General features: G+C 40.8%; 7 protein-coding genes and 1 pseudogene across 18 annotated transcripts; 5 read left to right on the top strand and 3 right to left on the bottom strand.

The window, feature by feature from the left end:
- The first annotated feature begins 2,618 nt into the window (after window positions 1-2,618).
- Window positions 2,619-19,627, top strand: ZNF483 (zinc finger protein 483). Its single transcript, XM_045814820.2, has 6 exons — window positions 2,619-2,677; window positions 4,282-4,824; window positions 6,475-6,563; window positions 7,490-7,616; window positions 7,995-8,090; window positions 10,891-19,627. The coding sequence occupies exons 2-6, from the start codon at window positions 4,437-4,439 to the stop codon at window positions 12,432-12,434; spliced, it is 2,244 nt and encodes a 747-aa protein (XP_045670776.2). The 5' UTR covers window positions 2,619-2,677; window positions 4,282-4,436; the 3' UTR covers window positions 12,435-19,627.
- Window positions 19,628-29,826: 10,199 nt separating this feature from the next.
- On the bottom strand, window positions 29,827-52,031 carry PTGR1 (prostaglandin reductase 1). 2 transcript variants are annotated; one of them, XM_045814821.2, is made up of 10 exons: window positions 51,909-52,031; window positions 49,766-49,881; window positions 48,316-48,361; window positions 47,476-47,532; window positions 42,657-42,824; window positions 40,703-40,820; window positions 39,835-39,990; window positions 37,417-37,525; window positions 33,348-33,466; window positions 29,827-30,093 (listed from the first exon to the last, which is right to left on the bottom strand). In XM_045814821.2, the coding sequence occupies exons 2-10, from the start codon at window positions 49,869-49,871 to the stop codon at window positions 29,983-29,985; spliced, it is 990 nt and encodes a 329-aa protein (XP_045670777.1). In that variant the 5' UTR covers window positions 49,872-49,881; window positions 51,909-52,031; the 3' UTR covers window positions 29,827-29,982. The 2 variants fall into 2 exon arrangements, with proteins under 2 accessions (XP_045670777.1, XP_045670778.1); XM_045814822.2 differs by lacking the exon at window positions 51,909-52,031 and adding an exon at window positions 50,865-51,048.
- LOC123803409 (rRNA-processing protein FCF1 homolog pseudogene) lies at window positions 45,574-46,085 on the top strand (annotated as a pseudogene).
- A 17,521-nt stretch (window positions 52,032-69,552) lies between the features above and the next one.
- DNAJC25 (DnaJ heat shock protein family (Hsp40) member C25) lies at window positions 69,553-95,997 on the top strand. Of its 2 annotated transcripts, XM_045814787.2 has the most exons (4): window positions 69,553-69,964; window positions 90,668-90,820; window positions 92,518-92,988; window positions 94,782-95,997. In XM_045814787.2, the coding sequence occupies exons 1-4, from the start codon at window positions 69,632-69,634 to the stop codon at window positions 94,902-94,904; spliced, it is 1,080 nt and encodes a 359-aa protein (XP_045670743.1). In that variant the 5' UTR covers window positions 69,553-69,631; the 3' UTR covers window positions 94,905-95,997. The 2 variants fall into 2 exon arrangements, with proteins under 2 accessions (XP_045670743.1, XP_045670744.1); XM_045814788.2 differs by lacking the exon at window positions 90,668-90,820.
- Window positions 95,998-105,238: 9,241 nt separating this feature from the next.
- Window positions 105,239-111,898, top strand: GNG10 (G protein subunit gamma 10). Its single transcript, XM_045814789.2, has 3 exons — window positions 105,239-105,397; window positions 109,792-109,923; window positions 110,933-111,898. The coding sequence occupies exons 1-2, from the start codon at window positions 105,317-105,319 to the stop codon at window positions 109,915-109,917; spliced, it is 207 nt and encodes a 68-aa protein (XP_045670745.1). The 5' UTR covers window positions 105,239-105,316; the 3' UTR covers window positions 109,918-109,923; window positions 110,933-111,898.
- A 3,186-nt stretch (window positions 111,899-115,084) lies between these two features.
- SHOC1 (shortage in chiasmata 1) lies at window positions 115,085-192,790 on the bottom strand. Of its 2 annotated transcripts, none has more exons than XM_087869479.1 (27): window positions 192,746-192,790; window positions 190,287-190,398; window positions 186,183-186,273; window positions 178,550-178,734; window positions 171,793-171,955; window positions 171,465-171,579; window positions 169,862-170,012; window positions 168,739-168,840; window positions 167,288-167,396; window positions 159,623-159,717; window positions 158,640-158,882; window positions 153,631-154,047; window positions 151,829-151,945; window positions 150,681-150,857; window positions 147,561-147,665; window positions 144,690-144,868; window positions 143,571-143,643; window positions 139,228-139,297; window positions 137,510-137,688; window positions 135,941-136,058; window positions 135,189-135,300; window positions 130,618-130,739; window positions 126,355-126,448; window positions 121,802-121,933; window positions 120,023-120,172; window positions 118,390-119,353; window positions 115,085-115,185 (listed from the first exon to the last, which is right to left on the bottom strand). In XM_087869479.1, the coding sequence occupies exons 1-27, from the start codon at window positions 192,788-192,790 to the stop codon at window positions 115,085-115,087; spliced, it is 4,521 nt and encodes a 1,506-aa protein (XP_087725605.1). The 2 variants fall into 2 exon arrangements, with proteins under 2 accessions (XP_087725605.1, XP_087725606.1); XM_087869480.1 differs by having other exon boundaries at window positions 151,829-151,954; window positions 171,483-171,579.
- A 72,439-nt stretch (window positions 192,791-265,229) lies between these two features.
- On the top strand, window positions 265,230-299,760 carry UGCG (UDP-glucose ceramide glucosyltransferase). 2 transcript variants are annotated; one of them, XR_015727351.1, is made up of 9 exons: window positions 265,230-265,752; window positions 283,126-283,267; window positions 290,063-290,165; window positions 290,888-290,989; window positions 292,477-292,589; window positions 295,586-295,764; window positions 296,777-296,863; window positions 297,523-297,963; window positions 298,179-298,315. XR_015727351.1 is itself a non-coding variant. In XM_045814833.2 (9 exons), the coding sequence occupies exons 1-9, from the start codon at window positions 265,655-265,657 to the stop codon at window positions 298,347-298,349; spliced, it is 1,185 nt and encodes a 394-aa protein (XP_045670789.1). In that variant the 5' UTR covers window positions 265,232-265,654; the 3' UTR covers window positions 298,350-299,760. The 2 variants fall into 2 exon arrangements, 1 of the variants encoding a protein (XP_045670789.1); XM_045814833.2 differs by having other exon boundaries at window positions 265,232-265,752; window positions 297,523-297,712; window positions 298,179-299,760.
- SUSD1 (sushi domain containing 1) lies at window positions 297,898-523,908 on the bottom strand. 8 transcript variants are annotated; one of them, XM_087869474.1, is made up of 18 exons: window positions 523,426-523,908; window positions 522,728-522,858; window positions 511,350-511,457; window positions 508,177-508,332; window positions 498,660-498,812; window positions 497,810-497,989; window positions 481,422-481,601; window positions 472,282-472,379; window positions 471,500-471,686; window positions 457,997-458,103; window positions 453,371-453,563; window positions 432,339-432,430; window positions 431,226-431,412; window positions 421,176-421,272; window positions 417,418-417,676; window positions 411,658-411,697; window positions 344,151-344,256; window positions 297,898-298,363 (listed from the first exon to the last, which is right to left on the bottom strand). In XM_087869474.1, the coding sequence occupies exons 1-17, from the start codon at window positions 523,839-523,841 to the stop codon at window positions 344,168-344,170; spliced, it is 2,673 nt and encodes an 890-aa protein (XP_087725600.1). In that variant the 5' UTR covers window positions 523,842-523,908; the 3' UTR covers window positions 297,898-298,363; window positions 344,151-344,167. The 8 variants fall into 8 exon arrangements, with proteins under 8 accessions (XP_087725600.1, XP_087725601.1, XP_087725604.1 ...); XM_087869475.1 differs by having other exon boundaries at window positions 344,151-344,253; XM_045814826.2 differs by lacking the exons at window positions 297,898-298,363; window positions 344,151-344,256 and adding exons at window positions 397,441-402,089; window positions 402,440-402,533 and having other exon boundaries at window positions 523,426-523,906.
- Between the last annotated feature and the right edge of the window lie 9,149 nt (window positions 523,909-533,057).

The following is a 533,057-nucleotide window of genomic DNA, read 5'->3' as shown; positions in this document are numbered from 1 at the left end:
CTCATTGAAACTTCTATGCTTTCTTTCATGAGACAACGGGCATTAAGTAATCCATTGTGATTCATTTTTTGTCTTGACTATTAGTGTCCAATTGCATTAAACTCTCATACTATATTCAATTCATTTGCATCCTCAGATGTTTAATAAAAGTAAATAAATGTGGAGGAACAGACAATGCGAAGGCAACTATTTTGTCAACTATTTCAGCACTCCAGACTGAAGGGAAAGAAACAGATATTTCCTTTCAATGGAAGGACATCAACATCAGGTTGTAATAATACATATCTAGATTGGAAATAGATCAGTGCAGCCATCTTTACAAAATATAATCTGCCATATTGTGCATGATTTTGATGATTTCTTTGTTCTCACCCATCAGTATTTGCATTAAATCACCAAATCCTACTACTACCACGTGCTGGGTCTTTTTTAGTTCGTCACCATTTAGACCACCTTCATTGTCCCACCTGGATTATTGCACAACCTCCTAACAAAACCAGTCTTTTTGCCTCCAGCCTTCTCTCTCCAATCTTTTCTCCATCCTGAAGCCAAAACAGCTAAAAACAAACAAAAAGCCTATTTATTTAAGTATTACTTAGTTTGCTTATCATGGCTAGAGATCCCACCAGATTGCTTACAAGTGAAACTAATTGACTTGTGGTTTTTCTCTTTCTTTACTGATGCACGATCTCCCACCCTTTACCATGATGGTGGCATTTAATCAAAAGTTACAGTTTTGTCACAGTTCCAAGAAGGAGTCATTTTTTCCTGGGAATTTATTCATATGTAGCATGTCACTTACTTACAGAGTATTTCAACTAGCATAGTGTTTCTCAAAGTGTAGTCCAAGGATCACCCACAATGGGTTGTGGAGGGGAAGGTCCCCGAATTTGTATTCAAATGAAGAGTACCATGTGGTTCTAAGGTACATACAGTTTGAGAACCACTAAGTAAAGTTTCTCTGACTTGCCCAGTTAAACTTAAGAGCCAATTTGATTTCACATCCCTCTGCTTTCTCCAGCTTCTCCTTGATGCCCCATTTTCAGCCTGACAAGGAGAGGTGGGTATAGGATAAGAATATGTACTCGGACCTGGGACTGGGATAGCTTCTTCTTGACTGTTTCTTCAGCTTGCATTGCTGCCTGTGAGATGAACCTAGTGGTTCATTTAGTTGAGTTTGCTCTATCTTTTTAAAGTCTCAGTGCCTTGACTCACCCTGGTCTTTCAGTCTAGAATGTTTTTCTCTCCCGACTCCACCCCTCCAAAAATCATCTCATTATTAGAACCCTCCAAACAATCCTTCTGGAGTCCCTCAGCCCTTTTTGCTATGCCCCCAGGAATCCGGGCCAACGGCCATTCATATAGTCAACAAATCGACTGAGCCCTGCTATGCAGCACGTACTGTTCCAAGGACTGGAGATTGTGTCTCATGGAACAGACCAGATAAAAATTCTTACTCTGGAATTGGTATTCTAGTGAAAAAGACAGACCAAAAAAAAAAAAAAAAAGACTGCCAATACGTAGTAAACAAATAAAACTGTATGTTAGAAGGGGAAACAGGAGTGGGGAGGGTTGGGGTCCAATTTAAGCAGTGTGGTGGGAGAGCTTCATTGAGAAGCTATTAAAGGATGGAAGAGTGAGCCATAGGGCTACCTACTGGAGAAGCGTGCAGCCAGAAATGCCAAGCAGGTTGGAAGGAGAGGAAGAGCAAGGAGACCCTTGTGACTGGCGCAGGGATTTCTAGGAAGAGTTCAAGGTTATGGGTGATCAGTTTCTATCAAGCTTTGTAAGCCACTGTTAAAATTCGGGTTTTTACTCCAAGTGGAATGGGAAGCCTTTGCAGGGTGTTAAGCAGAAGGACATTATCTGTTTCACGTTTTTAACCATCTCTTCGCTGCAGTGTAAAGAACGGACAAGATTAGAAAAGTGGGGGCGCCTGGGTGGCTCAGTCGTTAAGCGTCTGCCTTCAGCTCAGGGCGTGATCCCAGCAATCTGGTATCGAGCCCCACATCAGGCTCCTCTGCTGGGGGCCTGCTTCTTCCTCTCCCACTCCCCCTGCTTGTGTGTTACCTCTCTCGCTGGCTGTCTCTCTCTGTCAAATAAATAAATAAAATCTTAAAAAAAAAAAAAAAGATTAGAAAAGTGCATTCAACAGGCTATTGCAGTAACTCCGGGGAGGCATGATGGTGTTCTGGAGCATGGTGGCAGGTGTGAAATTAATAAAATTACTATTTGTTCAAATGCAACTTGTGGCATTAATTATGGGTTGCATTGAATGCATCACTGATATGCTTCTGCAGTGGGTTTTTCCAGCCTGGATTTCAGGGAAGGGCAGAAAGAAGAAGGAGGAGGGATGGTTTGAGGTGACCAAGGAGACCGAGCATCAAAAACCTGAAAACCTGAGATGGTTCCAGGCCTTTAGGCCTCTGGCGCAGCAATAATTCTCTGGGCGAGCCCACCAGCCGTTTCCCAATGACCATGCGCAACAGGCCAGGTGGGAGCCTATGGAAAACACAGGACTCTCGCAAAGCGGGACAAACGCATTCCGGGAATCGTAGTTCTGCGCCTTTACGCAGGCGCAGTGGCCCCTCGCCGGCTTGCGCGCGCAGCTCCTGCAGGACCAGTTTCTAGAAGCTCATTGCGGTGGCGATGGTCCTGACTGCGGGTGCTGATGCAGGTAGCGGTTGTCCCGGGCCCCTGATTTGGGGGCCGCGGCCAGCTCTCCGGTTCCAAGGATGCACCCGGAGCGGGGTGGGTGGGGAGCCGAGCGACCTCACCGTGCACTCCCGATGCCGCAGCTTCGGGGGGGGGGGGGCGGGTAGGTGGGCACTGTCCTGAATGATGGAGCTTTCCTCCATCCCTTCCCTGCCCTTACGGTCCTGCAACTTGGGGACGCGGGCATTTTGGGCGGGAAAGTTCTTTGATGTGTGCGCGTAGGGGAAGGGAGCTATGCGGTGACTGCAGGATGTTTAGCAGCATCCGCTGTACGCGCCAGGTAGGTACGAGTAGCGCGCCTCCTCCAGTCGTGATAACCAAAATGTCTTCAGCGCCCCCCTCCCTTTGAGAACTTCTCTCTGCCTGCGTCACATTTTCGCGGAGCCTCTGTTGTAGGCTCCCTGGAGACCGAGACGAGTGTCTAGTCACCGCACAGCCCCAGGTGCTCAGCGCGGCGCAGGTACTCCGTAGGCGCCTAATATTTGGCGGAGGAATAAGTGACGTCATGCATACGTGTGAGCCAGGCTCTGTGCTCGGAGGTGGGAAATTACTGGTGTTATAGTTGCAACAGGAGGAGAGAGTGCTTTCACCTGCCGCATTGTAGCGCATCTCACTCAGGCTGTATTGTCATTTCCTGGGTGTTGTCTGAGGGTGGGGACCCTGCCACATCTGTCCACGCGTGTCTCCATAGTGTCCTGATCAGTTATTTGCAGCATGAAAGAACGCACGTAGCACAGGATAGGTTCTGTGCAAAAGAGCACCTGGGGATCAGAGAAAGCTTTGTACAAGAGGTGACAGTTGAAAGGAGTCAAGTTTTAACGGATGAGTTAAAGTTTGGTAGGAGAGGGAAAGAAGGCAGCTTTCAAGGAGAGGGAAGGGCCCAGTGCAAAGGATGGAAGGGGAGAGAGGGTGTGTGGAAATGGGGACATTCTTTCTGGCTGCAGCCCCCATCAGGGGCAGCTAGAGCTCGAGAGGTGAGGTCTTTAGGGCAGGGTCTCTAGCTCATGCATGGCCTCTGCATTTGAATTTTACCTTGGTACAGATGGGGGGGGGTTTGACCCAGGTGTGCATATTAGAAGGCATCCTTAGGCTGCAGTGTGACTGAATTGAAACCTGTACATGGGTAGCTTAAGTAGGATAGAATGGAGAGGTTCTTAGGAAATAAAACCGCCAGCACTTGGTTATTGATTATGAGAAATTTGAGAGGCAAATAGGAAATCAGGCTGGTAAGTTGAGCACCTGGTGGGAAGTGGGTGGCCCTTCACTGCAATAGTTCAGGAGCTGATAAATAACTTTGTGTCTGGATTCTCTTGTAGCCGTGAGCCTTTTCTTATGTGTTTTACTTATGAGGAGTATTTAGTTTGAAGAAATTGTTTTCTTGGAGGGTGTCTTTAATTACTGTTAAATAACTCCTCCGCTTCTCACGTAGACCTTTAATGTAGCAGCTGGGCAGGGCTGTTCTAGGCTTCTAGATACACGCATGTCTACATATATCTGAACCAATCCAAGAACTATGTTCTTAGGAGTAATAATTTGTTTTGCTTAATATCTTCTATTTCTTGACAGTTGCTGCAAGACCATAAGCTGAATGCTTGGAACCCTTGATATTTCACTGTCTATAGTGCCTGTTGGTGGACTGTACTGATAATTCAACTAGAGTCTAAAGGGAATTGGGTTCCTGCTGCTGATACACATTGCAGGCTGTGGTATCCTTGAAGAAGATGACAGCCATCTCCCCAGACCCTCACACTCTGGCCTCAAGTGAACCAAGCAAGGTCCTAAGCATGGATACTCCTGGGGATCAAGAAGCCATCCTGAGAGGAGACAGTACTGACCCAGAGACTTTCAGACAGAGATTCAGGTGGTTTTGTTACTCAGAAGCAGCTGGACCCAGAAAAGCCCTGAATCAGCTCTGGGATCTCTGCATTCGGTGGCTGAGACCAGACATCCACACGAAAGAGCAGATTTTGGAGCTTTTGGTGTTTGAGCAATTCCTGACCATTCTGCCCGGGGAGATCAGGATTTGGGTAAAGTCACAGCATCCTGAGAGTAGTGAGGAAGTGGTGACCCTAATAGAGGATTTGACCCCAATGCTTGAAGAAAAGGAAGGTGAGATTTATAGATGGCGGGAGGAAGAGGGAGCAGTCTTCTCAAGGTGTGAAAGTAAACTCCCCCAAAGAAAGCAACTGATTGCTAAAAAGGAGTCTAAGTTTGGGGTTGGAACTGGCTTTGGATCAGCCCTGACTTTTATGGTGTAATCGTGGGCAAGCTATGCAACCTCTCAGAACCTTCTTCTTCTTTTTTTTTTTAATCTTTACGAGGGTTAAACTTGATAAGGTATAATACTAATTTCTTTCCTTTCAGCCTTGAGTAAAAGGGAATCTTAGAACACGGGAAATTACCTGAAAATGTGGGGACTCACAAGCATATCATCCAGCCCAGGCCTTAACTTTTGCCTCCACTGTGTGTGGGAGCAAGTTTCTAGATTGGGGTACCCGGTATCCGTGATGATGGAAATGCATTCTGTGCTGTTTGGCACTGCAGGTTAAGCCTCTGAAATGTAACAAGGGCAAATAAGGAAATGAATCTTAAATTTAAATGGCTGTAGGTGGCAAGCAGCTACGCTATTGGATAGTACGATTTCCACAGCATCGGGGGAGGAACAGCTGACCTACAGTTTTATAATTACATTATTATACATATACACATGCTTAAAACATAAATTGAATTATATCTTCGTAAAATATTGATAAAAAGACTTCTAGGGTGGCTAGCCCTTTGAGGGCATGTGGTTCAACTTTTATAAAATCCCTCTAATATGCTACAAGTGTTCCGAATATGTGGAGCGGACGAGCTACCGTAAGGCTCTCAGTACATTCATAGGACAGTTTATATTCCACCAAGAGTTCCACGGTAGGAAAATGGCATTTACCTCCACAGAGTTAGGTTGTGGTGACACAGCTAATTGGTATGTTCGACATTGGGGTTTCCTGACTTCTCTGACTTGTCATGGCAACACAGTGCTTCTCCAAAATTAGGGCCTCTGTGTGGAAGCCTCTTGCAATAAAAAAGTTCGTGAATTAATTGCTTTAGCACTCTGTAAGAACAGTTTCCTTAAAAGAGTCCCTTCTACATAATTCTGATTCTTAATTCCTCTTGATTATCTAATCAATACGCTGCCTAAGATTCTCTTCATAAGAAAGTAAAGCCTGATTTAAAAAATACTTAACCCTTATCAGAAGAAGATCTGTTGACATCTCAAGGTATATAATCTCTTTAGTTGATATGTTCAGGTTCCTCATTTCCCTCTTTAGGCATCTGCTGGTGACCGCAGAAGAGGTGCGTGTTCCTGAGACCAGCCCCATGCTTTCATTCGAGAAGGGACTCTCTGCGAGGCACTGTGCTAGGACTATGAAGAAAACAAATTAATACATAAAACAAATATGCTGTTTTATATTAATACAGCCTCTGAATATTTTAAAAATAACTTATGCAAATTAAACACATTAAAACTGTAGGTGTGTGGATTGAATGAAGTCAATTATTGTGAGCTTAGGGATTGAAAGGCTATTTTGTGGAGTAGGGGAAAAACTTGGATTTTAAAAAGAGAGTGTATGTGGCTTTTATCTCTGTTTTAAAAAGAGTGGGAAAAACTTTGTTTCTTCTGACCTTTTTCTCCAAAGAAACATGTATAAGAATTTCTAGCCTGAGGAATGCATTTGAAAGACTAGAGTGTTCTTTCCCACCCCCCGTTCCTAGATCCAGTCTCTCAAGAGTCTGTTATTTCCCAAGAGGAGAACCCTGAAGAAAATAAAGTGGTTTCTGTCCTTCCAAGTACTGAGTCCCAGGTAAGCTTCCTTTCACTGGTTTTCATTCTTAAGTGAATTACTTGCTGAGCTCCTACAGAGTGGTATAAAGATACTAGAATGATGAAGACAGTTTCCTTCACATTCTTCACATTCTTCGAACTCATTCTTCAGATGCTGTTTTATTTCAGTTACCAGAATTTGTCACAGGTCTGACTCTAAGAAAAACAACAACAAAAAGTTTACTAAAATTCTACAGTTATTCTTGATAAAGTTAGTCAAGTGGAAATAGAATTATATTTCCTTAAAACAATTTTAAAAAATCTCCAGCTGAGCGGTGTTGGAAAATAAAAAGCATCTCTCACAATGCCTGTAAAAAGATAAGGATGTCTAATCATGCTGCTGTTAATGAGTAGTTTTTGAATATTCTAGCCAATGCAGTAAGATAAGAAGGGAATGAGGTAAGTATTGGTATGAAAGAGACAAATGTGTTATTTGCAGATAACATGGTCTATTTGGAAAACCTCTGAGAATCAACTGAACAAGTACTAAAACTCATAATTGAGAAAAGGAGCTAGTTACAAATCAGAATAACTTGTAATCAGTTAGTTAAAAATCACTTAGAAAAACATTTTTTTAAAGATTTTACTTATTTGAGAGAGAGAACACATGTGCACGCATGCATGAGCAGCGGGGATCAGCAGAGGGGAGGGAGAAGAAGGCTCTTCACTGAGCAGGGAACCCGGATGCAGGGCTCTACCAGGATCCTGGGATCATGACATGAGCCAAAGGCAGACGCTTAACTGAGCCACCCAGACACCCTGGGAAAAAAAATTCTTATTCACAGTTGTAATTAATACTGCTATCGTAGACTGATAATGGCTCCCCAAAATATGTCCACTTCCTGATCTCTAGAACCTGTGAATGTTAATCCAATGCAAAAAGACTGTATTTTATGTGTTTGTTAGGAATCCATGACATTCAAGGATGTGATCGTGAGCTTTTCCAGAGGAGAGTGGAGGAGGCTGGAGCCTTTTCAGAAGGAGCTCTATAAGGAAGTGCTACTGGAGAACTTTAGGAACCTAGAGTTTCTGGGTAAAGATACCTCTTTATGATCTAACATATAAGCTGTGTACCTTTTTGTCCCCTATTATTGAAAGATAAGTGCTATTAACTATATTGGCTGGGCATGCAGGGGTGATAACGACTAATCCTAAAAGTGGGTTCTGAAAATGTACTTTTCTGCAATGTTTTCTCCAAAAAAGCATTTCCGCTTCATTGAACTGGAAATGTTGAGTATCACTGTGCTGTCTTCAAGGACATACCTTCCCCAGTTCCTCATATTCCAGGATTAATGTCTGTATTTGACAGCATCTTCTCTTTCCTGGAGAACCAGAGGCTGTGTGTGAATGTTGGAACATCTTCATCCTGTGCAGAAACAGTCATTTTTTTCATTCTTTTCTCTATGAGCAGGATTTCCAGTTTCCAAATTAGATTTGATTTCCCAGTTTAAGTGGGTTGAACTGCCATGGCTGCTGGAAAAAGAAATCGCAAAAGGCTCCAGACCAGGTGAGTTGGTGAAAAGCAAAGAAATTAAAACAGTTGCTTAACCAAGTCATTTGTGAAGAGCTTTTGAAATGTTGGGTGGGCTAGATGCTAAAATAGAAAGGTTGACTAGAGTAGACCCTTGCTTTCCTGGAATATTCATTTGAGCGGAGAGACCATTCGTGTAGGTCCCCTGAGAGGTAGATGCCAAGACATGATTAGCTATGCCAGGGACTTAGTGGGGAGAATTGCAGTGAGGGAAATGGGGAGACCTGTCAGGGCATAAGGTGGGTGTGACACCTGTGAATGAGAGAGGGAAGGAAGGAAGGCTGGGTAGGAAGTGTCTTAGACTGATGTGCAGTGTTTTGTTTTTTAAGAGTGAGAGAGTGAGAGAGGGACAAGAGAGCATGAGTTGGGGGGGGAGGGGCAGAGGGAGAAGCAGACTCCCTGCTGAGCAGGGAGCTCAATGTTGGACTCCATCCCATCATGAGCTGAGCTGAAGGCAGGTACCTAGCCAACTGAGCCACCCAGGCGCATGATGTGCCGTTTAGGAAAGTTTTGGCAAGGCCAAAGAAGAGTTCTCCAGCTGGAGTCGCCTATCAGGAGTACTGTGTCTCTGGGCTGCCCAGGTGTACCTGCCGTACTTGCCATTGCCTGGGAGCAGCTGTGGGAAAGTGGCCTTGGCGGGAATGCCATGGTGGAATCAGAGAGCAGCCATGGGGGCTGTTAAGTAAGCACTGCAGAGCTGGAGATCTGAGCAGTGCATTTCTGGGAATGCCATAATACAGATATCAAAGCACACAGTGTTAGTAATGGGATGTATGCTGTACTAACAGCCGTATAAGGAGCAGTGGGAAATGCAGGAGCAATGGCTTAATTAACGTTGAAGTTGAATTTTGAAGGAAAAGGAGGAATTCATCCAGCGGACAGCATGGAAAGTATAATCTCATTTTTGTTAAAAGGAAAAAAACGTACATATATGTGTATAGATATAGATAGATTTTTTAATGTCTGGAGAACATTCACATTAACCCTGGTCATCTTTGAGGGATTACGTTTTTTCTTTGTCCTTCTATTTTAAAATTTAGCAGTAAATTTCAAGAAAAATTTTAGCAGTAAATATATTAACTTTACATTTAAAAAATAAGTTATTGTTTATATATCAATACCTTGTTGGTTTTTTTTTTTTAAGGAAAAAACCCTGTAATTTCACTTAGCTCTATTCCATCTTAACCAAAGTCAACCTATTGGCTGTTTTCAGTATAGATGCCCAATGAAAGGATATTATGTTTAATACAAATGGTGTAAATATGCACCCCTCTCCTGCATAAGCATTATGTAGATGTACAACTTGTTTAAAAAGTTATTTACAACAGACTGGAGAAAAAACTTTTTTGATAGACAAAGCAGAGTCGGTAGCTATAATTTAGAAAATACTTTAGCAGATCAATAAGGAACGCTGAGCCTGTTAGAAAGATGGGCAAAGAACTTGAGCAGATAGCTGACAAAATTAAAAGTAACTGACAAAACTAAACTTTAAATTGTTGTAAACTTGAAAAAAATGTTCCAACTCACCAGTCAACAATGAAATATACATTTAAATCAACAGTATGGAGGCGCCTGAGTGGCATAGTTGGTTAAGCCTCCAACTCTTTGGTTTTGACTCAGGTCATGATCTCAGGGTCCTGAGATCGAGCCTCACATCGGGCTCCACGTTCAGCGGGAAGTCTGCTTGAGCTTCTGTCACCCTGTCCCTCTACCTCTCCCCCCGTGCACTCTCTCTAAAATAAATAATTCTTTTTAAAAATGCACAGACTTTTTAATAATGGTTAACTTCTGGGGAATAGAATTTTGTTTTTTATAGTTAACTCTTTAAAAAATAGTTTTATGAAAGTGATGGTGTGATCTCATGATTAAGAGTCAAGATGAATGATGTGGTTAATAAGTGAGTTCAAAGTTCGGAGAGGAGTATAGAGTATGGTATTGGAGAAAGCTGTGGGGATTGTGGGACTTGAACCCAAGGCTCTGGGTGTTTGTGTTCAGGAAGGTGCTATGAGATTGCACTTGAGGGAGGACAAAGACCGAAGGAATAGGATTGAAAACACAGTAGTGTGATAGGGACAGCAAATGGATGCCTGATTAGAGTGAATCCATAAGGTTGACTGTGATAACCTTTGAAAGCCTAACATAGGGAATACTGCATGTCTATGACATTTTCTATAAACTTAGTGCTACTTGGCTGCTTTGAGAAGCAGTGTGGTATAGGGATCAAAAGTATGGGCTTTGGTGTCAGAATAGATGAAAAATCTGGTTCTGTCACTTAGAACACGTGTGACTTTGGGCATGCTTCTTACACCCTCTGTGCCTAGTTGCCACACCCACAAAACAGGGATAATATCAAGACCAACCTTATAGGGCTGTTGTGAAAATTAAGGGAGATACAAGTATAGTGCTTGATATGGGGCCTGGCGTTTACTAAGCATTCAATAAACGTTTGCACTGTCATTATTTGGAAAGAGAATAGAGTGGATTGAGAGAGAGTGCGTTTGTACCTCTTACAGAAATTTGAAATGAGGGTAAGAACTTGCATCTTTATTCTAACTATAAAGCACAAACTTTTCATTTTCCCCAATATTTTTCTTAACCCCTATATTTACCTAGTTTCTCTATATTTTTTCCTTCTCTGTTTCCTAAGATTCTGAAAATCATCCAAGACATATTCATATCGTTTATAGTCATTCCTTCATCTCTTCCTGTCTCAATCCCAGATAGGACAGCTTCCTTTATTGCAAACAGGACACATTCTATTTGTTATTTCTTTTAGAGTGTGAACCTAGAGGTGAATTGAAGGAATCCTCTCGAAATCAAGATGTTCTTCTGGAAGAATCTACTTTAGATAAAATAATAGAAAGATGCCTAATGGGTGGTAATTATGGCTTGATGGGAGAGTCCCGGAAACGTAGCAGTAAGGAATATTCGCAAGTCACAGGCACACAAAAGAAAACTCATGGGAGAGGCAGTAAGGGTGAGGAATTTGACCCAGAAAAGAGCCCCTTTGGAAGTAGTTTCAAGCAAACCTCAGATATAATTAAACATCTGAGAGTCTACTTAAGGAAGAAATCTCGGAGGTATAATGAATGCAAGAAACCCTTCAGTTTTCATTCAGACCTTATTCTGAACCGCAAGGAACACACTGGAGAGAAGCCACGGAAATGTAATGAAGGCAGAAAAGTCTTAGGTCACTCTTCCTCCCTAACTGAACACCAGAAACATCAGAAAATGCACTTGGGGGGGAAGACCCAAAAGTGCACTAATTGTGGGATAGCCTTTACGCGGAGCTCATCCCTTAAGAGAAAAAACTCCTCTATCTGTGAAAAATGTTGGAAAAATTTAAATCAAGATGCAACCTCAGATAAAGATGAGGGAGCTGAGATGGGAGAGAAGACCCATAAATGTAGCAAATGCGGAAAAGCCTTTGGCTACAGTGCCTCACTGACCAAACATAGGAGAATTCACACAGGGGAGAAACCCTACATGTGCAATGAATGTGGAAAAGCTTTCAGTGATAGTTCATCCCTCACGCCACATCACAGAACTCATAGCGGAGAAAAACCCTACAAATGTGACGACTGTGGAAAAGCTTTCACCCTGAGTGCCCACCTCATCAAACACCAGAGAGTTCATACTGGAGAAAAACCCTATAAATGTAAAGAATGCGGGAGACCCTTCAGTGACAGTTCCTCTCTTATTCAACATCAGCGAATTCATACTGGCGAAAAACCCTACACGTGTAACAACTGTGGAAAATCCTTCAGTCACAGCTCATCCCTTTCCAAACATCAGAGGATTCATACTGGAGAGAAACCCTATAAATGCGGTGAATGTGGAAAAGCCTTTAGACAGAATTCTTGCCTCACTCGACATCAGAGGATCCACACTGGAGAAAAACCCTATTTGTGTAACGACTGCGGGATGACTTTCAGCCATTTTACATCTGTCATTTACCATCAGAGACTTCATTCAGGAGAAAAGCCCTACAAGTGTAACCAGTGTGAGAAGGCCTTCCCTACCCATTCACTCCTCAGCCGCCATCAGAGAATTCATACTGGCGTAAAACCGTATAAATGTAAAGAATGTGGGAAGTCTTTCAGTCAGAGTTCATCTCTTAACGAGCACCATCGAATTCATACCGGAGAGAAGCCCTATGAATGTAATTACTGCGGAGCAACCTTCAGCCGGAGCTCCATCCTCGTCGAGCACCTAAAAATCCATACTGGCAGGAGAGAGTACGAATGTAATGAATGTGAAAAGACATTTAAGAGTAACTCAGGCCTCATCAGACATCGGGGATTTCACTCTGGAGAGTAATTCTTGAAATACAGTTAAGGTGGTTGGGGGGGTGGAATCTCATCAAATTGTCCCTTATTGAAAACCCGGGGTGTCCACTACCACAGCACGGATCCGGAGCTACAACTTTAATGGGTTGGCAGCTGGGAAAACATATTGTGCCACTCACCACTCTTCTGTGGTAGATCATAAGAGGCTTGGTAAAGTCCCGTGGGAAGCGAAGGAAGCAGGATGAGATGCGCAATGATTCTGAAAGGCCAAATGCAGATTTAAAAAGCAAGAGGAGGTGCACGGGACCCACTGGCGAACCTTTTTTTTCTCTTCAAGAGATTTCCCTCTTCTAGCTTCTAGCAAGAACTGGTCTCGAGTCATAACCTAGGTTCTGGGTTCTGTCCCAGTTTGCCAATGAGCTCACTAACCTTGGGCACATCATTTGACCTTTCTAAATTTGAGTTTTCTTTACTGGCAGCATGAAGGGGGTGGGACTCACGATTTCTAAGTTTACCTCCGATCCTCTCCGAAGCTGTGGAAATAAGCTAACCACTTTGGGTTCGATGGAATTTTCAGGTTTCTCTAGTAGAAAGTGCTCATTTGGGATCCTGAACTGAGACTGTGGTATACTTTTTGAATGGCTGGTGCTGGGAACCCTAGAGTATCAACAGGGCCGAGTCGGTGGAGCTCACGCGGGTGTGTCTTCAGGGAACGTTTTAACTGGACAAAGTACCCCAACCTGTTTTTCCCTCTGGGCTTTGACTGAGGGGATTAGGAATCTAGAGGGCATACATTGGAGCCATCTTGGCCATGAGAGTGCCAGTCTTAGGAAAATGGGTTGGGGGCTGGGAAACGGGGGGGGGCGGTGTGGAAGGAAATGGGTGCTGAAAACAGAGCTATTTGGGATGGATTATCTTTTGCAAAATAGAATTCTATTTTTTTTAAAAGTTTGCTTATCCTAAGTACAGCCCCCTGTGATCAGAGTGCAAATGTGTAGGACAAAGGTCACAAGCTATGATTGGGCCGTCTGATATGTTTTGGTTGGTCTGCATGGTAAGGGGTGTGTGTGTGTGAGAGAGAGAGAGAGAGACAGACTAGTTGTCACCATTTAAAAAGGAGATTTCATACCAAAAAAAAAAAAAAAACTCTTGCCTTGAAAAATTATAAGGGCTGACAACCCTGGCCCGTATTTCTGTGGGGTCGTCAGCTGGTTTGGAGTAGCAGCTGCTGCCTTTACATGGGGAATCTACTCTTCTACTGGCCAAGTCCTCTGATTTATAGGACCTGACTTGCCCCACTATAGGAACTTGATACCATCTGGAGAATACATATTCTAAAGTCTAAAGAGACTGCTCCACTGATAGTAAAATTCAGGAAAAGAATGTAGAAATCCCACAAAATAACTTCTCCATTAAGTGTTTTGTTGAGAAATTAGACCTGAAAATAAGAGTGAACAGATATCAGTGGGTCATTTCTTACGATGCCTCTCATTGGTGGAGCGTGAGTAATAATTTCTGACTGAAAAAGGAACTAAAAACCCAGAGTCAGGTTTAGGTCTCAAGTCCTAGGGTTCTGGAGGCACCCTACAGATTCACCAATGGTACCACAAAGTTCGTAAAGTTGAAATTTGAGGTAGCTCCTATAAGTGAGGACGCAAACAGACAACTGTTTATGAAAGTGAAGAGATCCTTAGTGCTGATGGGAGACTCAGCAGTATTTGCTGTGATTTAAGGGGTGTAGGCTTGCAGTGCTACCTCTGAATAATGCTTCTGGTTTCTTCCTTATACCCCAACTCCCCCCCCACCCCCACCCCCCAAAAAAGTTTGTAGTTCGGATATTGCTGTATGGTAATCTGATCTGCATAGTTACTGCTAAATGGACCAACCAGAGACATTCTAGCCATGAGAGGAATATGGCTTACAGGAATCATTCATCTGGTCTTAAGTTTTTTGCAAACATATATAAACCCTGATTTGTTTTCTTGAGAAAGAGACAATTTATAGAGAAATATATAAGATTCTTGAAAAGAGACCTCTTCAGGACGTTTACTGGTTACAGCCTCCAGCATACGTAAGAGGAGGTGTTATACCAGCACCGGCTGGGTATCTGGAACATAGAGGCACTTTTTAAAACAAGTTTTTGGGGTATAAAGTACATATAAAAGTCATTTCAAGTGTACAATCCAGTGAGTTTTGGCAGATTGACCGAGTTGTATCAAATCACCATAATCCATTTTTAGAACATTATGTAACCTCAGTAAGATCCCTCGTGCCCGTTTACAGCTAACCCCCTTCCCACACCTAGTCTCAGGCAACCACTCATCAGTTTACACTCCTGTCTTTGGAGAGTTGCCTTTTCTGGACATTTTATACAAGTGGGATCATATGTGCTCTTGTGTATTTCATTGACGTATTTTCTAAGTTTATGTTCTAGCACATCAGGCCTTTATTGTTAAATGATACCCTGTTTTATGGGTATACCGTATTTTGTCCATTCACCGGCGCAAGGACGTTTGGGTTGTTTACAGTTTATGGCTCTTCAGAATAATGCTGCCTTGAATATTGATGCGTAAGTCTTTCTGTAGACATGTTTTCATTGTTCTTAGATGCCTGAGTGGCTGGCTCGTAGGGTAAATTTTTGTTTAACTTTTTAGGAAATTGCCAAATTGTTGAGCAGCCCTGTATGATCCCCTACAATCTGGGGAATATGTATCTTTTTTTTTTTTTTAAGATTTTTATTTATTTATTTGACAGAGATAGAGACAGCCAGCGAGAGAGGGAACACAAACAGGGGGAGTAGGAGAGGAAGAAGCAGGCTCATAGCGGAGGAGCCTGATGTGGGGCTCGATCCCAGAACGCCGGGATCACGCCCTGAGCCGAAGGCAGACGCTTAACCGCTGTGCCACCCAGGCGCCCCCATGGGGAATATGTATCTTAACATCCAAGACTCCGTTGAGAGTAAGTGAAATTCAGGAAAAGCATAAAAAAATCATACAGAGTGCCTTTTCAGTTAAGTTTTCTTTGTGAAATTAGACCTCAGAGGAATAGAGTGTGCAGATACTAGTGATTATCTCTTTAAGAATTTCATTGGCAAAGTCTCCGTCATAATTTCTAAATGGAAAGGGAACTGAAGCCCTGAGTCAGTCAGGTTTCCCTACATCCTCGCCAACCCTTGTCTGTCTGTTTCATTATCGCTGTCCTAAGGGCTGAAATGGTATCTCTTTGTGATTTTAATTTGCATTTCCCTGATGGCTGATGATGGCGAGAATCTTTCCATGTGCCCTGTAGCTATTCATATATCTTCAGCAAAATGTTTATTCAAGTGTTTTTTCCATTTAAAGAATGGAGTTTATTGAGTTGTCATATTTTTTATTCTACATAAAAGTCCCTTCTCCAGTATGAACTCTCTAAATACTAGCCACAGAGAGCAACCTCAAACCCTGCTTCACGACATTTATCAAAAGCTTGCTTTCAATAACTCCTTATGTATAATTGCCTAAAGGATATTCAATGCGGGCTGTCATCTAAGTACTTAAATTCATTTTTTATGTCCTATCAGATCATCAAGAGATTTTAAACTTCTTTTGATTCCTTATAGAATTGTTCTTATTAACCAGCGTGTGACTTCGTGCTGTTGATGTACGTTGACAGGTATTAAAATCAGCCCTTTAACACATTCTACTTCAAAGTGAAGACTTTGCTTTTCAAAATGTTTCTTCTTAATGACTTTCCACTGAAGACACTTCTTTCAGGTCACAGGACAAGATAAAGCTGCTCCTGCCAGCGAATCTCCTTTTATATACTTATTTTTGAGTTAGTTTTTAATGTGTCAAAATACACATAACATAAAATGGGCCATTTTAACCCCTTTTGGGAGTACAACTCAGTGGCATTAAGTACATTCATGTTGTTGTGTAATCATCACCACTGTCCATCTCCAGAACTATTCTGTCCTGCCCTCAGCCCCTGGCGACCACTGTTCTGCTTTCTGTCTCTCTGAATTTGAATATTCTAGGTACCTCCTATACATGGAATCATTGAATATTTGTTCTTTTGTGTCTGGCTTTTTTCACTTAGCAAAATGTTTTTTTTTTTTTTTTTAAGGTTCATGTTGTAGCAGGTGTCAGAATCTCATTCCTTTTCAAGACTGAATAATATTCCATCGTATGTATATACCACATTTTGTTCCTTCATCCATCAATGGACATTTGGGTTATTTCCACCATTTTGACTGTTTTTAGTGGTGTAAAATAGCAGAGTCCCTGTATTCAGTTCTTCACAGATGTTGTTAATGGCATCTAGAACGGAGACTCTTCCAGAAGGTTTTCAGTTCACTTTTCCGAGATCCCACAGAGGAATCACTATGGCAGCTACAGCCTTACGAAATGTATTCCTGATGAGACCTGGAAGTTGAAATCAATCCTTGATGTTGATGCGGGGGTTGCAGAGAGGATATTGTGTTAGCAGTGACAAAAACCACAACCTTGTACATCTTCATCAGAGCCCTTGGGTGACCAGGTAAATTACTACGAGCAGTAATATTTTGAAAGGGATTTTTTTTTTTTCTGAGCAGTAGGTCTCAATAGTGGGCTTACAGAATTCAGTAAAAACCATGTTGTAAACAGATGTGCTGTCATCCAGGTGTTGTTCCATGTATAGAGCACAGGCAGAGAAGACACTAGCATAATTCTTAAGGGCCCTAGGATTTTTAGAATGGTAAGTTAGCATGGTTGCAACTTGAAGTCACCAACTGCATTCGTGCCTAACAAGAGAGTTAGCCTTCCCTTTGAAGCCAGGCACTGACCTCTCTGGTTATGAAAGTCCTAGATGGCATTTTCTTATAAGGCTGTTTGGTCCTCACTGAAAATCTGTCGTTTGGGGTAACCACCTTCATTAAGTAGTTAGTTCTGGATAACTTGCTGCAGCTTCTGCATCAGCTGTTTATCTGTTATCTGTTTATCTGTTATGTAGCTGTTATTTCTATTTACTGCTTATGTGATGAAGGTGCCTTCTTTCCTTAACTCTCATGACCCAATCCCTGCTCACTTTGAATTTTTCTGTGCACCTTTCTTACCTCTCTCAGCCTTCATAGAATTCAGGAGAGTTAGGGCCTGGCTCTGGATGAGGCTTTGGCTTAAGGGAATGTTGTGGCTGGTTTGATCTTCTCTCCAGACCACTCAGACTTTCTCCCTATCACTAAGAAGGGTGTTTTGCTTTCTTATCATTCATGTGTTCATTGGAGTAGCAGGTTTAATTTCTTTCAAAAACTTTTCCTTTGTGTTCACAACTTGGCTAACTGACGCCAGAGGCCTAGCTTTTGGCCAGTCAGCTTTCGACATGCCTTCCTTACTAAGCTTAATTATTTCTGGTTTTTTGATTTAAAGCGAGGAATGTGTGACTCTTCCTTTCACTTGAACCCTTAGAGGCCATTATAGGGTTATTAACTGGCCTCATTTCAGTATTGTTGTGTCTCAGGGAATCAGGAGGTCTGAGGAGAGGGAGAGAGACCTGGGGACCATGGGTCAATGGCACAGTCAGAACATACACATTAATTAGTTAAGTTCGCCGTCTTATGTGGGTGTGGTTCGTGATGGCCCAAAACAATACAGTAGTAACATCAAGGATCACTGATCACAGAACACCATAACAGACGGTAATAGTCGAAAAGTTTGAAATATTGTGAGAATCCCCCAAATGTGACACATAAAGTGAGCAGATGCTGTTGGAAAATGGTGCCAGTAGACTTGCTCAACCCAAGGTTGGTGCGAACTTTCAATTTGTGTAACACAAACAAAAAACCACATGCACAATATCTCTGAAGCACAATAAGATATGCCTCTATTTTTGTAAATGCTACAAACATTCATTAATGCTTAGTATATACAATGCACTTTATGAGGAGACGAATAGTTCACATTCTCCACCCTGTAGAAATCCAGTCGGATGTGTAAGACTGACGTGTATTGGAAGGGTGCGTAGGCTGCAGGTCAGAGCAGGATTGCAGCTAACAGCTAAAATGAGCTGTGTGCAGTGCTAAAAATGAAGGGAAACCTCGCAGGTGGGAGCACACGGGAAAGTGACTCTGACACTTGGGGGTAGGAGTCGGTTGCACCTCGTGTTGCCACAGTTGAGGCCCCACATCATAAAGACCTTTCTTCCCAGCCCCTTTGAGGAGTTTGTGTTTTATTAGCAGGGCAGTGGAGAACCACTGGAAGTTCTTCCCGTGTGTGTGTATTACCTGATAGAGACTTCTATTTTTGTTGTTTCTTGTTTTGTGTTTTCCTCAGAATTGTTTCTCTGAGGTGGAACTACTTGATGAAAAGGGAGACACATTTTAAGGTTCTGAAAATGTACTGTCAAATTGTCGTTTATGAAGTACAGCACTTTCATAGGGTCTCTCCCTTATGTGGAAATATGGACGTCTATAACGGTCTGACCTAAGGAAGCTTTTCCCCAAACCAGGGCACTTGTGTGGGCTCTCTCCTGAATTAATCTCATGCTTACAAAGTTGGAAATCACTAGCAAAATATTTTCTACCCTGAGGGCATTGGTGAGATCTTGCTGCTGGACTCTTTCTTACAGGTTCTAAGGTCAAGAGATTCTTCCAGGTTGGAGTCCTCAAGTGTCTCTCCCTATAGAGTGATTCTGGTAACCTACAAGCATTGCCAAATCTATCAGTAGCTCTTCTGGGGGCTTTGCCGTTGGTATTCAAGAGGTTTGTAGTCTTTTTGTAAAACAGAACCAAGGAGAGCAGTCCCCTCTAAAGTAGTAATTCATGGATGCCTAGTCCCTGTTTTTTTCTGCTTTGAAGAATCTTCATTTTCTCACTTGATCTGCCAGCCTCATCAGAACCTTCCTTTCACTCTTAAAGATCTTTAAGACGGTTGTTTTAAAGGTTTTGTTTAGCAAGTCTGATCCCTGGGCTTCCCAAGCTACGTTTTCTGTTGATTTGTGTTATTCCTTCAAATGGGCCTTACTTTTCTGTTTCTTTGTATGCCTTGTGATTTTTTTCGTTGAAAACTCGACATATAAATCTTCTGGTTTGGTAGCTCTGGAAATCAGGCTTTCCCTCTTTTGAGAGTTTGTCATCTTTTTGATTGTTTTAGGGTGTGTCTGTGCTGGGGATCAGTCTGTGCGGAATGCTTAAATTTTTCTGACTCTGTATTTCCCTGGGCAGAGGCTATGGTTTTCTAAATTCTCCCATATGTGAATTTTTTTTTTCAATGTCCAGAAAAACCAGGTGCTCTCCCTTACTTCCTCTGGAAGCTACTTTAGCCAGTGGGGGTTGGAAGAATGGTGGCTGGCTTCTGTGTCTGCTCTTCCTTCATGATCAAAAGATCCACCCACAGTCAGAACCCAGAACTCCGATATATAGAGGCAAAGGTGTTTATTGCCTCCTGTGGCTCCAGCAAGGCAAACTATGGATGTGGGCCGGCCAGTAGAGGCTGGGTGGCTCCTTACTGTCCTGAAGGCTAACATCCACCGTGAATCATCCCAGTTTACCAGTCAAGGTTTCCCCTGGGAGCTCTTAAGTTTTTTTAAATAGACCTCCTGTATTCCAGAATAATCACTAGATACCTTCTTCCAGTACAGTTGTTGTCTAGGTGGCAAGATGGATTCCTGGCACTTCCTACCCCACCATCTTCCCTGACATCACTTCCTCCACATCTTTGATCTTTATCTTGCTTTCTGGAAAATTTTTTTGGCTTTATCCTCCAACTCTACTACTAAATGTTTTGAGTGTTTTATTGCTGTTGTCATATTTATAATTCTAAATGCATTTTCAGATTCTCTTTTCTTTTTTGATCATTGGTTTTTGTTTCATGGGTGAATTTTTTCTTCCTCTGAGGATGCTACTACAGTGTCTTTCCATGTTATTCTGCTCTCTGCATTGTCTGTCTTCCTCCAGGTTTTTAACCTATTTTCTATCTTTCACATTGGAAGCTTTCCTCAAATTTCTGGTGATCTTTGTCCACATTTAAGAAGAGGGCTCTAAAAAGCTGACTGGAAGGTGTTTAAGTTACTGCAGCACTGTCCAAGAGGAGCAAACTGTGAGCCACATATGTAATGTCAAATTTTCTAGTAGCTACTTTTAAAAAGCAAAGCAGATGAAGCTAACAGTATATTTTATTTTGAGGGAGACATAATATTATTTCAACATATTTTAACCAGTGTAAAACTTATTGATGAGATATTTTATATTATTTTTTGCATTGTCTTCAAAACCCAGTGTGTATTTTATAAACGTTGCAGCACATTTTAATCCATATACTAAATTTTCATCTGAATTACTTGATGCATTTTTAGATTTATAAAACTTAGTGTTGAAAAGTAGATTCACATAGTTCTTCCAAACATATCTTGTTATTCTAAATAGATGTAAAATTTTCCAATAACTACATCAAGTATCAAAAGAATAACTTTACTTCGATATTTGCATCCACATTGACAAAACTATTCATCTTTTTATTGGAAGAACTGATTTGATTTTGAAGCAGAAGCATATCATTTTGAAAACTGTTCAAGTAAATTCACTAACTCTTACGTCAACTCAGTATTATTAACATCAAATTTGGTATAAGGTATTGCATTAAATAGAAACAAAACTAAATTTATCCGTATCAACAAACCAGTCTTTACATCTTTTTTTTTTTGCAGCTAACATACATAAAATGCTACTGATTACATTTAAAATTTCAATATTGACCCAATGTTAGAAAAATGTATACAATTGTCATTTTTAATTTGTATTATGAAATGTTTCAGTTTTAACTAAATTATTTTAAATAAATTTTTTCACCTAAGTAGGTACAAGTTTTTCCTGTTTTAAGGATCTTCAAATTTAGCTTATTCATGCACAGTGTTACGTTAAGGAGAATTATCATACTGCCACTTTTTGTCCTTGATTAAGTGGCAGGCATTCCTTTCATTTTAAGAAAACCTTGAATTGGAATTCCTCATATAGGAAATCTTTGTAAAAATTCTTTTACGACGCAACCAAAGGACATTAATAAAAACGCAAGATCATTAAAACCATTATCGTCACCAATTCCATAACCTGGCAATGATTATTTCATGGGCATTCGCAAATATATATTGAAGAATTTTGACATCTGTATTCCTGACTCCTTAGAGTCTAACTTAGAAAACAACACAAGTATTTTCAACAGTTATCAGACAATGGAACAAAGCAATGAGGGAAACATCATTCTCTTGCTTTAAAATTCCACTACTTTTGGTCTTTTGACTTAACATAGCTGGAGTCTCCTTCTTATGATAGAAACTAATTTTTCTATGTCTAGCTGAAATTCTTCAACAGATGAAAAACTGTCAAAAGTACCTGTCATGAGTTCGAGTTTTTAGGCAATGAATTGACATTCCTTTGTAAATTTGGATGTTCTTTGAGACAGAATGTTCCAAAATTTCCGACGGGCACTGTCTTACTTTACATGACTCATCTAAAGCTAAAGTATATACTTCGCAACTTTTAAAATTGTGAATCAACTGATCTTTGATAGTATTAGAAACTTCTTGTATACTATGAATAACATTGCTTAGAGGGTTAATTGAAAATTTCAACTTTTGGAAATGTCTTTTTAAGTCTTTCTCATAATTTTCTAACTAAATTACCATAACTGAAATGATCATTTCTTTTTATCATCTTTCCACCGAGGATCGTGTGTGTGTGTGTGTGTGTGTGTGTGTGTGCCCAAGAATTCAAGTATTGTATAGCTGGCCAAGTTTACAAGCTCAAAAATCCTGTTAAAAACTGTTTAAATTTTTTTGATGGATATTGCTCATTTCATGTGACTAATTTCGTGGATTTTTTTTTTTGACTGTTAGAATACTTATCGAACTCACTAGATTGTTGCTGGAAATGACAAATATTAGCTGTTGTCTTAAATATCGTCTACTGTATTTAACGCTTCTGTATACAACAGACAGCTTTTCCATTTCGCTGTGCCTGCAGTAAATTGCAATCACCATTCATCGCACTATCCCCCCTTCCCCTTTTCCCTTTGCTAGTTGTAGTACTTGCTTCTGTAGTGCACTGAATTCTGCCTCGGTAATATGCCTTCATTTAAAAGTTAAATATTTTCCCATTATTTTTTTAACCTAGAAAATGATTATAATCAAAATCGTGCGTCTCTCAGTTGATGATTACGATTTGCATAGGTATCACCATAACTCGTACTGTCTATCTAGGTATACTTGAACTCGTGCTAGCCACAACAAATATCCAAGCAAACGCATCGTGATGTTATTTCAGTGCATAGAAGAAAATCATCTGAACCGAATCAATCTGTCGATCCTGCCTAGATTGGTGAAGTGTTTATCTGTAATCCTAGAACTAATGCACGTTCCTGTATAAGCATTACAGTACAACATCCTGTGCGATGCAACAGTTAAAGTGAATTGTAGTTCTATGAGAACAATAAAGTTGTGTTTAATGGGAAAACATTGCGCTTCAGTGTTTTAAATCTCAGAACGTGGCACTGTTCATACTTGCAACTTTATGTGGCTACCATATTGGACAATACAGGGTCGGAGTAACCCTTGCTGGCCAGTAAGCCCAACAGGTCAAAGTGGCCTAACTGAACAACAGTTCCTTACCCAGGCAGGCTTCCTGCATTTTGTTGCCTTCCAACATTTTGTAGCTGTGCCATCTGGAGGCCCCAGAGGCAAAGAAAGCAAGAATAGGAGCATTGTACATTTATACATATATATTTAAACACTAACCTGGAAGCAGCTTAGAACCATGGGTCCTGGGGCACCTGGGTGGCTCAGTTGGTTAAACAGCTGCCTTCAGCTCAGGTCATGATCTCGGGGTCCTGGGATTGAGCCCCATATCGGGCTCCCTACTCAGTGGGGAGTCTGCTTCTCCCTCTTCCTCTGCTGCTCTCTTGCTTGTGCCCTCTCTCAAATAAATGAATAAAATCTTAAAAAAAAAAAGAAAGAAAGAAAGAAAGGAAAGAAAGAAAGAAAGAAAGAAAACCATGGGTCCCAACTGGGTCTCAAGGTATCACAGGTCACAAGAGAACTCATAGGGATTTCCCAGGATATTTTAAATTTTAGGGAAACAGCTATCACTATTGGGCATAGTACCAAATACTATTTGGACCTATTTAGCAAATGGGACAGTTAGGTATTTCTTACTTAATTGTGCCTAGGGGCACTGTGAAAAGCTGACTGTGGTGCTAAGAATGCTCTAACCAAGAAACAGGGAGCATGTGGCTTAGAAATCGCTTCCGCTCTTTTCTGTTGGCCAGAAATCAGTCACATGACACCTCACTGCAAAGGAGCCTGGGAAATTGTCTTCCCCTCATTGTAAGCACATGGATTGGTTTGGCCACAGCCTCTCCTAATCACTATGGACTTTCATTATCCCCCCACACAGTACATACCTTCTTTTCCTAAGGGAGGCAATCCAAAGTCTGTTATCAGTGTTTCCACCTGTAAGTCCAGGGTCTCTGGGTTAGAAGCTTGAGTACATGGGAGCAGCAGATCAATTTGTGGGCTTCACAGAAGGATGGGGTGTTCACTTAGTTTTTGCCTTAGGGACCCCAAATGTCAGTGTCTGTCGGTCATCCTTGGAGTGGTGTTATTTCTCCAGAAGGATCTACAGTTTTCCAGAGAGGGAACTAATCTGCCAGGGGCTATACAGCTGGCTGTTGTGGACTAGGTGGAAGAAAGCAGCATGGCAGGATGGGAGTTGGACTTCACCCCGCCCCCCTTATACAGACTTCCGCTTAATCTGTTCTCAGCCTTACATCTCATCTCCACCCTCTTCCAGGGCCAGGGACCCAAGTTAAAAGCCTCAGTTCCCATTCGGTCAAAGATTATACTTCAGTTTTCTGTGGGGGTTGTGGAGGGATAGATAATCACTGTGCAAAGTAGGAGTGGCATTGTGGGCTTGAGCTGCTCTTTACGCATATTTTCAAGCACTATCTTTTTAGCCCCCCGATTTCCTCCCCACTTCCAGAGTACCTGATGCCTCCACCCCCCAATTCCTTGTAGGTTTCATCAGTGCCCTTTGAAAGAAGGCAGTCGTGCCTTTTTTTTTTTTTTCCTGTGCTGTCAATAGAAGTTCCTCTAAACAGTATGTGTCTTCATACAATATTGTTTGGGGTTATATGTGTTTCTTAATTTTTTATAACAGATTTCTTGAGATATAGTTCACATATCAAAATTTCACCTCCCTTTTCAGCTTTGTAGAGGTAAAATCGACAAAATTGTAAGATATTTAAAGCATACAAAGTGATGATTTGATATACATATACATTGTGAAATGATCTCCCCCTTGAGTAAATTCACACATCCATCACTTTACCTTTTTTTGATGGGAACATTTAAGTTCTACTCCTAGCAAATTTCAATTATACAATATGATGTTATCAACTATACTCATCATGTAATACATTCGGTCCTCAGAACTTATTCATCTTATAACTGAGTTTGTATCCTTTTACAAACCTCTCACTATTTCTCCCCACCCCCAACCCCTGGCAACCACTTTTCTACTCTGCTTCTATGAGTTTGACTTTTTTATTTCTTTTTCTTTTCTTTTCTTTTTTTTTTAAGATTTTATTTTTGAGAGAGAGCACGAGCGGGGGAGAGGGGCAAAGGGAGAAGCAGACTTCCTGCTGAGCAGGGAGCCTGATGTGGGGCTCCATCCCAGAACCTTAGTATCATGACCTGAGCTGAAGGCAGACGCGTAACTGAGCCACTGAGGCGCCCAACTTTTTTCTTTTTTTAGATTGCATATATGGTGCCACACAGTATTTGTCTTTTCCTGACTGGCTTATTTCACTTAGCATACATAATGCCCTTGTTTCATCCATGTTGTTGCAAGCGGCAATTTCCTCTTCTAAGTCTGAAGGATATTTGTGTGCGTGTGCATGTGTGTATGTGCGTTTTCTTTATCCGTTCATCTGTTGATGAATGATGATGATGATACATTGGCTATCGTGAATAATGCTGCAAAAATTCGTTTCTTTGAAAAGCGTACAATTTAGTGGTTTTAGTGTAGTCACAAATATGTGCAACTATCACCATTATATAATTCAAGAATATTTTTATCTCCCCCAAAATAAATTCCAAACCTATTAGCCATCACTTCTGACTCCTCCCTGCCCCATCCATACAACCACTAATCTACTTTCTGTCTCTGAATTTGCCTGTTTGTTCTGGACATTTCATATAAATAGGATCATACAGGGGCGCCTGGGTGGCTCAGTCAGTTAAGTGTCTGTCTTGGGCTCAGGTCGTGATCCCGAGTCCAGGGATGGAGCCCCATGTCAGGCTCCCAGCTCACTGGGGAGTCTGTTTCTCCCTCTGCCCCTTACCCCGCTCGTGCTCTCTCTCTCCCAAATAAATAAAATCTTTAAAAAAAAAAATCATACAATGAATGGTCTTTTGTGTCTGTCTTCTTTCAGTTAGCCTAATGTTTTCAAGATCTATTTAGGTTGTAGCATGTATCAGTACTTCATTCCTTTTTATGGCTGAATAGTATTCCATTGTATGGATATGCCACATTATAGCCATTCATCGTTTGATGAACATTGGGTTGTTTCTTCTTTGGGCTATTATGAATAATGCTGCTATGAGCACCATGTGTACAAGTTTTTGTGTGGATGTATGTTTTCAGTTCTCTTTGGTGTATACCTGTGAGTGAAATTGGCGGTGCACATGACAACTCTGTTTAGCATTTTGAAGAATTGCTGAACTGTTTCCCGAAGCGGCCACACCACTTTACATTCCCACCAGCAATGTGTGAGTAAATTGGTAAAATCAATTTTTCACCTCTTTGCCATCACTTGTTATTACCTGTCTTTTTTTTTTTTTTTATAACAACTGGTTATAAAAATCCTACTGGTTCCTCTTAATTTTTCTTAAACAGAGTTTCTTTTTAATTTTTATTTATTTATGTTTCTTATGCCCTTTGTTGTTTTGGATGATTTTCCAGATGAGAGGGCAGAATTCTTGCTTCCTTAAAATTAGAAGCTCTGTACATCTTGTTAAACTTTCTGTTGGGCTGATGATACATGTCAGTGGTGATGTCCTGCCTGGTTCTTCATCGGGAAATGTCCATAGCATGCTGACTGTCACTTTACTATTGAAATTACACTGAAAAAATTATATTCTTGGGACATACACAAGTTCACAGAACATAAACTCAGAATACTTGAATTGTGGAATATTACATGCTGGCAAAAATCACATTTTTTTTTGATGCAGTGAGTTGTAGCATACCAAGTCCAGTTAGTCACTTGGCAGTAGTTCTGGATTATGACAAAACACTGCGGGGACGCCTGGGTGGCACAGCGGTTAAGCTTCTGCCTTCGGCTCAGGGCGTGATCCTGGCGTTGTGGGATCGAGCCCCACATCAGGCTCCTCTGCTATGAGCCTGCTTCTTCCTCTCCCACTCCCCCTGCTTGTGTTCCCTCTCTCGCTGGCTGTCTCTATCTCTGTCAAATAAATAAATAAATTCTTTAAAACAAAAACAAAAACAAAAACAAAAACAAAACACTGCGGCAAGTATTTTAAGTGAGTTAATCTTCTGAAACTAATAATACATGTTAATTAACTGAATTTAAATAAAATTCAAAAAAATAAATGAGTTAATCTGAAATACTATATTAAAAAGAGCATTCTTTTCTTCAATACTTTATTAAAAAATGCATAATTGTGCATAGATTGATAGACATATTTAAAAACTTTCCCAAGCTCTAGCAGTAACTAAAAAAAAAAAAGTAATGGAAAAAAGATCCTATTCACATTATTGTCAAAATAATGAAACACAAATCTTTGTGTTTTGAGTGACAAAGTCTAGATATGGAACCAAGTACCTACGAATAGGAAACATAGTAAAAGATGTATTTTAAGACAATGAAGGGAAAATGGATTCCATCAATGATGTAGAAAAACTGGGTCATAACTTGGGAAAAAATTAAGACAGAAACCTATCTTACTGTTGGGACCAAAATAAATTCCAGAAAGAGATGTCGATGGGAGTGGGGGAAACATGAAGACCTGTGTTCCTCCTGTCTCCTCTGAAATTGAAAATATGAATGCCCGCTTGGGAGGTTTTCCCACAAAGTATATGTAGCGTGTGGTTGTGAGTCTCACAGACTTTGGCCTTACCTTGGCTGTTTATTGTCTTTCTCCCTCAGAGTGAGTCAGGGCTCCATAGCAGTTTGGCAGCCAGTACACTCCTGTCTTGCGGCCGACTTTTGTACTGGATGTATTTTTTTCTTCTTTTAAAAAATTAACTGTATTGAGGTATAATTTACATATAATAAGATGCACATTTAAACATACTGCTTTATGAGTTCTGACAAATGTCTCCCCTTATGTCATCCCCACCCCAACGGAACACTGAAATCACCCCCAGAAAATTCTCTCTTGCTCCTTTGTAGTCAGCCTCACTCAATCCCCTATTCTCTGCTCTGTCACAGATCAAATGGGAGAAAAATTTCATGAGCTTGAGCTAGGCAAAGGTTTGTTAGGTGAGACATGAAAATCAGTAACTGTAAAGGAAAAAAAGTAAGTATTATCAAAATTAAAAATAAATCCTCTTGGGGCACCTGGGTGGCTCAGTCAGTTAAGCATCCGACTCTTGATTTCGGCTTGGGGCATGATCTCAGGGTTGTGGGATCAAGCCCCTGTGGGCTCCACGCTCAGTGGGCAGTCTGCTTGAAGATTCTCTCGCTCTGCCCCTCCTCCCACTTGCGCTCGTGCACGCTCGCTCTCTCTCAAATAAAGCTTGAAATATATAAAAATAAAATAAGTGCTCATGACAACCAGTTTCTGGGCCAGCATGTATTGCATTTGGAAGTCATCACTCTGTCCTAACAAGAAACAAGTTGAGGAAACTGAAAGATCAACTCTTTTGAGATACAGCAGAGAACTGAGGTCACAAACAGCTGCCCCCAAAATTGGAGAGTCAGGCAGGTAGATACAGAGACACGTGCTGTTGGAGTTGAAGCCCAAGAGCAGAAATCTCCATGAGCACCAGTGGCACCATGGTAGGAAAACTCAAACTGTAAGCGAAGAATTGCTGGAGGCTCAGTCTGGACATCTCTGAGGTAAAAACACCAGAGGCGCCCATCTTGGGTGAGGATACCCCCACACTTTCCTGAGTTTTCTCTCACACAGATATTTTACTTCCCCCGTACGGAATGGGGACATGGAAGAGCAGAGACTTTTATTTTCTTAATTGTATTTTTAATAGTGGATAATTTATAAGATTTAGAATTTAGAGTTCAGAAAGTACAAAAGTACAAAAGGTTAGGCAGTGTCAGGTTTCTTTCTTATCCCTGCCCTTCAGGCATTCCTCAGTTCTCTTCCCTGGAGACAAATCACGTGTTTATTACATTCCTCCAGAGGTTTCTCACACTTTCTTCTCCCATTCTTTCACTGTGGTCTGATTTAACCCCTACTCTATTGGGAGGCAGAACTGATCAATAGAATTGACATCTTTGTAATTCTGAGTCTTCCTGTCCAAAAGCATGGTACCTTTCTAACCATTCAAGTCTTTTGAGTTCCTGAGTAGTGCTTTAAAGCTAGAAAGTGTTGGTGGGGCTGGCTCAGTTGGTGGGGCATCTGACTCTTGATCTAGGGGTCAGAAGTTCAAGCTCCACGTTGGGTGCAGAGATTACTTTTAAAAAAATAAAGCTTGAAAGTGTTCTTCATATAAATCTCACACATTTTTGTAGGCTTATATTCCCATGTGTTACCTTTTTGTAGCTGTTGTGAATGACAGATCCCTTCCTTGGTCTGATGTTATTAGACTTAGCTGCAGAGGACCAGTGTGGGCTGCCCTGAGAACCCCATATACTAGCAATGATTATTTCTTCTCATGTAATCATAAGCAATAAGGGTGGTAACCTCATGACTTCAAATTCACTGATTTCTCCAGGAAAGTAGCTAACCGTGCACCTAATATAGGCCAGCTGTTATGCTGGTGTTTTTGTTTTGTTTTTAAGATTTACTGATTTTTTTATTTTAGAGAGAGAGAGCGTGTATGCAGTGAGAGGAAAAAGGCAGAGGGAGAGAGAATCTGGAGCAGACTCCCCACTGAGCACAGAACCTGACGTGGGACTCGATCTTACAACCCTGAGATCATGACCTGAGCTGAAATCAAGAGTCAGATGCTTACCAGCTAAGCCACCCAGGTGCCCCTATGCTGATGTTTTAAATAAATGTATAACATGTATATAAAGCAGATGTTACTATCCTTACTTTACAGATCGAAAACACACACACACACACACACACACACACACACACACACAACTCCAAAGTCACAGAAGCAGTAAACTCTTGGACTGCAAACCATTATTTTGAACCATAACCCAGAAGGAGCTGTAGCAGGGAGTGAGGTGGTTGGCCATTGTTCACTATGAAATTTTCACTCTCTGTTCTGATCACATACCACTTAAATGTGTTTTATTAGGTAGTCAAGCTCATTACAATGACTATTTCTTAGATCATGAAGGTAGTATATACAGTTTTACTAAATGGTTAAAAAGGAGTTAATCATCCAAATGATTTCTAGATTCCATGTGTCATTTTTTTCATGCTTTCACTATTGTTTTTCCCAAATTATCTCCTTTCAGCATTCCCATAAATGCAGCTGGCATATTTTCAAATCCTTCAGTGATGTATTCATGGTACTGGATTTTACCCTGTGTCAGAATGAAAAACAAATATAACAGATCAATTTCATAAACTAAATGATACATTTTTCTCATCACAGCAACAAATTTATCAGGTAGACTATGGGAAACCTGGAAATCTAAGACGGAGGCCCTGTCGTCTGTGAGCTTACAGTCAGTCTCGGGGTATGATCCACAAAGTACAGATGAAGTTTTGATCATAGGTGTTAGATCACAGTATAATAATAGGAGAAACGTCACAGGAAGTGATTAAGCAATTTCTAAGTAACTTATATAGAAAAGCTTATCTCTTCAGAAGAGATGGAAGAAGATGGAAAAAGGGGCCCCCTTCCAGGTTATTATCTGTTTTAATCCTTCCAGTAGCTTGTAGCATCATGACCTCTTTGACCCCAAAGCAGCAGAGCCTGTTCGGCAAATGCAAAGACCATGGCAGGCTAACAGTTTGTCCTTGCATCAAGCCCAGATTCTCTCAATATATGCTGAACATTCACTAAGGAGTGTGGGAGGGAAGGGTTCATTTAGTGAGGGCTTTCCATTTTTCTTTCTACTGCAAGGCAGTCTACTAAGTGGAACTAATTTACATTTTCAAGGTTTTTTTAAAGGGGTCTTCTGTGGAGACTGGAGTTACCTGATACCACTTACTTTCCTAATGTATTCCAGTGATGGCTTAGCACCCAGTATGGATTCCTGGAGGGACTATTTGCCTGGAGGTCACTCAACTAATTAATATGTATGGGAGCTGGGATTTGAACCTTGACTAGAAAGCCCCAGCTCTTTCCTGTTCTTAAAGAGGCAAAGAGCCTGGAAAGGGGTTAAAAACTGTAACCCAAAGCTTAAAAGTTCGAAGATGAATACTAATATAAAAGTGTTGTTAATATGGTCATTTAAGGTACAGAATACAGGGTATAGAGAAATTCTTTGTACTTCGTGATTTTTCTGTAAATCGAAAACTAAAAGAAAAGTATTTTTCAGAAGGGGAAGAGATGAGAAAAAAAATAAGTAGACGAGAGAGAAATTAGGCCAATTCATTAGTTACTGAAAACAAAACTGTCACTAGGTCCACTCTGTAAGGAGGAGGCATTTGGGACCCCAACACAGTGGCTTCTTGTCGTCGGCTGGGATTGTGGGAGGGCTAGATCAGATTTCACCAACAGGGACAAAGAGGCTCCACAGTGGGGATTAAAAATCATTCAGCTCTTCTCAGCTTCCGGGAAAGAGCCCAGCTCAGCACTCCAAGAGTTGCACTGGGAAAAACACCAAGCTCGGTGGCTGCCAGAGGAGCAATCAATTTCTTTGAATTGGGAAGTGATGATAAAGCGAGGAGTTTAGAAGTGTGATACCACTTTCCCCTCTAAAACGAAAATGATGCCCCTTGGTTATGCGTGGTGTAAGGTGGGAGAGCATCACAGCACAGGACAAGGGGATGGGCTTCCTCCTGTGGATCTAAGGCCGTGGCTCTAAGAAGACACCCACCTGGGGCCCGAAAGAGCCACAGCTCGAACATATGCCCCTCCAGCACGTACTCAGCAGTATTCGTCTAGTGTTTACATTGACTCAGACACTGTTCTAGATGCTGAGGGTACCTCAGAAAACAATGCACAAATGTTTCTGCCTTCATGGAAGTTACGTTCTCACAGGAGGGAGACGGGCAATAAATACAAGTGAATTATAGCATGCATTATGTTGAAAGATGATAACTGCTCTCGGTAAAAGTAAGATAAGGAGGATCAAGAGTGAAGGGGGCTTGCAGGCGCGCCTGGGTGACTCAGTCAGTTAAGCCTCTGACTCTTGGTTTCCACTCAGGTCGTGATGTTGGGGTTGCGATCTCAGGGTCGTGGGATTGAGCGCCTCAATGGGCTCTGAGCTTGTCCATCTCCCTCCCCTTCCACTGCCTCCCCCGCCCCCCTGAGGGCACATGCACTCACGTGCACGCACGCCTGCGCTCTCTCTCAAAATAAATAAATAAAATCTTTGAAAAAAGGAGAATGAAGGGCGACAGCAATTTAAAATAGGGCCATTTTAAAAGTTGCCTTATTCAGAAGGTAGCTTTTAACAAAGTCCTAAGGGGAATGAGCGAATTAAGGAAGCAGTTACAGAGGGACAGAGGGAAGTGGGGAGGGATTGGGCAGAGCAAGCAAGGGGTGAGCACTAAGAAATGAAATTAGAGAGGTAATGGAGGTCAGATCACGTACAGCCTTGTAGGTTTTATTGTACGTGAAATGGGGAGTTTTGCAGGGATTTGAGCCGAAGAATGACATGGTTTGATTTTTGCTTTAAAAGATCACTCTGGCAGCTGTGTTGGGAATTGTCTGTTGGGGCACAAGGTCGGGAGGTCAGAGAGAGGCTCCTGCAACATCCAGGCTAGACCAGATGGCGGCCTGGCCCAGGGTGGTAGCAGCCGAGGTGGGAGAGCTGGTCAGATTCTGTGGGTATTTTAAAGGTTGAGCCACCAGAATTTCCTGACAGATGAGATGTGGGTAGGAGAGAAAGAATCAAAGATGATTTCAAGGTTTTTGGACTGAGCAATTAGGAGGATGGAATTGCCGTAACTGAGATGGTGAGGTCTGTCTATGGAACGGGTTTGGCAGGAAAGATCAAGACATATTTAGTTTTTTGACGTGTTGAGTCAAAGATGTGTATTACACATGCAAGTGCAGCTGCTGAGCAGCTGAGAGCCCCGGGGAGAGATCCAGGCTGGAGACAGACGTTTAGGAGCTGTCAGCATATGCAGGATATTTAAAGCCAAGAGCCCGGCTGAGCTAAGTAAGGGATAGGCAGACTGTGGGTAGAGAAGAAAAGAAGCCCAGTGAGCCCAGTCCTGTCCCTTGGGACACTCGATTATTAATTTGGAGAGCAGAAAAGAAGCTGGAGAGGAGGAGATCCTCTGAGGAAGACAAATCTGCAAGGAAAGCCAAGAGCCACGGGAAGAAAGTGTACCGAGAGCGTGATCGCCTCTGTCAAATACTCGCCACAGCCGGGTGGCGTGAAGAACTGACCCCTGCAGTTCACAGCACGAGGACATCGTCAACCTTGACAAAGGCCATTTGGGTAGAAAGGCAAGAGTGTAAAAGCCTGATATGTGGGTTTAAGAAAGGACGGATAGAGAGGAACTGCAGACAGTGAGTGTGAACACTCTCTGGGATTTTGTTCTAAAAGGGGGAGCAGTGAGATGGACCTATATTTACAGTGGAGGTGAAACCTATAGTGTGGAAAGGGAATGGAAGCTCGTGTGCAGCTGGGATGGTGGCTCTGGAGCCCATTACCTCTATGACCCATTTCAGCAAGTCCGTCAGAGCCTTCTGGCGGACCTCTCCTTGCCAGCGGGTGACGATGAACCCTTCCATGCGGAGCTGCTGGTAGATAATATTCTCTGGGGATGGGCCTGTGAACAGGAGGACACGTTTAGGCGACAAGGTCCAGGGAGGTGGCCATGGTGAAAACACAAGCAGTACAAGTCACGTCACTGTTCTAGATGTCTCCACTTGTTTCTGATCCATGGGGCTGTCCACAAATCAAAGTGGCCTCTGTGGTTGGCAGAATCACCCCAAAGATGGCTGTATCTTAACTCCCAGAAACTGTGAATGCCTCTCCTTATGTGGCAAAAGGGACTTTGCAGGTATGATCAAGTTAAGAGCCTTTAGCTGAAGAGATTAATTATTGTGTATAATTCAGGTGGGCCCAATATAATCACAAGGGTCCTTGTAAGGGAGGCAGAAAAGTCAGAAGCAGGAAAAAATGTGTGATGATGGAAGCACAGACCAGAGTAAAAGAGAGAGAGAGAGAGACACTGGAAGACTTTGTGCTGCTGGCTTTGTGGATGGAGGAAGGGACCTCGAGCCAGGGGACAGCAAGCAGCCTCTAGAAGCTGGAAAAGGCAAGGAAACAGCCTCTCCTCTTGAGCCTTCAGAAAGAATTCAGCCCTGCTGACCCAGTGTAGACTTTTGATCTCTGGAATTATTAGACAATAAACCTGTGTTGTTGTAAGCCACTAAACTTGAGATAATTTGTCACAGCAGCAATAGGACTAACACACTCAGAGCCCGTTCACAGGCCAGGCAGCAGGGAATGTTCAGTTTCACATGCCGGAAGCAAGGCCCACCAGAACCATCCCAAACAGTTCTACAGAACAGGAAGAGGTCCTGAAGATAACCTGTGAAAATGTTTCTGTGCTACTCAGGCACGAATACCCTGATGTTCCCGATACTTCGCATGTTCTTTTTTTACGCCTTACTGCAGTCATTCTATGGCATAGCCCTATCTCCTGTTCTCTTCTCAAAGCAGGTATAAAAAAGCTAGTGTCTACCTCTGGCCCAAGAGCCAAGAGAGAAGAGATCAAGAGGTTCCACAACTCTAGCTGCCCCTGGCTTCGCCATTTTGGAATACCAAGAGTCAGCCCCGTGGTCGCACAACTGCGTGTGTATGAGAATCACACAAAGGGCTTGTGGAAAGAGGTCGCTGGCCCCTCTCCCAATTTCTGACTTTGGATATGGACTGGGTCCCAAGAATCTGTATTTCTAACAAGTTCTCAGGAGATGGTGATGCTGCTGGTCCTGGGCCGACACTTTGAGAACGACCAGCCTAGAAAAAGCCCTAGGCTACTCTGTGGCCTATCAAGAAGGTAGTTCTCTTCTGTGTGAGAGAGAAAAGGTTGTGTTGGTTACCTGGCTTATTTTCCCAAGGATCCTAAGGGACCAGAAACTGAGGGAAAGACCCCCAAGCATAGTGTTCCAGGAAGTCAGGTGAAAATGCCTGGGAAGAAGAGCCAAGGTGACTGGCATCACTCAAGCTCTAAGTTCCCACTCACTACTTTGAAGAAAGTCACAGGAGCGGTCAGAAAAATAGGGCTTTGTCTGGAACCAAAAGAAACTGATGCAAGTATGAGTGAGACTTGAGGGTGACCCAGGAGAGTGGCACGTCCAAATGCTAGACTGCTCTTGCAGAAAGAGTGCTTCTTCAGAAGATCCACACCAACCATATTTCTTTTCAGGTTAAGGATTGGAATCCTCATCTTCTCATCTTGGAAGAGGATGAAATACTATTTCTGGGCTTATCCACCCTGTTGGGTGGATAAGCCTTATTGGGAGCAGTAAGAATGCGCATCCTTTTAGCACAGAGGATGGGAAGGAAAAATAAAACAAGATAAAGTCAAAGAGGGAGACAAATCATAAGAGGCTCTTAACCATAGGAAACAAACTGAGGGGGGCTGGAGGGGAGGGGGTTGGGGGATGGGTAACTGGGTGATGGGCATTAAGGGGGGCACTTGATGGAATGAGCACTGGGTGTTATACACAACTGATGAATCTCTGAACTCTACCTCTGAAACTAATACTACACTATGTGTTAATTAATTGAATTTAAATTTTAAAAAAGTTGGGGCGCCTGGGTGGCTCAGTTGGTTAAGCGTCTGCCTTCAGCTCAGGTCATGATCTCAGGCTCCTGGGATTGAGCCTCAGTGGGGAGTCTCCTTCTCCTTCTCCCTCTGCCTCCCCACCCCATGCTCTGTCTCTGTCTCTGAAATAAATAAATAAAATCTTTTAAAAAATAAAATAAAATAAAATATAGTTAAAACCCATCAGAGAAAAAAAAAAGAATGTGGCATTTTAATGTGGAATTAAAGCCGGGGAAATAATTAATTACCCCTGAGCTATCCTAACAATGAAATATGTCAGAATTTCTAGAGATCAGAAGCAAGGCAGAATCTCATCCAGAATGGATGGACAAGGCCAGCTGATGTCTTAAAGACCTATCTAAGCAGCTGAACTTCCAAACTCTAATTGCTAAAAAGACTAGATCAAGTTACTGGACCCAAAATATTTGGCTGTACCTAATTGGACTATGGTCAAGAAAATGCATCCTGGAGCTTTGCTCAATGGGCAGGCAGAAGATTTCCCATGATTCTAGCTTAGCATCAGTTAGGAAAATATAAGGGGAAAAAGTCCCTAACAATACGACTGCCAAGTGCACCTGGAGTCTTCTTACAGAAGATAATGCTTTGATTTTTCACAGCCAAGAGGGAATCTACAAGCTGACCTTTCTCGGCCCCTTCCACTCTCGCTCACTTGTCTTAATGCAGTTGTGGGGTTGTTAACTAGCAGAGCTGTAGGGTTTCATTCCCATGAGTGAAGCCTAGCCCAGAATGAATGCCCAATTTATTTATGGTTATCATCCCAGATCCCGATGACACTCTCCAAGATTCCTTTTTGCTCTTTTTTTCTCCTTTTTTTGGACCACAGGTAAATCTGTTATCTCACCAACAGCACAGAATTGTAGTAGAGGGGCGTCTGGGTGGCTTAGTCGGTTGAGTGACTGACTCTTGGTTTCCACTCAGGTCTTGATCTCAGGGTCGTGGGATTGAGCCCTGTGTTAGACTCTGCACTTAGCTCGGAGTCTGCCTGAGATTCTCTCCCTTGGCCTCTTACCCTCCCCCCCACTGGCTCCCTCCCTCTCTCTCTCTCTATAAAATAAAATAAAATAATTTTTAAAAGAAAAAAGAATTGTTGTAGTAGAGAAGGACTCTGTATGAGGAAGGAGTTTAGAAGACTCATCTTTGAATCTCTTGCTAATAGGATTTAAAGAGCCTCTGGTCCTCTTGCCATTCATCTCCCCATCCATAAAATAAGAGGCCTGTACAATGTCTCTCAGAGAAGTAGGACTTAAGGAATATAGTTCTCTAGTTGATACTGCTTTTAGACCTCTGTGGTATGAAGAGGGAAGGGGGCGGTCTCCGCACTGGAGAGTGGAGAAGTGGGGGAGAGAGGCACAGGAGAAACAAAACAAGAACAATCCGGGAACCGAGGGGGAATGCACACTCCTTTCCCTTTCCATGGAAAAGGGTGTCAGTTTTGGGGAGCCAGTGTGTCCTGCTGCTCTAGGAAGCACTGCCCACTACTGTCAGAAGGAAATGGTGGCCCGTTGTTCCCTTCACGTCAAGTCATCCTCTCCCCAACACCATACCTCCAGCAACATCTCAAATATCCTAAAGAACCCTCATATTGCACCAGCCAGACCAATGTAGTCTGTTTCTAAATCAAATCATGGCTGCCTTTTTACAACTTTGCCCAAAACAATAGATAAAAAAACTAAAACTTTTAAAAATTATCAACGTTCTTCTATATTTTCAGATTCTGTTATTTCTCTGTATCAAAACGTAATGTAAAGGTATTTAGTACAAATATATGAAATTACGTATTTTTTCATTTAATAAACACTATTTCATCAAGAATATCAGGAAGTCTTTTTAACATTTTGATAGTCACTGGCCTATACCATATCTGTCCATCTTCTCCTTGTCCAGTCTTTCTACATCTGTGACCATGTGCATGAGCTCATTACCTGGGGGAAGCGGGCGAGTACTGTTATATGTAGAGATGGCCCCACATATAGCAATTCTTCCAAATTTCTTCATCTGGGGGATAACAATGTTTGAAAACTCTCCACCTACCTAAACAGGAAGAAAAAAAAAACCATTTTAAATAATCTAAACACTAGAAGACTCAGGAGAATCAGTAAGTCACAACCATCACTTCACAAAATTTACTCTAGAAGTAAAAAAACCCTGATTGATTTAGCACAGCAGTGCAGAAAACTGCAGTTGGAAAAAGATAGGAGAGGCTGGGCATTTCTATTTGTAGGAACATACCATATATAACTTATACCTTTTATTATATTTTGGAGTTCTCTGATCAGTTCAATAATCTCATTGCTTCTATCTAAGAGTACGGAAAAAAATACTCAAAAGCCACATCAAGAACAAAGTTGGAGGACTCACATTTTCCAATTTCAAAACTTACTACAAAGCTGTATCCATCAAGACAGTGTGGGAACAGAAATATAGATCAACAGAACTAACTTGAGAGTCCAGAAATAAACCCTTATTTCATGGTTCATTGATTTCAACAAGAGTGCCAAAACAACACATTAGGAGGAAAAATAGTCTTTTCAACAAATGGTGTAGAATAACTGGATATGGAAAAGAATGAAATCGGACCCCTTCTTATGCAATACACAAAAATTAACATAAAATGTATCATGGGTCTAAATGTAAGGGCTAAAACCATAAAACTCTTAGAAGAAAACATAGGAGCAAATTTTTGTGACCTTAGATAAGGCAAGGCCTTCTTAGACATGACACCAAACGCCCAAGTAACAAAAGGAGAAATACACCGGCCTTCATTAAAATTTAAAACTTTGGTGCTTCAAAGGACACCATGAAGAAAGTGAAAGAAAAGCAAAAAGGAAAGTGAAAGACAACTCACAGAACAGGAGAAAAGAATCGCAAACCATAGAGTCAATCCTCCTTATTAGTGTATTCCGTATTTGAGAATGGGACTACTTGCTAACGTTTATTTATAACCCCCAATGCAACACTCACAGAGCTTGCCGGCTCATTTGGAGACATGCCTAGAGCCGCAAAAGAGAGACACAAAGTTCCCAGCTAAGGTCAACAAAGGCCAAGGCTCTGTCCTTTTTTCAGCTCTCCCAGAGATTACTGGGGCGGGGCGGGGGGTGGGGGAGCGGAGGGCAATAGGGGGCAGTACAGAGTAGTTCAAAAAGCTTCAGCTCTAAGGCTGGTTGGATGGGGTGTGAATCCCAAATCTGGAAGAATGAGTTTGTGGGGCACTCTCAGGCAAGCTTCTTACCACTTCTGAGCCTCCTTTTCCTCTTTTAAAAAATAAAAAAAGTAGAAGCTTTTAGGATAGAGCCATTTTTAGGATTTAAGATTGTAATTAAGCTGAAACATGTACATGTATGTACGTACTTCCTCTAGAAGCAATGGTTTAGGGTTTGTGGTGCTTGATGGAACATAATACCAGGAATATTGAGAATTGACTATATCTGATAAGGGACTTATCAGAACTTTTATGAAGAACTCTTAAAACTCAACAAACAACCCAATTGAAAAATGGGCAAAAGATTTGAATGGACATATCTCCAAAGATATACAAATGGCCAATAAGCACATGAAAAGATGCCCAATATCATTAGCAATTAGGGAAATGCAAATCAAAACCACAGTGAAATACTACTCAAACCCACGAGGATAGCCATAATAAAAATGATAGATAGTGTTGGTGAGGATGTAGGGAAATTAGAACCCTCATACATTGCTGGTCCGAATGTAAAATAGTGCAGCCATTTTGCAAAATTGCTTGTCCATTCCTCAAAATGTTAAATATGGAGTTACCACATGACCCAAAAATTCCACGTATAGGTATATACCCAAGAAAAATGAAAACGTATGTCCACACAAAAACTTGATCATGAATGTTCATAGCAACATTATGCATAATAGCCAAAAAGTGAAAATTACTCAGAAGCTCATCAATTGATGGATGGATAAATAAAATGTGGTGTATCCATACAATGGAATATTACTTGGCCACGAAAAGGAATGAAGCACTGAGACACATTACAACATGGGTGAACCTTGAAAACATGCTAATGTATAATGCAAGAAGGCAGTCACAAAAGGCCACTTTTGGGGGGAAATGGGGAGTGACTATAATGAGTACAGCATTTCTTTTTGGGATAATGAAATGTTCTAAAATTGATTGTGGTGATGGTTGTATAAGTCTGCGAATATACTAAAAACCACTAGATTCAACACTTTAAAATGGGTGAATTATATCTCAATAAACCTGTTTTTTTAAGGCATATATACTTTACATATTTTGGGTGGAAACTCTAGAAGCATACTCTCTGTATAGTACTTTGTTAGTAAAGAAGATAGTAAGTCCAATTTGTACTCACATTATCAAAGTAACAATCATAACCATCAGGAGAGGCTTTTTTCAAAGTTTCTTCCAAAGACTCTACTGTTTTGTAGTTAAAGGCAACATCATATCCAAGCTTTTTAAGGTAGGCAACCTTTTCATCAGACCCTGCTGCTCCAACAACTTTGCAGCCCTAAATGGGAAGAAAAAAATGGAAACCATGTATAAGCCGAAAGCATGGACCAACCCCCCCTCCTAGTCTAGCATGGTCAGGTTCCCCAATAACACCCTAAGTGCTGAGCCACATATATGAAGACACCATAATGGGTCAATGGGCCCAGAGGTGAAATTAGTCCCTGCATCAGCCTACAACCCAACTTGTAACTTCAGCTTGCCTCTGACCAACCCATAGATTCCGGTCTATGGTTATGTGGTTTGCAGCTTATTTTAACTTGCTAGCTTGACAACCTTTTTATGTGACTGTCTTATTTCTTTAATTTTGGGCTTCTCTTACAGTGACTCGCATGCTATCTTTTGGCACAGTGGTCCTTTAGACTATAATTTGGGCTCAGCTCTGGGACTCTCAGCCCTCTTGTCAGCCCTCCTGGTGACTGCCCCCTTAGCCTTTGATTTGGGCTAAAGCATTGGACTAGATCCTGTCTAATCACAGAGGAACTGGAGAGCATCCTGAAAAACACTTTCAGGATGAGACTAGAGACTGAATTGGTACACAGAGAGTAACTCTTCAGAAATCTCTTATATTCTGAATGTATCTTCAACTTCTAAACAAGACCCACTGAACTAAACTCCGTGAGACTGGGGCAGGTCTGCTCTGTTCACTGTTGTATTCTCAGTGCACACTGTGGGTACTGAGTAAATATTTGGTACTGGAAGAAGACACTTACCTTGAGCTTAGCTATCTGCCCCACCACAGAGCCCACTGCTCCTGCTGCTGCATTAACCATCACTGTTTCTCCACCCTTCACACCACAGATGTCAAGTAGGCCAAAGTAGGCTGTTAGCCTGAGGGAAGAAAATTAAAGATATGTGGATAGATTTGTTGCTTTCCCCTATAATTCATTCAGATACATCCTGAAGGCCTTCTCAACAGCCCAGTGCCATGGGTCCAAGTAAAAGACAAAAAATATAGAAAATGAATATTACTAGCCACTAATGGTCCACCTCCTCCTTCTTCGCTCTTAAATAGGAATAAAGATGATGGAAACTAGAGAAGAAATGGAGAGCTGGTTGGAAAGGGGCTGCACCTAGGCCAAGTCTCAGCATAAGAAGATAAACTCTAGGGATCCTAGAAGAGACAGCTCGTGTCTCAGTCCCATGTATGTCCTATGGAGAGGTTGAGCTTCATGAGGAAAGCCTCCACGTCATCATGGTGCCACAGCCTCAGAACAGATATAATGGTATGTGGTGTCTAGGTATAAGAGGTTCTCAGAGAAACACCTGGAGTTTTCCATGGCTCCTAAGTGGGATGGAAGAACTGAAATTTCCCCATCTCATTCCAAATGAGATGTCGAAGTTAGCTTGCAAGGAAAGAACTACGAGGTCTACAAAGATACAGCTCAGACAGTATTGGACAAGTACTGGGTGAAGAAGCCACCAGCTTGGATGGCCAGCTTGGAAGGCGATGTGGCTGAGGACTCAGTGGGAAAAGGAGACCAGCATAAGATTAAGACAGAGCAAGTTCTAGAAGCTGTTGTCTCCCCTCTATTGACACAGAATCTGCGTTAGCGATTGGACCTTTGCATTAACCCTAGGGAGAGGAAAAAAGGAAATCCTGAGTTTTAAACCTGAACAATGTGAAAAATCACTGAATTTAACTGAGGCTCTGTTTTTCTAACCAAGCCAAGATGCAGGCTTGAGACAGAAATGATGTACAGTGCTTTTCTAAGTTATGTTTTTGCACCCCTGAGTCTGAGCCAATGAAATCTATATCCACTATGGTGATGGCTAAGCTGCTTGCAAAATTTCAGACAGATTCATGTAAAGTTATTTCTCTATGAAACAGAAACTCTACGTCTGCCTCTGAGTATATCTGGGGATCCATTAGGGTTGGACATCAAAGGTGAGGCAGCGAAAGGCACCGAAAACTACAATTTTTCTGAGGACCCAAAAGCTAATATTCCCAAAGTGTTTTTTGAAAGTTGGATGGAGAACCACCTGCTCCAGAATCACCTGGAGTTTTATGAAAAATTTACATTCCCAGAAATTCAATTGACCCTTCTTCTCCAGGCCATAAAAGGAAACTTGAGGTCCCAAGTACAGTTGAGACAGGAGTCTTCCTGAGGGATAAGGCCAAGGAACTCCTAAGTAGTTCAAGTCTGTGTCAAGCTGAGTGATTGTACAACCATACTTATGATTCATCTCAGTTTAAATAATCTCAGATCCCTTCATACCTCGGGAAATTCAGATGTGCATGGGGAAAGGTGGGGAATGAGAGACACTATAGAAAAGGCAAGGCAGACTGAATTCTTTTCCCCCTTTTAAATTCTGAATGGAGGCAGAGATGAGTGAGGAGTGAAGCCAAGATGCTTCCAGGGACTGAAGGAGCTGGTTCCGTTGTGTTACATTTGCCAGCTGCTAGGAAGGGATCGTGCCCCATGCTGCTCCTCACTGCCACTCTCTGGACCGGAGGGTCGGACCAGAGGGTCTCTGGCCTCAATTTCCCTCTTTCCTTCAGTCCAAGACTAACTCTAGCCCATCTTCTTCCCTTCTTAGTCCTACCATCTACTCGAACCAGCCCCTGAGCCTAGACTGTCTCAAGTCTCTTCTTGTTGACCAAACTACTGTGGAAAACCAGAATGTCAGGTATTTAAACAAATGAAATATACCCATGAAACTCACCCTGTCATGCCAACTGTTCCCAGAGCCAAAGACACTGGGATCGTGTCTGGCCACTCTGCGGGTAGCTTTTCCAGATCTTTCCCATCAGAAATAGAGTGCGTCGTCCAGCCTGAAAAAGCCACTACTATAGTTCCTGCTGGGAAGGCTGAGTTTTTGCTTTCCACAACTCTGAAAGACAAAGCACATTAAGACATGGGAAACCTCTTTCAAGGGAATTGGGGTGCTACATGGTTAGTTTCCTAAAAGGGCACTGAAGTTAATAATCCATGATTAAATACCCGACATCTCTCCATCGGAATTCCTAGGCGTTGGTTCTCCTCCTCCTTGAGAGCAAATGTGGACCACTAGAGAGGAACTCTCTGAACTGGTTCCACATCCGTCCCTGTCCTCACCCACTTCTCTCTAAGCAAGAGGCATGCATCCTCTGGCTCAAGGTGCCCTGGATACCAGCCTCTTCTGTTCTTCAGAGGCCACCATCCATCCCTAGCCCCTCGTCTCTCCTGAATCTTTAGCAATGTCCTCTCCAGTGCAGCCTGTCTTCCACTCCTCCTCCTTCACTAAGGTCACAACTTCTGATTGCAAAATCCAGTGGACACTCTTCATTCATTATCTGATTTTACCTTTCTACCATATTAAACAGTCTGGGCTACCCACACTCCTCCTCACTGGTTTCCATAATACTGAATTCACTGGGATTTTGGCCTCTCCTTCTAAGCTGCTTCTTTTCAGTCTCATTTGCTGATTCTCTTTCTCCCACCTTCTCCCACCATTACCATTTTTTACTGTCTTCCCCCTGCTCATTAAGTTATATAACACATTTATTTTAGAAAATTTGATATACTAAATAAAAATATCAGCTCTAATCCCACAATACAAATATAACTGCTAATATTTTGAGGTGTGTTATGGCAATCTTAATGATATATTTAAAAATGTATATTAGAAGAAGGCAAACTGGTGCAGCCACTGTGGACAACAGTATGGAGATTCCTCAAAAAATTAAAAATAGAACTACCATATGATCCAGTAATTCCACTACTGGGTATTTACCCAAAGAATATGAAAACACTAATTCAAAAAGATATATGCACCTCTATGTTTTCCCCGAATTTAAAAAGATACATGCACCCTGATGTTTACCTGCATTACTTACAATAGCCAAACTATGGAAGCAACCCAAGTATCCACTTATAGATGAATGGATAAAGAAGATGTGGTACATATACACAATGGAATATTACTCAGCTATCAAAAAGAATGAAATCTTGCCACCTGCAACAATGGGAATGGTTCTAGAGGGCATAATGCTAAGTGAAATAAGCCAGTCAGAGAAAGACAAATACCATACGATCTTACTCATATGTGGAATTTTTTAAAAAGATTTTTATTTATTTATTAGAGAGTGTGTGTGCAAGAGAGAGCAAGAGCAGGGGCAGAGGGAGGAGAAGCAGACTCCCTGCTGAGCAGAAAGCCCAATGTGGGGCTTGATCCCAGGACCCTAAGATCATAACCTGAGCTGAAGGCAGACGCTTAACTGACTGAGCCACCTAGGGACCCTCATATGTAGACTTTAAGAAACAAAACAAACAAACAAAGAAAAAAAGAGACAAACAAAAAAACAGACTCTTAAATGAAGTGAAGAAACTGGTGGTTGACAGAAGGAAGGTGGGCCCTGGGGGGATGGGTGAAATAGGTGGTGGGGACTAAGAGTACACTTACTATTGTTTTTAAAGGTTTTATTTATTTATTTGACAGAGAGAGACAGAGAGCACAAGCAGGGGGAGCTGCAGGCAGAAGGAGAGGGAAAAGCAGGCTCCCCACAGAGCAAGGAGTCAGATGCAGGGCTTGATCCTAGGACCCTGGGATCATGACCTGAGCCGAAGGCAAAACTTAACTGACTGAGCCACCCAGGTGCCCCAAGAGTACACTTATTGTAATGAGCATTGAATAATGTATAAAATTTTTGAATCACTATCTTGTACACCTGAAACTAGTAACACTGAATGTTAATTACACTGGAATTAAACAAACAAATGCATTTTTAAAAATGTATATTATATGTATTTACATAATTGAAATCACTTTATGTTTTGCAACCCAGTTTTTCTGTCTCAACATTATACTAGTATATATGACTTATACTTTTTCCCATGTTAGTAAGAATCCTTTAAAAACAAATAAATTTAGGGGTGCCTGCATGGCTCAGTTTGTGAAGGATCTGACTCTTGATTTCAGCTCAGGCCATGATCTCATGGTTGTGAGATCAAGCCCCGCATTTGGCTCCGTGCTGGGCGCAGAGACTGCTTAATATTCTCTCAAGCAGACTCCACGCTGAGGGCTGAGCCAGATGTGGGCTCGATCGCATGATCCTCAGATCACAACCTGAGCCAAAACTGAGAGTCAGACGCTCCACCAACTGGGCCACCCAGGTGCCCCACATAAAAACTTTGAACTACGATTGGACATGGGAGAAAAATAAAGATAAACAAAGACCCAAATACTTGCAACACTAATATTCCTAACATATAAGAAGATCTTACAAATCACTATAAAAGATGAAAAGACCTGAAGGAACAAAGGAAAGGGCATGAACATAATCCACAGAAGAAAACTGATAATTAATTTACCAAAAAAATGTCAACATTGCTAATAATGAAAGAAATGGAAGTTAAATGGACATATCAACGTGAATTCATCTCAGATTGCCAAGATGATAAGCAATGGGCATAGAGGTATGAGAAAACAAGTTCTTTAATATGCTATTGGTGGGAGTGGATATTCATACTATCTTTTTGAAGAGCAATTTGACATCAAAACGTCAAATTAAAAATTTGCATCTTTCGGGTTGGTGATTCTGGACGAAATAAGTGTACGGCATGGGGAAGCAAAAGAAAGAAAGTATGTGACCACGAAGTGAATGCTTAGTCTCCGAGATCAGAGGCTTAAAGAAAAGGATAGATTAAAACCTAAAAAGAAAAAAAAGAAAGATCCCAGTGCACTCAAGGAAGGAAGTCCCCCAACATCCTTCCTGCTTATTCTTCCAATATAACACACAACTGGGCCCACCTTAGCACATCTTGGTTGATACCAACTTTATCAACTTTTCCATTAAAGCCAAACTTGACTTAGTACAGTCAATAATGGACTGTCTGTATGCCAAGGGTATCCGTTGTATAACCGACTGTGTAATGGCTGAGACTGAGAAGCTGGGGCAAAAGTATCGAGTGGCTCTAAGGATTGCCAAGGATCCAAGATTTGAACGATTACCGTGGACATACAAAGGAACCTATGCAGATGACTGCTTAGTACAGAGAGTAACTCAGCACAAGTGTTACATTGTGGCTATAGTTGAACCGGGACCTTAAAGGAAAGATCTGGAAGATCAACATTGAGCAGATGCCAGATGATCATGGAGCCCTTCGGTTCTAATTCTTAAAAGATAGAGTTCCTCTGCCTTCCTTTACCAACTTTTTCTGTTGCCAGTTCATATTAGCAATATGCTATAGCATGAATTATTCTTCTTACCCATTTGCTGTTATGAGCAGAGTATGGTTAAGCACACTCACTTTTTCATGTTGTTTTGAAATCGATATTTTGTATCATTTTAAATATTGTTGCATTTTTTTATAAATCAGATGATTGCTCATATTTTAAAAAAGATGATTGCTCATATCAGGCACCTGAGTGGCACAGTTGGTTAAGCATCAAATCATGATCTCAGGGTGCTGAGATCGAACCCCGCGTTGGGCTCTGTGCTCAGCGCAGGGTCTGCTTAAGACTCTCCCTCTCTCTCTGCCCCTTCCCAACCCTGTGATCTCTCTCACTCTCTCTAAAGTAAATAAATAAATCTTTAAAAAAAAAAAAAAAAAAAATAAATAAATAAATAAATAAATAAATAAATAAATAAAATAAGCATCTCCTTTGACCTAGAATTTATACTTCTGGGAATTTATTGTGAAGCAATATTCATCCAAGTAGGCAAAGAATACACAGACATGCACATAAAGAGGCATACATGTTCCTTGCAGAACTATTTGTGATAGAAAAAATTGGAAACAGTTGCTACCAGCTGTAGATTAGTTACATGGCAGATAACAATGGGATAAATTGGCAGCCATTAAAGGGTGCCTGGGTGGCTCGGTCAGTTGAGCATCTGACTTCAGCTCAGGTTGTGATTCTAGAGTCCGGGGATTGAGCCCTCTGTCAGGCTCCCTGCTCAGTGGGGAGTCTGCTTCTCTCTCTGTGCCTCCCTGCTCCACTTGTGTTCTCTCTGTCTCTCTCAAATAAATACATAAAATCTTTGGGAGAAAAAAAAAAAGATTGATTTTTAAAAATTTGCTATTAAAAGGTAGGTAGTATATTTTCATATTATCCACAAATGGTATCCACAATATATTAAGTGAGAAAAAGCAATTTGTTGAAGGGCATATAATCCCATTATTTAAGAAAAATTATAAATATTAGTTTGTGTACTAAACAATTTTTGAAATAATAATACATTAACAACAGTCACCTCTAAGGTTCAGATGGTGAGGGGACTTTCAGTTTCCAAGATATACATTTTTGATTTATTTGAATTTTTGCAATAATCATAAACTGGACAATTACAGTTACAATTTTTTAAGTAATTAAAAGTTGCAACTACGGTAATTTCACAGGTTTCCCTCCCTCCCAATTAGTCAGGAAAGATTTCCCAAGTTGCTTCCAAGATCAGTGAGTGAACCACATGGGCTAAAGAAATTATAGGGGTGATAGAGGCAGATCCAGAAGGAGGTAAAGGAAAGACATATTTTTCAAGCACTGAGACACACAGAAATACCTGGCCACTTGCTGCCCCATCATCGTATCACCCTCCTTCAATCTTCTGGCTGCCACTCTGAAAAAAAAAAAAATCCATTCTTAATACATAAGGACTTCTGGTGAGGGGCACCTGGGTGGCTCAGTGGGCTGTGTGTCTGACTCTTGATTTTGGCTGGGTCATCAAACCCCGCCTCTAGTTGGAATTGGTTGGTATTGTAGGAGAATTGGTTGGAAAAGGCTTACAAATTGGAATTATTATCACAGAATCATACTAGCCCCACAAAAAGGGATGCTAGTTAACATCTGGAAACATTTTTTTACCTTATATTTGAATCTCTATTGATCAGCTCTGAAAACAATGATATTAAAGAATGATGACTACATTATTTACCAATAAGCAAAAATTACTGAGAGGTTAGTGCCCCATAAAGGCTTTTATTCCCTCTCTTCCCTGAATTGTTTACTGAGTACACATATTTGATTAAATTAAAAGAATACAGGTAAATGGAAGGCAAGAAAAGCTTATTTTCGTCTTACCATCTTCCTCTACCCAAATTAGTTGTCAGTAGTGAAATGACAAATTGGATTTGGGCTTCTTTAGTCTTTTAATTTTTCGGGAGCAGTGAGAGGCAAATTGTACACATTAAGATAGGAAATGGTGGTCAAATAAAGGGGCCGGGGGAATCCCTCATCAAACTTCTCAAACCTTTGCTAGCAAAGATGAGCATCCGTGAATCTCACCGCTGATATTATACTCGGACAACGGGGGGGTGACAATCAGTTGGATATTTTAAAAGATGGACTATTTCAAAACGGGGTTCGAAGCACAACACTTGACTTCTTAGGAGGAAAATCATACCTCATATAAGGATCCACGGTAAGGAACAAGGCTTCCAGCAGGACCTCTATAAAATAAAGCATTCCATAGGCAATTAGAAACTCAATGCTTGATGCCTTCCTTGACTTTGGCATGCTAAATAAACACTCGAAATAAACATTGTAAATAAGATCATCTTTCTGCTTCACGGTTGCCCTTCTGTGCTTGCTACTGAAGAGACAAGAGGGGTCCAGCCCAGATTATCATCATCCTCACCATCACCGTCATCATCATGTTATTCACTCAGCACTCACTCCGTGCTTTACATGGATTATTTCACATGATATTCCCAACTATTATTGTTCCCGTTTTATCTAGGACTAGATTAAGGAACTTGTTCAGGAACACATTTGTAATCACTATGTTACAGCGCTCACATAAGGTTTCACTGACAGCCCCCATTAGTATTAAATATATTTTGCTGGAGTGACCCTCATGCACACATTCTCTGGAATCCTGAATCTCAGTCCTGGCTATCTATCCAACTTAGATGGGACTGAACTTGGCTATGCTATTTGATTGCATGCCCCTTTCTCAAAGCCTGCCTACCTACCTGTAAACACCCCTTAATTGTCTGCTCTACAAAGCTAATCTCTAAACATGGTATAGACTGTGCTGCTGTTTCTCTCCCCTAGATTCTTTAGGGGTTTGCCTTGTCCTTCCACTTCCCCCAATGATGGGAGACTCCTCAGTGAAGGATGTGAGTCTTTCCCTCCTATCTTCACACAGGATAATCTGAGTTCTGCACATGGCTGCTAGGCCCCGCTTACCCCACTTGCTTACCCCATCATCAGTCTTGCCAGGACAGAGAGAAAATCCTCCCCAGGGTGTGGTCAAAGTCACAAACAATGTACCATTTCAGTTATGAAAGAAATCAGAGGGCTCCTCCCACATGACATCAAGGCTTCAAACAGAAAACCTTGAAAAAGTCTCTGTGGCGGATTGCGAAATTGTCACGAATACCTCCCATTGCTGTGTGGGGCGTCCTCACCACTCCTCCCAGCAAGAAGTCTATGTGTCACTCCTTGAATCCGGACTTGCTTTGCAAATTAGCAAACATGATACAAGTAGAGGCTTGAAAAGTACTTGCCAACACCCAGTGCTCTAGATCAGTGAAGATCAGTGAGCGAAGACAGAGAGCTCACAGCCTGCTAGGAATGAGCCTGCTAGGAAGGCCACCCAGAGGACTGAGGCACGCACCTCTGCTGAGAGCTTGCTAACCACCAAATGAGTGAGGTCCATCCTAGATTAAACGGTTAGCCCAGATGAAACCTACAGAGTTACCACCAATGTAACCCAGCCCAAACTGCCAACCCACAGAACTGTGAGCTGATAAATGACTGTTGTTCGATGTCACTAAATGTCGCCGTAGTTTATTAAGCAGCAAAAGCTAACGGATACAGACTTTTCCAACTCAAACCTTATGACTTACCTCCATTTTTTAAGGATGGGAGTTCAACAGTCTTTAACTCAAAGTTACTATGAGTAGGGCTGCCTTCAAAGTGCTTCTTCAGGGTCCAGCTCTTAGTGTGAACCATCCTGAAGTTCCTGGAACACAGTAAACACATAGTCAACTGCCATGACGTGACTGGATTATTAGGACTTCCTCACCCCTGCACTGAAGCCAGGCAGCAGGGTCTATCACCATCTACTTCTCTTCGTGGTCATTTAACGCCAACCACATTTATTAGGTATTTACTACATTTCTATTCCTGTGCTAAGCACTTCAGATGCATTATCTCATTTTCTTCTCATGAATTTTAATATAGGTATTATTATCATTGCCAGGGTACAGTACAGGCCTCCTCAGAAATCTCCAAGACAAGGAAAAATGCTAAAACGGACACAGAAATTCTTCGCAGCCCCCGCTGGGGTTTCGCTAGGGCACTGGACAGCTACGTGGTGTTCGAATACTCTGTTCCTCGCGTCACACACAGCGAATCCTGAGAAAGAGCATCAAACACAAAGAACCGAGGAGAAGTCCTCGCACACATTTCAGACAGCTACAACAGCTTTCTCAGGCAGGCTCAGCCTCCTGAATGCCACGGCGTGGCGCTGCTGCTCCGCTCAGTGCCGAGTCTACTTTGGCACCAAACTGGAAATCCAGGGTTTAAACTTGCCTCCACAGGAAACTAAGAGAGGTGATTCAGGCGGCCCTGAGCTTTGGGATCAGGACGCTTTGCTTGGACGGATCTCCCCCGCATCACGCGGGAGCCGCTCCTTCCCCACATGTGTACCTCCAGCGGACAGGACTGCAGTCGCTGGCGATTTCAACGGTCCCACGGCAGTGTAAGCAGAAAAGAGTCAGGGGCCCCCGGAAAGGAAAACTGAGACATAGCTTTCCGGCCACAGGAGAAGTCATTTTAGGCCGTAGGCTATCCTTGCGATCTATGCCTTACTGACTCTACTTGCCCAAGCACGCTTCCTGCGGAACTTCCTCTACGATGTGTTAGAATTACAAAAGAATGCAAAACCTCAGTAGTTTAGAATTTTATGGGAACGAGGGGAATGCAAAACCTAGTTGTTTTTACCTGGCCAGAAAAGAGCCCAACCGGATCAGAGACAATAAACCAATGGTAAAACTCCCAGCGCTGTTTCAAAAGCAAAGACCGATCTCAGGCACATCCTTCGGCTTTCTGAGCACTCAACCTCCGGGCGAACTGGAGTCAGAGAGCTGATGATGCCAACCCTTTACGGCCCTCAAGACTTCTGTCAGCTAGGACTTGGGCTCTGTCACCTTTGCCCCAAGTCCATACTGAACTCTCTTTTGCCCAACCCCTCATGAATATGCATGTACCCTAAGCTTAAAACTTCCCCAATTTTGTTTTTCGGGGTGACACTACTTTGGGAAATATCCCTGGTGTTCTTTACTCTTGCAAGTAAAACCCTTCCTTTTCCTATGCGTTGGCTTGGTTGTGTCTTTTGACTGGACACCCACCGAGAGGCGACCCCAGCTGGGGTTAACAGCGGTGCCCTGGAAACTTTTCCATTGCAAATAGAGCGTTCCCGGCGTCGGGTCCGCAGCCCTGTTCTTCTATTTGTCTCTTCCCAAAAAGGCAGCCAAGAGCGAATTCTGACCTCGCTGCAAGTCCAGACGTTTCCCCCTCCCCGCCCCCGCCCCCCAGTCCCAAAGGACATGGCCTCAGAGGCGGCCGAAGTTCAGGAGAATCGCACCACCAGGGGAAGATGTCCGGGTGCAGTGCCCGCAGGCACACTCGCCTCTGGCTTCCACCGCTTCTCCCTGCACACACCGGTGCCCACTAACCGAATTCCGACCCCTATCTTTCTTCTCCTTCCACACTGGTCCCAGTTTTGCAGTCCGAGCTAAGGCAGCTATGCAATGCACCCGAATGCAGACAGACCATGCCCTTCCTTCCAGCATGTCTCCGAACTCTCCAAGAACAAGCAGGGACCCATAGACATTGATCGGGACATCTGGCTTTCACTTTCCTCGTAGTGCAAGACTCAGAAGTTATTAAGCAAGAGGAGAGGGAGAGCAACGTGCAAATGTTCCACAATAGGGAATTCTAGGAACTTAGCAGGAGAAAAAGAGTGGGGCGGAGATGTTTACTTACCGGAGTCCGTAGGTCCCACTATGTACACGGAGAATGTGGTTGGGGTTGTGCGGCAGAGCCCCCACCGCCTGGATTTAAGGCCCTTCAGGAGAGGGTGGGGCTTCCCCCAGGGGCGGAGCTGCTCCTGCAAGAGTGAGTGTGTGTGTGTGTGTGTCTGCGCTTCCAATAGTAAAGGCCTCCACTGGAGCCCTACCCAGGTGGAACTGTACCTGCACCAGCTTCCTAACTGGGAACTGGGTGCAAAGATGGTATGTGGGAGAACCAACCGCAACCTTCCCTGCTTAGGCAGGAAGGAGACAAATGCAGGGTCCCTGAGCAGAGCCCGAAGTTTTCCACTTTTTATTTATTTGTTTATTTATTTATCTACCTGAGAGAGAGAGAGAGCGCGTGCGCGCATGGAGGAGGGGCAGAGGGAGGAAGAGACACAATCTCAAGCAGATTCCCCACTGGGCTCCAATCCAGCCTGGAACTAATAAGCCTAATATATTTCCAGATATATATATATATATATATATATATATATATATATATATATATATATATATACACACATATACTATATGTTTTCCAAAAATATAGTAGCAATTTACATTCCTACCATCAATGTAAGGAGTTTCTGTGACCTGAAGCCAACATCAGAACTGGTATTATTGTTGTATTCACTTTTTGCCAATTTGATCAGTGCAAATGAATTTATGCCCTCCAAGGGATGAGATCTGACTTTATTCAGATTTATACCCTTGCACCTACCTGTATCATTTGGAATGTTCTATATTTTTTTTGCAAGTTACATAAGACTCATATTGGCTTTAAAAAATAAGAGAGATTTACTGGTTCGTGTGACTGGAAAGTCCAGAAGTAGGATGGGCTTGAGGGTTGGTCTGAATCAAAATTTGGCATATTTCATCCTTACACACTGCTTTCTGGACATCAGAAAGGCTTGCTTCCCTCATGGTGACACAATGGCTGCGGTAGTTCTACTAACCTAAAGGAAAGAAAGATATCCATGTCACAAAATTCCTAGCAAGACTCCTCTACCTCTTGTTGGTTGAAATGTCTCTAAATCAATCTCTGGCCAATTAAAGACTGAAAAGCTTGGGCCTGGGCTACCTAAACCAATCATGTGTCGTCAGGGGTAGGAGTCCTCTCTTCTCTCTGCTAGGCTTTCAATTAACAAGGTACCGCGTGAAAGATTCAGAACTCCAAGAGACAGACTTCTCAGCTTTCAACATAAAATAGCATTAAGTAATAATCAGATGTTAGCTGTTAAGTATTGTCAGTTTCGCAGGAAAGCTGGTTTGTTTGGTGGCTTGAAAAGCTATCAACAGAAGAGTTGAAAGAAATCTGGGCATCTCTGAGAATGTATTTTGGATTGTTAGGGCTGCCATAACAAATTACCATAGGTTGAGTAGTTTAAACAACAGAAATTTAAGTTTCTCATAGTTATGGAGGCTGGAAGTCCAGATCAGAGTGTTGGCAAGTTTGGCTTCTCCTGAGCCCACGGTTTTCGGCTTGCTAATGGCCATCTTCTTTCTGTGTCCTCACATGGCTTTTCTCTGTGTACACACGTTCCTGGTGCATCTCTCTTCTTTAAGCCCCACCTGACAGTCTCCACTGAACTTAGTCATCTTTTTGAAGGCCCTGTCTCCAAATACAATCACGTAGTTTAGAGCTCATCCATTTATGACCTCATTTAACTTCAATTACCTCTTTAAAGATCCTTTCTTGGGGCTTCTGGGTGGCTCAGTTGGTTAGGTATCTGCTTTCGGCTCAGGTCATGATCCCGGGATCGAGTCCCGCATTGGGCTCCCTCTCAGCGGGAAGACTGCTTCCCCTTCTCCCTCTGCCTCTTCCTTCTGCTTGTGCGTGCGTGCTCTCTCTTTCTCTCTCTCAAATAAATAAATAAATAAATAAATAAATATTTTTTTTAAAAAAAGAATTGTATCAGATACTAGCCAAGTGGATAGCAGGGTGGGAAGAGGTACTAAGAGGGGAAACCAGCATGAGAGAGTGACATTCCAAGACATTCAGTATACTTGTATGTCCAAAATAACATTACTAATAGTTGTTTACAGAGATCCCATAAGTGTGACCTTCCTAAATTTGTTCTTCCCTACAAGAGGAACCCATCTCACCTATACTGGGAGATAAAAAGAAACAGTGAAAAGTGCAGAGTTTTGAAGCATGGTAACTCGGCTTCAAATCTCAGCCCTCCTCCTGACTAACTCTGTGATCTTGTCAAATTGATTTCACCTCTTGAACTTCAGATCCCTTAGGCTCTGAGGAAAATAATAGTAATATTTGCTTCCCTGGACTGTTGTGAGGCTTAGAAATCAAGCTACCAAGGGCTCCTAGGTGGTGCTGCAGTGGCCACATTCATTGTGCTGTGGGAAGAGGCATAATCGTTCTCTCTCCAAATGTAGTATCTTACATGTATTAAGGGATTCTTTCAATTATGAGAATAGTATTACTATTCAGTTTTATAATTATCTCACAATCATTATCTCTCCAGATCAATGCAATGGAAGTTGTAGAAAAGAAAGAAGGTCTATTTTTAAAGTGCATTGCCATAGAAAAGCATCAGAAGTAATTTCCACCAAACAGATAACAATGACTTTTGCTTTTTACGCTGTACACATCTGTATTATCTGAATTATTTGACTAGATACATTCTCTTATAACTTGAGTGATTGTATTAAGTGAAGTGTTCCCTCAGCTTGCTAGATCAGAACTCCTTGAAACCTAACGTCAGAGCACTGAATTGAAAAAGATTTTGTCTTAGAACAAAATAAAGGAAACATCTTCCTTGATCCTTTAATCCATATTCTGTCTCTGTGATGATGCAACAGCCAAGATTTAGCTTTATCATCATGACAACTCATTTCAGTCATTAAACCTGAGTCACAATGACTGGGAACGAGATCCTGGTTAACCTGGCGTGGTCATATCTTTCCTTTTTTTCTTTCTTTTAAGGATTTATTTATTTATTTGAGAGAGAGAGAGAGAGCACTTGTGTGAGAGAGGGCATGAGCAGGGGTGAGGGGCAGAGGGAGAGGGAGAAGCAGGCTCCCCGCTGAGCAGAGAGCCTGATGCAGGACTCAGTGCAGGGCTCTACCCCAGGACACTGCTCAGGAAACCAGACACCTTTTCTCTGTCTACTGCCATCTGTGGTGAAAGGCAGAGGGCCAGATATAAACACTCTGAAAAAGGTTTCATGCTTGTTATATCCAGAAGCAGACTGTGCTGATTGCCTGTCCGATATCCACTTTCCCCTTCATCTTTCCTACATACATATCCCAATTTTGTTCACGGTAGCAGGGTGCCCAGTTAAAGAACTCTGCTTTCCAGACTCCTCTGCAGCTGGGGTTTTGACACAAGCCCAGGACTCATGGATCATGACCTGAGCTGAAGGCAGATGCTTAACTGACTGAGCCACCCAGGCGCCCCTGGATTCATAGACATTTCAAATCTGTTTTAGGTTTTCATTATCATAGAATAAAATCCGACTCAAAGCTTCTTCAGTTTGCTTTAAACCAAAAGAATTTTGGGTAAAGGCAGATTATTTTTACAATGTTGTTGATATTCAAGTCAAAGTTATTGGTAATAAAGAACTCATGAATTTTACAGTAACAATTTGGTTTTTTTTTTCTTATTATAACATTAAAAACAAGACAAGTAGGTGTAGTATTTTTGTGCCTAGGCATTTGTGGAATGGAAGGAAGATCAATCTACACTGGGAGCCCCCCCGCAGTTCTGGTCAAGTTCAGGAGGCAGGATTCTCTCTGAAGCAGCCTCTCTGATTTAGCAATTTTCTGTGAAAGAAACTCATTTAGGGGAATGAATAAGGAGTTAACCCTAACCAAAAGCTTTTTTTTTAAACCACCCCTGCCTTCTTAATTTGCTTCTTTTGAATTGTTTCCTTTGTATCACAGGATGATACATGTTTATGTTCCTGACAGAATTGTGACATAGTGTCCTTGAAAACAATTTCCAACCTCAAAGGACCATACAAGTAAGGGTTAAAATCACTAACACAGGGACCAAAGTGCTCTGTGATAGGAACAAGCAATTGAAAACACTAACGTTCAAGGAGAGACAGGAGCAACTCTATTTGATTTTCTCCATTTACCTTCCAGATCCACTCTCCACACTGCTTTTCACAAATCCTGCCCCCTTCCCTCAAACTTCTGCTTGGTTTTGGGGGAGTCTACTGTTGATTCTCTCTGTCAGTCTACTTTGGATTGGCACTGTTAAAAAGCACAGCTCCTCTAGGCAGCCTCTCGGCACACCTCTGTCCCCTGACCCCTTTGGGCTCAAGTGGGAGGGTGTGTTCGCAGGGCCCATTGGTTTCCCTTTGCCCTACATACTGCCTTTTGAGTGGGTGTGCCCTCTGTCTCTGCTAGGAGACTGCTCAGTCTACATAACATGTGTAATTATTGTTTTGAAAAAACACAGATATGAGAGTACATGTACTTTGAAAGAGAAACTACGTTTCAAAGGAATTTTAGACAAATGGTTTAAATTAATAAAAATTGGAAAAAGGACATGCACACTCCCAAAGGTATATGGGAGCAAATGATACCTTGTCCTGTCACCACCGCAGGTAAGTATGCATATCACATCTCTCAGTCCTGTAGAGAAAGCTCTGCACTCTGAAATGTAAACAAAAAGAAAAACAGGGTCATCACCCTACATACTTTTTTCTTTTTTTTACCATGCATACTTCTGGTCCCCAAAATGAGTGAAACTCAAATTTTTCCTGTAAGTCATTTACTTCCTAACATAATTCCATCTCTCACATTCTCAATACTGACCTTTTATGGATATGCAACATTTGTGGCTATTGTAATCATGGGAGCAAGTATGTTTTTCCACTAAGAACTTGGAAATGTCGGCAATTTTTTAATTTTCTTTTCTTTTAAATACATGTTGTATTAAATTTAATGAGCCGATCCTTTCAAAGTCTTTACTTTCCCTAAACATCTTCATTGGAAAGAAATTGGTTTCCTTTCTTTTGGTTCCGAGTCTTCCTTATACAGCAAGAACTCAAAAATCCTGTGTTTTAAATAAAAGGAAAAAAGATTGTTGACTTTATCAGGTAGGCATAAATTTAGAAAGGAAGAGAAAGTTTTGCTAAATATTTAAGGGAATTAGAAAGACGATGCTTATCTTTTTTTAATTTTTAGGTGCTCTGTACACCCAACGTGGGCCTTGAACTCACAACCCTGAGATCTAGAGTCTCACACTTCAGCCAGCCAGGCACAATGCTTATCCTTGATTTTCAAGCTTTGGTGTCTATCAGAATCACCTGTGGGCTTATTAAAAATAAACATCATGTTGGGGCACCTGGGTGGCTCAGTGGGTTAAGTGGGTGAATCTGGATCTCAGCTCAGGTCCCGATCCCAGGATAGTGAGTTCAGGTGCTGCATTAGACTCCATGCTGGGGGTGGAGCCTACTTTGAAAACAAACAAACAAACAAACATCAAACATCATGCCCCTTTCAGGCCTTAGGAGGTCAGTGTCTCCAGTGATCTGAATCATTACAGACTCTCTACCTTCTGTATTATTACAAAATTCCATTTTCTCATTTGTGAAATGGGGAAAACCTCACAGAGTTGTTGTGAGGAGTAAGTGGCATAATATATATAAAGCATTAAAGCACATAGAACTGTTCCTAATACATAGTAATCACTATATGAGTGTAACTACTATTATTTTTGTCAGGAGACAATTCTCCTTGTTCTTCATGCTTGTGAACAGGGGCACTGACCACTAGTGTTCTGGACTATTTTCTCCAGGATATTTGAACGGCAAACAACCTGGGAAAACATAAGGTCTCCCTTCAGAGCGGAGGGCAGGTTTGTTTTCTGTCTAGTGTAACATCTCCCATTGGTGCAAGTGTCTATTATAAAAGCTTTGGGTTCCCTAAGCTCAGAGTTCCTCAGCTGTGATGCAAATCCACTTCATGCACAGCATTCACCTGGGCTCCCCTCGGTTACCCCCTGTGGGTGGGGGTGGGGGTGCAGGTGGGGAGCCAACGTGGACATGAACCTCGTGCTGCTTGCTGTGCCATGAGTGATAAAGTCCTGTGTCTCTGACCCTGGAGTCTGTGTTTTCTGCCAGCATCTGTGAAACTGTGCCAGGCTAACTTGCTAGTTTGCAAAAGAAGGTAAGAATCTGCATGCCTTCACAGTTCTTGACAATTGTAAAGTACAAAAATATGCAGTCATGTATAAAGAAGCACAATTTGGCAACCAAAAGTGATTAAGAAGTAATTTCATTTTTCACTCCTAAATGAATATTTAAAGGATTCAATTCATAATTACTTTATTGCACAACTGTGGCACCATGTAGCCTCTCCCACACACAGTTATGGTCCCCATCTTCTGGTTTGAAGGATACTATTAACGACCCGTGGAATCTAAATCAATCTGGCCATTATCCAAAACCACTGATCAGTGGCCAAGTGGTAGAATTGCAGAGTGTTTTAAGAGAATTGGCATTTCTGAACTCCCTCCAATATCTCAATTGACCCCTTTGTCAGCGTCCTAGCATGTGATGCACAATTCCCAGCATCTTCCTCCCAAACACCCAATTTCATAGCAACTATAGAGTTTTGTCCCTGTCACTTCTTCATTCCACTCAGTACCACTGACATCCTAAAAGAAATACAGGCTGCCAAGAAGGGCATCTAGGAGACTCCGTTTTCATAACCTATAGATCTTTTATTGATGTGTTTTTCTTTCCCTGCTGGCCTTTCATTATCATTATCATAGCGGGTATGAATTTTAGTTCAATTTAGTTCATACAAGATTTCAAGGCACTTCATTATAATTACTTCCTGGCAAATGCCTTCAGCTTCCTTGCTTCTCTCTGCCTTTATCAGTCACCTTGGCATAATACTAACCCTGAATAAAACCAACTATTGCCTTTTCCACACCTTCTCATGAGCAGCTGAACACTGGTTTTTACTTGATCACAAACAATGTATTGGCACACTCAACCCCACCCAGCAATCCCAATCATTTTCCAGTAAATTTACTTTCTCACACGGTGTGATAACAGTTTTATATTTTTGCTTCTGTTCTCAAACCTCAGCTCCCAAGAGATAATCTTACCTTTGGCTTCATTGAGAAAATAGAAACCATTAGATCAGAGACCTTGTCTTTTCATGGTCAAAGTTACAAACTTCTCTGCATCTGTACCCATCCTCCCTTTTCTTCCTCTGATAATGGGGAAGCTCTCTCTTCCTATTAAAGGTTAATGAACATGGATCGTATCTCTTCTAACTTTCTTAGGCTACTTGGGTTATTTCTTTTCTCCTGCATGATCAACCTCTTCTGTATCAACTAGAATGCTTTCCATAACAAATAAAAAGACAAAAACCACTTGTAGACTAAAAGCTCTCAAATTTATATCCCCTGCCCACACTCTGGAGCCAGACAGATCTGAGTGGGTGTTATGCTAATTAGTAGATGCATATGTCCTTAAACTTCCCATGTAAAACCTTATCATAGAGAATATTTCTGAAATGACTCTTTACCTAATTTCACACATTATTTAGACAAAAAGTAAATAGATATACGTTTGCATATTGGAGATCTTTCTTTGCAAATGTTTTTCTTCCTTTTAAAAACAGAGCCAAATGCTAGTGTTTAAATTATATGGTTGGTCCAAAATCCTTATAACTGCCATCCCGTTATGGAGCATGCCAGGGGAGTGGGCATTGGAGCTATGTTTAGTTTTCCTCTTTTGTCTGTGCAACCAATCAGGTTTATTTTCCCTTCTTAGATCCTTGGTTTTAGAAAGTGCTTCATTCAAGAATTCTGAGGGAAGGCCAAGAAAAATTGAAGCCATTGTAAATTGTGGAATTTAGCCATCAGACGGCTATAACAGACTGTGCAGAAATGGGTAGCACCCTCTGGTGGACAATATGGAACTGGTATAGTCTCTGTCTAACTCATGGGAACCAGTCAGAGGTATAGAGCCAGGACGAACTCTCTCCAGAATTTCTGCTCAACAAGATTTTGTTTGTGGCTCTCTGGTGGTCAACAAATGAAAAATTGGCTTCTGTCTACCTGATGACCTAGCGCGTCCAGGATATAAACCCAGTAGGAGTCGGGTATGTGAGTTGTGCAAACTGTACGATTTTTCTTCTTAAATAAGAATACCAGATGAGGGGAGAACTGCAAAATGAGTTTCTCCACAGAAGTGACTGAGTGGGCTGAACAGTTAAAAGGCAAATGGATGTGAGAAACAACAAGAACTGATACAGTCAGAAACTTCCCCTCCCTCATTCTTCAAGTGGATGGCTGATAGAAGAGACAGGGAAGAAACAGATATTACCTCTTTTTAATAAGCAGGCATATCAAGAAAGCAGAAGAGAGGTTATATTCATAGAATTCTGACAAAATTTAAAAACGACTTTGGCAGGGGCACCTGGGTGGCTCAGTCAGTTAAGCGTTCAACTCTTTTGGCTCAGGTCGTGATCTCAGGATCATGAGATTGAGCTCCAGGTCAGGCTCTGTGCTGGGCCTGAAGCCTGCTTAAGATTCTCTCTTCCCATCTCCTTCTGCCGCCCCCCCAAATGAGTTTGGCAATGAAATTGGTGGTGTTCCAACTCCATAAACCACCTTGTTCACATGAGCAGACCTCTGGGCTAGTAGGTATGAGCTAAAGGAAGATCGAAAGCAATGCTGGTTTTGAATTAGCTTTTTTTTTTTTTCCTTCCTAATTTTACAATATTTTTCAGGTTTTAAAAAACAGATCTGGTAGCACCTATTCCTTGTCTTATAAGTACAGAGAACTTTAAAATAGTATACATACCCCAAGGTGTATATGGAATGGTTGTTTTTCAACCATTTATTGATTTGTGGGTATGTAGGTGTAACTTTTGTTCACTTAATTCAAATCAACTTTTGAGCCAAGCAAGTCAATCTAAGTATGAAAAAAGTATGCTCAATTTGAAGGCAAAGACCTTTTAAAAGTCTCATATCCAGAAATTATAAGGAGGTTTTCTCTTGTTTCAGGTGAATGGAGATTGTAGATACATTCTCACTGGCCTATGACTTTTGGTCAGACTGATCAGTAGTCATCCAGCACAGTGGTACAAATGTCAGCTATCTGGGAGTATGAATTACGACAGCCCACTGCTCTAGTTGGACAGTGTTGATCCACTAGGCTAAAATCTATGGTTAGAGTAGTTTATTATCTTTACTGTTTTACCTTTGGATACACAGAAAAAGCCAATCAACTCCAAATTATTTTACCCAGATTATTCACCTGGTAGATGAGTCAATTCGTTGCTCAGTTGGAAAATATTTATTGAACGCTAAATACATAAAGACACAGTAAGAATACAGAGAATTACAAGGCATGGCCTTAGTGGGTTTTTTTTTTTACAGACTTTTTTTAATAGCAGTTTTAGATTCACAGCAGAAGACTGAGGGGAAGGTACAGAGATTTCCCATATACCCCTTGCCCCACACATGCACAGCCTCCCCTATTATCAACAAGCCCCACCAGAGTGGTAGGTACATTTGCTCTAATTAATGAACCTACACTGACGATCATAATCACTCCAAATCCATAGTTTATACTAGTGTTCATTCTTGGTGTTGTACATTTTATTTGTTTGGACAAATGTATACTGACATGGATTTGTCATTACAATGTTATACAGAATATTTTTACTGCCTTAAAAATTCTCTGTGCTCTGCCTTTTCATCCCTTCCTCTAACCCCTGGCAACCACTGACCTTTTTACTGTCTCCATAGTTTTGCCTTTTCCAGAATGTTATATAGCTGGAGTCATACAATATGCAGACTTTTCAGATTAGCTGCTTTCACTTATGATATGCATTTAAGGTTCTTCTCTGTCTTTTAATGACTTGATAGCTCATTTCTTTGTAGTGCTGATTAATACTCCATTGTCTAGAGGTACCACAGTTTATCCACTTACCTGCTGAAGGACAGCTTGGTCCTTCCAGGTTTTGGCAGGTATGAATAAAGGTGCTCTAAACATCTATGTGCAGGTTTTTGTGTGGACATAAATTTCCAGCTCCTTTGGGTAAATACCAAGGAGTGCAATTACTGGATTATATGGTAAGAGTATGTTTAGTTTTGGGGCGCCTGGGTGGCACAGCGGTTGGGCGTCTGCCTTCGGCTCAGGGCGTGATCCCGGTGTTATGGGATCGAGCCCCGCATCAGGCTCCTCCGCTGGGAGCCTGCTTCTTCCTCTCCCACTCCCCCTGCTTGTGTTCCCTCTCTCGCTGGCTGTCTCTATCTCTGTCAAATAAATAAATAAATAATCTAAAAAAAAAAAAGAGTATGTTTAGTTTTTTAGGTTTTTTAAAAAATAATGTTTATACCCAACGTGGGGCTTGAACTCATGATCTCAAAATCTAAAGTTGCATACCCTACCCACTGAGCCATCCAGGTGCCCCAGAGTATGTTAAGTTTTATAAGAAAATGCCAAACATCTTCCAAAGCGACTGTACCATTTTACATTTCCACCAACAATGAATGAGAGCCCCTGTTGCTTCACATCTTTGCTAGTATTTGGTGTTGGCAGTGTTCCAGATTTTGGCCATTCTAATAAGTATGCAGTGATATCTCATTGTTTTAATTCGCATTTCCCTGGTGACATAGGATGTAGAGCATCTTTTCATATACTAATTTTCCATCTATATACCTTCCCTGGTGAGGTGTCAAGATCTTTGGCTCATCTTTTATTTTTTATTTTTTTAAAGATTTTATTTACTTATTTGAGAGAGAGAGAGAGAGAACGAGCAGGGGAAGGGGCAGAGGGAGAGGGAGAAGCAAACTCCCTACTGAGCAGAGAGCCCAAATTGGGGCTCAATCCTAGGACCCTGGGATCATGACTTGAGCTGAAGGCAGGTGCTTAACTGACTGGGCTACCCAGGTGCCCCTTTGGCCCACCTTTTAATCATGTTATTTGTTTTCTCATTGTTGAGTTTTACGAGTTCTTTGTATATTTTGGTCAGATGTGTTCTTTGCAAATATTTTTTCTCAGTTTGTGGCTTGTCTTTCCATTCTTTTGACCTTGTTTTTCACAGAGCATAAATTTTTGTTTGTTTGTTTTTTTAAGATTGTATTTATTTGTTTATTTGACAGAGAGAGCGAGAGTGAGAGAGCACAAGCAGGAGGAGCAGCAGAAGGAGAGGGAGAAGCAGGCTTCCCGCTGAGCAGGGAGGTGGAAGTGGGCTCCATTCCAGAACCTTGGGATCATGACCTGAGCCAAAGCAGACACTTAACTGGCTGAGCCACCCAGGTGCCCCAGATTTTTAATTTTTTAAAGTAATCTTCACACCCAACATGGGGCTTGAACTCACAACCCCAAGACTAAGAGTCACATGCTCTACTGACTGAGCCAGCCGGGTGCCCCAGAAGTTTTTAATTTTAATGAAGTCTAGCTTAACAGTTATTTCTTTCATGGATACCGCCTTTGGTGTTTATCTTTAAAGTCACTGTCATACTCTAGTTGAATAAGCTTTTTAAACTGTAATTTCATTTTTAAAATATATGTGAATTAAGGTGGGGCTTGAACTCATGACCCTGAGATCAAGACCTGAGCTGATATCAAGAGTTGGATGCTTAACCCACTGAGCCACCCATGTGCCCCATTAAACTGTAATCTCATTTTTTTTTAAGATTTTATTTATTTATTCGACAGAGATAGAGACAGCCAGCGAGAGAGGGAACACAAGCAGGGGGAGTGGGAGAGGAAGAAGCAGGCTCGTAGCGGAAGAGCCTGATGTGGGACTCGATCCCGTAACGCCGGGATCATGCCCTGAGCCGAAGGCAGACAATTAACTGCTGTGCCACCCAGGCGCCCCTGTAATCTCATTTTTTAAGTATATATGAATTAAGGCATTTCTTCCTCCACTTAGAAGAGAAAGATTTTAATTTTGGGACATTCTGCCATGTGTGTAAATTAATTGTGCTTGTACTTGCAAAATTTCAAATGTTACTATTAATAGAGGCTTATATTTTGGAATAAGTTTGTGTGCTTATTCCAAATGTAACAAGTTAACATCAAATGAAATAAAGTTAAGTTTATGGAAGTCTCAAGACTGCGCTGACACTATAAAATCACTTGTATTCCATATGACCTTCCGATATTGTTTATCAAAACTTAGAAATGATGTAGAGATCAATCTCAATTACCAGAATCCTAAGTACAGTGGTCATCAAGTTTCTAATCACAAACTTTGTTAACCTGTGAATCTACTAACTCATTGAAGTCATTTGGTGAAAGGTTATCTGTGAAGAAATCATTATTTACTATACTTATTATTCCTCCTTTCATATTTCATATACCTTATGAAGAAATTCAAGGTACAGATAATTTTGGGATGGAATGTAGAGACTACATTTCAATATTCCATCCATGCTCATCTAATCTTGAACTTTGGATTAAAGGAATGGAATCAGGGGCGCCTGGGTGGCCCAGTTGGTTGAGGGTCCAACTCTTGGTTTTGGCTGGGGTGGTGATCTCAGGGTCATGGGATTGAACCCCATGTCGGGCTCCATGCTCAGTACGGAAACTGCTTGAGACTCTCTTGCCCTCTCCCTATGCCCCTTCCCACTCTCTCAAATAAATAAATAAATCTTCAAAAAAATAATAAAAGAAATGGAATCAAAGGCCAGAGTTTTGGATTAAGTTGTTATTACTCAGATAATTTACACTGGTCAACACAACCTACCCAGAAGATTGTTCTGATTTATTGAACAGTTTTTACCTAAGCAGTTGAGCCATAGGTGGTAATAGCCACAAACCCCACTCCTGGGTTCTAGCATGAAATAAACCAATGAATGATAAGCCACCCCCCTACTTGTTCTATTACAGCCTAAGGAAAGAAAGCCAGGAAGAAAGAAGTTCTGCTCTGAGGGCAAGGATTATGAGGAGAACATTATAAATGACATAAACCCTGCTGCTGCAGTTAGTAGTACATCCATTCCTACTAGATCAAGATGTAAAACTGTTTACAAACACTGTTGGATTCAATTCGCTATTATTATGTTTTTGTATTGCCCTTATCTGGTTTTGGAATCAAAATTACAGTAACCTCATAAAATGAGGATGCAGGTTTTGAAAGTCAGTCTTCTATTATTTTCTAACAACTTGTTCTTTTCAGGAAAGACAGTCTGACGACTTTTCAGTTTCCTTAATATTGACACAAGCACCAATCTTGGCATTTAAAAAATATCTAGGAACTTTTGCATCTCGTCCAAATTTTCCAATTTACTATCCATACAGTAGTTTTCCTAATATTTTATTCCAGATTCTGTTTCATGGAGTTTCCCACAATGAGAGAGAGGAAGGGAGACATGAGTGGGTCAACACTGCGCAAGCATACTGTCCACCTCTTTGACTGGGGTAATTCTTTCCAGGATGCAGCTTCCGGTGACTAGTCTAGCATCTGACCTTGGCCTGGCCTGGCCTGTTTGTGGTCCTCCCTGGCTGCCCTTTGGTTTGCCTTATCTTCCCTTGGAGTTCTACCTCTGGGTTAGGCATACTCTTTTATGGTGCTGGCTATAGTTAGCAACTAAGAGGCACAAGAGAGAGCTCTAAGGGGTACAGAGCAAAAAAAAAGGTAGTGGGGCTTCACAGATATAGCATTTCCTTTTGGGGTGATGGAAAGTTCTGGAACTAGATCATGGAAATGGCTGCATGCTTCACAGATATAGCATTTCTTTTTGGGGTGATGGAAAGTTCTGGAACTAGATCGTGGAAATGGTTACATGACACTATGAAGGTACTTAACACCATTGAACTGTACACTTTAAAAATCGTTTAGATGGCAAATTTCATGTGTATTTTACCACAATAAAAAAAGTTAATCTCAGACTTGGGGCAAGGGCCTCCTCTGAGTTTCTGAGTTCCTCGTTTACTTTTCCTTCAGCCCTAGGGATAGTAGCTGCCCTTTGCATTTACTATTTCTTTTTTTTTTTTTAAAGATTTTATTTATTTATTTGACAGAGAGAGAGACAGCCAGCGAGAGAGGGAACACAAGCAGGGGGAGTGGGAGAGGAAGAAGCAGGCTCACAGCAGAAGAGCCTGATGTGGGGCTCGATCCCAGATCGCCAGGATCACGCCCTGAGCCGAAGGCAGACGCTTAACCGCTGTGCCACCCAGGCGCCCCTACTATTTCTTTCTAATTAAATTTACCATCTTAACCATTTTGCACAACCATTACCATGATCTAGTTCCAGAACTTTTCATCACCCCAAAAGATAATCCAGTACCCATCAAGCATGTCTTTATTATATATTTTTATGACTCTTTTGCTCTGGGGCGAGAGTGCGGTTGTCACAGAAGCATGCTGCCTGCTGCTGTGGTGAAGAAACTGGCCTCTGCTGAAAGCTGACAGCTGCTGCCCCTCTGGTGACAAAGGTCCTGACTGGAGGTGCGTTAGTTTCCTAGGGCTGCTGTAAAAATTGCCACGAACTGGCTGGCTGAAAACCACAGACATTTATTCTCTCATAGTTCCTGAGGTTATGATTCTGTAAGCAAGGTATTGGCAGGGTGGGTTCCTTCTGGGGCCTCTGAGAGAGAATCTTTCCAGGCCTTTCTCTCAGGTTCTGGCAGTTGCTGGCAATCCTTGGCATTCCCTGGCTTGTGGAAGCACACCTCCAATTTCTACCTCTGTCTTCACACGGTCATTTTCCCTCTGTGTATGGCTATTTTCTCTTCTTATGAGGGCACAAGTCATTGGATCAGAACCCACCATATCCAGTGTGACTTCGTTTTAACTAATTACATCTGCAAAGCCTCTATTTCCAAAAAAAGACCACATTGACGGGTACCAGAGGTTAGGACTTGAACGTGTCTTTTTGGGGAGACACATTTCAATCCACAATAGGAGCCATCACCAATGTGGTGACAAAGAAACCAGTGCTGAACAGGGAACACTGCACACTGATCTGTTTGGGGGGGCGGGGAGCCCTTTTTCTTTCCCAGCCTTGCAGTGTGCCTCAAGCACCCTCTACAGGCAGAGTTTAACATTGGCCAGCTGGCAACGCCGGAAATGCAGTCTGCAGAGGTCTGTTCCCCAGGGCAAAGAGTGGTGAGTTTGCAGCTCAGAGGCAGTACATTAATTACGGCCACGACCAAAGTCCTGTCTGCTTTGAAGTGGGCCTTCCCTACGCTAGTTTGATCTTGACTACAAAGCTCTAAATCAGCTGTGCGACTATGACCTGACAAGGGAAGATTCCAAATAGAAGAGAACTTCGGCTAGATCCTGCAGGATATAGGGGTTGGAGGGAATTGGAGAAGGGGAGGAATGATATTTTAGGCAGAGAGACCAGTATAAGCAAAAGCAGAGCATACACACCCTAGATTGTCACAGAATCCTGAAAGCCTGCTGAAGTATTTGAACACTAAACTGAGAGTAAAGCTGGGTGAGAGTAACATGATCAAATTTCTAGTGTACCAAATTTCCTTTAACTCAAGGTAGCGTGGGAGCTTCTTACATCTGGGAAGCAGAGCCCTGAACAGGTGTCAGTGAGCCTCTATAAGAGCTTGCGTGGAAGAAGTGGACCAGGAAACCTGTGTATCTGAAGAGCCTCACGGGAGGCAAGGTTCAATGAGAATCATCACATGTTTCAAATACGGACATGACATACTCTGATGTGGACGTGGCTGTGATCTCAAACACAACATGTCTCAAATGGATGCATCATCTTACACCATAAGACTACTTTCCTTCTGCGATCCTTTTTTTTAGAGATGGCACCTGGTTGCTCAATCCGGAACCTGGGCATTATCATGACTTATTCCTGTCCTTCACTCTTCCAGAGTCGATGACCCCAAACTTCCCATTTTGTTTCACAAATGTGTCTCAACTTTTCACTATGCTTTCTCCATTCTCAGTGCTACTACCTTGAAACAGGTAGCATCTCTTATTTGGACTCTTAAGACTGTCTCAAAATGGTAGTCCTGACATCTCCCAACTCATTCTCTTAGTAGAGTAATTGTTCTGATGTGCCAATTTGAAGGTGTCACTTTGCTACCTAAATTTCCACACTGGCTCTCCATTGCTCTTAGGATAAAGAGCAACTTCTTCAACATGGAAGAAAATGACCTCTCACAATCTGGGTTCTTCCAGTTTCATGCCCTCCACTCCTCACCCCCACTCCCAGGCATATGGGCTGCCTTTTATTTCTTGAAAAGCTTCACATTCTTTTCTTGCCTCTGCCTCTTTTCCCCTCTTGGTACTTACTTCACAACTCTCCTATCCCAAAACTCCCTCACACCCCTCAAGTCATCTTCTATTTGTCCTTTGAGTCAGTTTAGATGTCCCAGAATTGACTCTAACGATTGACCCTGACTGTAATTTCAGCTTAGGTGACTCTCCTATGTGTTTGCATTACTTCTCTTGATATCTATATATGTATGCTGTATGTCGTATGTACCTTTCCCTTGTTTAATTTTCTTAAAGGAATTTATTATATCTTAAAGTTTATTTGCTTGTTTATTGTCTGTCATCCTGCACTAGAATATATGTTCCTGAGATCAACAATCTTGTCTACCGGGGCACCTGGGTGGCTCACTCGGTTTAGCGTCTGCCTTAGGCTCCAGTCACCATCCAGGATCCTGGGATGGAGCCCTGCATCCGGCTCCCTGCTCAGTGGGGGATCTGCTTCTCCCTCTGCCTGCCCCTCCGCCTACTTGTGCTCTCTCTCTGTGTCAAATAAATGGATAAATACAATCTTTTAAAAAAAGAATCTTGTCTACCTTACTCACCACTATGTCCTCAGAGCCTCCAACAGTGCCTAGCTCATATTAGAGACTCAATAAATACGAACTGAGCGAATGGTAGAAGCACATTTTTCTGAGGCAAATTCTTCATGCTGTTGTAGAGTCCCATGCAATATTTGGGACATAATTATGCCAAGAAATTATTTGTTGTTGTCAGAAATTCAAATTTAAGTGAGTGACCTGTGTTCATTCTGGCAACCCTATACCCTGAACACATTAAGCAATATCTGGAGACTTTTTTGATTGTCAGGACTGGAGTGGTGGTACTACTGGTACCTAGTGTGTAGAGGGATGCTGCTAACCATCTTACAATGCATAGTCAAGCTCTTACTTGGCAAAGAATTATAAGATCCAAAATGTTAACGATGTGGAGGTTGAGAAACCCTGAACTAGATGTTCATGAACTTCAAAGGTCCCTAGCAGGCAGAGACAGCCCCTAGAATTTCTAAATTCATCTTCCTTTTGGAAAGACAGCATGAGGTTAGTGAAAGGAAGGCATCCGGGGCTGGGGACTCGGCTTTGAATTTCTGTGCACACACCTTCTTTACATGGATAACCAGACGGCAAGAAAGCCAGATTACCAATTGCCGCAGGTGAAGTAATGATGCAGAAAAGATCGCGTGTGAAGGCCACGGTGGACGGTAATGCGCTCTGCACACGTTGGTTACGTGCGCCTCTGACACTGAGACATCCTTTAGCTCCAACTAATAAATCCTGTAGCAGCTGTGGCTAGGAAGGCAGAGAGACACCGGAAGCTGCCGGGCGGCTGAGGCGTCCTTCTCCCCTAGCAACGGTCGTGAAGGAAGTGGTTGTTGCAGTCGCGTCCTGTGCGCCTGCGCGGAAGCGCCGCCTGCTGACGTGGAGCTAGGTCCCGGAGGCCGAGCCCGGCGGTGTGCGGGAGAGCGGCTGGGGCGGTGGAGCAGCGGCCGAGGCCGGGATGGCGGCGCCGCTCGCTCCGCGCGGGGGAGCCGGCGTTGCCGGCCGGTGCTGGTTGGTGCTGCTGCCGCCCCTGCTGCTGGTGGTGCTGCTAGCGCGGTCCGCGGGGGCCCTGGTGGAGGGGCTGTACTGCGGCACGCGCGACTGCTATGAAGTGCTGGGCGTGAGCCGCACGGCGGGGAAGGCGGAGATCGCGCGGGCCTACCGCCAGCTGGCCCGGCGCTACCACCCCGACCGCTACCGGCCTGAGCCTGGCGACGAGGGGCCCGGACGGACGCCGCAGAGCGCCGAAGAGGCCTTCCTGCTGGTGGCGACCGCCTACGAGACTCTTAAGGTGAGGTCTGGGGACGCGGATGGGCAGCGAGGACTTCTGGCCGGCGGAGCAGGGTTCTCGGTGACCCCGTCACGACCCCTAGGATGTTCGCGATTTCCTACGTGGCCTTGCGAAAGAACCCGCACGCGGCTCATTGGCAAAGATGGGAACCCCCTCGGGTCTTGGAGGACAGCTACCCCGTTCCTTTTTGTGACAGTTTTTGTTATGCAAAGCTTTGGATATCTTACAATTTAGTGAAAGCACTTTAAAAACGTGCAGCTCACACTTGGAATGCAGGGTGATTATTATTACAAGGATCTGTGATAGAACCCAGGAAAGGTCTCCAATATTGAATGACTGATGGCGCCAATTTGACTTGACAAAAACTAGATTTCTGGGGATGGTATTACATGTGACATTTAGGGGCGTCTGGGTGGCTCAGTGGGTTGAGCGTCGGACTCTTGATTTCGGCTCAGGTCATGCATGATCTCAGGGTCGTGAGATCAGGCTCGCTGTCAGTGGGGAGTCTACTTGGGATTCTCTCTCTCCCTCTGCCCCTCACCCTGCTCTCTCTAAATCTTTAAAAAAGTAAAAATAAATGTGACATTTAGCTTGGGTTTAAGGACTTAGAAAAACACTGAGAAGAACAATGAACAAGCAGTCGGAAGACCGGATATTTGACTCTTGGCTCCTACTACCCCACTATGACCTTGGATAGTGACTTAATATGTCACAGTAGCTGTTTCTTCATATGCAAAATTAAAGCCATCCTTACAGGGTTCAGTCAATGAGAACTGAATAAATGTGAGAAATCCCCATACAGGACCTGTAAATACATGCTTAATGACTTGGGGTTCAAGACTTAGTTCTGTCAGGAAAAATTTGTGAATATTGGTGTAGTCATTTGACAAAGGTTTTATCGAGTCCTTTGGGGATGGGGAGATTTAACCTGTTCCTATTTCCTTCTGCTACTGCAAAAATCAAACCATATAAGGAATCACAAAGTATAAATCATATTTGATGGAAGTGTTACTGCTTCAAGGGCCCCATCATGCTAATGTAACAGTAATTGTAGGTGTAAGGTGTTTCTTTCTGGCCTCTTTTTTTTTTGTTAGGCAAAGTTTTCCATGTTGCTATGTAACTTGTTTTTAATGACTACTTTGAGTTGGGTATACTGTAATTTAACCATGGATTATTTGTTCAGAATAGCTTTCCAGAGCTGAAAATACTGAATCAAGGAGCTAAAGTCTCTTCATTCATGCTTTCCAGAGCAGTTTATATAATATGGAGTCTTATTAATGAGTATGCCAAGTTCACTGAATTCTCCCGAGCATTGGCGAGATTGTAATTCTTATTGGCAGTTGACTGAAGAATGGATGGGGGCTGGGGAAAGTGCAGACACCAGGGGGTTTAGTTGCTTGTTATTTAGGATATAGAGGGATTGAGAAAAGACTTCAGAACAATGGGAAAGAACTTCTCTATCCAGGGCAACCCAGCATCTAAAATCCCAATTTTTATTTTTCTGCAGTGAAGAAAAACAGTGGTCCACACAAGCAGGCAGAAGGCTCTGGTGACACATAGGGAAGCACTGGGAGGATAGAGAACTTCCAGAAGAGAGGGCAGCAGAAACACTGGCAACTGCTGCCTTCTGTTGGGGTTGGAGATGGGTAGGTTTGGCATGAGAGTGGTGAACATGTTAGTAAGACATGAGCCAAGAAAGAGAGACAGTAGAGAAATTCTTGCTGGGAGGAACCCCAAGACTCTATTCTTGCCATTTTCTTGAACAGACAGATTTGGAGGCTGATTTGATGAATCTGTAATGGTTGCCTCTAAAAGTTTCTGCCTCTAAAGTTCAGTGCTGATTTGTCAGCAAATAAAAGCTCAATAAAATAATTTGTCCACTTTTGGGCAGTTAAAAACTGGTATGTCTGGGGAAAGTAACACTTTTAATCTTGATTCCAACAAGAGGTTTGTGGTACTACTGATGTCTCCAAACAGGAAACAAAAATTGAGTTATACTGATGGAGGAGGGAGTGAGAGAATGTGCTGTAGTTTCCCCAGCCCCATTCAGTGTTACTGTCAGAGGACAGGGATGTGTGGGGATGGTTTGGACCCTTGAAAACCAGACCTAACTGAGCTCCATGAAAGCTGTTTTAAGGTTAAAGAGACGGACTTCTAAGTGGAACACCTCCAGAAACTTTCTTTTTCAGACTTCACTGCAGATGCTCTCTCCTGGAATAAGGAAAAGGACTTTGATTTGCTGTATGTGGAAGTTGTTAAAAACAAAGAGGGTGGTCAGATTTTATTTGTCATAATGGAAAATTGTGAGTAAGCTGCCAGAGAATATAATTTCTGGGTAATGCAGAGACCTAATGAACTGGAGTCATCCAATTTGGACAGCCTCAGCCTTCCAAATTATCCCCTTGAGGCAATGAGTTTGTAACCACTACTTTACTCAAATTTTATCTGCCGGCTAGAATGAGGGCAAGAAGAGGTCCATGTGGCCTTTGCTAAGACCAGGTCAGATAGAATAGCGGGAGAAGTTGATGAGTTCCAGTGGCTCCAGAATAAAGAGGAGATACAGAAGCCTATATAGAATTCCACATATCATCTTATGGAGGTAGCAGATGTCTACCTGGGACCACTTCATTTCTGTTGGCTGTTTTTGTTATATGCTATATCTTTCTCCATAAATAATAATAGTAAAGGTGTACTTATCTACAGAGCCAGCCAAAAAGGAGGGAGGGACTTGGGAAGACTATGTCATCCTTCATGCCATGTGCAGTTATTGCTGGCATATGGAAGAAGAAGCTAACTTGATGTTTGTTTTGTAAAATGCACAGGCAGGTTCCATTTCTGGAACAGTGTATCTAACAGAAATTGTTCCTTTCTTGAAATCTGAGATCATTTAGTTGTAAATTCATTGGAGCTAGGAGTCTTTTTTTTCTCCCCCCATAATTTTTTTTAAAGATTTATTTATTTTAGAGTGAGCGCACGAGTGGGGAGGGAGGGGCAAGGGGAGAGGGAGAGAGAATCTCAAGCAGACTGCACACTAAGCGCAGAGCCCAATGCAGGGCTCAATCCCACCACCCCGAGATCACAACCTGAGCTGAACAGTATGAGGCTCAAGCAACTGTGCCACCCAGGCGCCCCCTCCCCCCATAATTTTTTGATAACCTTTTAATTTCTCTTATTAGTTTGTTCAAGTCTCTTAATATTTTTAATGTATATGATATAAGAAGCAATATTATATTTTTATTATAACGTTCTAGTGGTATTCATCAAAACTTCTAATAACCAAGGTCTCTGAATGTTGATAATATGTACATCACCAAAATGGGAATTTATATTCGTGAAATATAGTGGATTTATGACTCTGAGGTTGTGTTGGTCAAATACATGCCTCTTTGAGAGAGGGTCTTTTTTGATGGTGGTTGTTAGTACACTAACATGATTTAAGTACAGTCGGTAAGACGAGAAGATATTATCACACTTGATCATTGTTATTTTAGAAACACAGATTCTACCTGTGCAGAGAGAGAGAGAGGAAAACTAGAAAAAGAAGGATGGGTAATAATGGAAGGCAAAGTCACTGGTCAGATGCTTTCATCATGTCATGCTTAGTTCATATTCGCGAATAACTTAAAATTACAGTTCTCAGCAGGACTTCAGACCATTATGATTTCACACACTGCTTTATATTTGCTTCATAATATAAGCAAAGTTAAGACAATAAAATAGTATTTAGTGTGTTTGACTACTGGGGATTCAGGGAATTCATGGACTTTGGAAGTTAAGTAAATGGACTCTCACTTGCTGTGTCAACATTGGATCTTTTTATGTGGATATAGCACTTATCACACTGCGCTGTAAATACTGAGTAGCCCTCCCCTCTCCACTAAACCATCTCCTTGCCTTTTTGTTTGTATATCCATGGCACCTAGCCCAGTGTCTGGCACATCAGATAATGAATGTTCATTAAATGAAAACTGGTATCTGGAGATAGATTCAGTGGATTTCTGACATTTTGACATTGTTATGTGAAGCCTACTTTGGCATTTTACCCTAAATGTAGTTTTGAAGAATGGTACAGATAAAGTAGATTGGATGGCTATGAATGAAAAATTTCCACATGAGATAAAAACTGCACTTCTATTTTTAAGGAGAAATTGTTTTTTCAAGTGAGAACATTAATCCTTTTTGAATATAGATAAGAGTTGGATGAAGCAGATGAAATATGGACGGCCTAGAAATCAACAGATGACGGAACATGTGCAAAGAATGCACTTAGAACATGGGAAAATAGACTTTGACGGCATTTTGGAAAATCACAAAAGAACAGAAAAGGTCTTGGCAGTATTACTGGCATGAAGGTTATCTGTTAAGGTGACAGATAACGTAGTGAGAGCCTTTTACTACCCTAGCCTTGTCTTGGCAGGGAGGTCACAAGAATACTTCAGTTTCTTTTTATCAGTCTGATTGATGTAGCAGGGCTTTAGCACTTATGACGAATTTGGCATAAAGGGGGGATTCTGAATGCCCTGCCCTTTTATGTTACTGTTCATTGTTCTCTCCTAGTTTATTCTACTCAATCCTTTCTGTAACCGGTACTGAGTTGGGCGCTGGGGGAGGAAACCATAACAATGAAGAAGGCACAGTTCTTGCCTTTAAGCTTTTAACATAACAAGGAGACAGATACTAATTGTTCGGTTATTATTTATTTAAGTTATATAATAAAGATATGTGTAGATTATATTACAGCACTGAGAGGATACAATTACTGCTTCTTCGGGGATTGGAGAAGAATGTAGTCTTTGGTCTGGATCTAGAACAGTCACCAAAGGTTGACCACAAAGGGACATTTCTGGTCGAGGGAAAACTTGATCAACAAAAACATGGAGTCATGAATGTGCAAGACTTGTTCCAGGAACAAGATGTAGTTTCGTGAGGTATTAGTGTTTTCTCCACCAATGATCACTTTTATTATATTTCTCCCAGGGACTCTTTGTTTTTGGGAAAAACAATTAATTGTACTTCTTAATACTGTTTTTCTTTTTCGCCATCTATCCACATTAATCAGTCATTCATAATAATTGGGTGTTCATAAAAATAATAAAAAACATGTAAATTTCTATTACAGTTGTGATGCTGATAAACAGCGAAATTAAGTAAGCTTGATGGCAGATAGTTTTCATTTCACATGTCAACTCTGATTGGTCATGACTCCTTTAAACACTTGTAAAGGTTTTGAGGTCTTGTCTGGGTTTAGTGGGAAAGATGAGATGTTTGATAGTGATTTTTCCCATGGGCCCAGAAGAAGGGTGTGGTACTTTATGTACCACATTTGCTATTTCTGCTGTGACCCCATAAGTGCTCTTTATTTTCTACTGATATCGTAATTTCAGCTGTTATTCCCTACTTAGGCAAAGGTTGACTGAACACCAAATATGTTTAATTTTAGTTCTGTGACAACACATGATGTTAACAACCAATCAGAGCTTCTGATTAACATAAGTTAATGAGTTGATATAACATGTGTTGATTTAATTCTGGCCAGAAACCGAGCACTTGAGATTTTAATTTAGCTTGTGTGGATTTATCATAGATAAAAGAACATTTTGAGATATTCACTGCACGAAGATCGTTATTGCATTTTTCACAGATATTAGAGGAGCTACTGCTTCTGGGTTAGAAGCCTGTCAGATGCCTGGTAGGGAGAATGTTTCAGGAGACTGGAACATAGTTTGGGATCAGGTGATGAACAGCCATTTAAGCTGTGTTCAGGAATTTGAACTTTATGTATTGAATAGTGACCAGAGGTTTTAAAGTGGAGAAATAACGCAATCAGAGGTTTCTTTCAGAAAGAAAATTCTGGGAACAATATTGAGAATGGGTTGGGGAAGGCTGGAAGGTTCTTGTCTGAATTCATTTCCACCATTTTCTGGAATCTCATCATTCCTCTTTGGTAACTTGAAAACTTCTTAGTTGGTGTATTTCACATTCCTTTTGCTTAATTTTGCTTCTTTTAAAGCTACAGTCACATTTTTCTTCTTTTTTACTGTTGGCTATCTTCACTTTATCTCCTTTTCTTTCAAGCTGTTGTAGACTGACGTGTATCAGCACACATAATGAAATTGTTCTTAAGGTGGACAGTGGTGTTCCAATGTCAGATTTGAGTGCTGCTCTTCATTTTTCTCCTCTGGCACTGTCTGTGACATCTGATGTTGATCATGTAGCTCTTTAAGCTGCTGTCCCTTGACCCCCTCAGTGTTATTCTTTCCTGTTTCTCCTGTCTTTCTAGTCATGTCTTTTCAGTCTTTATAATCTTCTTTTCTTCGGCCTACACCTTAAACATTGCTTTTCCTTAGAGTTCTGTCCTTTGGGTCTTTTTGTTTTCTAAGCTCTTCCTGATGAAACTCAACCACATCTGAGACAACTCTAAAATCTGTGCGCTCTCTAGGTTCATATTTTCAGTTGTGTCTCATTTGTCTGACAGTTACCCAAAATTAAACATTTTGGAAATCAATCTTGTTATGTTTGTTAAAGCATACTTTTTTCTTTAAGATTTGTTTATTTATCTGAGAGAGTGCACACACATGGGGTGGGAAAGGGGCAGAGTGTGAGGGAGAAGGAGAGAAGCAGACTCTGTGCTGAGCACAGGGTGTGATGCGGGGCTGATCTCACCACCCTGAGATCATGACCTGAGCCGAAACCAAGAACGGGATGCTTAACGGGGTGGAACTGAGCCACCCAGGTGCCCCAAAGCATATGTTTTAAAAGAGGATATAATCATGACTCCTATATGGACACAAAACGAACATCTGTCAGATTTTATTTAATTCATTAACTAATAAAGGAACCAGTAAGATAATAAAACCAGTTCAGAAGAGGAAAAAGTGCTACACATTCAGTGTCAAAACGGGGAATACTAAAGTGCCTGTAAAACTGGCCAATATGACAAGGCAGTAATCAGTTGCATTCCACTGGACATGATTTTTCTTTTTGTGAAAAATTATTTGTATTACTTCCAGTTTTCTACAAGTTACTTCTGTCTCTAGAAAGTTGCACCCCGTCTACAGGAATAGATAATCCCAGAGGTTCCAGGACTTGAAAAGATTCCAGAAATTTTATTTGTCCCTATTTCAGAATCTTCCACTATTTTCCCCAGCATCTTCTCCAAACTTGATGCCCTGTTCCTTTATTCTTTATCTCAGAGTAACGTGGGTCTCACAGTGACTATAATTAGAAACTTCACTGTTAATCCTCAACATGATTGGTTCTTAAACTCCCTTGATCATTAAGTCCTATTTATTCTATTTCTTGGTCCCTAAAATCTCTTTCTCCCTCGTTCTATTCTTTACAATAATGTCAGAGTCAACTTTCAAAAATAAACACACCTACTCAGTGCTTTTGTTCTCATGCTTTCAAACATTTCATTTTTGAATAGCACAGACAATAACACTCTAGCACTTTAGCATGGCATATAAGGTCCTCTCTGTAGTTCTTATCCAAATCAGTCTTCCTGGTCACATTTACTACACCTTTCTTCCTAAATTTCCCTAGTGCTCAAGCTTTAATGAATCCATCTTATTCAGTGATGCTTCTGTACCTTCATACTTCCTGTTACCTTTATCTGGAAAAAGTTTTACTACATCGTACTTGCTTTTCAAGATCCAGTACTCATTTCTTCTCTGCTATGGATCCCATTACCAGTGATCTCAAGCAGAGTTAGTTAGTTCTTTCTTGCTTAGCACATCAAATTGCATTATTCTTGCTTGCTAGATTCTTCTAGATGGAGCATTCTTGAGACCAGGACATTATCTTGTCTTTTTATCCTCCCTTGGGTCCAGCACAAGGATTAATGCCCTGCGTAATTATTTGCTGAATTGGAAATAACAAAAGTTTCTAAAAGCTCAAGTAACCAACTAGATGGTGATACTCTACTATTAATTAAAACACTGAGGGACAGATTTGGGTTTTGAGCATGTTTACTTTGAGATATTTATGTTACATTTAGGAAATGCTTAGGAGGTATTTGAAAATAGGACACAGGAAAAGCAGATCTGAGTGTCACTAGTAATGAGGTGATACTGCAAATCATGGAAGTTGTTGAGGCCACATGTAGACAGAAGAGAAGACATATGAGAAGACAGTTGTACTAGTGACTAGGGACAGAGAACAAGAAGAGAAATAAAACTGATAGCAGTTAATTTTCTTCCTCTTTAATAGAATGTAATGGCCTGGAAAAAAACTGAGGGAAATAGGGGTGCCTGGGTGGCTCAGTCGTTAAATGTCTGCCTTCAGCTCAGGTTGTGGGATTGAGCCCCGCATCAGGCTCCCTGCTCTGCTGGGAGCCTGCTTCTTCCTTTCCCACTCCCCCAGCTTGTGTTCCCTCTCTCGCTGGCTCTCTCTCTCTCTGTCAAATAAATAAATAAAATCTTAAAAAAAGAAAGAAAGAAAGAAAGAAACAAGAGTCTTTTTTTAAAAAAAAATTGAGGGAAACGTGATTTTTTTTAAGGATCATTTGTGTATGTGTATTTCTTTTAAAATGGGATATATATATGTGTGTGTGTGTATGTGTGTGTGTGTGTGTGTATATATATATATATTTTAAAGATTTATTTTTTTTTTTTTGAGAGGGAGAGAGAGTGCCAAGCAGACCCACAATGAGCATGGAGCCTGACAGGGGGACCAATCTCATGATCCCGAGATCACGACCTGAGCCAAAACCAAGAGTTGGCTGCTCAACTGACTGTGCCACCCAGGCGCCCCAATGGGATTAATATGTATTTTTAAGAATGAACAAAATAGAGGGAATTAAGATAGTGGAGGAGTAGGGGACCCTAAGTTTGATCCCTCAAATACACCTAGATGGTTATCAAATCATTCCGAACACCTGCAAAATCAATTGGAAATCTGAGAAAAGAAATGCTGCAGTTCTACAAATAGAAAAGCAATCACTTTTTGGAAGGTAGGAGGTGGGGAGACTTGGATCTGGGGTGATATATCAGAGGATACAGTGGAGGGGAGGGAGCTTGCTTAGGAAGGCTACCATAAATTATTATAAGCAGCGGAACACAAAATCGAAACTTCTAGAAGTCTGCTACAGTGTGGTAGTCCCTGGCTTAAAGGTGCTCAGGTGGTGAAGCAGGGATAGCTTGGTATCAGGATCCTGGGATCAATCACAAGAAGAATGGGAGTGCCTGAGTGTGGCAGATTTCCTAGGCACAAGAGTGGGGACGCTGGCTGAAAACAGTGAGTTTAGGTGCTAGCTTTCTGCTCTGGGTTGCCATAAACCTGGGAACTACTGACGATCAGTGTCAAGCAAAAGGTAGAAGCATGGTGGGAGGAACAGCACAGGTCTATACAGCAGGAATCTGTAAAATTTGGAGTTTTGAAACTCAGTTGTGTGCCTGGGATAAAAATGCTTGGTCACAGGCTGGGTGAACACAGAGTTCAGACAGAAACCAGGGAGCCAAGAGTGATTGACTGCTTTTCTGTGAGGGCTCACTGGTGTGAACTTTCAGCTCCCGGATTATAGAGCAGGGAGCTGTCATTTTCTTCCCACCTATGGGTGCTGAAAGCCTTCAGGGAGCAAAACAGTGCCACATAGTGGAACCCAGAGCGGCTTACACTGAGCCTGGCCCCCTGGCAAGGGAGGCACATTTCCACTAGGGCAAGGGCACTTGAGAATCAGCACAACAGACCCCTCCCCGAGAAGATGAGCAGGAACAACTGGCTCGCACAAATTTACTGATCATAGACAGCTGCAGAGCTTCAGCTCTTGGGGAAAACAGTATATAGTATTTGTGGGGTTTTGTTTTATTCTTTAGTCTTTCAGTATTATTCTTTCAGTTATTTTCTTATTTTTTCAATTATTTTTTTCATTTTTTTATATATACATTATATATTTTATTTTTTTGTTTTTTTATCGTATTTTATTTTTTGTATATATGTAAGTTTTCTTTCTTTTTTATTTTGAGATCTAGTTTCTTTTAACAAGCAGACCAAAACACCAGGATCTAGTGGGGTTTTTTTGTTGCTTCTTGTTTGTTTTTTTTTCTCATTTTGTTTTGTTTTATGTTTTCTGGTTTGTTTTGTTTTTTTTTCTTCTGTTGTTGTTGTTATTGTACTTTTTCCCCTCTTTCTTCTATTCTTTTCTGGACAAAATGACGAGAGTGAGAAATTCACCCCAAAAGAAAGGACAGGAGGTAGTACTCACTGCCAGGGATTTAATCAATATGAATATAAGTAAGATGTCTAAACTAAAATTGAAAACAACGATTATAAAGATACTAGTGGGCTTGAAAAAAGCATAGAAGACACTAGAGAATCCCTTACTGTAGAAATAAAAGAACTAAAGTCTAGGCAGGCTGAAATTTAAAATGCTGTTACTGAGATACAGTCCCAAATGGAGGCTATAAAAATGAGGATGAAAGAGGCAGAAGAGTCAGTGATATAGAAGATAAAATGATGGAAAATAAGGAAGCTGAAAAGAAGAGAGAAAGAAAACTACTGGATCAGGAAGGGAGACTTAGAGAATTCAGCGATTCCATAAAGCGAAATAATATCTGGATAATACGGGTCTCAGAAGATGAAGAGCGGTAGAGAGGGGCAGAAGGTTTATTTGAACAAATTATAGTAGAGAACTTCCCTAACCTGGGGAAGGAAACAGGCATTTAAATCCGGGAGGCACAGAGAACCCCCCCCCCATCAATAAATCAATAAAAATAGGTCAACACCTCAACATATAATAGTGAAGGTTGCAAATTTCAAAGATAAAATTCTGAAAGTAGCTTGGGGCAAGAGGTCCTTAATCTACAAGGGTAGAAACATAAGGCTGGCAGCAGACCTGTCCACAGAGACCTGGCAGGGCAGAAAGGACTGGCATGATATACACTCAACATGCTAAATGGGAAAAATATGCAGCTAAGAGTACTTTATCCAGCAAGTATGTCATTCAGATTAGAAGGAGAGCTAAAGAGTTTCCAGGACAAACAAAAACTAAAGGAATTTGTGAACAGTAAACCATCCCTGTAAGAAATATTAAAGGGGATCCTTTGAGTGAAGAGAAAGCCCAAAAGTAACAAAGATCAGAAAGGACCAGAAACAATCTACAGGAACAATGAGTTGACAGGTAATACAAAGTTACTAAATTCATCTTTTAATACTGTAAATGGACTAAATGCTTCAATCAAAAGACATAAGGTATCAGAATGGATTTAAAAAAAAAAAACCCATCGATATGCTGTTTACAAGAGACTCGTTTTAGACCCAAAGACACCTCCAGATTGAAATTGAAGGGGTGGAGAACCATTTACCATGCCAGTGGACATGAAAAGAAAGCTGGAGTAGCCATCCCAATATCAGACAAACTAGATTTTAAACCAAAGACTATAATGAGAGATGAAGAAGGGCATTATATCATAATAAAAGGGTCTATCCAACAAGAAGATTAACAGTTGTACATATTTATGCCCCTAAGTTGGGAGCAGCCAAATATATAAACCAATTAACAAAATTTAACTCATTGATAATAATACAATAGGGGACTTTTTACCCCACTCACAGCAACAGACAGATCAGTTAAACAGAAGATCAACAAGGAAACAAGTTTTGAATGACACACTGGACCAGATGGAGTTAAGAGATATATTCAGAGTATTTCATCCTAAAGCAACAGAATACACATTCTTCTTGAGTGAACATGGAACATTTTCCAGAATAGATCACATACTGGGCCACAAATCAGGTCTCAGTTGGTACAAAAAGATTAAGATTATACCATGCATATTTTCAAACCACCATACTTTAAAACTTGAAGTCAACCACAAGAAAAAATTTGGAAGGACCACAAATATATGGAGATTAAAGAACATCCTACTAAAGAATGAATGGGGGAGGGGGTGCCTGTGTGGCTCAGTTGGTTAAGGGCCTGCCTTCATCTCAGGTCATGATCCCGAGTCCTGGGATCGAGCCCTGCAATGGGCTCCCTGCTCAGCAGGGAGTCTGCTTCTCCCCTTCCCCCCCGCTCATACTCTCTCTTGCTATCTCTTTCTGTCTCTCAAATAAATAAAATCTAAAAAAAAAAAAAAAAAAAAGAATGCATCAACCAGGAAATTAAAGAAGAATTTAAAAAAATACATGGAAGCAAATGAAAGTGAAAACATGACAGTTCAGAACCTTTGGGATGCAGCAAAGGTAGACCTAAGAGGGAAGTATATAGCAACACAGGCCTTTCTCAAGAAACAAGAAAAGTCTCATACACAACCTAACCTTACACCTAAAGGCACTGGAAAAGGAAGAACAAATAGGGTGCATGGGTGGCTCAGTCAGTTAAGCAACCAACTTTTGAGTTCATCTCAGGTTGTGATCCTAGGGTCCTGGGATCAAGCCCTGCATCAGGTTTACCGCTCAGCAGGGAGTCTGCTGGTCTCCCTCTCTCTCTTCCTCTGCCCCTCCCCTCACTTACACATGTACTCTCTCTTTCTCTCTAAAATAAATAAATCTTTAAAAAAAAAAAAAAACCCAGCAAATAAAGCCTAAATCCAGCAGGAGAGAGAAATAATAAAGATTAGAGCAGAAAGCAATGATATAGAAATCAAAAAACCTGTAGAACATATCAATGAAACTAGGAGCTGGTTCTTTGAAAGAATTAATAAGATTGATAAACTGCTAATCAGACTTATCAAAAAGAAAAGAGAAAGGACCCAAATAAATAAAATCATGAATGAAAGAGGAGAGATCACAACCAACACCAAAGAAATACGAACAATTACAAGAACATATTATATGAGCAACTATATGCCAACAAATTCGGTAATCTGGAAGAAATGGATGCTTTCCTAGAAACATATAAACTACCAAGACTGAAACAGGAAGAAATAGAAAACCTGAACAGAACCATAACCACCAAGAAAAGTGAAGCAATAATCAAAAATCTCCCAACAAACAAGAGAGTCCAGGGCCAGATGGCTTCCCAGGGGAATTCTACCAAACATTTAAAGAAGAATTAATACCTATTCTTCTGAAGGTGCTTCAAAAAATAGAAATGAAAGGAAAACTTCCAAGCTCTTTCTATGTGGCCGGTATTACCTTGATCCCAAAACCAGACAAAGACCCCACCAAAAAGGAGAATTACAGACCAATATTCCTGATGAACATGGATGCAAAAATTCTCACCAAGATACTAGCCAGTAGTATCCAACAGTACATTAAAAGGATTATTCACTACGTCCAAGTGGGATTTAGTTCTGGGCTCCAACGGTAGTTCAACATCCACAAATCAATCAGTGTGATACACTACATTAATAAAAGAAAGGACAAGAACCATATGATCCTCTCAATAGATGCAGAAAACACATTTGGGAAAATACAGCATCCTTTCTTGATTAAAACTCTTCACAGTGTAGGGATAGAGGATACATACCTCAATATCATAAAAGCCATCTACAAGAATCCCACAACGAATATCATTCTCAATGGGGAAAAACTGAGAGCTTTTCCCCTTAAGGTCAGGACCACAGCGGGGATGTCCACTATCACCACTGTTTTTGTTGGTCAGCATAGTACTAGAAGTCCTAGCCTCAGCAATCAGACAACAAAAAGAAATAGAAGGCATCTGAATCGGCAAAGAAGTCAAACTCTCACTTTTCCCAGATGATGTAATACTCTGTGGAAAACCCAAAAGACTGCACCCCAAAATTGCTAGAACTCATACGGGAATTCAGCAAAGTGGCAGGATATAAAATCAATGCACAGAAATCAGTTGCATTTCTATACATTAACAATGAGACAGAAGAAAGAGAAATCGAGGAGTCAATCTCATATACAATTGCACCAAAAACCATAAGATACCTAGGAATAAACCTAACCAAAGGGGCAAAAGATCTGTACTCAGAAAACTAGAGAATATTCATGAAAGAAATTGAGGAAGACACAAAGAAATGGAAAAACATTCCATGCTCATGGCTTGGAAGAACAAATATTGTTAAAATGTCTATCCTACCTACAGAAATCTATACATTGAATGCAATCCCTATCAAAATACCACCAACTTTTTTCACAGAGCTGGAACAAAGAATCCTAAAATTTGCGTGGAACCAGAAAAGACCCCAAATAGCCAAAGGAATGTTGAAAAAGAAAAAGCAGATGGCATCACATTTAGGACTTCAAACTGTATTACAAAAGTATAATCATCAAGACAGTATGGTACTGGCAAAAAAACAGACACACAGATCAATGGAACAGAATAAAGAACCCAGAAATGGAGCCTCAACTCTATGGTCAACTAATCTTGGACAGAGCAGGAAAGAATATCCAGTGGAAAAAAGTTTCTTCAACAAATGTTGCTGGGAAAATTGGACACCCACATGCAAAAGAATGAAACTGGACCATTTTCTTATACCATATCGAAAAATAAACTCAATGAATGAAGGACCTAAATATGAGACAGGAATCCATCAAAGTCCTAGAGGAGAACATGGGCAACAACCTCTTTGACCTTGGCTGTGGCAGCTTCTTACTAGACACATCTCCAAAGGCAAGAGAAACAAAAGCAAAAATGAACTATTGGGACTTCACCAAGATAAAAAGCTTTTGCACAGCAAAAGAAGTAGTCAGCAAAACTAAAAGGCAGCCTGTGGAATGGGAGAAGATATTTGCAAATGTCTTATCAGGTAAAGGGGGCTAGTATCCAAAATCTATAAAGAACTTATCAAACTCAATACCCAAAGAACAAAAAATTCAGTCAAGAGATGGGCAGAAGACATGAACAGACATGTCTCCAAAGAACACATACAGATGGCCAACAGACACATGAAAAAATGCTCAGCATCAGGGAAATACAAATCAAAACCACAATGAGTTACCACCTCACACCTATCAGAATGGCTAAAATTGACAACTCAGGAAACAACGGATGTCAGCGAGGATGTGGAGAAAAGGGAACCCTCTTACGCTGCTGGTGGGAATGCAAGCTGGTGAAGCCACTCTGGGAAACAGTATGGAGGTTCCACAACAAATTAAAAATAGAGCTACTCTATGACCCAGTGATGGCACTACTAGATATTTATCCAAAGGACACAAACAGTGATTTGAAGGGGCACATGCACCCCAATGTTTATAGCAGCATTATCAACAATAGCCAAATTATGGAAAGAGCCCAAATGTCCATCAGCTGATGAATGGATAAAGAAGATGTGGTATATATATCCACTGGAATATTACTCAGCCATCAAAAAGAATGAAATCTTGCCATTTGCAACAACGTGGATGGAACTAGAGGGTATTATGCTGAGCGAAATAAGTCAGAGAAAGACAAAACTGGATGATTTGACTCATATGTGGAATTTAAGAAAACAGATGAACATAGGGGAAGGGAAGGAGAAATAAAATAAGATCAAAACAGAGGGAGGCAAACCATAAGAGACTCTTAACTATAGGAAACAAACTGAGGGTTGCTAGAGGAGAGGTGGGTGGCGGTAAGGGGCAACTGGGCGATGGGCATTAAGGTTGGGTACTTGATGTAATGAGCACTGGGTGTTATATGCAACTGAGGAATCACTAAATTCTACCCCTGAAACTAATAATACAGTATATGCTAACTAAATTGAATTTAAATAAAGAATTTTTAAAAAGAAAAAAAATGAACAAAATATTATTACATTTTCATATATTACTGATTCCTGGCCTTTAACATCCTAAAATGGTTTCTACTATCTGTGTAACTGAAAATTTTTAATGTGAAAGTGGCTGCAATATCAAATTATTGCAATTATGTATATTGAGATCAAACAATTATTTCTTTCAAGGGCAAGAACGTAATATAATTTTGCCTCTGGGGAGGGGGGAGAATGATCATTTTCGTAAGAGAAGGAAGGATTCAGTGCTTTCTTTGCTTGTGGGTTTCCTCTTGTTCACTTTTGATCTAGATATTGGTGGTTATGTTCCAGTCCTCCTGCATGTGCCCAAGAGGATTGGGAGTGGAGTGGACACCAGCAGAAGCACCATTTTTTCCTGTAGACATTAGAAACAAGGAGCTTATTGCCCTGCTTGTCAAGGCTCAGGACAGAGAGGAGGAAGAAACAAGTATAAAGGTTTTGGTTTTGGAAAGAAGTTGGAATCTCCTGACCCTGGGACCTTAAGATCCACAAAATTGCTGAAAGAAAAAGTACTACCTTATTGAAAGGTAAGACATTAAACTGTTTTAAGGTTTAAGCCGTTTTAGCCACATTAGCATGTTTTCATAAGCTGTGAAATCAAGCAGTCATTTCTGCGAAGCCGAAGTTTTTGTGAAATAATCACCCATCCAGCCTTCCTGGGGAGATAGAGACCTGTATGGCTCAAGGGACGTTTATAGTGAGGGAGAGCCTTTACAAAATTGTACTCATTTTTTAAATGACATTTACTGAATGCCAGGCACTGTGGTAGGCCTTGGATATACAGAGATTAATATGTCAGTCACCCTCCCTATCTTCCAGAAGTTCTCATTCAAGGAAAAAAACCCTGATGATTACAATGTGATAAGTGCTATAATAAATAGGTCATATGTGTAATAAGAGTGGTCTAAATCTGAAGGAGTAATGTTGTGTCCTAAAGAATGGAAGCTCATGAGGTTGGAAGAAAGGGATGGGCATTTGAAGTAGAGAGAATTATATGTTTAAAGACATAGGAATGAAAAAGTGTGCTGTGCTGGAAGAACACACCAAATTGCAGAAATTACTATCTGATGTTTGCTATGGAGCAGAAGAGGAGCAAGTGTTGAGATGTTGCTAGGTGAGAGTGGACTAGTTATGGAGGTCTTGTTGCATGCCAAGGAAATTTTAACTTACTTATTAGCCATGGGGAAGCACTGAAGATGAAAAAAAATTGTGGGACTACCTGAGTTTCAAGATGGGTAGGAGAAAAAATAAGTATAATAGTTTTAAAATAAGTATGTACCTATAGCTCTCAGTTGGGTCCCAGTCTTTTGTCTCTTCTTTTTTGCTAATATTCCTCATATCCTTGTGTTCTTACTAGGTTGATTCTAAACTTTGTAGGTTACTGGAGAGTAGGATTTTGATTTAGACTATTGAGAACTAACTCTCCAATTTGTGCCAACCTTGAACACCTTCCAAAGTGTATTATGCATACCTCAACCTAAAATAATTTTCCTCATTCTGGAGAGAAAGCTATAAACCCAAGAGTAAAGATTCTGGCTGATTAAATGCTGTAACAAGGAGGTGGCCAACGTTTCTTGTCTTTAATCTTGACAAAAACAGGGTCATAAGTTTATGGTGACCCCAAGGAAAAGAAAATCATCCTAAGAGAAGTCAGACTTGATCCTGAAACCTTCTGCGGGAATTAGTTAATTTGAGGACTCATTGGAGGGCCCTGGTTGCAGTAGAGAGGCCAGATACAAGGTACATAATTTGGAGTGGCCAGTTGCTGGAGCATTAGTTGACCATCCTGTCAGAGGAGCTCAAGACTCAATGAAGTAAGTCACATATTTAGGGACCAGTGAGAAGATGGTGACCCTGGTGGAAGATCTGGGTGAAATGTTTGAATAGGGGTATCTGTATTCTATGGATTGTGACTTTCACTAAGATAAGAGAACAAAGAAGGAAGGATAATTTTTGGACCCATGACATTCAAGATTTTTATTTATTTATTCGACAGAGATAGAGACAGCCAGCGAGAGAGGGAACACAAGCAGGGGAATGGGAGAGGAAGAAGCAGGCTCATAGCGGAGGAGCCTGATGTGGGGCTCGATCCCATAACGCCGGGATCACGCCTTGAGCTGAAGGCAGACGCTTTAACCGCTGTGCCACCCAGGCGCCCCAAGGACCCATGACATTCAAACAGTAGATTTCAGTGACACTCAAAGATCTTGCTGTATACTTTAACCAGGAGGAGTACAGTCAGGCTGGGCAAAGAGCTCTGTATAGATAATGATGCTGGAGATCTGTCGGAATCTGATCTCACTGTGGCCATTAGTTTCAAAACTACATGTAATCTAGTTGGAGCAAGGAAAAGAATTATATTTGAAGAGTACATTTCAAAAGGCATCTGCCAAGATTGGAAGGCTGAATTAAAAGTCAAAGATTTCAAGCCAAAAGCAGAACATTTCTATAAAATTAGTCCAAAAAGCAAAAACTGGAGGGAAAATCGAAAAATTCTTAAAAGATGTCTTGAAGTACTCAAAATGAGATGTATCAAAAGTTGTAGGCTTTAGGGGCGCCTGGGTGGCACAGCGGTTGGGCGTCTGCCTTCAGCTCAGGGCGTGATCCCGGCGTTCTGGGATCGAGTCCCACATCAGGCTCCTCCGTTATGAGCCTGCTTCTTCCTCTCCCACTCCCCCTGCTTGTGTTCCCTCTCTCGCTGGCTGTCTCTATCTCTGTCAAATAAATAAAATCTTAAAAAAAAAAAAAAGTTGTAGGCTTTAAGTCTTCAGAGCTATCTATGACCTATAAAGTTTCTGTATGTCCTATAAAGTTTTACCCTCTTTAGGTTAGAAGCTCTAAAGTATGATAATTATAGAAATCATAATAGATTGACAATTGAGGTGTGTGGCAGTTGCCACAGAAAATCCTTTTTGACAGAAAGGAACATTCAAGAAGCGAATTTGAGAATGATAACAGCCTGAGCTCAGCCCTCCTTATATAACAGACAGTTCTCATACTGGCCCTCCAAATAGTGCTGTGGAATAGACTTTAAATATATTTACATTTAATTCTACTAGATACTAGTTTAGTTTCGAATTCTAGTCAGAGGTAAAAATATTTTGAATGTACTGAACCTAAGAGAATTGTCATTCAAATTCAAAATTTTTTTAAAGATTCTATTTATTTATTTTAGAGAGCGTGGGCACGCACACACAAGGGGGGGAGGGGCAGATGGAGAAGCAAGCTCCCTGCTGAGCAGGGAGCCCACACGGGGCTCAATACCAGGACTCTGGGATCATGACCTGAGTCAAAGGCAGATGCTTAACTGACTGAGCTACCCAGGCACCCCCAGAATTCTTTCTTTTAAAAGATTGTTTGTTTATGAGAGAAAGAAAAAGTGCGGTGCACAGGGAAAGGAGCAGAGGGAGAGGGACAAGCAGACTCCATGCTGAGTGCAGAGCCCAATGTGGGGCTCGATCTCAGGACCCTGAGATCATGACTTGAGCCAAAACCAAGAGTCAGATGCTTAACCGATTCGACTGTACCACCCAAGTATCCCACAAATTCAGAATTCTTAATAGAAAATACATGATTTTAATGGGTACAGAGGAGATTTTGTCATTAGCAAACTTATTTTAAATCTAAGAAACTGCATGTTGGAAGATCAGGAGATCTGAATAGACCTGAGAGCCTCTGTCTGTGGTAGGAAAGCACTAGGTTTAGATTCTGAAATGCCTTTAGTTAAGTATTTGCAACTTTATGAATGTTGAATAATTCATCCTAGAAAGACGTCCTCTGGGTTAAAAAAGGTTTTTTATTTTCATAATGATTTGTATTGTACTTCCTTAGAGTAGAGAATTTGTTGGTTTTACTCTTTAACATTTTTTGGACATGAGACAAAATAGAGGTGCCTGGCTGGCTTAGTTGGTAGAGCATGCAACTCTTGATTTCTGGGTTGTGAGTTGAAGCCCCACATGGGGGTAGAGTTTACTTAAAAAAAAAAAAAACAAACAGTAAGACAAAATAGGTTTCCTGTGTGATGAAAAAAGCAAATCATAACCCAGTGTAATAGTTCTTCAACAAATGTAGCTCATAGGGTTTGCTTAAAAAAAACCCCAAAAAGACAAAATAGGTTTCCCGTGTGATAAAAAAAGCAAATCATAACCCAGTGTAATAGTTCTTCAACGTATGTAGCTCAGTAAGAGATTGGCATTTATCCCTATTTGAAATTGATTAAAATTAAAGGTTTTAAGAAATGTTTTATTTGTGAACATCAGAGCAGCATTTCAGAATGCTTTGATTTTTTTTCAACATGTTTGTATGATTAAGAAAGATGTATATGTTAACTTATTTATGAACTGGGCTGTGACAATATGTTATAATGTCATAATATGTATTATGTATTTGTAACGTATTTATGTATAATGTCATTTGATATTCAAAACACTAAAATTAGTAGAGCAGATATTATCTGTTTTACTAATGAGGATGAGTGAGGCTCAGAGAGGCTAAAAATATCACCTGAAGTCACAGAGTTAAACTTTGACCATTATACTGAATCAGGGTTTCTTTGAGATGAGCATAATTCAGTTTTATAGGCACAGACTGGCTTCATCTGCTTTTTATTGTCTTAATCATTGCTTAACAGAAAAGTTTTTACACAAGGCTGGAAAATGATTGTGAATACCTATAATAGGAACATTTGTTCCTATCAACAATTATTGAGAAGAGGTATCAACAAGTTCTGAAATTACAAGAATACAACATCCTTATTACCAACATAACACTGGCTAAAACAGCATGGTTAATTGTTATTAAAATGTTTTTCTTTTTCTAGGAGGACTAACAATACTTAAGAATTTGGAGAGATTACTTTTATTATGCTTATACCTAATATTAAAGTTCTAGAAACAAATATATGTGTGCTTTTGAAGAGTGGTAGGGAATTTTTTGATTTTGATAGTTTCACTTTTATTCAGATTAATCTTACATGGTTATAAAATTGTTTGACTTAACAGATAACAAACTAAGGCCATTTTCTGAAATATCCTATGAGACTGGGTATCTTGTTATTTTACAGGATGAAGAAACACGAAAAGATTATGACTACATGCTGGATCACCCAGAAGAGTACTATAGCCATTACTACCACTACTACAGCAGGCGCTTAGCCCCTAAAGTGGATGTTAGAGTTGTGATTTTGGTCAGTGTATGTGCTATTTCAGTGTTCCAGGTGTGTATTGATGGAGGTGTGTGTCTACGTGTGTGCTTAGTGCACGTTGCCTAGTCTGGTCACTAAAACTGAATTAGAAGTACCTTTTAATAAAATTTTACTTGTAGTTGAGACTAATTTTTTTAGAGTAGAAAAATATTCATTTATTCAACCAATTGATTAACAATGGAATCTTTGTCAATGGCAAATCTAAGAAATTGATGATAAATGCCATTATATAATAAGAAAACCCAACAATAGATATTTTTCTCATTGTTCCCTTTAGAGTATTTCTCTCCTAACCTGATAATATTACTTTTGTAGGACTTTTCAATGATTTCCCATTAAATTTGTTAAAAACCTGAACTTCTTAATATGACCTAACAAGTCTTGGTACCTATCCACCAAATGCTAGGAGTGCTTGCCATTACTGTAACAACCAAAAATGTCCCACACATTTCCACTGCCTGCTAAGGGCAGTTTTGCTTTGGTTGAAAACTACTGAAATAGATTAAAAGAGTAGTAATCTTTCATGTTGTTTTAAATGTCACAAAAATTTCACTTCATCTTGAAATGAGTTTTTCCTACTATTATCCTTAAACTAACCACAGCTATCATGTCTACTTTTGGAGGGAAAGAACATGTCAGGTGACTAGAATGAATCAATTTGCTAGTCTGAAAAGTGCTTCTCTAGCTTAATGCCCAGAAATGAGATTCACTTTATATGACATAAAGAATTACTATTGAAAATTAAGGTTGTGGATTTTAAATGTATCTGCTTTTGCAGAAATATTTTCTTTTCAAAGGGGAAAGCAGTAATAATTTTACCTGTTTTAGATAATACTCTGGTAACATTTTTTTCCCCTAGTCCTAATAGAGTGCTATTATAATATTTCAAGATATTATTGGTGTAACTGCAATATTCATTCAGTAAAACAGCAAATGAAATGTGTGGTAATGTGAAGAATAGGACTTTTTCTGACAATTAACAAAACCCTTTGTGTGTATTTATGAAGTAAGTTATGTATTTTCCAGTCAAATAAGAGTTCAAACATATTAGAATCCTTTACCTCAGAATATGATGAACATTACTGTGATATATTGAGACGGTTTAGGGAAGAGATGGGAATGAATATAGTTGCCTGAGTCTATCCTGTCATTTTTCTTTTTTTAAACAAGTTCTTCATTGGCTAGTTTTACCATTTAACTGTTCCCCCCAGAATGTAGATCACAGTCTCATAGTCTTAAAAAAAAAAAGAGAGAGAGAGAGAGAGAGATTTCTTAATAGTGATCTAGGGAAAGCCAAATAGTAGATATGAAATCACAGGTATGGTGTGATTCTATTGATTTATCCCCTAATCTTGGGTATTTCCTGTCTGAATTAATGGCTTTTTGGCCTAGCGTAAGGCTTACCTGATTTATCCAGCCTCAGGTCCCAGGTACATGTGGGTCTTATTCAGCTTTATCTTTTACTTACAGAGAGAGATGATTGAGGTCCCTATTTTTTTTTTTTTTTTAAGTAAGCTCTATGCTGACTGTGGGGTTTAAATTCATGACCCCAAGATTAAGAGTTGCATGCTCTACTAACTGAGCCAGCCAGGCACCCCTTAAGGTCCCTATTTTTAATCAGAATTGCTTTGTGGGGGGTGGGGTATGGTGTTCACCAAGGTGCATTTTGGTAGTAAAAATAACCCATTTTTCTTTGTTAAATATTTCAGTTTTTCAGCTGGTGGAACAGCTATGACAAGGCAATCAGCTACCTAGCCACAGTGCCCAAATACCGTATCCAAGCCATGGAGATTGCCAAGCAGCAGGGGTTACTCAGAAAAGCCAAAGAGAAGGGCAGAAACAAAAAGTCCAAAGAAGAAATTCGTGACGAGGAGGAGAATATCATAAAAAACATTATAAAAAGTAAAATAGATATAAAGGGAGGCTATCAGAAACCCCAGATATGTGATCTTCTCCTGTTTCAAATTCTCTTAGCACCTTTCCACCTGTGCTCATATATAGTCTGGTATTGTCGGTGGATCTATAATTTTAACATCAAAGGCAAAGAATATGGGGAAGAAGAAAGACTATACATCATACGGAAATCCATGAAGATGTCAAAATCTCAGTTTGATAGTCTAGAAGATCATCAGAAAGAAACTTTTCTTAAACGAGAGCTCTGGATAAAGGAGAATTATGAGGTAATTATTTGCTGGGATATTTGTGTCATCTTACTTATGAAGTTAAAATTTGGTGTAGGGGAAGGGATCACAGAAATGCCTTCCAGTTTCTGAAATCCAAGATTTAAATAATGAATAAAGACCTTATTTTTATTGAAAGTGTGACTATATTTGGTAGTGGGACAGTGGGTTTTTGACCTGTAATTTGTCTTAAAAGGTGAACTTCAAATACTTTAACTGACTCATGCTGAAAATCTTAAGAATGGTCTGATTTGTTATGTTAAACTGCAGTGGGATAATATGTATGTTTGCAAGGATGTCACAACTTTCTGTTAATTGTTCTAATTTAAATTTGTTCTTCCCCAAATTTTCTTTCAGTCATGTAAACTTAGCTACAGGGATTAAAAAACAAAACAGAGGGAATAAGACATGGAAATTTTGTTGAAATAACTTCATTTCAAAATAGAGCACAAAATCTTCTGTATAATAACTAACATGTCTGAAAAGTTACTTTTATTTTTTTAAAAATGTCTCTAAACTTTGGGCAGCTTAATAAATATTATATTCTATAATTGTCAGCTACATCAGTTATCTTGAGGTGATCGCTGCTTAGCTCAAGTCTTAAAGGAACTATTTATCTTATCATAATGATATTATTTTAGGTTTTGCATAAAATTAATTGGCTAATGTATTAAAGATAAGAATAAAGCACAGTGATGGGGCACCTGGCTGGCTCAGTCAGTAGAGCATGTGACTCTTGATTTCATGGTCGTGATTTGAGCCTCAGGTCAGGGTAGAGTTTATTCAAAACAAAACAAAACAAAAAGATTTCTTAAGAAATCTGAATATATTTGTGTTTTTAGTTTCATAGGCATTCCTTTTTATATGTGGTATCCTAAATAGATTTTACTGAAGTAGAGTTCCAGTCTGAATTATATAAGTAACTTACTATGAATTGCCAGAATGTTCTGGCAAGTAGATATAGTTAGCCTGCCTGTAAATAACATAAAAATGGAAAGTAACATACTATTTTGCTTCTAAAGTACTTGAAAATTTTTCTCTTAAGTAGGGTAAGCAGCTCAGTTCACAAAACTCTATCTTTCAGGGAGTACTATCCTGGGCTGAATTATCACGTTATTTTATGAGGTGATCTTAGTCATTACTTCCTAAAATTTGGAAATAAAGTCATTTCTTTCTAAAATTTGATGAAACTGGTTATGAAAACTTTTCCATTTAGTTTCAACTGACATCCACAAAAAGTTACAGAAATTAAGATTTTCTTTGTCCTTAACCTGCATGGTTTGTTTAACCGTCTTTGGGAATCTTAATAAAATACTTGGAAAACCAATAATTATCTTTGAATTTGGAGACAGTTGTATATATAAGGTCATTTTATTCCTTGGTTAGGATCAGTAAATACTGAAAGTCATCAATTAAATTTTCAGAGTACCATATTAAAGAAATAAAGTGTGATTCTTTAAGATTGGACATTAGTTGTAGAAAGTGTTTAAACCCTTTAAGCTCAGCTGATGTATGATGTCAATGAGGAAAAGAATGTATTCTCAGGTGACAAATCAGTGACAAAAATTACTAAGTTCTTGTACAATTTTTTCTTTGTTTTTAATTTAACATTGAGTGTTAAGGTGCTTAACTCCTTAGTATTTTTAGATGGATGGTCTTCGGAAGACAAACCAGTACATTCATAGGAAACTTTTACCTAAAGTTATATTTGAAAAATGTAAATATGCCATAAAGGTAATGACAAATGTTTCCCTTTAGATGGTAAAGTCATTTAGTGTTGTTTATACTTACAGGTTTATAAACAAGAACAAGAGGAAGAACTAAAGAAAAAATTGGCAAATGACCCCAGATGGAAGAGATACAGGAGATGGATGAAGAATGAAGGGCCTGGACGGTTAACGTTTGTGGATGACTGAGGATTACTGAATGCTACTATGCCAAACCTTAATTGTGATATTTTCATAACTGAATTATTTTAGAAATGTATCAACTGCTCCTCAGCAGTACTTAAAATTTCTCAAATATTTGATTAAACAGAATAATGTAGAAATTTAAACTTTCCCTTAAAACTTTATACATAAGACATTTATGATTGTTCAATTTTTATAATCTATTTGTGGATTTTGTTAAATGATCTGACATGAAGATTTACTTGTTGCCATTTTAAATTTTTATATGTTTAGTTAAAAGATTTGACATGAAAATTTATTAGATACCATTTAAAATTTTTACGTGTTAAGTGTTTATTCTTTAAAAGTGTTTCCTTATTCTTTGTTACAGTGCTACATTTTTCTGCTTCCATGGCCTCTGATATTTTCACAAAACATAAAAAATTATAACAGCATTTAATTACATTTTGAGTGTCTTTAGACACGAACTTCTTCAGCAAAATTATTTCAACTGTCATGTCATCTTCATTACAGTCATTCTAGGATTGAAATACGTTCAAAATATCTCTCTAGGAGAGTCTTCTGCCAGAATGTGCTTAAACTATTTTTCCCCCTGTCATAATGTTCTTAATATGATCAGAAACTCTCCAGGAGAGTGAATCAACCTTCACGTCCTTGTAGGATGATCTTGATTACAGTCATTATAGGACTATAACTGTATTCTCAAAACGTTTTTCCAGAAGAGACCTTAAAAAGGTCTTTTGTACCACAGTATTGCTTTCCCCACCCACTTCAGTTAAAAAAAAAAATGACAGAGCAGAAGTAGTGTACTGAAAAGTTGTTCATGTATTATGAAGTCCTTGAGCCATTAAAAATCCAGCATACGTGAGTGTATTTACATGCATTTAAACAAGACAGAGGAGGTGCATGGCTGTGTGCTGTACTTTCAAACAATGAAATATGTTTCATACATGTGGAAGTGAAAGTAATTCACACATAAATTGACAGAAGCAAGTATGATACTGCATCAAGGTATTGATACACAATCATGGTAGTGAATCAGTACTCCTGTTAAAGGATTTATCTCATTGCTTCATATTAATAAAATGGTTGCAATATATCACAAGTTTGTTGGTATGACATTTTAAATCAAGGATTAACGTAATTGCTTTTGTAGTATGTAGTTTAAAAAGATTAGTGTAGGTAATAGATACGCAGAGTCTGTTTCTAGCTAAAATAAACTAGTGCTTTCAGGAGCTCAGCCCAAATATGTGATATACAAAGAGGCAGGAGGGAAGAGTTTTGACCTTGTGAGTCATTTAATCTGTGAGTGAGGGCCTCAGTTACCTTAGTAGATAGAAAGTTGGGAGAGGACTTTAACTAGATTATCAGTAGGACCCCTTTGCTGTTCTTAAATTCTGAAATAGTTTTGTTTTTTTAAAGCACTTACCCCTCTGTTAAAATTTCAAACTTCTGATACTCTAAGTATTTTTTTTTTACACCTAGTAATAAGGCATAATAAAAGGACTGGGTATGTTAGCATTCATAAAGGTTGGCTGATACAAACAATGTGTGTTGGAAATTATTTTGAATATCTGCTAGATTGTTGTATTTTTCTCTGGCTTTATAGAAACCTCATTTCTGGAATCACCCCCAGCAGCCTTCTCTCTTGGTAAAAGTTTGGTCGTTATTTGGAATCAGGGTCATTGCATGGGTCAAGATAAATGGACTCTCCTTAACGGAAGGACTGTTATTCTTCTCTTTCCTTCCCTCAACAAAATATGCTTCAAAATCCTATAGTGAAGGAAGAGCCATTAGTTGCAAGTGTCATTCAAGTACTATGAATATCTTTATTTATATTCTGCCCATCCCTCACCAAAAAGCCAAACGCTTCTCAATTTTAGAACCATCTGGAGAAGAAACCTGGATAGAGGATCCCACAACCTCACTAGTTAGATACTTTTCCTTGTGCTTCTTAAGGCTATCCTATCACCATTTCCTTTTGTTTGACATGTAGGGGTTTATAGTGCATAGCTGTTCATTGGTATCTATTATCACTCCATATAATTGAGGTCTGTGGTAAAATCACTCTTAGGATAATATTCATGTCAAATATCTTCATAAGAGATTCTACTACTAACCCTTTCCTCAGTGTTATTTGTTTGTTTGTTTGTTTTTTTAAGATTTTTTTCTGTTTATTTGACAGAGAAACCATAAGCAGGGGGTGCAGAAGGGAGAGGGAGAAGCAGGCTCCCCGCTGTGGGGCTTGATCCCAGAAACCTGGGATCATGACCTGAGCCAAAGACAGATGCTTAACCGACTGAGCCACCTGGGTGCCCTTCAGTGGTCTTATTTCTTTATGAATTCTCCAAGTTCTGCAAATCAGAGGTTGCTGTTTCATTGCTCATATTCATATAGTCTTAAGAATTACAATTGGTGGGGCGCCTGGGTGGCACAGCGGTTAAGCGTCTGCCTTCGGCTCAGGGCGTGACCCCGGCGTTCTGGGATCGAGCCCCGCATCAGGCTCCTCCGCTATGAGCCTGCTTCTTCCTCTCCCACTCCCCCTGCCCTCTCTCGCTGGCTGTCTCTATCTCTGTCGAATAAATAAATAAAATCTTTAAAAAAAAATAATTACAATTGGTAAATAGGATTTTTAAATGTTACATGAAAAAAGAGTTTGAGATTAGAGAATTAACAAGTATTTTAGTACTATTGAATTTATGTTTAGAAAAATCATAGTTCATTTTCTTTTTTGTTTTGTTTTGTTTTGTTTTTACTTTGGACAGGGCAATAAACGTTTAACTTCCAAACCTTGGAGAGATTTTGCTTGACTGGAAGGCATCGCTAAGCTAAGCTAACATTCAGCTAGTATTATGAACCAGTCTACTGGCCCCAAACCGAAAGTTTTGTGAAAAGTAAAGATAAATGGCTTTTATTAGACATTATTATAAATAGATCTAGCTACTTTTAAGACATTAAGTTAGATATGATCTCTGTTGAGTTGCAATTGCGCATTTGAGGGAGATAAATACTGGTATTGACACAAACTAGTATATGGATGAGTATAATTAATCTTATTTGCAAAATGCAATACTCTTCACATTTAAGTGTGGGTTAAGGCCAACTCTAGAACCTAATAACTAAATAAAATTTGCTAAACAATGGGTGCCTGGGTGGCTCAGTTGGTTAAGTGGCTGCTTTCAGCTCAGGTCATGATCCCAAGATCCTGGGATCAAGCCCCACATTGGGCTCCCTGCTTGGCAGGGAGTCTGCTTCTCCCTCTACCTGCAGCTCCCCCCACTTGTGCGCGTGCTCTCTCTCTGTCAAATAAATAAATAAAATTCTTAAAAAATTTGCTAAACAAATTATTTTACCTTTCTGGTTTTCTCATCTGTGAAATGAGGGGATCTTTTTAGATAATTATGATTTAACATTCTAATATAGCCTGCAAACTCATATAGGTTTAGGGTCCAAAGTAGATTAGATTACCTGCAATTGAGAAATGTTATGGGTATTAAAAAGGCTACCTAATTAGTTGTAAACTTTAATCAGATTCTTAGTATTTAAAGGATTCAGAGTATCCCTGACAATTATGTATGGAATGGATCACATGGTCTTAGGTCAGTAACAAATGGGGTTGCTTACAGACCCATCCTGGGTGTCATTAGGGATGGAGAAACTTCCTCCCATTTGACAGTTCTCTTGTAACCTCAGGAAGAGTGAGCCAGATGCAGTGGAAGGGCTCAGGCTTTGCAGCCAGATAGACCAAGATTTCGTTTCTGGCTCTGTAACTGACCCAGTAACTTGACTTTGGGCAGGTTAACCTCTGAACCTCATTTTCCCATCATCATTATTATTATTCTATTTATTTATGTTATGTCAGTCACCATACTTCATTAGTTTTTAATGTAGTGTTCCATGAATCATTATTTGTGTATAACACCAAGTCCCATTTTTAATAGTACAGTTACTAACTACCTCACAGGATTCATGTGGGAATTAAACAAGATAGGGGTAAAGTATTGGTGTATGTTAAGTGCTCAATAAATGGGTTTTCTTGCTTTTAGAGGAAACAAGGAAGAGTCATTTTCATTTGTTAAAATCCACGTTAATAGGAGTGTGTTTAGTGATGATTACAAACCCCTTGTTTCTTTATTCTTTTAATAGGTATTTGAATCCCTTACCTTGGGCAAGGTACTGTGATAGAGTGGAAAAGTGATGCCTCTTAGGACTGGAATTGTGTATTTTAGTGGCAGCTACCTGCCCCTTGTTGCCTTTGAGGTAGAAGTTGAAGCAGCTGAGATGACAACTCAAGAAAGACTGTACTTTCAGGGACAACAAACAGCATCAGCTACTTAACTAGTTTACGGCCTATATTTACTGCAGGGACACTGTCAATGAGATAAAGAGGCAGGCTTGGAACAGCTGTTCAAAAAGACAAGTAGCCCTAAGTTCTGCTGCCTCCCAAAGTCTCAAAAATGCCTGTGAAAATCTCTGGAGAAGCTGCACCTACAAACCTGCCAGTGAGCCTCTAGCTCCTGATTCATTACACTAAGTTCTAAAAATAATGCAATGGGTATAAGAAGTGAAATAGTTTTTTTATGGTACATTATACTGTCACATGAAATACAGTTGTTAATGTGTTTCCTTTTTCTTTTAAATCATTTTAGAAAACTGAAGGTATATATTGTCATTTTGACATAACGTTGGCGGAAAGACATACCTTCCCATTATATATCATATATATCATTTTTTAAAAAGATATATTTATTTACTTGAGAGAGTGAGAGAGCCAGCAAGTGGGGGAGGGGCAGAGAGAGGGAGAGTGAGTATCTCAAGCAGACTCCCCACTGAGTGCAGAACCCGAGGTGGGGCTCAATCTCATGACTCTGAGATCATGGCCTGAGCTGAAATCAAGAGTTGGCTGCTTAACCAACTGAGCCACACTTGTGCCCCTCGTTATTTTTATGGAGAAGAATTATTTGAAGACCCTTTTCTGAAAAATAGCCCATGGTTAGTAAAACGGTGACAAAAATACAGGTCAAAGGAGTGAAGAATTGTATACATCATAACAGGGAAATAAAACTTTTGTCTTTACAAGGACACTGACATTTCTAAAAAGTACTGAGATTCTTAAAAACAGTGGAAATTAGTAAGTTCTTATATTTTTATTTCAAGTTTTTATTTAAATTCTAGTTGACATATATGGTAAAACTGGTTTTAGGTGTAGACTTTAGTGATTCATCACTTATATGTAACACCCACTGCTCATCAGAAGTGTCCTTTAATCCCCATCGCCTATTCAGCCCATCCTCCACCCACCTCCCTCCATCAACCCTCAGTTTGTTCTTTATAGTTAAGAGTCTCTTATGGGTTTGCTTCCCTCTTTTTTTTTCTTCCCTTCCCCTATGTTCATCTGTTTTGTTTCTTAAATTCCACATATGAATGAAATCATACAATATTTGTCTTTCTCTGACTGACTTATTTCGCTTAGCATAATACCCTCTAGTTCCATCCACGTTGTTGCAAATGGCAAGATTTCATTCTTTTTGATGGCTGAGTAATATTCCAGTGGATATATATACCACATCTTCTTTATCCATTCATCAGCTGATGGACATTTGGGCTCTTTCCATAATTTGGCTATTGTTGATAATGCTGCTATAAACATTGGGATGCACATGCCCCTTCGAATCACTATGTTTGTGTCCTTTGGATGAATATCTAGTAGTGCAATCGCTGGGTCATAGAGTAGCTCTATTTTTAACTTGTTGTGGAACCTCCATACTGTTTCCGAGAGTGGCTGCACCAGCTTGCATTCCCACCAGCAACATAAGAGTGTTCCTTTTCTCCACATCCTTGTCAACATCTGTTGTTTCCTGAGTTGTTAATTTTAGCCGTTCTGATAGGTGTGAGGTGGTAACTCATTGTGGTTTTGACGTGTATTATAAGTTCTTATTTTAACCAAGAAAAAAATGTATAACAAATGTTTATAATAATATATTGGTGATCTGTGCATTTTAGCAGGAAAGGATTCTCTGGCCCTGGGCCTCACCTACTTTCAGAGCTCTAGAAATAACTACATCTGTGGGAACAGACTCTACTCCAGATGAGCAGTGACTTTTCTTGGAAGCTAAAATGAAAGTTCTTCTCCCTATTCCCACTTTGTGAGATGTTACGTAAGTCACTTTCCTTAGTGGCTTTTAGTTTCCTCATCTCTAAAATTGGGATGGATTACATTATATGAAGGTCTCTTCACTCTGAAGTTCCATGATGCAAAAATAATGGATGAGAAGACATTTTGGTAAAGTATAAAGCAAAACACAGATGGTCAGTGGCACCAAACTTGTCTGTCCATGGATCACTGTGGGAGGCACTATGCTTGAACCTTGCTGTTTCTTTCCAAGTCAGACCACTCCTCTCCAAGAGTAGCACAATCAATCATATGGAAGTGGGCAGGAGTGGTGGGTGTGTACAGCATGAAAGAGGGATATGGGACACATCTCTAAACATTTTCTGCTACCTATGGCTGATACACAAGTATTACATTATGTGTCCCCTCACTGTGGGTGGCCCCAAAGCTGCCTTTTCTAATTGGAGATAATCTCACTGCTTCGGCTGTCATTGTGCTGTGCAGATGTCTCCCATATGAACATCTTGCCACTTAACATTTCTAACAGCCTAGAGGCACATAGCATTACAGCTGAAGACTTGGTTTCTCCTAAGCCAAACTCATCTTTGTTCTTTACTCCTCCCTTCAAACCTAGGCCTGTTTCCTAACATCTGTCACAGGCTCCAGTTCTAGCCTGCTCTCTGCTTCAGAACCTTTATCCCCTTTCCTTTGCATTTTATAACTGCCATGGAATATGCCTGATTAAGTCTTTTAAATTTATTCTCCATCCTACCTTCGTAGTTCTACCTAGGGCCTCATTCCAGCCACTCTCTCCACCAAAAAGACAAAACAAAATCATTATTGAAGTCTTTGTTTCTCCACTTTCCGTTCATTTCGTATCCTCATTCCAGATTAATATTCCTAAAATATGTTACCATGTGGCTATGCCGCTGTTTGCTACAAACTTTTCTGTTTCTTTTGAGGTTTTCTGTGACTTTGAGTCTTAACAGCTTTGTATTTTCTATTGCTCACTAGAGCCTTCTCCATTCTTTAATTCATTCATTTATTCATTCCATATATACATGGCCTGCTCTCCCCTCGTTGGAATGCTTTCCCCTGTCCTTGGTGCCATGTGCAAGATTCATATTTTCAAAGTCTTGGTCCTGCCATTTACGGGAGCTTTCCCTAACCCTTCCAGTCTGTCTTTGCTCTGAGTTCTTTGCCACACTTTTTTGACACATGACCTTTCTGCTCCACCTTACTCACCAACCTAGTAATGTTTCTAACATGTAGTTTCATCTTTTAACTTAAATGTAATTTAAGTTCTTTGTGGTAAGGAAACTTGTCACTAGAGAGGGCTTTAACATTTGCAAATTTGCTCATCATAAGAAAAACTTTAACACTGCAAAGACTGAACACATAGCTCACAAAATAAAAAGAAGAAATGTTTAGTCTCAACACTTAAGATGCTTAAAAGATGTGAGATGCCATATTTCATCTACTAGGTTAGTAAAGATAAAGAACCACAACATAGAATTGTGAGGGTGCAGAGAAATAAGCAGTGTTCTGGTGGAAACAGCAATTGACTGCTACCACCTTCTGGAGGATCAAGTTGGAAAAAGTGTAAGAAACCGTTTATATTTTTAGTCCATCAATTCCACTTTTAGGAATGGATCCAAAAAACTGCCCCCCAAAAACCAAACATGCACAAAGCTGTATGTTTAAGGAGGCCACTGCAGTGTTAAGTAATCAGGCAGTAGGTACGTTATGATGCAGTTCTACAATGGAATATCATGCAGTCATTAAAAGTAATAGATGTAGGGTATATCTTTTCTGACTGCTCCCGGCCCCCTTCCGGTATCAGCATCTTGGGTTTCCTTTAGGGAACCACTCTTCCCCTACCCCCCTCAGTCCATGTAGTTTGGGTGTCTTAGCTTGGGTTCCTCAGAGAAATAGACTCTAAGAGATTTTCATGCAGAAAGTTTACTGGGGAGTGTCAAAATCAACACCTGAGGGAGAGGCTAGGGAGTGGGGATGTGGGCAGAGGGTGGAATTGAACTGTGAAGTAGTTGCCATAAAGGCCTCAGATGATCCCAGCAAGGAGCTGTGGAGCTGGGATCATCTTTCAGTGTTGTTCCAACTTGAGGCAAGGGGATTGGGGTTCAGGTCTTATACATCCCACATCAATTTGGATGAGTGCTGACACTGGGAGGGATGCCTGTCAGCTAAGGGCAGTTCCCAGAGAGGGACTTAGCTGAGGCATCAGCTGCAGCTACTCCCAGCAGCTGGGGGAATGAGTGCCTCAGTCCTAAATGGCATCCTCATCCTCCTCCTGGCCAGGCACAGCTAATCTGGGCATTCCAACCCTACATAATGCTTGCTTTCAAATAATGATTGGTTCGGGGGGGGGGGGGCACATGACTGAATAAGGTTGGTAAGATTCAATATGGGGGTTTTTGTTGGAACAATGAGAAGGAAAAGAGGCGCTCTTGCTCCTGAGTTTGCTAGGTTGGGACAATGAAAGCATGGAACGAAACTTCCTTCACAGCACCTTTTAGAGAGAGTCTATTTACCACTGAAGAAAGTGAGGCCAACACCCAGAAAAAACAGAGCCAAAAGATAGAGAGCCCCAAAGGCTACTATTCGGGCAATTAAATCCACTACTTTAAAGTCCCTGGGCTTTTCAGTTATTTAAGTCACTATATTACCTTTTTGCATTACTCGATTCAAACGAGTTCTGACATATACAGTTGACCCTTGAACAACGGGGGAATAGGGGCACTGACCCAATGCAGTCAAAAATTCACATATAAATTTTGACTCCCCCAAAACTTAACCACTAATAGACTACTGTTGACTAGAAGCCTTACTAATAACATAAACAGTTGATTAACACATATTTTGTATGCTGTAATATATACTGTACTCTTCCAATAAAGCTAGAGAAAAGAAAATGTTAAGAAAATCATAAGGAAGGGGGTGCCTGGGTGGCTCAGTTGGTTGAGCTACTGATTCGTGGTTTTGGCTCTCATGGTGATCTCAGGGTGCTGACATGGAGCCCGCAGTTGGGCTCCATGGTCCATGGGAAATCTGCTTCTCTCCTCCCCTCCCTCTGACTCTCCACTCTCTCTCTCTCTCAAATAAATAAATAAATAAATAAATCTTAAAAAAAACAAAAACAAAATCATAAGGAAGAGAAAATACTTTCAGTACTGTATTGAAAAAAAAAACAAACATGTATAAGTGGACCTGCACAGTTCAAGCCTGTGTTGCTCAAGGATCTACTACTGTACAATGGTATACAACAATAAAGGCAATATTCACGATACATTAAGTGAAAAAAATTAACGCAAGACATACATTTTACATATAGTAATGATGCCGGTTTTGTAGAACAAACTAATGTACACCATTAAAAAAATAATTAAAAAAAAAAAAAAAGAGGGGCGCCTAGGTGGCACAGTCAGTTAAGAGTCTGACTTCGGCTCAGGTCATGATCTCAGAGTCCTGGGATCCAGGCCCTCTCTTGGCAGAGTCTGCTTGAGATTCTCTCCCTCTCCCCCTCCCCCTGCTCTCTCTCTCTCTCTCTCTGATAAAATAAATCTAAAAAAAAAAAAAAAAAGAATGCAGCACAACAGAAACAATGTTACATACATAAAGTGGTGAGATGGGACGGGGGGCGGGGAGGCTGAATTTGATTTTCTTCTATAGGTTCCGCAAAGATGTCAAGGCCTGGGATTTGAGCCCTGCTTACCTCACTTACCTACCGAGTCAACTGACGGGATTCCCACGGAACAGTAACAGGGGACTCACAGACCTGTCACCGTTGCATGGGGCTCCTGCCAACCGTCCCCCTCTTCCCCCACCCTCATTACAGCAAGGCACGGAAGCCTTCGCGAGCTTACTTCATCAACTCCTTTGCCACCTGGGCTCCAGCCACACGGAGTCACAGTGCCGATTTCTCAGGAGTGCGTCTCCACCTTCCCGAGCCCCAGGGTCCCCGCCGCCACCCGCAGCTCGCGCCCGCTCCTCCAAAAGCCCCGCCGCGCTGAGGAGATGGGCCCACCGCGCGGCTCCGCGTCCAGGCGCAGGTGCGGGTACTCTCCACGTTCCGAGAGCAGAGAGAGTTAAGTGTCAGGCGACTCGGGACCCGACACTGTCGCTTACCTGCAGCTCCGGTCGCGCGGGGGACGGCCACTGGGAGAGGCGGGGCAGCGGGCGGCGGGGCGGGCGCAGCGGCTTCCCCGCCCCGGGGCGGTGCTCGCGCTCGGGGCCTCGCGGCTCCCGCAGCCCGGCTCCCCCGCCCTCGGAGCCCAGCGCCGCCGCCATGTCTTCCGGGGCCAGCGTGAACGCCCTGCAGCGGCTGGTGGAGCAGCTCAAGCTGGAGGCCGGTGTGGAGAGGATCAAGGTGAGGCGGGCGGCGGCGCCCTTTCCTCGGGGCGCGGTAACCGCGCCCCCGCCGCCGCCCGGGAGACGTGAGGGGAGAGGCCGGCTGCCCCTCGCCGCGGCTGGGTCGTGGTTGGGCGGCCGTGAAGACGGCGGCCCGGTCCCGGCCAGCTGCCCGACCTCGGCGGGGATGCGGCCAGTGAGAGGAAGCCGGGCCTGCTGGGCCGGGGGAGACGGGCGAGCCCTCCGGAGCGTGGCCCGGGCCGAGTGCCCCGGGAGCGTTTCCCAGTCGCCCGTGCGGACCCGGACTCGGGGTGGGGGCGGGGTGGGGGCTGCGGAGCGGGGCGCGCGCGCGCAGACCACGGATGCGGGCGCCGCGCGGCCGGCCTGACTGGGCTGTTGCGGGAGGATGCGGTCCCAGTCTGCGGCGGCGACGAGGACCGGCCTTAGTGAAGGGTTGATGGGACGAGAGCGAAAGCGCGGAGGAAGACGGGGCTCAGGTTTCTGGCGTGGTGACAGGGTGTAGGGCGCTGCCCTTCGCGCTGGCGGAGAGGAGGCAGAGCGGGTTCGCGGGACGAGGAGTTCAGTGTTGCACGTGGACTTCGCCGAGCTATCCAGGCTCAGAGAACAAGGCTGAAAGAGGTCATTAGAATGTGTGGGAGTAAAAAAAAAGTGCATTAACGAAGAGACCAGAGTGTGGAACCCAGGGCCAGCCAAAAGATGGCTAAGAGGGGAGGAGAACCAAGAGAAAGCAAGGAAGGAGGGGATTTCAAAAATGTAGGGCTTAGTTACTATGTCTAATGTTTCAGTTGATTGAAAAGCGTGTGTTGCGTATTGTGGGGAGCGACTAGGGTGGCATTATTTGTAGAATGTATGTCCGAGTGTATGAATGAACACTGCTGTGGATATTCCGTGTACCTCCATACTGCCTTTTCTCTACAGCTGGCACTATTGTAGACACTGAGAATATGTGATAATAGTGGCGGAGATCATCAATAAACGCATTAACCAATAAGTAAAATAATTTCGGACCGTAAGTGGAGATTCTAAAACAAGGTGTAGAGAGTTATGGAATGCAGAAGAGGTTTTCGTAACATATGTAGTAGTAGAAGCAGAATCTAGATTGTAATAGGGTATACAGGCCTTTTTAAAAAAGAGATCTGGCTTTAAAGAGGAAACAACCTTTTTTTTTTTTTTTAATTTAGGAAATGAAAAAGCCTTATTTTGAGGTTGAGGGAAAGAAACAAATTATTTTTAGATTGAGGGGGACCAACTACAGAAGGGGAATTGGAGGTAGAGGAGACAGACAGTCTGCCTATGGGAACATGGGATTGGAGGGCCGCCTTCTGAGATAGGAAGAAAAGAGATCAGGACCTTCGTGAAGATAGATGATTTTAGACATATGGACTTAAGGACTTGTATGATGACAGTTTTCTTTGTGAAACAGAAGGCCAAGTTTTCTTCTAGGGCAGAGGGGACGGAGCTAATGGAGTCACAAGAGTGAGGGTGGAGGAGAGGGCCGTTGGGAATTGGAGAGAAGCCCCTATCAGGCACATCCATAGAAACCTTGTGACCCTGAAGACCCAGCTACTTTGAGATTGGAGACTGATTGCCCTGCTTGTGGATTTTTTTTTTTTTTCTCCACTAGCATTTAGCCACCCAGGAATCTGAGTTGATCCAACTATTGGGTTAGCAGAGGCGGTATACCACAAAGATGGAGGGGGGACAAAGGGCAAGGAGCTTGAGGGGTTGGCCAGAAAGAGGCTTAAACACAGGTTGGATAGAGAAGGAACTGAGCTGGCCTCCTGGTGGTGGGCCTGGCAAAAGGGGAGGAGGTTTTCTCCCTGAGGTCAAAGAACAGGAAGCAACATTCTGGATGGGTAGGAGAGATGTGGTCAGAAAGTAGGAAGTTGAAGTGTAAAATTTCAGATGTGGAGCGGTTATAGGTGTTGGCTGTAATTGTTGGCATTGAGGAGAAGGCTGTCTGAGGAAAGGAAGGCAGGGAACTGAAACTGGGGTTGTTGAAAGTGTTCAGGATGATGTTGGCACCTGAGAGGGAAAGGAGAGCTGTGGGCCAGAAGCCTGCCTACCCTGTGGAGTAGCTAGGCAAGATATTTTCTACATTTCAAAAATAATTACGGGTGATGAAACAGACCCAAAGAATTCAAGTGAATTGCTCAAGGTCACACAGATAATACCTTATTTGTGGGGTATTTTCATGATAGTGTGGTTTCAGGTGTTTGGTGGGCTTCTCTCAGGCAGCACCCCAGGGAGTCACAACGTTGCAGGGTCTAGTTTGCCTCATTTCAGGGCTCATTGATGAATGGATGCTCTCAGCACACCCAAAGATGTCTTCTCTTTAGCAGACTTGCTAACTAATAAATAAACCAGGACACCAGTTTCCTAGCTTATAATGGAGGGCATCTTTTCCCAGTGATTGGAATACTCGATATCCTTCCAAGGGCCCCTTCTCTGTTTTGGAGAAATCTCTGAGAAGTTGCATGGTGAGCGTGGACTCAAACCAAGGAAAGCCATATAATTTGGGTATACTACCTCCCATGGCAAATGACAGCTTCTAAGCGTTTGGGCTTGTACTCCACCCCCAAAGTCTCTTTCCTATAAAAGTACTAGAGAAATGCTGACCACTTTTATTCTTCTCTTATTTTCTCTGCATATCCACTCAGCTTAACTTTTTGCTCATGTTCTTTAGGCGAGGGTCCATTTAGTCCCATTTCTCCAGGGGTCCTGGAAGATAGTCTCTTTCTACCCATCATGTGTAAGTTCATCTGTTCTCTCTGATGGAGAGATAGTAAGCATGAGCATAGTTGGTTCTAAATTCCTTGTGAATTAATAATTGTTGTATATAACCATTAATTCCAATTATAATTAACATGAAATTATAATATTAGTTTGATAATATTATATTATGTTTTTATATTTATGTAATAAAAACTGTTATTACATTATGAAACCGAAATTCCTAAAGCATTCTGGAAACTAGATGGTAACTGTAACATAAGGAGTTGATTTTCCAGTTATAACATAAGGAGTTGATTTTCCAGTTATTTAGAAGCTTGGAAAATTAACACAAACTAGTGGTAATACTTGAACAGCAATTGGAACCATTTTTGTACAATAAGAGTGAGATTTTATACAAAATACCTTCTCAGTACACATAAAACGGAATGTGAGGAAAGCCTCAATGTACAAATCTGCATCAAATGGAGGCTAAGAAGAAAGGCAGAATAATATTTATCAGTGCTGCCTAATAAACTTCTCTAAAACTTAGTGATTTAAAGCAACATTTATTAATCCGTAGTTCTTAGGTCAACAATTTGAGCTGGGCTGAACTGTGTAGTTCTGCTGATCTTTGCTGGGCTCTTCCATGCATCTGCAGTCAAATGCAGGGTTGGTTGGTACCTGGATGATCTAGGTTGGCCTCACGTACCTGTCGGGAGGTTTGTAGGCAGGTGGCAGGAGCTGGCTCACTGATTCTTCCCACAACATCTCCAGTAGGCAAGCCTGGGCTCATTGGATGGTCTTACAGTTCCAACTACAGCAAGAGAGGTAGCTGCAAAGGCTCTTGAGACCTGGGGCTTAGAACTTGCCCATTATTTCTGCCACATTTTCCTGGTCAAAGCAGGTCACAAGGCCAACCCAGATTCAAGGGGTGTTAGGTAAAGACTCTACTTCCTGGTGAGAGGAGCTTTGCAAAATATTGTGACTGTTTTTGTAGTTGGCCACAAATGTATTGCTGACTGTGTGTCAACACTATTCTAAGTGTTTCACATGCATTTAGCTCATTTAATCGCCTCATCAACTCACTGAGTCAGGTACTAAAAATACATTTCACAGGTGAGAAAACAAAAACTGAGAAATTAAGTTAACTTGCCCAAGATCATACAGGTAATGATGGAGCTGAATTTCAGTCCAGGCATTCTGGTTCCAGAGGCTGCACTCTTAGCCAATAAGCTATCCTGCCTCAAAAGCTTGGTGGAGAAAACTTGTCTTATTTTGGGCAGACTGGATAAGGTTCCAGCTTTGTAAACAAAACAGTTTGCTCACATGGCAAACCTGACTATATAAATGCACTCTTTATAAGTGAAAATTTGTAAAGGAAGCACTATTTCTTTACCAATTTATTCTCAAAACTTAGGATTCTAAATGGATCAAAGATACAGCTTTATTGTTCCTTTATTGAAGAAGCAAATGAATAAGAAATATCCTAAATCATGGAAATTGTAATATTTCCTCTTTTGAGTTCAGTTATTAGAACTTTCAGCAAAAAAGACACTTTTGTTGATCACAAGGTGTGGGACCTTTATCAAGTTGTAGGATCATTTTTCAGAATTTCAAATGGCTGCTGGATGGCTCTGGCTGTGAGCAGCGCGTCAAGCTGTTGTCCCTTTGTTTCAGGTCTCGCAGGCAGCTGCAGAGCTTCAACAGTACTGCATGCAGAATGCCTGCAAGGATGCCCTGCTGGTAGGTGTTCCAGCTGGAAGCAACCCCTTCCGGGAGCCCAGATCCTGTGCTTTATTCTAAAGGCTGGTGAGTAAATGATACACCCTGCTATCTTGGGGCCATGGCATTATCACAGGGCTTCCCAAGCGATTGGGTACCTGAGTTTTGAATATCTACTATTGTTGGGGAAATTAAAATAAGAAACAGCAAAACGCACCTGAAGGGTGACTCTAGTCAGCATGCTTGTGGAATACATCTCATTAAGAGAGTCTCAATCCTCTTGGGCACTAACTCATGGGATGTTAATATTCTTATATACTTGAGCTCTTTAACTGAATTGGCTGATAGTAATTTCATGACCTTAATCCCCCCATCTCTGTCCTAACACCATCCCAGAGTTGTGATTTGCTGCTTGGTGCTATCAAGGAGACTTGCTGCTCTCTGGACTAAGGACTCCCCAGAGGAGACTTGTTCCTACCACCAGCTGTGATTTCTTTCAGAGGCTTTCAGAATATATTTGTTTTAATAGAGGAAGAAATGTAGCTACTAGGGAAAAGCGTGGGTAGAGTTCAAAGAGCTTTACAAATTGATTACTGAAATGAAAATACCTCTGTGGTGGCATATTAGAAATTTCATGGGTCCTAATGTGTTGTGTTTCATTCACATTTTCATTTTTTCCCCCCCTTTTTGGAAGAGGTCAGGGCATAGATTACTGGAGTCTTTGGGGGCCAACATATTTCAAATTATGTATTCTGGGGGTTTTCCTGCAGTAAGTAATCATCTTAGGCCCTTTTTCACATATTTGCAAAAGGAAATTATTCATATTAACAGAAGGAAGTAATCATGCTATCAGGTACTACTGTACCTTTTAATGGAAAATGTCCACATTTATGGTATTAAAATAATAGTCTTATGGTGGCATAGTATTTTCCTTTTTACAGAGCACCTTCATGGGTCTTACTCATTCAACAATGTAGCTTGGATGTTTTTTATATTGTTACTTTCTACTTTGAGAACACTAAAGTGACCTGAAATGACCACTAGTTAATTTTATGTATGTCTTACTAACGGGAAAACCTACCAATTCTCTTTCCAGTAAGGAAGAAGTTCACTGAGGAATGCTTTTAAGCGCAAAGTGATGAATAACTAACTGCCTCCAAGTCTCAAGAAAACACTTTTCTCCAGCCAAATGACTTTTAGATATTTCAGACCTTTCCTTGGCCTGGTCCTATAGCCAAAATTCTATGGAAATTGATGAGTTTCTACTCAGATAAGGAAACTGGGTGAGGGGAAAGACTTTAGATAATAATGGCCAGACTCTTTTGGTAAAGTGCTTTTATATTTAAGACAAACAAAAATGTTACCACCAAATACACCTCTTTCATAAGCAAATTACTAGTGTTTCTATACCTGGAATATTTGTTTTATTTACTGGATGTTTACATTTTGGGAAGGCAAACGTTTTGTTTGTTAGAAAATTGAATATTTGTAATTTGTTGTTACTAAGATTTTTATACCATACATAACAAAACTTGTTCTTTTCTCCTGAATTTACAGTTTCTAAATGAAGACAAACAAGTATAAAACTGGGGGAAGAATAGGCTTTATTAATCAAATGATGTCTTGATTTTTCTAAATGAGGAGATTGTTTTATTTGTAACTAAACATGGGAGCTGTTTCTTAGCAAACTTGTTTGGAAAGATTCATGTTGTGTTGTGTATTAGATTGCCCCATCCTGTGTATGAAGATTTGGTGTTTGTCTTCTTAAGTTCCTGTATTTTATAGTTGTGGTTGTACTTAAAACACACACACACACACACAAAACCTACATTATTTCATGTCTTTAAAAAAATGTTTAAATGTGATCTTTAGAACATTGCAAATGATTAAAAACAAAATAATGTGAAAATACTACAACCTAAATGAATTCTTCGTGTCACGATTATTTTGCTTTGATGATGTGCCTTTGATTTAATTTGGGACACTTTTAAAAGGATTATTTGTGTTTGTAATAATCTTTGATGAGCTTGGAAATAAAATTTCTGCTTAATTCATCATTTTCTATGATAGCAACATTTTGTGTCTGATTTTGTTTTAAGGCGTCATGGATTTTTGTTTGCTTGTGAAATCGAGTGCTAGAAGTGGGAAGTGAAATTTTTTCTTAAAAGTCCTTGTAGAGGGGCGCCTGGGTGGCACAGCGGTTAAGCGTCTGCCTTCGGCTCAGGGCGTGATCCCGGCGTTGTGGGATCGGGCCCCACATCAGGCTCCTCAGCTATGAGCCTGCTTCTTCCTCTCCCACTCCCCCTGCTTGTGTTCCCTCTCTCACTGGCTGTCTCTATCTCTGTCAAATAAATAAAATCTTTAAAAAAAAAAAAAAAAGTCCTTGTAGAACTTTGTAAAAGAAATTTTATATATATATATTGTGTACACACAATATATATATGTATAACTTGCAGAAACATCTCAATTTCTGGCGACATTTACACTTTGAAAATTGTATAAATCCATAAATAAATAAATGAAAATATCTGTTAGCCTAATTAGTGTTACTATATAGAGAAAATAGAAGCCATCATGTGGAAACTCCCTTAACTTCTGGCCACTAAACTTCTAAATCTAAGTGATCTGAATCTCTTCCATTCAATCAAAATTCAAGTGTCTCTTCTAACCCTGCTATTTGTTCTCTGGATCTCTTTCACCTTCTCTGAAATCACACTATCAATTATCCTTTCTCCTTTATCTTCAAATACTTTATTGGATCTTTTCTGTCAACATTTAAACATGGTCCATTCTCCATCTTAACACAATAAGCATTTTTAAAAATCTCCATTAAAAAACTCATTTTCACTTATATAAGATAAGCAAGTCCTAGAGATCTACTCTACAGCATAGTGCCCATGGTTAGCATATTGTATTATATTCTGAAAAATTTACTAAGAGGGTTGATCTTATGTTAGGTGTTACCACAAAAAATAAGAGGGTGGAAGAAGTTGAGTCTGTTCCAAATAATTCCTTGTGATGGGGTGTTTGGAAGAGGATCTTGGAGGCTGGACTGACACTTTTGGTCTCCTAACAAGGGCCCAACCAGACCCTTTGGGTTTCTATGGATCACCCCAACCTGTCATGTGACCATGGCTCCCAGGGAGTGCTCTGCTGAAGCAGAGCTCACTTACATTATCCATTGTTCCCAGACTCCTCTAACACAAGACTTGCTTCCCAATACCTCTGACAAAGGCTGTTCTAGGCCCAGGCAGAATGTGTCCTTAAACAGCAAGCACCATTGAGAAATGCCCACAGGAGGACTCAGATACTTCCACTCCATTTGATGAGGAAGCAGGGACACGAGTGTTGATAGCCTAGCCTCAAGGCTTGCTGCAGTTGATGGCCTATGAAGAAACTCCTTTCCCCTGGAAGCTGATTAAAGGCAGGATGAAGGAGATCTGCAAGCTGAGAAGCCTTAGCCTTACCTTAGTTTAGAAGCTATCCTGCCAAAACTTTATGTAGAACAGAAATTCCAACTAGATTTCCGGAAATAGTTTCTCTTTAAAGTCTCCACCCGCTACATACCCAAGCAAAACCAAACATCCTATAAATAAAAGTATAATAGCAAGAGGAGAGTAGGAGGAGGAAAGTAAGAGGTGGTGTTAAGCCTGTTTCAAAAAGGAGGGCATGATTAACAGTATCAGACACTGAAGAGGAGTCAAGTAGGGTGATGTCTGCGTGCCTCTTGGATCTAAGAAAGTACAGGTCAATTTTGGTAGTAATCGGGTGATAATTTCAGAAGCCAGGAAAGAAGAGTATGCTTGTGGTCTTCAAACATTTTTGCTGGTGTACCACCTACAATAATGTCAAAAACCCAATACCTCCATTTTAGAGGTGACATATAAAAGTTTTGTTAATAACCGAATAGTTGCAAAGAATATAACTTTATTAGAAATTGTGACATTTTAAAAATTAAATCTTTAAAAAATAATGGAATATAAATACCAGAGTAATTAGAAACCTACAACCATCCATTAAAAAAATATAAACTATCCTCCAAAAATGTTGTACCAACAGTGTAAGAAAGTGTTCTTTCTTCAATTTGTTGACATTGAATATTACTAATTTTCAAAAATTTTGCTGACCTGATAGGTGATCTGTTTTCCTTTGCATTTGCCTGATGAGTAATGAAGCTACATATAATTTCAAATGTTTATTGGCTATTTTTGTTTCTTCAGTATAATATCTGTTCATGTATTTTGCCCACCCTTCTATTAGGTTGTCTTCTTCCTATCAATTTGTAGGATTCTTTGTATATTAGGAATGTAATTTTTTTTTTATTATGTAGGTTGCAAATATTTTCTTAGTGATTTGTTTTAAATTTTTACTTATGAAGGCAACACTTTATTTTTTTTTTAAGTATTTATATATGTATGTATTTATATAATCTCTACACCCAGTGTGGGGCTTAGGAAACTAATGACCCCAGGATCAAGAGTTGCACACTCCTCCGACTGAGCCAGTCAAGCATCCCTGAAGGCAACACTTTAAATGGGAACTTCTCTGGTGCCTGGGTGGCTCAGTTGGTGAGGGGTCTGTCTTCGACTCAGGTCATGATCTCACAGTCCTGGGATCAAGTCCCACATCTGGCTCTCTGCTCAGCGGGGAGTTGGCTTCTCCCTCTCACTCTCCCTTTGTGCATGCTCTCTCTCAAATAAATAAATCTTAAAAAAAATAAATGGGAAGTTCTCTGACTTCAACTTTGCCTAGATTTTAACTTTCTTGGCGATCGGAGAATTGAGTCTAGTGATCTTCACTTCTTGACTTAAAGGGTCAGACAGAGATGGGGACTTATTTTAAAAGGCTTGCTGGAGGAAAGGTGGGAAGCAGTGAGCCCTTCCGAAGACAACTAAATAACCCTTCTATACACACACACACACACACACACACACACACACACACAATACTGTATATACTGCTATTGCTCTAAATGTATATATTGTATCTACTGCTTTAAAAAAAAAGGCTTGCAATGTTCAGGTGAATCTGGAAGATATTTGGATCTTACGACAATTATGCCAATTAGAATATTTTACATACGAAGATGCACACAAGAGGACAGAATATATATTTTGAAAATTTAATATGGAAACACCAAGAACATCTAACAACTGTATTTTCTTTAATGAATGAGCAAACCTAATCATTTTGTTACTAGATTTTCATCAAAAACAAAGGAATGTGGCACAGAACATTATCCTTTCTTTCAAAAAAACCTCAGACGAGTTTGTCCATCAACTCTACCAGGGACTTTTTCATACACTAGACGTCGTTTTTTGAATTTTGGTAGTTGTGAGCACATGAAATCTGTTAAAAGGAGAAAAAGGAAAACCATTTTATTTCTGACAATAATAAAGTGTAGCCATTTTTTCCAGCTATTCTGGTGCATCCTATCTCTTCATCTATCTACAAAGTGTTAAAATTTCCAAACTGAGATAAAATGACTATAAAAATTACATTTTTAGCATAAATGCACTTGTACTAAATGGCCCAATACTAATTAGTGTCATGTACACATATTCGTATGCTCATGCTTTGCACAAATAATTAAATCGCCCTGGATTTAAGATTCCTTCATTTAAGTTTTCCCTCATTAAGCCTGTTCTTTACCTCCTATCTGTAATGTTGTGGAATTTATCCTGAGCTCTGATATATGATAGGTGGTGATCATGTATGGACTCACTTTCTATGGCTGTATTATATATGACACACTAGCCTGAAATATCCTAGATTTGGATTCTTATAGAGGTTAGTTAATTAAATCAGTAAAAAAGGAGGCTAAAATATTTAAAACTTTTAGTAATTATTCCTGGGAATATAATCTCATAATTATAAGAGTTGGATGCCATTATAAGCAAATTTAGAAAGCAGTATAGTAGGTAATTTTTACCATAGAGGTCACAATACACATCTATAAGACAAATGGAAAATTATCTTGGGATTATGCCAATGGCTTTGGGTAAATTGTCTAACCCTGCATTAATATGAATTCTAAAAGTGTTATATCTTAAACAATGCAGGTAATGATATGCTATGGGAAACAACAGTAAAAATGTCAAAAGTTTCCATAGTGATAATGATACTAGTATCAAAGATTCATGTGAACTGTTTGAATAAGATTATTTTATGGAAGAAGTCTGAAAGTGGAAAAAAGCAATATTTCTAAACTAACATTATTTATCTAATAAAATATTTAAAAATATATTTATAACTAAGTTAATGAATTAAAATGTAAGTAGACATTTGACTATTCCATCCATATCCCCAAAAGCTTAAATATTAAAAGTTATTAGAAATAATTTCTGAGATCTTCTCATTAAGAAAGTGGGAGGATTATCTTATACATTGGGATGCCCTATGTTCAAGAACATATAGTAGTAATTCACATGCTTGATTTGGTTCAAGATGAAAAAAAATGGAATTTTTAATGCAGTTCATTTATGAAGCTGGAATAAACATGTCAAAATGTGACAGAGCACAAGTAAAGAACACAATAGATTAACTGCATTATGAATATAGATATGAAAATCATAAATATTAGTAACCATATACAACAGCATATTAAAAGAATCACTCTTCAAAAGCCAATTGTTTATTAAAGAATAATAAGAATGATTTAATATTAGTAAACCTGTTAATATAATCCTTGACCTTAATGGATCAGTGGAGAAAACATGTTTGATTTTCCCCAATAGCTACCAAAAAAAGTTTGGATAAAATTTGGCATCTATTCCTCACAAAAGTTTACAAAACTAGGGATAGAATATTTCCCATTAAGATCAGGAACAAAACAAATTATGACTATTAAAAAGGACCAAATCCAAGTTTTGTGAGTCCTGGGGTTTATACAGTTGATCCTTGAACAATGTGGACGTTAGGGATGCTGACTCTTTCCCCCTACTCAAAAATCTATATATAACTTTTTTTAAAGTAAGCTCTGCATCCAGCATGGGGCACAAACTCATGGCCCTGAGATCAAGAGTCACATGCACCACTGACTGAGCCAGCCAGGCATCTCAAAATTCTATATATAACTTTTGATTTCTCTAATACTTAACTACTAAGAGCCTACTGTAGACTGGAAGTCTTACTGATAACATAAACAGTCAACTAACATATTTTGTTTGTTATATGTACTATATACTGTGTTCTTACAAAGAAGTAAGCTAGAGAAAAGAAATGTTACTAAGAAATCATAAGGAAGAGAAAATACATTTATAGTACCATATTGTATTTATCAAAAACTCCGTGTATAAGGAGCCCCATGCATTTCAAACCTGTGTTGTTCAAGGGTCAACTGTACAGGTTGGGAGGTCCTCTTTTATTTTCTTTTTTCTTTCTTTATTATTGTTATTTAATCCCAGTATAGTTAACATACAGTGTTATATTAGTTTCAGGTGATTCAACAAATCTATGTATTACTCAGTGCTTATCATGGCAAGTGCACTCTTTAATCCCCATCCGCTATTTCACCCATCCCCTCACCCACCTCCTCTCTGGTGACCATCAGTTTGTTCTCTATAGTTAAGGGTATGTTTCTTGGTTTGTCTCTTTTTTTTCTTTGTTCATTTGTTTTGTTTCTTAAATCCACATATGGGTAAGATCATATGGTATTTGGGGAGGTCCTCTTTTAACAAAACAAAGAATACAGGATTTTCTGGGCCCCTCTCAAGCCTCACAAAAGGGCCTATGCAAAAAAGGAGCTTTGAAGCTTAAGCTTCTCCCTTTTTTATTATTATTTTTCCCTATCATGGTAAGTCTACATTTGTATGGCTATTAGAACTTAATATTTTGTTATAGATGTTCAAGCCAATGTAATAAGAAATGACATAGAAAATAAAGGTACAAGAGGTATCATTACTAGAAAAGAGAAAATAAAATTGTCCTTTTAAAAATTGATAGGATTAAGTGTTCAGAAACATCGATTGTAGAGCTAATAGTAGTATCTATTTAATAGTATTGTCAGAATTCAATAATCCACATAAAGGGCCTAGATGGGCACCTGACCTATAATAAGCTCTTAATAAATGTTAGCCCATTAAATATTCCTGCCTGCCAAAGAAGCTAATTTTCTAATTCACTGATTTCTCAGTTTAATCTTTGCTAATTTTAGTCTTCAGCTTTACTTAGACTGTTCTGAGGTTTTATTTTTAACTTCTTAAATTGAACGCTTAGTTCATCTAAAGCTACAAGGATTTGACATATTTTATTTGCATTTATTTTCCTAGATGTCTATAATTAGAATTTTGATTTTCTTTTTGACCCCAAAGTTATTGAAGATTCTTTAAGTATAGTAATTAAAACAAACGTTTAAAAAAAATTTAGAGATGATTCTATCTTTTAAAACATCTGCAAGGGGTGCCTGGGTGGCTCATGTTGGGAGGGCATGTGACTCTTTATCTTGGGGTCATGAGTTTGAGCCCCACACTTGGTGTAGAGATTGCTAAAAGAATAAATAAACTTAAAAAAATTACATATGTGAGCAGTTTTATTGACGTTAGATAGTGTTACCTGGTAACGATTTCATGCCTCCTGAGTTAGGTGAGGATTCAGAGTGCCTTTTCTGTCCTGAACATTTTCCAGCTCTTTGGTGGAAACGAAGACTGCTGAATTCTTTTTGATTTACATTAGGATCGGAAGCACAAAATAAATCCAAACTGGGGACAGATGGTAATTCTTTCCAGAAGGTCTTTTTAGTCCCAGCATTTGAACTTTCACATATGAAGCCTTCTAACTCATCCGATAGACATTTTTGCTGATTAGTGATTAAATTATCTTTCTGAGAGTACCATTTGTCACATGTAGTCTCCCCTGCATCATATTCTAAGTTGAATGAGTGATTCTGCTGTTCCCATACATTTTTCTTAAAGTTCCAGGGAAGAGGAGATGGGGAGCCTTCTAGTGAAAAGTTAGGGGCAGACACTTCTATATTTATAGGTCCTTTTGCATCATGTGTTCCTTTTTTCTTGTAATTTATAAAATTAGGGGCAACTCTCTTCTGAGTGTCAATTGGTGATATTATGTTTTCACAGTTCATTTGTGTTAGATCCAAATAAAAGACATCTGACTCTGAATCATTTTGGTTTTGAAAGGAGTTACCAGCCACATTCCTTGATTCTGTATTAATCAGGAAAGGGTTATGCACTATGTTAGGGTTACAACTGGAGTCCTTCCAGTGGCTGGCCTGATTATAAGAAGTCACAGGTGGTAAAATGCATGGCATTTCTCTTAGTTCCATAAGGGAAGAGTTATAGTTTAAAGTGCTGTTTGTGTCTCCATGCACTGTCTCTCCTATGTCTGAATAGTGGTAATACTCATTATGTTCTTGAAAGACAGAGTTTGAAGAGTCACAAGCTGAGTTCTGGGAGGTAAAGGTACTAGTCTGATTCCCATTTTCCTGAGGTGATGGACTTTGAGATGAGTTTGTTATGGAAGAAGAACTAATCTTGAATAAGGAAGTGATGCTACAAAAATGCTAAAAAATTTTAAAAATTAATATAATACAAATACAATATAAACATCAGTCAAGTAATATAAATAAATACAATATATACATCAGTCAAGTAAAGATAAATAACAATGCTTATATATATATGTAAAGAAAGCAAAATATAAATAAGTAGGGTATTATAGTGATCCATGTCATAAGAACATAACATAATTAGGCTCCATTAAAAGAAAAATTTATTATAATTAGAAAACCCATTTTCTAATCACTTGTAATAGAATTTTTAGTTACACAAGTTATACATGAATACCATCTGCTTGATAAAAATTTAAAATTTTTACCAATAAGGCTAAAGTTTTCTTTACTACTGTAATAAAGGACATCAGGATTGTAAGCACATATGAATAGAGTGTGTGATCACGTACTTGTGGACACGATAACATGTCAAAATAATTTAAAGTGTGATAAACTGACTGTACTGAATTATCTGTATAAGAGCTTTAAAATGTATAATGTGATTGACAGCCAATGAGAATTCTATTTGAAATTTAGTTCAACTAAATTATTTCTTTGCTACATGAAGTCCCAAACAATTAAATTTGGATACCTTCCTTTTGAAAACCGCTATGGTAAGAATCAGTACTCAAATGGAAAGGAAATAAACTCATATAAGATGATGGAATTCAAATAACTAACCTTTAACACTTTTTCTGGAACTTCAGGTAAAAGCTCCTGAAGTTGACACAGAGTTGCTAATAATATCCAGTGCAGTGAAGGTCCTTTGTTTAACATGAGCTGAGCCACCAATGGGTTAATACATGGAAAATCAAGTAAGTACATTTCTTCCTAGAAAAGAGTTTAAAGGAATAATCAGCCACCTTTGAAAATCTAGCAGTTTAAAATTTTTGTCATTGCATCTATCACTCAATTTGAGATGCTTGGGGAAAAGTATGGCTAGTAGGGAAAGGAACTTCTTTGGCAGTTAAGATTCATATGCTCTCAGAATTGAGAAAGATCTTAAAGTTCATTCATTTTAATCACTCATCCAAAAAAATTTCTTACAGTTCATCCCCTTTGAATGATAATTGTTTCACCTAATGGTAGATTTTCTAATGAGAAACATTTTAGGGGACTTTTATACCTCAAGTTTTCTTTAGCTCTCTCTTTGTAGGCCATATACTACTTTCACTATTTGATTAAGATGAACCACGTTTATGATAAACCATGTTTATGATACTTTCAGGAAAGCCTTGCTGTGAAGAGTGTAGGAAGAACTTCTGTCGGCCAGAACTGACCTTGATGGTCTAAAAATGTGTGTTTTCAGAAAGATCTCACGCAAGTCTAGGAATATAGCAGCCATGTTTTACTATTACTATATTTCCTTTTCTCTCTGGGTTACACTGGCTTTTTGCACCCTCTTTGATTTTACCAAATAACAGACATGTGAGTAGATTAGACATAACTTGGTAAGATGGAAACTGCACATACATACATACATCCCATAATTAATTAATTATACCCATATTTGCCAATAGTATTATGTTCTGTTTAGGCATATAAAAATTCTGTAATGTAATATATATGAATATATGAATGATGAATGTATATGAATACGTTAATATTTTATTTAACTTATTTGCTTTATAATTTTATTTTTTAAATTGGTAAAATAGTCACATGGTTCAAAATTCAAAAGGTACTAAAAGTTATGCAGTAAAAACTCTCATCCTCACCCCATTATCCCAGTTCTCCTCTCTGGAGATAACTAATGTTATCATTTCTTGGTATCCTTCCACAGATGTTTTATTCATTTACAAACACATATAAATATTAATTTCCCCTTGTTTTACACAAGTGGTAGATTACAAGCTCTATGCTGCAACTTCATTTTTCATGTAATATATCTTAAAGATCATTCCATGTTAGTATGTAAAAAGCTTCATTATTCCTTTTTTATGTTTTCATGATTTGAATATATAAAAAAAATAAAGGTAACAGAGATACTCGGTTGGTATGAGAACTTGGAAATATTTATGCTTAAACAAAAGGAATTTCTAAAAATTTACTATTCAGTCTTACAAATATTTTACGATTCTACTTTCAGCTTCAATTATGTAACTGGCAAAATGGAATGGTGGAATTTTGCTAGTCTCATATTTACTACTCTTAAATGTTTAAATTTAGGAACTAGAAAACAGTTATGTTTTGAAAATATTAGGCACTGAAGTCATTATATCACCCTATAATACACTTGATTGATAGTTCATTATAAAAGATCTCATTAAAGTACTTCTGTGAAGTTGAAAAATACACGATTCTGGAAAATGATCTAAATAAATGTTGTACATTATGTTTACTGCTATATATGCTCATGCAAACATTATAGGACAAAAATATGCTACCAAAAAGAGAACTCAAGTACATGTATTTATATTTGCTTTGCAAATATCTAATTTACATATTTAGGAAATGAACCTTAGATGGTGAAACGTCAAGCCAAGATTTATCCAACCATTCATGAGGATCTCTCTTCGAGGTCATTAAATTGTGATCAGCAATTTGCCGAATTATCAGTGCAGCCTCTTCCACTCCTGGGGCAATTATAAGCTAAAATATATTTTTTATATGTTAGATTATAGAAAATTTTAGGAAGCAAAATATATCATTCAAGAATTATTTGTAATTAGAAGAAAAAACCCCCAGCAGATTTTAATCTTTGAATACAATTTTAGATATAATTTATTAAAATGTCTATGTGAAATCCAGCATATTTTATTTGTGAGGATAAGCAATTTTCTTTCCTTCTTTAAATATGATATCCTTATAGTTTTCCAATTTTTGGAGCTAAATTTCTTCACTTCCATTTTGTATTTATTAATAAATTTATTTGCAATTTGGATGTCAATAATGTTTAATATTTTGGTTTTTTCCAAATTAATAGTTCTCAAAAATAAGAATTTAAGGGGAGACTGGGTGGCTCTGTCGGTTAGGCGTTTGCCTTTGGCTCAGGTCATGATCCCGGGATCCTGGGATCGAATTGGGGATTGGGCTCCCTGATCCATGGGGAGCCTGCTTTTCCCTCTCCCTCTGCCTGCTGCTCCCCTTGCTTGTGCTAACGCACTCTCTCTGTCAAATAAATAAATACAATCTTTTTAAAAAAGTAAGAATTTAAAAAACATAGTGTAAGATTTTTCAAAACAACATTTAAAGATAAAGGATATTTACAGATGAATTTGACTGTATTCAAAAAGAAAAAAGTTGGGTTTTTTAAAGATTTTATTTATTTATTTGACAGAGAGAGAGCACCAGCAGGGTGAGGGAGAAGGAGAAGGGAGCCCACTGCGGGGCTTTATCCCAGGACCCTGGGATCATGACCTGAGCTGAAGGCAGACGCTTAACCAACTGAGCCATCCAGACACCTGCAAAAAGAAAAAAAGTTTTAATTTAGAATATTTTGGGAATTGTTCATACCATATTGGCTTATGTGTGTGTTAAACTTAACTCTAAAAAAAGTTTCTTAGTATCTCCTACTTCCTGTCACTTGTGTTTTCCTCCATGCCCTTCTCTCTTTCGAAATGCCAGGCTTTTTCTTCTGCTTTCAGTTCTATTTTTATCTTCTTCATCTTTTAGATTCAGTTGAAGGAAATATAGTCCATGGGTTAGCAGGGTTTTTTTTTTTTTTAAAGATATATTTATGTATTTTAGAGAGAGAAGGGGGTGGGGAAGAGGCAGAGGGAGAGGGAGAGGGAGTCCTAAGCAGACTCCGTGCTAAGTGAGGAGCCCGACGGGGGGGGGGGGGGTTCAATCTCAAGACCCTGAGATCAGGAGTGGAGCCCAAACCAAGAGTCAGTGGTGCAACCAACTGCACCACCCAGGCACCCCAGTCCATGGGTTAGCAGTTTAATGTGAATAGGGAACACTGCCTTAAACAATCATATCTTAGAAATATAAACATCCTGTCCTGTAGTGAAAATTCAAGAAACAAAGACTGTACAAACCTCATAAATAATTATGACAATTTTTTTCTCTCACAGGGTAACAAATGCAAACCTATTAGTACATACCTGGGGAGTACATGTATTCTAAAGAAAGATTTTCTTTAAATTATATTAAATATGCACAAATTTCTTTCTTTCTTTCTTTCTTTCTTTCTTTCTTTCTTTCTTTCTTTCTTTCTTTCTTTTTTTTTTTTTTGAGAGAGAGCAAGCACTGTGGGGGGAGGGGCAGAGTGAGAGGGAAAGAGAGAATCTTAAGCAGGCTCCATCCCCAGTGGAGTGGGGAGCCTGACTAGGGCTCAACTCAGACTCAATCTGACGACCCTGAGATCATGACCTGAGCTGAAATCAAGTCAGTTGCTTAACTGACTGAGTCACCCAGGCACCCCAAATATGTATAGAGTGCACAGAAATAACAGTTTGATTCCAAATTAGTTTTATTGCAGTTTTGGATGTTTTAAGAAGATCTGACACTTCTATTTAAATATAAAAAGGCAAAATTTTATGGTGATGGTAATGAATATTACCTTAATTTATCAGGACAAGGATTCTGGAGCTCATGGCTAGACTATGGGAGATTCAGGAACCTCCTAACATTATTTTCAAAATTTTGCATATATGTTTATCTATGCATTTTTCTGCAAAAGGAGTTCATAAAAAATTTATAGAACTTTTTTTGACATTAGAATAAAATATAGCATAATGCTACTAGCAGTATTTTCTTTTAGTTTAAGAAAATGTACTTAAACTTCCTAATGCTTCCTTTATGGCTAGACTCTTCAGATGCCTGAAAAAAATTTTTTTAAATCCATACAGGCCCAAAGCCTTATTACTAAAAATGGTAAAGTAAAGCAAAAATATACTCTAAAATAATATGAGTCTAGGGAACCTCCTTTAAGGTGGTAATGTCATCAAGTCAGAAGAATAGGAGGCTTGAGTACTGGTGACATATTGATAACAGAGCAAATTGGTATTTGTTTCTCAAATTCTATGGAAAAACTGACCTACTTTTAAGATTATTATGTATAACTTGAAAAGCTTTTGGAATAGTTTGATCCAGGTGGGAGCAGACTTTTGTTTGGAATGGATTATGCCTGGGCATACTTCCTGTGTCATCCCTAAATGCCTTCTTTGGAACATGTCCTCTATGGGCCGTATCACTGTACCTGAATATAGAATTGCTCACTGGTATCATATAACCCATGTATAGAGGAGTAAAATGATTCTTTGAAGTATATTTTGCATTTAACTGCTTACCATTACCTGAAAAGAGGCTGGTTAAGTGGTGAAACCATGCTTGAATGGGTAAAGGGAAAAAACTTATATTTGCCATTCATTGATAACTTTCCTAAGAATTTTATTTCAATGTTTAATATGTATCACAGGCTCAAAGTGATCAGGATTCTACTTCAAATAGATCATTTGTTAATTTTCTTAACAGGTTGTGCTTTGATTTAATTCTATTCAGTAGATGTTTGTTGAACATTTTTACTGTGTACAAAGCACTGTGCTGGATGCTATACATTTTTTCAAAGAAAAAGGGTCTGCTTCTTACCCTCCAGGGGGGAAGGTATATGAATGACTATGTCATGCTACAATAAAGGTATGAAGTGCTCTTGGGAGAATGGGAGGAGAGGTTTATCCTGAGAGAGCATACTTGGGGCACATTTCTTAAAGGAGATAGTGTTTGAGTGGGGCAACAAAAGAGAACTCTAAAGGCTAGCAGTAAGAGGAAGAGGGAGACAGGCTGGGATGACATGTTTGTGCATGGGCTGAACTGTGATAGTGTGAACATATTCAGGAAACGGTGAGTAGAATGATGCTAAAAGAAGAATTACTAGCGGCCAAATCATGAAGTTTGAATCCAGCTGAGTTTGATCTCTATTTTGAACCAAGTAGGAAGCTACGGAAGGTCTTTTGAGCAAGAAAATTCAGTTTAACAACACGTATTTATCAAGAGCCTACTACATACTTGGTACTGTGCTGGGTGCCAGGAATATGAAGACAAACATGTTTCCTTTCTTTCAGGGGCTTAGAGTTCAGGAAGTGAAATGTTCAGAGCTGTATTTCAGAAATGTAATTGATGTCAATGTATATGATGCATCAAAGGAGGATGACTAGAAATAAGTAGATTAGTCAGAAGTTTCTTTAAAACTCCAAAAGAGAGGTGAAGGCCTGAATTTGGGAAAAAGCAGTGGGAGGAGAATGGAGAGACGTATACTGTAGACACTGCAGCTACTGATTAGGTTACAGTAGGAATCCCATAAACTAAGTGTGGGGAGGATGAGAAGTTGTGTTTTGGACATGCAGAGTTTGAGGCACCTGTGGGATATTCATGTGGAGATTCCCAGTACAATGCTAGAATATCGGTGCAGATCTTAAGAAAAGCCAGGAAAATTTTAAGGATTGTACTCAGAAATGAAAGCTAAATTTGTGGGAATTCTGAATTTATTAAGGAAAGAGTACAGTGGTAACAGAAGAGGACTGAGCCCTGAATTTGGGGGCATGTCTAAATTTCATAGTGGGACATGGAAAAAAGAACCAAGAAAGGACACTGGTTAGAGATCACTACAGCAGATAAAAAGAGTATATGTTCCTTAAGTGAACATTTTTCATCAATGGGTATTTACTTTTATTCATATCCTGCCAAGAGGTAATTAAGAGATAAAATATGACTATAAATTTATAAAAGGCGTTTAATTTTTCTTAAAATTTATTTATTTATTTGAGAGAGAGAGCACAAGCAGGGGGAGCAGGAGAGGGAGAGGGAGAAGCAGACTTCATCCCAGGACCCCCCAGATCATGACCGGAGCCAAAGGCAGATGTTCAATCAACAGAGACACCCAGGTGCCCCAAGGCACCCTTCTTTTAGAACAGAAGTTTAAGTGGAAAGAATATTTATTAATTTGAAAACTGTACTTTAAAGGCTTTTAAGCATTTTTTAGTTTACTAATTTAATGTTTCTTTGCAGTGGGCACCTGAGTTTAATTTTGCTTAATGAAAAATACAAACAAACATTTAAGAAAAGAATACCTTTATATCCAGTTCTTCTGATTTTAGCCCAAATGTTACCAAAGCTGCATAAATCAATGCTAGATGATGAAGTGTTTTTTCTGTAAGATGGTACCTAAAAAAAAATTATATTACTATACTTGTACTCATTTGATACCTATTAGAAGATCATTTCATTTTCCACATTTCATGTTATGAGAATAATCTGGCTAAGATAAAGCTGTGTGACAGACTCAGAACTCTTTTAAGAAGATGGTCCCCCCCCTCCATTCTTTAACAATCCAGTTGCATCTAGGGGATGCTGAGAGTGTGTTTGAGGGGAGAGCCCTTACCGGCTCCAGGGATGGCTATCTGACTGACACCAACTAAAATACTCTATACCCCTGGCCAAAGTAACAGGTTCAGATATGAACATGTGACCAGAGCTAGGATAACTAGAATCCTCCCTGGGTCTTTTTCTTGAACTGTTAGAAAAAACACTTCTTAAAAAATAATCATTACGTGATGTGATAGAGCTGTTAGCTAATATATATTGCAATATATAAATATATCAAATCAGCATGTTGTAGACTTTAAACTTACACAATCTGGTATGTCAATTATATCTCAATTAAAAGAACGCATTTCCCCCCCTATGGCTATTAAGGAGATCAGATGTGAGTCTTGAGCTATGGGTAGATATTTCTACTGCCTTTATCCACATTAAGTACCCTAAGCCCCCAAAAGGAAATTTATTGGCTCATATTAGTAGGAAGTCCAGGAGAAGACATTATTAGATCCAGGGACTCAAACTATGTCATTGAGACAAGGGCTCTCTTAATTTCTTGGCTCTCCTTTCTCTTGCTAGTTTTTTTCTCAGGCAAGCTTTTTCCATAAGAGTGGCTGACAAGAGCGGTTTACTGTGCCTAAACTGTTTGTACAAACAATGTGGTTTCTGCTGAACACCTGCTTTTTTTCTTGGGAGTCTAGAATTTTGATATGTGCTAGGCAGAGGGTGCCTATATGACCAGTCCTTAGTGAAAGCCCTGGGCATTGAGTCTCTAGAGAGTTTCCCTGGTACACAACATTTTACAACATTTACAACTCTTTCCTGTGGAAATTAAGCACATTCTGTGTGATTCTACTAGGAGGAGATTCCTGGAAGCTTCCTTCTAGCTTCCTCTGGATTTTGTTCCATGTACTTTTTCCCTTTGCTGATTTTGCTTGGTAAGCATTTACTATAATAAATCATAGTCATGATTACAAGTACATGCCGAGTCCAGTGAATCCTCTTATCAAATCATCAAACTTGGGGGTAGTCTTAGGGATTCCTTTTTTTTTTTTTTTTAAAGATTTTATTTATTTATGTGACAGAGAGACAGCCAGCGAGAGAGGGAACACAGCAGGGGGAGTGGGAGAGGAAGAAGCAGGCTCCTAGCAGAGGACCCCGATGGGGGACTCGATCCCGGTACGCCGGGATCACGCCCTGAGCCGAAGGCAGACGCTTTAACGACTGCGCTACTCAGGCGCCCCAGTCTTAGGGATTCCTAATACATTTTCTTAAACAGGAACTAATGGCATGAACTACTGAGGTAATTCAAGCAATTTTATTTTGTATGTTGAATTTTCCTCATTTGGTCAGTTGATTAAGATACTTCTTAAATGTTTCATACATCTAAAAATATAGAACTGAGATACCTAGAAGTCTGAAAATAACTACGTTTTATAATAACATCTTATTGTGAATAAATAACTTCATATCCTGAACATAAAATTATCTCAGACTATTACATAATTGGGGTTTTTTTCCCATGAAAATCTGGGTAAAAATAAGTTTGAATCCCGTCTTTTTTGCTGTATTTCAATTACACCTCTGGAACATAGGTGAATAGCAATCTAAAAACAACTTAAATTTTTTTCCAAAACAGTTTCATCTATAGGATACTTCCAAGATCTTGATAAAGCTTAAATGCTGTACAAGCAAGTTCCAAGCTTAAAATGCTATACAGCCTTTACTAATATTCAAAATGAAGATTTCAGACCTAAATTATTATTTTTATTTTTCAATTTTGGTAGAAAGGAAAAACAAAGTTATATGACTTGCTAGAGGTTGTTGTTAATAGAAAAAGAAATAACCAAGCTGTTTGGACTCTTAAATTTTAACTTATACTTATCCCCACATAATAATAATTGTATACAAAGAGCTTGGTACAGTAGGTAAACAAAAATGGAATCAAAGTGGAAAGTCATCACATATTCAATGTCAAATAAGGAAAGATCTCTATACCTTCTCTAATAACTAAATAATGTATTTTTAAAGATTTTATTTATTTGAGAGAGAGAGAGAGCATGAGCGGGAGGAGGGTCAGAGGGAGAAGTAGACTCCATGCTGAGTAGGGAGCCCGATACAGGGCTCAATCCCAGGACCTCAGGATGGTGACCTGAGCCAAAGGAAGCCAAACTAACCAGACTAAATAATATTTTAAAAACTTCTACTATAAGTGATGTGATACTGTAGAGATTTAAAAAAAAAAAAAGGAGACTAGTTTGCAATTTAGTGGGAAAGATTCATTCACTTGATCAAGGAATATTTACCAAGCATCTATCATATGAAACAATATGCAGTGCCATGGGGCAAGTACTCCAAAATGATAATACAAAGCAAAATGTGATAAATATCAAAGATGAGGAAAAGATAGCAAGCTAAGGAGTGCAAAGGATGGAGAGGTCACAATTAACTATTTGTGTGCATGAGATGGGGGTATTAAGGAAAGATAGAATAGAAAAAGTGATATTTGGGGGCAGGTTTTGAAAAATAGTCACAATTTCACCAGATCAGTTGTTGGAAATAGAGAATACTGTAGAAAGAGAGAAATGTATCAGCAAAAGTAGAAGTGGGAAAGTAAGGACCATGTTTGTGAACCAATGAGCAATCCTTCTGGCTGAAATGGAAAACAGTGAAAATTAAGCCTGAAAATATAGGTCAGGATTATATTCTGAAGACTTTGAATATTAGGGTGAATAGTATGTATGTATACAGTAGATAATAGGGAAGTCAGTGAAGGCTTTTTATCAGAGTGAAACAGTGAAAGCCTGGTTTTGGGAATATTAATTGAATGTATGAAAGATTATGGAGGGTAACATGGAGAGCCATGAGGTGGGAAAACAGTTGGTAGCCTATTTTAACAGTCCACATAAGATCTGAACTAAGATGTTGGTAATACATGGAGAGAGGGGATAGATTAAAGAGGCTAGTGGTTACATCCATAAGATATGTTTTCTAATTTTGGTGACTAAAAGAAAGGCAATGGTCATAAATAGCCAAAGGGCAGAAAAGAGAAGACACTGTTTTGGAGGAGACAGAGAATATAATGAATTCACCCTGGAAAATGTTAAGTTTGAGAGCCTATAAAATATCAGGGTGGAAATATGTAATAGAAAATTAGAAATACATGTCAGGAATTTCAAAGAGAGACTGAAGCTGCAGATATAAATATAAAATTATAGGTAGAAAGATGCTGATCGAAGCGATGGCAGTGGGTAAGGTTTCTAATGGATTGAATAGAAGAAAGAGAATTCAGATGTATCTGGAGACTGGGACAAGGAAGAAGAGGTAAAGACAAAGAAAGAGTAGTAGAGAGAAGATCAAAACTGTGAAGTGTCATGGGACTGAAGAGCTTCAAGTAAGGAAGCACTGATAACGTCTTCAATACTTCAGAGCAGAGAAAGATAAAAATACTTTTGGAGGTGGAAGTGATCCTGAGAGAAAGATTAGTACAGGCGTAGGAAGAAAAGTCAGACTGCAGAGAATTAAAAAAGGAGGTGGAAGCTGTGGGTTCATAAAATTTTGAGATGAAGGAAAGAAGGGGCATTTAATGATAACTTGAGCCAGTATGTTGGCATGGATTTTTGGTAATTTTTAAGTTAAGCACATCAAGGAAACAAAGAATTGCAAGGTGCTACTTAGTTGGTAAATTTAATGAGCTTTTAGAGAGAAATGATATAAGAATGGCATCTTTTAACAGACAATTCCAGAACTAAAAAGTAATAAAAAGTGAAACACATAAAGCAGCGACTCTTAGTGAACTAGAGGAGATTGATTTGCACAGAATGTCCAGCAGAAATACGTCATCTCCAAAATTCTGATTTGTTTTCCTATGGGCATGATTCCACCTCGAAGATCCCTGACTCAAAGCAAACTAGATGAGCAAATGGAAAATTTGCATAGCTACTTTTATTCAAGGAAGAGGACCAAATAACTTAAGAAATATAAACGTGACTTTGGATGAAGAAATGTTTACTTACTCTGAGTTTAATGTTTTTTTGGTATATAAGATTATCCAACAGTAGCTGTATTGGAATGATAATGCCATCAGTCTCATAATGATATTGTCTGATGCCTTCTCACAATTCAATTCTTCTAGGTCCTACCAGAAAATAAATACAATAAAAAGATTCACTAGGTTGAATAGTTGTTATGAAATTATTAACATATTTCAATATTCTATTTTATATATATCATATATATATGATATATATCAACTTGAGAAGAGTTATGGGTATGGGCTTCCATTTTGTGGAAAAATTAAAATCGCACTGGAAGTAGTAGGGGAAAAGCTATAGTAGATGTCAATCAGCAAATGATAGCTTCAGCAAGGAAGGCTCATGAATCTCCCAAAGTCCTAGATATGAAGAAAGCAGCCTATATACTGCCCCTATTTGGGCAAAGTCCTTTGTAGACAGGGATTTGGCTACTCATAAAATATGTTTAAAAACTCATGGGATAATCTGCGCTGAATGCTTATTTAAGGAAGATGATAAAGAAGCCATCATGGACTTCAGGTCTAGGATCCTCTTTTTCCTTTAATGCAATTAATTTTTTTTTCAAAGTTACATTTTATTTTATTTTATTTTATTTTATTTTAGAGAAAAAGCATGCACAAGTGGGGTTGGCTGGGGCAGAGGGAGAGGGAAACAGAGAATCTTAGAGAATCTTAAGCAGGCTGCACGGAGCTCAACTTGGGTCTACAATTAATTTTTGATAGAATGAATGATTCAGGAAGTGTCTTACTCTAACAAGTTATGTAACTATGAATTAAAATTAAAAGTTTCCCAAATGGTATTTCTCCCTAAATAATTGTTTTTTTTTAAAAAAAAAAACTTTAGGGGTGTCTGGGTGGCTTAGCCAGTTAAGCATCTGCCCTTGGCTTAGGTCATGATCCCAGGGTCCTGGGATAGGGCTCCACATCGGGATCCCTGCTCAGCCGGGCACCTGCTTCTCCCTCTCCCTCTGCCACTTCCCCTGCTTGTGCTCTCTCTCTCAAATAAATAAAAAAAAATCTTTTTAAAAAGCTTTAAATATGTAAGACATGGTAGCTCTTAAGAAACCTTTAAACAGAGCTTTGTTTTTCCATTATATAATTCTTAGATTGCTAACATTTGCTCATGATCAGACTTCTACTTTACCATACTTGCCACGAATTTATATTCCATACCATCAAACTTGGTTTCTGCTTCCCACTTCCACCCTGCTGAATTAATTTCATTGTAATTTGTACTCCAATCAAGCAAACATATCAGGGAGATTCAGTCAAGAATTTGTACGTCTTAAACAGGCCAATTAATTACGAAGAAATTGAGTCAGTGATAAACAACCTTCCAAATAACAAAACTCCAGGCCCGGACGGTTTTCCTGGGGAATTCTACCAAACATTCAAAGAAGAAATAATAACCTATTCTCCTAAAGCTATTTCAAAAAATAGAAACAGAAGGAAAGCTACCAAACTCATTCTATGAGGCCAATATTACCTTGATCCCCAAACCAGGCAAAGACCCCCTCAAAAAGGAGAATTACAGACCGATTTCCCTAATGAATATGGACGCCAAAATCCTCAACAAGATACTTGCTAATAGAATCCAACAGTACATTAAAAGGATTATCCATCACGATCAAGTGGGATTCATACCTGGGATGCAAGCGTGGTTCAATATTCGCAAATCAATCAGCGTGATACATCATATCAACAAGAAAAGACTCAGGAACCATATGATCCTCTCAATCGATGCCGAAAAAGCATTTGACAAAATACAGCATCCTTTCCTGATTAAAACCCTTCAGAGTGTAGGAATAGAAGGTACATTTCTCAATCTCATAAAAGCCATCTATGAAAAGCCTACTGCAAATATTATTCTCAATGGGGAAAAGCTGGAAGCCTTTCCCTTAAGATCAGGAACTCGACAAGGATGCCCACTCTCGCCACTATTATTCAACATAGTACTAGAAGTCCTTGCAACAGCAATCAGACGACAAAAAGGGATCAAAGGTATTCAAATTGGCAAAGAAGAAGTCAAAATGTCTCTCTTTGCAGATGACATGATACTCTATATGGAAAACCCAAAAGAATCCACTCCCAAACTATTAGAAGTTATAGAGCAATTCAGTAACGTGGCGGGATACAAAATCAATGCTCAGAAATCAGTTGCATTTCTATACACGAATAACGAGACCGAAGAAAGAGAAATTAGGGAATCCATCCCATTTACAATAGCACCAAAAACCATACGTTACCTTGGAATTAACTTAACCAGAGACGTAAAGGACCTATATTCTAGAAACTATAAATCACTCTTGAAAGACATTGAGGAAGACATAAAAAGATGGAAAGATATTCCATGCTCATGGATCGGAAGAATTAACATAGTTAAAATGTCCATGCTACCCAGAGCAATCTACACTTTCAATGCTATCCCGATCAAAATACCGAGGACATTTTTCAAAGAACTGGAACAAACAGTCCTTAAATTTGTATGGAAACAGAAAAGGCCCCGAATCTCCAAGGAACTGTTGAAAAGGAAAAACAAAGCTGGGGGCATCACAATGCCGGATTTCGAGCTGTACTACAAAGCTGTGATCACAAAGACAGCATGGTACTGGCACAAAAACAGACACATAGACCAATGGAACAGAATAGAGAGCCCAGAAATGGACCCTCGGCTCTTTGGGCAACTAATATTTGATAGAGCAGGAAAAAACATCCGGTGGGAAAAAGACAGTCTCTTCAATAAATGGTGCTGGGAAAATTGGACAGCTACATGCAAAAGAATGAAACTTGACCACTATCTCACACCATACACAAAAATAAACTCCAAATGGATGAAAGACCTCGATGTGAGACAGGAATCCATCAAAATTCTAGAGGAGAACATAGGCAACAACCTCTACGACATCGGCCAAAGCAACCTTTTTCATGACACATCCCCAAAGGCAAGAGAAACAAAAGATAAAATGAATTTATGGGACTTCATCAAGATTAAAAGTTTCTGCACATCCAAGGAAACAGTCAGAAAAACTAAGAGGCAGCCCACGGAATGGGAGAAGATATTTGCAAATGACACTACAGATAAAGGACTGGTATCCAAGATCTACAAAGAACTTCTCAAACTCAATACACGAGAAACAAATAAACAAATCAAAAAATGGGCAGAAGATATGAACAGACACTTTTCCAATGAAGACATACAAATGGCTAACAGACACATGAAAAAATGTTCAAAATCATTAGCCATCAAGGAAATTCAAATCAAAACCACACTGAGATACCACCTTACGCCAGTTAGAATGGCAAAAATAGACAAGGCAAGAAACAACAATTGTTGGAGAGGATGTGGAGAAAGGGGATCCCTCCTACATTGTTGGTGGGAATGCAAGTTGGTACAGCCACTCTGGAAAACAGTGTGGAGGTCCCTTAAAAAGTTAAAAATTGAACTACCCTATGATCCAGCCATTGCACTACTGGGTATTTACCCCAAAGATACAGACGTAGTGAAGAGAAGGGCCATATGCACCCCAATGTTCATAGCAGCAATGTCCACAATAGCTAAATCGTGGAAGGAGCCGAGATGCCCTTCAACAGATGACTGGATTAAGAAGTTGTGGTCCATATATACGATGGAATATTACTCAGCTATCAGAAAGAACGAGTTCTCAACATTTGCTACAACATGGACAGCACTGGAGGAGATAATGCTAAGTGAAATAAGTCAAGCAGAGAAAGACAACTATCATATGATTTCTCTCATCTATGGAACATAAGAACTAGGATGATCGGTAGGGGAAGAAAGGGATAAAGAAAGGGGGGGTAATTAGAAGGGGGAATGAAACATGAGAGACTATGGACTATGAGAAACAAACTGAGGACTTCAGAGGGGAGGGGGGTGGGGGAATGGGATAGACCGGTGATGGGTAGTAAGGAGGGCACATATTGCATGGTGCACTGGGTGTTATACACAACTAATGAATCATCGAGCCTTACATCGGAAACCGGGGATGTACTGTATGGTGACTAACATAATATAATAAAAAATCAATAAAAAAAAAAAACCCGAAAAAAAAAAAAAGAATTTGTACATCTTAAACCCAAACTATAGGGATTTTTTAAAGAGAATTTTTCTTTCTTCTTTTTTTTAAACCGGCTTACTTATAGGCACTCCTCACTTACCTTAGAGGAAATCCCATATTACTTATCATGGATTAATATACTACCACCTTTTAAGAAACATAGTGGCTAGGATTTGATTTTTAAGGTTTTCAACACTAATTATTCTATAAATATATTTTAAAATAGGTCAATATATAACATTAAAGATTCCATATTTGCTTTGTCTCCTTAAAGTATGTTAAAAATTACAAGGCCTTAAAGAAGCTTGGTAATAGTCATTTTCCATAGTGATAATTTTAATACTTGTCCATTTGCAAAGTTTTGGAAGAAAACACTAATGGATTATAGTTAAGCTCTCTATAGTCAAGCTAATAATAAATTACACAATTATATATATTGTACTCTATTTACTTTGTATTTTTTACTGTATAATTTTACCTGCAAAATTATGGCAGTGTGTTCATCAATTGTCACCACTACATAACACTCTGTACCTCCAAAGAGTTTCAGCGACTCACTGCAGCATCTCTCCACTAGTGTGATATTATACCTATAAAATACCATATTTTTGGGTGACATAATGAAATGGCTAAGAAAAATTCTTTAAGAAAAGCTGTATTGTCCTCTTGCATATTAAATTATTTGAACTACTGTGCTTTTTCTTTCATACATCAATTTATTCTACTTTGTAAATTTGAGGAATGAAATAATGATTTATTCAGTATATATGACAAATTAGTTGAGATGTGCATTGCCTTAGGTATTTCATTTAGAACTTCACAGTCCTATTTCCCATGCAATATTTAAAGCCCTCTAAATAAGAACACTCATTCTCAATATTATCAATGACCCAAAGATATGACCATAAAACTCACAGGAAAAAAAAGACACATTAAGTGTTCATATTTGCTGGTAACGAAAGAAATGAAATTAAGATATAAATTTAGACAATAATGAAATATTTTTTCTTCACAAGATTGACATATATTGCCAGAAAAGATAATATTCAGTAATTATGATGGTGTACTATAGGGAGAGAAGTGTAACTTGACATAAACTCTCTGGAAAACTACTTCTATGTGATATAATTTCATGCTTCAATAAGAGAGAAATATGCCACATATATAGCACAATGTTTTTCCATTTAGGATATATATACCTTTGCTAAAGTTATGAAATCGATAACTTACTTGGATTCTAGCAACTGAAGTATTTCTGGAGTATTAAGAAGTCCTTCAGATGCAAAAAACACATATGGAACCTGAATTTCCAAAAGAAATCCACCAAAACTATCCAGCAGGTTGCTTCCTGAATAAGAGAAAGTTTATAAATATTTCTCCTTTTTCTCATCCTTCAGGTCTTTCTCTTTTTTACTAAACATGAGAATAGCAAGTGTATGTTCAAGGAGCAGTACAAAAATAAAACATATTCATTGTAAAAAATCATAAATCAGAATACAGAAAGGTCTGAAGAATAAAATAAAAACCATATGTTATCCTACCACCTAAAAATAGAACAGCATTAACAGAACTTACTAAAACTACCATATGATTCGTTAACAGGAAAATAATAAATACCTCAATAGATAAATGGACAAAGAACATTAATAGGCAACTTACAAAAGAATGGCTATACAAGATCAATTCACAGCTGAAAGATATGGATAATCAAAGACATTATCTGTAATATAGCTATAAAATATTTCATGCCTATAATTCTGTCAAAGACTTAAAAGAATAATAATACCTACTCACAGTAAAGATATTGGGGAAAGTATTCTCTTATACTTTCTGCACAAATATGAATTGAGATAGCATTTCTGGAAGGATATTTGGCAATATATAAATGTGTGTATACCTTTGACCCAGCAACTCACTTTATTTCTTAGAACAAGTATATAAAAATAAATAAGATTTATGAGCTACTATAAATCTTACACTATAATAGTGGAAAATTGAGAGATTGTGAATGCTCCAAATAAGGAACTGGCTGAATCAATTAAGTTCATCTTTGAAAGAATGGAAGAAGCCTCTACATATAAACTGGGATACTTATCTTTTATCTTTTTGGGGGCCCTTATTTAATCAACTTAACATTTACTTCTATATATCAAAAATTCCAAAGTAATCATTATGGTGACTATATTTTTAGAATTGAATTGGAATATCTCAGAATTCAAACTTCCCACTCAGACTTGAGGTGGATAGAAAATAACTTATGGCAAGTATTGAAAGGGATGCATTGGGACTTAAAGTGTACAGGGTTTTTAATTTAATAATGTGAGAATTCACAACCTGAGTCATGTGAAGTGTTGCTGAGAAATACAAAGAAACCAAATGATATACAAAGTGGTTTTAGACTCTTTTCAAAGTGTTTGTGTAAAAATTTTTTTTGCACACTCAGTTTTCTGAATCAGTCAATATACTACGACAGAATTTTCCCCTAAAATTCAATAAAAATACTATTGCATAGAAGTATCAGGTGAAGATTAGATATAATGGTAATAAATTGTGCTATTATAAGTAAAATTTAGAAGGTAAAGGGATGAAGACAAATATAACTGTAAAGTTTACTTTTCAAATGAGGACTATGAAGTAAGGGGTAAAGAACTGGCCCAAGGTCACATGGAGTGCTGAGGTTAGAGCTTGAACTCAAGTCCTTAAATGCCATTGCTCATTCTTTTTCCACAGATAAGAAGTAGAAAACAGACAATTTCCATTCTATCACCACAACAGAAGGATTTTAGTTTAAATCCTTACTCTTTAAAACTGTGTCTGGAAGAATCACTTTGAAGACCTTGTGAGGAATGTTCAACTTCTCGCAGTGTTTAGTCCAACAAGAGTTTTCTACAAAATTGTATTCCACCACAAATGAGAAGTTACTCCAGGGAAAATCTGATCCAATATATTGATTATGTACAACCACACAGGAACTTGTACTGAAGACAAAACAAAGCCAAGAAAATGGAATTATATTTGCATCATTAATTATTTGGAGGGCCAAAAGAGTACTGTTTTTGGCTATTGTATTCTTCTCTAGTCTGTGCCTGCTTATCTTGGAAAGGCACTGGTGTATTTTCTGTTGATTTGTTTTCCAATTGTGCTAATTCCTTTTTATCTTTCTTTTTGATGGTCATACACTAAAAAAAAATTTTTTTAAAGATTTTTAAAAAAGATTTTATTTATTTATTCGAGAGAGAGAGAGAGAGCCAGCCCAAGGCGGGGGGGGGGGGGCAGAGGGAGAAGCAGACTCCGCACTGAGCAGGGAGCCCTACGATGATGATGATGATGACGACGACGACGATGATGATGACGATGATGATGTGGGGCTTGATCCCAGGACCCTGGGATCATGACCTGAGCCACAGGCAGACGTTTGACTGAGCCACCCAGGTGTCCCTTTTAAGATTTTATTTTTAAGTAATCTCTACATCCAATGTGGGGCTCAAACTCATGACCCCGAGATCAAGAGTTGTGTGCTCTTCCAACGGAGCCAGCCAGGTGCCCCTATGGTCATACATTTTTTTAAAAGAACAGGATCTGTGGACTACTTCACATTCTGAAATGCAAGGGGCCCTAATTTTATTAACTGAGTCCTATCAATAACAGAAAAGTCACTGTGAGAATTCATTTTCTTACACATGTGAGGTTTCATCTTTGAGGATCTACATAATAGAATATTATCTGACAATTTTGAAATGATTTTTCTTTTTCTCAATGAGCTTCATAGGTGATTTAGCAACAACAAAAAACATGGATACTTAAATATCATGTTTATCTTTCCTATCTTCAAATTCCATATAATAGCACTCATTGTAATGAAAATTCTCTACTGCTGCTTTCTGTCTAGAGCAATCTAGATAGATAATAGACATAAGTTAAATGCTTTTATGGGCTTCTATTTGATTTACAACTTCTCTTTTTATTATCTGGATCCCAGTATTAGAAATAGAAATTTCTACATAAAATAAGGCACAATTAAAACATTTTTAGACAAGTCAACACTAATTTTATTATTAGCACGCTCTCACTAAAAGAATTTCTAAAGGATGTACTTCAGGAAGAAGGAGAACTTGAAAGAGAGGAAGAAGATATAAGAAAAAATGCTGAGCAAAAAAAACCCCTGAAACTGGTATAAACAAGGGTAGATCTAAATGGGTACTTCCTGTACTAACAGTGACACTGATAATGATAAGTTGGGAATATTAAAGCAAGATTGAACTAAAATTCTGGACAACAATATTATATAATACATAAGGCAATGACCTGAGCTCAAATATTCTAATGTAAAACACTTTTCAGGACAAGGAGAGATACACTGATTCATTTCAGGTTTTATTAAACCTTTTTTTTTTTAAATTTTAACTTAACTTTTTTTTTTTATTAAACCTTCTAAAAAGTTAAATTCCAGGAGAAATTGCGCTTTTCCTGTGGAACTGGTATGCTTATTCCCCACAGGTGAAGAAATACATTTTTACCCATTTAAAACACGTTCAGGTTCCAGAAAATCTTTCCTTTTGTTTGAATGTAAGACAGTCAATGTTAAACCTGTTGGGAAAAAAAGAGTAATACAAAAAAGTGTTTTTCAGTGTTTTGTTCATATATAATTTTTAGGTGTTCATATATTTCACTACCATAAAAATGAATTAAAGATCTGTGAACAAGGAAACTGCTTAAAATACAATTTGCTGGATTATTTTTCTGTCTGTGGGTATCAGAAAATTTGAAGCATGGGCAATATTTCTGGTGTGTGTATATGTTTTGTATATATAAGCATGGAAATTCTGAATTTATTATGTAAAATAATAAAATGTATCAAAATCTTAATTTTAAAGTAGCCAAATTAAACACTCATCAATTCTGTGCATTTAATTTTACTTTGCTAAAAATCATGGTTGATTTCACCTTTTTTCTCTAGTCAAAAATTTAAGTACATAACTAAATCACAAGAGACTACATTTTGATGTCTTTTTTCCTTTCTATTGGCTGTATGAGAAGCAGAAGACCCACCATCTGCTCCTTAGATTCACTTCTGCCTAATTATAATTTAAGTTTCTTATGTTACTGATTTTTTAACAAAATACAATAAATTTCAAAAAATTCTGTAGCCACACATACAGTTTATTTTTGGTAGACATCATTGGTTTAAGAATAGCTAATTCTAGTTAAAATAAATTTTACACTTTATTGGTGTATTTTTGTCAGTTGTAAAGTTGACAAAAGCATAATGTGATAATGACAGAGTAATGCTCAATAATTTCATGTTTACTTGGCTTGATATGACAATAGTTTTGGTAGCAGTAAGAAGAGGATGAGTAGTATTTCTCTTTTGTATATATATTTATAAGGTCATATTATTAGTATTATTTTATTTTATTTTTTAAAGATTTTATTTATTTATTTGACAGAGAGACAGCGAGCGAGAGAGGGAACACAAGCAGGGGGAGTGGGAGAGGAAGAAGCAGGCTCCCAGTGGAGGAGCCTGATGTGGGGCTCCATCCCAGAACTCCAGGATCACGTCCTGAGCCAAAGGCAGATGCTTAACGACTGAGCCACCCAGGCACCCCTATTATTAGTATTATTTTAAAAGATTTTATTTTTAAGCAATCTCTACACCCAACGTGGGGCTCAAATTCAAAATGCTGAGATCAAGAGTTGCATGGTCCATAAACTGAGCCCCCCAGGCACTTCAGGCTCATACTATTTAAAACCTAATCTCTAGCTGATTTGTCTTAGCTGTAAGCTCAAAGCAGATTACTGACTAAGTGCATTACTAGATCTTGTAAGCACAGAGAAGATAAAACCATATTTCTACTTTCTAACACTAGACAGAAAAAGAAAAAGACCTCATTCCTAGACACAGAGGAGAGCTGCTTGTTAGAAAGATGGGAAAAACATTTTTTCAGCTTAGAGAGTCAAATTTATTTTTGTGTCAGTAAACCTTGTTGAAATAAAATAGTAGAGTAGTGATGACATAATCCCAAAAGCCAAAAGAAATAGAATGTTCAGCATGAAGCCTACATAAGAAAGTGATATATACAGTAATAATTTGTCCTTGTGTCTTAATTACATCAAAGGAAAAGGTGCCCCATTAAGTAGGTTTAAGTATTCTTCTCTGTGGGGCAGGAATATTTCCTCAGTCTCTTCACAAAAGTATTACTTCAGTTACCCAAATCCCTTTGTTTCACAATGCTACATTGCTCAGCACTTTTCTAATTAAAAAAAAAAAAATGTTTTCAGTTACCCTGATTCCAGACAGGTGTAGCAAGTTCAGCCTCATGATTGTTAACTACTATTTTAACATTTTGGTACCAGCAAAATCTTGTGAATTTAGTGGATAAGACCTCATCTTCCCAGGACAAGAAAACTGGATGAAATAATAAAATCTAAGTTTGCAAATCTGGACTCTAGACACATGATAATGTCTAGAAATAGCACCTTATAAAGTTCTGCTTGAAAGTCTTCCATTCTCACATTACTATAATTAATTAATTTTGCTAAGCAGACATTTGCAATATTTGTATACAGTTCAGTTCAATCTTTTTCACTAGTCTCAGTCTACTAGGTATATAGAGAGGTATTCATTACTGCAATTATTCAATTTGTTTTTATTAAGTTCCTTCTATATTCCAGACATTTTTGTGGGTGTTGGGAATTCAAATTAGGGCATGGTCCTTATCCTCCAGAAGCTGACATGCTAGTGAGGGAAAGAGGCAAGAGACTCAGTTGTTATAGCCTAGGATGGTAAGTAGTGCCTTAGAAGTATGCACATAATACACTGAGAGCACAAGGGAAAGCATTTAAATCAAAGCTTCCTGAGCAAATGTTTTAACTAATTTTTAAAGGATGTGTAGCAGTTAGCTGCTAAAGAAGGGAGAGGAGTGCTACTATAGCAGGAACAGGAGGCATAAAGGCATAGGAAATAGGAAAGGCATAAAGGCAAAGGAGATAGGAAACAGCATGATAAATAGTCTGGTGGGGTTACAGCAAAGACATCTTTGGAGATGGCCGAAGATACAATTTATGGAGGGAAGAGAAACAGTAAACAATGGGTGACATAGGTTGAGGGTGGTATTTTATTTTTAATACTGGAGGGCTTAATGATTAAGGGAGAGTCATTTGAGAGGAAGATTGGGCGAGGAAATAACTGATGGGAACACACTGATGTGGGAAGAGATGGGATCCAAAGCAGAAGTGAAAAATTGGTTTTCCAAGGGAGGAGGTTCACCTCCTTTATAAAGAGGAGGAAAAGATAAAAGAATAGAAGAAATGAAGGTAAGTTTGTAGATGGCAAGGTCGTAAGATGAAATGTTGTTAAGAGGTATTAAGAGCCCATACAAGGTCAGAGAAGTTAAGTTTGTAGTGGTACTAAACTATCTGATTTTCTCTAATATTGCTCAGGAGCTCAGGTACAGGAACAGATGGGTTAAATGTCTTGATGGATTCAGGGGCGCCTGGGTGGCTCAGTCGTTAAGCGTCTGCCTTCGGCTTAGGGTGTGATCCCGGAGCCCTGGGATCGAGCCCCGCATTGGGCTCCCTGCTCTGCTGGGATCCTGCTTCTTCCTCTCCCACTCCCCCTGCTTGTGTTCCCTCTCTCCCTGGGCTGTCTCTCTCTCTGTCAAATAAATAAATAAAATCTTCAAAAAAAATGTCTTGATGGATTCAGAGCTGAGATTTAAATGGAAGGTACACTAGAAGGACAAGACTGATTAAAGTTATGGGCACATCACCAAGTCTGGAAAGATAAAAATGTGAAAGAAAAAAAAAACAGGAGTTGACTGATTACAGATCTCTAAGTTGCTGAATATCATGGAAGAGATAAGACAGCTGTGGACAGTGAGCACTGTATCAGAGTTTAAAGTCCAGAAGTAGCACAGTTCTGCATTATTACAAGGTCAATGGCATAGCCAAGGAGTGAATATCATTTCTTCTGTGGAAGCAAATGAAACTATAAGGTCAGGGTGTTGAATGAGTCATTCACATTAAAGACACCTAGGATAATGGCAAAACTAGGAGTGAAAAGAATACCACGAACCAGGTGCACAACTGTCCATGGATGATGGGAAATGTTGGGTGGTTACTAGATGATGGCAATATGGAGTGGTAGAGAATGGTGTGGCAATATTGCATAGCCTCAGAGGATAGAGAAATAATGTTTTGGAAAGGATAATGGAAAGCAAGAAATGGCCCTTTCAATCCTATGATATATATATATGGGAGAGAATTATCAGCTTATATATGAAAGGGATACAGGGGAAGCTGTATCATCGTGGAAAGCTGGGTTGGCTTAAGACACGGAGATAAAAAAGGAAAAGAGTTTATATATAAGCAATGGGTTCTATGGCAGAAGGTGGAAAGTGTTGGCAGAGGGGGCAATAGTGGGTAGAAGAGTTGAAGAATAACACTAGAACAAGACAGACCTTGGTTCAAATCCTGATTTCCTCACTGAACTACCTGTGAGGTGTGGCATGTTACAACACCTTTATGAACTTTAGTTTCTTTATTTGGAAAACTGATTTATAGAGTTGTTGTAAGTATATAGAATTAAGCAACTAGGAGGCAATCAATAAAAGGTGTCAATTGATAATAACAATATACACAAAAGTACATTTAATGTACATGTAAGTACATTATAGTATATTTATATTGCAGACTTAAAGTCCAGATTTATTTAAAAACTGGTTAGATTCTACTGAGTTATATACTTTTAAAGAATGTATTTTATGGTATGTTATTATATCTTTATTTTAAAACTTAGATCACTACATTTCTATATGTTCCAAACATCTTATCAAATGAAGCATAACTTAAAACTCCCTACCTTCCATTTTGTTAAGGATTTTAATGAGTAAATGTTTTTCACCATCTGAGTCCATTCTTATTATAATCAGCACCTGATCAAAAATAAGAATTTCATGTATCTCTGAATAATTATTCTTTTTCATAGTTTTGCTACTGTGACAAAATAACAAGCTTGATTGGTTACATACAAAAAGATTACCAAGTAAATATTTGTGCTGTAAAAAATGTCAGTGCTTAAACACAAAGGAATAAATTCTGGTAAGATCAAATATCAATGAGGAAAATATTCTGGAGTGGGGCATTCTTAGCATCCATATACTCCCATATGGGTGACTGTATACATAAATTGTCTCTACCTGCATTGTTAGTGTTAAATGCAACTCAGACAAGTTTGAATTGGTTGGAAAAAAGCAATGATTTGTTGCTATGCTTTCCTAGTTATCGTTATAGCTTTTTTTTGGTGGTAGTGGAGGAGGACAACAAATAAATTTCAATTTTTAAATTTCTTACATTTTACTTTATTTTAATGACAAGCAAGTTATCTAAGTAACCACAGAGCTGGAGATAAAGACACAGGGGAGACAAAGAAAAAAAGAAGAAAAAGGCCAAATTTGTATACAGATTTAGCATAAAGCATTTGAAATGTTTTTCAGCTTGAAAACATTTAAGAAAGTGTTTACTCTTAAGTCTTTATCTATATAACCTTCATGTGCTTGAGGTAGGGTGGGCAAAAATTTCCAATATAATCCAAAGCATAAGCTAAATGCTTTTTTTATAGAATCATATAAGATGAGATTCTGGCTCAATATCTAAAAATAATTATTGTAGTTCTATTATTTGATATATGTTCATGAACTTAGATGTACCAGACAACAGTTTTGAGATCTGGAGAGCCAATCCATAGAAAACTGCGTGTAAAAAAAGTAAAGTATTTTTAAATTCAAGATACATGAACAATGATGCAAATCATCCTTTCTCTGGGTCTGATTCTGTTTTGTTAGCTTACTTAAGGAGAAAACTATCAAAGGACCAAATAATCTAGACTATTTCATAATTTCAGAGTTAAATGCAAAAATTTATCTTACATCCAATTCTTATTTAAGCTGATTACTGTTATCTGCTTTAATCCAGCACTTACCTTAATCTGTTGCTCACTTTGCATCCAATTTAGTATCTGACTTTGCAGTTCTTGTATCTTGTAATTGGTTTCAGGCTTTTTCCCCCTAATAAACTGTACAATCTCCAGCTGTCTCCAAATGTCATCCAAATAGAAGCCTAAAATGCTTTTGTAGATATCTTTTGCATTTGACAAATATCCTGTTAAAAACAAAAGTAGGGGGGGAGGGCACATCCTTTTGTTCCATGAGTCATAGTAGAGTTAAAATTTTCTTTAATCCTTTTCTGATTTTGATGAAAGATACTGACTAATGAAAACCTTAAACCTGAGTGAAGCTGAAAAATATGTACCAAATGTCTCCTTTTAAGCTACATAATGACATATGCTATATATCCTCTGAATATATCCCATCTTTTCCTGCCTTTTGGCTTGGTCTACACTTACATGCAAGTCCTATGGAAATGTCACTTCATTGGAATTTCCTTGGTCTATAGAGCTTTTGTAATTGATTTCTTATTTGCTTATATGACAACCTCATTAGTTTATAAACTCTTGGGATATAATCCATGATATGCATAATTCACTTATATAGCTGCTAAAACAGCAGAGCCTAAATTCAGACTCACTAAAGCAGTTTCTAAACACAGAATCCTGACACCAATCCCTGAAAGTTCATATTTCCCAGGGTTTTCTGCCTAAAAGCTCTTCCTGATTCTCTAGATCTAACCTGAAAGAGAAGCCTAATCCAGTAGCATTCCCGTTTCAATGGCTCTCTGTCATCTACAGAATAAGGTCTGCACCCTTTTGTGCAGCTTAAAAGGCTATTCATGATTTGTCTCTTTGTTATGTCTTCAGGCTTAGTTCTTATTCCTTTCTACCTTATACTCTTGGATTTAGCTACATGGAACTATATGCAGCACACCCACTGGGTCATTCTTCTGGACTCAATTCTGCCTATAATACCCTTTACATACTTTTTACTTGGCAAACTCCTACTTGTTTTTAAACAAATATTCAGCTTTAAGGGTAACAGTCTCCATCCTTTGTGCCATTGGTACATGTTGCTGCTATAATACCCATCACACAATACTGAATTTATTTCTGGGTTAAAGCCCAGAAGTGAAACTCTATACCTTTAGTCTTGAAACTCATTAACCTGCTAACTTGGGAGAGGTAGCAAACTAGAAGCTGGGAGAAAAATACAGAATTCTGGAAGGAGGCAGGGCAGACAGCCAGACCCCCATGGACATTTCTTTCTCTCCCACTATGCAGAGAAGAAGAAAAGAGGACAATCTAACTCACTCTTTGATTTTGAGAGGTTTAGAGGAGTGAGAAATCTCTCCACTAAAAATGTCCAAGGTGGCTAGGTTATTCCTTATGGCTTGGTATATAGGGCTTATTAAGAAGTTCATTTTCCAACAAGGATTTTACTTTCATAGTATTCCTCAAGGTGGCCAAACAGCAATGACCAAGTTTGATTTGGTGAAAGTATTTCTTTGAGGAGCAAAAATAATTCAGCCCAAGTACATAGTTCTTAATGGTCTCACCTAATCTAGGGTAGATTGTAAGAGTACTTAAAAGTGCATATACCTCAAGCAATCCTCCGTAAATATTATTTCTCTAATTCTAACTCTCTAATACCAATAAGTACTGAGCAGCAGTGAATCACAACTGCACTCTCTTTACAGCACTAGGAGCTCAGATATTCTAGATTCTGACATTTGACTTACATTACACTTTAACAATCAGCCTCGCTTTAGATAGAACTGAGGATCTTTTATGGAAGCCTGAAAAGTACAATGAAGACATGTGACTAAATAGAAGGGCGTGTAATATTACACCCTTATACCAATTTCAGGTACTGTAAACTAGGGCGAGAGCCCTCAATCCATACTTGTCTGAGGATGGAGGTAAAACAACCCAATCCAGTATCAACACCCAAGTAGTTTAATTGGAGTGGAAAGGAAAAGCACCATGTCGGGCTTTCTAAAGGTAGCTGTAATTTAGTTATAATAGTTGGCCAGATAATACTAATATAATACTTGGCCAAATATTATAACTCCCAGTGCTGTAGAGGGAGTACAGTTGTAATTCACTGCTTTTCAGTACTTATCAAAACCTTGGATTAGAGAAATACTTGTCTGGGTCACAGTTATAAAACAAAACCTCTGGGTCACAGATCAGACTAAAATTATTTTCACTTTATATTTTAAATAGGTTCTAGAAATTCTAAATTATAAAATAATTCTATAAGCATACCATTATTAAGCAAGTCTAAATAATCCTGCAATAAGGAGCCTAAAGCAGTAATGTATTGAGACAGATATTTAAATGATTTTGATAGGTTACAAAAATTTTTAAAATCTTTAAATTTTCCAATGTATTCAAAATAGCTTGATTTTTATTCCTCCAGTAATTCATATCCTAATTTATAGGCAAAACTAAAAAAGAAATAGCAAAATATCTTGCTACTAATAATTTGGTTATATTAGTTATATATATTCACCTAGCAAAGATTCAAAGCCACAAACATTCAAAGAAGACCTAAAATGTACATGGCAAAATATCACCTTACATTAAAAAGTAGTGCATGACAATGATTATAGCATCAAATTTGTTTAGGCCATTATAACTCGGGCCTAGATTAGAGAATTCTAAACCTATTTTTCTAAGTGATGGTATTTGTTACAAATGATTTCTTTTAAAGAATACAGGCAGAATAAAAAATATATTCTATTGCAATTATGTCAAAATGTATATAATGTATAGTGTGGAAGTAAAAGAGGCTACATAATTTCTTATAAGGTAGATCTTTTTCAGAAAAGTAAAAGTTATTTCAGATGAAATATTTCAATAGGAAGAAAAAGGGAAATAAAAATTTCTCCCACTAACCCAATGCTGTGTCCAAGCTACATGTTAAAAGGACATCTCTAATTGTTACCAGAAGATGTAAGACAGCAGCATGCTTGAACGTCATTTCTTTTTCATTATTTGTACCTAAGCAAGCAGAAACATATTTAAAAACATAAGATATACATCATAATTATAGAATATGTATCAGAATGCTTAACAATAATAGTTAACACTCATTATCAGGTGCTTACTATTGCCGGGCTGTATGTATGCTGGTTATTTCACTGAATCTATAATGATAACCCTGTCAGACAAGTTTATTATGAGGCTCATTTTTTGGATGAGGAAATAGTCTGAACAAGGTTCAGTAACTGTCCAAGGTCAATATGTGAACAAACGATGGAGCTGGCATTCAAACCCAGACGGCTAACCTTAGTGCTCATACTCTTGTTGCTTTCCCACTTTGGGTAAGAAAAAAGATCAGTGATTCCCAGTTATAAAACAAGAAGAAAATTAAACTCATAACTTGCCGGCTGGTGAAGATAAAGATGGGTGATCATAACATAAAGCAATACCTTGAAATGGAGGTAGAGACACCTGGGAATAATTGTCCAAATATGACTCAAACAAGAGATACATTCACAGGGACAGGCCAATTATCTACTTAATGTGTTCCATATAGTTCTAGAGCTTTTTGAAGATAATAGATTGGATTTTACTGTGTGCAAAAGTGAAACCAAGAAGATAGGAATTTAGGCCCATTGCCCTGATTCAACCAGAAAAGCTCTACTTTTCTCTGTTTTATATAGTGGTATCCCATGAAATATTTATTTGTACAAAAAGTTCTGCTAAAAATTTTGAAAACTGCTCATCTAATCAATCAATAAAGATCAAGGCAAATATGAAGTAGTTACTGGGAACAAAGAGGCAACAGGAGAACCATTTATGGGTAGTATATCCAGCTCCCATAAGGACTTGCAGAAACAACTCAGTCATGACTTGGAAGGGATAAGAACAGGGCAAAGAAGCCAGATTTGGTATTATTTTTCTTCTTTCTTTAGGAGAACATTTCTTGAACATCTCTTATAGTGCAGGTCTGCAGCTGATGAATTCTTTCAGCTTTTGTATGTATGAAAACATCTTTATTTCACCTTTGCTTTCATAATATATTTTTGCCTAGTATAGAAAACTAGGATTTTTTCTTTCAGTAATTCATTTTATTTTTTAAAGATTTATTTATTTGAGAGAGAGAAAGAGAGAGAGAGAGAGAAAGTGGGGGAGGGGCAGAGGGAGAGAGGGAACCTCAAGCAGACTCCCAGCTAAATGCAGAGCCAGATGCAGGGCTCAATCCCAGGACCCTGAGATCATGACCTGAGCTAAAATCAAGACTCGGTTACTCAACCGGCTAAGCCACCCAGGCACCCCTTCTTTCGGTATTTTAAAGATTTTACTCCACTGTCTTTTCACTTGTATTACTTCTGACAAGAAATTGCGTCATCCTTATCTTTGCTTTCCTTATGCAACGTGTCTTTCCCCCCTCTGGCTGCTCCTACAATTTTCTCTTTACTACCAGTTTTGAGCAATTTGACTATGGTATGACTTGATGTAGTTTCATTATGCTTCTCATGCTTGGGGTTCACTAAGTTTCTTGGATCTGTGGGTTTGTAGTTCTTAACTAAGTTTGGAAACCTTTCCGTCACTATTTCTTCAAATATTTCCTTTCAGTCACTATTTCTTCAAATATTTTAATTTTTTTTTCACTTGTATTACTTCTGACAAGAAATTGCGTCATCCTTATCTTTGCTTTCCGTATGCAACGTGTCTTTCGAACCCCCTCTGCCTCTCCTTTGAGAACTTCACTTACTATTATGTCAGGCTATTTGAAGTTGTTTCACAGCACACTGATGCTCTTTTCTTTCTTCCTCTTCTTCTTCTTTTTTTTTTTTTTCAGATTATTTTATCTACCCGTGTTTTATTTTGGAATAGTTTCTATTGCTATGGCTTCAAGTCTACTAATCTTTTCTTCTGCAATATTTACTCTGCCATTAAGCCAGTGCATTTTTCATCTCATACATCATATTTTCATTTCTGTCTTTTTTATGTCTCTAACTTACTGAACATATGGAACAGAGTTATAAGAAGTTTCAGTGCCTTTCTCTAATATTGCTAACATCTTTGTTAGTTCTGAGTTTGCTTTGATGGATTATTCTTATTATGAGTTATGTTTTCCTATCCCTTGTCATGCCTGATAATCTTTGACTGGATGCCAGACATTATGAATTTTACCATGTTAGGTGTCCCACAAATTATGAGTTTTTCTAATCTAGCTGATCAGAGCAGGCATTACTCCCTGCCCTGTGTGAGTGCAGAGTACTACTCCCTCTAATCCTTTCAGATGGTTTGCTTCCCCAACCTCAGGTGGTTTCCTCACATACACTCTGATCAGTACTCTGCTCAATACTCTGTGTGAAGCTCTCTCTCTCATATTCTATCCTTTGAACTCTAGCTGCCTTGGTCTCCCTGGACTCTGAGTTCTGTTTCCTCAACACAGATCATCCACTGGGCTCTGCCCCTACTACCGCTTCCTGTGCTATGGCCTGGCGACTCTTTCAAGGCAGTAAGCTAGGGCAATGGTAGGGCTCACCTTACTTGTTTCCCATCTCTCGAGAATCACTGTGTTTCACTGCCTGAAGCCTAGGATCTTAACTGGTTTCATGTATTTTGTCTTTATCTTTTCTTTTTTTTTTCCCTGAAAGTAGGGTAAATCCTTCTGGCCCTCTTACTCCATCTTGGCCAGAAGAAAAGTCCAGGAATGACTTTAGTTAATCTATTTTTTGACCTTCCCCCTAATTTGGGAGGGAACTAGGTGGTTCAGATGTTAACAATAATAGGGTTAATTTGGTTTTTGCAATAGGATCTGTCAAGTAATATATGCCAATTAGGAGCATTATTGAGAAGCAATGCCGATGATTTTGTTACCTTTTTCTCCTTACTTAGCTGACCCTCCAGTATTAGTTTATGGGTGTCATATTCTGAATTAAAGTTATGCCTTCATCCATGACTAATTTCTATACCTTCTATATTCAATTTTTACTCATTTGATACAACAACCCATACATTTTTATCCTTTTAAATAATATGACTTTTATTTGTACTCACCTTGCTGAATAGCATCACTTATTACTTTTTCTTGTTCCTTTAAGAGGAACCTTGTTTGGTCAAAAATGACAGTGGCAAATGTCCAATTAGCTGTAGGTAGAGTACAGAGGCATACGAGTTTTTTTAAGATAGGAGTAGCTGCTGCTTCTAGGAGACAGAATGCTTGGCACTGGCTGTCTGTGAAAATAAAAGCATTAAAGATAGTGTTTTTTAAGGATGGCATACTCTTTTTGATAAACCAATTAAACATGTCACTTCATGGAAGACTGAACTACATCCAAATTATTTTCTGAGTTAAAAATCATGAGATTATATAGAGGTTCATTTTAGGATATTTATTCTAAATAAACTAATAACGACAAAACAAAACAAAAACCGTCTGTAGAATTTGTATAATTTTATGGTTATCCTGCTTGTTAGAAAATACTTATTCAGTAACTAACTTGGCATGGAAGTGTGAAGAGCCATATAAAGAGATCACATATTTTTTTTTCTTTTCCCTCCACAATTAGCTTACAACCTTAAGCTGAACAAATTTACCACAATGACAAATTGTTTCTAGTTTTCACCAGAATATCAATACTTTAAGATTTGCATTATCAGCTAAAGGTCATAAATAAAACTAAACCAAAAAAATGAAAAGATATTAAAAACTAGTGTCATATTTCCTTATTGATTTTAATAATGAGCATGATGTTCTTAAGCAGGCTATTCTTTAGGAGTCAAAGAATATTCTTCTTCACAGCAGAAGCAAAAATTTTAATCAGTATAGGAAACAATAATAGCTTTTTTAACATCACCCTGAGGGTGGGTAAGAGAACAGAGGGAGTAAGCCACAGCAGTTCATTTTTTCTGACTGGGCAGAAGAGTCTGAGTAGCTGCAGTTTCCTGTCTGATGAATTTAGGGAAGCAGCAGTTTAAATGAAGGAAGAAGTAACAGCGAGTGGACTGGATTAGGGCAATGGAAAGGGGCAGAGGCAGTGAATGGGGTGTTCAGGTGTGGGAATATCTTAAAAGTAGGAATGGAACGAAGAAACATCTGAAACAAGGGAAGAAAATTACATGGAAAAGCAGGTATGTCCTAGATACTCAGGAAAGGGCTTTCAAATTTACTTAATTTGAATGTATTTTTAAAGCATACAGCATACCTGACGCTTGAATTTTAATGACATTATCCACTCCCTTATCCTGATTTATTTTCTCTATGGCTTTATTAGTACAAACAGGAGGACTTTCTTCCTGAAGATTCAAACAATGTTCTTCATCTTGAAATTCTAATAAAAAATATTAATTTGCATTATTCAGGGAAACTTAATGTTGCTTTACTTAAAATGTTTTCATGTAATATGATCACAATTGTTAAAGTTCTTTCTTGAAACACGTCAGTATTAAATTGAACAACTATTCAGGTCAATGGATGTTGCACAGTGCTGAATGGCAATAACGGGAAGAATCTTGGCATCGAATCACTGTTTCAGTCTAGGTTCTGACACTAGCTTCAGTGTCTTCATATGTAAAATATAGATAAACATACCTATTTTGAATATTGTTATAAGGATTAAACACTAAGTATAGTTCCTGATACCTAAAAGGCCCAAACGGCTCAATTTCATTTCTCTGTGACTTTCCACATATCCCTCCTCCTGCTACTAATTCTTTCCTATGCCCCAAGCCCTCCCTGGCTCCATCCTTTCTTAATTGGGTCAGTTCTTACCACTCACCCTTCTGTTCTCAGGCATTTTCTATAAGCCTAGTCTACCATGTTGTAAGCTTCTCAAGGTCAGCAATGGTATCATTTTTATCTCTAATATGTATTTTAGTCCCTGCATACAACATTCAACAAATGTCAGTTTCTTCCTTCTTCCGTAAGTATTGTAGAGGATTACAAATACATATATAACTAATTTATTTATAGTTACTTATATTAACTAGATAGCAATGTTATCTATTAATAATATGATTACAGGGTAATTTTAGAAACACAACACCATCTTAAAACATTTTAATATATGAGTTTTAAATACATGGTGAAAAATAATGGAGTAAAATATCCTAAACTAGATTATGTTATTAATTTCAAGTATACTTTTAATTAACTATAAATAATTGGAATAGCTAGGATTAAATACTAATTACTAGAGTTTTTGAGGGGGCCTAGTAAGTTGTAACATTCTTTCTTGCCCCTGAATTAACTATAAAATAAGGCAAGAAGTAAAATATATACCAAAATATTACCTCTGTTACTAATAAAGGCTAAGCTTGAGAAGGAGCTTAGTTTGAGATCAAATGGGCTTACTAACTAAATAGCAGCATTGTATGTTAATAACATATGAGACTGTAAGACCTAACTATGCCGTAACTCTCACACATAACTATTTTTGTACTTAATCCTTCTGGGTAACGTATGTCAAACATATTCTAGAATACCTATTGTTTCTTTACCAGAAATGAAATGATATGACACGTACTACCTTTGATGGTTATAAGTAGTGAACGTAAAACAGTTACAACTCACACAGAAACTCTTCGGTAAATTTAAGAAGAGTAATAAGTAATCAAATGGGCAAAGTGTTCTTAAGTACACATTAAAATGTAATACTGAGAACTGTCAGCTAAAAGAGAAAAAAGAATGGCAGAATGATCAATAAAAGTTAGAAATACTGACTCTGTCGCCAAGTTGCAGTAAGCAAGTTTTACAAATAGTGGCTTTTCTTACAAGTTCAAATGTACTTTTAAATTTTTTGGAAAATACATATCTACGTCTTTATCTAAACAGCCACATCTATCTCCATACTCAATAAGTATCATGCATGAACAACGTTTTCTTTGACTTTGAAAAAGAATATATTCTATTCAAAAGAGCTTTAAATTTTCTTACCTTCTGTAATAAATTATACATTTAGTCCCTAAAGCTATCATATCTGTGCCAAAATATTGCTAAATTACCCACCATCATTTTCTTTACTTCCTGTGACTTCAGTCTTTGAGGTGCAAGTCTTATATTTATTTCGCAGCATAATAAAGTCACTCAAAAGATCCAAATCATTCTCCCATTTTTTACCATGTTTAAAAGATGGTTTTTCAATTTTTGGAGAGGAAGATGATTCAATAGATGGTACTGCACAGTCAAGTTCCAAGTAATCTTCATTTTCTTTATTTTGGCTTATTCTATAAACTAGTTCTAGATCATTCTTTGGTTTTTCTTCTTTTGTTGGTTGTTTAACAGATGAATTGTCATCAGAAAAACACAGGTCTGGTATTTCTTCTGCTGGAGATGAAATCTTTTGTGGAAGTAATAAATGATCATTTGTAGACTTCTCATTAGTAAGTACAATAGGTGAGGAACAACTTTTATGTTCTAGCCATGCTGAAAACAGAAAATAAAAATATCCAAATGACTGCCATGCATAAATGAGTGTTCTACTAGTGTATTAGAGTAACTTTTATTTGTAAGTTCTTATTAATATAGTTTGATCCTTAGAAGTACTTTATTGCTTTGAAAATCAGTTTTGGCCTGAATAAAATAAATTTTTAAAAAGGGCAAAAATTCAGCACCTGTTTTTCTTAATCCTGAGGCTAGGTTACCAAGCAAAGAAAGAATTCCAGAAAAGCCTTATTGCCAATAGGCTTGTAATTAACTCTAAAGATCAAAACCTTAGGTACCAAGCAATCCACAGACCAGAAGAATATATTTGCAATACATATACTTGAAAAAGGACTGTATCCAATATACAAAAAGAACTCTTTTGGCTTCATATTTAAAAAGAAAGCTAACTTAAAATTTGACAAAATATTTGAACAATACTTCACATAAGATATGTACATACTGCAACATGGATGAATCTTGAAAACATTCTAAATGAAAGAAGCCAATCACAAAAGACCACATATTGTATGATTCCATTTATAAGAAAAATCTATAGAGACAGAAAATAGATTAGTGGTTCCATAGCTGGGGAAAACGGGAAGTGACTCCTAATGGGTACAGTATTTCTTTTGGGGGATGAGAAATATGTTCTAAAATTTTTTGTGGTGATGATTACAACTCTGTGAATATACTAAAACCATTGAATGGTATACTTTAAATGGATAAATTGTATGGTATGTAAATTATATTTCAATAAAGCTATTATATATATATATATATATATATATATATATATGGTTTATTTATTTTAGAGAGGGAGTGTGTGTGCAAGTAGGGGGAGGGGCAGAGGGAGAGAATATTCAAGCAGACTCCCTGCTCAGCATGCAGCCTGGTCCCTGGGGCTCTGTCTCATGACCCATGAGATCATGACCTGAGTCGAAACCAAGAGTCAGACACTTAACCAACTGAGTCACCCAGGCGACCCATAATATATTTTTTAAGGGAAGATATACAAATGGCCAACAACCAGGTAAAATGATGTTCATCATCATTAGTCATCAAGAAAATACAAATTAAAACTGCAATGAGATACCACAACACACCCATTAGAATGGCTAAAATTAAAGACTGTCAATACCAACTGTTGACAAGGATATAGAGTAACTGGAACTCTTACACATTGCTAATGTGAATGCACAATGGTACAACCACTTTGGAAAACAATTCAGTAGTTTTTTTTTAAAGATTTTATTTATTTATTTGAGAGAAAGAGACAGAGACAGAGATAGGTGAGAGAGACAGTGAGAGACAGCATGAGCTCTCGGAGTTCACTCCCAGAGAGAGAGAAGCAGGCTCCCCACTGAGCAGGGAGCCTGATGCAGGGCTTGATCCCAGGACCCTGGGATCATGACCTGAGCTGAAGGCAGACAGTTAACTGACTGAGCCACCCAGGTACCCCTTTAGTAGTTTCTCATGAAGTTAAATATATACCTACCATAAGACTCAGTAATTATATTCATAGACATTCACTCAAGAGAAATGATAACATATGCCCACAAAAAGACTTTTATACGAATATTATAGAAAATTTTTTCCTAATAGTAAAAATCTGGGAAATAAATCCAGGAGAGTTGATAAGCAAACTGGGGTACACCGATATGAAAAATTCCTCAGTAATAAGAAATGAACTAGTCATACACATAACATCATAAATGAATCTCAAAAGTGTTATGCTGAGTGGAAGAAGTCAGACACAAAAGAGTTACTATATGATTCCATAAACGAAATTCTAGAACAAGGCAAACTAATACATAGTGACAGAAAGTAGACCAGTGGATCTGACCTGGCATCAGAGGTAAAGGTTAGAAGAAGAGAGGAATGGTAATGACTACAGAATGCAAAGGGGCACAGGGAACTTTTTTGGTGATAGAAATATTCTATATCCTTGGATAAAGAAGATAAGGTATATGTATATATATGTATATATGTGTATGTATATATGTATATGTATATATGCATACAGAACGGAATATTACGCAGCCATCAAAAATGAAATCTTGCCATTTGCAATGACATGGCTGGAACTAGAGGGTATTATGCAAAGCAAAATAAGTCAATCAGAGAAAGAAAATTATCATATGATCTCACTGATATGTGGAATTTAAGAAACAAAACAGAGGATCATAGGGGAAGAGAGTTAAAAATAAAACAAGACAAAACCAGAGAGGAAGACAATCCATAAGAGACTCTTAATCATAAGAAACAAACTGAGGGTTGCTGCAGGGGAGAGGGGTGGAAGGATGGAGTAACTGGGTGATGGACATTAAGGAGGGCATGTGATGTAATGAGCACTGGGTATAATATAAGACTGATAAATCACAGGCCTGTACCTCTGAAACCAATAATACATTATATGTTAATTAATTGAATTTAAATAAAAACACATAAAAAATATTCCATATCCTAATTGTGGGGGTTGTTTCATTGGTATGCACATTTGTTACAATGCATAAAACTGTACAGTTAGAATGGGTACATTTTATTTATGTAAATTATGCCTTATAATGTTTGAGAAAAACTTAAATGTCTAGGAGCCAGATAAATAAGGTATGTAAATGAATGAAGTATATGGCCAGTGCTTAAATCATAATCTTTAGGAATATAAATTTTGAGTTTTTTCTTCCAAACGTAGTCTGTAATTTTTTTGTTTTTCCTTTTATTAGAGATACTGGTTTAAGAAACATTTTACTTCCCTCCTAACTATACTAAATGTAAGACAAAAGTGCAAGAGTAATGCTAAAAGCCAACTAACACCTGGTTTCAATTTATGAGTGCTGGGAACTATGGTGAACTGGAGGCGGGTGAGCTATTAATGGCCTGTCTAAAGTGGTGAGCTGCTATTGGTTCCAACAAATTGTTGCCACATAAGAGTATGGGTCTGGTTTTTGGAATTTTTAAAAACAAGCTCAAAATACAGATCATTTATCTGCAACCCCCAAAACTATAAATGTTGGTAACTAATTAAAACACTATATGGGTCAAAAATATGTGGGCTGACTAGGACCAGAGGTTACCAATTAGCAACCTCTGAGATATTTTCTAGAGATATCCTGGTATGTTTAGCAGGCAAATAGGAACTATTTATTATTTCCCTTTTCTGATTATTTTCTTCTACTTCTCTGTGTTTAATAAACCTTATCCTGACAACCTGGCAATGAGCTTCTGATATAGTTCTTGCTTTTTATTATTTTTTCAGTTATTGCTTTTTAAACTTCATAATTAAACTATCATCATAATTCTGTCAGATGTCAAAATGAATTATATGTTTTATTTTAACCTCAAAATAGTTACATATCATAATAAAGACTTTACATAGTCTTACAGATTTAATACATTATTCTGGATATTTGAAGACCCCATAAAATCTTCCTCTCCCTTTTCTTTATCTAGCAATCTGACTTAATCTCTTTTAAAATTCTTCTTCTACCCGAATACCCACCTGGGCCTTAGGATAGATAGACTGGTGTACATTTCCTTGACATAGTCTATTTTCCTTTCTACCAAAGCCCTCTGTCTTCTGTCTTTGAGACATCTCTTGCTGATAACAATTCTTGCCCCAGTTCCCATCTCCTTAGAGCAGTCTCCCAACACACATAATAATTTCTAAAACACATTTTTAAATATATTTATTTAGTCTATAATAAACTAAAAGTGAACTTTCCCAACTTCTTTAAGATCTAAAGCTATTGCACAAACTGACTTTAAAAAACAATCCAGGGGCGCCTGGGTGGCTCAGTTGTTAAGCGTCTGCCTTCGGTTCAGGGCATGATCCCAGGGTCCTGGGATCGAGCCCCACATTGGGCTCCCTGCTTTGCTGGGAGCCTGCTTCTTCCTCTCCCACTCCCCCTGCTTGTGTTCCCTCTCTCGCTGGCTGTCTCTCTCTCTCTGTCAAATAAATAAAATCTTTAAAAAAAAAATAAAAAAATAAAAACAATCCATATATACTTCAAAAAGATGTAATTCAGAATAAGTATGTTCCATTTATTATAATGCCATATATAACAACCAAAATAACTCAAAAGATAGATACTCAAAACACATTTTTGCCGCCTTAAATTGTATAAGTAAAAAATGTTAACTGAGTAAACTCTTTGGAAACAAAGGAAGATTATCTACTGTTACGGAGAGGTTACTAGATATAATTAAACACCCAGAGTTCACCTGTCAGATGAAAAATAACAGCGCTGCTTTGAGTCTAGTCTGATGTAAATAAACACTGGGCTAGTAATTAATCATTTATAAAAACAAACAAAGTCACTTTAATTGAAAATGGCTAGAAATTTAAAAACTGAGACTATAGAATTTTAGAACAACAAAGGATTTTAGGATGAGCTAGTCAAACGTCCTCATTTTTTTCAAGGAACAAAATGGGGCTTAGTGGAGCTCAAAGTTATAAATTCTAACAGAGCCAGGTCTAATACTGAATGCTGGAATTTAGTTTTATTTTCCCAATCACCTAATGGAAAGCCAGTATCTAACATTTTCTCATTCTGAAAAATTCACACAAGTGATATTTACTATTGCATACTTACATTCTAATTGAATCACTTTTATTGGCAAAAATATCTCCATTTTAGTATCATCAGAAGATAGATCATCATGACACAAATATGTATTCAGATGTTCCAAAGTTTCTGCCTCTTTCAGATTTAGTCTTCCTTTTTCCCACCACTCTGTGCTTACAGGATTAACTACAAGCCTTTCTTCTTCAATAGAAAATATCTTTTTCAAATCCATAGCAGAATATTGACTGTTGGGCTCTTCAGTCCTTGGCACTTAAAAAACAAAAACAAAAACAAACCAAAAAACAAATAGAAACAGTTCATAGGGCAAAAGAGATGAAAAACAAAATAAACAGAACCACACTGAAAATCCCTTATAAAATAGATTTTCACACATTGGGGAAAAAAGTGAAATTTGAAGTTATATAGCTAGTATTTTGTCTTCAAGACACTAGTACTTGTAAAAGCCCAGAATATTATAGCAATAGAAGTCACATAAGGGATTTATTTTAAACTGTGGAAATATCATAAAGTTAAAATTATTCTAATATTTACTAGGAGATATAACCATTATTTTGTTTGAACATTTTAGTAATTACTAAATTAATACATTTGATAACATTTTGAAGAATTAAAGTTAGATTTATTAAATTTGAAATTCTATTTTATTAATATGAACCTAAACTAGAAGATATATTTGATCAGATTTTATGATGACTATCATCCTAGATATTGTGGCACAGAGATGTCCACCTCATTACTTTTAACCTAAATAATAACAAATCATAATGTATGGAGGAACTGAAATAGCATAACTACTTAAATTATTATCTGCATTATAAGCATCAACCCAAAATTAAGATGAAAAATTCTAAAATCCTAATTTTGGAACTGTGTTTTTTATAATGACAGTAACAATAATAAAAAAATAATAAAGCTGACAATACATTTCTACTAATTATACCTTCTCACCTTTACTTTTTGTTTAGCCTTCAAAATCAATTAATCTTTACCTGTGAGCAAAAATGGTTTCAATGAGCTTCTGCAGCTTTCTAACTGCCACACCATCCAGTTTTTGCTAACTGATTCCTCAGTGGTAAGCAAACTACTGAAAAAGAGGAGTTAAAGCCTAATATATTAATAATATTGAGCCTTCTTGTATAATAAAATTTTATTATTTTCTTCTTTTTTAAAAATTTAAATTCAATTAGTCAACATATAGTAGTACATCATTAGTTTTTGATGTAGCGTTCAATGATTCATTAGTTGCATATAACACCCAGTGCTCATCACATCATGTAATAAAATTTTATTTTAAGAAAATTATTTTTCTAAGTATTTTTTTACATTCAAAAGCAAGTGAAAAATTTACTCTATAAATGTGTAAACTGAAGTAGAGAGTTTCATAGACCAAATTTCATACACTTAATTTTCCTCCCCTTGGAAGTTTTGGCAATTTGTTAGCCTCTTAATTGCTCCTGCTTGCCTATACCTTAATTCCTACCTCTCTGTCCCTCAACGAAACCTGGAGCCAAAGGAGGCTGATTCAGGAGGATTTTAGCACTTCCTTCCATGAAGTGTGCCAACATCAACCCTATAAGCCACTGGTTATACTGGTTATTTTTTAAATTAAAAATATAATTTAAGTAAAATTAATGTGCTTTCCATACAAAACAGTCGCTTTAACACAAATTTTTTACAAAATTGCTGTCCCCCAAGTCCATTCTGAACAAATTCTGGAGCCTCTACTGGCTGAGGGTCAGAATTATGAAAAAGTTCTGTCTGCTCTACTTTCTTAGGAAGGTAAGAGTTTAGCGCTAAAGTTTAGTTCAGGTCCTTCAATCTTAGTGGGTGTGTGAATGAGTGATGTATGTCTGTTTGTGTGTTTTGAGGTGCTAGGAAGAGAAAGGAAGAAAGATGCATGACAATTAGTGTAAATCACAGCTTATCAGTAGCTATGAAGTTACTAGCCTTGATAGAGAAGATAACATTAATTCACAAACCCCTTAATCTATGCCCCCAAACCTCTCATTCCAAGGCAAGAATTAATTGTATTCTGTTTCTCTGTTCATATAGAACATATGTGAGCATGCTACTTATAAGTACTGCTAGTTGAGTTCACAGTCCTAGGCAGCAGAAAGCTGTTTTATGTCTAAGCTATCCAATTTACCTACATAACCCAAAATCTAGGAAGAGGGGGCAAACTGTGAGATTCTAGATAATTCTTGAACCTTACCAAGATTTCTTTGACAAACAGATACCTCAGATTATAGGCAATTACTTTAAAGCAAAAGGAAGGCAAGCCAAGTCCAATAGGAGGCCATAATATAAACAAATACTCTTAATCTTAATGGAACTTTCTGAAGACATGTCTGAATTTGATATATTCTTAGGTCATATATAAAAATATGTTCACAATTCAGTAATCAGTGTAGAAACAAAGTCTGGTGTTACACAGGCTTTTCTTTTTAGCTCCATAAAATCTAGCAGAGTTTGACATGTGGTAAGTACCCAAAATATTTGTTAACTGGATATATTTCCAGCCAAAATGTTGTGTTCTGAAATAAAAGTAATTGGGGACATAAAAGCAAATTAAGAGTACAGTAACATTACATATTATTTTTCCCTTCTGTTGTTTTTTTATTTTAACATTTTTTTGTTTCCTTTTAGATTCACAGTTGAGGTGAAAATCCATTTTTAAGATAGGAATTTTAAGGTGTTCATACTCATAAACCAAACGGAAGTGATTTACCTCTTGCTAATGAATATAGCAGTGATGAGATGACCTCTTTAAGTTGTTTTAGATGGCCCTAGAACATTTGGCTAATTTTAAAATGCTTTTTTGTTCTAACTTAGCCAAATCATAATACATAAATAAGACTTAAGTTTCATAAATTCTAATTAGATAGTTGAGTTACAACAATAAGTAGATATATCACTTGTGTGATTAACAGGAGTTTATGATAGTTAAGTAAATGCTTGTAATATCAGATTGAAATTCAAGATTGTACTAATTTCTGCTAGTTTCTGTTTCTGATTGCAAATCTGCCTTAACAGATGGATTAGGGTATATGGAGTAAAAGAGCACTAGAAAAGACAGTACAGGTCCTGCAAATAAACATCTGCCCCTCAGCAAAGGGACTAAAAGTATTTAAACAAATTATAAGTAGTTTCTGTATTTGTTCCATGAGATTTTTTAGAGTTCATATCTGATATGGGCAGTTCTGGTTCATGGTAGAGTTTTGTATATCACAGATTTATTCCCCAAATGACACAATTCTTTGCCAGAAGATGAAGGTAACTGGGGCCCTCAATACCAGGCTCCTCCATTGTGTGCTGTGACACCTTCCTGAGATCATTAGTAGAAACCTGAGCAGCTAGTGATGAGTTGTTCCAGTTGCTCCCAAATATCCAACAGAATTCTCATTTGACAGATCAGCCAATCATAGCTAAAAACTCAAAACTCAGTACTCAGCTCCCACAACACCCATTCTGGGAACAATTCATTAGAGACTTGTAGACTTTCTTGTAATTTTCCTGAAAATGTATTATTTTAGGACTCATTTAGTTTCAGGACTACAGTGGGGAAGAAAGAGCTGTGCTGGTTATGCTCCTAGTTTTGTAACTGGTGTAAGAGCACGGGAATGGAATGACAATTCCAGGATAGCAGACTAATCTAACTTAGGACACATTAAGTTACATGTATGCCACATGGTAGAAGATAGCAACCAAAGCTATCTCAGATTCCACCGGAGGGCAAAGTTGCTGGGCCATTAAGCTATACAATTTTGCCTCAAACTAGAATACAATGATCCAGCCTTGCAATATCAATTCTGAGATTACAGACCATTCTGTGCAGTGACAATGGGGTATTGAACAGATTTGTGGATCAATACTTGGTTCTACATGTCTAGTTCCCCCAACACCAATACCACATTGACAGAGGTAAACAAGGTCAGAGGATGTCCTCTGTTAGAGATGGGATGTGATTCCTAGTACTCCTAGGAAAGTAATTTGATAGACAAATCTATTGATGGACGCTATCCACACTGCCCTGTGATCCTTGGCTATTCCTGGTCAGAGAGCTATGACAATCTTTTAGAAGACCTATAACAATCCTAAAAGGTATATACTGTTAATATCCCAATATTACAGATAAGGAAACTGAGGCACAGGGCAATTAAGGTCCGAGCTAGTAAGTGATACAGCCAGACAATCTGGCTATAGTTCAGGGCACTTAACTACTTTTTATGGGCTAAATTTCAATCATATATTGAAGCCCTAACTCTCAGTGCCTCCGAATGTGACTACATTTGGAGAGAGGGCCTTTAAAGAGGCAATTAAGTTAAAATGGGGTGGTTAAGATGGGTGCTAATCCAATATGAATAAGAAATTAGGACGCAGACATGCATGGAGGAAAGACTGTAAGAAGAGAAAGAATTAAAATCGAATCAAGTTGAAATCAAAAGGCTATTAATGAATGCAACCAAAAATGGAGGCTGTAACTGCTAGGATAAATGAGGCAAAAAAGAGAATTAGTGATATAGAAGACAAAATGATGGAGAATGAAGAAGTGGAGAAAAAGAGAGATAAACAACTACTGGATCATGAGGGGAGAATCTGAGAGATAAGTGATACCATAAAGCAAAACAATATTAGAATAATTGGGATCCCAGAAGAAGAGGAAAGACAGAAAGGGGGAAGGTATACTAGAGCAAATTATAGTGGAGAACTTCCCTAATCTGGGCAAGGAAACAGGCATTCAAGTTGAGGAGGCACAAGAACCTCCCTCAAAATCAATAAAAATTGGTCAACACCCCAACATACAATAGTGAAACTTGCAAATCTCAGAGACAAAGAGAAAGATCCTGAAAGCAGCTCTGGACAAGAGGTCCACAGCTACAAGGGCAGAAACATTAGACTGGCAGCAGACCTATTCGCAGAGACTTGGCAGGCCAGAAAGGACTGGCATGATATATTCAGGGTGCTAAATGAGAAAAATATGCAGCCAAGAATACTTTATCCAGCTAGGCTTTCATTCAAAATAGAGGGAGAGATGAGGAGCTTCTAGGACAAACAGAAACTAAAAGAATTTGTGATCACTAAACCAACCCTACAAGAAATATTAAAAGGGATCCTTTAAGCAAAGAGAGAGCCCAAAAGTAACATAGACCAGAAAGGAACAAAGACAATATACAGAAACAGTGACTTTACAGGTAATACAATGGCACTAAACTCATATCTTTCAATAGTTTCTCTGAATGTAAATAAGCTAAATGCCCCAATCAAAAGACATAGGGTATCAGATTGGATAAAAAAGCAAGACACATTAACATGCTGTTTGCAAGAGACCCATTTTAGACCCAAAGACACCTCCAGATTGAAACTGAGGGGGTGGAAAACAATTTATCATGTTAATGAACATCAAAAGAAAGCTGGAGTGGCAATCCTTATATCAGACATATTAAATTGTAAACCAAAGACTGTAATAAGAGATGAGGAAGGACACTATATCATAATTAAAGGGTCTATCCAACAAGAAGATCTAACAGTTGTAAGTATTTATGCCCCTAACATGGAAGCAGCCAATTATATAAACCAACTAATAACAAAATTAAAGAAACACATTGATAATAATACAATAATTATAGGGGACTTTAACACCTCTCTCATGCAATGGACAGATCATCTAAGCAGAAGATCAACAAGGAAACAAGGACTTTGAATGACATATTGGACCAGATGGACTTTGCAGATATATTCAGAGCATTCCACCTTAAAGCAACAGAATACACGTTCTTCTTGAATGCACATGGAACATTCTTCAGAATAGATCACATACTGGGTCACAAATCAAGTCTCAACCAGTACCAAAAGATTGGGATCATTCCCTGCATATTTGCAGACCACAATGCTTTGAAACTTGAACTCAATCACGAGAGGAAGGAAAGAACTCAAATACACAGAGGCTAAAGAGCATCCTACTAAAGAATGAATGGGTCAACTAGGAAATTAAAGAAGAATTTAAAAAATTCATGGAAACATGAAAATGAAAACACAACTGTTCAAAAGGATGCAGTAAAGGCGGTCCTAAGAGGGAAGTATATAGCAATACAAGCCTTTCTCAAGAAGCAAGAAAGGTATCAAATATACGACCTAACCTTACGCCCTAAAGGAGCTGGAGAAAGAACAGCAAATAAAGCCTAAACCCAGCAGGAGAAGAGAATAAAGATTAGAGCAGAAATCAATGAAATAGAAACCAAAAGAACAGTAGAACAGATGAATGAAACTAGGAGCTGGCTCTTTGAAAGAATTAATAAGATTAATAAACCCCTGGCCAGACTTATCAAAAGAAAAGAGAAAGGACCCAAATAAATAAAATCATGAATGAAAGAGGAGAGATCACAAGGAACACCAAAGAAATACAAACAATTATAAGAACATGTTATGAACAACTATATGCCAAGAAATTAGGCAATGAATCACTGAACACTACATCAAAAACTAATGATGTACTATATGTTGGCTAACTGAACATAATAAAAAAAAAAAGAAATGAAAGTAAAAAAAAAAAGAAAATAGAAAAAGAAATAAATTAAATAAACTATGACATCTGAGATAACTGGGGAAAAAAGAAGAGATATATATATACACACACATACATACACACAATGGAATACTACTCAGCCATCAAAATATGAAATCTTGCCATTCGCAATGCATGGATGGAACTAGAGGGCATTATGCTAAGTGAAATAAGTCAATCAGAAAAAGATAAATATCATATGATTTCACTCCTACGTGGAATTTAAGAAACAAAACAGGATTATAGGGGAAGAGAGGAAAAAATAAAACAAGACAAAATCAGAGAGGGAGAAAAACCATAAGAAACTCTTAATCATAGGAAACAAGCTGAGGATTGCTGGGGGGAAGGGGGCATAGGGGCGGGATAACTGGGTGATGGACATTAAAGAGGGCATGTGCTGTAATGAGCACCGGGTGTTATATAAGACTGATGAATCACTGACCTCTACCTCTGAAACTAATAATACATTGTATGTTAATTAATTGAATTTAAACCAAAAAATTTTAAAAAGAAAAAGAAAAAAATAAAAGCTCAAATAAATAAATAAAATCTTTTTTTTTAAAAAAGAAGAGAAAGGTAGAAGACAGTTACCTAAGATGAAGCCAAGAAAAGACATCTCATAATGAATTCAACCCTGCTAATATCTTAACCTGAGACTTCTAGCCTCCAGACTGTGACTAAATAAATTTAAATTTATTTACCATAGACTGGGTGTTTAAGCCATTCAGTCTATGGTATTTGTTAAGGCAGCCTGAGCAAATGAATATACTACTACACTGTCTTTTGTAGCAGAGTGCCAATAGAGGCATACCATTACCAGGTATCCAATGGCAATACCCTAAAAAAATTCTTCTAGTGCCAGAATCTTTACAATTTTTCAAGCTGTTTATTTTTAATGGTAATATGTTCACATAAAAATACTAAAAATATAAAAGAACCTGGCTCTATCACTTACTAGCTTCCATATTTCCACGTTACCCAGTTCCCTTCCAGACACAACCAAAGCTACCTGATTCTTATGTGTCTTTCTAAAAATATTCTACAAATATAAAAACAAGTATGTACAAATGGCCAACAGACATGTGAAAAGATGCTCAACATCACTCAGCATCAGGGAAATACAAATCAAAACCATAATGAGATACCACCTCACACTGGTTAAAACGGCTAAAATTAATAACAGATGTTGGCAAGGATGCAGAGAAAGGGGAACCCTTCTCACACTGTTGGTAGGAATGCAAACTGGTAGAGCCACTCTGGAAAACAGTATGGAAGTTCCTCAAAAAGTTGAAAATAGAGATACCCTATGACACAGCAATTGCACTAGTGGGTATTTACCCCAAAGATACAAATGTAGTGATCCGAAGGGGCATGTGCACCCCAATGTTTATAGCAGCAGTGTCCACAATAGCCAAACTATGGAAAGAGCCCAGATGTCCATTGACAGATGAATGGATAAAGATGTGGTATAAATATACAATGGAATACTACTCAGCCATCAAAAAATGAAATCTTATCATTTGCAATGATGTGCATGGAACTAGAGGGCATTATGCTAAGTGAAATAAGTCAAGCAGAGAAAGAATTATCATATGATTTCACTCCTATGTGGAATTTAAGAAACAAAACAGAGGAGAGCATAGGGAAAGGGAGGGAAAAATAAAACAAGATGAAATTAGAGAAGGAGACAAACCATAAGAAACTCTTAATCATAGGAAACAAACTGAGGGTTGCTGGAGGGGAGGGGGGGGGTGAGGGGATGGGGAGGCTGGGTGCTGGACATTAAGGAGAGCACATGATATAATGAGCACTGTGAATTATGTAAGACTGATGAATCACTGACCTCTATCTCTGAAACTAATAATATGCTATATGTTAATTAATTGAATTTAAATTAAAAATAGTATTAAAATTTTTTTAAAGTATGTACATATATATTCATATATTCTCTCTATTTGCTTACTATAGACACTATCCTTTCTAACATTTTTTTCACAGAGGTATCTTGAAAATTGCCTTTATATGGAGGGATTTAACTAAGGACTGATTATTCTGAATTGCAATTTAAGTTCTAGCTATAATCTTTACTTACATTTTACAAACAGGAGAAAATGGAAATGTCTGAAGTCCTGTACATAATGAAGTCATGGAAGAATGTTGGTTTGTTCGATGTAGATGAGTTAATGGCATTTCTAACTCTACTAGAATACAAAAAGTTTAAAAAATAATTAATTACATAAACATTGAATAAAATTAAGTATAGTTTAGAACTTTTTGTAAGTAACTCTGATGCTGATCATTCTGTTATAACAAAAATTTTCAGTAAAAAGACATTTGGGTTACTTGAAATACAAAATAACAGTTTTAAATTTCCATCTATAAGGAATTACACATATATCACATGCTATCTCAACAGTGATAGTGGTGATTTTAAAAAAATACACTGACAACTAAACTTTATTGTTTACTGTATGAGATAAATTCTAAGAGTTTTATGTGTAATAATGCTTTCAATTCTGACAACTTATGTTGTCAGTACTTAGGAGACAGTACTATTTTCATCTTCATACTAAATATTGGTGATGTTAAGTAAATAGTATTAATGGAGACTAAGTCTTCACCTTAGTAAGTCTGGAGTCTGGGTGGCCCAGCAGTTACATATTTATAGGGTGGGCTTGAGAAACTGAAACTCAGTCAGTCTGGTATGACTATTCAGAAGTAGTCAGTGTGTTCCTATCACTTTCATAAATAAAGCAATAAACTTCCAAATAGATGATTAATGTGATTCAATTATAAATGTAACTAAAGGAGCACCTGGCTGGCTCAGTTGGTTAAGTGTCTGACTCTTGATTTTGGCTTAGGTCATGATCTCAGCGTTGCGAGATTAGGTTCCACACTGGGTGTTGGAGCCTGTTTAAGATTCTCTCTCTCCCTCTCCCTCTGCCTACCTTTCCCCACACCCGCTAAAATAAATAAATAAATAAATAAATAAATAAATAAATAAATAAATAAACAAACCAATAAAAAACATGTAACTAAATAATAGTATCATCAACATAGTTAAGAAGCAACACAACTTGGCATTACATTGGAACAAAAGATGATTCAGAGTCCAAAGCTGGTATGATAATAATAGTAATAGTAATGATAGGATTGCTTTGGGTGATTAAAAAGTTAAATTTACAAAAGTGTAACAAGGGTCAGCGAGATCACTAATACTGAGATAAAATATAAAATTTTATTTACTGAACTCTAATATTATAAGATTTCTGATTTTAATATTAATGCTATTTCCTCCATTCCTCTTCCTCAATCTTTGTAACCTCTGTATATTATTCAGTTTTGATGCTAGAAGGATAATGAGTTAGTGATAGTAACAAATGTAAATGGACAGATAAGAGAAAAAATGACAACTTGGATTGTAATAATCAAATTTTAAACATGAAAACTGTCTTCTAGTAGACCTTACATGTGAATGTATTGTACTTTTACATCAGATATATTAACCACTGATAAACTCAATGTTTCGTCCAAAATTTCTACCTGGTTCACTGTATTCTGGTTCACAATGGCTTTGAATGGCCAAAATCTCTGTGGAGCTGCATTTTATATCCTCAATGTCAATTCCATGCTTGGTAGTAAGTTCTGAAAAGAAAAATAAGAAAGTCTACTATCAGCATAAGTACTACTATCTCAGTTTTTTTGTAATGTTGTCCGTTCCTCTGTGGCAATGACTGTTTTACTTAGTATACCATCAGAGCCAACTGAAGCCTGGGCGTGTACCACCACAGTCCTTCAGTAAAGTCAACTGTCCTTTACAATAGCATTCATGTCCTTTATAATAGTCCTGCTAATAAGCCAATAGGTCAACCTGCAGTTTTAAGCTCTGCTATATTTTCAAGTTCTGGTATGAATTTGATCTTACTCAGGTTGACTTTTCATTCCTTTGCTTTGACTTGTAGGCTAATCAGTAATTCACTTGATTTAGTCTTGTCTACAAGAATTCCTTCAAGTTTGTGGTCTAGTAATGGCAAGCATCCCTGTTCTCAATGGATGTCATAAATCACCCTTCACTCCTCCCTAATATTATATATCTTTGATGATTTCAACTGGAATTTATAAAAGGGTAGCTAAATATTTGAGCTTAAATTGTCATTAGAAAGAATTCAATAATATTTACTAAGTCTAACTGGGATAAAAGAATATACAATTTAGGTTATGATTCTCTCAGTCATCTGATTCCATGAATCATAACCTCACTGAGCTTCTCCATATCTAACTAAAGTCAGCACAGAAGTTGTTAGTGCTTTGTCGTCGTTTATAAGAAAACAACTTTAAAAAATTAGTATAGTCATAGGCGATTTAGCTTTATCTGTATAATTATCTTGAAATTGTTGATTTCAGAGATGTGTAAGTTTGCTGTTATATAAGTTAACACACACACACACACACACACACACACACACACACATATATATGTTAAATTATAAAGAGAAAGACAAGGAGAAAAGAGTCTTATCAACAATAATTCTGAGATTTTACCACGGAACCTGAAGAACACTTCTTAAAAACCTGGAGGTTCAGAAAACAGTTTAATCAACATATTTTTATAACAAACATTATTAAGTAGTTTTTACAAGTAATAGATTTTTGAATTTATTCTCACCTATTTTGAAAAGCTTTTCATTTTCATCTGCATAATTTATTATTTCTGGCATTAAGTTTAAGGATTCCTTCAGTTCGGTGAGTGATGGAATATCAACTTCTTGTTTGAGGTTTGTAGGTATTAAGAATTCACACTCAGGCAAAATTGATGGCTGAAATAGTTTAAGTAAAAGAAGCTTTTAGGGAGGTTTTCCAGATAAATATTTCTGGACTCATAAACAGATAAAATTTGTTTAATTAGTGTATCAAATTTTAAGCTAAACATTCAAAATTTTTAATGTTATGAAAGCATTTTTAAAAACAGAGGTGTAGTAGCCAAAAATATATTACAAGCAATGTTCTGAGTAATGTCCTTTATGGCCACTGATTACATTAGTGGTGTACAGTGCCCTTGATGCAGAAATCTTTTGGGGTAATAACAAATTGTTTAACTTCTGAATTAAAAATAATCACTGCAATAGATGAGAGATGGCGAATGGGGAGAAGTAAAAAGGGTAGATGAAATGGAATGGATCTTCACTACACTCATTAAATATGCTTCTCTTTCATTCCTACAGAACTAGATTCTATGTGCACAATGCTCAGAGCTAATGGGTGAGGGAGAGGGGGACTAGAGAAAAGGGCTAATTAGTGAATTAATATTGTCACCACGTGTGTTAAAATTTTTAATTGTAAGGAGACCCTTTAAATGCCTTAAGATATCTATATCTGTATCTTTATCTATATCTACAACTCTATTTCCTTTGAATGTTTTAAGAAAAGCCCCAAATATGAAATATTTTCAGTTGTTTCAAAAAAATGTTTAAAGTAACTTTGTAAATGCATCTAATCTATGTGGGCCTAGTTTTTTGAATTTGTTAAATTGCAAAAAGTTACTTGCACTCTCAACTGCTAAAATTCTTTACATACTAATATCATAATAATTATTTCGTGTACTATTGGAACTGTATGCTAAAAAAGGGGGGCTCCTTTGACGAATTTGATCTTTAATATGTGAAGGTGCTATCTTCCTTATTAACCACTGGCAGCACCTAAAATGAAATCTTGGACCATCTTTTTTCTTACTACTTCAGCGAGATCCCTTCTCTTACATAGTGTAAGTGCTGTTTTGTGTATAACTCACAAATCAAAATCAACATTTCTAGCTCTGGTTTCCAATTTTTTAATTAGAATATGAGCACTTAATGTCCTATACCAGGTACATTAATTAAAATCATTAAGAGACGTTTTTAAATTCACTATACCTGGGCTGTACAACAGACCAGTTCAATCAGAATACATCTGAGTAGGACCCAGGCTTCAGTATTTTATTAAAACTCTCCAAATAATTCCAATGTGTAGCAAAGGTTTAGAATGACTACCTTAAAGTAAATTTGACTTCACTATTGATATAGTCAACCCATTACCAAGTCTTTTTTAACTTGACAAGAGTAGATGGCCAATACATATTACTAAAATTATATTATTTGAGCTCTAATGACAACAGGATTCTCTGAAAGAACAGTTTAAAGCAATTTATCTTAATTATTTATTTTTTTAATTAAGCAAATTATGGGGTATAATTATATTACTAACTTTAATAAAGATATTACTGAAAGTATTACAGTTTCATTTAAACCTACCGTATCTTCTAGCTTTTCCTGACAAAAGTTCTCTTTATCCATGTAAAAATCTTCTTTTACTAGATCTTTCAAATCTCCTTGAAAAGAGAAACATTCCCTTAACAAAAAATAAAACACTAAATTAGTGTTTACTAAAAGCAAGGTACATACTAAATGTAGCAAATCAAATTAAATAATAATTTAATACAATGATTAAAACTGGAATTGATGTAAAGCAATGATAATATATTATTATTGATAACATCTAGACTTGTGAGCATACGAAGAATACTTTCTCCTTTAGAAATATTTACATCAGACAATTAAGTACCTGAAGAAATTAGCTTCTGTGAAGATCTGTTCTTTGAAATCTAAAATGGGGTCTTTTACCAAAAATAGTTTTAGCCTACTCAACAAAGTATGAGAAGTTGGTAGCTGACTTTTATAGGTCATCAAGTTATTTAAAAAAAGTATTTCTTCATCAATAGACAAATCTGAAAAAAAAAAGAAACATAAAGGAATAAGAAAAAATCTAAAAGTTACACAAAGGGATCTAGACAGTTACTGCAGTCAGCCACTCAAACACACTTTAAATTCTTTAGTTCTTCGTCGCATTGCGCATATAATGTATGCAGCATAGGATTAGCATATATGTAAAAGCTCAATAAATTTTAGTATTACTTAGTACACTGACTAGTAACCAAACGTCCTGAAAAAGTTATAATGGCTCATTTTCTTTTCAACAAAGATTAGTTTAATCAAGGGAGGAAAATATCTTGCAGTCTTTTGCTTCAAAACAACCAGGGGTAGCCTAAGCAAAGTTGTAAAGATATAAAAGCATTTGACTTTTATGGAACCTAGTCTTTTCTCTGCATCATTTTGCCTCTTAAAGTCTCTAATTCATCCCTAGAGACTCTGAGATGTAGGGGAAGGAAAAGGTCTACAAAACCTACAAATGAGATCAATTCAGATGCTACCATTGTAATGATAAAAAAATTGTATCTATTGTAAAATAGAAATAAAACTTTCATTGTGAAATTGATCACAATAAAAGTTATATGGCAAAGTATCTACTTGAGAAGTGTGATATATCTTATATATCAGGAAACACTACTGCTAACAGTTAATTGCTGGAATAAATTTCTCCTGTCTCCCCCCACCCTATGTTCATGTTACTTTAGAATCTTAGCCAACTGTGTCAGGGCTTTAACAGTTTCTGAGCCAAGGGAGGGAACATAAAACCTGCTCCCATTCTTCAATAAGCTCCTGAGTGGAAAAAAAAGGAAAATATAAGTTCAGATGAGGAAATGCTCAGAAAGCCAAACTCTCCAAAGTGAAATCTACATTGAAGAGGGAGCAACAGTTTCTTGTTCTGGGTAGTGACCTTTCAGTTAAGTAAATTTAAAATGACATGAGAGAGGAATAGTATGGAGTGATGTCTTCCATGACCAATTACACCATTGGTATGCATATGTTTAATAAATATGTGGTGTTCAGCAGGCAGCCAGGAAACATCCCTTTGCCTGGTGCTACCTTGAAATGCTAAACGAGAACTTGTTCCATAAACTAGCCTCCTAAGAGATTACTCATCTGAACCTGCTAAGTTCCTGATAATTTTGTGGCCAAGAGCTTCCCGTGACAAATTTGGCATAGTTCTTTTATATACCAAAGAGAGCTAGCCAATCAATTCCATATCTAAACAGGGCTCACGTGGGACAATTAAAGATGGTTATCTGTACATCCACTCTGAAAGTATTAATGAACTCATATTAATAGTAAAAACCCAAACAGCATTTCTTTATATCCCTGTCTCCACCTTCCACTTCCAAACACAGGTCCTCCAGCCATCTTCCCTTCCTACAGGCTCATCCTAGTATTTCTGCAAGTCCAAGGAATTATGAGGTCTTGTTTTCCAACCACCCATATTTGATAGAGCCACTTGAGGGCAGCATCACACCACAACCAATGTTCTTTGTAACAACACAAAAGTTGTTTTAAGAAGGGTGCTACTTCCTTATATTCTTACGGTTATACAACACTTCCTGGAGTTCTTACTTTATTACAGCTCTTCTATTACCAACACAGATATGAGGAGACTGTTCTCCTCTATTGTAAATAACTGTTAAATTCTTACAAAGAAGCAAAATTTTAGCTAGTTAACTATGAAAAGAAACAGAAAATAGAGGTCTACTGACAGGAAAGACAAGTTTATTCTTGGCAGAAGATTCCTTTGTCTACCTAGAAAACCCAAGGTAACTAAATGAAAACAAATAAAGGAGTTCACTAGGTGTCTGATAAAAAAATTATAAGATCCTCTGGTTTTTAAACATACATAAAAACCCCAAAATTAATGGAAAAAATTCATCCGTAATGGTGACAAGTATACAAACATCAAGGAATCAACCTAACGAAAATGTACAGATAGTATATGCAGGAAACTACAAAATTTTAATGAGGATCATTAAAAGAAATTGAATAAAAGGCAAGATAAACCATTTTCCTGGCTAGTAAGACTAACAATGGTTAAAAAAAAAAAAGTAAAAAAACACAATGACATTTCAATTTCTCAAGAGATCTGTTTTGGAACTTGAAAAACTGATTTACTGAAAGTAAATCTAGAAGAATAAAAACATGAGATTAGGAAAAAATTTAATAACAAAAAAGAGACTATTAATACATGTTATAATTACATATTAAATAGTTAAACTGTATGATACAATAATAGACAAAATCCATAGAACAAAACAGAAAATCCAAAAACACTAATGTGGGCAAGGATTTAGCATATTTTGTAAATGGCTTTTCTAATCAGTAGAGAAAGGAAAGACCATTCCATAAACGATACTGAGATGACTGCCAAAACATTTGGAAAAAATATTTTTTATCTTTACTTTGAAACATATACCAAAATCTTAAGGAAAACCTTAAAGAAAATTTGAATAAATATTTATCTAATTTAAGGAAGAATTTTCTAAGTATAAAAGCAATGAAAGAACCCTTAAAGGAAAACATTCATGGGACTGGTTAGTTTTAAATTAAACATTAACTATATCTTTGACATATACAGATAAAATATAAGAATAGAAAAATAGATAAAAGGGGCGCCTGGGTGGCACAGCAGTTAAGCGTCTGCCTTCGGCTCAGGGCGTGATCCCGGCGTTCTAGGATCAAGCCCCACATCAGGCTCTTCTGCTATGAGCCTGCTTCTTCCTCTCCCACTCCCCCTGTTTGTGTTCCCTCTCTCGCTGGCTGTCTCTATCTCTGTCGAATAAATAAATTAAAAAAAAAAATCTTAAAAAAAAAAGAAAAATAGATAAAAGAATCATTCACAAAATAAAAATATGCAAATGGCCAATAAACATGAATAATTTTAAAAGATTTTATTTATGTATATATGTATGTATATATTTACTTATTTTTTATTGAGAGAGAGAGAGTGTGTGTGTGGGAGGGCATAAGAGTGCGAGGGGGCGGGGAGAGGGAGAAGGAAAGTGAGAGAATCTCTTGCAGACTCTCTGCCCAGTGTGGAGTCCCATTCAGGGCTTGATCCCACAACCCTGACATCATGACCGGAGCCAAAATCAGGAGTTGGATGCTCAACTAACTGAGCCATCCAGGCACCACAGATATGAATAATTTTTAAAATCCAAGTAAAAATATAATTTTTGCCCATCACATTGGTTAAAATGCATTAACACAGTATCAGTAGTAATATATCCAATGATGATAAGGCTGGTATGAACAGGATATTCTCATATCATGCTAGTGGACATATAGCTAAAAGAAATACTTTTATCAAGTAATTCCATTTCCATGAATTTACTCTATGGAAAGAACTGGAAATGGAAGCATACATTTATGTCCATATTTGAAATTAAAAACATTAGTGTTCTTAAATTGGGAAATGTATGATGCATACACAATATTTAAAACTGCAGTCATTAAAAGCCATGCTTTTGAAGACAAGTATATGGTGAGATGTTTCCAAGATAATGTTAACATTTAACAATAATATAATGCAGGGGCGCCTGGGTGTCTCAGTCGTTAAGCGTCTGCCTTTGGCTCAGAGCCTGATGCCAGCGTTCTGGGATCCAGCCCCACATCAGGCTCCTCCCTTGGGAGCCTGATTCTTCCTCTCCCACTTCCCCTGTTCGTGTTCCCTCTCTCGCTGGCTGTCTGTCAAATAAATAATAAAAATCTTAAAAACAAAAACAAAAACAATAATATAATGCAGACACAATCTGATCCCAATAGTAAAATGATTTCTGTTTAGATTATAGGTTTGGAAGTTTTTAATAAAGGGATATTCTACATATTTAGTATGTAGATATCTTAATAGATGTAGAAAACATTAATAAAATTCACTCCTCATTCATGATCAAAAGCTTTTAGAAAACTCAGAACAGAAAGAGCTTCCTCGACCCAATAAAATAAATTCTTCCAACATTTAACCATTGAAACTGACGTAAACATTGTAAATGATTCACCATTCAAGTGATATTACATCATTTTTAATGATGAAATGTTAAAGTATTTCCTTTACTGTCAAGAACAACACGAGGATGGCAACATCGCTACTTCTATTAAACAATGTACTGTAGGTCCTAGTCAGCACAATAAGACCAAAAAAAAAAAAAAAGATATAAATTTTGTAAAGGGAGAATGGCCAACAAAATTACTGTCTTAAAGACATATCTGTACTCCCACTGCAGCATTATTCACAATAGTCAAGGTGTGGAAACCATGTAATAAGTGTCTGTCCACAGATAAATGGATAAAAAAATGTGTTTCAAAGAAAATATGTTTTAAACACACAGACACAAGAAAATATTGTTGAACTTTAAAAAAGTAGGAAATCCTGCCATTTGCAGTATGGATGAAAACGGAAGACTTTCTGCTAAGTGAAATAAACCAGGCAGAGAACAACAAATACTACATGGTATCACTTATATGTGGAATCTTAAAAACAAAACAAACAAACAAAAAAAGTAGAACTCATGAAAACAGAGAGTAGAATGGTGGTTGCCAGGGACTGGGGCTGGGCTGTGGGGAAATAGGGAGAGGTTGGTAAAACAATACAAACTTCCAACTATAAGATGAATAAGGTGTGAGGATCTGATGTATAAAATGGTGACTATAGCTGATACTACTGCAGTGTATAATTGAAATTTTTTTTTAAGATTTTATTTATTTAACAGAGAGAGAAAGAGACAGAGTGTACGCACAGACAGGGGGAGCAGCAGGCAGAGGGAGAGGGAGAAGCAGATTCCCCGCTGAGTAGGGAGCCTGATGCAGGGCTTGATCCCAGGCTATAGGATCATGACCTGAGCTGAAGGCAGACACTCAACCGACTAAGCCACCCAGACACTCCACAATAAAAGAAAATCACCCACTGTTTTCATGTCTTAAAGAAATAGATGTTTTGAAATTAACTTATAATTTAGTAATTAACTACATTTTTTTTAAGACAGAAAATTTACAGTATCAATTGAATTTCAAAACAATGCATTCCTTTGGTTTTAGACACTGAGACCAAAGTATCTATAAATCTGGCAGCAATCAATCTAGCTGCAAAGACAATAAGTGAAATTGCAAATCTGAATTTATAAAATGATGTCTAATGACACAGGACCCTTAAGGCAATATAGGATATGGACAATTTATATGCATTTAGGAAACCCAAGCATATTTTCATTCAGTGAATAGTAGTTAAGGAAGCTTCTGACTTTGGTTGATGATAGATATTATGAAGTTTGCCAATAACGGCTTCTAGTTTTCCACATTAATAATAATAGCTATGTTTGGATATCTGTTATTTTTTACAATCTCATTACATGTGCAAATACATTAGTTGATCCTCACAAACATTTTTATAAGAAATTAGAAGAATAAGTTAAAAAGAAATTATAGAAGAAAATTCAAAACCATAAAATTTGTAATAACTGCCCTCAAATTGCACCACTTTTTAAGAGTAGATTTCGACTATGAACAAATTCAGATTATTCCTAATATATCATGTTCTCAAGTTTAGTCTTTATTCTTTCTTAAAGATTTTATTTATTTATTTTTAGAGAGAGAGAGAGTGCGTGCATGAGCAAGCGGGCGTAGGGGCAGAGGGAGAAGAGGAGGGAGGGAAGCAGACTCCCCACTGAGCACAGAACCAGACCTGGGGCTCCATCTCACAACCCCAAGTACATGACCTGAGCTGAAATCAAGAGTTGGATGCTCAACCTACAGAGCCCTCCAGGTGCCCCTCAAGTTTAGTCTTTAATGCAATCTCTTACTCTCTCTTTCATCTCAAACTAAGAGGGATCTAACTCTATATCATCACACACCTATTTGCCAACACCAAAAATTTTATACATAATTTACGTATTTACATAAAAACAGCAGTAAAAGAACCAAATTATTATATATTATCTATCTGTTAGATTATCATAGTTCAAGCTATAGCATATCTTAAACTTTTTATTTTAAAAGGAATAGGCTGTTTCACATACAAGAAAGGTAGTTCTCAGCAAATTTTTATGCAATTGGAAGAATTCAGCACCCTCTAGGAAGATGAAAATTTGGAATATAGTTTGGATAAAATGTGCTTTAATTATTAATTATGGTAAATTTGTAAAAATGAGGTGAATTTCCTGATCTAATACTGCAACTATTCCATCTCTACTTTGAATTATGGTTTCACATCAATTTGATGAGACTGAAAATCTTGAGCATATTTTGAAAATAAAATACAGCCATCATTTAGTAATCTACTATTTGAATGTTATGCCAGATTGCTATGTCATCAAATCTGGTTATAGTAATATGGTGTGAGCACACTATGATCAAATCCCTGACGCTATTTTGATGCCCAGCTCACATAAACTCCAAAAACAACCAAATTGACAAAAAGGGGATTAATATAAAAGAGAAAGTATCTCCCTAATGTGGCAAAGCTTAGAATTATAATTTTGCAGGTGGATAACTTTAATAAAACAGAAAAATTAAAAATCCAATAAAACAGAAAAACACTCACAAAAATGAAAATCTGTATGTTAGTAAGAAATGTTTTATAACAATAGAAATAATAAACATTTTACCTCTGTTCTGTATTTGAAGTGCTGGACATTTTTCTAAACCGCTGACAAGTGTAAAGACTTCAGTGTAGTCCTTATGGGTATATAAACTGGCTTCCTCTATTTCAGTTTGGGAGTTTGGGTTTGAACTTGGAACAACTTCCTCAAAACCATAGTCAGTCTGAATCACCATTCCTGTAATTGCTTTTCTATAACATTATAAAATTACTGATTTTATGTATGTCCTATTTTAAAACATCTTTATTAACAAATAGTATATGTTCATTGTAGAAAAATTACAAAATTCCAACAGATACAGAGAAAAGTTACCCATAGCCCCAACACTCAAGAGATAAATTCAAAAATTATGTATTTTCTCAATCACTTTTGGATATTTTTAAACAAAAGTGGATTCATGTACATAGTATTATGAAACCTGCCTTTTCTGGTAAACAATAAAGCATGAGTACATTTATATGTCAATCGATGTACATTCATTTCATTGTTGATGGATGAACAGGATCTTATTGTATCAGTAGGCCATAATTTACTCAAACAGTTCCCTATTGTTGGCAATTTAAATTTGTTGTAATCGTTTGCCATTATAATGCAAGGAATATCTTTGTGCACTTGACTGTTTTCTCAAAATATGTTTCCTAAAAACAGAAATGATGAGGTTAAAGGTATACAGATTTTTAGACTTTGCCATGCATTGCCAAGTTGCCTTTGTATTGAATACTCAATGTTTGCTTTTCCACATCATTATCCAATCCTTTGTATTCTGTTCTTCAACCTGGGAGGCTCATCTCCATGACTGAACTAAGCTCCCTTGGTCTCTGGCTTCTGGTTGGGTTCAGCCAATAGGAAGCATTGACAGGATCAAAGGTGGAAAGAGAGACAAGTTGGGATATTATTGTTCCCAAATCCTTCCTGGGCCACAATTTGGAAGTGGCTGCATTTGTCTACCAACAGTTATATCTCTTGTGAGACAGCCTCTCTCCTACAGCTAGCTGTAGTTCTTACTGGGTTGATTACTGTTCAGTCTCCTTGCTCCTACAACCTTAGAGTGTTAACAACTTCCTGCTGTTTTGGGGCACTTTTTTTTGGCTCCCTTGACCTTGTCCATACCTTGCCTGTTTCCTGATTCATCCAGGTATATCCGCCACTGTCTCTAACACTGGGAGATTTGGACTTACAAGAGATCTTTTTAATGAATGTTCTGACAAATAAATATATTATTGGCAACTTAACTACACATTCTAATATACCTCCCCCCCAATATCCTAAAATATTTTAGCCTCAATAATTTTCTACACAGACTGAGAGAACCAAAATCAATATAACTCCCTAATGTAATTGAAGAAAAATGAGTATATCTTCAAATCATAGATAGAAAAATCTCTAAAGTTTCTCCTTTACTCTTTAAGAAAATACAAGGCACAAGAAAAAATATTTCAACTCACCTAGGTCCATATTACTCATAAGACCATTGATTCCTATGTGAATCTTTACAGACTTCTAAATTCAGCATTTATATCACAATTATCTTTTTTGTTTTCAATGTTACTAATAGGATCAGCACTTTGTAATAATCCTCGGTACTACAGTTTTGAGAAAACCCAGTCAGTTCCCTTTCCCTAGATATACATGTTCTATGAAGAAAAGTATTTCCTGGATGTCCTCTTACCTCCATGTCCAATATTATCTATTCTTTGTTCACTGGTGTCTCCTTCTCCACCTAACCTGTAGTACTGACATTTCGCAGGATTCTAATCTAGATGGTGTTTGCTTTCTTTCCATAACATTCTATCTGGGTAGGTTCATCCACTCCAATTCACTAATTACTTAACTTAAAAGAAATATTTACTGAGTGTTCACAGTGTGCTAACACCATTTTAGGCACTGAGAATGGAGTGGTAGAGCAAAACAAAGTTCTTACCCTCATGAAGCTTACCTGTTAATGGGATGATAGACAAACAAACAAATAACATAATGTCAGGTGATGAAACACTGTTATGAATAAAATAAAATATTAGGACATCAAGTAACAGCCAGAGAGTTGGTAAAAGGTCTATTTTAGAAAGCGGCCAGCTGAGGAGCTGATAATTCCACAGCTACCTGAATAATGGTAGGGAGTGACCTATACAAAGGCCTAAAGTGGGGGAATAAGGTTTGCATAGTCTAAAAAAAGCAGAAAGGTCAAGGTGACCGGAACAGAATAAGGTTAAATAGGTAGGAAGGGACCAGATCATGTTGGGCATTATAATATCTGGTAAGAACTTTGGATTTTATTCTATGTGCAATAGGATACTGTCAGTAGGTTATAACAGAGACAGTTTATGATCTGATTTGTGACTTAAAAAAAAAATATTCCAGGGGCGCCTGGGTGGCACAGCAGTTAGGCGTCTGCCTTCGGCTCAGGGCGTGATCCCGGCGTTCTGGGATCAAGCCCCACATCAGGCTCCTCTGCTATGAGCCTGCTTCTTCCTCTCCCACTCCCCCTGCTTGTGTTCCCTCTCTCGCTGGCTGTCTCTATCTCTGTCGAATGAATGAATAAATAAAACCTTTAAAAAAAATTATTCCAGGCAAACTCTTAGAAGAAAATAGAGGAGTAAATCCTCACGACTTTGGATTAGCAAAGCCTTCTCAGATATGGTGCCAAAAGCCTAAGTGACGAAAGAAAAGAAAAGATAAATTGGACTTCATCAAAATTTTTAAAAATTGTGTTTCAAAGGATACTATCAAGAAACCGGAAAGATAATCCACAGAAGAAAATATCTGCAAATCATGTATCTGATAAGGGACTTGTATCTAGATTATATAACAAACTCTTAAAATCCAACTATAAAAAGACATGTAAGCCAACTGGAAAATGGGCAAAGTACTTAAACAAACATTTTCTTGAAGAAGATAAACTAAAGGACAATAATTACACAAAAAGATGCTAAACGTCATTTGCTATGAGGGAAATGCAAATCAAAACAACAATGACATACATAAGCCACCCATTAGGATGGCTATAATAAAAAAGAAAGATAATAAGGAATGTTGGCAAGGATGTAAATAAATTGTAGCCTTCACACACTGCTGGCAGAAATGCAAGAAGGTAGAGCTGCTTGGAAAATAATTTCACAATTCCTCAAACAGTTATACACTGAGTTACCATATGATCTAGTAATTCTACTACTAGAGAAATGAAATCATATGTATGCACAAAAATTTACCCACAGATACTTATAATAGCTTTATTCATACCAGCTAAAAACTGAAAACAACCTAAATGTCCAACAACTAATGGATGGATAAATAAAATGTGCTATGTCCACACAATGGAATATTATTTGGCCATTAAAAAAAAAAGCTAAGTGCTGATACATGCTACAACACAGATGAACCTTGAATACATTATGCTAAGTGAAAGAAACCAGTCACAAAAGATCCCATACTGTATGTGTCATACTGTGTTTTACAACACAAGAGATGTATAGTTGGTCTTCATCCCCATTTCTGGCAAGGAACTCCTAAAGCCCTTGGAATTTCCTAAGTGTTGAGAATGATAAAGGTATATTTAGTTGTTAATGAGGTGACTTTTGGAAAACCTCTCCATTGCCCAGAGAAACAACCATGTGATCAGAGGGATGGAATTTTAGCCCCATTCCTCTGACCTCCAGCAAGAAGGGCTGGAGGTTGCATCAACTGCCAATGGCCAATGATAGAGTCAATCGCGTGTATGCAATAAAGCCTTTGCAAGAACACAAGAGGATGGGGTTCAGAGAGCTTCTGGGTTGGTGAATACATGGAAATTCTGGGAGAGTGGTGTGGAGGTAGAGGGTATGGAAACTCTGTGCCCCTTTCCCATACCTTGCCCTACGTATCTCTTCCATCTGGCTGTTCCTGAGTTATATCCTTTTATAATAATCAGTAATCCAGTAAGTAAAATGTTTCTGTGAATTCTGTGAGTCTGTCTAGCAAATTGATCAAATCCAAGGAGGAGGTTGCTGGAACCTCCAATCTATAGCCAGTGGGTCAGAAGCATAGGTTATAACCTGGACTTCAAGTGGAGTCTGAAGTGGCAGGAGAGGGGAGGCAGTCTTGCAAGACTGAGCCCTTAACAGGACGTATCTTATACTATCTCTGGGTAGATAGTGTCAGAATTGAGTTGAATTGTAGGATACCCAGCTGGTATGAGAACACTGCTTGTGGTTTGGGGAACTACGCCCCCTCCCTATGTTGGAATTGTTGTATGATTTTACTTTGATTCCATTTATATGAAATGTCCAGAATAGGCAAGTCTAGAGAGGCAGAAAGTAGACTAGTAGTTGCCTGTCTGGAGGAAGGGGAAAAGTGGGGAGTGGATATTAATAAGTATAAGATTTCTTTTTGTGTTGATGAAAATGCACTAAAATTGATTGTGATAATTGCACAACTCTACTAAAAACCACTGAATTGGAATGGGTGAATTATATGGATATGAATCATATTTCAATAAAGCACTACTATAAACCAAACCAAACCAAAGAGTATAGGGTTTGAAGTCAGACAGACTAGGGTTTGAGTATTTGAATAGCTCCAACTATTGACTGTGGGACAGTTATTTAATCTAAGTCTCAGTTTCCCATATATAACATTGGGATAGTAATATCCACCTCACATAATAGTTATGAGGTATACAGGAAATAAATATATGCGCAATGCCCTTCATTCAACTGCATTCATCTGAATATAACAAGCCACAGAGGAATAGGGGATATTGTTATACATTCTTCCTCTTACTCTACTTAGCCATGTGCTCCCTCCTGGAAGCTAGGAAGTTTATGCATGGTTCTTCCCAATTTTTTTGCATTTTGCCCTTGTCTCCATAATTTGATAGCCTCAACCCCTTCTTTATCCTGTCCATCAAGCTAAAAAAAGTGCTATATTTACTCTAATATGTATGTATTTATTAGGAGCTTAATATGTTTTTTAAACTATGCTGCTTTTGTTTTTTTCTTTGCCGGTGGTTTTCTAAAAATTAAAATAGTTATTATTTTTGTTAGTGCTCTGTCTCAAGTTATAGCTTTGACTACAGAAGCCAATTTTCTTGTATGTCCTGTTATTTCTAGTGTGTAATTTTGTAGAACATAAGATTTCTTAAGAACACACGGCAGAAAATGCCCATATATGTTAAAACACAGTACACCAACAAGTTAGTTAAAGAATTGAGGCCTTAGGATCGATATTAAGAAGTAACAAAAATAGACACAAGGAACAAAGAGACGGGAGGAAGAGAGGAAAAGCAAGATTTAGGAACTCTAGGTAGTGCTAATGATCAGAATGCTTATTCCTAAAATCCATTAGGTAATAAAACTGTAGTAGCAGAATTATTTAAAATTAAATTTTAACATGGGAAATCTCTATACTTTCTGCTCAATTCTGCTATGAACCAAAACTTCTCTAAAAATACAGCCTATTAAAAATTAAATCTTGCTATATGAGACAAAATTGAAATTAATAGCTTAAACACACATAAAAAGTGGCATTTAGAAGTTCATGGCTAGTAAAGCAGTTTGCAGTGTGTCAGAGACTAAAGCTCCTTTTGTTCCACTCTTTCACTCCTATATTTAGTTCTTGTCAGTATAGTCCAAGCTGGTTGCTGGAGCCAGTCATTACATCTCTATTCCAGCATTGGGAAGAAGAAAAGTGAAGGAGAAAAACATGCTGCTTCCTTTTAAGCACATTCCCCAGAAATTGCATAAGCCTCTTTTGCTTAATACCCCATTGGGAAGAACTTAGTCGTATGGGTATGTGTAGTTACAGGGAGGCTGAGAAATGTAAATGTGATTCTAGGTGGTGCCACAGGTCCACCTTCTTTGCCGTGGACTCTATCTTGGTACTGCAAAATGAATGGAAGGTCAGATAAGATTGGGCATCCATTCTTTCAGGGCCTCCATTTCTCCCATACATGAATCTTGTTTGAGTCAAAGTAGCTAGATCATTGCCTTCACTGAGGACTTATTGCATATTCTCGCTCTATGCCTTCAGACTTGCTCTTTCCTTTACCTGAAAAACTTTCTCTCAAGTTAGTTTCTCCTTCAATGTCCAGCTCAAGCTCAATTCCTACTTCTTTGTAAAGCTAATCTCTCCTGCTTATAAATGCACAGCCTTACCAATCTAACTCATAAAATGAAGAGATCTTAGAGATCATCTTGTTTCTTGTTACTTTAAGTAGGTTCTTCGGTCAGCAGTATCAGCACACCTTAGAGCAGAATCTGGGCAGTATCTGGGGTGCCCGGTTGGCTCAGTCAGTTAAGCATCTAACTCTTGATCTCAGCTCAGGTCTTGATCTCAGGGTCATGAATTCAAGCCCTGTGTTGGGCTCCATGCTGGCCATGGAGCCCACTTTAAAAAAAAAAAAAAAAAGTGCAGAATCATAGGCCCCCAACACAGACCAACTGAATAAGGATCTCGTTTTTAATAAGATTATCAGGTGATTCATATGCACATTAAAGTTTGAGAAGCACTGATCCAGTATCATTACACTGATAGAGAGTGAGGGTCAGAGAGAGAAGATGACTGCGTACTTGACTTTTCAAATCAAGACTTGAAATCCACATTTTTTAAAAATTCATGGAGCAGAGTTCTTTTCACTACACATTCCTGCTTCCTCACTGCTCGGTTTAGTCATGGAATAGGCACTTTGTATTGGCCTTATGCCTTGTGATAGACTTTATGATGGTCATCTTATATTATCATTTAATTCTTACATGGTTAATTTTTTTATGTCTATATATTATCTTCCTAACCTGACTTTTAAATTCCTAGATGATGGAAATGGTATATTGGGTTTCTTTGCATTTTGAGTCTGGACACATTTAAATTGGTTATTTGTTTCTTTCCAGCACATTAAGGAAAACTTAAATTACTAAAACCTGAAAATGTGAATAATAACTAAATCCTTCCTGGGTCTGATCAGCACTCTTTGTACAAAGTGAAGCAACAGAGTAAATTATTTACCTTTGAACTGAAATCTCTAATTTATGTCTATATTAACAAGGTAGACTGGGTTAGATGTTCTTCCTTGTATTATGTATGCTCTGTGTTCCTATCTTTTTCATCGTACTTCCCATATTGTGTTGTAATTATTTATTTATAAATCTCTACTCCCTATTTTTTTGTGTTCTTTGAGAGTAGAGACTGTGTCTTATTCATTTGTGTATCCTGTATCCAGCACACAGGATTGTATATAATAAAGATTTGAAGAATGACTTAAGAAATAATAAATAATCTTTTGACAAATTTATGTTAGAAAATAGCCTTAAATCTGCATTTATACTACAAGAAAAAAAGACCAATTTTAATATAAAGTGTCCTATAGACACATTCTACAAGAAGTTTACTTATTGATTAAAAGTATAACATATTTGCTTTATTTTTCTGTGTGTTTTACAACACAAATGCATAGAGAACAGTTAATTTGTGATAAATGAGGCTAAAATAAGAAGGGTATAAATCACTTCTATTAACCTCTCTTTCGTGGCTCAGATTAGGGCTTTTCCTTCAGATAAAAGAATAAAATCTGTGAGGATACAAAGGAAAGGATCTTCTCTCTGCAGGTGTCTGGAGAACTTACAATTTCTTTCCTAGATGTAAAGAGGAAATTGAGGTTAAGGACACATACTTCTCTAGGAACTCCTCCACAAAGAGACTTGCTTTCCATTGATCCAACACTGAAATATCATCTGTCATTCCCCACACTGAAACAGCTGAAACTAGAAAGGAAAACGATAAACATAAGTTTCTAGAATTTTCTTTTGCAGCTAATACAAGGAAGCCAAACATGAACCTTTTACATTATGGTGTTATCTTTATTTGTTCACAAATGTAATTTTTCCCCAAATTTTACCAGACTCCAAGTATTTAAATAACCTTTCTCATGATTACAATTCACCCCCCAAAACCCCTCAATTATAGTCAGAACAATATCACCTGAACATATCATCCTCATTTTTACATCCTCTCTTTTGCTAATACAGCACTACCATCCTAGATAGTCCTGTTCAACAGCTCATATTGTTCCTCATAAACTTTTATTATTAACCATCTCAGCTTGTTCTGACATATTCTCCTTGAAGGACCATAATTGTCAGTAGCACTCACTCTGGTACATCATCATACACAGCCATATTTTAAAATTTTAGATATCTATAGCTTGTCTCTCAAATTAGACCCTTGGTTCCTTAAGAGAGAGATCATGTCACATACTAATGTCAGAAGAAGCAACTGAGTGAAGTTAAGAGTCAAAGGACCTGTATTCTGCCACCAATGTTACATCTTACTAGTTTTGTTATCTTGAACATCTGAGTCTGTGTGTCGTTGAAAAAAATTCAAGTTTAGTGGTTAGGAGTACAGATTCTGGAATCATCCTGACTAGATTTTAATACTTGTATTGCTACTTATTAAGTGTATGAGCTTGGATAAACCTCTCAACCCCTTTGTACCTGTATTCCTTACCTACAAATTAGGAATAATAATAATAATGGCCTTTTCGTAGTGTTGTGTAGATTAAATACGATGAGACATATAAATTGCTTAGGACAGTGACTTACATATTGTAAACAAAGTTTAGGGATCCCTAATGGGGATGCCTGGGTTGTTCAGTCCATTAAGCATCTGCCTTCAGCTCAGGTCATGATCTCAGGGTCCTGGGATCGAATCCTACATTGGGCTCCTTGTTCAGCGGGAAGCCTGCTTCTCCCTCTACCTGCCACTTCCCCTGCTTGTTCTCTCTCTCTCTGGCAAATAAATAAACAAAATCTTAAAAAAAAATTTTTGGCTGTTAATGTTATTACCTTTTTCAAAAAAAGAAAAAGAAGTAGGAAAAAGTGATGAACTCATTTTTCCTTCTGTACATTTATTTATTTACTTTTCCTCCTGTACTTTTAGATAAGCAGTTTAATGAAAGCTATTCTTTATTTCCAACCTGATTGAGATTCATTCCATTTTTATAATATTCTTTGCAAAATGAAGACATTCCTTCCTCATGTCCTTACTTCCTTTCTTACACAGTTTAGTCTCCATAGCTAGTTCCATAACCACTACCTTACAAAGACCCTGGATTCCTTTGCCTCTCTTTCCCTTGTACTAACTTAGGAAAACCCCTTGTGTACATACAACTCTCCACCTTGTGTACATACACTAGAACAGCTGAAAATTATTGGAAAAAGATCATCCAGTCATGCTGAATGAACTCATTTCAGATTATGACCATAAATTTCAAATGGGCATCCAACATTGACAGATGATAATAGTACACCTTCCTGGGGTGCCTGGGTGGCTCAGTGGTTAAGTGTCTGCCTTCAGCTCAGGGAGTGATCCCAGCATTCTGGGATCGAGCCCCGCATCAGGCTCCTCCGCTGAGAGCCTCCTTCTTCCTCTCCCACTCCCCCTGCTGGTGTTCCCTCTCTTGCTGGCTGTCTCTCTGTCTGTCAAATAAATAAATAAAATCTTTTTTTTTTTTTTAAAGTACACCTTCCTAAGCAAACTGGCATTCTCATTCTTCTTCTTCTTCTTCTTCTTCTTTTTTTTAAAGATTTATTTATTTTAGAAAGAGGGAGAAAGCGAGTGTGTGGGCAGGGGAAAGGGCAGAGGGAGAAGGAAGAATCTCAAGCAGACTCCTTGCTGAGTGTAGGGCTTCATCCCAGGACCCTGAGATCATGACCTAAGCTGAAGGCAGATGCTTAACGGATTGAGCCACCCAGGTGTCCCTATCTCACTTGTCTTCTTATCTGGTTCTGCCTTTTAACTGTTGGAGTGTTCTAGGGCTCTGTCCTAGGTGCTCTGCTCAATGAATACTCATGCTTTCAGTGACTTCATCCACTTCCATAAGTTTATGTGCAATCCATATATGATTACCCTAATTTGAAACTCCAGCAGTGCTCAAGATCTGTATAATGAATTGTCTCCTTGATGTCTTCATGTAGATGCCTAAATAGACATTTTAACCCGGCCAAAGCAGAGCTATTGACTCTAGCCACAAATTGGCTTCCCCATGAGACTCCTTATCTTAGGAAACAGCACTGCCACCCACCCAGCTGCTCAGGTCAAAAACCTAGAAGAAATTCTTTATTGTTCTATTTTTTCTTTATCCCTCTCACTGTTGGCTGGACCTAAAATAATCTCAATTCAACCACTCCTCACACCTCCATTGATCTAAGCCTAGTTCAAGACACTATCATCTTTTATGTGGAGTGTAGATTCACCTATCAATCTAGATTCTGAACCACCAATATGATAGCTTTCTGATTGATTTTATCATTCCTACTCTTTCCCAATTCCTACCCCTTCCATACTCCAGACAACCAGAACGATTTTTCTTTTTTTTTTTTTTTTAAGATTTTATTTATTTATTTGACAGAGACAGAGACAGCCAGCGAGAGAGGGAACACAAGCAGGGGGAGTGGGAGAGGAAGAAGCAGGCTCATAGCAGAGGAGCCTGATGTGGGGCTCGATCCCATAACGCCAGGATCACGCCCTGAGCCGAAGGCAGACGCCCAACCGCTGTGCCACCAGGTGCCCCCAGAACGATTTTTCTAAAGCATATATCAGATTATGTCACTCCCCCTTTAAAAACTGTCCAATCATTTGCCACATTAGCCATAATATAAACAAACAAATAAACTCCATATTATGGCCTACAATGCCTTATATTTTTTAGAAGCTGCCTACTTCTTAGATATCCCCTTTTCATTAACCTGTCACAGTGGCCTAATTTTCTGGTCCTAAAACTCATCAAGTTTATTCCTGAGTCAACTCTGCATTTGTTTGAAAGGCTTCTCCTCCATATCTTTTTATTGTTGTTGCCTTCTCATCATTCAGATCTCAACTCAAATGTCCACTTCCTTCCCTAAGCATCTTAGAAAATAGTGCTCCCTAATCAATCTTGTATCACATTACCCTATTGTGTCTTCTCTACACATTTATTAATACCAGACATTAGCTTATATATGTAATGGTTTTATTGCTGCATCCTTCTTACCAGTCTGAAAACCCACTGAGGGAAGAAACTACTTCTGTCTTATTAGTAACTGTCTTTAGCACCTGTAACAGTACCTGGTACATAATATATGCTAAATTAATGTTGTTAACTGACTTGACTTCTCTATGGAAGCTACCTCTTTCTTAAATCCATGACATGATAAGAGTAAAAGATAATATTTTGTACATATACATTTAAAAATAGTTTTATGTGCAGTATATCATAACATTTTAAAGTAGCCCTCCTACGGTTGAGCAAGATCCTATTACAACACAACAAATGTTTACAATGCTAGAGTATTTTAAGACTTCATCATCTACATATCTTTTATTTGTTCTATTCATATCTAGTATAAGTGTCCCAATTCCCTACTTTGTCACCTAAATTCTGTCATAAAAATATTAATTTGTAACCTTCTTGGAGTTCCTTTTTTTTTTTAAGATTTTATTTATTTGAGAGAGAGAGAGCGAGAGAGAGCACGAGAGGGGAAGGGACAGAGGGAAAAGCAGACTCCCCGCTGAGCAGGGAGCCCAACGTGGGGCTCAATCCTGGGACTCCAGGATCATGACCCGAGCCGAAAGCAGATGCTTAACTGACTGAGCCACCCAGGTGCCCCTCAGAGTTCTGATATGAATAAATGCAATGTAGTTTTATTCATAAGAAAAGCACATTTTCTTAATAATTTATTGTGCTACACTCTGATATCACTTTTAAGATAGACTTTTGAGAAATAAAAATAAAACATACCTCTCATCCATGGCCTCCTAAATTTATTATCAGTAACTCCTGCATCTTGATATAAACATGAAGGGACTCGAAGCAATAAAGCATCTCTGCAAAACTTCTTTCTAACTATATTCTATGTAGGAAAGTAAGATTATAAAATCTTTTAATACATTTAACAGATGCAACTATCAATATTCAGAATATTAAAATTCTTTATTCTTTTAAATTCATATTATTTAAAGGTAATACCTGCTCATTATAAGATATAAAATAACACAGAACACATAACTGAGAAAATCAAGGTCCCTAGTGATATCAGTAATAGTTTGGCATATTTTCCACAGACTTCCTTTCCTAGGCTAGGCTAAAGTGTGTGTGTGTGTGTGTGTGTGTGTGTGTGTGTGTGTGTATGTTTGACAAAAACAAGATCACATCATTTATACAGTATGCCATTTAGCAATGTGCTTTTTTTCACTTAACAGTATAATATGGCTGTCTTAATTTTGTTTAGCATGTCTTTGCATTATTAAACTTGTGACAACCAATAAATAAGTTTCTAACTTAAAAAAAATCAACAAATAAAACTATTTCTTCAACCTCATTGTCTATGGTGTGCCTCTGAAAAATGTCCCACTATTCTCAGATTATCAAAATCCTATTTATCTTTCAAGGCCCATCTTAAGCAATATCTCCTCTATGAAGCTTTTCCTCAGTAACTCTCAACTTCCCACAAAATTCATTATTCTATGTATTTGGACAAATGATAGTTTCTTGCATTATTTCCCAAGAGTTTTATGTTTGCTGAAGGTGTTATACATATTAAATAAGAGGTCTTAATTACCCAAGAATAAACGGTACAAAGAAAGAAAAGATGAGTTAAACTAATTTATATAAAATGAGGACCAAAGATTCATTGCAAAACAGAAAAAAAACTTGATTAATACTTTGTCTAAGAAAAATGAAGTAAAGTTATAAAAATTAAATTTTATAGCTAACAAAATTTTGTTTATAATTAGCTTGTAACCATAGCTAGTTTTTTGTCAAAAATTTCCCACAAACTGTATTATATAATGATATGCATGATATTAGTCATTTTGTCACCTTTGATTATAAATAAGATATTTTTAAAAAATATTTAACCAAAATATTCTCAAGGCATCTCTGACTCCTTTAATATTTGAACCATTCTCTTCCTCTTATCTGTAACTAATCTAATGTCACAAGGTCTTCATTTGACAATAGCTTTACCCGTTGAGTGGTTCCTCAACACTGTTTCCATGAACTTTACAAAATTCCACAACTTTTGCAAGATTTGCCATCAATCACTATCATATTTATAGTATATCAGGGGGTGTAATCCACCAGTGAGAAACTAAGACATTATGGGCAAGGATAAAAGTTTAAGGATGTTTGAATACAGACTAATTTTGAAGTGGCCAATATATTCACAAATATATTTGGTTAATGATAACTTCTTTTTTTTTTTTTTTAAGATTTTATTTATTTATTCGACATGTTAGAGACAGCCAGCGAGAGAGGGAACACAAGCAGGGGGAGTGGGAGAGGAAGAAGCAGGCTCATAGCGGAGGAGCCTGATGTGGGGCTCGATCCCATAATGCCAGGATCACGCCCTGAGCCGAAGGCAGATGCCTAACCGCTGTGCCACCGAGGCGCCCCAGTTAATGATAACTTCTGATTCCCTACCATGTATATGTTATAATAACACATTTACCTCCCAGTTATGAAGAAATAATAAAACCTGAAGATGTCTAAATATCTTTCTTATTTCCTATAAAATGTAACAGCTTTAGGTACATTGGAATAATTTTTTTTTCCTGGTAATGAGGTGAAGGTTATAAAGAAAATCAAAATTTAACTTGTCAATTAAGATCATAAGAATAATGAATTGTTGTATGATGACTATTCCAATTAGATTCTTAACAATGTACTGGACTTGAATCTCAGCTTTGTATAAGCTGTTTAAGTTCTCTAGACATCATTTTCCTATCCTGTAAAATTGTAAAATCTAGCTCTTGGAGCAGTTATGATGATCAAATGGCATAATCCATCAAAAGAGCAAATGATATAATCCAGCAAAAGAGCAAAGTATCTGGCCCATAGCAAGTGGTCAATACATGCTGTTATTGTTATTTCCTCATAAAGATAACTGAGACTGCTTTTCCCCCACTCTTTTCAAGGAAGATCACTCAAGAATGTTCATATAAAAACAGCCCAAATATGTCAAGTTTCCATTTTCTTCTGCTGACAACTTCAAATTCACAATACGTTGTCAACAATTTCCTTCCAAAAGTGGTGTTTTTAAGGTACATTGGAAGTGGGAAGAAATTTTAAATAAATCTCAAAGTAATTAGACTAAGGATTAATCTAACGACTACTGCAAAATTATCATCATGTAGTGAATGCAGATAGTACTTTTCATATCATAATTCTTAGTAGTTAGTGACCCAGTAACACTCTACCTCATATAAATAGTCTATTGCACAATATTTGAATGTTGAAAACATGTCTTCTTTCCTTGAAAGCAGTACAAATTTCGTATCTGGAAATATAAAAATTAAAATCAAATGTTGGTAAAATAGCAAAGCAAGGAGAAGAAAACCATTCTTAATCACAAAACTTCAGTTCATTCATTTTTAAAGGCACTGAATGATAAAAACATTAACTATAAAAATAACACTTATTATTATGATTTAAATCTAATATGAAAATAATGAATGCTGATATAAAATCATTCATCTGGGGCGCCTGGTTGGCACAGTGGTTAAGCGTCTGCCTTCAGCTCAGGGCGTGATCCCGGCGTTATGGGATCGAGCCCCACATCAGGCTCCTCCGCTATGAGCCTGCTTCTTCCTCTCCCACTCCCCCTGCTTGTGTTCCCTCTCTCGCTGGCTGTCTGTCAAATAAATAAATAAAATCTTTAAAAAAAAATCATTCATCTATTTTTCACACATGTTCATAATTGTTTAATCCACACAACTTCTGGTTGGTGGATTGAAATCTATATTCTGTGATCATCTTGTTGCAAAAGAGGCAGGAATTCGCAAGACTGGTACAGTGGTTTTCTTAGGATAACCATATTTCTTAAGTGGTCTTGAAATAGAATAACCACAGGAAAAACTGTGCTGAAGCAGGGGAGAAGAATCTGGGAAATTTCAGTCTCTTAAAAAATAAAAACCTCAGGGGTGCCTGACTGGCTCAGTTGGAAGAACATGTGACTCTTGATTTTAGGGTCATGAGTTCAAGCCCCTGTTGGGGGTAGAGTTCACTAAAAAAAATAAATAAAAACTTAAAATAAAAAGGCTGAAGTTAGAATTCCCTAATAGCTCATTTGGAATAAAGCCACTAAAACATATTATTCCTGGTCAATGGGTCATTATGGATAAACAAACAAATTCATCTAATGAATCAGTAAAATTTAGAATGCTGAAAGAGTCCAAGATGATTCTCATTTATGTGAGAACCAGAGCAATTACAGCTTATAAGAGTCACTCTAGAACAGAGTCCAGTGTATCAGATAGTTCTTAGCATTTTGATCAGTTATGTTTTGGGGAATTCAGATGTAAGATAGAATCTTCATATAGTAGTTTGTCAGTAAGTTTTTAGTGAGTGAAATAAACATTTTAATCTGAATGGTTTTGCCTTAGTTTTGTTATTATTTTAAATTTGTTTGAGGTTTACCTGTTTCCTTATCTATGATGAAGGTACTGCCCCAGAAGACCTTAAGAGCTCATCTACATTAATTAGCTATGAATCTACTCCTATTTTCAGTCATCATCGAGTGAACATTCTTAACTACTCAACTACTGTATTAAAAAAACTAAGAGCAAACTGGTTTGGAATACAATTACTTTATTTGATTAATGAATCAGAAGACATTTTGGATATTACAATAAGCTTTCCAATGAAAACAAACCCAATAAGCTATCTGAATTATTTTTAATATTGTTAGGTTCTGTGGTATCAACAGATGTGGGGAGTACATAGTGTGGGTGCCCTCTTTCACTCTTAATTAAACAATGTCAACATAGCATTTTACTGGTGATTGCTTCTCTGGAAATATTTTCCAATCATTGTACTTCCATACCTTTTCCATACAGTGTGTCACTATCTTTGAGGCAAATATTAATTTAGAATTTCCATTTCTTGATATTGTGCTTTCAAAAAACATTATCTGATTGTGCTTCATTCTAGAAGTCATTTCAAAAAGTTTAAAACAATCGATCTACTTAGTTATTCCATTCAGTTATTGTCAGCATTTATCTTAAAATTTCCTTTCTTGTGAAGCCTAATATTTTTATCAGCTTCAGATTCATCATTCTCATCAACTACCTTAAACAATAATTACTGTTGTATTGAAGTTAATCATTTAAATTTATGCTGAACATACAGTACTTAAATAAGATACTATATATCATATATATTCATAGAATTCCTTTCACCTGTCAACCTTACTTCACTGCATTACAGGTATTTGACCCCATCTTATAATAGTGGATGGATAGGAAGAGAGATAAATTGGCCTTATTTCTAAAGTCAAAGGGAGAAAACAAGCAAAATCATGGCTAAAGAGTTAGGTATTTTAAAAATAATCAATCAATCAATCAATAAGGAATTACAGCAATTCCTGAAATATTTTTCCTTACCTGTTTCTAAAGATTTTATTTCTCTTGTACTACCTCCTAATCGGGGCCAAAATGGAAGTGCATATAAGTAATAAGTTAGGCTCTTATGCACAAGGCCAGAGAAGTAAGGCACAAGATTTTTTTCCACGCAGTTTTACTGAAGTATGATTGAGATAAAAATTTTACATATTTAAAGTGTAGGCATATATAATGGAATATTATTTCCAAGATTATTTAAGACACATACGAATGAATGTGAATTTTAGGGCTGGCTTCCCATCTCCTCTCACCAGGCTAAGGCATATGGCGATTTCTCCCCTTCCTCACTCCTTTGCCTAAAAACCACACTTTAACCATGTAAAATCGCAGAGGAGGCAAGGTTCACACATTTTCTCGTATTGTTTAATCTACCCAACTCCTTGTTAGCGGGCTGAAATCCCACTGGCCTTTCTGTGCCCGTCACAACCTCTATCCCCGCCTCATTAAGTTACGTGGACCCTTGTTGTGGAGGTCTCGTCCCCACAGAGCCACATCAACCGGGCCTCACAAATCTGTTTGCCAGAAATTTTAGAGCTGCCTTACGCTAGCCCCATCCTGACCTTTTCTTCTCCTCTGCTGAAGAACACCTTCCCTCTCTCCTCTCTTCAGCCTCTCAGGGCTGCTACCGGAGGTAAAATCGCCACCTACAGGTCTTCGCCTGAGAAAATTCCCGCCTACTGAACATGTGACCTCTGGCCCTGGACTCAGCGCTGGCATTGGCCAGCCAGGCCAGGCCCCGCCCCTCGGGCTCCCGCCACTTCCGCTTGCGGTTGCCCAATGCCTGGGGTGCCAGGGTCCTCGCGGGTGAGCGAAATCTTTGAGGCACGGAGTGGAGAGTGACAGCGGAGAAGGTGGCGGGAAGCGGGACGGAGCGGGTGTGAAAGGCAGGGAAGACCAGGCCGGGGAATCTGGACTTCTAATGTTATTAGCTAATCCTCACCAAACGGGACAGGACCAGAGGGAAGGCAAGGACAGAAGCGTTCCAGAAGTAAAACGGAGGATTTAGCCATCAGATTCAGGGAGACCGGAAAGCGAAAGGGAGGAGGCCAGCCTGATTCAGGTGTCTGGCTAGGTGTTGGCTGTGCCTTGACGGCGGAAGAGCATTTGAGGAGGGGCAGGAAGACAGAATTGGGACATGCAGATTGTACACATTGATTGATAGCCACCGCTTCACAAACACACTCATTTAGGAATCGCTAGACCCACCTGATCAGGAAGAAGTGTCGCTGTATTTCTTAACTCCTGTCTTTCTTTCCATAACATACCTTGGCATTAAATTTCTTCCTAGAATATTACAAGAAGTAACGTGCATTTATTTTACTAACACATGGGTGTCTTTCTAGTTAATCACTAACAAAATACTAATTATGAAACAGTAGTGGATAAGCCACATTACTCTCCCAAGTTACTGACTTCATTCTATTTTGTACAGGTTTGTGCAGTTTGCTTCACTGATATGGATTTAACGTTTGGCGGTAATCAATATAAAGATGTTGGCATCTGGCATTGAGGTACATTACTATCCATTCTTGGATGTATACCTTTTATTAAAACTAATTTTAAATTAAATAGTTTTGTAAAAATTACAAAAGTAACACATAGTTAGACTCATTGTAACCAGTAAAACCATCCTAAAATGAATATAGAAAAAGTAATCTCTGTTACTGACCCTATTCCCGGATAACCAATGTTAACAATCTGGGGTGTATCTTTTAAAAATTAAATTAAATTAAAATTTTTTTATTTACAATCAATTAATTAACATATATTATATTATTAGTTTCAGAGGTAGAGTTTAGTAATTCATCAGTTGCATATAACACCTAGTGTTCACTACATCAAGTGCCCTCCTTAATGCCCATCACCCAGTTACCCCATCTCCCCACCCAGGGGTATATCTTTTCATACCTTCTTGTATGTTCACACAAATTTATATGGACATGCACACACAAAATAATTTGGCCAATTATATAAAAATGGGTGACTTATTTTTCACCCTTCTTCACTAAACAATATATCATGACCAACCTTCCAGATAAAAATATATAGATTTAACTCATTTTTAACAGCTGCATAATATTTCATAGTTAAGCTATGCCATAATTTATCCAAATATTCTGGTACTAATGGATTTAACAGATTGTTTTCAGGTTTTTTTTTTTTATCTTGACAAATAATGCTGCAATAAGAATTCTTAGACATAGAGTTTTAAATATTATTGCTGTTATTCCTATGATACAGATTTGTGCTCCTTCGCTGCCTTAAGTGTAAGAGCATTTCAAATTTAATAGTGCCAATTTACCTTCCAAAAATTTATAGCACTTTATGTTAACAATGCCTGAGAGGGGTCATTTTCCTGAATACTCAACAGAAATGAATATTTTGCTCTTTAAAAATGTTTGCTGCTCTGACACATGAAAAATACTATCTCATTATTGTTTTAATTTGCATTTTCCTCATTACTGCTGAGATTAAACACTTTTTAGATGGTCATGAGCCCTTTGGATTTCTTCTTGCATGAATCCCATTAATTGCCTAATTGTGTGTGTGTGTGCAAGATCAGGCAATTTTTCTATTCAGTAGGTTGTCTTTTGAAGATCTTGTATATAGGTACATTAGTTAGTATCAAATTTGACTATGTAGATTTCAAATATGTAGATTCAGATTTCCAAGCAATATAAAACTTATTTCTCTGTCATGTAAATGAGGTACAGAAGCAAAGGGTTTTGGTCTGATATGGCAGCTGTGCCCCACAAAGTCCTCAGGGACTTAACCATCCAGCTCATTACTCTGATATTCCTGAGTATCCCTGGTCTCATGGTCCTTGGCCTCATGGTTTCAGGTGGCAATATTTATGTTTCAGGCAGCAAGATGGAGCAAGGAATAGGAGAGGCCAAGGGCATAATATTTCTTTATGTATCTGTAATTAAAATTGTGAAATATAATGTTCATATAGAAAAATGCATAAGATAATCTAAAGCTTAAAAAATTATTTTAAAGAAATATCCATGCAGCCTCCACTCAAAGTAAAGAAACAGAGCATGGCAAGAGTTTCAGAAGCTGTGTTTCCTTTTCTAATCACAGCTCTCCCTTGAGGAAGTCTCTCTCTAGACCTAGAGATTACTATAATCCTGACTTTTTGGTAATCACTGCTTTGCTTTTCTTTAGTTTCACCCAAGTATGCATTTCTAAATGATACAGTTCTGCTTATTTTTAAATATTGCTGTTTGTGTTAGTTTGGTTCTTGTTTCTATTCAGTGGATGCTGTTGTATGTATGTATGTTAATTCAATTTCATTGCTGAATACACCTTTGTATAAATATACCTCAGTTTATTTATCCAGTCTATTGTTGATGGACCTTCAGATTATTACCAATTACAAATAGTGCTGCTATCAATATTCTTGTACATATATCCCAGTATACATAAACATTTTTCTGGAATATAATTTTAGGAATGAATTTCTGGGTTATTGAGTGTGCATATCATCACATTTATTCAGTAATGGCAAACTATTTTCGGAAGTGATTGTCACCTAGTCACTCTTAGCTGTAGTAAAGCCTAGAAGACTCATTGTTTATACTGGACAGTCATGTGCATAGTTACAACTTGGAGATTCTATTATTAAAATGAGAAGGAAAGAACAGATTTTGAGAAATATAGTTTCTGCTACATTAAGAATAATAATTTAAAAACAGCTAACTTTTATTGAGCACTTACTATGTGCCAAGCACTATTCTAAACACTTTTCAATTTACTTATAAACTAAATACTATATCACAAACCCCAGTTTACAGGTAAGAAAACTGGGACATTGAAAACTTAAGTGTTTTACCCAAGATTAAACAGCTAGAAAGTATGAGACAGAGTTGCAAACCCAGGCAGGCTGGTTCAGAGTCCATGCTCTTAGCTAGGCCACGCACTCTTTAAAAGGAATATTTGCTCTTGGTCTGCCATATATATTACAAATATTTTCTTCCTGCTTATCTTTGGAAAGTTTTCTTTATATAGCTATAGTGAATTTCACCTGTATATCTAAGTCATCTGTGTTTTTTTCTCAGTAGATAATGTTTGTGCATTATTTCTAAAATTATGCATATGAAAAGAATCTTAGAACAATTTTCCCCATAAATTTTAATTCACCATTGTTTATGTTACTATTGTTTTGTAATAGGTGGAAGTAAATTTAAACACACTTGAATATAAAGATTTTATTTATTTATGTATTTATTTATTTGAGAGAGAGTGTGAGCGAGAGAGCACATATGGGGAGGGGCAGAGGAAGAGGGAGAGAGAATCGCAAGCAGACTCCACACTGAGCACAGAGCCTGATGCAGGGCTCGATCTTATAACACTGAAATCATGATCAAAGCTGAAACAGAGTTAGATGCTTAACTAACTAAGCCACCTAGGCGCCTCTAAACACACTTGAATATAAACTAAGCTGAGGAGCCGTAAAGGAAGGTGGAAAAACCCTCTACTATCCAGATCAATTCCATACATTTGTGGAAATCTCTTATAATGATATTAAACTTCATTGTTGTATTCACATGCTATGTGGTTGAGGACAGAGTAATAATGTTTAATGTTTACTGAGAACATACTTTTTGTAAGGCATAATGTTAGGCACTGAAGATGCAAAAATCATGAATTTTTGTCTGATGTTATTCTTATTTTTCATTTTTTGTTTTCTTCAGACAATTCTATATATTGCTGCCAGGATGATATTTCTGAAACAACTAATTGAGAATGTCACTCCCCTGCTCAGACTTCATAATTTAGCACATACAGGATGAAATCTGAAATTCTTAGCATGGAACAATTATTCCACCCCGTTTACTTTGGAACCCTGAACCATTAGCCATTCTTTGAACATCTCCCAGATCCTTCAACTTCCAAGTCTTTGTTCCTGCTCTTTTATTTGTATTCTGATCACATGTTGAAAACCTATTTATTCTACAGGGTGCAGTTCAACTGTTTCCTCTTCCTGCTGATAATCTTAGAATTAGTTGTTACGTTTTTGGCACTCTTACAGTTTTTCTCAGTGTCCCACTTTGGGTAGTTTTCATGCTTTACATTATAATTGTTTTATTCATGCCTGCCTTTCCTACCAGATTGATGTCTTCTTGAGATCATGGGCCATGGACCATGTCTTAATTATCTTTACACACTTTGGTTATACTAGCACAATGCCTTATCTAGAGTAAGCTCTAAAATAGGTATTTAATTCACTAGTTAAAATTTGGCACTAGGTCATTTTGAAATAAAATTTTTTTAGCATTTTCTATTAAATGTAGGTTTTCAGTGTTTTTGCAGGAGCATTAATGTGTTTGAAGTATTACACACACATCAGCCAAAGCAGACATTGCATAAATATGGCAGATAATCAATTGGAAACAGAGTTGCAGATTAGTCTGAACCAGATTATGCAGAAAATCTGGATATATGGAATGAAATAATATTGCACAAATGTGTTGCCTAAGTAACTTGTCTTGTGGTTGCTAATTTATGGGTGTAGTCTCACATACTATCTTTTGATCAGTAAGGAACTATTGTACATCAGTAGATTGAGAGCAAATATTTTGGCACAACATATTTAATCTAATTAAACTAGATAATAATGCTAGAAACAAGCTGTGGTGGCATCAGCATGTAAACAAATTTTCACAAGTATACAAGGGAAACCTAATATTTCATATTTCATATTTCATGTAGTTTACCTTTTTTTTCAAATACAGAAGCCAAATGTTATTGTAGTCTAATTTTGCAACATTTGTCTCTATAAACACTATCACTTTTTTCTTTTCTACATGCTGAACCCCTAAACATTTTTCTGATTATGAGTCATCTCATACCTTATATGTTTATTGTATCTTATACACACATTGAAAAATTCACTTAAGCTAAGCTTCTGGCTAGGATAAAAACATTATCCATGCTTAGACTTGACTCTGTTCCCCTAAAGAAGCCTTAAAGCTGGAATAAAGTTATACTTGAGTGTCCATTTCCTTCTGAAAAAATGGAAGGGCTAACTCTATGCTTTAATATTTCCCTGGGTAACATTCACCCTACCACCTCTCATATTTTATGGTCCAGTGAAATTAAGGCATTTGCCAAAAATTACATACGTGGGATAGGAATATAGGTCTTTTGACTTCCACCCAGTGAGGTGTAATTGTTCACTCATTGATTTATCCATCAGTTTCTTGGGGGGAGGGCAGAGGGAGAGGGAGAATCTTAAGCAGGCTCCATGCTCAGGGCAAAGACCAGCACAGGGCTGGATCTCATGACCCTGAGATCATGACCTGAGTGAAATCAAGAGTTGGACGCTTAATTGACTAAGCCACCCAGGTGCCCTTATCCATCAATTATTTTGGGGCACATATTATGTGCAAGGAACTATGTTAGTTGGGGAGAGCAAATGATTCTACTCTTGTCAGTGTGGCAGGGGAAATAAGACATTTACATAAAAACTAGTTATTCCCTGAGGAAATTAATGTTACAAGAGTTATGGGAGCTTAAAGGAAATAATGCTTTGTTGTTTTAACAAATAAGTTGTAGAGATACAGAATAATTGAGTAAGTAGCTCTTTTAGATATTTACCAGATTAACCACACCTATGGGAAATCTAGCTGTTTGAACCACAAAAGCATAACAGCACCACTGTGTACCTAATGGAAAATTAACCAACTTATAAAATAAATAACTTCCTAAGGTCTAAACTGCAAATTCAAACTATAATAAGTTATAACAAATCACCAATATCCAGGGTAGCCAATATCATCCTTATACAAGATGAGAAAACTATTTCTCTTTTTCGCTCCAAAAGAAGCCTTTATTTTTTTAAGTTTTTATTTATTTTTGCTAGAAAGAGAGGGAGAGAATGAGTAGGGGGAGGGACAGAGGGAGAAGCAGACTCCCAGCCGAGCAGAGAGCCCAATGCAGGACTTGATCCCAGGACCCTGGGATCATGACCTGAGCAGAAGGCAGATGCTTAACTGGCTGAGCCACCCAGGCACCCCTCTCCAAAAGAAGTCTTAATGTTGTTTCATAAACAGCAATTCTAACAACTTCATATTTTGAATTTGGACCGAATCTCGTACCTCACAATGTAAATTTAACAAATAATTTTTGAACACCTACTACATGCTTGGTATGTACAAACTTAGTAGATTAGCAACTTGTATTGTCTCTTACAGGAAAAAAGGAAAAAAAAGTACCTGGAAACAATAATATCTAACACTGTGAAGCAACTTCTCTTTTATTTATTTTTTTATAAGTTGTTATTTATTTATTTATTTATTTATTTATTTATTTATTTATTTATTTTTTAAAAGATTTTATTTATTTATTTGACAGAGAGATAGCCAGCGAGAGAGGGAACACAGCAGGGGAGTGGGAGAGGAAGAAGCAGGCTCCCAGCAGAGGAGCCCGATGTGGGACTCCATCCCGGAACGCCAGGATCACGCCCTTAGCCGAAGGCAGACGCTTAATGACTGCGCCACCCAGGCGCCCCTGTTTGTTTGTTTTTAATTATATTCAGTTAGCCAGCATATAGGACATCATTAGTTTTTGATGTAGTGTTCCATGATTCATTAGCTGCATGTAACACCCAGTGCTCATCACAACACAGACCTCCTTCTCTTTTATTTTATTTATTTTTTTTTTATTTTAATAATGATTTTTTATTATATTATGTTAGTCACCATACAGTACATCCCCGGTTTTCGATGCAAGGCTCGATGATTCATTAGTTGTGTATAACACCCAGTGCACCATGCAATATGTGCCCTCCTTACTACCCATCACCGGTCTATCCCATTCCCCCACCCCCCTCCCCTCTGTAGCCCTCAGTTTGTTTCTCATAGTCCATAGTCTCTCATGTTTCATTCCCCCTTCTGATTACCCCCCCCTTTCTTTATCCCTTTCTTCCCCTACTGATCATTCTAGTTCTTATGTTCCATAGATGAGAGAAATCATATGATAGTTGTCTTTCTCTGCTTGACTTATTTCACTAAGCATTATCTCCTCCAGTGCCGTCCATGTTGTAGCAAATGTTGAGAACTCATTCTTTCTGATTGCTGAGTAATATTCCATTGTATATATGGACCACAACTTCTTAATCCAGTCATCTGTTGCAGGGCATCTCGGCTCCTTCCACGATTTAGCTATTGTGGACATTGCTGCTATGAACATTGGGGTGCATATGGCCCTTCTCTTCACTACGTCTGTATCTTTGGGGTAAACACCCAGTAGTGCAATGGCTGGATCATAGGGTAGCTCAATTTTTAACTTTTTAAGGGACCTCCACACTGTTTTCCAGAGTGGCTGTACCAACTTGCATTCCCACCAACAATGTAGGAGGGATCCCCTTTCTCCACATCCTCTCCAACAATTGCTGTTTCTTGCCTTGTCTATTTTTGCCATTCTAACTGGCGTAAGGTGGTATCTCAGTGTGGTTTTGATTTGAATTTCCTTGATGGCTAATGATTTTGAACATTTTTTCATGTGTCTGTTAGCCATTTGTATGTCTTCATTGGAAAAGTGTCTGTTCATATCTTCTGCCCATTTTTTGATTTGTTTATTTGTTTCTCGTGTATTGAGTTTGAGAAGTTCTTTGTAGATCTTGGATACCAGTCCTTTATCTGTAGTGTCATTTGCAAATATCTTCTCCCATTCCGTGGGCTGCCTCTTAGTTTTTCTGACTGTTTCCTTGGATGTGCAGAAACTTTTAATCTTGATGAAGTCCCATAAATTCATTTTATCTTTTGTTTCTCTTGCCTTTGGGGATGTGTCATGAAAAAGGTTGCTTTGGCCGATGTCGTAGAGGTTGCTGCCTATGTTCTCCTCTAGAATTTTGATGGATTCCTGTCTCACATCGAGGTCTTTCATCCATTTGGAGTTTATTTTTGTGTATGGTGTGAGATAGTGGTCAAGTTTCATTCTTTTGCATGTAGCTGTCCAATTTTCCCAGGACCATTTATTGAAGAGACTGTCTTTTTCCCACCGGATGTTTTTTCCTGCTTTATCAAATATTAGTTGCCCAAAGAGCTGAGGGTCCATTTCTGGGCTCTCTATTCTGTTCCATTAGACCTCCTTCTCTTTTAAATACCTTTCTCTTTAGGCTTCTAGATTCCTGATTTCTCCCACCTGTATAATTTGGGGAGAAAATAATAAAACCATAAAATCAGATTTATTGGTTCCACTACAAATATATGTTATGCAACTTCAGCTAGTCCCTCAATGCCAATTGTCAATCATTATTTTCCTTCATATATATATGAATATATATATATAGGAGAGAGAATGTATATGAATATATATATATAGGAGAGAGAGAGTCTGTATGTGCCAGCAATGTTCTGAATGTGAGAAAGAGTCTCAAGACAATGTCCTACCTATGGGCCCCTTGTCATGTTCCAACAGCTAGAGCAGTGGTTCTCATTTGAGATGATTTTTGCTTCCTAGAGGGCATTTGGGCCTATCTAGAGACATTTTTGGTTGTCATAACTTGGGGAAGGTTTGCTACTGGCATCTAATTAGCAGAGGCCAGGATCCTGCTATGAACATCCTAAAATTAAAAGGAAGTCTATCACTACCCTTAAATAAGAATTATCCAGCCCATAATATCGATAGTACAAAGGTTGAGAAATCGTGATCTTAGCTGATTAAAGACTAAACTATATCCACACTCTTCTAGTCATACATATATAACTTACTCCATTCCCTGGAGATGACTTCATCTTCTTCTTGAATGAGAAATTGTGTTCCTTCACTTTTCTCTTTTTATATCAAAATGTCCATATAGTCTCATTTGGCATTTTCTTAATTCTTTCTGTAGATAAATATTCTTTCTTTCCAAGACTAATCTCTTCCAATATTTATGCCCTACCTATTTTCCAAATTATTTACGCTGCTGACAAGAATGCATTCTGTATCACAGAATAAAACAGATAAGAAATCAAGCAAAGAGTACTGTTTTCTCTGGATTCTTTACCTCATTCCCCACTCACCAGCTCCAGAATTTAGTTCACAGGTTATTTCCTCTCATGTATCTTCATTCTCTCCCCTACAGTGGGTTCTCTCTGTGTCTAAAAAGTACCTAATTATATTCTATCTTAAAATATTCTTTAAAACACTTATTTTGATCCTTCTGTTTTTTAGCTTATCTGTATCCCCTAGGACTCCTATAATTTTCTCCTAACTGTTCTCCCAGCCTCTAATCTAGTCTGCATTGTGCTGTAGAATTTAGATTATGTCAACTACTTTCATCAAAGTCCTTCAGTAGTCAACCAGTGCCTGCACACAATAGCTATGCCACATCAAGCATCTTTTATTTACAAGATACTATGCTTGAAACTTGACTTAAGTTAGTATCTCCATCATATAGATGAGAAACTGAGGCTTAGAGAGGTTAAGCGTCTTGCTCAAAACTCTACAGCTAGGATGTGAGGAGCTGATTCAAATTGAAGTCAGTCTTATGCCAAAGTCTTGGCATATATTTTACACGGCTCTTTATTCCCTAAGGCATCAAGTCTAGACTGCCCAGTTTGGCCTTCAGGTCTCTCTGTGATCTGGCTTCAAACTTTTTCCAGATACTGCTGACCTTCATCCACCCTACACTCGTGTTAAAGTACTGCTGTTCTCTGCATACTCTTTGCTTTCTTTTCTTCTCTTTGCTTCCGTTTATATCATACCCTCTATGTTATCCTTTTCATGCGTCTCTAGAGGTCCAAATACCACCCACTTTCAAAACCAACTCAAGCTTCCCAGCTGAGTTCCCTAATCTCCGATCTTTTCCTTTTTTTTTTTTCTCCTTGTGGCCTTTTTCTCACAAATTTTGATATTATAAAGTATGTATATGCTTTTTTGCTCTTTATTTTTACGTCCTTTAGAACAGGAAACTCATTATGTGATAGTAACATATTTTTGTGTAGAATTTTATAAGCACTGTTTCAAGTATGTTAAGAACCTGGCAAAGAACAAGAGCTCAATAAATGTTTGTTTTCTTGTTTGGTTCTAATCTTCATAGCAATTCTCCAAGGTATTATTATACTTTACTACCAGATAAGAAAACTGAGGCTCAGAGAGATCAAGTTACCTGCCAAAGGGCAGAAATATTCCACTATGACCCAAGCTCTAACTCAAGAGTTCTATCTCTGATTGAGGGCTCTTTCTACTATAGTACCTAGGGCTTCAGAATTTTGGTTCCCCGGTATATCCTAGTTCTATGCCTTGGTCATAGTAGTTATTGAATATGAGCTGAATGAATGAGTAAATGTCTGTTAAGAACATATTCTTTGAGGTTGAAAGTCATGAGAGGTTTATCGGCCACCAAGAATAACAGCACTTTAGGATGTGACTCATCCTCACACATAGTATTTAGGTAGAAGGAAAACAAACCCTCCCATTCTGATAAAGTATCTTAGGCAACATTAGGTTCAAGTCTGTATTATTATCCATTTAAGAACACTCGTGCCACACACCTTTAACAAACAAGTTTTTATGTTATTTAAAATCAGTAGGTAGGAAGAAAATTGAGAGTAATTTTTCAATTTTTGTTTTTCATTTTTCTGTAGCCAAATTTATCTTTCTCTTTCCTTATTGTCTCTACTTTTTGGATCATGTTTAGAAAGATCACCTCTATCCCAAGAATTATACAGATACTCAAATATATTTTCTTCTACTGTTTTTATCATGTCATTCTTTACATTTAGAATCTCTAGGATTATGTGTCTGTGCATGTGTGTGTGTGTTTCCATGCATGCGTGTAAGGCATGAAATAGGTTTATAATTTAATATTTTTCTTACATAGTTTAGTGAGTTATGATTTTCCCTTCTGATTTAAATTACATCTTTATTATATATGTCCACATACAGATTATTATATATGTAAACTAAACTTTCCAGATTTGTAACTTATTCTATTGATAGTTTACTCCTGAGCTGTTTTTATTTACTTATTTACACTTTTTTTTTTTAAATTTTATTTATTTATTTGACAGAGAGAGAGAGAGCCAGCGACAGAGGGAACACAAGCAGGGGCAGTGGGAGAGGAAGAAGCAGGAGGAGCCTGATGTGGGGCTCAATCCCAGAATGCTGGGATCACGCCCTGAGGCGAAGGCAGACACTTAACGACTGCGCCACCCAGGCGCCCCTATTTACAGTTTTAATTATTAAAGTTTTCTTTTCTGGGCAGCAGTCTCATTCACTACTCTTATTTTTTTTATTTTTACTTTTTTAAAAGATTTTATTTATTTATTTATTTGAGCGAGAGAGAGAGAGAGAGAGAGAGAGAGAGAGCAAGCAAATGGTGGGAGGAGCAGAGGGAGAGAGACAAGCAGACTCTGCACTGAGCACAGAGCTCGTCTTGGCGCTTAGGCTCACGCCTGCAAGATCATGACCTAAGCGGAAGTCGAGAGTTGGATGCTTAACTGACCTAGCCAACCAGGTGCCCCAACTGCTCTTCTTTAAAAAAAAAAAAATATATATATATATATTTTTTTTCGTGGCTACTCTTTAAGGTTTATTCTTTTTTTAAGTTTATTTATTTATTTGTTTATTTATTTAAGTAGTCTCTACACCCAATGTGGGACTTGAACTCATGACCCTGAAACCAAGAGCTGTGTGTTCCTCTGACTGAGCCAGCCAGGCACCCCTCTAAGGTTTATTCTTTAAAAAAAGGCATAAGAAATATTTTGTTAAGAAATATTTTGTTAAGCTCCCACATTTTCTTTTACTGGGATTCTGATTAAGATGAAATAGAAGTGATAGATTAATTTGGAGAATTGACTCATTTTAACATGTAATCTTCAGAATCAGAGAATCTAATATGGTTTTCCATTTACTCAAGTCTTCTGTCATTTTCCCCAATGATTTTATACTTTTACAATTTCTTTTTTTAAATTTATTTTTTAAAGAGTTTATTTATTTATGTGAGAGAGAGAGAGAGTGAGATGCTCTGGGACTCTGGGATCATGACCTAGGCAGACACTTAACCGAGTGAGCCACCCAGGCACCCAGTTTTTTTTTCTTTTCAAAGATGTTATTTATTTATTTGATAGAGCACAAGCAGGGGGAGTGGCAGAGGGAGAAGGAGAAGCAGGCTTCCCACTGAATAGGGAGCCCAACTCGGGGCTCGATCCCAGGACCCTGGGATCATGACCTGAGCCAAAGGCAGATGCTTATCCAACTGAGCCACCCAGGCGCCCAATTTTACAATTTGTGTGTGTGCGTGAACACTTTAATAGAGCATAGTGCTTTAGTTCATATATGCAAGAATCAGCTGCCTGCATTCCAAACTCAGCTATGCCATTTACTAGCCATGTAACCTGTTCCTTCACCTTTGTGTACTTGTTCTTTATTTCTCCCTCCTATAATATGGGGGATGATAATAATAGTGCCTCCCAGAGTTATCATGAAGATTAAATGTGTTAATATATCTAAAGTGCTTAAAACATATGAGTACTATGTATGATTACATGATTGTATAGTATATATACACATTTTATGTGTGTAATAATTTCTTACTAAATTTATTTGTGTTTTATGTACTGTTGTTAAAAATGGATTTTCCCCCCTATTCTCTTCTTATTGGTGGCCATTTTATTAATTTTGATTATGGAGTGCAATCTCAATAAACACTAAACTTTGAAATTTCAGCCTCCAGAGGGCTCCCCTTTCCTGTGAATTACTATCATTTCCTATAACTTTTTTTTAAGAATTTTATGTCACTTAGAGCCAAGTGATGAAAAAGAAAATGTGTGTATGATGCATTTGAAAGGTCAAGTAAGATAAATAAGATCAACAGCCAGTCCGTTGAAAATACTAATAAGACAAACAGTCCTCTTGCAAAACTGAAGAAAGAGAAAACAGCTGAAAATGCAAAAAAAAAAAAAAGGAATTAACAGATGCATGTAGATATCCAAGAAGTTTAAAAATTACAAGAATACTCAAAGTTTAACCTATCAATAAAGTGAAAATTTTGACAACATAGGATATTACTTAAGAAATATAGGGGCGCCTGGGTGGCTCAGTCGTTAAGCATCTGCCTTCGGCTCAGGGCGTGATCCCAGGGTCCTGGGATCAAGCCCGCATTGGGCTCCCTGCTCCACTGGGAGCCTGCTTCTTCCTCTCCCACTCCCCCTGCTTGTGTTCCCTCTCTTGCTGGCTGTCTGTCTCTCTGTGTCAAATAAATAAATAAAATCTTTTAAAAAAATATATATATATATAAATTATGAAAATTGATGCAAGGAGAGGCAGAAAATTTGAACTGATCAACAGAAGAAATGGGAAATGTTACCAAAGTTCTACCTCTGAAAAAGGCACTAGGTCAAGGTGGGTTTTTTTTTTTTTTTAAGATTTTATTCATTTATTTATTTGAGAGAGGGAGACAGAGCAGGGGGAGGGGCAGAGGGAAAAAGAAAGAATTTTGAGCAGACTCTACACTGTACATGGAGCCTAGTGCAGGGCTCAGTCTCATGACCCTGAGATCATGACCTGAGCTGAAATCCAGTCAGATGCTTAACCTGTTGAGCCACCAGGCGCCCTTTGGTCAAGATGTTTTAAAAACGTGGATTCTGGGGCGCGTGGGTGGCTCAGTCGTTGGGCGTCTGCCTTTGGCTCAGGGCGTGGTCCTGGCGTTCTGGGATTGAGCTCCATCCACATCAGGCTCCTCCGCTGGGAGCCTGCTTCTTCCTCTTCCACTCCCCCAGCTTGTGTTCCCTCTCTCGCTGGCTGTCTCTCTCTCTGTCCAATAGATAAATGAAAATCTTTAAAAAAATAAAAAATAAATAAAACGTGGATTCTATCAGAACTTTTAGGAGCAATGTTATTTACAGAGCTTTGAAAAAGATGGAAAACTTTATAACTCATTATACAAGGCTGACATAACTATGAAACCAAATTAGTGAGGAATAGCAGAAGAAAAGAAAAAGCAATAGGCCAATTAATAATGAAATAAATGCAGAAATCCTAAATAAAACATTAACAAATTGAATACAACAGCATTTTAAAAGTTAGCATGACCCAAATGGATTTTTATTTCAGGAATGCAAAGATAATTCAATATAGTAAGACTTGAACCTCTAACGATTTACAGCTAAATAATAAGTAAATCTTTAAAAATTTCATAGAATTTTTTCTCCTAACTACCTTGTTAATCATCCCTTCCTAGAACATTTTCTTCTCCATCCAGTACACTCCGACTCCTCTTTAAAGACTCATCTCCGGTCACTTCTGGTTCGTCTCCCCCCCCCCCCCCCCCCCCCACCTGAGGCTAAGAAGCTGCTGCTCTTGTATACTTCCACAATACCTTGTATTTACCTCTATTACAGACTTATCATACTGTTCTGTAAATGCTAGTTAACTCGTTTGTCTCCCCCACCAAACTGTGAACTCTGGAGATAGAGTCAATTTATTTCTGTGTTTTGGAAGCCCGACATACAAAAATTGGGCAGAATCCATTGAGAAATACACATAGATCAAAACTGGAAATAAAAAGTTTTAGCTAATTACTATAAAAGCCATATTGGAGGACATGATTTTGATGTCTAGACTGGACTTCTTAATGCTTCACCTTTAAATCAAACTTCCTTATCCTTTTATAGAAAAGTTGGGCAACCTCAGGCCTCCCTGAAAGGCACTAGCTTCTTACCAGATAGTTAAGAACAGGCTAGTGTTAACCTTTTCTGTAGGGAGCCTAGAAGATGCTAATGTATTTATTAATGTACTAATCAAATGTACTAATCAAGTCAGTCGTTCTTCCTATGGTTAAGAGAAAGGCCAGGAGTATCATTCTAGCTGAAATACTGCATGGGGACATGAAGCCAGAGAAATACACCATACCCCCTGTAATAGCTACCTAACTTAGAATATTTTCCTTTAGAACTTAGCTGCCTACAATTTCAGAGAAAACATTTCAATTGCAGTAACTATATTTAGCCTGAGTGCTCTCATTTAACTTAGCAGGACTTTGTTCTTTAATTTATAATTTGATTTGTGTGCTTCCTCAAATTTCTGTTAGAATAGACGGGGTAAGAAAAGTAACCACAAGACATGTAAAATTTCCTCACAAATCTATTTGCATTCTATTATGTTTTCTGTATTTTTTTTCTAGTTAATGCAAGATCGCTTTCAAGGCACTCTTAACCAGGTGAACTGTTCCTTGTGTTGCCTCATGAAATGGAATAAGAAGGAATTGTCATCTGTGTATATCCTGGATCTCCTCAATCTAATAGTATGCTCTGCTAACACTGCCAGAGGAGGGAAGGGCCAGTGAAAGTCAGAGAGTGAGGACAGTTTTAGAATATAAGTCCATTCACTTAACATTTGTTTCACTAGCTTTTTCTCTCTGCTACCAATACAACTAGTAGATAAATTTTGAAGATCTAATGCACAGCATAGTGATTATAGTCAACAATACTGTATTGTATACTTCAAAACTGCTAAGAGACTAGATCTTCAATGTTCTCACCACAAAAAAAGAAATGGTAATTACGTGACGTGATAGAGGTTTTAGACGGGATAAAGCTATGGTGGTAATCATGTTGTAATATATACATATCAAATCAACACATCGCACATCTTAAACTTATACAATATTACATGTCAATTATATCTCAATGAAAAATAAAATAAAGATATATCAGAATTTGTTCTCACCTGTTGATGGACACTTAGGTTATTTGCAACTATCGCAAATAAAGCTGCTGTGAATGTTTGTATACAAGTCTTGGTGTGGATATGTTTTCATTTTCTCTTGGATAAACACCTAGGAGTGAATGGCTGGGTCTTATGGCTTGTGTACCTATAATTTCTTATTGTGATTTAATTGACACATAGTATTGTATTCATTTCAGGTGGACAGCATAATGATTCAATATTTGTATATATTGTGAAATAATCACCTCAATAAGTCTAGTTAACATCCATCACCACACAGAGTTACAATTTTTTTTCTTGTGATGAGAACTTTTTAAAAAGATTTTATTTATTTATTTGAGAAACAAAGAGCGAGTGAGCTTGAGGTGGGGAGGGGCAGAGGGAGAAGCAGTCTCCCTGCTGAGCAGAGAGGCTGATGCAGGACTCCTTCCCAGGACCCCCGGATCATGACCTGAGCTGAAGGCAGACACACTTAACCGACTGAGCCACCCAGGTGCCCTATTGTGATGAGAACTTTTAAAATCTATTCTCTTAACTTTCAAATACGCAATACAGTATTATTAACTGTGGTCAATATGCTGTATATTACATCCCTTATGACTTATTTATTTTATAACTGGAAGTTCATTCCCTTTGACCACCTTTACTCATTTCACCCACCCCACAGTCCCTGTTCTGCCAACAGTCAATCTGTTCTTTGTATCTGGAAGTTAGTTTTTGTTTGTTTTGATTTTTAGATTTCACATATAAGTAAGTCATACATTCATACCTACATATATATATTCTTGTCATACATCATATGTTTTGTCTTTCTCTGTCAAACTTATTTCACTTAGCATAATGCCCTCAAGGTCCATGTATGTTCTTGTAAATGGCAAGATTTCCTTCTTTTTATGGCTGAATAATATTCCTCTGTGTGTGTATGTATATGTGTGTGTGTGTGTGTGTGTGTGTGTGTGTGTGTGAGAAATCACATTTTCTTAGACACTTCAGTAGTTTTCATGCCTTGGCTATTGTAAATAATGCTGAAATGAAATGGGGATGCAGATATCTTTGATTTAGTGTTTTTGTTTCCTTCAGATAAATACCCAGAAGTGGAAGTGGTGGATCATATGGTAATTCTATTTTTAATCTTTTGAGGCACCTCCATACTGTTTTCCATAGTGGCTGCACCAATTTGGATTTCACCAATAGAGCACAATTTTTCCCTTTTCTCCACATCAACACTTGTTATTTCTTGTCTTTTTGACAGTAGCCATCCTAACAGGTGTAAGGTGATATCTCACTGTGATTTTGATGTGCATTTCCCTGATGATGAGTGATGTTGAGCACTTTTTCATGTACCTGTTGGCCATCTGTATTCTTTTTTGGAAAAATGTCTGTTCAGATCCTTTACCCATTTTTTAATTGGATTGTCTTTTTGCTACTGAGTTGTATGAGTTCTTTATTTGTTGGATATTAACCCATTATCAGGTAAATGATTTACAGATATTTTCTCCTATTCAGTAAGGTTACCTCTTCATTTGCTATGTGGAAGCGCTTTAGTTTGATGTAGTCCCACTTGTTGATTTTTGCTTTTGTTGTTTGTGCTTTTGTTTTTAAATCCAAAAAAATCATTGCCAAGACCGACATCAAGGAGTCCGCCCCCTATGTTTTCTTCTAGGAGTTTTATGATTTCAGGTCTTATGCTCAAGTCTTTAATCCATTCTGAGTTTCTTTTTGTGGGTAGTGTAAGGAAGTGGTCCAGTTTCATTCTTCTGCATGTGGCTGTCCAGTTTTCCCAGCACCATTTATTGAAGAGACTATTTTTTCCCCATTGCATATTCTTGGCTCTTTTGTCATAAATTAGTTAAGCATATATGTGTGAGTTTATTTCTGGGCTCTCTATTCTGTTCTATTGATCTATGATACCATTACTGTTTTGATTACTACAGCTTTGTAATATAGTTTAAAATCAGAAACTACAATGCCTCCAGCTTTGTTCTTCATTAAGATTACTTTGGCTGTTTGAGAGCAACTTTCTTAATCCCTCAAATCTTATAGTTTTTTTAAAGATTTTATTTATTTATTAGAGAGAGAATGAGCAAGTGAGAGAGAGAGCATGAGCAGGACGAGGGGCAGAGGGAGAAGCAGACTCCCCACTGAGCATGGAGCCTGACCTGATGCAGGGCTCGATCCCAGGACCCTAGGATCATGACCCAACCTGAGATGCTTAACTGACTGAGCCACCCAGGTGCCCCATTAAACCCTCAAATCTTATTGAGGACAGCTCTTATTTCTTGCCTTCTCTTCTTACATCTTTCCTCCCCAGTGTTTTCTTTTCTTATTCCTCTTCTTAAATAACTTTTTTTTCTACTTCTCTTCTTCATCTTCCTTCTTTGACTTTCCCCTTCATATTCATGTCATTTCTTCTTTTCTGTATTGATTTAATACAAATATGGGTAGCTTCTTCCTTAAGTGGCAAAGTGAGAGTATTGCAGCCTCAGGAAAATTATCAGTGGTATTAGGGTACAACAGACGTCTGTGAATGTAGGGAGAGTACTGAAAAATGCAATGAAAAAATTAATTGGATTGTCAGTACATATAGTGATGCCTGAGATGAGAGGAAGTTGGGAAGAGTATAACTCTCCTCAAAGGAAATAAATACTAAATATCCCTGTAAAATATCACAGAAAGAATGAAGCTGTGATATTGTGGTTTACAATAAGAAATAAATATTTGGTCTTCTTCTGGTTCCTGGCATAGCGCTCGCTCTCTTTTTTTTTTTTTTTTAAGATTCAGTTTATTTATTTAAGAGAGAGAGCACAATCAGGGAGGAGAGGCTGACAGGAGAGGGAGAAGCCCGCTGAGCAGGGAGCCTGACACGACACTCAATTCCAGCACTCTGAGATCATGACCTGAGCCCAAGGGAGAAGGTTAACTGACTGAGCCACCAAGGCGCCCAGGCATAGGACTGCTTAAACCCTTGGAATTAAGTGTGGAGAAAGAGATAAAGGTGTCTTTCATTATGTTAATGAGGGAATTTTTGGACCGCACCTAAGACTAGGGCTGGTTGCCTGTGGAGCTAACCTTGTGATTTGAGGGCTGGGACTTTTAGTCTACTCCTCCCCCACCTCTGGGGAGGGGAGAGGAGCTGGCAGTGAAGTGCAGTCACCAGTAGCTGATGGTTTAATCAATCATGACTGTAATGAAGCCTCTATAAAAGCCCCAAAGGACAAGGTTAAGGTAGCTTCCAGATTGGTGAACACATGGAGATTGTGGGAGAGTGGTGTGTTCGGAGAGCGGATGGAAGCTTAGTGTTCCTTTTCCCTTACCTTGCCCTACGCATCTCTTCAATTTGGCTGTTTCTGAGTTCTGTCCTTTTATAGTAAACTGGTAATGTAGTAAGTAAAATGTTTCTCTGACTTCTGTGAGCCACTCTAGCAAATTAATGGAAACTAAGGACAGATCTTTGGAATCTCCAATCTATACTCAGTTGATCAGAAGCATAGGTGACTACCTGTACTTGATATTGGTGTCTGAAGTGTGTGTGTGGTGGGGTTGGGGTGGGGTGCAGTCTTGTAGGACCGAGCCCTTAACCTGTGTGATCTGATTCTATCTTTGGGTAGATAGTGTCAGAATTGAGTTGAGTTGTGGGATACCCAGCTGGTGTCAGAAATTGCTCGGTGTGGGGGAAAAACCCATACATTAGAATTCAGTGTCGAATCTTAGCAGCACACGCACCGTTTGAGTAATTTTTGAGAAAATAATCCAAAACCCTGGTTAGGAAAAACTAAGAAAACAATGCTTCTATAGGCTTTAGGTGGCCTATTACTGATTTCCTGTAATTATGGAGACTTCCACTAAATCCAGAATTGAGGGAATTTAAAGGACATTGTAATATAATCACCCCATGATTTTTTGTATGTGCTGAGGTTCCTGTTAGTCAACAGTAATTTGATCTGGCCATTTGGTAAAACTACCTTGGATTAAAGTGGGAATGTTGAAAGATTTAACTAACTGCTTTGTAAGGACCACCTAACAATAGGAGACTGATTATCAGGCAGGCAGGTAGGCTTTGTCTAATAAGGATTGCTCAAGCAGTCTACTACTACTCAGTTTTTTAATTGCTGAACTATGTTGTGTGATTGAGCTCTGATCTAGTACCACTCTATTCCAGCAGACACATCTATTTTACAGAATATGACTATCTATTCTCCACTCTTACACCATCCTATCTCAACCAGTCAGGTATGAAGACAGAAGGCAACCACCAAAAAAGAAAAGAAAACAGTTCTAAATAGCCCTCTACATAATTTGACTTTGGATATCATACAACTACCTAAGGAAACAGAACATTTTATATGATAGGGCAGTATGTGCTCTCCAAGTTCTACTAGAGCTCTTTAACTTACATTAATTCAGCTAATTCTGGAATGTTTGCAAGAACCTTTTTAGAGTGGGGCCAACATTTATGTAATCACCTGTGTGTGAGGAAGGTTAGACAAATTTTGGTAAATACAAATTTTGACTTGCTGAAATGTAATCCTCGACAGTTAAAAAATACTACATTGACATGAAATCAGAATTTGGGAGATTAGATTATAAATAAAATGATCATGTAATTTATTGTCTAAATCCGACACTTTCAAGAAAGAAAGAAGCAAATTAATAATCATACCATGGCAACAGGAACAAACTGAGGTTGTCCCAGGCAAACAGGGAATATAGTCACCCGAAGTATAAACTACATTTTGTGTAAACATATTTAGGATTTCGCAAGTTAAGGATGGAGTTCTGGAGAATTTCTCTCTCTGTATCTACGTTCTCACTTTCCTTCCTCAACCCACTTGCCTAAGGTTTTCTAATGTTTCCTTCAACATACCAGCCACCTTTTCTCATTATTATCTACAAGAATGTGAAGTGAATAAAACGTTAAAACTAGTTTCACACATACTTGAACTTCAGCTGCTCTCTATACTTAGCAGCAAAACAGATGTAGTTTTGAGTTCCCACAAAAGTTTTGCGTTCCCAGTATGACTGCTGGAGGAACAGCATTTATGTAAAAGGTTAATCTGTATTTCCTATTTTCCTTTAGAGAAGGAACGTTAGCACCCCCCCCCCGTCTGATGTATAAAAAGTCAACAGGATTAGCATGTTAATCCAAAATCACATAAAGTTTTATGCGTAATAGCTTGTAGATTAATAAAGTATTCTTGATTCTTTTTTTAATTGAGATATAGTTGACATAATATTATGTACGTTTAAGGTATACAACATGCTGATTTGATACATTTTTGTACTGCAATATGATTAACACTGAAGCATTAGCTAATATCTCCCTCACGTCACATAATTACCATTTCTTTTTTGTGGTGAAAGTACTCTTGATTCTATCCTATGTGGCACTCGCATGGCTTTTCCTATCTCCCCCAAGCAAAGTGAGAACAAGTCTGCCTTATTCATAAATTGATGTATCCATGCTGAATGCGTTAGATGTACACACTGTGCATGTCACAAGACATAATCATGTCTTCATAAGGTTGAAGAAAGAGGTAAACCTGTGACAGCCAGCCCAGTGCCCTCTGGGAACTTCCAAAAAATGTCATCAACTTCACAACTGACAGAAAGGTCAGAGGGAGGGCATACGATGGGAGGAAGACTTTTTTTTTTTTTTTAATGTTATGTTAGTCACCATACAGTACATCATTAGTTTTTAATGTACTGTTCCATGATTGATTGTTTGCATATAACACCCAGTGCTCCATGCAATACGTGCCCTCCTTAATACCCACCCATCACTGGGCTAACCCATTCCCTACCCCCCTCCCCTCTGAAACCCTCAGTTTGTTTCCCGGAGTCCTTAGTCTCTCATGGTTCGTCTCCCCCTCTGATTTCCCCCCATTCATTTTTCCCTTCCTTCTCTGAATGTCCTCCATGCTATCCCTTATGTTCCACATGTAAGTGAAACCATATGATAATTGTCTTTCTCTGCTTGACTTATTTCACTTAGCATAATCCCCTCCAGTTCCATCCATGTCGATGCAAATGGTGGGTATTCATCCTTTCTGATGGCTGAGTAATATTCCATCGTATATATGACCACATCTTCTTTATCCATTCATCTGTTGAAGGGCTTCTCAGCTCCTTCCACAGTTTGGCTGTTGTGGACATTGCTGCTATGAACATTGGGGTACACGTGCCCCTTCTTTTCACTACATCTGTATCTTTGGGGTAAATACTCAGTAGTGCAACTGCTGGATCATAGGGTAGCTCCATTCTTAACATCTTGAGGAACCTCCATACTGTTTTTCAGAGTGGCTGTACCAGCTTGCAATCCCACCAACAGTGTAAGAGTATTCCCCTGGAAGAAAGGGATAAAGAAGGGGGGTGGTAATCAGACGGGGGAATGAAGCATGAGAGACTATGGACTATGAGAAACAAACTGAGGGCTTCAGAGGGGAGGGGGTGGGGGAATGGGATAGACTGGTGATGGGTAGTGAGGAGGGCACGTATTGCATGGTGCACTGGGTGTTATATGCAACTAATGAATCATCGAACTTTACATCAGAAACCAGGGATGTACTGTATGGTGACTAACATAATATAATAAAAAAATTTTAAAAAAGAGTGTTCCCCTGTCCCCACATCCTAGCCAACATTTGTTGTTTCCTGTCTTGTTAATTTTGGTCGTTCTAATTAGTGTAAGGTGGTATCTCATTGTGGTTTTGGTTTGTATTTCCCTGATGGCTAGTGATGTTGAGCATTTTTTCATGTGTCTGTTAGCCATTTGTGTCTCTTTTTTGGAGAAGTGTCTGTTCATATCTTCTGCCCATTTTTTGACTGGGTTATTAGTTTTTTGAGTGTTGAGTTTGAGAAGTTCTTTATAGATTTGGATATCAGCCCTTTATCTGTAATGTCATTTGCAAATATCTTCTCCCATTCCATGGGCTGCCTCTCAATTTTGTTGACTATTTCCTTTGCTGTGCAGAAGCTTTTTATCTTGGTGAAGTCCCAAAAGTTTTGCTTTTGTTTCACTTGCCTTTGGAGACGTGTCTTGAAAGAAGTTACTGTGGCCGATGTCGAAGAGGTTACTGCATATGCTCTCCTCTAGGAATTTGATGGATTCCTGTCCCATATTGAGGTCTCTCATCCATTTTGAGTTTATCTTTATGTATGGTGTAATGGAATGTCCAGTTTCATTCTTCTATATGTAGCTGTCCAGTTTTCCCAGCACCACTTATTGAAGAGACTGTCTTTTTTCCATTGGATGTTTTTTCCTGCTTTGTCAAAGATTAGTTGATCCTAGAGTTGAGGGTCCATTTCTGGAGTCTCTATTCTGTTCCATTGGTGTGTGTGTCTCTCTTTTTATGCCAGTACCATGCTGCCTTGGTGAACACAGCTTTGTAATATAGGGAAAACGTACTTTCAAACAACTTTTGAAAACTGGCTTTTTAAATGGGAAACAGGTTGTCCTCGCCTATAAATTGGACAGATACTTGTTCTCAAGTTCCTGGTATGAATGGCATTTGGGAATTGAAGGGGAGCAGAATGTGCCACAAAATAATCAAAATGTGGATTATTTTGAGCTGAAGTCAGTTAAGACCCAGAAGACTCAAGAAAAACTTTTACCTCTCAAATATCTAAAAGAATTTAGAAAAGGGGACTGGCCCAGAAAAAGAGCTATTACCAGAGATAACTTTTTAAAAATGTATTCTTTTTTTAAATTGAAGTATAGTCAATATGCAATGTGACATTAGTTTTAAGTGTACAACGTAGTGATTCAACAACTGTATACATTATGCTCACAAGAATAGCTACCATCTATCCCCATATAACACTATTACAATACCATTGACCATATTCCCTATGCTGTTCTTTTCATCTCTGTGACTTATTCATTCCATAACTGGAAGCCTGTAGCTCCCACTCCCCTTCACCCATTTTGCCCATCCCCCCACTCCTCCCCTCTGGCAATCATCAGTTTGTTCTTTGTATTTATGGGTCTGTTTCTGCTTTTTATTTGTTTGTTAACTTATTATTTTTTAGTTTCCACATATAAGTGAAAAATGGTTTTATCTTTCTTTGTCTGACTTATTTCACTTAATCTAATACTCTCTGTGTCCATCCATATTGTTGCAAATAGCAAGACCTCATTCTCTTCTACATCTCCTTTATCCATTCATCTGTCCATGGACACTTAGGTTACTTCCATATCTTGGCTATTGGAAATAATGCTTCAGTAAACATAGGGTGCATATATTTTTTGAATTAGTATTTTCATTTTCTTTGAATAAATACTCAGTAGTAGAATTAATGGATTATATGGCATTTCAATTTTTAATTTTTTAAAAAAATTTTGAGTAGGGTCCATGTCCAACATGAGGCTTGAACCCATGAACCAGAGATTGAGAGTCACATGCTCTACTGACTGAACCAGTCAGGCACCACAATCTTATTTTTAAAGTAATGTCTACACCCAACGTGGGCTTGAACCCACAACCCAAAAATCAAGAGTTGCATGCTCCACCAACTGAGCCAACTAAGTGTCCATACTGTCTTCCTTGGAGGCTACACGAATTTACATTCCCACTGACAATGCATGAAGGTTCCTTTTTACCGGAGATAACTTTTTATCTAAAAGACCTATCTGTAGGGCAGGGCAAACATCTAATTACCAAACATATCTTCTTATCATCCTGTGAATTACCCTCCTTCCCTTTGAAACCCCAGGTGCCTATCCCAATCCTTAGCTCAGGATAGCATAGAAGCCTCAACTGCTCTACTCACCCTTGAGTCTCATATGTCTTTGGAGCTTCTGTATGTACAAAATTAAATTTGTTTTTCTCCTGTTAATCTGTCTTGTGTCAATTTAATTATTAGACAGTCCAAAGAACCTAGAAAGGAAGAAGGAAAAAATTTCTTCCCCTACAGAATGAAGTCATCTTCAAGTAATGTCTCCACGTTTGTCCCAGCACATGGGAATCATTGTCAGAAAAAAGAGGGGGCACTCTTGAGAAACACTGTAATGTGTAATAATGACTTAAAGAATATCCAGAATTTACATGGGACTTACTATTATTCAGGAGCTGTTATGAATACTTTTCATATATTACCTCAGGAAAAACCTGGGCTTGGAGTCATACAGGTCTGAGTCTGAATGCTGGTTCTGTCAGTGTATAGTTGCGTGGTCATAGGAAGAAGGTTCTTAAACTTTAATTTTAAGTTTCTTCAAATGCAAAGTACTCCTAGGGTTGTTGTGGAAATAAATGAGATCAGGTATGTATAAGCTCTAGTAGCATGCTGGCACATTATGGTCCTTTCCCTCTTGTGTTTATTGGTTACCCTGTGAACCCTCAGATGACAAAAATTGGTGCTAAGTGAGCATTCTTCGAAGGCCAGGGAGTAGTTAGCCATTCTGATATCACATGATATGGAACATTCACATGAATGCCCATTAACGTTGAAAAGATTATGTGTCTCCCTCTGCTTGGGAAAAATAGTCTCTGTTTCTATGACCTGTTTTCTGCAAACATGGAGAAGTTTGGAAACAAAGAGCCTGGTAGGATTCACCAAAGCCACAGGAGACATTACAAGAATGGCAAAGACTGAAATTATGAAGATGATGAACTTAATTTGCATTTCTAGGGTCCTGAGATTTAAGATTTTAATTTTCCCAGAAGAGCATTCATGGAGAGATATCTAAGTGTCTGCAGTATATAAACAGAAACATTTATTTCTTGTGAACTAGCACTTACTGAAGGAGAGTGACCCTCACATGGTTTCTTTTTGTCAAAACTTTCAGGTATGTGATATTTGCATCCCCACCCATACAATTACCAGTAAAGAGTATAGATGGTTTATACTGATAATTCTTAGTACTAAAAGACTTGCTAATTAAAATAGTCAACAGCCACAGACCACTTTGGGAGTGAGGCTGGTCCTTATAATTAACCTCATTTTGCAAGTGAAGGAACATGAGCACTGAAACAATGTGACCAAGCCAAAGCCACAAGTTAAGGGCAAGGATAAAGACTAGACTTCAGCAAACCCGGAAAATCAAATCACAGTTGCCTTGTATAATCAACCTTTGTTAACCTTCAGCAATTTTATGGTTCTTTTCTGTGGTTGTGTTTGTGGGATTCAGAATGGGGCTTTATTGTTGTTCCTTGGTATGTATAATAAAGAAGCAAAGCAAATTGTGCCTAAAAGCAATCTCTCTCTCTCTCTCTCTCACACACACACACACACACAATCTATTGAGAAAATTCCTTCCTAAACAGTAACCTACTAATAAGTACTTTTAGATAATCAAAGGATAAGTGCATCAAAAGTATGTCCTGCTGAGTCCCTTTAGGGGGGCTTTTAGACTAAAATGTTATATAGAGGTACCAGGAACAATTTAGGATGTAAGGTAGTTCACTTCCATGCTGTGTGTTACCCTGTTTCTGGCCCTTTTGATTTAGCCAACCCATAGAGAGTGTGTCAAAGTCAGTCACCAGTACCAGCTCTCAATACCAGTGGTATTTGCCTAGGATCCTGTGCCATTTGCCTAGTTAGGATCCCCATCCCAGGATGCATGAGTATCCTATTATTCTGAGTTCTCAGCTTTCGGAATTCTCTCATGTTCTCTTGTACTCTGGTTTTGAGAAACTGTCTCAGGCTCTTTTCTGGCTGACTGGTTTCATACCCCTAGTAATAAGTAACACACTTTGTATCTATGAACTGTGGTAGAGCCAAGCAAACAGCTGTAAACTATTTTGAGATAATGAAGATTGTTTTCCTTTTGGCCCTTGTGCTTTTTTGAACAAGCTACCCTCTTCCTAGCTTTCTTAAACAAGCTATTGCATGGCTACAATCACTTCTAAAGGTACTGATCTAGAGGGGTTGGCTTATACAGTCAAGAACAAAAAGTCAAATTCTTGGCTTTGAATTCTGAAGTAGACTGTTGAAATTGATAGCAGAGAAAACGGGCTTGCAAGCACAGACTTTTAAATTGCAATAGTTGGGCTGTTTGAGAGTGAAAGTATTTTTAAGTTCAGAAGCTTGTCATTGAAAACCAAGAGCCGAAATCCAAATACAAAGTTTATACCATAATTATCAGATTTTGGAACAATATAGGATGCTGAAAGAGCAGTTTTCCTAGCCAAAGGAAAGTAAGATTTCCAGCACTTGGCAGGAGAAAGAGAATTGGAGAGGACATGAAAGGAACTTGTCTTTATGGGTGCAGTTTCCATCCTTAACACTTTTCAGGTTGAGTCCCAGGAGGGATATGGAAGAAACTCATCAGCTGGCTATTCTGCTGAGATTTAGGGGGCTGTCAGAGCAGGAGAACCACCATCGAACTCCCCAGAATGTTGCCTGATGAGATGGCACACCTTGTTGTGAAGGCTTAGTCTCTAGGACAGCATCTGAACTGAGGAGGAGTAATTGCTAAATGAGTCACCAGGTAGCTGGGCCTGAGGCAGCTTCTCGGTGTTTGCACACCTCTGTGTAGCGTGAGAGAACCTTCGAAAGTTCCTATGCCAAAGTATGATAGTTCCTTGAAAAGCAAACACAATTATCATTTGATCCAGCAATTTAACTTGTAGCTATGTACCCCAAAGAATTAAAAGCAGAAACTCAAACATACATTTTTGTAATCATGTTCATAGCAGCATTATTCACAATAGCCAGAAGGTAGAAACAACCCAAATATCCATTGACAAGTGACCAGATAAGTGAGATGTGTTATATACACACAATGAAATATTATTCAGCCTTAAAAAGGAATAAAATTCGGATGCATGCTACAATAGGATTGAACCTAGAAAACATTATGCTAAGTGAAATAAGATGCAAAAGGACAAGTACTATATGATTCCATTTATATGGCATTATTTAGAATAGTCACATTCAGAGACAGTAGTGATTACCAGGGGCTTGGGGGAAGGGAGAATGGAGAGTTTTAGAGGTATTAGGTTTTAGTTGAGATGATGAAAAGTTGTGGAGATGGATAGTGGTGTTATTTGCACGAAAATGACATTATGAGCGGCGCCTGGGTGGCTCAGTTGGTTAAACATCCAACTCCATTTCGGCTCAGGTCATGATCTCAGGATCATGAGCTTGAGCCCCACGTTGGGCTCTGCGCTCAGTGCACAGAGTCTGCTTGAGTCTCTCTCTCCCTCTCCCTCTGCCCCTCCTCCCACTCACACACACTCTCTGAATAAATAAATAAAATCTTTTTAAAAATGAGAATATGAACAATAATGCCAATGAACTGTACACTTAAAAATGGTTAAAATGGAAATTTTTATGTGATATATACTTTACTGTAATTCTTAAAAATCGAGGGAGAAAAAATTACCATGCCCCTAGTAGGAAGACAAAAATGACTGAAAGTCAAGTCAGTAGGTCAGGACAGTGGGGTATAGAGTGACTTGTGAACCCCTGATGATTGATAAGCCAAGATGACACACAGCTTGGCATGGTTATAGTGGGAATAGGCAACCACTACACAGGAAATAGATTTTTTTTCTCTCAGCAGAAGCCACTGGGTGATTTGCTAATGACTGCAAAACATATTACTCTCCCCCAAAGTCCGGGTGATAGACTACCCAGGACTCGGATCATCCAGATCTTAGATGACTACTAAAAAGTGACAGAAAAAAGTGAAGGGGAAAAAATACTAATTTGACCATTTATCCAAAAAAGATTGAGTTTAAATAGAATTTACCAAGATTACTTTGGATTACAGGGTTAGGTTTTCCATCATCAGTGCAATAAGGACTCCAGAGCTAAAGTAAGTTGAGTTATAAGTAAATTATTTCCATTTTGCATGCATGAATGTGAATGACGGTGAGATGTATTCCCATTACATCGCTATATGCCTTTTCCAAACCCAAAACTAAGGTGCTTCTCAAATCTATGGCAATTTTGAAGCAGTTCTGTAAGGAACAGGGAGTTCTGCCTGGTGCAAGATTAGTTCAGCTTCCTTGGGCTCACCATCAGAGATGGCCACACAGTTTCACTGATGACCAACCGCAAGACCAATCCCAGAACGTGGGTGTTCATGAAGCTGGATCTTTGGGGTACCTGCAATTAAACAGTGAACAAACCTGACTCTCCAAGTCTCATGATACTCATTGGCCTCAAGAACACTCTTGGACTACTGGGACTAATGGATAACCTTCCTACCATCATCTTCCAGTGGTTAGAGATAAGGATACAGAACGGCCTCCTGCAGTAAAAGCTATTAGTAACTGCTAATCTGTATTACATACGTATTCTCTGCTGGCACTGTGCTGCGAACTTTACGTGATTATCCCATTTAGGCCTCAATACACATCTGTGAGGTTAAGTACTAGTATTAATCATATTTTGCAGAAAAGGAAACTGAAGATTAATAAAGGCAGATAACTTGCTCCAGGTCACCCAGCTAGTAAATAACAGAGCGAGGAACAACCCAAAAACCTGACTTGACAGCCCAAGTGCTAACCATGACAGTACATTGCTTTTTGTTTGGGGACACCCTCCTACTCTAAAAATCTAGCTTGACATGGGTATTCCTGGATACAGTATAGTAAGAACTGGCTTAACTGTTAGTTTTGTGTTTAAGGACTTACAGGATGATTACAGATCCACATAAACAAGGCTTCCGTGTGATACCTAATAATTTAACAATGGTTTTGAAATAGGACTTTTTCAAAAGCATTTAGCATATCTTGGGGTTTATTGTTTTATGAACAATTCATCACCCCAATTTTATCCAAATCACCTTAATAAAGAAAACATGCTGCATCTTTAAGCCGTGAAAAACATCCATTGTCCCAAGCCTTCCCCACGCCCATACTGTTGGAAGCTTTACTTTTATCTGTGGTATAGGATTATCATATTCATATAGGCACAGATAACTGCGCTATTGGGAGTGAGAGTTAAAGGCTGCCTTAGAAGCATGAGGGCTAATCTCAGGGAGTAAGCTTGGAGCAACTGAGATAGACATAGAGGCTTACCTCATGTCCTACAAGATGGTCCAGCTTTTTGTTTCTGTCCTGTAGGCACTGCGCAGGCAGGTAGATAATTCCTTATCTCACAAACAAGGGAAATAACATTACAAACACTTCTCTATTCCTCATTCCCTCTATCCTGTGATATCTCATCAGTCCAGCCCCAGTGATGACTTGGCACTGTTTGGTACAGGAAACATGCAGATGCTGTGTACCTGAGCTTGGTTATGACCACCCAGCCATCCAGAGCTTGTCTGTGGGAATGCAGAATTCAGAGGGGAACTGTTCTGACCAGGAACAGTTATGGATGAAATGAAATTCAGTCCAGAGAAGCCATTTCTGGGTGTTTTATTTTTGTCTTAAAATGAATCTAACCAACCTCTCCAGATTATCCAAAGCCCTTAACATGCTCCACAGAGACATCTGATAGCCTGACACAGCCCCCCTTCTAATGTACTCACACTTACGGCACCTTAACCAGGTGTAAAGACAGGCCTCCAAGGCCTAAGGAACTGCTTACCTATTTCTGATCATGAATGTCTCTGGGCCAACTTCCAGAACATGTCCCTCCATATAAAGTCCTTCCAGAATTTTAAAGTTCTAAGGAAAGATTATTTTCAAAATACAATCCAACACTGAGCAAACTATTAATCAAGGATAAAGGAAGAAAACTTTTCAGACACGAAAAGAATAAAATTTTGCCTTCCAAGTAACTGTTCTTAGAACTTACTTGAGGATATACCCCAGCAAATTTAGAAAACAGACCAAGAAAGATGAGATATGGAATCCAGAAAACAGTGTACCACTCTAACTCAAAAAAGCACGGAGAAAAGAAGTTCCTGGATGAAGCTAATTAGCAAGTCTATAGAACAGATACTCCAGATTGAAACTGCAAGATTGAGGGCTCTTAGACAAAAGTTTATAGAAATAAAGGGAACTCAGTATTAAAATATTTTTGACAACTTGGAAAACTTGAGGAAACCATAAATACAAATAAATCAAGAAGAAAGAAATGCCATTAGAAATCCCAGGAAAAGGGGCACCTGGGTGGCACAGAGGTTAAGCGTCTGCCTTCGGCTCAGGGCGTGATCCCGGCGTTATGGGATCGAGCCCCACGTCAGGCTCCTCCGCTATGAGCCTGCTTCTTCCTCTCCCACTCCCCCTGCTTGTGTTCCCTCTCTCACTGGCTGTCTCTATCTCTGTCTAATAAATAAATAAAATCTTTAAAAAAAAAAAAAGAAATCCCAGGAAAAGAATTAAGAAATATAGAAAAAAGTCATGACCCAAATGTGAAGCAAAAGACTTTCAGATCAAGATGGTACAGTGGATTTATACCATGAAATCCCACTTTGCTCCATATACATAGCAATAATAAAAATATGAAGAAAGAAAACCAAAAGGCATAAGTAGGCTCAAATACCAGATAAATGCAAAAAATCCAAAAAGGAACAGAAACTCAAACCAGTAAAAAGGACTAAAGCTGAGGCATCTTGAAGTTTGCCTTTTATAAGGAACAGAAACTCAAACCAGTAAAAAAGGACTAAAGCCAGGGCATCTTGAAGTTTGCCTTTTATAAAGTGAAAGGGATTGAAAATACGCCTATGAACAGGAGACTGGAACTAGACACATAGCTCAGAACCCTGAGCAATAGTGGGGCATCTTCAGAACCGTGAAAAGAGAGTGAAAATTAACTACTGCTAACTGCTGCCTGGGACCATAACTTCTAATGAACTGCAGGCCTAAGGAGGCCGAGGTCGAGGTCATAGCCTTGCAACCAGGGTATAAGCCAAGACACTCAATAGTACATGACTAGATCTGCCTTATCCTTAATATCAGCTCTGAGCCACTATTATGAGACCTAGTTCTGAATTAGGGACCCAGAGGGCTGAATGGAGGTAAAAAAAACTGATAGGCAAGGAAGGGTACGGAGAGAGGTTAAGAGAGAGAGAGAGAGCCATAAAATAAATGATAAATTCTCACTTAAGACAAAACAAAATTTTAAGACACAAATTTATTGCTAATAAAGATGACTACTAAGTAGAGGGTGGATAGGAGGATGTGGAGTGTTGGTGGGTTACAAAAAAAAGGTGGCCACTACAGTCTAAGGGAGACTTTTATTAGTTTACACTTTGGTACCTTTCAAATTTGGGGAGTGAATTTTCTTTTTAAAAAAGGTCTATGAAAACCTACCTGCTTCAATCTATAAATCTTAAATTGATAATATTCCTTATTTTTAAGGCTCTCTCTGGAAGGTTTTTTTAAAGAATAGAAGATCTTTCAGAACCTCAACCCAAAGATCCTGTTGACGGTTTTACAGAGAAGGCACCCAGTAAATATTTGCTGACATTGGTGTTGTTATTGTTGATAACGATTACGATAGTGCCAATGATGAGATGAGCAGGAACTCATTTCAACACTACCCAAGCCAAAGCACCAGAGCTTTGTGAAGAGTCAACATCCTAATTTCCCCAGAATGGCATGTCAACAATGTCATTGCCCATTTGCTTCAGGGCCGGGCACTGCCCTTAACATGACTTCTACTTGCTATAAGGAGTCTCTCCTGTGTACTCCCTTAGCATATCATTCTGCCCCCCTAATGGGTTTTTGGATATCATTAAATCTGGTAGCCATGACTCTCATAATTCTCTCCATTCAGTAGCTGATGCCGTGGTTGAGAGTGACCCGTGCATTTGGGGAACCTGCATTTCAGAAAGCTGTATGTGCTCACAAGTCAAGTGAAGAATCTCAGAAAGCATATTATTAAGAGATGCATTCTTATCTCTCAGGGGCCAAACACATCCACTACAGCATTGTCTGGCAATTGCAGACATGCAGACTAGGGGTAGGGGCAGAGACATATGAAGATCATTGCCACATAGCATACCATTTAACCCAATTAATCCTGCATCAGCTCTCTGAATAGAGCGTGGCCCAAGGCTGCTCCTGGAATTCTGTATTCTTCATCACATAGACATGGTCTTTGTTACAGAGGATTTTCCATCCTTGCTCCTTCCTCTACCTCTTCCTCTATTCTTTCTTCCCCTTTGCCTTCCTTCGCTCATTAGGCATGCTTTGAGCTATGCGTGTCAGACACAACTCAGTAAGAAGGTGGTAAGAATCACATGCCAACTTTATTTTTTTTTCTAAAGATTTTATTTACTTGAGAGAGAGAGAAAGAAAGAGAGAGAGCACAGAGGGAGAGGGAGAAGCAGACTCCTCACTGAGCAGGGAGCCCTACTTGGGGCTCCATCCCAGGACCCTGAGATCATGACTTGAGTCATAACTGAGTGAGCCACCCAGGCGTCCCACAAGCCAACTTTAAATCAGGACAGTCTGAAAGACTCCAATATTAGGAGCTGAAGTGGGTTTTTTATCAGACTCTGAGGAATGTGTGGAAAAAACTCCAATTAAGACTGAGCAAATCCCATCAGAGTTGCATATGCTTGAGTAACGCCCTCCCCTACACCCACACCTGATTTGTTGATAAGATCCTGTGGGCAGGTTTAAGTACAGGGATAGAAAGATTCCCCTGAGTTATCTGGGCTCTTTGAAGGAGGAACAGAAAGGGCCACTGCCCAGTATTGTTGTGTAAGTTGCTACGCAAGCGAGTGCCTGGAGGAGGAGAGTCCGGGCAGAAATCTAGCCTGTGCTCTGAGTGCACTAACCCGTGAGGCGAGGGCTGCAGGGCATGGGCGCATTTTTCTCATTCCCATAAAGTAGTGTATGTTGTAGGAAGCAGATCCATGTTCTCTGATTGTAATTCTCTGATGGGAAGGTCAAGGAGTTCTAAGCCAGAGTGGGAACACTGGCTATGTGGTGAGGTACAGACTTTATGAAGCGAGGCACTGAGTGGACATCACCATGCACATCAGGTCCCCCTGCTTTGAAACAGCCTAGAGCCAGGGTTTTCTGAAGATCCATTTCTAACCTGGAATTCAGCCTTCATAATGGGTCTTCTGGTTTCCAGCCAGTCATTCCTCACATTAGTCCTATGGATATTTCTCTCCCCTGAATGTGAATATATGCTCTTTATTCTCACTGACATCTCTGTATGGGGAATTTCTAGAGAATCCCCAGGAAGATGCAACTGAACTTGAACACTTAAGCATTTGAGGAAGTGTGGCATAGAACTGCTGATTTCCCAGGGCCAACCTTGTTGTCCCCTAAAAAAACTGCCTGGAAAACACAAGGTTCCAGTTGTGGTTTTGATCCTAATTCTATGCCTGCTCTTGAATAAGTCCTTACCTCTCTCTGGGCATCAGTCTCTTGGTCTATACAATAAGAGGTCTTTATTGTTCTGTCAGGCTGTAGTTATACCCTGCTTGGCCTTCAGAGGTTGGAACCGTACAAGTGACTTGGCAGCAAGGGCTGGTTTGTAGTCCCATGGAGCCCACATCTAGGACAAGAGGAAAGATATGGTTGGAAGACACAGAGCCCTGTCTTCTCTTCCTATTCAGCTCATGCCAAGTGAATCAAGGATATAATTGCCCTTTGCATACCAAACATTACTATACTTATTTCAGTTCAGCTTCTCCTTTTATTTGTTAAGCCCTTGTGGAAGTTGCCATCCCTCCCACCTGTACATGAGTATGCAGGTTGCTACAGTAAAAACCCAGGAGCTTTGAAGTCTTGGTTTCACCCCTTAATAATTATGTGACTGATTCCCAGTTTCCTAATCTGTAAAGTGGAGATAATAATGTTTATGTCGTGGAGTTGCTGTAAGGATTAAATGAGATTCTGTCTAAAAAGGGTATAGCACAGGGCCTGGCTGATACATGATAACTTCCTTTCCACTCTTACCACCCACTTACCCCCTACCCCCCACCACCCCACCATCAGTGTGCACCTGTCAGTAAAGACTATTAAAATTTTGCACCCTGGAGGGGTGAATTGACTGTCTAATGACACAAGTTCAGGCATGAAACAGGTATGCACTTGGCTATTTGTGGCTTGAAATCTCACTCCTGCCAATTTTTCACTACGTTTTCATCCGAAACGATGTCTCATTAGAATGATTAAAAAAAAAATGTATGTTTTTTCTTCTGAAGTGATAGGTTCCCTTAGTTATGCTGGACCTGATAATTTTGTGTGTGTGTGTGGAAGAGGTTAGTCCACTTAAATGCCATTGGGAAGTCCCCTTAAATTTCAACCTCAATGCTTCCTTGTAAGTTGACTATCTCCCATCACCTATCTATGATTTGAAATTCTTCAAGAATTTCACTCCTTCCACTAGGCAGCCCATTCCATCTGTGAAGAGTTCTCTTTTAGTCAAATGTACCATCTGCAACAATCATCCACTGCTCCTATCTGTATAAAACAAGCAAGTTAGTATAATGTACTGGTAAAGAGCAAGGTCTCCATATTCAGACTGTTTGATTTTGAAGACTGACTTTGCACTTACTAGCTTTGTGACCTTGGGTATAGTTAATTTCTCAATTTCCTTATCTACAAAAATGGAGCCAACCTGAGAAGATTGCTGAAAAGATTAAATGCATCAGTATATATAAATGTCTGATACATATTAAGTTCTCATTAATGTCTAATACTAATAATAATGGCAAAGGTCTCTTCTCCACATGATAAGTTGTCATATCCTAGCATGAAGCTGAGAATGGCTCAGTTAACTGCAGTAGAACTGGATGGGTGAGAGGAGCCAGTACCTAGAACTTGAACCATCCATTTCAGAGATATACCCAGCTGCAGGGCTTAGAAACCTTATCTTGAGACAAACCATTTTAACTGGAAGGAAAGACCATAAATAGTAGGTAGATAATTTCAATGTGAAGAGCAGTTTTCTGCTTATTTATCTCCTGCCTGATCATATAAGAGAGCTCAAGTCCCTCACTCTGCCAGGTGGGATACCTGAACACTATAAGGTCAGAATGGCTGTGAATTCCTCATAATCAGCCATCTTTGCATTGTTGGTTTGATGGCCATGAACTCCTAGGCTACGTCCTTTACCTCAGTCAGCTTCTATGAATGGTCTATGCAACTTGTGTCAGTTACCAAATGGCTCCACCAGGACTTGGAGAACCTGATTAAGCGAATTTCTTGGGATAATCAGCCATCTTTGCATTGTTGGTTTGATGGCCATGAACTCCTAGGCTATGTCCTTTACCTCAGTCAGCTTCTATGAATGGTCTATGCAACTTGTGTCAGTTACCAAATGGCTCCACCAGGACTTGGAGAACCTGATTAAGTGAATTTCTTGGGAGAAAAGGAAAAAGAGATGCCCCTGGCTCTGACCTCATGCCTAAATTCTAAGAGTATGCTTGCTTTTAGGTGCTGAAGGCCTGAGTTTTTAGAAAGGACAAAAAGAAACTGTTGGTAAAGGTTTATCTGCCTTTTGGTTTACCCTACTATGTAAAAAAAGGTGGGGGCACCTGGGTGGCTCAGTTGGTTGTGCGTCTCTCTTCTGCTCAGGTCATGATCCGGGGTCTTGGAATCGAGTCCCACATCGGGCTTCAGGCTCCGCGGCAAGCCTGCTTCTCCCTCTGCCTCTGCCTCTCTCTCTCTCTCTCTGTTTCTCATGAATAAATAAATTAAATATTTAAAAAAGGGGGGGTCAGGAATCAGGGTATGTTAGGATTACTAAGGCTTCTTGGTAGTCAGAGCACGCAATAACCACCCACACCTGATCATTCTCAACTTGCTGGACCAGTTGAGGAAAGCTGGAATATTCACAAAGTCTTAACTCAGGTGTGTAACATCAGAATCTAGGAGGATGCCTAGAAAGCAGTATTCTACAATGACTCAGGTAGTCTGGATACTGAGGGATGCCCTTCAGTTTCTGCACTTGAAGACATTAATTTTTAGAAGTGCAGAGAATAAAGGATAAATAAAAACCGGATTGGTGGGGAAAAGTTCCCTATGGGATCCACACTCTCCACTTCTACTTCCAAGACCAGCTTCCTCACTTTCCCCTCACTCCACCCGGATCATGTTAACTCATGTCCTCTACATCTTTGACCTCTTCCTCTTGACCTAACAGACACGGGTTCTCCCCAAAGGACACTACTTCCCCTACTGCCCTTTCCATACTCTGTCAACCACAAGTGCCAGAAGAAAGAGCATCATTCTTACATCCCAATGTCATTTTCAGGCTATTACTCCTACTCTAGTTCTACTCAAGTAGAACATTTTCCTCTGTTGAATTTCAGGCCACTAGATTATACCACAGTTCCCTTCCCTCACTCAAACTATCATCTTCCTAGTCCTTCCCCCACATTTACCTCTGGCCCCTGATCCATGTCCAGTCCCTTAATAACCGTGGGTGACCACAATGTCTGTGGGGATGATCTATCCAATAACTTCTTGACATTCTCGATGTCATGACCTCCATGTAATTTTAGTCACACCCCCTTCCCCCCAGTCACAGACAAATCTTGGATCTTGTCAACTGCCCCAAACTACACCTCCAGAATCGAAACTCTAGTACCCTCTGGCTTCAGTACCCCACTTCTTTCACTCCTTGCTCTTTCTAAACCTGCTCTTTGATCTTAACAAAACCTCCAGTATTTGATTGTTCCATTTTCTTCCAGTCTGTTTGTCTCTCCCCTATCTAACTTAAATTCTCAGCTCTTCAGATCAACTACTGATTGGCAAAATTTTCTGTTCTTTTGTCCCCTTAACTTTTTATCTAACCCACCTGGAAAACCATTTGGACCTTCCATGACACATCACTGATCAGCTGTCCTATTCCTCATCAAAGTTTGGGTTGTTTTTAATTTCTCTCTTCTCTGCAAACTCTCTACCCCTTCTGTGTCTCACCCTACCTCATCACTCTTACAAAATAGCCACATTTAATATCTTACACAGAAAATAAAAAGTGTTAAAGAGCAATTACCTTAAGTCTCTGTCCCTCATCTCCAGTATGCAAAATTACTTTCCTCGCCCTCCTCTGGTCTAAAGCTAATTCTCTGATCTAATGCTAATCTAAAGCCAAAGCTACCTGTGGTCTGAATTTTATCCCTCTCTACCCTCTCATGGGCCTTACTACATCAGTTAACTCTCTGGTATCATTAATGTCTCCCTCTTGACTTGCATCTCAGAAGCTTCAATACCAGATAGGTCTCTGTTCCCTAGGCTTTTGCCTCATCTGGGAAATATGCACTCTGAGCATCACTTCAGGGGTACCATTGATAGAAATAAGAAAGTCCGAAAAGGGGAAATATTTTTAGGAGCAGGAATTAGGAATTGGGATTTTAGGGGTTTTGTTTTGTTTTAAGATTTTATTTATTTGAGAGAGAGAGAGAGAGCACAAGTAGGGGGTGGGGCAGGGGAGAGGGAGAAGGATAAGCGGACTCCTCTCTGAGCACGGGGCCCAACGCAGGGCTTGATGTAGGGCTTGATCCCAGGACCCCTAGATCACAACCTAAGCCAAAGTTAGACGTTTAACAGACTGAGCCATCCAGGTGTCCCTGGGACTTTAGTTTTTTAAGTACAGAATTTGATGGGCTATTCCAGTAGAAATGTAAAGTAGGAGGTTTGTAGATACACACATGTATCTTTAAGAGAGAGAGATCAATCCTAGATATCCAACTTTCTTCCTTTCTCTAACACATTGAGGGTGTGTAACTATCCATTAACTTGAATAGGACAAGGGTAGGGCTTATCCCTAAGTATTTCTTTTCCTAGTGTTTTTCTATGAAGGCCCTCTAAGTTTTGAGCATATTAACATATTTATTTTAAAGGTATTTCCATGGTGTTGAAAACTAAGATGTTAAAACTTTGAATTTCATCTCATCTCCAGATGTGGAATCCAGAAAAATTTCTCTAGTCTTATAGCAGAAAATGACAGTGTAACTCTGGATCCTTATTAGGAATTCTTATATTTTATATAATTTTATATAATTGAGGAAACCCTTAGAGTCAATGTGCAGCCATATTTATTAAAAGAAGGGCTCCCCAAACTCTTGTTAGAGAATGACTTTACTGGATCACCTGGCTGGCTCAGTTGGTAGAGCATGCAACTCTTGATCTCAGGGTTGTGAGCTCAAGCCTCATGTTGGGTGTGGAGTGTACTTAAAAAAAAATAATAAAGCAGGGTTTGCTTTCTTTTTTTCTTCCTTCATTTCCTTCCTTCCTCCCTCCCTCTTTTTTTTTTTTTTTTACACTTTCATTTCTTTATATGCCACAAAGAGAGAGAGCACAAGCAGGGGGAGCAGCAGGCAGAGGGAGAAGCAGACTCCCCGCAGAGCAGGGAACCCGATGTAGGACTTGATCCCAGGACCCTGGGATCGTGACCCGAGCGGAAAGCAGATGCTTAACTGACTGAGCCACCCAGGCGCCCCCTCTGTCCTGTCTCTTTCTTTCTTTCTTTCTTTTTTCTTTCTTTCTTTCTTTCTTTCTTTCTTTCTTTCTTTCTTTCTTTCTTTCTTTCTTTCTTTCCTTCCTTCCTTCCTTCCTTCCTTCCTTCCTTCCTTCCTTCCTTCTTTCTCTCTCTCTCTCTCTTTCTTTCTTTCTTTCCTTCCTTCCTTCCTTCCTTCCTTCCTTCCTTCCTTTCTTTCTCTTCCTTCCTTCCTTCCTTCCTTCCTTCCTTCCTTCCTTCCTTCCTCCCTCCCTTACCTCCCTCCCTTCCTCGCTTCCTTCCTTTCTCTAGGGCTTGCTTTAAAAAAAACAACAACAACAAGAAAATGACTTTAATATTTCTCTGGGAGTGAAAGTGCATTATTCTCTAGATGCTTCAACCTCCCCCTTTGAATACCACCTCCTAACAGAATATCTACTATATTTAGAGTAGAATAGGCAGAAGCTGAGAAATGCTGATGAACTTTAAGTAGCATGTCTTTAGCCTTTGGTTTAACTACTCCTCAGAAGTTTATCATATTCCAAATTCCTTTGATAAAGTTGAGCTTTGTTTCTCTGATGGATCATTGCTGTCAGTCTCAATTACCTCATTATATATTTAAAAATTTTTATGTTGCTTTGAACTGCCATAATCAACAGACTTTTTTGATGATAACACACTGGTTATAAATATCATCACAAAGTGCATTTGAACATTCATCAGAAACTTGAGGATTCACGTGAACTAACAGGATGACATTCATCAGCGTGCTTGAATATACGCAGTGAAGCTCTGCTAAATGGTCATCTGTCTTCTTTTTGAGTCATGGGTCATTATACAGGATTTGGAGAGATGAAAACTTACAAATAAAAAGATTAGATTTATAAGACAAGAATTACAAGACTAGAAGAGTCTTTTAAAGATCACCTACTCTTGGGATGCCTGGGTGGCTCAGTCCATTGAGCATCTGCCTTCGGCTCAGGTCATGATCTCAGGGTCCTGGGATGGAGTGCCATGAGTCCCACTTCGGGCTCCTTGTTCAGCGGGGAGCTTGTTTCTCCTTCTGCCTGCCGCTCCCGCTGCTTGTGCTCTCTTTCTCTCTCCCTGACAAATAAATAAAATCTTAAAAAAAAAAGAAGTCACCTTATTCTTTTCAGACACTGGACCATAAGTCATTCTGTAGGATGAGATTTTATAATATGTTCTTTTAAAATTAAAAAAATGTGTTAATAAAATTCTTAAATTCCAGTATAGTTAACATACAGTGTTATCTTAGTTTCAGGTATACAATATAGGTGACTCAACAGTTCTCTACATTCTTCAGTGCTCATGATGATAAGTGTACTCTTTAATCCCCATCACCTATTTCACCCATCCCCCCACCCACCTCCACTCTGGTGACCATCAGTTTGTTCTCTATAGTTAAGAGTATGTTTCTTGGTTTGTCTGTCTCTCCTTTTCTTTCCCCTTTGCTTATATGTTTTGTTTCTTAAATTCCACATATGAGTGAAATCATATGGTATTTGTCTTTCTCTGACTTATTTCACTTAGCATTATACTCTCTAGCTCCATCCATGTTGTTACAAATGGCAAGATTTCATTCTTTTTTATGGCCAAATATTCCATTATATATATATAATGGAATATTTTACATTCATATCACATCACATCACATCACATCACATCTTCTTTATCCATTCATCAGTTGATGAACACTTGGGCTCCTTCCATATCTTAGTTATTGTAAATAATGCTGCTGTAAACATAGGGGTGCATGTATCCCTTTGAATTAGTGTTCTTGCACTCTTTGGGTACATACACAGTAGTGTGATTGCTGGATCATAGGGTAGTTCCATTTTTAACTTTTTGAGGAACTCCATAGCGTTTTCCACAGTAGCTATGTCAGTTTGCGCTTTTACCAAGAGTGCGCAAGGGTTTCTTTTTCTCTCTAACACTTGTTGTTTCCTGTGTTTTGATCTTAACCATTGTGACGGTATGAGATGATATCTCATTGTAGTTTTGATTTGTATTTCCCTGATGTTGAGTGATATTGAGCATCTTTTCATGTCTGTTGGCCATCTGTATATAATATATTCTTATCTCCCTCCCTTTCTTCCTTCCTTTCCTCTCTTCTTCCTTGTCCTCCTCTTTACATAAACATTTACTGAGCACTTACAATGTGCCAGTTCCTATGTTAAGTACTGATTAGTATTTAGTATTGATTTAGTGATGAACAATAATCAGTTCCTATCTTTAATACTATCTAGTAGGAAAAAGAGTGAACATGTTACTACATCCAGGAGACTAGGCAGGACATCTATATTCCTTAACTGAGTGATCAGGAAATATTTCTAGGGAGGTTATGCTTGAATTCACCCTTTAAAGGATGAGTAGCAAGTAGCCAAACAGGTAGGGGGGGAACAGGGATTCCCAACAGAAGAGACACGATGAACAGCATCATGGAAGAGTGAGAGCACATGGTGAAATTGTAAATGGTGAAATGCAAATGAGCATATTGTGCAAATGTGGGTAAAGGAGTGTCTGGTCACCTATTCTGATGATATTTCAGTAAAAAGAAAACTAGACCTTAATTTTAACCCTCTTCCTTAGCAGAATCCTTAAAAAATTGATAAGAATAAAATCTGAGTCTATACCATTTAATTAGAAGTGCCTTAGTATCAAATATAGGAAGAAGAAACTCAAAGAAAATTTTTCATCTCTTCAACTTTTAAGAGTTACTCTTACTATTTGCTGTGGGCAATGGTTATTAATAGGAATAGTCAAGGGAATAATTTCTCAGTTATTCTCAGCCAATCTTCCTGGCAGTATTTCGTTCAAATCAGAAGGATGTTAATTCTATTTTTCATAAGATAGAGGAGTATGACCAGTTGTAGCAAGTAGAATCCCAACCTCAAAGAGTCCGTTGGATTAGCCTCAGGAAATCCTGGTTTTTATCCACTGTGGCCCGTAAACTCAATTATTATATTCATGAGAGAAGTTCTTTAAGGACTGGCTATTAGCTTCATTTTGCATTCAAAGGCAGGAAGTGATAAACCTTAAAACAGGGTCACATGGCTTTTAGAGCTGATGTCACTGAGGTCTCTCGTCCTCTCTCCCTCTTGATCTCTATCCTTCCTTTTGACCCTCATCCTTCCTCTTTGCCCATTTTCTTTTTCTTTTGTGTAAATTTCTTCTTAATTTATGTCTTATGCCTACCAGTATCTCTTTGGGCATTTAAATTTTTCTGCTAGTGATTTGGGTCTCTAACATTTTACCTAAAAAAGATTTCAAGTAACTCTTCAGACTGTTCACTTGTCAAGGAATGTCCAATAAATTCCTCTTATGATTCCTCACATATTCCCACACTTGACAGAACCACACCTAGAGGAATGGGATTATTATTGTTTCTGTGTCACTCAGGAGCAAGTCTCTTGTGGAGGATCCTGTCTATCCTTGGCCCTGCCCTGCTTGACACTTTTAACAGGGATGTGTATGAAGGCATAGATGACAGAATCAGTTTCCAAAATGATCTCAGTTGGATGGAATGCTGGTATGAAATCAACAAGCTGAAATTTAAATCAGGCAGATGTAAAGTCCAGTATGTTAAATTTAAAGAGAACCGGCAGCAACTCAAGTCCTGACTGGGATTAGTTCATGTGGACTAGATTGAAGGGTTTTAATCGAATATTAGCTTAATATAAACCCAAAGCATGAAGCAGCTGTTGAAAAGGCTAACATATTATTAGACCGAATTAAAAGTAGGGTCCAAATCAAAGGAAGGAATTGTCATACTGTACTGTGTGTTGTCGTATCTGAAACATGGTTTTCTATGGTGAGGCAAAATAGGTGAGGTAGATGGAGGGGGAAGGACAGTGAGAGGTCAGAAAACTAGAAGGGGGTCTATCCACTATGTCAGGTGGAAGTGGTGAAAAAAACTTGGAAAATAACAAGTAGGAGGAGACTTGCTATCCCAAGGTCAGTGTGAGCCAGACAACAACTCAAGAATGTAACAATAGCTAAAGTTGATCCCCGTCTCCGTCCTCCTGTGCTCCCTGTCTCTGCCCAGTTCCCTTTATCCCTGTGAGTTCTAAAATGAGTTCAGACTTCTTTCATCCCTGGCCCTAGCTCTAGAACACAGATTTTATCTCTCTATCATGACTAAGGTATGGGAGGGGTTCACTTCATGGGTATATGATCTGTGATGTTGCACAAGGCTCTGCACTTAGATGGACCCTGTGCTTGGTTTAATGTTTCCTTGAAACTCATAACCAGTTTTGAATAAGGGGCCTGGCATTTTCATTTTCCACTGAGACCCACAAATTATGTAGCCCATCCTGGGTATAGAAAACAACCTTTTCTTCTTAGACCAATTGGAGTTTTCTACAAGGAAGATTTGCTGTGAAAATGAGTTAGCAAACAATGTCAGCTGTACTGATAGCTAGAAAAGAATAAAATTTCAGATTACAGGTTAATCCCAAAGTGAACTAGAACTCAGCCAAAAAAATGTGATAGGACAGTTAAGGGGGTCTATAGCTTCTGGCTCCCTTCCACCTCATTTTTAGCTGCCCTGAATGTTAAAATAAGATATGTACATGATCTGAAATGGATTTTGGTTTAGCAATAAAACCAAGCCTTAGGATCTATAATACAGGCTCCATGTCAGAAATGGGTCCTAGGTCACTGGCTTTAGCTTTAATTACCACGTGTCACTCCCCTATTTCTTACCTCCTCCTTCTGCCTCTTTATACTCACTGGAGATTGGAGCTCTGGCTTCTTCAGTTTGACTCCATTTACTTCCTGTTTACTAGCGAATTAAAAAGTCCAGTTACACAAATTGGAGAATCTTGTCTTCCTCACCAATTATTGGCATCATGTAAAGTTGCCAGATATAACAAATAAAAGTACAGGATGCCCAGTTAAATTAGAATTTTAGATAAATAGTGGGTAATTTTTTAGCATGTGTTCCAAATATGGCAGGACATATACTTACACTAAAAGAAAAATTTGTTGTCTACCTGAAATTCAAATTTATTTGAACATCCTGTATTTTATCTTGGAACCCTAGAATCATTTACACCTGTGGACGTTGGGCTGTGCTGAACATCTGTGATATGCCTACCATCTAATTTCCTTGGAATCCATTGGCATGTCTTCAGTTTTTTGTCTTCTGGTCTTGTCTAATGCCAAATCCTGGCTCCTGCAGTTTCTGCCTCCTCTCTGATTCCCATGTCAACAAGAGAGCAGAAATGCAGAAATAACTAACAGATGCATCCTGAGTTTATTAAACAATCACTTTTCTTTCCCAATTCATGTTACCAATTCTTCCCATTTATTCAAGTTCTTCTTCATTTCCATCTCCAAGTTTGCAACAGAGATTGTGAGTAGTTTTCTCACCGTTATTTCCCCAGTAGCTACTGTATTGTATGGCACCCAGTGGAGTTCAATAGATATTTGTCAAATCAGTTAAGTAAAGAATAAATTCCCTATGAACTGTTAGAACAAATGGAATAAAGTGTTCTATTTTATTCTAGGAGAAGCACTAGGGCCAATAGTATTAATGCTTAGGGAAAGAATTTTGGCTTCAACACCCCCCAAAATTTCCTACCATCAGAGGTCTGAGTGGTAGTGTTGAGAAGGCGAGAGCTGCCCAACCCTGGCAGTGTTCAGGAGGAGAAGGGTGATTCCCCCCTGGTAAGAAGCTGTTGCCATAGACAAAATTCCTGGATTGCAGTCAGAATTGCTATATTACTTCTAGTCCTAAAATTTAAGGATGCAGATGTACTCTCCACACACACTTTTTTTTTTCTTTTGCAGCTTTAAAGTTGCCTATGCTATTGAATGCTGCCCTTCTGAGACCTAGGATGTATAATGGTTGCATCCATGTATTAATGATGTGCCAACTACCTTTGGTTTCAGATCTTGTAGGACATGAAGACAAGAAAGGGATTCCTATTAATGGAACACAAAAGACTCTTAATTTTTCAGTTTATCTTTGATTTATAAGTTTCTGTGTCTGTATATGGCCAGGCTTTCCTTGGCCTTTTTCAAAAGGAACACAGTTTAACAGTTGAAAATAAATGACTACATGTCCATGGGGGAAATGTTATGAGTGTCACCTGAAAGTACAGTCACTCATGGAAACCCAAACTAGTCCTTCAACATGAAAGAGAGTATTTGTATGTAGAGTAAACATAACTGTTACATCTAGCAACCCTGGACTCCTTATATGTCCCTTCACTCTTTTAATGTTGTAATGTGAGGGAAAGAATGAGATATCTATGGTAGAGTTATGTTTGAGCAATGCATGGTGTTGGCAGGGGGCAGGGGGCAGCAGGGAGATAAAGAGGTATAGGAGAGTGGAGGCAAGAACAGTGATGGGGCATCTGGGTGGCTCAGTGAGTTAAGCATCAGACTGTTGGTTTTGGCTCAGGTCATGATCTCAGGGTCATGAGATTGAGCCCCCCCCCCACCCCCACCACCTCCCACCAAGCCCTCATCAGGCTCTGCACTGAGCATGGAGTCTGCTTGAAATTCTCTCTCCCTTTCCCTCTGCCCCCACCCCCACCATATGCTCTCTCTCTCTAAAATAAATAAATAAATACAATCTTAAAAAAAAAAAAAAAGATGAGGGATATTCCTGGGGTTGGGATAAGAGAGTGTGTGACAGCTCCAGATGTGTGTGTCAGATGTGAAAGCTGAGTAGAGGCAGTGTGTATGTAATAATACACTCAGTAATATTTAATGTTACATTTCTTTAAATAAAAATTAATGCTTTGGGTGATGAACATGTTTTAAAATTAGATAATAGTAGGGTGCCTGGGTGGCTCAGTCAGTTGAATGACTGACTCTTGGTTTCTGCTCCAGTCATGATCTCAGGGTCCTGGGATTGAGCCCCGCATTGGGCTCTGTGCTCAGCACAGAGTCCACTGGTGATTCTCTCCCTCTCCCTCTGTTCCTCCCCTGCTCATGCACTCTCTGTCTCACTCTCTCTAAAATAAAAAGAAATAAAATCTTTAAAAACAAATAAATAAAATAAAATTAGATAACGGTGATGACGGCACAACTCTATGAATATACTGAAAACCACTGAATTGTACACTTTAAAAGGAAGAATGTTATGGTATGTGAATTATATCTCAATAAAGCTGTTATAAAAAATTAATACAAAAAACCCCACACACAACTTCATGATGAATTAAATACCAAAATTTTAATGAAAGTAAGGATCAGACCGGAGCCCACCCAAACCCGAGGGTACCAGTTTCCAGATCTCAGGACCACCAGTACTGCCTGAAAAAGGTGGGAGAAGGAAGGAGAAGGGCCCACATACAGCAAGGAGGAACAAATACTTCTCTGTCTCCTTTTTGTAGTTTCAATTTTTCTTTCCTAAGCCACAAACACTAACTTCCCCTGATTTCCTCTTTGAACAGTCCTCTCCGTGTTTGTTCCTTCCCTTTCCTTTCTCTGCTCCATAGTTTACAGTGGAGTGCAGGGGAGATGGGGAAAGAAGCAGGCCAGGAGCTAAGTTTAGATGGAGTGAGGAAAGCAAGTCCATCCTGTTTATTTCAGGACCACCTCTAACTCTGGCAAATGTTTGTAATAAAGTGAGGAAAGTACTCAATTAACAAACTGAGGAAAGTACTCAAGTAACAGTTTCTAAGGGAGGAAATGTAAGGAGGGAAAAATGCCTCAAAATTGTTTGGGGTAGAAGATGGGGTCGTAAGAGCATGGGTGTCAGCCTGTTGGCTAAGCTAAGAGACCAGCCTTGCTTCCTAAGTCAAAGAGAGGAATTTGTTTGTCTGGAGAGGATGGGGTAGCAGCAGCGGGACAGGACGGAATAGTTGATTGTGACAATGGACGAAAAAGAGGGACCCTGGGGAATATATGAGACTGGGGTCTGCATAGGTAGATTGATGTCCCCTAAATCAGGACTTTTAAAAACAAGAATATCTAAAGTGCTTTTAAAAGTTGTTTGATGTGTTCTGTGTGTTATATTCTCCCCCCCCCACAAGCCCCTGCTCTTAAATAAAATCTATGTGTATAGTTGAGGTTTGCATGGGAACCAGTGAAGAAACTGAATTTTATGTACAGAGTAATCTGTTCAGAATGGAAAATGGGACAGAAGAGGCTGAAGCCCAGTATGCAGGCAAGACTATGAGATGTAAGCCCCCTAGACTGCAGAAGCTTTACAAAGGGCTCTGAACTCTTGCTGGCTATGGAATTAGGACAGTTGAGTCAGTTCTATCTATCTCTCAAAGACCAGGGAGGCCACATCTGAGATCTGTTAAAATTAAATCCGTTAAACAGGGTTAAATCCTATTTGGAAAGCATCTGTGGGCCCAATGGAAGAGTAGGGAGAATCTTGCCAATACATTCTACTTATATCTAAAAGGGCCTTTGGAAGAAAGAAGAATTGACACCAATATTGCCTCAATAGACTCAGTTTAAATATTTGGGGCCCAATTCTCTAAGGTTCATACTTACATTATTACTTGACACATCTCAAGGGGTTATTCACACTCAAGATATTAGAATCTATATTAAGCTCAAGATCCCAGCTAGATAACCAAATTTCTTCTTTTCCTAACAGATGTTCCAACTTAAGAGCAGATGTTTACAATATTACCTTGTATATATGATTCTCTTCTTTCCACATTAAAGGTTTCCCATTGAAAATGATGGTTTAATATGAACCATGACAGACCCTATAGTTTCACAGCACTCAAGAGGTGTGAAGATAACTATCTATTGGCTTTTCTATACTCGTTTCTTGTCAATAAGTCACTGCCCCCCCTCCCCAGAACTTTCTGACTTTAGCCCTATTCTGTTTTACAGTGGGCAAGCCTCAAAAGGACTCACTCCAACCCAAATCAGAAACTCCAGAGTTAGGGCTCCAGGCATCAGTATTTTTTTAACGCTTTCCAGATTTTTCCAGTGTTTTGCCTTAGTTGAAAATTGCAGGAACTGAATCTTCAGAGGCATGTGTATTTTGAAAAATTCTCATCCCCTCCTATCAGTTGAGATTTATTTAATTCTATGGATTGAATAACTAATTATTTAAGACTTACTGTGTTTTTTCCCTTACTATCACTTGTCAAAAGCACAACCTAAAGAATGAGAATTTAGAAACCAATGTATTAATCTGGAGTAGCCTGATAATTTAGTTCCTAATAATAGTAATTTGAATTACTCCATTGACACTCAGTTGATTAATTCATTAATTTATTCATTAACTCATGCATTCTTAAGCACTTATTATGTGCCCATACTCTTCTAAGCACTGGTGATATAAAAGTGAACAAGATACAGTCCTTGCCCTCAGGAAAAATTGACAAGTTGGTAGGCAATTACAATATAGTGTGAGGCATATTAATAAAAGAGTAAACACATGGAACCCTGGGTCCTCACTGAAGGGCATTTTACTGAATCTTGAAAGTTGGAAAGTTTAGAAAGCGTTGTCTAAGCTGAGACTCAGTGGATGAGAAGGACTCAATCTGAATGTAAAGACAGAAGAAATGAATAATGCAAAGGCCAGAAGGAAAACAGAATGAACCCAACCAAAGAATTCTCAAAGATCCACAAGTAGTTCAGCAGGACTACAGCTTAAAATTCAAGGGGGATATGAGGCTGAACAGATAGGCGAAAGTCAGATTATGAAGAACTCCATCCATCACATTATGGACTTTACACTTTATCTAGGTGGGGTGTCATAGAAAGATTTTTTGAAAGTCAGAATGACTAAAATTGAAAATATTGACAACACCAAGAATTGATAAGGATATGGAGTAACTGGAATTCTCATATGCAATACCTACTAATAATGCTCTACGACCCAGCAGTTCTACCCTAGGTTACGTACCAAAAGAAATGAGTGCATGTGTTAAACAAGTGATACACACAAAAATGTTGAAACAGTTTTGTTCATATTATCTAAAACCCTACAGATGACCCAAATAGCTATCAATGGTAAAAAGGGTAAATAAATTGAGGTATATTCATAGAATGAAATACTACATAGCAATAAAGAAGAATGAACTACTTATATGTGCTATATACTGGATGAATATCACAGACATTGAGTAAAAGGGTCATACACAAAAAAGAACCTATTGTATGATTCCGTTTATACGAATTTTTAAAGCAGGCAAGACTAATCTGTGGTGACAGCAGTCAGAATGGTAGTTACCTTGGAGGTGGAGCATGACTCAAGTGGGAACATGAGTGAGCCTTCTGGCATGCCAGAATGTTTTACATCTTGATCTGCTATACATAACTGAAAATCTGTCAAGTCATATATTTAAGATTTGGGCATGTTACTAGGTTACACTGTGGGCACTTTACTAATAACATCTTTATTAAGTTCATACCTCAATAAAAATACAAAAGGGGAGTGACATAACAAGATTTGCATTTTGAAGTGGCCGCTCTAGTTGTAGAATGGACTGGAAGCAAGAAGAAAAATTAGCAATAATATCAGTAAGACAGTGGTGGCCTGAAGTAGGAGATGGATTAATTTTACACCGAAAAGGTAAGGAAGAAGGAGCTTGATATTTCTTGTATGTGGTGGATGAGAGAGAAGGAAGTGTTCAGAATGGTTCAGAAGTTTCTGGCTTAAGCAATGGGATGGATGGTGATGACATTTGCTGAGAGAAAGAGCACAGAGGTGGAGCAAACTTGAAGTCATATTTAGTAAATGAGAAAAGGTCTGGGAAGGAGAAATGGGTGTGACCAAGGCAGTCCATCCATTGTCTCTGGCTGGTTCGGTGAGAGGGTCATAATCTCAATTTGAGTCACCTGCGTTTGGTTAGCACTGGAAGGACAGGCTCCATCCAGTCAGAGTGGTTGAGGGAGATATTAGGAGCCTCTGTCACCTTGTGAATAGGAATCTGTGGTTTGAAAACAAGGCCTGTGAGAAGTAAAGATTGATTTAGAGCAATGGGGGCCTCAAGTTTCTAAAATGTCAGAAAATGAAAAAGTAAAGGCAGGTTATGCCAAAGGAAATAAATGCGCAGACCATCTTCAGACATGTGATGAGGAACACAGATCTTGGGCCTTTGAGAATGAGTTTATGTGGTTGGTTTTGTGGAATGAGGGGTGAGGGGAGGCACAAGGGCTCTGGAGCCCAACAGACATAGGTTCAAACTCCACCACCACTACTTATTTACATTATGACTGAAGGCAAGCCAATTAAACATCTATAGGCCTCAATTTCTTTATTTGAAAATGTAGCAAATAATACCCACTCTCCCAGGTGTGAGATTTAAATAATTTCATGTATGTGGAAGAAGTTAATTCGTTATGGGTATTAAATATATATGGATTTCCCTTTCTTCTTATGGATAAAATGTCTCCTGTTAAAATCATATAGAGATTCCCAAGGGTAAAATGGCCCACTCAGACCACTTTACCAGATACCACTGTGCCTTTTGTTCATTGGTTTTCCAAATCCTGTTCTGCAACCATTTCTAATTGTGTAAAGCAATCATCTTCTCGCTATAATGCATGGTATAAGAAAGTAACCCTTAAGCACTATAGTCTTTATTTTTGTCCATTCTAGCTCTGATCTGCCATCTTTCTCCTTCTAAAATGCTGTTAAAGATTGTTGCATAGGACTCAGTGATTGAAAAATTGGTTTTATTACTATAGTTTAAAATATCAATTTGACAAATGTATTTAATTAGGATTAGTTGGGCAGTATTTCACTAAATGCCCTAAAACAATGATGACTCAAAAATACAGAAATGTATTTCTCCTGTAGAAGAAGTCTGGAGGTAGGCATTCCTGGGTTAGTGCAGCAGCAATCTGATAACATATGGGCTTCAAGCTACTGTATTTCTGTCCGCCATATTAGCACGTAGCTGCCATCCTTAAGGCACCTCGTGATTCAGAATGGCAGCTGCAGCTGCAGGCATCTTGTCTTAGTTGCAGGCCAGAAGGAAAAGAAAAGGCATTAAAAGCAATAAAGGAACACTTGCAGATGGGGCAGTTTTCTTTATGTTGCCTTCATGAAAATTTCATAAAACATTTCATTTTACATTTCATTGACCAAAACTAGCTGCAAGGGAAGCTGGAAAACATAATTCCAGGTGGTGAGGACAAAAATCCAGATTCTGTTACTAAGGATGGAGGAAAGAATTCACCTTGAAGTAGGTAACTTGTAGCCTCCAGGATTCATTCATCCAAAAAATATTTATTGTATGACTCTATTTATTAGGCACCAGACCCTATTCCAAACACTAGGATTTCATCAGGGAAAAAAAAAATTTCTATCTTCGTTAAATTTACATTCCAGTGGAATAGTGATTGATAACATTTATTAAGTAATTAGTACACATGAGACATGGTTTTAAACATTTTATTTGTATTAATTTATTGGATATTTGCAATAATCCTTTGGGGTAGTGCCATCATTATCCATATTTCAGAGATAAACTAAGCCACAGAGTTAATAATTTGGCAAGTTAATAACTTGGCCAAATTGATACAACTGGTAGATCTAGGATTTGAATTCAGTCTAACTCCTATATGAATGCTTTTAACCTCTATACTATATTGCATCTCCTTAATGTTTTCATATGTTTAATTTTCATTCTCTTTTGGGCATAAGTAATTACATATGTTTTGTGGACACAAAATAGTTGAGTCCAATCCTCCCTCTTTCTTTTACTGGTTGTGAGGCACTGGAAGAATGGCTGGCTATATGTTCTACCAGGAGTGAGTGGGAAAGAGTCGCCATATTTGGACCCAGGAAATTAGGCTGCCTACCAACTTACAGTGCCGCTTGGATGCAATAGGAAGTAAGAAGTGTCCTCTTTTTTAAAAGCTGTGACTAGTTGGCATCACTAGTTGTTCAATCCAGAAAACTGGACATCATTTCTGACTCTTTCCACTATTTCACTTCTACACATAATCAATTAGTCCTTTTGTTTGAACTTTCTAAATATCTTTAAAATTTGTCAACTTATCTTCATCTCTATTGTCACATCTCCAAATTCATGGCATTATCACGTGTCTGTGTAATTCAGTGTCTGCATATATGGTGTTCCTGCCTCCAGTCAAGCCCTCTTGGATCTACTCTCCACACTGTAGCCTGAGGATTTAATAACCATAGCTGATCACATTACCCCTTCTTAAAATCCTTCAATGATTTCACTTTATCCTCAGACTAATGTCCAGACTCTTAACCTGACTTAAGAAGTCTTTAAATCCCAAAGCAGGATGAAAGACTGTTGTAGGTTGGATTTCCCCAGGAAGCTGACTCAGAGATTAGCATGCAGGAAGTTTATTAGGAGTCTTCTTGGGGGCTGCGCTCCATCTGTGAAGGAGAAGGGGAGAAGTAAGATTGAACGGAGTAGGAAGTTAAACTGTGATGTGGTCACATTGGAGGCCTCAGCTACCAATATGTCTCCATCTGAAGCTGGGATGACCCATCAGAATTGTCCCAAGTTGGAGTGAGAGGGCTGGGTCTTTATATCCCGCATAGTGATCATCCATTGGCTTTGGGTCGCCCTGGGAAGAGGACATGACCTTGGATGAGGCCATCACACATTCTATAGCCTCTTATGCTAACGCCAAGCCCTTTTTAGAACTTGAGCTCAAACTCAGCACTTCCATGTGCCACACCCTTACGTATTCAGGACCTCTCACCTAATTTTCTCAGCTTACTAATTAATCATGTTCTTCCCTTTCATCCCTTTCTTTATTTGGCTTCTATAACACTGAAGTCTTCTAATTTTCCTCCCACTTCTCGGGTTATTCTGTCTCAGTTTTATGTGTTGGATTAATTCAGTTTGCTAACTTCTAAACATCTGAGTCGGAGTCTTAGAGTTCAGTTCTTAGGCCTCTTCTTTATCAATGCTGATGACTTTACCCATCATTATTTTTGTTAATGGTGATGGCTTTTCAGTTTTTGGATATGTGGATAAAATGATATTTCATTATAATTGACTTCCTTTGTAATACTATATATTTAATATTTTACATCTAAAAAATGTTTTTTGAGGAGGGATCCATAAAAATCTCTAGTTTAACAAAGGGTTCTGTGTCATACAAAAGGCTAAGAACACCTACATAATAATTTCATTTATGCTCTTAAAGTTTATTTACATGTAGATGACCCTCAGATTTATATTTTCCATACTTGGAATTTATCCCAGTTATTTACTGCTGTGTAACAAATTGCCAAAAATCGTAGCGGCATAAAACAGCAACTGTTCTATTTCACCATTTTGTAGGTGAAGAATTTGGCATTGACAGAGATCACTCATTAGCATTCAGTTGGCAGATGGCCAGGTGTGGAGAGTCTAAGACAGCTTCACTTTGACAGTGACGGCTGGAAAGCTGAACCTATCTGGGATAATTGACTAAAATACCTACTGTGGCCTCTCTATCATGGTGGTCTGAGAGGGTAAGATTTTTTTACATGGAGGATCAGGGCACCCTAGAGTATGTTCCAACAGGCCTCGGTAGAAATTCCAAGGCTTCCCATGGCCTAACCCTAGGGTGTCACTTTTTGGCCTAACCCAAAATGTCACTTTTACTACTGTTTGTGGGTCAGGCAATTCTCTATTGCAGCCCAGATTCAAGAAGAGAGGAATTTAGACTCTGTCTCTCAAAGCGAAGGGAAGCAGAGGATCCATGGCCATCTTTAATCTATCACAAATACCTAATAGGTATCTCACTTGTAACATGTCCTAACAAGACTCTTAATTTCCTCTCCAAATCTGTTCCTTGTGGTGATCACCATCCCAGTAAATTGGACCACTGTTCACACAGTTACTCAGGCTCTGTATCTTAGAGCCATTCGTGACTGTCCTCTTCTCTCATACTCTCTGTCCTATTTATTAGCAGATCCTGTTGGCACCACCTTCAAAATACATCCTAAGTCTAATTGCTTATTCACTTCACCTCCACGGTTCCTGTTCTCATGGAATCTATATTTTAATGGAGAAGGCAAGCAATAAAAAAAATATATGTACCCTAATACAATCCACATCATCCTTTTCCTGAACTACTTTAATAGTCTCCCAACTGGATTATTAGCTTCCACTCTTATTCTCATGGACTCGTCACTATACAACAGTCAGAGATATCCTATTAAAGTCTTATCAAAATCATGTCACCCGTGTGCTCATAATGTTCCAGTGGCTTCAATCTCAAAGTAAAATCCAAAATCCTTACTATGACTGTCAGAGTTTTATATTGTCTAGGCCCTGGCCCTTACTCTGACCAATTTCCTACCTTTCTTCCCTTCACTAACTATACTCTACCCCCACTGGCTTATATGCTCTTCCTCCAAGAAGCCAAATGTGCTCTTCTGCAGGGCCTTTGCACCTACACTTTGCACTAACTGGAACTCTCCCTCTTTACATATTTACATGGCTTACTCCCTCTCTTTGTTCAGGTCTTTACTCAAATGTCATCTCTTCAGAGAAGCCCTCTCTACTACTGCAGAGATATTTACTCTTTACCCCCTCTACCACACTATACTAAGTATATATTTTTACTGCCTGCATTCATGAGAACAGGCTCCATGAGAACAGGAACTTAGTTTTGCTCACTGCTATTTCCCCATCACTCAAAACAGTGTCTATTACATAATAGGTACTCAACAAATATTTGTTAAGTGAGTGAATAGATAAATATGCTTAGTCTGCCTGTTGGGTGATCCAACACTTGGAGCCAGAAGAGGATGTTCAATAAAATCTTGGGAGTAATTTGGCTCAATGTGGAGCAGCACCTTCCCTAATATTAATAACGAGATTCCACTGTAAATCCAATAAAGGTATAAAATTTGTGAATCTACCTCTCATTCATTCTCTTCTGGGGATCTAACAATAGTCCTCTTGGAAGAATTATGAATTGCCAACATTAACACAACTACTTTCCTTTTATTCCTTCTTTAGAATATTAGATTATTTCCTATCTCTTTCTGGCATATACATTTTATAGTCCTCTGACAGGATTCCCGTTCTACTGATAAATGTATGTATCCTAGCCAACGTTAGTTGATAATGTAAACCATGGAATAAATCATCAAGGCCTGTGTACGAGACGAGCTGACCAAGGTGTTAGGAGGACATAGACATAAGAAGAGACTGGAAAAGTTACTATAACATAGGAGGTTATAAATGCTAGTAAAAATTACCCTTTCCTAAACAGTCTTAAGTTAAGACATAACCTAACTCCCATTTTACAATGTATGCTAAATGGTTAAATATCACAATGTAAGAATATTAAATTCTATATTTTTGTCAATTTTTGCCATTCTAACTGGTGTAAGGTGGTATCTCAATGTGCTCTTGATTTGAATTTCCCTGATGGCTAATGATGTTAGACATTTTTTCATGTGTCTGTTAGCCATTCATATATCTTCATTGGAAAAGTGTCTGTTCATATCTTCTGCCCATTTTTTAAATTTGATTATTTGTTTCTTGGGTATTGAGTTTGAGAAGTTCTTTAAGATCTTGGATACCAGCCTTTTATCTGTAGTGTCATTTGCAAATATCTTCTCCCATCCCGTGGGTTGGCTCTTTGTTCTGTTGACTGTTTTCTTTGCTGTGCAGAAGCTTTTTATCTTGATGAAGTCCCAAAAGTTCATTATTGCTTTTGTTTCCTTTGCCTTTGGAGACATAATTGACAAGGCAAGAAACAACAAATGTTGGAGAGGATATGGAGAAAGGGGAACCCTCTTACACTGTTGGTGGGAATGCAAGTTGGTACAGCCACTTTGGAGTGTGGAGGTTCCTTAAAAAATTAAAAATAGAGCTACCTTATGACCCAGCAATTGCACTATTGGGTATTTACCCCAAAGATACAGATGTAGTGAAAAGAAGGGCCATATGCACCCCAATGTTCAGAGCAGTATTATCCACAATAGCCCAGCTGTGGAAGGAGCTGAGATCCTTCAACAGACGAATGGATAAAGATTTGGTCCATATATACAATGGAATATTACTCAGCCATCAGAAAGAATGATTACCCAACATTTGCATCAACATGGATGGGACTGGAGGAGATTATGCTAAGTGAAATAAGTCAAGCAGAGAAAAACTTTTATCATATGGTTTCACTCATTTTTGGAACATAAGGAATAGCAGGGAGATCATTAGGAGAAGGAAGGGGAAAATGAAGGGGGAGAAACAGAGGGGGAGATGAACCATGAGAGACTATGGACTCCGGGAAACAAACTGAGGGTTTTAGAGTGGAGGGGAGTGGGGGAGAGGGCTAGCCCAGTGAAGGGTATTAAGGAGGGCATGTGTTGCGTGGAGCACTGGGTGTTACACACAATGAATCATGGAACACTACATAAAAAACTAATGATGTACTGTATGGTGACTAACATAATAAAAAAAATTCTATCTTTTTGAAATACTAAAAGCAACGTGAACACTAGCAGAAACTGTCAAAATTAATTTTTTTCAGAACTCTGTAAATTAATCAAAACCTACAACCATCTAAGGAGACTTTATTTAAGAAAAATGGCTGAATCTGGGTAAGAACAGTTGGTTTTGTGACATTTTCGTTTGCCCTATTTGCATACTTTGAGGTGAATGGAAACAAAACTACAATATCCTGAAACTTACGGTGTACAGCTCAGGCACTACAGAGAGAAATTTATAGCTGTAAACATCTATATTAAAAAAGAAGAAAGATCTCAAATCAAGAATCTAAACTTCCACCTTAAAAATCTAGAAAAAAAGAAAGAGCAAGCTAAATTCAATGTAAGCAGAAGTAGGAAACTAATAACAATGAATGTGGAAATAAATGAAATAGAGAATAAAAAAACAGTAGAGAGTGAAATGAGAAGTTGGTACTTGGAAAAGATCAACAGAATTGACAACATTTAGCCAGACTGACCAAGAGAAAGGAGAGGACTCAGTTACTAAAGTCAGCTGTGGAAGAGGGGACTTTACTGCTGAGCTTACAGAAATAAAGGATTACAGGGGAGTGATATGAACAACTGTCCACAAAGCAGATAACCTAGATAAAATAGAAAGTTCCTAGAAGGACACAAACTATTGAAACTGATTCAAGAAGAAATAGAATATCTGAATAGACCTATAACAAGTAAAGACACCAAAATGATAATAATAATAATAATAATAATAATAATAATAATAATAATAATAAATAAACCCAAAAGAAAAATCCAAGCCCAGATGGCTTCACTAGTGAATTCTACCAAACATTTAAGGAAGAACTAACACAAATCCCTCAAAAACTTTCCAAAAATTAGATAGAGAGGGAATGCTAACCAGCTGTTCTATGAGGCCAATATTATCACTACCTAAACCAAAGACATTGTAAGAAAATAAAACTACAGACTAATATCCCTTATGGATATAGGCATTAAAATCTTCAACAAAATACTAGCAAACTGAATCCAGCAATATCTAAAGAGGTTTATACACCATGACCAAGTGGGATTTATTCCAGGAACACAAGGTTTGTTTAACATCTGAAAATCAATGTAATATACCGTACTGATAGAATAAAGGACAGTAACTATATGATCCTTTGAGTAGATGCAGAAAATGTATATAACAAAATTCAGCACCCTTTTATGATAAAAATATTCAACAATCTGGGAATATAAAGGAATTTCCTCACCCTGATAAAATTCACAGCTAATATCATAATTAGTGATGAAGGACTGAAAGGTGTCCCCCCCAGCCTCCCATCATCAGGAACAAGAGAAGGATTTCTGATTTTGCCCTTTCTTTCTTTCTTTCTTTCTTTCTTTCTTTCTTTCTTTCTTTCTTTCTTTCTTTCTTTCTTTCTTTCTTTCTTCTTTTTAAGATTTTATTTATTTATTTGACAGAGAGAGAGAGACAGCCAGTGAGAGAGGGAACACAAGCAGTGGGAATGGGAGAGGAAAAAGCAGGCTCCCAGCAGAGCAGGGAGCCTGATGCAGGGCTGGATCCCAGGACCCTGGGATCACACCTAGAGCCGAAGGCAGACGCTTAATGACTGGGCCACCCAGGTGACCCTGATTTTGCCATTTCTATTCATATTATACTAAAGGTTCTAGCTGGGGCACTTAGGCAAGGAAAGGAAATAAAGGGCACTCAGATTGAAAAGAATGAAGTAAAACTGTTTCTTTTTGTTTTTTGTGGTTTTTTTTTTTTTGAAGTAAAACTATTTCTATTGGAAGATCATGATCTTATATATAGAAAATCTTAATGAACCCACAAAGAAGCCATTAGAACTAATAAACAAGTTCAGTAAGGCTTCAGGATACAAGAGCAATATATAAAATCAGCTGTATTTCTATACATTAGCAATGAACAATCCACAAATGAAAACAGTTGTATTTACAATAGCATCAAAGAGAATAAAATACTTTGGAAATAAATTTCCCAAGAAATAAAATACTTGGGAATAAATTTAAGAAAGGAAGTGTAAGACCTATGCACTAAAATGTAGAAAACACTGTTGAATGAAATTAAAGAAGACCTAACTAAATGAAAAATCATCCCATGTTCATGGATCAAAAGACTTTTATTAAGATGGCAATCCTACCCAAATTGATCTATAGACCCAATGCAAGCCCAATCAATATCTCAGCTGTCTTTTTTGCAGAAATTGACAGGCTGATCCTAAAATTCATATTGAAACTCAAGAGCCAAAGCAATCTTGAAAAAGAACAAATTTGGAGAACTCACACATCCCAATTTAAAATTTATTGCCAAGTCTACAATGATGAAAACCATATGGTACTAGCAATAGAATTGAGAGTCTAAAAATAAATCCATATATTGATGGTCCACAGATTTTCAATAAGCATGCCAAGACCATTCAAGGGGGGAAAATTGTCTTTTAAATGAATGGTGCCAGGAGCAACTGGATGTCCATGTACAAAAGAATGATGTTGGACCCCTATGTCACATCATATAAAAAATTAATTTAAAAAATTGAATCAAATTGGATCAAAGACCTAAATATAAGAGCTAAACTATAAAAGAAGAAAACAGGGGAGTGAATCGTGTGACCTTGAATTAGGAAATGGTGTCTTTGATATGATACTGAAGCACAAGTGACTAAAGAAAAAATAGATGAATTGGACCATTAAAATGAAAAACTTTTGTGTTTCAAAGGGCACCATCAAGAAAGGAAAAGACAAGACACAAAATGGCTTAAATGTTTACAAATCATATATCTGATAAGGGACTTGTATCTAAGATATATAAAGAACTCGTACAACCCAATAATAAAAAGATAAAAAACCAATTAAGAATCAACAAGGGATTTTAATAGACATTCCTTCAAAGAATATATGTATAAATAGCCAATAAACACATGAAAATATGTTCACCATGTGTCTTAGTCCATTCAGACTACTAAAACAAAATACACAGACTGGGTGACTTATAAACAATAGAAAATTATTTCTCATAGTTCTGAAGGCTGGGAAGTCCAAGATCAAGAGGCCAACATGGTCGTGTTACTATTGAGAACCCTCTTCATGGTTCGTAGCCGGCATCTTTTGACTGCCTCACATGGTGGAAGAGGCTGGGGACCATTGTAGGATCTCTTTCATAAGAGCAGTAATGCTATTCATGAGGGCTTCATCTTCATGCTCTACTCACCTCCCAAAGGCTCCACTTCTTTATAACGTCATCTTTGAAGGTTGGAATTTCAACATATGAATTTTAGGGGGTCACAAAAATTTAAGTTAAAAGATTTTTGTGTAGACATATATTTTTATTTCTCTTGGATACAAATCTAGGAGTGCTGAGTTGTGTGGTAACTTGAACTTTTTGAGGAATTGTCAGACTTTTTTCTAATGTGGCTCTACCATTTTACAATCTCACCAGCAATATATCTGAGTTTCCATTTTCCCACATCCTCACCAAAACTTGTTATAACCATATTAGTATATGTGAAATGGTATTTCATTATAGTTCTGATTTGCATTTCCTTAATGGCTAATGTTGTTTCTATGGTCTAAATGTGATTTCAATTCAATGATTTTTAGTATATTCACAAAGTTGTGCAACCATTACTACCTAACTTCAGGACATTTTCATCACTGCAAGAAGAAACCACAGACCCATTAGAAGTCCTTTCCCATTTCCCTCTCCCTCCAGCCCATGGTAACCACTAATTTAATTTCTGTCTCTATAGATTTTCCTGTTCTGGCTATTTCATTAAAATAGAATTATGCAGTTTGTGTCCACCTTCTTTCATAGCATAATGTTTTCAAGGTTTATCCACACTGTAGCGTTTATCAGTACTTTGTTCCTTTTTATAGCTACATAATATTCCATTGTATTGATATACTTCATTTTATTTATCCTTTTATCAGTTGAGCTAGATTTAGATTGTTTTCATTTTTTTGGCTATTATGAATAATGCCGTAATCTTTGAAAGAGTGAATTTTATGGTATGTGATTCTATCTCAATAAAGATGTAATAAAAAATAATAAAAGCTGAAAGAGGTTAAAAGGGATCTTTCATATTTAAGACTTTCTAGAAATTTCCCATTCTTTGAGAAGAACTCTGTAGTGGGTATTGTGGTTATCTCTCCAGTTCTATTTTTCCCCATTCATTACATAGCTGCTATGCAGTTTGGGTGTGATTTATCCCTACTACCAGCTTCAGTGGGTCCTGACTTGACCATTTTAGTCTTCTTGCCATAGCCTAAGCCAGTTAACAAGTGACATCAAGGGTTTTTGTTAGATAGGTTTGAATAACACATTTTCTTTCATCTTGCATGTGAAGGGAAAACTATGAGGTACAGGTAATTGTTAGCCACCATCTTACAACCATGAGAGAAGTCAGCTGAAAGATAAAACTGACACATTAAGAAGGAGAAAGCCAAGACTATCACAGAAAAATGGAGCAAGAGCCCTAATGGAGCCTTGGGTGACTCCCGTGTCTTTTAAATTGTGTGTGGCCACATGACTAAGTTGCCTGAGACAGTCTCAGTTTACACCAATTCTCCTAGCCTGATTGGTAATAGTGCCCCCTTGCTTTCTCAAAAGGGTCCTGATTTAGACAGACAATCATTTATATGATCACATTCCCCATAACTGGATTTTCAATTTCATATCAATTAAATTCTTAGTTAACCAAGGCCAACTGTTTCTCAGACTGTGTCCATTCAAACTGTTTTCTGGCCAACTCCCAGCATGCTCCCTCAGATTATTCAGTTGTTTAAAATACTTGGAGTCACAAAGGAACCACATAAGACATGTTCCTTTCCTCTCACTTTATCTGTTAATCTCTTACTCTTTCTTCAGGACCCAGGACTTCTCCATGAAGTCTTTCTAGACTTTACTAAATAGAAATAATCATTCCCAATCCCAAACAATTTTCCTTATACCTCTTTATCAACACTTCTAACATTGCATACAATGATCTGTTGTCATGTTTATCCTCATAGTCAACTGGGAACTTCTGAAAAAAAAATTACATCAATTTTAACTTTGTATCCAAAGCATGAGAACAATGTTCTCCTGGAACATAGTTTCTTTTAAAATTTGTTGAGGAATAAAGGAAAAGAAATAACTGAATAGGAAAGCCGTTTGTTTACCTTGTTACCTGAACAGTCTTATTCATATAATTTTGCTCAGTATTTTCCATTGTACAGCGACTGGCCCTTAATGATGTCTCCCAAACCCAAATGATTACAAAATAGTTACAATGGGCTATTGAATTTGGGGATGAGCTTAGTATGAAAAGGCCCCAATAGTTGTTTCTATTTCCTGAAATTGCGCAATGGGCTGTTTGATGCTTCTTCACACTTGAGATAACACTTCAAACTTATTCCCACAACAAAATAAAGGTTTAACAGTAATCTGAAAGGATTTTTGAAACATAAAATCGCCAGCTGGATGGAGGGCTCATCTTAACAAATTTATTCTTAGTTTGGTGCTATGCAAATATTGTAATCTTTTCTTTTTTTAACACATCTATCTATCTATCTATCTATCTATCTATCTATCTATCTATCTATCAGTCTGATAGAGAGAGAGAGCACAAGCATGGGGAGAGGCACAGGGAGAGGGAGAAGCAGGCTATCCGCTGAGCAGAGAGCTCCATGTGGGGCTCCATCCCAGGACCCTGGGATCATGACCTGAGCCAAAGGCAGTTGCTGAACTAACTGAGCCACCCAGGCTCAGTCTTCTTGTCATCTTTTTTTTAAAAACCAAGTCTGAGCTAAAAAAACAAAACAAAACAAAACACAACAAAATATGTATATATATTGTCATGTAAACTAGACTCTGGAAGCTTTGCCTTCTGTTAATCCTGATAGCCTGATGCATTTTATTCTGAGTATTTTAAAGGTATTTATTACACCAAATAATATGAACACTTACTCAGTATCTCTGTTTCTTATGCGTCAGAAGGCCCTCTGTATATCTAAATACCTTTTTAATCTTATTCTGTGCTTCATATAATATTACATTTCAAGGCCTGAAATAAAAGGAATTTATTCGTGGAATAAAAGTATCTTTGTTTGCTCTTTACTATTATATTTTTCCTATTCCATACAATTGTCATCTAATTGCACTTGTTTCTGATTGACTAAACCAGTTTGTTGGCAAGAAAATGAGAGCTATAGGATATTCTTGTGTAAAATGCAAGACTCGTGGAATGGGATACGCTTCTATTACAGATAGACTGATTTGCTAAAAAAAATCCTTATAAGTGCAATTTTATTTTTTTATATGTAAAAACAGTAGAGGAAGAAGTGGAGAAAACAAGTGATCTAGATGAAATTAGAATGAATGAGCTCTATTAAGGAATAGTAATAAAACTTTCGTGGAATTTACATGTGCTTAAAACTGTTCTGAATATTTAAAATGTGTTAAATTTAATCCCCACAACATATAGCCAGTAAATGGTAGGGCTGGGATTCAAACCCCATCACTCTGACGTTCACAGTGGATGGGCTTAACTGATAGTCTACACGGAATCCTAAAACACAGCATTCTTAAGATAAAAGGTATTTTGTAGAGATCCTAAGCTCAGGTGATACTGGTTATCTCAATAGCCTTTGCTACTTAGTAAAAGTTAAATTCACTCTTGAATTATATTGTTAATGCTGTGAAATACTACCAGAAGAAGCAGATTTGATTGTCATTTCCCTGAATTATTTTATGGGAAGAAAGCACTTATGAAAAAGACTGTTCTTTTTTATTCTTCTACTTGTTGTTTACTCTCTTAGATGAATTGTTCTGAAATGACAACATATTTTACGAAATTCCTCTTAACTGAAGCAAAACATGTGGTAAAAGAAAAGAGCAAGCTGTTTAAATTGCCAGTGTATCAGCATAAAATATATGATCTATTCTTATTATATTTTCCTACATCTCCGATGGTGAAATTGACCTATACAGAACATTTGGTTTCCAAACTAAATAATGCTAAACAAAAATCTACTTCACAATCTGAACTGTGAGGATTGATTATCTACTATATGTTGTTTAAAATAACTTAATATTTTACTTGCTTATATAAAGAGCATTGGCTTTGAAGTCTGACAGACCTAGGTCCAAACTCCAGCTCCCTCACTTATAAGGTGTGTCACCTGGATAGCTAACTTAATCTTTTGGCTTCTAATTATACATTTCATGACTTTTGTGAAAATCAAGTTAATATTTCAAAAACTCTCTGGTATATAATTCATGTTCTTGTGTTCAATAAAAGAGTCTCATCCTCAGTTCAATAAATATTAGTGTCTCTTTCAATAAACTGTGGAGTTTGTTTACACACACACACACACACACACGCAGCTTAGGTGAAGTTTTTAACATTATAAACTTCAATAAATAAATTGAATTGAGTCTATCTAAAAAGAAAGCGATTTTAGGGGTACCTGGCTGGCTCAGCCAGTGGAACATGCAATTCTTGATCTCAGTGTCATGAGTTCAAGTCCCACGTTGGGGGTAGAGATTACTTTAAAAACAAAACAAAAGTCTAAAGAAAATAAATAAAAATTTTAAAAGCAATTTTTAAAACATTTTGAAAAAGAAAATACTTGACATTTATATCAGACATATTTGCAAGTATTTTAAATTTAGCTGCCTTTAAGAATAAACACTGGTGCTTCCGCCTAGCACGCTAGCACCCTATGGATTAAAATAAAATCAAATACGAAAGTTGAAAAGAAATGAGTGTGAGGTAAATCTTTTTAATTAGTCGTTTGGATGTGAGTTAGCAAAACACCTGTGAATGAAATGAACTCTAGTGAACTCCAGGCACTCCCCTGGACCACACCCAGACATACAAACACACTCTACCTGTGGATTGTCAGGATCAGGCCCTGAACTGAGAGTTCACCTAGAACCTTTGCGCATTTGAGGGCTATTCACAGTAATATATAGTATCTTAGGATTTGTTCCTACCCATTTCATGGGTAACAAAACCAGCGTAAGTTAAGCACCTGAGGTAATACAGTAGATAAAGCATTTTTCTAACTAATTGCAAACATGCTTAGGGGAAAAAAAAGAACAAGAATTAAATTCTTTCTTTTGGCATTAGCACCACAGATTTCAAATCAATTGATTCTAACTTTGTTTTTGAAACTTCAGATTTACTCGATTTCTGGAGGATCACCTTTTTTTGTTTGTTTAATCTTATTTTTAAAACTTTTTTTATAGGGCTGAAAATTTACAGTATACCTGCCTTTTTAAAATAACACATTCACCATAGGGAATGGAATTGTGATTTTGAAAATGTTTATATGAAAGATTCTTTATAATAATGACAAAGATGGAAAATATGTCCGATGCTGATATACACATCATGCTGTTGACTGTCAAGTAGAGCCTGGGCGTTGGAGCAGGTCTTCAGGTTGTGATTAGGCAAACTAATGTGTAGTTACTCTCACTCTGTGATCTATTTGTATAATATGAAGGAAGGGTTATGGTAGTTAACGTGTACATGCATATTTTTTCCACAAAGAAAAAATATTTTTAAAGTATTTGCAAACAAAGGAGAAAGGTGAGCAATTTTTCCAGTGACTTCTCTCAGTGTAGATTATTTATTCATTTGTCCAACAAATATTTGAGTGCCTAGAAAGTGCAAAGCCCTAGTATCTGATGACAACTAGTTTATCTCACTTATTCTGACACAACATTTTCAATATATATGTTTTTGAGTGGAGTACTTATTAATTTTTAAAAGATAGACTTTATTTTCTGGAGTTTTAGGCTAACAACAAAACTGAGCAGAAATTACAGACAGTTCTCATATACTCCCTGCCCCAACACATGCACAGTCTCCCTGCTATCAACATCACCACCAGAATGGTGCATTTGTTATAGCTGATGAACCTCCACTGACACATCATTATCATCCAAAGTCCACAATTTATACTAGAATTCACTCTTAGTGTTGTAAATTCTATGGGTTTTGACAAATGTGTAATAGTGTATCCACCATTGTAGTATTGTACAGAATAGTTTCAACGCTCTAAAAATCCTCTGTGATCTGCCTATTCATCCCTCCTCTCCTCCCTGGATAACTACTGATCTTTTTACTGTCTCCATAGTTTTGCCTTTCCCAGAATGTCATATAGTTGGAAAGATTCTTTCCCTTAGTGGTATACATTTAAGCTTCCTCCATGTCTTTCATGGCTTGATAGCTCATTTCTTCTTGGTGCTGAATAATATTCCATTGTTTGGACGTACCACAGTTTATTTATCCATTAATCTACTGAAGGACATGGTTACTTCCACGTTTTGTCAGTTATGATTAAAGCTGTTATAAACATCTGTGTGCAGGTTTTTGTGTGGACATGTTTTCAGCTCACTTGGGTAAATACCAAGGATACAATTGCTGGATCATATGGTAAGGGTATGTTTAGTTTTGTAAGTAACTGCCAAACTATCTTCCAAAGTGTACCACTCGTAATATGAAAAAAAATTATGAAAAATTTCTACTTGATTTTTATCAATTCCTTTGTAAAATAGAAAACTGACCATTTTTTCACCATAAAAACAATAATGCTCGTTATAGGAAATCAACAACATAAAAAGTAAAAAATATTAACACATTTCATTCTTCAAAGACAAATACTTATAATCATCTGGTGTAATTTTTTTGTCTTTTTTTCTATGCATAGCCTTTCAGTGCCACATTTTAAACTTGATTTATCTAGAATCTTACCAAAGATGATGTTTTTCTTAGAAACAACCCAAATCAGGAATCCTGATTGTTGAAAATGTAACTTTAAAAAATGTAATACCAACTTTTAAATACAGGCAATTGGGGCATAATGTAACTAAGAGTATCAACTTGCCAAAGATAAATTGTTTTGTTTCTCTGGAGTAACTTATGTACCTATGTTCTCCCAGCCTTCTGCCCTATCTTTTCTGGGACATGGGGCTAGAACCAATAAAATTTCATTTCACTTTCAGTTTCCAGTCAGCTAAATATTTTGGTTTGGGTTTGGTTCAAGCCAAAAATGTGTTCTAACTACTTGGTTTGAATCAGATATTTTGAATTCTTTTCTTGTTAAGGTTTTATAAACTAAAATATCTCAGGCCATTAAATGACAATCAAATTTGGATTTTGTTTGTCTCTGAAAATATTGCTCCTCAAACTGTATGAATTCTAATATATACTAAAGCTACTGGATTGTCCCTGGAAAGAATCAGAAGCCCTGACCTCAGTGAAATTGGTTTTCTAAGAGAGGAGGGCCCTTTAGAAGACAACAACAAAAATGTTAACTGCCAAGAAGTAAGATCAGTGGACAGGGTCGTTGCTAGATTCCTATGCTGCTGTGCTACGTGGAAGAAATGTACACTTTTATAGTATCTATAGAATGTTAGGATTATATATTCTAATGTTAGGATTATATATTCATGCATATTCATTTTAGAATATGCAATCCTAATATTCTGTAGATACTATAGAATGGTTTGGACACGACCAAGTTTAACTAGGCCTAAGTACAACATAGCTGGTCTTTAATCTACTGATTATACTCAATTATACTAATTCTGTTGATTCTTATGAATATGTGCTTCTTTCACTTTTCTTGGCCTCATTTTCCATGTTATTGTTCATACTGTATAAAATCTTTTGTTGTAAGGTTCCAAGAAAACATTTTAGAGAAAAGCAGAATATAACAAAATGCTTTAATTGACCAATTGATATAGTTCACTGAATCTAAGAGGGCAGTCATTGTAAGAGGCACTGTTATTTACATCTTATCAAGAAAAAACATCTACTAGTTAGGGTTAAGATGTTACTGACTGTGAGATACATTTCAGAAATGTTAAAATATGTTAAAGTGTTTTTTTAAAGAGGGGGGAGGGGCAGAGGGAGAGGGAGAATCTTAAGGAGGCGGGGGGCTCAATCTCACAACCCTGAGATCTTGACCTGAGCTGAAACCAAAAGTGGGACTTAGCCAACTGAGCCACTCAGGTGCCCCACATTAAAGCGTTTTTAAAAGTGAGTCCTAGGGGTACCTGGGTAGCTCAGTGGGTTAAGCATCAGATTCTTGGTTTTGGCTCAGGTCATGATTTAGGGTTGTGAGATCAAGGCCCCGTGGGTGGGGAGTAGGACTCTGCACTCATCATGGAGTCTGCTTGAGATTCTCTCTCTCTCCCTTTGTCCCTCCCCCCACTGGTGTGGGCATGCCATCTCTCTCATAAATAAATAAATAAATAAGTAAATAAATAAATAAATAAATAAATAAATAAATAAAATCTTTTTAAAGTGAATCCTAGAATTAATGAACTACAATGGTGATGTTTTAAAAATTTTCCATTTGTAGTTTTTTTTTTTTTAAGATTTTATTTATTTATTCGACAGAGATAGAGACAGCCAGCGAGAGAGGGAACACAAGCAGGGGGAATGGGAGAGAAAGAAACAGGCTCATAGCAGAGGAGCCTGACGTGGGGCTCGATCCCATATCACCGGGATCACACCCTGAGCCGAAGGCAGACGCTTAACCGCTGTGCCACCCAGGCGCCCCTGCTGGTAGCATTCTATCCCACTCTAACTTTAATTCCTTAACCAGTTACTCTGAACAAGTGGAAGTTTCATTTGTAAACATTGTTCCTTCTCATTGACTTCACCCCAGTAAAACGCAGAGTATAGTGAATGCAGAATTGGGACTCAGTACAGACATTAATTGAAATTCTTCTCTGATTGTAGTTTACCATTTAACTGTAGATTAAGGTACTTCGTTTAATCAATATCAAACATAATAAATAGCAACGATAAAATAACCTTTTCAAAATGGAATTCAATTCTGAAATCTCTCAAGGGAGGTCATGGATTATTTAAAAGGAAATCACTGGAAATAATAAACATTGTCTAAACATAAAACAATCAAGAAACAATATAAACTCATCTAGGCTAAAGAAACAAACAGAAACATTTAGTACTAGATTAAAACATCTCCCTGAACTGATTTAAAATTAAGATAACAGCTAAATTGACTTACTATCCAAAGTGTCACTTGTTTACATTTTAGAGCAGTGCTACCCACGTGTAATTTAAAATTTTCTAGTAGCTAGACACATTTAAAAAGTAAAACAACAAAAAGTGAAATTAATAATTTTTAATTTAACCCAATATATCAAAAATATTGTTTCGACATGTAATCAATATAAAATTTATTAAGGAGGCGGTCTTTGACATCCAGTGTACGGTTTAGACGCACAGGACCTCCAAATTCCTACCACCCACCTTTTAAGCGCTCAATAGCCCCGTATGGCTACCGTGTTGAACAGTAGTCTTAGGGGACTTTGATATTAACTGATTCCTTACATTCCGAGTTTGAGAATTTCTTTTACATTACACGCTGTCTCTATGGTGCTTACGAATCTGTGAGGAGTAAGATTATTTTGCTCTCGGGTCGGTTGCGGTCAAAGATAACACAGCATGAGAAGCAGTGAGGGAGGAAGGCAATGGGACAGCCAAGCGCCCAGGAACGTGGCCTGGAGGAGGGCCTAAGCCTCTCTGAGCAGTGCCGGCCAGAGAAGCTGCAGAGACAGCTTTGGAAGCTGGATTTCCAGACAACTCGGGGGGCCGCCTGGAACTCCGTGTCTTTCTCTGGGACGCCTGGAAACACTGGAGCCCACAGAGGGCAAGCAGTCTTCGAGCCGGACACAGGGTCACGTGCCGCCACCGCCGAAGGAGGCCGGCCCAGAGGCGCAGTGGCCCCCGCCGCCCGACGCCGAGAATTAGGCGCGGCCGGAGACAGGAGCCCGCGGGGAAGGCGGGCTAGCGTCCAGCAGAAGCCTCCCAGGGGCGCGCTCCCGACGGTGACGGTGACGCAGCGGGCGCGAGGGCGGCAGGGTGGGCGGGGAGCAGCGGCGCGCACCGCCCCTTAGAGGGACGGGCGCCGCCGTTCCGGAGGGCGGGGGCGGGGCGGGGCGCGCCGGGGAGTCGGAGCGCTGGCCGCCGGTTTCGATTAGTGCGCGGAGCTGCGGCGGCGGAGCAGGGTGCGGAGTTGTGCGGCCCGGAGTCGGGCGGCGGGGCGGCGGGGCGTTGGCATCGGGGGCGCCGGCGCGCGGGGTCCGGCCGGTGACCGCGAGGGTGTGGAGAGGCGAGCCTGAGCGCGGGCCACGGCCCCTCTGACCACGGAGCCCGGCCACCGCAGCGCCCGCAGCCGCGAGCGCGCCCAGAACAGAGCGCGAACGAGTGCGCGCGGGCGGGGCGCGCAGGCCCTGCCCGCCCCTTCCGTCCCCACCCCCCTCCGCCCCTTCCTCTCCCCATCTTCCTCTCCCCTCCTGCGCCCCCGCGCCGGGCGCCCACCCTGTCCTCCTGCGGGAGCGCGGTCCGCGGCGGCGGCCGGAGCGGGCCGGGCCGGGCCGGGGGATGGCGCTGCTGGACCTGGCCTTGGAGGGAATGGCCGTCTTCGGGTTCGTCCTCTTCTTGGTGCTGTGGCTGATGCATTTCATGGCTATCATCTACACGTGAGTGAGGGGCTGCTGGAGGAGCCGTTGGCGCGGGGGTCAGGGCCTCGGGGTGGGAGGGTGGGAGGCATTGCGCTTTGGAGAGGATTGGACTCGGGTGGGGGTGGAGAAAGCTAATTCTCTTACTGTCCCCCCCCCATTCCCTTTCCCCTTGGACCAGCTGGGGCGAGGGTCCTTGAGGGGGAAAAGTGATAAGTGAGGGGTTTTGCTGGGCTGCGGGCAACTGCACGGCCAGGGGAAAGGAGACTGTGCTCTTTCTACGTGTCGGGCGGAAGGTTGCTTGCTTGGTTTCATTGTGTTGGGAATTCGTTTGATTTTCATCTGGGCCAAGATGTATATTGTGTTGTTGCTGCTGTTGTTTTCTCGACCTGGACGACATTTCTATTATGATGATCGTTCCCACTCTTCTGGGAGTTGCACACAGCTACCCGGAGACCTCCCTGTGGATTTTCTTCCTGGAAGAGCTCTGTGCTTTTAGATAGGTATGGAGCACCTGTCCACCTTGAAAAATGTCCACCAAACCTCCGGGCTGACGTTATAGCCTTGAGTCATGTCAGCTTGTACATTTCATTTTGGTTTTCTTTCCTTTTTCCAATTCCTTATTTATAGCCCCCCCCCTTTTCATTATTCAACAAATTCTCCTTGAGGCCTACTAGATGCCATTCACTGGGGACACAGTGGTGAGAAGGACAGAATTCCTGTCCTCATAGAGCTTACATTCTAGAAGGGAGAGACAGGTAATAAAAATTCGAATAAGGTTATTTCAGATAGTGATAAAGTCTGTGAATAATATAAACCAGGGTAGTGGGATGAATAATGACAGAAGGTATGTGTCTAGTTTTGATATTTCAATTTTTTAAATGTCTTTAAAATAAAATCTGTTTTTCCAAAGAAGTGAAAGAATTGCATAGAGCACATTTCTGATATAGATTCACTGGCATTTTAGCCTGAAAAAAAAAGAATACATAGTAATCTATCGCCAACTAGAAGAGGGCATGTGTTAATAGAGAGATGGGAGGACTTTTAAGAAATTCGTTGCTTCCCCCCCCCCCTTTTTTTTTTACCACAGAAAAATGTGCTTTTTCTTTTGGAAATTCTGCATTTTAGTAGTATAGGGTGGCATTTCGTGGTACTGGAGAAAGATGCTACATTGTAGAAGACATACCGATACTTCTTTGGAGGTGAAAGAAAACATGCCATTTGGATTTTGCTGATATCAGTGTTTGTAGTTTGTGAGCTCTTGTCACTGAACACTTTCTGGAGTTCATTTTAAATATATGAGTTCTTAAAAATCAATTTTGTTACTTTTTTCCAATCATAATAATTTTTAAAAATGCCTACTATATAAGGAATTTAGACAATACAGAGAGGAATAAAGAAGAAAGTTAAACGCACACACCAAAACTCCACTACCTTGTTAACCTTTTGTGACTGTTGTTCCAATTGTGTGTATGTGGAGAGAGAGAGAGAGAGAAAGAGAGAGAGAGAGAGAGGAAGGAGAGAGGAAGGTGGGGGTCAGCATTATGATTATTGTTCTGTAGCTTGCTTTTAAAATTAATCTATTTAGTAAATGCTTCTTGGGAAGCTCTTGTACAAGGCACTATTCTAGGTGATGGAAGTAAGGTTGAAGAACAAGGCGTCCAGGCTTTGCCCAATCTGCTCACATGGAGTTTCCATGTAAAGTGTCATGACCCTTTTTTTCCATGTCAATAAATGTATGATCTCTGCATCATTTTAAATAGATGCATGGCACTTTCGTTTATGAGGTACTAATATGTGTTTGTTGTTATTAATTGGCATTTAGGTTGTCAATTCATCAAGATTACAAACACTGGTGAATTCATATGGATACATTTTGATAGAGGATTTCCATAGTTTACATTCCTGAAAGAGGAATTATTGGGCCAGAAGCTTGCGCATTTTAAACTTTGATACATATTGCCCTATAGAAAGTTGTATCTATTCATAGTCCTGGTAACAATGTATGATGGTGCCCATTTCCCCTTACTGAGTATCAGGCTCTTCACTATTTTCTGTTGTTTTCATTCCTTTAATTACTAGTTCCATTGAACATTTTTCATATATTGATATCCTAGTTACATCTAGTTGTAAATTATATACTCATAATCCTTTGTGATGCAATCCATTGCTCTGTTAATCTTGATACGAAGATTGTTTTTCTGTGGTAGGTTGCAGTTTTTTCCCTAGCTTTTTTTTTTTTTTTTTTTTGGGGTCTTTCAACTATGTTCGTATGTTTAACATAGAGAAAAGTATGTGTGCCTGTGTTTTGGGTTCTCAGGGCTTTTTTTTTTTTTTTAATGTTTCTGATCTGTGTAATTTTATATGTAGTCCTCCAATTATTATATAGTTAATATCTGTTTTTCGTTAGTAATTTGAATTCCATTGTTTTTTGGGTTTTTTTTTACATTTTATTCTGTAATGTACTCATTTTACTTCATTATATGATGAGAGCCAGAACCTTAATTTTAGATTCATATAAATATTTAGCCACTTGTCCCAAAATCACTTAGTGAATTATTATTTGATTGTTCCATGGTTTTGAAATACTGTATTATAGACTAAATTCTTCTGTATACTTGCATATGTCTCAAGGCTCCCAGTGCTGTTTCACTGATCTATTCTTGTACTAGTGTCCACTGTTTTAATTAATGAAGTTTTATTACCTTATTACTGGTGAGGCAAACCCCTCATTCTTTTCCAAACTTCATTGGCTTTTACACATTTTTACTTAAAGATGTACTTTAAAATTTTTAACAAGACCCTAAATAATCTTCTTTTTTTAACTGCAATTTTTAAATCTTGTTTTTAAATTGGAGTTATTAAATTTACAGCTCAGTTTGGAAAAATTTGACTTCTTTCAACATAGGACTGTGATATATCCCCTTCCCTCAATTATTCATACATAATGATAAAGTCATACCTCTTTAATTAAAATGAACACTAGTGATATAGCCTAATATTCCAAGTAACCTGTGCTGTTAGACTTGAGACAACTCCACAGTTCTTTTAAGTTATTTATTTTGTGTTTAATGATGAACAGCAGAGTTCTCTTTAAATACTTTGGGTTTGAGAATAACTTAGCTTGGTTAAAATACTGTAGGGAGGCTTTGTATTTATTTGTGTATTTATTTTCTAATGCCCCATATAGTTAACCTTTGTGACTGATAGTAACAGGATCCTGAAAACAGAATGAAAAAAAAATGCAATTAATTTATAACAGATGATAATGAACAGCTAATTAAAGGAATTTTGTGAATACCGTTCTGAAATGGGCAATTCAACATAGAGCAAATAGTCAACAGCTTTATTTATAAATTAAATCTTAACCTTTTTGGGGGTAGCTTCCTTTCTTCTGGTCCCACCTTCAAAATTACTTACATGTTTGATCTGATTACTTTCTTATTGAAATAAAGATACTTCCCAGTTAAATGAGTTATTTTCAGCAGAGAACTACGGTTTGTGCCCCCCCACAACTGTACTTAGTGAAATTGCAAACCTGATATCTAACATTTTGACAAGGAAAGCTAAAGAACACTGGCAACAATATTTTGGTTAAAATAGTGTGTTCACATTCTGTATTTTATTGAAGAATATATTTTCTGAACACATGTTCTGTATCTCTCAAATCTTTTTTGCAATAAGGTAAAGTGTACATAAAATAAGCAGATATTGAAACTCTCCTTCCACTTTGTGCTTGCAACTGGTGGAAATGGAGCCTATTTCAAAAACTTAACATTGCTCCATTATGTCACATTAAAGAGATTAATCATGGACACCTACTTGTTAAAAGCATTTAAGTCATGCAAATATTATAGTAAATGGCTAAGGAAAGATATAAAACTTTTAAAAACCAAATGGTTATTTTTTAAAATTAAATACAGTGTGTAATGGTATCTAGTTAATTTAGATTCGGTGTTCTATTGAATCGTGTCCTCTCTTAGAAAGAGAGCTAAGTATTGGCCTATGTTAAAAAATGGAGCTCAGGAGCACCTGGCTGGCTCAGTTGGTAGAGCATGCAACTCTTGATGTCAGGGTTGTGAATTCGAGCCCCACATTGGGTGTAGAGATTACATACATACATACATAAACAAACTAACTCCAAAAAATGGAGCTCAGTGTGATTAATATAATGAATGGCTCTTGCTCAAATTATTCAGATTTCACAAATGTCTCACAATTCCTATAAGCCTGCAATTAAAAAAAAAGAAAAGGGCGCCTGGGTGGCTCAGTTGGTTAAGCATCTGCCTTCAGCTCAGGTCGTGATCTGGGTCCTGGGATCGAGCCCCACATGGGGCTCCCTGCTTAGTGGAGAACCTGCTTCTCCCGCTCCCTCTCTGCCTGCCACTTTGCCTATTTGTGCTCTCTCTCTCTCTGTCAAATAAATAAATAAAATCTTTCAAAAAAAATTTTTTTAATTTAGAAATGGAGATAATTTATAAGCTAGAAAGCCATTCTTTTTAAAGGTTTTATTTATTTATTTGAGAGAGAACTCACGAGGGCATGCGACCATGAGCAGCAGAGTGGGGCAGAGGGAGAGGGAGAAGCAGACTGGTCCCAGCTGAGCAGGGAGCCCCATGTGGGGCTCGATCCCACAACCCTGAGATCACGACCTGAGCCAAAATCAAGAGTGGGATGCCCAACCCACTGAGGCACCCTTCCTTTCCAATTTTCATATTGAACTGATGCTTAGCATTTTTTAAATACATTTTAGATGGCAGACACTTGTGGGATTTCTACCTATAATATTCAGATTAGAGTCTAAAATTCAGGGCTCCTATGCCCAAGATTTTTTTTTTTTAATTTCAAAAAAACCTTAATGATTCTAGCCTCAGTAGGCAGAGTTGGTTAAGTGATCTTGGAGTTTTTCCTTTTTGAGAGCTAGTGTGGTTTGATAGCTTGGGAGCTGCGGTGAAATCCTACAGAAGTCTGGACCAGTCGTTTTCTTCTCTTTTTAGCCCTTGTGAGCCATATTGCTGGATGATAAGGGTATCTGAGCAAGGCACCTTGCTTTTTTCCCTCCCATCTGCCTTTTTCTTCTTCTCTCTCTCTCCCCATTTCTCCCTCTCCTTGGATTACTATTTTTTGTCCTCTATTTGTAATGTTCTAATGTTCAGTGCTAGGCTTTATCTTCTGATTGACTGGAGGTGCTGGGCTAGTGTGGAAATACTTTTTGTATCTGTAAATATTAACTGCCCTCTAAAGCAGAGGTCTTTCCCTGGAGTTTCCTTTCAGGTTCATTCTACTTTTTCAAACCTTTGTAGTGCAACAACTTTTATACCTGCTGCATAGCTTTTGAGTGCAATTTTAGATAGTATGATCTTTACCTTAAATTCATTAATACGGTGGTGTTCTGAGCTGTAGTGGAATGTAAATTGAGAGCTTCCTTTCTGGGTTCAGTTCTGAGGATGCTCTTGGACTTTGGTCACGTGTTGATCAGTCAGGGCCGTTGCTGCCAAGACCACTTTTGGGAGAATGAATGAGGCAATTGAGCCCCTTAACCTGAGCCTGGAAAGATACGGAATTGGATGATAGTGTGACAGCTTTAAAAAGCAAAATGACGATTGTAATTCAGTGTTAATATTCAGTGATGGTTCCAACTCATCATCCCACCCTTTTCCTATATCTTGAGTGCAGTACCCTTTCTCTCTACTCGAGATAATTGAAACTGTCTCTATTCACTGGTATCTCTACCAACAGCCTCGTTCCCTTTCTACTTTTTTTTTCTTACTGTAGCCTTATCTTCCTGGAGCACTAATCTTAGATCATGTGCTTAAAATTTTACCTTGGTTCCCTCATTGCCTTCAGGTTAACATTCAGGTTCCTTAACAAGACATGCATAGTTCTTCAGGAGCTGAGCCCTTGCACCTAATTCTTCAGCAGTATTGAATTACTGACATTCCCCTGAATATGCTGTGTATTTTCTTTAGAATTCTTTCCTTCCTTTCCTTTTTTTCCCTCCCTCTCTTCTAACTTCTACTCATTCAAGTCTATTTAGACTTTGCTTTTTACTGTATTAGGCTCTTCTTTTTTAAGATTTTATTTATTTGTCAGAGACAAAGAGAGAGAGAGAGAGCACAAGCAGGGGGAGTGGCAGGCAGAGGGAAAAGCAGGCTCCCCGCTGAGCAGAGAGCCAGATGCGGGACTGGATCCCAGCACCCTGAGATCATGACCTGAGCTGAAGGCAGACGCTTAACTGACTGAGCCACCCAGGCATCCCAGAAACCTCTTCTTATATCCTTCTTTGGTGCCTTGAATTTACCCATCCAAATTGTAGATGTGTGTTCTGTTGTCTCTTTTCCCAATTAGATTGTAAGCTCTCCAGGGTAGGGATAGTGTTTTACTGTTCTGTGTCCAGTGTGTAGTAGGCACTTAATTATTGCTGGTTGAATGAATGAACTTTCAGTTTTTTCCAGTAGTAATGGTGGATTTTTCAGTGTTGTTAGTTCAGTGTCATTGGCCCTTGCGATCTGAAGTAGATGGTCAGATTTGGGGATGCTTTCGGTGGTGATGGACTTTATTTTTTATTTATTTTTTATTTTTAAAAAGATTTTATTTATTTATTTGACAGAGAGAGACAGCCAGCTCGAGAGAGGGAACACAAGCAGGGGAAGTGGGAGAGGAAGAAGCAGGCTCTTAGTGGAGGAGCCTGATGTGGGGCTCGAACCCAGAACGCTGGGATCACGCCCTGAGCCGAAGGCAGCTGCTTAACCACTGCGCTACCCAGGCGCCCCAGTGGTGATGGACTTTAATGAAAGTTATTGGACCAAATGGAATCTTTATTTCAGTATTTCTAATTAATAGCACGTTAAAATAGAAACAGGGTTCTATTAATAACATGATTACCTACAAATCTGAGCCCCCTCCCCCAGGTTTTCCTATGGGAATTCCTCATAAGTAATCTCTACACTAAGATCTGGCTTTCAGGGGATGCAGAGCCCAGTGCTCTCCTGAGTTGGTTGATGTGCAAATCATAAGTGTCCCCACTTTCCCTCCATCCACAATTTTATTTTATGCACAGAATAAACATCACATTCTGCTTTAGGGAATTTTGTAGAAGAGCATTGGGGTAGTGCCATTAGTTTCCTTTTGATTTTAAAAGAGTTTGAGCATACGGCATGTTTGAGGGTCTCCTGTGTTTTTGAGCACTGTGTGCTGGGACCACAGCTTCTGCTGGGCGCCTGGCTTACTTTGTTGCTCTAGCACAGCACCGTGCTCTATCCATTTCCCATACACTAGGGCCAGCTCTGTTGTCACCAAAGGATAGTGAGTTGGGGGTTCTCGGGGGGGGAGGCATGATAAAATTGATGAAGATCTCTTACTTGTTTTCAATGGTAATGGAATCTTTTGTAGTATATAAGTCTACTGTCCAGTGGAAATAGTTTGTGTTTTCCCATAAAGCTAACTCACTATTGGTTATTCTGTGTTCTGTGGGGAATCTCACGTCTGCAGAGTTGAGGTTGAACCAGAAGGTGTGCTTCGTGTTGCCGAAGAAGCCCACTTTGATGCCGTACCATGTGGAAAAGATAGGTGCAGTATGGAAGTGACATGAGTCATGACACATACTGATCATAAACACACGGTAACAGCCTTCCAGGGCACAGTCGCCAGTACCACCACCAGAAGCCTTTCATTATGGGACATTGCAGGCACGGACTCTGAAGAAGGGGACCTACTGATAGGGCAGTCAGCCTCATTTTACACAACATGGTAGGTAACAAGCTTGGTGGCGTGGAGCAGAGGAGATAAATTCCCAGAATCAGATACAGTGGTTCAACTGAGCCACCCAGCAGAACTGTAAAAAAAAAAAAAAAGCGTGATGCAGAGTGAACTTTGCCCTCAAGGAATCCATAGTCTCCCTTGAAAGCCTCTGTGAGGCTCTCGGGCTGCCCGTCTGCTTTGCACCGAGACTGCTGCAGGGGCTGCCGCCAGCCCACTGAAGGGGCACAGCCTGCCCTCTCTCCAGGGAGCTTCCCGTCGCACCAGGCTTCCCTCCTGCTCAGAGCGAAGTTAGAATATGAACCGGTAAAATGAATCATTTAAAGTGGTACACACTATCAAACCAAAAACTTGTGAGAGAGAGAGAGTGCGAGCAGGGAGGGGAACTGCAAGATGAGACGGATAAAACAGTAGGCCACAATGATGAAAAAGAGCGACAATTTCAGAGACTGAGCTCTTAGGAAATAAAAATCACCTAAGATGAAAGAAGGTCATTCCATCAGCTCAGAAGTTGAAAACCCGGGGCGCCTGGGTGGCTCAGTCATTAAGGGTCTGCCTTCGGCCCAGGGTGTGATCCCAGAGTCCTGGGATCGAGCCCCGCATCGGGCTTCTCCGCTGGGAACCTGCTTCTCCCTCTCCCACTCCCCCTGCTTGTGTTCCCTCTCTCGCTGGCTGTCTCTCTCTCTGTCAAATAAATAAATAAAAATCTTAAAAAAAAAAAGTTGAAAATCCTTGTGCTGAGAGGTGATTAGGCTTCATCAAGCTAAAGCTACTATAAAGTCCCGCAGTGGAATCCCTGAGTATTTTCTGCCAGTTCCTTGGCGTTCTTTGAAGTGTTCCCTGAATAGATGTCCTTCTAGCTCACAATGGAAAGCAGGACCCCGAAGGCCTCTGTCTTTTGCCAGTGATTCATCCCTCACGACCTTTTGGGCTTCACTTACTCCGAGGAAGCACCCCAGATGGTGTACCTGTACTCCTCCCTGCCGTGAGCCCCTCCTCCCCCTGCCCTTGAGGGTGCAGGGCCTTAATTACATGAATGTGAGTTTTGTGACGGAGTGACTAGCTTCTGATTGAGAATTTAATTTCGAAATCATTCCTCGAGAGTGACACATTGAAATTTTCCTGTGCTGTCTCCCCAGCATTGCTCACTCACATTCCAGGACCATGTTATTCTTTAAAAATGAAACAAATCAAAACCATTGACCTGACATAGAGGAGGTGCATTCCTTTTATAGCCAGTGTGTTCCTGAAAATGTAATAAAATCAAATTTCTGAAAATCAAACGGATGTAGGTGTTAGGGGAGATTCTGTTTCATAAAGAACTAAGGTTATGATGAAAATCCCAGGTTACGGTTCTGCCGGGCCCGAGGCCTGGGACGTGCTACCACTTGATTCAGGGCTTTCTGGGTGTTAGGCGTTGTGCGGAGGGCCTCCCCCTGGCCTGGATTAGGGTGAGAAGGCTGCCTTGTAGCATTTGCTCTGGGGACTGCCCTGGGCATGGCGATTTAATGGTGAACAAAACACTCTCTTCTGGACTCCCTCAAAACATCTCCATCCTAGAAGGCATGTGCTTGGATTACATAGTAACTGGGAGTTACTTTGCCCATCGTGTCTGGTCTTCTCTCAGCTCTGAGCGTGGCAAGCTCTCCCTCTAGCAGAGGCAAGGGAAGGGTTCTTGGGGCAATGGAATCCCACGTCTTGAGTGAGGCTCTGAGGGCAGAGGAATCCAGAGAAGCTAGGACCACACAGCGCCTCTGCCCCATTGAGAACCTCTCTAGCGGTTTAAAAGGACAGCTCAGGCCACTTTCCGTGGATCATTGGTGATATTGATTCCTCTCTGTTGTACTTCCATTGCCTCTGTGCTTTTGGATGATCTCTGTAGAACTTTGAATCGGTTCCTAAATATTGGGCGTAATTTAAACTTTGAATATAATTTTAGCCTAAATACTGCATGTAATTTAAACTTTGCATTAAATGTGTTTTATGCCATGTTTTGACTTACTCTGTTTTAACCATGATTTGGGACTTTTGATGATTCCCCTTTCCTCTTTAATCTTTCTTAATACACAAGGGTTGTTTTATGTTCTAAAAAACCCTCAAGAGCTTGGGTAGCTGAGTCAGTTAAGTGTCCAGCTCTTTTTTTTTTTTTTTTTTTAAGATTTTATTTATTTATTTGACAGAGATAGAGACAGCCAGCGAGAGAGGGAACACAAGCAGGGGGAGTGGGAGAGGAAGAAGCAGGCTCATAGCGGAAGAGCCTGATGTGGGGCTCGATCCCATAACGCCGGGATCACGCCCTGAGCCGAAGGCAGACGCTTAACCGCTGTGCCACCCAGGCGCCCCAAGTGTCCAACTCTTGATTTCTGCTCAGTTCATGATCTCAGGGTTGTGAGATTGAGTGCTGCTTGGAGCCTGCTTAAGATTCTCCCTCTCCATCTGCCCCCCCCCCCCGCAAGTGCTCATGCTCTCTCGCTCTCTCTAAAACAAACAAACAAACAAAAAAAAAACACCAACATAGGGGTGCCTGGCTGGCTCAGTCTGTGGAGCCTGCCACTCTTGATCTTGGGGTTGTGAGTTTGAGCCCACATTGGGTATAAAAAACAAAATCTTTAAAAAATAAAAATAAATTAAAAAACACCCAACCCTAATGGCTTAATATTTATTTCTGAAAGAATCTTTAAATATTGAATTATTAAATATGAATTTCCAGTTCTTCCATTCTGGCATATAAGCCTCATCAATGTTTGACATTTCTAAATCTCTTACTAAAACTATGGTAACTCAGAGAAGTGGAATATGTCCTTAAAATAAGCAGTTTTTAAAAAATTATCAGTCATAGCTATCATTGAATGTTCACGTTGTGGCTTAATCTCGTCTATTTTTCACTACTTTATGAGGTAGGTGCTAATTGTCCACACTTTTTTTAAAAAAGGGGATAAAGAAGTAATTTACCCAAGGATACTCAGTTAGCTGTGAAGCTGGTATAACAGTCCAGGTGATCGGCTCCAGCCCAGGTTCTTAAACCAGCATGCTGCTCTATACAGCCAGTGATAACCTAAAAATAACCCCGGAAGTAATCCGGGATAGAGTATCAGTACGGGACTTTCTCCAGTTGGTGTGAATCTTAAGTTTCTGGTGATTGGCAACATTGAGAGTACCATGGAGAGACCCCCTACTCCTTTTCTGCGGCTCTTCCCCATTGTCACAGTAGTAGAACTGCTCCTTCAGGGCCTCCTGGTTCCCAGCCATCCCATAACTGATGATCTTCCTGAGTTTCCACCCCTTCTTGCGTTCTTCTCTTCTCAGAGTGATCTGGTCTTCCCTAGGGCCATGGTTCTCAGCTTTGACTGCACTTGGAGTCACCAGGGGAGTCCTTAAAAAAACAAAAATTGCTGCTTGCCTAGGTCTTAGCCCTAGACATTCTGATTTAATTCGTCTGAGCAGCGGGATTTTTTTTTTTTTTTTTTTTAACGCTCCAGGTGATTCTTGTGCAGTCAAGGTTGAGAACAACTGCCCTAGGCTGTCTCTCCACTGTTGTGGCCTCCACCTGTTATCTCCTGATTTTGTCGAATTCTCCATCTAGCCAGAACTCAGAGTTCATCACTCGATCATCTTGCCCTTCACCTTCCCTCCTATCAGTCTGCCTTGTTATCCTGAATTATGTTATCTCATAATTTATAGCTTCTCAACTTTCAAAATCCGCGCAGAGTGCAGTCAGTCACACAGCCACGTGGGTTAGTACTACTACACATTCATGGTCTCAGATCGCCGCCGAGCCGTCGGTGCTATCTGGCAATACTTTCTTTCTTTAGCTTCTGTCACCTGTTACTGGCAGAACCTCGTCTAACTCCACCCTTCTACCTTCAGTCTTGGCAGATTTGCCTAACTCCTGCTTCACACCATAGGTCCTGTCATGCTGTTAATTATTTTAAATTTTCTCTCTCTTTACCTTTGACTAGCTTGTTCCCCTTACTTTATAGACTCAAGTATTAAGGAAAAAAATTTTTTTTTCCCCAAAATTAAACTGAAAAGCCTTTCTCCATCTGGTTCTTCTGGCCAGAGTAACTTTTATTCGGGTCAGGTTTCAGGAGAGACTGGTGTTGACTCCCTGTTACCACATTGCACTTCTCATTCATTTGCTTCTTAGCCTGTTTCCATTTACCTGCCCTGCCCACAGCGCTCCAAGGGCCCCAAGCCTACACAGTCGGGGACATTTCAGCTCTGGTCTTGACCTCTCAGCTGCATTCACTGTTGCTCTTCCTTGAACAGTTTCAAAAAGGAAAACAGCTTAGCCAAATAAAGCCTTCTTTACTAAAACCTCTCTTCCTGCCTATCTTTCTGCTTCTTGGGTTACTGGCTCAGTCTCCTTCATGCATTACCGGCCTCTATCAGTGACATTGATTTGTGGCGACCTGCTAATGGCATGCTCTACCTGGGAGAGCTTATGCATTTGACAAACTCTGGATGGCTCCATATTTTTATCTCTAGACTGACCTTACCTTCTGAGTTCTGAATACGTTCATTTACTCTCATTTAGTCTGCTTTTTTTTTTAATTGAGATAAACGTACTGTTTATCATTATTTTGCTGGAGCCTGGAGAATTTATAGTCTAGTGTGGTTCACTGCTAGCTTGCATCAGATCATTTGGGATGCTTGTAAAAATACAGATTCATGAGCTCTGCAGCTGGTCCATTAAGTTGTGATTTTTACCTCTGGGCGTTATGTATATAAATGTTGAAGAACACTGGTCTCCTGGCCTGGAAATGGTTTCAAAGCAGTAAGCTGGGGCAGTGGGAGGGCTGGCTTCATTTGTTTTCCACGTCGCAGGAAATCGGTGTCCTTCTTTACCTTGTGTCCAGTAGCTTAAAAACCGTTGTTTCCCATATTTTGTCTGATTTTTTTAAAAATTGCTTCAGGTGGGCAAGCAAATCCAGCACCTCTTTCTTCATCTTGTCTGAAAGTTTAAGTCCAGGGGTGTGGTGGGGTTTAGGCCAGGGTTTTGATACTTTTGCAATGACAGAGACAGGGCTGCAGACTGTGTTAGCCCCAAATAGGAAATAACCGAGAGGCCCGGCAACAGAAAGCAGCTAAGTAAAGCGTGGTATATTAATACCAGGAATACATGCCGTAATAAGAGTGAATGAACTAGGGGCGCCCGAGTGGGACAGTTGGTCGAGCATCCAACTCTTGGTTTGGGCTCAGGTCCTGATCTCAGGGTCGTGAAATCGAGCCCTGTGTCGGACCCCACGTGCAGTGCCGTCTGCTTGAGGTTCTTTCTGCTCCTGCCTGTGCGTGCATATGCGCGCTCTCCCACTTAAATAGGTAAATCTTCCAAAAAAATGAATGAACTAGAACTAATGTAACAGCAAAGATGAATCTCACGAACATTGAAGTCAAAGAAACCAGACACAAGTGGGTACATCCTATGGGATTCCATTCAGATAAGATTTTACTGCTGGCAGAGTTCGTGTGTTGGAAGTCGGGATGGTGGTGACCCTTGAGGAGGAGGGCAGTTGGTAGATGAGGACACGGCAAGGGCTTCTGGGGTTCCGGTAATATTCTGCTTCTTGATCTGGGTACTGGTTACATGGGTGTTTCACTCTGAGAAAATTCACTGAGCTGCGTACTTACATGTGACTTTACTATATGTGTGTTACCCATCAATAAAAAAATAGACCCCCCCCCCAAAGAAAGGACAAGCCCCGCAAGCCAAATGTGTGATGGGGAGGTAGAACTGGATTCCCAGTGTAGAGCCGGAACCAGGAAGCTCTGTACAAAGGATCCTGACAGAAAGCAAGTCAGCTGCTCTAGGCCGAGGATGGAAATGGGCACCCATGATAAAGCCTGTGCAATGTGCGGATGCGGTGAGCTCAAATTCTAAGTCATACCCCTTCCCTGAGATACCAAAGTGAAAACTGATTTGGAATCAGTAAACCGGTAGACCCCATCAGAGCCACCCCACTCGGAAGACTCCACCACTTAGGCCACTTTCGAGACCCTGGGCAAATGGGCTGCTGATCATATTTTGAAAAATACAGATTGGTTTACAAAACATTGGCCATGGCCAAGGCACCCATCAGCATCATTTCTCTGGGTGGCAGGCCAAGTTAATATATTTCTGGCTTTAGAACGTAGCTTGGTTGACTATAAAAGTTTCATACGGGGAAGAGCTTCTATCCGCACGCGGCTCCCCCATTAGACAGGAGCTCCCTGACAGTCGGGAATTCTCCTGTTCATTGCTGTGTCTCCCGTGCACAGGATAATGCCTGGTGTACATTTGGGGTTCAGAAATGAGTGTTCAGCAAGGGAACGCTAAGTAGTCGTGCAGCACTGCTGTGTGCTGGGCACAGTGCCAAGTGATTTGGTGTGTCACTTAATGGATATTTTACTGTTTTTGATCAACATTTCACATAGTTTGTAACAGGGGCTTTGTCAGTTGTATTACATAAATCGAAACAATATTCTCCAAAGTAGGATTCTTGTATCCTAGGGTATACTCCACAAGATGACTCCTAGGGGTGTGAATGAAAATATTGGGGGATGGGGGAGGAGAGAGAGATATGAGAGAAACATAAATGAGAATTTTTTGTTTTAAGGTCCTGTGATATAGTTTAGGTTATAGTTATTTTGAGTAGAAATCCCATTCGCTCCGTGCCACATCCTGAGTAATTTCTTCAAATCTAGATTCCAGTTCTCTTTTAAACTGTATATGCATTCTTCTGTCCTAGCTGTCTCTTGAATTTCTAATGTCAGTGATTATAATTTTTATTTCTCTTGGGTTTTGTTCAAGCAGCACAGGTAGTTTGCGTTTTGGGTTCCAAACCCATGTGGCTGGGTGTTCTCTTGGAAGACTTTTTCCTTTTACTCCACTTCATTCAGGAGCGAATCTAAGAAGGCAGCATCCCCATCTTCCCACTGTGGGCCAGCATTTTTCTACTTTGCCTTTCAGAGATTCCATATTTATACAAAGGTGGACAGAACAGAGTTCCCTCATTCTTGTCTCAGGCTTGTCTCCATCTCTCGATCATCAGGGACCAACAGATGGCCCTGGGGCCAAGCAGCCAGCACTCCCTCCCTCAGAGATTTCTCCTCATTTCTGACCTGGGAGGTTTCCTTTATTTTCCTAACAGTTCAGTTATGTATTTTAAAATAATGCTTTTAATGCATCTATATTAAACATTATAAATATTACATAAGAATTTGTGCATGTGTGTTGGCTTGTATATGCGTTTTTAAAAAGTCTCTGGAAGGATGAGTAAGAAACTAATAATGCTGGGGCGCCTGGGTGGCATAGCGGTTAAGCGTCTGCCTTCGGCTCAGGGCGTGATCCCGGAGTTCTGGGATCGAGCCCCACGTCAGGCTCCTCTGCTATGAGCCTGCTTCTTCCTCTCCCACTCCCCCTGCTTGTGTTCCCGCTCTCGCTGGCTGTCTCTCTCTCTGTCGAATAAATAAATAAAATCTTTAAAAAAAAAAAAAAAAGAAACTAATAATGCTGAGAATGGGGGACAGGGGTGACAGGGAGACTTTTTTATGTGACTGTCTTAATAGCTTCAGTGATTTGAACCATGTCTGTATTACTGTCAATCAATTAAATATATAAACTTTTTTTCTCCAGCAGTCTGTATGTTCTGTATTGGGTAGGCGGTTGGGGGGGGGCGTTGGGGGGAGGGAGAGAGAATCTTAAGCAGGCTCCATGCTCAGCCCCATTCAGGGCTCAATCTCACAACCCGAGATCATGACCTGAGGCAAAATCAAGAGTCGGATGCTTAACCGGCTGAGCCACTTAGGCACCCCTTATTTTAATTTTTCAGAGATAGAGAGAGAGAGTGCATGCATGTGCTTGCGAGGGGGCAGGAGGGAGAGAGAATCCTAAGCAGGTTGCATACTCAGCGCAGGCTTGATCCCACGACCCTGAGATCATGAACTCTGTGCCGAAATCAAGAGTCCAGTGCTTAACCACCTGCGCCTCCCTGGTGCTCTAAAATGTAAATTTTAGATCGCGGTTTTACCCCTGTCCAACCTCTAGATGAACTTGCTAGATGACTATTTTCCAAACTATCTCTGGCAGAGGATCAGCTCTTTAAAAGTTTTCCAGTCTGGCAGGGACGGATACTTTGGTAAACTACAATAAAAATAAATACTCATCACGTGCTTAGATGGCATGGAAATGTCAAATTGCTGTAAGTGTTTCTAAATGCTTTCTCTCCATTTCTTCTCATCGCATGCAGACCAGTAAAAAAGCGACTTAGGCACTAACCACATTGAGCAGCACTCCTGGAAATGGTGCCCTGTTATTTTCCGGCGTTTGGGAGCTGTAGATCGGATATTGATACCAATCTTGTTCTTTAAAACATCTCTTACTGGTTTAAATTTTTTCCATTGTAGGTAACCCGTTTTCTTTCAGTACAATGTTTTGTGGCCGTGTCTGACACGCGAGATGTTCTCCGTGGCCTTCCCTGCCTGCAGTTCGCTGAGCGCGAGCCCAGGGCTGACTGCGCGGTGTTAGTGCTGTACTTTCAGGAGTCAGTCATGGATGAACAGTGTATTTCATCAGGTCAAAGATGCATTGATGCCAGTGTTTTTTTGATCTTCTAGAAGGTTTCATTGGTTGGTTTTCAGGCTACTAATTTAGGACTGCCATCTGGCTGCGACCAATTGTTAAGATGCCATCGATTTGAGGGGTGTTAAACTGTGGAAGAACGCGTGTCTTAAAATATCTTGCGCATGGTCTCGTGATTGTTCTAACCTCTAATTACTGTTGAGTGCTTGGAGACTTGCTCATGAGGAGGAGGAAAGACTTCGGTGACTTCCTTCAGAAACACCACCACTCTGCTGAAAGGCATCTCTCCTCTTGTTGTCACACCACACACGTTAACTGTGGCAGATTCTCTCATTTGGCATGGCTTCCGCTCCTCAGGAGTCCTGTGCTCGAGTGCCCTAGGATTGCACCAGCACTGAGAACCTAGGCCAGCTTCTCTGTGTATTGGTGGCACTGGTATATCTTCCAATGTTGTCATAGACATTTTTCTCATCATTGAGATTTTTTTTTTCTTACTTTCAAATTCCCTCTGTTCCACGCCTGCCTGCCCTTCTCATCTTGTGAATGTCGGGAGTTCTGCTAGTTTTCCCATTTTCTTGCTTGCCATGCCGGTAGCGTAGTACTTCTTTCAGTCCGGTGTTGTGTGGACTGCTTGTTACAGAAATTTCCCAGATTTTTCTGGTTACATTTCTCTTTCTGGGGGAAGATAGGGATCCCCCCCCCCCCACTGTTGTTACAGTTCTTGGTCCACGTTGATGGCAGTTTGGGAGGAAGGGCAGTTCATATGTGGGCTAACACTGTAATTCATTTCTTCACCATGTATTTATCAAATGCCTGCTCTCTGCCGGGCATAGTTCTCTAAGCACTGAGAGGACAGCCGTAAACAACAGTCTTAGGCTCCAGCCCTCACCAGAACATTCATTCTGCTTAGTTCTGGTTTTCCTAAACTGGACGCTTATCTGGTTACTTATCTTCATTTTCAGATCGCTTTTTAAAACTTAGAATTTAGTAATTTCTTGATAGCTTAACACATACTTTATACAGATTTGGCACTAATGTGTTTTCCAGAAATAATGTATATATCATTTGCTTTTTAGCCGATTACACCTTAACAAGAAGGCGACGGACAAACAGCCATATAGCAAGCTCCCAGGCGTGTCTCTTCTGAAGCCCCTGAAAGGAGTAGACCCTAACCTAATCAACAACTTGGAGACATTCTTCGAATTGGATTACCCCAAAGTAGGTACAGCCTGGTACTCCTTAGGGATGGGTGAGACGTTTTTCCCTTTTCTCTCATGGTAAACACTTAAAAAGGCATTTCGACTGTAAACGGTGGCAGAATTAAGAATGCATGATGCCGTCGGCCTCGTACAATTGATGCCGTAATAGCAGCCGTCACCGGACAGAAATGGGGCTAAGGAAGGGCTGCAGATTCCTTTTGTAACCTTGTGACCACCTGCCTGTCCATCTGAATTAGAAATCCCGGAGTTGAGCTCCTGGAGCTCAGACATTGTTAGGTGCCTGATAGTTTGACACAAAAATCTTGTTCCATGAGAGTCGTATGTGAACGACCGGAGGAAGAGTCAGTGGGAGAAAAAGCAGTGTCTCGTGGTCTGAAATGAGATTCAGGAGAGCTAGAAGTAAACGTAAATTCCCTCGAGACTCTGTCTTTTGAGCCAAAAATAGGTTATAATTAGCCGTAAGATGGGGCTTCCTCCTACCTAATTTCTAATTTCTTTGTCTTTCTGGGTTTTAATGCCTAATTGTATTGTAGGTCTGTGAACTCAACGTACTCCTTCATTGGCGAATTCCCGGTTTTCTTAGGATGACAGTATTCTTTTTATCTCTTCCCTTTAGTATTCCACCTGTAGTTTCTTGGGAGAACTTACTCTTTCTGGATTTATGTATCTAGCTTTATTGCAGTCTTTTAAGTTGCCTCTTTGAAACTGTTTTTGAATGTATCTTTACATTTCTACCTGCTTGATTTTTCAGTCCATTTGAATTTTCCTCCAAGGTCCCTCTTCTGTTGTGCCAGTTTTGACCTTGACTGTCCCAGTTGTCCATAGTTTTTGCCACTTGGAGACTCTTCCCCTCCTATTTCTTTAGGTCAGTGTATCCCAAGTTGTGAGAAAGAAGATAATACACACACCACACTTCTCATTTTCACACTCATTTCTTTTCTTTTAGCCCTTATTTTTCTCGGTAGCATTAATGAAATGAATAGAGAAGACACAGTTTGATAGCCTTAATACAGCTCTTATTAAGTATGTAGACATGAGTATAATTCGGTTATTTTTTAGTGTTGTTTTTGTATTAGTGCCTTTAAAGTTTGGAAGTCTAGGTATTTGAAGCTAATTTGAAGCAAAACAATTATGTGTTTTTCTTCTATTTTCTGTGTGTGTGTGTGTGTGTGTGTATTAATTTTGGAGATCTGAATCATGCATGCAGTAACCATCCAATAAATTGAATATGTAATTTTGTAAAAATAAGAAGATATATACTTGATCTTTTTCAAACTAAAAGTGCAAAAAGTGTCCTTTTGTAATTTAGAAAGGATGATACAATAAAATCAGTTGTAAAATAAGCTTTGCAATAAGAAAAATGGGAGGTTTTCAATCCCCACATTATGTAAGGAAATGCAAAGAGAATTAATTTTTTTAATGAAAAATACTTTTATTATTATTAAATCTCAGAATAGCTTAGAATCAGGCATTTATCCTTGTGAAACTTAATGTCACATTTCAATTGTTTAATTATCATCCTACCCTTTCCCCATTCACCCACTCTCAGAACTTAGTTATGGAACTTTTATTTTGGGTCCTTGGGAGATGATAGTCATGGAATCGAATTGGTTGCCGAAGTTAGTGTGGGTTTTCGTTGTAGAAAGTGTTTCTAAAAATAAGCCAGGAACATATGTATCCATTAATCCTGAACATTTGGGTAAGTCAGTAATTGATTTCTTCTTCTGAATGAAGATTTTTTTTGTTATAATTTGAGATTATCTCAAGAGCTCTAGTTTTCGCTTCTTTTTCCACTTAACGCCATTGAGGTATTTAAATTGGTTGCGGAGAAAGCTGTTTTGATACTTATTATAAAAATGAGGAACCGCATGTGTAAGAGATTGTTTTTATTCTTTTTTCAAAACTTTACTAATTAGAAAAGTAGTTTGTTAGCTGTGTAAATAGAAAATACAGAAAGCGGAGAGAAAGAGCCAAGGACCTGTAATCTAAAGGAAAACTTGGACCTCATGGCATTTTATTGGCTTTTTAAAAGATCAAGTCCAGTGGCAAATGTTCCACGAGAAACTGAAGTTAAACCACTGAAATCCCCCAAATTTGAGTGTGGACAAGTCGCTCGTGTCACCCAGGAGGCACGTAGTCCTGAAACGAGCACTTGTGTGACTGCCAGGCCCAGCAAGCTTGACTGTTGGCATTTTTGTGGACTGTGAACATTGTTTTCCGGAAGGATGTCCGGTTTCACTCTGGACATAAGTTTTTCCTCCTGATTTGATTTGGAACATTATAGGCCATTCTGGAAAAAGAACATGTTGAAGTTCAGAAATTTTATTTAATTTTGGACGAGTGCAAGACAATTTACTGCTGGTACTTGTTCTGAATTTCTGGGTTTAAGTTTTGGTGAGAATCGTTACTATACTAATTGCCCTGAAAGATTTCTGTACTCTTCGTATCTTGTCAATCCACTTAACTTGGGTGTTTGGTTTTTTTTTTTTAAGATTTTATTTATTTGAGAGAGAGAACACATGGGAGTGGGGGGCGGGGGGGAGCAGGAACAGAGGGAGAGGAAGTCTTAAGCAGACTCTGCACTGAGCTCAAAGCCTGACTTGGGGCCCCATCCCAGGACCCCGAGATCACGACTGGAGCCGAAACCAAGTGTTGGGACACTTAACTGTCTCTGTCACTCAGGAGCCCCAGTCCACTTACTTTGATGTTTATTCCTTGGGGGGAAAAACAAAAGAATGGAAAGGCCATACAATTCATTTTTCACAAAATTGAGCAGTCAGCTTGGCGTCAGCATAGATGGCATTTTAGGGAGAGATTTAGCCGTACAGGGAAGATGCAGCAATCTGTCTCAGATGGCTTGACAGCTTTATGTTAGTAAATTCTGGCCACATGAAGTGTTTTTAAATTAAATGATCAGAGTTCATACCAGAGTGAGGCTATGGTAATAGTGGTGGTTTTTGCCTTTTTTGCAATTACAGAATTGGTTTAAAATGTTACAAACCCGGTGCCATGTTTGGACTCTTTCTTGTTCGTGGTATAGTTATCCTTAACAGGAATTGTTTTCTTACTGAATGGTCTTCTAAACAAAGAATTAGAAAAGACAGAAAATCGAATCCATTATCAAAAGACCAAGCACAGCATATGTGGTAAAACTAGTAAATCTGCAGGATAGGAATTTGCCAAGTAAATTTGGAAAACTGTATAGATGATTTCTTGAAAATGGAGAAGTACATAATATTAACTTGTCTAGACTTGGAATTCAGAGCTGTGGTCTACGAAACTTCTCCTTCCTGGCATCTGTCTTTCACTCAAAAAGTTATCCTAAGGACCAATGGATTAAATTAATAAGTGTATTAATCACTCCATGCCAGAGAATGTACTAGGTATTTGGGGTCTAAATCTGTTCCATCATAGAAAATTCATATTCTGCTGTCATCCAAATACCATCATAAAATTTTTCTGTAAAAATGACGTGTAGTTATTTATAGAACAATTCAAGATATTCCTACTTGATATGCAATATAATTGATCAATATCATTAAAACAGTTTTCTATTTTAAGAGGATGTTTTATCTTCTTTGCTTTAATACAAAGTTTATATTCCTAATGTCTACAGGGCTGAATCAGTGAGGTTTTCTAATGTTATTTATATACCTAAATCTAATATTATATATGCATCTAAATTTATTCATAAAAGCTGAAAAGTAGCATTCTTAAGTATCAGACGGCTGAATCCCAGTTTGTGGATTTCCTACACCTCTCTCGTACTTAGCCTTTTAGTCATTGCACTGTTTGAAAAGGAGAAGGGAAAATTAGCCAGTTTAGCTATTTTGCATAGTAACCTTAGTAAAGAATTGTCAGACACTAACCTCATCTAAACTACTCTGGGGTTTATCTGTAGACTTTATGTATTCGTACTATGCTGATTTATAATGGAATTCACTATATCTTATAGCCCTTTTGGATCTATAAAGTAAATGTTTTCTTGAAATATTTTTGAAGTCTAATAGTTTTAATAAACACTATGTTTTTGAACATACATACTTATGCCCGATCCTTTAGATAATATAAAAATATCCAGGGGCCCCTGGGCGGCTCAGTCAGTTAAGCCTCCGCCTCTTGATTTCCACTCATGTCATGATCTCAGGGTCGTGAGATCGAGCCCACATCAGGCTCTGCGTGGAGGGGGGAGGGTCAACTTGTCCCTCTCCTTCTGTTTCCCCCCCACACTCAGGCACTCTCTCTCTGTCTAAATAATTGAATAAACACAGTCTTTAAAAAATTTTCAGAAATTTTTTTTGTATTAGCTAAGAAAGCCTTTAACCAATTTGATATGTTGTGTTTTACCAGTTGCCGGGTAGTTGGAGTGACTTAACTATTCCAATACAGAGATTCCTAGCAAATAAAATGATCAAACTGAAGACACAGGTGCTCATCATAGCTGAAAAGTGAGCTCCTGGCTAAGATCTGATACTTCAGAAAATACTTGCAATGCTTACCTCCTGTTCGGTATGGTTTTCAATATCAGAAACAAGCAAAAGTTACGTGTTTTTAATAAGAGTCTGAATGTTTTTTAGACAATGCGAATGAGTTTTATTTGCACTCTGGCTAATCAGGAGGTTTTTTATTTTCGTTTGAAATTAAGTTTAAGAAGTATAATCAATAAAAATTAAAACTTTATTTTTTTAAAAGATTTATTTATCTATTTTAGAGAGCGCAAGCCCCCCCCCTTGCAGAGGGGAGAGAGGGAGAGAGAGAGAATCTCAAGTGGACTCCCCGCTGAGCAGGGAGCCCCACGTGGAACTCCGGCTCTCGGGACCCTGAGATCATGGCCTGAGCCGAAATCAAGAGTTGAACACTTAACTGACTGAGCTCCCAGGCACCCCTAAAATAAAAACTTTAAATCTTCCATTTGAAGGAAGGTAAACTCTGCCTCCTTTGAAATCATTCCTAGAACTATATTTTGCAAGGTTTTCTCTTGCTAGGGAAAAAAGCTAAGACTGACTTCTTGATTATATTTTATGGAATTATATCACTTATGAACATTTCCTTTCACTGCATTCGCTCATACCTGCAAAACAGCATAAATTATAAAAGCATTAAAGTAACTATGTAGTGTTTAGACGAACAAGGAATTCTTTACCACAAGCCTGGCTGAACAACTTGCTCTAGGAGGGAAGCCAATTGTTACTTTTACCCTTTGGAAGGTCATTTAATCTTTCTGATCTTCATTGTTAAAATCAATGCCTTTTGGCTGGTTCAACCAAACATTGTTTTGAGAGTCAGGTTGGGAGGATGACTGATGCTTTATAGGATTTAAGAGTCAACTCTTTGGGAAATTCAAGGGCGCGGGCGGAAATGGTGTCCTTCCCATTCTCAGATTTTTATCTGGTCCCTGGAGACTAGGTAGTTGTAAAGTTGGTTTCGATATCTCCCGAGTGACACTTTTGGGCAGTCATCATTGAAGTAGAGAGTTGATAGAATGTATAGTAGTAGGTAGAAAGTATGAGGGAAGTATACATTGTTTTCCCTTCTACTTAATTATTGAGAGAACATTTTTTTTTCCACTTAATCGCATTACCTTCTTCTTTGACCTTAGTCTTGGCCCTTTTCCTACTCAACCATTAATTTCCATAATGCCAGTTTTTGCTGAGTTTCCCCTTTACCTGAGCCTAGTCCCTGTATGTTAGACACTTAAACAGTTATGTCCTTAGCTCTTTTTATTTTTTAGGACCCATGGATTTGTTATTTTTTCGTGAACATAATTAACCTCCCTCCTTTGCTTAAAAATGCCCACCCCATTTTAGAAAGAGGATTGGTAGGAAATTTGTCACGGAGTCAGCATGAATTTAGCAGCACTTCTGAAAAAAAAATTACTACTTAGAATACTTCCCCCATAAAATATTAAAGTAGCATCTTTGTATGTGAAAGCACATACTTTTTAAAAATTTTGTAATTTACTAAACGGTAACTTAAAGTTTAGCTCAAGATTTTATAAAACTGGTTACATGTCTGAATCACCCCCAGAGTTCTAATTCAAACGTTTAAGAGTGGGGCCCAGTATTCTCTTCTTTAAATAAATATCCAGGGTAACAGGCACAGCCAGTCAAGTGCAAAGAAATGACTCCCTAATCTACTGAGCAGAATAGAACCCTGGGTATTTTCATTTTTCAGAAGGCTAACCATGCTTCTCAGAATGATAGATTTTCAGTCAAATTCTGTTTTATTTCAAAAAATTATTATACAGCCAAAATCTAATCTCACTTTGTCCTTTTCATGTGAAGAGTTTGGGAAAGCCCTTTAAATTGATCATAATGGAAGTTGATATGTAATTTATAGCACCTTCACGAAATACTAAATTCAGAGACCCAGCTTCTGGAGAACAGAGGGGGTGTTTATTCTGCTTGCTTTCTATGTTGCTTTTACACTGCTGGGCACCCTGTGAGTATTCGGTAAAGCGTCAGTGATGAAGGCCAAGGAGAAGCCCGAGATCCAGTTTAATTACCAGGTCATGCCTGTCTGGGAATGGCAGGACTTCAGCTGTGAGAGCTGCCAGTCTCTTCATTATCTCTTTTGCTTGCGAATAGGCCCCTGTTCTGGGAGAAGCTGCCCTCGATTAAAGCAACACTTGATACCATAAGTGTTTGCATCCCTCATGAGTACTCTCTTAACTTTTAAGCTGTGTGTGTACAATTGCTTGTTTTTCTTAACGCCTTTTTATCAGTCAGTAAATACTAATAATGTGCTTATTTTTGTAAGAGATTAATTTACATAAAATGTGTTCTTTGACTAGTATGAAGTCCTCCTTTGTGTACAAGATCATGATGATCCAGCCATTGATGTATGTAAGAAGCTTCTTGGAAAATACCCAAATGTTGATGCTAGATTGTTTATTGGTAGGTAACAGATTAATTCTGCCATAACCCTTTTGCTTTAATAATATTAAGTATCAGTAATCTTTGTATTAAAGTAGAGTGAAGTTATTAGCATGTTTGCTTTATGCATGTTGGAGTAGTGATAGGATATGTTTTAGCCTTTTGAGAAAACTTAAGTTCTAAAAACACAGGTTTTTTTCATATCTGGGATTAACAAAATAACAACCACCACCAAAAAACCCTATTCCTCCCCCCCTTACCCTGTTAACGGTTTTCTGTCAGATGTGAGAATCTGTTATTCTTGTTTCTTTAATATTTTCACTCTGTGGGCTTTCCTCTATCTCATTCACTGTCACTGGAAGTGAGCGATAGAATTTACTTTTTTGATAATGCAAAAAAATATTTAAAAAAAAATTTTTTTTTTAAAGCCTATAGGCGTATTCTCAAGACTTGTAGAGAGATATTTGCCATTAAACTTTGATTCGTACTTACTACTGATGCATTAACTTAAGAATTAAAAAACTGAAACTAATACATTTTCAAAGAAATTAATTCTCTTTGAGAATGAACAGTTTCTTTCTAAATACATTATGAATAATAAGGAATGTAAAGCATAATGTTAAAGTATGTTTGTTTAAATTATTATGTATGAAAGTACTTTTCACTTCTCTACCCTATATTTGTATTATAGAAAATATTTTCAAGGTTGCATAAATCTTTCATTGTTGCCTTTACATTTTTAGGTGGCAAAAAAGTTGGCATTAATCCTAAAATTAATAATTTAATGCCAGGCTATGAAGTTGCAAAGTATGATCTGATATGGATTTGTGATAGTGGAATAAGAGGTGAGCTTCTCTTTATTTTATTTATTTCACAAAACTATTCATTTGATGATAAAATGCCAAAAGCAGTCTGAAAATATATTAATCCTTTTTGTCTGCCTCACAAAGTAATTTATTTCATCTTATTTCATGGTAAAATGTCAAGTTATTACTTACTAAGATTTGGAATTTTTTATTGCTAACCTAGAATGTTAACATGTATGAAAACATTTTTGCTTTGAAGAAAAAAATTCCAGCTATTAAAAAAAAAAATAGTCACAGTCCATTTTACAGTCCCTTATACCAGATTTTTCATAGTTGTAAATTTTCCCTTGTTCCTATAACCCTTATCTTTTACTGTAATCTGTTCGTGGCACCAATAATATACTATCTTGCACAAAGGGACAAAAATTAATAGGTGTATATATTAGAAAATACATACGTGGCTTATTTTAGTAGGAAGGTGTTGATATACTGAAATTATAATTTGCATTTTTGCATTGTTAAATATTTATATTCTGATTACCACAAGTTTCCCGACCTCGGCATTTGGGGCTGGATAACTCTTTGTGGTTGAGGCTGCCCTGTGGGCTGGTTAGCGAGCATCCCGGGCCCATACACACTCAATGCCAGTAGCGCCCCTTTCTCGGTTGTGACAACCAAAAACTGTCTCCAGACATAGCTGAATGTCCCCTGCGGGGCCGCGGTTGAGAACCACTGCGCTGTGATACGTGTATTTGAGGTGCAAATACACTTTTATAGGGTAAATTTCATTCGTAAAGACTTGAAGGAAATAAAAATATAAAGTTATGTAAAAAGATACGAGATGTTTGCTATTTGAAAAGGGGACAATGATTTAAATTTTTTTTATTAGCTTAAAATGCAGATTTAAAAATTAATTGAAGTGTGGCATGCATTCAGGATCATTACAGATCTCTCAGTTCATGGTCAGAGATTCTGTTCATTCTTCATGTTTGCTATCTTAAATTATTTTTTATCATATATTACATTTTCATAACATCTGTACACATTTCTGTCAAGTATCATCTCATTCAGTTCCCATTAGCAGTTTATGAGATGGGATATCTCATACCCTCTAAGAAGTGGAGCTCATTTCCTGTGGTTAGAGAATGCAGGAACCAGCATAAGGACTGAGGTCCTTTGACCTCTGCTCCTCTACCTTTTCTGTTAGGACACATTGTCTCTAGTCTGGTTTGGAGGTTTTGAAATAGGGGGAGAAACATTTTCAAGGTATATCCTGTCTGTGGTGCATATTAGGTATATATTAGCCTGAAAATGTATTGTGTACATTAGCTTACCATATATTATGCCTTTTTTGAGATTTTGTATTCTACTTAGAAAAGTGATTGAGAATGATTCTATTAGATTCAAATGCAAAAAAATAATTTAATAATAGCTCACAAAATGTATTTCACATTAGTGGGCATTTTACTAAAAAGAATTTTTTCCTCTCTCTCTCCCTTGCCACCTTTTTGTCTTTTTTATTGTAGTAATTCCAGACACACTCACTGACATGGTTAACCAAATGACAGAGAAAGTAGGCCTGGTTCATGGTCTGCCTTATGTAGCAGACAGACAGGGCTTTGCCGCCACCTTAGAACAGGTAAGTATGGTGGTCATACGTAACGTTCTTATTGTCACATCCCTCATCTGCCAGAAACCTGAGACTAGTTTAAGTCTGAGAGTTGGGATGAGGTACCCGAAGTTAACTGTAATTAAACCTGTTTTAACCTGCTAGGTACTGGCATCCTCAAGATGGAGAGTAGTTGTGTTATTAGTGAAGACATTTTTGGGCCCCTGGAATCACTCACAGCTGAGGTTACTGCCTTCCGGCAGGGAATGGGTCTCATTCACCCCAACATCGTGGGGTCTCATTACCAGCTGAACACAATATATTCCCTCGCCGTAGGGCCCTCACTCTCAGTTCTAGAGTTCGCTTCTAGACTACTGACTTACATAAAAGCACATGGCATATAGTTCTTTCAGAGATCCAATCTGAAAAGAATCTTTTTTAAATATCACAGAGTATTTTAGTTTTTAAAGGTTTTATTTATTTATTTGTCAGAGCAGAAGCAGGGGGAACAGCAGGCAGAGGGAGAAGCAGGCTTCCCAATGTGGGACTCGATCCCAGGACCCTGGGATCATGACCTGAGCCAAAGGTAGATGCTCAACCGACTAAGCCACCCAGGTGTCCCCAGAGTATTTTAAATATACAAAAAGGGGAAAATTATTCATACAAGTCATTATAAAATCCATTTGATTTCCTATTTTTTTAAAAGATTTTTTTTTTTTAACCAGCATGCTGCAGCTTGGTGGGGGGGTGCAGAGGGAGAGAAAAAGAAGCAGACTCCCCACTGAACAGGAAAGCCTGGCGTTGGAGGGGGGGCTCGATCCCAGGACCTTGAGATCGTGATCTGAACCAAAGACAGGTGCTTAGCCGACTGAGCCACCCAGGCGCCCCTATTTGATTTCCTTTTAAAACAGATCTCTAAAAGTTACCTGAGAAACTTATTTTTTTTCCTCTTCATCCTATAACAGAAATGTAAACTGTAGGTTGTGGGAAAATATAAGTAGCAAAAAATAAAAAACAACCCATAACCTACCAATTAGAGGAAGTTTCCATTTTTTTCTATGTGCCTTTTTAAAAACAAGTTGAGATGGTACTCTAAGAACACTTTGCATCTGAGTTTTGCACTTCGTTAGCTTTTCTCCATGTCATTAATAACTTTTTATAAAACAGTCTATCGTATGTATGTTCTATATCTGACTGCACCATTCCTGTGCTGTTACACATTTAGGAAGAAAAACTTGCCTCACTGTCATCAGGGAGGGATACATGGTTGTAGTCTTTTAAACATATCAACTTGCTTTTAAGCGTATCTGCACTTATATTATTTTGAATTGCAGTCTTGTGATTACCACAGATCTGAGGGGGTAAAGGTACATTGTGAGTGGAATTTAACCTTTGGCAATTTGAGCCATGAGCTCTTAATACTGCCTACGAATATATTTGTCCTATTGCAAGAAATTGTTAAGTCTTTAAATACCAGATTTTTGTTTAGTAAGAGAAACTCTGAGTAGCTAACTACTTTCAAAAAAATACTTTTTATTCTTATTGCCACATTGTATTTTTGCTTTAGAAATATCCAAGTTGGTGTATATGGCAGTGGTAAACATCTCCCAGATTACGGTCAGTCCCTTAGGTTAAATTTAATCTTGAAAGGCCCCTTTTGCCGTACTTAGATTAAGTGGAAACAGAGGGATTGTTCCAGTCTGTAAAGAAATCCTGGGAGCCGTTGACGTAGTCCCTATTTCCACCTCATTCTTAAAACCCCCACTTAATAACTGCTAAAGGAAATAAGATGTGAGCTTCTGGTCTTAGATATTTGGTTCAGTTCAGTCCTATAAGCACCAGAGCTTCATTGCAGTCTGGACATAGGGTAGATACCAAGAATCATCTTTTTCATCACCCCTGATAATTCTCTTGTTCCACACTGTGCGTGTAACTGCTGCCATTGAGAAAAATCACCGTTCTCCTTTCAAGCTAATTAGAAAAGGCAGCATATCTCAGATGTAAATACTAGGGTTTTATGTCTAATAATTAGGGTGATGACCAGTTTGTTCTGCCGCTAATTTAGCAACTTGCGTAGTTCGTGACGTCAAAGCATATCTAGGGAAAGGGGGAGTAAAATGGGAGACAGAATTTTAGTATCTACCCTGGTGAAAAAATACATTGAAAAATAGCATTGGGGAAATCGGGAAAAAGCTCCGTGACTCGGGCAGGAGGCAGCCAGCTGTGAAGGGAATTAAAATAGGATTGTCCTGTAGGTTGATACACCTGTAGGTGGTGTAGGGGTGTGTGTGTGTGGGGGGGAGAGTACACACATATATTCACATACATACACCTGTATGTGTAGGGGTGTGTGTGTGTGTAGTTACACAAACATTTGAAAGTAGGCTGTATAAAATATTTGTTAATATTTCACATGTCAGTGAGAGATATTTTTATCTGACTTATTTTATATCCCAGTTAAGTTTTATTTGGATAAATCTTTGAATCTTGCAGCTTTACAGAACACAATATTTATATTTGAGAATAGAATACACTTTTTTTTACCCAGAAGTATTATTTTTCTTTGTAATGGTGGTAACAAGAATAGTCAATCTAGGGGCGTGTGGGTGGCACAGTTGGTTGAACGTGTGACCCTTGGTGTTGGGTCAGGTCATGATCTCATGGTCGTGGGATCGAGCCCCACATCGGGCTCCTTGCTCAGTGCAAAGTCCGCTTGAGATTCTCTCCCCCTCTGCCCCTGCTCCCTGCGCATGTGCTCTCTCTCTCTCGTGCTCGCTCTCACTCTAAAATAAACAAGTAAATCTTAAGAAAAAGAAAAAGAATAGTCAATCAAATAAGAAATTACTGATTACCCGCTATATGTAAACACTATTTTATAATAACTTTTATTGAGGTAGTTTATGTAAGAATAATAAGATACTTAGTCATACTTAAAGGAAGTTCATTAGGGAAAGAATGTTTATAAATACCATACTTTTAACATAACATTCTAATTACACATATGTGTTTTTGCTTTTGTTTGGCAGGTGTATTTTGGAACTTCTCATCCAAGGTCGTATATCTCTGCCAATGTAACTGGCTTCAAGTGTGTGACGGGAATGTCTTGTTTAATGAGAAAGGATGTGTTAGATCAAGCAGGAGGGCTTATAGCTTTTGCTCAGTACATTGCTGAAGATTACTTTATGGCCAAAGCCATAGCTGACAGGTGAGCAAACAAAACTACATCAGGCTATAGTGTTTTTAGTACCTGACTTCTGTTGGTTTATTGTATTTGTTAAACCCACTGGTTAAGGGGCTATTTTATTTCTTGCTAGTGAGTACAGAATAGGTGAATATTTTTAGAAAGTAATTCCTATTTTTCATAGATATGAAAGAATTAAGTGAAGAAAATAAGTGTTCTCTTTTACATTCTTTAATGTGGTTTGACATTAAAAGGAAGCTTCTCTGTGATTATAAATTTACATTATTATAGACGTAAATTTCTATGTGTTTTAGAAGGATTAAAAATATTAGTGCAGTCATAAGCCAGCAGGTAAAAATTTAAAGAATATGATTTCACATTTTGGAATTTCTCAGATTATTTGATGCTTTGCTGAAAGCCACCTAACAATTCACAGAATGACATACGGCATTTCTCTATCGCAAAGTGCTTATTTGCTTTTAAAGGGGTTCATTGCCTTGTGTGATAATTTACTAGAGATAGGATTTTAAAAATGGAGGTATGCTTTTAAAATTCTTTCATGATGGTATTCATGTGGCTCATAGTTTCATAGTGTTTCCCGAGAAATACATAATGCTACTTTTTATTTGCATTTCTTGAATATCCACAACGTGGATAGCTTGTTGATACCACATATCTCCCCACCCCCCATTTGAGTTGGTGGTTTTTTTGGTTTTGGTTTTATTTAGTAGTGATCAGGGACTAAATTATGAAATACAGAACCCACACCCTTTAGTACTTTCAGAATGTCTGTATTTTAAGTTTCTTAAACTGTAAACGGAGGGGTTGGAGTTCCTTCCAGGCGTAGATGGTACTGTCCGTGGGCCTGTGTCTTTGCTAAAACATCCGTAAGTATGGTAAACCGCAGGTCGTGTGCTAATCCCGAGAACCAGGCTCCCCGTGAACACCAGCGGTTGTGTCCTCGATAGTGATGCCTAGCTGCGTAATCAGCCGTGCCTGCATGTGTTCATCATTTTATAATTGTCTTCATTTTCAGAGGTTGGAGGTTTGCGATGTCCACTCAGGTTGCAATGCAAAACTCTGGCTCTTACTCGATTTCCCAGTTTCAGTCCAGGATGATCAGGTAAATCCGCTGGTCTTCTTCTTTTTATACTTCGTTAAAAAGGGTGGGGGAAGTAATTTTTACATGGTCTAACTTGGTATTTAAAATACCTAAAAGTCAAATTTTGCTTAGTTCCAGAAAAAAGCGTTTAGCATCTTTATTAAAATAAATTTAATGTCTAAATATTTCTTTGCTGTGTAACCCTGAAAACATTTAATAACGAGATGCTGGGGTGGGTGGGGCGGGGTAACTGGGTGACGGGCATTAAGAAGAGCACATGATGGAATGAGCGCTGGGTGTTGTATGCGACTGATGAATCAGTAAATTCTACCTCTGGAACCAGTAATACAGTATATGTTAACTAAATTGAATTTGAATAAAGAATTTTTAAAAAGAAATGTTGAGAATTTGATTCCTTTAGTATGCTGATCTCTATTTTTGACTTTCTGTATTTTGACTTTTATAATCTTTATTCATTAGAGTGTAGGCCATACAAATGAATTTATAGACTTTTTTCTTTGATATACTAAATAAAAATAGAGATTCATTAAATACTCTTTAAAGAGGAGGGCCTTTATGTAACCAGGGTAAAGAGCTGATCCTTTGGGGGAGAAATTGATTAGTCTTGTAACCAGGTTGTTGTTTAAAGAAAATCTTTTTTTTTTTTTATTTTTTTTTAGGTGGACCAAATTGCGAATTAACATGCTTCCTGCTACAATAATTTGTGAGCCAATTTCAGAGTGCTTTGTTGCCAGTTTAATTATTGGATGGGCAGCCCACCATGTATTCAGATGGGATATTATGGTATTTTTCATGTGTCATTGCCTGGCATGGTTTATATTTGACTACATTCAACTCAGGGGTGTCCAGGTATGTGGATAGGCATGAAAAGGTTGGCAGTCGTTTGGCAGAACTAAAACTATTTTAATTTAGAAAGGGTTGAAGAAATCTCTCTGAGCCATTCTTTACTTCCCATTGAAGGTTAATATTATGTTTAAACATGAGTTCCTTAGTAGAATACGGATGCAAAATTTAACTTGATTTTCACCTTTCAGTTGGCAGTTACATGACTTTTATTAAGGCTTCTCCCAAAAATCGAGTATTCAAACTGAGATATTCAGGTTAGCCATGATTTGAATGCATTTCCTACTCATCATTAACACTTTTTAACGGCTGTAGCATGGCAGTTAAATTATATAAAGAAGCAGGCTTGGTTTTTATATAGTTTATATATATTTGAAAGTGTGAAATTGAAGCATCTCATTTTTTTTTTTTAACTGTGTCTCATTCGACAGTCGGTAAATCAGTTCTGTTTTGTTTTGTTTTAAATCCCCAGGGTGGCACACTGTGTTTCTCAAAGCTTGATTATGCAGTAGCCTGGTTCATCCGTGAGTCCATGACAATATACATTTTTTTGTCGGCGTTGTGGGACCCTACCATAAGCTGGAGAACTGGTCGCTATAGATTGCGGTGTGGAGGCACGGCGGAGGAGATTCTAGATGTATAACCACAGCTTTGTGACTGTACAGAAAGGAAAGAAGAGAAGTATTATAAATTATGTTTCTATAAATACTTTTAAAAGATCTACCTTCAGTAGTTTTATCACATGTATGTTTGATATCTGTTCTTTAATTTATTTTGCATGGCACTTGCATCTGTGAAGAAAAAAAAAAAAAAACAAAAACACATCTGTAGTCTTGGCCAAATGGTACACTTTATTTTGTGGACGTAGTGAATCAAGAGAATTGGTTCTAGGAACCTGGGTTTGGTTTTTTGTTGTTGTTTGTTTATTTTTTAAAAATAAAATATATATATAAATATATGAACGCTCTGCAGCAAACACTATGACAGTATCCTTCAGTAGAGAAAGTTTCTTACTGTGAGTACACTCTTCCAGAACATTCATGGGGTGGCAGCAGCTTTGTGTTGGGGTTTAGGAAAGACTCGAAAGTAACCCCTTGACATGTCTAAAGGGAAAGGTATGAACGTGGTGAGCAGCCCACAGCGAGGTACTAACTAAGAAACTTTTTCATGCTCTATGCCTACCTCTTGTAGTTGTTGCAGAGCAAGTATAAATTGTAATAAGGTAGCTAGGCCTTGCGAAAACAAATGGGAAAACTTTAAAGATAATAATAATAAAAGAGCTGGAGTCTAGTATTTATATGAATCTGTGAGAGATATTTTTTTGGTCTCACTGCAATGAACCAAAAGTGGTTGAGTTTGGTTTTTAATTGTAGCCATGTATCGAAGGCATCCTTTTGACCAACTCGTGTTGGTTCTGTCTTGAACCATTGTTAATCACTGTGCTGGTAAACCTTTCCTTCCCTGCTCCTTACCCGACCCCACCCCATCTTTCCTGAACTTTTTTTCTTGGGGGGAGGGAGGGGGTTTGGGTGGTTTTGTTTTAGTGTGAGTGGATGTTTTGATAGTCGTGAGGAAAAATGCATTTCAGACACATTTCACACATGAGCTATTTTCTTACACAGTATGTCTTACTGTTAAAAAGAATGTAATTTCATGATACAGGTATTTAATATCTTTTTTAAGTAAATATTCTAGCCATCAAATAAATTGCAGTAGAGTATTAAGTGGGGACAGGATGAGTTTTACTCTTAAAATTAATCAGTATCAAACTAAGTCTACTGTGTGTGTGTGTTGTTTTTTTTTTAACTCTTACAGTTAGTCTGGTCTTATTTAAATTGGATTTTTGTACTCCAGTTTGTATGACAGAATGGACTAGACCAGCGCTAGTTGTAAATGCATGCTGCCTCTCACTCTTCTCTCCTCATCTTGCCGCCGAACTTGCTTGTCAGGTTGTGCTTAACTTGTGGTGAACTGGACTAGTTTTTGTTTTTTGTTTTTTTTTAAATAGGCAAAAATGTAAGGGACAGTGCATAAGCCTTTTTTTTTTTTTTTTTTTCCTTTCCTGTCATGGAATTTTTGCTTTTTTCCAGGAGATGATGGCATGTTGTCCACATGAACGCCTGCTGCAGGGCTGACGCTGGCAATATGGCAGCTTTAAATTCTAAGTTACTACAGTTTCCGTGTCAAAGCATAATGTGTAGCATATCAGCAATAATTACATATTTATAGAAAATGGACACATTTTCACTTCACTGAGCCAATTCATTTAATTGTCTAATGACTAACATAGTCGCAGTTGTAATATATCTATTAATGTGTATATACCGTGTATACACATTATGTATAAGCTTTTCTCTGGGCCAGACTGCTTCATTTAAAAAAAAATATTTTTTTTTTGTTTTTTTGCGCCTTATGACGAATTTGTTTGAAGGGCATTTTCTTCATGAACAAAGGCTTTGATGCATATTCCTTTCTATGTGAAATGGGTAGTATTGTTCCCTGAGGAAAGTTGCACAGTGAAAACCAGTCTAGTTGTGACCCACTTTGTGTTGTCTTTTTTAATCTCTATTACACAGGTTGAATTTTGCTGAATATGTTTGTAATTTGTTGGTTTGTTTAACGAAGTTTGGTTGATGCCATCTTTTGCACTGCGGAAGTGAAATCTTGCTTATTACTTAGCTTTTTGCTAATCTCAGTATGGGCAATGTAACAACAAATCCAAATGGCTGGACAGACTTCTTGTGTTTTGTAAATATAAAAAAATCACTGTTCTGTATGTGTGTTTTGTGTGGTAAAATGAAGCTTAAGTGAAGCTTCACTTAGAGTGATTCTTTGTTTAGCAAGTTTAGAGTGGTGATAATATGGTAAGAAATAATATAAATGTTGAAGAAAGCATCACAACAGAACTGTAGGAGTCCAAATTTAATAGACCGTTTTAAAAAAAGTGTCTAGAATATACCACGTTTTATTATTTAAAATCATTGTATTAAGTTTTTTGTTCAAAATAAAAATTTAAATACAATCAAAACATTAACAATAATGTATTTTTGTTTACTGTCTTTCCTTTTCTTATTTTATATTTTTATAAAAACGTGTTCCACCATTCACATCAGAATTACTGGGAGAATTCTGTCAAGTGTTAAATTTGAAATCTTCCTTTTTACCTACACTACAGTCAGCCTCATGGCTTAACATTGGGCTTTTCTACCTTGTTGGCACCCGGAGAACTCTTTTTTAAAAAATACAGATGCCTGGGCCCTGCCTACAGAGATTCTGGTTCAGTTATTCTGGGGTGAGGCCTGAGCTCTGCTTGTTCTGAGCAGGCAGACCTGAGAAACACTGGCCCGTAATCTCCTGGAGAAGAGACCCATTGGCCCCTTTGGCCCCCTCCCGCCTTGGCTCACAACCTGACTCAGCCTCTTAGATGGTACCACTCCAGTGGCTGGGAAAGGCCCAACCAAGGACAGGAAAGGAATGGCTCTGCTGCTGGAGACCTACATGGGAGACTGACTAAGCCGACCCACACACTGTCCGGGGCCAGGCTCCTCCCAAGCTGCAGGCATTTGCAGACTTATTTCACCATCAGCCTGTGAGGGAAGACTACTTTGAACTGGAGAGCAGATCCCAGGGGAGGAAGAGTCTAAAAGGAATTTGAAATGATGAAACTGTTTTGCCATAAAACAGCAGTGATGGTTGCACAACCTTATGAATATACAAAAAACAAATGAATTGTATACTTTAAAAGACAAATTTTATGGTCTGTTAATTATATCTGAATTTTTTGAAATAAAGGAAATATGGAAACCACTGTTAATGTATTCTTTCCTTGCAGTCTTCTGACACCTGTTGCTGAGATGGATTCGAGAGAGCATGCAGAACTGGTCATGTCTGGCATCCTTGCTCAGTTTTGAAATCTTTCTAAAATGGACAGATGAAAATATTGTACCTCATTGTTTAAACATGGATTTTTTTTTTAAAGTAGGCTCCATGCCCAGTATGGTGCCCAACACAGGATTTGAACTCACAACACTGAGATCAAGACCTGAGCTGAGATCGAGTCAGACAACCCACTGAGCTACCCAGGCACCCCTCAAATATGGATTTTTTTTAATGACTGGCAGAATTATTTTTGTATGTATGATTTATAACCACTGGAATTTCTTCCGTTTCTTGATCTTACTTGAGGGTCTTAATGCTTATTGTGCATTCCATGTCTCTTTTCTTAACCGTAATAAACAGTTTACATTACCAGACAGGACACTGTTAAAATCTTTGCATTTAGGATAATGTTTTCCGAAGGCAAGATGGGTTGGACATGGAAATAATTGATGAACTGTTTGTGCGACTAAGTGGCCCACACCAGTGTCCCGATCAAAGATAAGCCTTTCCAAATGTGGTTTCCCTGTCTTAGAACAGAACCATTTTCAGCTTTGAAGTAACAATATTTTCACAGTCTATATGCAGTCACATTTCTGACACAAAGCTTACTTGGCCTTTGGATACTGTTTTCTCAATACATTTCTGAACTTTATTTTCTAGTATTTAATGAAATATTTTCTAGGTTTTTCTGGATTATGCTAACTGCAAAGTCATTTGGGCTTTCCCCCCCCCACCTGTGCTCCAGAAATTATTTAGCCAGGAATGATCTATTCCTTGGAAGTTTGAAAGAATTTATCCATAATGCTTTAGGGGCCTGACACTTGAAAAACCTTCTCAGTTTATTTCATTGATAAGTAATCAGTTCATACTTTCTATGTCTTTTAAAGTCCATTTTCGTCATTTACACCATAGAGATGCACACAGCATTTTCATAATTCTCTTCAGTCTCACGCTGTCGGGCAGGAGGTTTGCAGCCCCTGTGTGCATTGAACTTGGACCTCTGGCCTGAGGGCAGGGTTGCAGGCAAGGCCTTCCCTCCCCAGGCCACCAGTATCCTCTTAGTGTAAAGAAAACCTGGCCCCATGACTCCTCCTCTTAGAACAGTTTAATGGCTCGATGTTCCCTTCAGGATAAAGCCCAAGGTTTACTCATGGCAGAAAGGCCATTTTTGGTTACATTCTTGCCAGCACCTCCCCTCTTGCGTTTTGCCAAACCCACTCACATTAAACTCGCATTGTGAACTGACTGCAGTTTCCCTGACGTCGGCTCTTTCCTGCTCTGGGTCTTCACGCATGTTGCTTCCTCAAACTCCATTCCTCCAACCTCCACATTGCCCTTGGGACTCGACTCGGGTGCCAGGTCCTCCGTGACTTATCTGCACGGGTTGTGTACCCTGTGTCCGTCTGCACAGCCTCATCCTGCACTTCTGCTCTTGCACCTAATACTAGTTATTTTAATTGGTCCTAGAGTTGTTTGTGTTCATCATTAAATTGGAAATACCAAGGGCAGGGAGGGTCAGTAACGTACTTGACTTTGTGCCCCAAGCTCCTGGCTTAGGACCTGATACAAAGTCCACTTTCCTGAATGAACGAATGAATGAATGAACACAGATAAGCCTGACCGTGTCACTAATCTTAAACCTGTGGCTTATCACGTAACAGGAATGCCGTCTGTGGTGCCAGCCTGCTTGGGTCCGCTTTCCAGCATCGACCATTTGCTTCCTGCACACCACGTCTGTGCCTCGGTGGACACCAAAGTGATGTACTTCGCAGGGTCAGGGTGAGCATTAAAGGAAATACTGCGTTTGGAAAGCCACGTTCTCAGTAAAAGCTTGTGTGATAAGGATCTCGAGTCAGTGAAAACGAAAGCTTAGTTACACAGTCGACAAAGTAGCCGTTCTTCCAGGCTTGAGGAAAAGAACTGTTCACAATCTGATGGAGAGGGTTGCACTGTCTTTTGTAGGCCAACTGACCCCTCAGCCCTGGGTGGTTCAGAGCAAATATTCTAGCATTCTAGATGAAAATCAATCTGACTTGTTTAAACTAAATAGTGCTATTGTAGCCCATATAATACTGTTCAGAATGTCAGCGCCAACAGCCTGAGCCGCAAGGCCTGGCAGAATATGCAAGATCTCGCTGCACAGAACTGCATTCCGACAAGAATAGTCCACGGGATCTAGAAGGCTGAGAACCTGGCGTTCACAGCAGAGCACTGCAACACATTCTGTGTGGAATGAGGTGTACCCATGAAATGGGCAACATTCAAGGAATTTTACCTGGCTGGCATGTTTCCAGCTATTATTCCTTTCGAGGACAATTTTCTGTATCATTCAAAGAGAGTTTCCTGGGTGTTCTCGGACTCTGGGCACTGAGAGCAGTGAGAATGGCCATCTGAAGGGGAATTTTCTTCGCATGGCTTTGTACCTTCCGCGATTCCCAAACTGTAGTATAAGATTTATTTTATTTTTTAAAGATTTTATTTATTTGTCGGAGAGAGCACAAGCAGGGAGAGCAGCAGGCAGAGGGAGAAGCAGGCTCCCCACTGAGCAAGGAGCGTGATACGGGACTAGATCCCAGGACCCTGGGATCATGATTTGAGCCGAAGGCAGACACTTAACCAACTGAGCCACACAGGCGTCCCATATAAGAGTTATTTTAAATGCCAACTGCTGTGCTCCACTCCCGTGTCCTAAAGCCAAAAACTCTATACCTTTATAAGCTTTCCTTAGATTCTGCTGCAGGCACTTTCTGGGACACTTCAAGGAATATTTCGGCAGAGCTATATTAGCATGGGATGGATTTCACACGAGTCGAGGACAGTGGAGTGAAGGTGGTGGCCTTGTGGGCAGGAGAGTTGAGGCTCAGCCCTGAGGACTTAATTTTTTTGATGTCTAAATGAGGTGGCTGAGATGCTGTGATTCATAATAAGAAACATAGGGGCGTCTGGGTGGCTCACTCGGTTGAGTGTCCACTCTTGGTCTTAGCTCAGGTCTCGATCTCAGGGTCGTGAGTTAGAGCCCTGAGTTGGGCTCTGCACTGGGCGTGGAGTCTACTTTAGAAAATAATAATAAACATATTTGATCTTCATCCCCGTTTCTGGCACAGAGCTCCTAAAACCCTCATAATTTCCTACTTGAAGAGAGGCCTTTTGATATTAATGAGGTGACTCTTCAGACTGCACCTAGGGTTGGGACTGGTTGCCAGGAAAACCAAACTTGTGAATGGAGGGTTGGAACTTTCAGTCCCATCCCCCCACCCCGACTTGCAGGGAAGGGAGAGCGGCTGGAAGTTGAATCAATCACCAATGGCCAGTGATATAATTAATTGTGCTATATGTAATGAAGCCTCCATAAAAACCTAAAGGATGAGACTCAGAGAATTTCTAGGATGGTGAACACATGGAGATTTGGGGGAGATCCACGTGCCTGGAGAGAGTATGGAAACTCCAAGCCTTTCCTCACGCCATGGCCCCGTATCTTTTCCATCTGGCTGTTCCTGAGTTATTTCCTTTAGTAAACTGGTAATCTAGTAAGTGAGATGTTTCTCTGAGTTCTGTGAGCCACTCTGGCAGATTAATGGAACCCAAGGCCAGGGTGGTTGGAAACTCCAATCTATAGCCAGTTGGTCAGGATCACAGGTGATAACCTGGACTGGCTTCCGAAGTGGCAGGGGGCAGGTTGGGGAACGGTCCCATAACTGAAACCTTACCCTGTGAGATCTCATGCTATCTCTGGGTAGACAGTGTCACAATGGAGTTAAGTTGTGGGACACCCAGCTGGTGTCCTGAGCATTGCTTGGCGTGTGGGGGAACCGCCCCTGCCACATGGCGGAATGGTGATCAGGAACCAAATAGTGGCCCCATGGACGTGTCATCACCAGGGGTTGCCACAACACCCAGGAACTTCAAGGCAGATTGTACAGAATGGCAGATGTTGACTGGCGAACAAGAGACCTGGTCATGGGAACTTAGACACAGAGGAAAACACATTGAAAAGCTAACAAAGTTTTCAAATATTTTTTTCTTAGAAACGAATTTTCAACTTTGTTACGAGGGTAGCCGGAACTTAAAATTTTTACTTGTTTTCTTGGATTAGCCCAAGGTGGGGAAATGTGTGGAAGACTACCATTGCTGTGTCTGAAGACATGAACTGCACCTGCCATCCCAGGGAGTTCTGGGAAAATGACAACCTGTTATAGTCACTTTCTTAAAAAAGATTTTATTTATTTGACAGAGAAAGAGAGAGAGAGAGAGTGAGAAAGAACACAAGCAGGGGGAGTGGGAGAGGGAGAAGCAAGCTTCCCGCCAAGCAGGGAGCCCAATGTGGGACTCAGTCCCAGGACTCTGGGATTATGACCTGAGCTGAAGGCAGACACTTAACAACTGAGCCACCCAGGCGCCCCTGTTATAGTCACTTCTGATCTCAGTCCCTCCCAGCTAGGACCACTCAGCCACAGAATAAAGAGTCCAGACACAGCTTCTAGAAGCTCGTTGCTTGAAATCTAGGCACGAGGATCCAAATCTGACTGCCATAAATCCTTGCTGTGATCTTGTCTGGGAGAAACTGGTGTGATCTCACTGACGGCAGTGGCTTTAGAAAGAAGATTGAGCTTTCTTCCACTGGAGAACAGAGACCCCGCCCCCAAAGCCTTCAACAGAAATGTCAGGCTTCCTGTCCCTGTTACAGCTGGCCCATATTACAGTGGCAGTCAGCCCACCACGGCTGGAGGGATTCCAACAGCTGACTTGCCAAATTATCAGGCAAAAGAAATTGCAGAGGAAGAGAACATGTCGTTTGCAAGGGAAGAGACCAAGCTGGCCAGAAGATGTGGGTAAGTGGAGGCAGAATTAATGGGAGAAACAGGGGAAATTCAATTAAAAAACATTATAATGAGTGGGAAAACACAATGAGAACTTTCAAGAAGACCGAATTAGAGCATAACAAATGAAATTATGGAACTAAACGGCAAGATTTCTAAACTTAGAATTTAGACGTAGAGAAAGAGTGATTCCATCTAAAAACCAAATTTGTGTTTCGGGATGGGAGGGTGTCTTAATAACCCAGCACCAAACAAAACAAAAGAAAGCATTCTAAATGAAAAAATGCACAGATCCAAGACTAAAGGACCGGCTGGGTGGAGACTTACTAGTCCAAAAGTAGGAGGCCCGGGAGAAAGGGGAGGAGAGAAGAAACCTGAAGACATGATGATTTCTATTTAAAGGGCCCAGGTGGGCTTACTGAAAAGACACACCCACAAAGAAGCATCCTGGTGAAAGTTCTGAGCTTCAAGGATGAATTTCACTTTCATCAGCCAGGAAGAGCAAGTTACTGACAAAGGAAAGAGGGTGAGGCCAGCATTGGACTCTCAGCCATACCAGAGGCTCTTGGGAGGCACAGGAATGGTATCTACAGGCTAGTCCGGAGGGGAAGTGGATTAGGTCAGAAAAGCTCACGTCCAGTCAAAACGTTATTACAGGAAGGCAAAAAAAAAAAAAAAAAAAAAAAAAGGCATTTTTTGGACACGTAGGGCCTCAGAAAGTACACCAGCCATGTTCTCTGAAGAAATTCATCAGGAAAGTACTCAAGAAAATAACCCCAATCAGAAATCTCTGCAAGGGAGAATTGACAGAATTCAAGGAACCTGTGGTGGATAAGGAACCTTGGGTTAGTCGTGGTCTGAATGGAGAGTGCTAGTGTGGCATGGACTAGTGAGAAATTTTGGGATCAGATAAGACTTTTTATAGGGGAAAGTTCAATAGTCTTGGCTAAAATTCTAACTTATCTCCAAACCTAGGAGTAGGGACGTGAAAGAAAATGGGGAAGTGAAAGTGGTTTCAAGCTTTGTTGAGGTTTACCAAGTGGCGAGGGACGGGCTGTGGGGCCACGTCACGGTGCACAACAAATGACTTCAACTTGCTCCCCAGACATGCAAAGTCCTTTGTCCGTCCTTCCTTCCACTGAGGATTTCTCAATGGTAGTAGTGGTACCCCTTCAATCTCTCTCTCTCACTCACCGCCTGGGGCTCTCTTTCTCTCACCTAGTGGTGTCCTTTCTTTACCTTCTCAGCTCCCCATCCTTGTTTTTGTTCCTAGTCACATTCTGCTTACTCTCGACACCGGGCAGGTTAGTTACAGACCGCACACTTAGTCCAGGCCCACCGTTGAGCTCAAAAACCCATCAAGACGCTCAATTGGACAAAAGGAACAATTTCTCCCTTAGAAATAAAAAGGACTAGCAGAAACCTTGTGATCATGGTCTTTCTTTTGATAGAATCCACCCCATTAGAAGGCTGTGCACTTTTAAAGAACAGTTTTCCCCCTTAGTGACAGAGTCCTGGATGAAGTTCAGGGTCATTGGGAAGCAATAGGGTTGAGAATAGGGGTAGGGATGGGAGGTGGGGACCATGAGATGAAGATGGATGCAACGACAGGGCAGGAGCATGCTAAGCCTTGAAATCCTACATAAAGAATTTAAGCTTTATCCTGAAGGCAGTAGGGAGCCATTGAACGTTTTGTGTGTTAGAAAGATTTCTCTGGTTGCTACATGGAGATAAGAGTTTTTTAGTGATAATGACCTTGACAGCAGGGACCAGAAGGAAAGTTATTGCTCTAATCTAAGAGGAATTCTGTTCGTTTATAGAAACCATCCCACCTTTATGACCACTGTATGGCTAGAAACTTTTCTTTTTTTCCCTTTGTGCAGGTCACATGGGAATGTTCCGCTTACAACCTGCTCGCTTTCTACAGTTGGGAACCCTTTCATGTTCCATACTGACCCTAAGCCTGCATTCATGAGGGTCTGACTTCCCAAATTCCCAGAAGGCGGACACCTAAGAAAAATCCGTGTCAGGATGACAGCCCACTGCATCTGACTTCCTGCTTTACCTGACTTCTCAAGGACACCACTCTCCAATTTGTTCCTGCATATGGTGGGCTCTCAGTGCTACTAACTTTATTTCCCTGTTCCAGTCTCCTACTCATAGCTTGGCTCTCTCTGCTGCTACCTAATATTCAAAATTTGATTCTGAAGCTTATTAAATTAAAACTGTAGCTGAATCCATAGCTTCATCAGGTCTATTGTAAAAGTTACGGCATTGACCAGAAGGAAGTAGGTCCCCAAGAACTGATCTGGGGGGATTCGCGTGCTTCAGAGTATCCCAGATCCCACGGAGCCTCGTGCCAGCAGAGGCAGCTTCTCTTCCTCCTCTTCCAGCGGGGATCCCACACCGATCTTCTCTAGGGAGTTGCTCTGCAAGGGGAAGCCAGTTTCTTCATGCCCCACCCTTATCATCTCTGATTATCTCCAAACTTACAACTAGAATTATATCCTAGTATGTCCTCAGGGGCCCAGAACCAGGAAGATGGTTAAAACATCAAAGGAATTTTTAAATCTTGGCTAATTTTTATCAGCAAAACCCTGGCCAATGTGTGTGAGATGAAGGGCTTGGCCAAAGAGAGAGGGACATAAAGATTAGGCTACATTTTTCGAGATGATATTCTTGCCGGAGATTCTGGATGAAAATACTAGCTCCAACAGCTGGGAGCACATCTGATTGTTTTTCTCAATTGGCTGGCTGGACACTGCCTCACAGATGGAACACATCAAATGAAGGCCAGGAAGTCAGAAATTTCTGGGACAACAGCAAGGACAGAATAGAGAGATTTAGGAAGACAGGAATTGGGGAATGCATTTATCATTCGTGATTCAGTCCATCTCCCATTAAAGAGCAAGAATGTACTCCTATCACCAAAGCACTGAAAAACATATTTGTTCAGGAAGAGCAAGGATCTTTGTAAAGGTATTTGGCCAAAGATGCCGATGGGAGGAACTGGTTGTACAAAATATCTTCCTGATTTCAGTAAGGATGGTAGAATCAGGGCAGGTCTCTTGAGCAAGGCCAAACATGGCATTTATCCATCAGAGGCATGGTATCTGTAATTAATGTACGTGGCCAAGGTACTACGGTGGGAACCGGAATGGTCTGACTCTTTGACGGTATCTAATAAGCAGATCCAGGGGTGAAACAGATGGGCAGCCTCCTCCAAGGTTGTACTTGATTTCTGGAACTGAAAAAACCCCGGCCTAGAGGAAAGAGATCTTCCTTGAGCCACTGCCATAGAGAACCCCGTGTCCTCACTCATTTTACAGGCCTGATTTATTCCAGAAACTCTGAGCCCCTTAAATGAAAGGAAGGGTGCATATCCCCGACAGCAGCCTCTATGATAACATGTCAGGGTCATACTGTGCCTCTCTCTCCTCGTCTTCTCCGGAGGGACCATTACTTATCAGCATCAACATACACTGAGGGAAAGAAAATCTCCAAACCTTTGGCTTTGAAATCATGGCAAACTAGGACGGCTCTGTGGATTACCAGTGAGTGGCAGCCTTATCATGATCAGATGGTAAATATTCTAACTCGAATCAGCCTCACATTGGGCCCTGTGAAACCCCGCACTTATCTGTGGTTGAGTGTAGCTGGGACAGATAAATGTAGCAATGAGCGTAATTTCCAAGTTTGCTTCCTGACCCCTGTCATGAGGGCTGTTGTGGTAAGAGAAGCAAATCAAGCCCCAAGGAGTACTGTCCAAGAGAGATAGGATGTGAGCACACATCTAATTTTAAATTTTCTAGTGCCCCTATTTGACAAAGGTAAAAAGAAACAGGGGTCATTAATTTTAGTCGTATTTTTTGTTTAACCCACTATATCCAAAATAGTATCTTTTCAACGTGAAATCAATACACAACTTATTAAAACACTCATTTTTGTCCTCAGCTGCACTTACAGAACATCTAACGGTGGACGAGCCCGTGTCAAGTGCTCGGCAGCCACACGCGGGTAGTGGCTATGGTATCGGAGAGCTCAGCTCTCCAGCTTTTCCCCCCACTGCGAGAGCTAGCCAGAAGCAATGACACATTCAGGAAGATTCTCAGAAATGCATATGCAATCGAAAAAGATTTGTTTGTGGTTATGGTAGTGTGGGAATGGTTCCTTTCATAGCTCTTTTTAAAACAAATCCGTTTTACCCATGCAGCTGTCAGATAAACTCCAAGTATTATTATAGCTGTAATTAGGTCGGGACTCAAATTGTATCTGCCACTCCAGATGTGGTCTCTTCACCGGAGCAAACAAGCCCAGTTCCTAACATCTGGTGGGCACCCACGGGCGTGGTAGCTGTGCTTGTCCATTCTAACAAGGAGAAAGCGTTGAGCTGCGATTTGCTTTCACCCGGCAGGCACAGCTGTCCACCTTCGCCAGTCTGCTTTGGGATTACACGGACTCTGCCCCGTGCCACAATTTAGTCCGTGCTTGGCTTTCTCCCTATTGCGCAGGGAGTGATGCTGCCCGTTATATGGATGACGTCAAGCTAATAGAACCTGGGGCCGGGATGCAGGCGCTTCAGGTACCTTGGGGAAGATACAGATGTGACTAAAGTGAGAGACGCTCGCCAGGAAGATACAGAGGCTGCTGCCCGCCGCGTTAAATATAAAGCTTGGGATACCGCTTTTTTTTTTTTTTTTAGGATTTTTGTTCATTATTTATTTGAGAGAGAAAGTGCGAGAGAACATGAGCAGGCAGAGAGGCAGAGGGAGAGGGAGAGGCAGACATCCCCACTGAGCAGGGAGCCCCAGGCGGGGCTCGATCCCAGGACCCTGGGATCATGACCCGAGCCAAAGGCAGACGCTTAACCCACTGAGCCACCCAGGCGCCCCAAGGCTTGGGATACCACTTTCAAAGGAGGAGGCAGGTGGCCTGGCAACTTCTACCATTAAGAAAGCAGCACATCGCTCGGCAGACCTCTTTAGATGCGGGAGGCACTCTATGCCACATGCAAGCATGCTGTTTTGACCTTTTTACTGTGTGACCAATCCTTCCAGGAGTGAGCAGGATCCAGAGCAAGAAAAAGCGGAAATGGGGGCCATAGCATCTTCACTGCTGCATATACCACTTAGCTTGACGCTCACTCGCACAGCTATGCGGGTGCTGGTTTAGCAGGCTTCCTACCAAACGAGGAACATTGCCACCAGGGACACAAAAACGATGACACCGAAGTAAAAGCTGAACAGTCACGTGGCCATTTGGGGCTCTTCCTATCACTTGAAGAACAGGCATAAAGGCGGTCATGGTGTTGATTTGAATGACTTACCCTGATTTTCAAGGAGGAAGAGGGATGCCGTTATGCAACGGAGGCAGGGAGGAGGTATGTCTGAAAGCCAGATATACCTTAGGTCTACGTAAGCAAAGACCCTGTCTTCCGGAATCTTCTGTATCTCCTGCGCCCTCACCCCGCCACGCTCACGGCCCTACTGACACCAGGTATGTGGAGGCTCCCCCCACTGAGCAATTCTCTGAGACACCAGCTCGGTGTCCTACAACTTCATGCCAATCTGACACTCCCCGGAGACAGCATCAGATCCCACCGGTTAAGGGCTCAGCCCCCCGAGACTGCTCCCACCCCACTTCCGGCGCCAGTCACAAGTCCCACTTGTCGCCTGTGCTGCTGACTGATCAGCTATGAATCTAAGGGTCCCATGGCTCCCCTCCTCCAGTTCAATTTGCTAGAATGGCTCACAGAACTCAGAGAAACCTTCCCTTATGTTTACCGGCGTATTGAAGGCTATGATAAAGGGAACGGATGAACAGCCAGATGAAGAGATACTTTGGGTGAGCTCCAGGAGGTGCCACACTCAGAAGCTTCTGTCCTCACCAAGTTCGGGTGCATGGATGTGTTCACGAGCCCAGAAGCTCCCCAAACCCCGTACTACTGGGATGCCACCGAGGATCCGTCACGTAGGCCTGATCAACCATGAACTCCGTGTCTAGCCCTTCTCCCCTCATTGGCACTGAAAATTGCAAGCTTCTAATCATGGCCTGGTCTTTCTGGTGACCATCCCCTATCACCCACCAAGAGTCATCTCAGTAGAACAAAAGATTCTCCTAGCGCTCTGATCGTTTAGGAATGTACAGTCTGAGTCAGCAACCGGGGACAGAAACCAAAATACATTTTTCTTAATATTTCACAACCTCCCAGTATTTCTTCACCCAGGAGCAGTCAAATGAAAAACACGAATAGAATCATCCAGCCAACGTGCTAACTGAGGGCAAAGGAGCACAGGATCGGCAGAGGAAAGAAGACATATAAACACCAACTCTGACCATTTAATCAATAGTGGGGGGAAAAGCTATATTCTGTACTTGTATTTTTTCCTTCCTGTGTCATAACGAATTGTTCTTTTTCCTCCTTCCTATACCCTTACTAATTTATATGCAGGGTTGTAGTGCTGGTGGTGATCTTTACAATATAATCCACAGGTTACAGGATATAAAGTCAGAATCCAGATGAAACTAGAGAAAGAATGTACATCACCCAGAAATCCAGGACTTGAAGCTGGATGCCCTAAATGGTGAGACCTCGAGTTGTCTCCTTTTTGAACAGAGGATGTTTTCATTTGGGGGATAGTTGCATTACCTCGAGGCAGAAGACTTGTCATTGGTAAGCTTAAGCAAGCAGGAAGGGTGAGCAAACAGGGTTGACTGTATCGTAAATACTCGTCGTATTTTCTAGCTGCCCAGCCATTTTTGAGCACCCTTGCTACGTTTTGGGAATTTGCCACCTTATGAATCTCAGCCCACCCCATCCCCAGGTAAAAGCCAAAAGAATTCTCCCAGTGTTCCTGTCAACGGTAGCCCAAACATGTAATCCAGACCCCATCTGTAAGGCTTACCCACAGGGACAGTGATTTTGAAGCGAGTAATATAAGGAAACAGTAGTGTACCCATGTTTATTTTTTCTGTCCATAGGGTAGCAGAACTCTGGCTTCCAGAGCCCTCCAGACTGAGCTCCTGCTGAGGAGATGGCACAGATGCTGGCAGAAATAACAGTTACAATAAAATGGAATTTCAGACCCAGAAGTGGCAGCAGGGAAAACCACAGGTCTGGTTAGTGCTCGGGAAAACGACCAAGCTGTTTTCCTCATAAAGCCAGTTCTGTGGCTCGGCTGTTCAGGCTCTAGAAATACAGAGCTGTGGCTGACTCTCTGGTCTTATTGATCAGTCTGCAAACTACCCAATACCCAGAGACTGTTTCTGTCACTTGCACCCGGTGACCCACTGATCCATACAGGTGCAGGGCGCTAGAAAGGGTTGAAGGCTGCATAAAAAGAAGGAATGGACGGCAATTTGCAAAGTGTGATTGTGGAACAGTGCAGGTCTCTGAGCAGGGAACTGATGCCGTCAGAGTGGTGCGTCGGGAAAAATTCACCTGGCAACAGTAGGGAAGCTTTATTGAGGAGGAATTTGAGAGCAGTTCCAAATAAGGCCAAGACAAGGCCCATGAAGAGACCATTGTGTTGGTGTAGGTGGGACATGAAGGCTTGGACCCCATGGGGATCTAGGTCAGGGATATAGAATTGGAGAAGTCTCATTCTGGTTTGACTGTTGGCAAAGAACTCACATGGCTTTGTAATCTCAACTTTTAATATTAAAAGTCACTACTGGGATGCCTGGGTGGCTCAGTGGGTTAAGCGTGTACCTTTGGCTCAGGTCATGATCTCAGGGTCCTGGGATGGAGCCTCACATCAGGCTCCCTGCTCAGTGGGGAGTCTGCTTCTCCCTCTGCCCTTTCCCCTGCTCATGCTCTCATTCTCTCTCTCTCAAATACATAAAATCTTAAAAAAAAAAAGTCACTACTAATTGTTTTTCTGGTATTTGATGAAAAAAATTATCAAACTCAAATCTGTCCAGATGTCACATGACAGTTCTCTGTGTGGACTCAAGTTTGGACCTGACATCCTGTGAGCTTTCTTTGTCGTGTGGTCCTCAAAAATCGCATTTCTGCAAAGCAAGTTATTTCTGTAAGAAACACGTGTGAGGAGCATCTTACCCAGTGTTTAATGGAAAGAGATAACATTTAAATTTCTAATCATGTGCCAGAGAGCTGAGCCCATTTATTCCCTCTGAGAACTTTATGAGATTGGAATGATTATATTCATTTTAGAGATGATAAGGGTACCCAGGGATTCTGACAAGTGAATTCCCCACAGTTTTCAGAATTCCCACCTGCCAGGCTGATTTAGCCCCAGTTGGCCTAGCTAAGGCCCCTGTTCTCCTTTTGCTCCAGAAGAAGGGGTTCACAGAAAACTTAGCGATGCTGTAGTCATCAGAAAACTACTGCATCTTTTTCATTTCCAGCTTGGGACCACCAGAACTCGGGAGGGAAAGCAGAGGGAGGTGGGTGGGTGAGAGGAGCACAATGCACTCATTCTCAGTGCGGTTGCTGGCAACCACTCCCATCCGTAGAGTTGACAAACGCGTTCCCACTTATTTCCTTATTGAATGAGATTTTCACAAGGACTGAGTATCATGAGGTTCATCTTAAAGAGGGAGAAACTGAGACTCAGTAGACTTACATATACGTAAAATTATGCAACTAATAACCATCAGAGCTGAGGTTTGAATTCAAATCCTCTGACTCCGAACCCAGAACATTCTCCACTGCACCGAGCTACAGAAGAAAATGAAGGATGGAGCATCTTTCTGATGGAGTCAGGGGCCTGGGATTCCCTGGTAGGAGGCGAGTATCCCTGCAGGGTGTCCTTCTTTCCTCAGGTTGCTTTGGGACCCTTGAGACAAATCACTCTGTGCTGTATCAAAGCTGGCGGCATGCTTTCTCAAGCATCCAGGCCCAACGATGGCCATATATTGGGACACAAGGTGGTGTTCATTGACCATACTCCTCCCTCCTAAGCCACCTTCCAAAGTGACTGAGACATAATTGTAAGATTTTACAAAGACAAAGATCAAAATACGAGCTTTATGGCTGCAAAGGACACCATGGCTTCACCTCCCCAGACTTCCTACTATGTACCCCCCCAAATAGTAGTCTTTTCTCTCTCTGAGGAGAAGAATATGTTCTGGTAAGTTCACTGCATGGAGAAGCAGAGAATCTGTGTTTTCAGAGAGTAAGCTGCTCCAAAAGAGAATTTTCCAGTTGGTCACTCCTCCTCCCTTGGGGAGTACTATGTGGAGAGACAGGCTGAACGTGTCTGAACATGCTTTCTCTATGACAGTGTCAGGAACGGGGAACAAGCATTCCTTCCTCTCAACACTGTGCTTCCGCATTGCAACATCCTGAGTCTATCAGGGACCATCAGCAGATGCAATATGTAATCCATTGTGATGAGGAAAGACAATGGTCTTTGATGTCTTATCTCAAATGGTAAGTAAATGAGACAATCATATAGGAGGAAGGACTGGTAACCAGGAAGAGCAGATGTGTTATTTACAGACTGGTATAACCACCAAATTAGATTGTCAGGGCTGTAAAGAACCTTGGAGACCATGTGTAACAAATCCCTGCTTACCTGACAGGCTTGTTTGTCAAGGTCATATGGGAATTCATGGAGCTGGGATGTGAGTCCAGGCATTTAGTCTGGTGTCCTAAAGACGTCTAATGACATCAGCTCCATACCCACGACCCCTTCTAAGGCTTTCTCACGTTAGAGCCCATGCTGCCACTGTTGACCCCTCTGGCATGGCCAGAACTGAATGGGCATCTGATGGAACGGTAGCCAGCCTAGATGCTGGTCTATAAACTGAGCAGAAGGGACTCCAGTGACGAAGTGAACCCACCAGACTCTGCCTTTTGAGGATTTTTGAATAGGAGACATTGGGCACTGAGCAACTAATAGGAAGAGCAGAAGACATAGAGAACAGAAGAAGACATGAGCTGAAGCTATGAGCGGGCAGAGTGTGAGGTCAGGTGGGGTAAAGAGCGTTGCATTGGCAGAGATGAGGACAGCAGAAGACAGGATGGAGAAGCCGGGTCCAGAGCATGGCGAAGCTGTGGAGCGGCAGTTAGCTCCTCCTGCTGCAGAGGGACGGTCAACATCACCCAGTTGCCAGACCCACACTGGATCCTGTACCTTCCCATCATCAGACTAGGTTCTAAACCCTGGGGAGGTTAGCTACTGAGCTATTCATAGGTTCACCAGAGACCTGGTTATATGGCCAAGATGTCACTCTTTCTTAAAACATGTAGCTTCATAAACCACCAACACTCAGGGTAACCTGGATAAGCCTCTTTGCGTAATACAACCCAAACAGGCTAACACATTAGCTTTTCCACAGGCAACTGCCCCTGTACAAACTATATACATTAGAATTAAAAATTTTGATCTAATAGTTTTATCCCCCCTGGCAGGAAGACCTAAGGTCTTTTAATAAGCCAGAATCCCACCTGTGATCATTTCCTCCATCCCAAGTAATTGCTAATGCGGCCTTAGAAACCTTCTGGTACAGCCTAAACAACTCCTTTTCTCCTGGCACACGTGGCAGGGACCCCCCCACCCCCACCGGGCAGTGGGTGCCTCCATGTCTAGTGTCCGTCCTGAGGTCCAAGCATGGCATGAGCAGTCAGGATGATTAAGTGCCCAGAGCATGACTACCTATTCATGGATGCGGAGCGGCTGGATGGAATGTATGCATTGGACAGAGGGAAGTAAATCAGGTGGGGAGAGAGGAGGAATGCACCTAAGAGCTAGGAACTGTCATCACTAGCTTTGCTGGCTGTGCCCCAACCTACTACTACTTGACTTCCTCACCCTTTTCACCTTTTTTTTTTTTTTTTTTTGCTCTGTACCACTCTTCTCTCCTCCCCAATGCCCCTCTCTCCAGCCTCTTTATAGGACCCTGGGGTGATATAAGTAAACCTCAACAAAACTTCTGCAAAATCCAGGCTTCCTTCTGCCAAAGAGTCTCCAGTGATAAAAGCATGGATTTTTCACAGCTGAATGCAAACTTTATTTTATGTTCTCATCTATAAAATTGGCAGAGTTTAAATGCCCGTTTTCTTTACAAAGGTATAGAACAACCAGCACTCTCATACATTGCTGGTGGAGGTATAAATTGGCCGTTTTCAGTATGAAAATTACAGATCACGTGCCTTTGACCTAATAGTTTCACTTCTAGGAGTTTATCCTAAAGATATATATGTAGCAAACTTTATATTTATTCTCTTTCTTTCAGGAAGTATCCATTAAGAATGGCTCCAATGAGGAAGAAGCAATCTTTGGAAGTCTCTGCAGCCTGTGATATGGGGTAAGCAGTGTTGTAGCCAACAGTCCGTCTGGATCAAGAATGGATCCCTCCAATCAAGTTTTTCCCATAGAACGACACAGAGAGCACTTCGCTACATCTCTTACAGATCGCAGCTGAAGACAACTCAAACTATCCACTAATTATTCTGCCTTTCTGATGAATGAAAGAGTGCAAGAGGATTGTGACCGTGTCATAGGGGATATTGGGCAAAAAGTGACAGTATTGTTGCATAGGAAATTCCAGAGTGCTGTGTAAATGGGGAACTCATTTTCAGTTCTGACCTCAAGGAGGAAGGGACTTCTCTGCCCAGAGAGCCTTTAAAACCCCTTTTTGCCACCACAATTTGTAATGAATACAGCCACCAGAAAAGAGGAGTCCCAGCAGAGTGTACACTCAGAGTCCTTGGGTAAGACATTCAGGGCACCAGCCTCACTCAACTATTCCCACACTTAGCAACAAAACACTGTACCTTTAAGCATGTGCGAGAGATGACATGTAGCAGTTGTATCTTACAGAAAGAGGCAGACCTTGGGGTGCCTGGGTGGCTCGGGTGGTTGAGTGTCTGACTCTTGGTTTCGGCTCAAGTCATGATCTCAGGGTTATGAGATCAAGCCCTGCATTAGGCTCCCCACTCAGCATCAGAGTCTGCTTGAGATTCTCTCCCTCTCCCTCTGCCCCTTTCCCTGCTTGCATGCGCATGTGCTCTCTCTCTCTCTCTGTCTCTTAAATAAATACATAAACAAAATATTAAAAAAAAAAAAAGAAAAAGAAAGAGGCAGACATCCCAGTGCAGGGCATACTGTGTGAGATGGGGAGACGTGGGCTGCCTACAGAGAATTAGACCCCACCTGCCCCTCTGTTTAGGGTCATCACCAGAATCATCTAAAGAGGAGCTGGAGCTGGGGTTCAGAACTCACCATGGGCTATTACCCAGTGTATACTATGGCCTTGCTTCAATTATTCTCAATATTTCACTTTGCCATTTCCATGAAGTTCTGAGCTTGGTGAATTCCAAGGCAATGTTAGAGTCCTCTAGAAAAATAAAGCCATGTACCGCCTTTCCTATCATTCCTGCCACATATTACAACAGTTCTTCATTTGAGGGGCATGGTAACGGGGTGAAAAGACCACTTCACTTGCTATTTTATGTAGAATGAGCCTTCCTGTGCTTTATTTCCTTATCTGCAGTATCAACTTTTATGATTCTGAGATAAATTTTCTGACATGGAAAGAACAGGAGAGGAAGGGAGGGAGTTGAACAGAATAATGGTGGGGTCTAAAGTTCCTGGATGGCCGGGAGATACTTCAGACAGAAAAATAACAAGGCCCCAAATAAGTTGTGCCCTGGCTGTAACGTTAGCTATGTTCACTGTGAGGACAGGTGTTTGCCCTCTGATAATGAGTAGACTTTAATCCTAGGTGTGAGTACAAGTCATGTCAACAGGGGTGGTTCCAGAGAAATCCACAGTAATTGCCCAAGACACAACATGAGCCCACAACCAAATTCTCACACTGAAAAATGACCGGCAAGTAGGAATGGCAGTCTTAATGCAGCTCATGAGGTAACAGAAGAGGCACTGATTGTTCCAAGTCAACAAACATCTTCTGATGCTTCAAAGGCTAGCCAGGCAAGCTCTTCCAGCAATGGAGAGGTGTGGCTCCGGCAGGTGGTGACACATGGTGAACACCCAAGCTCTGCAGTGCCGATGAGTTGTGTAATGGGTGGATGAGTCAAAGATCATGCCTCCTAGTTTGTTAGCTACTTGGTAGCTCCCAGGAACTTGCTCCAGACTCCCAGTGGCTCCATGCAAGCAATCCTGGAGCTGGTTATGAGCCCACAGAGTCATCATCGAGACTCAGATTTCAGTGTCTTAAGCACTGAAGCAAAATACTCCTGACTCACATCCTTGAATCCAATGAGGAAGTTTTGGTCAGAGATTGTGTTTCTGTGAGCATCTTCGTTTTCATCAAGAAGTTGTGAATTTGTGTTGACAGTGCAAGAGAAGGAGGAAAGTAAGAGTCTGGTCCAGCAAAGTCAGCTCTTGTAAGGTATGAAATCTTACCTACAAGACACAACCCCACTGACCAGTCAATAGCACCCACAGTTGTGGTTCCGTGTTCCCTCCAGTGAACTTCCTCCCACAAGTCCCCTGATTGTAATATTGGTACCAGCCCTGATTGCCCTGCTACCCAGTCGTCATGGAGTGGGTAGAATGGTTAGCTTTCTTTCCAATCCTCAGTGCTCCAGGAAGAATCAAGGAGTCATATACTCCCAGGGATAATCTCTGGCTAAGCTACTTAATAATTGGATGACCATGGACAAATAATCTGAGTCTCAATTTCTTCATCTGTATATTAAAAATAATAACATCCATTTTGTTGGGTGGTTATGAAGATTAAATTAAATCAGGTATATAAAGTACTTAACACAATGCCAAGCATAAGTTGAAGCTCCATAAATGGTGGTTTTCTTATTTATTTATTTTTATTTATTTTTAAGATTTTATTTATTTGAGAGAGAGAGAGAGAGAGAGCACATGAGTGGGGGGAGGGGCAGAGGGAGAGGGAGAAGCAGACTCCCTACTGAGCAGGGAACCCACTGCAGGCCTCCAACCCAGGAACCTAGGATCATGACCTGAGCCGAAGGCAGATGCTTAACTGATTGAGCCACCCAGGTGCCCCTACTTTTATTTTTTAAACACTTTTATTTGTTTCTTTGTTTATTTATTTATATATTTGAGAGAGAGAGAGTATGTGCAGGAGCAGGGGGGGCAGAGGGAGGGGCAGAGAATCCCAAGCAGACTCTGAGCTTGGTGTGAAGCCCAACAAGGGGCTTGATCTCATAACCCCGAGATCACAACCTGAGCTGAAACCAAGAGTTAGACACTCCACCCACTGAGCCATCCAGGCACTGTGATAAATGGTGATTTTCATCTCTGGGATTAGTGAGTCTCACAATTTGAAAAATGTTAAAGGTCATCCAATAAAACCCTCCTTCTGCTATTCTGTTGACAGAATCCCCTATTGCACCTCCAACACATGTGGCCATCAAGCCTCTGCTTTGAGTCTATCCAGGGCAAGAGAAAATACTCTTTAGGAATTCTGAGGTTCTTGCTGAAACTGAGCTGAAATACCACTCTCAGGGGCTTCTTCTATTTGGAATAGCAACTCCTTGCCCACATACAAGAGTAGTGCTTCCGGCTGTGCAGACTTGTTGCTGTTCACATGGACTGCAACGTAAGGAGTTGGCAGTGTGATGGCCCTGTCTATGTAACAGTCATCCAAATATTTGGTGTCAATCTCATATTTCTTTGAGTCTTTTATTCTCCAATGAAAACCTCCAAATTCCTTCTGTCATGTCTCACATGACAAGTTTTGTATCTACCACCACTCAAGTCACTCTTCTCCCAGTGCTCAACCAAGTACTGCCTTGATCTGGGCATAATGCTCTAGTCATCATCTGACCAGTTGGGAGAAATGAGATCCACTTTTCACATTTCATGCTGCTAAGCTATGTTCTTCCACTACTCCATCCTGACTTGCATGATGTCTTTTATTATTTTACTTCTCACTTAATTCCTACACTTGCCCTGTGAAATTTCATACTGCTAGGTGCAACTCATCATTCCAGATGATGAAGACATCTTTGTATCATGCAACATACTCATTCTCTCATGTTGGTACAAAGATTACTCAAGACTCACAGGACAACAGGTAGAGCTCTTTATTCCATTCTTAGAAAATGCCCTCCAACTTGGCATAGAATCAATCTAGTTCTTTCTTTCTTTCTTTCTTTCTTTCTTTCTTTCTTTCTTTCTTTCTTTCTTTCTTTCTTTTTTTCTTCCTTTCTTCTTCTCTTCCTCCCTCTCTTTCTTCCTTCCTTTCTTTCTTTCTTTCTTTCTTTCTTTCTTTCTTTCTTTCTTTCTTTCTTTCTTTCTTTCTCCATGTCTTTATTTTCTATCCCTTTCCTTTCCTTTCCTTTCCTTTCCTTTCCTTTCCTTTCCTTTCCTTTCCTTTCCTCTCCTTTCCTCTCCTTCCTCTCCTTTCCTTCCTTCTTTCCTTCTCTTTCTTTTTCGCTTTTGATATTTGTTGCACTAGTACCCAGTTCAAATGTCTCTTTATTGACCCCAACCTCACTATGGGAGACTTTGTTGAGTTTCTTGTTCAAGTTATTTATTCCTTCAGACAACAGTATTGGGCACCTGCTGTGTCTTGGCAGTAGTAGACACCTAGATTACAGGTAGTGTTGTGCTGGAAAATGTTTAACATTGACTACCACCCCTGCCAAAAAAAATTCCTGGTTTGTAGCATTTGCTGATTTCCATGACATAAGTACTTCCCAAATGGCTGATTTCAACCTATTAATGTGATGTCACTGAACATGGAATTGGGAGGACATGTGTATCATCAGCTCTTATGAGCCATCGTGAGCCAACTCCAGCACACCACTGATGATGTACACATGAACCATGGATGGTTTCTTTTTTTTAAGACTTTTTTTTTTTATTTTGAGAGAGAGAGAGCTGTGGGAAGGGCAGAGGGAGAGAGAGAATCCCAAGCAGACTCCACGCTGAGTGCGGAGCTCATGGCAGAGCTGGATCTCATGATGGTAGATCATGACCTAAGCCGAAATCAAGAGTTGGATGCCTAACTGACCAAGCCACCCAGGTTCCCTGAACCATAGATGGTTTCTGCTGTAGAAAAGCTCCAAGAGTTTCTTATAGTCTGGTGATGCACAATGCCTGTCTTCCCTTTAGACCTACCATGGAGAAACCATGTCAGTGGAGGAAATACGATTTGTCTGATGTGATTTCTTCTCAGTGAACCCATGTCATTTCATAACTGCAATGGACCCTTTTAAGTGCTCATGAACCTAAATGTTTCATCCAAAGTTACTTCCAGAACCAATGTTGAACTCATTCACCTATAGTTTAAGGAATCTATATTCTCCCTTATAAAAACCAGTACATTTCTAATCTTTTAACATGTTTACAATTCTCTGTAAGTCCTTCAAACTCTCCATGAGCAATTTGGAAATCTCATTCCTAAATTCTCACTATCTTGGAGTGAATTCCATTCCAATCTGAGAGCCCAGAGCACATACTGCCTCTTCACCCACCTTGAGCTGTTTATTCTTCTCTTTTGGATCCAAAGATGTTTCTATTTGATGAGAATGATAAAAGGAAAATAAGGATAAGGATCCTTTCTCCATGTTTTCATGACAGATAATATTTGCTAACTGATAGGCAGAATAAGCTCCCCCTCCCCAAGATGCCCTCATCCTAATTCCTGCATTAGGAGGGATGTGTTATCTTATATGTAAATATGTTACATTTTTTGGCAAAGAGGAACTAAGGTAGTATATGGAATGCAGCTTGCTAAACAGGAGATCTTAAAATGAGAAGATTATTCTAGATTATCCAGATGATCCCAGTGTAATTACAAAGGTTTTTTAAATTTGGAAGAGAGAGGCCGAAAAGATTTAAAGATGCTACATTGCTGGCTTTAAAGATGGAGGAAGGGACCATGAGCCAGAAAATGCAGGTGGCCCCTAGAACTGGAAAAGGCAAGGAAACAGATTCTCCTTTAGAGCCTCCAGAAGGAAAAGGGCTCTGCTTACTCTTTGATTTTAGCTCCGTGAGACCCATTGTGGACTCTGACCCCCAGAATTGTAAGACAATAACTTTGTGTTTTTTAAACTACCAACTTTGAGGTAGATTTGCGGTAGTAGCCATGACTCATACATGAGGGGCACCTGCGTGGCTCAGTCGGTGAAGCGTCCGAATCTTGATTTCAGCTCAGATCATAATCTCAGGGTCTTTGGTTCGAGTCCTGTGTCGGGCTGTGCATTTAGAGGGGAATCTGCCTGAGATTCTCTCCCTCTCCCTCTGTCCACACCTGCTCATGCACGCTCTCTTTCTAAAATAAATAGATGAATCTTTAAAAAGAAGAAGAGGAAGAGGAAGAGGAAGAGGAAGAAGAAGAAGAAAAAGAAGAAGAAGAAGAAGAAGAAGAAGAAGAAGAAGAAGAAGAAGAAGAAGAAGAAGAAGAAGAAGAAGAAGAAGAAGAAGAAGAAAGGGAAAGAAAACTCATACATCAACCTATTCCAGGCCTTCTTCCTTGCATTCTTCCACTATCAAGACCCAAGAGTCCAGTACAGACAGTCCTCAACTAACGAAGTTTTGACTCACAATCTTTTGACGTTAGCATGGTGTGAAAGCAATACACATTCAGTAGAAATCATACTTCAAAATTTGAATTTTTATCTTTTTCCAGGCTAGTGATATTTGGTAGGACTGTCTCTCATGATGCTGGGTAGTGGCAGCCACAGCTCCCAGTCAGCCATGCGATCACAGGTGCAAACAACTGACACACTTACCACCATTCTGTACCCACACAACCCCTCTGCTTCTCTACCCTTGCTTTTCTAACGCATTGCTCCCCCACCCCCCAACTTTCTCTCCACCATGAAACCATCAGGAAAGCAAAACAAGAACTTTGTCACATATTTGGTAGAGAGGCCACTTTCAGACAGCAGGCTTGAGCAATGGAAACCCGAGCAAGGCAAAAGGGCCCATGGCGACCACCAGGCTGAATGCAAACAGGATCCTTAAGTGACCCACGTCAAAATAGCCATAGACCCTAACTTACCAACTACAACCAGGCACAGTTCCTAAGATTACCAAAAAAGGGAAAATTCCATACCATCGCATACTCCCTCACTCCACCGTATAACTGTGGTCTCTCACCACTGCCTCATGGCAGTCTCTCCTTTGCTGTCCTGCCCACCTCTCCCTAGCAATGTATTCAATAAACTTCTATCTCTTTTGTTCTGCCTTGGGTGAATTCTTTCACTGCTTGAACCACTGGCCCCCACCCAACTGGGACACCCCACATTTGGTGGCCTCCCTCATTCAATTGGATGACCCCATATTTGGGTCTTACATGAGTGAGATTTTCAGGAGAGGGTGGAAAGCTCATGTACTGCCGTTATCTTGCCCTTTGCTTCCCTTCAGCTGGGTGGGCAGGATGCAGTTCTTTCCCACAACTGAAGTTCTTGTATGTTCTCCCTTCTTATCCTTCCTTACCTATGTGCCCTCCACTGAGTCTCTAGACTAAGGTAATTGATTTCCACACCACCATAAATGTTCCCTTGAGTAACTCTGCTCTCTTTTATCTCTGGTTCCAGCCTTACACTTCAGGTTTCAGAGTCTCTGGAACTGTGTTCAATGAGTTTATTACTCATGCTCTGTACTCAAGTACCCTGAGTTCCATCAATCATTAATATGTCCTAGGGGCTGTGGGACATGAAAATGCTCCATGTGACCTGAATCCTCCTTGTTAGTTGGGACATTATCAGGTAACTATGCTGTGAGGTAGGAAGTGGTATGTGCTTTAAGAAAAGAATCGATAAGGTCCAATAGGAGCGCTGATGTGGGCAAAGGTCACTTCCAATTTGAAGACAGGCTTCAAGGAGGAGGGACTTTCCAGCAGGGCCTCGAAGAGTACGAACAATTTAGAGATGGGAAGAAAGGGGCTATCCTGTGAGCCAAAACTCAGAGTTGTGATAAGGCTGGGTGTATCCATGGAGAAGAATGAAGTTTGGCTTGGACAAGCATAGCTTGGTGGGTGAAGAATGTGAGATAAGACTAGAAATGTAGGTGGGGCCAGACCTTGGAAGATTGTCAAGTCAGCAAACAGGATTTGGCTTTTCGGCTGTAGTCAATGGGTGTCTTCAAAGTTTGGTAAGCACAGAGTAAAATCACATACTTTTTCAAAGGTATAATAACCACTCATTAAAAAGAAAATTGGTATTCAGTAATTTAACTAAGTTATATAGGTTGTTGCCTAACCACTGATAGCTCTCAAAAAATTTTTTTTCTTTAACAAAAGTTCTGAATTAAAAGGGGAGAGTGAAGAAAGTGTAACTCAGGTCCTGAAAGGCCCTGCCCGTGTGCACCCCAGAGATCAAGGCTGGAAACAAAAACCTTACCCAGGTCCACCAGGCAGAGGCCTGTCCTAAGCCGTACAGTTGGAGACAGAGGAAGAGGAGGCAGCTTGCAAATGCCGCGGGTGCTGCAGTGGAAATGACCTTGTAATGACATTCAGGAACCTAGCTTTGTCACTGATTCACAGGACCCTTCCCTTCTGTGGGCCTCAGTTTCCCATCTGGACACCGAGGGGGTCCATCACAGTGATCCCTGGATATGGGAGGTTCAGTGACTTCTGTCCTGCTAGCTTCTGCAATGTCTCACTCCCTCTGTCTCTACTCCCAAAAGGACCTGAAATGAATGTACCTCATCCATGCTTCTGGCCTGATCTGTGGGACTTCTCTTGTTCTAAATGCTGCACATAGAACTCTAGATTCAGGGAATGTCAACTCTAGGCCCCCTAATTCTATTACTTTGTCAGGTAGGTTTTGACATGCATTGGAGAGAAGTTTCAGCTGTGGTGAGGAAACCTTGAAGGAAACCAGCTAAAAACCTTCCTCTAAGGAAGGCCTGCCTGAGAGTACTGTAAGAAAGTGGCTTTTAGAAAAAGCTTGGCTTGATAGAATAAATGAGGTCATGTAAAGTTGTGAAGTGTCAGGTGGGATGGGGATGACAGTCAGGTCTTGGATGGGAAGTAGCACTGGAAAATGGCCCATTGACAGGGGTTCTACTCTTCACAGATTCCCTGGCCCCAATACCTGGAGTTGCAGGTTGGCCTGGGAAGACGTATCTGATTGGTTTGTAAGTGCAGCCATCAATCTTTTGGTATCCGCTATCTCCTCTGAGGGGGCAGCACAGTGCTGAGAAGATGGCCATAGAGAGAGAGCGGAGGTAGAAGTAGGGACGGGAAAGGAAGAGGAGGCATACAGGGTCCTAAAAGCTCCCCCAGATCTTACAGCATAGCCTGGCTCTGAGTGAGTCATACCCTGAGGAAGATTTCACATCTTCCCTGGCAACAACTTCTATTCTCTGGAGACAGGTGCCTTCTCAAAGCTAAGCCAAGGCCCCATCTGTTGTTGAAGTCTTCCATCCAGACCACTGACCAAAAGGATGGTATGGGGCCATGCCTGGCAGGGCTAAGCTCAAAGGCTCTTAGAGGGTACCTAAGTGAAGACCTCTCTCTACCAAGGAGGAAAATTAGGCTCAGAGACAGGAAAGGATTAGCTGCATTAGAACTTCACACCAAGCCTTCTTATACAAGATATAGTGGTTAAGAGAACATCAGCCTCAGAGCCGGACAACACACCGTCAAATCCTGCCTCCTCCACACCTAGCTGAGCAATTTGACCAACTTAACCTCTTTCAGGCTCTAGCTGCTGCATTTATCAAAATGGAGACAGTAATAGAATCCACCGCAGAGGGTTGCTGCAATGCTTAAATGAAATAATAACCGACACACAACATAACTGACTCACAACAGAGTCAGTGCTCAGGACATGTTCAGGGAGCAAAGTACAGTCTTCTTTTCTCTACAGCCTGGAATAAACACCTTCAACCCCCAATTCTTGGGCCAGAACGAACCACTCGGTGGTTGATACTGAGTTTTCCACAGCTGGTCATAGGCATCACTCTGGTTTTGCTCAAAGCACGGGTCAGAGAGGGGAGGGAGAAGAGGGCCTAATTCCACAAGCCCCACCTCTATCTCCGCTCTCTCTGTTTACACTGGGGTTGCAATTGTAAATATCCACAGAGAACAGACACGTATATAAACACGTGAAGCAGGCCAGGTGAGATGTGTGACAAATTGGAGAGTACAGTTTGATCCTGGCCTCATAAAATCGCCTTTGCTTACACTTCCTGGGGTGCTGAGGGCTGGCAGACAGACAGCCATTATGGGTCCAGCCGTAGTTTGAATTGTACAAACACTTACAATGTCACCTTTGTGGGGACACATGAATCAATTCTTGACTGATAATGCTATCAACACTGGGTGGGTACCTGTAACCCCCAGCCTGAGCTTTTATCTCATGGACATGGTGAACTGTTCCCAACAACCTGTACTTGTGGAAACTGCAGTATTGACAGCACAGAGGAGACTCTGTGGCCACACACAGAGACGCATCAGTTACTATGCATTTTAGGGTTGTTTTTTTCTTTCTTTTATCCTACCTGATTTTTTACAATTCCCTACTTCCATTAAGAAAGAAATTGTGCTTTGGTAATATGTTCAAGTAAAAGTGTGCAAAGTCAAATGTATAATTAAAATCCCTTCTAGAACCTTCTCTTTGGAAATAACCTCAGCAAGATCTTTTTCAGTTTTATTTTATTGCATACACACACTGTACTAGTTTGCTAGGACGGCCATAACCAAGTACCACACATTGGGCGACTTAAATAATAGAAATGAATTTTCTCACAGTTCTGGAAGCTACAAGTCTAAGATCAAGGTGTCAGCAGCGTTAGTGTCTCCTGAGGCCTCTCTCCTTGGCTTGCAAATGGTCATCTTCCACCTCTGCCTTCACACGGTTTTCACTTGTGTACATCTGCGTCCTCCTTTCCTTTTCCTATTGGATTAGAGTCCACGCTAAAGACCTCATTTAACTTTAACTACCTCTTTAAAGATCTTTCCTCCAAATACAGTCACATCCTGAAATCCTGGGGATTCGGGCTTGAACATAGGAATTGGTGGGTGGCATACAATTCCGCCCGCAACAACATATAACAATTCCTTTTCTGCAGAGTTCTGCAACTTGGTTTTTTCACTTAAAGTAGTTTCAACACGTTTTCAAGTCAGAAGGTTGTGTATCTTCCTGAGGAGGCTGAGATAGAGTATTTAGCTTTCTCATCTCCTATACATATACAGCAAGAGAGAAGAGGTTGGGAAGGGCCATTTTGGTCAACAACCAACAGCGTCCGTCAAGAAGCTATGCTGGCTCTTCACTGACTCTCTTCCTTCTTCTAATTGCTTTTATTGCTTTGTGTTTTCATCTAAAGTTCATGTGACTTTCTTCTGCTTTTTCTCCATATCCCACATTAAGTTGGCTACTGCATAAATTCTGCTCTGTGTGCTATTTCTATGATGTGTATTCATTGAAAAATGCTATTATGTCCTTGCTTTCTTTTCTTAGCTCTTTTGGCTTCCTTGTTTCATCTCATTCCTTTGATTTATTACTCTTATCTTTTATCTCTTTTTTTCCACAGAGGTCACATGCTCTATCTTTTCTGTGGGAAGTGCAAGGCATATGGTATCTGAAAATCCTACTGCTCCCTGGGACGTGTTCTCCAAGTCTCCTGTTTGGCTCTCAGTAGTGCAAGTGGTTCCTCCTTTACTCACTTCCTTGTGTCTTTGGGTTCCCTGTATATTCTGCCCCTTGTACTAAAAAAGGCACATTGATGCCCTATTGTTTGCTGTCAAAAGTCTGTGTGTGCACGCATGCGTTTGTGAATTTTGTCTCAACTCTCTTCCTTGACCTTGTCAGGGCCCATCCTTTGGGCATGCCTTCAGTCTTTAGAGTGTTCCCAACCTGAGGTGAAGCTCATTCCGTTTGCAGGCTCCTTAAGGCCCCTGGAGCATTGCTTTGATGTGTCAGTCGAATCTATTTTAGTGTCTTTAATGTCATTATTAGGAAAGATTTTCTTACTTCAAGATTATGTAAATGTTCATCCATGTATGGAAATATACTTATCACTTTTTTTTCCAAATGGCTAGCCAACTTTTCCAATATCATTTTAAAAATTATCCAAATCTTCCCTACCTGTATAATTTGCTGGATGGTGTTTTTACACATAGTGTATATAACATACCAAATAATGTACAGACATAGAACTTTTCTAGGCTTTTCTTTCAGCCTCACTAAAATAGCTCTTCAGGCTATAACTATTGTCAGAACACTAATGTATATTCACAAACATATTAGATTATATTGCATTATATTATATTATTATATATAATATATATGAAATCAGCTTTATAATACAAGAAATTAAAAGCTGCATAAATTAAATAAAAGCTTCCACTGCTCTCACCTCCCACTGAGACCCCATGGACAAGGTCTAGTCAGAATGTTGACCTGATTAAAGCACAATGGATATGCCTTAAACAGGAAAACTTAGGACAGCCTCTACTACCTGTGGGTAAGGCTGCTAGAGCAGGGCACAGGGACCCATGCTGTGACTCAAGAGTGAGAAATTTATCTGAAGTTATCAAATCTTTATTTTCATATAACAGACAGGGTCAAGTCTTATATAGATCATTCTTCAAATGATCAAAACAAGTGGCCCAAGGATTTATCTTAGGGAGGGAGCACTCTGTTTAAAAAACATTTCATAGTCCACTTAGATAGATAAAGTTGGCTCTCGGTCACCAAAGCCTAGTCATGAGGTGCAAAAAGGGAGTTCGATTGCTTTATGACAACAAAAGGAATTATTTAGAGTTCATGAGGAGAAGACAGAAACAAGGAAGGAAGACAGAAAAAGCAGAAAGCAGTGATACAGTAAAATCCCCAGGGCTGGGAGAGCTAAATGCACTTTGAAGAAGATATCCAATATTCAAAGTTGAGTTGTTAGTATTCTACTTTTTTTTAAAGATTTTATTTCTCAATTTGAGAGAGAGAGGGAGTGGGAGTGGGGGGAGGGGCAGAGCGAGAGGGAGAAGCAGACCCGTTGCTGAGCAGGGAGCCCCACATGGGGCTCGATCCCAGGACCCTGAGATCATGACCTGAGCCCAAGGCTGATGCTTTTTTTTTTTTATAATATTTTTTTTATTATGTTATGTTAGTCACCATACATTATATCCTTAGTTTTTGATGTAATGTTCCATGATTCATTATTTGCGTATAACACCCAGTGCCAAGGCTGATGCTTAACCGACTGAGCCACCCAAGTGCCCCTGTTAGTATTGTTTTGACATAAACTCGCCCATTTCCCCAAGTTCTCAGCATCCTTTGCTCCTCAAATGAAAAGCCTGCGTGTAGTGGGGTGGAGAGAGGAGTAGAGGACAGTAGCTGTGTTCATATCTAGGTCTATGTGTTGTCATGGATGTCCATAATCTAAACTTATTCAGCAGAAATATGAACCAAAACAGAGGTAACAATGCGCAGGCAGGACCTGCCTCAAACTATGGCAAAAACTTCGTGAGATCATTGATTTCTACAAGTTATAAAATGGGGACTTTAAAGTACACTAAATTTTGCAAGCACAATGAACCCAGCTGACGTCTTGTAGTTTTCCAAAACGTCACTGGCTATGCCCACATTTGCCCCTCAAAGGAACTGGCATACTCATATCTTTGGCAAAATGCATTGCTGTATTTCTCAGTTTACCTCCCAGAAACAAGTGGGGAGAGAGAAGGAATAAACAAAATGTCAAAACCTCTGCTAGTTTTTCTAATGGTCCATTTTTAAGCAGAGCAGGTTGGATACGATTACATTTTTTTTTTATTTGTAAAATGTGGCTAATCGAAATAGCTTCTTCACAGGATTGTGGTGAAGATTACGTGGTTACTGCTGTACGTACCGTGCTTTAGAAGTGCCTGGCACACAGTAAATTCTGCGTACATTTACTATTACGACTACAAATACAGCTGTCATGATCATGCCTACTAGAATAAGGGGAGTTGAGCTGGAGGGAGTCTAAGAAGAAAGGAGCTGGAAACTTCAGGAGCAGGGAGTCAAGTGCCTGCCCCCGGCTCCCTCTTCACCCCCAACCTTTGACAACTGGACCATATACAAAAAAACAAATGCCTGTAGGAAGTTTCGGGGTGGGGGGGCAGTTGTGGGGCAAGGAATCACAGAAAAGGAGCTGCGTTATGGAGTAGAGAAGAGAGGAAGGCTTCAGGAGGTGGAATGTCAATGAAATCATGAGTGCAAGAGAGCTGGAACTTGAACTCAAAACCAGAAATGACCAGGGGGGGTCAATAAACTCGCCAGGAATCTGCAAACAAAATTGAATGGACATTGAACTTCCCATTGAATTTGGAATTAAAGAAATTGTGCCAATCAAAAACAAAACAAAACAAAACAAAAAAGCCAAACAACATGCCAGGGATGATGTCAGCTGACCCAAGCTCACATTAAAAATAGAATGTACAAGAAAGTTAAGAAGCAACTTATTGAAAATATATCAGATATTTCCCACTTCTGGGAAAACAGTCATTTCAATGCAAATTTACAAGTTCCCTTCCAGCCTATACTCATTAAATAAACAAAAATATCCCCAAATAGAGAAGGCCCCTATCTCATACATATTACGAAAATTGGCTGGCTAGGATTCAATTCATACCAAATTGAAAACTGGTGCTGGGATTGAAAGCATTAACATTTGAGTTGGTGAGCATTGCTGGTATTGGTAGGGGACAAAATTCTGTGGGTCCCACTATTACTACCCAACAGAGAGTTGGGGTGGGTTGTGGGATAGTACATTCGGGACACATTGCTCTGTAAGGTCTTAAAAAAGTTACAGAGAACACTGGGCAAGTAGATCGTCTTGTTGATTGACGCTGCTTCCATCCGGGACAGGTTAGGTCTTCAGGGAAGCTGTAAAGGAGTGACGGGGTGGGGTGTGGGGGGAAGATATACCAACCAACAAAATCAAGCACCAGCATCTCCCTGGCCAGACCTCCTCCAAAATGGCTGTCCTTCCCCAAAGTTGGGATCAACCAGAAGTATGGAGACTCACCCCAGTGTTCCCCCACCAGAAAGACAAGATCCTAAATCAGTGAAGTTGCTCACAGCTATGGGATTTTTAACGCCTCCTGAAAGGAAATGCCGCTTCCCAGAAGATTACCAAAAAACCCCAAACAATAAATAAACTAATGGAATACAAGAGAGAGTCCAGAAGTAATACAAAATGTTTATTGTTTGCCAGGCACTCTTCTAAGTCTTGTATACATATTAGCTCATTTAATCCCCTGAGCAACTCTATGAGGTAGGAATTCCATTTTACAGATGAGCAAACCGAGGCAGGATGAAGATAAGTGGTGTGCCGAATGTCACAGAGCTAGTGAGGGCTGAGCTAGGATTTAAACCCAGTCAGCCCGGCTCCAGACTCAGGGCTCTTGTTTCTGTATTCTGCTCCCTCCCATTACAGTGTCAGGAGACGCAGGGTGAGGGAATGGCTGAAGGAGCATACTCTCCCCCTGCCATTCCCTCTCCCCCATGCTGCCCTCCCTGGGTGAATGGCAGGAGGATGGCGATGCCCACAGAAGGTCAGTTGGAGAGGGCCCTTCCATCCTCCACAGCATCTTCTGATAATGACAGGTGAGGCGGGCGGTTGGCCCCTGACCATCACCCTGCTTCTCTCCCCAGTCTGTGACTAGGAAGTGATAAACTGGGAAAGCACCCCTGCAAAAGCTCTGTGCCTGGATACAGTGGTTTAGAGATTGCCCAGAGTGGGATGGCCGGCAGGGCAGCGGAGGGGGGGGGGGTGTCCTCGGGGGTGCACTACTGTGGAGTGGTTGAGCCTACCTGGGGCTCCCCCATCCCACTCATGTGGACAAGAAGACAGTGCTCAGGCCTTCATCCCTCCCTGGGAGACACACGGTCAGCCCGAGTGGGGAGCCGGCACAGGGCAACACGCGCTCCCAAGAAAAAAACAATGAGCCATCCGAGGAACGCAAACACTTTAAAATACAGATGACAAACTGAAAAGCCGACAGCAGAGGAATTAAAGGACCAGCAAAATAAATATCAAATTAAGATTATGGATGTCCTCAGAAGTGCAGGGGAGGAATTAGAAAAGCCACGGTATGAAAAGAATAATAGATGTTGTGAGAAAGAAGCAATGTCACGTGAGACTTCAGTAAATTTAACTTTATCACCACCTAACTAAATAATGGCAAAAACTAAGAAAGAAAATGCGTGTTCACGACAATGCATGACTACAACTAGAGAATTCCAACATTGTGGGAGAGAAGGCTGGGTCACAGGGATGTGCAATTGTGCTGAGAGACTTGACTCATTTGGGGAGAAGGCATGGAGAAATGTAAAAGGTAGGAGATAAGGGGACAAGGAGGAACGCATAGATGATAGGGGCTGGAGAAAGCTGGAGCCGCAGTTTAATTTTTGGCAACACAGATTTCAAACTCTTTATTCCCCTTCCTCCCCCTCAAAACAAAACACCAGACTGCGGGAAAAATAATGATGTCATAAAACGGTACAAGTATAGTAGACCCAAAAAGACGAAAGCATGTATACATCTGACTAATGAGCCTTAAAGTAGATAAAGCCATACCTGATGTAAGCAGGGCAGAAAGAGAGAAAACCACCATTTTTAGAAGAAGTTTTAACACTTACTCAGAAACTGTTAGATCACACAGATTTAAAAAATTAACTACAGTATAGAAGATTTAATAAATAGAGGATTGGACATTTTTAAACCAGGACTTAGCAACATAGTTTTTCTCAGCACAGCGGAAGGAAGAGGCTCACTATAGCAGTGATTCTCAAAACGGCAAGTCTCGTTGAGAAAGAGACAGGGTGCTAATTCATAAAATTAATGATGATAAAGGAAACTTATAGAATCAGAAAAAGCGAGTCTTAAAGTTTAAAAATCTGCAAGGAAAGAGATAAAATTCTAGGACAGTTGGCCAAACAAGAATGAGACTCTGATGTAATCATGGATTATCTGTCTAGACCCCGGCTAACCCTAACTCATCTCCTTCGATTCTTAGAACTAGTATTTAGTAAGCACCTACTGGGGGCCAAGTGCTCTTTCACATCGTATCTCATCTTATTCCATCCTTACAACAACTCTGTGAGCTAGGCACCATTATTATAGAAAAGGAAACTGAGGCACAGAGAAATTATCTTTCTCAAGGTTACCCAACTTCTAAATGGCTATAAGTAACCAGTTAAAATACACTGAATATTAGAATATGAGAGGTAATATTATCATTATATCTATTATTTTTTTTAAGAGAGAGAGGGAGAGAATTCCAAGCAGGCTCTGCTCTGACTGAGTCACCCAGGAGCCCCCATTATATTTATTTTTTTAAATTGAGGAATCTCACTTAGGGAGGGTTAATGAATTTTCCCAAGGTCACGGAGGTAGGAAGTGATGGACCAGGTACTTGAATCTAGTGAATCTCACTCTAAGAGCCGAAGCATGTGACCATTAACACGCCTCTCATCGGTGAGACCAGAAGTAGCTCTCTATATACTCCTTTTGAAATTGCTCAAGATACATTGTTAGGCGGGGGAGGGACTTTTACTCCAAAAATAGTATGTAAAATATTTCCTTTAAAATCATAACGTACGTTATATGTGCATATTATATCATATAATATATAATATATTTTATTTATATAAATTTATAATTATTGTATATAAATCTATTTAACTTTAACATATTTATAGTAAGTATGTAATAAAATTATATATTATATATAGAGAGAGGGGAAACAGAGAGACAGAGATACAGAGAGTGACAGAGAGAGATTGAACAGCCCGGGAAGAGCTCTGGAGTCACACTGCATATACTGGATCCCAGCTCTACCATTTACAAACTGGGTAGCCTCCGGCAAGATATATAATCTCTCCAGGCCTCAGTTCCTTTGCCATAAAATGGGGCTAATAATCGTACCTAATCCAGGGCTGTAAAGATGAAACCAGTCGCTACATGGACGAGTGGTTGACCAAGGGCAGCTGCTAGTTACTTTGGTTGTTATAAATGGCTATTTCTGGAGAACATTTCACTGTTGTTACTTTTGTAATCAAGGAAAATTATTAAATTAGGAATAATTAAATATTATTAAATTTTAATACTGTAATTAAAACCATGTGATACTGATGCAGAAATAGGAAGATGAATGAACTAGATTGGAGACTTCAGAGAAGTCCCCATTATCTGGGGATATTAATAGATAATAAGAATGCGGAATCAGTGCGGAAAGTAGGGGCTATTTCATCTCGCCATTTGGGGGAAATGTGTGGCTATTCTGGGGAGAAAACCGAAGCCGGAGTCAACAAAGCACCTGCATTCCTTCTGCAGAGGTGCTGGGCGAGGGCTGGGCTAACTGAGCCATCCTGCTTGTCTGCAGTGGACCAGCGAGCTGGTTTAATTTAGTGCCGCTAATATGGCCGTTTCCTCTTCCCTTTTCTGAATTAGAGTATCCACCTAAGCTGGGAGTCAGGTGGATAGAGCCCACTTAGGACAGTGTTTGCAGCCCTGGCTGCACAGCAGACGCACGTGGAGGGCCTTTAAAATGACTGTGGCCCGGGCCCCACCCTGTGCATTTAAACCATCATCTGGAATAGGGCCGAATCCATCAGCATTCTTCAAAGACTCCCCCAGATGATTCTAGCATGCAGTCAGGATTATTAACCACTATTTTACAGGGTATAATTTTACCAAAATGTTATATTAAAGGTTCATTTCCTCAGAACAAAAGCTCACACAAGTTGTTTATTAAGAGATTCGCTCTTCCTGCATTCCTCCCCGTAGGGGATCCTAGTTGGAAGGTACACTTTGCATTTAGATTTTCCCTCGGGAATGTTAATTGCTTGAGCTATCATAACAGGATGGAATTTTTACTTATCCCTGGTAGGAGAGAAGGATCTGTACAACATGGTTGAACTCTGACCTCTATGCCTATTTGGATAGCCCCCCAAACTCAGCAAAGTAAGTGGTCCTGTTTTTTTATTTATTTTTAGAGATTTTACTTATTTATTTGACAGAGAGCACAGGCAGAGGGAGTGGCAGAGGGAGAAGGAGAAGCAGGCTCCCCACAGAGCAGAAAGCCCCATGAGGGACGTGATCCCAGGACCCTGGGATCATGACCCGAGCGGAAGGCAGACACTTAACCGACTGAGCCACCCCGGCGCCCCAGTGGTCCTGTTCAATTGCCAGACTTGTGCACCAGTAAAAATGCAGGATAGAGTCAGTTAACAACACCGAGAAATCACCAGGCCCCCACTATAGAGGCTGAGATAACGAGGAAACCAAAAGTCTTTCTAAGACCAGAAAGTTCTGCTGTATCTCTAGAACTTCTTCCTGGTTTCCAAGCAGCCAGCCACCTGCTCTCAGCTTTCACCAAGAACTAAACAATTAAAGGAAGGAAAAAGATTATTCTAGGCCAGAAATGTTCTGGGAAACTTTAAGCAACCTTGCCTGTGGAGAGGACGTTCCTTGGCCTCTTTCCCTTGTCAAGCATGACCATCTTCTGGGCAGGGGAGAAGAAAGCTCACACTGAAACACCTGTCGACCACTGCACTGGGGGAGAGGAGCAGCGTAAGATCAGACCACTGACGATAAGGCTGCACAGGATCAGTTGCTAGACTCCCTCGTTTACATACCCACGGTGCGAGCCGTGCAGTAACACGGAGATGTGTTACCAAGCCAGAAATGACAAAACATCTCAGGTCTTTCCGGAAACCTGTGAAAGCTGCCCCTTGGGAGGTGAGGGCAGGCTGCAAACAGGAATGGTTTGACTGATGGGTTTAAAGAATTATCTGATGGCTCAATGTGGACACACTGCTTGCTTTCAGCGCCCATCCCTGACTTCTGCAGCCCCTGCTAGGGAAGAGATACTGTGGGACTAAGCATTACAGGTAAAAAGAGAGTTGACGCAGGAAGCACGCAGAGAAAAAATAAGAAGGTTCAGAAAGGTCCCAGCCCGGTCTAGGCCTTTCCCTCCTGCAGGCCTGCCACCCCAGGGGCAGTGGACCACGGAGGAGCCCAGGGCTGGCAGGAGCTGCCCTCCCCTAGTGTTTTAGGCACTGTGCTTCCTCAGACTGCCATCCGCCCAACACTCCCCAGCAAATCCCTCCGCTTTTATGTCACACACCTGCCTTCCTTTCCCTTTAGAGATTTTCTGGGCCCCCAGAGAGATCTGAATGAGGAACTAAAGAACATGAGTCAGGAAATGAGTAGACCAGAGCTTTGGGATCCTGTGCCCAAAGACACTACTTTTTTTTTCTCTGAACCTCATTTCTGTATTTTAAAAGAATCAGAGACTAGATTTCCCCCCTCCCGCCTAGGAACATTTTCCGGGCCCCACACCTCCCTCATCATAGCAACTGTACTGCTTCTTCTGTGTCCCTGACCAGACTGAGAGCTCACAGTATGAGAGAAGCCACGTCTGTCTTTATTTATTCTTGCGTCCCCACTACAGGGACACGCATATAGGCAATCAAAAACTGTATCTGTTGGATGAGAGAGAGGAAGGAGGGAAGGAGGATAAGATACCTCAGCTAGCTACTGGGCTCTTATTTGCATAAAGATTGCTAGGAGTCCTAAAAATTGCTACAAATCAGGAAGGAAGGAAGCTGCTTCTCTCCAGCCCCTAAGCAAGGGAAAATAAACGAGGCCAGAAGCAAAAACAAGACGTGGCCTAGATCTCCAACACAAGGCTCTGGCAACGTGCAAAAGCAGAGCTACCTGGGGGGGCCATGGTTTCACTGAACACCCCAAGTTAGCCCTCCCAGGGGTTTGGCAGAACAGGGCGTGGAAGGGTTTTCTTCCAATGGCATCGGAGATGCCGGAGGCCTTGCAAGAGCCAGCAGATGAGGCTTTGTTAGAGCTGTGCTATACGCATTTTCTTAATCTCAAAGGAATTCTGCAGAACAAGGAGGTCACCTGGGGGCTGGGGAAGACTACTGGTGTTAGCATGGGGCCGGGCCTGGGATGGACTGGCTGGAAGGGCCCCACAGTGGGCAGCCCCAGGATTCTCCCCCCACCTGGAGTGACTGGGGGAAGACTCTGGTGCAGCCCTTTAGCAAATGTGGCCCCAGAGGAGGAGGGAGAGGGGACGCCGATGGACTTGGAATGACGGAGTCTGAGGATAATCTGGCAAACATGTCTCGGAGTATAACCCAGGGTCTTAATTTTTCCAAAAAAAGGAAAACAGAGAAATATTTATCATTAGATTATTTTTGCAGTAATCCTGACCTCATGCTCAAATCATAGAATCAGAATCAGGGGCGTCTGGGTGGCTCAGTCTCTTAAGCGTCCAACTCTTGATTTCAGCTCAGGTCACGATCTCAGGGTTGTGAGATCTGAGCCTCACATCAGATCTTGCGCTCAGTGGGGAGTCAGCCTGAGGTCTCTCCTCTCCCTCTAGCTCTACCCCTGCCCCTGCTCTCATGTGCTCTCTAAATAAATAAATAAATAAACAAACAAATAAAATCTTTTTTTTTTTTAAATCACAGAATCAGAGGTCTTGCCCAGAGGCCCATTCCAACTTTTTTAGAAAGTATCCCTAAGAGCAACATCAACAGCGGCTACCATTTCACTCCATTGCTTTCGGCCCACAGGGCCAGGACTAGAGGAAGATAAGTGAGGCACTGGCCTTGCAAAATTTACAGGGTGCCCCAAAACTTAGCAATCACAGTAAATAATATGTTAATACACTGATGCAAAAAAGCCCAGGATGAATAAAAGAGCAAAATTTTCGAGAAAGACAAATACCACATGATTTCACTCATATGTGGAATTTAAGAAACAAAACAGATGAACATCGAGGAAGGGAAGGAAAAATAAAGTAAGATGAAAACAGAGAGGGAGGCAAATCATCAGAGACTCTTAATGATAGAGAAACAAACTGAGGGTTGCTGGACAGGAGGGAATGGGGAGATGGGGTAACTGGGTGATGGGCATTAAGGAGGGCATGTGATGTAATGAGCACTGGGTGTTGTATGCAAATGATGAATCATCAAATTCTACCTCTGAAACTAATAATATACTATGTGTTAATTAAATTGAATTTAAATTTTAAAAAAAGAGTGCACTTACGGTGATGAGCAGTGAGTAATGTAGAGAACTGTTGAATCACTATATCGTACACCTGAAACTAATATAGCACTGTGTTAATTATACTTCAATAAAACAACTAAAAGCAAAACAAAACCAAAATATTTTAAATAAAGACGGAATCTAATCCTGTACTGGCTGGACCTTGAGAGTGAGCACTGAGTTCGCCTCACCCTAGTCGTGGCTCCAACCAAACTCATTCTAATTTTAGGGCTTTTGTACTTGCTGTTCTCTGCCTGGAATGTTCCTCCCAAATCCTTGCATAGCCGGCTTCTTCTCATTATATGGGATTTTGCTCTAGTGTCATCAGCTCAGAAAGGCCCTCTCTTCTCTGACTTTGCTATAAAATCGCCCTCCCTAGCCCCACCCCCACCCCCGCCCAGTTACTCTCTATTCCATTACTGTTTTGCTTTTTTCAAAACACTCATCTCTATGAAATTATGTTATTTGTTTCTATATTCGCTGATCTCCCTTCAGTCCCTGATACACAGTATAAGCTCATAGTATATTTGTTAAATGAATAAAGTACTTGCCTAGGAGATATCTTGCTAAGTGCTTTGCGTGCATGATTTCAACCCCTGTCGTACAGATAAGGAAACTGAAGCTCAGTGGGCTTACGAGACGATGATTTTAGTTCATGTGACATAAGGTCACATAGCTAGCCAGTGAACGAAGGATCCAGTGATTGATTTCATCATCTCTACGGTTACCACCCATGTTTTGGGTTCCTTATTTCTTTCTTCCAAGGAAAGATTTAACTCTTTTATTCCCAAAGTCAGCCCTGCCTTCTCCAGGGAGCCATTGTTGTGGAAACAGCAAAATACCAACGCTTTCCTGGATTAAAAGCGTGGCCAACAGTAGGTTTGCACATCCAGGGAAGGCTCTGGTATGACCCGCTCATGGATGGGGCTGTTCTCACCAGTTTTGCTGAGGTGGGGTCTGCCTCCTTCCTGCAAGTCTGGCACGTAGTCATGTAGCACCCACATTCTTCTTCCTTCGAGGCTACAAACTGTCCAACTGTCCGATCAGGTTTGATGACATGGTGCGAGATCTGAGACCCAGAGCCCATCTGGGCTTGAGCTAATTTCCTCTTTCGTCTTGTATTAAAAGATGCCGTGCTTCTGCCTTCCTCAAGGCCTGTGTGTGTCTAAATGAGTTTAGATACCTTAAGATTCACTAATAATTTTACTGAGTTGTGTAACTAGCATCACAACCGAGGATCAAACATTCCCATCATCCCCTAAGATCTCCCATCCTCATTTACAGTTAATCCCCATTTCTACCCACAACCCCAGGCAACCACTAATCTACTTTCTGTCTCTATGGATTGGCCTTTTCTGGACATTTTATATTGATGGAATCATTCAACGTGTGACCTTCTGTGTCGGGCTTCTTTCAGTTAGCTTAATGCTTTTGAGGCTCATCTGTGTTGTAGCATGTATATATTTTGTTCCTTTTTATTGTATGAATAGTGTTCCAGATGTGTGATTTGAACGGGACCGAATGAGCAGCTCTGGTGCCTGGCTCCTTCCTCTAGGCCTCATTCCTGAAGAAGACATCCAATGGCCCTACTCACGGGGCCTCCCCCAGCTCTGAGTAACCTTCCAATTCTGTCTTCGTGGGAGGGCCCATCTGACCCCCTCATCATGCACTTGGAAACAGGTTGCTCTTCACATCCTCAACCCAATGTCCTCTGCGGTCCTGGGTCTCCTTCGTCAGACTGAAAGCTCTCTGCAGGGAGAAATGGGGTCCTCAGCGGCTTCTACATTGTTCAGTCTTCCAAGAACAGTGCTGAGCAGAAAGCAAGTGCCCATTAGGTATGTGTGAAGGATGCTTGTGTGCGAAGCCAGGCTGCCCCAGGGACTGTGGACGATGCCCACGTTCCCTCCGTCCCTTCGGCCCCAGCTGCCTGATGCTCAGTGCATGCTCAGCACCGCGACACTGAGTGAGTCCAGCAAGACACAGGGCGAGAGCTTGGCTGCGTCAGCTCTCCTGAGGCCATGGGCCCGGATATCCCTCCAGTCAGTTCTCCAGAATATACTGGAAATATTCAGTTCTCCAGAATATACAAAAGCTCTGAGTCTGAGTGACCTCAGGAACGGTTTCTCCTCTGGAAAACAGGAGAAGTATCTCCGCCACAGGCTAGGAGGACTGAATGAGATAAGGTATCAATAACGCAGGCCCAGAACACCGCAGCCGCCTTCCCCGCAGTGCTTCCATCTTCTCCCTACTCCTCCCGTCCTACCTCTCCCAAAGTCAGTAGATAATGGAAATTCCAAGCTACTTTAGAACCTGGTAAAAAGCGGTATTATCACTATCCTAAAGGTATTACTATCTCTGTGGAAGGATTTAACCTGTTAGGGGAAGGCGTTCCAAGGACAGATTCCGAGTGGATACTGCTGAGCTGTTGCAAGGCCGAGGGGCACATGGACAGTTCTCAGCTGTGTTTCATTTGATTTCTATAACAGAAGTTCCAGAGAGGAATTGTCAACATTTAACAATGTAGAGGTTTCATATTATAATCTGGATTTCTGTCTTCTCTTGAAAACAAAAACAAAACAGAAGACCTGGCCGTTGGGCTTCATGCTTTGAAGGGCAAGCACTTCCCAAATGGCCTCAGTCCCCATGGGTTTTCTCTGAAGACGAGGGTCCATTCTCTTCACCGACACTCATTTATATTTCCTGCCTGGCCCCTGACGCACTTGAATCTGTGCCCCCTTCAACAGAGATGCCCAAAGAGAATCATTCCTGGAACGTACAAAGGCTCAGTAAAGAGGTGAGTTGCTCAGAGATGCTAACTGCCCACTTGAGGTGAGGCCGCTGTTACTCTGCCTTTGTTTTATCTTAATATCCACTGCAAAATATAGGCGATAGTAAGAGCTTGAAGTGGGGAGTAGGGGCGGTTGGGGGGCGGTGGGCTCAGCTTGGTCTTAACTTTTGGCTAGAGTCTAGGAAGGGGAGGTTTGGTGAATTCCTTTCTATGCTTCAGACCAGAAGACCCGCCCAGCCCTTTACCTCTTCACGAGAGGCGGTGAATATAACCTGCTCGGGCTGGTGGCCACGCAGACACTGGGGGCACTGCATGCACACTTGACAGCAAGTGTTATGATGCTTTTGTTGTTACCATAACCAAACCCCTGATTTCCTGCCACTCAGCCAGCTCGCAGCAGGATGGGCTCCTGATACCCTTGCTTTTCAACAGCCACCTCCACTACCCTCTGTCTCCTGACCTCTTCCAAATGCCTCCACTCACTTTGCAGCCCCGCACCCACACCTTAGATCTACCCACGGCCCCACCCCTTTGGCCCTAACTTCTGGCTTTTCTCCAACAAGACTAGCACGTCTATCCCCGGTTGCACTGCTCCTCGCTGCTCCAGGTCAACAGCTCAGGCTGCCTACTCCTGCCCCAGGCCTAAAATGCAAGCTCTTGGAGGCAGTGCCTCCCAGTGGGAATCAAGATAGCAGAGGACACAAATGCAGAGGCTCCTTGACTCTCAGGGGAGTGAGGACCGCCACGGGGGCAGGGACATGTCCGCGTCTGCCTTGTTGGCTGCTGTATCCCCAGCACCTAGGCCAGTCCCTGGTACACAGCAGGTGCTCAGTAAATGCTTGTTGAACGGATAAATGAATTAACACATGAATGAATGAAGGAGTGAATGAAATGGATCAGAGACCCGAGTGGGAAAAATCGCATAAATTCTGTAACTCTCCCAGATGGGTTGGTTTTGCAAGGCTGCTTATTTTTCTTTCGTGAGTAGGGATAAAATCATTAAGGGGAAGACAGTCTGTGTGCTGGCCTTCTAGGGGAAGAAGCAGGGAGATTTCCCTCTACACTGCACTCAAGCCTTAACTAGGGCATGGGGTCCTTGACGGTGACCTCCAAAGAAGCTGGGAGGGATAAAGAGGGAGGGAGGGGAGCACCCACAGCACAGCAAGGCCAGACAGCTTGGGGAGCCACTGGGGATTGAGAAGCCACCGAGAGCCAAGCAGGAGAGAGGCCTGCTGGGATTTTCCTCCCGTGGGCACCACTAATGAAATGCCTGCCCCACAAACCCTAACTCTGATTTGCTACTGACCTTAAACAAGACCCTCACTCCATTTATGGGTGAGTCACCTGGGGCCCTGCTCTGGGGTTGTCAAAAGGCAGCCCCCTCATCAATGTAGCTAGTAATTGGCCCTGAATGATGTAAAACCAACAGCATCACCACCACAGTACATGACCTTCCTCTTCCTCTCAGTTCTCTTGCTCTTCCTGCCTGTTTTCTGTGCTAAGTGGATAGCTATGGCAGCTTGGGCTTACCAAGCCCCAGACCGATGAAACCACTTCCTTCCCGTGGAGCAGTGCCAGCATCGTGAGCCCAGACGTGGATTTTTTCCCCTCCTCCTCCCCACTGCCCCCATCTGTCCATGTGTCCCCAGAGATGAGCCATGAACCCCTTTGGGCAGTGGAAGCCAAGATGAAAGAAGCAGCCCCAAGCACTGGCCAGCAGATAGCTACTTCTCCCCTTTCTTCTGGCCATGTGTCTCCCTCTTTGGGCTCAAGTTAATGTCAGTCAACCTCTATCAACTTCCTGAGGTTGACTGTCTTTCACCATGATTTTTCTGGAAATTTGAGCTTTTCTATTTCTGGGGCACAGCAAACCTGGGGTGCCCCGAAGGTCTGGGATGGGAGCAGAGTCCAAGCAGCTTTAGGCCTCTGGGATGCTGCTCCTTCTGCATCCATTCCCTTCCACCACGATGATGCTATAGTTGGGGGGCGCCAGGGAAGGCCCTTTGCAACAGGCCCTGCATTACCTTAGAACTCTTCCCTCTCAGGGCTCCTGGCTGGCCCAGTCGGTGGAACGTGCAGCTCTGGGTCTTGGAATTGTGAGTTCGAGCCCCACGTTGGGCGAAGAACCTACTTAAATTTAAAAAAATTAAAAATTATATATAAAAAAAAGAACTCTGCCCTCTCGTTTGTTACTCAGGATCTAGAACAGACGCTCTGCCCTAGGCATCTCCTTGCGGAGCTGGTAATCACAGCTAAAATTTGTTAAGCATTTATTTTGTTTGACCAGGCCTTACACCAAACACTTCATTATCTCATTTGACGCTCATAACAATCTACAAGGTATGTGATATTATTTCCTTCATTCTTCAAATGAAAAAAAAAAAAGGGCTTAGGGAGTTAGGTAATTGGCCCAAACTCACCAGCCAATAAGTGGTAGAGCTGGAAATTTGAACCCAGGAAATGAGACTCCAAAGTCTTAGGTCTTGTCACCATTTCCGTATCCTCTCATTGGGCCGAAGGGTTGGGGGAGGAGGGGGGGTCAGTACAAGGGTTTCCTTTTGGGGCTGTTAGTAAGCCATCTCTAGGGGTGGGAAACCAACATCCGTGAGGAACCTGAGGCAGCTATCTGGTCTCCCCAGTTCCCAGCTGCTGGGGAATATGTCTGCGCCAGCTAGAATCCAGCACCTAGCAGGTATGGCAGCAGGCTATCTCTTCGTGCCCTCATGATTACCCCAGTCTTCAGATCAGAAAGAAGGCCCTTCTCACTGGATCCTCTCATGACCCAGCCTCTGACCAGCTCCCAGGGGGTCATGGTCTTGTGGGGCTAGCAAACTCCTCTCCTCCACCCTGTGTTCCCTGCCCCCACCTTCTTCCTCGGGAAAGGCCCCCCCTCCTGGGCCTTGTCTGAAAGAGTCCCTGCCTTGAAGGAGACCAGCCCTTGAGCCACAGACCCAAGGAAGAAGTCCTCACCACCCATCAGTCTCCTGCCCCGGGCGGGCCTCTGTTGGCACTGCCTGAGCTACTCTGTCTCCAGGGAAACCGCCAGGTTACCTGAGATTAACACAATCTGGCAGAATTCCACCCTCACATTTATGGGCCTGAGTAATATTCCATTGTATAAATGGACCACATCTCTATCCATTCGTCTGCTGAAGGGCATCTCAGCTCCTTCCACAGTTTGGCTCTTGTGGACATTGCTGCTATAAACATTGGGGTGCATGGGTCCCTTCTTTTCACTACATCTGTATCTTTGGGGTAAATACCCAGTAGTGCAATTGCTGGGTCATAGGGTAGCTCTATTTTTAACATCTTGAGGAACCTCCATACTGTTTTCCAGAGTGGCTGTACCAGCTTGCATTCCCAACAACAGTGTAAGAGGGTTCCCCTTTCTCCACATCCTCTCCAACATTTGTTGTTTCCTGTTTTGTTAATTTTGGCCATTCTGACTGGTGTAAGGTTAGGTATCTCATTGCGGTTTTGATTTGTATTTCCCTGATGGCTACTGATTTTGAGCATTTTTTCATGTGTCTGTTAGCCATTTGTATGTCTTCTTTGGAGAAGTGTCTGTTCATGTCTTCTGCCCATTTTTTTGACTGGGTTATTTGTCTCTGGCCTTTTTTAACTAGAAAAACTGCCCCTAACTGCTCCCTGCACACACCCACATGCTTATTTTGTTCTTGTCACAAAAGTGAAATACGTCCATTGCGGTTTGAGATGCCTCAGGAAGACAGAACCGCCAGGCCTTGCTCAGGGACTGGATGAGGAGGGTCAGAGAAAGAGAGGAATCTGGAATGATGTGGAGATTCCTGGCCTGAGCACGTGGATATAGAGACTAAAGGAAGGAAGCTTCTGATAGGCAACTGACAGTCCCACTTCCTGAAACGGGGCTACTCTCTCCAAGACAAAATGAAGAAATTTGGGAAGTGTTTCCCACCTTCTGATACGGAGCAGAGGGACCCGGGAGCAAGGCTGGCCGTGGGACGCGGGGACCCACGGTGTTTCCCTCATTTGTGTCGCTGTGGATCAACCAAGGTCAGAGCGGCTTCTATGAGAACAGAAGACTCTGGGCCAGCAAGAGGAGGCAGGAAGCCAGGAAGGAGGCCACACCACACCATGCCATGTGCCTTGAGTGGCCGTTGAGCCGAGGAGAAAACATGAGAAAACCGACCCCCTTGCAGCTGTTACACCAGATGAGAAACCACAAGAGCGAAGCTGCCCCGCGAGGGCTGCCGGGGCCCAGCTCTCTGCAGGCTGTGTGTCAGCGAGGCAACGGGGGTACAGCTCGCCTCCTCTTACAGAAACACCTCTCAGCCAGGAGTAGTGCTAAGGACTAAAACGCCAGGCACAGAGGAGGAACCTCTAGCAAGGCCTGGCAAGTTCGACCCCAAAGTGCCCCCATCGGAACACAGGCAGTTTTGGGAAGTCAGGATAGCGGATGCGAGCTTCACAGCGCCACACTCGGGTGTGAGAAATGTCACATTTCTTTGTCTCTATAAATACGATGAGTTTTCTCAGGGCCCTCACCCACTTTGCGGAGACGAAGATCCCATCACGGTCACAATCCGGACGCTCCGTCTCTCATGTCAGCATCTCCCTACCACACACTCGCACGTACACACAGAAAATGCTGCCAAGTCCCGAGACTGCCGGGCAGAGCAAGCCGGGGAGGGGGCAAGTGGTCCAAAAGAGGCGCAGCAAGGAAATCCGTGAGACGGGAGCCACTGGCTGTGCAAACTGCGAAAGGTCTCAGGCCACGGCTGGGAGCCCCGTTTGGTTCCTGCCAGGGGCACAGCAAACGAAGCCGCGAGAAGAGAGGCAGCACCGGTCTGGGCCCGCTGCTATCTTGTAGAAAGCTCTCTACAAGACAGAGACCACGGCGACGGCCCACGAGGCCTCAGGCCCTCACGGAGGGTCACACAGCAGGGGAGGAGGCTTGCCCGGGAGAGACTCCCAGGAGGGCTCCTTCCGCCCCCCGAAGCCTCTGGAAGCAGGCCTCCTGCAATGTTCCTGTCGCCCGCCGTGTGCTTCTCAGACAATCCTCCTCAAGCCACTCGCTCTCGTCTTGCCTCTCACCTCCCCTGCAGGTCCTGGCTTGTATCTGGTTTCAGTTCTCCACTTCCATGTTTCGTCTCTTCTTGCCTTTCCCAGCTCCCTCATGCGGACTCAAGCCGCGTTCCCTCGTGATGCTCTTTCCTCACTCTGAGGCCAGGGGTCCTTCCTGCTGACTCCCTTTCTCTGGCTGCTTCAGGGAGCCTAGGCGGGAATGCATGGGCGCTACTCTCTCAAAAGCCCAAGTTCCACAGTTACCCCCCTTGCCCCGGAGTCGGGGTGGGGGTGGGGTGGGGTCCACATTTATCCCAGGCCCCAGCTCGGGCTCGAGAGGACAACTCCGGCTTGCTTGGCCTTTCTGCGGCCTGGCCTCACCCTGCCCTTCTCCTGCACCACGGTCAGCTGATTCTCCAGCAATGACAAATTCTTCCTACTCAAACGAGGGAGAGAGCCGGGGCTCTTTCCTGGCCGAGTTCCTCAGCCCGGAAATCCGGGGAAGGGGAGGGATCGTGCCCCTAGGGCTCACGGCTCCCTCTAGTGGCGGCGATGCATCTACAGCTAAGGGCACCGAGCAATTGCTAACACCGTTGCTAGGCACTGTATAATGTATTCTACATAGATTAGTAATTTAATGTTCACATCAGCCCACGGAGAGAGGCATTATTATTATTACCATCATTTTACAGATAAGAAGACAGGCACGGAGAGATCAAGTAACTAGCCCAAGGTCACACGGCCAGTTAGGAATAAAGCCAGGCTTGAAGCCCAGGAAGTCTGGTTCCAAAGTTGGTGATTTAACCTCTGTACTGCACTGAATCTCAAAAAACAAAAAACAAACAAAAAAAAACAAAAAGCCATAGCACCCACCCACTCTACTAAAACCCTCAGACACACCTCCACCCCTCCCACAGAATATTCTTTTCCAACAGACATGCTACAGGCTTACAGATGGATAGTGTGAGCCCCCTTCCTCATTTTACTCTTAGCAGGTAAGGTGAGAGAAGGATGGTACTTCTCTGACCAGGCAGGCCACTGCTCCAAGCTTCCCCTGGTTCTGGAGCAGCAAGATGCATGTTCAATGGCCTTATCCAGCATAAAGAGAGTCACTGTCTTAAGCTGCAGGCTCAGCCTGGGGATAGACGGGTTCTCTTGCTACGTGGTTATGGCTCTTTAGCCAGGCACAGGAATGGAATGATGTTGGACTACGGACTCGGTTCTAGAAAGAACTCAAGAACATAGTCTCCAAAGAACTTGTCTGCCCCATTTCTCCTGGCTGCCACACCTCCCTGTGAAGAGAGGAGCAAACCTCACATATCAGCTGCCACTCAGGCCAGAAGCCAGCACGCAGAAACACCGAGGAACCACCACAAGGCTCAGCAACTGCAAGAGATGTCCAACTTCTGGTCAAGGACCCCTGTCCTCACATGAGGGGTAATCTGAGCATGAGGGGCAGGCTCGGCTCCAGCAGTGGGAGGAAGGTGAAGGGTCTCACGAGATATTTCCTCCTGACCCTCATGCGGGAGAGCACGTGGTCCTGGTGGGTTGAGGATGGGCCCATGACAGTCTCGTGGGCACTCTTCTCCCTCTTAGTTTTCCTTTCACTTTTGCTGCCTGCATGCCCAGAACCCTGCAAAGCCTCTTTCCGCCTAATATCCTCATGGCGGGAGTTCTGGGAAAACACAGACAGCATTTATGAATCCCAAACCCAAGTAGGTATGAAGTCATAGTTTAAAAATCACATTCCACAAGTGAAAAGAATTTTTAAAAGGAAGCCAAATCTTTAATTTGTGTCTCTACTGTAGTAGAAGGGATTTAATTTATAATTTCTAACGAGGTTATATGGGGCAGAGCCTTTAAAAGTAAGACTGCCAAAAGAACAGTCTTTGAGGTTTATAAATGATTCGTGAGAATCTTCTCTTCCTTTTTTCTGTTATGCCATCTGTAAAGTTAACTGCCCAGCCCTCCAGCAGCTGTTGGTAGCAAAAGCAGGCTTGATGGAGAGTTCTGCCCCTCACCAAACGGAAAGCCCAGTGTTCTTAATTAAAAGGACAATGCAGGGCCCAGTATTAGAGTAAATGTCTGTTCTTGCTGAGGCCTTAAAATATAAAAGAATCCCACAATGGGACATCAGACCTTCTCTAACTTAGTGGTTCCCAGACTGGAGTTCACAAAGGTAGCACATTTGAGCTGTTAGAATCAACTCTAAGATGCCATGACGTCGTTAAAGTGAATAACAGCACTATTTTATGTACCATTGAGAAAGAAAAAAAAAATGCTATCAATTAAACCAAGTGTTCTCTTTGTTATAAGATGCATTTGGGTTTTAGAGATGTTAAAATGTGAAAACGAATTCACAGAATCAATGAAACATGACTGATCGAGTGTTGTGAGGATGAAAGGGGTCACTCCTCACAGCGTGCTTTGGGCAGCATTTGACACGCCGGGAGAACTCCGATAAATGTTAACTAGGAACTTGAATTGTTGACGTATCTTGGCTGTTCCTATTTGGGATTTAATCCTAAGAAAGATAAGAGGCTGTATTCAGGAAGAATAATTCGCTTCCCACAGCAGAATGGAGAAGCGGAGGTTGAGTTGGTGAGGAGGATGGTCGCGAGGAGGCTGTCAGAGGATACGCCAGAAAGACGGGTGCATGGAGCTGAGATGAGCACACTTGGTCCATGCCAGGGAGGATTCAGAAGTCTGGTCCCTGTCTAGACTCAGCCCGGAGAACAGGAGCCACTGCCTAGCAGAAGCAGAGTCACGGCAGGGGAATCCTGTGACAAGGTCTAAAAAACCTGTATCATTACCATAATAATGAGGCCACGAACTAACAACATGTCTGCTGGGCAAGGGTCCCTCATCCCCTCCCCCAGAGTAATTGCGTTCTTGAGGGCATTGGGCAGGAAGGACTGGTTATATCACCAGAGAAGGGAGAGTAAGGCCACCACATGACACCTCTCCACTCACCACAAAGTTCTGTGTAGCTCAGGGAGGGGACCAAAACAAGACCACGAAGGGAGGGCCATCTGGCTCAGATCGACTTCCTCACGGCCACCAACTGTGCCCACATTTGGTAGTTGCTGGTACCAAAGGACCATGAGGGAAAGAAGCCCCTGGTTTACACCAAACCCACTGCGCCTCATTTCTAGGTCCCAGCTAAGTCCTGTTATCTCTGCTTTTACCTCTCCTTTTCCATTGCCATGAGACAATAGGACCCGTAAGATTTCTGTTTCGGGGAATGTATGATGGTTGCCTCTCTGGCCCCATAGGTGGTGGTGGTAGTATTCCATGAGCAAGGGATTCCAATTAAGGCAAATGGGACACGTTAAAAACCCACTCAAATGACAGTAAAAGGAATGTTTTTCAAAAGCCATAAACCCACAAAGAGAATTGTAGAGGAAATAATAGACTCAGGTGTCAGAACTATTTTTTTAAATGGAAAGCTGACGGAAGAGAAAGAAGATGGGAGGAAAGTGGGGAGCCTGTCAGGGGAAGCCAAGAAGAAGCAAGATGATTTCCACCCAGGAAAGGCTTAGGGCTTGGAGACACTCATACCTCTCACAGCAACATAGAAGCCAGAAGACAAGTAAACAATAGCAGCCCTAACTGCGACAAATATCATTTTTTTAAAGAAAAAAAAAGCACCATTCAACCACCCTGTCCTCATCAAGATACATCCCTCTGTTCCTTCTCTCCTATAGTCAAACTGATCTTAAATATTGTCAGCGTTCCGTCTTCATGTCCTCACCTCCTCCCATTCCTTAATGAACTTCAGTCTGCTTTTCTCTCCCATCACTTTGCCTAAAGCCCATCCTGCAGTCGCTAATCCGATGGGCACTTCGGCATCCATATAAATCTGAGATCTCTTCCGTGTTAAGGTGACATTGTTCATCTTTCTCTCCTTCTTTAAGAAAGTTTTAAACTCTTTTTGCCCTTGGTTTCTGAATCTCCACACTCCTCTGAGGTCTGGCCTCTCCTTCATGACCTTCTTAACAAGCTCTTCCTTTTCCTCTCTCTTATGTTGGTTTCCTGGGGATTCTGCATCTTCTCGTTTCACTCTAGCCACTCTGCCAACTCCTTCTGTACCTACTGGAGAGTCCACAAGGGTTTCTCATTGATGAATGACACTCAAGTGAATTAATCATCTTCCCAACCATCTTCTAGTTCAGAAAAAGGCACCACCATAAACTAGGCATTCCTATTACATTTTCCCCTCTCCCTCCCTGTGTTTGCTATCTATTGCTGCATAAAAAATTACTCCCAACGCATAGTGGTTAAAAATAGGTATTTATTTTACTCGTGATTTTGTGGGTCAGAATTCACAAAGGGCTTGGCTAGGCAGTCCATCTCTGATCCACGTGGTATCAGTCGGGACCTCCTGGGGTGGAGGATCTACTTTCAAGATGTCTTCTTCACTCACGTTGTGTGACACCTCAGTACTCCTCAATCTTTTTCTCTTCGCATGGCATCTCATTCTCCAAAGTCTCTCCAATGCCTTGGGCTTTTCACAGCTTGTTCTCTGCATAGTCATATTTCCTACCCAGAGGTTCTAAGAGACAGGAAGTGGCCAGGCTAGTTGGGTACTAACTTGGAACCGACACAGTTACTTCTACGTTCTATCGGTCACAGTAGCCTCTAGGAGCACTCAGAGTTAAGAGGGTGGAGAAAGGCTCCATCTCTTGATATGGATGGGGACCCATCTTAGGAAATAAAATCTACTGTGTTTACCCACACAACCAATCACTGGATCTTATCTGTTCTACTTTCTAACTGCCTCTCAAATGCATTTACTCCTCTCCTTTTCCACTATCACCACCTTATGTAGGCCAGCATTGTCTCCCTCCTGGATTCTTGTCTTAGCGTCCTAACTGGCTTCCATGGTACTTCTAGATCTTCTTTATTCTCTGTAGGACTGATAGCATGATCCTTTTAAAAGGCAAATTTAATTATGTTTCTTCCTATAGTTAAAGCTTTTACATAGCTCCCATTGCCTTTAAAAGGAAAAATCTAACATAGTTTACAAGTCCATTCAGGACCCAACCTCTGCCTATATTTCCACCCTCAACCCAGACGGTATGATGGATTTAAGTATAGTTCTACATATTTAGAAGCATTTTATTTTAAATTTTTTTTAAAGATTTTATTTATTTATTTGACAGAGATAGAGACAGCCAGCGAGAGAGGGAACACAGGCAGGGGGAGTGGGAGAGGAAGAAGCAGGCTCCCAGCGGAGGAGCCTGATGTGGGGCTCGATCCCATAACGCCGGGATCACGCCCTGAGCCGAAGGCAGACGCTTAACAACTGAGCCACCCAGGTGCCCCTATTTAGAAGCATTTTATACAAAGTTGTATTTATGTGAATGTTTCATCTATGCCTTTTGGGTAATTTAATTTTGATTATGAATTTCCGGTGCCCATAAAATAGCTATCACCTGAAAGTTACTTAGAGGTGAAGGTGGTACTATTTCTAAAAATGTATCACTATGACACGTTTCTATCTTCCTACTTTCAATCTTGCCTCCTTTGTTCTTTTTGGATGCAACTTAAATGATTGGTTATTCACAAAGACTAAAACTTCTACACCTCCAGCACTCTCACTGTGTTCATGGCTTCGATTTTATAACAGTAGCTCTTTTTGAATGGCCTGTTTGACACCAATAAAATTTATGTGATGTTAAGTATAAATAAATAGCAGAACTTCAAAAAATTAGTACAAATATTTTTGTCTTTCGATAGGATAATTTTACCCATTTACATTTCTTGTCATTACTGATAAATTTGGCATCTTGTCTTAAATTTTATGTTTTGCATTTTTTCTTATGTTTCCTTTTTTCCCCTTTGTTTTCTGTCTTCTGATACTTAGCTTAAAGTTTGTATGAGAGACCTTTGATAGTGTTTTGGAAAATAAATCAATGTTTCTAATTCTATCCATACTTATCTTTATATCTTTTCATGACAAAAAACCTTTTTTAAATTTTGACTATAGTATCCAAAATCTATAAAGAACTTATCAAACTCAACACCCAAAGAACAAAGAATCCAATCAAGAAATGGGCAGAAGTCACGAACAGACATTTCTTCAAAGAAGACACGCAAATGGCCAAAAGACACATGAAAAAATGCTCAACATCACTTGACATCAGGGAAATACAAATCAAAACCACAATGAGATACCACCTCACACCAGTCAGAATGGCTAAAATTAACAAGTCAGGAAATAGCAGATATTGGTGAGGATACAGAGAAAGGGGAACCATCTGACACTGTTGGTGTGAATGCAAGTTGGTGCAGCCACTCTCGAAAATACTATGGAGGTCCTCAAAAAGTTGAAAATAGAGCTACCCTATGACCCAGCAATTGAACTACTGGGTAATTATTCCAAAGATACAAATGTAGTGATCTGAAGGGGGACCTGCACCCCAATGTTTATAGCAGCAATGTCCACAACAGCCAAATTATGGAAAGAGCCCAGCTGTCCATTGACCGATGAATGGATAAAGAAGATGTGGTGTATACATACAATGGAATACTACTCAACCATCAAAAAATGAAATCTTGCCATCTGCAGCCATGTGGATGGAACTAGAGGGCATCATGCTAAGCGAAATAAGTCAATCAGAGAAGGACAATTATCATATGATCTCACTGATATATGGAATTTAAGAAACAAAACAGAGGAGCATAGGGGAAGAGAGGAAAAAATAAAACAAGACGAAATCAGAGAGGGAGACAAACCATAAGAGACTCTTGATCATAGGAAACAAACTGTGGGTTGCTGGAGGGGGGTGGAGTGGGGGGAGGGGGTAACTGGGTGATGGACATTAAGGAGGGCATGTGATGTAATGAACACTGCGTGTTATATAAGACTGATGAATCGCTGACCTCTACCTCTGAAACTAATAATACATTATATGTTAATTACTTGAATTTAAATTTTAAAAAATGGAAAAAAATAAAATAAAATTTTGACTAGACCACTCTTTTTTCCTACTGTTCAATATTGGTTACTGACCACCTAGTAAACAGAAAACACAGATGACACAATGGTAAAGAAAAGAAACAGTCTCTTCCCTCACAGAGCCTATATTTTAGCAAAGAAGACTGACATTAACATTAAAAAAAAGTAAAATAAGGCCAGATACAGGCTTTATAGTCAGGTTATTGTCAAACATGTTTAACTATACAATCAATTGAAAGAATAATCTTTGGCTTTTGTGGTCCATTTGGAAGTGAGTTTCCCTTTATGATAGATAGTAATGATTTTTCAGGCTGCCATGATGTTCCCATTATTGGGTCCTTTATTTATCTCTCGTAGGCTATAACATGTCATTCAAGTAGCTGGGTAAAGGGATTCTTTTATGGGCCCTCCAAGAGCCAGCCAGCAAGGCAAAGGGAACTCAATACCATGAAAAACTGACACATTCATGATTTTTACCATCAGGGGACCATGATACATTAGGAAAAACAAAACTTCCTAGCAAAGTTCTAAAGACCACTGCTCAGTTTTGAAAGGGACATTTTTCTGACTTTAGGAACTGGAGTAACTTTTATGCATTGCTTATGACCATTTCAAGGTTCACTGCACCCACAATGAGATCTCATAGTTAGCCATGCCCAAGTTGAGGTATACCTGGTAGTCGTAGCAGGGGCAAGGCTGTCTCAGGAAACCAGAAAGGAACTGAAATGATGGACCCTGCTCCCACAGAGTCTAGACAGAGATGGCACCTGTTTCCTCTCTCAACCAGACATCTGGGACCTGACACAGGATAGTGGGTGAGGGGAACGACTAGACACTTGCATAATGACTGGTTTTATGAACAGATACTTAATCTAGACAAATATAAGCAGGAGGCCAACTCTGAAATTGTAGAACCCAGAGACTGGAGAAATAAATATTATTCTGAGAATCAAGAGAGCATGTCAAGAGATTCATGTCAGGAAACCAGCCCAAGTTCCATGCCAACATTGTACACCCCTGTCCGTATGTCAAAGACAGCTGTTTACTCTTTGGTGATACAATGCATATTAGCGGTCCATCTGACTCTGGGAACATTCTGCCTGCCTGCCTATGTGGGTCACCTTCAGAGGTGGTAGAAGAGAAAAGAAGCTAGCGTGAGAAAAAAGATAAAGCACCCAATATTCAGGCCTACTCTCTTGACCCTCGAAAGGTCTAGAGGAGTATCACTTGCCAACAAACCCTTCACTTCTCAAATAGGAGTTAGTCCTAGAAAAAAGAAAACACATGTGGGGTATTTGGGGCAGAGCCTCATATCCCATTCTCTGGGGGAAGGTGGTGGAGACACCTGGAGAAGAGGTAAATTTTCTATGTGGGACCACAAGGATTTACTAAAAGGAGATGTGTAGGACAAGTTTGGTAGCATAAACCAAGGATTTGTTTCCACCATTACTTCTCTCCTCTCCTCTCTTCCACTGCTCCTCATCAAACATAGACTCCGTATTCACAATGATATTCAGCAAAAGGTATTTCCTTAGATATCATCTATCTATCTATCTATCTATCTATCTATCTATCTATCTATCTATCTATCATCTATCTATCTATCTATCTATCATCTATCTATCATCTATCTATCATCTATCTATCTATCTATCTATCTATCTATCTATCTATCATCTATCTATCATCTATCATCTATCTATCATCTATCTATCTATCTATCTATCTATCTATCATCTATCTATCTATCATCTATCTATCTATCTATCTATCTATCTATCTATCTATCTATCATCTATCATCTATCTATCTATCTATCTATCTATCTATCTATCTATCTATCTATCTATCTATCTATCTATCTATCTATCTATCTATCTATCTATCTATCTATCATCTATCTATCTATCATCTATCTATCTATCTATCATCTATCTATCTATCATCTATCTATCTATCTATCTATCTATCTATCTATCTATCTATCATCTATCTATCATCTATCATCTATCTATCTATCATCTATCTATCTATCATCTATCTATCATCTATCTATCTATCATCTATCTATCTATCATCTATCTATCTATCTATCTATCTATCTATCTATCTATCTATCATCTATCTATCTATCATCTATCTATCTATCATCTATCTATCTATCATCTATCTATCTATCTATCTATCTATCTATCTATCATCTATCTATCTATCATCTATCTATCTATCATCTATCTATCTATCTATCTATCTATCTATCTATCTATCATCTATCTATCTATCTATCATCTATCTATCTATCTATCTATCTATCTATTATCTATCTATCTATCATCTATCTATCATCTATCTATGTATCTATCATCTATCTATCTATCTATCTATCTATCTATCTATCTATCTATATACAATGGAATCCTACTCAGCCATCAAAAAAATGAAATCTTGCCATTTGCAACCATGTGGATGGAACTAGAGGGTTCCTATCTATCTATCTATGTATCTATCATCATCTGTCTATCTGTATACACATATATGTACTTTTTATATATTTACAGCTCTTTATAAAGTTCATTTAATGCGTTCTGTTAATTACTCATATATTTTCCCTATTTTTTAGGAATTAAAAAACATCATTTTTGCATGGTATATAATATAGAAGCAATTTTAATTTTAAAATAATTTCTTTAGTATCTTATCAGTGTAGTAAAAGTTGATTTTAATATAGTCTGATAATTTTCATAATATGTAAAGGCAAAACTCTATTTTCTCTTACTTAACAAATGACATAGTATGAATTTCTTTTTTTTAAAGACTTTATTTATTTATTTGACAGAGAGAGAGAGAGCATGAGAGTGAGCACAAGCAGAGGGGAGAGGGGAGAGGCAGAGGGAGAGGGAAGAGCAGGCTTCCAGGACACGGAGATCATGACCTAAGCTGAAGGCAGATGCTTAACCGACTGAGCTACGCAGGTGCCCCTGAATTTCTTTGATTATATACAAAAATAATTTTTTTGAGAGAGAGAGTGCACAAGTGGAAGCAGGGGGAGGGACAGAGGGAGAGAGAGAGGGAGAAGCCCAAGCGGGCTCCACGGTCAGTGTGAAGCCTGCTGCGGGGCTCAATCCCATGACCCCGAGATCATGACCTGAACCAAAATCAAGAGTCAGATGCTCAACTGACTGAGCCACGCAGGGCCCCCCAAAAATCATAATTTTAAACAAAAAACTTAAACAACATGTTATATTGAGTTTAGTTGGGGATCAAGCACGTACTAAAATGAAGAACTAAATCGCCAGGTGTAATGTCATCAAAAGCAGACAAAACCCATGGTTCATAACTTTGAAATTTTTGAATATTAGAAATAAATTGATTTACTGTTTTAATTTTTGCATTTTATTTCTGACTAATAAGATTACAAAGAAAGTTCCAGGCAGCTAACTGGAGACCTTCTCTGCAAATGAAAGAATCTAGGTGTAGATAATCTTTATTCCCAATAGGTAAAAAAGGTAAATGGGAAATGCATGTCACTATAGTTTCTTTTTTTTATATTAATTTTCAAGTATCAGACACTCTTTGTTATGCTATAAGAGAATTTGATTTACATGAATGCAACATTTGCTAGAATGAAGATTAGTTAGAGGCAAACGTACAGAATTATTCCTGCATATCCTTCATGAGTTTGTGGCATTTATCACAATCAATTGTGAGAATAAATCAAATAATATAAATGATAAGTAATAAAAACAGCTGTTGAACCAAGCAATACAACCTCTAGACAATTCTTTCACCAGAACATTTGTCTGACTCTCATTAAGTATTGTGTATGCTCACTCCCTGAGCACCTGGAGGCTCTCAAATGTCCCAGATCACAGGGAAGAACGTCGCTTAAAGAAAGAGACCTTGAACCAGATGCCATTAGCCACCTTTGATGATATATCACTTGAAAAATGCTAACATATTGATGTTCAAGACAGAAGATGATAGAACACAATTTAGAGCTGCCTAACAGCTTATAAATAAATATTTCTGCAAATCATAATGTGTAATAATAGCCTTAGGAGGAAAGTCCCCACAAAATTGCTGGAGAGATACGAACTCTTAAAAATGCATTTATAAATTTACTTAAATACTTTGGAGTTGATTTGAATTGAATTGCAGTTACTGGAGAAGGCCCGCCCTCCTTCCAAACTCAGTGTTTTCCACTGAGAGAGTAGCCTTCTGAATATGTCGTTATTTTTCATGCCATATGTTGTTAGTTGCACTGGGTTACTGAACATATTCTCGAACTGCTCTTTCTACCCAAACCTACAGAATAAGTAAGAAAGGGAAACAGTGATTTAAATAGGGCCTGGACTGTCCTCCAGGAAGACACCTCCAAGAGCCCATAGGCTGTAGCTGATAGCCAAAAAGTGATGTGAGTTTTGGGAAAATCCGCCCACGTATATTCAAGGACATTGTCACTATATTTTTGCATCAGAGATATTTGTTTTTCAACTTGTAAGGAAACCCATCCAACTTGTCTTTATTAATTGCTCTAGGGCCCAACACAAAAGACTTAAGAAATAAATGCTGGCATAACTTTCATCTTGTTTGTTTGTTTGCTTCCCTTTAGCGAATCACAGGTTTAACACCCTTCCTTTTTCTGCTGTGTTATATTTGTTCTTCTAACACCTGTCATAACTGACCTCAGTAGCAATGACATTGAGGGAAGTAATTCCCCAAGGCACCTCACAAAGCTAGCCCACAAAACCAAATCTGGCTGCCAAACTCAGAATTCTTCCTGCAACACCGTGCTGCCGCGGTTCTCCGGAGTCGGAAGCCACGGGACTGGCTCTGGGAGAGCCGTGCGGCAGGGAAGAGTGGTGGTTATCAGAATTGCAAGTGTTCTTTTTTCTGACTAACTCAGATCATCACATAAATCACAAAGATTACTCTTGCAAGCTCAGCTGGAAAGCACCGTTCATTCCTTCCAGGAAAAAAAGAAAAGCGAGAGAGGAGTCATCCTGGAGAGGGATGCTATTTCATATTGCCTTTTTGAATTTCCTAAATCAGCCAGTGTACCATTTCTCTCCTCACTTCAATCCAGACCTGGAATGTGGGAAAAACTAGAAAGACTTTCCTGAAAGCTCAAGGAAGCCCTGGAAGGAAATGAAACCAGAGTGTTCCCACCTCACTAGAAGGCCCCACACAAAGTCACCAGCCACATGGGATTAGGCTAAGTCTCCTCCTCCCATCTCTTTGTCCACACTCCTGCCATATTGACACAAGTCAGAGGGAAGTGTTTACTCCTAAGCAGGCACATCTCTTCTGTTTTGATTTCATGGGAATAACAAAGGTTGCAATCATTACAGCACTATCCAAAGGAACTGGAACCCTCATATACTGCTAATCCGGAATGTAAACTGGTATACACTATTTCTTAAAACGTCGACCACGCTCTGCTAAATGAAAGAAGCCAGACACAAAAGGCCACATATTGTATGATTCCATATTCATGAAATTTCCAGAATAGGCAAATCCATAGATATAGAAAGTAGGTTAGTGTGGTTTTCGGGGGATGGGAGAGGGAGGAATTGGGACTGATGGCTAATAGGTATGGGGTCTCTTTCTGGAATGATGAAAATATTCTGGAATCAGATAGTGGTGATGGTTTTACAACATAGTGAATATACCCCAAACCACACAACTGTATACTTCAACATGGTAAATTTCATGTTATGTGAATTATATCTCAGTTAAAACAAATTAAAACTAAAAACACTGGGGCCCCACATTCCAAAAGGTCTGAATTAAAGCAACAACTTTATATGTATATCCAATTACATAAAGGATGACTTTCTCAGTTTGGAAAAAAAAAAAAAAGGAATGGAGAGAAATCGGAAGACCAGTGGTGTCTGATAAAAATGGTCTACTGATCGACTTGTGTTCATCAGCAAAAAATAAAGTCAGGCAGAATCTTACCACACATCTTACCACAGAGTCCACTCCTGAGAATCCACCCAAGGGAAATGAAAATATGGCCACACAAATAATTGTACAAGAATAGTCCTAGCAGCATTATTCGTGATGACCGAAAGCTGGTCCACCCCGTGGTGAGTAGAACAGTAAAATATGGGGGCGCCTGGGTGGCACAGCGGTTGGGCGCCTGCCTTCGGCTCAGGGCGTGATCCCAGAGTTATGGGATCGAGCCCCACATCAGGCTCCTCCGCTATGAGCCTGCTTCTTCCTCTCCCACTCCCCCTGCTTGTGTTCCCGCTCTCGCTGGCTGTCTCTATCTCTGTCGAATAAATAAGTGCAAAAAAGCCAGATGCTAAGTGCAAAAAAGCCAGAGACAGGGGCGCCTGGGTGGCACAGTCGTTAAGCGTCTGCCTTCGGCTCAGGGCGTGATCCCGGCGTTACGGGATCGAGTCCCACATCAGGCTCCTCCGCTGGGAGCCTGCTTCTTCCTCTCCCACTCCCCCTGCTTGTGTTCCCTCTCTCGCTGGCTGTCTCTCTGTCACATAAATAAATAAAATCTTAAAAAAAAAAAAGCCAGAGACAAAAGACTACATATTCTATGATTTCACCTGTGTGAATTTCACAGAAAAGGGGAATGTTGATAAAGTTCTAAGATCGGACTGCCGTGGTGGTCACACAGCTCTATGAATGTATGAAAAATTACTGAAGTGTACATTTCAGTTAGTGACAGGGGGGAAGAACGCCAGAGGAGGGCAGGCAGGAAAGAGGAAGAGAAGAATTGAAACAGAAAGAAATATTTTTTAACACAAAAAATATAAAACAGGGTGACAGAAGTAACACGGAAATTTCAGATTAAGACAGAGTTAATGCAAAAATACTCAGAAAATTTTAAATAAAATGCGGGTAAAGGTACATCAAGCAAACACATAAAAGCCTGGCAATATTCATAGCAGAAAAGTGGAATTCGAGGGCTAAGCCTTCGACGAGACAAAGAGAAGCATTTTATATGAATAAAAGGTAAAAGATGCAGGGAAGAAATATGAAAGTTTATCATGTTCTGATTTTCTAAATACATGATTGTAACTGTTCCTACTGGTCTATCACCAATCAAACGGACAACAAATAAGTTTATAAAAATGTCAAATAATACATATAAGTTTGAATTCTTAGATATATTAAATATGTATAAAATCGTTTCTTTTTAAATGTCCAGGAAAATTTTGCACAGAGGAACAGCCCAGCAAGAAAATCTCAAGTTCTGAAACACGGACCTTTTGCAGACCATATTCTCTGACCACGGAGCATAAGGAGACATTAATAACAAAACTATGACACAAAAATAAAACCTCTACTATAGAGGAAGGGAAATTTTAGGTCTTCTCCCCACGCCACACGCTTCTCTGCCCACCCTCCTCCTCCCCCACACTCCTCCCCTAAGCCAGGTGGCTGCAGAGTTCTGCTCACTTCTTTGGCCTTTTCCAGGTCTGCATGTCTGGGGACCGCTGATGCCCAGGTGAGCACCATCAGGGCACCTCGTAGAACCCAGCCAGCTCTCCCAGCCTGATGCCTGAATATTGGCTCCCAGGATTTAGAGCACGGTCTCTGTTGGGTTTGACCCTGAGTTATGTGCTCCATTCTAGCTTCTCCAGGGCCTCTTGATGAACATTATTATGAACTGGCTCAGCTATTAATAAAATGGTGCTTCCATTTTATTCCCATTTGATTCATGTTTCTTCTGTAAAGCTCTGTGGGAATCTTCAAAGAGAAGTATAGAGTGACTGGATGAGGATGATTTATGCATTTCTGCAATCCCAGATATAAATATTACTGGCAAGTTTCACTAACATTCCATCTTGATTTTTAATAGCTACCAATTGGAGACTAGAAAAGATTTCTGTGCTGCCCAACATTAAAATACTATTACAAACTATTTATAAAATAGAACTTATGAAAACTAATGAGATGCTTCCAAAAAATGAACTATTGGGACTTTATCGAGATAAAAATCTTCTGCATGGTGAAGGAAACAATCAACAAAACTAAAAGGCAACCTACAGAATGGGAGAAGATAGTTGCAGATGTCTTATCAGATAAAGGGCTAGTATCCAAGATCTATAAAGAACTTATCAAACTCAACACTTCAAAAATAAATAAACCAGTTAAGAAATGGGCAGAAGACATGAGCAGATATTTCTCCAAAGAAGACATACAGATGGCTAATAGACTAACATGAAAAATGCTTAACATCACTCATCATCAGGGAAATACAAATCAAAACCACAGTGAGATACCACCTCACACCTGTCAGAATGGCTAAAATGAAAAATAAACAACTCAGAAAACAGCAGATGCTGGCGAGGATGTGGAGAAAAGGGAACACTTTTGCACTGTTGGTGGGAATGCAAACTGATGCAGCCACTCTGGAAAACAGTATGGAGTTTCCTCAAAAAGTTAAAAAATAGAGCTACTCTATGACCTAGCAATTGCACTACTGGGGATTTATCCAAAGGAGACAAACATAGTAATTTGAAGGGGCACATGCAGCCCCATGTTTATAGCAGCAGTGTCCACAACAGCCAAATTATGGAAAGAGCCCCAAAGTCCATTGACTAATGAATGGATAAAGAAGATATGGTGTGTACACACACACACACACACACACACACACACACACAGAGGAATATTATTCAGCCATCAAAAAGAACGAAATCTCGCCATTTGCAATGACGTGGATGGAACTAGAGTATATTAGGCTAACCAAAATAAGTCACTTAGAGAAAGACAAACACCATATACCTTCACTCATATATGGAATTTAAGAAACAAAACATGAACATAGGGGAAGGGAAAGAAAAATAAAATAAGATAAAGACAGAGAGGGAGGCAAACCATAAGAGTCTCAACTATAGAGAACAAACTGAAGGTTGCTGGAGGGAGGTGGGTAGGTATGGGCTAAATGGGTGATGGGCATTAAGGAGGGCACGTGTTGTGATGAGCACTGGGTATTATATGTAAGTGATGAGTCACTAAATTCTACTCCTGAAACCAATACTACACCATATGTTAAGTGACTTGAATTTAAATAAAATCTTGGAAGAAAAAAAACAGACCTTTAGAGAGGTAATCAAATTAAAATAAGATCATAATGGTGATCCCTAATCCAACATGACCAGTGTCCTTATAAAGAAGGGACATTTGGACTCAGAGACAGACCTACATGGAGGGAAGATGATGTGAAGACAGGGAGGACGTGAGGTAAAAGTGAAGACAGATATCGGAGTGATGCATCTACAAGCCAAGGAATTATACAATTTGCCAGCAAATCACCCGAAGTTAGGAGAGGGCATGGAGCAGATTCTTTCTCACAGCCCACAAGGCAACCAGCCTGTGGACACCTTGATATTGGACTTCTGGCCTCCAAGACAGTGAGATAATGAATTCCTGTTGTTTGAACCACACAATTTGTGGGACTCGTTAAGGCAACCCCAGGAAACTAAGGCACCATCCAAAATGCAAGCTCTTTTGCAGGGCAGATCTTTTGAAAGCCCTACGAAAAGTTGCCCCTCCCTCCCATTTGTTCTGCGACATGAGTCTTCCGGCCTACGTGTGACCTCTTCCACCATTCCCTAACCCCCACGGGAGAGCTCCCATCTCCTAGGATTCCTTGTCTGGGTGATGGCCCTATTGGTAGTGTACCAGGAAAAAGGCTCAAGCCTAAGGACCTTCTTCAGTCAGTGCTCACTCTTTCCATGGGAAATTTCTACCACAGAAGATGTTGAGAATGTAAGCTTCTCCACTGGTAAGCATACATCCAAGCAGGAATAAAATGCCAATCCTCCGTTCTTGAACTTTAAAAGTGATTATTTTGAAACCACCTTGCCATTGAAAGGGCCAGTGGCTCCTTCCTCCTCAGAAGCATGTGAGGAGAGCCTCTACTTGGAAGCATTCCTTTCTCAAAGAGATGTCAACTTCCTGGTGCTTCTCAGGCCTCCCCTTGTACTGACCTGGGGTTGGGAGACTGAGGTTAGTGGCAGGGCCAGATTTATTCTTCCATGTGTCACAGAGCAGTCTGTGAGGGATCTGACCCCAGCTTCTAGAAGTTTTTGAACTTAGAATACATGGTGCTTAGTTAGCTCCATTTGCCCTCAGTTTCAGCCACAGATCCAAAACAATAGGAAAAATGCCACTCAGTACCTGTTATGTATGGATGGTGATTCTGCTGTTAAATTAAAATGTTTTCTTGTTAAAAAAAAACAACTAATAAGATGCTTCCATTTAATAATGACTTTTTTTTTACATCAAACAAAGAATAACAATGTGTTAACGTTTAACGAGACAGATTTAAATAAAATCCATTGGAAAAAAATTAAGACCATCAAAATAATAAAGATAAAGGTAGAAATGAGTAAGGAAACAAAATTGGACAGAACAGGTAAGTAAACCCAAGAGCTGTTTCTTTGGGTTATCTAGTTATTTAAAAATAACACTAAGGCAACACAAATAATAAGATTTATCCTGAGTTTTAAAAGGATTTATTTAGTGACATGAAGATTTAGAAATCATCGACAAATACCATAAATTTCTGTGTTCTAATGAATACAAGGATCTCCATGAAATACACAATTCTCATTCTACCAAGCTCCCTGCCACCAACTGCGCCCCATCACACCCTAAGACCTCACTCTTCACGTCAACAGCCCTGGAGCAATGGAATTTTCTTAGAACAAGGCCGTTGGCCCTTAAGGCTTGGCAAGACTTTTCAACCCCTTTCTCTAACAATGCAAAAAAATACAAGGTTGCATTACAAACCTCAGGGCACAATGCCCACTCCTTTCAAGTAGTGTTGATCTTGTCTCTCTTCAAGCTGACCTGCAGCCCCACTGTGAGCCTTGCAAGAAAGCTTAACTATAAAATAAGCTGGGGAAACCTGGAGATTAAAGGGCGTAGTGCCCAGTGTTTGACCTGGAGAATACTGATCGAAAGACTTTGTTACAGGAGAAAGCAAATGGGGGTGGAGGTTGGGTTTGGGGTGGGGGAAAAGATCGTAAGTGTTCCATGGGAAAAAGCTAAACAATTTTGCACCAGACTAATCCGTTCAATTCTTATCTAGTCCCATCTTTTCTATTTTAGTTGTATGACTTCTGATTTTGTCTTTTCTGTAAATTGGACATAATCACTAACCTCACAGAATTGTTAGAGGAAATAAGGTAGCATATGTGGAAGCACTTTGCAAAGAACAATGCTTGATAGGATGGTAGTGCGGGGAGAGGGCTTTCACTCCTCAGTGAGGGATGAGATAAGACAACACATGCCTTGAATCTGTTCCAGGACAGTCATGACGTTCAGCTTCCAAATGCAACTGTCCTCCTTGGTCTCCTTGGACCCGCTTGGAGCTGCAAGTAGGCTGCTGTGAGGTAAAAGACCCTTTTTAAGTCAGAAAGTCCAGCTGTCCCAGCCAACGAGGGGAAGTAGCATACCCACCCACATTTCTTGATCACCAAGGGTAAGAGCTTGAGTGGAAGTACAGGTCTAGAGAACTGACTTTTAATTATGAAACAAATATTTGAAAACCCCATCAGGACTCAGACCCATGTGGAGAAACATAGAGCACATGAGGCCATTGGAGGTGGCTCAGCCCAGCCGGGACTGGGGGCTTTTTGACTGGTTTGTATGTTGGTGTGTGACGGAAACCCACTCCTCCGTCTTTCCTAGCAAATATTTAGTAGAATCCACATTGATCATTAATGTTTTGTTAAATGGACTTTCTTTAGGAAGGAGCGCAAAGAGGCCTCGAGTCGGGTGTCATGAGTAGCAAGATCAGAGGCTGCACTTGGAAGTTAGAAACTCCTGAAACAGACAGTAATATACATCTTAAGAGTCCAAATGAAAAATTTGAGAGAGAGTTTCTGGCCGGCCCAACTTGGGGCAGGAATGATGGTTTGGATTAATAAACTATGATCAAGTGGGGAGAGCCAAGTACTACCGACATGGCAACAAGAGGTCTTGTGAATAGGGGACCGTGGCGAGGAAGAGACTCTTGGCGAGCTGGGCAGGTGCTCTAAGAGGAACTACTACGAGAATACACCACAACGTGAAAACGGCTTATCTCTGAGGGTGGGACTGTGGATGTCTTTTTGTTTTGGTTTGTATCATTCAAGAACGGGTTAGTTGCAAGAAACAGAAACACAACTCTAACCAGCTGAGGGAGAAAGTGAAAATCATCAAAAGTCTAACATGAGTGCAGTGACAGCAGGGTACAGCTGTCTCAGGAACAGCCGGAAACAGAATCTTGGACACTCTGCCAGGACCATCTCTCACTTCCGGTTCTCTCCGAATGTCAGTTTACTTCCCTCCAGATTTTTCCGCACAACGGGAGACATGGCTGCAAGAGGCTCCCCAGCCTGGTGTCTCCCTCTTTCAGCGCCAGAATGAGACAGATATTTACTCTGTCTGGTTCCCAATTTTAAAGCCGCAGAGATCAGCTTAACTCAGGCAGGAATCATTACTGCCCTGTTCCCCCTTCTGTCCACACTATCTGGCCCATGGGAGGGCCTTAGTCCATGTGTTAGACAAACAGTGGATGTGAGGGAAATGGAGGGAGCCTTGGGAAAGATAACTCCTGAGTTTGGTGACCAATGGGGAGGTGATACCATTAACTCGATCAGGCTTCCGGAGAGTAACAGCCACGGGAGGGCCCAGGGCATTGCTTCGCAGTGAAGAATGTGAACTGTGAACGTCAGAGTTAACCGTCTGGATTGGAATTCCAGTTCCACCACGGACATCTGTGTGACTGTGGGCAAGTTATTTCAACCCTCAAAGCCTCCGCTGCTCCACCCATAAACATGGAGATCATTTTAACACCCAGTTAATAGGGCTCCTTGTCAAAATTAAGTAAAACACCCTGTGTGGAGCGCTCAATTGATATTATCATATTCTTCTTTCAACCACACTGTGTTGTGTTTTCGAGTTGACTTTCACTCTCTTTGTGGTGAGGACGGATTATTTTCTGATGATATGTTAAGTTTCATGTTTCCATATCCATGCCAGTTAATCAGTCTGTTTCTCCAGTCCGCACGCAAAGATATGTGCTCGATCATACCTATCTCGATGGGGAGAAATCACTTTGGAGCCCCCACTTTTGCTCGGATCCTGGTGATAACAGAGCCTATGCCATGCGATGCGTCTGTACGTTGCGCGAGAGCGTCACCAGGAATGCTCTTGGCAGGTTGCCAGGCAGCAATATCCAGAAGAAGGTGACAGTCATGGTCAGAGAGTGCAGGCCTCGCCCAGAAAAACTGAGACGGCGTGGGGACCACCACACGGTCGAGTTCACTCCTTATTGCGACCACACCTACACGTGGGAAAATCCAAAGGCTTCGGCTTCTCTCTCTAAACCTTATGGTTGAAAAAGTAATTTTCCCCTCTTGGTTTTTAAATGTCAGCTAAGGGATTGGAATATGTTCTTTACTTGGGAGAACACGTACATTTAAAAGCAGAAGCTTTTAATGTGGTCCTTTAAATTTCTCTGTACATAAGGACTATGGCTTTGGGGTCCCCCCGCCCTCTAGATAGGAAATGCTTTGAAGGTAGATAAGTAGAACCTAGAATAAGAAGGAAATTTTGTGGGTTCTACGTTTTGTTAGTGGAATAAATTTTAATATTTTACATAAAGGTCCTAATTTTTATAACATCCTCAAATATGTTGGGGCAAATTATATTTTCCAAAGATGGCTATACCAATATATACCCCAACCCACATACTCTGGTTATTAAAAAAAGTACAAATAACTAGTTTCATTCAAAAGATACTGATTGCATCGTGACCCAAAATTCAGACCTCAGCACTTGACTTAAAGTCATGTTATATCCTATCCTGCATTCGTGTAATGCTAAAAGCCCAGGACGTAGAATTAAATTTCCTGGGTTTGAGTCTTCATTTATCACTAATTGTATGACCTTGGAGGAGGGACTTAACCTTTCCATGCCTCTGTTTCTTCATCTGTAAAATGGGAATAATAACTTCCTAACTCATAGAGTTGTCACTACTAATACACATAAATAACTGAGAATATATCATACGCTTATACGCGCTAGCTGATATTATTATTCTGGGTGTTCTTGTTCTATAAGAGGCTGATAAGAAGGAAGGAAAGGAAGAAATAGAGAAATATTGTCATCCAAGTACCAAGCTTACTTCTTTTATTCAGGTTAATAAATGAAAGCGAGGACTTGTCTGTTGACTCTACTGCTGGCTGCCCTGCTGGGCATTTCTTGGGCAACCATGTCCTAATATGCTGTGGCAGGACTGGGGCGCGGCTGACGTGACCCACATACTTTCTGGAAGCTGAGGTCTGGGCGTAGATGTGTGTGTGGGGGGGGGGGAAGGTGGAGACATAAGGGCCCCGAGAGGCAAGCTAACCTTAACAAGAGAAAGGACCAAATTCAGGATATTGGTTGCCCCAGGAACTAAGTACTTGTTTTCTCATTTCTCAGAATTCTGGGCCCCACCTGCCCTCAGTCTTGACACCGGGCAGAGGGAGGGAAAGAGTGGGGCAAGCCTGTAGGGTGACTTGTGCTGAGACCCAAGCTGAGGCTTCCGGGCAGAAACTGCACTTTGGAAGAGAGGAGGGAAAAGGCAGAATGTGCTTTAGAGCTCCGCCACCTTCCTGCTCGTCAGTGAGGGAGAGATGGGGGCCTGCTTCCCCGTCTCCAGCTGAATCGTATTCTTCATGACTTCCCAGATTTACCCTGCTTACCTCACTCCCTCCGCTCTGAGCACCACAACTGATGGAGACTGTCCCATGGTCAAATGTTTAGTCTGGGTTTTCTGCTAAAATTAAAACAGTTGGGGGTGGGATGGGGGGCAAAGGGGTGCAGGGAAGAGAAGAAAGATAATTTCTTGAATGCCTACTAAAAGTCAGGACAAGAGCTGAGTCCTTTTCCATGAGCTCACATAGCCCTCAAAATGACTCTGAGGGGTGCCTGCGTGGCTCAGTTGGTTAAGCGTTGGGCTCTTGATCTCGGCTCAGGTCTTGATCTTGGGGTTCTGAGTTCAAGCCCTGTGTCAAGCTCCACACTGGGCGTGGAGCCTACTTTAAAAAAGAAACAAAACGAAAAAACTCTGAGTTCAATATTTCTATTTATTTTCAGGTAAAATGGAAACTGAAGTTTGGCGTCAGGACTGGAATTTGAATCCAGTGCTGGTTTCAAGGTTTGTGATCTTCTGAGTAAGCCAGAAAAAAAAGAGGGGGAAATAGGACAGTCGATGCCAAAGCAGGACTTGAGATTCACAATAACAGGATACGCTGAGCACAGCAGAGTTCTCTGGTTATCAAACTCGTCAGTCACCTGCTCTCATCCTGCCTGTTTACAAGTCAGGAAATGAAGTGCGGATGGCAAGTGTGAGGAGAAACTTGACAAGCAAGCCAACTCTAGAGCTTTCACTCAGCAGTACGGCTCTGTCTCATTTTGTTATCAGCAGGATAGATAAACTGTCAAGGTTCTAGAAGGTTGCAAGATGAGTGTGTTGGCCACGTCTCCCAAAGCCACGCCAGACTGCAGGCCCAATAAAAGAAATCACAGATGTTGGCTCAGCAATGGTCAGCAGAACCCCTGGGGCACCAGCAGCCCCTCCCCCAGCCAGTCCCTCCCTTTCTGATTCATGGGCTCACACAGCCTCACAGACACAGTAGGACTCAGCGGACTTCACAGGCAGACATACTTGGTTCAAACCCTGGCTCCACTGGGTCCCCTCACAGGGTTGTTGTGAGACCTGCACTAAGACAACATCTGAAGAAAAACCACCTCACAGTAGTGCTCACTCACGTCACTGGCCAAAGGTAATTCTAGACTCTCCGAATGGTTACAGCGTCCGGCCAGCTCCAAGCCTTTAATATTGCAAGTCAGCTTCCTTCCCCAGCCTCAGCTCAGGCTACCAGAATGCTCCACCAACACATCCAACCTGACTCCATCATAGTCACAGAAAAATAGATTTGAAGGGGGAGAAAACGTATCATTTAGTTTTCGACTTGCATTCTCCCATCACAACACATACCTGTCATGTATCGTTCACTAATATAGTTTAGAAATCCTCTGGTTATCTTTCAGAATAGCACGTTCAGTACACTATCTGAGGGGACTGTGTGGTTTTCAGTCGTTCCGGTGGCAAGAGTCATTTCCACTTTACGGCTCCTTCTCTGCTGCTCACAGCTGCCCCCGTGCCCATCGGTGGGCTACGTGGCTTGGCTCCGTAGCCGTGGTTCCTCTTCTGCAGAAAACCCAGGCATGTTTTTTATACCATGAGCAACACATAGTACCTCTATAGTGTTGTGCAACCTCCACCAATCTAGACTTGCAGAATATTTTTGTCACCCCAAAAGGAAACCGCAAACCCATTAAGCAGCCACTCCTCCCTCTCTCCTCCCCCCACAGGCTGGCAGTCACCAATCTACTTTCCATCTCTATGGATTTGCCTATTCTGGATATTTCATATAGATGGAATCATATAGATAGTGTATCTCTAAGAGCTAAGGCTAACCTATCAGATTGAGGGGTCCTGGCCTGGGAGGCGTGCAGGCCAATCAGGGATCCCCAGGCTCACCAACTGCACTGCCATCCAGCCCACCTTGACTGACCCAAGCAATGACTTTCTCAGATGAGGAAAGATATTTGACTGGGCTGCTTTTTCAGCGATTCTATGGGTTGAAACCCCATCTTCCCTTTTCTCCAGGCTTATCCTGACCCAACCTGGTCTTGCACATAAAAACCAACACTGTGGAGGGGCCATTCTGCTACAAGGACTGAGCTCTCCGATGCAATTTTTCTTTTAAAGATTTCATTTATTTATTTGAGAGAGCACGCACATGAGAGAGAGAGAGAGTACATGGGAGAGAGCACTGGGGTGGGGACAGAGGGAGAAGTAGACTCCCCACTGAGCGGGGGGGCCAACACGGGGCTCAATCCCGCTCCCAGGACCCCAGGATCACGACCTGAGCTGAAAGCAAACGCTTAACCCACTGAGCCACCCAGGCGCCCCTCTCTCTTTTTTTTTTTTTTTTTAAGATTTTATTTATTTATTCGACAGAGATAGAGACAGCCAGTGAGAGAGGGAACACAAGCAGGGGGAGTGGGAGAGGAAGAAGCAGGCTCATAGCGGAGGAGCCTGATGTGGGGCTCGATCCCGGAACGCCGGGATCACGCCCTGAGCCGAAGGCAGACGCTTAACGACTGTGCCACCCAGGCGCCCCCCAGGCGCCCCTCTCTGATGCTATTTGAAGCCAAAGAAGTAGAGGCAACCTCTTGAGGAATGAGTGTTGGCTGGGAAGAGGGTCTAGGACAGAGCTCTAATGAACTCCAACAGAAGACACTGGTTAGCAGAGTCACTGACAAGGAGGCTAAGAAAAAGTGATCAGAGACATAAGAGAAAAACCCAGGATTGTGAGATGTCACAGAGGCCAGTGGAAGCAGGTTTCAAGAAAAGGAGAGGAGTCAACAGAGCTCAAAGAAGCTGAGTGTGAATAGGCAAGCTTCAGGAGAGCAGCTCCAGGGGAGGCCAGATTGCTGTTGGTTGCAAGTGGAATGGAGGTGAGGGGGTGCAGACATGAGGGTACTCAGTGTCAAGACGTCTGGTTACCAAGGAGAGAAGAGAAAGTGGGTTGCTTCTAAAAAGGGGCATGGGGTCTTAGGAGGGTTGCTTTGGGGTTTTGTGTTGGGGCATGGAAGGAAAGAGCATGTTTTCATGCTGATGGGGAGTCTTCCATAAAGGAGAGATTTGGCATGCAGGAGAGGGACGACCGCATATCATGGTCCCTGAGAAGGCAGAGGACGGAGCCAGACCAGAGTTTTCCTGAGGACGGATCTGCTGCAGCCATGAGCGTCTAGGAGGAAGACCACCAGGCACACAGTCTGTCAAACACATCTGGAAGCTGGGAGACCCCTGGCAGTGACGGTGTGGGCACAGAAAATGGCGGGTGGAGGGCTCCTCCCTGAACTGGTCCGTCCTCACATTCAAATGACTTCCCATAAGTGGTCTCAGACAAGGAACTGGGGCAGAGCCAGCCTGGCTCCGTCAACACGGCTCCCTCAGGGACTCCCTCACAGCCGTCCTACAGGCAGACAAAGCCTCTGTCTGGGAGTCTTGCATTGTGCAAAGGGATAGTAATGAGTGGAAAAAGGTGGATTAGAGCAAGAGCCAGAAAACAGGATTCCGGACTCCCCACGTCTGATTCCCACCCCTTTTGACAGAGGCAACGCCCCTCCAACGGAGCAGGCATGAGGAGGGGGCCAACTAAATGCACAAAGGAAATGATCAAAATAAGGGTGCAGAGCATGTTTCACAGGAAGAAGCTCAAACAATATCTTGGTTATTTAAAATAAATAAATCTGGAGGATTCTGAATCATTAATTATCCTGTCTCTGCAGGATGTACATCCTGAGATTTGTTTGTCCTCCCCGGGACAGCTGGCTCCATTTCCAACGAGATTACACAAAAGCCAGGGCCCGATAGGAGTGGAGAAGGAACTGTCACAGCTTCTGCAAAGACACATGATCAGCAGTGGCACTGGTGACCGGGCGGAGGGTAGGCAGCCCACCAGCCTGAAACACACCAGCCCTAGCACTCAGGGGGCTCTGCTCAGCCTCCTCGACTTTGGAGCCTCCGCAGGCCTCCACCTCTTGCATGATGGTCCCACCGATCGCATTCAGGCTCTCCCCTCCTCCCCTCCTGGGTGTTCCCAGCACGATGGTCACGTGATTACGATGTGCTTGTGAGGGTTTAGGTGGGGGTCAGGGAATGCTGCTGATTCTCAGCGTGAGTCACCACCCTCCAAGAAGGAGGAAATGTTGGTGTCGAATGCCTGTTTCCCAAGCCAGGGCCTCATCTCGCCCCCAGGGTGATCACGAAAGATCCGTATGTCAGGGATTTCACCTCCTGCGCTCCAGGCTACGAGTTGCACAGCAAAGGGTACTGAGATCACGGATTCCTAAGAAGCACTTTTACTGCACTATTTTATTTAATACTCACATCTCTGGAGGCACAGAGGGGATTACATTTCAGATGATGAAACCAAAGCCCAACGATGTTAATGACATGTCCGTGATTTTACAGGCTGGTGGACGAGTCAGAATTTGAACCCGGATCAAGCTGATTCTTGTCCAATCTAACTTAGCTGCCTGAGACTCAGTCCCAGTACTCAAGAAACGAACAAGGAATGTACACAAATTACCAGGATGTGAATGTGCATTAGAATCCAGGAGGGAGGGGCGCCTGGGTGGTGCAGATGGTTAAGCGTCTGCCTTTGGCTCAGGTCATGATCCCAGGGTCCGGGGATGGAGCCCGGCATCAGGCTCTCAGCTCAGTGGGGAGCCTGCTTCTCCCTCTCCCTCTCCCTCTGCCTCTCCCCTCCCCTTGTGCTCACTCGCCCTCTCTGTCTCAAATGAATAAATAAAATCTTAAAAAAAAAAAGAAAAAGAATCCACTAGGGATTGAGAGAATGGAGACCCCACATCTAAACTTTTTAATTTGGGAGATATGGTCCAACTGTCTGAGGAAAAACCGGTCAGGATATCTGGAAGCAAATCCGTTTCAAAAAATCTTGTTAGGCAAACTTAGAAGTTGAAGAAACAACGTGAGACTTCCAGGGGTGGAGGGGAGGGTGAACATTGAAGTTGGGACCTAATGGTAGGCTTGGGATATGCAGAGATAGAGAAGACCTATGGATGTTACTTCCAGAACAGGGTGGGGAAAACAAAAGCCATGATTGTCAAACAAAAGGCCTAGAAGCTGAAGCATGATAGGAATGAATTTGTAAACCCAACCTGAATTTGCAAGAAAGAGCACATTGCTCTATTTACTTTACATAAACTTAGGGTACGTATGACACTGAGCCCCTCCCCCTTTCCCTTCCACTTGCAGGATTTAATTTAATGTCAAAGGTTGAGAGGGTTCTCTTCTACCCCCACCCCCACCTCCCGCTGCCATCACCACTCCAAGACTTAATGATCGGGAGTTGGGATGGGAAGCCAAACATTCAGGAGGCATCTCTGGTCATGAAGGGCCAGCAATCTTTTTTCCGTAAGGACCAGAGAGTAAATATTTCAGGTTTTGCAGGCCAGATCGGTCTCTGTCACAACTACTCAACCGTGCCATTATTGCTTGAAAGCAGCCGCAGACAATAATAGGTAACCACTCTTAGCTAACAGGTCAACAAAAACAGATGGCGGGCCAGATTTGACCCAGGGTTTCCACCAAGATCCCCAAAGGCCAAACTTACATAGATCCTTGCAGTTGGGGGGCCCTTTGCCAGGGCTGAGAGCCCCAGTACCTGGAGCCCAGGTAGCCCGCGCTTTTCGAAAGTTTACATTGGGCCACACCGCTTTTATGAAAGACCTACATTAGTACCCGTTTTCTCCAAAAAGGGATTTTTTTCATTTCCTGAACAAAGACAACAAGCAAAAATAGCGTTCAGCGTTCGCGTTGCAGTGAGCCTTTATGGAGGCAGCGCGTGCTCTGAGCAGCAAGCGGCCCCCCCAAGCTCCTTCCCCGGGAACTACACTCAGCATCCCAGCATCAGGCCGCCAGAGCTCTGAGCTGCGTCCGTGAGCATCTGTGCTTGATCTCGATTTATTCTGTGCCTCCATTAGCAAGATGTGGCCTAAGGTATCAGAAAAGCCTGAGGGTTATTTTGGGGGTCTAGGATTGCTCAAAAATGTTTTCATATAAATTCCTGGTAATGCCTCTTCACTTTACCCCATTTTTCCTTCGGGAAGTTTTCACAGGAATGCTCTACTTTTGGATAGCGGGGGGTGGGGGGGGGGACCTGTACTTGCAAAACCTGCAAACATCTGTTCCTTCTCCTGGGCAAAAATCTTTGCTCTTTCACTACTAGAAACTCCACCCCTCAAAGCCACTCTCAGCTCCTTTCCCTGATATAACATGATCACATCCCTCAGAAGAAAGGGGGGAAATCAGGAAGGGAGATGGCCTGCCAACGACTTCTTCTAGAGGCCCCGCGGCAAGGCAGCACAAAGACTTGGCACCTGCTGGAAAGCTGAGTCATATACAAAGAAAACAAAGACAACCGCTTCATTCAATAAATTTTCCTGCCTAGTACCAGAACTTTCTAGCCCCAGAGCAAGTTCAGGCCTGACATTTCAAACTTACAAGTCTAGACTGACCCTTCGCACCTCAATGGGTCCTGGCATTCGGGTGTCCCCGGAAATCATCTGAAGGGAGGTCAGGGTTCTGGTGACAAAGAGGGGAAGTACATGATTCAGCCCTCCCTGGGATACCAGGCTCCAATGAAGGTGACTCACAGTCTTGGCTTGTAAGCAACTTTACTAATCACTTCGACAAACCACTGTTCCCTACCAGCTGCCACTCCAGGAAGACTCCCAGCATAGCTGTGGTATGAAGAACACCTACCAGCCAGTTTCCACTTTCCCCACAAAAGCCTGTTTTGCTTCTGCTTTGGGTGAATTGCTTAAGCTCTGTGGAATGTGAGCCATAATTCCCAGAATGGGAGAACCTATGCCATTTTAGTTGTGAACTTGTCTCTAATCCCCCAGCCTCAAAAGGCCTCATCCCTCCTGAATTCAAAGCACACACTCAACAGAGCCTGCTATTTCATGTCATCGTTGTACTGTTGGCCTATCTCAGGCCCCCGTAGTCATAGCACTGGCTTCAAGCATGGTTCCTGCGCCACCTGCTCCCCCGTTGGATGGCCAGGCTTACTGGAAGAGAATGTTCTCTACGCAAGGCAATTTGAGATAGGAAAAGTCATCCTCGGAGGGTAAGGATTGGGTGAACACTAGAGCCTGGGAAATGCAAAGGGCTTGTGCTGGGAAATTGCTCTTGTAAAGAGTCCATGGGAAGCAGGTGTCTTTTGCCCAGACTTATTCGCTCAAGTGGAAAACACGATTGTCATCCAGGTTGCTTTCTTGCTCCTTATCTTGCACCCATCAACCTTTGACAACAAGATCATTTTTTAAAGTTTATTTAAGTAATCTCTACACCCAGTGTAAGACTCGAATTCATGATCCCGAGATCAAGAGTCACATGTTCTGGGGCGCCTGGGTGGCACAGCGGTTAAGCGTCAGCCTTCGGCTCAGGGCGTGATCCCGGCGTTATGGGATCGAGCCCCACATCAGGCTCCTCTGCTGTGAGCCTGCTTCTTCCTCTCCCACTCCCCTTGCTTGTGTTCCCTCTCTCGCTGGCTGTCTCTATCTCTGTCGAATAAATAAATAAAATCTTTAAAAAAAAAAAAAAAAGAGTCACATGTTCTTTTGACTGAGCCAGCCAGGCACCCCAAAGACATCATTTTTTATGCCCACAAACATCATCCAGGAAAGACTCAACTGAGCCTTGTAAAATGGATGAATTAATGAAACTCACTCCCAGGAGTTTGGCCACATTTTGCCTAATTTTTCCCACAGCTTTAGAGAAAAAGTATTTTATAAAATAGCCCTCTCAGGGCACCTGGCTGGCTCAGTCGCTGGAGCATGTGACTCGATCTCGGGGTCGTGAGTTCAAGCCCCACGTTGGGTGTAGAGATGACTTAAAGATAAAAATCTTAAAAAAAAACAATAGTCCTCTTATTCCACAGAGCTGTACAAAGCCCCCTTGCTTAACTGACTTTTACTTCTTGACAAAATGATTCTTACGTTCAAAACAGCTGCCACACATCTGCTTTCAAGACAAGAAGAAAGGGAAAGGAGAGGCAACAGCCCCAATTGTACCCTTTATCAGCAAAATAAAAGCTTCCCCAGGAAGTCCCGTTGTAGACCTTACATCAGCCTAATTAACTAGAACTGTATCCTCTGTCCACCCAGGGCAACGAAGGAGGTTGCGAACCTGAGTGTTTGGCGTCTCTAGAGTCTAATGAAGAGAAGGAGGATCTAGAAACATAGAGGAGGGGTTAACCTGAAATTCTCCTACAAATAGCTACACAATTTTGAAAAACAAGAGCACTGAAGAGGAAATTGGCTCTGTTCTCTACTGATATACATTATAAAACCACAGGAATATAATCAGTGATACACCCAAGATCTGAACAGAGATTCATAGAAAAGAAGAACTAGCCCAGAAACAGATCATACATAGATAATATATATAACATATATATTATAGGATATATACACATTATACATATCTATATCTCTATATATTTAACCTGTATATATGTATATCACATATACTATATATATACATATACTATCTGTACACATATACTATCTATACACATATACTATATATATATATATATATATATATATATATATATAATGACTCAATATATGATTTTTTTTTAATTAAAAAATTTGCTGACCCTTGGGCTGGACGATGAAGTCCGTTTGCTCCTTGGGGAACTGCGACTCTGAATGAGCTGTGGCTCTTGTTGGAGGGAAGTTAACCCAAGAAGAGGGGAACCCACCATCTGTCATGCTGACAGGCCAACCCCTCCCCTCTTCGAGGCCAGTAAAGCATGAGCGGAGGATGCCCGCACGAGCATCCAGGTGATGTTAAAGGTGCCTTTTGAAGATCCTGGGGGCTGTGACTTCTATCTCTCCTGAAACGAGGTTCAGTTTTCCAAGAAAACTGAGTGGGAACTAGGAACTGCAGGGACTTCGTAGAGGCTACAGAGGGAAGTGGGAAGAAAGAAGTGTTCTTAAGGAAAAGAGGACTCTGTGTGAAAGACCTTTCTGGAGGTGGTAAGGACTTGCCCCTTATGTTACATAAGAAGAATGAGTCAACTGAAGAAAGTCTTGGTTTCTGTTCTGTGACAGTAAATTTACTCCTTATTCATAGATCTGTGATTATCCCCTTATGAGCCAGCATGTGTTTGGTCTGTGGGAAAAATTGTGAACAGAAAGTTCTAGAGAAGGAGAGGGCAACCACTGTTATGCTACTTTGTCGCGTCCTGGCAGAAATGATCCTGAGAGTTCATCAGTCCTCTTCATGGATGATGATGATGATAATGATGATGATAAAAATAATAACAGTAGCTGGCATTTCATGAGCATTTAGTACGTGCCAGGAGTATGGATTATATCATTTAATACTCAAAACCACCCTTTGGAATTCTGCTATTGCCATCCCCCTAGCTTTTTTCTTCCAGATGAGGGAACTAAATAAGTTAATCATCCAAGGCGACCCAACTAGTAAGTGATGAAGTCAGGATGCAAGCCTTGGTGGAGAGACCCCAGCGCTTGCACCCCTAACCCTTAGCTTCTCCCACCTTCTTTGGCAGAGCCCCTGATCTAACAGACTGACTGCTGGCAGAGAGAGACCTGACACCAACAGCAGGAGAGATGGTCCTCCCTGGAATGAGAGAGCATGAAGTTAAATATCTGAATTTCCTGACTCCTTCCAGCTCATAGGTTAATAAGAAACACCTGCATTAGATGACATGCTACTCTATATGGAACACCCAAAAGAATCCACTCCCAAACTATTAGAAGTTATAGAGCCATTCAGTAATGTGGCGGGATACAAAATCAATGCTCAGAAATCAGTTGCATTTCTATACACAAATAATGAGACTGAAGAAAGAGAAATTAGGGAATCCATCCCATTTACAATAGCACCAAAAACCATACGTTACCTTGGAATTAACTTAACCAGAGACGTAAAGGACCTATATTCTAGAAACTATAAATCACTCTTGAAAGACATTGAGGAAGACACAAAAAGATGGAAAAATATTCCATGCTCATGGATCGGAAGACTTAACATAGTTAAAATGTCCATGCTACCCAGAGCAATCTACACTTTCAATGCTATCCCGATCAAAACACCGATGACATTTTTCAAAGAACTGGAACAAATAGTCCTTAAATTTGTATGGAAACAGAAAAGGCCCCGAATCTTCAAGGAACTATTGAAAAGGAAAAACAAAGCTGGGGGCATCACAATGCCAGATTTCGAGCTGTACTACAAAGCTGTGATCACAAAGACAGCATGGTACTGGCACAAAAACAGACACATAGACCAATGGAACAGAACAGAGAACCCAGAAATGGACCCTCGGCTCTTTGAGCAACTAATCTTTGATAAAGCAGGAAAAAACATCCAGTGGAAAAAAGACAGTCTCTTCAATAAATGGTGCTGGGAAAATTGGATAGCTACATGCAAAAGAATGAAACTTGACCACTCTCTCACACCATACACAAAGATATACTCCAAATGGATGAAAGACCTCGATGTGAGACAGGAATCCATCAAAATCCTAGAGGAGAACATAGGCAGCAACCTCTATGACATCGGCCAAAGCAACCTTTTTCATGACACATCTCCAAAGGCAAGAGAAACAAAAGATAAAATTAACTTGTGGGACTTCATCGAGATAAAAAGCTTCTGCACAGCCAAGGAAACAGTCAAAAAAACTAAGAGGCAGCCCACGGAATGGGAGAATATATTTGCAAATGACACTACAGATAAAAGACTGATATCCAAGATCTACAAAGAACTTCTCAAACTCAATATGCGAGAAACAAATAAACAAATCATAAAATGGGCAGAAGATATGAACAGACACTTTTCCAATGATGACATACAAATGGCTAACAGACACATGAAAAAATGTTCAAAATCATTAGCCATCAGGGAAATTCAAATCAAAACCACACTAAGATACCACCTTACGCCAGTTAGAATGGCAAAAATTGACACGGCAAGAAACAACAATTGCTGGAGAGGATGTGGAGAAAGGGGGTCCCTCCTACATTGTTGATGGGAATGCAAGTTGGTACAGCCACTCTGGAAAACAGTGTGGAGGTCCCTTAAAAAGTTAAAAATTGAGCTACCCTATGACCCAGCCATTGCACTACTGGGTATTTACCCCAAAGATACAGACGTAGTGAAGAGAAGGGCTATGTGCACCCCAATGTTCATAGCAGCATTGTCCACAATAGCTAAATCGTGGAAGGAACCGAGATGCCCTTCAACAGATGACTGGATTAAGAAGTTGTGGTCCATATATACAATGGAATATTACTCAGCTATCAGAAAGAACGAGTTCTCAACATTATCTGCAACATGGACGGCACTGGAGGAGATAATGCTAAGTGAAATAAGTCAAGCAGAGAAAGACAATTATAATATGATTTCTCTCATCTATGGAACATAAGAACTAGGAAGATCGGTAGGGGAAGAAAGGGATAAAGAAAGGGGGGGTAAACAGAAGGGCAATCTCCCATGAAGCATGAGAGACTATGGACTCTGAGAAACAAACTGAGGGCTTCAGAGGGGAGGGGGTGGGGGAATGGGATAGACTGGTGATGGGTAGTAAGGAGGGCACGTATTGCATGGTGCACTGGGTATTATACGCAACTAATGAATCATCGAACTTTACATCAGAAACCAGGGATGTACTGTATGGTGACTAACATAATATAATAAAAAAACATTAAAAAAAAAAAAGAAACACCTGCAGTGTATAAAAATGAGGACACCGCTACATACCAGATGCGCCCAGAATTGCAGCGTTTCAAGTGCTCTGTCAAGAACAGGAGGAATCAGATGTTTTCTGAATTCCTTATATTCCATAAGAAAAGCAAATCCCCCTCCTTAAATCCCATCATGGACAAATAGGGAATTACAGCTTCAGGAATGCGTTTAGAAATCTTAGAGAACACCGTAAGTAGAACTACAATGTGATCAGTGACATCCTAAACCTTGAAAAACATAAAAATGACAGAGAATAAAAAATGGACCAAGAAATATGATGCAAATACGAGTTAAACGGAAGTAGAGACTGTCATTATTCTAGATAAAGTAGAACTCAAGAAAAAAGAACTAAAATGAAAAAGGCACATCATTTATGACTGAAATATAACAGCCATTATCTTTTATGTATCAACACGGAAAAGTGCAAACTGCTGAACACTAAGGAAAAGATGATAAAAATAGAAGAAAAATAAGAGAGTGTAAAATACGTCTATCATTACGTGACAAATCAAACCTGCACTAAAGGTAAGAGAAGCAAGGAAAAGAGGAACTGAATAATAAGTAATAAGATGAGGATCGAGTCGGAAGGGTATTTGTAAGATCTGTCTCTGGGCCCAGTCCCCCAATTCTAAGGGACAGACCCCACGCCTCCCTTCTCTTACATATAAGAGTAGCAAAGGCGCAGCAAAGATCTTTGTATGCATATACTTACATATCAGTGTCCCTATTTCCTGGAGGTGGATTACCAAATGTGAGATTTCAAGGCCAAATACAAATACGTGTTGCCTCGTACTGGATATATCTGAATTTCATTCCTAAAGACCGCAGTGGTTCATTATTCCTACCGCCTCATCAATGCTTTACGTTCTGCCAATGTCTATGGACAATGGTATCTCCTAATTGCCTTAATTTGTATTACACTGTCTTCCCTATTCATTGGGCATTTGCATTTCCTTTTCTATAAATTGTCTAGTTATGTCCTTCCCCACTTAAAATTTGACTTGGTTTTATCCTATCAATCTGTAGGAGCTCTTTGTGTATTAGAACATTAAGTCTCTATTACATGTATTACTAGCTGGGAGTCTTCTGACTTTTTGTGGTGTTTTTCAAGATACAAAAAAATATTTTAATGTAGCCAACGCTATCTATGTTTCCTTTATGAAATCTGGGTTTTCTGATCTGTTTAAGAATTCTCCCCTTGGGGCTCCTGGGTGGCTCAGTCGTTGAGCGTCTGCCTTCGGCTCAGGGCGTGATTCCAGCATTCTGGGATCAAGCCCCACATCAGGCTCCTCTGCTGGGAGCCTGCTTCTTCCTCTCCCACTCCCCCTGCTTGTGCTCCCTCTCTCGCTGGCTCTCTCTCTCTCTGTCAAATAAATAAATAAAATCTTAAAAAAAAAAAAAGAATTCTCCCCTTATCCCAGTGTATGTATATATTCTCCTAAATTTTCTTTTTTTCACATTTAAAACTTTAACCCATCTGAGATATACTTTTTGTATGTGATGCGTGGGGAGGAGATCCAACCTGATTTTCCTCATGATTCACAGCCCGGCCACTAATGAAATAGACGGATTCTTTCCCACTTAATCTGGTGTCCAGCTTTGTCCTATATTAACTACTCACATGTACCCAAGGTTATTTCTGGACTCAATTATGTTTCTCTGATCTATGTATAGATTTTTGTGTCAAGTTCATAGTGTTTTTATCACCATCGCTTCATAGAACTTTAAGAGGTGTTAAGTAGGGGAACCTGGGGGGCTCAGTCAGTTGAGCGTCTGACTCTTGGTTTCGGCTCAGGTCATGAACTCAGGGTTGTAGGATTGAGCCCCTTGTCCGGCTCCATGTTCACCATGGAGTCTGCTTGAGATTCTCTCCCTCCCTCCTTCTTTCCCCCTCACCCTGCTCTTGGGTGCACATGTGCTCTCTCTCAAAACAAATAATAAAAATAAAATTTAGAAGGTGTTAAGTAACTACAGGTCAAGCAAAATGAAGAGTGAGAAGCTCCCAGGTTTGGATTTGAGTCCCCAAACCTTGATCACGTTTGTGAGTACAGTTTCCATGGAGATACGGAGATGGATGCTAGATTTAGCGATGTTTGGGAAAGAGTAGAAAGTATAGGTTGTTGTGCTCTTGAAGAATTCAGCAGTGAGAGGATGTAAGAAGGTGGTACGGTGGATGGAAGGAGAAGCAAAAAAAAAGGGGGGGGATGTTTTAAAGCCCAGGGAAGATTTGCATGTTTGTGACCCAGAAGGAAGGTGTCAGTGGAAGGGGATACACATCTACCAAAGAGTTATAAACATCCATAAACTTCTTCCCAGAAGAACTAAAATACTGTGATTATCATAAATGGTGTGACTTAGTTTCAGGCTCTGTATCATATGTATTGCCATTAAGGTTTCCTGTACTCTCCATTCAACATTAAACACCATATTAAAAAACACAGATGGAAAAAAAAACACAACAACAATTGAAGGAGATAAAGAGGTACAAATTCCCGTTACAGAATAAGTAATGGGGGTGAAAAGTACAGGATGGGGAATACAGTCAACAACATTGTAATAACTCTGTCTGGTGACAGACGGAAACTATGCTTAGTGTGGTGAGTAGTAATGCATATAAACGTCGATCTCTATGCTGTACACCTGAAACTAATGTAATATTGCATGTCAGCTACACTTCAATTATAAATAAGTAGATAAATAAATAGATAACAAATATCTGCATTCTCCCTATTGGTAAAAACGGATGAAGTTCATTTTTTCTCTGTAAAATACAATTCTGAGGATAGACAATGGGGGAGGAGGCCAATGGAAGGTACTGGATTCTGAGGCATAACTAAGGTAGCAGCAATGGTTTTACCTAGTATTTTCCTGTTCCCTTTTCTTCTGCTCCAAACAAGAGACCAACTAAGTGTACGCTCCTGCCCTCAGGGACGTGCACAGTAGAGTAAGCTGAGGAGTTTTAAAAATAAATAAATAAATACATCAATTAATTTAAAAAAAAAAAAGGCAATGCCCAGGTGGTACTGTAGGCCAATTAAATCAGTCACGTGAGAACTGAGCATGAGTATTTTATTTTAAAGATTTTATTTTTTTATCAGAGAGAGGGTGCACAAGAGAGAGAGCACAAGAGTGAGTGGGCAGGGCAGAGGGAGAGGCAGAAGCAGACTCCCCGCTGAGCAGGGAGCCTGAAGGGGGGACTCAATCCCAGGACCCCGGGATCATGACCTGAGCGGAAGGGAGATGCTTCACTGACTGAGCCACCCAGGTGCCCCTGAGCACGAGTATTTTTTAAAGCTTCCCAGATGATTTCAGTGTAGAGCAAAGATTGTGAACTGCTGACCTGGAGTTTCTGAGTCAGCCAACAACGCAATGCTGTTTTCTGAAACTGGCACATGTGAGCCTTGGCAAGATCCGGTGTGAAAAAATATTAGAGACAGATGACCGACACTCCTTCATGTGACAGGGCATATTCTCTGCCTGCCTCTCTACTTAGGATGTCCTCCAAGGAGAATTCGAGGTAGCGATACCTTGAATTGAGGTGCTTTCCAGGGTATTTCTAACATGGGCAAGACTCAGAAAGGCACAACAGTGTTTGCACAATGGGGGTGTTTTGGTCACCATGCAGCGGGGAAAAAAAGGTTAAAATATCACAGGAAATGAAAGAGAAGCTACTCCTGAGATGAAGCTGAATGTGAGAATTTAATTACTAAGAGCGAGAAAAGAGTTGTTCACTTGGGAGTTTCCTAGGAGGTGAACTCGTTTCTTTTGTCAACTCTCCACTGGTTGGAATGCTGTTTAAACCAACGGCCAAGAGGAATTTAAAAATTAACTGTACGACAAACTGTTTTGACATACAAACACCTAGAACAAACACATATTCACACCCACTCTAAGGTCAAAGTTTGCAAAACTAAAAATATATTTACAGGGAAACAAAATGAATCGTATTGAAATTTGGAAAACAGAACACGAGGGTGTCACCCTGATATCTGAGAAACAAAAAGAAGTATTTGCTAGTGTTTGATTTTTATTCCTAGGGGTTGTCTTTTTGTGATCCCTTAACTAGGGAACAGGAAGTTGAGTTTATCATCCAGAAACTCATCTCAGAATGAGACAAATGTCTGCACTTATGTAACTCTGTATTCAAAGTAATTCCCTAGCTCAAGATTGAGAGTACAAAGCACTGGGTTGGAATCCCGGCTCTGCTAGGTACTCGTAGGTGACCTTGGATAATGATTTAACCAGTCTAAATCTCAGTTTTGTCATCTTTAAAAGAGGGATGATGATGATGATGATGATGATGATGATGATGATGATGATGAAGAGGAGGAGGAGGAGGAGGAAAAGGAGGAGGAGGAGGAAGAGGAGGAGGAGGAGGAGGAAGACACCTACATAAGGTGTTTACGAAGGCTTAGCTCCATGCCCAGCACTCGGAAAGCATTCGATTGATCATAATCATTCTTCTAAGTCATATTCTATTTATAAACTAAGAAATTTAGAAGTGTCCCTCTCATTTTCTGATATGTAAAGATTATACAGAAATAGCTGAAATGTTCTGGCCTGAATAAAGGACACATGGTTTCATTTAGAGATGCACTAGTCTGAATCTCAATTCTTGATTCTGATCCCTCAGCTGGGACCACTCTCTTTTTGAAGTAGTGCTCCTGTGTCTTAGCTACCCTAGTGCCCTCTCTCCAGTGAAAAACTAAAAATACACTGAGTAAACAGTACAAGCTACTGGTTTATTTTTAAACTTTCTAAGATTCCCTTGGAAACGTAACCATCTCCCATCAGCATTATCAGCTCACTCTGAAGAATACAACCAGATAGAATGCCATGTGGAACAAATTGAGAATCCCATGACCTAACACCAGTCTCTAGCTCACAACTCAATGCAGGATTGCAGGTCTCAAGTGAAGGAAATTCCAAAGGTTCCCACCAGTATGAGTTCTGGAGGTATGGACAAGCTTCTGGAAGAATAAGAAACACTCCCCCATAGAGCCCATTGGTCCACCACTGATTGCTAAGGTACGTGGTGTTGCAAGAGAGACTGCCCTGCCAAGCACACCATTTCTTCATTGTTTCCTCTCCCACTGGGGCAATGTCTAGAGGCAAAGCCTACTTCCCAATCACAGAGAACACCGAATAATCCTGTCTGACATAACTGGAAAACTAGATGGGAAGAGATTCCTGGGTTACTTAAAATGTTCTAGGTTAGAGAAAGAAGGAATTCTTGCCAACTAACAAATACCACTATAATTCTGTTTTAAACAGATAATGTACAAGAGAAAACTAGAGATATCAAACTGATTTGTAAAAGGTTCTAGGGGCTCCTGGGTGATGCAGTTGGTTAAGAGTCCAATTCTTGGTTTTGGCTCAGGTCGTGATCTTGGGATTGTGGGATCGAGCCCCACGTGGGGCTCTGAGCTCAGTGCAGAGTCTGCTTCAGATTCTATCTCCCTCTCCCTCTGCCCCTCCTGCTTGTGCTCTCTCACTCTCTCTCTCTAAAATGGATAAATAAATCATTTAAATTAAAAAAAATAAAAGGTTCTAAATAAAGTATTAGCAAATAGAATCTAGGAGTAAATTTAAATAGCAATACACCATGACTGTGAGTGTGTATTCCAATAACGCAAAGGTAGCTAAATATTAGAAAATCTATATTAATATTGACCAAAGGGGTGGAAATCTTATGATCTTATGGTAGATAGTAACAATTCTTAACATTTATGTCCACTCCCGATAAGTGCTCTTTGTGAAATGGGATTTGGTGAATGACTTCCTTAACATCAAGACATATCTTAAACCAAAAGCCAATATCATCCTTGGATGATTGGAATATCTATCACATAAAAGCAATGTCATAATGTCTATGACATTAGGTGACTAAGTGAAAAGGCATACCTGTGAATAAATATTCAGTATGGTTGTAAAAACATAAGTTCTTCCAAAATAATCTAGAAAATCATCTCATTTCTGGTCAAAATCCCAACATGATATTTGTGGGAGGGAGCATTTTAAAAAGTATCCCAACTGCATAGTAAAAGGTGATAATCCAAACCCACGATTGGGAAAAGATAATCACATAAATAATTGTGCTATTGTCACTGTGATGACGAGTAGGAGAGATAAACACAGGTTTGGTGTAAAATGTTTTAAATAAAATGTGGGCTCTTGTTTCATTCATTACTCAAAGGAAATTCCAATACAACAAATACTTTAAAGTAAAAACTAAAATTACGTAAGACCTAGAAGAAAGACTGCACAAGTACTTCTCTAATCTTGGGTGGAGGGTCTTTCTGAGCACATCATGAAAAACAGCCATCACAAACAAAAGACTGATAACCTTGACTGCGAACAGTGAGAACTTCCCAATGACAAAAACAAACAAAAGCCTATAAATAAAGCTGAAAGACAAAGGACAAATGTGGGGAAATAGGCGTAATACGGATAACAGACAATCTGCTGCTACTCTAATATAAAGAGTTGGGCACTTAAGAATAAATCATTCCTCCCAGTAAAATAAAGAACCAGTAGTTTCCTCAAAAGAAAGAAAACGAAAATAGTAGTTTGAAAAGATACATGCAGCCGTATGTTTAGAGCAGCATTATTTACAATAGTCAAGATATGGAGGTAACCCAAGTGTCCATCCAGAGATGAACGGATAAAGAAGATGTGGGATATTTACATAATGGAATTTTACACGGCCATAAAAAAGAAAGATATCTTGCCATTTGCAATGACATGGATGGAGCTCAAGTGTATTATTCTAAGGGAAATCAGGCAGTCGGAGAAAGACAAATACCATATGATTTCACTCTATGTGGAATTTAAGAAACAAAACGAACAAAGAAAAAGGACAAACAACAAAAAAATATAGTGTCTACAGCGATAAAATTTTTTCTCCTGACTCTACTGACCTCTGTAGAAGGGAAGAGGTATGACCAGTGGCAGTTCCTACCACTCACTCCTACCAGGATTCTCCGAGCACCCTTCATACACACACACACACACACACACACACACACACACACACACACACACACACACCCCTTGGGCAGTTTATTGAGGAATCACACCTGCGTCCCTGTAGCATGTGGCTTCCTAGTGTACTGCTCAGCTGTTTCTAAGCTTAATGTTCTTTCTGAATCAGAATACTGCCCACGAATGGGGTTGTGGAGGGGACGGTTCTCTTCAAAGTGGAATCAGCACATAGAGAAGCATGGCTGCCTATTTCCTGGCTCAAGTCTTGGGAAGGGCTTTCTTCCCTTTGCACAAGGGTTCTGCGTTTGTGAAACAAAGCCAGACTGTGCGATGAGCTGATTCCGCCACTAGGTTGCCTGTCTCCATCTTTGATGGCACTAGGAAATCCCCTGCCTTCCCCAATTCTGTCAGTCTTCATGGGTGCTTTAGCAAGAGGTTCTAATCACGAGTGACTGCACTGGAAGTCACCGTGAACCATAAACTGTCACATAATGACTTGTCTACTCGGGGTGACAAAAATTCCACAGAATATATATAATCATAGAACATGGTCCCTTTGTCTATAGACGCTGTGGAGGCCAACATTGACCAGCGCGGTGGCTGCTCCACGTACCGCTGGAGTATCTCCTCAGGGACTCTCATCAGAGCCTGCAGCGCATTGTTCTGGTGTTCAGAGCCCACAAATGAAATCCTTTTTAGACTGTATTCGATTTTTGGAAACAGGTAAAAGCCATTTGCCACATTCTCCATGGAATGTGCAACTGGTAAGTTTTAAAGATATGTATCTTAGATGCATATAGGATGCTTTCATCATATACAGAAGCACACGGAGAGAAAACTATAAGGCAGCAACACTAATTGATGCTCGTTATAGGTAATTAACACATTCGGAAGGCAATTCCCAAAGGGGACTTCTAAAGACTTTTTTTAAACACTAATAGCATCACAAGTGGATAATCTAATTTGTTTTTGGGGAAACCATGAATACCTGGTTTGGTTTTGGGGGAAAAGTCATATGAGAGTCACAATTTGTCTAGCTGATGTTCTCTTCTTTCTTAATGTTATTTTGAAAGGTTTAATAAGCAAACCTTCCTTTCCTCGACCTACTCCCTGCACCCTCCAATACCAGCCAACTAGTGCACCATCGTCTCCTTCATTTTTTCTTTCATAACATCTGCCTTACATTGGACCTTCCTCACTACTTTCTCCATTATGATCTTTAACATCTCTTATTGAAATTTCATGCCTTTGTTCACATTTTTATACCCCTGCCCCCATTACTGGAATTTCCCCCCTAGTCTTCTCTGCCTAACAAAACCCTCCTAATCCTCCCAGGTCCAGCCCCCAGTCCACCTAAGTAGTGGACTTGTTGGCCTCCTGCTTTGCACCCTGTCATTCTGCTTGTCACTCTGAACCATTGCGTAGTGTAGGAACTCCATCCCGGGTGGCATTCAGTCAGATATCTGCTGGGTGTTGTGAAATAAAGGTTGGACTGATTTCTCAATCACAGGGGAAATTCAGGGTCAAAATGAAAGGGGAAAAAAATCAGTTTGTTTCAGTTTGGCTAATGTCCAATTTGCTCAGAATGAATGATAAACTAACAACAGACGGGACTGAATTTTACGCTTCCAGTCTCATTCCTTTGAAACTGTATGGGGAAGTTTCCCAGGCACACTCCATATGGGGGACACACCAAGTTCCTCCTTTGGGTTGAAGAAATAGGACTCAGAGAGATATGATCAATTGGAAGCCATCAATTAGAGAAGACTAGTAATAGGCAAAAAATAATAATAATATCTAGGAATAGAGAAATTGAAGACACACACCGTGTGAGCCAGGATGAAAATCACACCTCGCCTTTAGATAGTAAAATGTTGGTCAGCTGTCTGATGCTCACCTGGCTCCCAACTCCAGTGTTCTCAGGTTCTTCTTTGGTTGCTCCATTTTTGGTAGTGCAAGAAAAACTAAACTACAGGTATGACTTCCAGAGAAAAACATCAGCAGACTTGTTGTGAACTGTCTGATCATTTCTCCCCCTTGTAGGAGGAGCTTACAGTTTTTCTCACTGATGGATAAGACTTTCACATAGTAGGCCTCTTAACTCTTTTATTAACTATGCTTATTGCAAACAAGTTTTTCCCAAATGGTTAGACATTTATTCCCACCCTTTCCTAATAATCCATCCTTCCCCAGTACTTTGAAATGGCCACCAAAGCTTTATACTTAGCAGGGAGGACTGCCAATAATGCACGGCTCCAAATGCCACACAGGCTATAAAGGTGGGGTCAAGGGTGGACCCAGAGCGCTCCAACTGGACAATGACATTCAGGAAATAGCAGTTAAAAACCAACCAACCAACCAACCAAACAAACAAACAAACAAACAAAAACCTGTGGTGATTCAGCAGTTTATTCCTGGGAATAAATCACCATCACCATCATCACCATCATCACCATCATCATCATCACCATCATCATCATCATCACCATCATCACCACCATCATCACCATCATCACCATCATCACCATCATCATCATCACCATCATCACCACCATCATCACCATCATCACCATCATCACCATCATCATCATCACCATCATCATCATCATCATAATCACCATCATCATCACCATCATCACCATCATCATCACCATCATCATCACCATCATCACCATCATCATCATCACCATCATCATCATCACCATCATCACCATCATCATCATCACCGTCATCATCATCATCATCACCATCACCATCATCATCATCACCATCATCATCATCATCACCATCATCATCACCATCATCATCACCATCATCATCATCATCATCACCATCATCACCATCATCATCACCATCATCACCATCATCATCATCACCATCATCACCATCATCACCATCATCATCATCACCATCATCACCATCATCACCATCACCGTCATTATCTACACACCTTGGTCTTAGAGTATGTGGCCTAACTATTTGGAGCATTTCCAAAGTACGGTATAACTCAGACTAATTTAAGCTATGATTTTTTTTTACTGTGCATCAAACCCCATCCCTTTGTGTTACAATTCGGAGTGTGTTACAATTTGAAAAAAAAAAGTTTTCTTTCACTGTAAGTATTCACTATAAATCTTATAAAAATAGACGCAAACAACGCCAGTGACCTATCACCACCCTCAGAAGGCTATTCCTGAGGAGCCTCTCAGGATGGGAATTCACTGAGATCAGAGAATTTCGGAGCCTCCCTGTAGAAACGCTGGACAGTTGGGGATAGCTGGTCATCCTCTCCTTCAGACTCAAGTCTCAGGCTCTCATTTTACTCCGAAAATATCTGCTCAAAATAAGTTCTTTTTCCTGTTACTCAGTTCAAACACCTTATTTTACTTCTGGTTTATCAGCATGCAGCATGGTGGTTGACCAAGCAAGCAATTATGCAAAGCAGAAGTCCTACAGCAAAAAAAAAAAAAAAGGTCCATTTGGAAACTTTGTCAGAGTTTCCTAAAATGCAGGCAAACTGGCAGTGGCAGATGAGAGGTTCTATGAATCCTATGTTCTTGGGAAACTGGTGAAATCCCAGGGATTAAGGGCAATGACCTGGGAGACCAACTGACGAAAGCCACGTGGGGAATGAAGGGCCAGTTCGCAACCCACTTGCAGGCAGAGGCTGAGGACAATGAGCTGACCGGTCAACCTTAGAAAGCTAAGTGTGCAGTACGATCAATACAGACCACACACCAGGCCACCTTCCTAACGCTGTCCATCAACTTCCCAAGGCTGTCTGTCGACTCCCCAAGGCTGTTCAGTTTCGTGTGTCCTTCCAGGAAGGCAGACTGCCCGTTTCCCTCCAGAAGTGGGTCTCTTTCTTTGATCTCAGTTGTAAGCCTTGGCTTTCTATGCTTGGCTCTCACTGAGACTCACCTGCTCCCCCAGCTATATCTCCACTGTGGGTTCCAGCTCTATCTCCACTGTGGGTTCCAGCTCTGCATGGAACCGCAACCCCATCTGCGTGGCCTCTCCATGAGGCCTGCAGGGGCCAGCAGCAGCAGCCTGCAGGTACAGAGAGGAAGTCAGAGGCGTGGCTGCAGGAATGAGGGGAAAGGGAGGAAAGTGGCTGACACCAGAGGTGTGTTACAGCTGGAGGTGGAGATGTAGTCTTGTGAGAGCAGTCTGGTGGCTGGTCCTTTTGCCTTTGTGCAGTTCCTTCAGTCCCCATCTAATCCAGCAAATTGTTTCAGATGCACCAAACTCAGACTGATAGACCAGATGGCTGTGCATTAATTTTCCAAGAGAAATCCAGTAAGACTATTGATGAATGCAGATCACAGGCAGCCAAGTCGGACTCAGCTGCTTTGCAGTCTTGGTGGCAAGCTGGAGACAGGCTGGATTCTTGGAGCCTGACAGCCCCGTGTGCCATCTCCCTTATAGGGCTATGCGCAGTGTGGACAGTTACATTCTCTGGCCAGGACTGGGACATAGTCTTCCTTGCTCAGCTCAGGACATGCACAGCCCGGCTACTGCCCCTTCCTAGGCTCTGTGATAACAATTCCCCTGTCCTGGGCTCTGCCCTTTTTTAACCAGGAGGCAGCACAGTGGAGAGCCTCCCTGTGTCCCTGACCATCACCAGCATGGCACAGCCTGTGCAAACCACGAGGCCCTGGATTCATCTTGTGCTCATCTCTGTGAGATCCCAAGCCACAGCGATCAAGCCCAAAAATGCCAAGTTCCCTTAACTCTTGGAACTTAGGCCTCTTTCAGGTTCTTGGGTCCACTCCTCACCAGAAGTCATGTCCAGTGGCTGAGAGCTGTGATTGCTTTGCCCTCAGCCCCAGCCACTCTTTCCTGTACACACCTACTGCCAAGTCCATGGCTAGGGAGGGTCCTGGGGGCTGGGGATGACCTTTGTGCTCTCCAGCTCTGATCCCGGGAGCTCTCACCACCCTCTGGAAGCCTTGAGTCTGGTCAATGTTGTCTTACCCTGTCTAGCCCACCAAGACTCAGCATGGCCACCTCCAGGGATCATAGCTAACCCTCCAGGGCCACACACTACTCTCTCAAGATTGGCAGAGATAGACTTTTTCAGGCCATGTTCACAAACCCTGAATCCTGCTAACCCAAAGGCTAGGAGATAGGACGCATGACCATGGACCCAGAGAAATGGTGCCCTTTCCCTCCCCCAAATCTTTGTGCCTCACTCAAGTGAATGCATTCAGTCAAGGATGAGAAAGCAGTCAAGGGTGAGAAAGACCCAGCTGCCTTCTTAAAACCTCTGAGCCATTGGTCATTTCTACTCCTGGCAGCCCTGGCACCTCTCCCTAGAGAGAACAAAATTATACCCTAGGGTTTTGTTATAAAGTCAAAATAGCCCCATCAGAAGGACCCAGGAAATACTGTGGTGAAGTTTAAAGTTCATAATTGATTTTTTTTTCTTTAGCTTCTTATGGTAGGCAGAATTCTAAGATGGCCCACAATCCCTGCCCCCTACTGTTCACAGCCTATATAATCTTCCTCTTCTCTACCCCTGTACCCCTCCCCTTCCCTGCCCCATCTGCCAGGTGGTGAAAGGACTTTGCAGATGTAATTAAGGTTCCCAATTAGTTGATTTGTAGATAGTTAAAAGGAAGAGAGATTGTCCTGGGTGGGACTGACTTAGATGAAAGCCCTTTAAAAGAGGGACTATGTCCTCCCTGCAGTCATAGATTCTCCTTGCTGGCTTGATGACTTAGGCAGTTGTGTTCGGGAAGGCCACAAGGTAGACAACTGCAGTTGGCCCATAGGAACTGTAGGTGGCATCTAGGACCTGAGCCACCAGCCACCAGCCAGCAAAATGCTGGGACCCCCTGCCATACAACCACAAGGAAATGAACACTGCCAACAATCTAAACAAGGAAGAGAAATTTTCCTCAGTCGAACCTGCAGATGAAAATGCACCCTAGGGGCGCCTGGGTGGCACAGCGGTTAAGCGTCTGCCTTCGGCTCAGGACGTGATCCTAGCGTTATGGGATCGAGCCCCACATCAGGCTCTTCTGCTATGAGCCTGCTTCTTCCTCTCCCACTCCCCCTGCTTGTGTTCCCTCTCTCGCTGGCTGTCTCTATCTCTGTCGAATGAATAAATAAATTTAAAAAATCTTTAAAAAAAAAAAAAAAGAAAAGAAAAGAAAATGCACCCTAGCCAGTACCTTGACTGCAGACTTGTGATACCCTGAGCAGAGAACCCAACTAAATGACACCCGGATCCTGACCCATAGCAACTGGGCAGAATAAATATGGGCTGTGTGAAGCCACCACGTTTGTGGTCATTTGCTGCACAGCAAACAGAAAACTAATACATGGCTACAAGTATACATAGTCTTTGCTCTACTTCTCTGACAAACAGTTCACGTTCTAGTTTCTAGTTGTCCCCCAAAATCACATGACCAAAGGTTCACAAAAAAACTTTTAAGAAAAATCATTCAATCACTACTGTGGAACAAGGAAAAATACACTCAATAATAAAAAGCTTTGTGAAATTTTCAGAAGGCCAAATATATGTAAAGTTGAAGTTAACAGCCGGCAACAGAATTAAGGAGGAAAAGTTTTTGGTTAAAATAATACTTCGGTGGGGCACCTGGGTGGCTGGTCGGTTAAGCCCAATTCTTGATTTTGGCTCCAGTCATGATCTCGGGGTCATGAGATCAAGCCCCATATCGGGCTCTGTGCTCAGCAGGGAGTCTGCCTGAGGATTCTCTCTTCCTCTCCTTTTGCCCCTCCCCCTACACGTTCTGGCTAAAATAAATAAATAAATCTTAAAAAAACAAATAAAATAATACTTTGGTAACAGCAACAAAAGAACTTCGGTAAACCATTTGGGTCAAGTGGATGCTTATGACATGGATTAGCAAAAAAAAAAAAAAAAAGAAAGAAAAGGACAGAACTATATTGTTCTGTATTTCTGGAATTTAGGATGTTTGATAAAGAATGAAGATGGGAAGGGAAGAGAACTTTGAAGAACAGGGGTAACTAATATCCATTTGTAATTTGCATATCTAAAATATAATACTCTGTAGTGGGCAGAATAAGGGCCACCAAAGATGTCCACGTACCGGAAGCTGTGACTGTGTTCTCTCCCACATCAAAAGAAACATTATAGATGCGATTAAGAAATTTGAGGTAGGGAGATTATCCTGGATTTTCCAGGCAGGCTCAAGGTAATCACAAGGATCCTTGTAAGTGAAAGAGGGGGTGGGCAGCCAGTCAGAGTGAAGAGAGTGACATGAAAAGCCACACTGTTGGCTTTGGAGATGAAGGAAAGGCCACATCTACAGAATGTAGGCGGCCTCTAGGAGCTGGAAAAGGCAAAGAAACGTCTTTTCCCAAGAGCTTGCAGAAGCATCACAGTTCTGCCAATATGTTGACATTAGCCCAGAGAGACTCATGACAGACTTGTGACTTCCAGAACTGTAAATTAATAACTGTGTGTGTGGTTGTGAGCCGCTGGGTTCACGGCAGTTCGTTACAGCATCAACTGAAAATGATACACTCTCTATTCATGTTCTCTAAACGCCCGAAGTCCTTAGTGAGACTCTGAGTGGAAATCATGGAAAGGAGCCAAGCACTACAGGTGGGTCAGTGGGGGCGGAACAGGGACGCACACAGGACAGTGAGACGATCCATCCACGGAACCAGTTCAGAGGAAGCAGAGACTAGACCTTACGGTTGATCCCAGGGTTGTACCACAGGCACCTCTACTCCCTCATAAAATTTGCAGAAATTGTAAAAGACAGCACTGAACGCCCTGCCGATTTTGGAATAAGGAGTTAAACCAATCCTACCCAAATCTTCAGTGTCTTGGATTAGGCTGAGAACGAAGCCACACCGTCCCCGTCAGGTTTTGATTTGACACGTGTAACTGGATATGAAAGGAACACCTTTTCTTATGAAACTTTATTCTTATGTTTTTGAATAGTAATATACTCACATGTTCGAAACCAAAACGAAATGAGAAGAGAAACACTCAAAAGACTCACCTTCGCCCTGTCCACCCCACCCCATTCTCCCTTGCTCTATTTGTAACCATGTGCATTAATTCATTATTATTCCAGTGTTTCTTTATGCAAAATTGAATACATATTTTCATTCCCCCTTACACATAAGATAAAATACCATATACACAAAAAATACATCTTAGAAATCTCTCCATATCAGCGCACAGAGTTCTTCCTCGTACCCTTTTCATGACTGCATGGTATTCCACTGTGTTATGAGGAAGGATCATAGTTCATTTAAATGGTTTCCTCCTGAGAGGCATGGGGGTTGTTTCGCAGCTTTTGCGACAATAAACAATATCACAGTGAATAACTGTGTACCTGTGTCATTCTGAACGTGTGCAGGTGAGCCCACAGGAAGTGGGATGGAAGGAGGTATGGGACAAAGGCAACGTAAGTATTGCCAGGTTCTCTTCCTTTCCATAGAGGTCGTACCATTCTGTACCCTCACTAACAGTGTTCGAGTGTCTTAAAAGAGAGTGTGTTGTTAAGCTTTTGGATTTCCTTCAGATTGATAGGTGACAAATGGTATCTTAACTAATTTGCATTTTTCTTAAAAGGGAGGTTGAACATTTTTTTTTTAACATTTAAGGGCCATTTACATTTCCTTTTCTGTGAGCTATACTTTCATATGCTTTGACCCCAAACTGTTCTTTTTGTTTTGACCAAAGTTCCAAAACCCTGAAACAAAAATAGGTTGCAAGTACTTCCATATTCTAAAAGGAGGTTTTTCCAATAGTCTTGTGACCCTTAGCCCAATATGTAGGATATAAAGTGATTTAAATGGAAAAGGTCAAAAGAAAGAAGTTCTTTGGAGAAAGCCGTTGGTGAGCTGAGCATTTTCTATCCCCCACCACAGGGGAGGGGGGTAAGGGGACCTTCCTCATGGCAAGCCTGGAAAGAGAAACTTCAAGGGAACCCCACACTCGAAAATCTGAGTTCTGTACCCTAAAGCTTTAGAAGACACACTGGCCTGGTAACTGATTCCAAGGGTGAGAAACTCAAGGGTCAGGAAGCTGAGGCTGTCAGGCCAGACAGCAGGACAAAAAAGTGGGAACCACACCGGGAGCAAGCTACACTTTCACTAACGGGTGGACAAAGGGTCAAATGAGTAAGAAAACTGGTCTGTGGCTGGAGCGAGCTACGAGAGCAGGCAGTCCTCCATTTGGCATGGCAAGGATCTGTGAGTTTCCACGAGTCCAGCAGATACCTGGGAAAGTAATTATGTTGGAGGAGCCACCCTGATGTGACTTTTCCCGAAAAAGGACAGACTTCCAGGGCAAGAGAACTCCAGTAATGCCAGCAGTGAGAGGGTGTGGGATGCACTTTCAGACGCAGGAACTGAGGTAGCGACTCAAGAGTCCAGGATAATAAAAGATAAAATACCTAGACATACGAAAAATAAGCATAAACTACCTTGTAAGTTGAAAACTAGAATACTCTAGAGAGGGACACACACAAAAAATTAAATGGAGATATATACCATGTTATGGGATGGGAGCACTCTTTATGTAACACATCCCTCCCCCCCCAAAAAAATGTTAAGATTTGAGGGGAAAACTGACCAAATAATTCTTTAGTTTATCTACAATAAATATGTATTCATGAATAAATATATAATAAAAGTTGAGCAGAATCTGAGATTTAACAGAAAAAGTGGCAACTTACTTTTTACTTGGTATAAAAAACCCTATTTTAATAAGTTATAGCAGGTGGTATTGGCACAGAAATAGATCAGTAGAATAAAGGGGAACGTTCAGAAATAGACTTTGGTATATGATTCAGTATATAATTCAAATCACTGAGGGGAAAAAAGTCAATGAATGTTAATAGGACAACTGGCTAAACCATTTAGCAACTTTTTTTTTTTTTAAGATTTTATTTATTTATTTGACAGAGACAGAGACAGCCAGCGAGAAAGGGAACACAAGCAGGGGGAGTGGGAGAGGAAGAAGCAGGCTCATAGCTGAGGAGCCCGATGTGGGGCTCAATCCCATAACGCCGGGATCACGCCCTGAGCCGAAGGCAGACGCCTAACCGCTGTGCCACCCAGGCGCCCCTAAACCATTTAGCAACTTAATAAAAAAAAAGACCCACCCCGTCCCCCAAACTTCATTCCTTATACTAAAATAAATTTCAGATGAATTAAAGATTTAAATGTTTTTTTTAAAACTGCTGAATTAGATTTATTCCCTTGAGATTGGAAGGTCCCTCTAAGCATGGCACCGAAGGCAAAATATATAAGGAAAAGATTGATAAATTTGACTATACAAATGTAAAGGTTTTGTGTGGCAACGTTTGACACAAACAAGGTCAAAAGGGAGATGATAAACCAGAAAGTTTGTTTACAAAATATATGACAGCTAGGGGGAAAAAATTACTATGCTACAAAGAGCTTTTCATATCAATAAAAGACAAGCCAAGGACTGAGGAAAAAAAAAAAAAAGCAATTCACCAAGACAGAACTACAAATGACCGATCCACAGGCAAAAATAGAGATATGCAAGTAAAACGCTGAGTCATCATTTTTCACCCATCAGATTAATCAAGATGAAACACGTCCACAGTGCCCAGCGATGCTGAGGCTTTCTACTGGTGAGCATATCAACTGGTATAAACTTTCTTTTGAGATTCCTCTGACAATATGCAGTAAGCTCAAAATTTATATCGTTTTCTATTTCACTCCTAGGAATTTAGCCTAAATGATAATTACATATAATTATATGAATTGTATAAGGATAGTAAACATCTGGAAACATTCTAAATGCACCATGCACGGAAGAGTATTGGTTAAAGAAACCAGGGCACAAACTTTAACATAGTCACTACTGACATAGAAAAAACAAATAAATGAATGTGCCCAGGAAGGAAAGAAGCAGTGGTTTACAAAACAACACGTGTAGCTGGACCCCATTTTGCTAACCCCGAGTTGTGCCCAAAATCTATGGATACGGATACGCACGCATACACGCACATCGCCAAAATGATTCGTTCATCCTCTTTCTCCCGAACAATGAGTACACTGCTTTTTTAAATTGATTTGCTTCAATGTATCTCACCCGCCCACAAACGTGGGTGCAGAGAAAGCCACACCCTCTTTCCTCTCCCAAATCGTGCACTTCAGCTCAGCGACAATGGTTGTGGCAGGCAAAAGACCCCTAACACACTATTTGATTGACTACTGTTACTAAGACTCGTTTTCTCCTAGATGAATAGAATGGGAAAACAGAAGGCTTAGAAAATCTGAATGTGAGATTAGCAATAAAAAGGGAGCACTGAGAATTCTGTTTTACTTCCTTTAAAATCAATTTAAATATTAACTCGATTCCAAGCTAATGTGGAATTACCAGATAATCACTTCTCTCTGGTCTTGGTTAAGTGCCCAGCTGCAATTTCAGGTCTTGAGTCAGAGACAGACATTACCTATTTCCCCTAATTAAGCTCCCTCTGTTTGGTGGTTTGTGTTTCCTTCTAGAAGTGAGAGAGGGAGGGGGAGACACCTTATAGTGAAAAGACAGATATAAAAAGGCCTGTGCTACAGTAAAGGACAATGGTTAAAAAATACACACACACACACACACACACACACACACACACACACACACACACGACCTGACTTTCCCCCAAACCCAAAGGGCTGTTCAAAGGTTAGCTCCAATTCCAGAAATGAGGACTAGCCTTGCAGTCAGAAGACTTGACCCCACAATTCAGGTCCCATACTTGTCTGAACCCATTTCTCCATCCTAAAGTGGGGAAAACGGTAACCCCTGACCTTCCCACCATACATAAGTGTCATGAGGAGGGAATGGAAGGATGTGTATAAACAAAAATTCCAGTGGAGATAACTCAAAACTACAGGCGTGCACACACACAAACCAGCCAGGGGACAATCTGCCCCATGGCTGGGCAACCCCCAATTTTGATTCCTCATCTAGAAGGGAGCTCACAACCAGTTTCAGTGCTCACCTCAACACACTGTCCCCCAGACAGTTAATAAGGGGAAGATCCTTCCTCCATCCCCAGCTTGGACCTAGCTTTATTTAGTGGCACTCAAACCCAACTCCAGTGCTACCCAACCAGTCCTTCCACAAACAGACCCTGCGTTCTCCCAGGAAGACCCACTATTGCTCTCCTGAGATGCCCTCCCCACCTTAACCACGAATCCCTTGGGAAAAAAAAAAAAGAGTCTTGTGGCAAAGCTACCAGGCAAATTTAGAGAACTTCTGGCTGCCCTTGTGTTTATGAGAAAACAGTTAGAACTGCAGAAAGATGGTACATCCTTTCGCTAATGCTCAGCACCTGCTTTTGTTAAATAAACCTCCGAGCAACCCTGGGCTACCATTTGGAACATTTAGAGGCAGTGAAAAAGTCCATGTTTTTAATATTTTAGTATTCTTTCATAAACTATTCTACACTTCCTCACTGTACCCAGAAGTACATTTTACCTAATATTTTACTTAATATTTAGTCAGTTATTTTAACCAGAAACTTCTGATACTAAGCAAGTGGGATTTCTTCCTTTCAATGACAATTTTGCTAAGCTCCCCTATGGACCCCCAAGAACTTCTTTGGCAGCTAATTCTAAAGCTAGAAATTAAGGGGCCTGCAGAAACATATGGTGTTTACAGAACTAATAATAATAATAATAATAATAATAATAATAATAATAATAATAATAGGATTCTCTTTTTGGATAGAGGAGGCTTTCAGCAAAGCCTTACTCATCAGAGATCTTACCCTACACTAGCCACGATACTTTGTAATGATTCCAAATTTCATTCAAAGGCTGTGAAAACAGTATGAGCTTGAATAGTTGCACATAAAAATTAAAAATAGAAAGCTATTTGTAATAGTCTTTTGAGAGCTCTACTCTGTAAGTCACCTAAGATGAGAGCAGGAAAGGTTCTAAATGGTGATCCTAGGTTATAATTTGAAGTAGTACCTTAGAGGACAAAGGACAATTATTCCGAATACTGCCTAATGCTGACGGGACTGGGGCTGACGGCTGTCCCTGAACACCCAAGTGTCAGGATATTACTTCCCTCTCTCTGACTCTTCCCAGTTGAGGGGATATACTTGGAGCCAGGTGTCCCAGGACAGGGTAGCCGCACGGACAGTTTCCACCTGTTTCTATTGTTCCTCTCGTTTCTTCCTCTGCCCACCAGCCCAGATCACTCAGATCTGACTCCCACCAATGCCCAGTGAGCTAGCGGAGAGAGAACACACCAGCTCACTGCATCAGGAACATTGTCCCTCTTCCTCAAGACTGCAATCCTGCACGATTCCAGGGTCACGTTCATATCCACTGCACCCTGAGGTTGTATACTAGAACTGTCCCCTGCTTTCCTCCCGCATGCTTTTTATTCTCCAGGCCTCGAAAAAGAGGGAGAAGAGAGAGAATTCCATTGTTACTTAGGAAAGCCACATACCTCTGCTCCATTCGTTTCTTACTGAGCCTTGGAATTACGTCATTGGTTAGGGAGGAAAGAAAAGAACACTGATTCAGGCTTTAAAAGTCCAATCTAATACACTCCATCTGTAAATTCAGCAAGTTGACACTGGGCCCAGGACGGCTTACATCTAATATGTCATGGGTCATGAAAAAGTAACAGTCATAGTTACTGAGGTTGTAGGTAAAGGGGGAGATCATATCACTCACATTCTTCCCCCTTCCCTGTAAACACATGGACGCTGGCCAGTGTTTCAGTCCATTGTCACTACATGAGCACCAGATCTAAAGGAAGACACAGGGCATTTTTAAGAGAGAGTAATAAAAAAAAGTTAGCCAAGACTGCTATAGACTTTGGTGTGGAAGAGAAGCACTGCCTAAATTAACAGAATGTTTTTATTGGAATGAAAACTTACGGCTTTTGAATACCTATAAGACCCATGGATCTGTATCAAAGCAATGCTGCCTAACAAACATCGCAGGGAACTTACTGGAGTGGCCAGGTTAGTATACTTTCTACTAGTATGTCAATTAATTGTAGGAAAGGGGTTGCTTCTCAAGTGTTTGACAAGTTGCCTCTATCAATGATCTCTAGCCTTTTCAATGACCTCCTTCATAAAGGCAAATTCCAGCCCAAACTTAAGTCCATCTCATTGCTCATTGTAAAAAGATGGATTCCAAATTAATTCAGAGAGGCTGTAAAGGAAGGTGCAGAGACTCTTGCATTCAATGTCTGGAAGAGCTGACTCTCGGGAATCACTCAGAGGAAGACAAAGGTCCAGCCCACATGATCTGTAGCTTGCGACCAATATTGCATTGTCTTTCCAGGGTCTCCAGTTCACAGACACAGAACTGGTCGTGCAGCAAGCAGAGAAGACGTCAGCAATTCCTGAGTTTCCTCCTCTTGGGGGGTTCCACAGAGGTATCCACCATCTTGAATCCAGAAATGGGGCCAGGCTGGGAATGGAAAAAGTTGCAGACCCACACACGCCTGGATGGAAGCCACGCGGGGCCTCTGTGTAGGCAGGCGCCTGAGAAGCGGTCATTACACCTGCCCCAGCAGCACTGCATTCTCCACACGTAGCGCCCATCTGCAATCTAGACGTGGAGGAGGAAAAGAGTCCATTGACACACTTTGGTTTTCCCTTGGTGCATCTGTATGTGCAGCTCACGTGCCCTCGTGGGAAGCAGGATGGGAGATGAGCCACCGCTCTCTGAGTAGCCAGGGCAGCCATCACTGACTCTGCTCCTTTTCTGCACCAGAAGGGCATCCCCCTCCCCGCCCTGAGGTGCAGAGCTACTCATGCCTGTCACCTGCTGAGTGCTGAGCCCAGGACAACCTCTACTCACAGCCCCTTTGACCCTCCTCAATCCCAGCTGTTCTTCATGACTCCAACCCCATCCTTCCTCCATTCCACTCATTTCTCAAAAATGACAGTCTCACATACCACACGGCTGAGAAGGAGAGGAATGCGAGAACAATCACAACAGCCATGGAGCCCAGCCCGACGCCCACCATCTGCTGCAGCACGAATGACGAATCTGCAGGACAAAACCACACACTGAGCCCACAGCACGCAATCACGGCCCTCCTGGGAGCCACACGTGCACCTGTGCCCACTCTGTGTTAACCCAGAGCTTGGCCCCATTTAACAAACCATCCCAAGAATGCCCAGAGTGCCTCTGCGTCCCCTGAGTTGGCCCTGATGGTGTAGGGCCTCAGGAAAACACAGTCCCAGGGTATTTCTGAAAAGGAAATGGAAAACCAGGCCACATTCAAGTTACAAGGGATAAAGAAGCTCATCTTGTGCACACGAACACAGCGGACTGTGTTGCTTGTATTGTCCTCTCTCGGTCAACGGCACCTGAAAGTTTTTATGGGCAGTTTTCCTTTGCATTGAGGAAGAAGTCATTCTGACATCATATGGACTTTTGGTCCAAAAATGATAGGTAGCGCCAGTGGGCAAATATAGCAAATGAATCCTCTCTGATGGATGGAATCGTCTGTCATTTTCCCGACACACCAACACGGTTAGTACCTCCCCCGCTCTGCTCAGCAGGTTGCCATAAGGATAAAGTAAGAAAATTAATGTAGGGTGCCTGGGTGGCTCAGTCGGTTAAGTGTCCGCCTTCGGCTCTGGTCATGATCCGGGGTCCTAGGATCAAGCCCCGCATCGGGCTCCCCACTCAGTGGGGAGTCTGCTTCTCCCTTTGCCCCTCCCCTGGCTTGTGTTTTCTCTCTCTCAAATAAATAAATAAAATCTTTTTTAAAAAAACAAAATCGAGGTAAAAGCTCTCTGAAAGACATACATATGTTCTATTTGGGGCTTATCATATGTCGACTGCAGGGAGCTCCTTTGCTATACACTGAAAAACACCCACACTTGAGTTGCACGTTTGGGCCAAGTGACCGAATCAGAGCATCATGTTCTACACCAAAGGCCTCGCTTTAATTTGCAAACAACTAATTTAGCACTTATGATATGTCAAACACTGTTCTAATGACTTCTCCTAACTACCTAGTGAGTACTATAGTCATAGTACTGGGTATTACAATAATAGTGCCTGGCGTAATAACAACACACTGTGTACTATTATTATTCCCATTTTACAGATGAGGGACCAAGGCATGCAGTGGTTCAGCAACTTGTCCAAGATCACACAGTTAATATACAAGAGTAGGGGTCCAAACCCGAGCTGCCTGACCCCAGCATCTTTGCTTTTAACCACAACACCATGCTCTCCCAGTGCAGATCTGAATCCAGTTCTGCCTACGGCAGAGCAGGTCACACTCCCCCTCAGAAGTTACGGGTGCAGGCCCTGCCCTTCCCTGCACAGGCTGATGATGATGGGGCCTCGGACTGTAGCAGTTCAAGTTCCTCTTTAAAAGAACAAAAGTCTGCACGCAATGGTCCCACCAGACATTGAAAAGATCTTGGGGGCTGACATTGCATATACAGAATTAAAAAAGAAAAACAGTGCCCGCCATGGAAGAAGTGTAAGAAAGTGCAACTAAGTCCAAATTTTGCCAGATGACTTGTTGTGGTTGTTATTGTCGGAATACCAAATTATGTCACTTTTCGGTACCCTCCTTTTACTGATGCCCCGGGCATATGCTTAGTCTGTCCTCTGGGCCATCCAGTACTGCCTGGAAAGAGCTGAAAACAGCAAAAGCAAAGATCTGCTAAGTAAGGAGGAGGGGCTTGAGAGGAAAAATCATAGCCTCTGGACTTGAAAGAGACCCTCAAAACAGAGAAGACTCGCTTCCCTGGAGAATGACGCTCATCCAAGAAGAGTTCCCTCTCCTTAAATCTCTCATCACTGAATCTGCGCTACCCAAGACAGTAGCCACTGGCCACAATGGGGCTGTTTAAATCTAAATTAGTTCCAACGAAATTAAAAATTCAGTTTCTTAATCATATCATCTCCAGTGCTCAATTTCAAGCACACATTTCAAGTGCCCAGTAGCCTCATGCGGCTAGTTGCTACCATATTAGACAGCAGTGCTTTAAAATCTTTCAGTCTTTGCAGAGAGTTGTATTGATGGGTACTGCTTGATCTCCACAACCAGGTTAAGAGCAGTTTGGTTCTATTCTCTAACAGGGTAGGTGGCACTAGCAAAAGCAGCCATGGAATATGCTTCTTGCTAAAAAGCTCTGCAAAACCCATTACCTCAGAAAGTGTTGTCAAGAGACCTTCTAGAAAAACATGGCTTATATTGTTTGGTTACCTTTAGTATTCAGAAGAAAACGGCTCTGACATTTTAAGAAGCCATACTACAGAATGGAAGGAGGAGCTGTGGTTAAACTACAAATGAGTAGAGAAAAAAATCAGGGGAGTGACTTGAATGACTACCTATTAAAACAGTGCGGTGTCAGCACAGGGATGAATACACTGGAACAAAATGGCGTAGAAACAAACCCATGTATATCAAAAACTTTCTAAGTCAGGTTGTCCAAGTCTGTATTTGAACACCCTGTGGACTCTGGACAAGTTATTCAGCCATTCTGTGCCTCGATTTCCCCACTGAGTGATGATCTAGTAACATGGGAATGATAATAACAGTACCCACCTTATAGGGTTATTGTGAGAAATAAATGAGATAAGTCATGTTTGGACTGTGCCCGGGACCCAGGAGGCAATGGGCAAATGTTAGCTATGGTTCATTACTGTTGTTTTGTTACTGTTTCAAGTCATTAGGGGAAATTATATATTATTCGTAATTCGTGTTGAGAAAATTGGCTGACCGTTCAGAATAAAGTCATTTTGATCATTAGAGCCTACACTATACATGCCAAAATAAAATCCAGACAGATTAAAGACTTAAATGGAAACCTAAAAGAGTTAGAACAAAGGGTAAATGAATACTTATCTACAATATTTATCTCAAGCAGGTACAAACTGTCTAAGTGTATTTACTCATGCAGAACCCATAATGCTCACTGCTGGGATCTGCTGCTGTTTCTACCAGGGCCACCTCCTAAAAGATCTTGCCTGGCCTTGACCTCAAGTTATCATCAACTACGCTTTACAAACTCTATCTTCCTCATATAAAGCTCCACGTTCTTTGTTCATCTCTGGTCTACTTAAGTTTGCTCTTCAAGATTTCTTCAAGATCACCTGCGTGGTTCAACATCTCACTTGCAAATTGTATGAACCTGCTAGAATGTGCTTCATCCGGGTCAGAAGGCTTTACTTTATGTGAAGCGGTTAGCTCTTCTCTTGCTTTTAAAATGTCCCCTCACAAACCAACAGTACAGAAGCAAAGTAGGAGCTGCTGGACCTTTCTCTTGACCACCCACCAGCAAGACATCATTCACGCTAAGCAATGGGCCCACCCAACTATTCCTTACTCTAGATGTAAATATTGGAAGATCACCATTTTTTTTTTTTTGGAAGATCATCTTTTTTTTAAAATTCTGCATAACATGACTTGAGTTTTGGCTTCAGGCATGATTCTTGCTGGTATAGGTCTCTTGATCTACTCTGTGTGTGTACTCTGTGAAAATCTGAGTCCGTCCAACCCAGAGCCCTCACAGTGCAGCCACACAAGATTTCTCTAGGGACTTTCCCAGTTAATTCCTCACTGAGAAAATTTACGGCTGGCCAATTCGAATTACATTTTTTAGAGCTTTGCCGTCTTCTGGTTACCCTCCCTTTCATGGTTTCATGCTATAAAATCATGCTTATTTTTAATCTGAATCATGTGTAGAATATTCTTTTGGAAACTCGAGTGAATCATGTGTTATATCACAGATTCGCAGTGACTCATTCTTGGAGAGAGTAAATCCATTAGGTTAAACGCTGCCGTTCTTTTCAGGGTGGCTCCCAGAGGAGGTATAGCGTTCATGAGGTGTGACAGGGCCTCTCTGGGCTTATCTTTTAACTCTCCCACTAATGCAAATATTACAGGTGCTAAAGAGCAAGTTAGAAAGACTCCATGCCTAATCTCAAGCTTCTGGACGGCTTGAGAACTTCCTGTGGCTGTGGACATTTTTTCATGGATTTATACGAGCAGGGTCACTTCCTGAAAGCGATAATCCTGTTCTCCAAAAGGCACAAATAATTTGCACCGTGACATCCAGTTAGTGTGTTAAATTCCTCTCTGCTATCCTAAGGTCTCCTCACTTGAGTTCCAGGCAGAGTGGGAGATGACAAAGGAGATCAAAGTAGGAGATTAATGTAGAAATACATAACACCTGATGCAGCAGCAACATTTTTGAATTCATTTTCTATTGCAGTTTAACAAATCACCATAAACTTAGCAGCTAGCCCCCTACTCATAAGCTCAAAGTTCTGTGGGCCAGGAGTTCAGGCACATTGTGACTGGCTCCTCTGCTCAGCGTCTTCCAAGGTTGAAATCAATGTGTCCAGTGGGCTGCATTTCCCTCTGGAGCCTCTGGGGAAGAATTTGTTTCCAAATTCTATGCAGTTGTAGGACTGAGGTCCCCATATTCTTACTGGCTGTCAGCCATCGGCCACTCAGCTCCTACTGGCCACCCACATTCCTGCCATGTGGTTCCCTCCACCTTCAAAGACAGCAGGAAAGACCCTTATTTATGTCAGATCCATCTTGCCCTTTGAATCTCCAATCTCCCATTTCTGACCTCTAGGTCCAAATTTAAAGGGCTCATGTAAAGGTCAGGTGCATCTGGATAATCTTCCTACTTGGGACCTTAATTACATCTTCGAATTCTTTCCCAGCAACACTTAGAATAGCCTTTGAATGAGTAACTGAGAGAAGGTGCACGTATACCAGCGGCCAGGAATTTGTGAGGCCATATCCTAATTCTCCCAACCACAATATGAAGGTTTGAAGTATGCGTGTGTGTGTTTGTATATGTGTGTATACATACAGGTGCACAGCATACGCAAACACGTACACGCTAGGCTTGTATCTTGACATACATCTTCTCTGGCTCACTTAAGTATTGCACTGACTGTGCTTCATTTTTCATCCGACTCTACTGCTGGTTGACCAGTAATCCTCCAAACCAATTCACTAAATTCTGATCTGGCACCTGTGTGTGCCAGGTACTAGTCCCGTTCTTCAAATGCTCTCCCTCAGGGGTATGAAATCCAGTAAGAGAAGACAAGGGCACCAGCTGTCCTAGAGCATGGCAGAATGGCTAAAGAGAGGGAGGGAGAAAGAGAGATCCTGCCCCACTGAGGAAATAAAAAATGCTTCAGGGAGGACACGGCATTTGATTTTAACCTTGACGAACAGGTGGGATTGTAATAAGCTAATAAACAGAGATTACAGGAAGGTTATAGGGCAATCCAGGTAGAAATAAATAGGTAATTGTATAAACAAAGACATTAAGGAAAGTAAGCAAGGACCATAACCAGAGAAGAGCTGACACATCACTTTGAACGGAGAAGACGAGAGGCAACTAGAAGGGTATGCTGATGTCAAACTGAAGCCTTAGAAACCAGTCTCAAACATAATGGAGAACTCTGGAAGAACCATCAGGGGAAATAATCAAATCAGCACTGCAGTTTAGAAATATGAGTCAGATGTGTAGGCTGGAGTGAGTAAGGAGCCCCTGGTGGGAGAGGAGAAAGGAGGCGCTGCCAGTTGTCTATGCTACAGGCATAAAGGCCTATGCTCAGGGGGTGAACCCAGATATGAGATGGGCACACCCTAGGTGTAAAATGTGGGCTGAAAGGGAAACGGGAGTAGTCACTAATGACTCAGGGGTTTCACCCCATGACTGAAGAGTGTACCATGAATACGGTTTGTGATCCTCTTACACATATCAAATGACCTTTCCTTGTGACTCAAGAAATCAAAGAGTCAGTACTTTGTGGCTGGAAGGGATCTGAGAGATCTCTGTAAGAGGCAGTTGAGAACCAGCCAAGTTAAATATAATTGCAAAGACACTCGGCTGATGAGTAGCAAGGCTCAAGCAAGGAAGCCCAGGCCTCTGCATTTCCCCTCAAACCAACGGCTGGTTCCCTGGCAGTCATCACAAAACTCTTTTAGAGGCAATCTGCATAAAGTAAATAGCAGAATTCGTCACAGGGCAAAGGTGAGAATGGGGCAGTGGCTTGGCACAGATGAACTGGAACAAGTTCAGGACTAATCTGGATCCTAGTTCTCTCCAAATTACTTTCTGAGATGGCAGGCTCCAACATTTTTGCAAAAGGGGACAGCCAGAGGTAAGGGCACAACATGTAGCTATTTATGTCAGAAGTGCCTTCAGCGTGTCAAAAAACAGTGGACTTCTCTACGACCTCCAGAGCCTTCCAATAGTTGGAATTCAAAGGTTTGAGCTCTCTTTCAACACTGGTTCTTAGGCTGAGAGGGTAAAGAAGGCACTACCAAAAGCCACTTGGATATTTCCAAAGCAAAATCCTTCCTGTTAACTTCATCACGGTAGCCAGATCTTTGGCCGTTTCTTCCACCCAGTTCGAGTGTTTGCTAATCATACCAAACAGCTGCTGAACGCAGTGGATTCTGGAAGCTATTTCTGTGCCTGTCCAAGAGGCTTGCACATCTCCATTCTTCTGATAAAAGCACCTCTTTTCTTTGTGGGAACTGCATTCCCACCCTTAGAGCCTCAGGGAGTGCATTGGCTGAAAAATTTCCAAATGTTGGAACATGTGGTTGTTTCTTGTGGCCTTCACTTAAATTCCAAGACAGGAAGCTTAGCCTATCCACACACATCAGTGTAATAGCCCACAGCTCTGTGAAGGGAGAGCCTCACTAGCTATGCTAAGTAAAATAAGTCAGACAGAGAGAGACAAATACTATATGATCATAGTTATATGTGGAATCTAAAAAGGTTGAACTCTATATAGAAATAAAAAGTAGAGCGGTAGTTGCCAGGGTCTGGGGGGTGGAGAGAAATAGGGAGATGTTGGCCAAGATGTTGGTCAACTTCCAGTTATAAAATGAATAAGTACTGGGTATCTAATGTGCAACATGGTAACTATAATTAACAATACTGTATTATATGACTGAAAGTTGCTAGGAGAGTAGATCTTAAATGTTCACACATGTACAAATATATACACAGTAATTATGTGAGGTGATGGAGGTGTTAACTAACCTTATTTTGGTCATCATTTTGCAGTACAAATCAAATCATCATGCTGTACACATTAAACTCAATGTTATGTAAGTTCTATCTCAAGAAAGTGGAGGGGTGGGGTGGGGGAGACCCTTGCCGCCTGGCAACCACAATCCAAGATGGCGTATGGTCAGGTAATATGCCTTGCCCAGTAGAAAAACCATGTCTTCTGCTCTTATTGAAGTTGGTGTGAGAAGAGATAAAAAAGATGGGAAATAAGATTAGAAGATAAGCAGACAAATGAAGGAAGCCTAATTCTCCAGGTCCCTCCCAATCATTTCCTGCTAAGCACCTTCTACTGACAAGGTAACAGATCCCCCATTGTAAAGTGCCCTTTGTTGGAATCCTTCTGGAAGCAGGGTTATGTGGGCACTTCCTTACTACCCCAGCCTATTGTTTCATGCTGCTCTAAGGTAAGGGGCAGGATGTAAGGGGTTAAACTGATACTCCAAGCTAAGAGCAAAATTCCTCAGGCTGTTGCTAGGACTCATAAACCACAAAGAAAAGGTCCAGATTCAAAGGTCATAAACTTGACAAGATTTCTGGTATTAGCTACAAACTCATGGAATTCCTGGGAATCAAATCTACTGGCTGGTTGCCTGTTGGTTTAAAGAAATGTACTGCCAGGGAAATCCCACGTCTGGCAACCACAGAGCTGCGATTGCTCAATCCCCGAGGCAGTTCTCCCACCTGGCCAATTGCCTGCACAAGGAAGAAGTTTGAGGCTGTAGAGCACCCCGCGGAGCTCCTCCCTGCTGCATCTGATGCACAGACAGCTTCAGAGCAGAGGGATAGGGTGCTTTCCCAGGAAAAGACTGAGGCGGCCCAACTAAGTGACCAAGTGACTCACTCTGCTGCCAGGCCAGGGGATGCTTGCTTTTCCCAGCCAGCAGGATGTGGTCATTGTTCTGGGCCCTCTGTCCACTGCATCACACTTTATCTTTTCTTCCTTTCTAAATGAAAGTGCTTGTGGTGCTTAGCCAGTCTCCCCTTTCATGTTACAGACTGTGGCTTGAGAATGCTTACATTTGGCATCTAGTCACCGATTACTAACGGATCATGAGGAGTCCATCTGCATTGGATCAAGAGGCATGGACCATTGCCAGGAATCCTGGTCTTGGAGCTGGGTGCAGTAACAGACCCACCTTTAAGTTGTCTTCCAATCGAGCTCCACTTTTGGTGGTACGGAGGATAATTCTTCCATAACGGAGGGTGTTTTTCCTAAAAGTATATGTGGGGCACCTGGGTGGTACAGTCAGTTGGGCGCCCAACTCTTGGTTTCGTCTGGGGTCATGATCTCAGGATCATGGGATGGAGCCCCGTGTCAGGCTCCCAGCTCAGCATGGAGTCTGCTTAGGACTCTCTCTCCCTCTCCCTCTGCCCCTCCCCACCCTGCACTCTCTCTAAAATAAATAATCTTTTTTTAAAAAAGTATACGTGTGTGTGCACATGCTAAGCAGCTAAGTGGCTGAAAGTAGTGGGCTCTTGTGGCTCTTTGTACTGGTCCGCCAGCATGTTTTTCTGTGCCTCTTTTCCTGATAGGGATCATGTCCACCTCTGAATGCAACCCTGGTATGGCTGTCCATCACACTGATCTGCCCCCAAACAGCCATATGAGTAAGCCCAAAATCCAAGGTAGGCTGTTCATTGCACACAGTACCTTTGGAGGGGTACTAGTCATCCCACGGATGGAAAGATTCTTTCCCTGAATTGAAAAACCTCTGTTCCCACTGAAGTTGCTAAACCGGGCAGCTGGTGCCCATCCCTCTCCATCATGTGGCTCTACTGTAGAAGAAAATGAAGCCAACTCAGAAACAAGAGAGCAGAGACAAAGACAGAGTGTCCCACTCATGGCATCGAGACCCAAGTGTCAGTTCCTGGAATCCTGGTGATGCCCCTTGGGGCTAGGTCCATAAGCTCTCCACCCACCATCCTTTTCAGCCATGGCTTTTCACTTAAGCTAGTATGAGATGGGTTTGGGTTTCTGTCCCCTGTGACAACTTAAAAAGAAATCTCATTCACATAAACTTGATGCTGCAGCCTGGACAGGAGAAAGAAGGACAGGATGCTTAGGCAGAAAATGGTTTTACCTTTCACATGAGCCCAAACTGCACAGGAACATCTTCTCACCTATAAAGAGAAACCAGCAACACATTGAATGAGGCAGCACAGACCCTCAGTTTAAATAATACATTTTAGCCTGGAAAGTTTAGTGGGCTTTTTTTCCCTCTTAATTTGGATTAAAATATCCTCATCTAGTTCTAACATCTTATAATTGAGCCATGTGGTCACTAAGTATTCGAGAGACTGGCATGGGTAGCAGGGACGGAAGTGACCCTAGGGACCAATTCAGTAGCTTCTCAATAGATCTCAGAATGCACACACTATGGGTAAACAATCGAAATGGCAATGAGTTTCACTCCCCTTGCCAGTTCTGTGCTACTGGCATTGACTGCCTACAAACGATGTTGAAAAAGATTCTAAGGTCCCATCCACGTGACAGGGATGTGACAGTGACAGTGATGCATGTGCTAGGCAAGGCTATGGGAAGTCCTGGTAAATAATTATACTTCACATGTCTAGATGATACTTATCTGGCCACGACCCACAAACTCATTGGAATGAGATACCTTTCTCCTTCTCATCCAGTTATTGCATGCATATTTGTCTGTTAGGAACGCTGGGATTACTCAGCAAAATGTTCCCCAGAGGCAACCAAATAGCAGGGGTCAGAGAAAGATCCCTCCAACTTCAAAAGGAGATTCTCTTTCAAGTGATAATCTTGGGTAGTCTGGTTTTATTAAAAATTGAAAAAAAAATATTTTTACACTGAAAAACGCTGGGGAAAGCTTGAAATGGCCATAAGCTCTTGAATGTGATTAAATTTTGCCTTGAAGCTAAGTGCATCAAGGGCATCTAGTGGAAAATCATATCCAAGAATAACCAGTGAAAGGGACCTCAAGGAGTAAGGTGGGTACTAGGGAACTGAGTGCACTGAAGGAGAGAAATTGGTGGGGCCAGGTGAAGAAGGAAGCTCATTAAAATAGCATGTCATGACCAGACTTACACTTGATGAAACTCATTCTGGCAGTTGTACGGAGCAAAGAGACAGAATAAGAGACACGAAGATGAGTTAGAAAATTGATGTGAAGGCAAGAGATGTCAAAGGCTAAACATGGTGATGAAGGAGAGGAAAGGATGATTTTACATGGCATGAACGTGATAGAATTGTCAGAATCTGATGATGCACTAGACAAGAAGATAAAGAGGGAAGAGATGAGAATTATTCCTTGATTTCTGTCTTAGCAACTGGGAGCATGGTGATGCTATTTACTGGGACAGATACACAGAAGGAAAAACAAACAGGGAGAATCGGAAAACAAACTTCCTGGTGTCAAATTTTACTACAAAGCCAAAGTAATCAAAACAATGTGGAGTTGTCATAAAGACAGACATACAGACCCATCCAGTAGTATAGAGAGCCCAGAGATAAACTCCTGCATATGTCAAATAATTTTTGAAAAGGGTGGCCAAGGACATTCAATGGGTAAAGGAAATCTTTTCCACAAATGGTGCTGGGAAAACTAGATATCCACATGCAAAAGGATGAAGTGGGACCCTGACCGAAAACCACATACAAAAATTAACTCAGATCAGATCCAAATATAAGACCCAGAACAGAAGAAAACATAGAGAAAAACCTTCAGCAAATTGGATTTAGCAACGATTTCTTGGACGTGACATCAAAGGCATGGGCAGCAAAATCAAAGAAACAAACTGGACTTCATCAAAATTAAGAACTTTTGAGGATGTGAAGAAAAAAGAACCCTCGTGCACTGTTAATGGGATGCAAACTGGTGTGGCCTTTGTGGAGAACAGTATGGAGGGTCCTCAAAAAATTACAAATAGAACTAACCAGGATCCAGTAATGTCACTGCTGGCTATTTACCCAAAGAAGAGGACAACACTGAATTGGAAAGATACATGCACCCCTACATTTACTGCAGCATTACTTACTGTAGCCAAGATATGGAAGCAACTCACATGTCCATGGACAGGTGAACGGATAGAGGAGATGTGGTATATATATATATATATATATATATATATATATATATATATATATATATATATATATATAACAGAATATTATTCAGCCATAAAAAGGAATGACATCTTGCCATTTGCAATGACATGAATGGACCCAGAGAGTATAATGCTAAGTGAAATAAGTCAGTCAGAGAAAGACAAATACCATATGACTTCGCTCATATGTGAAATTGAAGAAACAAAACAAATTTAAAAAAGAGAAACAAAAAAACAGACTCTTAAATATAGAGAACAAACTGGTGGTTGAGGGTAGGGGATGAGTGAAATAAATGAAGGGGATTAAGAGGACATGTATCACAATGAGCACTGAGTAATATATAGAATTGTTCACTCACTATATTGTACACTTGAAACTAATTTAACGCTGCATGTTAATTATACTGGAATTAAAAAACAAAGAAAGTTGGAACATTCAAAAAAAATTAAGACCTTTTGTACATCAAAGGACACTTATCAAGAGAGTAAAAAAGGCAACCCTTGGAATGGAAAAAAATATTTGCACATTGCAAATCTCATAAGGGATTAATATCTAGAATATATAGAGAATTCCTAATACCGAAGAACAAAGAAATAAATAACTCAATTTAAAAATGGGCAAAGGACTTGAATAACCATTTTACCAAAGAGGATACACAAGTTGTCAAAAGCACATGAAAAGATGCTCAACATCGCTAATCATTAGAGAAATGGAAGCCAAAACCACAGTGAGATACCATCTCACATCCATTAGGAGGCCCATTATCAAGACAGAAAACAGCGGGTCTTGGGGAGGATGTGGAGAAAATGGAACCCTTATGCACTGTCGGTGAGAATGTAATATGGGGCCACTGCTGTGGAAAATAGTGTGGCAGTTCTCCAAAAAAATACAAAGAGAATTATCATATGACCCAACAATTCCAACTGTAAATGCCCCAAAGAATTGAGATCAGGGACTCAAAGAGATATTTTTACACCCATGTTCATAGAAGCCTTATTCAAAATAGCCCAAAGGTGGAAGCAACCCAAGTATCCATCCACAGATGAATGGCTAAACATAATGTGGTGTATACACACAGAATACTAAAAAGGGAAGAAATTCTGCCACTATGCTACACCATGGGTGAACTTTGAGGACATGAGGCTAAGTGAAATACAACAGTCGTAAGAAGACAGTACCACCTTCTGAATACACTAAAAACCACTGATTTGTATATTTTATTTTTTTTCACCATCTTTTTTTTTTTAAGATTTTTTATTTATTTATTCGACAGAGATAGAGACAGCCAGCGAGAGAGAGAACACAAGCAGGGGGAGTGGGAGAGGAAGGAGCAGGCTCATAGCGGAGGAGCCTGACGCGGGGCTCGATCCCAGAATGCCGGGATCACGCCCTGAGCCGAAGGCAGACGCTTAACTGCTGTACCACCCAGGTGCCCCTTTTTTTCACCATCTTAACCATTTTTATTTTTAAAAAGTTTTTATATGAGTGTAGTTGACATGCAATGTTACATTAGTTTCAGGTGTACAACTTAGTAATTTGACAAGTTTATAAAAGATGCTATGTTCACCACAAATGTAACTACCATCTGTCCCATTACATCACTATCACCATATCATTAACTATATTCCTTACGCTATAAATTATATACTTTAAATGGGTGATTAATATGTATGTGAATTGTCTCCATCAAGCTGTTTAAAAAAGAAAAATAAATGGTTCGCTACTAATTTTAATGTGACTAATAGATTTGAAACCACAGGGAAAGTAATTGCAATTAAAAAATGCAAGTCCCATTATAAATTTTTTCAAAACCCCTTCATCTCCTGAGCATCCCAAAGACCAAGCACATGTTCTGCTAAGCTATATGAAAAAGAAGTATCAATGACATCATGGAAAAGTTTCCTATAAACTAGGATGCTTATCCTAAACTCTCAATTATCTGCATTATGGATTGAATGTTTGAGTCACCCAAAGTTCATATATTGAAGACCTAGCCCCCAATATGATGATACTTGGGAGTAGGGCCTTTGGAAAGTAATTAGATTCAGGTGAGGTCATGAGGGTGGAGACTCCATGATGGGATTAGTGTCCATATAAGATGAAGAAGACTGACCAGAGCTAGACTTCATGCTTTCTACCATGTGAGGACACAGCAAGAAGGCCGCTGTCTGAAAGCCAGGAAGAGGGCCTTGCCAGGGAACCAAATCAGCTGGTACCTTAATCTTGGACTTCCCAGTTTCCAAAGCTATGAGAAATACATTTCTGTGGTTTAGGCCACCCAGCCTAGGGTATTTTGTTATGGCAGCCCATGGGTCCTAATGTACCTCTTAGACCAAAATCTCAGTCTGGGACAGCTGCTCTCTGAGCACTCCCTAAACTGTATTCATATGGTACTGCTAGTGCTATGTGTGTGGCTAGAAATGCCAAGGCAGGGTCTCTAGGTAAGCTTCTACCAAGAAGGCCCTGTCTAACTCATAAACACCTTCTAAACAAGCTCAGGGAAGTATATTCTGGGCTTTAGGCAGCCAATTCTTAATTCCTACATTATTGTCACAAAATACTACCAAATCTCTTTGCTACTTGCACACATTCTTAAAAGTAACCACTGGTTTACTATCAAGCATGATAATGGCACATTAGACTTCTGTCCACTACAGAATTTAACAGGGTACGTATCAGTTTTAAGTATGGAATGGGGGCGTCTGGCTGGCTTAGTCACTTACGTGTCCGACCGTTGATCTCAGCTGAGGTCTTGACCTCAGGGTTGTGAGTTCAAGCCCTGTGTTGGGCAATCAATCAATCAATCACCTTATACTCAAGATGAATGAATGAATGGAGTGAATGAATAAATAATGAACCTTATACTCAAGATGAATGAATGAATGATGAACCTATACTCAAGATGAATGAGTAAATGAATAAATAAATAATGAACCTTATACTCAAGATGAATGAATGAATGAATAATGAACCTTATACTCAAAATGAATGGATGAATGAATGAATGAGCAAATGAATAAATAAATAAAGAACCTTATACTCAAGATGGCTCCAATTCATCAGTCAAGAGATGTTTCTATTAGTATCATTTTCTTCTAGTTTCCATTACCAATCTATATGAATTTATATCACACTTTGAGTTCTCCTGAGGCAACCATCACAATGGTTTTTCCAGATCTTCCACCCCTGACTCACTGATTCAGCTCTTGCTATTCTGCTTGTCCCACTCCCTATATTAACTCATTATGCAATGAATCTATAGTTCTGTGTCTCATGAAAGAACCACCACTGGAATAACATAGGCTTTCTAAGGATGAGGAGAGGTGGGTGTGGCCGAGGAAGTCATGGAAGCAGTAAATAGGGCAGCGCTGACATTCAGCGGCCTCTCCTTCCTGCTTCTGAGAGGGTGGGGGGAGGCAGCAGCCTGGCAGGAGAACAGGGAAGTGACAGAGAAATCTAGACGTTCCTCTTCAACTCGGGCTTCAGCAGGGCATTAGGATGAGGAGATTCGTGAAGCTTAAGAGGAAGAACCAAAACTAGGTCAGTCTAAGCACAGATCCAACCAGGTCCCACAGGAAATTCAGACCATCAACCTCCTTAAAGGTCTCACCTGCCCATCATTTATACAGGCAAAGTATTCAACACATTTTTATGGTTAGTACATGCAGTGTCCATCCCAAATACCAGGGAAACAAATGTTCGAACATTAACATTTCACGCAAAGAAGAAAACCGAGAATTCACGAGTTTTTAAAGAAGTATACCTTATTCCATTCACTGGTGATTCGTAATATAACGCAGTAATCATTCCCTTTTTTCAAAGGTGCATTATAGTACTTCCCATAGTATAGCCTGTCTCCAAGAGATATCTCCGTGGCATCATCTGGAACATCTCTGGCCAGTAGTTCTGCAGCTACATATCCCTCAGCATCAGAAGTGTTGCTAAAGAATGAGGTGGCCCTTTCAGAATCACAAAAAAATGTGCTTTGGAGGGCCAGGGGAAGCACTAACACCTGATATGAGCTGGAAAAAAAAAGAAAAAAGAAAATATCTATCAGACCCTTGCTTGGGAGATTCATTCATTCAATTATTCATATTTATTGAGCACCTGCTATGAGAGAAACACTTTTCTGGGTGCTGGAGATGCAACACTGGACAAGAAAAAGTCCTTGCCCCCTGGGGGGATTTCCAGTCTGACAGCTCCAACCCTTAGGGAACTCCAGTTTGGACCCACAGTGCTAATGCCCCACGACGCGATGTGAGGGATCTCAAGTTCCCACCGCAGATGGACTGCGTGCCATGCAGCTGATCTCATCAGTGGTTTTCACGGGGGCAAATCAAGCCCAGCTGTGGAAAGGGTTTAGCAGTCACATGGAGGCTGACTGCCTACAAGCGTTAATGTACCAAGTCTGCAAAAAGGCTCCAATCACATGGTAACCTGAAACGGAACTCATGTGATCTGCGTTGCCTCCAGTTCACAGATACCAAAGCTCGTGTGAAATCAATGAGAAGCGAGGAGCGCCAAGTCACCATGCGTTAATCTAGTCTGACCATGTCCCAAAATACAGGCAGAAAGGTAAAATGTCTCGTGTACACTGTGAAACTGTTCCCCCATGTGGAAAGAGGAGCACACTAGCCAGCAAGTATCCTTTTGCACGTGTTTTGTTATTGTTTATCCCACCAAATACAAAACCTGTCCGTGAAAGGACGTGTAAGAACAAAACTGCAGGGAGAATGAATCACGCCTCCTTTTTCAGCCCCTCCCTGCCATCCTTCTCTCCTGCCTCTAGAAGAGCCCATGTCTGAACATCTGCTTTCTCTATTAGGCCTGACGGCAGGGATTTAAATGACTTATCCCGTATCCTTGCAAATCCTCACCCAGTTCTTTGGCTGTGATTGACTCCCCACTAATGTTTCTTGAGTTGACATTTCCGTAAAGAGGAAAAACATGCATTGGAACCAAAGATAATGAGGGTAATTTCCAAACCATGAGGCCACATAATCTATTTTACTAGTAAATATACACTTCCTGTTCCACATTCCTAATGCCCCATCTCTTGCTTCCTAAAAGTCCGTGAGTCACTAGCTTAAAGAAAAGGGAGCCCTCCACCACAGTAGGTCTGGGACTTGGAAAGTCTCCATCCCAAACATCCTATGTGACCTCAGGGCCCTGATTTCCACGAAGTCTGGGCTCACTGTTCAGCAGAGCTTTCTACAAAAGGTACAAGGTAAAGCCTGCAGGGCGGTGAGGTCTGCCACCACCGCTGGTGAACATCAACTAAGCATCCACTGCCTCCAAGGGAACGCTTCTAGCAACACACTCTCCTGGCGACTTGAAGACACCCCTGTGAACCGTGGCTGCAGGTAAAAGAGTAAATGGTGCAGAAGCTCCATGCCACCAACAAGCTCCTCTTCCAATCCGTCCTGCCTTTCCATGTAGATGGTGGCGTTCCAGTGCAACTGCAAGGCTCCCCTTCAGTTCTGGACATTAGAGGCTCCGTTCATGGGGCAGAAAGCAGTCTCCCCAGTTAGCATGATCATAATCACCTGAGTTGCTTGATACTTATACAGATTTCCAGCCCCCCATCACAGACCTACCGAATCGAAATCTCCAGAGTGGAGTCTGAGAATTGGTACTGCTGAAAAGGCACTTAGATCATTCTATAAGTTGGCGAGTGGGGGAGACACTAGCATTAAGAGAGCCCAGGGACAGGCTGCATCATTCACCTGAGATCACCAGGCTAAGGAGGGGAGCCTTGGTCCCAGGGTACCGTTCCACCATGTGCCCCAAGCCACTGCCCCCCTCCCCAAACAATGCACAAAGCAGACTCTGGCCTGTCTCCCACACTGGCAAAGCTGCTCCCGCAGCTCAAACCAGGTAGTCAGGGAGCGGAAACCACTCTACTTGCCTATTGGTAATTAACCCTGATGACGTTAGGGAAGCAGTTGTGGCTGTTTGGAACATGACTGTTCTGGAAAGACTTCTCCCCTCTTTCTCACCGCCACCCTCCCTAGTATGACTCACAGATCTCCACTTCCTGTTTTGGAGGCACTGGAGGGCACATTAGCCACAAGGATAGATTGTCATTTGGCTTTTCTTTTTGCCTTACGTAATTATTTGGCCTACATATCACATTTGCTCTTGCATATTCTCTCAGACAGTGATATCATAACTTCTGTTCTCCTCAGAGCAACAGAATGGCAGTGCCTTCCAGTAACTCATCAGGAACCAAGAAACAGAACAATGTAGGCAATATCCATGCCTGGAAAGACCTTTGAGAACTTAGTGCACTTAAACTACTGGAAAGACAGGAAAAGCCTAAGTTTCATTATAAAGAGACACACAGAAGTGCCTGGGTGACTTGGTCAGTTAAGTGTTTGACTCAGTCTCAGTTCAGGTCTTGATCTCACGGTCATGAGTTCAAGCCCCGCACTGGGCTCCACACTGGGCTCCATGCTGGGCACGAAGCCTACTTAAAATTTAAAAAAAGGGGGGGGCACCTGGGTGGCTCAGTTGGTTAAGCGTCTGCCTTCAGCTCAGGTCATGATCCCAGGGTGCTGGGATCGAGCCCCACATCGGGCTCCCTGCTCAGGAGTGAGTCTGCTTCTCCTTCTCCCTCTGTGACCTCTCTCAGTTTCGCTCCCTCTCAAATAAATAAAATCTTAAAAAAAAAAAAAAAAAGGACACACAGGTAATATATCCAGACTTTTTTATAATTTTATAATATCTCACATTTTTTTCACCTTGAATGTACTGAAGGGTCATTAGACTAACAGGTCAAGAATGACATAAGGCAATGAAGGTTAGGTCAAGGATAGTAAGGCTATTGCCATGTCCTTGCCTTATTCCTGTGAGCAAGGTGCTTATCTCTCCAAGGGAACCTCTATCTTCCTTTCCAACAACAACAACAAAAAACCAGAATAATTCTGCTTTCCCAATCCAAGCATGACCCTGTAAATAAAATGCTTAATGGCACACAATGTAGTTCTCCAAGTCAGGTGAATTAATTCCATCCTAATACTACCTGGAATCCCAGAAGCAGTCATTAGCTACACAGTGTCCTGCCCACAACCCAATGTGTGAACGAATTATGAGAATTACCCAAATGGCCCTTTCAGATCCACTCCACACACCCAAAGATCATCTTTAAATGAAATGATACTCCTGATCCACCATCACGGAGAGACGTACGTGAAGAGGTGAGCGTAAAGGATCAACACCTGACACGTCACACACCATCAATGCTTCTCCTGTGGCCAAAGAAGGGGATTTCGTTTGTTGAGCTGCGCTGCCCAGTGCCTGTCTCTGGCCCCTTAGAAGTCTCTCTATTCATTTGGAAGGATGCCGGTTAGAACGAAAGGCCCAGTCTGTGCCCAAGGAATCAAACACAAGGGGCCCTCACTGCACTGCCCCAACGATTCAAGTGCAGCACCTAAGAGGTCCCCTCCTCAACCAAACCAGAGTTTCCAAGACTCTCCATGAGAACCACCGGGCAACCAGGGAAAAGGGGCCACTACCCACCTGATGGGTCCGTTTTTCTCCTTGGCCTTCCTCAGCCTCAGACGCGGTAGAGGCCCTCCATGCACCGTGACAAAGTCTACTTCCGGAAGCGGAGGCTCTAAAAAGAAGTGGAAAAGAGGAAAAGGGTGTGATCAGAATGTGTGGAAGCACGACAGAAGTGGTCCTCATGGGGCCATCGAAAGGAAAGTTTTAATATAAGAAGCGATGAGCATTTTCTGACGCCTGCTACCACATGGAGGAATCCTGACAACATTACGCTACGTGAGATAAGCCGGACTTAGAAGGATGAGCTCTTTTCTATGCAACATCTGGAACAGACAAATTCATAGAAAGAGAAGTAGATTAGAGGTTGCTGAGGACCGAGGGTAGGTAGGCAAGGGGGAGTTAGTTGCTTACTGATCAACAGAGTGTCTGTTTGGGGTGATGAAAAGGTTCTAGAAACAGAGGGTGGTGATGGTTTACAACCTTGTGAATGGACTTAACCAATAAATTCTGTGCCAGAAAATGGTTAAAATGGTACATTTTATTTTATATATTTTACCACAATAAAAGTTTTTTTTGTTTTTTTTTTTTTTTAAAGAAGTGATGCCCCAGTGCTGACAGAGGCTGCACACAGCAGGCCTGACAGCTAACTTGCTGGACAGGCTCCTCTTTGGTGAGGAAGACCAGCTTTTCCAACTTCTAGATTCTTTCCAGTCACAGAGCATTCTTGTCCTGATTTTGTTCTCCCCAGCAACCAGATATCCCAAATAGACTTTCTCCTGGGAGGGGACTGTATCGGCTGACACCAGTGTTCCAGTATCTAACTGGTAGTTACGTTCATAGTATGAATGCGCCGGCCGCCATTGTGCCTTACGGGTACCACAGCTCGGATGCACTAGGCTGTGTCCCGCACGGGCTTCATCTCATATACTCTTCTCAACATTGCTATCAGGTGCATGAGATTTATAGAGGGAGAAAGGAAGAGAAAGAATAAAATATGAATACCCACCCCCAGTATTATATAAGACTGATGAATCGCTGAGCTCTACCTCTAAAACTAATAATACACTATATGTTAATTGAATTTAAATTAAATTTAAAAAAATAAAAAAAAAATATGAGTGCTCCCTCAACCCTGGCCTTGAAATCTGCTATAGTGAATTAAGGACGAGGAGGCCAAAAGAAACACTCAAGACTTTATTTACCCAATTAGAAAATAGCCTTGGGGGCACCTGGGTGCTCAGTTGGTTAAGTGTCTGCCTTCAGCTCAGGTCATGATCCCAGAGTCCTGGGATCGAGCCCCACGTCGGGCTCCCTGCTCAGCGGGGAGTCTGCTTCTCCCTCTCCCTCTGCCCCTCCCCCTGCTCATGCTCTCTCTCTCTCGCAAATAAAAATCTTTTAAAAATAAATAAATGAATGAATGAATGAATAAATAAATAAATAAATAAATAAGAAAATAGACTTGGGGTGGAAATTCCCAATCCAAATTATAATAAATAAAAACTTATACCTTCCTAGATAGTTCGTGGGGTTTTTTGGTGGGGGAGGGACAGAGGGAGAGGAAAAGAGAGAATCTTTTTTTTTTTTTTTAAGATTTTATTTATTTATTTATTTGACAGAGAGAGAGACAGCCAGCGAGAGAGGGAACACAGGCAGGGGGAGTGGGAGAGGAAGAAGCAGGCCCCCAGCAGAGCAGGGAGCCCGATGTGGGGCTTGATCCCAGGACCCTGGGATCACGCCCTGAGCTGAAGGCAGACGCTTAACAACTGAGCCACCCAGGCGTCCCTAACTGCCTAGTTTTTTATTTAAAAAAAAATTTTTTTAAGATGTATTTATTTATCAGAGAGAGAGCACAAGCAGGGGGAGCAGCAGAGGCAGAGGGAGAAGCAGGTTCCCCACTGAGCAGGGAGCCCCATGCGGGACTCAATCCCAGGACCCTGAGATTGTGACCTGAGCTGAAGGCAGACACTTAACTGATTGAGCCACCCAAGTGCCCCTAGATAGTTTTTTAAAGCACTATCAAATATGATGGTTGCCAGAGGGTGGGGGTTGGGGGTGGACAAAATAAGAGAAAGGGATTAAGAGTTAAAATCTGGTTTCAAAATAACTAAGACACAGAGATGTAGTGTACAGCATACGGAATACAGTCAATAATATTCTAACAGCTCTGTATGGTGACAGATGGTGACTGGATTTATTGTGGTGACCACTTCATAATGTATGTAAATATCAAATTATCATGTCGTATACCTAAAACTAATACAATTTGTATGTCAATTATTCTTCCATAAAAAAGCTCTATCAAATATATTAATCATACATCACCAACCAACCCATTTATTAGCCACCTTTATATACCATGCACCATGGGAGGCTGGGATAAACAGCCACGGAAGACACAGTTCCTGCTCTCCAGGAGTTCAAAGTCTCACAGTGGAGACAGTTTTGTAAACACATGGTGCTTAGAGCTATGATAAAGTCATACACGGGGCATTGTCGGAGTGCAGAGAAAGAACACCTGACCAGGGGCAGGGGGTAGAGAGACCGTCGGATGCAGAAATGCATGTAGCCGGGGGCAGGCTGTAGGAGAGCGGGCAGAGACAGAACCTCGGCCCGACCTACTACATAGCTCAGGGGGGCTGGAAGGCGGAGTCCCGGCCTCAGAGAGGCACACAACCAAGTGGGAGATGGGGGGATAGGTCGGATCAGAGGTCCTGGAAACAGGAAGTCATTAACAGAGTCTTAGCAGATGTGGATTTTAGAAATACAATTCAGACAGCTGGTCATGGGATGAACTGGAAAAGAACAAAAGTACAGGTTGTCCAAGACTGAGTTACCTATGCAGTGCCTGAGGTCTGGAGCAAGGGATGGACTGAGAATGGAGGAGAATGGGCAGATGGAAGAGACACTCGGGGGGGCAGAGAACAGAATGTGGTGGAAGACAAGGAAGGGGAAAGAATCTGGGCTTTGGTTTTGGTGGCTGAGTCGGTCATGACGTCATTCATCAAGGTCTCCGGGGAGAAGTTCAGAAGCAGCTCACTTCTAGACCTCATAAGTCTGACGTGCTCCTGGAATTGTCCAACAGGCAGTGAGAATACAGGTCCAGACAGGAGCAAACTGATGGCGAAACGGAGTCAGTCGTCAGTAGGAGAGGCCACAGCTGCCCAGGGGCACCAAAAATGGCACCCGAGCAGAGAGCTCAGGGACGACCACCAGGAAGCCCAGGCATCTGATATCAAATGGAAGAGCGAGAGCCCCCAGTAATCTCTATCACACACTGCCAAGTCTAGAATTTCTTCCAAAGTTGCCCAGATATGGTCACATAAACTCTGGTTGCCATAAGCTTGTGGGATTGCCAGGGACCCTTGGCGGTGGCCTGGAATGGCCCCTGCTTACATCTCATAAAAGGTGTTGAAGGTTTACACCGTTTCCAAGAGATTCCGTACCCAACACCCCTCAGGAAGACAGCCTCTAGCTTCCTGCAGTGGTGATGGGGAGAGGGGGCTGAGGTTTGAAAAGCCCCTACCAGGTCCCCCAGGGGAATGTGCCCCTTCTGGTTTGAGAAGTTCTGCCCTCAGCCCTTCACGCTGACATGGAAATGCCCTTTCATTTGTGATGTTTTGCCGTCAGTAGAGTAAGTGGTTTTATCACACACTTCCTGTTTTCAGCCCAGAGGGAGATTTACTGTTCACTCTGTGAGAACCCTCCTCTAGTTCTTTTAAGATTTTCCTTTATTTGCTCTTCTCTGAGATTAATAATTCTAGTTCTTCTAATCTCTTGGCTAACATTTTAAAACCACCCCGTTTCTCACTGCCCTCGGTCAAAGCAGAACAAAGTTCTCACTGGGCTTGTGGAAGGCGGGCCCACAGAGGGAGCCGGAAGGCCCCCCCTTGCCCCCCCCCACCCTGCGCCTGCTGTTGTTTCTGCTGTCCAGCTGATTCCATCAACATGTGACTTCCAGACTGCTTTCTGTTCTGAGGCCTTCCCCACCTTGTCTTTTAAACCCGTGACTTTTTCTCTCTAATATCAAAGCCTGAACTTCATCCGGCTAGTTCTTAGCCACATATCAAGGTTAAATAACCTTAATTTCCAGGGTGCTGTTCTCCATCCCCCAAACTGGTGTCCTGGGCAGATGTGTTTTCTTCTTTCCATGAGCCTCATTCCTGATTTAAACCAGATCAGACCCAAGGCCAGAAACGGGTCGCTTCTGAGCCGGAGAGTGTAACTCTTCCACCCTGGGTATGTAAGGTGCGGGAAGACCCAGAATGGTGACCCTCATTATCATTCCTAGGTGTCGACAATATCCATCCTCTACTAGAAGCAAACAGCAAAGGAAAATAGAGGGGCTGCCATGTGAGAAAACCCTGCAGAGTAAGGAGGAAAGCAGTGAAGGAGAATGTGCCCAACAAAATATTAAATATAGTATAAAATTATAATAATTGAAATAGTAAGGTGCAAGCATAGGACAGGGAAAGCAACGGAAGATGCTAGACAGTCTAGAAAGAGACCCAAACAAGTAAATGAGAATATAGCATATGACATGGACAGTCTTTCCAAACATGGAGGGAAACTGGCTTATCATTTAGGGGGAAAAAATTCCCATGTAAATTTAGCTTTATATCATATATCAAGATGAATTCCAAATGGGTCTACGTTTAAAGGTGCAAAGCAAAACCATTAAGAAGCATTAGAGGGGCGCCTGGCTGGGTCAGTCGGTAGAGTATGCAACTCTTGATCTTGGGGTCGTGAGTTCAAACCCCACACTGGGTGCTTAGCTAACGAGAAAAGAAAAAGAAGAAGAAGAGCATTAGAAAATATTAAAGAATAAGAATTCATCTAATTACAGGGTGGAGAAGGCTTTTCTTGGCATGACCAGAGGCAGAAACTAAAAAAGCATCAATAGAACTGATTACATGAAAACTTACAATGTCCAAATGTTGAAAAGAATATTGACAAGAAAACTAAACAGTAAATAGCATGGGGGATTATGATTTGTATAACAAAAGAGTAATATCATTCATGTAGACAAACTATTAAAATCAATAAGAGAACAGTGGTAATGTAAGTGAAAATGTGTTAAAATCCTCTAAAACATACCAAAATGAACAAAGAGAACCAAAAATAGAAAATCGTATCTGCACCAAAACTAACAGAAGTCCCAACCTTATACTATAAACTTCAAGTAAATGCAAGGAGTTAACCCACATAAAGTGCAGAGTGCATATGAAGGCACCGTGATGGTTCTTTTCTAATCCTTGGCACCTCCCCAGATAGACCATGCCCCATGCTGAAGGCATGATCAGTTGAAACTGACAGCAGTAGAAAAAATGGTAGCTACACCATAAGTCATCAGCTATCACATGGCTGGCCACATCTCCCCTATCGATGAAGTTATGAGACTTGGCCTTCCAGGGAGAGGGAATAATCCTCTTTTCATCTTTATATCCCCTCTTCAGCACTTAGCCCAGGTCTTTGTGCATAACAAGTCAATAAACATTTGCTGGATTAAATTGCTGTGTCACAGCATGCCCTTCCCACACTCCTATCACACACAGAATCTCTGGTTTTTAGGCATATGATGTAAAAAAAAAAAAAAATTCCCATTCGTATTTTGTAAAAGCTAACATTAATACAAGAAAATAACGGTATCCAGCCTATTTTCCTCTGCGGTGTGGGCCTAAGGCCCAGATGTGGATGTTTTCGGTGGGGGAACTGGGAGATATCCAACCCCATGTAGCCATTCACTTGGGGATTTGGGGTTTGATTTGCACTAGTTGGGAGATCGTTGGGGATGAGAGCAGTAGGTGTCCCATGGAGGTGTGGAAGGGCATGTGAGCCTCCCTTCTGGCCTGATCCAACATTAGATATCCAGATGTCAAAACACCTGTGTTCATGAAAGGCTTTGAGAGAGTCTGGACAAAGAGGGAAACAGCGGGGATGAAGGCCAGTCCCTGTCCCAACCTCTACTGCAGCTTCAGCCCTGGGAACCAGGGGGCCCAGCCGGAACACATGTGGTACCCTGGAACCAGCCTAAGGAGACAGGGTTCTCAGAGGACACAGGAGCGCACCATCTTTGGATGGTCTGTGGGTCGCCAACCACGGAAGAAGAAGAACTCCTCCTGCAGAAGAACTCTGCAGACTTGGTCCTTCCTGGGGGTGCCCAATAGTCAAAGAGGAAGCATCAGAGGCAGGGGCTGTGGCTCCTAATTCTGGAGGCGGAATCGAAGCTCCCCCAGCTGGACATACCTCCTCCATGAAGAGGACAGTCTGATAATGCTCGGGACACACATGTGTTTTCAATTGCTTTGCTGAACATCTGAAAAAGTACATTCTCTTCTTCTTCTCATGAATGCAGGCAGAGATGGGGAATTTCCCAGATAAGTTGCCAGGCTTGGTACTGAAGGCAAACTTGGGAAGGAATGGTTTCCTTGACTTTTTTCTTCCCTCTTCTCCAGCATTCTTGATTCTTTTTTTAAAACTTTTATTTTTTTTTAATTTTGTTTATTTGAGAGAGAGAGAGTGAGCGAGAGAGAGAGCACGAGCAGGGGCAGAGGGAGAGGAGGGAGCAGGGAGCCCGATGCAGGACTCGATTCCAGGACCCCGGGATCATGACTTGAGCTGAAGGCAGATGCTTAACCGACTGAGCCACCAGGCGCCCCCGGAATTCTTGATTCTATAATAAATATTCAGCCTCAAAAGATCACCGTGTTGTGTACACCAGTGGTTTAGCTTGACATTTCTGTACGCATCTGCTCTGTTTCTCTCTCTCCCCCCACCTTCCCCTCCCTGGTTTTCTCTCACTCCCTATGGGAAGACAGTTTTGCCAACAGCTTTATGAGTTGGCTAGAAAATAGCATAGCTGACGGGGGAAGGCTCTTCTGACTCTGGATTTACACGAAGGATGGAGGTTTGCTCTTGACTCTGTCCTGAAGGGAGTAGAAATGGTGGAGCTCTTCTGAAGAATTCGGCTCACTGGGCTCTACCTGAGGAAGCCTGTCAGCCCTGAGGCAGAGACTCCGCGAGAGGATCTGGTCTCACCCTGCCTCTGACCAGCTCGCTCTCCCATTCTCACTGGGACACTTGCCTCTGTCCCTCAACATGCCAAAACTTGAGCCCTCCTCTGAGGTCAGCGACATATTTAAAGCACTTGCCTTCATCCTGTTCCCATCAGTAAGATTTAGTTTAATGTAAGACATGCGGGAGGGAAATTCCACTCACTTCTCTTCTGGGAAATCAGCTGCTGCGTTTTCCAGACCCAAATCCCTTGCCTCATATTTCTGGTAAAATTAAAGAGTTCACGATTTTACTGAAACAAAGCCATATCTTAGGCAATCAGGCACACCTCTCTTCATATCAACATGCAAGTCTCTCTTTTCTCCCCTTTTATGAAAGAGAGGGCTTGGGCGGTTTCTTGTTTGGTTGGTTGGTTTTACCCTTTTAGAAGATTGTAACAACTTGAATTTTCACACTTTTTTTAAAAATCTCAAATTCTTTAGGGTAGAGTTGGAAAATATGCAGCCATTGTCTCAAAGAGCTCAGCTAAGGGTCTCAATAGACTTAAACAGCTCAACAGTGTCCCCTGGCGGCCATGAGCACAGGGCGCTTGAGCTGCTGGGGCTATATTGCGCCTACAAAACAAGGTAGAAAATAAGTGTCTCCTCAAGAAGAAACTCCCCTCCCCAACTCAAAAAATATGATACACTAATTTGAATCAGCAACGCAAACCATCCAAAACACAGCAAGGACCAAAGAGCAGGAAACTAAACAGCTTTTCATTTCAGGAAGTCACCATAGGGAGGAATGCCCAATCAAACATTACTTCTCTTTCCAGCCCAAACGCTGGTGAATTCCTTTTGTTTGAGAGCCTTTTTTTCACTAACCAGGCATCCCCGCAACACCAATAGCACCCAGGGGCCCCTCAGGGCTTGTGCTAGGGGCCAGCACTCTTTATATCTCTGCCTTTGAGGAGCTCCTATTTTTGGAGGGGAGAAAGAAAATAAACAGGTATATTAAAAAATGCAAGTTCTGACAACAAGTTCCGTGAAGAAATTCAAACAGGATACGTGGCTGGAGAGGGATGGAGTGGAGACAGGGGTTATTTCTGCAAGGCCAGGCCGGGAGAGCTCCTCTAAGGTAAGGACATCTGAGCAGAGACCCGGATGATTATAAAGAAGCCACATGCAGAGAGCGCCCCAGGAAGAGTAAACAGTAGATGGAAAGGCCTGGAAGCACGAACAGGTTTGACCCGTCTGAGGAACAGCAAGGAGGGCAGGGAGGCAGCAGATGCTTAGAGGAAATGCAGTCAGTGAGGAAGGTGGGGGTCAGGAACCTGGGTTCTATTCTAACACCAAGGGACAGTTTTCAGCTGGGGATGGCATGTTATCCTATGCATTTTTTTAAAAATCACTCTGACGCCTGAGTGATCTTTTTAAAGTTATGGTCTTCACCGTAACTTGGTTGGTGGAGGGGGGGTACTGAAAGGCACCCATGAAAGCAGAAAGACCAATAAGAAAGCTACTGCAGAAGTCCAAGCAAGAGGTGGCTGGCTTGGATAAGGCTGCTTTGCGGGGAAGGGGAAGGTGGGGAGAAGTGGCTGGATACAGAATATATTTTGGAAAGAAACCAATGGAGCTTGTCAACAGATTAGAGGTCGGGGGTAGGGGGTAGAATCTTTTTGGCCTGAGTAATGAGTGACTGGGAATGCCAATACCGAAGACAAGAGAAGCCTGGGTGGAAAATGGCTTTGGAGGTGAGAGAAAAGTTGAGAAATCAAAATCCTCTTGGACTTGCCAGATGATGAAGAGATGTTTAAAAAATGACCGGATATGCAAGTGTGGAGCTCAGGGGAGAGTCTGGGACTAGGTTACATATTTGGGAATCCTTCACATACAGGCAATATTTATAGCCAGGAGACTGGTTCAGCAGAAGGGGTAGAATGATGAAAAAGGAACAGAAGCAGGCAGGGAAGCCATCGATAAAAGAAGACAGAGCCAGCAAGGAAGACTGAGGAGTAGCCCACAAGGCAGGAGGACCCAAAAGACAAGAGAAGCGGTGTTTCAAGAAGGAGGGGATGTCCAATGCTGTGGGGGGAAGAAAATCAGATACAAACAAAACTGTCCAGTGGATTTTGTAAGATGGAGACGCTTTCAGGAAAGCAGCGCTGAGACGGGACAACGCCCCCGACTGGAACCAGTGAAAGGGAGAACAAGACATAAGGGCGTGGAGCTTACATAACAGGCACTTCTTTTAAGGAGTTTTACTGTAAAGGGGACGCTGAAAGAAGTACCTGGAGGGAATATGGGATCAAAGGAAGTATGTTTCTTGTTTCTTCGCTTTCATTTTTAAAAAGGAGATACTACGACAAGCCCACACAGCATTGGGACTATTTCTCTGTTGGGGGGACATGATGATTAGGCAGGAAAGAATGGGGTCCAATGCACCTGAGGATGGCGGTCGCCTGAGGAGTGGGGACAAGAGAGAAGACAGAAGACACGGTTCTTCATGTGGGTAGCAAGGGGAGACCTGGGAGAGGCAAGTCCTCACATGATTACTTCTCATTGCTCAATGAAGTCAGAAACAAGAAGCTAATACTCCGCGTATTAGCACAGAGTGTGGGGGGGGGTAGCGGGGGGAGGGGCGGCATCCCAAATTTTAAGAGAGATGAGAAAATGAGTGGAAAGTGAATTTGCTGAGGGACCAAAGCAAGACTGCCAATCCTTTTTCCCTGAGAGTAACCAACTGTCGAGGCACAACTCTTGTGACAAAATGACAATTACACGTACCTGAGAAATGGTAATGAGAAAAAATTCCTTTTAGGTATGAAATATGTTAAATATTTCAAATACCCCAAAGCAATGCACCCAGCACTCATGTACACGCTAGCCAGGAATTAATTCGTGTTAATATTCTGTCTCGACTATCTTTCTAAGTCACAACTATAGGACCCTTTCATCCTCTCGCTCTTAAGGTTCACTCCACGATAGGCAGCAACCGCATTCCTCTTCATCTGGGCCCACCTACAGCTCTGTGGGGACTTGGTTCATTCAAATGCTGCCATTCAAGATTTACCTGTAATCGGGGTTGTCAGGGAGAAGACCACAGGACGTTGAGAAGACAAAGCCTGGACGCTGACACTGTAGTTGGTGCCCGGACGCAGGTCCAAGCACATCTCAGGAGCCTGGCTGCTGGCAGTGATATTAAAGATCACTTCCTGGGCAAATTCCTTCTGATACCATCTCTGGCCCCGAATGTGGAACTGAAACAGAAAAGTGCACTAGGTGAAAGGCTAGCGTGGAAGGCTCCAAATGCCTGGATACTTACCCTTTCTCAGGAGCCATCTTGCTCTCGACTCTAAAGATCCTTCAAAAAGTGAAACAGAACAGTAAGGAAATCTTAGAGTCGTCATACCCTAAGCACCGTCATTACAATAGATCAGGACAATAAAAATATTCTTAAAGCAAGAAGTACAAAAGGCTGAGGCCCCAGGGTTAACAATGCTCTTGTTCTTATTCTCACATCTACAATGCACAACGCAAAAAAGTCTGTGGGCAGGAGCAAGGCCACAGAACACTCTCCTAGAAAGAAAATGAGCAATCTGAACTAAGGCTTCTCCAAAGCAGGACCTGAGTGAGGATACTCCTTGCTGGCCTGGATGAAGCTCGGCAGGGCTTTTCTCCTCTGCCCGCCCCCTTCTGACATTCCCCACACTTTCCTGTAACATCCCAGCACCTGGCCCAACACACATACTTCTCTGCCCACTCAATTTCTTCTAATAGCAGTTCATCCCATGGTGTTTACCTTTCTTACTCACAACCACAACAGCTTTGAAAGTTCCCTTGGACTCTCTAGACACCATGTCCAGATCCTGGTCAGAGACACTGGTCTGAAGAGACACACACACACAGGCAAAAGCCACGAGTTCCTTCCACGGATACTGTGTGGACACTGGCTTTGCATCAGGCCATGTGTGCAAAGAAACTCTCACGGCTTACTCAGCAATCCCCAAGGTCTCTCTTCTCAAATACGTAGTCAAAGGGCCCATTTTCTTGCCTTTGCTCACAATTCTTACTGTAAATCTGCCATTGATGATAATAGCTATATAGATTTTTAGCTTTGCTGATATTTTTTGAAACCTCCCACACTAGACAACATCTATACATAGAGTAATGTTCGGAAACTTACTGAATACATCTCCTCTATATCAGCTGTCTTTGCACTTCTCCATCTCAAGCAGGTTTCATTAAATATTGAAATGTTACTGATGATCTGTTTTACTGCAGGGGGAAAGAATGAAAAATCAACTTACACTCTACACAAAAATACTACCTTTCATAGAGCATGCAACTCTTGATCTTGGGGTTGTGAGTCAGAGCCCCATGTTGGGTGTAGGGATTACTTAAAAAATAAAATCTTTTAAAAATTACTACCTTTTAAAAAAAATATTTATTTGAGAGAGAGAGGGAAAGAGAGCACTTTTGCGGGGGGGGAGGGGCAGAGAGCGAGAGAGAGGGCAGAGTCTTTTACGCAGAGCGTGGAGCCTGAAGAGGGGCTCGATCCCACAACCCTGAGATCACGACCTGAGCCAAAACCAAGAGTCGAATGCTTAACCAACTGTGCCACCCAGGCACCCTCCCCCCAAAAAATACTACCTTTTAATCAAATCCTACACACAGGATGATTTCAGCAGTATTTTAATTTAGAAATTAGTGCTAGCAGCATTTTATATTTATGTAAACTCAGTCCTGATAAAAGACTGAAAATCAAAAGATACCCAAGCAGAGGATCCCTCTTAAAAATTACTTAAATCCAGTCACCACAAACTCCCCTCATCTACTAACCTAAAACTGCAGCTCAGCCTTGGACAACCTCCTTTATACAAATAAGTATCAATTTCCAATTCTGAGCTGGGAGCAACACTTCAGCAGAGAATTGAGAAGGGCTCTTTGAAGAACTGAAAAAGATTTGCTAATAAGCTTCACAGCAAGGGTGTCTGGGTGGCTGCTGGAAATTCTCTCCCTCTGCCCCTCTTCTCACTCGAGTTCTCTCTCTCTCTCTCAAATAAATAAATAAATCTTAAAAAAAAAAAGAGGTTTCATAGCAACCCAGCAATGATTAATAAATGATCAAGACAACTCCCAAAGCACAGGAAAAAAGAAGTCTCACGGGAGCCAAGCCTTTGCTGGGTAAGCGCCTGGCCTGACAGGTTCCCATGAATGAAGCCATGTTGGTAGACGTGACCCTTCTTTACAGATCGGGCGGCTTTGCCCAGCAGAAACCTGTTCCACAGGTCATAAGCTGCACTTCAAATGTTGTAAGACAGAGTAGATAAGAAAGTACATGTGATTCAGAATAACGCGATCTCACCATTGGGTATAGAAGGTTTTAGAGATAAGTAGCAGTGGCCCAAGGAACCTTATGTTTACAAAACTTTCAAAACCAATAACCTTGGGGCACCTGCATGGCTCAGTCAGTCAAGCATCTGCCTTCAGCTCAGGTCATAATCTTGGGGTCCTAGTATCAAGCCGTGTGTCAGGATCCCTGCTCAGTGGGGAGTCTGCTTCTCCCTCTCTCTCTGCCCCTCCCCCTGCCCATGCTCTCTGTCTCACATGCACTCTCTCTCTCTCAAATAAATAAATAAAATCTTTAAAACAAACAAACAAAAAACCTCAATACTATTTAAACAGTTCCAGGGGAGGGGGTGGTAGAAAATTAATTAATTAATTAAACAGTACCAGACCATACAAAAAGGTGGAAAGTTTCCCAATTTATTCAAGATGACTAGAAAACCTACAATAGCACCAAAACTGCTCAAGAATGCCACAAGCAATTACTAAACGCACTGTGCCAAACTCACTCATTACTATACCTGCAAAAATCTGAAATAAAATATTAGCAAATAGAAGTCAGCAGTACATTCAAAGAACAATACACTGTGACCAAGGAAGATTTATCCCAGGAATACAGAGATGATCATTATTAGAAAAGCTATTAATAGATTAAAAGGGAAAAGCCATATGGTTACTCTTATAACCATAATGGTTAATACACTTAATATACATTCCTGACTAAAAACCTTAGTCCACTAGGATTTAATTTGATAGAAATGTCCTAACTTAAAAGAGTGTTTATCAGAAACCACCATCCTGGGTAGTAAAACAATGAGGCAATTTCTGGTAAAGTTAAGAACAATACAAGGATGCATGTTCTCATAGCTATTATTTAGCATTAGCTAGAAGATTCTAGACAACACGGAAAGAGGCGAGAACAAAACGAGCTATAAATGCCAGGAAGAAAGGGAACAAATGATGCCACTGCCAGTAACTCTAACAGAATCCACTGAAAAACAAATATGAAACAGTTTGAAAACAATATTAAAACAAATACAAATAATGGGACTTTGGCAAAGCATGCCCAAATACAAGAACATAGAAAAACTAGTAGTTTTTGATGTATCTGCAAGAACAAGTATGGTAGGCTGAAAATACAACCCCCCCCCCAAATGTCCACATCCGTCTGTGACCATGTTACCTTACATGGCAGAAGGACTTTGTAATGTGATTACTATAGGGAGATTATCAAGGATTATCTAGATAAGCCTTATGCAGTGGCCACAGTCCTTATAAGAGAGAGACAAAAAGATCAGGGTTAGAGAGCAATTTAAGGACAAAAGCAGCAGCTATGCCAAAGAGCTTCAAAAATGGAGGATGGGGCCACAAGATAAGGAATGTAGGTGGGATCTAGAAACTGCAAAGGACAAAGAAATGGATTCTCTTCTCCAGCCTCCAGAATGAATACAGGTCTGCAGTTACTGTAATTTTAACACAGTGGAACTGTTTCAGATTCCTGACCTCTAGAAGAATAATAAATTCACATTGTTCCAAGCCACTAAATTTGCAGTAATTTGTCATACTAGCATAGGAAACTGAAACAACAACAAAATACAACAAAAAGGTGCAGTGTCTACCCACTGCGCAATGCCCAACTACTGCAGTGCACACCCCCCCAAGCCACCAATGCACGCTGCACCCAGCCTCGTGCCCCCAGCAGCACCAGCTCCCAGCCCCCAGCTACCGCAGCACTTTGGGGAATCCAGCAGAGGACTAGTGACCCAGTGCAAATTTTGCTAACACCACCGCCCACTCTCAAGTTCCCCAGCAGGCACGCCTACCCTGCCTGGGTCCCACTAACACCACAGAGAGCAAACACAGCCCACAACAGGCAGAGAGTCAGTGCACACAACTGCATGGAAAGGAAAAGTGACTCAGACACAACAGCAGGCTACACACAGCAACACACAGAGGATATTCTCCTGAAGTGAAGAGGGGACACTGCACTGTAGGGCACTCCAAGTCAGCTTCTTCATAAAGTCACCATTTTCAAGAGTTTAAGACATAGATGACTTTCTTAACACACAGAAACAGACACAGAGAGGCAGACAAAATGAAGAGACAGAGAATTTATCCCAAATAAAAGGGAAATGTAAATGGACTAAACACTCCACCAGTCAAAAGACATAGGGTGACAGAATGAATAAAAAAAAAAAAACTATCTACATGCTGCCTACAAGAGACTCAATTCAGACAGGAAGACACCTGCAGATTGAAAGGAAAGGGATGGAGAAACATCTACCATGCAAATGAATAGAAAAAGAAAGCCAGAGTAGCAATATCTATATCAGACAAAATAGACTTTAAAACAAAGACTACTAAAAGACAAAGAAGGAAACCATATAATAATAAAGGGGACAATCCAACAAGAAGATATAACAATTGTAAATATTTATGCACCCAACATGGGAGCACCCAAATACATGAAACAGTTACTAACAGACATAAAGGAGCTAATTAATAATAATACAATAATAGTAAAGGACTTTAACACTCCACTTACATCAATAGACAGATCATCTAAATAGAAAGTCAATAAGGAAACAGTGGCTTTGATTGAAACACTGGAACAGACGAATTTAACAGATATATTCAGAACATTCTATCCTAAAACAGAGTACACATTCTTTGCAAGTGCACACAGAACATTCTCCAGAATAGATGACATATTAGGCCACGTAACCAGCCTCAACGAATTCAAAAACACTGAAGTCATACCATGCATCTTTTCTGACCACAATGCTATGAAACTAGAAATCAACCATAAGAAAAAATCTGGAAAGACCACAGTTACATGAAGGTTAAATAACATGCTACTAAACAATAAATGAGTCAACAAGGAGATAAAAAAAGAACTAAAAAAGCACATGGAAACAAATGAAAATTAAAACACAAAGGTCCAAAACCTCTGGGATGCAGCCAAAGCGATTCTAGGAGGAAAGTTCATAGCAATACAGATCTACAAGAAAAACCTCACATAAACAACCTAACCTTACACCTAAAGGAGTTAGAAAAAGAACAATAAACAAAACCTAAAACCATCAGAAGGAAGGAAATAAAGATGAGAGCACAGGGTGCCTGGGTAGCTCAGTCAGTTAAGTGTTCAAATCTTGATTTCAGCTCAGGTCATGATCTCAGGGTTGTGAGATTGAGCCCCATGTCAGGCTCCACACTTGGCATGTATCCTGCTTAAGATTCTCTCTCTCCCTCTTCCTCTGCCTCTCCCCCCTGCTCATGCATGCTCTCTCTCTCTCTCTCTCTCTCTCGGTCTCTCGTTCTCTCACTCTCTCTCTCTTAAAAAAAAATTAAAAAATTAAAATAAAGATGAGAGCAGAAATAAATGATATAAAAACAAAACAAAAAACCCACAATAGAACAGATCAATGAAACCAGGAACTAATTCTTTGGAAAAAAAAAAAAAACTGATAAACCTGTAGCCAGATTTATCAAGGAAAAAAAGAGAAATGACTTAAATAAATAAAATCACAAATGAGAGAGGAGAAATAACAACCAACACCACAGAAATACAAACAGTTGGAAGAGAATATTATGAAAAACTCTACGCCAATAAATTGGAAAACCTAGAAGAAACAGATAAATTCCTAGAAATATGTAAACTACCACAACCAGAAACAGGAATAAAAAGAAAATTTGAACAGACCAACCAGCCAAGAAATTGAATCAGTAATCAAAAATCTCCCAACAAACAAAAATCCAGGACCGGATGTCTTCACAGGCAAATTCTACCAAATATTTAAAAACAAATTAATACCTATTCCTCTCAACATCTTCCAAAAAATAGAAAAGGAAGAAAAAGTTCCAAATTCATTCCAAGAGGCCATTGTCATCCTGATACCAAAACTGGATAAAGACACCACTAAGAAAGACAACTACAGGCCAATATCCCTGATGAACATAGGTGCAAAAATCCTCAACAAAATACTAGCAAACTGAATCCAATAATACATTAAAATAATCATTCACCATGATCAAGTGAGATTTATTCCCAGGATGCAAGCATGGTTCAATATTCAAATATCAGTCAATGTAGGGATACATCACATCAATAAGAGAAAGGATAAGAATCATATAATCATATCAATAGATGCAGAAAAAGCATTTGACAAATACAACATCCATTCATGACAAAAATCCTCAACAAAGGTCTAGAGGGAACATACTTCAACATAATAGAGGCCTTATATGAAAAACCCACAGCTAACATCATCCTTAACAGGGAAACACTGAGAGCCTTTCCCCTGAGGTTAGGAACAGGACAAGGATGTCCACTCTCAACACTTTTATTCAATATAGGACTGGCAGTCCTAGCCACAGCAATCAGACAACAAAAAGAAATATTATTAAGGTGTCCCAACTGGTAAGGAAGAAGTAAAACTTTCACTATTTGCAGATGGCATAATACTAAGAAAACCCTAAAGACTCCACCAACAAACTGCTAGAACTGATAAACGAATTCAGGAAAGTTGCAGGATACAAAATCAACATACAGATATCAGTTAGATTTCTATATACCAATAATGAAGAGCAGAAAGAGAAATTGAGAAAACAATCCCATTTTTCATTGCACCAAAAATAACTAGATACCTAGGAATAAACCTAACCAAAGACGTGAAAGACTTATACTCTGAAAACTGTAAAATACTGGTGAAAAAAATGGAAGATGACACAAAGAAATGGAAAGACATTCCATGCTCAAGGATTGGAAGAAAAATACTGTTAAAATGTCTATACTACCCAAAGCAATCTACACATTTAATGGAACCCCTACCAAAATACCAACAGCAGTTTTCACAGAACTAGGATAAACAATTCTAAAATTTGTATGGAACCATAAAAGATCCCAAGTAGCCAGAGCAATCTTGAAAAAGCAAAGCAAAGCCGGAGACATCACAATTCCAGACTTCCATGATATTGGCCAAAAACAGACACAGAGATCAATGGAACAGAATAGAAAACCCAGAATTAAACCTACAATTTTATGGTCAATTAATCTTTGACAAAGGAGGAAAGAACATACAATGGGAAAAGGACAGTCTCTTCAACAAATGGTGCTGGAAAAACTGGACACCAACATGCAAAAGAAAGAAACTGGACCACTTTATTACAACATACGCAAAAATAAATTCAAAATGAATGGAAGACCTAAATGTGAGACATTAAAATCATCAAAATCCTAGAGAACACAGGCAGCAACCTTTTTGACATTGGCTGTAGCAACTTTTTTCTGTCTCCTGAGGCAAGAGAAACAAAAGCAAAAAATAAACTACTGGGACTACATCAAAATAAAAAGCTTCTTCCCAGCAAAGGAAACAATCAACAAAACTAAAAGGCAACTTACAGAATGGGAGAAGATAGTTGCAAATGACATATCCAGTAAAGGGTTAGCATCCAAAACATAAAAAGAACTTGTAAAACTCAACACCCAAAAACCAAATAACCCAATTTAAAAGTGTGCAGAAGACATGAACAGACATTTCTACAAAGAAGACATACAGATGGTCAACAGACACATGAAAAGATGTTCATCATCATATACCATCAGGGAAATGAAAATCAAAACTACAATGAGATATCATGTCACATCTGTCAGAATGGCTAAAATCAACAACACAAGAAACAACAGGTGTTGGTGAGGATATGAAGAAAGAGAAACACTCGTGCACTGTTAGTGGAAGTGCACACTGGTGCAGCCACTGTGGAAAACAGGATGGAGTTTCCTCAAAAAGTTAAAACTGGAACTACCCTATGATCCAGCAATTACACTACGGAGTATTTACCCAAAGGATACAAAAACACTAACTCAAAGGGATACATGCACCCCTATGTTTCTAGCAGCATTATCTACAATAGCCAAATTATGGAAGCAGCCCAAGGGTCCATCCACTGATGAATGGATAAAGAAGATGAGGTACTTACACACAATGGAATATTACTCAGCTGTAAGAAAGAATGAAATCTTGCCATTTGCAATAACATGGATGGAACTAAAGAGTATTCTGCTAAGCGAAGTAAGTCAGAGAAAGACAAATACCATAGGATTTCACTCATATGTGGAATTTAAGAAACAGAACAAATGAGCAAAGGGAAAAAAAAAAGAGAGAGAGAGAAACAAATCAAGAAACAGACTCTTAACTCTAGAGAACACACTGATGGTCACCAGACAGGAGGTGGGTGGGGGGATGGGTGAAATAAGTGATAGGGATGAAGGCGGGCACTTGTCGTGATGAGCACTGGGTGATGTATGGAAGTGTTGAATCACTGTATTGTACACCTGAAACTAATATACCACTGTATGCAAACTAACTAAAATTAAAACTTTTAAAAATTATATTAAATTAAAAAGATCCCTATCCACGAGAGAAGAAACCACAAACTTCAAATAAGTAGAATAGAAATAGATCTATTAGAAATAAATCTAACTAGAAATGTCCAAGACTTAGGAAGATTTTTTTTTCCCTGAAAGACAGAAAGGAAAACAATAGAGAAATGCCGCCCCCATGAATGGAAAGACTCAAAAGTGAACCTTCTAAGAACATGTGAAGTTTACACATTCATTCAATGACTATTTAGGAAGTTCTTATCATGCACAGGCATGCTTTAGGGGCTAAGGATAAAGTGGAGAGGAAACAAAGTCCCTGCATCTCAGGGAATTCATCCTCGTGAAAAAGGCAGAAAATAAATAAGTAAACAAATAAATAAAAAAATAGAGTCTTGTGTGTTGGTAAAGACTGAGAAAAGCATTGCAGGGGGATAGAAAGCATGGCCAGGAAAGCTCTCTGCGGAGATGATTTGTGAGCAGAGAACTGAGGGGTGTGGGTGAGTCACCAAGAATGGAGGAAGGTAAGAGGGAGCTCCAAGGTCAACATCCCAGATGCAGGAATCAGCCTGGCACATTCCCAGAACAGGAAGCAATTACTGCTAAATTTCTTTGGAAAGATTAACGAGACTAGAAAAAATAAAAAACAAAACCTGAATTAAAAATACTGGAAGAGGCCATAAGCAGGTATCAGTACCTATTATAAAGTGACAACAGTGTATCTCAACCTTTTATCATTTTTAAAAGGAGACTTTTAAAACATTTTCCCCCTACACTCTCACCTTCTATAAAATTTTAATGCCCCCGACATGCTGTATGTTTCTTATGTACTATATGTTTATCTATGCTTCATATATAAAAAGAACAATATTTTCTCGCCCCTCAAGAACCAATTTTTGCCCCTTTGTGGGTGATTTTGCCTCCCAGGAGTGACATCACCCCCACTGAGAATAGGCTAGAGCAATTAAATAAAACTGTCTCACTGGTTAAATTCCGTTCCACGTTGGTCAGAGAGTGACTCTCACCCTGAGTCTCCTTCCCTCCACTCAGGGGGGTTATGGTGGGAGCCACAGGCAGGCTGAAACCCTGATGTGTTCACTGGGGAGAAAAGAGTCCCCGACAGAGCTAGTCCTAAATCCCTTCCTACCCTGCTCGCTGACCCTCTGCTATGGAAAGTACATGCCCTGTCCCTCATACAAATATCCTTTCCTGGATCATTTTTAGGGGTCACTCTGCCTTCTCTCTCTCTCCTTTCCCCACCCAGAAGGCCAATCTAACCTAGAATCCGGAAGCTGAAAAACCAGATATGCAAGAAGTCCTCAGAGAAGAGAAAAGCTGGCTCTTAGTTCATGGACTTCTTTGAAACTTTGTTTCTGCTTCACTCACATGGCGGAGCCACTCTGGGCAAAGCCAATCATGACTCGCCCTGGGCTCCCCTAGCTCCTTCAAATACCTCAATCACAGTTATGCACTGTATTATTATTGATCCTGTCTATCGCCCCACTGAACCGAGAGCTCCTGAAGGGGAGAGACCAATGTCTCATTCATCTCTGCGCTCCTCATGTCCCAGACGGTGGCAGGCACAGCATTCCCGGTTTTTTCAATGTAAACAATCAGCAATAAGGAGAAAGCTGAGCAACTGCGAGCATATTAACCCAATGAAATACAGGTGCTTTGTCTAAGGCACGGTTTCTGCCCTTACTACTACTTAATCCAGAAAAGGAGTTACACCTTCTATCAGTAGAACAAAAACACAAGGGCATATATAACAAATGTTATCAAGTAAATTTAAGTAACAGTTAACATTTCATAGACGTGCCTCCAGTATTGTGCTGGTTCCCCATAACCCACTTAGTTTCACAACAAACCCATGACACCGGTATTGTTAGTCCCATTTTTACAGTTAAAGCAACTTAGGCACATAAAGGTTAAGTAATTTGCCCAAAGGCGCACAGATAGTAAGAGATCTGAGATTTGAATGAGACAGCCCGACTCCAGAGCAACTGGGCCACCCTATTACCTACACTTTCTCCTGCAGCAGAGAATAGGAATTCAAGAAGTTGGGGAGACTGTGGAGGAAGGGATGAAGGGAATATTAGGAACCGAAGAAAAACGGGGAGGGGATTCCAGGTGGAGGACATAGCATGTGCAAAGATATGGGGATGGAAAAGTTAGCACCTGAGAGGTTTTTCTACATTAGCGTTGCAATTTGTTCAAGGATAATGATGGCCAGTTAAATCCAAGTCTCTCAACACATTTCCCAAAATACTCTTCAGATCAACAAGAAGAACAAATAAAACAACATAAAACCAGTGCTGTCATCATAACCAGAAGACAGAGAATATAAGAAACTTTAAATTACCTTTTCATACAAGAATAAATACCAAATTCTAGCAAAGCCGTTTCTCAACCTCCCACAAGTCACTGTCGAGAGTGAGAGGGCTCTGGAAGAGCATGGGAAAGAGAAGAGGGAAACAAAGGGTCTGAACATGAGCTCAAGTCATTCCCAGAAAGAGAAATTCCACCTTCGCCATGAAAATACTGAAAAGAAGATCTGGTATACCAGGGTACTGACTGCAAGCAAAGGATGAAAGCCTAGGAGGCTTCAGGTAGTGGTATGAGAAAGGCATTGCTTCTAGGAAAGAAAGATGATTAAATGGAAAGAATTGGTGTCCTGGGGAGACTAAGTAGTGATGGAAAAAGAAGCAAGAGGGGACTGCAAGATCCTATAAGGCACAAGAGAACCCAAAATAAAAGAACATGCCATTCATTCTCATTCTCACCAAAAACCAAAAATATCCTTTAAAGGAGTTGCACTTCATTAAATGACAGAAGAGGGCACTCTTAACCTAGAAATACTATTAACTAGTCTAAACTACCAATTGTATGGAATTAATAGACAAAAACAGTGTTCACAAGAAAGAAAGAAAGAAAGAAAGAAAGAAAGAAAGAAAGAAAGAAAGAAAGAAAGAAGAAAATCAGCCAGCCAAGAAGTCACGTGATAATCAAAACATCTCAGTTTGTGAAAAACTCTACATTTTTTAAAATAATGCCCAAACAAGAATTCACACACACACACACACACACACACACACACACACACACACACACACACCAGTAACTCTGTAACACAGTAAACTGAACTAGAGATCCTCAAATAAGCATTGTGGGGTATGAGGAAAACACCTTGCGTCAGAAGTTCAAAAACTAAGAACATAAATGAGCACAAAACAGGCAGGAAATGAAACAAAAGTGACTGAATTCAGGAAACAAAAGGAAAAGACAAATTCATATCAGAAAAACAAAGTCAAAATGTCATGGTACCCAAGGAAGGATAGGTTAAAATTAAAAACTAATGATGAAATTGAAGAAATACAGGAAAACAACTGGAAAGAATAAAAATGATATTAAAAAGAAGTAAAAAGGAGCAAAAAACAAGTGGGTGAAAAGGAATATAAGCAAAGACCCAACATATGTATAATTAAAGTCCCTAAAGAAGAAAAACATTAAAACAGAATCAATATTTAAAACTATAATCCAGGTTAAGTCTACAGAAATCTAAAGATCTGGCCGTAAGTACTGAAAGCGCCCACTGTATACCTCAGAAAGCTCATCCAGAACAATCACACCAGGACTCGGCCAAGTAAAACTATTCTACTTTAAAGATAAAGGGGAACAATTCTCCGCATCTCCACTCAAAGAAATAAGTAAGATCCAAAAGCAAAAGAATTAAGCGGCATCAGACTTCTCAAAAGCTATGTAAAAAGCAAGGCAACAAAAGAACTGGTAATTTCATGAAAATTCAAATCAAGAAATGTGAACCAAGAATTTTACATCCAGCCAAAACTATCTTTCAAGTATCAAGGCCATTGAGACTTTTTTTTTTTTTAAGATTTTATTTATTTATTTGACAGAGAGAGACAGCGAGAGAGGGAACACAAGCAAGGGAAGTGTGAGGGGGAGAAGCAGGCTGCCTGCTGAGCAGGGAGCCCAATCCCAGGACCCTGGGATCATGACCTGAGCCGAAGGCAGCAGCTCAATGACTGAGACACCCAGGGGCCCCCCATTGAGACTTTTAGAATTTAAATATATGTATACACACTACTCAACATATGCAAGATCTAACCGTGTGCTGTGTACTACAGGAACCCCTAAAACAAAGTGCTTCAGAGAGACTAAATATAAAGTGATGGACATATAAAGTACAGCAGACAAATGCAAACCATAGGAAAGTAGGGGATGTAATCCTCATATAAGTAGAAGTCAAGCCCAAAAGCCTTTAATATGACAAAGAACACTTTTTAATGCAAAACGCCACAATTCACAATGAAGATAAAATACAACCACCTTTATAAAGTAAAACAAAGCATAAGAAAGAATATAACAGGGGCGCCTGGTTAAGCGTCTGCCTTTGGCTCAGGTCATGATCTCAGGGTCCTGGGATTGAGTCCCGCATCAGGATCTCCACTCCACAGGGAATCTGCTTCTCCCTCTCCCTCTGCCCCTCCCTCCTGTTTGTGTTTTCTCTCTCTCTCTTTCTCTGTCTCTCAAATAAATAAATAAAATCTTAAAAAAAAAAAAGGAATATAATAAATATGGAAGCACAACTTTTTTCTATAAAGGGGCACAGAGTAACTGTTTTAGTAAAAACCTTCTCGGCCAGTTCTGTCACACTACTTGACTCCCTCTTTGTGGCACAAAAGCAGCCACAGACATTCTGTAAACAAATGACTTCGCCTTCAGTGTCTAATAAAACTCTACTATAGAAACAGGCAAGGGGCCAGATGTGGCCCACGAGCCATAGCTGGCTAATCCCTGATGTAGAGGGGGAAGAAAACAGATCCAACTAATAGAACAAAACCTTGGCTTTTTGAAAATAATAAAACACATGAACTGCTGGCTAACTTAATCTAGAAAAAAGGAAGAAAATACAAATAAAGGGAGAACTAACCATTGAAACAGAAGAAAATTTTAAAAAAAAATAAATGAAAGTACTTCGCAGACCACTCTGCAAATAGATTTGAATAAACAGAGAAAATGGATAATTCCTAAGAAAACAGTTTGCTAAAACTGACCCCATTAGACTTAAAAAGTTTAAACAGACCATTTTGCATGGGGAAAAAAAACGAAAACAAAAACAAAGACAAACTGAGAACGTTATCAAGGAAGTACCCCCCAGAAAAGCCCCCATGCCTGGGCTGTTTTGTGGAGAAATTCTACCTACCCATTGGAGACCAGATAGTCCCAATGCTATGTGAACTGTAATAATGAAAACCTTTCAAATAATGAAGGACATAATGATGAAGGAAACCTTTCAAATTCTTTTTATGAAACAAGGAAAATATTAATGCCTAAATTTGATAAAGATGATACAAACAGAAAACTATAAACTAATATCACTTATGAATACTGATGCAAAAAGACTAAAGAAAATATTAGTGAACAGAATCCAACACCATAGAAGAAACAAACACACCATAACCAAGTGGGATTTATTTTAGGAAGAGAGAGAGAATGGGGGAGAGGAGGAATGAGAGAGAGAGACAGAGAAATTTGAAATCATATCAAAATTTAAAAGTTACAAGGAAATGAAATTAAAAAGAATATATTGTAGTTAGCTTTCCTTTGCACTGTATTAATTGGCATTTTATTTTTTATTTATTTATTCGACAGAGATAGAGACAGCCAGCGAGAGAGGGAACACAAGCAGGGGGAGTGGGAGAGGAAGAAGCAAGCTCATAGCGGAGGAGCCTGATGTGGGGCTCGATCCCATAACGCCAGGATCACGCCCTGAGCCGAAGGCAGACGCTTAACCGCTGTGCCACCCAGGCGCCCCTAATGGACATTTTAGACTAGGGAGTTACGTGATCTTTTCTCTGATTTCAGCCGACGCGATGGCAGCCCTGGAGTCTCTCCATGTACCGTGATTAGAATATGGGGTGGTCCCAAAAAGAATAAGATGGATCTACTGCCTCCAAAACCATTTAGGTCCCATTTAGTGTAGGACTCCAATTCTAAATAACTTATTCACCTTTACTTACCCCATGGGTACAAGTCTGCCTAGCTGGGTCTACAATGTCCTTATATCATCTTAAAAAGAAACGGCCATTTACTGCCCCATCCCCTTTTTGGCATATTGCAAATGCCCCGGGATTCCATGCAAAATAAATGCCATTTTTTGGCTTGGCCAATTGCAAGTAAGAGTTTCTCAGGTTGATGGTTTATAAAGGAAGCAGAAAGACTTCAGACGTAACTCTACTACCACAGAATACTGTTATAGTATTTATCGTTTTGTAGGAAATGGTCAAAAACAACGTTAAATTTTTTATGGTCTTTATTATCTTTTCTTTGGACTTCAATTCTGTAAACAGGAATCAGTGGGGGGGGAGGAAGTTTTATAAGGTCAACATAGATCTCAAGTTATGCATGCTATCAGAACACTTGCAACATAAACCACAGTAACCAGTCATGGTTTTCGACCAGGCAATAGAAGGAAAGCTATTCTGTTTCCCCCTTCTTTTGATTTTTTAAAAAAATGTACCAACACTATTTTAGAAGTAAATGCATGTAATCCTCTGCTAGAGAGAACAGAAAAATAAGAAATCTCTTATTCCTAAATGATAGAGTTTTTAAAACCCTAATTAGGAAGGAGCAGTCTAAATAGACAGTTGACTTTGCAAGGGAAACAGTGTCAGAAAGAATGGCTAAGAATCAACTGTTTTGACAACAAAGTCACTATTTTTGTAACTGTTCTATAAACTGTGGTATCATTTTATTATCCTTTAGGTGTCCTTGATGTACATTTTGCAAACAGTTTATCTTCGAAGGAACAAGAGGATATAACATTGTTGGGAGTTTTACTGTTCCTTTGTTGAAATTTTTCTTGAGACAAATTTGGTATCTGGTTACAACTACCATGAAATTTGCTTGCTAAAAGTTATGTGATCATATTATCTGGACAGTAATTTGGAGGGGTTCAATCACTCATTCAACTGTGCAGGGCAAGTTCATTTTTTTTTCTTTTTTAAAAGATTTTATTTATTTATGTGCCAGACAGAGAGGGAGAGAGGGCACAAGCAGGGGGAGTGGCAAGCAGAGGGAGAAGCAGGCTCCCCACTGAGCAAGGAGCCCGATGTGGGACTCGATCCCAGGACCTTGGGATCATGACCTGAGCCATAAACTACTGAGCCACCCAGAAGCCCCTCATTCTTCTTTAGCTTACATATCTAACTTATTTTATTTTCTATACCCATGCAGGTCACTTGAAAAAAAGATGGGATATAAATAAATACTCTTCTGTTTTAAAAATTCTATATTTAATATTAATGTAATAAATCACAAAGGAAAAGATCAATAGTATTGACTACATAGAATCTAAAACTTTTAAATGTCAAAAACACCATAAACAAAATTAAAAGAAACTATTAATCAAGAAAAATATTTGACACAAATAATAATGAAACCCTTATTATGTGAATAAGTTGTATATATCAATAAGAATACAAAAAATTGGACAGATGAAATAATGATGGTAAATTAAGTGGTCAAGAAATTTGGATGTTGAAGTAAATGGATTTGAAGGAACCCAGAATTGCTTTCTTAACACAGACTCCTAGAACCAGAGGAGAACTTTCTTGTTCAACCCTCTTACACTGCAGAGGCCAATTACCTCGCTCAAGTGTGTTAAAGGTTGTTATTTACCTGTCTTCCCATTTCCACAAAGGAAAACACAATCGTGGCCTCTCTCCACTCCCTACTCACTAATCCTCAAGGAAGGAATAGTAAATATGTAATCTGACTGGTAGGAGAGATTGCCATTCCTTGGGTCACATCTCCTACTAGGTAGAGTTCATGTATTACAGGTCACTGCCCAAACAAGATACAGATTCTTGCTTTCTGGGGCCTGCACATAGGACAAGACTAGGAGAGAATGAAATAAAGTGAAGGAAATCACACCAAGGAGAAGATAATTTGAAATCCTATTGGTCCAGCTAGAAAAAAATATGATACAGAAAAGGAAATTCCAAATGTAACTACTCTGAAGAGCCCGGAAAAGATAGGAATATTTACTAGGTTCAGGGAAAGTGGCTCAAAATCATCAAAGAGAAGAATAATGGGACTTTTTGGAAGACAGACTCAAAGGGACACTTTCCCCAACAGGTGCCCAGATCCAGGTATCATTCTATCAAGAAAGGTCTTGTAAAAGTTTTAAATGGGGACACTAGCATCAACATTAATGGGACACTCCTCAGTAACTGCAATTGTGATGCTATGTAGTTTCAGAAAATGTGGGCACATTTAAGAAGAGAATGGCTAGAAACATCGGAGTAGAATTCTTCAAGCCTTGTTAAATTAGCTTCAGGTGACAGACACTGTTCTTGTAGCAGGTGCAGCACTGGCTTGAAGGAAACCTGCCTGGGAAATACAGGGAGTTAGAACTTGAGGAAGAAGGAACAGAAAAACAGATGCATGGAGGACCCAGGGAGAATGACAACTGATCAGACCCAGGCCTGGGTTATAGGTTGAACTGAATAGAAACATATACCTTCTAATGAAATGAAAGGTGGGCGGGATTTATTTGAACACTGGATGATGATAGCAGATCCAGAACCCTCTGGTATCATTCTCTCTCCATGAATTCCCTGGCTGAATCCAAAGTAGGGATGTTAGGAGAACAAAAATCTAAGTGTGAAAACAAAAACCAAATATAGGGAAGGAGAGTCCTAATACCTAGCAAAAGGAATTGGCCAGACCTGGGGACAGGAAAGGAACAGAAATGAGGGGGATGGCAGGTGGAAGGCTTACAGCATCAGAGGGAGCTGAACGCCGGAGGCTTACCCGATGCAGAAAAGGGTATGGTGGCCAGAAGGGATGCTGTGGTGCCCAACAAAGCAGCCCAGCTGAGTCTTAAAAGTCAGTTCTAAGGAAAGGTGGGGCTTGGGTGAAAAACCACTAACCTAGGGCACTTCCTGGACGTCATTAGACCAGCAACAGCACAAGTTCCAGAAACTCAAAGCAGCTCAAGGATCCACTGAGGGTATTTCTCCAGAAGACATATGTGGAAACTCCTAAGCAGGAAGTAGCACTCAGAGGCAAGGCATTCAGTAATAAGAACCCCTGAAGCGCAGAACAATTCTCGGGATCTCTCTGGGGACAGAGAAATTTAGAGAAAAAAGCAGGAAACTGGGACCGTGAAGGAGGCATGCAAGACGGTGCAATTGTCTTGAAGACTTTCCTACTACTCCTCTCACTATAACGTGGGGTATCCCGCCCAAAGAGCAATGGGGCTCTTTCACTAGAGAGAAAGATCTTCAGCGATGGTGAACGGTGGATAGAAAGAGGGCTTGAAGGAGGTATGAAAATGAAAAGGTTCTAAATCCTTGGGATGGGCACCAAGAAAGACCCAGAGCCACCATGGCAAAGTTCTAAAATTTTCAAGGGAAGAGAATTTCCCTCCCTGCAAAACATATGGCAAGACTAGTGTCCAACAGAATCCAGGAACCTTATGAGACGAGATCACTTCCCAAACTAAGTTCAAATTCACAAGTGGTGGACTCCAAATTGCCTGTAATCTCAAGAGGCTGAAATATCACATGCTAGATTATACCTACCATTGGTAATTCAGGATCCATGTCGTAAAGGAGAAGGTAACAATGGACTTACTTTCTAAATTTGATGCCATGAGACCCTGATTCATACTCAAGCTACAGTTTAGGCCCCATCTCCTACCACTTTCTGCATCTCACTCTGTTCCAGCCACACTGACTTCCTTGATGTTCCTAGAACATGCCAAGGACATGCCTCTCTCAAGACCTTGTCACTTGGCGTCATCCCTGTGCATAGCTTACTCCCTCACTTCCTCCAGATCTGTGCTTAAATGTCACTTTATAATAGAGGCCTTCCAGAAGACATGAACAGACATTTCTCCAAAGAAGACATACAAATGGCCAACAGACACATGAAAAAGTGCTCAACATCACTCAGCATCAGGGAAAAACAAATCAAAACCACAATGAGAAACCACCTCACACCAGTTAGAAAGGCTAAAATTAGCAAGTCAGGAAACAGCAGATGTTGTCAAGGATACAGAGAAAGGGGAACCCACTTACACTGCTGGTGGGAATGCAGGCTGGTGCAGCCACTCTGGAAAACAGTATGAAGGTTCTTCAAAAAGTTAAAAATAGAGCTACCCTATGACCCAGCAATTGCACTAGTAGATATTTACCCAAAGGATACAAACATAGTGACCCAAATGGGCACCTGCACCTCAATGTTTATAGCAGCAATGTCCACAACAGCCAAAATATGGAAAGAGCCCAGATGTCCATCAACAGATGAATGGATAAAAGAGATGTGGTATATATACATGATGGAATATTACTCAGCCATCAAAAAAATAAATCGTTTGCAACGATGTGGGTGGAACTAGAAGGTATTAGGCTAAGCAAAATAAGTCAAGCAGAGAAAGATAATTATTATATGATCTCACTGATATGTGGAATTTAAGAAACAAAACAGAGGATCATAGGGAAAGGGAAAGGGAGAGGAAAAATAAAGTAAGGGAGACAAACCATAAGAGACTCTTAACTCTAGGAAACAAACTGAGGGTTGCTGGAGCGGGGGGGAGTTGGGGGTGATAGGTAACTGGGTGATGGGCATTAAGGAGGACACATGATGGAATGAGCATTGGGTGTTATATGCAACTGATGAATCACTAAATTCTACCTCTGAAACTAATAATACAGTATATGTTAATTAAATGAATTTAAATAAAAGTAAAATACAAACATATTTATATATATTATATATGTATTTATACATATATAAAATAGAGGCCTAAATATAATAAATATATATATTATATATATATAATATATATAAAATAGAGGCCTTCCCTGACCATTAGTTGTCACTCCTTTTGCCATGCTTTCTTCCCCACCTAATATGTGATTTATTTCCTTACTTGTTTCTCTCTCTCCACCATGACCCCCCAACAACTCCAATGCCATGTCAGCTGGGAGTGTTTTATTGCTGCCGCAATGTCAGCTATCAGAACCTGCTTGACACAGAGCAGGAAAGAAATAAATATTTATTCAATGAATGCATTTATGCATCCATGGCATTTGAAGATTTTGCTCATGGTCCAAGGTTGACAAAAGCAAGGTGGGTCTGGACTGACCATGCACTGGGTTCTGAGAATATAATTTTGCTTTTTTCTTTTGAATAACTAGATAATTAGTGAGAAGCAGCAGAAGTACATTAAGAATGAGGGCCGTGGAGCCAGGGTCAAACCAGCCCCCATTCAAATCACTAGGTGAGCGATCCTGGACAAACTGTTTAATTTCTCTGTGCCTCGTGATCTTTGTCTACAAAACGGGAATAACGGCGATGCCTTCCTCAGGGGGTTTGGTAGGCCTGAGTTGATTCAAACAGGGCACATTGTTTTGGGGGTTTTTTGGTTTTGTTTTGTTTTTTGTTTTATTTTGGTTTTTGGTTTTTGCTCACTCCATTTTTTCTTTTTTTTTTCCTTTATCAAGTTTTTTTTTTTAATTTCAGTTAGTTAACATACAGTGTGATCTTAATTCCAGGCGTACAATACAGTGATTCAGCACTTCCATACATCGCCCAGTGCTCATCACAAGCGCCCTCCTTCATCCCCAGCACCTGTTTAACCCCCCGCCCACCTCCCTTCTAGTAACCATCAGTGTGCTCTGGATAGTTAAGAGTCTGTTTCTTGATTCATCTCTCTCTCTTTTTTCCTTTGCTCATTTGTTTCTTAAATCCCACATACGAGTGGAATCATATAGTATTTGATTTCTCCTACTGACTTATTTCTTTTTGTATTATATTCTCTAGCTCCACCCGTGTTGTTGCAAATGGCAAGATTTTGTTCATTTTGATGGCTGAGTAATATTCCAGTGTGTGTACATATATAAATACCACACCTTCTTTATCCATTCGTCAATCAATGGACACTTGGGCTACTTCCATAATTTGACTATTGTAAATAATGCTATAAACATTGGGGTGCATGTATCCCTTTGAATTAGTGTTCTGGCATTCTTTGGGTAAATACCTAGTAGTGCAATTGCTGGATTGCAGGGTAGTTCTATTTTCAACTTTCTGAGGAACTTCCAAACTGTTCTGCAAACTGGCTGTACTAGTTTGCATTCCCACAAGCAGTGCAGGAGGGTTTCCCTTTTTCTACATCTTCTCCAACACCTGTTGTTTCTTGTGTCGTTGATTTTAGCCATTCTGACAGTATGAGGTGGTATGTCACTGCAGTTTTGATTTGCATTTCCTGAGGATGAGCGATGTTGAACATCTTTCAATGTGTCTGTTGGCCATCTGCATGTGTTCTTTGGAAAAACGTCTGTTCATGTCTTCTGCCCATTTTTTAACTGGTTTATTTGGTTTTTGGGTGTTGAGTTTTTTATAAGTTTTTTTAATATATTTTGGATTCTAACCCAAAGAAAGCACTTTGAACAGTGCCCAGCACATACTTAGTACTCAATAAACATAGCTATTATTGTCATCAACATTATTATGTGCTGGACACTACTCTAGACAATTTACTTGTATTATGGCAGGTAAAGATCAGTCAGAAGGTAACTGAGGCCCAGAAGACAAGAAGAACATAGTTAATTCGTTGGCTGTTTTCTAAAAATGGGGGTCAAGTTCAAACAACATAAAATTAACCACTTTCAAGTGTACACTTTAGTGACATTTCTTACGTTCACAGTGTGGGGCAACGATCACATAATTCTGCTTTTCTTTTCTCAGAACAACGGTGAATACGGGAGAGAAGCATCAGGAAGACAGGAGCAGGACTTAACCTACTCAACCGCCTTCCTTCAAAGGCAGCAGCCCCTCCACCTGGTTGCCCCTAAATTTGTCCATTAAACACCATGGATTAGAGAGCAAAAAAAATTCTGTGTCCCTTCCTACCAGAGAGAGCTGTGGAGTTGATACAGCTGGCCTCTGTCTGGCTTCCTCACAAGACCACATGGCCTTTCTAGGAAGCCTGACCTTCAGGAGACCACTGTTCTCTATATCAGGTTCATGTGCTCAGACACGGTCCAGTCATAAGACCTCTTTGTCTCACCAGTGCCAGCACAGCGCGGCTCACATCACTGATCTCCAGGATTTTGGTTCTACTTGTCCATAATGACTACCCTGGGGGCTCAGCGATCTGAAACCCGGAGTAAGAGATAGAAGCCTTACATTATTTTCAATCCATCACCATCGGGGAGCCCTAAATAAAACAGTCCATTCTTGGTCTCTACCCACAATGAGCCAGAACCCCTGTGGGGAAGGGGATGGGTGGTAAGAGTCAGGCACCCTAAGGCCCAGAAAAAAGTTGGTAGTCATTAGAACTAGAACACAAGTCTCGCGACTCCCAGATGAGTATTCTTTACAGTCCCCCACATTGTGCAATTCACATATTTCACCTGCCCTGAGCCATAAATCGGAGAGACACGCACACTCACCTCCTGGTGCAGTTGTCACCACTATTTGCGCTGAGTGCTGCTCAGAAGATCCCAGGAGAGTGACAGTCACTGTGTAATCAGTTGCTGGGTACAGGTCTAAACACACCACTGGAGCGCGTTCCCTCGTTGTGAAGTTAAATGATGTTGCATGATAAAAATTATTCAGATACCACCTCTGACCCAGAACTTTAAACTGTCAAGAGATTAAAAGAAAGCATTGCATTAAATTTTCTGCTGGCTTGCAGATATCTAGATTATAAGCAAAACAGAGATAAAGCAAGAAGGTCCATGCTCTTAGAATTCTTTTTAACACAATAGCTAGCTACACTGGGGATGGACTTTACAAATCTACCCTCCCTATCCTCTTCAACGTCCCCTTCCACCACTACAGGACAAAGATTAAAATGCGTAACCGCATCTCAGATGAACAAAATGTAGGCTATTCTAAGAGAAACTCTGATGCCCTCCCAAGGAAAGAAGATGGCACTGGAGCTATGGGGCAAAATTCTTTTAATTTCTTCTCATTCATAAAGAATCCATTGATAAGCCTCATGAAACAGAATTTTTGAACTTTATGAGGACTCCTCCCAATTATGCATTCAAAGCAACTGTGCAATGGTACTTCACTTGGTCCTTCCTATGAGAGCTCTGGTAAAAGTGTTTTTGGTCCACGGATTCATCGTGCGTGGTATTAACCCATAATACTCTATCCATTGCCAACCCAAGATGTATGTTTAATATAGGGACTTATAAGGGAAAAAATATGTTAAGGTCCCGGAAGGAATATGCTTGACCCCTGATCAATCCGTGTGTTACAGCTGGACATATCTGTGTTTAGCATTTCTTTTGATGCTCATGTCATAGGCTATGGCCGCCCTCCATCCCTCCTCACCACCGTCATTCTTCCACAGTCTTCCAAGACCCTGACACGTGGCTCACTGGGATTTTCCTCTCTCCCCCAATTTCTAGCATTCTCTTGGGTAACGAAAATGTCCTTATAGACAAGCCGTCAAACCTTGGCCTCAGAGATCCTTGAGCTCAATGCTATGAAGTTCCTCCACTCCACTTTCGCTGCTCATATCCACGGCCACATCCCAGGCTGTGTCAACCTCAGAGCAGCTTCAAGATCTCACAGTCTCCTATTCCTCTGGCCCACTCATCCATTATGCCTGATCTCGCTCAAGAACTCCCCCAAGATTTCCTCACTCGAGATCTTCTACCCATATTCACTCCCATCCTCATCTTCCCCAGCTCTCAGGTACCCTATCACTTTCGTTATTCTCTTGCCTGACACCCTCAATGCCCTTGCCCCTCTGTTCTCAATTTCACCCATCCTAGAAAACCTGAAACACACTGGCTCAATCCAGATATTTGGCTTCCCCAGTTCTACACTTAGACTGCTGCCGTCTGCTGGAAAAGACCTCACAACTCCGTAGATAATTTTTCTACAAACTCGGTTTCATCCTAAACTCCATATGGTTTAGTCTACAAACAAAAAATAACTCTCTGGTTACAAACTTTAAATCACACTGTATGCATGATTTTATAGTAGAATTATTTTATTTAAAAATATATTGTGAAGTTTTTTTCGCTGTCATTAATTCATTCTATAAATAGATATACAGAGTATATAGTGTGGGGTATACAATGGCAAATAAGGTACAGGTCCTAAACTCAAGGAACTCACAGACGAGTTTCCAGGCAAACAAAATACCCAGGGATAAGTGTTAGAATCCATGAGGCATGAGGCAGTAGGAGCACTCAGGAGGGACACCTAACCCTCCTCTTTGGGGATCAGGGAAAGCTTCCCTATCTAAATCATGAACCCGAGGAGAAATTAGCATTAACCAGGTGAGCTGCAGACAGGAAAAACAATTCAGCCAGCAGGGACAGTGTTTGGGGCAGAAGGTCAGCTTTCCTCCCAGGGGAGACGACTGAGCTGAGCCTTGCGGATAAACAGGAGTCAGCCAGGTAGGGTAAGGGAAGGAGGGGCACTGCTGGCGGGAGAGTCACATATGTGAAGACAGTGCGAAGAAGAACACAAAAAGTTAATCAGGGAGTATGGGCCCAGAGCTTATAGAACAGATGAGGCCTGGAGAGACAGATTTAGGACTTATGAGCATAGAGACAGTGAAGGAAGTAAAGAGACTGGGTAAGATGGCCCAAAGAGGGGTACAGAACAAGAGAAGGGGCAATGTACAACCTTGAGGGTGCTCAGATTTAAGGGACAGGCAGAGGAAGGGAATGCTAGGACGGAGAGCTAGAGAGGGGACAAAATGATAGGAGAAACAGAGACCATTTCAACAGGAATACTGGTCAACAGCAGCAAATGTTATTCAGTATGAGGTGCGACATACTTTATATCTGCATAGGGTTCTGTCAGATGAATGTGTGATGGTTTATTTGGCCAAATCCCTCCTAGTGAACACTTAAGTTGTTTCCAAGTTCCCCTACTATAAACAAAGCTTCAAGGAACAGCTTAATCTCTTGGTATATGTGTGCTTAATTACAGCTCATTTCCAAAAATTTACTGAGGCTAACAAATAAGAAATAACTATTCCAGAAAAGTCATGCCAGTTTAACTGGCCAGCCACTGTAGGTAACAGTACTCTATGCTTGGGGAGCCTGGGCGGCTCAGTCAGTTAAGCATCTGACTCTTGTTTTCAGCTCACGTCCTGGTGTCAGGGTTGTGAGATCAAGTCCACGTGCCTATCGTGGAGCCTGCTTAAGATTCTCTCCCTCTTCCTCTGCCCCTCCCCCCACCTTGTACATGTGCTCTCTCTCAAAAAAAAAAAAAAACTGTTATCTATGATTATAGAAGAATCATGGTATCTTATGGTTTAATTTTTTTTCTTTTTTTTCTTACTAGTGAGGTATAACGTGTTCATGTGTGTTTTGGCTACACACACACACACACACACACACATACATATATATATCCTCTTTTGTGAACTGTCTTTGAATGTTCACATTTTTCAATCGACTTGTGAAGAGTGCTTTCCACATTACTTAAATGAATCTTTTTTTTTTTTTTTAAAGATTTTATTTATTTCACAGAGAGAGACAGCGAGCGAGAGAGGGAACACAAGCAGGGGGAGTGGGAGAGGAAGAAGCAGGCTCATAGCAGAGGAACCTGATGTGGGGCTCGATCCCAGATCGCCGGGATCACGCCCTGAGCCGAAGGCAGACGCTTAACAACTGCGCTACCCAGGCACCCCTACTTAAATGAATCTTAAACGTATTAAAAAATTACTTTTTTTTTTCTGACTTAACTCTTTAATCATTTTAGTGTAAATGCAAAGAATCATTTATTTTCTTAACCAAGTAGTTAACCAATTGTCCCAGGACCATTTATTTCTACACCCATTTTTTAAAATCATCTAAACTTTATCTGGGTACCTGAATATGTTTCTAGCCCCTGGGTTCCTTCTAAATATGAAAACTGGAGTATTTGGCTCACCTGCTGAAAATCCTTCAGGGGTTCCACAGAGACATCAAAATACGATCCAAACTCCAAATTACAGGGTCCTTCCTGATCTAGTCACTGCTCAGGTTTTTGCCTCATCTCTTCCTAGTCTCCCTTGCTTTCTTTGTTCCCTAAGAGAACCATGTTCCCTAATATTCAAGATGCTTCTCTGCTTGCCCACAGTGCCCTTCTTCACCATCACCCCACATCTTTGATCTGGTTGAGTCCCGCTCATTCTCTGTGATTTAGCACAGTCCTTGCTTCTTGCTAAAAACAAAACAAAACAAAAAAAAACCCTATCTGGACATACACACATGCACGCAATCCCCCGTTTATTTACCTTTTATCAAAGCACTCATCATACCACAGTGTCTTTTACTGGTGTATTTACATCAGGGTGAACTGAAAGTTACAGGTCCTGATACATGATATTCTTTTGATAAATGGCTAATGAATGAATGAATGAACTTTAATTTAATACTTAGTCTACTCTGCCAGAAGATTTGCCAGGCACTAAAAGTGACACAAAATAATGAATCAGTTCGGACCTGAATTTAGGAATCATTTTACTTGAGAGGTGTGATTTTTAAAAAAATCAAGTTAAATGAGGACCAATAGCCACTCAATGAGTTTCTTAAAAATCTACAAGCCAGGGGCGCCTGGGTGGCACAGCGGTTAAGCGTCTGCCTTCGGCTCAGGGCGTGATCCCAGTGTTATGGGATCGAGCCCCACATCAGGCTCTTCCGCTATGAGCCTGCTTCTTCCTCTCCCACTCCCCCTGCTTGTGTTCCCTCTCTCGCTGGCTGTCTCTCTCTCTGTCAAATAAATAAATAAAATCTTTAAAAAAAAAAAAATCTACAAGCCAGTGTGAATTTGATGACAGAATCAGCCGTAATGATAAAATGCACTAAAATAAAATATAATACATACATGTGAAATACCAGACAGGGAAACCGATAGCAAGTCACCCACTCGAGTGTCTTCCTCCCCCTCAGCCCCCAGCGTGGCACCCATCTCACATCCAAGTCTAGAGACAAAAACCAAACTGTCTAGGAGTTCATGCCATTCGTGTTTTTAAATACTTTGGATCCTCACTTGGAGAGCCGCCAAATTTTCAAGTGATGCAATACTTTGACAGAAAACATGAGAGATCTTCTTACTTGGTACATTTGTTCTGATCCAAGTTTCCTAGGGTGCCTGTTCAGTTTCAAACAAGCTTCACTGAATACTGAAATATTGAAAATTCCATCATCTTCTAAGACATCTTCTAAAAGATAAAACATACGGAAAGGTCGCATATCTTAGCAAAACATATCTTGGCTAAGTACAATTGAAACTCTGACGTCTTACAAGAGCCAACAGGGTGTTTAACAGCAAGAGCGCCCCCTTTGGCTTCAAGTCCTGGCTCTATAAGTTAATTGCATGACCGTCGGTAAGTCAGTTAACCCCTCCAATCCTCCGTGTTCTTCTCTGTGAACCAAGTAATCCGGTTTGCTTTTCTGACATCACAGGCTACTGAGAGAATCAGATGAAATAGTTCATATTTAAAAATCACCATAAACTAGGGGCGCTTCAGTGGTTCAGTCAGTTAAGCTTCTGCCTTCCGCTCAGGTCATGATCCCAGGATCCCGGGATCGAGTCCTGCGTCGGGTTCCCTGCTTCTCCCTCTCCCCGCCCCCGTTCATGCTCTCTCTTGCTCTCGCTCTCTCTCAAATACATAAATAAAGTCTTGTTTAAAATCGCCATAAACTAGTTGGTCCGAGGGTTGTGGGTTATTGTTAATCTGTTTAAAATCGCCATAAACTAATAAAGCTGTGATATTTTTAGAAAGTTCATCCTATCACTTGGATAGCCCCTATGTTAAATGTCCTGAAGGTAAGCATGTCAACACCTAGAAAGTCTGAGAATAAGGAAAAGGTGAATAAAAGGGAAAGACTATGGATCAGCACTCTGAGTGGGTGTTTCCAACCTAGAAGATCAACTGAAAGGAGATGGCCAGGCAAGATGTCTGCTTCGCAGCAGACAGTATTCCAAGAGCTACTCAGGTAAGGATGCAGGCATAGTAAAATAATCAGAGAGGAGACTTATTTCAACCACTGGATTTAAAAAAGGGGGGGGATTTCATTCCTCCTACATCTACTTTATTCCTTCAATGTTCTATTTTCTTCAGGTAGTCATGAAGAAAGAAGAGGTTTGTTACTAATGCGTAAAAAACTCACAGAGTGTCCAGGAATACCACGGCTAATTTTTAAGGAAGAGCAAATTTCCCAAGAAGCCGGTACATTTTCTACAAATGAGAAAAAGTTTAAATGTCTATCAGAGAGAAACTTTGTAAAACTACCTAGAAAACTACATTACTCCCATGGGAGTCTCTGCTCCCTAAGAAGGAAGAAGGACAAGAAATTATTCTATTCAAAATCAAAACTGCCCGCAGCGTATTACGTATCACGCACACATGCAACACAAGGCTATTTATTAGCTGGGGGGGAAATATTCTTCGCTGTAACTGGAAAACGTAAAAACACGGTTACGAGAGAGAATGTGAAGGCCTATCACATGGGTTCCCCTTTATCTTCACAACTTTTAAGGATTTCATAAAGACATCAGAAACGACAATTGCTACGTGTTTGCATATGATTTTCAGGCACACCAAACATATGTATGTAAGAAATACCACACGCAGGATGTCTGTTCTCAAACAGACATAAAGCAGAAGTTCTGTCTGCACAGCTCCCATCTCTGTACGATTGGCTCCCTCACAGCCATGAGAGTCTGAACTCAGGCGAAGACGGAATGTCAACAAAAGCATCTGGTTCCCACTTCCCACCCCCAATCCTGACAGAAGTGACTGAGAGTAGTAAAAATGGGTCAAAATTGCATCTGGGATGGAAGGAAGGGTTGGTTGACATACACGAGGCACCAACACAAAGACGCTTCTGCTTAGCACCGTGTGGAGGAGACCGGACTAAAGAAAGACGCTGAGAGCAATGAGGTATAACGTGCCCTCAAGCAAAGGAGCATGGTCTCAAAGTCTTCAAGGAAGGAACTGGGGAAGGACTGGGGCCCACAGAGGCGGGGACTAGAAGTGAGGACGGCAACAGGACGAATAAGTGATGGATGCTCCATCTAGAACAATTTAGCCTGATTGTTGCTGATCCTACCTGCACATCAGAATCATCCAGACACAGCAGATCTGAGGTACAAACACACATCTGTATTTTGTTTTAATGCGCCAAGCAGTGCTGATAGGCAGCCAGGGTAAAAACTATATATACCACTACGACTACTACTACTGGTAATAATAATAATAACAGTCCCTCCTTAGCATGCTGGAGATCAGTAACATGGAAGGACTTCTATGGGCACGCGTAGGGACCTAGAGGTCCCACCTGACAGAGAGCCTGGGTGGGTAGAAGGAGGGACTTGGTTCTCTCCTGCCTCTGTAGACCATAGCATCCTAATGAAGTCAGACAACACGATGCTGTCTGAGAGCAACAGTTTCACCAGTCAAGGCAGCAAAGTGCTGAGGGGCACTTAGGCAGCTTGGTTGGTTAAGCGTGGGACTCTTGGTTTCAGCTTGGGTCATGATCTCATGGGTGGTGAGGTCCAGCACCACTGCCCTCACCCCCCCAGCCCCCTACCCCGCACACATTCCCGCACCCTCCCACAGGCTCTGCACTTGACAGGGAATCTGCTTGAAGATTCTCTCCCTCTGCCCCTCCTCCCCTCCCCTTGTAGTCTCACTCAAATAAATAAGAAATCTTTTTAAAAAAGGATAGCAAAGTGCTCAGAAAATAAGAGCGCCTGGGTAGGTCAGTCAGTTAAGTGTCTGACTCTTGACCTCAGCTCAGGTCTTGATCTCAGGGTCATGAGTTCAAGCCTTGTGTTCAGTTCCACGCTGGGTGTGGAACCTACTTTAAAAAAAAGGGGGGGGGGCTAGCCTGGGTGGCTCAGTCGTTAAGCATCTGCCTTCGGCTCAGGGCATGATCCCAGGGTCCTGGGATGGAGCCCCGCAGCTCCGCATCGGGCTCCTCCACTGGGAGCCTGTTTCTTCCTCTCCCACTCCCCCTGCTTGTGTTCCCTCTCTCACTGGCTGTCTCTCTCTCTCTCTCTGTCAAATAAATAAATAAAATCTTTAAAAAAAAAAAAGTGCTCAGAAATAAAGCTCAGGAAGTGGGCTTTCTCACAGCTAGCTGCTCCCAGAAGGACGCTGAATTATCCAATCAGCAGTAAATCCTTCAAGATGAGATCTGAGATAAGCACAGTAATATCATCCAATAAAAAGTAAGATTAAAGAGAATGTCATCCATTTTATTATGAAATATCAAACCTAGATAAAACTTGTATATTCTAACAATAAAAAGAAAAGCCTGTGAAATGATTCTACAAAGAAGATTGTGCCTAAGAGGCAAAGAACGAATATTATTTTGAAAAAATATATATTGAGCAAAGTAATAGTAAAATTAGGCAACATCTTTTTTGCATTTTCAGTAAAAAATTTTGAAGATGCATTAAAACAGATAAAGGATGAGTTAATAAGAGAATGCAAGAGAGGAAACTGGTTGAGAGAGGCAGAAATAAAAAGGGAACTAGATGAGGGTGCCTGGTTGGCTCAGTCCATACAGCATGTGACTCTTGATCCTGGGGTCGTGAGTTCAAGCCCCACATTGGGCGTAGGGCTGACTTAAAAAAAAAAAAAAAAAGGAACTAGATGAGACAAGGAAACGCAAGTCCAACAACAAAATATAACATGCATTAGAAATAGAGAAGGCCAGAAAGGTCGATGCACATACGCATAAATGTCTATACAGATTAAACCCACTGCACTCTCACAGAAGGCAGAGGAAAAAGGCAGGGATATAAAAAGGGAAAGAGTGAAGACCAGGGCAGACAAACAAGGAATTCCATACAGGAGCATGTGAGGAGCCAAAATACCAAATGGAAAAAAAAAGCAGCAATCAGAGATTTCATGAAAGAAACTATTTCTAATGTGTAAATGTGATGTGGGAAACAAAGGCAAAAGAAAGAATTGCTTCCTTACTGCCTAGAGCCCATTGACAAGTCCTTGAAACAGCTCGAGGGACCTTCCCCTGGGAGCTCAGCTGCCTGGATGTTGACACTTTGCTAAGGGCAAAAGGCAGTCTTAGCCCAACTGCCCCCCACCCCCATCTGTGAGTCTCCTTGAACACATACATTCCTTTGGAAACTTCCTTTATCTCTACCCCACCAAGATACATGTGAGCAATCATCCCCCAAGCATATGGCCCACTGATACACATCTGAAGGGTCTCATGACTAAGGGTTTACTAGGTAGTAATAAATAACCTTCTCCTAACAATAACTAGTCCCCTCAGGATCCTGGAAGCCTTGTTTCCAAAATACTTTGGAGGCTTGTGGTATCCCTAACCCCCTCCCAACTTGAAACTATATAATCAGCCACCCGTCACAACCCCAATGCAGCTCTTTCTGCCCACAGGTCCTATCCCCAAGCTTTAGTAAAAACAGCACTGGCTCCGAACCCCACCACTTCAAACTACATCAAATGGACCAAAATCTGAAGATCGAAAAACTCTCAGAGGACTAAGAAAATTTAGTGAAAAACAGTAACATTTATATCACACCTGATTGGTTTTCATGAGGGAAGTGATTTTTCTATCTCATTCACTACTGAATTCCCAATGCCTAAAATAATGTCAAACACACAAGTGGTCAATAAACACTTAACATGTGCATGAATAAATAATTCGTCTTGAGTTTCACACATAAAAAAAGCCTCTGTGATATCAAGGCTTAAAAATCAGATTATCTATAATAGGATTTTTTCTAAAAAAATCACACCTTCTTCATATTCTCTTTCAAACGTTTAAATTCCCCAAAATCAATGTGAAATGCCTCAGAATTTTAACAACAGAAGTTATGGACCAAGGATTTTATCTTCAATTGAGCTCTTATTTACACCTGAAGACAGCAAAAAGACATTCTCACATAATCATGGGCTCAGAAAGTATCCCATTCCTTGGTAAGGAAAAGATAGAAATCATTGTGCAGTGAAATAAAAATAGAGAAAAAAACAGAGAAACTTTGGTATGAAAGGGCTATGAAACTGTAAAATATATACCTATTTAAGTGTTATAAATATTGCTATAAATCAATATAAAAATAATTTTTTTAAAGATGCAATACATGTTAAAAATAATTAAAAATAAGAAGTTGGCAACAAAATGCTCTATTAAGCCAATAACATAAAGGAAGCAAGAGGGGAAGGGAAAAAAGGAAGTAGAGAATGCTAACTTCCTTACCTTTTTTTTTTTTTAAAGATTTTATTTATTTATTTGACAGAGAGAGACAGCCAGAGAGAGAGGGAACACAAGCAGGGGGAGCAGGAGAGGGAGAAGCAGACTCCCTGCTGAGCAGGGAGCCAGAGGGGGCTGATTCCAAGACCCTGGGATCATGACCTGAGCCGAAGGCAGACGCTTAACGACTGAGCCCCCCAGGAGCCCCTAGCTTCCTTATCTTACTCAGGAAGAAGTTAATATTATTTCAGTCTGAACACCGGTAATCAGAGAAAAACACATTCAAAGGGGATTTTGTTTGTTTTTTAATGTGTAATACAGAATTTAAAAAACCTATACTGTTTGAATCACTGAAAAAGAAAATCTGTGTAGCAAAAAGATAGAAAACAATGGACATAGCAAAGCAACAGGAGGAAAAAAACAAGGTGGCAGAAGAAGGGAAAATCATATCACAAAGACCACTAAACGTAAATTGCTTAACTTATCTACCTAAAAACAAAACTTTTCTCAAAAGGGTTCGCAACATATACTGCCTCCTGGAACTGCTGAATCACTGTACGGTACACCTGAAACTGATACAACACTGTATCTTAACTACACTGAAATTAAAATTTTTTTAATTTAAAAAGAACAAAAGTGGGCAAAACATATTATGCAAATAGATGTACAAAGAAATCAAGAAAACCAATATTGCTATCAAATTGTAAGTCAAGGCAAAAAATATTAAACAGGATAAAATTAGCCATTTGTTACTAATGAAAGTTAGAATCTACAATTAAGACATCAGTCATGAAGACAAATACCGTGAACTCAAAATGTGTGAATCCAAACAATTAGAATTTCTGAGAGAAACTGAGAAAAATGGCAATCCATGTATCTACAAACCACCACCACCACCAAAAAACAGAAGTCCTGAATGCCTTTATTAACAGAGTTGACTGAAGACTAGATCTTATTCTACTTACAAGCCAATGTACTACCTCGTTATCATAAAACTTTCCCAAACGATAAGCCCCAAGAAAATGACAATAAATCCCCCTAAAAATACCAAAATGTAATAAAAGTAGAAATTAACAGCAAATTAAATGTTAAAAAAAAAAGAAAACCTACCATTTGTATAATTCACTTGTAATTAATCCCTCAATCAATGGGGAAATCAAATAGCAATTATGTAATGCTTTGAAAGTAAACATAAAGAGAACATATATTAACACACTCATAAATAATTCTCCAATCAAAGAGAAAATCAAAAGAACAATTATATCCTGCCTTGACAGTAGGGATGAAGAGAATATGTATCAACGCCTAGAGAATTCTGCCAATGCTCAAGTCCAAAAGCATTTAAGACATTTTTTTTTAAGATTTTTTTTTTTTTAATTTGACAGAGATAGAGACAGCCAGCGAGAGAGGGAACACAAGCAGGGGGAGTGGGAGAGGAAGAAGCAGGCTCATAGCGGAGGAGCCTGATGTGGGGCTCGATCCCAGAACGCCGGGATCACGCCCCAAGCCGAAGGCAGACACTTAATGACTAAGCCACCCAGGCGCCCCAAGACTTTTATTATCAAACAAGAAAGAATGGAAATGAGTTGAATTATGCATTCAACTCAAGAATTTAGTAATAGAACAATACAACCAACTTAAGAAAATCAAGGAGAAAAAAGTAATAAAACTAAGGGGAGAAATTAATGAGATAGAAAAAAACACTTAAAAACCGAAGAGTTTATTCTTTGGGGAAAGAAACAGCAATAAGACAGAAAACTCAAGCTAAGCTTATCAATTTTTTAAAAGAGAGAGAAAACCAAGCTTAGGAATCAGAATAACCTGGGGTTGCATAACCTGTAACCTCAGAGCACTTGTAAACAAATATTCCATATGACATTCTGCTGATATATTTAAAATCCCAACCAAATCAACACTTTTTTGGGGAAAATACAAGCTATAAAAATTGACTGAAGAAAATGTAGGAAACATAAACAGATCAAAAGAAAATCACAGAAGAAATTATAAAGTTATCAAAGATTTACATCCCAAAAGGGGTGAAACTTACTGATCTTACGAGCAAATGTGTCCAACTTTAAAAGGAAGGCACTAACTTCAAAGTGATAAAAACTCTTCCAGAGCATAAAAAAATATGGAAAACTTCCCAATTCATTTTAAGAGAACTAGTGTAAAGTTTAAATGAGATCAGATCACCAAATGTACAGACTCTAGAGGAAAAGAATGCAACAATGCATATATAAACAGAAAAGATAAAATTAAGTACATATTGAATAAATGTAGAAACGTGCTTTTTTCCCAGTTGGGATGGCTCCACATAAACCCCAGCTCTCACTAAATTGACTTCCAAGTTTAATCCAATTCCACTTAAAATTTCAGAAAGAGGAAAGAGCTCTGGAAACATTTAAAAAACCCAGCCATGGTCACCTAACTCTTCAATTCAGAGTTAAGATGCAAAACCAAGTCTGTCTGACCCCAAAGACCACCATCCTTTTCCCAGGGGAAATTACCTTGCAGAGGTAACTGGATATCAGTAAAAACAGCTGACACTGAACAGCAAGCTGTTACTCTGACTGAATAATGACACATAAGTTTAAAGTCTTTTAAAAAGACATATTCTGGGGCACCTGGGTGGCTCAGTCGGTTGGGCATCTGCTCAGGTCATGATCTCAGGGTCCTGGGATGGAGCCCCATGTCAGGCTCCCTGCTCAGTGGGGAGTCTACTTCTCCCTCTCCCTCTACCTTCTACTTTGCCTGTTGTGCTCTCTCTCTCTCAAATAAATAAATAAAATCTTTAAAAAATACGAAAATAAAATAAAATAGACATATTCCCCCAGAAAAACTACAAAAAGAACCACAAAACAAGTAACAAAATGACAATAAATAGTTATCTCTCAATAATTACTTTGAATGTAAACGGACTAAGCTCCAATCAAAAGACAGGGTGTCAGAATGAATTAAAAAACAAGGCCTATCTATATGTTGCCTACTGGAGACTCATTTCAGACCTATAGAAAGGAGATGCAGAAACATCTTATCATGCAAATGGATGTCAAAAGAAAGCTGAGGGTGGTAATACTTATATGTGATGGAATAGACTATTTTTTAAGATTTATTTATTTATTTTAGAAAGAGAGAGAGGGTAAGAGAGCACATGAGAGCACAGGCAGAGGGAGAGAATCCCAAGCAGACTCCCCGCTGAGTATGGAGCCCAATGCAGGGCTCTATCCCACGACCCCAAGATCATGACCTGAGCTGAAATCAAGAGTCAGATGGTCAACCGACTGAGCCACCCAGGTGCACTGGGACAAAACAGACTTTAAAACAAAGACTGTAATAAGAGACAAAGAAGGACACTATATAATAATAAAAGGGACAATCCAAAAGACAATGAAACAATTACAAATATTTATGCACCCAACATGGGATCACTCAATACAGAAAGCAATTCATAACAAACATAAAGGAACTAACTGATAGTAATACAATAATAGTAGGAGACTTTATCATCCTCCTTACATCAATGGACAGATCATCTATGCAGAAAATCAACAAAGAAACAGTGGCTTTGAATGACACACTGGAACAGATGGATTTAACAGATATATTCAGAACATTCCATCCTAAAACAACAGATACACATTCTTTGCAAGTGCACACAGAACATTCTCCAGAACAGACCACATATTAGGCCATGAAACAAGTCTCAACAAATTCAAAAAGATCGAAGTCATACTATGCATCTTTTCTGACCACAACACTTTGAAACTGGAAGTCAATCACAAGAAAAAATCTGGAAGACCACAAATACAGTGGAGGTTAAATAATAGTCTACTCAACAATGAACAGGTCCACCAAGAAATCAAAGAAGAAATAAAGAATTACATGAAAATGAAAACACAACAATCCAAGATCTTTGGGGTGCAGCAAAATGATTTTTTGAAAGATTTTACTTATTTATTTGAGAGAGAGAGAGCACAGAGGGAAAGTGAGAGACAGAAGCAGACTCCCGTTGAGCAGAGAGCCCGATGCGGGGCTCAACGTGGGGCTCAATGCGGGGCTCCATCCCAGGACCCTGAGATCATGACCTGAGCCAAAAGCAGATGCTTAACCAACTCAGCCACCCGGGCGCCCAAACAAAAATGATTCTAAGAAGGAAGTTTAGGGCAGTACAGACCTACCTCAAGAAGCAAGTAAATCGCACATAAAAACCTAACCTTACACCTAAAGGAGCAAAAAAAAAAAAAAAAGGAACAAGAAACAAAACCTAAACCCAGCAAAAGGAAGGAAATAATAAAGATTAGAGTAGAAATAAATTATATAGAAACCAAAAACAATAGAACAGATTAATGAAACCAGGAACTGGTTCTCTGAAAAGATCAACAAAATTGAGAAACTTCTAGCCAGACTCAGGAAAAAAAAAAAAAAAAGAGTGATATAGAGAGAGGACTCAAACAAAATCACAAATGAGAGAGGAGAAATAACCAACACCACAGAAATACAACCAGTTGGAAGCGAATATTATGAAAAACTATATGTCAACAAATTGGACAATCTAGAAAAAATGGATAAATTCCTAGAAACATATAATCTACCAAAACTGAAATAGGAACAAAAAGAAAATTTGAACAGACCAATAACCAGCCAAGAAGTTGAGTCAGTAATCAAAAAACTCCCAACAAACAGAAGTCCAGGACCAGATGGCTTCCCAGGAGAATTCTACCTGACATTTAAAGAATTGGTATCTATTCTCTCAAACTACTCCAAAAAATAGAAAAGGAAGGAAACGTTTCAAATTCATTCTAAAAGGCCAGTATCATCCTGATACCAAAGTAAGATAAAGACACCACAGAAGAAAGAGAACTACGGGCCAAAATCTCTGATGAACACGGATGCAAAAATCTTCAACAAAATACTAGCAAACTGAATCCAACAATACATTAAGATAATCATTCACCATGATCTAGTGGGATTTATTCCCAGGATGCAAGGGTAGTTCAATATTCACAAATCCAATCAATGTGAAATGAGAAAGGATAAGAACCATATGATCACTTCAATAGACACAGAAAAAGCATTTGACAAATACAACATCCATTCATGATAAAAAAAAAAAAAAAACCTTCAACAAAAGTCTAGAGGGAACATACCTCAACATAATAAAGGTCTTATCTGGAAAACCCACAGCTAACATCATACTTGATGGGGGAAAACTGAGAGCTTTTCTCCTAAGGTCAAGAACTCACCACTTTTATTCTTACCACTTTTATTCAACATAGTACTGGAAGTCCTAGCCACAGTAATCAGACAACAAAAAGAAATAAAAGGCATCCAAATGGGTAAGGAAGAAGCAAACTTTTACTATTTGCAGATGAAATGACATTATATATAGAAAATCCTAAAGACTCCACCAAAACACAACTAAAACTAATAAATTAATTTGGTAAAATCACAGGATAGAAAATCAACATACAGAAATCTGTTGCATTTCTATATACTAATAATGAAGCAGCAGAAACAGAAATTAAGAAAACAATCCCATTTACAATTGCATCAAAAGCAATAAAATACCTAGGAATAAACTTAACCACAGAGGTGAAAGACTTGTACTCTGAAAACAATAAAATACCAATGAAAGAAACTGAAGACAACACAAAGAAATGGAAACACATTCCATGCTCATGGATTGGAAGAACAAATATTGTTAAAATGTCCATATGACCCAAAGCAATCTACAGATTTAATGTAACCCCTATCAAAACACCAACAGCATTTTTCAGAGAACTACAACAAACAATCCTAAAATTTGTATGGGACCACAAAAGACCTCAAATAGCCAAAGCAATCTTGAAAAGGAAAAAACTGGAGGCATCATAATTCCAGACTTCAAGTTTTATTACAAATCTGTAGTGATCAAAACAGTATGGTACTAGCATAAAAACAGACACACAGATCAATGGTACGGAAGAGAAAACCCAGAAATAAACCCATAATTACATGGTCAATTAATCTTTTGACAAAGCAGGAAACAATATGCAATGGGAAAAAGTCACTTCAACAAATGGTGCTGGGAAAACTGGACAGCAACATGCAGAAGAATGAAACTGGACCACTCTCTTTCACCATATACAAAAATTAACTCAAAATGGATTAAAGACCTAAATGTGAGACCTGAAACCATAAAAATCCTAGAAGAGAGCACAGAGTAATTTCTCTGGCATCGGCCATAGCAACATTTCTCTAGATATATATGTCTCTTGAAGCAAAGGAAACAAAAGCAAAAATAAACTGCTGGGACTTCACCAAAATGAAAAGCTTTTGCAGAGCAAAGGAAACAATCAACAAAGCTTAAAGGTAACCTATGGAATGGGAGAAAATACTTGCAAATAATATATCTGATAAAGCATTAGTATCTAAAATATATAAAGAATTGATACAAATCAACACCCAAAAAACAAATAACCCAATTAAAAAATGAGCAAAAGACTGGAACAGGTATTTCTCCAAAGAAGACATACAGATGGCCAACAGACACATTGAAAGATGTTCAACATCACTTATTATCAGGAGATTCAAATCAAAACTACAATGACATATCACCTCACACCTGTCAGAACGGCTAAAATCAACAACGCAAGAAACAACAAGCGCTATAGAGGATGTGGAGAAAAAGGAACTCTCATGCACACTGTGGGAATGCACACTGGTGCAGTCACTGTGGAAAACAGGATGGAGGTTCCTCAAAAAATTAAAAATGGAACTACCTTATGATCCAGTAATCGCACTACTGGGTATTTACCCAAAGAATGCAAGAACGCTAACTCAAAGGGATACATGCACCCCTATGTTCATAGCAGCATTATTTACAATAGCCAAACTGTGGAAGCATTCCAAGTGTCCATCCACTGATGAATGAATAAAGAAGATGTGGTGTGTGCATGTGCACGCGCGCACACACACACACAAAAGTATTATTCAGCCATACAAAAGAATGCAATCTTGCCATTTGCCATGACACAGATGGAGCTAGAGAGTATTACGCTAAGTGAAATAAGTCAGTTAGAGAAAGATGAATACCATATGATTTCATTCATATGTAGAATTTAAGAAACAAAACAAATGAGCAAAGGGGAAAAAAGGGAAAGAGGGAGACAAACCAAGAGACAGACTTAACACAGAGATCAAACTGATGGTCACCAGAGGGGAGGTGGGTGGGGGGATGGGTGAAATACGTGATGGAGATTAAAGAATTTACTTATCACAATGAGCACTGAGTCATGTAGAGAACGGCTGAATCACTATATTGTACACCTGAAACTCATATAACACTGTATGTTAACTGTACTGGAATTAAAATTAAAAGCTTATAAGAAAAAAAGGAAGAAGAAGACGTATTCCTGATAAATCCATAGCAGTTTACCATTAATTTTGAACAAGATTTTGCATTTTCATTCTACAACACCTTTCCCTACATATTATTTACTGAGAAAGCAATATATTGTTTTATTTATATACACCTAATTTGTATAATTTTGTAGTTGGCTCTCTATTGTTAAGATTGGCAGACTATTTCATTATTTCTGCCAAATCCATGTCACTTCCCAATACCTGGAGGCCGAGGCACCTTTTAAGTGAGACATCAGACAGCTAGCTGAGAACTACCTCAAGTCGCCCAAAATAATAAATGACACCAATGGCTTTTTGAGATTTGCTTATAAGGTATTTAATTATTCCTGACACCCCATCATGAGAATTATGAAAAACTATTATAATTGTCACAATATTATAAAAATCCATGACATACATATGTGCAATGAGGTTTATTACTACTTTTTGAAACTCCTTCCTGTCCACTTCTCTTTTCACCTAATATCTCATTTCCTGCATCCTAGGGCTGCCTCTCCCTATCCACTCGCTCACTGTCAACTTGATTCGCACCCCCAGCCAGGCCTGGGGTCAGTTTCCATCCTAGATGTAAAGCCACTGAGTCACCCTCCCAGCTCTTCGTCCCCCATAGCCAAGAGTAAGAAAGGACTGTTGTGTTTCCTACCAACAATGTCACATGGCTACCCTCTAGTGCCCTGGATAATTGAGAATTGACTGCCTCATCACCTAATGTTCTCCTCTTTTAAATGCCTTATTATCTTCCACTTCAACCAGGGACCCAGCTGGGAAACAACCATCCGTGCTCATTCGGCCTGGCATCAATAGGACAGGAATCTCTCCTACTAGGCCTACTAGAACTGCATCCTCCTGGCTACCAACCTCAGAAAGCAACTATGAACTCTCGTGCCCAGCTGCTTCTGAAGGACATTTCCCCACATCCTGTGCTTAGCATTTTCTGGGAGGCCATGAGACTTCACCTCCACCTACCAGCTGTCTGGAACCCAACGATGGCCGGCACGGAGCGCGTGGGAGGGGCGGTGGAAATGCTCACGGTGTAGTTGGTGCCTTGGTACAGATCTAGGCACACTTCCGGGGTCCTGCTGTCTATGGTTACGTTGACTGTCTCCTCGTGAACTGATTCCACAGGGTGCAACCGTTGTCCTTTTATGTATATCTTTGGGAGGGGAAAAGAAAAAAGAACCCACCGTGACTCTGGTGAAAACAGCCAAGAGACTTTGTGGAGCTGAGTCCCATTCTCCTACTCTTCCCTTTGACACCACACCGCGCACGCAGGGGAGATGAATACGGTCAGCCTCTGCTGTCAGCTCTCGGATGCTGAATCTGACCAGCCCAGTAACCAAGAAACCCTAAGAAGTGACATAAAATGAGGAGTCCCTCTAGGGAGGACGTATTACTGGGTCCCACAAGTGACCAGCCATCCACGGAGGCAGTCACAACCTGAGAACCACTCGCTGCATCCTGTCCCCGAGGAAGCAGATGCTTCCAGGCCTCCTCTGGGGGAGTGAGATACGAGTGCTGGGAAACAGGCGCTCATGACGCTGCCACATATAAATACAGCCCCCCCACACACACCCCGCCGAGTGACACGTATATTACGCACAGAACGTAAAATAAAATAAACCAGATATCTTACAAAAATCCGATCACTTTTTAAAAGAACAATCAGACAATTAGATGGAGAAGCCCTCATGAAAGGAAGTCTCTCCTAGTCATGTTCCTCGCAGGAAAAAGCAGAGCATTTTACTTACCACGTAGACAGTCTTGGAGACGATGCCTCCTGGGTTTATGAGCCACCTCACACAGGTGTTATTAAACACTGATACATCACTAATTTCTGCAATTACTTCTAAAACAGAAAAAGAGAGTCCACTCACAAAATCCGTCAGTGGCCTTTGGCATGACTTAGCTTCTCTGTGCAGCTCCCATCTCTGCTAACCGCCACTCATGCTCTGATTCAGAAACCAGGTCAGGCCATTCAAGCTGCCCCAGGGCCAATCGCCCCACTTATCTTCATCAGGAATGATAAAGAAAGGGGGGTAATCAGAAGGGGGAATGAACCATGAGAGACTATGGACTCTGGGAAACAAACTGAGGGCCTCAGAGGGGAGGGGGGTGGGGGAATGGGATAGGCTGGTGATGGGTAGTAAGGAGGGCACGTATTGCATGGTGCACTGGGTGTTATACGCAACTAATGAATCATCGAACTTTAATCAGAAACCAGGGCTGTACTGTATGGTGACTAACATAATATAATAAAAAAAAACATTAAAAAAAAAAAAAAAAGGATGAGCCTGGCCCATTACCTGACTTGGAGGACAAGAAAAGATAGACACCAGCTTGAGAACAGCGAAGAACTCCAACCTGTGATTGGCCTGGCAAGCCGCTGGATGCCACTGGCATTCCACTCCTGTGGGATGGAGCGAGGCCCAGAGCTGCGCCCTGAGTCTTCCCTGTAGCTGCAGAGGAACGATGTGTTTCCGGCTTCACCCCACCTGGCTGACAGAATGCTCTTATTTCCAGGTCACTCCAGGTCACTGCTGTTCCCAAGAGGGAAATGACACGCATCCCCACACGGGACCATTCCTCAGGAGAGGCTTGGAGTAAACTAAATACATTCTCCATAAGGTCCCTGGATATTTCTGGGACTCCTCTAACTGCAGCCATTTAATTCTGATTTATCAGAAAGCCACTGGTTTCTTCAAGTGGTCCTGCTTCTTTTAAATATTCTGTGTGTATTTCATGTAATAACTTTGGCAATGTGGGAAACCGTATGAGGGCCTTGGTTCTGAGGTCACAGTTGCCAATGAACTGTACTGGCTCTCTTTCCTTCCCTGCTTTGCTCACCGCACCCCTCACCCCTGCCTCCCGGGATGTCATTCCCCACTGTAATAAACATAAGCCCTGTGCCTCGAGCTCCGCTTTCTGGGAAACTCGAGGTAAGACTCCCATCAAGAAGGGTGAGAAAGATAATTTCCATCTCAGAAGATGCCTCCTCTCAACTCAGCCCCCTCTCTCCCCTCTCAGCGTCCAACGTGGGAAAGAGCCAGCATGTCGGGCACCTGTAGGACTGACTCATTTCCCCTTTCCCCGGGACCAGTGCTACCTTTAGACAGACCCTGGTCTACTGATGATCTCGTTGCCATACAAGATTTTACATCTTTACTAAATCATCCATCAGCAGCATTACTGGGTCTTGGGTAAGCCCAGGTCAGGCCCAGCAAGTGAGAATAAAGACAGGCAGACAAAGGAAAACAGACAAATTCCTGGAGAGACACCAGAGGGTCACTGATGGCTGTCTAAATCATTCCCAGGTCTCTACATCAATCCTGCTCCCAGAGCACAGATAAAATGAAATCAAAGAAATACTCCAGTTATGGACATGGGTACCCTACCAGATACAAAGATCCTATTTGCTCACCCCCTTGGGGAGCATGACGACAACACTGGCGTCAGTCTTTTATCAGCTTGAACAAGCCCCAAATACTTTGGCCCCTTCCCTCCCCATCGCCCTGCAAAGGCCCTAGAGCTCTGGACTCCTCTGTTCACTCACACATCCCTCTGATACTAACTCACCACCTGGTCCAGAAGGAAAAGGAAACAGCCCACCCCTCACCTTGTCTCTGACTGTCCGTAGAGCAAATTTCCTTCTCACTGGGGACCCCTTTGCCACCCAAGCAGAGATGAGAAAGGAGACATGAAAGTTTCCTTTCTTGTCCTTCCTTCTTGTTCACTCTCTATGACAACAGCAAATGACATCTCAAAATTGCCATCTGCCTCCTGCCTGTGCCATGCTCTCTTGCACAGATGGGACCAAGATCTGATTACAGGGATGTCAGCTATCTCATCCCAAGGAGCAGTTTAACAAAATGCAGTTGCTTTCCCCTCCAGGTGTCTACAAACCAGCTGGAAAGACCGCTTTATAAACCCATCAGATATTAAATATCCCCATAAATGCTGCCCTTTTAAAAGAGATACCCTAATTCTAACAGTACCGATAACTAAAGACAGTTCTGGGAGTTCTCTTTGGAACTGACTCTAGGGCTCTTTAGGCACCATTCACTGAATGATTACCAAATGCCAAGCATCCTCCCCTGCCAGGCACTGGGCTGTGACGATGATCAGAACAAAAGTCCTTCCCCCAGGAACATGTTGTCTAATGGAGGGAGCAAACATATAAGCAGGGAAATTACAACTCGATAAATCTTAGAACAAAGCTCCACACAAGGACCATGGGGTCGAGAGAAAGAAACCACCCACTCTCACTGGAGGGCTTGGGGAAGCCGGCTTTGTGGAGGGCATGACCTTGACAGATGAATGCCTGAAGAGTGGGGAAGACACCTGAGCAGTCAGACAGCAAGGCTAATGGCTGTCACCATAAGGGGCTGTGGCAGATTCAGGGCTCTGAGAAGGAGGCAAGACAGGATCAGATGGGGAACGACCCCGCTGGCCACACCAAGTGCAGACTTACTCCTATGAGCAATGGGTAGCTAAAAGCAGGAAAACAATGGCACTTTTTTTTTTTTTAAGAAAGATAATTCTGGTGTTTTGCAAAGTAGACATTGGAGTAGAACTGGAGATCATAAGAACAGGATTCGGTTTACCCAGCGATAATAATATGCAAAACGCTGATAGATCTTTAAAGACCAGATCTCATTTGAAGAGCAGTCATAAGAAGCAACAGTGAACATTTATTGAGTGATCACTATGGACCTATGGTATGTATAGAACTTTAGAAGTGCCATTTATTTAATCTTCAAAATAACTCCATGATAATCATTTCACAACACATGTAAGCTAGCCACCACGCTGGGTGCCTTAAAGTTATGCAGTGATGTAGGTCAATTATTTCTCAGTAAAACTGGGGAAAAATATATTAAAATTAATTTAATTTAAAATAAGCCCACGAGCTGGATATTATTGTGTGCATTTTCTAGACCTGAGGCTTAGAGAGTTACATAACCCGCCAAAGGCCACGTGGGTTCAAGCAGTCAAGTCGGGATTCAAAACTAGAACTGCCAGACTCCAAGGCCAGGAGCTGGGGGCACTGTGATGGCTACGCAGCAGAGAGAAGGAGAGGAGGCCTCAGGGGTAGTAAAGCCATGAGACAACTCTGAAGGAGAAGCAACGGGAGGTGAGTGATAAGGAACAGCCAGAGTCTACGCTGACTGCCAGCCTTTGAACTTGAGAGTCTGAATGGACTGCCTTGTACTGTTCTCCTGAGAAACACAGGCGGAAGCACCCCGGGTTTGGGAGAAAAGGACTAACGAACTGTGTTTAGAACATGCTAGATAGGAGTTATCTACAGACTACCCAGGTGAAAAAATCACCTTGAAAGTCAGCAAGGTGTGGATGGTCGTTGACGCCGTGGGTGCGGGGTAACATCCAGGGAGGACACAGAGAGCAGCCCAAGGGCAGAAAGTGAGAAACATGGAACCCAAGGGGAAACCAGAGGACACAGAGCAGCAGAGAGGGAGGAGACTGGCTGCTGGGACGCCTCAAGGTCAAGGAAAGAAGATGTAAAGGAGAGTCTGATTCCTCCAAAGTTATCTTCCTTCCTTCCCACCAATTCCCCACAACCTCCTCGTCGCCGACCCAAGGAGCACCGGAAGCAGGTCGTCACAGCACCAGAGAACATCTCCACCTCTTTCTTCCCTCACATGGTTCTTGGCCCCCTGACAGAGCGCCCAAAGCGTCATGATGAGATCTAAAGTTTGACTTTGGGAAGAGGTAGGTAGAGCAGGCCTATGCCTTGTCCAGTTAGAGGACACTTAGGCCTCTCTGGATTAAAAAAAAAGAAAAAAATGGAGGCCCCCACCCCATCCAATTGAACTCTCCATTAGATCTGGGGAACCAAAGCTTCGGTGGGTCATAAAGTACCTTTGCTTTGCTTTGGATGCGGTGGGTGCATGTATAGAAATGTATATATATATATATATATATATATATATATATATATATACACACACACACACCTATATATATACATAGGTATATGTTTTAGTATTCTACTAGCACCCAGCATTTCTCTGCAGCACTTATCACATCTATAACTAAATAATTTTGTAATTGGTTATTTAGTGTCTGTCTCTCCTGAATGTAAGTTCTATGACAGCAAAGACCAGGTTTATCTCTCTATCCCCAGAACCTAAGAGAATACTTCAGATTTTTTTTTAATTTATTATTTGGCTGATTGACTGGATGGATGGATGGAAGGTATGGATTGGTGATCAACAATACTAAATGTTGTGGAAAGGTTAAGAGGACTGAGGACTGAAACTAGAACATAAATTTGACAGGTGGTCACTAGGGACCTTGGTGAGAGAGCTACAGTGGAGTGAAGGCTCCGGGTGCCTGACTGTCCTTCTGTAGACTGGGAAGAGAGGTAGGGTGGGAGGCGACAGAGGCAGTGGGCACACACCACTCTCAGGAGTGCCACTGTGGACAGGGACTGATTCAGCAGACTCTCTTGGTTTCCAATTTTACACCGTTTTTCTCTATTTTTGGAAACAGTAAAAGATCATAGAGCGTAAGCTCAGGTGACCCAAGCTGATGGTCAAGCTCAGTGTCATTGCTAGTCAAAAACAGTATCTGATTTCAAGAGTTAAGTGACTGGTCTTCTAATATGACTCACAAACCACTTCCAAAGGCAATTCCCAAACAGAGATTACCAAACAGATACATCCCGATAATGGCAGCATCACTGAAATCAAAGGGACTACTTTGAATAAGAGCCTGCTTGGCTGTAACAGTTCTGCTCTATTGCCTTTCCTGTTTTTAAGTCTTTAGAATCACATACAATAGGTAGAAGTAGCAGGACTTAGAGGAGTGCTTTCTTCCAATGCATTATACATCTTAGGATGACTTTTTTGGGGCACATGAATGAATTCATATATGTTTGCTTGTAGTGACTTTTGTGTATATTAGAAAAAAACACACATAGTTCATCCAACCCATAATATCACACCCACTACGAAGTGTCTTTGATCAATAAATTTAAATTATGATTTTAAACATAAGGTTTTTTAAAGAAACTTCTTCAATAAATAATACTTTTGTTATGGCAGACACCATCAGGGTAATAATAATTCAATCACTCAAGCTTGGGAAACACCAATCGGAGAGAGATCGTGGGCTTTTCAGGCGTCCAGACCGAAGTCCAAATCTCGTCTCTGCCACTTACTCGTTACTGAAGGACCCTGTGAAAGTTGCCTAATGAGCCTCAAGATTACTCACCTATGAAATGAAAAATAACAATACTTACTTTACAAGGGTTTCTCTGAGGACAAAATGAAACCAAGCACGAAGACCCCTAGCAGAGCCCTGGGCCTGTAAGTTGGTACACAGCCAACGGCAGCTATCATGCTTGGCAGTCTAAACATATTCAAACAAATCCCAGCCACGGGGCTATTTATATCAATGTGTCCATTTATTCCAGCTGACCTTTGTTTTCCATCTGAATTGCCTTACGGCTGCAAGTGAGCACTCACTAGGCTGAAAAGGAAGATCAACAGAGGGGCAGAGACTACCAGGACGCCCAGAGGCATTTGGGCTCCGGGCATGAGTCGGGTTGGGGGCTCAGAACGATCCCAGCCGATAAACAGTCCGTGTTTCAATAGCCATGTGACCCTTCCAAGAGCCTGGCGTGAGTGAGCGTCAACCTTATAATTATTAACTCGGATTCTAAACATGAAAAGCCAAATGACCTGAGCAGAAGGAAAGCCAGGGACAGTCTTATCAAGAATGAATCAGCCTCTTTGATCTTGAGGTAAACCAACCCACTAAACATTAAGCTTCCACCTGGGGTTTTTCCAGACACTAAAATGGTTGCCTAATGCTCAGCTGTCTGGAGGTTCCAGTCCAAACTGGCCTTAAAGAAAAAAAAAAAAAAGTCCCACCACCTTGCCAGCATTCACGCTCGATTAAAAAACATATACAGATCCGTGCTGCTAATCCAAAGAAATAGGGCCTCCCAAAATATTTTTAACTAAAAACAATGCAGGTAAAGTGAAAATAAATTATTCCACCCAATTTGGAACTAACCATTCAAGTATAAAAAGAGGGGTAAACAGAATGAAAACAGAGAGCCGAGGCAGAAGGCATTGAGAAGTTAGGCAGAAAAGCAGACGACGGGAGGAAAACCCAGACGTGGACATGGAAGAAGGTACACACAAAATACACAGAGGGAGTCGGTACAGGAGACGCGAGCGGAAATGGGTGAAAAACAGGGTAAAGAAGGCAGCAGGGGGTTCAGCTGGGCAAGAGCCATGTTAATCAGCATTTCTCACTACATTTCCAGAAGCCTCTCCCCTACCTACCCACCCAGATCGTGTGTGCGCTGCACCGTGAATTAATCAGCATGTAAATCACCCCCTTTATCTGCGGAAATTGAATTTAGCTGCCAATCTTGATTGAGGGCCTGGAGGCCTCCTCCCAGAAAGATCACAGCTCTCAGGGAAAATGCCTTTTCTCTCCTTAAATCAAAGCTTGCACCAACCCAAGGAAACAGCTGCCGCGGGAGCCACAGACTTTGTGAAAGGTGGCAGGCTGAGGACGGTAATTATAATTAGCAGTTACATAACATGTTTGTTCTTCAAAGTGCTCTACAAGCATCAGCTAATTAATAGCTTACTGTGCCCCATGCAGATCCACTGGTTTTTAATGTAGTGACTAATCCCTGTACCCACTGAACTCTGAACGGTGGAAACAGAGCAGCCTGAGCAATGAAGCAAAAGGCTGAGGGTCCCGCAGCTGTGCCCCGCTCTCTTGTCAAGGGGCCCCACAGGTGTTTCAGGGCCAGGAACACTTCCCCAGATGTTTAGTCCAGCATCCCATGAGACAGCTGCCTCACTGCTTCCAAATAATTTTTAGAAGTGCCATCAGAGACACACTAACAGGGTGGAATGGCCATCAGTCTGGTCCAAGATGGCATTAGCTCTTCTCAGTTTCCCTAGTTAGACTGGAACTCTGCAGTCCCTGGTGTTAGTTACAGGACTGCCCTTGCTCCTCTGTGCAAGTAGGGTAAGTCAACGAGAACTCTCCAAGAGCAGGCTGAACTAGATCTCTGGGTTCCCACCCACGGCTACCCTTCTTTGTTTCTATGCTTGCAGTCTCTACCTACTGACCCAACGTGGGAACCACATGGCACACGTCCCACCAGCAGCAGAGCTAAAGTCTTCATCTATTTCACGGAAGTCCATGAACACCCTGAATTTGTAAGACGTTCTATGTATGTGTATGAGCATTTCTTTGGAGAAAAGTCAGTTTACCCTGTTGCCCCATAAATTCCAAGAAGGTGGAGTCTAGCAAAGTACCTCACTCGCAGTGTATGCTAAATAGATATCTATTAAGTCAATTTGATAGATTTCACCAAATTCCTATGCCCCAAATGGTTAGGAACCGTTGCTCTAGGGACAAATAATCACCAGCAGCCCCCATGTTTTGCTTGCTCTGGCTAGACTTTCCCATGGAAAACTTTGAACGGCAAGACCCAAGGCATGTTACCACAATTCTGCTGCAGGTCAAACCAGGGACCCAGATCAAAGCTCCCGTGAGACTCCACTCTTCAGAGATCTGTCATTTGAGCCAAGCAAGTCAACACCTAGAAACACATTCCCAGAGCCATTCAACACCATGTGCCCAACCACCACAAACAGAGTCACTGCCTTCTCCCACCTTCGTGAACTAAAGCGTGCGGAAGTGCATACGTGTGACTCATCAGAAGCCCTTCTTCAAGACAGGCCGATAATTTCAGTAAAAGACCTAACATGCACATGGTGCTTTAAACTTTTCAAAATGTTCCCCATAGATGATCTCATTTGATTCCCTCTCCATAACTCCTGAAATAGGAAAAGAAGACTTTATTTCCCCCTTTTTATAGATGAATAAACTGAGGATCTGAGCAACTAACGCCTTACCTGATGACACACGGCCCATATATGACACTGCTAGACTTTGAACCGATGTCTCAGACCCCCTTCTCACCAGTAATTCTGTTTTGGGGTATATACCCAAAAGAATTGAAAGCGGGGTCTCAAAGAGATATTTGTATCCCCACGCTCACAGCAGCACTATTCACAATAGCCAAAAGGTGGACGCAACACAAGGGTCCATCAGTGGATGAAAGGGTCAACAAAATGTGGTAAATACATGCGACGGAATGTTATTGGGCCTTGAAAAAGAAGGCAATCCCTCCATTTGCAACAACACAGAAGAACCTGCATTACATTACGCTAAGTGAAGTAAGCCGGTCACAGGACAAATACTACCTGATTCTGCTTATGTGAGGTATCAAAAATTCGTCAAAATCCACAGAAACAGAAAGTAAAATGGTGGTGCTGTGGGGAGGAGGAAGTGGGGAGTTACTGTTTAATGGGTACTGAGTTTCAGTTTTGCAACATGAAACGGGTCTGGAGATGGGTTGCACAACAGTGTGAATATACTTAATACTTAAAAATGGTTAAGGTGGTAAATTTTATATTGTGTGTGTCTGACCACAACTAAAAATATAAAAATAAACACTAAAAACCTCTTTACCCATTATACCACCTTTTCTCTGAAAAGCTGCCAATGTGGGCTACGTTAGGCCTTTTCAGTATGCTCCCCCTGAGAAAATGGTTCATGGAGACACACTTCTCAGCCAGCCAAGTAGAGGAGACAGGAATCACTGTGATTTAAGGTGAGTTGCGAAAGATGGATGCGTGAGATTTTCTATGCAACTTATTTTCCCAATCCGCTCTCTAAATCTTCAGGATTCAGCTGACACACCTAAAGTCAGGTGCCCCCCCAGGTAAATGGCAGAGCCAGGCGCAGCGACGGGACGGCTGGAGCTCCCAGGCTCCTGCTGGCTGTTTGCTTCCAGGAAACAGAAGCTCCACAGAACAGTCTATACCTGTGCATGTCAAAGTACTTTGTCTCCAAGTGCCTTTCTCCGTGCAAACAGCAGTGACCTTTCCTCCAGGGCTCTCAAAGCCCTCTTCACAGACATAGTGAGCCACGCTGCCTGGGCTGGAGCTGTGATTTCCCACCATCACCGCGTGCCGCACGTGCGGAGGATGGCCACACTTGATCTCTGCAAGGGAAAGAAGCACAGCACTAGTTATGACCCCCAACTTCTATCCCTAGAGTTCACATTTTAGAAAAAAAAAAACATTTAGTCATGACAGAGTCCCCTCATATGCGAAAAGAGAAAACATGATGGGATAGGCCGGTGATGGGTATTAAGGAGGGCACGTATTGCATGGTGCACTGGGTGTTATACGCAAGTAATGAGTCATGAACTTTACATCAAAAACTAGGGATGTACTGTATGGTGACTAACATAATATAATAAAAAAATATTATTAAAAAAAAAGAAAGAAAACATGAATCCCATCAAATAATCCAGTTGCAGACCTAGAAAACTGTTTGGAAGTAGAGAAAATAGATATGCCTGACTTCAGTGATACTTACAAACATGTACACATAGAAAATATTCCAATTATAAGATTATTTACATTGTGGAGAATGCCTTGGTCAATGAAAGAATCCATCCTGGGGTTCTTTTAAATATTAAGATTTTCATGTACCTTTTCCTCTGTATCATGAGATCACAAACTCCTAAGTAGGTGATAGTGTAATTGTAGTTTTGCTGCCAACTGATTATTAAATGAAACAGATATAAAATCTTTGAACTTTTTAAAAGCAAATTAACAGGGGCGCCTGGGTGGCTCAGTTGTTAAGCGTCTGCCTTTGGCTCAGGGCATGATCCCGGAGTCCTGGGATTGAGCCCCACGTCAGGCTCCTACGCTGTGAGCCTGCTTCTTCCTCTCCCACTCCCCCTGCTTGTGTTCCCTCTCTCACTGGCTGTCTCTATCTCTGTCGAATAAATAAAATCTTTAAAATAAATAAATAAATAAATAAAAGCAAATTAACAGGGAAAGTACATACAGTCTAAACATTCACTTTATGTTCCTATAAAAGAAAAAAAATGAGCTGCATAGAGGGAGGCGAGCCTAGAATTATAAAATTGATATGAAATTTCTTCTCTGCAACTCTGACAACTAGAACATACTAGAATGTTTACAGAAACTATCTGAAGGAAATGGATTGTGATGCTACCATTTTAGACTCAGCCAAACTCTACTTCATGTAAGAGTAAAAGAAAGTCACCTTCAGGTATTTTGCAATTTTTAAAAATCCGTATGTTTAACTTTTCCGGGAAAACAACAACAACAACAACAAAAAAAAAAAAAAAACTCCAGCCCACCAACAAAAAAAACTGAACCAGAATAAATATGCTAAGGAAAGTGGAGGACAGGTTCTAGAAGATACACCAGCAAGCAATGAAATCAGCGTGATGTGCAGGTTACGTCTCCCCAATCATTTAAACGTGACTGCAGAGCTTGATCCAACTAGTAGTAAAGGATTCTACAACGAAAAGTGGAACAGTGTAAAAAAATGAATAATTTGGGGACGCCTGGGTGGCTCAGTCGTTAAGTGGCTGCCTTCGACTCAGGTCATGATCCCAGCATCCCGGGATCAAGCCCCGTGTTGGGCTCCTTGCTCAGCGGGGAGCCTGCTTCTCCCTCTCCCGCTCCCCCCTCATGCGTTCCCTCTCTCGCTGTCTATCAAATAAATAAAAATCTTTAAAATAAAAATAGGAATAATTTGAAAATAAAATTCCAAATTATTTCAAAAACTCAGTACAATGAGGCAAAGGGAAGAAATGAACATGACAAATTCCTCATGCAGTCGTGGGGACTTCATAGATAGAATTCTATTTGAGAAAGCATAATAAGTCTAACGTAAGGAGGCCATAACCATTCCAAATGTAGCTGAGAGTCCCAGTTACACCCAAATACAGAGAAAAAATAAATATAACTTTTGGTATTCGTTCTGATTTTTAGTTTTCTCCCCAATCTGGAGAAAGCCAAGAAAATTGGGCACTCTTGACATGCAGGCTTTTAAAATGTAAGTGTGAGGCGTGTGGGTGGCGCAGACGGTTAAGCATCTGATTCTGGGTTTCGGCTCAGGTCCTGACCTCAGGATCGTGAGATCAAGCCCTGCATTGGGCTCTGTGCTCAGCATGGAGTCTGCTTGAGTTTCTCTCTCCCTCTCCCTCTGCCCCTCCCAACTGCTCTCTGTCAAATACATCAATCTTTTTTAAAAAAATAAAATATAAGTACATTTATTGAGATAAAGAACTCAAAACAGAGAAAATACTATGATCTGTTCCCAACTCTCCATCAACCATTCTTGCCCTTAGAAATAGGCAGCTTCTCTTAAATGAGCGTCTGATACAGAACTGGTGGATTGAATGGACCTGCACATGGCTCCATCCTGCTATGGATGCCTGGTCTGGTGCAGAACCCCAGAGTTCTTTCCCTGAGGGAGGTCTCCCAGAGCAGGCTTTCATCTGTTGTCACTGATGCTCGTATGAGAATGTCAGTACAACAGCTCAACCCACCGGACCAGTCACTTGGCTCTGAGATTTTATTTTATTTTTCTTAAGGATTTTTATTGATTTATTTGACACAGAGAGAGAGAGAGCACAAGCAGGGGGAGCAGCAGAGGGGGAGGGAGAAGCAGACTTTCCGCTGAGCAGGGAGCCCAATGCAGGACTCGATCCCAGGACCCTGAGATCATGACCTGAGCCGATGGCAGATGCTTAACCGACTGAACCACCCAGATGCCCTGGCTCTGAGATTTTAAAAGAAGAGTTAGTCTCTGGTCAGTGAAGATCCACATCATGAGCAGTTTTGGGACCAGAACCATTTCATAAATCCTCCAAACCTGCCCACCTCACAAGTCCCATATTTGCTCAGAGGGTTTATTCCCTTTTTATACTTGTTTACCAGACACAAGGCTTCTTGGCCCTCATCATGTTTTTCCCAGCATCAAACCTCTAGACATATCAACCAGCCCAAAACACTCCAAGACATGAGTAGATCTGTGTGTACCTGGGCAGCCAACCGAACAGGTGGTTGATGTTTCATGAGGCTGGCCAGCCACTGCTGACATTAAAATATCTTCTAGTTAAAGCCAGGGTTCAGTTATAGCAGGAAATAAAGGGAACAGCAGGGAAGAGACTGAGGGTATAGATTCATGTAGGTTTGTGGACCTTGAAGCTGGAATTGTAAACAGCACATTGGAGAGGTTGGGAAAGGAACCCAGTGATAGATCATTGGATTAAGGGAGAAGCACAGATTCTAAAGGTATGAGAGTACAGAAGATACTTAAATTGGCTTCTGTTCTTGGACGTGACCCAGAATAATGAAAGGCATGCAAAAATATAAGATTTTTAAAAATTAATACCAAAAATATTAATTTGGGAGTTGATGAGAGATCAGTCTCTAGGGGCTGTGGTTGAGAGACTCAGGGAGATGCCCAGTGTGGGCAACCATGACTCTGCGAGTTCCCATACCATAGCTACTCAAGTTGGATAGTCCCTCGGGGAGAGACAGAGAGGATCCTAGCGTGGCTTGGATTAAAGACCTGGTTCTGAACAGCAGCTGAACATCTGAATTGCCTAGGGAACTTTGGAAAAACACCCATGCTGGCGGCTCATAGCCTCTCCCCTTACCCAGAGATAATTCTTCTGAATCAGTAGTACTGAGCTGGGTTCTTGGCATCCGCACTTCTACAAGGTTCCAAGTTTGATTTTTATGCACATGCTCAGCTCAGAACCTAAATTAAATACTAGTATGAATAGCTACCATTTATCATCACATGCTTGAGGGTTTAATGTCTTTCTATGAATATATTATGTCTCCCCAAATATATGGCCAGTCTGTAAAGGACAGAATCTTTATTTGATCGTCTCCTGCACCCCCACAATGCCTACTTAAAATAGTATGTTTTGCATAGTAAATACTCAATAAATAATCGTTCATTGATAGCTTGCTACTACTTTATCATTGTTCGAGATGCAATAAATGTTCCTTTGATATGAATAACAGCCCCTGAGGAAGGAAAGAGGCATCAGTAAATTATAAGTATAAATAACAAGGCAGGTACACATTATCTTTGCATTTTTTATCCAAGAGAAGTCACTCACACCAAGTAGATGAAAGTGGAGTAATAGACTCAAAAAACTAGCATCAGTTTTCCCAGTACCAGGGAATTCTGGGAATGTTGTTCAAACCCCAATCATTTTAATCATAATAGCATTCATCAAAATCCTACTAAACATAAGTCTATTAGATATAGACTATCTCATTTATTCCTCAAAGAGAACCTTGCAAGGTAGACGGTTTCTTCTCATGTAGTTTATAGATATGAATATGGAGCTTAAGAGCCCCTAAGAGCTTAAGTCACGTTCAAAAGTCACACCACTAGTAAAACATAGAGTCAGTATTCAAGCCGTGGGATGTATGACCCCAAAGTCCAGGTCCATTAAATCTGGGGAGCCTCGCAGTGAAGGCGTCCAGTCTAGGCCCTGATAGGACTGAGCTTAGAAGTTAGCTAAAACCTCAGGAGAAAAGGTGGCATAAAGGAGCATTCAAATCAGTGTGGGAGAGTTCTGTAACAACTCCTTCTTCCAAATCTTGTCCCCAACAGCTTTCGCAGAGCAAGACAGCTGCTGGAAACAGACTTACCCCCACATCCGTGTGATACGCTGAAGCCTTCTTAGTAATGATTTTTAACCCCATAACATGGGGGTCTGGCCTGGCACATGGCCCTGTCACAGATATTCCCATCATGCCTAAGAGAGATGGCAGCCACTGACACTTCTATTCAGACCAAATGGCACCCAAGAAAGCAGGTGGCTACTATTAAGAAATACTCCAAAATCAATCCAACGGAGGCTGCAATAGGTGGTAATAAAAATATGGTTCTGCACGAAATGCCCAAAGTTCTCACTATCACAAGGAAATAAGCCATTTACAAACAGTTTATATCCAAAGGAAAGAAAAAAATAAGGAGCACAAATTAGATATGCATTAGGGGTGTTCATTTAAGCACACATTTCTCTGGCTAATTATGTTATGAAGGAACAACATTTGGCTATGTATCAGCAATACAGTCAACTAATTATAAACATGGTTGGAAATTTTTTTTTTAAGACTTATTTGAGAGAGAGACTTCGAGGGCACAAGCTGGGGGAGGGGCAGAGGGAGAGAATCCCCAAGCAGACTCCCCGCTGAGCTTGATCTCCCATCCCTGGGAGCAAGACCTGAGCGGAAACCAAGAGTCAGATGCCTAACAGTATAAGCCACCCAGGTAGCCCCATGGCGGGGAATTTTTCCTTACTGTCCTACTATCTGTGATTTTATTCAAATAATCAACTTCAAAACAGGTCTCCCTGGGGCGGGGGGGGGGGGGGCTGTGCTGTCCCAGTTTCAAGGACCACATTCATACTGTAACTCTATTTCATATCTTGAAGGTAAACATGTTTATCCACACTACTAGCTTTAATATTCAACCCAAGAAAATATTCCAGAAGGAAATCTGTTTGATGAAAGGTATAGACAATTTATGGTATCTATTCGACAACTGGCTATGTCACCAATGTCATCCCCATTAGCTTCTTCTCATTAGAAACATCAGCACAATAATGTGATTGATTTCAGAAATAACACAGTAATATAAGGCTTCATCTAAGATTGCTTTCGAGAGCAATAAATACCAAGCTGAGAAAGAAAAAAAAAAAAAGACCAATAATGCCCATAAATTGAGGCAGACGTTTTGCCAACTGCCAGGGGAATGAATGATAGACCTATTCCACATGCTGATATTGACTCAAGAAAAGTCTTCCCAGAGAAATAAACTACGAGCTGGAAAGCTCTGGCAGAGGAGCAGAAACAAGTATGAAAACTGAAGAAAATCGTATTAAAGTCGGTTTTCATTTACGCAACAATAACAGAAATGTCTCTCTTGTGCCTTAGAGTCAAAGCAGAGTCACAGATCACCTAGAAATCAGTGGGATGTGGCGGTTGTAAGGGTCCAAATGGTCTAAGCCGGTTAACACCAGCCTCTCCACTACACTCGTGTTCCGGGTCAGATCATGCAGCCCTCACACCTCTATTGTCTTCATTTGCTTCATTGGGAAAAATGTCCTTTCCCCCCCTTAGTGGTGAGCTCTCCGTGGGCTACACCTACATCCCATATTTTTAGACTATCCCCCGCAGTCATGTGAGTTATTAATATTACTACCAACATAAATCCTTGCGATTTGTACCCGTAAGAAATATGGCCTAAAGGGGCGCCTGGGTAGCGCAGTTGTTAGGCAGCTGCCTTCGGCTCAGGGCGTGATCCTGGCGTTCCAGGATCGAGTCCCACATCGGGCTCCTCCGCTGGGAGCCTGCTTCTTCCTCTCCCACTCCCCCTGCTTGTGTTCCCTCTCTCGCTGGCTGTCTCTCTCTCTGTCAAATAAATAAATAAAATCTTTAAAAAAAAAAAAAAGAAATATGGCCTAAGGAATGGGGCTGCAAATGTAACCTTACGACAGAATTTCACGTACTGTATGCCATGCTCGTAATTTGGCCACATGTAGTTCGAGCCTCATTCCAGGCTCACCTGAGTACTGAATTCCATATATCATCAACGTGGGGGGCTGGAATCTAGCATCTCTGGTATGTGGCAACTTGCATTTAGAAAAAGTTATTATGATCATCAAAGGAAAATGGGAGGGTTGGACTATGCCAGCCACGAAGCACCTTCTCAAGGAGAGCTTATTAACTGTGGTAACTAAGCTAATGAGCTCATTAGTACCAAAAAGTCCACTCGCCCTTAAGGCAGTAGGGAAAAAAATAATAATAACTTTTTGATGCATTTTGTATTCTCAAGTCTTCCATGAACTTTAGCCTTGACAAACAATGCATTTCCTTCAGATCCTATTCACAGAGAAAGCTCACTTGGAAGAAGAAAAAAATTCCCATTTCTACGTAACAGCAATTATTATCCACAAATAGCGTCTGGTATGAAACGGCTAGAATCTGAAGACTTCAGAGACTGCAGGGGTGACAGGCTGGGTGAGAGCATGAGCACTGGAAAGAAAAAAAGAATTTATCAGTGTATCTCTTATAAGGATCTTCCATTTGTAGAGGTGATAATGGTTGACGCTTTGAGCCGCACAGGAATCTTTCTTTTTTCAAAAAAAATAACATTAAAACTCTTCATTTTAATGCTCTCCTTGTAAGCAGAATACTTGAAGACTAATAAATTAGGTAACATGAAAGCTGGAGAATTTTAGACCTTCCCCTTCTACGGTGGGAAGTTTCACAAAGATCTTACATTTTTGTTAAAAACACTACCTGCCACTCCCCGCTCAATCATGACCCTCTTATTATGATGGTGACTACGTATCTGGCAGTTACTTTGCCTCGAGCGCAGCACCAAGTGCTTTCTATCATCATCTCATTACATCTTCGTAATAGTCCTACAGGACGGAAACAAGCATATGCCCTTCTACAGAGGGAAACTGCAGTGGAGAGAAGTTTAGGGCTGGTTCCGGAACTCCCACGTGGTTCAGCCAAAACTCACGCAAGTCTTTCTGATTCTAAGGCTCCCACTTCCTTACCCCGTGGCAGTCTTATAACCAGCGTCATGGTTCATTCTGCACACTCCAATGACTCCAACCATTTGTAAGTGACATATTTTAATGGCATTTACTCGGCAGAAGGATAACACAGGAGATGTGTCGCATGCCGCCAGGAAGTCAATGCGGTATTCCTACATGTTTTAAAAAATCAGTATGTGGTGAGGTGCCCAAAAATCTGCTTCAAATGACTGCCTGGAACACAAAAGATAAACACAAGATATGGGGGCTGCCACTGCGTCCACCCTCACCCACGGCAGGCACCCCCAGCCAATCACAGCACTCTTTCCCGCCGGGTCTGGATGTGAATCTTTTCCACAGCCTGATGGAAAATTCCAAGACAGCAGTGCAACAAAACTTGTGTGCCACCCCTCACCGGAATGCCCTCATGTGTGTCCCGACTTAGGTCCAACACTCTCAATTTGGCAGAGGTGAGATGGAGCTCTACTACGAAAATCTCAAAAGAAGAAAAGTTGAGTCCATAACAACACTATTCTTCAGGGTGGGTCCCAGACCACACCGTGTATTCTCAGGCCCTCCAGCTTTTCCTCGTCGCCTCCTACCTCCAGCACTCGCAACGGTTGCTTCTACATGGAATGCGCCTTCTAGAAAGTGCTTTGGGTTCCCATCTTGATACATAAATTAGTGACACAAGGTAAGTCACTTCCTCTCTCTGGTTCTTAATGGGAAATAATGCCCATGATTCGTTGTAAATAGAATATATGTGGGGGCACCTGGGTGGCTCAGTCATTAAGCGTCTGCCTTTGGCTCAGGGCGTGATCCCAGGGTCCTGGGATCGAGCCCCACATCGGGCTCCCTGCTCCGCTGGGAGCCTGCTTCTTCCTCTCCCACTCCCCCTGCTTGTGTTCCCTCTCTCTCACTGTCTCTCTCTCTCTGTGTCAAATAAATAAATAAAATCTTTTTAAAAAAATAAAAAATAAAAAAAATATATGTGAAATGAGAACTAACCTATTAAGCACCACAGAAGGCATTTCTAAAGATCAGATGAGACAATGTTTACAGAAAACCTTGTCCACCTTTCAGCTACATGCAAAAGAATGAAACTTGACCACTATCTCACACCATACACAAAAATAAACTCCAAATGGATGAAAGACCTCGATGTGAGACAGGAATCCATCAAAATTCTAGAGGAGAACATAGGCAGCAACCTCTACATCGGCCAAAGCAACCTTTTTCATGACACATCCCCAAAGGCAAGAGAAACAAAAGATAAAATGAATTTATGGGACTTCATCAAGATTAAAAGTTTCTGCACATCCAAGGAAACAGTCAGAAAAACTAAGAGGCAGCCCACGGAATGGGAGAATATATTTGCAAATGACACTACAGATAAAGGACTGGTATCCAAGATCTACAAAGAACTTCTCAAACTCAATACACGAGAAACAAATAAACAAATCAAAAAATGGGCAGAAGATATGAACAGACACTTTTCCAATGAAGACATACAAATGGCTAACAGACACATGAAAAAATGTTCAAAATCATTAGCCATCAAGGAAATTCAAATCAAAACCACACTGAGATACCACCTTACGCCAGTTAGAATGGCAAAAATAGACAAGGCAAGAAACGACAATTGTTGGAGAGGATGTGGGGAAAGGGGATCCCTCCTACATTGTTGGTGGGAATGCAAGTTGGTACAGCCACTCTGGAAAACAGTGTGGAGGTCCCTTAAAAAGTTAAAAATTGAGCTACCCTATGATCCAGCCATTGCACTACTGGGTGTTTACCCCAAAGATACAGACGTAGTGAAGAGAAGGGCCATATGCACCCCAATGTTCATAGCAGCAATGTCCACAATAGCTAAATCGTGGAAGGAGCCGAGATGCCCTGCAACAGATGACTGGATTAAGAAGTTGTGGTCCAATATTCCATGCTCATGGATCGGAAGAATTAACATAGTTAAAATGTCCATGCTACCCAGAGCAATCTACACTTTCAATGCTATCCCGATCAAAATACCGAGAACGTTTTTCAAAGAACTGGAACAAATAGTCCTTAAATTTGTATGGAACCAGAAAAGACCCCGAATCTCCAAGGAACTGTTGAAAAGGAAAAACAAAGCTGGGGGTATCACAATGCCGGACTTCGAGCTGTACTACAAAGCTGTGATCACAAAGACAGCATGGTACTGGCACAAAAACAGACACATAGACCAATGGAACAGAATAGAGAGCCCAGAAATGGACCCTCAGCTCTTTGGGCAACTAATATTTGATAAAGCAGGAAAAAACATCTGGTGGGAAAAAGACAGTCTCTTCAATAAATGGTGCTGGGAAAATTGGACAGCTACATGCAAAAGAATGAAACTTGACCACTATCTCACACCATACACAAAAATAAACTCCAAATGGATGAAAGACCTCGATGTGAGACAGGAATCCATCAAAATTCTAGAGGAGAACATAGGCAGCAACCTCTACGACATCAGCCAAAGCAACCTTTTTCATGACACATCCCCAAAGGCAAGAGAAACAAAAGATAAAATGAATTTATGGGACTTCATCAAGATTAAAAGTTTCTGCACATCCAAGGAAACAGTCAGAAAAACTAAGAGGCAGCCCACGGAATGGGAGAATATATTTGCAAATGACACTACAGATAAAGGACTGGTATCCAAGATCTACAAAGAACTTCTCAAACTCAATACACGAGAAACAAATAAACAAATCAAAAAATGGGCAGAAGATATGAACAGACACTTTTCCAATGAAGACATACAAATGGCTAACAGACACATGAAAAAATGTTCAAAATCATTAGCCATCAAGGAAATTCAAATCAAAACCACACTGAGATACCACCTTACGCCAGTTAGAATGGCAAAAATAGACAAGGCAAGAAACAACAATTGTTGGAGAGGATGTGGAGAAAGGGGATCCCTCCTACATTGTTGGTGGGAATGCAAGTTGGTACAGCCACTCTGGAAAACCGTGTGGAGGTCCCTTAAAAAGTTAAAAATTGAGCTACCCTATGATCCAGCCATTGCGCTACTGGGTGTTTACCCCAAAGATACAGACGTAGTGAAGAGAAGGGCCATATGCACCCCAATGTTCATAGCAGCAATGTCCACAATAGCTAAATCGTGGAAGGAGCCGAGATGCCCTGCAACAGATGACTGGATTAAGAAGTTGTGGTCCATATATACAATGGAATATTACTCAGCAATCAGAAAGAATGAGTTCTCAACATTTGCTACAACATGGACGGCACTGGAGGAGATAATGCTTAGTGAAATAAGTCAAGCAGAGAAAGACAACTATCATATGATTTCTCTCATCTATGGAACATAAGAACTAGAATGATCAGTAGGGGAAGAAAGGGATAAAGGAAGGGGGGGTAATCAGAAGGGGGAATGAAACATGAAAGACTATGGACTATGAGAAACAAACTGAGGGCTACAGAGGGGAGGGGGGTGGGGGAATGGGATAGACCGGTGATGGGTAGTAAGGAGGGCACATATTGCATGGTGCACTGGGTGTTATACACAACTAATGAATCATCGAGCCTTACATCGAAAACCGGGGATGTACTGTATGGTGACTAACATAATATAATAAAAAATCATTATTAATTAAAAAAAAAAAAAAAAAAAGAAGTTGTGGTCCATATATACAATGGAATATTACTCAGCAATCAGAAAGAATGAGTTCTCAACATTTGCTACAACATGGACGGCACTGGAGGAGATAATGCTAAGTGAAATAAAACAAGCAGAGAAAGACAACTATCATATGATTTCTCTCATCTATGGAACATAAGAACTAGAATGATCAGTAGGGGAAGAAAGGGATAAAGAAAGGGGGGGTAATCAGAAGGGGGAATGAAACATGAGAGACTATGGACAATGAGAAACAAACTGAGGGCTACAGAGGGGAGGGGGGTGGGGGAATGGGATAGACCGGTGATGGGTAGAACGGAGGGCACATATTGCATGGTGCACTGGGTGTTATACACAACTAATGAATCATCGAGCCTTACATCGAAAACCGGGGATGTACTGTATGGTGACTAACATAATATAATAAAAAATCATTATTAAAAAAAAAAAAAAAAAGAAAACCTTGTCCACCTTAAAGTGCTGGCCACCTCTAAAGAATCAGGCTCTGCTATTAGTAGACTTTAGAAACTGCATCCCATCTTCATTAACCAATTCGAAGCAGAAACTCGGCCTCTGCAATCAGCCCACGTGCTGGGCCACCCCAGCTTGTGAAGGCCACATGTGTGCATACGGGAAAAACCAGGAGTCAGCCCAAGGCCTCGCTTGCACAGAGATGTCACACCACGTGAGAAGAAAGAGTGCAGATATAGAAGACAAAGTAAGAAGATGTGGAATCAGGAAAAGACAGGAAGCTGGAGGACTGAAACAAAAGAGGAGGCCAGGGTTTTGGCAAGGCTCAGCCACATGATAAGCTGGGACGGCAGTTGGGGAGCCAACTCCATAATGCCTGCCATGGTCTGCGCCACCTTTCGAAGGGGATTCAGGGTGCTTCCACGGGCCTTAGGTATGCTTTCAGGTATGCTGGGCACTGTGTCAGGTGCTGGAGAGATCATGCGGAGGAAGACTCCATGGTCGCGGGGCTCCTAGATTCACGGTCCAGTAGGAGTGCTATAAACCACAAAAATAGTCATAAACAACGTACTTGCATACCGCGTGCTAAGAAAGAGAACAATGTCAGAGGTGACACTGAAGCTGAAACCTGAATGATGAGAAGGCGCTTGTTATGCCAAAAACAGGGAGACTCCATCAACAAATGAGTGAACAAGCAAAATGTGGTGTATACACAGAATGGACTATCACTCAACCTTAAAAAAGAATGACGTTCTGACACCTACTACAACATGGATAAGCCTTAAAGACATTATGCTAAGCGAAATAAGCCAGACTTAAAAAGACAAATATCGTACAGGTCCACTAGAACACAGGTAACCAGGTAACTAGAACACAAATTTACAGCAACAGAAAGTAGAACAGAGCTTACCAGGCAGTGGGGGACGCAGGAGTGAGGAGTTATTGTTTAATGGGTACAGACTTTCTGTTTAGGATGATGAAAACATTCTGGAGACAGACAACAGTGATGGCTGGGCAACACTGTGAATGTACTTAATGCCACTGAACTGTATACTTACAAATGGTGAAAATGGTAAGTTTTATATCACATGTATTTTACCACAATAAAAAAAAAAATTAAAGCTGGTTGCCAAGTATCCTAAGTAATGAGAGAAGCATGTGCAAAGGCCCTGAGGTCGATAAAAGCCTGACATGTTAGTTGGGAGACAATGATGGCAGATGTAACCTGTAGAGAAGCCAAAAAGGCCCAAAACCTTGTTGGCTTCAGAGGCCAAAGTTAGGAGTTTGGATTTTATCTTGGAAGACAGATGTTTATTCCCAGAACCCTTCAGCTGGTCTACCTATACTACAAACCAGTGCTAACCATACTCTTACACAGCTAGCAAACTACACAAAGGGAAGAGCACACGTGTCACCTTTTCCCTGGCACTACCCTAGTTCCCATCAGAACTCTGTGTTTATCCATTCTTCTCACATAATATGTAGGGGTTCACCCTTACATCATAGTTCATGATGTACCTGTGTTTTCTCTTCTCCCAGACCCCAGATGTTCTTAGTCACGAGGGCTACAGTATATCTAGCATCAGACCTGGACTCTGGATTTATTGTTGATGACAACACAGCTGAAGTGATTCCTTCACTTTACTTCTGGCTTGGCTGAATTTTAAAAAATTTAATTTCTTTAGACTGCCACGTACAACTTGCATCTTTTCTGAAAATTAAAAAAGTCATAGTAAAATAATAGGAGGCACAAACTAGAGATTGACGCTGTCTTTTCCAGAGAGTTGACGGACATGGGGGGCTGATGTTTCCATAAATCCCTACCTAAGTCAGAAGAGGGAGCCACAGAAGCCCCTGGCATTAGAAGCTTTCCTCCTCGCTTCCAGCGCTGGCCTCTGAAGCCCGCTCGGACAGAGACCCATGTCTCGGGGTCCTGGCCATGGCGGCACAGCCTCCAGGGACACGGTACTCGGGAGGAGGCAAACAACAGGATCCATCAACTGCACCTTCTGTGACCAGGAAGGTCGGTGAAATTGACACACAAGCCGGGTCTGTAACACACAGCTGCTCCCTTTCCGGGTACCTGTTCCTCGGCAACATCCAAGCTCACAGTTTGCTAGTGTTGTTAGTGGAATTCCCAATTCCTGTGGCTTTATACCTCTGAGCTGAAAATACAGTGCCGGCTGGCACGCGGCCCAGCTTCTGGAGCCCCAGGCATGATGGAGGATAAATAAGAAGGGGTGAGCGCAGAGGAGCAGACGCAGCCTTGAGAAGCTGGCGGCCATGTGGTGACGCGGGGGAGGAGGAGGGAGTCAGCGGGCAGACGGAGAGGTTATTAGAGGAGGGGAAAAAAGAAGTGAAGATCTTCCAAATAACAGTTCTTTGGGGGATGTAACAAGTACTCTCCTCTAAATTAAATTTCTCCATTCTCAGTCCAATAATCCAGATGACTACTAGTTCTCAAAGTCACACAAACTCTTTTATTTGGGTTTTCCTACATAAATCCTTAGGGAGATCTTTGATATGCATTATGGCACATTTTAATCCAAGTTCTGCATTTTAATTGATCTGCTGAAAGATAATGTGAGAACTAAAATGTACTTTTAGAATTTCTTAACCCCCAGGATGATAATTAACTATTAAAATGTGTTTAGAGCCTGAATCGCAAATCAGAACAGCACAAGAATTAACTTAGCCAAGCGCATCACTGAGATTTCCTAGCTATGCGGTAAATTCAATGAAAACTCTTTCCTTTTTTCCAAAATGGAAACAGCTTTGTTACTTTGTCTAATGTGTTTAAAATTCTTTCAATACAGAAAGAATATCAAATATGAAAATCATCCAGGATCCCCCCCAGTGGAAGTTACCACTGTTAATATTTTGATATATCACCTTCTAAACTTTTATAAGCATATATATGCATATGAGCTTTTCCAAATTAATGTCATGTTATTCATATAGTTGATAACTCAGTAATATACTGTTAAGGCTAACCTATGTCGATAAATATTATTTTCCAATGTAATTTTTATTGGCTACATAATATTCCATTTCATGTATATGCCATGATTTAACCAATCTCCTATTGCTAGACATTTGGGACTGTTTCCCATGTTTCACTTATAAACAACTATAACTACAGAAAATTATAAATATGAGTGCTTTCTACTTCTCTCCACAAATAAGTTTGAAAATCCGGATAAAATAGATGATTTTCTAGGAATATATAAATTATCAAATGGACACCAAAAAGGATAGGAAACTTAGACCACTAAGTGTAGGGCTTTTTAAAATAGCCGAAGGACTACCTCTCCAAAAAAGCCACATCCAGATAATTTGCAAGTGAAATCTCCCAAGTCTTTAAAAATTCTATTTATAGTAGTCCAGAGAAAGAAGAAAGAAATTATTTTGCATTCTTTTTTTAAAATTTAGAATAATACTGACACCAAACCCAACTAAGGTGGCATAAAAAAAACAAAATAAACCAACCTCACTTCTGAATATCAATGTAAAATTTCTAAATAAAATTTAGCAAATAAAATCCAGATAAAAAGAATAAAAAACCAAAGACCCAGGAGACTCCATTCCAGATTTAATATGTAAGATCGTTATCAGGAAATCTAAAAATATAGCCTTACCATATGACTTGTTTAAAGCAGAAACATACATGATCACTTTAACACATGTCTAAATGACGTGATAAAAGTAACTCATTTCTGATTTTATTAAGCCCTAGTAAAGTGAGAACAGATAGAGTCTTCCTTAAGATTATGACATGCCAGGGGCACCTGGGTGGCTCAGTCAGTTGAGCGTTGCACTCTTGATTTTGGCTCAGGTCATGATCTCAGGGTCATGGGATCAAGCCCCACGTCTGGCTCTGAGCTCAGCATGGAGTCTGCTTGAGATTCTCTCTCCCTTTCCTTCTGCCCCTCCCCCTAACACGGGCACATGAGCTTTCTCTTTCACTCTCTTAAATAAATAAATAAATAAATAAATAAATAAATAAATAAATAAAATCTTAAAAAAAAAAAAAGAATACAACCTCTGAAACCAGAATTCCTGGGTTCAAGTTCATCTCTATCACTAGCTGTATAACCTTGAACAGATTACTTCATTTTTCCATGCCTCACTTTTCTCATCTGTAAAATGGGATAATAATAATACACATTCATAGGTATACTGTAAGGACTGAATGAGTCGATATATACAAAGTGCTTAGAACAGCACTTGGCACATAGCACTAGATTAGTGTGCATAAGAATATAAGTAGATATTCATAACATCAAAGAGCCAAGACCACAAAGGAATAATGAAAAACTAAAACCACTGCCATGAAAGTCATGAATAAGAAAAGAATACTCAAAGTCAACACTACTATTTAAATTTTTGTTCTGAAAATACTAACCAAGTGGGTCAATCAAGAGAAACGTATGTTTTATAAATGTATAAAACGTATGTTTTATAAAAGATGGAATTACAATTTGCAGATGATAACTATTCCCGGAAATACCCAGAGAATCAACTGCATGCCTATTAGAGACAACAGGAACTTAGCGGATCTATTTAATTCATTCACTGCCTTAAAGAGAAATTTAGAGAGAAATATGAAAACAATCTCAAAATGATAGAAGCTGGGAACCTGAACCTTTTGAAAACTCACCTTGGCAATTTAAGTTTGGGGTCTCCCATGTGCCCAAGGCTGTGCAGCTTGAAACTGCATCTTCTGGGCCACTGAAAAATCCTTCTTTGCAAGCATAACGAACCTGGCTGCCAAGCCTAGAAGTATAATTTCCGACGATAAAGCCATCTGGGACCTCAGGAGGGGTGCCACAGTCTATTTCTGAAAATAAATTAACGTCAAATTCATTACTATGTGAATATGAATTTTCAAAACTCATCATCTCTCTCCCCCTCTACCCCATCATTCCCTTTCCCTCCACACACACACCTGAGCGATATTTTACATAGACTGATTCATTTCCATTTTGACTTCTGGGCATGTTTCCAATGACTGTCTCTATTCAATCTTTTGGCCTTCCGTAGGTAATAGCATCTACACATGCACGAAGCTGATGGGATTTGGCAGTCAACCTTCACTAATTCACTCTAGTTAAAGAGAAGCCTCGCCCAGTGAAGCAAAAAATTTGAATTGCAAAATACCTTCAGATATATATGGCTTTGTCATTTTGAGTCACTTTTCTGTTACTGGCTCTTACCAAGGCAGCTATGTTTACTATCTAAAATCACGTGTAATAGGAGAATATCCATTAACTGCTAAAAACCCCAGAAGTGTACTAATTGTAGCTTTTTAAAAAAAATATAAGATAGCCAGCCCCTTCCACCTTGTAATATTGACTTTATTTCACAGGCTACACAGACGCACAAAGGAATAGATAATCTGCACTCATATCCCCAACACGGGCCCCACAGACACAGGCTCAGAGCAGGAGAAAGTCATCTGAGAGCAGAATCCCACTTTCAGAAAGCTCCCTTCTTTGGCAGAAACCCACCTGTGCATGACGTGGCATCTCTGGCTGGGTGGAAAGGCTCAGGCCCATTCTTTGGCAAGTATCCATCCATACAGTAGCATTCGAAACTTCCGTAAGTGTTCACACACCGTCCTCCTTGCCTGCACAGGCCGGAAACCTCACACTCATCTATGTCTTGAGACCCAGGTATAAGAAGGGAGAGAAAAAACAGAAAAAGGGAAACACAAGGGCAGGGGGGCGTTGGAACAGCCATTTCTCACATTCTCAATCTATCCTTACAGAACCGGACGCATTTGCTTGCAATGGCACCATGAATCTTATTTCATTTGTCAAAGATTCTTTTCATATACCCTTTACACCACCGGTACTAAAAGGTGTTCAATAAATCCTTGTCAATGTGTTTGGGAAATTTACAAAAACCAACGACCATCACCAAATCTCTGACACCCAACAAAATGGGCCCCCCAAAAAAAAGGATGCTGAAAAAAATTCACTCACTACAAAATAAGGATGGCCTCTACCTCATACTAAAATACCTGAAGGATGGGGCACCTGGGTGGCTTAGTCTGTTAAGCATCCAACTCTTGGTTTCAGCTCAGGTCATGTTCTGAGGGTCATGAGATCAAGCCCTGCATCAGGCTCCTTGCTGGGTGTGAAGCCTGCTTAAGATTTTCTCTCTCTATGGGGCACCTGGGTGGCTCAGTCGTTAAGCATCTACCTTCGGGGCTCAAAGGGAGTGGGAGAGGAAGAAGCAGGCTCATAGCGGAGGAGCCTGACGTGGGGCTCGATCCCATAACGCCAGGATCACGCCCTGAGCCGAAGGCAGACACCTGACTGCTGTGCCACCCAGGTGCCCCTAATCTTTTTTTTTTTTAAGCAGGATCCACACCCAGAGCGGAGCCCAATGTGGGGCTCAAACTGAGAACCATGAGATCAAGACCTGAGCCAAGATCAAGGGCTGGAAGCTCAACTGACTGAGCCACCCAGGTAACCCCTGACATTTCTTTTCTGAGAAAGATTTTGAAAAATATTCAAGCCAGTGAAAAACATCAGAATAAATAATGTCAAGAAGGGGGAAACATAATTAAAAAAAAAAAAACACACAACAAAGAGGTAAGAAATGAAACCAATAAAAACTCAGTTAAACAAGTGTTGATAATACTGTGCCTGGGTGACTCAGTCAGTTAAGCAACTGCCTTCAGCTCAGGTCATGACCCCAGGGTCCTGGGATCGATCCCCACATCAGGCTCCCTGCTCAGCGGGGAGTCTGCTTCTCCCTCTCACTCTCCCTTTGTTCTCTCCCTCTCTCTCTTGAATAAATAAATAAAATCTTTAAAAAAAAAGCATGTTGATAATAAAATCATGGAGTTTTGGGTAATTGGGAAAGTTAACAAAGAATTCTTAAAATATAAATAATATGAAATAAAATCAATCTCAATCCAGCACAAACTTTAGAGATGATTTCAACACTGCAGGATCCAACATGTGTTCCTAGAATTGGATCCATCGTTTTAGCTTATCGAGATCTGTATTCCAAGTGGGATGTGTACATATACCTTTGACACAGTAATCGTCTTCCAGCCTGCCCATCTACCCCAGGCTCTTGAAAAGACAGTGAGTGGGAATAAATGGATTTTTCAGTAGACTGCTAAAAACAGGCAGTACCAGTACTGCAGGGCAAAAATGTGGTTAGGTAGCGATGGCAGGGAAAAGACTTGAAGTTTCTAGATACTGATCAGCTCTGTATGAGTCACTACAGTCATTAATCAGCTTGCTTTGTGTCCAGTCATTCAACAACCTAATAACAATGATTGTTAAATTGAGTGCTAATCCCAATGACTCCTACATGTCAACTGGCACATGCCAGCCACTGTTCTAAACACTTCATTATTTATTACTAATTATTTTCATCTTATTCCGCACAATAACCCCATGAGGTAGATGCTATTATTATCCCCATTTTACAGAGGAAGTACGTGAAGCAGAGTGGGTCCGTAACTGTACTGAAATCATGCAGGTTAAGTGGTGGGAAAGCCAGAGTTGGAAACCAGGTATGCGGCTCTGGGACCACACCCTTAACCACCAGCCACGCTGTGTCTCCCATTACAACCGCATTGTACCATCACCCAATCAATAATTCCGTCTTGTCCACAGACATTGTCAAAGATATCCATCACCTTAATGAAGTCTAGAACCATGCCCCACATCGGGCTCCCTATGTCTTGCTTCCATCTCTCCCTAAGATGAGTGACATGATTCTGACTTTTAATGCCCTAGTCTGCCAAGCCCCACATCGGGCTCCCTATGTCTTGCTTCCATCTCTCCCTGAGATCAGTGACATGATTCTGACTTTTAATGCCCTGCTACCTCTTAATGTTCACAAACTGTTCCTTTTCTAGCCTGTTCTAGAATCTTGGCTGGGTAAACATGTTAAGCTCATTAGAATAACTTCTCCATGTGGTGGATTCCATGGGGCCTCCAAGGTGGTAACGTGTCTGCTTGGGAAGGGAAAACGTTCCGAGCAACTGAGCAAACTTAGGAACATACCTAACTAATCAAGGGGGAAATTTCCCCTTGCCCCATTGTATATACCGGACGATTTAACCTTATCCACAGCCAGAACAATTCCTTGCCAGAAAGTAGCAAAACCGAGCAGGACACGCTGACCTGGTCCCAGGGCCCTGGTGTTCTATATTTACTCCTTTCATCTAATAGCCTGGGTTTGAAAGTCAAACAGACCCAGGTTTGAGAACTGATTCTGCTACATATTAGATGTACTCAAGTCTGTTCCTTAACCTTTCTAAACCACTTTTGTAAAATGAAGCTAATTAGGTCCTCAATCCATGTTGGCTAATACATGAATGGGCCTTGCCTTTCTACTGACTCAGCTCTCCCTGGAGCACAAGCCACTCCTTCCGAGCCTGCACCTAACCCTCAGTGTGACCATGAGCAATGCCCACACACACACACACACACACACACACACACTCACACACGCTCATGGGTTTCTTGGCTGCGGTCTGGGGAGTGGCCCCATGGCTTGTCGCCCTGGATCTGAATGCTTTTGGACAGAATTCAAAAGTCCATCTGGAGAACCCTTAGCGAGAACAGGAGTGTCAAAGAGGCAAGGGCGTAGCTGTGGCGGGCGTGCCAGAGAGGCAGGTGTCCGAACGCCCCAAGACACACAAGCTCTTGCCTGGAGAAGCCTTTACAATCTGAAGACTCAGAAATGACTCAGTGACAAAAGTGCAGTGACACATTCACGAAAATGCGCTCACAGCCTGTTCTTCTCCCTGAAGCCAACTAATTACCAGTTCTTTCCGACTCCGTGCAGGTGAGACCAAAATTACTTCCTCACATCTTAGAAAGTAACGTTACGGCTTTTTCCTGCCGTCTTGCCTCCTCAAATGCCAAGTTCGGCTAAGAAGCCTGCGTCGTAAGAAGCCGCATTTGGAGGGACACACACACCCGTTTACAATCAAGATGGTAAATCCACATCATTCATCGCTGATGTCTGGTGTTGGCAAAGACGTGAAGAAATGAAGACCTTCGTGAAATGATTAGTGAGAGGGAATACTGGTGTGAACTTTTTGGAAGACAGTCCGGCATGATGCACCAAAAAGTAACAATGTGTAGGTATACCTCTGACACAGAAATTATTTTCCAGAATTTATAACAAGGAATAATTATCTGTAAGGATGTAGGTACAAGGATGTTCATTATAGCATTTCTTATGATAGCCAAAGAAACAAAACAAAAACACCCACAAAAATACAAAACAAAACAAAAAAACAGGAGAACAACCATGAGAGGGAAAAACGTAATCAGTTAAGTAACACAATACAGAAATGTAATAAATTCTGCATAGTTAACATATAAGGTATTATATGTCTATTTCTATATTAACTTTAAAGTTTTATGACTTATATTTTAAAAGTACTGATCTTTTTTTAAAAATATTTATTTACTTATTTATTTGAGAGAGAGTATGTGGGGGGAGGGGCAGAGGGAGAGAATCTTCAAGCAGACTCCCCACTGAGCATGGAGCCCAACCCAGGGTTCGAACTCACAACCCAGGAGATCATGACCTGAGCCAAAACCAAGAGTTGGACACTTAACTGACAACTGAGCCACCCAGGTGCCCCTTTAAGATTTTATTTTTAAGTAATTTCTACACCCAACATGAGACTCGAACTCACAACCCTGAGATCAAGAGTCACATGTCCTGGCCATATGCACCCCAATGTTCATAGCAGCAATGTCCACAATAGCTAAATCGTGGAAGGAGCCGAGATGCCCTGCAACAGATGACTGGATTAAGAAGTTGTGGTCCATATATACAATGGAATATTACTCAGCAATCAGAAAGAATGAGTTCTCAACATTTGCTACAACATGGACGGCACTGGAGGAGATAATGCTTAGTGAAATAAGTCAAGCAGAGAAAGACAACTATCATATGATTTCTCTCATCTATGGAACATAAGAACTAGAATGATCAGTAGGGGAAGAAAGGGATAATGAAAGGGGGGGTAATCAGAAGGGGGAATGAAACATGAGAGACTATGGACTATGAGAAACAAACTGAGGGCTACAGAGGGGAGGGGGGTGGGGGAATGGGATAGACCGGTGATGGGTAGTAAGGAGGGCACATATTGCATGGTGCACTGGGTGTTATACACAACTAATGAATCATCGAGCCTTACATCGAAAACCGGGGATGTACTGTATGGTGACTAACATAATATAATAAAAAATCATTATTAATAAAAAAAAAAAAAAAGAGTCACATGTCCTACCGACTGAGCCAGCCAGGTGCCCCCTATATTTATTTTTATGGAAATGGAAAGATCATGTGTTGTGACTAAAATAAATTCTGTCTTCTCTTCATGGAGTTACATATGGAGAAAACAGTATCATGTGCTAGAGAAATAAGTACCATATTGTGGAACAACATATGTATACATGTTATTAATCTAAAATTATGATTGCAGGGGCACCTGGGAGGCTCAGCTGGTTGAAGGTCTGACTCTTGGTCTTGGCTCAGGTCGTGATCTCAGAGTCGTAGGATCGAGCCCCACGTCAGGCTCCATGTTCAGCGTGGAGTCTGCTTGTCCTTTTCCCTCCCCCTCTGCCCCTTTGCTCCCTCTCTCTATCTAAAATAAATAAAATCTTTAAATGCCAATAAATATAAATAAATAAATAAAAGCATGACTGCAGTGCAGATACACAGAGGCATCTTAAAAGAGATGAACCGGGTGCTTAGGTGGCTCAGTCGGTTAAGTGTTGATCTCAGCGCAGGTCATGATCTCAGGGTTGTGAGATCAAGCCCCACATCGGGCTCTGGCTGGGTGTGGAGGCTGCTTGGGAATCTCTCCCTCCCTCTCTCTCTACCCTCCCCCCATCCTCTTAAAAAAAAAAAAAGCTTCACCAAAATACTAAGAACTGTTGCCTCTGAGTTAATATTAGGTGATTTTTTTTTCTTTCTCCTTTATGCTTTTGCATAACTGCTTAACCACTCTACATGAGTATGTGGTTTTTTTTCATAAATGGAAAAAACAAAACTCTACTCCTTATGGGGAAACACATATTGGCTTATTCTTCTGTCTTGTTTCAGGAAGAACAATCACGGATCATCACAATCAGGACTAAATGACCCATTCGCTTTTACTCTATCCCTGAGCTCTAGCCTAGGGTAACAGCTCCATCCTGGACACATAACTTTTATTAAAGCAATAGCTGAATGAATGGAGAACCATTTCCAAGGTCATGCTCAGAGAGGCACTGGTCATGAGCGCAGAGCCTGAACTCAAAGGGCTACCGATTTCCTTCACAATCTTTCCAGTATTGGTAGTTTGCCTACTTTATAAATGCTTCAAAGCTCCTGCCCAATTACTCCTCCCAAAACTTTAAATTAGTGGAGCAAAAGAGAACCATGGGTACATATTTTACTACACTCCACAAGGCCTTGGGAAGGAACCTGGGATACCCATATCCTGGGGCCTGAGGAAGCAAGAGGCAAGAGTCAAGTGTGGGAGCTGTTCACCTGTGGGGGGAGCTCAGGCATGTCCCTTCACTCCCAAAGAGAAGCAACGGTGCCTCAGTCAAGGCCTCTGGCATTTAAGGGAAGGGTGCTTTAGTTTAACCATCTTCTGATTCAGAATCTTTGGCTTCTCTTTCCTTCCTAGGAGCTGGAGCAGTAGCGGGGGTCTGAAGCCATCACCCACCGCCATTAGAGGCCTAACTACGCAGGAGTCCAGGGTATTCCGTAGGGAAAACAGTCAAGAAGCCCCTGGTATGAGCAGCGCACTGCTGAGTGTAGCAAGAACTCCCTAGTACGCTCTTCCTTAGGTTTATCTTTCCTTGTGTCTTCCTTCATTCAGAGTAGTAAAACATGCCACTTTTGGAATAAAACCCAGCTAAAACAAAGGATTAGGATTTGGGGAGCAAAATCGCATTTGGAGAGAGCACTGAGAGAAACCTCGGGACAGCTGCAAGTCGATTGAGCAATACCCCACACAGGGCCAGCAGAAGCCCAGCGGGACCACACATTTGTGTCTGAGCCCAGAGCCGGCTGCTCCAGGACCTGAAACAACTGGACAGCTGAGAAGCTTGTGAGCAAAGGCTCCCATGGAAAACAGGCTCCCAACCTGGGAGAGAAACCAACAGACTGGTCTTGGCAGGGGTAGGGATTTACATCTAGGAATGACGGTGTTTACTTTCCCACAGAGAGACCTATGGGATACAGGCTCCGAGCAGAAGGTTCCAGAAACTGATGATGGGCAAGGCATTCACTCCCTCTAAGTTCTTTTTTTTTCCTTCCCTTTTCCCCATTTCCTAGTCAAGGCCGAAATGCTGTTACTTTTCTCCAGAAGAAATGGCATCAGGGCCTTGATACTGGAGGAAATGAGCTGATGAAAAAGAAGGCTGCAGCTGCCGTCAGAGTGGAGATGGATCCCCAAGACTTGGGAAATTGAAAGGCGCAGAAAAGGCATTTTGCAGTTTTCAGCGGACGTGGCAGGGCCATGCGTCGTTGGACTCACGCTGGAAAGGACAGGACAGCCCCAGGCCTGCTCCCACATCAGTTTCATCTCTCTCCCACCCCCCTCACACTGGAAACGCCACAGAGCTTCTCCCTCTGCCAAGCTTCCAGGAGCCCCAGAACTTGTCTGGGGGCAGGCCTGGGGGCCAGGACATCTGCAAGCTGCCCGGAACTAGAACCCTTGCAATTCTGTCATCATCTCTCATTGGTGACATCCAAAGACACCCACTTGCACCCAGTTCTTGAATCTGGCCTGGACTCTGCAAAGTACAACCAACACCCGGTCACAGGAGTTCTTGGAACTGGGGAACCAGGATTCATATCCCGTGGTTCAAGACAAACACTGCATAACTGCTGCTACCCCCAAAACGTGTGAAGCCTCTGCCCCCGCTGGAGTCCACTGATGTTTCTGTGGCAACTGTGATGCTAAGAGACACTCGGTATCAGCGAGAAAAGTCACCCATCAGCTTTTACAGAGTGATAACCGGAGACCTCAAAAGGAGAGGTCATGAGAATGACTGCCCACAGATACGGGGCTTCTTTTGAAGTGACGGAGGTATTCTGAAATGAGATCGTCCACGATCTGTTGCACAACTTTATGAATATACTACAAACCACTGAATTGTATACCTTAACAGGGTGAATCTGATGGTATGTGAATTATATCGCATTTAAAAAAAAAGAAAGAAAGAAAAAGGTCATTAAATAATTACAACAAGAAGAAGAAAGAGAAGCCGAGCCGAGATCAGGATTTTGTTCCGGGAAGACTGGTTCTTACTAGGCTGACATCGATTTGGCCTTTGCATAAAGTATTTCTTTCTTCTTCTCCTCCTTCTTCTTCTCTCCTCTTTTGTATTTTTGTTAAGTCAGTGCATCCTTGGAACTCGAGCAATAGATACATTAATGTAAGTTTTTCCCCAGCAAACTCCCATAGCCTTGAAAACACAATTTCGGGTATCATGTCCTCCAGAAAGTTCCCTGATCTCTTCCCAACTTCCAAAATAAGAGCCCCCATGGATTCCAGATTCCCTAAGTGCCCTTTGCTTACCTATGAGTAACACTTTACACTGAAATTAGCTGTTTGAAAACACCTCCCGTTGGCACGTCCTCGGCACATGGGAGGTACATGAGAAATGTGCCTTGAATGAACCGAACACCCTATCATCATCATCTTGTCAGGTTTTTTTTAAAAATGGGCACGTGATGGGATGAGCACTGGGTGTTATATTGAACTGATGAATCACTGAACACTATATCAGAAACCAATGATGTACTATACTATACATATATATATATATACACTATTTAATAGAATTTAAATTAAAAACATTTTTAAAAATTGGTATGTTGTTTTTTTAACGCATCTAATTGAATTCTGCAGCTGTGCCCTTCTGCAGCCATACAACGAGCTATTTGCTACCGAAAACAACAGTGTATCGTAGACTGTTTTCTCTGAGGGAATGCAGTTCCTTCATGCCAAGAATAAATCAAATGGACCCCGTGAGGGATTTTTACCTTGCTTGGTACAGGTCAAGAGGGAGAATGAATCAGAGCGTTAGAGTCTGTGCTTCCCGGTGGGTAAGGAGAAAAAACATGTTCTCCCCTCCCTTCCTTTTCCCCGAAAACCTTTAAATATCACAAAGCTTTTAAGCAGACTCATTAAGTCTATGCAAAACCATCACAGAACCGGGAGTCTTTTCCTGCCTTTCCTCTTCCTTACTGTTCCTAGATTTTCTTAGAAAACCAAAGAGCAATAATGTCATGACATGCTGTAAAACAGAGTTCAGCCAAGAGTTCCAGGACCCACGGAAAATTAGGATTTTGCCCACCCATTGTATTCAACCAACCTGTGCCCAAAGCTTCAGAGCTACTGAGATCCAAAACATTGCCCTCCTTGCCCTGCGGATTCCTCTGAGGCGAGCCCCATCTCCAACAGGGCACCACCCTGAGCTCCCGGAAGCCAACATCATCATGCCCACCCCCGGGGCCCTTAGTGGGCAGTGGGCACCGTGGGGAGTGCCAGAGTCACCCCGAGAACACCCAGCTGGGATTATGGAAACCTGCAGATGGTACACCATCTCTGAGAGCCCCTCCTTGTTTGATATAAAAATGTTCAAATGCACAGAACAAGAGAGAGAGTATTCCCGTGAACTCCCACAGACCCACCCCCCAAGACGGAACAACTGCTCACACTTTGTCATTGAAGATCCCTTAGGGATCGTAATAACACTAGATACCTCAGAACACCCCCAGATACTTGGGCATCTCCCAAAATGAGAATATCATCCCCAGGGTCACGAGGCCGTGATGCCAGCTAACAACACTAACAATAGTTTCCTAACACTAACTAATGTTCAGTCCATGTCCCAAATGTCCCTCATGGACCTTCTCAAGGGAAAGTCCCTCCCTGAAATCACACCCTGTCCTGGCCCTGTCCTCTCCCTCCTCCGCTCACCAGACACAGTCCTGCCATCACGGCAGCCCCCCCTCGAGTACCTGTGCAAAAGGTGCCATCATTGGGAATGAACGTTTCGTTGTTGTTTGTGGCTCGATATCCTTCTAGACAAACACAGTAGAAGCCTCCGAGCGTGTTGTGGCAAGATGTGTGGTTTCCGCAGACTGCGGTCGCTCCAAACTGGCACTCATTTTTATCTGTTGATACATTGAGACAATGCACAGAAAGGGCTATCAATCCATACCATGTTCCACGACCCAGGCCGTTCGCCTGTGCTACAGACTCGGGAGTTGCTATTCCGTGACAACATCTCAAGGGTCTATTTCCGCAGCCTCTTTTCTTTTCACGATGCTTCTCGCAGCACATGGGTCCCTTGTAGTTGTGCGCTAGGTGTATATAAAACCACAAGAGAGAGGCGCCTGGGGGGCTCAGTTGGTTAAGTGGCCAACTCTTGATTTTGGCTCAGGGTCATGATTATAATCTCAAGGTCATGAGATGGAGCCCACTGTTGGGCTCTGCGCTGAGCATGGAGTCTGCTAAAGTTTCTCTCTCCCTCCACGCTCCCCTAACCGCCCCCCGACCCTGCACACTCACGCTCTAAAATAAATAAATAAAATCTTAAACATACACACACACACACACACACACACAAGAGAAAGCCAACATCTTAATCTGAGCATTCATCTTATTTGAAGATTGGGAGAAGGGGATTGCACATTCCACATCGACCGTGTTAATTTGTCATCATATACTGTTCCAGCTCTGTCTTCCAAGCTGCGGATTGAGATTCTTTTTCAATTTCTCCAGACTCAAAAAGATCTTGTGAAAGAAACAAATCCAGCAGCATCCCATTTTTCCAGCTCAGCCAGCCACGCTCTTTTGCTTTTTTCATGAAAGGCAGAGGAGAACGATTTTGCATCCAGTGATTAACTGGAAAATTTGTTACTTCTGGGTTACCAGGAAACACAATGGAATTAGTGCTTAAGCCTCATCCGGGAGCAGAGCTAATACTGTGGCAGGAACAGCTCCTGCTAATCGTCAATGACCCACGTGAATATCATTAGTCACCCAGTGAGAAGACGTTGACGTATAGGGTGCTTGATGAGTCCGCAGAAGCCCGCCCTGAGTATTTTGAATTCAGTCATTTGACACAGATGTCAAATGAAAGTATGTCTCCCTCCTGTCTCTGTCCTGTAGCTCAGGGCTCGGCAAACTTTTTCTGAGAAGGGCCACTCATCGGTCTCCGGTGGCAGGTGCTCACCCATGCTTTTGGAGCACAAAGCAGCCACAGACCATAAGGAAACAAATAAGCGACATTGTGTTCTAATAAAACTCTATTTACAAAAACAGGCAGCGGCCAAATTTGGCCTGCAGGACAGCCTTTGCTGACGCTGCCCTGGCCTCTACCATCAGAATTCCTGTGACCAATTTTTCTTATGCAGTCTTTCAGGGCTGATCTCTCCTACTGGTTGTTTTGTTTGGGTTTGGTTTGGTTTGGGTTGGGGGGGCAGGGTCATCAATTTATGAACTGAAGTTTTTCTGATTATTATTTAGTGTTTTACTATAGCATTGGTTCGCCTCTCACCATTGCCCTCGATTCCTGCCCACTCAAAAGTACCCTTCTGAAAATGTGGTGTTTCTTTCCCCTCCCCCCTCCCATTTTCCTTACAGGTGTTATCTTTTTGGAAATGTAACTGAACACGGAACACAGTTCATCGTTAACACTGTCTATGGTGAGATCTGCATGAGAACTGAGAGCAACAACCCTTAAGCCACAGCCTGGCCAAGTGTCCCGCCCCAACTTATAAGCACTGCCCGGGGCTTTCGGACACAAGTCCAGCCACCCATAAAATGGCACATTCCTGTCCTTGACTACTGTTTCTGAGACAGGTTTCCCCTGCAGACTTCACCAGAAGGGACAATGGGTTTGTAGAGAATTCTACATTTCTGAGGTCCCCTGACTGCAGACCACATTACAGCATGCAGGGCACACAGGTCATGTCACCTGTGACCTGTGGTGTGGTCTCAGCAGGCCACGTACTGGCGTACACAGGGCCCAGTGTCCGAGAGCAAGTACCACATACATTAATAAATCCCTTCTTCCCATTAAGAGAAGTTTCTATGCAGGAGTCAAAGAGCAATCAAGAGCGTGGTGAGCTTCCACAGGAGGGGGCTGCATTCAGACAAGACTTGTCTGCGCTCAATGCCGACCTCACTTCCAAGCCCCTGCTAGCAAGCCGTGGGAGGAGAGGGGTGGGACAAATGCCCCAGGAACCTCAGACTGCGGGGCAGCCACAGTTCTCCTGGGCAGAATCCTACAGAGAGAGGGTCAAAGGGGGCACAAATCCAGCCCGCGGGAACGGGCGACGGTGTGTGACTGTGAAAGCTTCTATCTGGGTAGTAGAATAGGACTTTTGGAACTCGGAATTGTTATTTTTCTCTAGGAAGGAAAGACCCAAAGATAGATCACAAGGTTGTATACACTGTCAGTTCACAACCACAGAGCAAACTGTCAATATTTGTACTGCACATAACAAGGTTGCTGGGAGAACACTGTGATTCTCATAACATCCACTATTATTAAATGTGCCGTGAGAGTCTCCCTCTCTCTGAGTCGGGCTTGAACCTGGATACGGCCTGACTCTCATGGCACGGAGGAGGCCACGAAGCCAAAAAATAACCTCAGATACTTCCTAAAGGTCTTTGTATTCTTTTAAGCCACCCGAGACCCCAAAAGGCTACAACTACAAAAAATTTGGAGGACGGGGTCTGGTAGACGTAAGACTCAAAGTCACAGTATTTCACCAATTAGCCAAGAAAGTCCAACAGGCAATCGTGTTTTGTTTTTCCTCAGGGTACTAATACAAATCATTTTACACCAAAACCACCAGGAGAAACTAAGGAAGGCAATATTCATTCGAGTTCTTAAGTTAAACTCAAGACTTGAAACAGATTTCAAATTTGTGTTGGGTCAGAGGGTTTCCAGAGATTCCAGTTCAATGACCCTCTGACACGAAAGGTACCTCCTTGGAAACGCCACGGAAAGGCTACATCCAAACAGTAGAACAAAGACATATTATAACGGACAAAGCTTCTTGTAATAAAAACGTGTGAATAAAACAGTGTGTTCCCCACAAGGACACTGGCTCTTTAACCCTAGAGAATCTCGTTCCTTGATTCAACTTTTCAACTTCACCCAAGGTCCAGAACTTACCAATACAGTAAGTCCTCCCGTTGCCCACAAATCCGTATTTGCAAATACACATCTTCACCCCTTCTGTTTGCTTGCAGGTAGCGTGTTCATGGCAAGTGACACAGACATCTAAACCAGAATCATAAATCATAGGTTACAGGCAAAGAAAAATGTAATCACCTCCTCTATACAAGTCACATTTTGGGGAGTGGACATGTACAGTGGAGAGCCAAAATCTGAATAGCAGAATTATGAAAGGTGAAGTCAAGCAGAGAAAGACAATTATCGTCTGGTTTCACTCATATGTGGAACAGAAGGAATAGCGCGGAGGGCCACAGGGGAAGGGAGGGAAGACTGAAGGGGAAGAAATCAGAGAGGGAGACGAACCATGAAGGACTCTGGACTCCAGGAACCAAACTGCAGGTTACAGAAGGGAGGGAGCTGCGGGGATGGGGTAACTGGGGGATGGAGATTAAGGATGGCACATGTGGTGATGAGCACTGGGTGTTATAGGCAACTAATGAATCATTGAACACTACATCAGAAACTAATGATGTCCCATATGCTGGCTAATTGAACATAATTTAAAAAAAAAAGGAAGGAAAAGAAAAGAAAAAGAAAATTTTTTTTAAAAAAAGAATTATAAAAGGTAGATCTGATCCCATCCTTAAAAACCTGCAATGGCTACTCATTGCCCACAGAGTAAAGTGCAAATACTTCTACCTGGCAATCAAAGCTCTTAACAGTCCCACCCTACGCTAACCCTTCTAAGCCTCACTCTTCCCAAACCCAAACCACACACGATATTCTCTAGGCAGGAGGCTGACTACTCTTTGCCACACATGTTGTCCCCTGTCCTACTTCATGCCATGGTCATGATGTTCCCTTCAAGAAGAATGCGTATCCCTCCTTCTCTGTCCACCTAGCACCCATTCCTACTTTAAGACTCACCTTAAACATCACATTCTCCCTGGTATCGTCCCCATTCCTCCATTCTTGTGGAAAATTAAATTCCTCTGGGCTCCACTAACACTTGCACATTCCCACGTCAACCATGTTAATTTGTCAGTATATACTGTTCCAGCTCTGTCTTCCAAGCTGCGGATTGTGAAAGAGCTTCCCCCCCAGGACGGGGATTATGTCATTTGCCCATATATCATCATGGCACAGTATGAACATTCAAGATACTTTTACTGACCAACTGGATAAAGGAACTTGCAATCTGACTTCCCACAACTCAAAAAGCAAGTGGAAGGGAGAAGAACTCATCTATTACCCTATCCGTGTTTCTTTTAGGGAAAAAGTGAATGAGTTTAAAATGTCAGTGACATGAACAGCCAGGTCCCAGCTGGGTGACCAGATCCCAATTACTTGGACAGGCAGCAAAATGTGTGAGGCTAACACACAAAAACCTACCAGGGGTGACTGATAGATGGCCCAAGGTCAAACAAGGATGTCTGCCTGAGGCTATGAGGGCTCTCGCGTTGTCCTCTCAGTGTCTGTAATTTCAGGAGTGGCCCTCGGCAGGAGGGTCTTTCAGCGCCAGAATTCCATCTTAGCCTCGGCCCCACGACTACCCAGCTAATAAAGGCTCAGCCCTCGGGTTGCTCTAGACGGCTGAGACGGGGAGATTTCCAAGTACTTACAAGGGTTTGACTGACAATCTTTTGACTTCACAACAGTGCAAAAGTGATACACATTCAGTAGAAAGCATACTTCAAATTTTGAATGTTGATCTTTGCCCAGGCTAAGGCTATGCGGTGTGATGCTGGGCAGTGCCAGTCAGCTCCAGCACCAGCCAGCCACGCGATCTCAGGGGCAAACAACCGATAAACTCACAAACGTTCTGCACCCACACGACCATTCCGCTTGTCACTTTCAGGACAGTATTCAATACCTTACATGGGACAGTCCACACTTTATTATAAAATAGGCTGGGTGTCAGGTGATTTTGCCCAACTGTAGGTGAACATAAGGGTTTTGTGCACATTTATGGTAGGCTAGACTAAGCTATAACGTTCGACAGGTTAGGAGTATTAAATGCATTTTCAACTTATGAGATTTCCAAATTATGATGTAACCCAACGGTAAGTTCAGGAGGATCTATACTGATTGTTGACCATACTTTTTCCTTTTTTTTTTTTTTTTTAAGATTTTATGTATGTACGTATTTATTTGAGAGAGAGAGATATTGAGAGAGTATGAGTGGAGGGGGGATCAGGGAGAGGGAGAAGCAGGCTCCCCGCTGAGCAGGGAGCCTGACGCAGGACCCTGGGATCATGACCTGAGCCGAAGGCAGATGCTTAACCGACTGAGCCACCCAGGCACCCTCTGCTTTTTCTTTTAAAACAAACATAACACAGAAATGAGATACACCATTGCTTATCCCTAAGTAATACTAAATTAACCATAGAATATTTACAAAATTTATTATATCCCAGAGCATTAAAAAAAATGCAACAAAGTGCAAAAAAAAAAAAAAAAAGAAACTGTAGAAGTCATACTATATGACTACCATGTAATAATGTAATAAGACTACAAAATAAAACATAAGACTAGCATCCCCAAAAGAAACTTATAAGACTACAGACCACTCTCCTAAATAATTCTTAGGACAAAGAGGATAGCAAAATTGAAATGTTTAGGGGCACCTGGCTGGCTCAGTCAGTAGAGTGTGTGACTCTTGATCTCAGGGTTGTGAGTTTGAGCCCCACGTTGGAAGTGGAGATTACTTAATATTTTTTAAATTGAAATGTTTAATACTAGATATAAAAATGTATCTACTCCAGAAAATGTGAGTTTTTCATGTTTTTGCACTTTAAAAGAGAGAAAGAAAAGCAGGCAGCCCAAGGGTGGAGGGAAGCCTTAGAATTTTAATGCAAGAAATTTTGGGGGGAAAAAATTCCTAAAAGGGGGTGCCTGGGTGGCTCAGTAGGTTAGGCATCTGCCTTTGGCTCAAGTCATGATCCCAGGGTCCTGGGATCGAGTCCCAGGTCAGGATCCCTGCTCAGCAGGGAGTCTGCTTCTCCCTCTCCCTCTGCCCCTCCCCCCCACTCATGCTTGCTCTCTCTCTTGTGCTCTCTCTCTCAGATAAATAAATAAAATCTTAAAAAAAAATAAAGAAAATTTACTAATTCCTGACCCCTAACCTCCCCCCCAAAAAACCCCTCTATTAGAAGAAAAGTATTAGAAAATACATTCAAATTCACTGAAGAAAAAAAAAGTTTCCCCAAAGTCAGTACATCATAAAGACCAGTAGTCGTGACTCAAGTGGGATTGGTGAGAGGAACAAAGAGCACGTACCAATACACAACATTAGGAATACGAAAGAGCCTGTAAGAAAAAAATACATAAAAGGTTTTTTATTACAGATGAAAGACTTGCAGTTAAACATTGCAGGTTTAGCACACTCTCAAAGCTCCCCCTCCCCCAGTGACGTCAAGGACCAGAAAGGTATAAACCCTGGCGGACAAGATGATAGCAGATGAGGTTGTCAATAATAGTTCCGAAGATGGAAGAGATGGCCATCCGGGAATGGCTGGAGAGGAAGAACAAAAAGCCACCCCAAAGGCTCAGGAATTGGGGCCACTGAGTGCTTCAGAAGGCAGGTGTCAGGGTTGGGACTCAAAGTTCAAGGAACCAGGTGCAAATATGGACAAGGAGAAGGCAGATACCCCGCTCCCCTCACTAACCCTGGTGTAAGATGGAATTTGCAACTTGGAGGAAATGGATCAGAGAGGCCCCTGATTATAGGCGCGACAGGCAGAGCTGAAGTGAGAATGGGTCTCCCTACCTCAATGTCCATCCACGTGGAGTCAATACATGTAACCATTTTAACACTTTAACACATAACATTTTTAAATGGTGCCGTAGGACACTGTCAGTTCATAATCACGTGTAACCAAAATCCTGGAAATACCTTTTAAATAACGGATCCTGGGTCAAGTCCATAAATTCAGTGTCATCAGCCATAGAATGACGAACACACTCCCCGGTGTGTACGTATAGTGCAGTAACCAAAAATAAGTACCGAATTTATGAAATCATCGACAACAAAATGGTAACATGTTTGATTTTTTTCCTTTTTTTTTCTTTTTTTTTTTAAGATTATTTATTTATTTATTCGACAGAGATAGAGACAGCCAGCGAGAGAGGGAACACAAGCAGGGGGAGTGGGAGAGGAAGACGCAGGCTCATGGCAGAGGAGCCTGATGTGGGGCTCGATCCCATAACGCCAGGATCACGCCCTGAGCCGAAGGCAGACGCTTAACGGCTGTGCCACCCAGGCGCCCCTGATTTTTTTTCTTATATGGAATATTGGTCTTTATAAAGATGGCAGCATTTATATACATCCAGTTCCAGAAACTTACCTCAGATGGAAAAAAAGGATTATTTCATTCAACTGTTGAGTGAATCTGATAAACACACGCACAAAAATAAGAAATAAAGTAGTGCCACCCACTCAGATAAATTAACGGAAGTCCAGTCTGAATTAGTGAAGGACAAAATGTAAAGTTTTTAAATAAATTGAATTAAGTTGAAGTTCATTCAATAATCAGAACCAAACAAAACAAGGCCTTGTAAGAAGGCAGACAGATAGAGGGGGAAGCAAGCACCGGAGCGGAGTATCCGAACCGGATCCTAAATCCAGCTGAGTCTAACTCACTGAATGACCTTTAACAAATCACAGAACCTCTCTGGATCCCGGTTTTTTCATCTATAAAACAAGGGCTTTGGGCTTCTCAAATTTTAAAGGGCATTCAGGGGCACCTGGGTGGCTCAGGTCATGATCTCAGGGTCATGATCTCAGGGTCCTGGGATTGAGCCCCTCATCGAGCCCCGCACTCAGCAGGGAGGCTGCTTGTCTCTCTGTCTCTCTAAGATAAATACATAAATCTTTAAAAAAAAAAAAAATTTAAAGGGCATTCAAATCACCTGGGGATAGGGCAGGCTCTGATTCAGGGTGGGGCCCTGCACTTTGCATTTCTTACAAGCTCCCAGGGGGACCATATTTTGAGCAGCAGGGGTTAAGTGGCCTCCATAGTCCTGGCCCCCTAATTGGCAGACACTTCATCCTTTGGGTACCTGTTTTAATGACAAAAAAAGTGTAACCCCAGCAGGACAGTATTTGGCGTGTTCGGATCAATATATGTCCGTTCCCCATACCGGCAAAAAAGACAACAAGGCTACCAAAGGCTTCTCAGCCCACCTGCAGGAGGGAAAGCAGTTTCCGAGGAAGAAGGGCCTCAACTAAAGCTTCTTAGTCAGCCATCATTAACCTAGTCTGCAGGGCCTATATGGCAGCTTCTGAGTTCTAACTGCTTGAGGGACTAAGTAGCCTCTTGGGGGGGGGGGGGGCGGTTCTCGGGACAATGACACACTTATTCTAAGGAAAGGGACAGGAAGCACAATCCTAATCCAAGAAAAGACATGGCGGGGAGGGTCGCTTCTAACCACACAACAGTTTCCACCATTCACCAGCCCCTAGCTTAGTGAAGAATCACCTAGAAATAGGGCGACCACTTCGTCCTGGTTTTAACAAACGTCCTGTGACCCAGAAAACCCCTCATTTCGGGGCAAACCAAGACAGCTGGTCACCCCACCTGGAGAGCTTGTTAAAACAGAATCCCCAGAGATGCTGATTCGGTAGGTGTGGGGTGAGGCCTGAGAATCTGCATTTCTAAGACACTCCCAGGCGGACCACACTACTAGTGGCACTGCAAGTCTAGTTCAACCTCAAGAACGTGGGTCAGAACCCTGGGGAAAGACAAGGCAACACTGGAAGACGTTTTTCACCGAGTCTGGACCGATGCAGAGCTCAGCTGGACCAAGGTGACAGAGATAATAACCCAAGGAATGGAAATTCTCCAGGCCAATAGAAAGATCACCGTGCCTTTGCTACAGAACCTGAGGGGAAGTGGGGGGAGGGGGGCATCTTCACGGCCGTGTCAAGGAGGACCTAATTTTGTCATCAGCCCTCTGCTCAGGAGACCAGAGAGCTGGCTGCCCTGTGGTGACTGAGGGAACTATTGCAGAGGGTCACCACCCTGGCCTAGGGGTACCTGGAATTACTGGCAGAGAAACAGGACAGTGAGCATTCCAGAGTCTAGATGGACAAAAGAGGCTAAGCACTCTTTGTCTCTATTATTGTACCCCAGCGAGGACCACCTAGACCCACTTCCCTTCAGCACTCTGTATCAACTAAGCCAGCTAAAACCACAGCCAACGGTGAGAGGGCGAGACAGGTTTTGGTACGCACCGGGGCCGGGAGACTTCTCTCTCTTGCTCCCCTGTTCAGTGATCTTAGGCAAGTTAACCTGCCCATCCTCCCGTTTTAATCTGCGAGATGGAATCGTGTTGTGAGGAGTCAATGAGAAACAGAAATGCTGTATGAGCTCGAAAGCATTAGGCAAAGGGCTAATTTACATGAATATTTATGTCTCTCTCCACAGAGAGTGTTATTATGGCTGGAAACAGGTCATGCAAGAGGCGGGGCTGGTGGCTCTGAGCAGGGGTGAGGAAGACGAAGGGGATACGATCCTAGCTCTGCCACTGGCTAGCTGTGCCATCGTGGATCGGGCTCTGCGCCTCGGTGTCCTATAAATCTGAATGTGAAGATAATAAAACCCACCTTATATGGCCGTTGTGAGGAATAAGGAACAAATGAGTCCCTATATGTAAAGCAATTAGAATATGTTAGATGCTATTGTAACAAGCACTGGGCAACTCCGTTGATGAATGAATGAAGGTACTGACAGCTAGCCAAGCCCCAGGCAGACTAACGAAGAGCGTGATGGAGAGCTGCGTGAGTGCAAAAACCCAAAGCAGTATCTTTGCATAGACAGATGCCTACCTGTTCATGGGGCCGATACTCTAGGATCCATAATACCTTAATTTACGTAATCACCCCTCTGCCTTCCCCACATCCTCCCAGCCTTCTGGGAACACCTGACTCAGACCTTGGAAGCTCAGCGTCCTCTCGCTTCCAGGCCTGCTCATCGCGCCCTCCTCCCCTGCACGCACCACCTAGGCCTCTACCTCAGCCTGGTCTGGGGGCTGGCAGCCCGAGCAAGCCACTTTCGCTTGGTATTTTAATATGCAAGCAGCGATTTAAATGAAATAATGGCACAGGGACTTTGACAATACAATGAAGAGGTCTGCCCGCTGCCAGGGGAAGAAGGGGGTTTATGAGCACAAACGGAGTGCTTGCATTTAAAGCGTAATCGAATCCCCAGCTATTCACAGTCGGACCAGACAAAGGCCCTGCACTTCCTTCCTGAGAGCCTGTCTCCCAGGATAACCTTGTGGAGATGTGTGGGGACGGAGCAGATGACCTGAGGAAATAAGCAAAGGGGGCCTAAAACTCAGGACTCAGGAAGAGAAAGCATTACCCAGTCTTCCACATGATGTAAAATTGTATTGCTCTTACTGCATCAAGTCCAGAAATGGAAGGAAACTGAGAAACCTTGAATTCTCACCTCTCCCCATCGCTGACACACAAAACAAAACCATAGCCTCTGCTTTAAATCCCCCAAGACAGAGAGCACTCTACTCTCTCAGGCAAGAGGAGCCTTGCAGGGCAATGGGAACCACCACAGATTTCTCTTCTCCACCCCAACCCAGGACTGGCATCTCCGTCAAGAACCTGCAACCTTTACTTGTGTAAGATAACCATTTTACACAAGTAAATAACCATTTTACACAAGTAAAGGTTGGCTTCCTTTTGCCCTCTTGTGTCCACTTTCTTGCTTGACCAAGACCACCTTGCAGTGGGGCCCCCCACATGTGGCCTCCAGACCAGGAACCAACCTTCACCAAGTGCCCCAATGTCAAAGCTTTCAAGCTTTGAGTGAAGCAGCCTTTCATTTAGGCCACGCCCTCAGTTCCTGCCCAGGATGTCACCCACTAAGCGTTCCCTCACACCTGACTCACATTCTCAAGCAGGCAGAAAACTGTTTTCAATCCATGCAATTAACTTCCTGTCTCCTCTGCAGAGCAAAGGCCAAGAGGCCACTTGGTACCGGGGCTGCAGAGATGGAGGAACCCATTTTAGGATTGGACCAGAAGGCTGAGGACACGCCCAGGGCCAAGACCCCGGCAGTGGAAGACAGACCCATGGGACGATCTTCTCCATCAGCTTGAATCCTGCTCCCTCACTTTCAGCAACTATAAGTCCCTCCAAAACAACTCACGCCCCCCATGTCTCCTCTTTCCCACCCTGAGGAGTGACTATGTGCTCTGACTCAGGATGACAGAGTGAGGAGCAGGCCTATGAAATGCATGCCCGATGATGTCATGTGCAGTCATACCGCAAGAACAACTTCCCAGGCCTCTCCACCATCATCACTCCCCCTAGATTCTCAAGGCCTCTGCCTGTCCTCCTTCTGGCCTTCCCAACCCAGCCCGTCTTGAGCCAACAAGTCCCCAGCCACTCCTGACTCAGTGCCATGCCAGAGAAGGTTAAGAAACAGGACTGACTGGTTCTACCCCTCCTCGCCCATTCCCAACCTTCCATTCCCTTGGGCTTGGCACCCCACCCACCCATCAACACCCTCCTGCTCTACCAACTATGTGTCTCACACTTGCCTCGCACCCAGGCCACCTGACTTCAGCAACGCCACTCTCTCCTCCCTGAAACATCTTTGATAACAATTCAATGTAATTCAGCACATGTTACCAGCGAGACACTGAATACACAAATAGACAATGGCCAGGCCATATATAAAAATAGAACAACTCAGACCCACACGATGCATGAGGCAGCCATCATCAGTCCAGAAAGCCAAACCACAACCTCCGTAGCAGTAAGACCCAAATGGTCAGGACTTAATCGCTAACAGCTGGCTTCCCTAATTGTTGCCCTCGCTTCCCATTTAGGACCAATCAGAGAAACGGACCAAATACACTCCCCTAACCAATCACGTAGACTGTCTGCTGTTAGTAAGCCACCTCCAGCTTCTCGATGCCAACAGCCTCGGACCAGGGGCACACCGGAAGCCTTCCCCTCTGAGCCGCTCTCAAGACTCTCCTGCTATAGCAAACTCTGTATAAGGAGCTCTTGCCTGTTCCCATTTGGGTGGTCTTCATTTCCTTTCATACCGAATTCCTAATCCAAGCCCCAGTCCCCAACTCACATGAAGCTCTTAGTCTAGGAAACATCGACACTATGCAATATGTGTGACATGCAATATGGCACAAGCGTGTAGAGTAAGGGTACCATACAAACACAGATGCGTGCTAGTGTGTAAGTATCCCCTACACGTACGGTTCAGAGGCACGGGCACGGTATCGCTGGCGCTGCAGGGAACTCGACAACCTCCCGGGAGGGAGGCCAACTGGGCTGGTTTTGAAATATGAAGAGCCCTCCCTAAGTAGACAGCTGTGGGCAAAAGGAAGAGCGGTTCTTCTCCATTCTTCTCCTCCTCTCCCCTCGCAGAGACTAAGTTTTCCCCCTTGGTGACCAATTTCGCTTTTGGACACGCTCCATTAAATACCTCATTTATTTCTACATTTGCAATGTCTCCGTCTCTACTGAGTAATGCCCTTCACGCTACAGTGTGCTTGCGGCTGCTTTACCAAAACCACCACCCCGGGGGGAAAAAATTACTTGCTCTGACCTGGCCAGCCCAGCTGAATGGGTCTTCCCTTTGCTTCTAACTTCTTTAAAGAGTGTCTTTAAGAGTCAACCACCATCTCCGCACTCACGAGAACCCTCTGCATCTGGCTCTCGCCCTCACTGCCCTGCGAGCCCTGGCTCACCTGAGCAGAGCCACCAAATCCAAAGCTTTTCTCTCAGTCTCCGCTCCCACAGCTCGCCTGGGCTGGTTTCCCTGGACACTCGACTGGCCCAGTCCTCCTACCTGTGTGGCCGCTGCTCTTTCTCTACCATGTGCACCTACCACTGAAAATGGGTCTTCCCCCAAAGTCTGCCCTAGGTCTCCTTCCTCTCATCCACCTCAAGGCTTCAAGTGACCACCAAGTCTCCATTGCTGGCACACACCTCTTGTCCACAGTCTTCACTCCCTACTGAGTTCACCTCTCCAGAAGCCCTAACATCACCTCAAATTCGGGATATCCAAAATGACTTCTCTTTCTTCCCCAATCTTCTTCCTCCTCCTACAGAACCATATATCCAAGTCACCCAGTCCCCAAACCTTCATGTCCCCTTTCTCGTCTGTTCACTGGCACCTTAATGCCCATTGTTAAGTCCTTCTCTTCCATTTCTACCTTATTATCTGCATTCAATCCCCTTCTCCTGCTATCTTTACGGTGGGGCCAGTCCTCCGAACTTGTGGCCAGCCCTTACAACTTCCTCAGTGGTTCTAAGCCTCCAGGCATTCCCCACATTGTCCACTGGAAGGAAACCTGCCCTTAATAAAATCAGATTCTTCAAGGTTGTAAATGAAGAAAGAATGCCTATATAGGGAGAGGAGGCTCCACGAGGCAACCCTGACTTCCATTTCCCAAAATTCACCCCGTAGCCTTTAGGTAGTTACTCCGATCCACCCTCTTAGCCCAGTAATTCAACGGGCCCATGTCGGACCGTTGCCTTGGCTAGAAAGCTTTATTTAACACAGGTTCTGAAAGAGGTCCAGAGCACCACAGGATTTTACGCACACTGCTGTGGGAAACCAAGTCAGGGAAGGAAGTCAGAAAGCCGACCAGGATATCTGATGTACAAAAATGGCCACTCCAGAAGGTTGAGCCATCAAGAGAAACACCCACCAGTGATGGTAAAAGTCCAAAGATCAAAAGAATTTGAGGAAACAGAAGTGTGAGCCACAAAACCCATCCCCCCCCCATCTTCCTACATGGAAGTTCCCTTCTACTTCAGATGAATGATTTTACTAAGAAAGCTGGAGGATTTCCTTATACCCACTTTTTATATCACTCCCCGTCCGTACAAAAGCCTGCAATGACTTCCAGTGGCTTCCCACCACCCAGGAACAGCTAAGTCGAAATACCTTGGTCTGCCAACCAAGGCATCCTGCCCTCTGGTTAATCCAGTCTGCTTCTCCACCTCCATTTCCCACCCACCTCCCACATACCACAGGCCCCAGGCTTTTGTACCCCCGTGTGCTTCCTCACACTGTCCCTTCCAGGTGCAATCCATTTATTCTGCATATATTTATGGAGAGCTGACTGTGCCCTCTGCCATGAGCTGGGATGCCTTTTCCCCACCTTCCCATACCCAAATATTACCAAACCTCTGGGCCCAGTTCAAGAGTCACCTCATCCCTAACGCCTCCAGACTCACCAAGCTAGAATGAACCTTGCCCTCCTCTGACCACGTGCACCTTCTCAGAGCACTTAGGGCATTCTGTCTTCTATTAGGGTAACTTGGTAAGTGGGTAAATGCCACCTCCCCTACATGTTTGAGTCGACTGTGTAACTCCTACCACATGTGACAGTGCGTTCCAATTGCCTGGAAATGGGTGATTTGCTTGTCTGTCGCCTCCAGAACATGAGCTCAATGAGGGCCAGCGCAGCGCCCTCATATCCTGCACGGTGAAAACGATTCAAGGACCATCTGTGGAATGAATGACTTGATTAAGGAATGCTTTCTTCCTGTCATCTTCCTTCAACTTCCTTCTCACCACATTAGCATCTGGTTCTTCATTTAGGTGAAAAGAATTAAAAGGTGGAAAGAAAATTGCTTCGGGTCAAGAATTTGTCGTGCAAAAGCCACAGCAGAGCCGGAAGCGTGACAGCGCAGCCGGAACGCCCTTCCGCGCCCTTCCGCGCCCTTCCACGCCCTTCCACGCCTGGCGCGGCTCTCCCCCGGGGCTCCGGCTCGCGCCCACCCCCGCCTCGCTCCAGGTCCTGGGCGCCGAGGGCGAGGCCGCCTACGACAGGTTCCCCCCCACCCCACCCCAGAGGCCCGGGGCGGGGGCGGGGAGCCCGTCCTGCCTCTGTGCGCCCCGCCTTCCCGAGCCCCAACGGCCAGAGGGGGCCCCACCTGCGCTCCACGCCCGGGCTCCGCGCCGGCCCTGCCCGGAGGCGGGGAAGCGTCCCGGGCGCGCCCGGCGTCGTCGAGGGCCCGGCCGGGCACCCAGCCGGCGCCCCCGTGCCGCGCCCGCCCCCCGCCCGCACTCACCGTCGGCGCCCGGCGCTCCGCTCGCGCTGCGGGCCAGACCGAGCAGCAGCAGGAGCGGCAGCAGGCGGCGAGGCGGGCGGCCCGCGCCCCGGGGCCCCCGGCCCATGCCGCCGCCGCCGCCGCCGCGTCCCTCCCAGCGCGCCCGCGACTCCTCCCGCGGCCCCGAGGCGCCGAGATAAGGCGGCGGGCGCCGCGGGGAGGGGGCCGGCCCGGCCGCTTCCGGCGCCGCGCTGGGGAGCCGAGGGCGCCGCGGGGTCCCGGGGAGGTGGTGGGGCGCCGGCCCTTCCTCCCCGCGTGACCTGCGCGCCCGCAAGACGCTCATTCGCTACGCGCCCCTCACTCGCTCGTGCGCCTGCTGCGCGCCCGGCACGCGGTGGCCCGGAGGACGCGGCGGGCAGAGCGACAGGGTCCGGCATATTCGCGCGGACATTCTGCTAATAGGGACAGACATCCAACACAGAATGACATAGCTGACCCTAGAGTCCCGGACCGTGCCAGGACGAAGCGTCCGCCGTGCTTCAAGCACGAGAGACGAATGGGAGATCCGAGCCTCCCTGAGGCTCAGGGGGGGCACCCCGGGTGGCAGAGGAAGGGGGGTGAGGGGCAGAGGAGCGGGAATCTGAGGAGGGCAAAGAGTACTGGGCTAAAGTGACTGGTGCTCCAAGCAAGGTCGGGCAAGAAGCCAACGGTGCAGTCCACCCAAGGACGACAGACCGCCAGGTGACAGGATTGCCCGGGGCGACAGGGCTGTGCTGGGGGAGGAGCTGACAGAGCTTCCTGCTGCACCGAGGACTTTCAGCTTGGGGCGTTGGGAAGGGTTCTTGAGGAAGTAAGCTAAGACCCAGAGAATGAAAAAAAGTGGGAGGGGAATCTAAGCAGTGAGAAGGGCTTGTACGGAGAGACAGGAGCTCGAGAGCATAGTCTAGAAATGGGGAGGACCTCCTTAGAGTGGCAACAGATGGTTGGAGAGAGGCATTAAGCTGCAGAGATAAGGACGACCTCATAAACCAAGGGAAGGAGGTTGTTCAGAAGCTGTAACAGGGTTTTAAGCAGTGACCTCATTAGGAAAAGCTCCCATGTCTGCTCTGTGAGATTGGGACTGGGGCTGGGGAGGCGGGAAGAGCGGCCTGGGGCTGCTGCAGTAATCCAGGCAAGAGAGGACACGTCCAGGAGCAGGGCATTAGCAATGAGAAGTGGCAAACGAGAGTGGTATTGGGTGGAATCCACTGGATTTTATGACCAGTAGAATGTGGAGGAGAAGGAAAGAGAAATTACAAATGTCACCTGAATGTCTAGTTGGGGCAGCTCAGTGGATGATGGTGGTGAAGTCACTGAGATAGAGACCCAAAGGGGCTATTTGCAAGTTGGGGTAGGGAGAGGCTGGGGCGGGGGAGAATAAGTTCCAGTTTGAAGGCTTTGAGCTTGGCATGTCTAAGAGCAGGGCCCCCCACTACTTCACCCGTATCCTCGCTTGCTTTCTCTTTCTACCATGAGCCTGCCATAAATCTAACCACCCATGAACACACCCATATAAGGGCCAAACTTGTTGTGCAGCCTTAAAAAGAAGTAGTTAAAAATAAACTGCCTCGCCTCTTTTACAGCAGGCTTTCTTGCTAATTATTTTTTGTTCAGCAAAGATAAGAGCCTGCTTTGGGGAGTAGTAGATGGGCAGTGGGGTTACGGGGGGTCTATCCTCTATAATTTAGACAAAGTTGTTGTTAAGCTCAATTCTTCATGAACTTTGAAACCATGTCATTGTTTCAACAAAAATACATTCATTTAAGACATTGTTAAGCCAGCCTATACTTCTTCTCCACCATGTCCCCTGCAGAGTAAATAAATAAATTTAAATACATCTGTGTATGTGTGTGTGTGTATACACATTTTTTTTAATTGGTGATATTGGGAAAAATAGTCCAAAACTTGGAAATGGGCAAGTTTACTTTTCAGTGGGGTGCTGGGTGTTGTAACGCTTCTGGGGATTATCTAATTCTATAGGGTTGTGCACCTTTGATGGACTTTTTATTAATGAGGCTATTTTACACCTCTAAGTAGGGGTAGAAGTTTACTTGCAGAAAATGGAGAGTGCAAAATTTCTTGTCCGCAGCAATGCAAATTAATTTTTCCAGTAGAGATAGAAGTGATTTCTGCCAGGTGAACATAAGATAAATCTAATAATAAGATTTTGTCTTATATGATGTCAGCCAGGTTTGCATTTAGCAAATTCATCTTATCACACCTAACAGATAAATATATGTGTATGTATAGTGTATTTTTCAAATTTTCCTGGGAACCTTGGTATCTTACTAGTACTCCTTTGAAGTCAACATCTTGCTGAGTCCCTCATGAATTAATTAGTTGAATAAAATCTTAGGTTTTCTTTTTATAGTTGCATAAATCACATTTTTAATATTTTGAAAATTGTATATTGGCACAATCCATGTCGTTCATAGTCTACATTAGATTGTGTGACTCTCATCAGTTCTTTTTATTGACTCATTTTGTTGCTTTCAAACAATTTTTTTTTTTTTTTTTTTGGTAAAAAGAATTACTTCCTATCCAATGGTGAGTTCATGGAATCACAGAATGAAAAATTATCTCCTGGTTGGTATGTGTCACTAGAATTAAAACAATATTAAACCAGTGTTAAATTTGCAGCAGTGAGATTATTGTTGAGAAAATCTTTACTTAAGAAAGAGAGCATGGCCAATACACCAACATCTTCTTATACACAATTTAGAGAGACCTCTTTTTGTCCATATCTAGAGTTCAATGACTTCCCATCAGAAACTTTTGACTTCTGGTTTCAAGATGGCATTGTAACCCCTGAAAGTTCTCTCTTTCAGTAAAATGGCCAAAGATACACACACACACACACACACACACACACACACAGGGAGACAAAATTAAATATGCAACAGTGCTTTCAAACAAGAAAGGATGACATCAATGAACCGATAGCTTTGAGGAGTGAATTAGGTTACATTTGCCACATGTCCTCCACAAAAAAACATCTACCAAAAGAGACAGGAAGTAGAGCAAAGAAAAAAAAATATGCAATTTAAAAATTTGTTAAATTATATGTACACATCAAGTTATTATTTGTACATATTAGTCTAATGTGCAGATTTTATAATATCTTAAAATTTAATTCAGAACCACTATGTAAGAACTGTTGAAAAAAATACAAAGTACACTTCTTACCAATTCAAAGCATTCTGTTTTGCTCATCTGTGTACATATTGTTTATTACCAACAGCTCCTTCTTCAGGCTTCAGGCTACCCAAATACCAGTTTCCTGGATCTCCAAAAAAAAACCTGTCAATTTCCACACTTTAAAAAAAATCATTTTAGGGACCGTCTGGGTGGCTCAATCGTTAAGCATCCAACTCTTGATTTTGGCTCAGGTCATGATCTCAGGGTCACGAGACTGAGCCCCATGTGGAACTCCACGCTGGGCATGGAACTTGTTCAAGATTCTCACACTCTCTCCCTCTGCTCCCGCTCCTGCTTGTGCTTGCTCTCTCTCTCTCTAAAAATAAATAAATAAGTAAATAGATAATTAGAATTAAAAAATAAAAAATAAAAAATTTTAAATCATTTTATTTTTTATTTTCTAAAAATTTTAATTTTAAATAATCTCTATACTCAATGTGGGCCTCGAACTCACAACCCTGAAATCAAGAGTCACATGCTCTACTGACTGAGCCAGCCAGATGCCCCTAAAAAAAATATTTTAAACTTCGTTTTTAAAAAAAATTGTTTTAGGGGCGCCTGGGTGGCACACCGGTTACGCTTCTGCCTTCGGCTCAGGGCGTGATCCCGGCGTTCTGGGATCGAGCCCCACATCAGGCTCCTCCACTGAGAGCCTGCTTCTTCCTCTCCCACTCCCCCTGCTTGTGTTCCCTCTCTCGCTGGCTGTCTCTCTCTCTGTCAAATAAATAAATAAAATCTTAAAAAAAAAAAAATCTAAAAAAAATTGTTTTAGGGACACCTGGGTGGCTTAGTCAGTGGAGGATCTGGCTCTTTATTTCAGCTCAGGTCATGATCTCAGGGTCCTGAGATCGAGCCCTAAGTTGGGCTCCACACTGGGTGTGGAGTCTGCTCAAGATTGTCTCTCTCCCTCTGCCCCTCCCACTGCTTACTTGTGCGTGCGTGCGTGATCTCTCAAAATAAATAACTAAATAAAATGTTTTAAAAAGTTTTTTATAGTAATTTATTCATCAGAGGGCCTTTGTATAGTTAGACAAAATGTTTAAATCACAACTAAAATCTTGACATTACTGACCAATATCTGAAGTGTTCTTAAGGGACCTCAAAGAGGTATACAAGATAAAGAGAGCCCCTCCACAACAAGATTATTCTACCCTTTGGAAGCACAGGAAAGAAGTTTCTGATAGTTCTAGGATTGCTGATTTGTTCCTGCCTCCTTCATCAAAATTAAGAAATACTGAAGTCTGTCTTAATGTATCTTCCTGCCCAGTTGAAAATTCAAGGACAACTTGTACGCTTGGCAACTTGTATATTCATAGCATCATTATTCACAATAGCCAAAGGGTTGAAAGGACCCAAAGACCCATGACTGCACAAATGGGGAAACAAAAGGTGGTATATCCAACAATGGATACTGTTCAGCCTTAGAAAGGAAGAAAATTCTGACTTATGCCTCAGTTTGGATAAACCTTGATGGCATTACGCCAAGTGAAATAGGCCAGTTTTACGAGGACAAATACAGTGTGATTTCATTCATATGAGGTCCGTAGAGTGGTCAAATTTATAGAGGCCGAAAGTAAAAGTGTGGGGGGTAGAGGGAAAGGGGGAGTAAATGTCTCAGGGGGAGAGAGTTTTGGCTTTACAAGATGAAAAAGTTCTGCGGACGGATGGTGGTGATGGCTGCACAACCATGTGAACATACTTAATGCCACTGAACGCTACACTACATTTAAAAATGGTTAAAATCTTTCAAGTCAATGACAAAAAATTTCGAGGTGCTAATTTTTATTTTTATTTTACCAGACAAGCATTAACATGTAGGACTTTCCAATTTTGGATGCTGGTGCCTCTATTTGGGATTAGAATTATAGGAAAGGTCCCTTGCAAAGCCCCATCCCCCAACCCCTGAGACACGAGTGGATGGGATCCCAAGAGAGCGCCGAGTGGGCTCTGGGGCAGCCAAGGGGTGGGAAGGAGGAAGACACAGGCGAGTAGAAGGTGAACACCGGTCCGCTCTCCCTCGGGTTTTTCCTCAGGCTGCCCTTCACTATGTCTGCTTCCAATGCAAAGTTTGGAATTTGCCCAGTGGTTGCCCATCTGGGTACAAGGCCAGAAGGAGAAGGGGACAAGGAAGCTGGGTACCAAATATTCTGGAACTCTTCTGAAAAAAATCCCTTGCTTGATCATGACACTACTGACCAGAGATAATGTACTGTTTTTCCCCGAGTGTGGCTTGGGAATACCACTAGCAGGTTTGCAAATGTTAATTGCTTACATGTGGTATTTCAGGAATGGGTTGAATCTCTCATTGTAATGAGCTTGATATACTCTGGTGTTAAACTTATTGCTTGAAGTTTGCATTAACAGGAATGATTTTAATGTTTGAAGACTTTGTTTAAAAAAATACAAAAAAAACCCCACATGCCCAAAATGGTGTCCCTTAGGCCAAATTCCCAAATACAGGTTAATACCCAATCTAATTGCAGTATCGACCTCCCCCGGAAATGTAGTCTTAACCGGTCAGTCAGGAATTTTCTCAGAAGAGCCAAAGAGTCTGTCACCTGAGCCTTCTCTAGCCCCAGAGGAAGATGAGATAATCTGCGTGATAAGACCCCTTGCTCTTCCCCCTAAGGGAAAGCGACCTTGCCTGGAACAATTCTGTTCTGCTACTAATAACTTTCTTGCCCCATCCTCCATCCCATAAAATCCTTCCATTCCGCGCAACTCTTCAGAGTTCTTCTCAGCTTGCTACACAGGATGCTGCCCAATTCATGAACTGTTTCATAAAGCCAATTAAATCTTCAAATTTACTTGGTCGAATTTTGTTTAACACTTCCGATTGTGCTGACTGAAAAGCTGTGCTCGGAACAGAGAAAAGTGAGTCCCTTTATAACACCGCACTGCACGTTCCCACACAGCCACCCCTCCCTAAGAACACCACAAGGCCACCTGGAAGAAGCCACACGGACCCTTCCAGAACAGAGGTGTCATCTCGAGCAGATTTGTCAGGACTGATAGCAGGGACCTGTCTCGGGGGAGAAACACCTCGCTGATGACTGTCTCTAAGTCAAGCGAAGGTAGACTTCTCATTCTTGGACGTTCAGCGACGCTCAGGTCCCTCATCGCCCTGTCACCAACAGTCGGATTATTCTGCCTCCTCTAACACATCTCTGCGTCCCACCAAACACGCCCGCCTGAAGTTCGTCTGTGGAACGTGGGTAGCAAATACCCTATCTGCTGCTGCACATGGCTGTGCTCGAACCCGTGGCCCTCGGACGGGCAGCCGACGCAAAACGCCAGTGTTGGCGGACAAGCAGAACAAGCAAGGGGGAAGGGAGGGCTCAGTTAACAGGGAAGGCCCCGGGCGCAGCCATGCCCTTCCTCCTCCCCTCCCCCGGCCCGTCGCTGGTCTCTCGGATGGGCCTCAGACGCGGAGATCCCACCCCTGGAAGCTGGCAGAGCAGGTGTGGATTGGGGAACAAACTCCAAACACCTGACAGACTGAGTTCAGGTTCCAGCTGGCGCAAGATTCACCCGTCCTCGCCCTGACCTCAAGAGGTGGGGCAGCCCCAAGTGAGACTGGGGCTCTGTCAGCCCGTCTGTCACACACACACACACACACACACACACACACACACACACACACACCCCAAGTGAGACTGGGGCTCTGTCAGCCCGTCTGTCACACACACACACACACACACACACCCCAAGTGAGACTGGGGCTCTGTCAGCCCGTCTGTCACACACACACACATACACACACACACACACACACACACCCCAAGTGAGACTGGGGCTCTGTCAGCCCGTCTGTCACACACACACACACACACACACACACACACAGAGTCACCTGCCCCACTTGAGGAAGTCTCAGCTGTGGGTCTGTTTGTTCCACAGACCCTGAAACAAAGCCTGCTGACGGCCCATTTCCGGGCCCAGGATCATCCCCAGGACCCTAGCCAGCCACCCACAGCCCTAAGGAGAAGTGGGGCACACCCAGCAGTGACAGACACAATTGCTGAGGAAGCCCACAACAGACAGTGTGTGATAAGGACCAGCTGACAGGGAGCCCCATATCACCGACCTTGGCAAACAGTGCAATCTTCGAAATAGAAACACTTTATTCAATTATTATGCTGCAATGGACTTAGCTACAAGTTCTACTGGTGTCTCAGCTTACGGTTGTTTTTTGTTTTGTTTTGTTTTTGTCCTATGTCTTCCTCTTGCCCCTCCCCACCCCCTCCTTTAAACTTCTGGTAGATTGTTGAGTAAAGTTTTCCTGGATAGTAAACTTTCTGAATCTTTGCATGTCTAAATATGTCCTGATTCTGCTTTCATAATTTAATTATAGATTAACTGTATATTGAATTCTGAATTCAAAATAATTAAAAGATAGTTAAATGGGTCTGGAATTTTCCCTCAAAATTTAGCTTTCTCACAATAGAGTTGCCGAGGAGAACCCCAGGCTGATTTGGTTATCAACTCCCTCCATGTGGTGTGTCTCCCTGACCCCCACGGCAAGCTTTGGAGATTTTTTTCTCTTTCCCCTTGGAATTCAGCAGAAATTTCATGAGGACGTAGGTTTCCATTTTTCTTGCCCAGCACTCATTGGACCCTTTCAATTCGTAGATTTGAGCCTTTCTTTGGCAGAGGCATTTTTTTCCTTTCAATGCTTTGATTATTTCATTCTCTCAATTCTTTTTATGTATATCCCTTCTGGAAGTTATGGTAAGCAATTTCTAAAAGTGTGCCTCCAGCCTCTATGACCCAGTATTTATCTTCTCTTCCTCTTCTTCAGCTTTATCCACTGAATGTGCGAGACCACCCTAATTCACCAATTCCACCTAAGACTAGCCTAACTCATCCAGTTCACTAATTTGACCTTCATCCATACCTAATCTGCTCTTCAGTCCATCTGTTGAATTTTTTTTTAAGTAGTCTCCTCCCCTAGTATGGGACTTGAACTCGCAACCACTGAAATCAAGAGTCAGACACTCCACAAACTGCACCAGCCAGGCATCCCCCGTTGAAATATTTTTTATTTCAGCCATCATCTTTTGATTTCCAAGAACTCTGTTTCCTTTCATAGAATGGTTTTTATTTCTATAGATGTGGTAATTTTTTAATTCCCCTGAGTATATCAACTATCGTATTTAAAAATTCTTTTCTTTCCTGATTAACTGTTCCATCATGAGGTTGTTCACACACGTGTAGTTTGATGACTTCTGCTGGTTTCCTCAGTTGTGTCATGATTTCTTTTTAAGGATTTTATTTATTTGAGAGGGAAAGAGAGAGCGTGTGTGTGTGGGGAGGGGCAAAGGGAGAGGGACAGAATCTCAAGCAGATTCCGCTGAGCAGGGAGCCCCATGTGGGGCTAAATCCCAGGACCCTGAGATCATGACTTGAGCCAAAACCAAGAGTCAGACTCTTAACCAACTAAGCCGCCCAGGTGCCCCTGTTTCATGTTTTTGACTATTATTTTTCCCATGGGAATCTTGTCTACTTAGAAGTTTGGATATATTTACGCTGCCTAGGTGAGAATCTCTGCTTTCTCTCTTTTTTTTATCTTTTAAGAGTTTTATTTGGGGGCGCCTGAGTGGCTCAGTCTGGTTAAGTGTCTTCCTTTGGCTCAGGTCATGATCCCGGGTTCCTGGGATCAAATCCCACATCGGACTCCCTGCTTGTCTCTCTTCCCCCTCACCCCTGCTCGTGCTCTCTTTCTCTCCTCTCTCACTCTGCTCTTTCTCTCTCTCAAATAAATAAATAAAATCTTTTCTTTTTAAAAAAGAGTTTTATTTGGGGAGGCTGCGCTTCGATGGCTCAGTCAGTTGAGCATCTGACTCGATTTCTGCTCAGGCCATGATCTCAGGGTCATTGGATGCCCCGCATTGGGCTCCACACTCAGCAGGGAGTCTGCTTGAGATTCTCTCCCTCTGTCTCCTTGCAACCCCCACCCCGATCAAGCTCTCTCTCTTTCTCTCTCAAATAAATAAATAAATATTCCTTTTTTTAAAAAGTCATTTTTTTTTAAGTAGGCTCCAGGGCCAACATGGGGCTTGAACTCACAACCCCAAGATCAAGAGTCACAGAATCTACCAACCGAGCCAGCCAGGCACCTGAGAATCTCTGCTTTCTTAGGAGTAAGTGAGGTTTGGTTACAGTGGTCCTAGCTCCAATTGTCTTGGGGGTGCGAGGGGGAAACTGGGCAATGGCTACCTTCTCGGGCTCCAGTGCCTTCTCTGGGGGCCTCTTGTGTCATCACTCTCATCTTATTTAGTAAACAATAGGCTTTACTTCAATTTTCACTTGAGGAAAAAATTCAAAACTAGCTGCTTCTAAAGCTGAAAATGGGTGCAGATGTTTGCAGTTATGAATTAATTACCACCTCACCATTATACCAGTTCCCCATGTCC

This window comes from Ursus americanus, chromosome 18, assembly GCF_024610735.1.
Source record: "Ursus americanus isolate L20-20 chromosome 18, mUrsAme1.1.p, whole genome shotgun sequence".
NCBI lineage: Eukaryota > Metazoa > Chordata > Mammalia > Carnivora > Ursidae > Ursus > Ursus americanus.
Note: the sequence above shows the minus strand (reverse complement) of the source record. Positions and strands in the feature narration are given on the sequence as shown.

Excerpts from the sequence above, each read along its gene's own strand:
- ZNF483 (XM_045814820.2), top strand. The coding sequence starts at position 4,437 with ATGACAGCCATCTCCCCAGACCCTCACACTCTGGCCTCAAGTGAACCA. Across the intron at positions 7,617-7,994 it reads TAGGAACCTAGAGTTTCTGG|GATTTCCAGTTTCCAAATTA; the intron begins GTAAAGATACCT and ends CTCTATGAGCAG. Across the intron at positions 8,091-10,890 it reads CGCAAAAGGCTCCAGACCAG|AGTGTGAACCTAGAGGTGAA; the intron begins GTGAGTTGGTGA and ends TATTTCTTTTAG.
- PTGR1 (XM_045814821.2), bottom strand. The coding sequence starts at position 49,871 with ATGGTTCACACTAAGAGCTGGACCCTGAAGAAGCACTTTGAAGGCAGC. Across the intron at positions 37,526-39,834 it reads ATGATTGTTACTTTGATAAT|GTAGGTGGAGAGTTTTCAAA; the intron begins GTGAGTACAAAT and ends CTTCCTGTTTAG. Across the intron at positions 30,094-33,347 it reads TGCTGAAATGGGTCATAGAG|GGTAAAATCCAGTACCATGA; the intron begins GTAATGGGCTCC and ends ATTCTGACACAG.
- DNAJC25 (XM_045814787.2), top strand. The coding sequence starts at position 69,632 with ATGGCGGCGCCGCTCGCTCCGCGCGGGGGAGCCGGCGTTGCCGGCCGG. Across the intron at positions 90,821-92,517 it reads GTGCTATTTCAGTGTTCCAG|TTTTTCAGCTGGTGGAACAG; the intron begins GTGTGTATTGAT and ends TAAATATTTCAG. Across the intron at positions 92,989-94,781 it reads GGATAAAGGAGAATTATGAG|GTTTATAAACAAGAACAAGA; the intron begins GTAATTATTTGC and ends TTATACTTACAG.
- GNG10 (XM_045814789.2), top strand. The coding sequence starts at position 105,317 with ATGTCTTCCGGGGCCAGCGTGAACGCCCTGCAGCGGCTGGTGGAGCAG. Across the intron at positions 105,398-109,791 it reads CCGGTGTGGAGAGGATCAAG|GTCTCGCAGGCAGCTGCAGA; the intron begins GTGAGGCGGGCG and ends CCTTTGTTTCAG.
- SHOC1 (XM_087869479.1), bottom strand. The coding sequence starts at position 192,790 with ATGTTTTCAACATTCAAATATTGTGCAATAGACTATTTATATGAG. Across the intron at positions 151,946-153,630 it reads AGGAAGTAAAGAAAATGATG|ATGAAGAACATTGTTTGAAT; the intron begins GTGGGTAATTTA and ends TAGAATTTCAAG. Across the intron at positions 135,301-135,940 it reads CTTCAGTTGCTAGAATCCAA|GTATAATATCACACTAGTGG; the intron begins GTAAGTTATCGA and ends GGTATTTTATAG.
- UGCG (XM_045814833.2), top strand. The coding sequence starts at position 265,655 with ATGGCGCTGCTGGACCTGGCCTTGGAGGGAATGGCCGTCTTCGGGTTC. Across the intron at positions 290,990-292,476 it reads TTGTGATAGTGGAATAAGAG|TAATTCCAGACACACTCACT; the intron begins GTGAGCTTCTCT and ends TTTTTATTGTAG. Across the intron at positions 296,864-297,522 it reads TTTCAGTCCAGGATGATCAG|GTGGACCAAATTGCGAATTA; the intron begins GTAAATCCGCTG and ends ATTTTTTTTTAG.
- SUSD1 (XM_045814826.2), bottom strand. The coding sequence starts at position 523,841 with ATGCCGGACCCTGTCGCTCTGCCCGCCGCGTCCTCCGGGCCACCGCGT. Across the intron at positions 472,380-481,421 it reads AAGTACTTTGACATGCACAG|AAGTAATTGCAGAAATTAGT; the intron begins GTATAGACTGTT and ends TTTCTGTTTTAG. Across the intron at positions 421,273-431,225 it reads CCTGACAACCCCGATTACAG|AGCCTCCGCTTCCGGAAGTA; the intron begins GTAAATCTTGAA and ends ACTTCTTTTTAG.